Source organism: Podarcis melisellensis (genome assembly GCF_964234715.1).
Source record: "Podarcis melisellensis genome assembly, chromosome: 7".
Taxonomy (NCBI): Eukaryota; Metazoa; Chordata; class Lepidosauria; order Squamata; family Lacertidae; genus Podarcis; species Podarcis melisellensis.
Genome location: NC_138539.1, coordinates 64,340,728 through 64,917,443, shown reverse-complemented (window position 1 = coordinate 64,917,443; position 576,716 = coordinate 64,340,728). Strand labels below are relative to the sequence as shown.

The following is a 576,716-nucleotide window of genomic DNA, read 5'->3' as shown; positions in this document are numbered from 1 at the left end:
GTGGTGCTGTTTAAAACCTGCTTCAGGATTAAGCAACTTCTTCCACTGATTTCTTCCTGCAAGTCTATCCACTATCTGCATTTGGCTTATGAACAAAAGACAGAGCTGGGGTGTGTTTTCCTCATAATGTGGAGTTCCTGCTTTTAGCAACAGGCACAACTGAAACATGAAGAACTGCAACCATTGGTACAGGCATACACTTATTATAAAAGTGTGGGTTTGTTGTCATAGATTACACCTTCTATTAGTGTAATTTCAGCTCTCAAGTGGAGAGGTCTGAGTAATAAAATACAAAAACTGTGATGACACAGGACATTAAAATTTGGTTAAATTGGAGGTTGTGAGAGTGAAGGGGGGAAATGCTATGAATATGTGGTTTGAGAGTTTGCCAATGGCTAATGATGTTCCTAACAATCAAAGTAGTGATGTTAAATAGTGATTTCCCCCTCCGTTCATCCTTCACAGGTATTCATTGACTTCCTGGAACAGCTAAGTACCAAGCCTGATAGTGATGTAGATAATACACAGTAAGTAAAATAATCTGGTCGTGGTCTTTTTGGCAGTAATCCATGTTCTACTTATTCCAAAGTTTAACAAGTGGTTTCTGGTTCTGTTACTGCAGGCTTCTTCAACCTCTGCCCTCCAGATGTTTTTAGCCTACAACTCCCATGATCCCTAGCTAGCAGGACCAGTGGTCAGGGATGATGGGAATTGTAGTCTCAAAACATCTGGCGGGCTGAGGTTGAGGAAGCCTGCATTACTGGTTGATGTGCATGCAAAGAGCAGAATACCATTTCCCCATGGAGAATGGTGCCATGCTTCTCATTAAGGGAAATCATCTGAGGCAGAGTTCCTGCTCATTCCCTCATTGTCTCTCAACTGCCAACACTAAAGCATATCTATTCAGCAGCATCTTTAGCTCGTCTTAGTTTATTGGTATTCTTCCAGTGTTCTGGTTCTTGTTTATGGAGTTGTTTCTGTGTTGTTTTTTTAATTTAGATATTATGTTTCTGAACAAACGACTTTAAAATGATGGCTTAGGCCAGAGATGGCAAACCTGTAGTCCTCCAGATTGTTATTGTATGACAACTCCCATCATTCATGGCTGTTGGCTATGCCAGCTGGAGAAAATGGCAATTTAAATCTGACATCTGGAGGGCCACATGTTTCCAGTCCATGACTTAGGCCGAGATTGTTCATGAGCCGTTAACTCCAGAGGTCCCATTGTATTCCAGCCATACTCCAAAAGGTCTAAGTCAGGCATGTCCAAAGTCTGTTTCGGGGGGCCTAATCTGGCCCACCAGTCGATCTAATCCTGGGGTAAAATCCTAAAAGAAGCTCACCAACTTTGGGGTAAAATTGTAAAAAAAAAAAGGTCAACAACTTCAATCCTAAAAAAAGCAACAACCTTGGTCGGCCCTCACACATGTTCACTTCATCAATTCCGGCCCTCCTTGAAAAAAGTTTGGGCATCCCTGGTCTAAGTGCATGTCCCTAATACTGTTTAAACAGAATCATTCCTTCCCTGGGAGCTGCAGTTCTGTGAGGGAGGTTAAGAATTCTTACAGACCATTCTCAGCACCTTTTCTGAACTGCAGGTTCTTCTTTGTGGGATCTGTGCAGTCTCATATAGGGGGTATGTCTTTATATTTGAAATAAGGCCTAGCTCACTCCCCACCCACTGAAAGAGAGGGAACTGAAGATCCCTACAGATGCTGCCTGTATGACAGTGAAGAAAAATAATTTGAACAGGAAGGTGAAAACCCATGCCCTTTGAGGTGTGGGAGCAGGCTTCCTGCCAAAACCTTTTATCACCAAGCTCTCAAAAGTTCTTTAACGGCGCTTTGCATGGGCATAGATCCCATACTGCACAGATGACCACTTGCAACAACCGCAGTTACAAATAGGCAACCTGTTTCTCTTTGGGTTTAAGTAGCGAAAACCCCATTTGAGTTAGTAACGTAGAGATACATTCTTAAGTATTTAGAACAAGTACTTCACCTGTAACTTCTTACAAAATCTTTCAGTCTTTCAGCTGATGTTTCATCTTCAGATTTATTTGGAAGTATCCATGAAGACTCCAGTTTGTCTTTGGTAAGTGTGACTTACCTTTACGTACACATACGGGCAGAGTAATCCAAATGAGAGGAAGCTAGCATCATATGTGCCAGTGTAAATTATGCTGGTGTAACAAAAAGCTGCATCACAATCCAGAAATCAAAGTTGTTAAAATTAAAGCAAAGGAATACTTACTAGGAATCCATGTGAGTGGTATCGCTCTTACCTTTTCTGAGCCCTTCATTTATCTACTTAAAAGTTGGTGTTGAGTCTGAATTGGTTACTGGCCTGAAGGTAGATTAAAAAAATAAATCAATCAGAATCCCACGTTTTTTCATATTGCTCCGAAGATCCAAAAGGAGTTCTCCATGTTATTAAATTTTCAGGTGCATTCTTTCTCAGTCAGGTATTTGGGCATACATAGAACAAAAATCTAAATATGTATTTTTTTATCATTAAGTATGGCCTTGTGTGGGATCAAATAAATAAGGCTTTGTCCGGGTGGAAGCTCAATCTTGCTATTATGGACAGATTAGTTGCAATTAAGATGAAAGCCCTATCGAAAATTATATTTATGTTCCGAACTCCCCTATTTAGACCTCTGGTAAACAGCTTCAGTTATGGCAAAGAGAGATTAGCAGTACATTTTGAGGAGTTAAAAATGGCCTCTACCTTATGGAAGTGGTAGCCAAATAGCAATGATACAGAAACTCCACTGCCCAATCAAGGACAGGTAGGCAGTGTTGCAGCAAGAATCTCATGGTTGGGGACAATGCTGTATAACCAGACTTGCTGGTTCACCTATGCAAATAGGTTAGCAATTCATCTGAATAGTGTATTGTGTGCCCATGTTAAGGTTACACTTGTCTTTCAGACAATTTTATTTTAAAGTCTCAGTATTGGCCCGTGGTCATAATTTGCTTTCTTCTTAGCAAAATTGTTTACCTGTGTGTCTCTCTTGTACCATTAATTCATTTTTTTGTTGAAATCTTCCTTGATTTAGGAGCGGAGACTTTTAATTGTGCTTAGCAACTGCTGCTATCTAGAACGTCACACTTTCCTAAACCTAGCTGAACACTTTGAGAAACATGGCTTCCAAGGAGCTGAAAAAATCACTCAAGTAAGTATTTGATCTCAGTTCTTTCAGTCTCAGTTTTCAGTAGGCTCCCAAAATAAATCACAATACCTTAGGAAACTCATACATAGTGTATGCTGAGCACAGCCATTTACTGTGTGGCCTCAGCATCTGGTAATCAGAAGTATACATCTTCTGCACTTGGAGACTACATTGTCCTGAATTATAGCTGGAAGTTCTTGTAAGATTTGCTATCTGCGAATTTGTCCAATTCTTTGTAAAAAAAAAATTGAATCAATGACTAGTGTTGCATCATTGTAGCAATTCCTTAAATGCATTGCATGCTGTGTGAAAAGGTAAAGGTAGATGAGTTTCAAGCAAATGCACGTAAACTGGAGTCTCTAGCCACATCCCTGCAGAATGAAGCCAAAATGCTCTGTTGTAAACTACAGGACTGATAAAAAGACAGAGAAGCTGGTCAGGAAAATCTGTGTTGTTTCTGTAGATGGCAGCTGGACAGCAACCAGCCTGGAGACCTAAACTAGCAACCCTACTGCAGAAGCAGGTTGGACTTAGGATGCAAAGCCTACCAGCCTATTGGGGTCCAACTGTTGGGATCCATCAGTTGATAAGCAACAGGCTAATGCAATAGAAAAAATGGGGTTAGAGAAATCTAGCCTACGGACTGGATTATGACATTTTCTTTTGCTTGTTCTGAACCTGCTGCTGGAAATGTATGTTAAGTGGATGCTTTTTTGTTACTAATTGGATAAACCTCTTTAATTTCTCCCCCCCTTTTTGCTCTAAATGAAAAAGGCTCAGCTTTTTGAGCTCATGATAGGGAAGGTGTCTGCATTCATGTTCATCCGTTTATCAAATTTCTATGAACAATTTTAGTCAGTGGTACATAGTTGTAATAGTTTTTTGTGGCATTAAAAAATTCCAAAGGTATATAAAACATTTTTTAAAAAATATATTAAAGGTAAACTCCACAGCCAAGTGCTGGGGTTTTGCTTCTTAACAAAGAAGAGAAATGTCAAAAGTGGGCGGGAAATGATGTCTCATTGTCCTGACTTTTTGTAAATTGATAACTTACTTTTTAATCTCTAATATTTTGACTTATTAGGACTATACACTTCGTTTCTTTCACAGAAGTGTGCATACTTTTCATAGTAAGCCTGTTTGACATTTTCTAGGACACAACAAAGGTGTATTTATGGTGGCTATATTTTTGTAAATTACATTCAACCATTCCTTTTCTTCAACCTTAACATTTGCCCCTCACTTGGGTAAGTCGAAGTTGCCCCCAACATGCAGCTGAGTAGCAAAACATACCTACCACCCATCCTTTTGCTCCACCCTGCTCACATGTACCATCACAGCTCTATTCTTGGAGCCTGTTCCAGCCCTTTGGAAATTAGATGTGCCAGAAAAATAACATAGTGCAGCACTATGGCACCTGCATGCAGAACTCTCTCCTTTTTTTTGAGCCCTAGTTCTCTGTGCTAAGGAAGAAAGACAGGGAATGTGCTGGCATGAGAGGCAAAATGAAACCATCCCATCAGTACTTATATTTGCCAGATCTCTATTGTGTTTTACTACTCATAATTTGTACTGCTGCATGATTTTTAGCTATATTGGCCAAGTCTTACTTGTCCATTGGTTTGACTAATGTTGGTTAAAACCTAAATATCACTATCTATCCTGCAGTGTCCTTTTTGATAGAATCCTTTAATCTTTGCTCCTTTCACACTTACAAAGTCTGATGGCTAGTCTTTAGGACTCAAAATCATACTATATAGACATCTGTGATGTTACAATTTTGTCGTTACTTATTATTCCATTCTTGTTTCAGCACAGAACTGAATATAATAAGGCTTTGATGCACATCATCCATAAGTGCCCAGGCCAACATACTTTTAATTTTGCCCTTTGGTTGTCACAAATTTATTCCCGGTGCCTTCGTGCTGGGGAAGTATTGGAGCCAATGTCCTCTGTTGTGCATTTTGAGAGCCTCCCTGTAAAAGGATTTCTTAGCTGTCCTTCATCTTACTACCAAATTCCTGGGTCTTCACTCAGTCAGGTTTCTATAAAAAGAAGAGAAATCAATAGGTAGAAGCTTTTCCGCATATCCTAGCAGGCAGGACAACATCTCAGTCCAAGTGAATGATTAAGGAATATATAATATTCTGCCTGGCAAAAAATACCATCCATCTGACTTTGAGGAATCTGCCAGCTTCTTATGAAGCTTCTTGGCTCTTTGTTCATTTTTTTAAACAGAAATATTGACTTCCAAAATATACATTGTATAACATTATAAAAGTATTAGATGCATGGCTTTTTTTTAGTAAATGAGAGGAGATTTACACACAATAATACTATTGTAAATAATCATATTTGTACCTTTTTGTTTTAGGTTAGCATGGACTCACTAAAAGAACTTGATCAACGACTGTTTGAAATGTACATTGAACTAAAGGCTGATCCGATAGTAGGCTCATTGGAACCTGGCATTTATGCAGGTTATTTTGATTGGAAAGACTGTCTTCCTCCAACAGGTAGGAATCTTTAAGCCTCTGAAACTGTAGTAGAAACAGATATGATTTAAAAAATAAAATAAATTCTATATCACTACTTAAAGCTTTTTCCCTTCAGTGGATCCATTGTATATAATTCTTAGAATGCTTTTCAAATAACCCATATAATTATAGCATCTTCTATCAGTGCTAATCTCTCTGAATTGTTGTTTTTGTTATCATCCACCTTCATTTTTCATACATTTTTGAATAGTTATGAAAAACAACTTTGCTGTTGTTGTTTTACAAATCCATTATATAAAATCTGGTCACTTGTGTATGATACCAGAATGCCATTGTGTAAGAAAATGTGTGAGAATAGCACTTTTAAGGGAAGCTTGACTTGACCCACTCCCTCAGATGATAAAAGAAACTTGTATAAACGTGTTTAGGTATAAAATATGTAATGGGTGTTATTTTCAATATCATTATTTTTAAAGATTTCTATTCATCAAAGCATATATTTAACAAGCAAATTATCTGTGCCTACTTAGAACTGAGTTTCGTTTAAAAATATGAGCACTCAAGGATCTTAAAAGTTATTTAAAGTTTGGTACGTTGTAGTCTAGTGATAGCATCTCTGCCCAGTCTGGGCGCATGCTGAGGCATGCCTGAAGTTCCTGCAGCTACCACTTTGTGGCAGCAGGGAGCAGGAGACTGTGAAGCAGGAACAGTGTAATGTGCCAGAACCAGCGTGCAACTTATGTGCAGTTTTGCCCATTGTGCTGATCCTGCTGTTGCCATAAACTTCAGGGATCCTGAAGGTTGCTACATTGGTGGATCTCTCAGTGCAGTTCCTCCTCTCACAATGTTAGCTAATGCCATTCTCAGTTTGCAGCGATGTTTTTTAGGCTGCAGTTTTGTCCCCACTTACTTAGGAGTAAGCCCCATTGAGCAGAGCAAGAGCTTCTCCCAAGGAAACAGGGATGGGGTGAGGCTGCATGTGTTATGAAACTGAGTGTTCCAGAGTGTCCAATAAGCATCTCTTTGGTCGAGATACTTTGGCCAACATTGATTTTAAGGGTTGCTGAGTACACGTTGACTTCCTGCCTCAGACAGAGGAACCTATTGAGTACTATCTGGCATTGCACAGGAAGCTTGCTACTGGAGGTAGATTTTTCCTCCAAAATCTACATATGTGCATTGAGGCACATGTACACAGGACTCTTGAAATAACGTATCACTTTTTACCTCCTTTCTACATCCATTGTCCACACTAATTTTCAAGCATATTCAATATAACATAGGTCCAGGTCTACAGGCATTTAAGTTGTGCTTTGCTGAAAGTAGTGGCAAGAGTCAAGATGTGTGAAGGTTTGTGTATGCATATGAACCGCTTGATTACTCAGTACTTTCGGACGTGCCGCTGCTGTCCTTGATCAAATGAAGTGTGGTACATCTGTATTTTGCTTTCTGCAGTAGAGCTTCAGTGTTTGACCTAGATTAGATGGCATACTTAAATCTATAGCAAACTGTTGCTTGGCTAAGTAGGGCTTAGGAACTGTTGCCACAGATGGTACCATGGGCTGGGCGTTGGGAATAGACCAAGGAAACAGAAAATCAGATCCCTTCTCAGCTATGACACTTAGGGTTGTATTCAGTGAAACCATTGTGCTAGTGAAAGCCAGTACAATGATCCCCGCTAGTGTTACAGGATATTAACAGAACTGTTTTTCAAATACAAATTAATGTTAATTGTAAAAACAAATGAAGTCCTTATAGACACCAAAGTCTGAAAGACTTAAAGTAAAAGTGTTTATTACTTGAGACGTCTTCGGGAAAACCTTTTTTCTCTCTTTAGGATATTGCCCCTGTGTCTGCTGAAGTAGCTTTTACCTATGAAATTTTATGTCAGAAATGTGTTAGTGTTTTAAAATACCACATAGCTATCCCCCCCCCCGTTTTTTTACTTATAGACAGTTTTCAGATCGGTATACAAAATCAGATGCAATCAGGTATCGAGGGAATCAACATACTGGAAAGCAAAAGGGAGGGCAGAAGAATAGGGGTGAAAGTTGTCATACGGTTAGCAGGAGTTCTTGGACAGACTTATGTGAATATTTCAGTAAGTTGTAAGATGAGTTCATTCCAATAGTAAATTTGTGATGTGTGATAAGGAGTTGTTATTTCTCACTTGCCTATAATTACTAAGCACTGTGAGCAGATTAAGAACAAGACTGTCCCTGCCCTCTGGTTTTCAGTCTAAAAGTGAAGACCCCCAAAAGAATAAGTAATGGAGACAAAAGAGAGAAACTTGGAAACTGGCATCAATCCTTTAAGTTGTGTAGGAATAACCAGCTTGATTGCAAATGGTTCAGAGAGGTGAGGATGGATGCAGTTGAGGGAGAGAAGGAGCCAAATGGCAGCTGATCACTTGCCCTAGCAGAGTTGTCCTAGTTAATCCAGTAGGATCTGATTTGTGTCACCTTTTTCATAAAAAAAAATGATGAGCAAGTTTGTTCTCCTTGGTGATGTTTGTCCCAGAGTCCCTTATGTACACATTGGTATGGTCATTGACTTCCAGTGACATGCCACTGTTGCTCTAACTGTTACCAAGAGATTTAGAATCAGAAATAATAATGTTGGTTAGTTGGTTGGTTTGTATACCCCATCCTTCTGAGTGGGTCGCCCCAGCCACTCTGGGCAGCTTCCAACAAAAATACAGTCTAGCAGCTGCATTCTGGTTTAATCGTACTTTCCAAGTTACCTTCTACAAGGTAGCCCCATGTAGAACGCATTGCAGTCATCCTTGAATAATGTGTGGTTTTGCTCTGACAGGCAACATACCCAGAGGTGCTAGGCAAGGGATGGCAAGATGGATGGTTTAGTGCCTGTCACTGAGCCAACACTTTGTTTTAGAAACTTGACACAACAGGGTATCCTGAACTTTACAACTCCTGTACCTGTCATTTAAATTGGGTTTACTGGGCATTTGAGCTTTCATTGCCACCAAATCTCATCCTTAAAAGGGTACCCCTTGCACCTTTCCACTGATAAGATTTCAGTGGACAGGAGAGGAGGATTTAATCCCGTTAATATAGAATTGTGTAGGGTTGCCATATTTCTAAAAGTGAAAATCCAGACAGAGTTGTTGAGGGTTTCTTTTTTGCATTTTTGAGGGGGGATAGACCCTGCCACCTTCTCGTAGCCTGCCTGATTTTGAGAAAGCAGTGTAAGGGCTCTTGGGTGCTTCTGCAGCCCTGGCACTGCTTTTCCAATGCTCTGTGGAAGCCCTCAGAGAGAGGGTAGAGTCTGGAAAGCAGAGAAAGGCAGAGAATGGAAGAAGGAGGTGGATCCTGGCAGAGGGAGAGAGGGAAGGAAAGGAAGAGGGTCCAGAGGAGGGGGAGAGGGTACGGGGTGGGGATCCAGACAGGAGGCGGGAGGCAAAGGACTGAAAAAGCCATGCAATGGAGAGAGGCTGGGATGGGGGCAAGGGAGTACAGCAGCAGAGAAAGCAAGGGCGAGCATCAGAAATCGCAGCAAGAGGAAAACACTTCAAAAGCAACTTAAAATTTGCATAAGTTTTGCCATCCCAGCATCCCTATGTATGTGGGATGCCATTATAATTTTCATTTTACAGACTGAGAACATGATAACTGGTGACTTGCCCAAGGCCACATGGGTTTGGTGCTGTATCCACAAGAGGGACAGAACCATAAATGGTTGAAACAGTTGTAGGTGTGGAGGAACCTAAGAACAAGTCTTTCTGCTCAGATCAATTTGGCACTGATTCTACTTAGGGCCAGCCAGTCAGTATGAGTCATGGTGGCTCAGGTGCACAGAGCAGTGGCGTAACTATACCATTGGATGTGCAGCTTGCTAATGGCATGGGGCCAAGCAACCCTAGTACCCACAGAAAGGAAGTCTCACAAATCATATGAACGTACTTGTAGTGCAAAGGGCATTGCTTTATCCCAAACCAAGCTCCACTGCACTGCCATCTCAACAGTTTCTCAATACCCAGGATCAATAGTGGGCAAAGACAGTGAAATTTTGGTCTTATGGCAGTCCCCTGCACACAAAAAATATACTAGGCTTAACCACCATAACTCATAAATTTTTGAGAGGTGATGAGTAAGAAAAGAAGACAGAATATAATATTCTTTCATTTTGAGGTCATGTTTATTTGGAACTTAAGTTCCTTCTTTCATTATGTGTGCTAATATAATACTGGTTGTTTAAACCCTTCTATCTAAGATTTAAAATGTTGTGTAAATATATAACCCTTGCTTTTATTAACAGGCAGTTGCATGGGCCCAGGGATGTACAATTACCGTCCAGGTATTGACTAAACACTTCATGGTTTTTATTTTATTTTATATTCTTTATTGAAAAACAAAAAGTACAAAATTACAAATGCACAGGGTGAGAAAAGACACAAAAAGAAGAAACAAGAAATAGTACCCATGAAGAAAACAAAACAGAAAAAGATATTGTGTACCAAAAAAAGAGGGGAAATTGTTACTGTAGCTAACCAGACCTTAACCTAATATGGTATTTATAAAAATGAATTCCAAATATTGTTAAATTTATCCATGGCAAATCTGTGTTTGTATGCAACTTGTTCATGTGTAGCGAGTTTGTACATATCTTCCGGTTCATCAATACCAGTCATTTTGCCATAGGAAGGACAGAGAGTCCATTCATATCGTCCCTTTGTTAGATTCCTTGTGTTGGGTATATAATTCGAAAGGGTGGTATGGGATGAAAAGAATAAAATGTACGGGTCAGATCCAGTATCATAGACTTCCCCTGTGCGATCTTGGCCCCCATATTTTCTCATTGCTTTCCACCCTGCCAGATAGAGTAATAGTAGGGACGTGGGTGGCACTGTGGTCTAAACCACTGAGCCTCATGGGCTTGACAATCAGAAGGTCGACGATTTGAATCACTGTGACGAGGTGAGCTCCTGTTGCTCTGTCCCAGCTCCTGCCAACCTAGCAGTTCAAAAGTATGCCAGTGCAAGTAGATAAATAGGTACCACTGCGATGGGAAGGTAAACGGCATTTCCGTGCGCTCTGGCACTCGTCATGGTCCTCCGTGTGCCAGTAGCGGTTTAGTCGTGCTGGCTACATGACTCAGAAAGCTGTCTGTGGACAAACGCCAGCTCCCTCGGCCTGAAAGTGAAATGAGTGCCACAAACCCGTAGTCGCCTTTGACTGGACTTAACAATCCAGGGGTCCTTTACCTTTTTACCTAATACAATAGTCCATGCAGTTCTTCCCCTCCCCACCTCCCAGCCTGTGTGATGATTATGGTGCACAGAATCTGAAGACCTGCAGGCAAGTTGAGTCAAAAAGATTTTGTAGCAGAGGGGGGAGTATTGCACAGCTGCAAAACCTGATTGACCAGAGATAATAGCACCCTTTACTTCTGGGAAGCAGAGGTGAGATATAAATGCAAATAAATAAAATTAACAATTTACCTGTAGGCAATTACTTTTTTTCCTGGATGGGCTACCTTGAAGTGACTGCTAAGCTTGACATTTCCCCCCATAAATAAAGAAATAAAATGAACTGTTTGAATCTTTGTATTGAAGCACAATCATAGCAGTGAACTCCTTTACTACATCAGAGTATTCTCAGGCACTCTTCAGTTTACAGAGTTGGGTTCACCAGTAAGTTAAACTATGAAAACTGTTTATTGGTGGGCAACAGGAAAAGAATTTGGTTTGTTTTGGGGGTTTTCCTCCTAACACGTGACTTTAGTAGCTTTCAACATAATGTTTTTTGATCCATAATTTTTTTGGTGGAGTTTTAGGTTTAAAAAAACCTTGGCTGGTGAATTGAATGTAAACCTTAGTCTGGAGCCAAGCTGTAATATTGTGAGATCGAATGATCCATTAACCAGTATAGCAGGGCCATTGTAATAGCAAACATTTCATTATTTTAAAATTTCTCTACACTCTGCTTAGCAATTTCAATTTAATGAAACACTTCACAATTTTATTAATGTTTGGATGAGATTAGAGCTCTGGACTTGTTCTGTAGCTTGGAGTGATTCAGAATTATTAAACCCTTAACTTTGAACTGTGAAAAATCTTCAGCTTTCCAGTTCTTTACTTCATTCATAAGGTTAGATAAGTTCCAAATGTTGAATTTTGAGCTGAGTGCCATAGCTCACACTAAAAAAACAAATCACTTTCCATTCTGCCACTCTCCCAAGTATATAAGATTATGGTTCATTTTGATGATGATTCTTTGGAAGTAGAAAATGAAGCGTGAACTGTTAAAAACATTTAAAGGTGTGTACTAGGAAAGTTTTGTAGTTTCCCTCTGAGTGGAGTAAATAGGAAGCTACTTAGAAACCATGTAGTACATAGTGTGTAAAAGTATCCCATTTTTATCAAAGTTTGCCAGTTCAAGCCTTCTAAACTGCAGTTTGTCTTGTTACCTTGTGGCATTTAATTAATTGTTTGCATCTCATTGGGCTCTCTATTAAAATCTTCAAACACATTGAGAGATGACATTCTTTTCAGGAAGCATAATATCTGAACATGCATAATGAGATCTTAATAGGCTGCCAATGTTTGCGCAGACTTTAATGCATGCAGCAGTCTTGAGACAAGGATGGGTGTTACAATTTGACTGCAAACTGAGGCTGCAATCCTAATCCTACTTACCTGGGAGTAAGCCTCATTTAATTCAATAATAAACCTGATTAGGATTGTGCTGTAAATAACTGAACCCATTAATGCACACAGAACACATAAACTCCCATGGCCCAGTTCTCTCTTCCCCAAGATTCCTTGCACATGTGATTCCATGCAGACAATCCCCTTTGGACTGGAAATACATGTGTGCGCTCTTGAGATTGAGCCACTGCAGTTGAATTTCTGTGATCCCACACACCACATACGTCCTTTCTGTGTGGGACAATCTATTGGGCACATATATATTCCATTTGTGCTTGTGGTGCAGCTTATTATGCAGCAAGTATGTACATCTATTTGCTTACATGCATTCCTGGCCCCCATGATCTTCCCATTACTTTTCTGAAATAGAAGAGTAAATAGAGTTTTGACATATACTCATATTTGTGTCTGTTGCACTGTATACTTTACATGCAGTGGCAGAGTGTTTGACATTGTGCATATGGAATTCACAATTTCATCAGCACAAACAGTATCCTTGGCATCGTCTGCATTACTTTGTTTCACAACAGGTATATACCATGCGATTGTGAGCAAATCTGTAGGCAGTTTGCAGAAATTCGAAGTGGTTTACAAAAGTCCACCTTTAAAAAAAATCCCTAATTCATGTTTGTTCAGATCTTGGGATGTTCAAACCCTTCATTCTGTGTTTGAAATACCTCTATGCACCTAATACCTAGAAATCCACTGGTTTTTAATTAATCCAGTTCTGCTCCTGTACCAGGAACTGATATTTTAACATTTGTGTTGGGTCTACACACACACACAATGATAAATAGTCCTGAGTGTTCAGCAGCGGTAGGATGTATTTGGTCTTCGTGATTTTGTTACAAAGGAACAAATGAAGCATCCAGTTTCTCACAGTGGCCATCAAGATGCCTATGAGAACCCCAGGGCATGAGAGGAATAGCCCTCACCAACAATTGCTTCTGAGCAACTAGCATTCAGAGGCCCCCTCCTCTGATCCTGGACCAGTAGCCATTGATGATCTTATCCCCCCACAAATTCCTGCAATACTCTTTTAAGGCTGTCTAAGTTGGGTGACCCTCACTACCTGGTGTGGTAGGAAATTTCATAGTTTAATTATGCCCTGTATGAATAAGTGTTTCCTTCTGTCTGTTCTGAATCATAGCATCCAGTGCAGCGGTGTGGTTTGAGCTAGTACTGGGAAGACCAGGGTTCAAGTCAATTAGGAGTCTCACTGGGTGACATTAGGCTGAGAGATAGTGACTGGCCTAACCTGCTTCACTGGGATGTTGTGAGAATTAAAGAGAGACAAGGAACCATGTGTGGCATGCCAGCTTGAACTCCTTGGTCCATTTGCACCTTTGGGTCTATGTCTGCTAATGTTAGGGAGATTAATTTGAAAGTGGTCCACCACAGGTTTTGAACCCTGATCTGACTACCACAAATTGTAGTAGCTATTTCCCCCTTATGCTAGCAGGCTTATAAGGTACAAGGAACATACTAGCAGATGTAACTGTGTACACAAGTTCTGGAAGCAGATTGTAACAGAAATTAGTATTATTATTGGCACACGGGTAACCTTGAACCCCAAGTTATATCTTTTAGTGGGGTGAGAGAGCTGAAAATAATGCCAAATATATTTCACATTGGGCAACTAATGTGCCCCTTTGGTTTCAGATAGTACATGGGTAGACAATAGCCTGAGACACAAATTTTCACAACCTTCTAGCGCATGGGTAGGCAAACAGAGGCCTGATCTGGCCCGATTGCCTTCTCAATCCAGCCCACAGACAGTCTGGGAATCAGCGTGTTTTTATAGGAGTAGAATATGTGCTTTTATTTAAAATGTATCTCTGGGTTATTTGTGGGGCATAGGAATTTGTTCATTTCCCCCCCAAAAAAATATAGTCCAGCCCCCCCTACAAGGTATGAGGGACAGTGGACCGGCCCCCTACTGAAAAAGTTTGCTGACCCCTGATCTAGCAGCTGTGGTGGCTCATTTACCAGAAGTAATGTATTTAGCATTAACTCGGAAAGTGTATTCTCAAAGTGTATACTCCTTATAGGCTTAGTTTGGTCAGAATAAAGAACAGTCATACCTTGGAAGTCAAACAGAATCTGTTACGGAAGTCCGTTCGACTTCTAAAACGTTCGAAAACCAAATTGCGGCTTCTGATTGGCTGCAGGAAGGGCATTCTCTGGAGCAGTGCCCAAGTTGTGGAACCCCCGACAGAAGTGTATCTGCCAACTTCACTTTACTGTTTTGGGTGAATGATGAAGACGCACCTCTTTATTCTGGTCTTTGGCACTTGAGGTGTATATTTTTAAGGGTGGATAGGGTGGATAATGGTGTTGTTGTTATGTAACAGATGAAAACCTAGGCTGCTTGAGGATTCTCATTTCTCAGAGACAACTCGTAACACAATAAAAGGGACAGAATGGTTGCCCAGTTAGCCAGCTGTTCTGACTTGGTTGCCTATATTGAATTTTCCATTTTTTTTTGCCCCAAACCCAATGCACTATAGCCCTTGTCTCTCATCAAAGGTTTTGGCATTTTTATGGCCATGCAAGGAGAAGACAAGTATTTCAGTGAGAATTAGGCTTCTGTAATCTCCATCACATTCCAGGCATTTTCCCCCAGATGAAGTCCTTTTTCAGATCAATGGATTCATTTTCTTATTTTTCTAAAAAGTAATATTCATAATGTTTGAGTGACAACCAAACTAAATTCATAAACATTGCATATCTCTAAGCCCATTCTTCATTTGCAAAATTGCTGTCATTTCATCTTGTAAAGGCTATGACAGGTTATTATTATGGCAACAGCTAACAGCTTTATGGATTTATAAGCGCCTATCACTTTTCAGCTAGTTTGTGTATTGAAGATTTTCATATAATTTTTTATAAAATCATAGTGATGGGAGGGTTTGGAGAAAATAACACCTTGCACCCAGTGGATGGTTTATGTTCATAAAAGGAAATAGTGGATTAAATGCCCAAACACTAAAGCATTATTTTTTGTTTTGTTTTGGTGGGTGGTACCTTTTTTTAAATAAAAAGTGGGTTTAAATTAAGATGTACCTATTACTGATATGTTTATGAATAAGCACTCTGCTTATAGAGTGGTGTTGTAAAGTAGATATTTAAGTAACTTAGTTTGTCTCTTTCAAACCAATGAAGACTGCTGATAGCATTAAAAAAATTGAATAGAGGCACCAGATTGGGGGAAAGAGGCACAGTTAAGCTCTTTGCATCTTCCATAGAGGTGCATATCAAGAGAGATGGGTCCTCCAGCTCCTCTTGCACCCATTCCCAGATTAAACCATGCCAGTGGCTTAGCCAGTGGTAGAAGTCAGCCAGCTATTCATCTCATATGGTTTGCACTTGGGTGTCTACTTGAGAAAGCAATTCCTGCTATTGAAATGTTGCTTGCGCTCACAAAATCAGAGTGTTAGATCCAGCCTACGTGTGTGGGTAAAATTCCTCCCACAGGACTTGTGCTGGCAGAAGCGGGAAGTTGGTTTTTACTGGCTTTCCCTACATTTCCTGTTGGAGGACCATCCAGAACTTTGTGACGGGTGGTGCTGCTGGGGGTTTGGGAACTCTGCTGGAACTTGGTAGCTTTTTGTGCAAAGTAGGTACCTTTCTGCTTTCAGGAGAGCAATGAAAAACCCCTTTTTTAAAAAAGCTCAAAGCAAGGAGAGAGAAAAGAACCCTGGGGTATTTATAGCAACTGTTTTCTTCAAGTTATTTTTGTCAGGCTACAACTACGTTAGAATTAAGGAGTTAAAAACAGGAAATGTGATTAAAGTGGTGGGTAGTCCCTCCAAAGACTTTCCAGAGCTGGCCTACATGTTCACATTTTATTTTTCTAGCTACTATGATATCAAAGCAAAGTGATGCAGAGCATCTTGAGATCCTGCTATGATCAGTGGAGGAATGTTTCCATTAAAAGCAGGAAATGGCTCATAGAAGAAAATACTTCCTTCCTCATGCAGATGATCACCATTCGCTTCCAGTAAATGTTTTAAGCAAACTGTAACCTCTTCATTCTGGATTTCTGTGCATGTTGTTCAGGTTCTAAATTACAGTCAGGGTCAACCTAAACATGGCCACTCTAAATCTGCTTTTTCCTTTGCTCTTGGAAAGTTTATTCTCTTGAAGAGGAACAAAATTATAATCAAGGGTCTGTGAGCATAAATATGGAAGGCAGTGGCCTTACATTGCAATTATTAGTTTTATTCATGTGGCACCAGTTTACAAATAATTGGCATATTCATAAAATCCCGATTTTGATTGTTCCATTTTCCAAGAAATTTAAAGAAACCCTTTTAAGGTTTTATAGTGCGGTCTTTCAGCCGAAGACGTCAGTGAGGTTAGTATCACAGCCTCAGATTTGACAAAGTGCTTCCTCTTTGACTTCCAGAGGCTGTACCAGTTGAAATTGTTGACACTTCAGAAAATCACATGCTCTTACTCTTTACTTGATTGGAACATGCTTGGTCCTTGTTCTCACAATCATTACCATGGATTTGAATCAGCACCCCATATGTCAAATGCTGAAGTGCACTTGATTATTCAATATCCTTTCAATGTGTGTTTAGAGGCATTTCTCCAACTTCCTCTTAATCCTTGGCTGATCCAGCATTGGTTGGCAAGAGTACCACAAATTTGCAAGGGTGTCCCAGTACGTTCCAAGCATGGGGAACTGTTTAGTGAGGTCTATTTTGTGCCCCCATTGTGCAGGAAAGCACATGGAAGACCTGCACATTGCTGTTTTCTAGCAGCTGGCTGAAGCTAGAATGATTGCACAGTCACTGACATGATCAGGGTCATCCTTCAAGCGTTCTTTGGAGTAGTCTATTCCCTTTTGCCCTTGCTTAGCATTGCAGTGAAATATATGGTCCTGGGGCAGATCCTGCCTTCAGTCCCCACCAGGCAAGACTGAATGCCCCTGGAAACGTGACCTTGTTGAATCCCACGCACCCTTACCACCACATCCCAGTGTGGTTTAGAAAGAGCTGCTGCTCTGTCTTTGTATATATATTTCAGAGAACTCCTGCTGTTCTTATTCAATTCTCAATATAGAATTACTGCATGGATTCCTCTGCAAGGAAGATGCTTGCAAATCCATTGAGCATGCAGTCCTGCTGGCTATAGGCCAGCACCAAGCAGGAGTAAATCATTTTTTAAATAAAACACCCTTTAAAAAAACAACAGAGCATTAGTTCTGCACCCAGAATTGATTTATGGCCAGATCTGGGTCAGGTCAGTTGTTCCCCGGGTCAGCCCTGGTCATGGCCCTGATGTCTACAAATAATAAATGCTAGACTGGGAGACCCAGAAAGTCAGCACAGCCATACAGTGCCCATGGCAGAGGAGAATGCTGTTGTACTCAGGTCCTGCCTGCAGACATCCCATAGACATCTCCTTGGCCGCTGTGGGAACAGGATGCTGGGTGAGGTGGACATTGATTTGATCCTGCAGGGCTGTTCTTTCAAATGCTAGGATTTAATTTGATTTTGCTAAAAGCTGCATATGAATAGTTCATTTTTGCTTGTGGCCGGAACAGGAGGCTGGCTGGTTGAGAAAAGGGTTCTGGATAGTTGAACGTTAGCCTGAACCTACAGGACGATTCTAATGTAATGCTATGCTACCTGCCCAGCCAGTAGTGTGGTATCTTAGTGAAGAATCAGGTGTGTTTTTCCCCCTTCTCTCTCTATCTCATCCATTTTCCTACTGAGGCGAATACAGCAGTCTATTTTGTGTGTCCCTGGGGAATTTCCCAGTCAGACTTCTACCTTCTGCTAAACGAGTCAGAAGGCATGTGGGTGGGGACAGTTCTGTCAAATACCATGACATCAGATCTGCTGCCTATGTCTGTCTTTGCATTTAGAAGGTTATGGTTTTATAACTTGCACCTTCATCAGAAATACCTTGTTCATCACCGACTGACAAAAAAACCCCACTTAATTTACAAGGCTTCCTTTTCTTTTAAGGCAGTTAGAAAGACTTGATAAAAGCCCATGTCACAAAGCACAATAGTCACAGGTTTTTACACTGACCTGCACATTAATTGGGAGTGGTATTCAACTATGTTTTACTCAGAACAAATCTGTTGAATTTGATCTTAGTCATCTTCATTCATCTCCATGGGGTCTACTCTGAGGAAATAGCACCCTTTCTGCACCTTAAGGTGTGTTGCCTCCACCTCCGTTTATTTTCTTCTTTTCTTTCGTTGGGGGCGGGGAATGGAAAGACTCATTTTCACAGCATAATGTGATCACTGCTCCTCTTCGCTGAACTGGGGAAATGGCAAGGAAAGAAGCACTCGAACTGAAGGCCGTACCTAGGGGCAACTTGGTGCAGCATTCCTCACACATCTTATCAAATTTGGCAGGCCTCCACCTGTAAGAAGTAAGCCATCACATGAAATTGACAAGATGGCTTTAGAGCTCTTAGGGCCATGAAGAGTAGTGTGGCAATAATATGCACCACAGGAAGTACCTCAAGAGGTACTGTGATGCCACAAAAAACCCTCTCACTTTCCTCCTCCATTTCAGCTCTAGAAGGGACTTCTGCTTGGAACCCATTATCCCCAGCTCATGGGGTCTTTGTGCTCCCAGCAGTGTGGTATTCCAGTTTTATGGGTGGTGCTAAAAAACAACAACACACCCTGCCACATGTATGATGTGCATTTTACGAGCTGTATATATGAGACAGATTTGGACCACACAAATTTGACATAGACTTTCCTCAGAGAAATGTTGGAGGGTATGGTAACGCTCATGCCATGGGCTGGGGACAGAAGGCCACAAAGTGAACCAGGCTTCTGAGACTAGTTGAAAGAGAATTGGAGAAGGTTTTTATTTTTCCCTTCAGAAGCACACAGCTCCCAGCCAGACTAGGATAGTGAATGCAGAAAGGGCTCTTCTGCTCCTGAAGCATCCATAACTCAGTGCGTTTGAATAAAACATAGGTCTTTTGCAAATTGGCAAGCAGTGCTATTTCACTTTTCAAAGTGGTTTGAGGGGTTTTGGTCTTGGATGTGTGGGTAAACTACGGATCTCTTGTCAAAGGGAAGTGCAGGTTGCACTTCCTAATTCAGCCAGCGTTGTTCATCATATCTTCAGACTGGGCAAACCTCAAAGAGCTTAACATACAGGGAAATTGAGTTGAAAAGGAATTCTTGCTTTTCCTGCTCTCTTGGCAGCATTTAACTCCGTTCTTTACGCTCTTTGTTCTGGAGGGGGTTATAGCGTTTGAAGTTCATGCCCTCTTTGAATTCATCCCAGGTTTCTGTTAGATGTGTTTTGGCATTTGAAGGTGGTAATTTGCTGGAATTATTAGAGGAAAAGTTCTTACACTCCCAGACTGCCTCCAATAGTCCCATGCTTCGGATGGGGGCTGCAAGAGAAACTTTAATTAACCTTCTAACATAAATCCGTCTCACCCAATAACCCATTTCTGATACCCCAGAGCACAGCGGAGAACACAAAACTTGAGAGAGCATTCCTTCTCTGTGGCCTAACCAGGCACTCACTTCAAATAATAAAACTTCCAGCCTTTTATGCAATGTGATTTTGTTCCTACAACTATTCTGTGGAGCCTACTTCAGATTTTTACTCATTTCTTAGTTCTTTATCAGTACAAAATGGTCTTCCAGGCTTAGCTTAAATCATAGTAGTGTACCATTGTGCCTATGGGAGTACATTGGGGTTTCTTTACCATGGTTAAACAATAGGTTTTGTTGCAGTTAAAGATAATATAATGAGCACCTGTAACTATGTGTTTGCGCAGTCAGGAGCCTCCAGCATATAAAATGCTTTTTAAAATAAGAAGGCAGAAAGGATGCTGTCATCAATGGTGTCTCTGAAAAATCTTACACATCACTTGGGAAGATAGGCCAACTAATATCAGTGTACTGGATGAAGCAAAGATCACCAGTGTTGAAGTAATGATTCTTCAACATCAACTTCGTTGGGCTGGTCATGTTTTGCAGGTGCCTGATTATCGTCTTCCAAAGCAACTACTCTATTCCAAACTTAAAAATGGAAAGCGTAATGCTGGTGGTCAGCAAAATAAGTTTAAAGACTGTCTCAAAGCAAATCTTTAAAAAAATGTAGTATAAACACCGACAACTGGGAAATACTGGCCTGCAAGCGCTCCAGTTGGAGAACAGCCTTTACCAAAGGTGCCATGGACTTTGAAGACACTCAAACTCAGAACACAAGGGAGAAACGTGTTAAGAGAAAGGCATACACCGTGATCAACTCCCGCCCGGAAACCAATGTCCCCACTGTGGAAGGGCGTGTGGGTCCAGAATTGGCCTCCACAGTCACTTATGGACTCATTGCTAAAATCGTGTTTATGGAAGACAATCTTACTCAGCTACAAGTGATCGCCAAAGAAGAAGAAGTTGGGGTCCCTGAGGGTGTGGCTCCGACCATTGTTGCACCAGTGATTTTGGCTCTTAAAAATATATTTCATCTTTTTTTTTTTATTTAGTTTACTCAGACAACCAGATGAAAGACTGGTTATGAAATGTTTATCAGAGAAGGTCCTATATATTACTAAGTTCATGTCTAGATCAGCTAGTTGACTGTGTTACCTAAATGGAACAAATAGTACAATATTCTTGCTTCTCTTCCTTGTCAATTGTGCTCTGTATTTGAACAGGTCATATGACTGTAATTAAAGACTAACTGATTCACAGTTCATCTTAGTTTCTGCTTTCCCCAGAATAATATCTTTCCGTTCTATTTATAAGCCATCACTGACGTTATTGTAGCACGTTTTATTTTTCTCATTCTAAACTTGGCTTATCTCCCTCCATTGTAAAGAACCATTTGAATGCTAAACAAACCCATGCGCTCTCAATGCATTTCACCAAACTCAGTTTAAAATATTCACAACAGAGCGACAGAAATATATGTACAGTGAATAAATATATTTACTATGTTAACACACACACATCCTGTTTGTTTCAATATTTTATTTATTTATAAAACGGATTGCCTGTCTTTAGAAAGCTCAAAGTGGTTTATAAGCTTTTTTTTATATTTATTGGTAACAAGTAAAATATTAGTTTTGTTGAAATAAATGCTGAAAATTTAATAGCCTTTCTTTTTAGCTTGAATTCACTGTACTTAGTGCCACAAGATTTTTGGGCTGTTTGATTGCAGTTGTCTGCTCAGCCTTTGTCATGAGTTACATTTGAAGCCACCAGCACAGAAATGAGATGGTTGTTATTGCCAGTGATTTCTGCAATCCTGTTTTCCAAGCTCATATTTCTCTTTAATAACGGCAAGATCTATTTAATAAGACAATCGCAGATGAAAGCTGCCTTTTATTGAATAGTATTTAAAAGAATGACCAAAAAAGCAACAATAACCACCCCTTGATGCTATTTTGAAGAGGAGGGAACAAGGGATGCCAGACGAGACTAGGAACTTCTGGCTTCTTTAACCTTTTGTGTAAGGAAATGTGCCTTTCTCCATTTCACTTTCAAAAAGGAAATAGATTTTAGTGGTGTGGTTGGGAGAAGTTTTCATTTTCTGTATGCTGGTATCGTAGTCAACGTTGTACCTGTTACAGGATAAAAAGGCCTGCATGGCATGTCAAGTGATATTTCAGCATAACAGAATGAAAAACACCAACTATTTTGTTGTATTATTTTTTTAAAATTACAGGTGTCAGGAACTATCTGAAGGAAGCCTTAGTTCACATCATTGCTGTGCATGCCGAGGTAAGGCTCTTTCAGACTATCTATGATGAGTGTCGATGTGTTCAAACCAAAACATATCAGTGGAACTGGAAGTTCAAGAAAAGCAGGCCTTTTTCAGTGCCAGAAAATCGTTCCAAATAAATATTAGCCTGAACTATGCTCCATTGGTATTCATTTTGTGACTTGTGAGCAGGCCCTGGCCTTTGGTGGGCTTTGACAGTAGCACTTCAACCATATTTTAGAGAGAGGCAGAAGAAGAAGACCTGATCTGGATAGAATAGGAACACTCCTTTTTGAGACTGGCATGACACTGGTCATTGCAAGTGCTCACTTACTTTCCTTTTTTAAATACCTATTTTGGATCACTTATGGTTGGCAGGTATTAGGCTGCTTTCTACATGACCTGTTCATTGAGCGTTTATCCCAACTTGTTTGCAGGGAGACCAGATGCCGATGACAATTTAACAAGCATTCCTTCTTATTTGTGCGGAGGTTGGATGGTGCGGTGTCAAAGCAAGGGTTCATCCCACACTTTCCAGGGCATTTCTCCATCACTTTCCTTACAGCAAAAAAAAAGTCTTTTAGGGAAGTTGGTTTGTTGCAAAAGACCTCCCAAGCAGCTATAATCATGCAACACAAATTTGCCACTATGCGATTGAGTCCCATCCAAACATGGGTGCACCTTTAGACAGGAGAAAATGTCTTAATGCTGACAAGGCCTTCGGAGGGAAAAAGCAATTCCAGCTTTTGAGATTTCGGTTCTATTATTTTAATTTGAAATCTGCAGGTATTTGCCATCTCTAAAGAGCTCGTACCCCGAGTGCTGTCGAGGATTGTCGAAGCAGTCGCCGAAGAACTCAGCAGGCTAATGCAGTGTGTTTCATCCTTCAGCAGAAATGGTGCTTTGCAGGTAACTCAATTCTACGAGTGGCGGGCAAATGTAGCTTTTTTAACACAGTTAAGTCCTGCTCAGATGTTTGTATATTGTATTCATGGAGGGGGCACTCCCTCTACCCCCAACCAACGTTCACTGAGGAAGAAGTTCAGAAGGAGTTTGTAAGTTGGGGTTGCCATACGTCCAGATTTTCCCGTACATGTCTGGGATTCCAATGATGGAATTAGCATCTGGGGGAATTTCGGGAAATCGGCAAAATGTCAGGATTTTTGTGTTCGGATTTTTACTTCTTGAAATACGGCAACCCTATTGTAAGTGGATTTAGCTCAACATGGTTACAGTCCTTTTCACAATCTGAAACCCTGCTTGATTTGCAACCACAGATTAACCACAGGTTAACTGTGTGCAGCTGAACACACACCACTCCTTTAAGACCTTTTCTTGCTAAGTGGAAAGGTCAGGAGTTTGAGGAGGTGTGGGCAGCCTCCAACCCCTGCACAGATACAAGGATCTCACCTAGACATCTTCACATCACCACCAGTTGGGAATTCCAAAAATTAATTCGGGGTAGCCATTACAGTTAAACTGCTATGAAATGAATGCACATTTGCAGTACATGTAAATAGACATGTCTTAGAAGCCTGCAACGAGCAAGTCAATGCAAAAATGAACAAGTGTAGTCTCCAGGATGGAAGGGTGCTGTAAATTCATTTCTGAAGAAGTATTGGTGTGTCTGACACCCACACAGAGTTACTGCATTGTGACGTGCAAATTATTGTTTTTCTAAGTGTATCAAACCATGTCAGACTGCCTGGGAAGATTGAACTCTTTCTATGATCAAATTTTGCTCTCTAACAATTTGGATTCATTTGTGAAATTCAAAGAATATTTAGCTAAATATTGTGATATAAATAGAAAATTCTTGGAAGTAACAAATAGGCTTAGGGGTAGAATAAGAATATGTGATAGTAAATATTAAGGATTAGAATATCAATAAAGGAGAAGAGATTAGTAAATGAAAGGAGTTAATTTTATTAGAAATATGAACTTGGAGAACTGTTATACAGGAGATATAATGAAATTCAGTTAGAGGGGACTCGAGGAAGTCAGTTATCAATGTGATGAGAGTTGGATATTTGAAGACATATTCTTTTTTGTGTGTATTTAGTTTGTTGTAGTGTGCTGTGTTTTTCTTTGTTGTGTGCTTTGTTATGTTATTTTTGTGATAAATGTTGAAAATCAATTTTAAAAATTGGAGAGAAAAAAACAATTTGGATTCATTTAGCCAGAGCTCAACTTTCTCTGTTTTCTTGATTCGCTCACATCCCAAGGAAGTTAGGAATTTAAACATTTTTAATAGCATATTGCAAGTTGCGGAGAAGATAGTGAAGCCAACCTCCTTCTTACTTCATGGGCTTCAGTAGAACTAAAATATCTAGCTGGAAGAATATAGCAGTGTGGTATTTGCTGATACTTTTAGTTTAACGGTAAGCGCTTAAACGCACCACAGTTTGTCACCTTTTGTAATTACATTACACATGGTTTGGATATGAAAGAGGACTATGCAAGATCCCACCCACTTTTGACTCTGGCCCCGCCCACCACTGGCATGTACCTACTATAGGTATATAAGGCCATTTATCCCTTCATCCTTCCCCAACCTAGTGCTCTTCTGATGTGCTGGACTACAACATTCATTAGTCCCAGCCAGTGATGGTCAGGGATGATGGGAGTTGTAGTCCAAAAACATCTAGAGGGTGAAAAAGGCTGACATAAATGAACTTCTTAAAATCACTGAATGTAAAGCACGTGAAGGGGTGGAGGGGAGCCTTTTGTTCTTGCTACTGTTCAGCAGCCAGAAAGTAGGGGGGGAGGGAGAGAACAAGATGCATATTGACAGACTTCACCCTTTTGCACTTCCTTCCTCTTTGGTGGCACTGTATATTAAGAGACCAGAACCTCCCTGGTAAGAATAAATGCTAGCACTTTCCAGGACTTTTACTTTACATTTACAGGGTGGGGGTGGGGGACTTTAAGAAACTATATTTGCGAACTTTTCCTGATAGTCAGATTTGGTTTAATTCGTTTCCAGAACTTCCCAGATCTCCTGTTGGCTTTACAGCTGTTTCAGGACTGATGTTTCCAGCACAGGAAACAAATTTTTGGTGAAGTTCTCTTAACTTTTTGCCTCCTTCTGCTGCACCAGCAACAACATTGTTTTGCTTATGCAGCCAAACCTTGTGAAATCAGATTCTGAAGCTATAAATACTCTGGCTTTACGTTTGAACATTTATGTCCTTTAGGCCCGGCTTGAAATCTGTGCACTGAGAGATGCAGTGGCTGTGTTCCTCACATCTGAAAGCAAGTAAGTTCAAAAGTTGGAGGTTCAGCAAATGTGCACAAAGGTAACATGAGCCTATGCTGTTGTATTATCACCTCCTGAGTAGCATAGAAGAGGAAGAAGAGTTTGGATTTGATATCCCGCTTTATCACTACCGGCGGAAAGGTAAACAGCGTTTCTGTGTGCTGCTCTGGTTCACCAGAAGCGGCTTAGTCATGCTGGCCACATGACCTGGAAGCCGTACACCGGCTCCCACGGCCAATAAAGCGAGATGAGCGCGGCAACCCAGAGTTGGTCACAACTGGACCTAATGGTCAGGGGTCCCTTTACCCTTTACCTTAAGGAGTCTCAAAGCAGCTAACATTCTCCTTTCCCTTCCTCCCTCCCAACAAACATTCTGTGAGATGAGTAAGGCTGAGAGACTTCAAAAAAGTGGGACTAGCTCAAGGTCGCCCAGCAGCTGCACGTGGAGGAGCAGAGACGCGAACCCGGTTCACCAGATTACGAGTCTACTGCTCTTAACCACTAACCACACTACACACTAACAACAAGGGTTGAGCCTCTTCCTGGGTAGCAGACAGGCTTCTTGAAGCAATGACATCACCCTTGGGGAGAGGTTCCCCATGGCCACATGAGCCACTCTCACTAGGCAAGATTTTTGAGAACTCCCAACCAAGGGATCCCCAATCAGTCATCCGCTTCATTTAGAGATTACACAGATGCTCTCGGTCCAGAGGAGTTAGGCTCTAGCTGGGCTCTATCATTCCTTTTCATTTTCGTTGATTGCTACCACACATTAGCAAAGCAATGGGAACTGCAATTTTGAACCAATTGTGAGGTCTTGTTGGTTAGGTAGAGTTCCTGGAATTGAAGTTTCTTGTCCAGGCAGCTGCTCCTCTTCTGCAGCAGAACCACAAATTACACTCTGCTAAGGGCTATAGTTTCAAGCAACGCACATAGACTGCTCGTAGCTGAGTTTTGTATAATTTTGAAAGTGTGTTACCTTTTACCCTGCTCTACAAATGTCTAGCAGAGATTAAAAATTACTTGGCATTAGCTGAAACAGTCGGCAGTATGGTTCCTATTAGGCTCCCTTTTCCACACATCCATCAAGAACAGGAACGAGAGAGCCTGTGCGTTCATTTGTTTTGACCAGTTGGGCGCAACTGTTATGAACTCTTCCCTCCCATGAAAGCAGGAGCCTTAACATAGCGCCTTACTGGTTCTTTCTGTGAAGGACCCCTGCATGTTATTAAAATAATAATAATAATCTGTCATTTATTAAAAAGAATAGATGTGGAGGAATTCATAGAGAGCAGCTAGTTTTCGAAGCAAATAGAGAAATGGCTTCATAATCAAAATAACAAATGAAACAGGGAGCGGGAAACGGCTAAAGTTTTAAGCTTCTTTTCATGGAGCAAAATGCAGTCGCATGCATGTACACGTCTGCATTTGTACATGTGCACTGAATGCTAGCTACATGCTGGAAAGTGTTGTAAATTGAGGCATTTTATTGTGGTGTTTAGAGGGTAAATGCTTGTATTGTGGAAATTCATAACTATATAACCTGCATAATCGAAAAATGAGTCTCTGCTTAAAGCATGGCTATTGGTTGGGGATAAAAAGGTCATTGTAGATCTGAGATACAATCAGTGTGTGTTTTAATGTTACAGCTCAAGCTTTAAGCAAGCTTTGGAAGCCTTGCCACAGCTGTCAAGTGGTGGAGATAAAAAGTAAGTTCATAAGTTAGGAAATGTGTTCAATGAACAGTAGAATGGTTAAAATGTTCCATGATGATAAATGATATTTCATAAGGTTGGTCCAAGAAGTAACCACCTTGCTGGTGGTTAAAGTGGTGATGTCTCTCTTATGACCCTTTTCTGCACACACGTTCAATACTATCGTGATGCCGTTCGTCTTTGAATGCAATCTGTGGGGCAACTTAGTCGAGGGCAGAGTGGGAAAACTGGAGACCTGGAGAGCTACATTTGGGCCTCAGGCTTAACATCCGCCACTCCTGACCTGCTAATTTAGTTCAGCACCACACAAGCAGTATCAGGAATATGATCTTGTCCTTCCCACATCCGAACGCGACACCCTGTCCACTTAAACCAAACTGCCACCAAAAAGCCCGTATCTTTTTAAATTTTCCCGTTGCTCCTAAGTGATGCCAAGAGGGAAGTTTCCTTTTAGATGCTGGGAGGTCAACACACTTACATTTCCAGATGTAACTTTGGGATTTGGTTTGCCTCCAGCAGCTTCAGTGCTGAACTTCGAGCAGCAATTGGCATACAAAATTGCTTGAGTTTCTTCCATAACGCAGCTGGCAAACTTAAGGGTTATATTCCCTCTTCCTTATTATTTGCCCTCATACACTGCTGTTGCATCTGCAAGCTCGCTGCACACTTCTTGTAATGAATTCACATTTATGGAATGATTTAGACCTGTTCGTGTTGCCAGTGACATATTATATTTAATATTGACTTATTAAGTATTTGCCTGTGTGTGGCTGCCCTGCTAGTACCTTTTCCTGCAGGGTGTTATTGAGGAAGTAGATACTGACATGTTTATGTCTTTTCCTTGCTGGCCCTGGCACAGATTATACAGCTGTGGAATTTACTGCCGCTATTAAATGCTGCGTTTTTTTCAAAAGGAAATTGGTGGTGGCTGCCTAACGACTAGCTCAACTTTTTTTTTAAATACAAAATTATGTGGTTTCTTCCCTTTTCTTTCCTAGAGTTTTGAGGGTTTTACTGATCCTTTAAAAAATGCACACACAATTGTGCATGCGCGCGCACACACAAATTATGCTTACCACCTAAAGGTTTGGCTTTATCATAGGTATCTGGCAATCTGAGAATGTTTATTGAATCTTTGATTTAACTAATGAGTAAACATTGCAATCAAAGAGAAAGGAGCCCAAACAACAGGGTTTCAGTTTCTGGTTGTGCCACACAGTGAGGTTATGTAGGCTAATCCCATTGTCTGTCTGAATTTCCTCAAGCTGTTGCAACTTCAAACACACACACACATGCTAAAAAGATCTGTGAGCCTGCAAAACGAGACATAAGTTCTATGACAGGAATGGGGAATATGTGGCATTCCAAATGGACCACAGTTTCCATCATCCCTGACCATCAATTTATGCTGCCTACGGCTGATAGGAGTTGGGAGTCCAACAATATCTGGAGGACACAGGGTCTGCACCACTCATTGTGATTCACCTCAGTGTAAGAATCAAGGACACTATTTAAGAACCCCAAAAAAGCGGCCATTATGCCCAAGTTTCAAACCATGGGTTATACTATGGTTATACTATACTATGGGGGAGGGTTCCATTTTATTGTGAACACATCAGAAAACAGGTTATTGAACCTTGCTATGAGTCTTCTCCCATCGAGAAAACTGTGTGTGTGTCCCATGAAACTAAACTAGCACTCCTAGTAAGCATACATAGCAGATTAGACATACTCTTATATGTGTATGCAATGCATTGCCTTCTTTACTATTTAAATTTATACTTCATACTCCAAAGGAGCCCACGGGCAGCAATTTGTGACACAATGTATTTCTGTTTCTACCTTAATTCCCCCTGTGTATGAAGTTTGTTGGTTCTGTTCATGACCGAAATACTGCGCAAGCCAGTCAAAACCTTAAAAGCATTTTCCTTTCGAACAGGTTGCTAGAAGAGCTACTGAATACATTCAAGTGTAGCATGCAGCTGCAGCTCACCTGCTTTCAAGCTTCTTCTTCCACAATGGTGAAGACATAAGGCAACTCTGAAATGTAATCGCGTTAGGAAAAGGAAACAGTATCAGTCCCGATAACTGCTTTTTCTTCTCTATGTGCTACTGTATTTTAGTTGCCGACAAGTAACTATGCTGGTCCATTTGTGTGAATTGTGTCTCTTGAATCCAAACTCCAGAGGTTAAAAAGATTTGCCAGCCTTTCATTGCCAGAAAGAATGCCTAACAGAAGCTTTTGTAGTTGGGGGTTTGTCTTGAAAATATGCCAATTGCAATTTTCTATATGGTAATTTACCACAGCACATGTGTTTGGCCAGCCAATTATCCTATCAAACAATGAGAATTTTCCAGCTTCCCCGTGTTTCTGATTAACTACAGAAATGTGGTAAAATTCTCCAGGTGACGACATGCAGATTGTGGTTGTCATCTATATTCACCAACAGTCCTCTCAGTTTTACTTACCCCATTTGCCAGCTTTGTAATGATCTGTTTCAACCAGAGAACATGCTGCAACTTTTATGTCAGCAAATGATCAAACGGCTTTATTACCCAGGAGTTGGAGGACCAAGAATGTACTGAAATGTTACTGTCTAATAAATATAAGTGTGTACTCATGATTGAATGTGTGTTAAAGTTAGATGGCGGGAGTAAAACACACGCACACTCACATAGACACTTATTTTTCCGAAGTTAAAAATATGGACGAAACTCCAGAGGCTCAGTATGGAGGTTACACATCTTCCACAAACTACAGCATTGCTTTCAGGCCTGGATGATACCGAACCATTTGCCAGAACCCACCGGGTTGGGGCAGCTGCTAGCCTCTCCCTCACACTTAATTCATGAGCAGTGGTGGCTCTATAATGGGTTAGGGCGCTGGGCCTTTGCTTGGTTTCCCCATTCAGTTACTAAACCCATTCTGGAGAGTTAGGCACCATTTTGCAAGAATCAGGCTTACCAGGCAGAGGAGACTGTGGAGCTGTAACTGGATAGTAGAGCCAAGCAGTAAGGGTGTACCTAGTTTTTCACACATGGCTTCTCCATTTTTGGCTCTCGCTTTTTTGTTAAATAAACCACAACACAGTGTAATATGTCATGTTGTTGTTCATCTGAGATTGTATTTACCTAATTTCAAGACCTTCTAAGCCAGGCATAGGCAAACTTGGCCCTCCAGATGTTTTGGGACTACAACTCCCATCATCCCTAGCTAACAGGACTAGTGGTCAGGGATAATGGAAATTGTAGTCTCAAAACATCTGGAGGGCTGAGTTTGCCTATGCCTGATTCTAAGCAGTAGATGATTGTTACCGTATTGGCCCGAATATAAGCCGCACCCACAAATAAGCCGGCGGCTGAAGGGAGGTTTGGGAGCCGCGGTCAGGACAGGCGCCGTTGTCCCGTATCCCCAATTGTGTTGTAAGGTCGCGCATATAAACAGCACTTTAACTTTTCACAGTTGGAATTGGGGGGAGGGGGAGTGCAGCTTATTTTCAGGCCAATACAGTATGTAAAATCATGAAATTCAAAGAAGGTCTGGCGCTCACACAGGGTCACCGGACGTTTCACCATCTATTGATCCCTGTGCCACCACTTTATTTCTCGCTGCCACCACCCAGGCCCTACCTGGTACAATACTGAGCCCAGTCAGAGTTAAATTGGAACATAAACTTCTGTTTATTTATTGCAGTTTAACAAGCGTGTGGTTTCATAAACGGCATCAATCAATTACAATCATGGGATGCCTATCCAGACCTATATCTTCTGCTACCTGCTCTCACTAACTAAACCACCTCTCAGATATTTACTTGTCTTCCTAGCCCCTAACTGTTCCTGACTCAGCTTATTTCGCTACACAAACTCAACCTACCCACAGACTCTATCCCAATTCACTCCCACTCCAACCAACCACCCAACTCCCAATGAACTTTCCCCTTACGCCCCTCGCAGAGCTGGTTTTATAGTCCCTCTGACTCCACCCCCTGGGTTCTGATTGGGTAACCTGTTTAACTATTTCACCTCCAGCACTCTCCTATGTTACCATCACAGGTGTACTTTCTTTTCCCCATGACTGTACCTTGCATTTCTGCCCACCATCCAGAATGAGAAATGGAGAAGGCAGCTGCTTCCTCTCATTACCTACACCACCCCTGGCATAGAGTTCTGCAGGTGTGTCAGGGGAACAAAGGGCTTTGGATCTGGTGGATCGTGTCCCTAACACATCCAGTCCTCCCCTCCCCCGCCTCAGAACATCTACACCAACAGTCCTCTCCAGAAAGGTAAGTGTCATCCCACAAGCAGAGCTCCCTCTCTGGCATAAGAGCAGCAACACTTGCACTACTTCCTGAAGTGCTTCCGCTGGCTGCCTGGGTTGGGGAGGCTCATAGCTTGAAGCCAAGAAAATCCCCAACACCTCTTCCCCACAATGATAGTCTATTGGCAACAGTTATATTGTAGGATAAGGGTGCCCTACATGCAGATTCACAACAATGAAAGCCTGTCAGTTACTGGCAGCCTTGTTGATGGGAAATAACATTACAGTGCACCCGAAAGACTGAAAAGAACTCTAATTTTACTCATCTTTTTGAATGGTATGATTCACAGTCCTGGAAAAGTTTCTTGAGATCATTAAGTCCATCTTCTGCCCTAAAACAGCATCCTGCACACATGACTCCTGTATTAAGCATGATTGCTCTCATCCTGCCGTCTCACAACATGGATTTTCTCCTAGTTTTATTAACATTAGAAATGATTAAATGCATGTTAGGTCAGATTCATACTGTAAGTGAAGTCCTAAATGTTAAGTACTAAAAGGTGACAGAATCATTCAATCCTTTTCTGTGGATTTGTTTGATTGTGTCCTGCGAACAAAACTATAAATAGTTCACACATTCATTTTATGTGCTTTTAACAGTAAGGCCAGAAATAGAGCTGCCTCTATTAGTCTTTTCTTATCCCAGTCCTAAAATGTAGCTATCTAATTCCTCCTCTATTCCCAAATTTCAAAAGCAAGTTATGAGAGAGAGAGTGTGTGTGTTAGTTTCTGGAGTACTTTAGAGTCTGCCATTTTTTTAAAAAAGGGCTAATAATGGATTTGTTGCTGACAAACTTGTATGTCAGGGCAGAGCTTGAAAAGTTCATTTTTAAAAGGAACTTGTTCAAGTTCAGTGCATCCAAAGAAGAACTAGTTCCAGTTCATTTTTGTCCATTTACAAAACAAACAAGATTGTTCAGTTCAAGTTCAACCTTTTGGCAAAAGATTTTCAACGTCCCAAATACAACAAGCAGTCTTGTAGGAGTATAAAATATACTTAAGACAAAGAAAACACACAGGGAAAGGTGAGTTTATTTTTCCTCACAATTGTTATATTTTAGCTTCAAGGCCCAAATGCAAGTCAAAAGCATAACAAGCACCCGTAAGAGAATGAAGTTGAAGATGAATTAGAAATGGTTCTGCCCCCAAGTGATTTTAATTCAAGTTCCATTCACCTGGCAATTGTGGAACCTACTTTCAGGGGTAGTTTTGAAGTTTTTCAATGGATCCAGTGAACCTTGTTAAACTGAACTAAGTCATTCCTTGCACTGGTCAGGGTTGGGGAACCTGTAGCCCTCCAGATGTTGGCCTAACAGCTATAAATCTTGACCATTGACCATGCTGGTTGAGGCTGATAGGAGCTGGAGTTCAACAACATCTGGAGGGCCACAGGTTCCCCATCGCTGGTATATATCAAGATGTGCACCAACACAAATCATAAAATACTACAAATGTTTTAATTGGTTCAGAAGAATGTAATTAATTCACAAAATATATGCTGTACACTTATCAGCAAGAATGTAGTCAGTTCTTTAATTACCATATTTTTTCGCTCCATAAGGCGCACCTGACCATAAGGCGCACCTAGTTTTTAGAGGGGGAATTCAAGAAAACAAATATTCTTTAAAGGGAGCGCTGAGCAGAGCCTGTATGCATCCCAGGCTCTGCTCAGTACTCCCTTTCACGAGCCGCGTGGAGGCTTTTCCCACCTGCCTCCCCCCTGCATTCGCTCCATAAGACGCACACACATCTCCCCTTACTTTTTAGGAGGGAAAAAGTGTGTCTTATGGAGCGAAAAATACAGTATACTTTGTTCAACAACAAGGGAGTCCTATAACAGATCCAGTTTCATAATAAACATCAATTTTTTGTGAGCATACAAACATCTGTTCTCTGTACTTACCCTGCTTTAGCTATCATGGTACACCTTTGGTCTGGTGGCCTTTGGACTGATCCATCATGGTAGTTCTTAGGCAGGCCGAGAAATTCAATTCATGGAAGATGTGGCTATCAATGCCTACTGGTTCTGATGACTATATTCTGCTTCTAGTTACTGCATAATAAAATGGGAGAGGATTTGTGGTCTTTATAATTTTTGCTTGTTAGGCATCTGGTTGGCCACTATAGAAAACATAATGCTGGTTTGAATAGCCCTCTAATTTTCATCTTCCATTCTATTTTCATCTTCTATTTCTACTGCATTGAATTCTGGGAATTATCATTTTCTGGGACCTCAGCACTTTGTCTAAACTGAAATATCTATGATACCATGGCCTAGTCTGTGATGATAAACTAAGTTTAGAACCCTTTTGGAGTTTACGTGAAGCATATTTTTAAAAAGGTTAAGGAGGTCACTTGCCTTTTACCTGAACTCCTACAAAAACGAGCAAGAGTTGCAGAATGACTCCTTAGGATTCTCCCCCTTTGAGGGGGAGAAGGTGTGTTGTTCAGCAGCCAATTGTGAACAAAAAAATCCTAGTTTAGGCCAATAATAATGGGGAGTGATCACAAAGAGGCTGGATTGTAGGCAGCTAGAGACATGAACTCTGTACTTCTCTGGCTCTCAAACAGCTGGTTTATAGGAATATTAATCATATTTTGCTGTGTGTTTTCAGTGTGGGCTTTTACATTAAAGCAAACCACGTGACACATTGCATAAGGGGATATTTAGAAAAATGTCATTCTTGATCTGGCAACCTAGGCAAGAGCATATGTGGTTAAAAAAATAATAATAACACAGCAGGAGGTGTCTTCAGGCACTTCTGGAATAACATTGATGGTGAGACTTTGCATCAGTTTCTGTGTGTTGCATTATCAATATGTAATGCAAGAAAGGTTATGGAGTCCAAAACCTAATAAAATGCTCCTCAACCACATGAAAGATCCTTGCGGTGTGACTTGTAAACTCTTGTAACCTTTAGCCATTAGATGATTAAGTGGATTGTCCCTAGTAGCCCTCAAGAGTTTGCAGATAAGAAGCATTCTCAGAGCATTTCTATGAAACCTAGATCAGAATTAGGAGTCATTCCAGGAAACTGGTATTTATTTATTTTTAAGTCATAAACACTTCCAGTACATTTGGCAGACATATTTAAAGAAGGAAATTCACGTCCCATTTGACACTGAGAGTGAATGTTATTTCCCTGTTAACTGGATGGTGTGCCTGATTATTGACATCAGCCGAGCTCTTCACACGTGAAGGAAACCCAAAAGATACATGCCACTTTTCCAGCACTTGATGGCCAAGAGATCTAGGCTGCGCTTCACATAAAGTAGGTATACTCTACCCATGTCAAGTATGGCTGGTTGGGAACATTTTACAGCTCTGAGGGCCACACCGCCTCATGGGGGAACTTCCAACAGACTCACGGCATATGTGTCTCCAGTCGTATGATAAAGTACATTTCAGGTTCACAAAAGCCAGTGGTTTCTACATGCCACTGTCATGGACTGGTTGGACGCAGAGGAATGGTGGGAGCAACCAGTTGGGGAACACCTAATGGAAGAAAGCTCTGAACCCAGGTATTGGTGGTGGGATGAATGGTCAGAGGGAGAAGCCTGGGAGGAGGAGGTGTCAGAAGCTGAGGAGGTAACAGGATTTAGTGAGTAGGGAGAGTCTGTGGCAGATGTCTAGAAGCAGAAGGTGAGGGAGGCCAAGAGGCAGAGATGAGTCCAGCTGGTGAAGAAGCCAGGGTGTCTCCCCTCCTACTGCGACAAGCTCCCCTCCTGCCTGGTCTCCCAAGACCTGAAGAGGGAGAGCCGAGACAAGTGCATCAGCACAGTCTTCAATTGCTTGGGAAGGATCCAGGAGAGGAGGCTTAGGCAGCCGTGGGAAGGCGGGGGCCTTTAGTCTCCATATCTGCCTCATAGGGGCAAGATTTACCAAGAAAAGATGTTGGCTCCTTCGGCCTGCACCCCTGAGCAGACCTTGTTTCTTCTAATAAAGAGTTAACTTCATTTACTCAGTGTGATTTATTGCAGGCCCACTCCTGACTCCCATACATTCATCTGACCTCCATCCAGACAACCAACAGGCTTCTTCAGAGTTCAAGGATGCAAGCCAGTCTGGCAAAAGCACTCAAGGAGGGTATGGAGAAGCACCACTGAGGGGTGTGGCTTAAGGAGAGGCCTGGAGGCCAGGTAGGAAGGCTTCAAACACCACATTTGCCCCCAGACTGGAGGTTCCTCATTCCTGGTGTGTGCACTGTGCGGGCTAACCTTGTTCTAAGCCCCATATCCCAAGGTATACACATAATGAAGATTCTTGCAGAAGTCTAGTTTTCTTTGGGTTATTGAAAGACCACAGTCTTCCTCTGATAACCAGACTTCCCACTGCGGACTCACAGTAACATGGCAGTATGGTCTATCTAACTAAGCTGCTTGCTTCTTATCACTCGGGTTTCCTACTATAAAGCCTTCGCGACAATTGTGCACCAAAGCTTTGAAGAAATCTGGGTCTTGGTTTTGAGCAGTGCTTTTTTTCTAGAAAAATAGGTGCTGGTACTCACCATATAGTTATTACAGTAAGTGCCACACTTTTTAGCAACTAAAAAAAGAGGGGCCAGTACCGTGTATTCTTGAGTACCCTCTGGAGAGAGAGAAAACTAGTTTTGAGACTTAAAAACCTGTTGCTGAAATTGGAGAAGGGAAAGTGGCTGTGGGTTCTCCCAGGGGGGAAGAGAAGAGGATTTGGTGAGAAGAGATATTTCAGTGGTTTGGTGGATGATTAACTTTTGATCTCTGCTCTCTTATAAAAGGGAAAGCCTTCTCCCATGAATGTGCTGTTTTCATGAACCAAGTCGCTTAATTTTGACCAGTGGACAGATGCTGTTCTTGAAGCAGTAATGGTATCGTTGCATAATTTGGGTGCAAATAACCATTGTACATCAACAGATTCTTCCTCTATTGCATGGTTGGTTTATAGCTAGCTTATGCAATCAGCAGACGGCAGTAGTAATACCTGCCCTAGACTATATAATTTATGACTGCAGGTATTTTATTTATTTATTTATTGACAACTATTTCATTAAAAACAACAAAAATACATACAACCATACTGTAAAAACAAGTTAAAAACAGACATCAATTAACCATTGTGGAAAGATGTATTCTTAATTGCCTGCATTAAAAAACACACACTCATATTCAGTCGGCATTGAAAAAGTCAAAACGGAAGGCACCTGCTGGATCTGTTAGCAGAGTATTCTACAGGACTGGGCCAGTGACACTAAAGGCTCAATTCCTTGTTGTCATCAGTCAGTAGAACATGTGACTCTTAATGTCAAGGTTGTGGGTTTGAGCCCCACAATGGGAGCTATAGCACCACAGTACCAATACAGCCCAGTTTAGGGTGCTTCCTGGAGCATCTCCCAGGAGTTTCCTGGTTTGGGTGGGGAGTTCAGGTGGGCCTGGACTCAAGAATCTGTTGTGACAATCCGTGCAAAGTTGGGTGTCTGGGTACAGAGACATGAGGAATAACGAAACTCAGACAAACCTAGCAAATGAATGACCTTTTATCTACAGTGGAAAAATTAACATCCTCAGTCAAGGACCACAGAACTTGAGTAACGGGGTAGTCAGACCTGTGTCATCTAATACCTTGTTGGCTTAAGCTTCTGCTTCAGCCACTGACTTGCAAGCTGCATTTGATATTTTACTACACCTCCTGTTGGCGCCCATTTCCAGGAGACAATACGTTGGTTTCATTTATCGGTCGTTTCATGATGCTTGCTTTTCCCTGAGTCTAGAAACCGAGAGCCCTAGATGGGCAAACTCCCATGTCCTAAGACTGTGAGAAGAAATCATCTCCTGCAGCCTTTCATATAAACCTATGAAATTGGGTGTAGAGAACATCTCAGCTAGACTTGTGAGGGGAGTCAACCTCTGTTACATGCTCACCTAAAATGTCACATTTTGAAATGTCACCCCTTTCCCTGTAGTTTCGTGGCATCCTAATGACCAGGTAGTACAACTCTCTGGGTGAAAGGCCAGGACTATCCACATAGTGGCTGCCTACACAGACAATTCAGACCACAGAGAGCAAGTTTTTGTAGGAGATTCCTGTGCAGCAGATGACTAAAGCAAGAGAGCCAAGCCATACTCTGAGGCAGGAAGAAAAGAAAAATAGGCACTGAGCAGAAGTATTTCATTTCACTTGTGATTTGTGTACCTTATTTTACACAAGTCAGTTTACAGCAACAAAATATACAAGGAAGGACCCACACAAAAAATGTAACTTTAGAATGAATGACTTATATCCAACAAAGTAATACTCAATAATCTATTAGTATATAATAGTACACAATGAAATTAACTCTCAAAACATCAGCAAGTAATAATTAAACTCACCCTTAACACTTACAGTCAATATCTACTAAACTATGATCAATAAGAATAACTGCAAGTCACAATGCATAAAATACCACAACACACACAAAACCATGTAAAAGGATCAAATTGAGAAAGAAAGAGACACAACTTGGAAAAATATATATTTTTTTAAGCCCTGAAATGGGTTCATGTTTTTTGATCCTTTTGAAGGACTGAATTTTCAAAAGATGAGAGTTGGGCTAAGATCTAGGAAGATTTGTGCCCACACAACAATGAAGCTCCCTGGGTTAGCTGGGGCCACTCGCTGTCTCTCAGCCTATTCTACCTCACAGGTTTGCTGGAAGAATAAAAGGGGGGAAATCAGGTGTGTGGGATATAAATGAAATAAATAAAACAACAGTGAGTCTTAGCCAAATTCATGGAGGATAAAGCTCTCAGTGGCCACTGGGATGGACCTGGGATACTGCAGTGGGTGGAGCAAGAGACCCTTCATTGCAGGGTTGTGGGTTTGAGCCCCACGTTGGGCAAAATATTCATGAATTGCAGGGAGTTGGACTAGTTGTCCCTCATAACCCCTTCCAACTCTAGAATTCTGTGATTTTTAGCTCTATGATAATCTTGCTGACTATATGCTTGCCCAAGAAACAGAGGCAGCATGCCAGAGGATGCCAGTTGCTGGCCAACAGCAGGAGAGTGCTTTTGGCCTTGTGTCCTCCTTGCAGGCTTCCCAAGATGACTGGATGGAGGACTAGGCTCCCTCGGCCAGTAAAGCGAGATGAGTGCCGCAACCCCAGAGTCAGCCACGACTGGACTTAATGGTCAGTTACCTTTACCTTTAAGCTCCATTGAACTGAATAGGAGTAAGAGAATATGAGTAACAGAGAAAAAGACGGAGTGGAGGGTAGCTAATAAAGAACGTGACATCTCTGGTCCTCACTTTATTTATAACAGCATGAATAATACTAATTAGACACAGAGATAAGATGCTATCAGACTTTCATATCATTTTATGTCGCATTAGACATGTACAGGTTCTCTGGAAGTGACGTAATTCATTTGCACATTTATTACAGAGAATCCTGGAGGCGTCACTGCCAAAGCACTGAGTTCAATAGTTTAAGTACATCTGGTGAGCAAAAATAAAATCGTTCACCTTCTGCTAAGATAATAATAATTATTCCGGCCATCTGACTGGGTTGCCCCAGCCCCTCTGGGCGGCTCCCAACAGAATCTTAAAAACACCAAACATTAAAAACTTCCTGAAAAGGGATGTCTTCAGGTAGTAGTAGTAGTAGTAGTAGTAGTAGTAATATATTTATACCCCACCCATCTGGATGTGTTTCCCCAGCCACTCTGGGTGGCTTCCAACAAAATATTAAAAATACAATAAAACATCAAACATTAAAAACTTACCTAAATTGGGTTGCCTTCAGATGTCTTCTAAAACTCAGATGGTTGTTTATTTCCTGGAAATCTGATGGGAGGGCGTTCCACAGGGCGGCCGCAACTACCGAAATATTTCTAATATTCTCAAAATTCAAAATGGCGTCCGAAAGGCTAAGTAGTTGGGAGTACTTGTAAACAATGTAGTAACTTGGCTTCTACACCTTGTACACAGGGGTGGCTACTCTTCCTGACAGATGCTTCTTCTCCAATGCATGCTTCCTTTGCCTGTGGATTGGGGCCAATACCAATAAATAAACACTTAAAGGGGGCCTCATAAGTTATTTTGATGCACGGGGTGGGGTAATTTCTCAACAGGGTCATTCTGTACATGAAGAGGACTGAGGCAGCTGCCTCAGGAGCAGAGGCAAAGTGTGGAGGGCCAGGGAGGCATGACCCCGGGTGCAAATTTCTGAGAGAGTGTAACTAGGCACTCCCAGGACAGGCTCCTTCACTGAAGCTGGAGCTGCAGGGAGGCAAGCTGCATTTGGCCCAGCCCTTCGGGACTGGGGCAGCAGTGGCACCTCCTTCACCTCATGGCCACTGAGAGAAAGCGAGTGGGAGGGCAGCAGCAGCACCCACCGAGGATGGAGGAAGGAAGTGGAAGGTAGAAAAACACTGCTGGAGCTATGAGCATTGCCTAAAGCACCTTGCTGGAAGGACAGGAAGGCGAGGCAACATAGCGGCACACCTGGCTTCGCATTTCTCTGTCTTATCTCTGCTTCCAGGTCAGGGCTAGTTTTCAAGGAGAGACTCCCTTGATTAGATGTGGGCCGGTGAAGGACTGACCACTGCCCAGTCCACCAGAGGGGAGCAACACTTGCTCCGTCCCGGAAGCCAGCAACCCATGCTACACCACTGCCCAGGAAACAGAATCCAAGGGAAGTAGTGGTGGTTGCTTCTGGGTTCCCCATGAGCCCTGTGAGATGTCTTAGAGGCCTCTCACGTCCTTCCCAAGGCCCCGGTAAGTGAGGCATTCTACCTCACTCACTGGGGTCTCAGGAAGCTCATGCGAGGCCTCTGGGCATGTCCACAAGACGTCGTGGGGCTCTTGCAAGATCTTGCCAGAAGCCACTGGCCAACCCCCTCAGGCAGAGAGACAGGACAAGGCCACTCCTGTCACTCAAATGTCACTCTCTTCGTTTGTTTTCATTTTCATTTCGTCTTGATGCCTTAATCTGGATGCTTGGGTATCGGTGGAAGTTTCATTTGCAGAGGGAAGAAAAAGACTTGATTGCAACAGAAACATTATATCTGAGAGACAGCAAAAGCTATCCAAGGGGAAAGGTGACACCAAATGAAAATGAACTGACAAGAGGGTTTTCCTTGACTGTAAACCCCCCATTTCTGCTTTAAAAGACAAACTATCTATGGAGGTTTTGATATGAAAAGAAGAAATCCACCTCAACATTATTAAAATGTGTCCGGCACCTTAATTGTATGTAGGCTTTCCTCATGTGCTGAAGATTCACTTCTATTATCAATTGTTTTGAATGCTGTATTTTATTATTGCTGTAATCCTGCTTGGGACTGTCTGGTAAGGGTGAAGTGTGGAATGAGCAAGTTACACCAGAGTATCTTCAGCTGAGCTGGGTTTGAGCCAGGAATCCTAAACTGCTCTAGCCAGCAGATCTTGCCATAGGAATGACCCCTTAGTCTCTTTTTAAAAAAAATTTATATGCAGTGTTTTTTCCCAGGGGGTACTCAAGGTTACATAGTACCGGCACATCTTTTTGTTGCTGTTAAAAAGTGTGGCATTTACTGTAACAACTTCATGGTGAGTACTGGCACCTATTTTTTTAGGGAAAAAACTAAAACTGTTTGTTTTGTGGTTGGTGTTTTAAAGAAAATGATTAGGTCAGGAATCTCTCTCTCTGGTGTTATGTTTGTTTGTTCATCTGGAGTATCTTCTTTGTCTCCCCCCTTGGGGAAAACCCTCTGTGGATACCCATGTTTGTGGGCAGGGAATCGGAGATATGATCTTTCAGCCTTCCTTTTGTCGAAACTTGTGAAAGCCAAACCAGTAAGACTTTCTTTCTATGTGTTAAAAGACCATATGTTATTCTTTGGATTGGGCAAACTGCCTTCGTTGCAACCTCAAAGGAAGATCAAGGCAACTATTCCATTTGCTCTGCAAATTAATTAGCAGCTCTGTAAAGATAAAGGGACCCCTGACCATTAGGTCCAGTCGTGACCGACTCTGAGGTTGCGGTGCTCATCTCGCTTTATTGGCCGAGGGAACCAGCGTACAGCTTCCAGGTCATGTGGCCAGCATGACTAAGCCACTTCTGGCGAACCAGAGCAGTGCACGGAAATGCCATTTACCTTCTGCTGGAGCGGTACCTATTTATCTACTTGCACTTTGACGTGCTTTTGAACTGCTAGGTTGGCAGCAGCAGAGACCGAGCAACGGGAACTCACCCCGTCGCGGGGATTTGAACCACCGACATTCTGATTGGCAAGCCCAAGAGGCTCTGGTTTAGACCACAGTGCCACCCGCATCCCTAGCAGCTCTGTAGGAATTGCTAAAAAATTATTTTGCACCACCACCACCCCCGGTAGAACTGGATCCTATCATCATAATTTCACCTCTGTTCCCACACTTGTATAATCTGTGTTACAGTTAGACATACTGCATACTGTGATTTTTAGGTTTCTTTCAAATCCACAGGACTTTCAGTGGGTGAGGGGAATTGTGACCCATGATCAAGTTCTCAACAAAGCATAAAAAGGAGAAACATAAACTGATGTGAGGAGGAGGAGGAGGAGGAATTTAAACCTGGTTCCTGAGAGTTTACACTGGAAATGGGAAAACACTTAAGGAATAATGCCTTCCACATGGTGATAGCCACTATAATTAAGTTATTTTAAGTTCTCATCTTTGCCTTCTAAAACAAAGTGACAAGCTGTTGATGGCAAGGTATAGATAAACATCAGTTTCGTTACAGAAGTGGTTTTTTTTTAATTTTTTAAAAATGCTGCTGTTATCCTCACTGTTCTTATTGGTTTGGCTTTTTCCTTTATGTTCTGCATAAGGAACACATGCATTTTATAAATGAACAAGCTATGCAGCTTGAGAGTGAAGCCTTTTGCTTTTAACACAGCTCTCAGAGAAATCAATGAGATGGAGGAAAATTGAGCCGATTGGTTTCTCATTCAAAAAGGAAGTTGATATTTACCGTAGCTACAGGCCGCCGTCAATCTAACTAGTAATCTGTGGGCGGTGGTTTTCTTTTCCTGAAAGCTGTTTTATGAGGTGTTTCCCCACCTCCATGCCAGTGACAAATGCTGATGTAAACAGCATAGATCTGCCAGTTTGAAAGGCCACTGAATCCTCTGTTCTTTCCACAAATCTCTCGAAACATAGGGGCTCATAACCTAAAGCCCCTGCAGGAGCTACAACATACCAGTCAAAGTTAAAAACTTCAAGTTCCATATATTTCAATGGGAGAATTAAATACCTACTTAATACTCTCCCACTGAAATCAAACTTTGGCTGGACAGTGTCTGAGGTTTTCAGCAATAGATCCATCACAGATTAATTGGACACATCCTAGAATTGGACACAGTGTTCCAGGTATGGTCTGATCAAGGAAAGGAACATATTCTTTCTTGGGTCAGACCACACCTGGAATACTGTGTCCAATTCTGGGCACCACAATTTAGGAAGGATGTTGACAAGAGGAGTATGTAGAGGACGGCAACTAAGGTGATCAAGGGTCTGGAAACCAAGCCTTATGAGGAACTGTTGAAGGAGCTGGGTATGTTTAGCCTGGAAAAGAGGACACTGAGAGAAGATATGATAGCCATCTTCAGATATCTCAAAGGTTGTCACATGGAAGAGGGAGCAAGATTTTCTCCTGCTCTTGAGGGTAGGGCTCAAACCAATGGCTTCAAGTTACAAGAAAGGAGATTCTGAATAAACATCAGGAAGAGCTTTCTGGCAGTAAGAGTTGTTCGACAGCGGAATGGTCTCCCTTGGGAGGTTGTGGACTCTCCTTCCTTGGAGGTTTCTCAGCGGAGGTCAGCTGGCCACCTGTCATGGATGCTTTAGCTGAGATTCCTGCATTGCAGGGGGTTGGACGAGATGACCTTTTGGTTCCCTTCCAACTCTACAATTCTGTTTTATGCATGTTTTCTCAGAAGTAAGCCCCTATTATCTTTAATGGAGCTTATCCCCAGGTTTGAAGACTTACAGTGCAATCCCATACGTTTACGACAAAGCCCTATTGAATTAGATGAGGTGGAGTCCAAGAGAAGTGTATATGATTGCTATGTGGTGGGAGTGTGTGTATATTAAACAATTTTGGAGTGACATTCAAGATGCTTAAAATATAATGTAAAAAACAACAATAGAGGTGTACCTCTTAGGAATTATATCTACTGACATTTCTGCCGCTAGGTAAAAAGTTTTCTTATATGCAACCGTTGCGGCCATAATGATTATAGCAAAAAATTGGAAGGGAGAAAAAAACTCCCTCAATAAGAGAATGGCAAATAAGATTTTGTGAATATATAGAATCAGCAAAACTTACAGCAGTGGTAATAGGCCAATCAGACCAAAAACTGATAGAGGAGTGGACCTGCGTGAAGGAATACATCAAAAAATATTGTTCTGGTATTAATATATCAATATGCAATGAATGAAACTTATAGAGTAAAAAAATTAAGAATAAATGGGTATAAGATGAGATAATCAAAAATAATATTGATAACACAGTGAAAATAAGAAAGAAACAAAGGAAGGCACATATAGGTGGAGGGAAGTCAAAATTTATGTCTGTATGTTTAGTTTGTATGTTTGTTTTCTCTTTTGTAATCTAAGTTGAGAGGTGTACGTATCTATGTATAATAAGTGTGTTTAGTGTTCTAGTTTGTGTCTGTAAGTATTGCATTTATCAATAAAAGTAAAAAGAAGAAGAAGAGAGAGATAAGTGTATATGATTGCATAAAACAATGGAATTTGCCACCGCAATATATAGTAATGACTACCAACCTGGATGGCTTTAAAATGGGTTTAGACAAATTCATGGAGGGTAAGGCTAGGCTACTAGCTGTGATGGTTCTGTAACTAGCTCTGGTAGCCAAGGCAATATGCCCCTGAACCCCAGTTGCAAGTGGGAAGAATGATGCTTCATTCATACCCTTCATTCATGTCTTAGCTGGTCTCTGGGAGAATTGGATGCTAGATTAGATGGTCTTTCTGTCTTATCTAGCAGGAATCTACTTACATTCTTATGAGCTGCTAGAAGACTTGAGGTAAAATTTCAATAGCAGGAAGAAAGTAGACCTCAAGAGGATATAAAGCAGAATTTGAACAGAAACAGGAAGTTGTTCAGAAGCCCCCACCCCCTTCAGTCATTGATGTGTTTGAAAGCAACACTGGGAAAGAGACTAAAAATTCATCACTTTATTTTACAATATTACATTTCAAACAATGTCTCAAAAATCCAGCTTTCTTTTTTCACAATTATTAGTACATTTATAGCTCTGTTCTGCTACTAGCCAATACAGTGGTACCTCGGTTTACGAACTTAATCCATTCCGGAAATCCGTTCTTAAAGCGAAACTGTTTTTAAACTGAGGCGCGCTTCCCCTAATGAGGCCTCCTGCCGCCAGAGCCCTTCCACTGTTCAGATTCCAAGATAAAGTTCTCAAACCAAGACACTATTTCTGGTTTTGCAGAGTTTGTAAACCAAATCGTTCTTAAACCGGACTGTTCTTAAACCAAGGTACCACTGTATTCATAATCAACTTGATCCAGTATTTCTATCTGTTCTATTACTACCTTCCTCGGCTGCTCCTGCAGAAACTAGACAAAATAAAAGCTTGAAACTAAATACTCTGAGCACACCTGTGATCCCAAATACTTAAAAGGAAGTTTCGTTTAAGAGCTATGGAACTTGCTTAAAAAAAGAAATGTGGTTAGAAATTGTAAACGCTGCACCTCAAAACAATACAGAAGGCATGATCCAACAAAACCCAAATAATTTTGAGATTTAAGCTTTTGCTTAAGGGCAAACTCAACATTACACAGAAAGGTCTGTTACATCAGCCTGACCTCTTTTAATTGGCAAGCAACTTCAAATTGATGAGCAGATTTTGAACCGAGGGTGGGTGAATGGAAACAGAGCTTCTCATCCCTTTTTTTAACATCACTTTTTCTGCTCAAAATTCCTTCTCCCCAGTGGCTTTTCTCCCCAATGTGTTTCCACATAGAAGCAGGGCACATACGTGGAAGAGTGTGGGTAGGGCAGTTGGAAAAGGGTGGTTTTGAACAAAATAGTAAGCAGAAAATGGATTCCTTGGCTCAAAACTGCAGTCTTCCAAAGTTCATTTGTATTTATATACAAACAAATATTGCAGCCCATTGAAATAATACAGGCATCACTTTTCTGGATTCTGGAACACAGCTATTTGCATATATCACATTTGCCAAAGCCATTTCCAACTGTGGTTTCCGTACCTTTCCCCAAAAAGTATTGGCAATCCTAAAACAAATTGCTAACGTTGAGCTTCCTTCCAATGCTAAAAATACCCCATAAGATAAGACACTGCAAAAACTCAATTTGCATAAATGAATCAGTAGGAAAAAGCACTCCCTTCTGCCTTGGATATTCAAAACACAATTTGGTTCTTGGTAACCTTTGCAACTCCTTATAGTGAAGACTAGGCTGTATACAGAAATATCTTGGAAATCCAAATTACTGCTCATTCCTCCCGTAGCTCAGGCCTGAGTTCCTATGCCTGTAAAAGTCATTTGAAAGATGTACTGGACAGCAAACTGAACGCTACTAGTTCAGTTGGCCATCTTTCCCATTCTTTTCTACTACAGGGGGGACATTTCACCTTTTTAAAAAGAACCCTCTTAGAAAACAGCAGGAGTGTCCATTCAGTTGAAAGTTGGCTCAGTTCCTTATTTGTAGGAGAAAAAATGCACACACAAAATGCTCATGCTATGGAAACCTGTATGCCACCTTAGATAAAAGTGTTCGAATCCAGTCTGTAGTAGTTCACAGCACGCACCAGCATTTTCCATTTATATATACATTTATTCCACAGTTGCCACTGAAGTGCTTTTTGTACCACTTGGAAATATCTTCCATTCAAATCAATAGGGCTGTCCTCCAAGTAATGAATTATGAACCAGTGTGCTATAAACATAGATCTCACACGGCCTTGTTTGAGAAAAAGATGTAGTCATCAAGCCTTTGAAAACTAAACACAAGCCACATTTCATAACTGGAATTCAGAAATAACATTTCTTTATACAACCAACAAAATAAAGGGGAGGGGCTGCAAGCAAAAAAAAAAAAAAAGGTCTGTCACACATGAGAGAGAAAAAGAGAGAGAGAATGTGCTTGTTCGCTGAATGGATCAACACCACAAATGTATATGCCTGAATATAACCAAACAGCTATGCAGCGCCTATCAATTTTTCAAGCTGAATAAGATTAATAGTACAGTCATATGCATGTTTACTCAGAAGTAAGTCCAGCAATGTCAATGGACCCAACTCTGTAGTAAGCATGGTAAGGATTGTAGCCTAAATACATCAGGAAAAAATGTGCCAGGTAATGGGACTAGCTATTTAGGAGAAGAAAATGGATATTATATCCCAAGGCATCATGCATCTTTAAGATGTATAAATTCGGGGGGTTGGGGGTTAAAACATGGGTCTTCTGCCAATTGTATAAAAATATACAATTTGTCCCTGATTAGAAATTCAAGTAGAACACATTTTTAATTTTAATACTTCAATGCAGGAAAAAACACACACCTACAAATAGTTTTTAAGGAAGGAAGGGATCTTGATGACTATTTCCTATGATTCATTAGAATATGCTGCTTTGATACTGACATGTCTGATCAAGCAAATAACCAATAACCTGAAATTTCAGTCCTTCCTTTACTTTTAAAATTAAAATAGTGATGGAAAGAAAAACAACATGGAGGTAAGGGTGGGAAGTCAAAACATTAAGGAAAATGTGTGTTGATTTGTGTTTTGTTTTTTGAAATTCAATAAATTTTAATATTAAAAAAGGAAATCACATGTGGTCACTTAGTTACTTATGTAACCGGAGCACTTAACTCTGTCCTGAATGAGTGCCAACGTCTGTCAACATTACCACTCAGAAGAAATAATTCTGACAATAAAGTCAATTGTGAATTTGTCCAAAAACTGTTTTGAGTGCTTAGATGGCTCAAATTAAACTATAGTGCGCTTGTGAGTTCACAAACGGTTTGTATATAGATTTACACTGATTCATCTTAAATCCTGTGCAAACACGTGTTTCACTCTTTGGTAATTGTTCTTTAAAATGCCTGAGGCTGCAGGACTATACATAAGTACCCTGGGAGCAAGTACTACTGAACTCTCAGTAGGCATGTATAAGATTGCACAGCAAATCCAGCAATTACTGGAAAGAAGCTTTGACTGCTTACTAAGCATTAAATGAGCTTTATGAAAATGACGTATAATGGCATAAATAACATAGCATGATAATAAAACATTTATCCTAGGAATAATCCTGATGCAGAGTGTGCTGCACATGTCCATTTTTCAAAAGAGTGACAATATACATTTTTTAAAAACGTGAAAAAATGTCAGAAATTATAGTTCTTAAAAAAACAACCATACACCTGTACACTGCAACTTTCTTTAAAGACTAGATAGATGTTTTTGAAATAGTATACTTATAAAAATTACAGAATAATTCCATTTCGTTGAATAATGTGCTTTTGAGTACCCCCTTATATCTTAAGTAAGCTGCTGCTTCGGTCTAGGAATTCTTGCCCTGAGATGTCTAATCAAATAAATAATTAAGAGTCTGAAATAAGTTCAAGTCATCTATAAGACACTGCCTCCCTTTAAGAAAATGTAAACAAAGGAAGTATTTTGTCAGTTTCCACTGCTAACCCCAGTGTTAGAATCTGAGGCACAGCAATCCAAAAAAAAGGAGGGAGGAGAGCATATGTCCATTGTAATATATTTTTAGGCTTGACCACAACCATTCTTTGAACTTAATTGTTGTTGTTGTTCATTTCCCAAGGGAAATCCAAGCATTTACTTATAACACGTAGCTGTGAACCAAAGATTCTTGCATTAGGCATAACATCCAACACGATGCTTCAAGGCACCGATTTTCACATGCTTATTCTGGAACAGAGGAATGGTGCAGAGCTCGATGGTAGTCTTCTGAACTGGTGACCTGTTCTGGTATATCATAGCCTCTTAGAAAAGGTCCGGTGTTTTGCTGTGCAAAGTAGTATAGCTGCCTTGCAAACATGGGCTCAACCTTAACAGATAGAAAGGTTAATGGGACACATAGCCAGATGGTCTGATTCATTCATATTGAATATATATATATATTAATCATAACAAGTCAACGGAGTTCCACATTAGAAAGCATCTCATTTGTGTTCTATCTAGTTTTGTCAATTGCAATGGACTTGCTGAAGATACTGAAGTTTATCAGCACATGCTTGTTTCCAGTAGCAATCATATACAGTGGTACCTCGGGTTACATACGCTTCAGTGTCCTTACAGCTAACGCCTTTCACCCTCCTTTATTTAGGTCTATTTAGCCTATAATTCACAAAGGTGTTAAGCCAGAACATCAGTGCAGCAGTCTCCTAAATGGCTTAATTAGGTTGTGAATTAGGTTGTTAATTATAAACAACTGTATATTATAAACAATACTAAGAAACATTCAGCAGAAGAATTAGCTGATCAAGATCACATTATTTGACCAAGGTAATCTTGGAGAAATAAGATAATCTATGTTTTGAGCTTCAGCGTAAGTTGTTTCGAAGTACACGTAATACCTGCAATTTTCATATGAGTTACAGTGGTACCTCGGGTTACAGACGCTTCAGGTTACAGACACTTCAGGTTACAGACTCTGCTAACCCAGAAATAGTACCTCGGGTTAAGAACTTTGCTTCAAGATGAGAACAGAAATTGCACGGTGGCAGCAGCGAGAGGCCCCATTAGCTAAAGTGGTGCTTCAGGTTAAGAACAGTTTCAGGTTAAGTACGGACCTCCGGAACGAATCAAGTACATAACCAGAGGTACCACTGTACATACATACTAGGAGCAAGGCCCACAGAAATCAGCAGGACTTGTTTCTAAAAAACAGGCATGGCGCTGTCCAGTATTCTACTACAGTTTCATGTACACAGAAGCCTATACACATGTGCAGGTGCAGGCTTCAGAACATACCAGGTCTGAGATCCTTTGTGGGTCTTGGACTAACATTGACCTGAAACATCTACTGCCTACAGTGAACGACGGCAAAAATATATTTTCCCTTGCTGAACATGGTCTTTCTAAAAGTATGGACCTCCTGCAGAGCCTTGGAGATAGCAAAAACTCCACACAGGCATACAAAGGGAGTGGTAGGGATGTTTGAAATGTTATTCCTCTTCACTATGTGAATTGCCTACTTGATCAGTTGCAATAAGTGCTAAATCTTCCTTACATAATCAACTTTTACAGTTGATTGTTGCAGCAGAAATTGTAAAAAAGAGAGAGAGAAAAAAGACCCGCAACCAAACATAGGGTGCTATCTGCTTAAATCTACGAGTAAAATTATTTCTACCCACAATGGGATTTCCCCACTCCTTCCCCTGCACATGCCCTGCACCCCCCCCCCAAATCTGCTCCAGAGAGAACAGATTTAGGGGGCAAAGGGGGGAGGATGGGGGGAGTCCCGTTGTGCAGGCAGAAGTCAATCCACTCATGCAAGGAGTCACTCAGGGCTATGTTGACACACAACTTTCAGGACAAAGTTGAAGTGGTACCTCAGGTTAAGAACATAATTCGTTCTGGAGATCTGTTCTTAACCTGAAACTGTTCTTAAACTGAGGTACCACTTTAGCTAATGGGGCCTCCCGCTGCCGCCGCACGATTTCTGTTCCCATCCTGAAGCAAAGTTCTTAACCCGAGGTACTATTTCTGGGTTAGCGGAGTCTGTAACCTGAAGCGTCTGTAACCTGCAGCGTCTGTAACCCAAGATACCACTGTAACTCATATGAAAATTGCAGGTATTACGTGTACTTCGAAACAACTTACGCTGAAGCTCAAAACATAGATTATCTTATTTCTCCAAGATTACCTTGGTCAAATAATGTGATCTTGTGCAGCTAATTCTTCTGCTGAGTGTTTATTAGTATTGTTTATAATAGAATGCACAATTAACAACCTGATTCACAACCTAATTAAGCCATTTAGGAGACTGGTGCACTGATGTTCTGGCTTAACAGCTTTGTGAATTATAGGCTAAATAGCTCTAAATAAAGGAGGATGAAAGGCGTTAGCTGTAAGGACACAGAATGCATGGAGCACTTGGTAAGTGGGAGGAGGGAATCACTATGGAAGTAAGGGGTGAGATTTCCACTCAACCACTTTGCTCAAAGCATCATTTATTACAGCTTTGTAGAATGCTATAAAAACAGCAACATGGCACAAACAATTGGTGGTAAGCCAGAAAGCCCCCTTTTTATAGTTCATGTCTAGTTTATTTAGCGGTATTGAAATAAACTGTGATTTTCAATTTCAGAATATTTGAATTATTGTAACGTTTAGCTTAAATCAGAAGTGTAATCACAGATGTGAATCACTCAAAAACTGGTGTTGCATATTTCCAGGCGATTATCATGCTTAAGGAAGTTTCAGTTATACTGTACTGCCTAGCTGTAAGAGTGGTGATTTACATTTCATTTCAATGCAATTTTTGAACTTTATTAGAATATATTGGATTACCTTAATTCACTTTAAGCATTCACCTTACCCCCTTTAATATATTTGCATGCCCCCAGTTTCAAGCAAATCAAATTGTTTATACTTACATGGGCTGTAATTTGTTTTCTTTGCCTTTGTGGATCTGGAAACTCTTCACCGAAACACAACACAATCTGGAATCTAGGCAACGGCCGCCCATGGTGGGCAAATACTTGTAATTCTGGAAAGCCAACAGAAAATACTCAAGCTATTATGTAGGAGTAAACTTCAGAGCTATGGCAGAAAAACAAATATCATGGAAAATCAGCCTATATTACTGATCAAAAGATTCTGTGGCAATGAGGATGGCAAAAGACCTAACAAAATCTAGAATCCAAATCAGTACATATCTGCAACATCCTATCCAGCAATGTTAAAAATTGTAAACTTCCCTGGTTTTCCAGTTTTCTGATCAGCTACATAAGCGTAACAAAATTTCTCTCAATTTAGCAGGACATTACTGTTTCCAGTTTATTGAGTGCTTCCAGGTATGCTACGGTTTTCTGTATTTACCCTCAAGCTGAGATAAACCAGAACTGGCTAGCTTTAGAACCTCTAAAATATGTATGGAGAAGACACAAGTCTAAAATATGTATGGAGAAGACACAAGTCTCCCACATGCCTTTAGCGGAGTTACAATTTATTATTTTTTCTCTCAAAATTGTATAACTGGGAGTTTATGGGGATTTTACAATAAGAACAATTGGAATCCAAAAAGGCAAATCTATAAAATGGTGCTTCCATTAAAAAAAACACCCCACTAAATAATCTGTTTAAAATATTCCACTTTCAAATTTGCTGGAGATAAGAAATGTTCGTTTCAGTCCAGTTGTTTCTATATCCAGTCCACATATCACAGTCTCTAATTAAGCAGATGTGTTTATATTAGCCCATTTGATCTCACCAAAGTAAAACCTGAAGCTGCACAATCTTATATCAATGTTATTTTCATTGCAAAACAGCCAGTGTTGTACATACCAAAAGTTACACATTACAGTATAACTGTGTTAGCACCCTGGACACCAAAGACTAAAGGAGCATTTAAGAACGCAGATAAGAAAAGAAAAAAAAAACCTTCAGAAATGTTACACCAAAAAAAATGTGTGTGAGGAGCATTATTAGCCAACAGTAAGACAACTGGTGAGTTGACATTATATTTCTCAAGTGAAGGCTAATTAGAAATTTTTAGCAAATTAGGTAATATTTCAGCTCATGCTATGGTGCTGGAGGAGACTCTTGAGAGTCCCATGGACTGCAAGAAGATCAAACCTATCCATTCTTATGGAAATTAGCCCTGAGTGCTCACTGGAAGGACAGATCCTGAAGCTGAGGCTCCAGTACTTTGGCCACCTCATGAGAAGAGAAGACTCCCTGGAAAAGACCCTGATGTTGGGAAAGATGGAGGGCACAAGGAGAAGGGGACGACAGAGGACGAGATGGTTGGACAGTGTTGTCGAAGCTACCAGCATGAGTTTGACCAAACTGCGGGAGGCAGTGGAAGACAGGAGTGCCTGGCGTGCGCTGGTCCATGGGGTCACGAAGAGTCGGACACGACTAAACGACTAAACAACAACATGGTCAAATAGAGGGAATGTGCATCCAACCCCTTCTGAAACCCACTGCTATGACAAATGAAGAAGCTTGCATCACACAACCTACAAGGATGCATTTATGACTGTAACATACATACCTGACAAAAACTGCTGAGTATCAAAAAGTTTGCATGTCTGCTCCCTTTCCAATTTGTTAGGCCTGTCGTTGCAAAATGCCAGAGGACCATCCCAATAGATCCTGCTTTGGCAAAGTCTCTTAGCATAGAGTCCGTCAGGTGTCATCCAGAGTATTACTCCCCTTTCCAGGTGGCTTAAGGATTTTTCAGTTATTTTCCTCTGGTTGTGATCTTCTGGATAAGGGAAAAGAACTTGGTCCAGCCCGCTGACCTCATAGCTTTGGCCATGAGATATTCTGCACCCCTCAGGACTTGAAGTAGTGACTTCTTTCACAAGAGTTTCGTGGTAATATAGACAGATGTGCAATCGACAATCTGAAAGCATATTTATGCAAAATTGTTGTTAACCATTGGACACCAGACAATGGCATGTCATGTAACGTCTACGAGGAAGCTAAGAAGCATTGAGGTTGAGTTACACATAGCATCTCAGAGATGTGGCTTCAAACCACTTTTCAGTGGCAGACTTTGAACTTGAGAATGCATATGCAATTTTAAAACCACTCGCTAGGAAATTAAGCACAGTGGGACTTAAACATGTGTAAGATTGTGCCACACGGCAGATTAGCTGGGGAAATGCTGGTTGTGAGGGTATTGGCATAGTGATTCCTATGATTCACTGAGTTGAGCTATGCAGTAGCCTTGCTTGTTGGCCAAGTCAAATTGCAGGCTACTTGATAACTGACAGGTAGCTGTTCCATGGGGGTTTTTTTGGTGGTGGAGCATTGGAACAAGTAATAAATATGGCTGCTGCGCTGTAGGTACGGGCAGCAAGAGCTATAGTTAGTGAAATCAGCCACCCTTACACCAAAATAACACATCTACAAACACGCCACTAAAAATAACTTCGTGCAAATGCTTAAGCGGTACGGAATTCTTGTCAACATGTACATTAATGGGAATTGACTAGTAGTTGTGCATGAACATCAGTCATAATGTACACTCACATGACAGCATGGAGAAAGTTTACCAAACAATCAACAGGGAGTGTTACAGCCGACGGTATGAGTCGTTGCCAAATGATTTGGGGGGAAATTAACTGATCAGTTGTAATTTAATGCCTGGTTGAAGTGCAACACCTCCACATACGTTTCACTGATTGCCTGGGTAATCCACATAGTATTAGACAGGAGAATTTTGTTTATTTAAATATTTATATGCCCCTCTTCAGTGGAACTTCCATAGCAGTTTTCAAAAATAATATAAAATATTTAACAACCAACTAAAGAGAGGAAAATATATTCAAGTGTCTGTGATAATCCTTTGCTTAACACTGAAAGGATAACATGGTTGGTGCTAGTCAGGTCATCCTTGGGAGAGAACTCCATAGATAGGAACTTCTATTGAGGAGGAGCTCTCTCTGGTGGCCTCCTGCTTTGACTGGCCAATAAACATACCACCTAATTGACTTTGGCCACCATTTTCCAACATCATTTGGAACCAACGCACATTCACTAGGCATTGCACAAAATTCCTTGTTCATGTTGTCTATGAACATTCTCCACACTTCATATATATGTGCACAACCAACATTTATGCACACCCTGTATTCACCTTACATTTTTTAAAAACCAAATCAGAGAACCAAACATTGATGGAAATTTCACAGTTATCCTCTCATTTGAGCTCACGGGGAAAGGGTGTGTGTGTGTGAAACTTATCTGGAAAGTTATGAGAGGGCTCTCATGAATTCAATGTTACTTGCCAGTTGTTGAATTATTTATATACCTGACAATGGAAGAGCTTCACCAGACCTTATGCTCGGCTCTATTGGCATCCCAGGAGTCTGTGCCTCAGGTGGCGCACAAGCGTAAAAGGTTCCAGTTACCTGACAACCTGCTTTCACAAACAAAAAGTTTCTGTTCACAAACTATGTTGCCAAGCGGTCCAAAATCCATTGAAGGCTTTCTCCCTCCAGTCTGAGAAATTCACCTTCCATTTCGACCTGAACACATTTTGTTTGTTTGTTTATATGCTGTCTTTCAGCACAGCTCCCAGGTAGTTTACGAAAACCTTGGCAGATGCTTCCCTTCTCCTGGACTCTGGATGTTTGGGCTGAGTTTGGAGGGCCTTGTGCTGGCTGCAGAGATGGATCCCTTGGTGCTTCTGTACTTCCTCACACTAAGTGGTACCTTATGGATGCTTTAAACCCACAGTTCTCAATCTATGGGTCCCCAGATGTTGTTGGACTACAACTCCCATCAACCCTGAGCCTTTCTAGCTAGGGGTGATGGGAGTTGTAGTTCAACAACCTGGGGACCCACAGGTTGAGAAAGGCTGCTTTAAACCATTGTATGACTCCAGAAGGGGCATGGCACTGGGATTGACTTCAAGGGCTTATTTTCTAGTAAATGTGTTCAGTATTTCGCTCCTCCAAGGTGCTCAAAGTGGCACGTGTGGTTCTATCCACTTTATTCTCATAAAAACCTTATGGGGCAGTAGTGCCAACTTGGGACCCAGACTGTGGGTGCCCAGCGCATGCATGCTGTGATGTCATAATGTGACGCTGTGATGCCGTACCGCAATGCAATGTTATGGCGCGGGTGCGTTCTGCTGCCGCAGTGGCGACTGGACCAGGGCTTGCCCCTTTGTCGCAGGGCCTCTATTGGGGCCTGCTGCAACAGTAGTCGCACTGTGGAAGCATGTCTGCAGCTGCAATGAGCCCCAACAGAGTCCATGCAGCAGAGCACAGGGCCAGTTGCTGCTGCAGTGCCACAGCGGCAGAGGCAAGACAACAGGCGGCATGGGACAGAGGCTGGGCACCCACAGCAAAAAAAAAAAAAAATGTGGGTGTCTGGGCCCCAGTGGCCCCCTGGAATTGGCAGGACTGCTATGAGGCAGGCCAAGCTGGGAGATAGTGACTGGTCCAACGTCACCCAGTAAATTTTCTGGTGGAATGGGAATTTGATCCTAGTTCAGCCCTCTAATTACTACATCGCACAGGCTTGTAGCCTTAGAGTGAAGGCAGATTTAACATTTATACAGCACTGGGAGCAGTATGGAATGCTTTCACTAGATTGCATCCAAATCTACCATATTTTTTCGCTCTATAAGATGCACTTTTCCCCTCCTAAAAAGTAAGGGGAAATGTGTGTGCGTCTTATGGAGTGAATGCAGGCTGTGCGGCTATCCCAGAAGCCGGAGCAGTGAGAGGGAACGCTGTGCAGCGCTCCCTCTTGCTGTTCTAGTTTCTGGCTTAGCCCCTCAGTCCCTTCCCCCACCTCCCGGAAAAGCCCAGAAGAGCCGTGCTCCCTTTAAAGAGCCACGCGGAGCGTGTATGTGGCTCTTGGGGGCTTTTTCCCTAGGAGGGAGAAGAGCAGCCCATCAGTGACGGGCTGCCTTTCTCCCTCCTCGGGGAAAAGCCTGCAAGCGCCACACACACGCTCCACGTGGCTCGTGAAAGGGAGCGCTGAGCAGAGCCTGGGATGCATACTGGCTCTGCTCAGTGCTCCCTTTAAAGAATTCCCCCCCTTGCATTCCCCCTCTAAAAACTAGGTGCGTCTTATGGTCAGGTGCATCTTATGGGGCGAAAAATACGGTACTTGCCCCTCTCAGGCTAAGCGCTTGAAAAAGAAAAAGAAAAGCAAGAATGCCCAGTTGTACAAGTTTAAAACTAAAACCTACTTTGCATAGGATCAGCTGGCTTTGTGATGTCACAGAGCTAGGAAACCCTCAAGGCAATCGGCTTTAATGATTCATGGTAATGATCGAAAGAGATGCAAAAGCATCTAAGTGATAAACTCTCCCACAGAAATCAATAGGACTTAGAGAAGTGGTTGACTTGGGGGTGTATCATCGTGCCTTAAATATCTGTTCATTTATAATGTATCTTTGTATTGCGTTGAAATCAGACAGATTCACTCATGGGCTAGTAGGTGCAAGAGGGAAGCCAAAAATTAATAAAGCAATATGCTTTTATTTGACAGGCTTCACCGAACACATTCCATGTTTATGAAGCTCTTGGAGCAGTGATTGCCAATTTTAGAAACCTGAGTAATAGGCATTGGCACCGCACTGCAACCACACAGGCAGCTGGCATAGTTCATTTGGTACAGCATGAAACTCTTAATCTCAGGGCCATGGGTTCGAGCCTGACGCTGGGCAAAAGATTCCAGCATTGCAGGGGGTTGGACTAGAAGACCCTCACGGTCCCTTCCAGCTCCACAATTCTATGATTCTATGCACACCCCATAGCCATGCAAATATACATGCCCCACAACCATCCATTCACAACCCCATCTGCCCTCCAACACTTTGGCTTGGAACAGTGTTTCAGCCTTTTTTCAAGCTTAATTTGTTTTTGGCAAGGGGAGGGGCGTCATCTTCCTGGAGAGTGCGGCTGAGCAGGAACTGGTTAACCCACTCCAGGAAGTTCTCTCTCTCTCTCTCTCTCTCTCTCTCTCTCACACACACACACACACACACACACACACACACAGGCAATTAAGCTTAGGGAAAGCCTTCTATTATAGTACTTTATTTTATTTTTAAAAAAACTAATTGCAGGAGGGGGAGGGGGATTTTTTTTGGTTGCAACAGAAGGGAAAGAAGTCTTCTTTCAGGCCAGACTACAATGGGTTTGGTGTGAAGAGGGGTTACTGTGGGCACCAGAAAAAGCTTTGGCAGGCATATGTGTGCTTGCATGCACCATGTTGGTGACCCTCCTATGCAGAACAGGGGTGCCAACTTGGCTAAAATACTAGAGGATACAGTACATAATTGATCACATGATGCGGTGCACACGCACCATTTGAATGGCAATGCCCATGAAATTTAGAGGGCCCTGGCCTCCTGAAATATTTTATTTTGGGGAGTCAAAAAGACCTCAGCCCCTAGGGGTTGGCTCTTATGCTGCAGAATAACATCAGTTTTGTCAACACTGAAAAGCTTTCATTATGTGCACCATCAGAAATAGGCCCATTTGACTTACCTACTTTGCCTCGTCCGTTATTCTGAATCTTCAAAGTAAAAGCACTCCACACCCCTGTGGAGATTGCACCATTTTCTTATACTGAGTGCTCATTGTAATGGAACCTTAGAACATGCTCCAAAGTTAACCACTTCTGCAAGTCCAATTGATTTCAGTGAGAGGGAGCTTGCAAGTGCTTGCCTATCCCCTTAAATGTTTTAAAGTGCTTACTTTTGGCTGCCTAATCTCATTCATACCATTGTACTTTCTTCCAACAGTGGAATGCACATATAGAGTTTTCCCACTTTCCAAGGCTTCCCCATTCATTTCAACGAAGAGGGGATGTTTACATACACAAAGTGCTGGATATACTGAGCAGTGTCTTCTAATTAAATGAATGAGGAAATCCGCTTTACTCAGGAGCACCTTGTTCACAACCCCATGGACACAGCCACTGGGTCAGGAACCACAACTTCTTTCACCATTTAAATAACCACCAGATACAGCTCTGTCTAAAAACACTGGAATCTTCTTACCGTTCTGACATGCTGGGCTTTGCCAATGGTGGTTGCGAGCTGCAAAAGGAACACTTGCACACTGGTAGGAGATATCGGGGTGTGACTGCTCTGGCATATAGTCCCTCCAATTACGGTCATGAGACACCATGTAGCTTGGCACCTGCATGTTTAACGAAATATTACATAATGTGGTGTTGTTTTTTTAATGCATTTTTTAAAAAAGGTTTTCCATCACAGTTCTAAGAAGGAGAAAGAAAACACATCAGCAAAGTATGTCAATTCACAATGCCATTTGCAAAAAGCAGGTCTGTGTGGCCAAAAGCAATCATACAGAATAACAAAAGAGGATGGGAGAGGCATTGACAGATCTTATATGGCATGCAAGTCAGGCAAACAGCTCTGAGTAGGGGTCCAAAATCTCAGAATAGTTGTGATCCTCACAACTTCACACCAAAGTAATGTTCTCATATGCTGCAGGAGAAGAAAGGTCCTCTGACGAATGAGCTCTCAAAGCAGCTGTGTGGTCCTTCCAGTGCTGTCAAACCAGTTACTTAGCCATGAATAAAGTGTGCAGGATCAGGCTATGGTGTCCCACACATCACATAATGGTTTTAAGGTAAAGGGACCCCTGACTGTTAGGTCCAGTCGCAGATGACTCTGGGGTTGTGGCGCTCATCTCGCTTTACTGGCCGAGAGAGCTGGCGTACAGCTTCCGGGTCATGTGGTCAGCATGACTAAGCCGCTTCTGGTGAACCAGAGCAGCACACAGAAACATCATTTACCTTCCCGCCAGAGTGATACCTATTTATCTACTTGCACTTTGATGTGCTTTCAAACTGCTAGGTTGGCAGGAGCAGGGACCGAGCAACGGGAGCTCATCCCGTTACGGGGATTCGATCCACCAACCTTCTGATCAGCAAACCCTTGGCTCTGTGGTTTAACCCACAGCGCCACCCGTGTCCCCATATAATGGTTTTAGTTATAGTCAATTGCAGACAGAATCTTCAGCTTTCCCACCCGGACTACATCCCATCCTCAAAATGTCCAAACACAAAATGCTCTTGCACAGTGTTCTCTCCAAAACCTGCTACCAGAGATTATTTGAGTACAGGTGCCAGGGGGTAGAACATGGGACTCTATGCACACAAAAGATGTGTTTCACCACCGATCCTTAGGCACTCCCCTGCAAATATTGAAGATACAGCACCCAAGGTCCCCTTGGAAGAGGAAGCGCACACAAAACTGATGCATTGGTGCAAAGCCAGCGTTGTTAATTAATTTTTTTTTAATGACATTTACAGGGGGGTGTAAATATTTGAAATGTATGAAGATGAATACTTGGACTGCAAATGATGAAACATATATGAAATGTAATAAGAGCTAATAACAAATAACAAAAAAAGGATCACAGCAACACCTATGAACTCTTTGAGAACATTCTTTAAGTTGTAGTTGTACTCTTTGCTACTCTTTTTCAATCTCACACTAGATCAAGGAATGAAATAGCAATGGTATCAGTACATCTTCATCATTTGACATCAAAGATCAAATACATCCATATTATATATATATATATATATATATATATATATATATATATATATATATGTATTTATACATACCTGAGGTGGTAGTGCAGAGTAAGATGAGTTCATGGTGTAAGTATTATTCATAATCATTTGGGGATCTTCCATGCTAAGCTGTTTTGCTCCTGTGTATATAAAACAGGGAGATTTACGCATGCGTATCTTGAAGAACCTTGTGAGAAAAGTAGCTTGCACATTAAAAATGACATTGGTATTGCTTCAGTCTACTTCATAGCCACGAAGTTTGTTGGTACGCTTTACAGATAGGGGATAAATCTAGAAATCTGTCACTGGAAAACTTTATCAGGATAAAAGACAACATACATGCAAATCACCCAAATTGTATAATTTACTTGCTTACAGAATCAGGCAGAACTGCATCAGTTATTCGAGCCCTAGGTGCTTCTATTGTAAACAAGCATTAGATTTTTAATTCACCAAAGTTCATTGCTTAAAGTAATTACAGTGCTGTTGCATATCCCCACCCCAGCCCAGCACCATCTCAATAAATGGGATTGTTTTGTATAATGCAAGCTTACCTTTCTTTGCTCCTTCTGGTACTATTCTGTACACTTTATAGGGGTCTGATATATCCAGCTGGCTCCTTTCAACGAGTTCTTCAAAGTCATTGCTCTTGTTCAAAGCACACCGCAGTCTTGTTTTCCAGGTGGGGGGATCTGGCTTATCGATGCCTTCTCTGAACTTCCCTTTAAACAGAGCCCAAGCCTGGAAATATTGATGGTGGTTAACATCTTGTTTTTAAAAACTCCTTTAAACATACCTATACTCAACAATATAAATGGCACGCTGCGTGTGTTCATTGTGGAAGTTCTCTGATGGGACTATCACTAGCTTTTCCCCTGCCACTATAGGATTTTCACTTCCCTAGTCATAGTTCAGATACAAACCAAAATGCACAGTGCAATTTTTCAGGACCCAGCAGAGAAGACTGCAGTAAAAGAACTAGATGTCGTTCTAGATTCATAGCAGATACTTCAGTTCTACAGGAAGTATATAGACCCTGTGCCATTCGCAAAGGCTCTGTGCTATTTAATTCACGGCAAAACAGCATGGAGTAGCCACAACATGTTTTATTTCTTCACTTATGAATTAGACAGTTTCTATCCCGCCATTCCTCCAGTATGGAGCACAGGGCAGCTTAGAACAATAGTGTATAAAATGTGTGTGTGTATGTGTGTAATTTTTATATGATAAAAATGCAATCCATTGAAGGATCTGTAATGCTGCATCACAATTCTGAATTTGCATGAAGTCACGGTGGGATAGCTTGGAGGGACACTGAGAGGGGGGAAAGCAATTTTAAACAGTGGCATGGTATAAGGATACTTTGGAATATTTGAGGAATCCGAGTCCTTTGTCTCTCTCGCCTGAAGCAGCTGAGGAATGGAAGACGGAGAAGTTTGAGTACAGCATGAAAGGAGAGACACTGAAAGTAAGGAAAGTGGGTGCTTTAAAACAACAGCAGAAGTTTCAGGAAAGCATGGATGGAGGAACACTGAGAGGAACAAAGTAGTAATTTTAAAGAAAGGCAAAAGTTTGAGCAGAGCAAGCAGGTGGGGGAGGAGGACAATGTGAGGAAGTAACATTTTAAAGCAATATTTGAGTACAGTAAAATTGTTAAAATTTGTTTGTTTTAAAAAAGAATGCCCTCACTGTCACTCCATCCTTGCTTTACTGTTGTTGTTTAAAATCACCATTTCCCTCTCAGTTTTTATCCACTCCCCACTTTACTCAAACTTCTGCCACTGTTTAAAACAGCCACTTTTTCCCCTTTCAGTGTATCTCCCTTCTTGCTGTACTCAAACTTCTCCCTCTTCCATTCTTCAGCTGCTTCACGTGAGAGAAAGAAAGAACACAGAGCCCTGTGCAAAGGGAGTGTAGAATAGGAGAGAGGAAGCATGAAAACGGAGTGCTCTGTGCACAAGGAAGAGTTGAGAAAAGTAAGGAGGAGGGTGGCAGGGAAAAGGAAGTAAAGGTGATAGCTGGGATGCAGATGGAGGGTGTGAGAGGCAAGGGAATGGGGTTGAAGATGTAAGTAGGGTCATTAAAAGTCTGCAGAATAGGAGGGGGTAGCTTCATAACTGGGCAGAAGACGAAAAGGGTGCTTAGTAGTTGCAATGTGTGGGAGGAGGATACAGAATGTTACCATGCAAGTGGTTTGTGTGCAAGAGGAGCGTGTTACACAAAAGGAAGGGGAGGTGAAGGCATGGGGAGAAGGTGAAAATGGGTGCAAAGCGGGACTTCAGAATAGAAGACAGAAGTGAGTTTGGGAAGGTGAAAAAGTGAGCATGATGTGAGAAGCTCAAAGAGGTTAATGAGGGAATGGCAGGCAGTTCGCAAGTGGAGAAAGCAGGGGTGCAGTATTATAATACAGTGGTACCTCGTGTTAAGTACTTAATTTGTTCCAGAGGTCCGTTCTTAACCTGAAACTGTTCTTAACCTGAAGCACCACTTTAGCTAATGGGGCCTCCTGCTGCTACCGCACCGCCGGAGCACGATTTCTGTTCTTATCCTGAAGCAAAGTTCTTAACCTGAAGCACTATTTCTGGGTTAGCAGAGTCTGTAACCTGAAGCGTATGTAACCTAAAGTGTATGTAACCTGAGGTACCACTGTAGATATATAAATCAGGCTGCAGTTAACCACCTATAAGCCTTCCTGTTTTTATTTGTGTATTTATTAACACATTTTTATCCTGCCTTGTTCCTCCAAGAAGCTCAAGGACACAGTCCTCCCCTTCTCTGTATTATCTTCACAACTACCCTGTGAGGTAGGTTGGACGGAGAGAGTGTGATTGGCCCAAAGTCACCCAGTTAAGTTTCAGGCCTGAGCAGAGATGCGAACCTGTGTCTAGTCCAGTGCTCTAACCACTATACCACACTGCCTCTCAGAAAGATGTCAGAGATTCTATGCAGGCAGAAGGAATGGCGGATTTTTTAGGACCTTAGGTATTTTAACCAAAGTCAGACTCATTGGTCCATCTGTTGTCACCCCCAGCCCTACTTTAAGATGTCAGAGATCAAACCGGGGACCTTCTGCATGCAAAGCATATGCTTTACCACTCAGCTATGGTCTCTCTAGCTATATAAATAATAATAATGCAGCTATGGCGGCAGATGCAGTCCCAGCTTCTTCTAGTCTTCTCATTCTGTGTGGTGCAGAGTTCAATAAGAGCCCTGCTTGCAGACAGCACATGATGGGAGCAAGGATGTAAAAACACTCAATCTTTCATAACTGGGATGTGGAATCTGTGACCCTTTGGGGTCTGTACTCCAGTTGCCATCAGACCTAGTCAGCATACAGTGGTACCTCGGGTTAAGAACTTAATTCGTTTCGGAGGTCCATTCTCAACCTGAAACTGTTCTTAACCTGAGGTTGTACCACTTTAGCTAATGGGGCCTGCCGCTGCATGATTTCTGTTCTTATCCTGAAGCAAAGTTCTTAACCCGAGGTACTATTTCTGGGTTAGCGGAATCTGTAACCTGAAGCGTCTGTAACCCGAGGTACCACTGTAGTCAGGAATTATGAACTCTTGTTTCGTATCATGCTGAGGTGGAAATAACTTCTGCCAAGTCCAGTCTAGTCACTGGAATCTGCAGGTAGCTAAAAGGTAAAAACTATTTTCAAGTCAAGAGGTGGCTTTTTAAAAAGCCACGTCACAGTATGAGTTCAGTACACAAAGCTAAGAAAGCCATACGAACATTTAACATTAAGGCTGAGTAATCAAGGAGGGAAGGCGTTGCTTGTAGATTCAACCAGTAGCGTAAATGGTTCCTTTTAAAAATGAGTTACTATTAAAAGTAATTAGCTACATTCATTTTAGCAGAAATGGAACAGTGTTGCTCCAGGTAATGCTATTCAATAACAATCAACGGAAGGAGTTTTAGAAAGGAAGTCTTGCTAAACAGTTATTATGGTGCTTGCTGAAGTTTAATGACAAAGGCTGCAATCCTGTTCAAAATTGTACACAAGTTCCATTGATACAGAATGCAAGTTTGTGCAACTCGGAGCATCATTGCAGCCATAAACAGTCACGCCTTGGGGTAGTTAATCAAATAAGGAAGAGGGAATCGTGGAACATGGAAGGACTCTTTCAAGTGTGACAGGAACGCAGCTTGGCTGGCAGTTTAATTCAGAAGCATCTAGGATGCTAGCTGGGTAGAAAAGATAATTCCGTCATTGATTGATCATTTAATTTCTCTCTTAAAGTCGGAGAAAAGAAGTGCCCTAAAATAAAAGACCCTCCTAATTCCATTGTCCAGCAATTCTAATAGGGGCAGAGTCCAATCTACCTCTTGGTTTCTTCAGTCTACACACAGTTTAGGGAACATCAAGTATTTCTTTAACTAGTCACAGGTGAGCCTCTACTGCTAGGGAAAATGTACTTTCACTTGTTACAGGCTATAGGTTACAGAAGGACCCTGTGCCTTTGTGGAATTTGCCAGTGAGGCTGAAAGTGGACAGAGGGTGGAGTTGGACCAATGAGATCTAGGTTCATATCCCAGATCAGCCAGGAGGTTCACTGAGTGGCCTCAGCCAAACCTGTCTTCCAGTCCGATCTACCTTGCAGACTGTTGACAAGATAAAATAGCCAATTCCATGTACGTTACCCAGTGGTCCTAACTGCACCTGACCCTAAATCTGGAACCAGTTCCACTTAAAAGCACGGGCCATTTCCAAGTAAATGCACACTTTGCTTCTGATGGGAGACTGGAGCCAAACTTGCGCAAGGAAATGCAAACAGCCCCTTCGCCTCTGGCTGATCCAAGCCACTGGATCGCGAAATCTGGCGCGCGCCTGAACTGGGGCCAACCCCTTACCTTGAAGAGAGCGGCGTCCTCCTCTCGGTTGTAGTCCTGCTTGCCCGCGTGCTTCCAGGGGATGCGGAAGATGCTCTTCTCGTCGTTCTCCCACACCAGGCCCGGGTACTTGCCGCTGTCAATCTGCTCGATCAGCCACTGGCGGAGTTTCCCGTTGCCGCAGCTCACCGAGCTCATCCCGCCGCCGCCGCCGCCGCCCTCGCTGGTGCTGTGGATGCCGCGCTCGCCCTCCAGGTTCATGCCACGCGCCCAGCCGACGTCGCCCGCTCCGGCGCCTCCCCTGCCGACGGGAGGGAGAAGGGTCACGTGCCACGCGCCAGACGCGCGCGCGCGCGCTTCAGCGCCTCCGGGCTCTCCTTTCTCTCTGGCCCACAGAACGCGCCATTCCGCAAGTTTAGCGGGAGAAGCGCGAACTTCTTCTCCACACCCGAAGGTCGGGGGCGCCGGTGTCCACCACGGCTGGCTCCCAAGCACCCTCCAAATTTCCCATGAAGGGGCCGGGCAACCACAAAGTTCGGTGCCAGGGCCACCATGCACACTTCACGGCGCCCACGGTCGTGGGGTCAAGTTATCACTCCTAGTATCCAGAGTGTGAGAGAGAGACCCGTTCATGAGGAAGCAGAGAGACCGTTCGCTCGTTTGGCGCCAACGCAGAGTCGCCCCTGCTTATGCCGCGTCGCCCTCGCGCGCACCTCCTCTACTCGCGAACACCTCAGAGCGGCCCCTGAGGCGAGCCACAAAATGGTGCCGCCCTCCCCGCCAGGGAAGAAGGACAAGGGGCATAGAATGGGCGAGAAGGGGTGTCTGCTGCCCCTGAGGAACCTGCCGTCGCCTCACCTTGGCGTTTTTCCACCCCTCCCCTTCCGCCCTCCTGGTCACCCTTCGCCCTGACCGGCTCTTCCTCGGAGCACACGCCGAATTATCTTTCTCTCTGTGTGTGCCTGCTTCGTTTTGTGCACTCCTCCCCCCTCAGAGCCGTCTTTGGTGGTGGTTTTTTCCTGACAGGCAACCCACATGGCCCAAAGCCGCGCCTCGCCCAGCTCCCACTTCCCTGTCGCCTTCCCTCTCCTGCAGACGCTCATCCGTCCCCGCTTCCTTCCTCTATTCTGAGCTTCCTCGCGGCTGGCACGAGCTGGACCTCTCCTCATACTCACAGAAGCCCCTTCCACTCTCTCCCCGGCCGCCGTCCTTCTCTCTCTCTCTCTCTCTCGCTCCCTCCTTCCTCTCTCTCTCTTCAAACCCCCCGCCGAGGCCTTTCCCCCTTCGCTTTCCCACCCACGCCGCGGACTCTCCGCAGGAAACTCCTCACAGTCGCTCGCCAACGCGGCTGGCCCTGTTACCGTCATTCCCGCCCGCGCGCCCCGGCCCAGAGAAGGCCGAGAGGGGACTCGGCTCCGAGCAGCCGCTTCGCCCTCGTGACACATTTCCTCTCAGCCGCCCCAGAAGCGCTGCCTCACAAACCCGCGGCCGCCCCGGCTCGGCGGGACTCCCGCCCGCGCGGCACCAGGGGCGCCCGCCGATCCACAACGCGGGGGTGGCGCTGCGCCAGTGGCCAGACGCGCCGCCTCCGCCGCGGCTCTTGAGCGCGTTTTCTCGGGCCAGCCCTAGGAAAAGGTGCCCCGGCGAGGATCGCGGCGTGCGTTGGCGCAGCTGCGCTCAAACAGTACTATTTGGCCCCGCGCCGACTTGGAAGCACTCAAACGCTTATATATAAAGCACTCAGCGCAATGCTCTGGGCTCCCACGGGGTGCGAGGCCACTGGCGCCCCCTTGGGGGCGTGATTTCCGAGTAAACGTGCATAGGATCGGCCTGCTCCAGCCCAATCCTGCGCCTATTTATTCGGCAGTAAGTCGCGTGCAGGGTTTGTTTAAGCAGCTCCCTAGTAAATGTGTGTAGGATCGCAGCCTGCGAGTCAGTGTCTTCGAGTTTAGCGGGCATAGCTGTCAACTTTTCCCTTTTCTTGCGAGGAATCCTATTCGGAATAAGGGAATTTCCCTTTAAAAAAGGGAAAAGTTGACAGCTATGTTCGCGGGGCTTGCGAGGAAACCTAGAATCCAAGAGTTGGAAGGGACCTTGAGGATCATCTAGTCCAGCCCCCAGCTGTCCCTTACCCGCGATCTTGGTATGATCAGCACCATGCTCTAACCAAACGGAGCTACCCAGTGGTAAGAGGATCGCGCGGCTAGGCTGCTACTGCCGGACATATTCCAGCCACGCTGAAAATCGATGGGAGTTGTTTCGACATTGAAATACATTGTGGGTATTATGTAACCAAGTCAAGGCAGGATCTGCGGAAATTCTGGTGCTGCGATTGAAGACATCAAGCCTTTGCTACTGCCCTTAAGCAACGAGGGCTTCCCACCCCAAAGCAAGTTTACGCCCATAGAGATCAACGGTAAGCAAGCACACCTGCACAAATTCTACATTAACGAATATCCCAAAGGGCGATTACCGAAGCAAAGCCTCGCCGGGCAGAGAAAGTGCTTTGAAAAGCCACACATGCACATCTCCCCCTCCCCCCCAAAAAAAACACAACAAGACGATCGGTATGTATATAAACATTATTTACACCAAAACACAAGCATACTTACTGAACCACGAAGCTAAGCACTATAAATAAACGCTGCGCACACCGCAGTGCTTACGTGTGGGCCGCAGGAGACTTAAGGCGCAACCCCAGACTCACTTTCAGTGCCATTGGACTCAATGGGGCTTCCTTCTGGAACTGCACTGCTGGTGGAGGGTGCAATGCCTTACAGAGATCGGCGGCTACATTTAATGATCTACATGCAAATAAATATTATTACCAACGGGTGGATGCTGCCTTCCTATAGGGAAGCAGAGGTGGCTGAAGTTTAAAAAGGGAATATAGACTGTATAGTAAAAGTGAATGTATTATATTAAGTAGAGGCATTCATTGAATTGGAATAAATGGGTAATCATAGACCCCCGGCGGAGGCAGGATTGCATTTGCTTACATCCATCACTTGCTCCCGCTCTCCCTTCGCTCCTGCTCTTGTCCTCCTCCCCCCCCGTCGAAATTTCGACGGGAAGCTCCCTGCAAAGCGCCTGGACAGGGGTTCATGCCCTTCTATAAACCAAAATCTCGTAGGTTGAAATGAATGTGAGCTGCAGGGCTAGTTATCATCTGGTCTCCCGCTTCTTTCATTTGCCAGGCCCTTTTCCCGGGAGACCTGGCGCTTGCTGCGCCCCCCACCCCATCCCAAAAACAAGAATCACCTTCTCTTCATCCCTGCATTGCAGGGGGGGGGGCTAGATGGCCCTTGAGGTCCCTCCCAACTCTTCCATGATTCTATGAACTGTTTGCTTTCCCTCTCCAAACGGTGGCCATTCCCACGAGATGACCGAGACCCGCATATACTTTCTCCCTCCCTCGCATCCTTCCTTGAGCTTTGCACAACCCACATTCTGCTTTCAGAGAACCCGAGCCCCCAAATTCGGGGTGGAGGGGGGTCTCTCCTTTTTCTGTCCTCCTCTTCAAAGCTGGCAAAAAAAAAGTTGTTGAAATTCAACAGCTGCCTCGGTTGGTCTCAGAATATACTTTGGTTCTCTTGTGCTGCGGGCGAAGTTTGTGCTCGACTTGAAGTCCTAGTCAAGCCTTAAACTGCTCCCGTGCCGCTTTCAATCACAGAATTGTGGAGTTGGGAAGCGACCCCAGAGGGACATCTAGTCCAGCCCCTTGCAAATGCAGGGATCTTTCCGAACTCGAACCCACGACCCTGAGATGGAGAGTTCCGTGCTCTAACGACTGAGCTGTCTCAGTCACTTCTGTTGCTTGTTCTGCCGTGGCCCAGGAGGCTGCGGTCTACATGGCTGCCTCCTGCGAACCAACACACCCAACACACCTTTTTAATACGTTTCTCAGAAGACTTGGGGGGTCAGTCGACTGCACCCATCAGTTATGCATAAAGAGAGTAGAACCTGAGAGTAAGCCGTGCAGGATCAGACCCAAAGTCGGCACGGTATCCTGCCTCCCACAGCAGCTATCCACACACTTACAGGAAGCACAAAAGGAAGGCATGAATGCAACGAGGAAAGGGCCATAGATCAGTGGAAGAGTACGCAGAATCACAGAATTGTAGAGTTGGAAGGGGCCTCGGGGGGCATCTAGTCCAACCTCCCAGGAATGCATGATTACCAGTTCGAATCCCCTGGTAAGATGCAAAAGAACCCTGCCTAAAACAATGAGGAGGGAAGGAGGGATCTACCTCCGGTTGGTAGAGCATTGAGACTCTCAGGGATTGTGGGTTTGAGCCCCACTCGGGGTGAAATGTCCCAACGCTGCAATCCTGAGATTCTGTGACTTGTGCTATTGGGAGCTGGAGTCCAGCAAGATCCGGATCGTGCCCCAGTGAGTTAGATGGGCTACTGCTCTGACTCGGTATAAGCCAACTTCCTAGAAACCTCCCCTGCTGCTCGCCCTCTTACAGCCAGATACACTGCCTCTGATCCCGGAGGCTCTATCTAGCTTTAGGAGAGGGTAGCTAAATGAGTACCTGCCTTCCTGCCTTCATATCACCGTAACATACATTGCCTATAGGTTCTCCCAGCAATGGCTTCAGTTACCTTCCTCTAGGGTTCATCCACCCCGCATGGCAGCTCACCTGTGCTCTCTATGCGAATGGGTCTGGGGGCTGGAGGGACAACAGAGCCCCTTCCAACAAATTTTCCCCCTTTCCAGCTGCGCGAGAACCCTACCGATGTCTTAATCATCTGAAGCAATCAAGAGCAATATAGATATATCTGAATACTATTTACCCACCCACCACTGCTGCTGCTAATCTAACGAGCATGATTAGCTTGATAGGAGAGTAAATAGGAAGGTCCTCAAAGTTACCAGGGTCTTAAAAGCAGAGTCTGAGAATCAAAGGATAGTTCTGGAATCACTTGATCTCCATTAAGATCGGGCAGCAGCGTCGAGGTCTGTCCTAGCAAAGACAAAAACCTCCTACCACCTCCGAGGTGAGCTCTTAGGATGAAGGGAGGTATATAAATTTAATAAATAAAAACAAAATAATTTTTAAAATTTCTCCTCGTGAGTTTTCCTGGGCCAGAAAGCAGCTCTGGTCCAGGGAAGCTCGCGATGACCAATCACACTTGTTCCCCTCTAAGGCATCACCAAGTTGATTTTTTTAAAAAGCACTTCCGAAAGGCTGCAGCATCGGAAGAGAAGCTGTCCCCTACAGACACCAGTAGCAGGCTTTTCCTTACGGAATTGGTCTAAACTTGCAGCAAGCTTTGGGGGAGCACATCACTTTCCTTTCCCGTCCGGTTGGAGAACTCTGTGGGTTTCGAAAACTTGCTTAATATAATAGAGCCAACTTTCTTATGCTAAAGGGATTTTTAGATCCATGCGGCTGTGCCGGAGACCCAACCTGCGGAAACTAAAACTGCAGAACTGAACATACTTGCAAGGCGTTAAGTCCCACTGAACTCAGTGTGGCTCACTCTGGAGTAAACATGCTTAGGGTGAGTGTCAACGTGCAGGCGTATTTATTCTGAAGTAAAACCCCTCTGTGCTTGGTGGGGCTTACTTTCGAGTAAGTGCGCGCTGGGCTACAGTCGTGAAGTGGAATCCTCTGCACATTATGCACTGCTGGGAAGGGTAAATGGGTGTTACTCCCTCGTGTGTTTAGGATTGCAATCTTAGCTGCTCCCTCTTTCTAAGTGAAGTGTATAGCTAGGGTCAGAGGAAAGAGTATCTTTGCAGAATATTTGCACAGAATATTTGCACAAACAGGGCTGAAGTCTCCTAGCTGAAGTCTGCGGGGGCGCTTCCAGACGGTCGCTATTTTCGGGTGGGACTCGATCACATCCTGGCAAAGTCAGCTTACAGGGCATTTTTCGGGGTAAGGAAAGAGGCAGCCAAATGCGCTGGACAATGGTTATATGACGGAACGTCGTATAACCTCCCCGTCGATTAATCGGAATGAACTAGGCTCGATAACGGGAGCCTCGCGAAAGAACGTGGCTCTCGGGTTGCGCTCAGAAATAAAAGAAATATCACCCGGAGCTTTAACTTCTGCAGCCTGCAGCAGGTGTGAGGTGAGAAACCTCGCTTGGGCAGGCCTTAACCGAAAGGACTAGGAATCGGGTGGGTAGTAATTTGCTTCCCAAAAACTTCGCTCGCCTCCCTTCTTTTTACAGAACAGACCAAAAAGAAAGAGGGAAACGACAGGCCAGGAGCCACATCTTTAACCACCTTTCTTCCAGTCTCGGCACAGAAGAAGTCTCAGCCACGTGACCCTTGGGCCAGGATCAGACCCACATCTCTCACCCGCACCTGCCCGCCACGCCACGCCACGCGGTCTCCCCGGAGTACTACGAAATGCACTTCATTCATAAAAGACGACGAACGCGATCTCGACTAGCAGAGATAAGGGAAGCGGAGCGGAGCCGCCGGAAGGGGTAGAAAAGCGATTCAACTTGCAAAAAGTGCTGCGAGAGGGAGAGGAGACGACGCTTTAGAACAAGCTCTGGAAGAGGATCCACAGCCAGTTAAGCCCTTACACCACCGAGATGAACTCGGGAGGCGGGGGTGGGGATTGCTTGGCAAATGGTCAGTATCCTGAATCCGTCGCTATATGGCCTTCAGATCATCACCTATGGCTGCAATAATCTTATCCAGATGGAGAGAAGTCCTACGGGATGCAAGGGGGCTAGGGCAGAACTGCGCTTTGCAGCCACGCACTGGTACCCATAGCTCAGTTGCAGTGGCGTAGCGTGGGTTGTCAGCACCCGGGGCAAGGCAAGTAATTTGCGCCCCCTAACCCGTGGATTTGCGCCCCCTAACCCGTGGATTTGTGCCCCCTAACCCTAACCCCCAAATGTTGCGCCCGGTGCGGCCGGGGCCCCCTGCACCCCCCACGCTACGCCACTGCTCAGTTGGTGGGGCACGAGACTCTTGAGGGTCGTGGGTTCGAGCCTCAACTTGGGTAGAAGGTTCCTGCGTTGCACTAGATAACGCTGGTCCCTTTTAACTCTACGATTCTATGAATTCGTCCCCGGTTTACTCTCGTCACCACCACGGCTGCGCGCGTTAAAGAGTCGACTGGCTTAAGATCACCAGGAGGGCTCGGAATTCGAACTCGGCTCCCTCAAGTCCAAACTCCAGGACTTCTTTGCTTTGCTTTGCCTCGCTCTCCGATGAGTCAACTCAGTCTTAACACAGGCTGAGGGTCCCCATGTGCCAGATCTATAGCGCACCTGAAGGCGGTCAAAAAGACCTCACTCCAGAGCGGGATGTCTGGAGCACGTTTACTCCGAATTAAGTCCCATTGGACACGGAACTGGCTCCCTCTCCATCATCAACTGTCCCCGCCACCCCCTGAATGAAAAGAGGGCGCTTTGGCAAACTTACCTCTCTCTCTCTTTCCTCCCTTGCGGAGGGCGAGCGCAGAGCCTTTTCTCCAAATGATTTTGGAGACGTGGAGGGGGGGGGGAGCGAGAGAGAAATCAGATTTCAAACCGGAATAAACTGTGCCGCGAGAGGGAAAGGGGAACTCTCTTTTATGACCCAAGCGGAGAGCCTGAGGAGAGGGCGGGGCTTTAGGGGCGGGGCTTGACAGCGGGATGAATGCTGGATGCGTCCCGTTAGAGGGCGTTTCAGCATCAGAGAAGATGCGCAGAAGAAGACGAAGGGCTGCCTCCATACATCCCCGCGTTTCCTAAACGAGATTTGCCAGGGACTCCCACGCCACCCTCTCCCTGGAAGCCCTAACCCTTCAAACCCCCGACGGCGGGTTCACACGTGCTTAGTTCACCTCACCGCGACTGTTGCGTCTCAGATGCTGACTTGTCTGGCTAAGGACCGGCCAGTGCAGAAAGAACTTCGGATGGATTCTGTTCACACATCCAACCGCTACTCGCACCGTGTATGCTCAGGAATCCGCTGCAGAGGAACCCATTACACGTGAACGTGTGAACCGGCCCCAATGTTGTGTTGCCCCAATGCCAGGGGCCCCGTCCTCCTGCCTTGACTGTTTGACTTCCCATGTCCCAGGGCTGAACAGGTGACAAGCCTAGAGAACACGGTTGCCACTCTCCTTTAGAACCAAAGAGCAAGTTACATTAGTCTAGAAAGAAAGAAAGAAAGAAAGAAAGAAAGAAAGAAAGAAAGAAAGAAAGAAAGAAAGAAAGAAAGAAAGAAAGAAAGAAAGAAAGAAAGAAAGAAAGAAAGAAAGAAAGAAAGAAAACGAAAGGAAGAAGTGGGCGCTTTTATTCTGAGCAAAAAGTAGCGGCACGCCAGGTTTCTGTGGGAAATCTCCCCTCTCCCCTCTCCCCTGCCTGAAACTTTGGGGCAGCCGAAGGACTTGTACTCCTTCTGCATTAACAGATCTGTGGCATTTCTGTCCATCCGTCCCCCGCCCTCCGGATCCGACCCACAAACATGCCACGAAACGGCGAGGAGCAATCACGTTTCTATTCAGCTCCATTCCCTTTCGTCCGCCCAGTTTGACCCGAGTTCTAGAGGAAGCTTCTGTTGTTTTGAAAAACGCTTCTTCTAGACAGAGAGATATCTGGTTTCCATCAAAGGGCGAAAGTGTTCACCAAAGAGCCCTCGACAAAACCTTTCGTGTTTCATTTAAGGAAAGCCTAGGGGCTTTCTTCTTCTTAATTTTCAGAACTGGATGACAACTTGAACTGAGAACAGCGTCACCTTATGCTGGCTTTGAGTCTCTGCAAAGGTGGGAGCGTGATGCCACCACCCTGCTTATGTTCCAGATTGAGGAAACACGCAGCGTTGACCAATTGGTTGTATGTATCAGCAGCCTTGGGGAACCTGTGACCCTTCAGATGCTGCTGGAATAGAATAGCCTCCATCGCTGACCATTGCATGGAAGCTGGTGCCCAACAACATTGGAAGAGCCACTCAGGTCCAAAAAACCATCTGTGCAGCCTTGCAACTCCAGAATTACAGGGGAAGGCCCCACACCCCTTCATCTGCATGTATGCAAAGCTAGACCCATCAACTGACACTTTGCTTGTCAAGCCAGTCACCAACTTTCCCAAGGTGGTCCTTTTGAAATCAGGCAGGGCTGCGCAAATGAGAAGCAGGAAGATGCGGTTCATCGGTGCCGCTGACCGTTTTAGGGGACATCTAAAAGTCATGGGACGTGGGTGGCGCTGTGGGTTAAACCACAGAGCCTAGGACTTGCCGATCAGAAGGTCGGTGGTTCGAATCCCCGCGACGGGGTGAGCTCCCGTTGCTCAGTCCCTGCTCCTGCCAACCTAGCACTTCAGAAGCACATTAAAGTGCAAGTAGATAAATAGGCGGGAAGGCAAACGGCATTTCCGTGCGCTGCTCTGGCTCACCAGAAGCGGCTTAGTCATGCTGGCCACATGACCCGGAAGCTGTACGCCGGCTCCCTCGGCCAATAAAGCAAGATGAGCGCCGCAACCCCAGAGTCATCCATGACTGGACCTACTGGTCAGGGGTCCCTTTACCTTTACCTATAAGTCAAGCACACCCTAGGACGACTTGGGAGCGAGCTGAGGAGCATGCTGAACTAGCTAGCCAGGTCTCCCTGATGAGTGGCCCTTATTTTAAGGGCCGAGGCCTACTTCTAGATATCCAAAGTAGTAATGCAAGAAAACGATGGCTCTGAGCATGTAAAGAGTGCACTTCTCCCTAACCCCTGTGGAAGCAGTGTCCACACATATTCAGGAGTCAATTGCAATGTTCTTCTGGACATCATTGAGGATCTATCAGACCCAGAGGACACTCTCCTTATCTCTCTCCACCCCTGCCTTGCTCTCCTTGCTTTCTGTGCTCTTTGAAGCATTACAGTGGTACCTCGGGTTACATACGCTTCAGGTTACAGACTCTGCTAACCCAGAAATAGTACCTCAGGTTAAGAAATTTGCTTCAGGATGAGAACAGAAATTGTACGACCGCGGCAGCAGGAGGCCCCATTAGCTAAAGTAGTGCTTCAGGTTAAGAACAGTTTCAGGTTAAGAAAGGAATTCCAGAATGAATTAAGTACTTAACCCGAGGTACTGTATCATCATAACCCATTGTATCACCATCATTATTATCATGACCACTATAATTTTTTATTATTATTATTATTATTATTATTATTATTATTATTATTATTATTATTTATTATTATTAACCTGCCCTTCACTCCAAGGTCGCAGGGAAGGTTACAACAACAATTAAACAATTCAATGAACTTCACTCCTATTGTTCTACCAGTCTTGTCCATCTGAAGATAAGAGATCTCAGGTGGCACAAGGGGTCAGTGAGTCTGGCTGTTAACCGGAAGGTTGCTGGTTCAAGCCCTCCCAGGCATGGCTGTGAGCAAGATTCCTGCTTCGCAGCGGGTTGGACTAGATGACCATTGGGTCATCCTGATTCCAACTCTACAGTTCTAGGATTCTAAGGTCTCTTGCGCCTCAAAAATATTCAGCCCCTTTTCCCTTGCTGCGCTTAATGCTTGGAGTTGCCTCCCAGAGCACTTCCTTCAAATGCTTTCTCAAGGCTTACTTGTTTCTATGCACTTGCTGCTATAGGTAAGCCTGGAACCAAACCAGAGCATGGACAACTGAAACAACTTCACATTCTTTCCCTCTTGAGCTTAATAATAATAATAATAATAATAATAATAATAATAATAATAATATATTTATACCCCGCCCATCTGGCTGGGCCTCCCCAGCCACTCTGGGCAGCTTCCAACAGAATATTAAAATACAATAACCTATTAAACATTAAAAGCTTCCCTAAACAGGGTTGCCTTCAGAGGTCTTCTAAAAGTTGGATAGTTGTTTATTTCCTTGACATCTGATGGGAGGGTGTTCCACAGGGCAGGTGCCATCACTGAGAAGGCCCTCTGCCTGGTTCCCTGTAACTTCACTTCTCGCAGTGAGGGAACCACCAGAAGGCCCTCAGAGCTGGACCTCAGTGTCCGGGCTGGATGGTGGGGGTGGAGACGCTCCTTCAGATATACTGGACTGAGGCCGTGTAGGGCTTTAAAGGTCAATACCAACACTTTGAATTGTGCTTGGAAATGTACTGGGAGCCACTGTAGGTCTTTCAAGACCGGTATTATATAGTCTCTCTCCCCCCCTTCCTTTGCCCCAACAACCCATGTCAAAGTTTCATTATAGGCTCCTTGTGAGAAGTTTCCTTATACTGAGTCAAACTATAGTAAACTCTGGTTACAAACTTAATTCGTTCCAGAAGTCCGTTCTTAACCTGAAACCGTTCTTAACCTGAGGTACCACTTTAGCTAATGGGGCCTCCTGCTGTCACCACTCCGCCAGCACATGATTTCTGTTCTCATCCTGAGGTAAAGTTCTTAACTGGAGGTACTATTTGCAGGTTAGCGGAGTCTGTAACCCGAAGTGTTTGTAATCCAAGGTACCACTTTATTTGTATTATGTAAGCTGGCTAGCAATGGATCTCCAGGATTACAGACCAGGATCTCTCCCTGTCCTGTCTGGAGATGTCAGGCCTCTCCCCCCACTGAGCCAGCATTGAGAGCCCCACCATTGAGAGCAAATGTGTCTCACTCACCTTCCTCAACTTGTAGCCTACAAAGCTCAGGCCTGTTGGGCAGCCCTAAACAAGAGCATCTTAAGTGAGGTTGGCATATACTGCAACATTTTGTTGCAGCTGCCGCCAGTTATAGCACTGAATGACCATTCAAATGCACTTGTTGAAAATGGAAGGGGGCAGTTCACACAGTCAGATGCAGGTCTCAAGTGTTAAGAAATGAAGCAGCAGGAAATCAAGAGATACCGTGGATCTGTGAATGGCCTCACAACCGATTCCTGGGTTCAAACTGAGATAATTAGAGCAAATAGCTGTGGGTTAAACCACAGAGACTAGGACTTGCTGATCAGAAGGTTGGTGGTTCGAATCCCCGCGGATGGGGTGAGCTCCCATTGCTTGGTCCCTGCTCCTGCCAACCTAGCAGTTTGAAAGCACGTCAAAGTGCAAGTAGATAAATAGGGACCGCTCCGGCGGGAAGGTAAATGGCATTCCGTGTGCTGCTCTGGTTCTCCAGAAGCGGCTTAGTCATGCTGGCCACATGACCCAGAAGCTGTATGCCGGCTCCCTCGGCCAATAAAGCTAGATGAGCGCTGCAACCCCAGAGTCGGTCACGACTGGTCTTAATAGTCAGGGGTCCCTTTACCTTTACCTATACTTAGGATGTGCCAGGGTGCCTCCAGTCAATTACCTTTTGTAATCAGAGCATTCTCAATTTCCAACATTTTGAATATTAGAAGCGCAAGAAAAGATGCAGAATATATTAAGAAACCCATCAAAGAAGATGAAATTAGGTAAGATGGAACCTTAAAACACAACTGTATGCAATTTGGGTTATAAAAATTGACGTTGGGTGAGCAGGAAGTCACTAGTTTTGCTGTATTGGAATATAACCGTTGAGTAACAAATGTAACTTTCAATATCGAAGAAGAATAAAATATTATTATTTAAAAATATTAAAAATATTCTGCCCTGCCCTCTGTTTTTAAGCTATTCATACCAATTTTGCCTTCCTTGTGAATCCCCTCGGCATATTGCCATTTCTGGGAAACAGTTACTTTACAAAAAAGAGAGAGAGAAAAAATCTAGCACAGACAAACTATCTTGAGTAAGAACAGATGTAAAACAGAGTGTACTAATAGTGCTCTCCTACGAATGCCTACTCTGAAGCAAGTCTTATTAAGTTCAATGGGACTTACTCCCAGGGAAATTATTAAAGGACCTAAATTTTCAGCCTTTCAGGAAAGGTAGGAGGATGAACTCTGTACACAGGAAGGCCCATTTCGCTTTCTCGTAACCACTTTGCTACTCTGTTAACCACTGGTGTTTTTACACTTCTTTTGAAGTCGCTCTGAGCATTTGCCAGAAATAGTTATTGTTTCTTCTAAACGCAAGGCCTTTGAGTATGTGACTGCTAGGGGGAAGAGGAGCCTAGTCTTTCCTTTAGCCTTTCTCTCAGCTAAGCCACAGGCAGAAATTCAGCAGGTGTCACTTTCCCTACAAGGGGGAACCACACCTGTTGAGTCAATACCTGTCTCACAGCTCTTAAAATTGCTCCGGCCAGAATTAAAACTGCAAACCCCATTTCCAGGCTCAGGAGACCCTCAGGATGACATATTTATTTAGAATTTATTCTGATTTGCTTGCACAAAATTTACCCAGGAGTCAGACTATGTCCAGTCCAGCATTGGTTATAATATGATTGCAGGGAGACTATATGACAATGAACATCCTGCATTCATCCCAATTTGCTTGTGAGGTGTTTAACCATTTGTTCCTTCCACACTTTTCAGTGTGGCCACTTCCAGACAACCTGTTCACTGAGCATTGCTCCCAATCTGTTTGCAGGAAGATTAGGTAAAGGTAAAAGGTAAAGGACCCCTGGACGGTTAAGTCCAGTCAAAGGCGACTATGAGGTTGCGACGCTCATCTCGCTTTCAGGCCGAGGGAGCCGGTGTTTGTCCAAAGACAGCTTTCCAGGTCATGTGGCCAGCATAATTAGACCACTTCTGGTGCAATGGGACACTGTCCCTATAGGGAGATTAGATGACATTGGCTATTCAACGAGTATTCACATTCTGTCTTGTTTGTGGGAAGGTTAGGTGACATTGCAAGAACACAAAAGTTATCTCACATTTCCCAGTGCGTTTCCTTGTCACAGAAAGTCCTACATTTCGGGGAAAGCAGGTCTGTTGTGCAAGAATCAGAGAATTATACAGATGGAAGGGACTCTGAGGATCATCTAGTCCAGGCATGTCCAAAGTCTATTTTGGGGGCCTAATCAGGCCCACCGGTCAGTTTAATCTGGCCCCCGTGGCAGTTTATTTCCTGGCATAAAATCCTAAAAAAAACCCTCAACAACTTCAATCTGTGCACAACCCAGCAAATTTTAGGCACTTTAGAAAATTATTGTTATTAGAATTGATAATACCTATTGTGATAAAATTGTACTTGTAATTCCATTTGAACTGTGTCTTCTTCATGGTTCAGCACCGAGTTATACAGATGTAACTTGAATCCCTGGTTATCAAAAAGGCTTAGGGTGGTATTTTGTGTTTTTTTTATATTTAACTTTTATGTTGTGAACCGCCCTGAGATCTACAGGTATAGGGTGGTATGCAAATTTTAATATATACAAACAAACAAACAAAGGGGCAATACTGGTACTGAGGACGAGGGCTTCTTATCTCTTTCCCTTTGGGCCATTTTTCAATGGCTTTTACCATATTTTTTGCTCTATAAGACGCACCAGACCATAAGATGCACCTAGTTCTTGGAGGAGGAAAACAAGAAAAAAAGCAGTATAAAGTAATGGGTAGATTAAGTACAGTGAGATTAATTGGAAGTCAGTTTTAAATTTATTCTATATCAGTTTTATAATTGTGTTCAGTATCAGGAGTATATAGGATGATAACTATATTAATCTTCTTGTATATTATAGTGTGGTGGTTTATTTGATTCTTCTGTTATTTGTTTGTTTGTTTGTTTACTTTTATGTATGTCTGTTCTTTCATAAATGTATTTATTTTAAATTAATAAAGATATATTTTTTAAAAAATGAAATGCAAGAGAGAGAGAAATGTATTGATTTGGTTGTTGGCTGGTCGGCATCCATCTGTTTCGAGAGACAAAGGCGTGTGCACCCAAGGGTGAAGTCAACCCACTGAAAAAAGAAATTAGCGCAGCAACGAAGGGAGTGGGTGGTGTTACATTCATAAAGAATAAGTGTAGAGCCTAGCCCATGAAGAAGGAAGTCTGGGTTTATAAGGTACCACTGTATTTGTCCCAACACTTTACAGAAAATGATGAGTCACTGTTCTCAACAGCTCTTTGGGAAACGGCACGTTCACACCGAAGCTGCAAAGCAAGTAGGGCCATAGCTGTGTCATAATTTCGTGTCATAATTAATGCCAGGGAGCATAGAATCCATTAGATTAGCATTTGAAATGATTTAAATAAGAAAACTTCAAATTTTAATAAGCATCTTCACATTTCTTAAATATTTTCATAGGAACACAGGGTACTAAAACACATTTTACAAAAAGACAACAACACCCACATTTAATTTTAATCTTTAAAAAATTCTTTATTTCTTAATTGAATTTATATACTGCCCGTTCCCCAGTGGTCTCAGGGCGGTTCACAAAAAGATCACAATATATAAAATCAAAAATCCCCCCCCCCAATTGAGCCACATTTTAGAAGGGTATTGGATGTCAATCAGGTCAACCAAAGGCCTGGTTAAAAAAGGAACGTTTTTGCCTGGAGCTTAAAGGTGTATAATGAAGGTGCCAGGCGAACTTCCCTAGGGAGAGCATTCCACAGATGGGGAGCCACTGCAGAGAAGGACCGTTCTCATGTTGCCACCCTCCGGACCTAATCTCCATATGTGTATAAAGGTCCTGGGGTGTCCAGATGACAAGGCACACGCACACACACACCCCTCAGCCTCACCGATGTGGTCCAAAGGAAAGCAGAGCAATACGTTTGGCACCAGCTTGGCTGCAGAAGTTGCCGGAAGGGGATGTGTAAAGAACCATCCAACCCTCTTAGGGGCTCTGGATTTATGTAGGGCTTACCCCCTGAGCCAGGCATAGGCAAACTCTGGCCCTCCAGATGTTTGGGACTACAATTCCCATCATCCCTAGCTAACAGGAGCAGTGGTCAGAGATGATGGGAATTGTAGTCCCAAACATCTGGAGGGACTGTTTGCCAATGCCTGCCCTGAGCCTTTTCTCCTCCCAAAGGTAGAAGAGGTTTAGGATCAGAGTTTTCCCTCTCTTAGATGGGCTAGCTTCTCAGGTGGATGAGCTCCACCCAAAGGTGGATTTTGGGCAATCAAAATTTGCCAAAGCCCCTGCTTCTCATGCTCCGTTCTACAACATTGTTGTGCTGCCACCTACCAGTCGTAATACCTTAAAACCGCCTGTTCCCCTTCTGCCCCTTGCTTCCCCTTGCAGGCCATGCAGAAACCACTTTATTGACCCATCAACCTGCTATTGGTCTCGTCCGCTCAATCTGCCTGTCTTCCTATGCCAGGGATGTCTACTGATTTAATGGCTCTCTAATATGATACATGGGATGCGGGTAGCACTGTGGGTTAAACCTCAGCACCTAGGACTTGCCGATCGCATGGTCGGCGGTTCGAATCCCCACGGCGGGGTGCGCTCTCGTCGTTCGGTCCCAGTGCCTGCCAACCTAGCAGTTCAAAAGCACCCCCGGGTGCAAGTAGATAAATAGGGACCGCTTACCAGCGGGAAGGTAAACGGTGTTCTGTGTGCTGCGCTGGCTCGCCAGATGCAGCTTATCACGCTGGCCACATGACCCAGAAGTGTCTGCGGACAGCACTGGCTCCCGGCCTATAGAGTGAGATGAGCACACAACCCTAGAGTCTGGTAAGACTGGCCCGAACGGGCAGGGGTACCTTTACCTTTACCTAATATGATACATGGGACGCAGGTGGCACTGTGGGTTAAACCACAGAGCCTAGGACTTGCTGATCAGAAGGTCAGTGGTTTGAATCCCCGCAACGGGGTGAGCTCCCGTTGCTCGGTTCCTGCTCCTGCCAACCTAGCAGTTCGAAAGCACGTCAAAGTGCAAGTAGATAAATAGGTACCACTCCAGCGGGAAGGTAAACGGCGTTTCCGTGCGCTGCTCTGGTTTGCCAGAAGCGGCTTAGTCATGCTGGCCACATGACCTGGAAGCTGTACGCCTGCTCCCTCGCCCAATAAAGCGAGATGAGTGCTGCAACCCCAGAGTCGGCCACCGCTGGACCAAATGGTCAGGGGTCCCTTTACCTTTACCTTTAATATGATACATGCTTAAGTGGGGTGGTTGTGGTGGGGTTAAGCTCATAGATTTTTGGCTCCCTTGAGATGTGACTGCTCCTTCATAAGCCATTTAAGTTAGGAAGGCATAATTTCGGTTTGTGGTTGAGCAAAGGTGGGGGAAGGCAGGTTTGCGTGATAGCAAAGTCCTTATATCTGTACATGACAGTTATCGAGAGGCAGAGGGACCTCTTGGGTTGTGGCGAAGGTGTGACTTAAGCTGAGGACTTCCTTGCTCACACCCTCAGTCACTGTTCAGTACTAGCTTCCCTCTGTGAGAGATGCTGTTCCCCCAATACTGTGCAGGGATTCTCCACCTAGCCTTAAACACCTACTAAGTTCTCAGGGGTTGATGGAAGTTCTTGAGCTGCAACAGAGGGTCCTACATACATTTATTTGCACCTTGAAGGCTGTGTACATGTAGAGTTATAGCTTTTTTTTTTTACAACCTTGTGTTCCTGTAGCTTAGTTTAGATGAACATTTGCCTAAAAACAAAGGAAATCAATAAAGCAATTTTTGTATATATGACTCTATAATGTATTATGTAATATGCATGGCATGTATTACAATACAGGAACAAGTAGAGCTTATACTTGTATTATTATTATTAGTTTAATTTTAGCATAATTGTTTCTTGCTTTGTTTTTACTTTTATTATTTGTTAAGTTATTGTATAGTTTGTAATTTGCTTTATCTAATGCTGTATTGTTTTTAACACTCGATTGGGAGCCACCCAGAGTGGCTGGGGAAACTCAGCCAGATGGGAGGGGTATAAATAAATTATTATTATTATTATTATTTATATACAATGTTTTGTACACTGTACAAGGTGTATCAGTTCTTATTGCATAAATTAATTTGAGGTTGCAAGCACCATAAACTTTCCACATTTAGTTGATTGCACATCTACACAGTGTTGATTTATTGGTATCTGGAGAAAGGATGGCTCCTGCTTTAGGAAGATTTAGGAAGTTCCAGGCAGCTGTAAACATTCTAAACAGTTCCATAAAGTTTTTAAAAGTGCTAATACTTATGAGTAGTAACGTTACATATACAGTGATTTCAGCTTTTCATTTCAAGGTGACCTTTTTTCACAAATGAAAAGAATTAGTCCCCTTTTCAGTGTTTCTAAGCAAAAGTTCATCCCTTTATGACACAATAAATCTCTTTTTTTAAGTCAAAAAGTTATAACTCTAGCATACACACTGTGCATTCAAGGCACATAGCTTCCCTCAAAGAATCCTGGAAACTGTAGTTTCTTAAGGAGGCTGGGACTTGTAGTTCTGTAATTCCTGGTGTTATTTGGGGGACGCCATGGGCTTTAAATGTACAGTGTGTACACATGCTAAAGTTTTTTTACGTGCTGACTCACTGTTTTTATTTGCTGACTCACCTGTCACTTTTTAATTTTATTTTAAATTGTTGTGCTGTTGCACCTTGAGGCACATGTGGAAGGTGGGGAAAAGATTCCTAAAGCAATATAAAAACACATGTTTTAAGGAGCATAGAATAGCCACGAGCATACTATGACCAAAATTTGATCTTGCATCAGTTATGACAAATATTGTTTGACAAGCACTTCCTGTCACCATGGTCTATACTCTTCCTTCTGTGCAGGCTCTTTCCGGGAGCCTTTTATACAATTCTGGCAGGGAAGCTGTACTACTGAGCAGGTGAGGAGAGATGGGCAAATCTTTCAATTTCAGTTTCTCTCATTTATCTAGTCTTAAGTTCAGTTCTTGACATTTACACATCAGCAGGCTCTTCTTGTGTTCTTAAATCATACCCTACCAATGCTGGGCAGATGAAAGGGCCCTCTTAATTGATCTGAGCCAATAGGCAGCTTCAGGCACAGATCTACACTACAAACCTTTTAGATACAGTGGTACCTCGGGTTACATACGCTTCAGGTTACAGACTCTGCTAGCCCATAAATAGTACCTTGGGTTGAGAACAGAAATCGTGTGGCGGTGGCACAGCGGCAGCAGGAGGCCCCATTAGCTAAAGTGGTACCTCAGGTTAAGAACAGTTTCAGGTTAAGAACAGACCTCCGGAACGAATGAAGTACTTAACCCAAGGTACCACTGTACTAATTTAGATACTAATTTATCCATCAAACTAGTTTATCAGCCACAGCTTTGCCCAAAGAAGCTCGTAGTTTGGCGAAGGTGCAGAGAATGATTGGTTAGACAGCTTTCGCCTGCTTCTCAGATATGGGTGACCTGTAATCTTCCAGGTATTGCAGCCCTGCCCTTCCTAGAATTTAGTACTGGGAAGGCAGAATCATAGCTGAACCTTTTGGAGTTTGTGGTGAAAAACTCTCACTGATCTCATATGTGTCACTTTCAAGTCTCTCTCGTTGCTATGCATGTGTGAAAGATGCAGAAATGTAGCCTGAAGTGTTGTGGTCTCTTGGGTTCCCCCCATTGATAGATGGGCTGCCTGCATGGGTGTATGGGGAGGGGTAGTAGGGGAGGAGTTGTACCTCTGGTGGGGGACACAGAGTGCTCCTTCTGGTGTAGTTTGTCTACCTTGAGATCCCAACCCACACTCAGCTCTCACCTGTGGCTCCTAGAAGTTGTCAGCATGCGACAGCGGCCACATCCAGGGAAAGACTTCGACTCGCCAGCTGAAGCAGGCAACAGTAGTAGAAACCGAGAAATTCACGGAACCGAGAAATTGCACAAATCAAATGAAATACCGTGACAATCCCTGAAACAAGAAGTAATCGACTAGAAATGTTATCTTATGGAAATAAACTAAATAATAAAAATCAAAATGTTTAAGGAAAAAATTAGAAAAACCTAAAATTGAACAAGGCCTTAACGGGATGCCGGCTACAAACCTCGTTTCACTGAACTATTCAGTTTCCTCAGAAGGAAATAGAGAAATCATAAACCTTAAATGACCAAAATTCCAAAAAAGCAGGGTAAAACTCCCAAAAATTCTGAAGTATTATAATCCTAGCTTGACCAAGGTGAAGCAAAGTGCAGTAATAAAGGATTGAGGACTCAAAGGTACAGTTTCTGATTTCTCTATTTCCTTAAACTTTTTGGTTTTTATTATTTAGTTTATTTCCATAAGATAACATTTCTAGTCGATTACTTCTCGTTTCAGGGATTTTCACGGTATTTCATTTGGTTTGAAGCAGGTGAGGGTAGTCAATGGGCCTCAAACCCTTAGTGAGTTAGGGACTTACTTCCTTTGCATGCAAAGACAGGCTCCAGAGGATTGAGGCGACGAGACCAATAGTGGGTCCAATAGTGGGTCCAACAGTCAATAAGGCAGTTTCTGCATGTGCTGTAGGGGGAAAGGAGGGGCAGATGGGGCACAGTTTTAAGGTAGCACAACTGGTAGGAGGCTCCACAACAATGTTGTAGAACGCAGCACGGGAAGCAGGAATGTTGGCAAATGTTAGAGTCGCCACTGAAATTTGATTGCCCAAAGTCCACCGTTGGATGGAGCTCGTCAACCTGGGAAGGTAGCCTATCTAGGAGAAGGAAGGCTTTGATCCTAAACCTCTTCTGCCTTCCAGAACACCATTGGGAGGAGAAAAGGCTCAGGAGCAAACCCTACACAAATCTGGAGTGGAGTCTTGATGGCGCCTTGTATGCTTCCATCCAGCAACTCCTGCAGCCAAGCTGGTGCCAAATGTATTGCTTTCCTTTTCTTTGGACAACATCAGCAGGCTGGGGGGATCATGTAGTTTGGGCAGCCTAGGACTTCCATACCCACTGCCCAAGCTTGAACCCCAGAGTGGTCACTTCAGTTCTGCTAACACAGTGAAAACAACAGAGGAGGCAGCAGCTACAAGTTACCAGGCTCTGCAGCCACAGCAGGCGCTGTGATTCTCCAGCAGTTTAACTTCACCCCCAGAGGCACACTCCATTGTCTCTTGAGACAGATGGATGTCAACAACAACAAAAATTATTTACGCATGTAATGGGGGCATATCAGATGTGGCCTTTTATATCCAATCCATATTGCTTGTAGACCTACAGATTTCCTCTTCCATGCTTTCCATGGGGAGAAGGGGATACTTGTGGCCCTACAGATATTGCAGGACTCCAAACTTCCATCAGCCCCAGACACTTTCTTGCAAACATCTGTTGCTCTGCTTTCCTTTGGACCACATCAGTGAGACTGAGGGGGGCAGGGTCTTGCCGTCTGGGCAGCCCAGGACTTCCACACACACTGCCCAGGCTTACACCCCAGGAAGGTAACTTTGGTGCTGCTAACAGATAGATGGCAACACGATGGGTTGTGGAAAGGAGGATTTAAAATTACATTTTAATCAACTTTTGCACAATTATAATGTTTTCGGTGTCAGTTGTGAATGGATGCACTCTGTTTGCATCCATTCTGACTACATCCTTTTAGTTCTTCATCTGCCCCCATTCCCCACCCCCATAAGATTGTACACATTTGGGAACCTGCAAATAGTCACATTTTAAACTCTCCTCACTGTATCTCTGTGGCCCCGAGAACAGACATAGTGCAGCTGCTTACACAATTTGTTTTTCAATTTTTTTCCACTCTCGTTTGTGGGCCTTGCTGTTCCTCCACCACTCTCTGGCCTTTTCATTTCTTTCAAATGAACAGTATGTGCACCATTGCAGGCACAGATAGTAATAAAGGAAACAAAAGATGGCGGTGAAATTGAGAATTTCCCCCCAAGTTTGTCAGTTTCATCATTGACTAGAAAGGTATTGGTGAAAACTCCCAGTTTCACCAGGGGATGGGAACATGAATGAAATGTTGAGAAAATGAAAGACTGCACGCACTGTCAAGACATTCATCAACCACAACATGAGAGGACCGCAGCTGTATCGAGCAGTAAGTCAGTGCAGAGCAGGATCTGGGGCAGTTAAGCAAGAAGGTATCTTGTTGTGCATTAGCTGGAGAGAGTGTGTGACTGTATTGAATTCAGTGAAAGCAAAATTTTGTGAATGGTGGTATTGTAACATAAAACAGAGGTGGGGAGAATCCCTGTGATCATAAAAGACCTGAAAATGTTGGTGTGATTTCAACCTGGTGGTTCTTAGTTCATTTAGATGTTTGTAATGTGAAGAGGTAGTCAATGATGGCTACAATGCTTATTCACATCATAGATGCCTGGCCTTCTCCTTTCTGCAAACAGAAATAACACAAGGAAAGTTCAACACCATGTGTCCTTATCTGGAAGACCAGCTAACTTATCCTGATAGGGGCTGGACTACATTAAGGTTGAGGACGAGATGGTTGGACAGTGTTCTCGAAGCTACAAACATGAGTCTGACCAAACTGCGGGAGGCAGTGGAAGACAGGAGTGCCTGGCGTGCTCTGCTCCATGGGGCCACAAAGAGTCAGACACGACTAAACGACTAAACAACAACAACAACATTAAGGTTACCAGATTTTTTTCAATGAATCTGGGGACACTTTTTTTTTTAATTGATACAGCAAGAAAAAAGAAAAAAACACAAATACCAAATTACACACAGGAATAACCATAGACACATAATTTTCTTAGCAAACAATAAAACATATATTGGTCTTAACACTAAAGACCCAACCTCCCGTCTATTCCATATTACTTATTGCCAATACAGACTTTTATCATATTTAAACCTTTTCTTAATATATCTAATTTCTTATATCTACCTTGCAACTATTACTGAAGTTCCTCGAATGCTGCAACAGAATTTAAACTACTATATTTACTTTTCAGATATTCTTTGAAAACCTCCCATTTTGAAACAAATTCTTGTTTTGATTTATTATTTATTTTTTCTGATAGACCATCTAATTCGGCATATTCTGTCAGCTTTTGGATCCAATCTTGTATAGAGGGGATTTCATTACTCTTCCATTTTGCCGCGATCAGAACTCTTGCTGCCACTGTCGCATATAAAAAGATATCCTTCCTCTTTTGTGGAATATCCAAATCTGTTATTCCCAGGCGGTAGGCCTCTGGTTTTTTTATTGAAAGAGATCTTTAGCATTTTTTGCAGTTCTGCATGGATACTCTGAATCTGGGGACACTTTTCAACTTCCTACTAAATAGATAGATTTTGTCAGGGGACTGAATTGTAAATCTGGGGACTGTCCCCAGGAAATGGGGACGTCTGGTAACCTTAGACTACATGGACTTTGGTCTGGTTCCAGCAAGGTATTTATTATCAAAGAGCATGTATTAAGGGTTCCTTAATAGTTAGGTGATCTTGCAAATGCATTATTGCTTTGCGAATTTGTAAGACATTGGTTGGCTGTGTATGGAGGTCCTGGGCTGCGTGTATGGAGGTCCTGGGCTGCTGAAATGACAAGACCCCCTCTTGATCTCGCTGATGTGCTCCAAAGGAAAGGAAAGCAATATGTTTGGCACCAGCTTGGCTGCAGGATTTGCCGGCAGGAGATGTATAAGGTGCCATCCAACCATTTTAGGGACTCGGCACTGGATTTGTGTATGGTTTGAGCCTTCTCCCAAAGATGTCCAACAAGGCAGCAGACGTTGAGGATCAGAGTTTTCCTTCTCCTAGATGGACTGCCTTTCCAGGCAGACAAGCCCCCACCTGCCCCTCACTTCCCTCCACAGCACATGCAGACACTGCTGTCTTGACAGTTGGACCCACTACAGTGATACCTCGGGTTAAGAAATTAATTCGTTCCGGAGGTCCATTCTTACAGTGGCGTAGCGTGGGTTGTCAGCACCCGGGGCAAGGCAAGTAATTTGTGCCCCCTAACCCGTGGATTTTTGCCCCCTAACCTGTGGATTTGCGCCCCCTAACCCTAACCCCCAGATGTTGCACCCGGTGCGGCCAGCCCCCCTGCAGCCCCCACGCTACGCCACTGCATTCTTAACCTGAAACCGTTCTTAACCTGAAGCACTACTTTAGCTAATGGGGCCTCCCGCTGCCGCCTCGCCACCGCCGTGCAATTTCTGTTCTCATGCTGAAGCTAATTTCTTAACCCGCGGTACTATTTCTGGGTTAGCAGAGTCTGTAACCTGAAGCGCCTGTAACCTGAAGCATCTGTAAGCCAAGGTACCACTGTATTGGTCTTCTCCGCTCAAAGATTCAGTGTTTCTGTTCGTTTCAATGGGACCTTTTTAAGCAATGCAAATTGCAGCCCCTCTTCCTCAGAGTCAGGCCCACCTAGAGATGTAAATTTTCTGGATTTTTATAAAGTCATTGGGGGGGGGGAGACACACACCTGAGTTTTATCCCAGGGAGGGGGAGGCATTGAGGGGGTACGGCAAATGTTTTTGCAAAAACGAAGAAGAAAGAAGTGAAATATTTCTCTTTAGCTCGCTTTACATTTTCAAAGTCACTTTGTTAATTTAGGAACATAAAATGCATTCTGCATAACTTGGTTTACTATGGAGTTGTCATGTTTGGTATGTTAAAATTACAGTTTGCTCAGATAATAATTACAAACGGGATTTCTTCTTTAAAGTTTTTGTTACACATGGAGCTGAAAGCTGCAGAACTGTTAGGAAACTAGCATCTCTTTGGTTTTGCCACTTTTGAGGAGCAGGCAAAAAGAAAGAAAGCTGAAACCATCAACATTGTAGTAAAACATATTATTATTTATTCTGAAAATTATTATGACTCCTCCAGTCCTCCACAGCGTTGAGCAGAGATAAATACTCATTTCCATAGAAAGAGCTGAGAAAAAGAGGGGCGGAGGAACAAAACACTATATGAAATGGAATCAACCTCTTTTTCTAAGGTATCAATGTGTTTCTGTTTCTTCCTGTTTGTAATCATATTTATCATGGACTTCTAAAAACTGAAGGCTTGCCCAGATTGAAACAAGCTTCTACACTTTCATATGTCAGTTTGTTTCTTGATTTGCTGTGAGTATTTCCAGGCATGGACCAGTTTCTTTCACATGCTGCAGAAGATGGAGGAATTTGAAGTAGATAAGAAGCAAGAGGTGTCTTGTTTTCTTCTTGTTTTGGAGATTTACTCAAAAAAGCGAAACAATTTTGCCTCCCCCCCAAAAAAAAGAAAATTTTTTTTGCCGGATTTTCACTTTTTGAAATATGGCAACCCTAGCTGTGCAAAAGCTTTGCTATCACATTGCAGGAGGGATATACAGTGGTACCTCGGGTTAGAGACGCTTCAGGTTAAAGACGCTTCAGGTTACAGACTCCGCTAACCCAGAAATAGTACCTTGGGTTAAGAACTTTGCTTTAGGATCAGAACAGAAATCATGCTCCGGCGGCACGGCAGCAGCAGGAGGCCCCATTAGCTAAAGTGGTGCTTCAGGTTAAGAACAGTTTCAGTTTAAGAACGGACCTCCAGAACAAATTAAGTTCTTAACCAGAGGTACCACTGTACATGGCAAAATCCCAGACCAAATTCCTTGGTCAAATATGCAAAGATGTTTTATACCATGGGCATTGCAAACGGGATGGGGTATCTGCCCCCCCCATCAAGTAAAACAATAGAAATACTTAAGTAACTGACCAATTACTTCGGTTCTGCCCTCCCAACAAAAGTCCTTTCCCTGCCCTGACCAAGCCCTACCTCCTTCTAACAAAAATCCATGTTCTATACCCTGCAACATTTGAAGGTACCTTTCCAGAATTATTAATAATAATAATAATAATAATAATAATAATAATAATAATAATAATAATAATATATTATTTATACTGCGTCCATCTGGCTGGGTTTCCCCAGCCACTCTGGGCAGCTCCCAACAGAATATTAAAAATACGATAAAACATCAAACGTTAAAACCTTCCCTAAACAGGGCTGCCTTCAGATGTAGAAGAGTTTGGATTTGATATCCCGCCTTTCACTCCCCTTCAGGAGTCTCAAAGCGGCTAACAATCTCCTTTCCCTTCCTCCCCCACAACAACCACTCTGTGAGGTGAGTGAGGCTGAGAGACTTCAGAGAAGTGTGACAAGGTCACCCAGCAGCTGCATGTGGAGGAGCAGAGACGCGAACCCGGTTCCCCAGATTACGTGACTACCGCTCTTAACCACTACACCACACTGGCTCTCATGTCTTCTAAGTGTGCTGCTTGCTTCGTAATTTCGTCAAATGTAGATGCTGCATTTTCATCACTTACACTTCTGCCTTTGAATCTTAGATCTGGTGAATTTGCAACACCATTAAGTGGATGGCAACAGCAGCAGCAGCAGCAGCAACAACAACAATAATTATGGAATAGGATTCACCTATTTTCATCGGAGAAATGTTGGAGAGTGTGAACTAAGCCAGCGAAAGGGAGGCCCCATGCAAATACGACCTCCTTCTTCCTTCCCTCCAGACCATGTCAGGGCCTTCCAAAAGGCAGAAATGCATCTTGCTCAGTGTACAACTCAGGGCTTGCTTGTAGTCAGTATACAGAAATTATAATGACCTGACTTAAATAAAAGTTTCAGAAATCATTTCGGGGGACTAAATATAGGAACACCTTGTCTTAAGTGTTCTGATCATCTTTCTAAAATACTATTTCATAAGTCTTTCTTCTTCTTCAGTTTTTTTTTGGGGGGAAGAAAGGCTTTGGGGCAAAATGGGGGAAGTCCCCCCACACCTGTCTTTTCCTGTTTGAGCCTTTACATCTTTAGGCCCACCCACACAGCATCAAAGGGTTATGGTCCATCTGGCATCCCCCCAAATCTGGCCTCAAGGTCCCAACCTTGTTGTTTTTCTTTTTTCTTTTTTAAACCAAGCCAACAAAGCACAGACCTATGTGACTAACATCAGGTGTCATTTGCCTTTGGTCACTAGTTCATGGGACAGATTTGGGCTCCCATTAAAGGATACATATATATAGGGATGCGGGTGGCGCTGTGGGTTAAACCACAGAGCCTAGGACTTGCCGATAAGAAGGTCCGCGGTTCGAATCCCCGCGACGGGGTGAGCTCCCGTTGCTCGGTCCCTGCTCCTGCCAACCTAGCAGTTCAAAAGCATGTCAAAGTGCAAGTAGATGAATAGGTACCACTCCGGCGGGAAGGTAAACAGTGTTTCTGTGTGCTGCTCTGGTTCGCCAGAAGCGGCTTAGTCATGCTGGCCACATGACCTGGAAGCTGTACACCGGCTCCCTCGGCCAATAAAGTGAGATGAGCAACCCCAGAGTCAGCCACGACTGGACACACACACACACACACACACAGTATTGTGCATCTCTTTTGTATGATTCTGAGGCATCAACTGTCACCATCAAGTCGTGGTATTACCACCTCCATTATTGGTTATTGGTCTGAATCTCCCTCTGATCTAAGCAGCTATTTCAGTATGAAGAGTTCCCGGAAGATGTCAAATTCACATAGAAAACAGAAATTAGCCCAGAGCTGATTGGAGTGGGTGGTGTTACATTTATAAAGGATTACTGTAGAGCATAGCTCCTGAAGAAGCCCATAGTCTAGGCAAGGCCTGATTAAGACCATAAGTACTTAAAAGAGTTTGGTGCCCCCATATATATCTAATTTGAAATATAAACAATGATAAAATTTCATTTTTCGAAATGAAATGAAACCTACAGTGAGGTGGAAAACAATGTTTATTTTTCTATACTTCCACTTTATTGAAAAAAATTCCCCTGCTTTTTCCAATTGCAAAGTCTTTTATCAGACCCTCAAAACTAATCTTACGTAACACATCTGCTTCTATACTTAGTAGAGATCAGGCATTAAGCCTGCCTTGTTGAATGGTTGTTCTGTTGGGATTGACAGTTTACATAAAATCACAATCAATTATGGTAATTGAAATACATTCTAAAATCAATTCATTCTAAAATCAATTCAGAATCAAATTCATGGCAACCGTTGGGCTAGAGTTCTATGAAGATTACAGAAGGACTGTGCCTTGGCCAAAGGCCAGGCGGAACAGCTCTGTCTTGCAGGCCCTGTGGAAAGATGTCAAGTCCTGCAGAGCCCTAGTCTCTTGTGACAGAGCGTTCCACCAAATTGGGGCCAATTTATTGGTACATATTCATTTCTATGGTTTGCTATTCAGAAATGTCTTTAAATACTTCTTTCTAGAGTTCACTAGATTCAATTGTAGCCACAACCATGAAGTTATTGGCTGGTCTCAGGCAAATCATAATTTGTCAACCCATTGCTTTTTAGTTTTTAATAGCTTTTTGGTAGTTTATATTGAATCTTCATTGTTTTATTCGTTTTGTGAGCAACTGATGTTTTGGGCTGGCTGTATAAATTCAGTTAAGAGTAAATAAATATATCCTAGTATGACTGAGGGGTTTTTTGTTAAAACTTTTTTCTGTGACCTGTTTCCACATTAACACCCAACAGATTTTTGCAGATGTATCCTAGACAGCACTAGAATTGCCAACTGTTACTAGTCCTTCTTCTGTGTAGAAATTACTCAGGTGACACTTTTCTCACTCGCTGCCAGGAAAAGCTTCGCCTACTTCATGTTCCCATATTTTGAAATGCATGGAATCAGGATCAATAACAACCAGTGGGTCTCATAACAAAAGGTGGCCGTAGAGTATTCTTGGTCTAGATACCACATTCTAGTCTCTCTCCCACAAATGCAACATTTATGATACAATAAAAAGTAATAATCAGTATTCTGTGGGCACTAAATATGCTCAGTCTTCATTGGACAATACTGGTGGGGGTCCCCGCTTTAGGGTTTCCCCCTCTTTTTTTAAAAAAAAAGCACATTAGCAAACCTTGGGGTTTTCCTGAGTGTACAGACACCCTCCTTCTGCGTGGGCAGTGCTGTTTTGGTTACATAAGGACCAGTGCTAAGAAAATCAAGGGTTTGTTTTTTTGTTAGTCTACAATACTGTGGAATCCTAAACATTGTGACCATGTAATGAGAAAAGTTCTGTTGTTTTAAAATTAAATAACAAGGGAGGGAGTGCCATTAACAGATAATGAATGGAGTAAATTATAATCTTCATGGATATAGTTTGGGGGAAATTGAGCCTGGGGTTTTTCCAGCCAGCTTGGATAGCAATATGCAGCGTCCTTCTGGTTTTGTGACAAGTTCAACAAGTATTTTTAGATAATGAAAAGCCAACTTGTGACCCAGATAATATGATGCCGTTGAGCTGGAGGTGTGAGGGGTGATTTCTGGACACAGTTGCGTCTCAGGGTAATACACAAGTCATAACAAGCTGTCACAGGATCATGACAATGGACTAGTTCATATATTACACATGTAGGCTTAACATCAAATACATATGTAGCAGTCAGCTACAGCCAATCCCAGCTTTCTGATAACTGGGTGTCTATAATGCATATGTTTTTAAACATACATCATTTGGAGTGGGGGGGAGACATGCTCTTTTAATAAACCATAGAGTTATATCTTTAAAGGTAACATTAAAAAAAAAACCCACAAAGGGAACAATGTTGCAAAAGCAATCTGGACGCATCACTCAGATCAAACTGGATTGTAAAACATGTGCATCATTGGTTTACCTGGGATGCGGGTGGCACTGTGGGTTAAACCACAAAGCCTAGGCCTTGCCGATCAGAAGGTCGGCAGTTCGAATCCCCACGACGGGGTGAGCTCCTGTTGCTCGGTCCCTGCTCCTGCCAACCTAGCAGTTCGAAAGCACGTCAAAGTGCAAGTAGATAAATAGGTGCCGCTCTGGCAGAAAGGTAAATGGCATTTCTGTGCACTGCTCTGGTTTCGCCAGAAGTGGCTTAGTCATGCTGGCCACATGACCTGGAAGCTATCTGCGGACAACCACTGGCTCCCTCAGCCTATAGAGCAAGATGAGTGCCGCAACCCCAGAGTCGTCCGCGACTGGACCTAACGGTCAGGGGTCCCTTTTCCTGTACCTTTATCATTGGTTTACACTCCCATGCCATTTTCTAGAGAACAGAAGTACCTCCCAGCAAACTCAGCAGAACATCTGAGCCAACATTTTGGGGGAGATAAGAAACCTTCGTTTTTGGTGTCACCATGCAAAACTCTCCCATTTTTTCTTGGGGTGGGGGAACAACACAAGGGAATTATGTAGTTTAAAAGCTGCTGGTTTAAACACATGCAGGTGGTCCAGCAAAGACATTTCATTTGTTTCCACCTCTGTTAGGAACATAGGAAGCAGCCTTATATCAAGTCAGAGCAGCGTTTCATCTACTCAGTATTTTCACTACTTGGTAGCAACTCTCTGTTTCAGATATTTTCTCAGGTGTGCCTGGAGATGACAGGGACAGAACTTCTTCCACGCAGAAGATGTGAGGAGTCCCAGAAAACTCCACAGAGTTGTTGCTATGCCACAGTCTCAAATTTCGGCAAAAGGACCTTTTAGCACATGGCATCTGATCCTATGCCTCCTTGCTCTGAATTCAGTGAAAGAAACATGCATCAGGTTGCAGCCTTAAAGAGGAACACACAGAGCATCGAAAATCTGGCACCCCGTATCCCCCGTGAAAGACCTTTTGCTGTTTTAGAAAACAGTTGGAAGATCAGTAACTTGGCCTGCTCCACTCAACGATGAAATTATGAACAGGTTCTGAAGAAGATTGCGAATTTGTCTGACAGTTAATGGTGACCCACAATTCCCCCCCCCCCCTCCAACAAGCAGCTGCAAAGGCTGTTGACAGCTGATGGAATCTCAACTGCATCTCGCTAAAGCCCAGAGAGAATCGCCTTCCTCTCTTCTTCATGAAAAAAAAGTGCCACTAAATGCCTGACTGCTCACCATGAACAGGAAGGAGACTCGAAAGGTTGAGCTCCCAGCATGGCTGAGTGCTTTGCTTTTAATTGCTTTAAATGATACGCTTACAGGGTGTGTGTTTTTTTTAAAATAATAATAATGCAGAGAGTAACAACAACAACAACAAAAGTGGACTATGCACATATAGCCAAAGAAAAGTGAAAAAGGAGTCAAGAGAGGGGCATTGCATCTGAGTCACAAAAAGTGGGAGCTGTCAATCAATTGACTGAGAATTGAAATGGAGAGGAGACAATGTGCTTTTGCAACACTTTGGTAATATTATAGCAATGGTAATGTGCTAGATCCGGCATAGGCAAACTTGGCCCTCCAGATGTTTTGGGACTGCAACTCCCATCATCCCTAGCTAACAGGACCAGTGGTCAGGGATGATGGGAGCTGTAGTCACAAAACACCTGGAGGGCTGAGTTTGGCTATGCCTGGGCTAGATAGTAATCCAGCTAGATGCTGGATTATTTTAATTGCATTTTTACAGGCATGCTATGGACTACCTGAATGAAGCTTGCTGACCACTGGTGATCCACAGGAGATATTTTGAGAACCTCTGCTCTATGTCATTTCCCCAAGTTTCCCTGAGCACTTGGGCATTCTATTAGCAATGCCAAAAAGGCTTTTAAAATGTGTATTTTTTTTTAAAAAGGGTATTTTTTTTATTCAATAAAAAGAAAATGCATAAGCTACTTTTTCCAAAAGGTTCACAGATAAAAGTATAGATAAAACATGGCTAAAATCCTCAAGCCAATTAAAAAAGCAAATATACCGAAAAGCAAATATACCAAAATAAGCATTTAAAAAATGCTTGAGGATAAGTTACTCAAGTTAATTGATGATAAGTTATTTAAAACCTGAGGGGTTTTCTGCATACTCGATTAAGTCCCTGATTGTCGGTTAATGCCAACACATCAAGCTGCTGTTAACTGCACAGCTACAGAAATAGGCTGAATATTTGGCAATCTTGATGCCATTTACAACAGGGTTCCTGTACCATTGACAGCTGCGTCGAAGTGGGAATTTCCTCAGGTGCACCCCTGCATGACAGACTGCACCTGCCAGTTCTTTTTTTCTCCACTGCAGTAACTTGGCATCTGGTTGCTTTATATTAAACTTTAATACCAAGGCTGTAATCCACAGCTTTTAATGTGCCTAACATTTTTACTGACCCTTGCCCCTGGGCCCTAAATAGCAGCACACACAGCGCACAAACTTTTCAGGCAACACTCTCCATGGCAGGAAATGTTGGGCCTGGTTCATTTTTGCCTGGGGGCACTCTCTCTTAGATGCAGAAGCAGGCTCAAGGTAGAAGGTGGCAGCTCTAACACTTCTCTGCAAAATAGAGGTGAAACTCGAAAAATTAGAATATCATGGAAAAGTTCATTTATTTCAGTAATTCAACTTAAAATATGGAACAAATATATGAGATAGACTCATGACATGTAAAGCGAGATATGTCAAGCCTTTATTTGTTATAATTGTGATGATCATGGCGTACAGCTGATGAAAACCCAAATCAACAATCTCAGAAAACTAGCATATTAAATGAAATCAGCAAAACAAGGATTGCAAATAGAGCAATATTGGACTTCTGAGAAGTAGAAGCATATCTTGTTTTGCATGTCATGAGTCTATCTCATATATTAGTTTCATCTTTTAAGTTGAATTACTGAAATAAATGAACTTTTCCACGATATTCTAATTTTTTGTTTCAACTGTAGATATTCTGTCTTGCTTCCAAAATCATGGAAAGCTAAAAACAAATAACAAAAATCACAGTGTTCCCATAACAACAATGACACCCGATGCCTAGGGACAGCAGACGAAAAAGCTTTCAAAAAGACAGAGGGAATATTCAGGCCAAGGCCTTTTTTTAAAAAGCAGGTTTTTGTTTTTTTATTGGCATCCTAAATCAAGGAAGAGACTGAATGTGGTGAAGCTTAGGAGCATTCCATAAGTAGCTCTCAGTGCAGAGAAATCTCTGTCCATGGTAGCTGCCCATGAGGCAGACTTGAGGGACCCAGAGCCAAACTTCCCAGGTTGAACAACACATACAGGAAGGGAAAGAGGGGAAATGGTAGTCCTTAAAGTAAAGGTAAAGGTAAAGGTAGAGGACTCCTGGACGGTTAAGTCCAGTCAAATTCGACAATGGGGTGCATTGCTCCTTTCCACTTCCAGGCCGAGGGAGCTAGTGTTTGTCCACAGACAGCTGTTCTGGGTCATGCAGCCAGCATGACTAAATTGCTTCTGGCATATGGGTCACTGTGATGAGTGCCAGAGTGCACGGAAACACCGTTTACCTTCCTGCCACAGCAGTACATATTTATCTACTTGCGCTGGTATGCTTTCAAATGGCTAGGTTGGCAAGAGCTGGGACAGAGCAACAGGAGCTCTGTCCGTCACGCAGATTCAAACTGCTGACCTTATGATCAGCAAGCCCAAGAGGCTTGGTGGTTTAGACCACAGCGCCACCCATGTCCCTAGTTCTTAAAGTACTGTAATAGTTGGGAGGCAAACACCATACTCGATCATCATCATCAACTTTATTGCACTAGCCAAAAGCCATGGCATCATTCACAAAGGGAACGAAAAGAAAAACAACAATAACCATAAAAACATCAGGCACTGCAAATACAATAAACCACGGTCACATCTCCTATAAATTATTTGTTGCGTACGATAGAATAGCAGAGGGTCTCAGATAGAATGTTGTAGAGTTGTGTTTTTAATATTTTGTTGGGAGCCACCCAGAGAGGCTGGGGCAATGCAGTCAGGTGGGCAGCATATAAATAATAAAATATGAATTATCATCATCATTATCATCTGATGCAGCCCTGGATCTTCACATGAGCATAGACCCACCCACTTCTTCCAATGCCTGTTACAATATGGATACCAAGGATTACCTGGTACTGAAGCAAGAGGGGTAAGTAACACTCCCATAGTATTTCCCTGGCATATTGGACCATTGCATGTGAAGCAGAGTTATTGGACTAGATCAGATGGAGCAATCCAAAAGACCACAACCACATGAAGCTCCCGCATTTGGTTTTGTCCTGCCTTAGGGTCCTGGGTATAACTGGAGACTCGGTGGTGTTGGTTCTCAGATGGCATAAGACTTGAAAGGTGTTGTTGCTAGCTAGATCACCATCTAGGTCAGTGGTGGAGAACCAGGCATATTGGGTAAATCACACCCACTTTCCTTGCACCTAAAATCACACATGATGTCTGCAGCAGGAAACTTCAAGTTGTGGCTAAAAATGAAGTAAGATCAGGAATGGACTCTCCTCATTCTCCCTTTGAATCAAAAGTCAGCTCTTTTAAAATTCAGAGCTATGGGAACTCATAATCTGCCTGGAATCTACTCTCCCCTCTTATTTAAACCAAGGCTAGGCAGGCTATAGACATGTGAAATCTACTTGGTGTTGGTTTTTTTACTAGAACCCCAGTTGCAAAAGACATACACTTATAATTAACAAAGAGGGTGTTGCAGCTAGGAATTAGTTTTCAGTGCCACAGCTCACAGACCTTTCGCACAAAAGTCCACCGTGGGCTAGCTTTCTTCCATTCAGCAACCAAATTTTGGTAAACGGAAGTATTTTTGTTGCTGCTGTTGTTAAACGATTGGGCGGCAGAAAAACCTTGCCGATCCACTGCAAATCACAAGTGGATTCCAATCTACCTCCTGCCAACCTCTTATCTAAGAAATCACAGACAGCAGGTAGCTGAGATGTCCAAATCGCACGAGGTATCCAGTCCCTTCTGTACATCAACATTGACTTTTGGATTGGAGAGGAATCATGCTCCACGTACAACTGCCACTGGTGGGAGATTCAGGGCGCCTTTTGCCTTCATCTGTAACACATAACTTGCCTGGCTGGCTTCCGTGTTTCTAAGCTGCTTTTGAAAGCTCCCTCCTGTAATCTTCCTACTCTGCTTCTGGCACACTGCGGTGGGGAATGACACAGTGGGTGGCTGTTTAGAGGGTGGCTAATCCTGCCTTTGAACTAGGACTTTGGATAGCAATGTGATGATGCCAGTTTTCTATAATTGTCTAATTGACTCCCAAATCAGATCAGCCTGATGTCCACTGAGTAGCTTTCATGATACAGGCTGGAAGTCGCTCCACAATGGATGCAGGGTAAATGCATTGTTGGATGATGGGGCATAGTTGTGCATTACAGTGGTACCTCGGGTTACAGATGCTTCAGGTTACAGACTCCGCTAACTCAGAAATAGTACCCCGGGTTAAGAACTTTGCTTCAGGATGAGAACGGAAATCACGTGGCGGCAGCAGCAGGAGGCTCCATTAGCTATAGTGGTACCTCAGGTTAAGAACAGACCTCCAGAAGGAATTAAGTTCTTAACCCGTGGTTCCACTGTACAGAGTTGGACAGGCAGCTAACCAAGTATTTACCCAAGTTGCTCCCTGGCTGAAGGCCTTTTTGATAGGGTGTCATTGCGCATACACACATCTCAGCAAGCTTCATCTCCAGAACAGGAGTTCATTTTCTTTTCCCAAGTCAGACTGTGGGTCTATCCAGCTCAATGCTGTCCAGTGTTCTCCAGATTGGGGTCTTTCCCAGACCTACCTGGAGATGCCAGGAGCTGTCCCTGGGACTTTCTGTGTGCAGAGTTTGTGTGGCACAGCAGTCAACCCCTAGTGGAAACAATAACCTGTTGCTTAGATTATTGGCTGAAGGGATGAAAGAGATAAGAATACAGTGGTACCTCAGGTTACAGACGCTTCAGGTTACAGACTCCACTAACCCAGAAATAGTAACCTTGAGTTACGAACTTTGCTTCAGGATGAGAACAGAAATCATGTGGTGGTGGCGTGGCAGCAGCAGGAGGCCCCATTAGCTAAAGGGGTACCTCAGGTTAAGAACAGTTTCAGGTTAAGAACGGACCTCCAGAACGAATTAAGCTCTAAACCGGAGGTACCATAGTATTTTTCTTCTGCTTGTCCATGCCTGAGCACAGAGTTGGCCTCTGAACATCAAGGGAGACCAGATGCAAATGAGGACAAGACTCTTCTACCTATGCCAGGGGACGAAAGAGGGGAATTTCACTGCAGCTGCAGTTCCACCTGCTCACATGGTGAACTGCGTTGACCTAATTTCCCTTTGCCACACAACTATTAGCAAGCTGCAAGGCAAGCCATGCCATCTCTTGCAGCTGGTTGTCTTAAGCTTTCCCACGGCCCATTTCCCCCTCATATGTAAAAGTCTCAAGGTGCCAACTTTTATTGGCTCCTGCTCCTCTTCCTAACAGCGGCATGATCTTTCCAGACATTAGGAGGCGATAACGCTAAATAAATCCAGTGCTGTGAAAAGCCCCCCACTCTACCCATTTCTGCCAGGGACACTGCTGTTAAAATCGGAAGACCATAGGTCATTTGGCAGCCCTAGTTAGGTCAGAATGAATGCCAAAAGACAGTTTCTCTCTGATCCTAAACAGATAAGGTACCTGGAAATAAATCTTGATTTTGGTAGAATCCATGTAACATGTATCGAGGATTACTAACTTGATTATCTTTTTTTTTTAAAAAAAAAAAGCTTATTGATACTTATTCAAAGATATACAAAAATACACACCCATTACAAAGTATCTTTTTAATAATACACCGAGATAAAACAGCTACTTAGTCTAAAAGAGAACAAAGTCAGGAGGAAGAAATGACAAGGAAAGGAGAAACCTGAAGAATGAGGAAGGAGAGAAAAGAGAAAGAAAGGAAAAAACTAAAGAAGGATAAAGAACGTGTGTGTGTGTGTGTGTCTATTTACTACCTTAATTTCCCAACTCTAAACACAGAATGATTTCAACAACCATCACCCATCCATAACAACTCATGTGTACTAAGGATAATGATTTGGAAGGAAGACACACACCCCCAAATAGCTCTCCACTAGAGATATTTATTAAAAATTCTAAGCAGCCCTTCACTCAAAAGGATTCCAAGTTAATAATATTAATAATAATAATAATAATAATAATAATAATAATAATAATGTGCAATAAATGCAAAAGACCAAAACCAAAGAGCAGACCAAAATGCAAATGTATGCCCCTTTCCACCTGCCTGGGCAAACAAGGCTTAACCTGGCAGCTCTTACTGTCCTTCAGTCTAGAGTCATCCAGAAGAGGCTATTGAAAGCAACAGCCACTGGGGGGCCTTCATAAGCTTTCACAGAGAAAAAAAAAGTGAAGCCAACTTTACAGTGCTACTTGCAAGGTTTAGGGAAGTTTTGCTGCTGTATACAGTAGCATCTTCAAAGCAGGTAGTGTTTTTCCCTGAACTGTGACTGTGGTGCAAGGAGCAGACAGACAAATTGAGATTCCAGACAGATAAGGAGACTGAATGCACCTCCAGCCCTAACAGGTGGGAAAATCAAACAAAGCAATTAATACTGAAAGCAAATTGGAAGTGAAGGTGCAATCCCTCTTAAATTGAATACTTAAGGAGCAAGGGGAGGGGAAGCAATAAGAATGTGAAGATGAAGGAGAAGATCATTTATGGTAATATTAATTACACTTCTATCCTCCTGCCAACCTAGCAGTTCGAAAGCACACCAAAGTGCAAGCAGATAAATAGGTACCGTTCTGGTGGGAAGGTAAACGGCGTTTCCGTGTGCTGCTCTGGTTCTCCAGAAGCGGCTTAGTCATGCTGGCCACATGACCCGGAAGCTGTACGCCGGCTCCCTTGGCCAATAAAGCGAGATGAGCGTCGCAACCTCAGAGTCGGCCACGACTGGACCTAATGGTCAGGGGTCCCTTTACCTTACACTTCTACCCACATCTTCCTGAAAGGATTTCTTTCCCCTTCAATTTATCCTCACAACAACCCTGTAAGGTTGCTTAGGCGGAGAGATCGTGAGTGGCTCAAACTCACCCAGGGAGCTCCGTGGCTTAGCTGGGACTTGAACCTGGGTGTTCTTAGACCTGTCCTTCAGGCTAACACTACACTTGACTTTCCTGATGGGCACCTTCTTCCCTGCATAACCTGATCAAAATGCTATTCACTCCCTCTCAGAATCAGTGGCAAAAATGCCCCAGGATACCAAAAAAATGTTTGATAGATATATTTGTTTTCCCATCCCTAGCCCCAGCTTTTGGTTCACAGTCAGCCCCTCCAGGCTCCTCTAACATCCTAATATATAGCAGAAAAGCAAGGGAAAGCATCAAGATTCAATAAAACAACAACAGAGCCACACTGATAACAAATGCAAGCTCAAGATTAATACAGCTAGTAGTGACTCTGAATGCTCCTGCAGTCTCAGTCTCTCTCTCTCTCTCTCTCTCTCTCTCTCTCTCTCTCTCTCTCTCTCTCTCACACACACACACACACACACACACACACACACACACACCCACCCATGGATGCCAAGCATCAAAAATATGGTATTGTAAAGGTTTTCCCCACCCACTTTCTGAACAAAGAGCTGGCCTTCCAGAGAGATGTGCCGTAACTTTCTAGGTGTTGTTCTACAGGGATGCTGACAGTGCAATCCTAAAACTTCTCCACTCAGAGTAAGTCCCATTGGGTTCAAAGGGACTTACTCCCAGGTAAGTGGGGCTAGAACTGCAGCCCTAATCTCTAAGACAGGGGTCAGCAAACTTTTCCAGCAGGGGGCCGGTCCACTGTCCCTCAGACCTTGTGGGAGGCCGGACTAGATTTTTTTTGGGAGGGGGAAGGAACAAATTCCTGTGCCCCACAAATAACCCAGAGATGCATTTTAAATAAAAGCACACCTTCTACTCATGTAAAAACACCAGGCAGGCCCCACAAATAACTCAGAGATGCATTTTAAATAAAAGGACACATTCTACTCATGTAAAAACATACTGATTCCCGGACCGTCCACAGGCCGGATTTAGAAAGTGATTGGGCCGCATCCGGCCCCCGAACCTTAGTTTGCCTACCCATGCTCTAAGAGCAGCAACATACATAGCAAGGCCTCTAACAGCAACACCATAGTTTATAATCAGAAATTGTAAACACAGGCATGGTCCAGTCTCTTAAAATCACTTTTAAAGTTCTGTCGGTTTTTATTGGAGACACAAGTGCAGCATGGCAAATATGCCAGTGTTAACTGAAAAAGACATTTCATTACCTTGTGCTTTCATTTCATCTAGGCCAGCATGATCCTTATTCGTATTAGGGTGTATGGATATCCCATGAGCCTCAGCAACATCCAGCCATTCAGCTGCTTTGAGCCACAGCCATGAAATGTGACAGAACTAGAGAGCTGTCTTCTTTCTGAGACAACCAGAGAGGGGGAAGTGTGGGATTTTTGAATGTCGGTCTTTGGTGGCCAATGACTGTGATCTTTCTTTCCCCCTCATGTTATCATTACATCCAAGGATGACAATTATGGTCATCTACATATCTCAAATGACTGGTTGTCCTCACTCCTGTCTGAATCATCAACTCTTGGGTTTTTTCCTTCTCGCTTTCTTTTATCACTCAGGGATGGTTTGTCACAAAGGGTGGGTGGGCCTTCAGACCAAATGGAAATATGGGTTTCTACGAACACAAAACCCCATTCCTGTTAAGTACTAGGGCCTGCATTTTCAAGAAGATATGTTCTACGTCTGTATTAATGTTCAGTTGTTTTGATTTGAGGGCCTATACAAAATTTGCCAACCTGGTGCCCTCCATATCTTTTTGGACAGCTCCTGTCAGACACCAACAGCACATGTACACAAGTATGTAGCCGACTACGTTTTTACTTAGAGTAGACCCATTGAAATGGAGCTCAGTTACTCATCTGGATTTCAGTAGGTCTACTCTGGTGTGGACTAGCCATGGATATAACCCCAGGAGAGGCACTGAGTCTGTTCAGATTTTAAAAAGCTGCCTATAGAAAGCGGAGCATGTTTATCAAGTAGTGTCAGTACCACCAAAACTAGCTCTCTTCTTGATATGCCCTGAGGTCTCACCTGCCTGCACTCATGCCTCTCTTCTGCTTGCTTGGTCCACCTCAGGCATAGGCAAACTCAGCCCTCCAGATGCTTTGGGACTACAACTCCCATCATCCCTAGCTAACAGGACCAGTGGTCAGGGAAGATGGGAGTTGTAGTCCCAAAACATCTGGAGGGCCGACTTTGCCTATGCCTGGTCCACCTCATCTCTTCAGCTGGTTTCCTAGCAACCCAGGTGGGAGAGGTTGTAGGCTTGTCAGGACATGAGCCTGTGAATTCTTTTAAGAGAGCATCACACCCAATGAAAACAAGCCAAGTGGCCAAGGCAGCAAGCCACGATGAGTGTGCAATAGGTGACACAAAAATCACGATCTGATAATGCCCCCAGATACTTGCTTTTCAGAAATGAAAGAAGGCATTTCAAATCTGCCTTTTCGTTGTTGCTAAATCAATAACCACACCACAACCACTTCCAGATATGCTGTAACAATCGAGAGAAGCTGCACCAGGAGGTCAGGTATACAGTCAGTCTCCTTCTGTGATCAGCCCATGATGCCAGACACCCAATGGGAGGTTAATAATAATAATAATAATTTATTATTTATACCCATCTGGCTGGGTTTCCCCACTCATTAGATCCCAGTATTTAATAATCTACTGTAGTGATACCTAGCATGGTACCCTCCAGATGTTGTGAACGACAGCTGTGATCACCCCTGACTGTTGGCCCTGTTGTTCAGTGCTGATGGGAGTTGCAACATATAAAATCTTACTCCTGATCTAGCGAGAAAGAGTGAGCCAAGGGAGTAGCACGTTTTCACATGCAAAGCTTATTTTGCAAATGTATTTGTACTTACAAGCCCACGCTTCCATGAGTGGTCCCAAGGTGGGTTACCAAAAAAAAAGCACAAAATAAAAATGAACGAGCATAAAGGTAGAGGCTAGGCATTTGCAATAAAGCCCAAAGGGTTTTATTCACATGGGAAACTAGTTTGAAGCAAGATTCAATGTAAGCTGCCTTGAACTTAGTTCAGATGTTGATTCTGCCATGAACTAATTTTGGAGGGACCCTTTTTGCTTTATTATATGCTTTTATACTTTACTGGTAGGCCTTATGACGAATTGTAAGAGGCTTGTTTAATTTCATGGTATATTTATTAATGAAATATTTCCATCAACATATTTTTTATTATTTAAATTTGGTTATATTTTGTAACGTAGTGAATTCTGAGCATCGTTTGGTGCTGAAGACAGGATGGGAGTGAACTTGCTTTGTGTGTCTTAACCAAACTCTCTTCTCCCTATTATTCACCCTCCCCATCTACAATACAGTACAAAATACCTTGTTTGGCATTCATCCTTCCTTGTTCTGTGGCTGTAAGGTAAAGTACTTAAAGCACATTGAGTACTAAAGTGCTACAAGTGTGACCAGCAACAAGAGTGCTACAAGTGCTACAAGTGTGACCATATGGAGTGCTCCGATTCAGGATTTTAGGCAACCACACCCTTTTCCAGGCATATGAAGAATTGGGGCACATCCACACCAATGGCTTCCCCCAAAGAATCATGGGAACTGTAGTTTGTTAGGGGTACATCCAGGATTCTATGGCCTGTCCTAAGCACATAGTGTCGTCGTGCTCTTGAAATTGCTATCAGGCTATAGGACATTGATTTTACTCCTCCTGCTACCACTGCTTCAGGCAACCAGTATTCTAAGCATTTGATCTGCAATACTTTAAAGAAATTCTAGCCCTAACAATCTTAGGAGGGGGTTCCCCACTTCTTAATTTTAGTGGGGCATTTTTTACTGCCATGATGAATCCAGATGGCTCGTTTCCCCTGTAGATAAGACACAGCTCACAAATCCAATTGTCTTCTGGGAGTTTGTCCAGATTCCATAACACACTCAGGTTGGTTGATCATTCAATGGAATCACCAACAACTGATGTCAACCGCAGTCATTCTTATCCAGAAAAATGCAATGAGATAACACTGGCTTTTTTTTTATTTAGAAAAAGACTGGAGCTTTTATTGAATATATGCCATTGGGGAGGGCAATTAAAGATGGAACTCCATCAAGCTGACTAATATACAAGAAACCTTTTTTCAGTAGTACTGTGAGAATAACATTCGGAACTTTAATTCAGCACAACAGCCATTGTATCTTTAGTTTCTCTCTATATATACATCTTGCAATATACTTTCAGATCCCTCCAAAATATAAAAATATTTTGAGTGAACAACTTCTCTGAGGTGAAAGCCATGACAATAAATACTGATGAGGTTAGTTGCGATACTTCTGCTTCACTCTAGAACAAAATATATAACTTTATTAGCCATACATTCCAAGATAATTTAAGAAGGGATATACACAAGAAGAGACAACCATGAACACTGCCAGAGCTTTGTTCCCTGATGGGACTGCAGCATTTCCCTGTCGCTGAAGAGAGCAGCTGGTTTTTTTACATTGGAAAATGGCTTGCCTCTTCAGCCAAGGGGCTTCCTGCAGCAAAACCAGAGCTCAAGGTGAGCACAAAGGCCTCCGTGAAACGCACTGCCCTTATTTAGAGCATTACGTGCCGAAAGAACCAGAAACTTTGAAAAGTGCAGCTGTGCCAAACCCTGGTTATACAGACAACCTGAAGAACACGCGAGGGATACATAGAAAACAATTTGGCATCTCGACAGTTAGAATGCGGCATCCACTTTACACAGCCACTAGGAGAGAAAGTGGGGCTTGGTGCCCACATAATGGAAGCCAATGTCAACCTGCAAGTGTGGTGCCAAGTTGGGAATTCTGGAGTCCTGCTCCTCATATCTCAGAGATGTGCCTACTAAGAAAACGTAAGGCATCTCATCATGGAGCCAACACATACAAAACAAGACCTCTTTGTGCATGTGCAGGAGGGCATCAAAGGTGCTCTGTCTAGTGACTGGCTGAATTCAGACACCATGATTAAACTACGGTTTATTGTGACGGAAATGAGTCTAGGGGGGCCTTGGCTTCACGTGTTTCCTCCCTCCCCTCTCTAACACATCCACAAGGAGTTTTTTTTACTTCTGTTTTTGATTAACTACAGTTTGTTGTGTCCTCTAAACTTGGGCATATCCATGTCAATAGTTGGACATAGTTAATCTTAACTATCATTTTCTGAAACAATCCAACGTCAAGCCATGGTTTATGAAGCTGTCTTGTTTCAACAAGCCGTAGTTATGATGAGCCACAATTTAGGGTTCAGACACAAGCGAAACTGTGGTTAATCTAAAACCTCCATTCTCTGTGTGGTTGTGCGGGGAGGAGAGGAGGGGAAATGCGTGAGTCCCAGACATACTTAGGCTCATTCCAACCATGATGATTTATCATGTTGTCCAAACGAAGCCATGGAAAAGCAACGCATTAGTGTCTTAGTTGCTGCTACTGAGGAGCAGGCATTGACAAGGAGGCCACCGATGCAAAGCTATCATTCCACTGCCTTCCAGAAGTACTTGACTGAGTTGCTGCTGCAGCTGCATGCACCTTGAACTTCTGCAGAAGATCTTGGGCTTCTTGCTTGTCTTGCAATGGGCTTTCTCCATACTCAGCCCTGAGCCACTCTCTGACCTGTAGGGACGAAACAAAGCAAAGGCAAAGAAAAACATTGAAACACAGCATGATATAAAAAGGGTTTGAGCGGCTTTAAATGTTTTAGGTAGTTTTAAAATTGATTTGGAAATGATTACAGATCTCAGGGAGGGATGCTGGATTTATGTTTAAGCTAAACAAGCAATAAGCTTAGGACCCCACTCTCTTGGGGGCCCCCAAAAAATTTAAAGGGAAAAAAACCTGGATGTACATTTCCAAAATATAAGATAAAAAAACAAATAAAGTAAAACCTACATACAGCAACACTGTTTTTGTGTTGTGTAGGCTCCTATGATGTAAGTAATGGGCCCCGCCTGCTAGCCTGCTCCCTAAAATATCACTGGTTTGCTCATTTCTATGTATAGGGTGCCTAAATTCTACATGTGCAAATGGCTTTAGATACCTATTAAGTCCATAAATTACCATATAGCATATATTCAACACAAAAAAACAGCAAGAATTTGTTGCTGACAAAGGACAGCTGGACATATAAAGGGCCCCATTACCTTAGGGCCTCATCAAACCTTCAGACCTCTAGTAAGGGCAATATCTCCCTCCGCTGTTGGATGAGGAGGAAAGAGGAGGTAGCACAAAAAGAGAGCGAGGAAAAGGGGTAGCCCTGCCCACTTTCAGCTCTGGCCCCTCCCACCTGTCCTTTGCCCCACCCACTCTTCACATGTGGCCCCCTGACAGATCCTCTCCAAGTGGATATGGCCCTTGATCGGAAAAAAGGCAACCTCTGTTCTGCCTAGTAGACTTAAGCTATAGGAAGGAAGATGTCAGGTGACTATTAAAAGAAAATTCTTAACGGTATATACAGGCAGTGGCGAAGCGTGTCTTCAAGGTGCAGAGGGATGGAGGGCATGGGCATGCTGACGGGGAGTACATGGAGGGCATGAGGAGGACGCAGAACGGCAAGCCTGCGTCCATAAAATCAGTCTGACTGGGCTGATTTTAAGGGCGCATGCCTGTTGCATCATGCTAACGCCCTGCCAGCACCGCACTGCTTTGAGAGGCTGGGATGAGTGATCGTACTCACAAAGCAGTGTGGGGCTAGCAGGGGTGGTATGAGGAGCAAAATGCACCCCACAAACCTGCGCCCCAGCAACAACCCCCTTGTGCTGCCTATGCCATGCCCCTGTGTACAGGTGAACTGTGGAACCAATTGTTGTTGTTTAGTCGACTCTTCGTGGCCCCATGGACCAGAGCAGGCCAGGCACTCCTGTCTTCCACTGCCTCCTGCAGTTTGGTCAAACTCGTGCTGGTAGCTTCAAGAACACTGTCCAACCATCTCATCCTCTGTCATCCACTTCTCCTTGTGCCCTCCATCTTTCCCAACATCAGGGTCTTTTCCAAGGAGTCTTCTCTTCTCTTGAGGTGGCCAAAGTATTGGAGCCTCAGCTTAAGGATCTGTCCTTCCTGTGAGCACTCAGGGCTGATTTCCTTAAGGATGGATAGGTTTGATCTTCTTGCAGTCCATGGGACTCTCAAGAGTCTCCTCCAGCGCCATAATTCAAAAGCATCAATTCTTCAGCGATCAGCCTTCTTTATGGTCCAGCTCTCACTTCCATACATCACTACTGGGAAAACCATAGCTTTAACATAGGGACCTTTGTCGGCAATGTTTTCTAATTGGATTGAAGCTGGTTTGAGGGGTGAAACACACATGCCAAAAAACAGTATTTTTGTAGGAACCCGTGGATCAATATGGAGCGGAGGATGTGGAGGAAACAGTAAGGTGAACATATCCTGGCTCTGGATTTCCTTCATCAAGTAGGGACTTGGGCCAGATGTCCCCCTGCAATTGGGTATATATATATTTTAAAAAATAATAATTTATGATTGGCTAAATAGGCCTTCAATTAATCAGGAGGCATTTTGAAAACATAAAAAAACCACTCTTTAAAATACAAGTACCTATACTAGAAAAATATTTAAAGGGTATAAAAAGAACAATATGGGAAGCAGCACTTAAAATGGAGGCATCTTGTCCTGTGAAAAAATAAATGTGGAGGTGGAAGTTTGCTTTAGCTCTTCTGGGAAAGAAGCGAACTGAAAATTTGCATTCAAAACTGGATCGTCAATACAGAATTCTTTTTAAAAACCACTATATACCTAAGCGATTTTAATCTAGGTAATTGGAATTTGAATAAAATATGATTTTTATCTAGTTGATTTGAATCTATGCAAAAAAACAAAAAAAAATCCACCTCTCGGTCCTTTTTTAATGCAAGCCTTCCCCCCCCCCCCCTTACACAAAATCATTATGGAGTGTCTGTCTGTCTGTCTGTCTGATATGTTGCAAAAATGGTATACCTAAGCTATGCAAAGACGTAATATGACATTAGATGCTATTCGAAAGGTCAAAAGTTTGGGGAGAGATCTTTCCCGGAACTACCAGAGGCTGTTTTCAGAAAGAAATCTAAGTACAATTCGTGGTTATCTGACGCAAGTTTACATTGCCCCAGTGCTATTTTTCTAGAAAAAGAGGTGCCAGAATGCACCATGAACGACTCCCATGTTTCCTTATAATGTCAATGGCACCCATCAGAGAGGTGCAGGAACTGAGGTCCAGCAAGTTCCAGCTGAAATAAAGCCCTGATCATCCCCAACATATTAAAGCCCTGTTATCTTCCAGAAGGGATGGGACAAATTTCCATCTGAAATCCTGAAGAGCTGCTCTCCATCACTGTTGATAAAGCTGAGTTAGATGCAGGGCTTTTTTTATAGCAGGAACTTGGCGGAACTGTGTTCCCTTCCTTTTAAAAATTAAATAGTTTTTTGTTTGTGGGCGGGGACGGGGGGCGGAGTCTGGAACAGATATACACCCAAATCCACCTCTATCTGTAATCAATAAAGCTGTGGCCATTTCTAATTCAGATCATTGTCTGCTTGAGTTTATTAATCACATCTTACATTTAGCCACTGCCAGGGTGGGGTGGGGCTGTGGCACTGTGACTTGGGCCCACAATAAAGAAACATACAAACTTTGTGGTGAGGGCCTTCTGGTGGTTCCCTCACTGTGAGAAGCAAAGCTACAGGGAACCAGGCAGAGTGGCCTTCTTGGTAGTGGCACCCGCCCTGTGGAACGCCCTCCCATCAGATGTCAAAGAAATAAACAACTACCTGACATTTAGAAAACATCTGAAGGCAGCCCTGTTCAGGGAAGTTTTAATGTATGACATTTTAATGTATTTTTAATCTTTGTTGGAAGCCGCCCAGAGTGGCTGGGGAAACCAGCCAGATGGACAGGTTACAAATAATTAATTAATAATAATAATTATAATAATTATTCCCCACTCCCCCCCCCCGAAAAAAGTACTGACTAGATCAATTAGCAGTCTAGCTTGGTATGAAGAGCTTCCTAGTTCAGTGTGGCTCACTCCCTAACACAGGCACCCCCAACCTTCGGCCCTCCAGATGTTTTGGACTACAATTCCCATCATCCCTGACCACCTGTCTTGTTAGCTAGGGATCATGGGAGTTGTAGGCCAAAACATCTGGAGGGCTGCAAGTTGGGGGTGCCTACCCTAGCAAGTGTGTTTAGGATTGCAGCAGCTTATAATATTTATACATTGAATAGAAAGGGAATATACCAATGACAGAGTGGCAGGAGTGCCAACTATGAAGGTGCGTAAAGGATGAAGGCAGCAGCATCTCTCCCCAACTTTTCTCATACTAGGATAGTCAACCCAGTAGTAGCAGCAGCAGTTTTCTGGTTGTGGGAGGCGGACACAAGCCTGGCAGTAATGTGGTCTTTAAATAAAACAAACAGGAAATAGTTTCCCTTGGGGGACAAGGAAGGGACAGCCGGCAACCTTTGAAAGGGGGAAAATATCATATTAAAAATATTTGTGAAATGGCTAAACATAGCTGAGAGAGAGAAATAACCTTAGCCAAAGGAGGTTTCTTTTTCTGCTGCTTTGAAAAGGCTCATGTAGCAGAAAAAAGCAGTGTTTACCCTAATGGGTAAGTAAGGGAGGGAGGTACAATTAAATGAAGGAATTTAAGTCAATTTATTTCCCTGGGATCTCATTCCAGATGTTATTGAGAGCCAGCTCCCATCATGCCTGACTCCTGGTCATGATATCTGGGGCTGATGGGAGTTGGGAGTCCAACAAGAGTTGGAGGCAGCCATATTGGCTACTCTGAGCACGACCATCCTTAAAGCAAAACGAACATTAAACGCCTCAGACTGCACTAGGTGAAGAGGAGAGATGGATTGCACCTCACTCATCCTTGGCAGCTACATTATTCTGAGGTGTCCCATGACTTGAAGGGGCAGGGGAAAGCAGGGATCAGGGCTGCAATGCACACTTCCTATAGAGACCCACTGAGCTGAGAAGGATTCATTGCTTAGAGCTCCATGCTGTTAGCAGTCAACATCAAAACTGCCCATTTCTTGGCAACAGATACATAACACAGAGCCAACTCCTAGGGGCAAAAGTCCACCCGATAAAGTATTGGAGGGTCCCACCGCAAAGTTGATGGGCATTGCCCATCAAGTGTCATGCCATGTGCAAGTGTCATGTCATGTGATTATGTGGGGTGGGGCTTACCTCCCCTTCCCAATATTTTATTTCACTTGGCACCCCTGATTCAAAGGGAGAAATGTACAGATCCCATACATACAGTGCTTTTTTTCTTTTAAAATGTTTAGGGGTAGTCTCATTTTCTTACTCATATTGAAATACTGTCCCTCAATGAGGCCAAACTTAGATTCACAAAATGTTTAGGGGTATGCATACCCCTGTGTCCGTCCGTCCCGAAAAAAGCACTGCATACATATATAGCAGGGATGAGGAACACGATCTGGTCTGCAAGCCAGGTTACTTCCCCTAACCTACACAGGCCATGTTTGACAGGTAGGCAGGGCTACCCACCTGCCAATCACCTGTTGTTCCAATGACATCAGGGGATGCAATGTGTTCCACAAGATGGCGTTTTCAAAGAGGCTCAGCAAGATCCACCAATCAGATGATTGTTTCATCTTTACTTGAGAGCCTCTTTCAAAGTGCTATACAGTGGTACCTCGGGTTAAGTACTTAATTTGTTCTGGAGGTCTGTTCTTAACCTGAAACTGTTCTTAACCTGAAGCACCACTTTAGCTAATGGGGCCTCCTTCTGCTGCCACACTGCCGGAGCACAATTTCTGTTCTCATCCTGAAGCAAAGTTCTTAACCCGAGGTACTATTTCTGGGTTAGCAGAGTCTGTAACCTGAAGCGTCTGTAACCCGAGGTACTGGGAACTGATCCACCTGCCACCCCACTTTTGGCCCAGGCAGGTTTTCACCTTCAATATATATATGTTGGCAGGTGGACATGGCATCCCTGCCATATGGGCAAGATGGATGGAGCAGCCCCTAATAATAATAATAATAATAATAATAATAATAATAATAATAATAATAATAAATTTATACCCGCCCATCTGGCTGAGTTTCCCCAGCCACTCTGGGGAATATATTTGTAGGAATATATTTTCACAGGATATTATGTGCTTTTCTATGAAAGCTGCAGACTCTTCTCCTACATGGAATTGGGGGGGAGGGGGGGGGAAACAGCACAAAATGCCAAACCCAAATACATGCTATGATCTCCCTAAACACCATTTGCATAATGCAAGGACAATCCATCATTTCAAGTCAAAACTTTATCGGATCAGAAATGACTGTGAGGGTTCAAATTAAGGAGGGAGACAACCAGGCTGGAAAGTCCCTCTGTGATGTAAAGTCAGTTTATTTCCATGGACTCTACTCCTCCATAGCTTGGGAATGGTAAGCCTTTGAGATGAAACAAATATTCAGAACTGAATAATACATTCATCTTATATGCAGCAGCTGATTCAGAGCTACCAAGCATGTTCTAACAAAGCCAGTTTGCCTCTCCTTTAAAAGATAAGGGGCTAAACAGACTTTACAAATGCACTGAGCTGCCCAAAATGTACTAACGAATGCATCATATATTAGAGGACATTTGACATGTCAGATCCATGCTGCCATCCAGGGAGGCCTTGGGGGCAGAGGTCCACAGCCCCACTCAGCAGAAAAAGCAGGATGGCCCCCAAACACAGGAGGAAAGACTTACCACACTGTGAAGTGAACTACAGTGGTACCTCGGGTTAAGTACTTAATTCGTTCCGGAGGTCCATTCTTAACCTGAAACTGTTCTCAACCTGAAGTACCACTTTAGCTAATGGGGCCTCCTGCTGCTGCTGTGTCGCCAGAGCACAATTTCTGTTCTCACCCTGAAGCAAAGTTCTTAACCTGAGGTACTATTTCTAGGTTAGCAGAGTCTGTAACCTGAAGGGTATGTAACCTAAAGCATATGTAACCCGAGGTACCACTGTAATACACATTCCCATTCTTCTGGGGTAGTCCCCACCCTGCGCTCAGCTCCCACCTGTGGCTCCTAGAAGCTGTCAGCACGTGACAGCAGCCACACCCCAAGAAATGGTTTTGATTGGCCAAGTGAGGGTAGCTGATGGGTCTCAAATGCTTGGCAGGTTTGGGACTTCCTCTGCATGCAAAGACAGGCTCCGGTGATTTGAGCAGACAAGACCAGTAGCGGGTCCAATGGTCAAGAAGACAGTTTCTGCATGTGCCATAGAGGGAAGTGAGGGACAGATGGGGCTCATCAACCTGGGAAGGTAGCCCATCTAGGAGAAGGTAAACTCTGATCCTCAACCTCTGCTGCCTTGCAGGATATCTTCGGGAAAAGGCTAAGGAGTAAATCCAGAGTGGAGTCCCTAAGATGGTTGGATGAGGCCTTGTAGGCCTCCTTCCAGCAACTCCTGCAGCCAAGCTGCTGCTAAATGTCTTGCTCTGGCCACAACCCACTGCCGGCAAGTGGCCCCAGAAGGCTACCAAAGAGAGGGAACATACCCCTCAGGTTAAGAGAATTTCCTCAACCTTGATTCTTGCGTGGAGTCCTTACGTACTTACATGAGCAAGCTCAGTTTTCTCAAACTCTTCCAGCTGCCGTTGGAAGCCTGCGTTCGGGTTGGCGCACGATCTCGACGCTCGCACTACCGACAGCGCGTCCTCCCAGCCGAGATCAGTGATGGTCATTATGTAGGCCACAACCAAGGTGGCACTCCTGGAAACGCCGGCAAGGCTGCATTGCCAAGCAGGTGTGGACAAAGTAGATACATAGAGGTTATAGTAAGCTGAAAGCACATCATGGACGTTAGGTTTGACAGAAAGCATGTTTTTCTTTTTTTAAAAAAACACACCAAACAAACCATGCAAAATAATGATGATTCTCATTCGGCAAGTGTATAAATTTCAAGTTTCAAAGCAAGGCATACTTCCCAAAGCAGTGCAGTGCTGAACATGATGGCAATATTCAAAAATACGAGCATTTGCGGAAAATGCTCAGTCCTGTATACCTGAAGGAGCGTCTCCACCCCCATCGTTCAGCCCGGACACTGAGGTCCAGCGCCGAGGACCTTCTGGCAGTTCCCTCATTGTGAGAAGTGAGGTTACAGGGAACCAGGCTGAGGGCCTTCTCGGTAGTGGCGCCTGCCCTGTGGAACACCCTCCCAGCAGATGTCAAGGCAATAAACAACTATTTTACTTTTAAAAGACAACTGAAGGCAGCCCTGTTTAGGGAAGTTTTTAATGTCTGATGCTGTATTGTTTTAAATATTCAGTTGGAAGCCATGCAGAGTGGCTGGGGAAACCCAGCCATATGGGCAGGGTATAAATAATAAATTGTAGTTGTTGTAGTTGTTGTTGTTGTTGTTGTTACAGGAATGCACCACAAGCTTATACCAGTTTAGTGGGCATGAGTTCCCGCTAAGATTTCTGGGAATTGTAGTTTTGTAAAGTTGCCTTGCCCTCAATGAACCTTATTTCTAAAGACATTGCACCAGCAAGCAATCTAAAATGGGCAACTTCATGCCTTCAGCAGCATAGATGCTCCATGCAACTTGGAACAATGCACAGCTGGAATGCAGTATAGCATGCACGCACACAATCAGGCTTCACCAACACTGGGGGCAATCTGGTGGGTATAGCCCGGCTCTCAATGCCACACTTTTTTCTGGACCCATGAAACTAATAGCAAAAGTGGGCCTATTGCCTCTCTCCAGTACAATAAGCAGCAAGGGGAAGCGGCAACGCTTCAGAGACACATTTGCTTCCCCCAATCTTCAGGAGCGGAAGGCAAGATCATGACTGAGACTGGAAAGGCTGAGAAACAAAAAGGAATAATCACATGTAGAATAGTCTTAATTGAAATACGTACCAGTGAACAAGGCAGCTCTGACCTCCAAGCCGGCATTCATGGATAAATTCAATGCTTTCTTTGAAGTGTCTGACCCTTAAAAATTAGACGTAGACTTGATTTAGTCCCAGTTAAGCTAAGGGATTTCTTATTCCTCTGTCCCACTGATTTGCCTTCTGAAAGAGGTTTGCAGTATTGCCCAATGCTGTATTTTAGAGAGACATGGTTGCCTTTGCAGCCAAATATTTGGATAGCAATGCAACATACTGAGTAACACCAACTTAGTGGGTTTCTGGGGACAAGGGCAAAGGCATTCTTGTTCTCCCAGGCGTGTGGAACTTGATGTGGTTTGATTTGTGGCCTGTTCTTGCTTTTCATCTTTTCGTTGGGCGGGGAAGGACATTCCCCTTGTTACTGAAGGAGCGTCTCTACCCCCACCGCTCAGCCCAAACACTGAGCTCTAGCTCCAAGGGCCTTCTGGTGGTTCCCTTATTGCAAGAAATGAAGTTACAGGGAAACAGGGAAAGGGCCTTCTCAGTAGTGACACCCAACCTGCGAAACACCCTCACATCAGATGTCAAGGAGATGAATAACTAAGCTTTAGAAGACATCTGAAGGCAGCCTTGTATAGGGAAGCTTTTTAATGTGTAATGTTTTCTTATGTTTTTAAAAATGTAGTGCCATCTCAAACTCTGCATGTATGATGGCTACCTTGCCAGTGATTATCACAAGGAAATTGAGGTAGCAAGCTTCCTCCACCCTCACTTCTTTTTCCCAAATTCCCTGGCCTCCCACTTTTTGCAGCCAGTAAATTGGGTGGTGACATGTGGCTGTACGCACACACAGTGTGGTCCAGATGTATGAATAACACCAAGCAGCTCAGTGGTTAGCAGCACACTCTGTGCACCAGGACCCCTTGGTCCAACTCACAACTCCTTGGGCTTGGTCAAATCTCAGCCCAGCCGTGAAGCCTATGGGTAACCTTAGGCAAGCTACAGCCACAGCTGTCAACTGTAATAAAGAGATATTTCATTTATTTATTACATTTATATACCACCTTTGTCTTCCAAGGACCTTAACGTGGTGTCCTAGTCTACTTTATACAGCTGTTGTAAGGATGGGTGGGATAATGGGTGATAATATATTAGGATTTAGTGCTCCCCTCCCCTTCCCCAAACCGTAACTACAGTGGTACTTCAGGTTAAGTACTTAATTCGTTCCAGAGGTCCATTCTTAACCTGAAACTGTTCTTAACCTGAAGCACCACTTTAGCTAATGGGGCCTCCCGCTGCTGCTGCACCGCAAGAGCACAATTTCTGTTCTCATCCTGAAGCAAAGTTCTTAACCTGAAGCACTATTTCTGGGTTAGCGGAGTCTGTAACCTGAAGCGTATGTAACCTGAGGTACCACTGTATAGTGTTAGTAGCTCATTTGAAGCAGCTGCTCCACGGTTGGGGACACTTCACCACCACCCACAGCACAGTCTGAAATAAACATTTGTACCCAACGCAGAAGAAATCCCCACAATCGTTCTCAGAGTGTAAACTTCCTAAATCTTACATCTGCAAGGCTAGAGTCTTCCCACCCACCCCTAGCTTTTCAGCTCGGCCTTGGGAAATTACAACCCCTCTTGTGGGGTTCATCTTCAGCTTAGACAACAATGTGTTGAGAGAAGGTACACATCATGGAGGATAAGTCTATCAGTGGCTACTAGCCACAATGGGCATGTTCCATCTCCACTGCTAGAGGCACTATGCCAGGCATAGGCAAACTTGGCCCTCCAGCTGTTTTGGGACTACAACTCCCATCATCCCTAGCTAACCAGTGGTCAGGGATGATGGGAATTGTAGTCTCAAAACATATGGAGGGCCAAGTTTGCCTATGCCTGCACTATGCCTTTGACTACTACTTGCTGGAAATCACCGGTGGAGAGAGTGCTGTAGCAATCAGGTGCTGCTGACTGGCCTCCCACGGGCATACAGTTGGCTGCTATGAGAACAGGATGCTAAACTACAAGGGCCTTTGGGGCTGACTCAGCAGGGCTCTTTGAATTTGTTCTTACTGCTGCAACAGGTCTTACAGCTATTAAGAACCCATCTTCTCACTCTTGCCATTTTGTAGCGCCACTAGATGCTTGGGCCCTTCCTAGTGGCATAGCATGGTTTGCCAGTGCCCAGGACCACTCGGAAGGGGTGGCTGGGAGGGAGATGCACGGCGTACACATGCATATTCAACGGCCTAAGGGTGTCCATGTCACCCGGGAGATTGCAGCCGCAGAGATAATAAAAGAAGAGTCATTACGTTGTCCGGAGAGGCAACTTCCCGGTTCGTTTTCAAAAGAGCCCAGCTATATTGAGGCAGCACTGGGTGTTGAAATCTCACACATCCTAACAATGTCATGCCCGGGGCAACCGCCCCTGTGGCCCACCCGAGGCAAAGAGAGAGCCACAGGGGAATAAATGGAAGGCCCAGGGAAATCCAGAGCACAGGAGATCTGGGTCTTGGTTACTTAAATTGGGAAAGCTACCAGATCACACATACACAAAGGCATCTACTAGTATAGTCACGGTAACCCACAGTGAGCGGCAGTGTCTCAAGGGAACTCACTGAACCGAACAGCCAGGAGGGGAAGCCTGTAACTCAGCGGTTAGGTTCATGTTTTGCATGCAGAAGGTACCAGGTTCTGCTGGGGGATTCCTCTTTGAAAACTGGTGAGCCAGTGCCAGTCAGCATAGACAATCCTGGCCTAGATGGACTTAACAGTCTGCCTTGGAAGAAGGCAGTTCCTATGTCCCCATCTTGCCCTTTCGCCCAGTGATAGCGCCAAGTGCACATCTGGTTTCTGGGAAAGAGCTGCCTGCTGGTAGCTCGTTCAACAACCAGTTCAGCAGGCCGGAAGCGCGACTCATTAGGAAACAGGGATCACACTGGGGGCTTTTTCCACGCTCACCATTTATAGTGGCCTGGCAGCTGTTTGATCCAACGTTTTCAAGAGTGAATTTGTAGCTGCCCTGGCTGCACTTTTGGTCACACATTGCCATTATTAGACCGCGAGTGCAGGCTTTTCCTTTCCACACTAATGGCGGGTTGTGCCCAAGTTGAGAAATGTTCTGTGTCCGTTAGTCACACCCCTTGTGTACTTTTGTGCTCCTCCAGCCCAGTACACACTGGAGTTAGGAGTATGCTTCCTTTGGGTATATATGTGTTTAATGCTCAACACCCCTGTATGTAATAATAATTATAATTTTATTTATACCCCAGACAGGGAACCAGGCTCAGGGCAGCTAACAACAAGGTAAAAATATTTAACTGATGCTACAAAAACCCCCAGCATAAAATACGGTATAAAGCGTAAATAACAATAAAATCAAAAATCAATTTAAGGGGGAAATCCATCCAATAAACATTAGATGATCACCAGGGCTAGCTGGCTAAATTAGTCCCACTTGGGCCAGCGAGCAGACCAGGGGAGAACCAGCTGTGGGAGCCCAGAGCGGGCAATCTTCACAGAAAGGGGAGGGGGAAGGAAGGGGAACAAAAGATCAGGCCAGGTTCAAATTGAAAGCCAGGTGGAAAAGCTCTGTCTTACAGGCCCTGCAGAAGGAAGTTAAATCCTGCATGGCCCTGGTCTCATGGGACAGAGCATTCCACCAGGTCGGAGCCATCACTGAGAAGGCCCTGGCCCTGGTGGAGGATAATCTAACTTCCTTAGGGCCCGCGACCTCTAAACTATGATTATTCATAGACCTTAAGGTCCTCTGCGGGGCATACCCACAGGAAATTAGAAAAACGTTTGTGCCTGAGCTACGGAAAACCTGGCTACTGTGATGAAATTTTGTCTGTAGCTAATGACTGCTGTCGTGGGCAGGACTTTGAGTCAGGACCATCATCTCTCTCTCTCTGCCATCTCCTTTCTTTGAGCTGAGATCACAGGACGCTTGCACAGGTCAAAGGAGAAGGGGTGCAAGACAGGCATCTCCCAAACCACACCCAACAACCCCTCCTGCACAGAAACTGGGACCATGATTGTGCACATGCCACACAAATGGAAATAACAAGGTTACCTCACTGCGAGAAGCTAAGCTGCAGGGAAGCAGACAGAGGGCCTTCTTGGTCGTGGCGCCCGCCCTGTGGAACGCCCTCCCATCAGATGTCAAGGAAATAAACAACTATCTGACTTTTAGAAGACATCTGAAGGCCGCCCTGTTCAGGGAAGTTTTTAATGTGTGATATTTTAATGTATTTTTAATCTTCGTTGGAAGTCGCCCAGAGTGGCTGGGGAAACCCAGCCAGATGGGTGGGGTACAAATAATAAATTACTATTACTATTATGGATGTCTCCCAAAAGTTTGATTTTTTAAAATTATTATTATTATTATTATTATCATTATTATTATTATTATTTTGCAATAGAAAGAAATGGATTTTTTGAGTATATTGTTCTGGAACCATGCCATTAAAAAAAAAAAACACAGCAACTATATCACTATAAATGGTAAGTTTGGAAAGGCCCTTAGACCAGGGGTCAGCAAACATTTTCAGCAGGGGGCCAGGCCACTGTCCCTCAGACCTTGTGGGGGGCCAGACTATATTTTGAAAAAAATAAGAACCAATTCCTTTGCCCAACAAATAACCCAGAGATGCATTTTAAATAAAAGGACACATTCTACTCATGTAAAAACACGCTGATTCATGGACCATCCATGGTCCGGATCTGGCCCCCAGGCCATAGTTTGCCTATGCATTCCTTAGACTCACAACCTTCCAATATTTTGATTCACCTTGGGGAGGGGGGTGCCACATAATTCACTTCAGGGTGGTAGCTTTTCAAGACATCCAAATGCACCTGAATTCATTGAATCTGTAGTTGGAAACTCTTCCAATGGTACAGAAACGTCACATCTTGTTTTTTGCTTCAAATTATTATCATTTTAAGTCTCTTAACTAATAGATAAAAAGTCTTCACTAGTCTAACATACAGATGACCCAAGAGGAACTGCAAAAAGGCTTAACACAGAGATAACCCAAGAGGAACTGCAGAAACCATCAGCAAAGAGGAATATCCTAAAGAACCCAACATGGTGCTTTGACGTCCCAGTGAGCAGCTGATTGTCGGGTCTCTAAAGCGCTGCATCACTTAATGTCATTGTAATGCCAAGTGACTGAACAGGAGGAGTTCCTGCCAACCTGTTATATTTAGCCCGAGGTGGGGGATAGATTTAGGGGACAGAGGATCTGGTCTGCTGGCCTGATCCTGTTCCCTAAGCCACATTAGAACCCTTGGGAACCACCAGTAAACACTGATGAAAATATTCCATGTACCAAGCACCAGCGGAGTATGGCACTGTATCTTCAGATCAGCAGATATAGGGAGTGTCAATTTCGGGCTCTCTCAATACTTTTACAACTCTGTGAGGCTCTATGGGCATAAATGGAACGATATTAGAAACAGCACTGTGGAAAGAGAAAAGGTGCTCAAATATTGCTCCCCAGATCAGTATTCCCAGAATGAGCTGAAATAATCAATCAACTCGTTTTTCAAGATACTTGGGATCTCTCTGTTGCACCAGAGAAGCAAATCTACTAAAAATATCTCTCGAAAGCATCAGGCCAAAGGCTTTGATCTGAGAGAAAAAGGCAGCGCTACATTTCCTTCCGTAGGCACCAGGCAGGCCCTTTGAAACTACTTTTGTTTCTCTATAAAACAAATTATCAGGAAGTGGCTGAAACCCCCCTCCCTTCTCACCTCCCATATGCATAAACATTGACGACGAGAAGAAAAACTTGGTTCCTGTCCAAGTGTTCTTGTAAAGTTGATGCAATTACAGTGGTACCTCGGGTTAAGAACTTAATTCGTTCTGGAGGTCTGTTCTTAACCTGAGGTACCACTTTAGCTAATGTGGCCTCCTGCTGTTGCTGCACCATTTCTGTTCTCATCCTGAGGTAAAGTTCTTAACCTAAGGTGCTACTTCTGGGTTAGCGGAGTCTGTAACCTCAAGCATCTGTAACCTGAAGCCTATGTAACCTGAGGTACCACTGTACTCTTCAGAGTCAAGGTAGCCAAAAGCCCCTTTGCATTGAAACGATATGGGGGGAGAAACATGACAGGTCAACCCAACCTGAGAACTGGCAACTCAAATGCAGCACCCCCAGCAAGCTATTGTGGCCTGCGAGGTGCATGACAATCTCTCCTCTCTTCCCCATCCCAATTCTTGCATTTCTAGGTAGGAGGCAACAAAAGAAAGAAAGGGGTTTTTAGAACATTTGGCTTCATTTGGCTTGGTGCACCTCCAGTTGTACAGACCGGTTTTAGGAGACTGTAGCCAGGCTCACAAACACCATGTTTCTGATTCCCATTATCTACCACTTTTCTATCCTGGCATAACTCTTCCAGGAGAACTGATTCCTTTTATCCTCCCAACCACATTAGGGCTGCCATACATCTGGAATTCCCAGACACAGCCGGGATTCGGCCCTCGTAAACAGCGTTCGGGCGGAAATCACTGAAATGTCCAGGAAAATCCAGACATACGTCAACACGTCCGAAGTGTACATTTTGGCAAACTTCCTTAAAAATAGCTCAAAACCTCTTTTCTTTTTTTGAGATTTTGGCCAAAAAATTTAAAAAGCTCAACTTGCTCAAAACTACCTAGGAAACTTCATGGCACAGATAGACATTTGAATCCAGACCTCCCAAGTCAAAGAGTCCACCATTACACCTATCTCTCGCCGGTAACAGGACTTTCAGACATAGGGCTGTATCCAGCAAACTTCTACACAGAGTAGAGCCAACGAAATTAAGGGACACAAACCAGCCCATTAACTTAAGCGGAACTGTTCCGTGTAGCATTAACACAGAATACCGCCACCTGTTGCATGTAAAAATAAAAAGGGAAATGGAGTTGTTAAGAAGTCAAAGATATTTACATATCCAAGAGGGAGGCATTCCATATCAAACAGTACCGGGTCTATAGTTCACTTGTCTAGTGTTGCCATTTTTTAAAAAAAATACTTACAAATTTTGTGAGGGCGAATCTGCAGCAGGAATGCACAGATACTTCATTCCCTGCATAAAAAAATATAAATATATCAAGGAAGAGAAAGTGCACACACATTCAAAGACTGTCTTCTTTCACTTGGTGCTGCTCCCAGGAAGCCATTTTAAGACCTGGTTTCATTGGCGCACGATCACAAACCACCACGTACCCAGACGTCAAAGTGAATCTTGGCGGTGGAAACATTATCTCCAGCCCATTTGTCATTTTAACATGTCTTGTTTGTCCTGCAATGCTATAAATTGCTAATGTGCTATTCTACACAACTTACCGCTTTCTTAAAATGAATGTAGATTAAGTAAGCGCGCATTCAATGTTGCTTGGGGAAGGCTGTTACTATTTGCACTGCTATATTGAATTAGTTAAATAAGTAATGGAAAGCAAAGAGTAACGGTGTAGCACGGGTATTACTTTTTAATAGATGTTTTCGTTCTCAAGATTATTACAGTGCTGAGCTGAATGAAGCCTTCTCTCCCCACAATAAAACGTATTCTTAATCAGTCCTCACCAAAATAATTCAATCTCAGACAGAGTTAGAAGTGGGCGTCTCGGTAGAAAGAGACAGAGAAACCTAAGCTAAAAATTGTTTCACTATTCCCATTCTACTGATTTCATAAGGGGAAATTAAAAGAAACTTTATTGGATGTTAAATGACAATATGAATTAAAATGTAAAATACAATCAAGGTAACCAATTGTATCTGTAAATGAATATAGACAAACAACAAGACGTGTACATACAGAAAAAATTATTTGTATATAGACACTGTAGGGATAAAGTTGAAAGAAGAAGAACAATATACAAAATCAATAAAGACAATGCAAAAAACTTAGAGACAACATTAAAAAGCCAGAAGAAGGAAGAAGGGAAGTCAACTCATAGGAGTGAATGTAAATGTAAAGTAATGTGTATATGTATAGTATGTAATCATAAAATCAATAAAGATTATCTTAAAAAAAAAATTGTTTCACTAGATACGTATAACTCATGGAAGGGTCTCATCTAGTCCAACATTTCAACAGCAGCCAGTCAGACAACATTGAAACTTCAGAAGCTGGGCACAAAGGTGATACTCCCTCCCTCACTGGAAGCCAACTTATACCAAGACAGACCTTTGACCAATCTTAAAGACTCATAGAACTGTAGAACTGGAAGGGACCATCTTGCTAAGTGTTGCCTTTATAGAATGACATCTCTCTACAGCATCCTTCCTTGGTATCCTCCAAATGAATTGGACTACAACTCCCATGAGCACCAGGCAGTACAATCAAAAACGTATGGGGGGCACCAGGTTGGGGAAGGGTGCTCTAGGGCAGGGGCAGCCAAGATGCTGGCTTCCAGATGTTGTTGGATTCTCAGTTCCATCAGCCCCAGCCAGCTCCTTCTCGTTTGTTCCTTGTTTTGTGTGTGGGATTCCACTACATGCAGGTTGCACAATAGCTTGGGCAACAAATCCATTCCCCTTGCCCACAAAACTAGATTTCTCTGCAATGAGGCTGGTGCTGGAGAAATGCATTAGAAACTACAAGGTAACAACTACTTGATGGGACGTCTTGTAACCTGCCTGCGAACAAATGAACAGTGGGTACCACGTGAGCCCCCCACAAACTCTGTGCAAACACATCAGGATCAATGTTGACAAGTCACCTGGAAGCAGCTTCAGTGTTGCACAGCTTCAGAACAAGAAGATAGCTTTCAGTTAGCCACTGATGGAGCCAGTAGGAAATCCTCATAAGAACAGCCCTGCCCTTGCACTTATAACACACGGCTAAGTGATGCGGGTGGCGCTGTGGGTTAAACTACAGAGCCTAGGACTTGTTGATCAGGGGGTTGGTGGTTCGAATTCCCGTGATGGGGTGAGCTCCCGTTGCTGGGTCCCTGCTCTTGCCAACCTAGCAGTTCGAAAGCATGTCAAAGTGCAAGTAGATATACAGGTACCGCTCCGGCGGGAAGGTAAACGGTGTTTCCGTGTGCTGCTCTGGTTTGCCAGAAGTGACTTAGTCATGCTGGCCACATGACCCGGAAGCTGTATGCCAGCTCCCTCGGCCAATAAAGGAAGATGAGCGCCACAACCCCAGAGTCGGTCACGACTGGACCTAATGGTCAGGGGTCCCTTTACCTTTACCTTAAGTTCATTACTTAAAGTCTACGCTTATTTTAGCTATGGATGCTAAACCTGCTCTACTGCTTCAATCTAAATGCCACTGCTTAAAAACAAGATTTGCAAGAATTGTTTCCATGCTTTATTAATTGAAAATTGTATAACAAATTATCATTAGATGTTGAAGACAGCATAAAAAGGAAAAAATTCTGCAGTCGTTCGTTCCTCAGTTATTTTCTTTTTACATCTTTTTGCAATTGATTTCAACGTGACCTCTGATCTTCCCATTATGTTCCCAGATTATATTTCTTGGATGCACACTTAACTTTATTTTCTCCATGTTGTTTGACTTACTTTAAGTCTTCTAATATTATCCTATTCACCCACAGAAGTTCAATCAATACCTGCCAACGGATTAATATTTTGACAATGTTCTTTTACATAAACTCTATATATGTCCCACTCTCTGATAAATTTTTCATCTGTAACGTCTTGTAACCTCACTGATAGGCTCGCTAGTTCAGCATACTCTCTGAGTTTTTTTTGCCAGTCTTATTTGGATGGGATATCTTCTCCCTTCCAGGCTTTTGCAATTAAAATTCTGGCAGCTACTGTAACATACATAAAGACTCTCCTAAACTTTTTTGGGAATTTCATTACCCATAATTCCTAGCAGGAAGGCTTCCAATTTTTTTGGGAAGGAGCATGTGAACATTTTCTTCTGCTTGTTATAAATCATTTTCCAGAACTGTCTAATCTTTTTACAGTTCCACCACATGTGGATCCATGTGCCTTCAGCCTCCCTGATTTGCAAGGATTGTAAACACACACACACATACATATATGATGGGTTCAATATTGCAGGGCTTATTTTGCAGTCGTAGTTGAGCAAAAGCAGAATCCTTCCTGTGCACACCCTCATGCAAGCTGTCTAAGAATTGTCCAAAATGACCTCCAATTGTCAACAAGCTACTTTTCTAGTGCATATATTCTATATCATCTATCTATCTATCTATCTATCTACCTATTTTTGATATGTATACATTACATTCAACAACAACAAACTTTGCTGCTTATTATGCAAGCAGACTTCATCGGGGGTTTTGTGGCTAAGTGTGGACGACTAAAGGAAATCTGACTGCAAGAGAAAAGGGGAAACGACAGCCACCACTGTAACTGATTCAAGGTGCAGATAATATCAAAGGCAAGGCTGGTGAATACATGGCAGTGGGGTGAATGGAAGACCCGGCCGATTCCAGCTGGTCTTTGAATCACATCCCCTGCAGGTCCAATTTCAATGATTCTGTGGTATTGTGAACAACTTTATCCAATCTGCATTGAATTTCACAATATGAAGAGCTGGATAGATGCATAAAAATTGGGTTACTTACGTATGGTGAGGGAAGCAGCAACAAACATAGTTACCAGGCATGAGCAGTTTCATGCAAATTCCCAATTTTGTGTAGGTATCTTCTAAGTAGCGCCGTAAAAAAAAAATATCTGTCTTATCACAGGTCATCATGACAAGAGCCTCACCCTGAAACTTACTACATCAGGGTTGCATACCCCACAACTGTCCCAGAAAAACAGGGACATGCATTTTTTTCCTGCGAGAGCATGGTGGATATTTTGGGAACCATGGTCTCATGTGATTTTGGGGTGTCCTCTCACCCCCAAAAAACACAATCTCACACATTTGGGGGCACTATGCCTGAAAAAAGCTTGGGGGGCATGATCTTGTGTGGTGCCCAAAAATGCACTTTTTCGGTGCAGTGTCCAAAAAAGTGCTTTCTTTGGGACTGCAATCTCGCACAGGTCACATGACTCACGAGGGAGTGCGGCCCCGGAATATGGTGTTCTCATTTTTCCTGAGGTCATGTTGGAGGGTATGGGGTTGCTGGCATAATATCTAGAGTGGGACATCAACCAACAAAAACCAAAAGTCAGTCAAAATACAACTAGGCCAATTTCTCCAAATTCCAGTGCCTTCGAAAAGGCGTGCATTGGAAGCCAATAAATTCATTTTCCTCTCAGTTTTCTATTTCATCAGACAAGAGTAACCACAAAGAGAAGCTTTTTTATTTCTCTTTAGGCCCTGAAAGTCAAGCGAACTGTTAAACCGATACAAAGGGAGAGTTAACAAAACTAGCGCAAGTATTCAGATTTCAAGATTGTCATAGCTGGAAGAAGCAAGAGTTCAGCTCTGCAGAATGTCTGATATTCGCTCATATTACTCTCACAGCCATCATGCTGGTACCAGGTCAAGATGCTGGAAAATTCTGATGCTAGGTAAATTGCCTCACCAGGGCTTTGCCCAGATAAAAACTACTCACTCAATTTTACATTTTAAAGAAAAGCTGTCATCAAATTTTACACATATTTCAGACTTTCCAAACCCATGTATTCGTTTTCAGTTAACAGGAAAATCATGACAGTGATTAACAGATTTGCTCATGAAACCCACAATGAGTTCGACATTTATATAGAAAATACAAATAAGAATTGTATAAAGAAAATGCTTTAAAATTTCTAGGGTATGGAACTGAATAGCTGGCTATCTCTTTAGAAAGGTATTTTAGCCTCTGTTTTAACAATCTAGAGAATCAACAACAATTTGAAAATTCTGCTTCACAATTTTGTTAGCCACATAACACCACTTCTGATTCTGAAGGAGACAGACCACTCAGTAATTGTTGTTGTTTTTAACTAAGTCCCAATTCTTGTTCATTTAAAAGAATAAAGAATGAGCAAACACAGAATAGTAAGATCAAAATCTCCAAAATTTACAATAGCAACTTGCATTCAATTGATATAAATGAATCTGAACAACAGATTTTTAAAAAATCTTTACTTTCAAAGAAACTTAAATGAAACAGATGTCCACATTAAAGATCATTAAATGAATTGTTTCATTCTTAGATACACATTCTCAGCGAAAAGAATACTTATTCAAGTTCTTTAAGCTAGTAATCCAAGTACTCTAAATTTGTGGTGAAAGAAGAAAATGTAACCATCTACTTTTAAGTACATTCTATCAGTTACATGCTGTTCAAACAAATTTAGGATCAAATATTTAATTCCCCTGATCTAACACCCATCTCCCGTTTGAAAGTTTGCTTTGAGACTTCAGAAACTTAGAAACTTTAGATGCCTGTCTTCTCGGAGACTTATGAATCATCATATTTTTTAAATGGAAAGGGCAATAACCAATCAGGACTTTTGAGCTGTCCTAAATGACCACAAACTTCTAGGCTGAAATTAAGCAGTTTAAAAAGGAAGAAAGAAATGCCTTATTTTTGGCATTGAACTTCTCGGTATTTAAATTTATGTAAACCTTTCAACGACAGCTTCCAAGAAACACTTTAAGAGCCAAAAACAAAACCCCGGGTCACCTCATTTTGAAGGAAGATGCAAATAAAAACCCTCAAACACCTGGCAAGTTCTTTCAGGTTAGCCCAGAAAAAAAACCCCCATGTGTTATTTTGACTTGCCACATCAACAGATGAGGGGTGGACATACCTCTTTCGAATGAGAGGCATTTCATCAAAACGGCTTAATTAGGAAACAGTTGGTTTCTCAAGGTTTTCTCGAACACAACAAGAGGTTATCAAGAGTTCTGCCCAGTACAGCTAAAGAACTGCTTCGGGGGAGAAGGGGGGGGAAACCCAGTAATTTGTTTATTTGTCCTTTCAGTTGCTTTAAGGAGCAGTCACCCAAGTACAGTACAAATGCTCATGACTCATTTTATTATTGAAAATATTCAAAGGTTTCAGCAATAAGCAAAGCCATTTCGCCGTTATTTTATCGTTGAAATATTTGTTGAAAACGCGTGAGGGAAACAGGCTGTGCAAAATTCAAATACAAGAAGGCAACCAACTAAGGTGGATTGTGCAATTGTTTCCGAACTCAAGAGACTAACCGACCAGGACAGGTTCCATTCCACCACTAATAAAAGTGGTCGTTGAATCTTAAGATTGAATTTGCTTCAGAAATGCCCTGACCATCATTGAGCGTGGTTCCTATTGACATCGCCTTAGAAAAACAGATCCTCATGCAACTGAATCACTGGTGTTGAGAACCAAAATATAAGAAACATTAAAACTCCAATGGTAAACTCTTGAACTAAAACTTCTTCAGGTGAAGTCAAAATGATCATTTCAAGTAAACCTAATGCTTCTCTGAAGAGATCAGTGGAACCCGGGCTTTCCCCAGATTCCAAGCAATTGCTTTCAGATCACGATTGTGTTTGATTCTTTAACGCTATGAGGGCACAGACTACAGAAGAGGCAGGGGGGTCCTGCCCTCAGCTTGGAGAATAAGAATTAAAATTCAAATGTGCTTAGTAACAGGGAAACTGATCAACCCATCAAATGAAATCCGACAGTGCTTCACACATAGAAAAATCTCAAATTCAAAACAGAGAAACATTTAATTAGCCTGATAGCCTGTACTATGAAACCTCTGAATCTTAAAAGCCACAAATTTGACAGTAAATTGATAAAACGGATCGAGGTGTGATGAAATTTACAGCACCATTCCCCGCAGAATTGCAACTGTGAAGAGGTCAACTGAATCCTGTAACTAAAGAAAAATTAAATTGCCTCCCAGATTTCTTCAGTCAATTGATAAAGCATTAAGAGTGAACAATCATCCCTGGGACAAATCCAAGTCAATGTCTTATTGGCTATTATTTTGAAGATATACATGCACAACTCGTGTGAAACTATCCTGCTAGAAGCATATAGGTGGAATGGTGTTATTTTTTCTTAGCAGAGTTTCCCCCATCAGTAAATCGTGAACTTACTGTGGAAATTTACCCTGTAAACTCTGACAGACATGTTAGTCAGGGTGCCCTTGTGCCTTTAAATTTGGATCTTCTTAAAAGTGTGCATCCACATCTAAAAAGAAGAGATGACAACTCCCACTGATTTTTAAGCTCAGTGCTTTCCAAATCAATCCATCTGTACTATACAGTTAAAGAAGTATCTTGCCAGCCATGGCTTCCTCTAAAGAATCCTTTTTAGGGTGCTGAGTGTAGGAGATTCCTATTCCTCTCGCAGAGCTACGATTTCCAGAGTAGTTTAACAATCAACTCCTCTTCCCAGGGAACTATGAGAACTCTGGCTCTGACCATGGAATTGGTGTTGGAGGGGTTCTCCTAACAACTACCAGACCCTTAAACTAAAATTCCTAGGATTCTGTAAGGGAAGCCAGGGCTGTTTGACATGACATGGTACTGCTTTAAATGCATAGTGCAAATGGAGTCTTTGTCGCCGATCACAGAAAATTCAACTTTCCAAGTGGATGGCAATATATGTCAAGAGAGAATAAACCCAGCCCATTAAGCTTGCCAAATCTGTTACACACCAAATAGCCACAGTGTAACCTAGACTTTCAAACTGAGCAAACTTTCTTGCTGGCGGGGTGTGTGTGTGTTTAATTGTGATATTATGCTCTTGGCTGTAAATTTCAACCTTTCTGAATGTTGCCATCCAAAGATAGGCCTCTCCACCCCCCTTGCAAGCAAGCAAGATGGATTATCACAGCCCAAGGATCCTAACCCAAGTCCTGTGAAAACAGATGGGGGAGAGAGCTTCTGCATCATCTGTTGTCCAGGATATTGCTCCGCCATCAAACAATTGCTCCAATTTAGCACTAAAGATTGGGTTTCCCCTCGGGAAAAGAGGGGAGACAAGGGGAAGTCTGAATGAACCCATAGATTGTTTCCCAGCTGAACCTGGGAAGTCGGCAAGCAAACTGTGAGGGCAACTGGGAGCTTTGCCCTGCTCCTGACCAGGATCCTGAAGCTGCCCAGGAGCAGTGGAGCAGTATAGATTTGGAACGGTGGTTTGCAGAGGGGCATAGTTCGGAAGACAAAAGTTGGGGCGAACTGGGAGGTGGACAGCAAGGTGAAGAAGAACTGGAAGAGAGAGATCTAACAGACTCTCTCTGGCTGGAAAGTGCCCAGCCTATCAGTCCAAGGTCACATAGAAAAGATAAGGTGGCGATACAAAAACGGGGGGGTTGCGAGATCAGGTTCCAAGACAGAAGTGACTGGGGGGAAGTCCTGTGATCATTGAAGACTCTTTAATAAATAATAATAATAATAATAATAATAATAGTAGTAAATTATTTATATCCAGCCCACCCCAGCCAAAGCCGGGCTCAGAGTGACTAACAACAGTAAAAATAACACAGTTTACATAAAATCACAATCAATTAATTGAAATACATTCTAAAATCAACTCATTCTAAAATCAACTCAGAGTCAAATTAATGGCAACCATTGGGCTAGAGTTCTATGAGGATTGCAGAAGGAGAGAGGGTCAGACTGTGCCTTGGTCAAAGGCCTGGTGGAACAGTTCCGTCTTGCAGGCTCTGCAGAAAAATGTCAAGTCCCACAGGGCCCTAGTCTCTTGTGACAGAGCGTTCCACCAGATTGGGGCCACAGCCGAAAAAGCCCTGGCTCTGGCAAGGGACTCTTTTCGCTTTGTCCTGCTTACCTACAGCCAACAGTGGGGGGGGGGGAGGAAGCCAAGTCCCCGGAGCCTGACAGATCAGGTGAAAGCCAGGTGACAGTGCCCACGATGCACTGGCCACTATACAAGGCAAGTTTAAAACACCGTGATGGAGTAATGTAACGGGGAGTTTAGAAGGCTTGGCAAGGGAAGCGATGATGGCTCAAGCTGTACCAGCTTTCTTCCCTTACCTCCAGCATGGGCCTGGCGCTGTCATGGATCGAAAGAATGTGCGTTATGTTGTTCTTTTTCAGCTGTTCGGTGTCACGAGCATCTGTGGCAAAAGGAGACCAGGGAGGAAAAGCCATTAGCATGGTCAGCCATATTTAACTCAATTATCAAGTAGCACCACAAAAAGCATAACTTTGAAACGTGCTCCTCTCCCTATTAGCAGGGAACTGCTGAGCTACAAAGAAGAGAAGCTTTCCTGAGCAGCTGCTGCTACACAGAAGCACTGACTGGCTACTTAATGGTCTTAAGAGGGCCAGTGTGGTATAGTGGTTAAGAGCAGTGGACTTGTAATCTGGGGAACCGGGTTCGTGTCTCCGCTCCTCCACATGCAGCTGCTGGGTGACCTTGGGCCAGTCACACTTCTCTGAAGTCTCTCAGCCCCACTCACCTCACAGAGTGTTTGTTGTGGGGGAGGAAGGGAAAGGAGAATGTTAGCCGCTTTGAGACTCCTTCCGGTAGTGATAAAGCAGGATATCAAATCCAAACTCCTCCTCTTCTTCTTCTGTCAGCAACAACAGTGTGCTGTGCTGACTAGAGTGCTGGGAGTAAGACGGCAGAGACCCGGGTTCAAATCACCACTCAGGAATGAAGTTCTCAGCCTAACCTACCTCACTGGGGTGTTGTGGGGAGAGAACAATGGGTGCCGACTTGAGCTCCTTAAAGGGACAGGAAGATATAAATGCTATAAATGGATTGTGCTGGGTGAGTTCTTTTGGGGGGAAGTCAATGAGATAGGTTTTAGGTTATGTTATGCCTTTAATAGGTTATGTTATATTCTGGATTATGTTATGTTTTATAGATTATGTCTGAATAGGATGAGAGTGTTGGAGATACGTGCAAATGTGTATGTGAACCCGGTCTTTGGGTGTTTGATTTTCGTTGTTGTGTATACTGTGTATATACGGACAATGACAATAAATTTATCTTGATCTTGATCTTTTACAACCAGACTTACACAATCACGAGAATTGTCACCGTAACACCAATTGGCTCAGGCACCTTTAAAAGCTACATAATAGCTCAAAATTCAGCAGTCACAATCTTTGTCACCAATCACAACATCTCCATGCCGGGGGGTGGGGGGCAAAGAAAAGCTTTTGAGCACATAAACTGGAGAAGGGTGTTTTCTGAAGAGGGGAAAATCCCGGGCATCTCCCATTATAAACCACGAGCCCCAAAAGCAGTTCATTCAATGGAAAGTGCTGCTCTGTAAATGTTCAGTTAATCTTCTTAATCATTTAAACAAACAATTCATGTCACAATGAGGAGAATAGAGGGGGGTGGAATCTAGATTTATCACCAATTACGACCTTAAAAGTTGGACATTAGACGTCAAAGTAAATGGAGGGGGGGAGTGAATTCTAGGCCAGTGGTACTGACACCTGGTTCATTTCCAGGCTCAATTCAAGGTACTGATTTTACATTTTAAGTCCTAAATGCACCCACCTCTCCAGCTACTGAGCTCTCCCTCAGAGGACCTGGTGGGGATCTCTCCTAACTTCACAAAAAAAAAAAGGCCATGGGTTGTTTAATTAAGACTTTATAGGTCAAAACCTAGAAATATACCCATGCTGTGACGCAGGTGGCGCTGTGGTCTAAACCACTGAGCCTAGGGCTTGCCGATCAGAAGGTCGGCAGTTCAAATCCCCGCGATGGGGTGAGCTACCGTTGCTCGGTCCCTGCTCCTGCCAACCTAGCAGTTCAAAAGCACATCAAAGTGGAAGTAGATAAATAGGTACCGCTCAGGCGGGAAGGTAAACGGTGTTTCCGTGCACTGCTCTGGTTCGCCAGAAGTGGCTTAGTCATGCTGGCCACATGACCTGGAAGCTGTACGCCGGCTCCCTCGGCCAGTAAAGCAAGATGAGCGCCGCAACCCCAGAGTCAGCCACAACTGGACCTAATGGTCAGGAGTCCCTTTACCTTCAAAGGGAAGAAAGGTATTGCTAGCCTCCTATATACCGTACCGTAAAACGACACCCAAAATACATGCATTGAAGATTTCTTGCAGGAAAGAATTCATGGGTGATAAGACTATCAGTGGCTACTAACCCTGTTGGATACCTCTACTGTTTGGACACAGATGCTTCTGGAAACCATTTGCTGGGAACGAAGAGAGTCCTCCTCGTTGTTGTTTTTAATATATTTTTATTAAAGTTTTCTTGGTTTACAAAAGTATGTTCAATGTCCCTTTTTTCAAGTTACATTTTCTACTGATCAGTTTCATTTGTTGAGACATTTGTGTTAAATTAGGACGAAAGGGGAGAAAGAGGCGGAGGGGGGACTGTTGAGTGGGGGTGGGGTCCGGTGGCAATGCTTCTATTCTACTTAGTGTATGTGTGAGGTTTTGTGTCAGTGTCACTTGAGCGAGTTCTCTTTACTATTCGCTTGTATTCCTTTGGTGGTGAAAGAGCTTGGCCTAGGGTGTGGTTGGTTGTCTTTGATTGGCTCTAGTGAAATTTGTTTTTGTGTGTGAGTGGGGTGTGGGTGGGTGGGTGTGTGGATCAGGTTAGCCAGACTGATTTGAATGCTGTTGGCGGGTTCTTGTCATTATCTTGTTGGGCTGTGTATGTGATAAAGGGGAGCCATACTGGGGTGAAGGTGTCTTCTTCTATTTGTCCCAGTGTCAGTTTCAGTTTGTTGGCGAGTTTTTCTAATAAGGCTGTTTCCCATACTATTTGGTACCATTGGCCTATGCTTACTCCTGACAGGTCTCTCCAGTGTCTAGCTATGATGCTTCTGGCTGATGAGAGTAGGTGGTTTATGAGCTCTTTGTGTTATGAGTGGGCATTATTGTCTGAAAAAATGTTGAGTAGGGCCAGTTCTGGGGTGACTTCTAACACTTGCTTAGTTATTTTACATATTTCTTGTATGAATGATGTCCAGAAGAGTTGGATTTGGGGACATTCCCACCACATGTGGAGGTATATGCCTGAGAGTCCTCCTTGCAATAATAATAATAATAATAATAATAATAATAATAATAATAATAATAATAATGTGGGCTTCGCTGCTGGACTAGATGGGCCACTGATCCAGCAGGACCTTATGTTCTTATTTATTCATTTATTTGTATATTTTCTTACACTTGTACCATACTTTTCTTCTGCATGGAAACCCAAGTCAACATACACATAGGCTCTAAATGGTGGTGACCCACTGAGGCACTGACCAGACCACGGCCTGTTGACCTTCAGCAAGGCAGTGACCTCATGTGCTTGTAGACCATACCCGGAAATCTACAAATCTTGCCTAGGTTCTAGCGACACTCAACATTTGAAGTACACATTGGTGTTTTGAGTAGATGTATGCTCCTCTCCTACCCAGCAAATATCAACTTTGGATTGGTGGGCAGCTTGGATTTACAGTCTATGGAAAGTACAGATAGAACCACAGCTTGGTTGTAGGGCATGTGCTTTGCATGCTCCCAAGGACCCATGTTCAACTCCCGGCTCCTGTAGGCAGGGCTCTGAAAGACTCCTGTCTGAATGCAACCAAGAAGAGCCATCATCAGTCAGCACAGAGTCTAGACTGTGTAGACTGTTCTGAGCTAGATGGCAAATGCTCTGACTCAGTAAGGCGCTGGCAGGATTTTAATGTAACAAAGCTTTGTTTTGTTTTGTTGCTGTGTTATTTCATGGCCTTGAGGTAGGTGGAGGAGCATGTTATGAGTAGATTCCAGTTTCATGTGGAGAGACCAGAAGAAACCAACTCTCTCATCTTTCAACCCCTTTAGATATCTTCAAACATCTAAAGAGCTGTCACACATAGGATGGAGCAAGCTTGCTTTCTCCTGGATCCAAGTTACAAGGAAAGAGATTGTGACTAAACAACAGGAAGAACTTTTAGACAATAAGAGCTGGGTGCCACATCTTGGAGGGGGAGCGCCACCAGTGACAGGGTCTTTTCCCCCTCATGGTGCCCTGACTATAGAATGCCCTCCCCAAACACGTTCACCTGAGGCCTACTTTGTTTTGAAGTTTTGTGACTTATATACATGCTACAGAATATGCCATTTTTACATCTCATAGAATAAATTTTAGAACATTTCTCCATTCAAGATTTCCCTCATGTCAGTTGGACACTGCCTAAGGATAAACGTGATCCAGACTTGAAGTATCAGTAATTCCAGTGGAACATTGAGGGAGCCAATAGCTGGGGTGAGGAGTTGTGAGCTTCAAATGCACTAGTCTGTTCCTTCCAAACAAGAAAACCGTAAAAACCATGGCAGTTTAAAAGGGGCCTTTCAAATGTAGCCATCTTACATTTTAAGTCCAGAACAACCAAGACAAGAGGAGAGAGTTATTTAGAAATTGGCCTGTGGCGTTCCACTTAGCATGCCGAAACACAACCAACTGTAGATCTTATTGCTGAATTGGGAAGAGTTCCCAACAGTCGTCCTGGTGAACTAACGGGCAGCTTGCTGAAGGATTAAACTGCCGCAGCTTAACCACCAGCATTTATATATCGCCTCCATAGAAACAGTGGACAACACTTCACAGGCCAACTGACACAGCAGCCAGCAAAGGTTGCAAGTCAGAAAAGCTGCACAGCTCAAAGTCGGTGGTTAAGTGCTGACTCACTCTGCAATATCAGCCAGCTTCTCTTTGCCTCGACTCAATCACAGAGGGAGAAATCTAAAAAGAACCAAATTGGGAAACAGATACCAGGTCTCGGTTTCACCGCGCTGGGTGTATTCAATCTTTAGCCACCAAGGTCTCGGTGTTACAGCCGATGAACCTCAGATCAGTTTGTACGTTTGTTTCTCACAAACGCAAAACCACACCACCATGTTATTTAATCCACATTACTTACCTTCTTCCCATGTTCACCAGTTTTATTCTTTATCCACCATTTAATCGTTTATTTACATTGACCAAATGACACATTCTTGTCAACTGCCAAAGCACTGAACCAATAAAGGGGCTAAGCTTTTAGTCAAACCTGATAAAAACATAGTGCTGTCAAGGTTACACAACTAAGCCTCTTTGGTTTGAGGCCTGTTTTTGGAACGATCCTTTTCAGGTATCAACTTAAACAGTGCTACTCTCCCAAGGTGTGGCTTGGGATGCAGTTGGCAACAGTGTCTAACCCTGTCATCTCTTCCTTGCCGCCCATCCAGACTTTAGGTAAAGGTAAAGGGACAATTAAGTCCAGGCGCAAACGACTCTGCGGTTGCGGCGCTCATCTCGCTTTACAGGCCAAGGGAGCCGGTGTTTGTCCGCTTCTGCAGACAGGTTTTCCAGGTCATGTGGCCAGCATGACTAAGCTGCTTCTGGCGAAACCAGAGAAGTGCACAGAAACACCATTTACGGTACCTTCCCGCCGGAGCGGTACCTATTTATCTACTTACACTTTGCCGTGCTTTCAAACTGCTAGGTTGGCAGGAGCTGGGACCAAACAACAGGAGCTCACCCCGTTGCGGGGATTCGAACCGCCAACCTTTCGATCGGCAAGCCCAAGCTGCACAGTGGTTTAACCCATAGCACCACCCGCGCCATCCGGTCTTTACCTGTTTGAAAATGCCATTACTCTGCTACGAGGCTGAAATTGTACCATGGCCCACTATAACTTTAGAGCAAAAAAGAAGTACTGTATGTCAACATAGGATTTGCCATCGTCATCTCGTTTTCCCTTAAAATGGTTGTGGGCAGAGGTGAAAAGGGAAAGCCTCTCAATCCCTCCCTTTTAAAAATTAAAATCTCTATTGATGCACAGTCTGGCACTGGTGTCAGTGCAAATACTCCAACATTCGTCACATGTCATACTAAACTACATGAATTGCATTAACAAATCTGGGAAAGGAGGCTGGAGGTTTACCGTTACATCTAAATTTAAACTGAGCTTAATCTGAATAATGGATTATTGAATAGTTTAATGAAACACGCCAACTCCGTAAACTGCAATCTGAAGTTGGTTTGCTTCAGGAAACCGGAGTCAAGGCTTACCACAGTTTGTTGAGGTTTGGCCAATACATAAACTGTGGTTAATTGAAAACAGAAGTAAAAACTTCCAAACTTCTGCACTGCAGGGGGTTGGACTAGATGACCCTTGGGTTCCCTTCCAGCTCTACAGTTCTATGATCCTTACAGATCATGCTTGAGCTATGTGGCCCATGCAGGGGAGAGGGTGGCGCTGTGGTCTAAACCACTGAGCCTCTTGGGCTTGCCGATTGGAAGGTCAGCGGTTCGAATCCCTACAACGGGGTGAGCTCCCATTGCTCTCTCCCAGCTTCTGCCAACCTAGCTGTTCGAAAGCACACCAGTTCAAGTAGATAAATAGGTACCACTGCAGCAGGAATGTAAACGGCATTTCCACGCACTCTAGCACTTGTCATGGTGACCCGTTGCGCCAGAAGCAGTTTAATCCTGCTGGCCACATGACCCAGAAAGCTGTCTGTGGACAAGCACCGGCTCCCTCAGCCTGAAAGTGAGATGAGCGCCATAACTTCATAGTCGCCTTTGACAGGACTTAACCATCCAGGGGTCCCTTACCTTATACTTCTGTGGCACCAGATGCTGAGCTTGCCCCTAGAGTACCATTTCACATACTACTATGTCTCAGACTTACAGCATGGGCCTCATTCATCCATTCCTCAGCTAATGTCTACAAAGGCTGTGTTGAGCTGAGGAAAGCAGGGTAGCTGAAGACCAAAATGAGTAGGTAGCAGTGATGGAACAGATGTGGGGAACTATCATTCCTGCAGCTCCCTCTCTTCAGGCAATGGGAACTAGCATCAGACTTGCCACTCAGCAAAGCTTCTTCATATTGTTCTGTGAGAACCTGCTGAGCTCTGTCCCATGACCATTTTTATTTTCTTTAATTGGGCAAACCTGAATTTGCCTTCCTCAGATTTTGGAGTGTGCACCATGCTAGCTTCAAATACAAGACTCTATGGGCTGTGGCAATGTACTCTGCACCAAAGGGGAAGGAGTGTGCAGATACCCCACTTGAAAGCTTAGTGGTGATGATCACAAAACCAGACAGGTTTAGGTAGAGACTTGTGTCTCTTTCACATAAGCAACTGTAGGCCAGGGGCAAGGAACCTGTGGTTTTTTATGGCTTTTATTAGAATACAATTCCCATCAGCCATGACATCAGCCAAGGTAGCTCGGCCTGATGGTTAGTCCAACAGTAACAGGAGGTCCACAGGTTTCCTACTCCTGCCTTAGAAGAACCATCCAAAGTTTGGGAGAGACAAAGCAAAAGTAAAATTCCTGACATTCCTGTTCAGCTTTTTTTTAGGAAGCCCTCCCCCCCCAATAGTGATACATCCAGGTTTTCCCTGACATTTTGCCAATTCAGCAAATCCCCCCATGCCATTTTTACACCCAAAAACCAGGACATGCCAGGAATTTTCCTGACGTATGGCAAGCCTAGACAAAGCTGTCACACACAGAGAGACACAAAGTTTGGAAGCAAAATGTGGTTGGGCACTATGACTGCTAATGACACTGAACTTACCTTTAAAATTTCCAAGGAACAAGCCAGGAAGAATCTGTGAGACAGAAAGAAATATAATATCAAATGTACATCTCTTGTGGTAACATGATCTGACGCAGTTCAATTTGCATACAGAATGGAACATAACGCTGTTTATATCTACAGAGTCTGGCAACATGGTAAGGGCAGCGTGTTTGTCCTTCCAATCTTCCCCACTTCACTTTGAAGCTTTTTTCTTTTTAGTTTCAGGGTCCCGTAGCTTAACAGCAGTTTAATAAAGGCGGGAGGGGACCAGTAAAAGAAACCTAAACCACCTTTTCCCAAACTCGCATCTCCAGGGATATTTTGGATTACAATTCCCATCATCCCTGACCACTGGTCCTGCTAGCTAGGGATGATGGAAGTTGTAGTTTGAAAACAGCTAGGAAACCCTGCTCTAAACTAAGAATCTATCACTCATTTTACACCAAAAATACTGTAACTTTACTTAAATCAGTAATGGGAATGGCTTGATTTGAAGCTATCTCTGAACTCAGGGCTGGTCCTCAGTTGTCCCTTAGATGGTTTCTGACTTCTTTTGAAGTGTCCTGAACTTAATGACATTACATCTTAATACAGTGATGCCTTAGGTTAAGTACTTAATTCATTCCGGAGGTCTGTTCTTAACCTGAAACTGTTCTTAACCTGAAGCACCACTTTAGCTAATGGGGCCTCCTGCTGCCGCTGCACCACTGCTGCACAATTTCTGTTCTCATCCTGAAGCAAAGTTCTTAACCCGAGGTACTATTTCTGGGTTAGCTGAGTCTGTAACCTGAAGCATATGTCACCTGAAGTGTATGTAACCTGAGGTACCACTGTATAAAGTTGTACCCATTGGTTTATGTGTCCTTCAGCATGGGTCTTCATCACCATCCACAATCTATCTCCTGCACATTTGGAATTAGAGGAAGGACCAGACACCGGCAGTCCAAGGACCATATCTGAACCTTGAGGGTTTCACTAGGTCTCTATTTGGAAACTTATGAGGCAAAAGACATGAGGAGATTGTGGCTGTGGAAACAGGACTGGAGATTATGGGAGACGGGACAACTCTCCATGCCTTCTTCATTATATGGCCATCATATATATTGATAGCCAGAAATTTTGAGGTGGACTATGTGTATCCATGGTATGATTTTCAGCCCAGATCTGCTATTAGCTCCCAGCTACGTGGTATCTGCTGGACAAGGGGAGCTATTTGTGTACGGTGGCTTTTGTGGCAAGGGATCTCCAGCCCTACTGCCATTTTGTAGAGGTGAGGAGGGCACCAAGAGGGTTTGAAGTAACAACCACATGCAAACGAACAGCTCCTGGCCTATAAAGCAGCTCCAATGTCAGTTTAGGGTGGTTTTGGTTTGCCCTATTTAAATAGCTGCCAGGGAAGGAGGACACACACACACACACAGAGAACACAGAGCATGTGAAAGACGAGAAGCTGGTTAAATCTTCTGCCCCATGCTGCAGCTCTGATGAATATATCCCTCCCCTAAGGTGCCATGGCCATTGGTGGCATCCCCCATACGACTAAATGGGTCACTCGAAGCCGCTTGACAGCCAGGGCTGACCAGTACCTCATTTTCTATCATTCCCAAGTCCTGAACGAAATCCAAACTCAAAAGCCTGCCAGCTTGAACAAATAATGTGCTCAAGATTTATCCGGCCTCTCATACTCTTTGGCAGACCAGCCTTCTTGTGACAATGACACAGAAAGGGGGGAGAGGCAGGAAACTTGCTCATCGTTTTAGGAATGTACACAGGCTGATATCAGAGGTATGACAATGGCAAGGAACATGCAACTTGACTTTTTTTTAAATAGGCCAGCACCAAGAGGCACATGCCAGTTAAAGTCACAGGAAGCTTTTCCGCGCCCTGTTTCACCAGAGAACCATGACAGCCAGAACAATGCAACCCTCGTACATTGCTTGCCTCTCTCTGAAGGGACCTGCAGGTACTACATGACCTGAATATGTGTCAAGTCATAGTCCACATGTGTGGACTAGGGTGCCATTCCCTTTTCCCACCACAGTTGCCATTCCTCTCACCACAACACTTCTTAGGGCAGGCGGGCCTTTGCCCAAGGACCAGGCCGCATCACAGTCCTGAGGGATCATTCAACCAGTAGAGGATGAGACTCTTAATCTCATGTTGGGTGAAAGATTCAGGCATTGCAGTTATGCTAGATGATCCTCGTGGTCTCTTCCATCTCTACAATTCTACAGCCATGATAAATGAGGTTGCACTCTCGTTAATAATAATAATAAAAATTTATTTATACACCACCCTCCCCAGTCAAGACCGTGTTGTTTCCATGCCCATCTCACATTTTGGCCCCTTCAAACCAACGCTAATCTCCCTGATCAGAACTTTCTCTTGATGCATGCCATACTTTTCGGGTGGTCTCGAACCCTCACTCCATACGGTGCCACCACATCAGCACCGCACGTTCTTTGGAAGAGGCTGACATGGAAATGATGCTACACGAGGAGAAAATAGCATGTGTTCCCTCATGATTTAGATCACAGTGGCAAAGAGCCACAAGTCGGCACAAGAAGATGCTTGCTTAGTCCCTAAACTTTAGTAGCAGTTCCGCCTGAGAATTATAAGATCCTCATAAATGCACTTCAATATGCTTTGGTGTTGTCCACTGAACTCCAAAGCACAATGAAATGAAGCCACAAATGGTCTTGATGCACAAAACTCTTTGCCCATGCTTTTGGGGCGAGGGTTAACTACACGGGAGGGAAGCGTTACTTACAACAGGGATAGGGAAACTGTGGCCCATCGGATGTTGCTAGACTACAGCTCCTATTATCCCTGACCATTGGCCATGCTGGCTACGACTGATGGGAACTGAAGTCCAACAACATCTGGAGTGTCTCAATTTTCCTGTTCACGATCTATATTCTTATAGATTTGGAGGAGACCCCCCCAAACCCTAGAAATTAAGAAATTGAAGGATTTTAATTATTTGAGGTGTGAAGGGAGAAACAAACTGCAGATGAATTCCTGGGCTAGCCTGTGCAAAATGACCTGACCAAGCTAGGGCCATTAAGAAACAAATTAGGGCCATTGAGGGCCATGGGCAATGCAAGAGAACTGTCCTTCCCCCCTCTCCCCACCTGAGGAGGAGACAGAGACAGGGGTTGGAAGGTTGCCAAGGTAACTGGGTGTGAGGTGAAAGGAAAAGTCTTGAGCAATGATTGCTGGGAAAAAGAAGAGGGAAGGAAGACTAGGATCCATCTTGGGCAGGCTGGCTGCTGGCTGGCTCGCTGGCTTGAAATGACCATGCTGTAAGATCTGGACTCCCTCCTTGCAGACTGAAGGTGTAAATAGGTGAATAAACCATATTTCTTAAAGCTGCAACAGTCTCCGCTGTGTCTGGAACCCCATGGGCTCTTGCCACCGCTCGGCAGACAGAGAGGGACGCACCCAGCTTTTGTAACAATATCATGGCACATCAGATCCCAGAGGAGGGAATTACGGTTCAGCAGTAAAGCACAAGCTTTCTACTCCAAAGATGCCAAGGTCAATCCCTCACAACTCCAAGAAGGGCCGGAAGAGACTCCTGCGTGAACCCCTGGAAACCTTGCTACTGGTTCCATGTGGAGAAGAGCATTGGTCTGACTCGGAACAAAGCATCTTCGATGACTTGCCAAAGTTTGAGGCAGATCCCCGCCCCCAGGGAGCTTACAAGATGAAACAGACAGTGGGGGGAAACCGAAGGCGCAGAAGGTGGGAGAGACCACAGTGTGTGAGAGGAAGAATGTGAGCAAATGCTGCCGATTCCGCTTCAGGGAGGTTCCAGCAGCAGGCGAGCGACTGAACGCAGCATTATAGACGGGTCAGGCAATGGGCAGGAGCAAACAATAGCCAGATGATCCAATTGTGGCAACAGCAGCTGTCAGCAATCTCTGGGGGTTGCCTTTTGTCAGAAACATTAAGGAAGCGAGTAAGCCTGTCTGGCTTACGAACAAAGGGCTGCGGTGTTTTTGGAAAAATTCAAGTAATCCACTGCTGGCCGATTTCTCTTGCCTACACCATACATGGTTACGGGAAAAGGGTACACTCCGTTTACCAACTAAGGGCATTGATACCAACAGGCCTGGTCATCTCCAGGGGGTGCGTGGCTTTGCAGTTAGCCTCTGAGCTTCTTGCGACAAGCCATTACAGCCCCATCACAGTAATTACGGATGAAAAAGATGGCCAAAAGCAGCTCGCAAGCCCACTCACTCAGCAGCCGCTTCCTCTTCTAATTGCACACTTATGACCCCAGCTACAGCCAAACTTGCCTGCTGCTGTTGGGGCCAAGATCTAGCCCGGTAAATCAAAGTACAAGGTGGGTGGGACTCTTCATGGGCACACCCACCTTTCCTACTTAGCCCCGCCCACACACTTGGCCAGAGGACCTTATCAATCTATGCGAAGGAAGCCTTTTATGTAAGCTGCATTAAAGGCCATCTCCAAGTACCTTAAATAATAATAAGAGAATTAGAGCCCTAAACCATCTCACACGGATGCTTCATTGTGATGGACAGGACTTCCACTTCCACTATGTTCTAAGTAACCCCAGCAGAGTATTAGAGAACAGTGGCGTAGCGTGGGTTGTCAGCACCCGGAGCAAGGCAAGTAATTTGCGCCCCGAACCCGTGGATTTGCACCCCCTAACCCGTGGATTTGTGCCCCCTAACCCCCAGATGTTGCGCCCGGTGCGGCCGGCCCCCCCTGCACCCCCCACGCTACGCCACTGGTAGAGAATATGCTTTGTACAGAAACAGCCCCAGATTCAAACCCTAGTATCTCCAGAAAGGGCCGGGAAATATTCATGTCAGGAACACTGGAAAGCCACTGCCTTTGGGTCCCTAGATGTTGCTGGACTACAACTCCCACCATTCCTAGCCAACATGGCCAATGGTCAGAGATGGTGGAAGTTGCAGTTCAAGAACATCTGGGAACCCAAGGTAAGAAAGGCTGGTGTAGATAATACTAAGCTGGGTAGACCGATGATCTGACTTAGAACAATAGAATTGTAGCATTGGAAGGGACCACAAGTGTCATCTAGCAATGCAAGAATATTTTGCCCAGCATGAGGCTCAAACCCATGAGCCTGAGATTAAGAGCCTCCTACTTGACCAACTGAGCTCCTGATATAGGGCAGCTTCCTTTGTCCTCCTTTTTATTAAGAGAGACATCATAGTGTATCAGGAGGTGGGCATGAAGCATCTCATCCAACTTCTTGTCAGGTAGACATAGCCAAGTCTGGCCAAAGTGTTCTGCTTCTTTCCTCTTCTCCCACGTTGAAACTATCCGGCTTCCTTTTGTCAGCCTCCCACTTTGCAATACGGGCACCACTCCTTGGTACAACGTGGCATCAGGAAGCCATGGGTAGCAGCACCAAGCCAACACTGAACGCCACCAACTTCCAACACGATCCGTATTAGTGGGGGCAGCTGGGATGCACACACATGCAAACCACCAGCCCCTGTGGAAATGTGCAAGAAGCCCAGGATCTCTTCTTTTTATTTATTTTTAATATAAACCAAGGATGGGGAATCTGTGACCCTCCAGCTCCCATCAATCCAGTGGCGTAGCGTGGGGGGGTGCAGGGGGGGGGCCGGCCGCACCAGGTGCAACATCTGGGGGTTAGGGTAAGGGGGCGCAAATCCACGGGTTAGGGGGCACAAATTACTTGCCTTGCCCCGGGTGCTGACAACCCATGCTATGCCACTGCATCAATCCTGACCACTGGCCAAATGCGAGTCCATTCCTACATTGCAGGGGGTTGGACGGGCTGATCTTTCCAGCAATACAATGCTATGATTCTATAAAGCTAACACCACCCTTCTTATGGCCAAAGGAGAAGGCGACTGCAAGAGGCTCCTCTCTCGATTTAAAGAGCATGCACGAGCTGGCCGAGGAGGAACCCAGCTGCAAGTTCTTCGACTAACCGGAGCGTTTCCGCCTGCCTATGCAAAAGACATAATGCGCCTCCAGGAAACGAGCCGTGAAAATAGCACACTATGTGCGGTGGTGGTGGAGGAGGAGGAGGTTGATGGTGGCCAGGCTGGCGCAGATCCAGCCACGCGAATTATGAGGCGTTTGCTTCCCCCACTATTGGGGACTCGAGGTGAGAGGCAAGGCACGAGCTTGCCCAACTGTGTAAGGCTTCTGTCCTACACAGGCTCACAAAAGCTGCCTACGCACATGATGATGCGTGTGCCCAGAAGGAAGTCCCGCTGGCACCTTACCCTCCCCTCCCCAGCAGCAAATAAACTTGCAGCCTCAAGTCTCAGAGATTGACCTCGATGCGGCTTACTTCCGAGTAAACAACCGGGAGCGGGGGAGGTCGGGATGCACGTGCGGACGGCACTGGCCCCAGATGCGGGGAGGGGCAGGGGGGGGCAAACCCAGCCTCCCATTTCTTCAAGCGCCTTCGTTTGCCAGCCACCCACCACCACCACCACCACCGCAAAAGCAGTCGCTTGTTGCCATTCAGTATCCAGAAAGTTCCCCTTAAAGGAAGCGTCGCTTTTAAACGCCCTATTTCCCACGGATCAAAACAAGCATCGAGTGGGTGGCTTAGTTTGGGGTGGGGTTGGGGGGGGGAATCCTCTCTATTTGTTTCTTCACTGGATCGTTTCTGAAACCTCGCGCGCAAACGCATTTTTAAAAAACCAACAACCCAGAATCAAAACAAAATAAGCAGCGTTTTTTTACCTTGTTCATCCCATTCCCCATGGCTCTAAGCGGTCTGAAACTTTAGCACCAGAGACTGGAAGCAGCCCAGTTGGTGGGACGCCGCAAATAATAAAATAAAATAAAAATGCGCGATGGGCAGAGGAGGAAGTATTTACTCCGTTGTGAATGGGAAACTGGGTAAACGGGGTGGTTGTGTTGTTATTTTGCTGCGCAGCTCGCCAGCATCTTCCCCCCCCCCCCCGCCCGCAAAACTGTCTGCCAGCCCGGGACTTTCCTCCTAGGCGTCTTATGATCGGAGGTTTTTCCGCCCGGCCGCCCCTGGACTCGGCTGGAATCGGGGAAGCAGCTCAGCTTGAACTACTTGCGAGCTCGCCCTTGCCAGGAATTGCGTCTCGCTCCGGCCCTCCTTGCCTTCAACCACTCCCACGTGCGGTTAAAATCCAGGCGCCGAGCGAGCTCCCCCCCCCCATCTCGCCGACAGCGACTCTGGGGCTCGTAGTTTTCACGCTAACCCAGCGCCGGGCTAAGCCGCGGCTCGAAGACTACAACTCCCGGCATGCGCTGCGCCAAGCACGGGCTCCGCCCTTTCGCACGCGTAGCGGAGCGTGAGCTTTCATTCCTGGAAGGATGAGTAAGCGGCGTCTGGGGCTTCGAGGCGAGCTGTGGGCGTGGACGTTCAGTTTCTGAGCAGGGGCAGCCCAATTCCGCGACTTATTTCTCTTGCATATAAAATATTTCTATTTTTTGCCGTTCATGCAAATCAGCACTTTGTCAGAAAAGAGTTCAAGCCCTCGTTACAGGATCTTTTTTTTGCTTCCAGTAAATGGCTACATTGGAACATTGTTTACCACGACGTGTATTTCGATGTTCCAGTTATAGCAAAGTTTTCGGACGCTGGAGATAAGCAGGAGTTGTTTTGTGGGCGTGTCGAAGGTAGTGTTATCGGCTGTGCTGTGTGCCGTGTTTTCATCCCATCCGTTTTTGCAAATTCCGCCTCCATTGTCCTCAAAACCCCTGTGGTTGTTTTTTACCAGAAGGCAGCCTGGGGATTTCTGCATTCAGTTTTTAATCCATCACAACCTACTCAGCTTTAGTGCAATGGAATCCTATGCATGTTTACACCCACTTAAATTGTTGTTGTTGTTTAGTCGTTTAGTCGTGTCCGACTCTTCGTGACCCCATGGACCAGAGCACGCCAGGCACCCCTGTCTTCCACTGCCTCCCGCAGTTTGGTACCCAGTTAAATACTCCCTTTAAAAAGGAAAAGAGAAGTGGAGCTTAAATGTAAAGGTAAAGGGACCCCTGACCATTAGGTCCAGTCATGGCCAACTCTAAGGTTGCAGCGCTCATCTCGCTTTATTGGCCGAGGGAGCCGGTGTACAGCTTCCGGGTCATGTGGCCAGTTTACCTTCCCACCGGAGCGATACCTATTTATCTACTTGCACTTTGACGTGCTTTCGAACTGCTAGGTTGGCAGCAGCAGGGACTGAGCAACAGGGAGCTCACCACGTTGCAGGGATTCGAACCGCCGACCTGATCGGCAAGTCCTAGGCTCTGTGGTTTAACCCACAGCCCAGGTAAAAGGGTCATAGAGCTACAAGCTTTAAGAACCTTTTGTGTCTCCTACAGTAGCTAACGGTTTTCTGGTGCTTTGGGTACCTCAAAAGTTAGAGAAACAAGCTTGAAACAGCTGCACGTTTAAAAAAAAGAATAAATTTAAAACCTAAATATAGTTTACAGCAGGGGTGCGGAACCTGTGACTTTCCAGATGTTGTTGAACTAGAACTGTCATTATCCCTGTCTGTTGGCCATGCTGACTGGGGCTGATGGGAGTTGGAGTGCGGCAACTGGAGAGCCAAAACTTTATGGAACTGCACTATTTAAAAGCCATTCTTATAGTTGACAAGCCTTTTTGTTTAGAAGCATCTGCAGTTGCTAGTAACTTAAACAGACCACACCTCCTCCCTATCAGTGGCATAGCGTGGGGGGTGCAGGGGGGCCGGCCGCACCGGGCACAACATCTGGGGGTTAGGGTTAGGGGGCGCAAATCCACAGGTTAGGGGGCACAAATCCACGGGTTAGGGGGTCAAATTACTTGCCTTGCTGACAACCCACGCTACGCCACTGCTCCCTATCCTTTATTCTGTTTGCAATAGCCTGTTAGAACATTGATGAAAGGGACCAGGAATCAACATACCAGCAAAGTATGACACTGGTCTGACAGGTCACAAGCAGATTCCACCCTGATGGAGCAAAGTCACCTATGGTCAGGCTTGGAACTGTGTTTGGAAAACTGGAATGGTTTTCCCCAAAACTTGGTTTATTCTGAGACAAGCTGGATCTAATGGCATCCCTATGGATATATACCTCATTGAAATTACATATCTTCTCACTCCTGCTTGTTTGCCAGAAGACAGAATAACAGAGTTAAAAGTCCACTCCAAGTGCAGTGTTGGAAATCCAGGACATTAGTGGTGCTATGGAAAAATGCATATATCCCTGTGCAGCTGATTCACAGATGTAGCAGGGGGCCTGTTACCTTAATGGGGGATACCTCCCACCATCACTGAAGCAACAAGGGAGTTAGAGAGAGAAAGGAATGACTTGACCCCCTTTTCCAGCTTTGATTCACATCCAAGCCAGAGAATAATTTATAGGGCTGGAATGTTTGTCTTGCAAGCTTTATAATCTGCTAAGATTCCTTTTTTGAAGCCAGGAAATAAGATTCATAGCATCTCAAGAGGAATCCTGCTCATATTCCATCAAAGAAATAGGACACAATTAAGACGTTACTCCAATACAGTGGTACCTTGGGTTACAGATGCTTCAGGTTACAGACTCCACTAACCCAGAAATAGTACCTCTGGTTAAGAACTTTGCTTCATGATGAGAACAGAAATCGCGCTCAGGCAGCGTGGCAGCAGCGGGAGGCAAAGTGGTGCTTCAGGTTAAGAACAGTTTCAGGTTAAGAACGGCCCTCCAGAACGAATTAAGTTCTTAACCCGAGGTACCACTGTATTAGGTGCTAATTTATCATGTTTGTATCTCCAAGCTGTATTGTTTCATTTAGGCTTTGAGACAATTGGCTGCACAATGAGCTTCTGCTAGAATTTTCACATCGAAATCCCAAGGACTCTTACAACTGCAGCATGTGTGGGCACCCATGATTGTGATAGTATGGAGAAAATAGATATCTTGGACCCAGGGGTCTGGATTTTGTACATTAAAAAACCCACTCAGGAAGCCCTATGGTCATTCCGATTTAATGCCATATACTAAATGAGCCACACTTCTCTCCCAGCCCAAAGGGGTGGCTGGGATTAGGTACAGCCCACCAGGCAAAATAGTGACATCCTTCAGTAATCTGTCATACAGTGATAAGAATAAGGCATTCCTCCAGCAACACAAAAGGGCATCGTAGCTAATTTTGCACAGCTGAGAATAATGGAGATAAAAAGCCAAAAATACTTTGTTGGTTAACTTCCATATCTTTTGCTTGTATGTGTATGCCTATTTATAGCAAGGAAAGGGACCAGGTGACTTTCCTGATGTAGTTGGACCACAGCTATCATCACCCCTGGCTGGAGCTAGAGTTCAGCAACATCTGGAAAACCACAGGTTCACTACCCCATTCTCAAAAGCCCAAGTCCCTTAAAAAATGAAGAATACTCAGGGTTCCCTTTTGCAATCTGAAGGATGGTTCTGCACATTATTGGCCTTTGTTCAAATGCAGCAAAGGTCCTAACCAGATGCAGGAAAGGGTAGTACTAGAATGACACTTGTTGCAAATCTCTGCCTTCATAAATTGGACAGAAGGAAAAAGGAAGGTCTGTCAAGCCTGGGACCTGTTGAAGGAGGAAGGGCGCCTTCATCCCATTGTTATTGTGACTGCATAGACGGCATGGTCTGTGTGAAGTTCCCAAAGCTTCCTGTGGCCTACATTGTGGATGGGAAGTGACAGGCAAACAATGACATACTTTAGGACCACAAAATGCATAAACCTCAGCCAGTTCCTCTCTGTCCAGATTCTGTCATTGCATGGCACCGGCCCAGTGCAAAGGATGAAGTCCTCTAAAAATCATTGTTCTCCATTGTTAAATTTCACCTTGGAAAAAGCAGCCAAAGCTAACCCTCACCCCAGACATAAGAGGAGTATGGGAGAAAGAATTACTTTGCAATCAGGGTGGCGTCTACTGCAATGACAGCCCACCTCTCCCCGCTAGAAGGCAAGTATGTCATCAAAGAGATGGGAAATATGTGAACTGGTGACTTCTACAAAATGGAAGCTGAATGGGCTGAATGGACCAGGGAGGTTTTTCTGCAACTGTCCTGCTTCATCCAAAAATTGATTTCAGGGTAGATAAAATAATTTAAAATCAAGAATTGCAATATAAAGCATCACCAACAATCCCCTAAAGTTAAGAGGTTAAAAACCATTCAGCCAGCTAGAAATACCCTAATGTAAAACGCTGAGGCAAAAGGGGTTTAATCTGATTCTGGAAATAATATGGTGTCAGTGCCAGACCTTACCTCAGAGCAGGCTATTATTATTATTATTATTATTATTATTATTATTATACCCCACCCATTTGAACTTCCATGATGCATGCACTTCATCTAATGATGGAACATGAGGAAAGGAACCCAAAATATAATAGTCTTTGCCACAGCTTTCCACTGGAAACTGTCACCCTCAGCGAAGTCATTTCACTAGCAAACAAATCACTTGACCAAATATTTCTGTAAATAAAAGCAAGCAGCCACTCCAGGAAATTTCACAATATCCTTTTATATTATTGTTGTTGTGATTTCACCTGCTGTGATGGTTCCTTTATTTGTCACTGTCGCACAGAAAATGAAACTTATCTTAATCTGCTTGAATATCTGGGCAGTGCAGTAATGTAGAGAGACAATTTCATATTTAGGAGCTTTTCCACTGCTGAGTAATTTTACTGTTTAATATAAACTGATAGTATCTGGCCAAATATTCGGGGGGGGGGGTAAGTCACTATAGAAATGAAGGTAGGTTTCCTGTGTTGGTTGGAGTATTTTGCCAAAATGTCTTGTCGTAGTTTCAGAGCTGAAACCATATCAAACCATTTTCAGAGTTTCACTGTTTCTTCTGGCTTCGTGAAGCAGGTGTGTTTCACCGGCTTAGTCAGCTGTGCATCTCAACATGATTTTCAGCACAGAACCAGTCAACCGTATCCTCTAACTCAAAATTGCATATACAGGAGGACGTCTCAAAATGTACGATGACAAAGGGACTTGTATTGCAAAGCTGGAAAGGCAAAAACTCACCATCCCCTAATTGGTGGTCTGAAGACCTTCTGCCCTTTCTACTTTTAAACACGTGGCTTATAATGATCCATATTTAGATACCTGTTTGGACATATGGACTGCATATGTCCTGTTGGGTGCAATGAAGTTTAGGTAAAGGTAAAGGGACCCCTGACCATTAGGTCCAGTCGTGGCCGACTCTGGGGTTGCGGTGCTCATCTCGCTTTATTGGCCGAGGGAGCCGGTGTACAGCTTCCAGGTCATGTGGCCAGCATGACTAAGTTGCTTCTGGAGAACCAGAGCAGCACACGGAAACACCGTTTACCTTCCCGCCGGAGCGGTACCTATTTATCTACTTGCACTTCGACATGCTTTCGAACTGCTAGGTTGGCAGGAGCAGGGACCGAGCAACAGGAGCTCACTCTGTTGGGGGGATTCGAACCGCCAACCTTCTGATCGGCAAGCCCTAGGCTCTGGGGTTTAACCCACAGCACCACCCGGGTCCCAATGCAGTGAGGTTTACGTCCAGGTAAATTAGTATAGCAGGTTCTACAACATCTGGAAAACCAAAGGTTTCCCACACATGAAGTATAGAATTGGAGTATGATTGTAACAGAAGTGTGTAGATACAAATACATATAGGCAACAATGAGTCCTGTGGCATCTTCAAGACTAAACAAATTTGTTATGCTATAAGCTTTCGTGGACATTTTATGCCACAATGTATTTGCTGTTGTGTTGTTGTTTTTTTACTTTTTCTTTGCCACAATATATTTGTTACTTTTTAAAGTGCTGCAAGACTCTTCCTTGTTTTTGCAACACAGCTCCCTCTCGATACAATATGTGCATTCCTCTGACTGTTTCCAAATGTGGTGGATGTTGACATTCATAGGTGTTAATAATCTCAGATGAGCTTCGTGGATTTGCTTCTATATTCCCACACCAGAGAATATTAACAAGCATATTATAAGAGGCTGCCAACCCCAAACTGCACATCTGTTACTCTTTGGCATTCATAGTTTGAAGTCCAACACAGGATGCATATTATGGTTTGTTCTCAGTGAACCAAACTACAGCTTAGTGGAACTACGTGAATGTGTGGCTCCCAGAGAGAAGCTTGCAGCCACTCTGCACCTCCCTGGTCCTTTATGTTCCTGCACCACACTGAGCTAAGCCAAGGTTTGGCTTAATGCAGGGATGGGGAACTTTTGGCCCTCCTGAGAGTTGTTGGACTACAACTCCCATCAACCTTGACTATTGGCCATACTGGCGAGGGCTGATGGGAGAGGTGGTCCAGAAACATCTGGAGGTTCAAAGGTTCCCCACTCCTGGCTTAGTAGGAGTTCTCTCCTTACTGAACACAAACTGATCAAACACTGGCATAGATGCAGTACAGTCAGGGATGATGGGAGTTGTAGTTCCATAACATCTGGAAAACACCACATTAGCACATTGCCAGAGCACCCCAGTGCTACAGTGCCACAAAAGCAGGAACACACCCCATAATGTGTTTGTGTGTGTGTGTGTGTTATGAAAAATTGCAGGATTTCAGCAGGAAGCTATGGGCCATGTGTGGCGTACTAATCATGCCACATATGCCTCCTGAAATATACTCAGAGTTAAGTGTTGATTTCATGCTCTTTATTTTAGCTCATGGTAAAGAATGATTGAGTGGCTTTCCCCAAAAACCTCTGGCTATATATATAATTTACACAATGGGTCCTGTGTGATTGGCTGATTCAGCTCCCCTCCTGGAGCCTGATTGGACTGTTCCTGCAAGTCAATCAGGTTGCTGATTCACTTCCTCCTGGAGCCAGATTGGGTGGCTCCTGTAGACCAATCAGGTTGCTGCCTTCTAGGTTCCAGCTGCCTATTGTTCTAGGATCCAAGCTCAGTACATAACACCTCCCTAGAAAGTTTTAAGTTCACAGATCATCTTGACCAGGCATAGGCAAACTCAACCCTCCAGATGTTTTGAGACTACAATTCCCATAATCCCTGACCACTGGTCCTGTTAGCTAGGGATGATGGGAGTTGTAGTTCCAAAACATCTGGAGGGCGGAGTTGAGTGCACATTAAAAGACTCATCCAGTGGTGCCCCCAGCTCTTTTCCTCCTGAGGTGTATCAGAGGTGCTTTAAGGCCTTATCTTTTGAGAATCAGCTGGGACAGGCACAATAAAAGGACAGCCAAAGTGATCAGGTGGCTTCTCTAACAAAGAATGCTGGGACTTTTTAGTTGTTAGGCCAAGGAACACATACACGAATGCGTATACTTGCTCAACGTGTTCATCAAAATGCAGATATTTGTGAAAATAACAGATTCTGTTAGAGGAAATGGCATGTAAAAATGCATATATCAGGCAAAAGTGTGTTAAAATGTAGATGTTCGGGGAAATTTGCACTAATTTGCCGGTGAATTTTCATGCGGTTTTAACAATAATAAATGAACTAGCGAAGATGTGAACCTAAGACTGGAAAAATAAGAAACCGAGAGGAACTGAAATTGACAGGTACATCCATTCTCTGTGCCTCAGATGGCATTGATGAAGATTCCAGGTTTCAGGGAAAGAGTGGGCGAGCGCATAACTGCAGCGTGCTTTATGCTTTCTGTTCTGCTAAAAGTCTGTCACCTTCCCAGAGACTTCGCTCTTTGGTCTTGAGTAGCTCACCACAGGATAGCGATATGAAAGCCCCTAATTCGAGGCCCAGCTATTACTGACAGCTTATTGCTTCCATTTTGATCATGTTTTAAATTTGTCGTTTTGGTTTCATAAGATCATGCACTCACATTTTTCCTGGTTTGGTCCACTGATGAGGTGGCAGAACGTTACTCTAGTTGCATTGTGCACAATTCGTTGAAACGTGATAGATATGATGTCATGGACTCACTGGACAGGCTACTGTTGTAGATTTAAGAAATATGGTTTATTCAGCTATTTACACCTTCAGTCTGCAAGGAGGGAGTCCAGATCTTGCAGCATGGTCATTTTGAGAGGGGCTTATACCCCACAGCAGTGCAGCCTTGAAGTCCAATGCAATTCTCCTAGCCAGCCTGCAGCCAGCCTGCCCAAGATGGATCCAAGTCTCTTCCTTTTCCTTCTCCCCAGCAACCCTTGCTCAAAACTCTTTTCCTGTCACCTCAAGCACAGTTACCCTGGCAACCTTCCAAACTCTCAGTTTCTGTTCACACCTCAAGGCAAGGTGGGGAGGACAGTTCTCTTGCATTGCCAGTGACCCTCAATGGCCCTGTATTGTTTCTACCTTGGCCAGGTTGCTTTGCCTAGGGTAGCCCAGGAATTCCTCTGCAGCTTGTATTTCTCTCTTCATATCCCAAATAATCAAAATCCTACCATTATTCATTTCTATGGTTTTGCCCCCACCCTGGGCCTATAACAATATGTACAGGAGACAAGAGCTTTGAAGCTTTCATTTCTGCTGCATTGTTACTTTCATTTATGCATTTATTTAAAGTTGTACATAAATGCTCAAGGAGCATAGTGGGGTATTACATACCCTCCAACACTTCTCTGATGAAAATAGGAACGTCCTATTCCATAATAATATTTTTACTATTTATACCCCACCCATCTAACTGGGTTGCCCCAACCACTCTGGGTGGCTTCCAACATATTGAAAAACATAATTAAACGTTGTTGTTATTTAGTCATTTATTCGTGTCCAACTCTTCATGACCCCATGGACCAGAGCACACCAGGCACTTCTGTCGTCCATTGCCTCCCGCAGTTTGGTCAAACTCATGTTCGTAGCTTTGAGAACACTGTCCAACCATCTTGTCCTCTGTCGTCCCCTTCTCCTTGTGCCCTCAATCTTTCCCAACATCAGGGGCTTTTCCATGGAACCTTCTCTTCTCATGAGGTGGCCAAAGTCTTGGAGCCTCAGCTTCAGGATCTGTCCTTCCAGTGAGCACTCGGGGCTGATTTCCTTAAGGATGGATAGGTTTGATCTTTTTGCAGTCCATGGGACTCTCAAGAGTCTCCTCCAGCACCATAATTCGAAAGCAATCAATTAAACATTACACTTTTGTAAAAGAACAACAACAACTTCCCCATTCAGGGCTGCCCTCAGATGGTTCAGGGGTTGGATAACTCCATACCCTCCAACATTACTCGGATGAAAATAGGGACCTCATTCCATGCCCTCTGACATTTCTTCAATGAAAATAAGGATATCCTAAGGAAAAGCAGGACATTCTAGGATCAAACCAAAAAGTGGGACAGCTTCTGTAAATCTGGGACTGGTGTCTGGAATTAATATATAGCAGTGCTTCCAAAGAGCACTGCTTGCTTTTCTCTCAAATTATACCCACTGTAGAACAAAATAGGGTTACTGCAAAAGTTTTCGTAGCCACATGGCCATTTTTGCAGAGGTCTTGTGCACTGTGGTCTCATCATTGGGGACTCCCCCCCCCCTTTTGTGACTATACCTGAATTTCCCCTGACAGGGGAGTTCCCCACAGTACAGGGGACTCACTTAGAAGCACATGCAAACAGCATTTGTCTTAAGAACTCCCAAGAGAGGCTGAAGTAACACTGTGTGGAGGAGGAAGAATGAAACTCTTTCAAGCCATCCTTTTATACTAGGCCATTAGTTGCTATAAAGATTTTGTGCTCTGAGAGAAAAACCACATGAAGAATTTGTGAAGTAAAAGGAGTTTGACACACTGGAATCTCCCTTCCTGGCTCTTTCTCGATGGGAGAGGTTTTCTCTCACGCCAAGTGCAGATGTACTTCACTCCCATGGTAGCATTTCCTTCATGCAAGTTGGGATGGGGCTGAGCTAAATTAGGACCACAGCAGTGGGCTAAACTCCCCTACCATCCCTCCAGGGTCCCAATCCAGATTGGGTTCCCTCAGCTGGCTATTTCTGGAAAAAAAACCATGCACTAACATGATCAACACAGTGTAAAGGGCATACTAAATATATGTATGGAATTTACTTCTAGGTAAATTGGAACTAGGGGCACGGGTGGCGCTGTGGGTTAAACCACAGAGCCTACGGCTTGCTGATCAGAAGGTTGGCAGTTCGAATCCTCGCCACGGGGTGAGCTCCCGTTGCTCGGTCCCTGCTCCTGCCCACCTAGCAGTTTGAAAGCACGTCAAAGTGCAAGTAGATAAATAGGTACCGCTCCGGCGGGAAGGTAAACGGCATTTCCGTGCGCTGTTCTGGTTCACCAGAAGCGGCTTAGTCATGCTGGCCACATGACCCGGAAGCTGTACGCTGGCTCCCTCAGCCAATAAAGCGAGATGAGTGCCGCAACCTTTACCTTTACCTTTAAATTGGAACTAAGGCTATCTTGAGATACTATGTTTATCTCATGCTTGTTTTGTCCTGCTCTAGACCAAGGACTTCAAGTTACAAGAAAGGAGGTTCTGACTAAACACTCAGAAAAAAACTTTCTGAGAGTAAGAGCTGTTTGGAAGTGGAACCAACTCTCATGAGAGGTTGTGGACTCTCCTTCTTTGGGAGTTTTTAAGCAGAGGTTGGATGGTCATCTGTCATGGACGCTTTTCCTGCATTCCAGGGGGGCTGGACTAGATGACTCTATGGTCCCTTCCAGCTCAAAGATTCTATGATTCGTGGCAAAGCAGCATTAAAGTCACATACCACATTTCACAGATACTATCCATTTGTTGCTGATAATTGGCACTGTAATCTTTTTAATCTGGTAGAAAAATAATGACTGTTGATTTCACTTATAGGATACAGCCTAATATGTGAAATCCGGTAATAAACTGTGCAGTAATGCTACATTACAGGATACAATGAAAGGGTTTCTTTGTGTGTGCCTTGGACAGTAATTTGGATTGAACCAACTCTGATCATGGGTGTAGCCAGGGGGGGTTGCAGGGGGAACAGCTGCCCCCCAAAATCAAGTAAATAAATAAAAATACTTAACTAACTGACCAATTGCATCACAGATAACTCGATTCTGCCTCCCTGACAAAAAAAACCCTTCCCCCCTCCCTAAAATAAATCCTGGCTATGCCCATGACCCTGATACTGAATTTCCAGGTTTCGTGTGGACCAATATACTAAGACACATTCCTGCAGCTTTTTGTCAACCTGATGTGGAGACACAGATACCGTTGGACTACAACATCCATCAGCTGAGCTGGCTGGGGCTGATGGGAGTTGTACACAGCATTGTCACGTTGGCAATTCCTGTCTTCCTGAGATGGCATAGACTTGGTTCAGGGCTTATATGAATCACCACTCCCTGCAGATATGGACAAAGAGGGGGGGAAGCTATCCCCATAGGCCACTGGAAGCGACAGATTCTCCGATACAGACAGGCACACATGCTACTACTATATGTTCCTTTTCACCTGGTTCGTTTTTAAAAATAAGTAAGTGTTTGACTTCTAACTAGCATACCCACGTGAAGTAAAGGTTTAGTGTTCCAAGACAAAGGAAGGGTAGAAGAGACGGGAAGAGTTAAAGGAGTATTGAACCAGAAAATATTTGGAGAATGGAGAATATTTAAGGATCATATAAGATCATATTGTACCAACCACACCATATTAGCAGAACTTGAGAGACACTTGTAAACACAACAAATACCGTTTGTGGGGTAGACGGGAACAATATTAAAGGATATAAAACTGTGCGAAAAAACAATGACAATATAAACAGCACAATGAGAGTGATTGGAAAACTCATTTTGTCATAAGTCTTTTTTATTTAAGTGTTTAATTAAGCATTAATTAGGAAGATTCAGGGTTTTTTTATGTACGTAAATTTGCTTTTTCTTCTTTCTTTTTTTCTGTATTCTTTTCTTTTTTCTTAATTGGTTTTTCTTTAATTTTCTTTTTGTAGTATGAGATTGTAAATTCTTTGTATAAGTGTGTGATTTAAATTAATAAAGGTTATTTAAAAGAGAAAAAAAGAAAAAGAAAGGAGGGGTAGAATTATGCTAACGGGAGGGGGGCACCAGTTGAGAGAGAAAGCATGAGAAAGATGGTTCAAAATGAAAAGAAAAGCCTGAAGGAAGTTGCTGAGTGGGGGAAAGCCCCAAAGTAACGGTCATGCCGCCCGTGACCGGGCAGCAAACCCTACAAACCAAGGGCCAGGAAAGAGGGGAAAGAGGGGTCACACACACAATACGAGTTTGGCTACTGAGACCCACAAGGTGGAAGGAGCACTGAAGCCAACGAGGAGGAGGTTCTCGAGGTCCCAGCTTCTCAAAGGAATATACAGTGGTACCTCGGGTTAAGTACTTAATTTGTTCCGGAGGTCTGTGCTTAACCTGAAACTGTTCTTAACCTGAAGCACCACTATAGCTAATGGGGCCTCCTGCTGCCACCGCGCCGCCAGAGCATGATTTTTTGTTCTCAACTTGAAGCAAAGTTCTTAACCTGAAGCACTTTTTCTGGGTTAGCGGAGTCTGTAACCTGAAGCGTATGTAACCTGAAGCATATGTAACCCGAGGTACCACTGTACTGATTCAAGTTGCCAGAGTAAACTATAATCTCCTGCTAAATTGTGATTCTGTCAGTCAGAATGCCTCCATTAATGAGGGCCCAGCCATTTTGAAACTCCAGAAATTTGCACGCCATCTCAAATTGACCTTTTCCTGTTAGGATAAGCTTAGCTCTCAGGCTTGGAGCCGATTGTGGTAGAGCACAAAGTTGGCATTCATAAGGTCCCAGATTCAATCCCTGACACATCCTCTCTGGAAAGACAAAACATTCCCTCAGAAAAAGCACTCTGGGTGTTTCCAGACGGTTGCTGTTTTCAAATGGGATTCAATCACATGCTGTCCAATCCAGGCTGAGATATACTCGGAGTCGAGTGTGGATTTCATGCTCTTTATTCAGCTCATAGTAGTGAGGAATGTAAGTTCCCCCGAAATGTCTGCTTTCTATACATTATTTACACAATGGGCCCCACATGATTGGCTAATTCCGGGATTCTCCTGTAGGCCAATCAGGTTGCGGATTCGCTTCCACCTGAAGATGGATTGGGTGGCTCCTGCGGACCAATCAGACTGCTGCATTCTGGATTCTATTGTTCTAGGACCAATCAGACTGCTGCATTAGATCTAGTCGTGGCCGACTCTGGGGTTACAGCACTCATCTCGCTTTATTAGCCGAGGGAGCCAGCACACAGCTTCCAGGTCATGTGGCCAGCATGACTAAGCCACTTCTGGCGAACCAGAGCAACGCAACGCACGGAAACGCCGTCTACCTATTTATCTACTTGCACTTGACATGCTTTCAGACTGCTTTGTGGGCAGGAGCAGGGACTGAGCAACGGGAGCTCACCCCATCACAGGGATTCGAACCACCGACCTGATCAGCAAGCCATAGGCTCTGTGGTTTAGATCACAGTGCCACCCGCATCCCCACTTTTCCTTAGGATGTCCCAATTTTCATCAGAGAGATGTTGGAGAGTATGGAATTATCTGACCCCTGAGCCATCTGAAGACAGCCCTGTATACTGTTAAAAAAAGAGAAAAGTTTAATGTTTCATTATGTTTTTATATGCTCACTGGAAGGACAGATTGTGAAGCTGAGGCTCCAATACTTTGGCCACCTCATGAGAAGAGAAGACTCCCTGGAAAAGACCCTGATGTTGGGAAAGATGGAGGGCACAAGGAGAAGGGGACGACAGAGGACGAGATGGTTGGACAGTGTTCTCGAAGCTACCAGCATGAGTTCGGCCAAACTGTGGGAGGCAGTGGAAGACAGGAGTGCCTGGCGTGCTCTGGTCCATGGGGTCACAAAGAGTTGGACACGACTGAATGACTAAACAACAACAATATTTTTATATATGTTGCAAGCCGCCCATAGAGGCTGGGGCAACTCAGTCAGATAGTAAAATCATTATTATGGAATGGGATAATTATTATTATTTTCCTTGGAGAAATGTTGGAAGCAGGGTGTGGCGCACATATACAGTGGTACCTCAGGTTACATACGCTTCAGGTTACAGACTCCGCTAACCCAGAAATATTACCTCTGGTTAAGAACTTTGCTTCAGGATGAGAACAGAAATCATGCGGCGGTGGCGCAGCAGCAGCAAGGAGGCCCCATTAGCTAAAGTGGTGCTTCAGGTTAAGAACAGTTTCAGGTTAAGAACGGACCTCCGGAACAAATTAAGTACTTAACCCGAGGTACCACTGTAACTTTCTTTTTTCCTGTTTCTGCAAACAGCATCATGTAAAGCATGATATTTTTTCCTCATCCCACGAGTGTCTAGCACATAAAATTTCCTCCCCCGGTTCTCTTTTCTCCTCCCCTCTTGCGCTTTCTATTCTCCATATTCTCTTTCTTTCACAAATGTGTAGTGATTCACCCCATCTTCTGTTAACTTCACCCCATGCCTGTCATGTGACATTCTGTTGTTCACCTCAACCCAAGGTTCTGCATGACAGACTGAAGGCAGAGCCTGGGGACAGTGACAAGAATGTGGAAACATTACTGAAGGACATCTTTTAAAAAAATTAAAATATAGCAAGCATTTTGAGGAGCTGCTAGCGATGACAGAGCTCTTTCCCATGACAGAGCTCTGCTGAACTTATATATATATATATATATATATATATATATATATATATATATATATATATGCAGCATAATATTAAATGTAATATCTTCTTATGCAGAATGAGTTTGGTTTATAACCATGTGGAAAGTGAAGGACTCGAAAGAACAATATTACTCCTGTAGTGAGAAACCCATCTTTATTGAAAAAATAACATTTTCACTAAGGGCTTTAGCCAATATTGTTGCTGATGCATATTTATTCAAACCACAATATGAGATGCTGGATTTGCTCTTTATTTTCTTTAGGTTGTGCTACTTGTTTACACTTCCACACTCTGAAAATCAGTTCTTCCAGAGCACCTGTATCATGGACGTATTATAATTTTAAATTCAGAAAACGGTTATCAGGAGTTCGGAAAACACTGCCTTGTGCACAAAGTACTGTTGATATCACTCATATTGTACTCAGCAGGGAAACCTCTCTGAGAAGAAAGGAGATCTCAGGCACATTGAAACTAAACGGTGAAGAATGAAAGTACCAGCTGCGTTGTAATAACAATAAAAAATAAATCTGCCCCTTTTCTCTCTCTCTCTCTCTCACTGAAGCCTACTTATTTCATGGGTTATGGATAATCAAGAGGATACAGCAAAAGAGAGAGATGAGGGTGAAATGTGCATTTTTTGGATCTTCTCTTTTTTCTCCTTGCAACAAGAAAGTTGTAGGAAAAAAATTAAAGTATATTTTAAAAAGTACTGTAAAATTAATGAATGTTAGAAAGATGCTGGAATGAACCTACATGGTCTTAGCAGAAAGGTTATAAAGAATTAAGTTAAAATGGATGGTTAATGGGTTAAAGTGTAAAATTTAAGGTTAAATTGCGTTAAGATAAATTATGGAATAAAATCTGAGAAAGAGGGAAAGGACTTGCTGAAACAATTATGAATTAAGAATACAAAAAGGGAGGCGTGAGGAAGTCATGGAAATAAGTAAATGAAAGACAAAGATATGAAAATATTGGATGTTATTGTTTTTAAATGTTATTGTTTAACTGTATTGTTTTTGGGTTTCCTCTTTTTTCTTTTTCTTTTTTTCTCTCTCTTTTTTTTAGCATTGTATTTTCCTGTATTTTTGATTATTATTGTCTGTTTTTCTTTCTTTGTAATTGTTAAACTTTAATAAATATTTTTTTTAACAAAAGAAAGTTGTAGGGCAGGCAAAGGTGAAATTGAGTCAGCTCTAGAATAAACTGTGGGGGGGCAGGCGGGGAAGAGCATCTATGGCGGTGGCACTGCCAATCCTATCACTTGTCCAAGCATCTGAACATCTTATTTCTCATCACCTTCTGTTGTGTACTGAGTTGAAGAGGATCCAAAAAGCAGCAGTCTGATTGGTCCTAGAACAATAGGGTCCAGAATGCAGCAGTCTGATTGGTCCTAGAACAATAGGGTCCAGAATGCAGCAGTCTGATTGGTCCTAGAACAATGCAGCAGTATAATTGGTCTGCAGGAGCCACCCAATCCAGCTCCAGATGGAAGTGAATCCACAACCTGATTGGCCTGCAGGAGAATCCCAGAATAATTTCACCCTCATTTCATGTACACAGTGGCAGCTGAGCCAATACAGCAACTGGGACAATGCTCCACCAACCTCAGTCTGCCCTGCTTGCCTTTTCCCCCACAAGCGTGGCACTGGTGGGCAGCTTCTTCCTCTTTGTAGATCTTGGAGAAGTCATCAGGGAGGAGAGGGGTGGGACAAAACCAGAGTTAGTCGCCCTTGCCTGTGATTGGCTCTGGCTCCACCTACTCTTGGGCTCCTTGCCTTTCGCCCAACCAGTCCCAAAAGGCTCCAGAATGAGCATTGGCACACAGGTCAAATGTCTACATTTGAATCTATAGAGAAAAATGGGCCTACGTGAATTTTATGCAATTCTGCCCTCTTTTTGAGGTGATGTGAAAATGGCCATGAGCAGGCAGTGAAAACAGGAGGGGGAGGAGAGGATATAGGCCAGGAAGCTCCAAGCATTGGTAGAGAAAACCCTGTGTGAGTTTTGTCCTCTACCCCTGATGGTCTTTTCCATTGTTGCTGGCATCCATCCTTTTTGGAAGCCAATAATAATAATAATAATTTATTATTTATACCCTGCCCATCTGGCTGGGTTTCCCATCTGGGCGGCTTCCAACAAAACAGTAAAATACAATAACCTATTAAACATTAAAAGCTTCCCTAAACAGGGCTGCCTTCAGATGTCTTCTAAAAGTTTGGTACAGGTTAAGTACTTAATTCGTTCCGGAGGTCCGTACTTAACCTGAAACTGTTCTTAACCTGAAGCACCACTTTAACTAATGGGGCCTTCTGCTGCCGCTGTGCCGCCGGAGCACGATTTCTGTTCTCATCCTTAAGCAAAGTTCTTAACCTGAAGCACTATTTCAGAGTTAGCGGAGTCTGTAACTTGAAGCGTATGTAACCTGAAGCATATGTAACCCGAGGTATCAACTGTAGTTATTTTTCTCTTTGACATCTGGTGGGAGGGCATTCCACAGGGCGGGTGCCACTACTGAGATGGCCCTCTGCCTGGTTCCCTGTAACTTGGCTTCTTGCAGCGAGGAAACCGCCAGAAGGCCCTCGGCGCTGGAAGAGGGTAAAGTCAAACTGTTGGAGAGCACCTGCTGTGGCTGTAGAGACCGATAGAGGAGAGACATGTTATATTGCAGGTGGGGTAGATGAAGGCGTCCAGTTCTGCTGCTACCATAACATTTCTTCTCTCTGCACTCCTCCAGAGGCAAATTTGGGGAGCACCAGCAACCCACGCCAGCACCCAGGTGGACCAAAGTTGTTGGGCTTTGTTTAGGAAGCGAACAGCAGCCACCATGATGACGCACTACAGACTCCCCCCCCCCCCTGTGTGGACTGCTCCCACCCCTGGCTAACTATGCTACTGTGAGGAGATGCTACAGGGCAGGCCCCACAACAATGATGTACTACGGGAGGTGAGAGGCAGGGGCACCAAATTGTGATTTTGCACTGGGAGCTGATGAAACTTGAAAGCCCAAAGTCCAACACTCTTCTCAGTGGTCATTTCCCCATTCTGATGAGATGCACTGTATTCAGATTTAAATTTAGAATTGCATCTATACAGAAGCCATATATAACTGAGCATATTGAAACTTTAGGCAAACCCATGCCTCTCCTTTTTCATTCCCCATGAGACATATATACACACACAAACCTACCTACTACTAACAATGACAAGGAATTCATTGTCCTCAAGGAATTCAAGATACCATATGTGCTTTTCTTTCTCTGCACTTTCTCCTCACAAAAACTCCTTTGAGAGATGTTAGCTGGCAGGTGGTTAAGCTGAGAGGTGGGGACTGCCCCAAGAGCACAGCAGGGATATGAAACCTGGTCACATTTGCGCCATGCGTTTAAAGCACTATGATACCACTTTGAATAGTCATGGCTTTCCTCAAAGAATTCTGGGAGCTGTAGTTTGTTAAGGGAGCTGAAAGTTGTTAAGAGACCCCTATTCCCCTCACACAGCTACAGTTCCCAGAGTTCCCTGTGAAGAAAATTGACTGTTAATCCACTCTTGGGACTTTGCACTCATTATCATAATTAATACGGATACATCCATATACAGTGGACACAGGTTGCGGACGTGATCCGTGCAGGAGGCACGGTCGCAACCCACAGTGCCGCTTCTGCGCATGCGCGGGTCACAATTCGGTGCTTCTGCACATGCGCAAAGCACAATTTAGTGCTTCTGCGCATGCACGAGACCAAAACCTGGAAGTAACCCGTTCTGGTAGTTCTGGATTTGGCGCGGTACGCAGCTGAAAAACACGTAACCTGAAGTGTCTGTAACCCGAGGTATGACTGTAGTGCCCATGCAGCAAAGTTCTCTGGGAGGTTTACATAAACCATAAAATACATTTTGAAACACACACATTCAAACAAAGTCAAAATGAATCAGAACAGCAGAAAATTCCAGCCAGAAAAGACCTGAACCAAAACCAGTGTAAACCTCTGCAAGGGAGAACCTGCTGCAAAACTGGTAGCACCCAACAGATTGTGATCTGGGGAGCAATTCCAAAGCGAGATTTGCCAGGATGAATAGGTTAGAATCCAGCAGGTCTCCGGCTGAGCTGGGAGATTCCTAACACAGCCTGGCTAAACCAGCATAACTCCTTCATCCTCAGTTTAGCTGGAGACGTGTATCTCACCTATCCTGGTGGTGCTTAAGCTGGTGTAAGCCCTGAAAAGGGTGCGTGAAGGGGATCCTAAGCCCCTTCAGCTAGGTCACATGACCTGGCAACCCAGCGTTAGTTAAGCCAGGAAAAAGGGTGGTGTAGCATTGTTTAAAAGCCTTGTTTGACCTCTGCCAAGCCTAGGCCAGCTCAGCCAGCGCTAGCCCACTGCTGAATGAAGTTTGGATCCACTATAACTTTACACCAGTTTAACTTCTTAGCACCAGCTTGGTTTATGCCAGCTACTGATGCACAGGATTGCTCTCATAAACATTTGAGCAGCTCCAAGTCGGGGGCCACCTCTCTGGCCCCAAGGGGACCCTAAATCTCCTGCCAACTCACCAAGCTCTTTTCCCTTGGGGGGAAATCATGACAGAGCAATTTAAATTTGTAACGTAGATATGCCTGAACTGCAACAGAGAATATTTTTTTAATCTATAAATTGAAGATGTGTTGAACTGATAAAGCAATCCATTATTCCCCCCCCCCTCTTTTTCTTTTACTAGATGAGAAAGGGTTCTCCCACCCACATGCAAAGGGAAAGGGCACATAATTCCTCTCTACATGGAGGAATTGTACACACACAAACTGTTTTCTTCTACTTTCTTCTTTTATAAATGCCTGTTGCTTGGCTGCATAGCTACCCCTGGTGGCCCATGTTTTAGTAGTAAAGTGGTGCCTGAATATAAAATAGAGATTCAGGGGTGGTTTTTTTGTTTGCTTGTTTTAAAAAACACCAAGCTACTTGTCGTGAGAGGCAACCAGAGACAGGGGTGCCAACTTGAATAAAATATTGGGAGGGCCAAGTAATCCCTGCCTTGCACACTCAATCACATGATGCAGTGAACAGACAGCATTTGAATCAACTTGGGGGGATGCAGCCCCCTCAAATATTTTATTGGGGAGGCTGAAGACCCCCCCCCACTCCTAGGAGTTGGCTCCTATGACCAGAGACCTGCAGTAAAGTATAGTCATGCAGGTCTCTGAGTGATCTAATGAGAATTGCTCTTAAACTTCAAAATTTAGTATACTGTCGCCAGTTATTCAAGTCATTAAAGAAAACTGAATCATGGCAGATGAAGATGATGGACTTTTCGGAACTAGCTGACCTGACTGAAAGAATCCGTGACCAGAAAGAAGAGGAATACCAAGAAGACTGGAAGAAATTTAACAACTATCTGAATAAATATTATAATATAAAAAATTAGAAATTACTTGAAAGCACCAAATAGGACTAAATTAGGATTTAAAAATAAGTAGGATTTACAACGGTAAGAAAAGTGAATAAATTAGATTACAATTGGAAATATTTTTGTTTAATAATGATATTGGAAAGCTGTTACATACAGATACAAGGAAACTCAGAAGGGAAGGAATAGGGGAAGTCAATAATATGTTTATAAGGTTGGGTTTTTAAAGAATAAATCTGTTTTCATTGTTTATTTGATTATTGTTCTTTTCTTTGATGTATTTTTTTTGTTTGTGTTTGTGATTCTGTTACGTGATATTTGTTATAATTGTGGAAAACCTAATAAAAAAAATTATATAAAAAAAGAAACATGAATCAATCAGCCGTTAGAGTGTCTATTTAAAAAGCACCCCTCATTGGCTGACGGGATAATGACATCAAACGTCAAGTGCAGATGACCTGTTGACGGATCATCCATCCTGATTGCTTTGCGCAAAGTTTGCAGCAAAGCTACACAGCAGCTATTTATGGAGCATTTGTGCTGGCTGGTTTGCAGAGAAGTTAGACGCCATTACATCAATGTACACAGCCCTTCAGCACCGAGTGAACACGGCAGCATTCTAGAGCACAGCAAGGGGAAAGGGATTCCCCATTCTTTAAAAAAACTACCGTATTTTTCGCTCTATAACACGCACCCGACCATAACACGCACGTAATTTTTAGAGGAGGAAAATCCATAGGCATGCCACCCGTAGGCATTCCCTCCATAACATGCACAGACATTTCCCCTTAATTCTAGGAGGAAAAAAGTGAGTGTTATGGTGCAAAAAATACAGTATTCAAATCTCAACAGGTGCAATCAGGTTCTGTCCCAGCAACAATCATAAGCAATAAAAAACTGAGTCAACAGCAACCACTTTTTCTTCCCAGGTGGCTTTTAATAGATGTTCTTTCCACTGTTTCGGTGACCTTTTGTAGTGAAAGGTCCAGGGGGGCATGGCAACCCATTATTCTTTTAGCAACAGCTCTTTCTCTTCCGTCTCCAGCTGCAAGCCACCTTGAGAGGGGGCACGGCTGGAGACTGAAGACACCTTAGAACCCTGCTGAGAGCCTCCTGCGTCTCTCCACCTGACTCAGGGCAGGGCCTGACAGCTTTTATAAGGACTGTTGCTCAGAGAGGGCTTCTTCTCTGCTTTTAAGTCCCTTTTTATATCCTTTTAAATTGGGTTTTTTAAAAAAAATGTTTTAACTGTTTTTAACTGGGTTGTAAGGGCACTTGGTGGGATGTGGCTGGGAGTAGAAGAGTGGGGGGAAGCAGGGGGAGGCCCAGTTACAGTGGTTCTGGGTAGGGGGAGGCTGTCAGGAGTTCAGCCTACACTCGAGTAGGACCCTGGCAGAGACACATGCCCGTCTGGCATGTTCTCTCCCTCCTGGTCAATAGTTTGGGAGCTTCATAAGCTTTCTTCAGCCCGAACATCGCAGCAACTGATGCCAACAGACATCGGCACACTTAGGGATCCGCAGAGTTTGCGCATCATGCGTGACAGAACCTCAGCAACTCAGCATTTTGGCTAATCTACTTTCTTTACATATAAACACATACAGAGCATGCAACATGGCTCCCTCTCTCTCTAGCATCAGACAGCAAAGAGAAAAAGAACAAAGGACAATAGTCCCACTTCACGGAACACAGTAACACAAATATCCTGTCTCCATCACTTCCCACTCTGTGGAGTTAAAACATACATGGTCATGTGAAAGACAACAATCCCATGACTGCAATCATGGAGCAGGAATTCTAACAGAGGCATGGTGTGGGAGGAGGAGCAGGCCATATAAGGGGCACACACGGCACAGGTAGTTAGTGACAGTGCCGTGTGCCAGCCCCTCCTCCATCCTGTGGAATTGTGATTCTCATATCAGCCAGCTCTCGGGTTTGCAACTGCTGCTGTTGAATGCCAGGTCGGCCCAGAATAAAATCTCCCTCATCCATGATCTGATTATGGATGAGGAGGCTGATCTGGCATGCATCACTGAAACCTGGGTGGGTGAACAGGGTGGAGTTGGTCTCACCCAGCTGTGCCCACCAGGGTACAGGCCAGACTTGAGGGTCAGGGAGGCGAAGTTGCTGTGGTCCATAGAGATTGTCTCTCTCTCTCCAGGTTCTCTGTCCAGTCAGGGGGGAATCTAGTGTGTGTGTTCCTGGCGCTTGGCAGTTGGGACAGATTAGGGATTGTGCTGGTTTACCGGCTGCCTCACTCCCCAGCAGTCTCGCCACCTGAGCTGGTCTCGGAGGAAGTGTTGAGGACTCCCAGACTGCTGGTTCTGGGAGACTCCAACATCCATGCTGAAGCAGCTGGCTCTGGGGCGTCTCAGGACTGTTAGGATATAGTTTCATTCCACCTTTAGAACAGGCATGTGGAGTTGTTGTATGTCACATGTCTGTTTACTTCCAGCACAGTCTGCTGGGAACTTCCGTTGTATATAGCTTTTGCCTATGCTGCTGTTTGCTTGGACACGAAGGGAAGCAGACATGTTTTTCCTTTGTCCTGCTGCTGAATAAAATGCTGTAAATATGCTTACATATGCCTCTGTCCACCACTTCCGTTGTGAAGAGTTATTCACTCTGCTGATTAGAGCGTGCTCAAGTTTCTGAAGGCTTCTGAAGCGATGAGTCGCTGATTGATGCTGTTCCAAGGGAGACCGGAGTTCGTCCGGCAGCTGGCTGGTGGGCTGGAGCCAGCTGGGGGCCTGCAAATTGCCCCCAATCCCTGGACGCATCCCAACAAGGACTTCATGGCTCCCATGACAACGATGGGGCTGTCCCAACATGTCATCACCCCAACACACGTGGCAGGCCACACTCTGGACCTTGTTTTCTCAATTGAACAGGAAGAGGGTGATCTGAACATTGACATCAGTCCCTTGTCATGATCAGATCACTTGCTGTCGAGATTTAGGCTGCCAGTCCCTTTTCCCCTCCACAGAGGCGGGGGACCTTGTAGGAAGGTCCACCTTCGGAGGCTGATGGATCCAGTGGCATTCCAAACAGCTATGGGGTTTTTCTGGCTGATATGACTGGCGCCCCTGTCAAAGCCCTGGCCCACCTCTGGAACCCTGAGTGGCTCAAGCTATTGACACAATCGCCCCTGAGTGCCCTCTCCCACTTTGTGGAGCCCGTTTGGGCCCCTGGTATACTCCAGAACTTAGGGCGAGGAAACAAGCTGGGAGAAGCCTTGAACCCTATCTGCTCAACGCCCCTTCAGTGAAGCGGCAGGAGAAACGGAGCCCCTTCCATTTCTGCTCCTGCTTGGCTGAGGGGGGGCGCTGTGCAGCTCTTCCTGGCTTCAGCAAAAGGAACCTGAAGCCTCCGGAGCGCAGCGGGAACTCGCGCTGAGCTCTGAAGGCTTCAGGCAGCTATCCCTGAAGCCTGGAGAGTGAGAGGGATCGGTGCGCACCGACCCCTCTCGCTCTCCAGGCTTCAGCGAAAGGAATGCAAAGCCTCCGGAGCACGGAGGGAGCACTCCCTCTGTGCTTCGGAGGCTTCGCGTTGCTATTGCTGAAGCCAAGGAACCTGCATTCGCTCCATAGGATGCACACACATTTCCCCTTCATTTTTGGAGGGGAAAAAGTGTGTCCTATAGAGGGAAAAATACGGTACTTAATTCGTTCTGGAGGTCTGTTCTTAACCTGAAACTGTTCTTAACCTGAAGCACCACTTTAGCTAATGGGGCCTCCCACTACCGCTGCACCACCAGAGCACAATTTCTGTTCTCATCCTGAAGCAAAGTTCTTAACCTGAGGTACTATTTCTGGGTTAGCGGAGTCTGTATCCTGAAGCGTATGTAACCCAAGGTACCACTGTACTTTGCATCTTTCGTATGTCGCTCTTGATGGGGTTACACTTCCTCTGAAGAAGCAGGTTCATAGCTTGGGGGTACTCCTGGATCCTTTGCTGTTGCTTGAGGCTCAGGTGGCCTCAGTGGCCCTGAGTACCCTCCATCAACTTCAGCTAGTAGCCCAGCTAGGCCCCTACTGGGACAGGGATAGCCTAACTACTGTTGTCTATGCTCTGGTAACCTCAAGGTTAGATTACTGCAATGCGTTATACGTAGGGCTGCCTCTGAAGATGGTTCAGAAACTTCAGCTAGTGCAGAATTCAGCGGCCAAGTTGCTCACCGGAGCAAGACGGTTTGAGCATATTGCACCGATCCTCACCTGACTGCACTGGTTACCAGTTAGTTTCCAGGCCGAATTCAAAGTACTGGTTTTGATCTATAAAGCCTTGAAGGGCTCAGGACCACAATACCTCAAGGACTGCATCTTTCCATATGAACTTACCTGTCCTCTGAGATCATCTTCTGAGGCCCTCCTTCACGTGCCTCCTCCTTGAGAGGGCTGGAGGGTGGCAACACAAGAACAGGGCCTTCTCTACAGTGGCTCCCTGTCTGTGGAATGATCTCCCCAGGGAAGTTCACCTAGGGCTTTCATTATACACCTTTAGGCACCAGGCAAAAATGTTCCTTTTAAACTAGGCCTTTGGTTGATCTGATTGACATCCTGTGCCCTTTTAAAATGTGGGGTTTTGCTATTGGGTGGTTGTTTTTATTTTTATTATGTATTTTGTGGTTTTATATTTTGATTTTATTCTGTGAACCACCCTGAGACCTCTGGGTATAGGGCAGTACAGTGGTACCTCGAGTTAAGTACTTAATTCGTTCTGGAGGTCCGTTCTTAACCTGAAACTGCTCTTAACCTGAAGCACCACTTTAGCTAATGGGGCCTCCTGCTGCTGCCGCACCACCGGAGCACAATTTCTGTTCTCATCCTGAAGCAAAGTTCTTAACCCGAGGTACTATTTCTGGGTTAGCGGAGTCTGTAACCTGAAGCGTATGTAACCTGAAGCGTATGTAACCCAAGGTACCATTGTATATAAATAAAATAAAATAGTAAAATAAAATAAAATCTACCAACCAGAGCTCAATGCACAAAGACATACAGAGAGAATTAAAAGCACAAATCAACTCCGAGCACATTCTTTGAGGGGAGGATTTATTTATTACATGTATCTCCCACTTTTCCTCCAAGGAAGTCAATGGGGTGCACATGGTTCAGTGCTTTCCATTTTGCCCTCACAACAACCCTGTGAGGTAGGCTAGGCTGAAAAACTGTGGCAAGGAATGCAAGGAAGCAACAATTTATGTCTCATCTTCTCCACTTTACAGATAATTCCCTGCCTGGTGTGGCTTTTTCTACACACCATGAATGACCAGCTGAATAGCTATTTACTACAAGAAGGAAATAATCCTGTCCCACATGGAATTTGGCCCCCCTGGTTCGGAAGAACATGTTTACATTGTGTGTGTGTGTGTGCATTTCTCTCCACACTTTTGCTCATGATTTCCCAACCCTAATTTTTGCCACCAAGTTCCTCTTGCGACTGACCTCAGAATCAAAGACGAAAAGCCACATACACCCATCTTCTTGCTTCCTTTTCCTCTGTTACTCAACTCTCTTGCTAACTCAGCGAGAGAAAGAAAAATTCTGAGGAAAAATAGTCAGAATAGCTAGGTAATCAGTTGTGTGTGCCCACAAATATTGTGACTTGCTGATGTGTTGTGTGGAAAGAACCTGTGATTACTGGTGGTTTGTGTGTCCTTTAAACGAAAAGGCACCCATTTTCTTTTAAGCATCCACAGTTCTTCCATTAAGAGATACCATCTCTTTTATGATTCTGTTTTATGATTCTTGTGTAAATGAGTCTGCTCACACCCACACTATACATTTAAAGCATGTGGCTTCCTAAAAAATAATCATGACAACTGTAGTTTATCTCTCACAGAGCGTTAATTCCTGGCACCCTTAACACACTACAGTTTCCAGGATTCTATAAAGTGGTTTGTTTGTCTGTCTGCAAGTACATTTATTTGTTCCTTAGATGTTCAGATACCTCCTGAGATAATGCCACCAAACTTGGCACAAGGGTTTCTGAGGTAGGGGTAGCACTCTTCGTTAATTTTTGGAAGATGGCTGCCATTTTGAATCAATATGGCAGGCTGAAACATGACTTTGGTGTGGGTTCACTTCTTTTTTGTCATAAGTCCAGCCACTACTTGAGATGTCATCACCAAACTTGGCACCGGGGTTCTCAAGGTGAAGCAGCAGACGTTGTAACCATTTGGACACCAGGCTTCATTTTGAATCAAGATGGCAGATCAAAACATCACTTTGGAATCATTAAGTGTGAGGGGAAAACTGCAAAGCCCAGAATTTCTTGAGGGAAAGAATGTTGTTTCAATTTGTCCCTTGGCACGGGGACATTCCCAGGGGAACTGAAGGAGGCAGTGGTGCGCCCGCTCTTAAAGAAAACATCATTAGATCCTTTAGATCTATCCAATTACCGCCCGGTTTCGAATCTTCCGTTCCTGGGTAAGGTGATTGAGAGAGCGGTTGCTGAACAGCTTGGTGGGTTTCTGGATGAAACATCGGCTCTGGATCCATTCCAGTCCGGCTTCCGCGCTGGCCATGGGACCGAGACGGCTCTGGTTGCCCTAACAGATGATCTTCGTAGACAGCTGGATCGAGGCGGGTCGGGGCTGCTGATTCTTCTAGATTTGTCAGCAGCTTTTGACATGGTCGATCATGAACTTCTGGACCACCGCCTTGCCGACGTGGGGATCCAGGGCACAGTCCTTCAATGGCTGCGCTCGTTTCTCTCTGGTCGGGGACAGAGGGTGGCGCTTGGGGGGGAATTGTCATCGCGCCACTCCTTGGTGTGTGGAGTGCCTCAGGGTGCGATTCTCTCCCCGATGCTTTTTAACATCTTTATGCGCCCCCTCGCCCAGCTTGTCAGGAGTTTTGGGCTGGGCTGCCATCAGTATGCTGATGACACCCAACTCTACCTGTTGATGGATGGCCATCCTGACTCGGCCCCAGACACACTGATCAGATGCTTGGAAGCTGTGGCTGGATGGTTGCGTGGGAGCCGGTTGAAGTTAAATCCTTCGAAGACAGAGGTCCTCTGGCTGGGACGGGATGATATGGGACTGAGGGGGCAGCTCCCATCTCTTGCGGGGGTGCAATTAGTGCCAGCACCGTCCGTTAAGAGTTTGGGTGTAATCTTCGATACCTCCCTCTCCATGGAGGCGCAGATTGCAGCTATTACAAAGGCGGCATTTTTTCATCTCCGCCAAGCTAAGCAGTTGGCTCCTTACCTCTCTCGCCCTGACCTAGCTACTGTGATCCACGCGACGGTCACCTCCAGACTGGATTATTGTAACTCGCTCTACGTGGGGCTGCCCTTGAGACTGACCCAAAAACTCCAGCGGGTGCAGAATGCCGCAGCGAGACTCCTTACGGGGTCTTCGCTGCGAGATCACATTCATCCGGTGCTATACCAGCTGCACTGGCTCCCGGTGGAGTACAGGATCAGGTTTAAGGTGCTGGTTTTAACCTTCAAAGCCCTATACGGCCTAGGACCCTCGTACCTACGGGACCGCCTCTCCTGGTATGCCCCACAGAGGAACCTACGGTCTTCAAACAAAAACACCTTGAAGGTCCCAGGCCACAGAGAGGTTAGGCTGGCCTCAACTAGAGCCAGGGCCTTTTCGGCTGCGGCTCCAACCTGGTGGAATGCTCTGTCACAAGAGACAAGGGCCCTGCAGGACTTGACATCTTTCCGTAGGGCCTGCAAGACAGAGCTGTTCCGCCAGGCCTTTGGTTAGGGCGCAGCCTGACTCCCTCCTCTGGCAACCTTTACAAAACTTTATGGCTGCCATCAATCTTGATTTTAATTAATTTTTATAATGTTTTTATAATGTCGCACTATTTTGGTGTTGTTAGCCGCCCTGAGCCCGGCTTCGGCTGGGGAGGGCGGGATATAAATAAAAATTTTTATTATTATTATTATTATTAAATGTGCTTTCAGTATATACAGTGTGCGCGCGCAGCCATGGTCTCCCTTCAATTCATGAAGACAAAGAAAAATGTGGACATTTATTTATAGAGATCTTTCATCTTAATGAGTATTTGCTATGCGCACAAGACTTTTAATGTGACCCATTGAAACAGTTGTTTTATTCTTTAGTAGTTTATGTGTTAATATATCAACACTGTCAAGCCGCTGGTTATATTTTTAAAAAGGAACACTTTCAAATCAATTTCTTTCATATAGCCACCAGGCGGCACTAGGCAAATATATGGCCTACATGCCTACCAAGAGTTGAGGCATTTTATACACACACACACACACACACACACACGTTGTTGTTGTTTAGTTGTTTAGTCGTGTCCAACTCTTCATGACCTCATGGACCAGAGCACACCAGCAAGCCACTCCAGTATCCCTGCCAAGAAAACTCCACACACACACATATTTGCAAAGATCTCAAGGCCTTTCCCTGTACAGTGGTACCTCAGGTTACATACGCTTCAGGTTACATTTGCTTCAGGTTACAGACTCTGCTAACCCAGAAATAGTGCTTCAGGTTAAGAACTTTGCTTCAGGATGAGAACAGAAATCAGGCTCCGGCGGCGCAGCAGCAGCAGCAGCAGCAGCAGGAGGCCCCATTAGCTAAAGTGGTGCTTCAGATTAAGAACAGTTTCAGGTTAAGAACGGACCTCCGGAACGAATTAAGTACTTAACCCGAGGTACCACTGTATACATACATACATGCTGTGGTTGCACTGCTCATACAACTGCCTGCTCTTAGGGAAGAGGCTGAGCACAGCTCATACTCACTTAAAGTTGACTGTTCCCATACAAATTATCTGAGGAGACTTCCTGCTCACTGACATCCAGACAAATGAGTGATCAAACCATTCTTTTTCCAGACATTACTTCTTCCATTCTTTTAGGAGGCTCATTTATTCTGACTTTGCAATTTTCAAAAAAAGAATAACAGACAAGCCGCAGAAACCCAGCTGGGGTAGGTCACTTTAGTACCTTCTTAAGAGAATTATAACGTACCTTAGCTTAGGAGTGCAGCACCTATAGCCCTACAGAGGACTCAAACTCCTGTCAACTTGCTGATATGGTCCAAAGCAAAGCAGAGCACTACGTTATTGCACCAGCTTGGCTATTTCTTTTCTTTGGTGTCCTCTGCTCTGGACCATTACAGTGGTACGTAACTTAATTCGTTCTGGAGGTCCATTCTTAACCTGAAACTGTTCTTAACCTGAGGTACCACTTTAGCTAATGGGCCCTCCCGTTTTAAAATGCAAAACTATGAAGTAAAGCACGGACAAGGAAGCTGTAGTACTACATGTTGCTGCTGATTTCAACTCTCATCAACCCCAGCCGCTGGCCTGGTACAGTGTTCTCCATTGCAAGGTGCACTGCATGACTTTTGTGTTGCAGCACATAACAGCCTATCATCTAGTTATTAAACATGATCTATCTACATCTCAGGAGACTCCTGTGCTGCAAGAAAATAAAGCACATTATTAGAAGAGTGTGATGATGGAAGGAGCCCTATCTACTCACTCGGAACAGTTTTTGTTGTTGTCTATGCAATTCACTTCCAGGGAAGCGTAAACTGGCCCCATTTCATATATGTATAATTTTTATTATTATTATTTTGTTTTACACTTTCAAGTACTCATTTTTACATCCTTAAGATATCAGCGACTTCCCTTCTCTTTCCATGGTTCATTTTACATATCCTGAATCCTTGCATATTTTACAAAAACTTTACCATTCAGTATTCCATTATTATATCCATCAAAAATTAGTTAAACTGTTGAATTTATCTTAATGCTGCCAGCATTTTCAGCTGCACACAATTATTCCCCATATATTCAATAAACGTTTTCCAGTCTTCTCTAAATGTATGTTCTTCCTGTTCTCTTATTCTATATGTTAAGTCTGCAAGCTGCACATATTCTGTCAACTTAAGTTGCTATTCTTCTTTGGCTGGGACCTCACTCGTTTTCCAACCGGCCCCATTTCTAACTGATTTTCAGCAGGCATCTTTTCTGCCTCAGTTTAAAATATTTTAAATAAGAGGTTGAGGGATCAAACCTATTGGTTTTGAAGATCTAGTTTAATGTGGCTCATTGCTTAAACTTTGCAATTTGGTTTTTGTTCATCAGCTTAGGTAAAGGTAAAGGGACCCCTGACCATTAGGTCCAGTCGTGGCCGACTCTGGGGTTACGGCGCTCATCTCGCTTTATTGGCCGAGGGAGCCAGTGTACAGCTTCCGGGTCATGTGGCCAGCATGACTAAGCCGCTTCTGGCAAACCAGAGCAGCGCACAGAAACGCCGTTTACCTTCCCACCGGAACGGTACCTATTTATCTACTTGCACTTTGACGTGCTTTCGAACTGCTAGGTTGGGAGGAGCAGGGACCGAGCAACGGGAGCTCACCCCGTCGCGGGGATTCAAACCGCCGGCCTTCTGATCGGCAAGTCCTAAGCTCTGTGATTTAACCCACAGCGCCACCCGTATCCCTCTTAATTGGGGTGAAAAGGCAGTTTAGAAGAAAAATAAAACAAACTTGGTTTAAACTTTCTGTGCTAGAATGGGCTTACACTTACCTTTTGCTCACTCTTTCTAGGCACAGGTGCCCAGTTAAAAGCTCTTCCTCAGATTGTGTAGGGTTTTTCTGCCCCTGAGGTTTGCCTGCAAAAACCCGCTCTTTAGTGCTCAGCTGGAGCAAACATCAATTTGGGTTTTCTGTGGATTGTTGTTTGCTCTGATTCCACTTCAAAGAGTGGGTTTTTGCGGGGAAAGGACAGCAAAAAAATAAAAGAGGGAAGGAAAGTTAAGCATGGCTAAGTCTGGAGAATTCCTTAAATCGCATTGAAACAGGAAGCACAAACTCAAGATGGTTGGCTGGCATCCGTCTGTCTCAGGAGACAAGGGAGGAGCACGCCAGGAAATTAAGCTGAGGCTATGCAATCTTCGTGTTCGCCAGAAGATGCCACCCTTGCTCCTCACATTGTCAAGTGAAACAAAACTACGCCCCCTAAAAAATGCAAAGGGGAGGGGGAGAGTCTAACCCCTGTACAGCACAGGCGCTTAATGGAGCTACCCTGTTAGGCTGGATCTTAAATCCATTCCAGCTCAGCCACATGACCTGGCAAACGGGCATAAATTAAGCTGGCAGAAAGGGTGGTGTAATTCACAAACACTATTCGGCCAGTTAATTCTATACCCAAGATGCTGGTGCAAAGTCAAGGGAAGCTGAAGTACACCCGATCCAAACTCCATTCTGGAGCAGGGCTACCACTACTACTACTGAAGGTGTTGGCTTAAGCCTGGCGTCCCTTTCTGCTCAAATAGACTCCATTTATTTCCTCTTAGTTGCGTCGTTATTAGGATCCCACACAGCTAAAGAATGTGAAACGAGCCTGCTAGACCAGACCAAGGGCCCATCAAGTCCAGTATCCTGTTCTCACGGTGGTGCCTGTGGGAAACCAAGGAGCAGGATCTGAGCACAAGAGCATCTCTCCCCTTCTGTGGCATCCAGCAAGTGAGACGCAGCAGTATCTCCAGCCGCGCACAGTCCTTCTTCTCTTACCTTCCTTCGTGTTCGTCCTCTCCCTTTCAGCAGCTCTCGACGCCACCCATTTCCGCACTGGAATCTCTCTTCGGAGATCCCGCCCCGAGGGGAGATCCGAAAGTCTCGCTGCTCGCCCCGCCTGCGGAGAAGAGAAGCCTGGATCATAGGTTGGGAAGGGCTTGCGTGCGCTTTTAACACCGCCTGACTCCGCCCCGGCAAAGTTCGCCGAAAGAGGAAGAAAAGCGCCAGGCGCGCTCCAGGCAGTGGGTGGCACCTTTCGGGAGCAGGAGGAAAAGAGGAAAGAGAAGAAATCGAGGGGATCGCTACCCGTGGGGCGCAGCGTACACTATCTGGGGATCTCTCCTGCTCGGGGAGAGGAGACGGTGGAAAGGGATCTGGTCCCTTCCCCGCTGCGCGTCGATCTTTTTGGAGCCGAGGAGGTGGTGCCCCCACTAGCGCGGGCTGGCCGCTTCCAGGTTTCCCCCTTGGCATCCCTGCAGAGAGAAAGACTCGCCCGGGTAGGTTTTCCTTAGGATCGAACTTGTGGGAAACTGCCTCCGGCCACCTGCTTCCTTCCCGTTGCGCTCGAGGGAAGCGAGAGGGGGAAGGGGAGGCGCGCAGGAAAATGAAACTAAGTTTGTGCCTCTGTGAGGCGCGCGCGTAAACTTCATCCGGCAGCCTTTCTCAACCTGTGGGTCCCCAGATGTTGTTGAACTCCCATCACCCCTAGCTAGCAAGGCCAGAGCTCAGGGATGATGAGAGTTGTAGTCCAACAACATCTGGGGACCCACAGGTTGAGAACCTCTGCGCCCTGGTGAAGTCCAGGATTTCAAGAGGCGGCTCGCTGAATGAGGGCGGGATGACTGATGGTGGTGGGAACTCCTTCCCATTATTAGTCACCACCCGGATCCTAAGCTAAGTGCTTCCCTTTGTGTGTTGTGTGGCTAGGAGTGCAGCTGGGTGCCTTCTTGGGTTTGGCTCAAAAGTTCTAACCGGCCACAATCTTGCTCTGCTTTTGCGGATGTGGAGTTGGAGAGGGGTTTGGGCATGAGGGAGATGAAATCCACTTACCAGAAGACTTAGGCCCCTCCAAACTCATATTTTGCTGCACTTAATAACTTCGTTCTTCTTTGGCGACCACTCCTAGCCAAGTAAGATTGTCTTCCATAAACACGATTTTAACAGTGAGTCCGTAAGTGACTGTGGAGGCTAATTCTGGATTCACACGTCCTCCTTCCACAGGAGGGACATAGGTTTCTGGATGAGAGTTGATCATGGTGATGGTCTGTCTTCCTCTTAGCACATTTTCCCCCTTCATCCTGAGTTTGAGCATCTTCAAAACCCATGAGACCTTTGGTAAAGGTTGTTCTTCAATTGGAGCACTCACAGGCCAGTGTTTCCCAGTTGTCGGTGTTTATACTACATTTTTTTGGATTTGCCTTGAGAGAGTCTTTGAACAGCTTTAGTTGACCACCAGCAATACACTTACCATTTTTAAGCTTGGAATAGAGTAGTTGCTTTGGAAGACGATAATCAGGCATCCACACAATACAACCAGTCCAACGAAGTTGATGTTGAAGAATCATTCCTTCAACATTGGTGATATTTGCTTCTTCCAGCACACTGGCGTGAGCTGGCCTGTCTTCCCAGGTGATATGTACATTTTTTCGAAGACACTGTTGATGGAATCTTTCAAGGAGTCGGAGATGGCATTTCTAAGTGGTCCATGTTTCACAAGCATACAGTAAGGTCGGTAGTAAACAAGCATTTGTAAACAAACATTTTGGTTTCCCTGCGAAAGTCCCGGTCCTCAAACACTCTGCACTTCAGTTGCGAGAAAGCTGCCTTTGAATCCAGTTTTTTTTAATGCCTTTCTGTACCAAGGCATGTCAGTGGATAGGGGAGGAGGAGGAGGCTGTGAAATGATTGATTCCTACAATTTCCATAATCCCAGAATTTCTTGCCTATTTTTCACCTTGCCCATCCTTGGTTGTCCTGTTCCTGTTTGCTTAACAAAAGGGTCCCTTCCAGTCGGGATTCAGGCCTCATCATGGGACTGAAACTGCCTTGGTCGCACTGGTTGATGATCTCCGGCGGGCTAGGGACAAAGGTGAGAGCTGTTTCCTAGTTCTGCTGGATCTCTCAGCGGCGTTTGATACCATCGACCATAACATCCTTCTGGACCGTCTTGAGGGGCTGGGAGCTGGGGGCACTGTCCTACAGTGGTTCCGCTCCTTCCTCCTGGGCCGTGTTCAGAAAGTGGGGGGGGGATGAGTGTTCAGACCCCTGGGCTCTCACTTGTGGGGTGCCTCAGGGTTCTGTCCTCTCCCCCATGCTTTTCAACATCTACATGCAGCCACTGGGAGAGATCATCAGGAGGTTTGGGCTGGGTGTTCATCAGTATGCAGATGATACCCAGCTCTACCTCTCTTTCAAATCAGAAACAGTGAGGGCAGTGAAGGTCCTGTGTGAGTGTCTGGAGGCGGTTGGAGGATGGATGGCGGCTAACAGATTGAGGTTGAATCCTGACAAGACAGAAGTACTGTTTCTGGGGGACAGGAGGCGGGCAGGTGTGGAGGATTCCCTGGTCCTGAATGGGGTAACTGTGTCCCTGAAGGACCAGGTGCGCAGCCTGGGAGTCATTTTGGACTCACAGCTGTCCATGGAGGCACAGGTTAAATCTGTGTCCAGGGCAGCTGTTTACCAGCTCCATCTGGTACGTAGGCTGAGACCCTACCTCCCCGCGGACTGTCTCGCCAGAGTGGTGCATGCTCTGGTTATCTCCCGCTTGGACTACTGCAATGCACTCTACGTGGGGCTACCTTTGAAGGTGACTCGGAAACTACAACTAATCCAGAATGCGGCAGCTAGACTGGTGACTGGGAGCGGCCGCCGAGACCATATAACACTGGTCTTGAAAGACCTACATTGGCTCCCAGTATGTTTCCAAGCACAATTCAAAGTGTTGGTGCTGACCTTTAAAGCCCTAAACGGCCTCGGTCCAGTATACCTGAAGGAGCGTCTCCACCCCCATCATTCTGCCCGGACGCTGAGGTCCAGCGCCGAGGGCCTTCTGACGGTTCCCTCATTGCGAGAAGCAAAGCTACAGGGAACCAGGCAGAGGGCCTTCTCGGTAGTGGCGCCCACCCTGTGGAACGCCCTTCCAGCAGATGTCAAAGCGATAAACAACTACCTGACATTCAGAAGACATCTTAAGGCAGCCCTGTTCAGGGAAGTTTTTAACGTGTGATTTTACTGTATTTTTGGTTTTTATGGAAGCCGCCCAGAGTGGCTGGGGAGGCCCAGCCAGATGGGCGGGGTATAAATAATAAATTATTATTATTATTATTATTATTATTATTATTATTATTATTATTATTATTATTATGAAAAACAAAAGGGTGAAAAATGTGTGATGGTGGGCACTTAACTGAACCTAAGCATATCTGCCTTTAAATCACTCTACTATTGTGTGGATGGATCCAGGGGCTGGATATCCTGTACTTTTGTTGTTGTTTAGTCATGTCCGACTCTTCGTGACCCCATGGACCAGAGCACGCCAGGCACTCCTGTCTTCCACTGCTTCCCGCAGTTTGGTCAAACTCATGCTGCTAGCTTCGAGAACACTATCCAACCATCTCGTCCTCTGTTGTCCCCTTCTCCTTGTGCCCTCCATCTTTCCCAACATCAGGGTCTTTTCCAGGGAGTCTTCTCTTCTCATGAGGTGGCCAAAGTATTGGAGCCTCAGCTTCAGGATCTGTCCTTCCTGTGAGCACTCAGGGCTGATTTCCTTCAGAATGGAGAGGTTTGATCTTCTTGCAGTCCATGGGACTCTCAAGAGTCTCCTCCAGCACCATAATTCAAAAATCCTGTACTTAGCAGTCCTATTTGTGCATGGGTTAGGTCAGATGTAGGTGGATTCAATTGGACACGCACCAGTCCAAGTGCCTGGCTGATTTCTAACACTGATTGCAAGGTGGCAGATATGATTCTCTTCCTTCCCATTTTATCCTCACAGCCAATTCCGTGAGGTAGGTTAAGTTGAGACTGTGACCAGCCCAGGGTCACCCAGTGAGTTTCATGGCTGAGCAGGGATTTGAATCCTCGTCACCCAGGTCCTAGCCCAACGCTCTAACCACTATGCAACACAGTCTCTCTTTTGAGAGGCAAGCTGGTCTGCATGTGCTTTCCGTTCTTCTCCACAAACCTTCCCCTATCCCCCTGAAGATGAGGAATCTGACACCAGGACCATGATGTCTCCTTCTGTTCTATTTGCTACAACAGAATTCTTTTCCCCCAACCTGATTTCAGTAGCAGGGAGGTGAGCTTGCAGGTGCCGGAGGAGGCCTCTGGGGGTGCAAGTGCACCCAGTGGGTACCAAGATGGTGACCCATATAAGGCAGATTCTTTATGTTTCTCAACTCTTGTTGCAACTCTTGTTGCTACTACTTCTATTGCTCAGGCTACAATGCTGTACATTGTTGCCTACGAGTAAATCCCATTGACTTTTTTCCCGTATGCCCCCAAAGGGTTTTGCAACAATAGTTGAGAAACATAAGAATCTGCCTTATATGGAGCAAGACCACTGGTCCCCCTGAGATTAAGGGTCTCATGCTCTACTGACTGAGCTATCCTGTTGGGTTGGGAAAATATGAGCTTTCCCCAACCCAACATGCATACCCTGTGAGCTAAAAAGCAGCTAAAAAATTACTGCAAATTAAAAGTAAAGGTAAAGGGACCCTTGACCATTAGGTCCAGTTGTGACTGACTCTGGGGTTGCGGCACTCATCTCGTTTTATTGGCAGTGGGAGCCGGCGTACAGCTTCCGGGTCATGTGGCCAGCATGACTAAGCCGCTTCTGACGAACCAGAGCAGCGCACGGAAATGCTGTTTACCTTCCCGCCGGAGTGGTACCTATTTATCTACTTGCACTTTCACATGCTTTTGAACTGCTAGGTTGGCAGGAGCAGGGACCGAGCAACAGGAGCTCATCCCATTGCGGGGATTCGAACCGCCGACCTTCTGATCAGCAAGTCCTAGGCTCTGTGGTTTAACCCACAGCACCACCCACATCCCTTAAATTAAAAGTAGAGTTGCCATATTTCAAATAGTGAAAATCCGGACACGAAAGTTGCTGAATTGTTTTGTTTGTTTGTTTGGAAAATCTCCACAAAAAGAAGTTTCTGAGCTACCATATTTTAAAGAAAATTCACCCCTAAAGTCTACACTTCTGACATAGGTTGCCATACGCCCAGGTTTCCCTGGACATTCCGCCCGGACGCTATTTCTGACAGATGAATACCTAAAAGAAAATATTAAACAGTAATACATTAAAACAACTAAGCAGCCAGAGAAAAATGGGAATTAAAACTAGACCCATGAAACCCCAAACCCTCCTACTTCCCAAAGTAGCATTCAGCTGAAATGGGGACTAAATGCTTCATATTATGCTTAGCAACGTGTGTGTGTGTGTGTTTGTGTGTGTGAAGCCCATGACATTCCCCCCAAAGCCCCCCCCCCCGAGCTCCACTTCCCAGCAACCTTTGAGAAAACACAGTTCCCAGGATCCTTTGGGGGAAATCATGTGTTTTAAATGTAAGGTATATACACAGGCTCCGTGTGACTGGCACAGAGGCGCTGTTGGCAATGCCTAGGCTATATAATTCTGTTAAGAATTATAACTTGCCAATAATTGTCCTAGATACACCAATGCCATTTATCCTGTTACCTTGAGGCTGATCCCCCCCAATTATTATTATTATTACAATTCAGCCATAGGAACCAATGTAGTAATAGAGCAGACCCATTAAATTAAGTCCATTGTTTTCAGTGGGTCTACTCTCAGTGAAATCTACTCCAATACCACTCATTAGATACTGTATATATTTTTTAATGTCTTAATTACCTCATACAATAAGGCTCAGCAACCTGGAACACTAATATGAAACCAAAATTTTAAAACACAGCAGTATACAAATAATTCATATTAATAATCAAGTTTAGCAGAAAGAAAGAAAGAAAGAAAGAAAGGAAGGAAGGAAGGAAGGAAGGAAGGAAGGAAGGAAGGAAGGAAGGAAGGAAGGAAGGAAGCTGATTTTGGCAATGATGTAGTCAATTTAATTATTTAAAGAGAGTTAATCACTATCTTTAAATGTTTAGATTATACTCTGGTATAAGGTTACTACCAGAGTGGACTGACGGACTAAACTATTGGACTATGCAGAGATGGCAAAAATGACTGGGAAAATCAGAAACCAGGAGGATCAAAACTTCAACAAAAAATGGGGAAAATTTATATTATATTTGAATGACTACTGTAAACATTTGAACTCTTTGGCAGGTCTTAAATAACTCTTGTAATGTTACATAGACTTTGGGTACAATGGAGGACTGAAAAATTAGGAGGATTTATAGGATGCAGTGAAAAAAATTAACTAAAGAACCCACAGAGTGGAGGAGGGAAGTCTAGAGATTCGGAAGAATCTTGTGTAATTTTTATTATTTGTGATTTTGAGTGTGAATGAATTTGTAAAATAAAAAAAAATATGTTTAGTTTATATAACATAAAAGGTGGGTGACGACCTGGCCTCTTAAAGGAGACAATTTCTCAAACAGGAAGCCACCATTAAAAATGCCCTCCCCTTGTAGACACCTTCCATTTTTCAGAACATAGACTCTCAAGAGAAGGTTCTTCACAGATTTTCCCTACTACTTTACAAGATGTCAAAAGCACTTACCTGAGAGTAAGCCACCTTGAACACTCTGGGATTGTTTTCTGACTAAACGTGCATAGGATTGCGCTCTTACTGTCACCTTTGTGCCGTCCTTGGGTCTTTGGTAGGTCTCCACAGCTTTCTTTGTGGCCTTTTGGCCATCGTGTCCTGTAGCAGTGGAAATACAGACCGCACAATGCCTTCTCTTCTGTTTTCACATTGTAGGCCCTGGGATTTCTCTCTACGAATTGCTGGAGCGCCCCACGAGCCGCAAACATGTCCTTGGATGACATTCAGATGAATTCGGAGGACTTTTTGCAAAAAGAGCAGCTGGATGCCGGCGGATTTGGAATGGTTTCGCTGTGTTACCACAAGAGTCACGGGCTTGTGGTGCTGAAAACGGTGTACACAGGGCCTCAGCGCACAGAGTAAGTTGGTCAGAGGGAGATCCTTTGCAGACAAGAGAGAGCAGTGTAGAGCTACCTACCACTGAGCTCCTGCCAGTTTCTTTTCTTTTTTAAATTAGTTTTATTAAATATTTTGTTGTTGCTTAGTCGTTTAGTCGTGTCTGACGCTTCATGACCCCATAGACCAGAGCACGCCAGGCACTTCTGTCTTCCACTGCCTCCCGCAGTTTGGTCAAACTCATGCTGGTAGCTTCGAGAACACTGTCCAACCATCTTGTCCTCTGTCGTCCCCTTCTCCTTGTGCCCTCCATCTTTCCCAACATCAGGGTCTTTTCCAGGGAGTCTTCTTTTCTCATGAGGTGGCCAAAGTATTAGAGCCTCAGCTTCAGGATCTGTCCTTCCAGTTTGCACTCAGGGCTGGTTTCCTTAAGAATGGATAGGTTATTAAATATTACAAGGAAAATAGAAAAGGAAAATCAAAACAAAATCCATACATAACAATATAAACACAATCGTCTACATATTTACCAGATGCAGACTAAAGAAGAAAAAAGACAAAAAGATAAAAGAAAAGAAAAAAAGAAAGGGGGGAAATAAAAAAATACTTTCCATAATCAGTAATACCAAATTTATACTTTAAACATTACATTATAAAAATCCTAGTTAAAATATTATAAAAGACTTCCACCACATTCACCACACGTCTCTTAATTTCTAGTTCACCTTTACATCTGTTCTTAGAATCATAGAATCATAGAGTTGGAAGAGACCACAAGGGCCATCGAGTCCAACCCCCTGCCAAGCAGGAAACACCATCAGAGCACTCCTGACATATGGTTGTCAAGCCTCTGCTTAAAGACCTCCAAAGAAGGAGACTCCACCACACTCCTTGGCAGCAAATTCCACTGTCAAACAGCTCTTATTGTCAGGAAGTTCTTCCTAATGTTTAGGTGGAATCTTCTTTCTTGTAGTTTGGATCCATTGCTCCGTGTCCGCTTCTCTGGAGCAGCAGAAAACAACCTTTCTCCCTCCTCTATGTGACATCCTTTTATATATTTGAACATGGCTATCATATCACCCCTTAACCTCCTCTTCTCCAGGCTAAACATGCCCAGCTCCCTTAGCCGTTCCTCATAAGGCATCGTTTCCAGGCCTTTGACCATTTTGGTTGCCCTCCTCTGGACACGTTCCAGTTTGTCAGTGTCCTTCTTGAACTGTGGTGCCCAGAACTGGACACAGTACTCCAGGTGAGGTCTGACCAGAGCAGAATACAGTGGCACTGTTACTTCCCTTGATCTAGATGCTATACTCCTATTGATGCAGCCCAGAATTGCATTGGCTTTTTTAGCTGCCACGTCACACTGTTGGCTCATGTCACGTTTGTGGTCAACCAAGACTCCTAGATCCTTTTCACATGTACTGCTCTCAAGCCTTTTCACATGTACTGCTCTCAAGCCAGGTGTCACCCATCTTGTATTTGTGCCTCTTATTTTTTTTGCCCAAGTGCAATACTTTACATTTCTCCCTGTTAAAATTCATCTTGTTTGTTTTGGCCCAGTTCTCTAATCTGTCAAGGTCGTTTTGAAGTGTGATCCTGTCCTCTGGGGTGTTAGCCACCCCTCCCAGTTTGGTGTCATCTGCAAATTTGATCAGGATACCCTTGAGTCCATCATCCAAGTCGTTGATAAAGATGTTGAATAAGACCGGGCCCAAGACAGAACCCTGTGGCACCCCACTAGTCACTCTTCTCCAGGATGAAGAGGAACCATTGATAAGCACCCTTTGGGTTCGGTCAGTCAGCCAGTTACAAATCCACTGAGTGGTAGCATAGTCAAGACCGCATTTTTCTTCAGTCACTTCCTTTCCTTAAGATCTTACATAGTCCATCAAATCTTTATATTATTTTATATTCTTCACAAGGTTAGTCTAAGCACAACCAAACTTTCGTATTTGAGCCCTGCTTGTGTAAATATTCATTTAGACAATTCCATTGTCTCTGTTCAGGGAAGTTTTTAACGTGTGATATTTTACTGTATTTTTGGTTTTTATGGAAGCCGCCCAGAGTGGCTGGGGAGGCCCAGCCAGATGGGTGGGGTATAAATAAATAAATTATTATTATTATTATTATTATTATTATTATTATTATTATTATTACCATAATTTTGGATTTGTTCCTTATTAAGTCCGGCTCCTGCCAGTTTCTGATTGGATAGGCTCCTCCCTCAACTTTTCCAGGGTTTTGCTTGCCCAGAGATCTGTGTGGCGAGCCCGGCTAGATCAAACCAAATGACCATTATCACCAGTCAGGTGCTTGTGGGAAGTCCACAGGCAGCTCACAAAGGCAATGACCGTCTCCCACTCTTATTTCCCAGCTTCAACAATTAAAGCTTCCTTTAGGCCAGCCTTTCTCAACCTGTGAGTCCCCAGATGTCGTTGGACTACAACTCCGATCACCCCTAGCTAGCAAGGCCAGAGCTCAGGGATGATGGGAGTTGTAGTCCAACAACAGCTGGGGACCCACAGGTTGAGAACCGCTGCTTCAGGCTCACTTCACCCATCCCCAGAGAAGGCTGCCTCCTAGTTAGCCTAGATGGCACCTCTGCTCCAGATCTGATTGGAAACTCGACAGATCAGAGCTATAGCTCAGTCGGTAGAGCATGAGACTGTCAATCTCAGGGTTGGGGGTTCAAGTCCCCCATTGGGCAAAAGATTCCCGCATTGCAAGGGGTTGGACTAGATGACCCTTGGTTCATAGAATCACAGAGTTGGAAGGGATCCTGGGGATCATCTAGTGCAACCCCTGCAATACAGGTGTTCCTTATGGGGATCGAACCTGCAGCCTTGGTGTTATCCGCTCTAACCAGCTGAGCTATCCAGCTTGCATTCTATGAAATCATTCTCTGTAGGGCTCCTTGCTATAGCAATGGTCCTTATCTGATGGTGGCTGCAGCAGCACACTGGGCAGCTGGGTGTGGGGGAGGCTGCCGTTTCCCACAATGCCTTGGGGCAACCCATTGATGGGGCATTGTGGGAAATTAAAATAGTGTCTTCAGCAGACCCAACTGCCCGACACAAATGCCAGTGGGGGACTAAAAAGGGGGCCCGGGCCAGGCATCAGTGTGGGTCCTGGCAGTTGCCCAAGCATGCTACTCGGCTCTAGGCCTGACTAGATTATGTGTCATTAGATCATTTGGCCACTCCTGGTGTGACAGCTTAGCAGACCTACCTGCCATTTTGCCACCTTGCCCACTCTAAAAGAAAACCACCTGTGTGTTAAGAGTTGAAGTGTGTGTCCAATTTTACTTCGTATTTTTAAAATGCATTATCCCGCTGTTATAAATTTGGGAAGCACTAGCCTGCAGTTCCCAGCCAGAACGCTATGCAAATGACTGAATGAATAATTAGTCGTAACGATGCTAACTAATCACCACTCAGACACAAGGCAGGATTTCACCCATCAAGGCAGTTGCCATTTCAATCGCAGATTATGCTGCAGATTGAGCTATGCAGGTTTGGCTCATCATTTTGGAGAGTTCAAGTGAAGAAGTTGACATTTCTGCCTGTTACCTTGAAATGTCTTACCGGAAGCTTTAGTCTATAGCTCTACACCCTTCTTGGCAGTCATGCACACTGGTAATCCCATAGTACCTGTTCTCCCCCTCCCAGGTGTAACACGTCCCTTCTCGAAGAAGGCAAGATTATGCTCAGACTAAACCATGACCGTGTGGTGAAGCTACTGGGCATCATTTTGGAAGATGGCAACTATTCCCTGGTGATGGAATACGTACGCAAAGGAAATCTGATGTCCGTGCTAAAGGCAGTGAGTAGAGATTGATACACTGGGAAGAAGCCAGGCAGTAATTTTTGAGATTGTACCACAACCTCAGAAAATGGTATTCAAAATTGTCGGTCATCTCGGGTCTGTTTCCATCAACATCTTTTTTGTCCATTCCAGTGAAAATGTTTTCATCATTGGTTTGGACCTGGATCAGGTCTAAGACATGCTAATAGTGAATGTTAGGGACACACTAGCACTGGGCTTTGAAGCTCATAAATGTGAGTGTTTGCTCTGTATGGGGGGATCATGATTTCTGCACCAGCGAACCTCCTGTTCATAATTTGCACTGCAAAATGGAGCAGTCTTGCATTGCTCCCAAGATCCAGATTTCCAAAGTATTGGGAAGGTTTGGGCCAGATAGTAATAAGCTTATATAATATGTTTAAGCTTCTGTCTGGCAGTGGGTTAATGCCAATCCCTATTGCCATCTAGAATCTGCGCATCATAATGATGAGTAGTTGGTTATCTGTTAATATTTCTCATCAGCAGATAGATCCCATCCTGATTTTCTAAAATGTGCATCTCCAGATCTGCTGAATTGCAACTGGATTCTAGCCTCAGTGATGAGGATCCTTGTTGCTTATTTGAAAAGCAAAGATAATTGGAAGGCACACTAATTCGGTATGCTTTATTCAAACTCCTTTAGCAACCATGATTCGTAAGACTTAATATCTATTCCTGATGGATGTTCGTTCAACAGAGGACTGAATAAGTCAGTGCTCTTTTTAAAGATTTTAGCTGGGATTCAATTATGTTTAACCCCTAGTATACCCACTGAAATGAATGAGCATGGCTAAGTTCAGTCCATTAATTTTGATAGGTCTAACGTGAGTAAAACTTAATTGAATACCACTGCTTTTCATTTTTAAAAAAGGCAGCTTCTTGATCATGGCAGGTATAACTCAGTATATATACTAATATTCTGCTGTTTTTGCTTTATTGCAGACCTCTATTCCTTTGTCCGTGAAAGGGTGCTTCATCCTAGAGATCATTGAAGGAATGCTTTACTTAACAGAACAGGGCTTAGTTCACAAGGACCTAAAACCAGAAAATATCCTTGTAGACGAGGACTTTCATATTAAGGTACCATTAGCACACAATTCCTGGATGGGTGACATGTCAGTCTTAGGGTTAAACCAGATGTGGGCATGATTTATAGCAGAACCTGCCTGTTTGGCAAACCATGGTTTTGTGTGACTGCGAATGTGCTGGCTCCCAGGGAGATTGCAGCCACGTTGCTTCTCTCCTGGTCCTTGTAGTTCAGTGTAATGTGGCAACTAAGGCAAGGTATGGCTTTGCATGTTGTCTGAACCCAGGATTGTTGTTCTTCTCTCTCCTCCTTAACCAAGATCTGCAGCCAAGGTTTGTAAAGTGTGTGCAATCTGCTCCAGAAGCCGGAATGTTTACACGGTTGCAGTAAGCTGAGCAGGCTTTTGCCTGCTATGCACATGTGGATGAGAAGGAAAACACAGTTTCCCAGTGTTTTGCATTCCCTTCCTGGTATGAACTTTAAGAAGGTGACTGGGAGCGGCAGCCGAGGCCATATAACACCGGTCTTGAAAGACCTACACTGGTTCCCAGTACGTTTCCGAGCACAATTCAAAGTATTGGTGTTGACTTTTAAAGCCCTAAACAGCCTCGGCCCAGTAGACCTGAAGGAGCGTCTCCACCCCCATCGTTCTGCCCGGACGCTGAGGTCCAGCACCAAGGGCCTTCTGGCGGTTCCCTCACTACAAGAAGCCAGGTTACAGGGAACCAGGCAGAGGGCCTTCTTGGTAGTGGCACCTGCCCTGTGGAACACCCTCCCACCAGATGTCAAAGAGAAAAATAACTACCAAACTTTAGAAGACATCTGAAGGCAGCCCTGTTTAGGGAAGCTTTTAATGTTTAATAGGTTATTGTATTTTAGTGTTCTGTTGGAAGCCACCCAGAGTGGCTGGGAAAACCCAGCCAGATGGGCGGGGTATTAATAATAATAATAATAATAATAATAATAATAATAATAATAATAATAATGTTGTTGTTGTTCCCTAACTGAAATGGGGTTAGAGAAAGGCAACAAAGCATTAAGAAAAACAAGTCCTATGTGGAATGGTTTGAAAGAACTGGGCATGTTTAGCCTGGAAAAGAGAAGACAGAGTGTGGGGACATCATAGGCAAATGCGTGTTCTCTGCTGCAGACTGAGGTTGATTTAGTGGGCTTAAGATACAGGCAGGTAAATTTTGGTTGAGCATTAAGTCAAACTTCTTGAACAGCTGTGACAATGGAACCAATGGAACCTAGAGGGGTGGTGGGCTCTCCCTTTAAGTAGAGGGTGGATAGTCCATCTATAGTGAATGTTCTAGCTCTGGATTTCCTGTCACAAACAGGAAGTTGGAGAAGACGGCCTGCGAGGGTCTCATCAGCTGTGTGCTGGTGTGATCTCAGTTGGACCTTGCTCCTGTAATGGTTCTCCATCCTTTCCTGCAGATAGCAGACCTTGGCGTGGCCCGCTTCAAAAGCTGGAGCAGGCTGACCAAAGAGGAGAGCATCCGGAAGATGAAAATCAACTGCAGCTCGAAGAGCAACGCCGGCACCCTTTTTTACATGGCCCCAGAACACTTGGCATCAGTTAACACCACACCTGTGGAAAAATCAGACGTGTACAGCTTTGGCATAGTATTATGGGCCATCTTTGCCAACAAAGAACCCTATGAGAGTAAGTGTGATCAAATAACTCTGCTTGCTGAAGTGTTTTTAGCTGCATACGGTTACAGTGGTACCTTGGGTTAAGTACTTAATTTGTTCTGGAGGTCTGTTCTTAACCTGAAACTGTTCTTAACCTGAAGCACCACTTTAGCTAATGGGGCCTGCTGCTGCTGCCGTGCCGCCGGAGCACGATTTCTGTTCTTATCCTGAAGCAAAGTTCTTAACCTGAGGTAATATTTCTGGGTTAGCGGAGTCTGTAACCTGAAGCGTATGTAACCCGCGGTACCACTGTATTTTTTTATATTAAAAAAACCTGTTCAATTCCTCTCTCCCCCACCAGATGCTATGACTGACACACAAATATACTTCTGCATCATGAATGGGGACAGGCCTCTCATAGAGGAGATTGAAGAAAGTTGCCCAGGAGAGATCATTAAGCTAATGAAACAATCTTGGAGTCAAAAGCCGGAGGAACGGCCAACTTTTGCAGGTAGTAAGAGGGCATTTTTGCTGAAGTGGGTCCAGCATTATTTGAGTGCAAGAGGAAGGTAGCCTTAAGGTCATGCGGAATATTTGAGGTGTTTTTAGTTTTTGGCTGGGTCTGTAGGTGCAGTGGGATGAGGAACAGCAAAGAGGTAACCCTGCACTCCTTGTAGGTGCCAAATCTATGGGGAGGTATGTGAGGATGGGCCCCACCCAATCTGTACGTTGAAATTTTGCACCCCCAACAATTTTGTGCCCGGGGCAACCGCCGCTGTGCAACCATGCTATGCCACTGCCATGTCATTTCTTACTTCCCTTTATAAAAGCAGCATAAGAACAGTCTCGTCTGTTTTTCAGTGAGACCGCTTTGGGGGTTTTTCTTTTACTAATTGACTAATCCTTTACTACAGAAATCAATTTGACGTACAAGCCATTTTATCAGCAGAACTTTGAAAAGGATGTTGAAGATGACTTGAGAAAGTTAAAAGTAAGTTTTTCAAACATTTATGGCTGAAAAAAGGAAAAGGGGTGAGAATCACTGGTGGAAATTGTAGAGAAACAGAGTCCAGCTATTAGGTAGAAGAAATTTCCTGAAAGTAAGAGCTGTCACACAGCTGAGCAATCTCCTTCACTGGAATCATTGAAGCAGAGATTGTCAGGGATGCTGTTGCTGCATCTGCATTGTAGATCCTGCAATAATCAGAGGAGGGACTGACTTCCTCAGTCCCTTCCAATTCTATCCCTAAAAGCATACAAAATCATAAGAAGAGCTGCTGGATCAACCCAGTGGTCCAGAATCCTGTTCTCAGCAGTGGACACCCTCCCACCAAATGTCAAGGAGATAAATAGCCATACAACTTTTAGAAGACATATGAAGGCAGTCCTGTATAGGGAATATTTTTAAGGTTTGATGTTTTATTATCTCTTTATATCTGTTGGAAGCCATCCAGAGTGCCTGTGGCAACCCAGTCAGATGGGCAGGGTATAATAATAATAATAATAATAATAATAATAATAATAATAATAATCGACCCCTGACTGTTAAGTCTAGTCACAAACAACTCTGGGGTTGCAGCGCTCATCTCGCTTTACTGGCCGAGGGAGCCGGCGTTTGTCTGCAGACAGTTTTTCCAGATCATGTGGCCAGCATGACTAAGCCGCTTCTGGCAAAACCAGAGTAGCGCACGGAAACGCCATTTACCTTCCCATCAGAGCAGTACCTATTTATCTACTTGCACTTTGCTATGCTTTCGAACTGCTAGGTTGGCAGGAGCTGGGACCGAACCTCGGGAGCTCACCCCGTTGTGGGGATCCAAACCGCCGGCCTTCTGATCGGCAAGCCCTAGGCTCAGTGGTTTAGACCACAGCACCACCCGCGAACCTGTAATAATAATAATGTTGCCCAAATGCCTGTGTCAGGCTTCAGGGAATCTGATCCCCCTCCCTCATGGCAAGCTTCCAGTAATGAAAATACAAGAAGCTCTTACCAAGGTATTTTATTCAATAGTTACAGAGAGAGACGCAGGATGCTGTCTCTAGGATAATGGCGTTGCTCTCAGTAATCTCCTCCCCCCTTTTACTCTCAGTCGTCAGCAGCTCCACCCCTTTATACAGTGGCTGCGTGAGGACCTTTGTCTATTCGCTTTCTGTTCTCCCACTTTAACAGCCCTCCTCGTTCTAAGAGAAGGGGGTTGGGTTGGGAATGCTTTCTAATGATAATGTGTCAACCAGCTGTCCTAACTCTTCTGCTCCTCCTTCCTCTCCTTCCATTATCTCCCAGCTTTGTCCTTCTGTCTCAGAGTCATGACCTTCTGCAAACCATCGTTGTAAGTCTATACTGTCCTCTTCTTGGGAAAGTTCAGGAGAATGGGGGTGGTCTCCACCATTCCTCTTCAGCCCAGTCCCTGACAGCCTGTGAGAAACTTTACTGTCTCCAGATGTGGAGACACAGCATAGTCATCATGGCTATAGCCTTGCCCTCCATGACTTTGTCCACTCCTCTCTTAAAGTCATCCAAACTGGTGGCCATCGTTGCCTCCTGTGAAAGTGAGTTCCATGCTTGAACTAAACATTGCATGAAGAATGACTTTATCTGCCATGGCTATTTCAATGTTCAGCTTCATTGGGTGTCCACAAATTCTAGTGTTAGGAGAGAAGCAGCAGTGGGGCTGCTCCCTCGGTCTCTCTCTGACATTCTCACATTAACTGGAGTGTCTGAAATGGGAAAGCCTACATGTGTAAACCTCTAGACATGTAGGTTTCCCTGTGCGACAGGGTTGCTGATATCCTTAGTCATACAGTCTAGCAAGATTTTCCTTGATGGGCACCCTAAGCAACATTGCCCTAGAGGTTCTAGGTTCTTCCAGTGATTCAATCAGGTATTTAGTTGCTCTTGTTCTCTGCGACAGGAAAAGTACCCTGAGCCAACGGAACTTGTAAAAAGGATGCAGTCTCTCCAAGTGGATGCTGTGGCAGAACCACCAAGCAATGGTCGGACGGGTAATTCATTTCAGTCGCTTAAGAGTTCATTCTTTTGCATCCCACATTTGGGGCAACTGCTGCACATTTATTTACAATAACAAGGACACCCATTTTAAAAAACACACAATCAAAGCCAAAGTACAGCGAAGATCACTGTTTCAGTGCTGATTAGGGCCAGTGCAGATTACAGTTTCAGTCTCTACTTTGTAAATAAATCATATCAGAGCTGGAGATTTTGTCTGGACTCTGGTTTATGACTCAAATCAGAGTATGTTTATATTTTATGATAGCGTCACAGAAGTGATGAAGTCAGTTTGGGGTGGAAAATTCATCATCCCCTCTGTTTCTCATTTTTTGGGCAAGGGAGGCCCACACAGACAAACAGACAGTGCCTGGTGAAATCCCATAGCGTGGAAGCAGCAGGGGCTGAGCAGGATTTCCACAACAACAAGAAGCCAAGAACCATTCACACTTCCAAAAGTCATTATTCTTGCTATCTGCATTCAGAGTCTATAGCTACCAAAAGGCTCTTGACCTTTGGGTATTAGGCTGTAACGCACAGCCTGAGGTGTAGCAGCTGCCAAAGGAAACCTGCCAGTAGGCCTCAGGGTGGATCAATACCAAAGGCCCCTTTGGACCATCCTGTTGGGTTGGCATAAGAACAAAGACCACACCTACTTTTTACTTTGGGGGATTTCTGCTTGCCGGAAAGATGAGGTAGAATAGCAACCTCTTCTCTTCCTGTTAATACTGGAAGTGGTTTTTTAAAAATGTTTGCTGGCAGTTATTTATGCTGATTACTTGTTCAACCTGAGCTTCTGAATAGTCAGAATAGAGCAGGGCTGGGTGGTACCTGGTTTTCAGCATCGCAATACACTGATATATCACATTGAAATTTTAGTGTATTTTTGGTCTTTGTTGGAAGCCGCCCAGTTGGAAACCCAGCCAGTTGTTGTTGTTGTCGTCTGAAGTAAGGATGGAGCTATGTACAGGCATTAACTGCCTTCACGGTTTTTCCTGCATCATGATTTCTGCATAATGCGCAAGCACACACACATCCTGATTGTGATATATTGCCAGGTCTAAAACTATGAAACCAACATCATGATATGGATTTCAAACCAGTTTGGGACAATATATTGATACACTGCTCAGCCTAGAATAGGGTGGTGGTGTGAACACACTTAATTCTTCTAATTGGGGGGAGTTATTTGTCCTTCTAGGCTTCTACCCCCCCCCCCCCAAGTGTGTTGAGTGGAAGTTTAGTGAGAGCACTTTCTATAATCTTCTGGTTTTGGAAGACTTCCTTCTAGTTCTCTCTGGTTGTGATTTTGAAGTATGATACCTTCACTTACCTCTTGATGGGCCATGGAAAATGGCAGGCGATGCTAGAACTTCATGCCAGAGCACAGTGGTACAGCAATACAGCAGTTTATGGCATCTCCCAGATGACAGCAAGTTAGGCTGACTGTATAAGACAATGTTTTGTGGAAGAGGACCAATATTTGTTTTATTAAAGCATAGCAACCCAACGAGCTTTTCATGCTTACAGCACAATTCAGTGCAAATCTACTCAGAAGTCCCATTGAGTTCATTGAGATCCAAGGTGAGAGTATAGGATAGGTCAGGGAAAGCTGTGACCCTCCTTATGCTACTGGACTGATGGGAATGTCAGTGTTTGTAAAAAGCAAAAAAAAAGGAGGAAAAGGTTCTGACCTCCCTTTGCCTCTTCAGCCTGGTCCTCGGACCCTTGTCGGCACAAAAAGAGTCCACGAGAATATCCTTGCAGAGTTTTATTCTTAAAAGTCTTTGTGCAAAACACGACTGAATAATTCCACACACCAGCACCAACCAACCCAAACACCAGCCTCAGCAACAAACTAACATTTCTCACTTATATATACAACTTGGTGCAGACCGCTGAGTCATGCTGACCCAGCTTTATTCGCATTAAAGAAACAGCGGCCATTTTAGCCGTGACACCCCTTCTGTTTCTTTAAATGCGAAAAACCCCAACAGAAACAATACATACATGCATTATATACATAAACCCAGTTTTGTCATCAGTTCATTATGGCATGTTGCTGGCAAAGGCTTGGTGAACAAATCAGCAATATTATCTTGTGATTGACAATACTCCAGTTTGATTACCCCATTCTGTACACAATTTCTAACATTTGCATGACGGATAGCAATATGTTTTGATGCGGATTTCATTATTTCCGAGCCCGCTAATGCAATGCACGATTGGCTATCTTCATACACTTGGATAGGCAAATCAACTTTACAATCTAGATCTTTTAGTATCTGTATAAACCACATGATTTCATTGCATGCTAGCGACAGGCTCCCATATTCTGCCTCACAGGATGAGGTTGCAACAAATCCTTGTTTCTTTGACCTCCACCCAATTATGGAATTGGCAAACATCATAACCATTCCACTTGTAGATTTTCTGGTAGCTACACAGCTTCCCCAGTCCGCATCAACAAATACTTCTAGTTTTTCGTCTTGTGTACTAGATATCTTCAAACATACATTTAATGTCCCCTTTAGATATCTGATAAGCCTTTTCAAAGCACACCAATCAGCAGTACTGGGTTTAGATACACGTTGACTCAGAACATTTGTAGCACATGCAATGTCTGGCCTTGACCACTGGCTTAAATATAACAGTGATCCTATTTTTGAGTGATACAACTCAGGCTGATCAAATTTATCATCACACACTGTCTTTGGGAAATCTGGTGTCATGGGAGTCTGAACTGGCTTGCAGTTTTCCATGCCAAACTGCTCTATCAAACGAAGAATTTTCTCTTTCTGACTCAATAGGAAGCTTCCATCAGCTTCCTGCCTTACTTCTACTCCCAAGTAATTGCTTACAGGCCCCAAGGCTTTAAGCTTAAACCTCTTTTCCAGTTGATTTGTGAGCTTCTGGATCTCATCTGTGGAACTCCCTGCCACAAGCAAATCATCAACAAAGACTAAGAGCATTAGATATTTGTTGCCTGATCCCTTGGTGTACAGGCATGGATCAGCCACACTCCTTTTAAAACCAAGTTTTACAAGGGCTTCATTTAAACACTGGTTCCAACACCTTCCACTTTGTTTGAGACCATAAACAGCCTTTCTCAAACGCCAGACTGCACCATTCTCCTCTTCAAACCCAGGGGGTTGTCTCATTAATACTTCATGGTCTAAATTTGCATGCAGATATGCAGCATCAACATCAAAATGGTGCACTGCTAGTTGTCTTACAGCAGCAATGGAAAGCATTAAGCGAAAAGTTTCACTCTTTACAGTGGGAGAAAACACTTCATCATAACTCTCCCCTTTAATCTGAGTGAACCCTCTGGCTACTAATCTGGCTCGAAAACGTGGTTCCCCAGATGCAAGGGTTTTCCTTTTGTAAACCCACTTGCATGACACCACTCTGCCACCAGGTGGCGGCATTATGACCTCAAACACTTTGTTACGTTTAAAAGAGTCCATTTCTTCTTTCATAGCTTGTTCCCACAAAGCACGTTCCCCAGGGGGTAAGTCTAAGACTTCATTATAACTTTGTGGTTCCACACAACTCACATTGCATACTCTCACTCCTCCTAGGGTCAAACGCTGAGGAGGTACACCCTTGTTTGAACGCTGGGAGCGCCTAGGCACTATTACTTCTTCTTCCCCCCTTATCTCTGGCTCTTCTTCCTCTTCCTCTAGAGAAGTATTATCTTTTGCCACATCTTTTGGGGAAATCTGTGCCTCCTCCTCCTCCTGCTCCTGCGTTGCCAATGGCTGAGAAGAAGCCTCTTCTCTTACTTGCAGGGGCAGTAGGCAATCTGGGTTGGCATGGATCACAGTCCATCTGTCCTGGTCAGCGAAGTCTGCACTTCGTGACAGAACCACTCGTCCTGGGCGTAAATTGAAACGCCACCCTTTGCCATAGGACTGATATCCCACAAACCGCAGTCTCTGCGCTCTAGCACCCCCTTTCTGGCGCTGAGCTTTGGGGATGTTTACATGTGCCCAAGCACCCCAGTTATGGAGCATTGTCCACTCTGGTTCTTTCCCAAACAACACACGATAAGGAATATCTTTTATAGAGCTAGACCAGGTTCTATTAATCAAAAAGTTCGCTGTCAGAAAAGCTTCGCCCCACAGCCTATGGTTGTGACCCAATCCTGCATCCACTAGCAGGCAGTCCTTTACTGACTGTATTACAGCCCCACGCCTTTCACACAGACCATTTTCAGCAGGGCTATAAGGGTTAGTCAAACGATGAGTGATCCCCTTACGTCGCAACCATGTCCCAAATTGTTTGTTCAGAAATTCTCCACCCCTATCTGTTTGCAACTGCACAACAGGGCGAGCGAAGAGCTTTTCAGCTTGGGCAACCCATTCTCTGAATGTGGGGAAACACTCAGATTTCTGCTTTAACAAAAACAACCAACTAAAACGTGATTTATCATCAATTACCAGAAAAGCATATCTGGCGCCTCCTTCAGTCTTCTGTGGAAAAGGGCCTATCACGTCACAATGGACAAGTTCTAAAACCTCTTTAGATACTCTGTCACTTTTAGAAGCCACAGGCTTCCTCTTAGATTTGGCCATTTTACATACATTGCAATCTAGGAAACAGTTACAGCTGTTTACTTTTAGGTTCTTGCACACCTTTTGCATCTCTGAAAGCACACGGAAATTGGCGTGACCCAGTTTTCTGTGCAGTTCATGTACACACCCCTTATGAACTGGCAAATTATCCTGAACCACCTGGGCTGCTTTAACAGGCTTGTCCTGCATTACATATAACCCATTTTCCAACTTTGCATGGCCACATACCTGAGTTCCATTCTTTATCAGACAGCCATCCCGTGTGAAGTTAACACTATACCCTGCATTAATCAAACAGCTTACAGACAGCAAACAATAGTCCAAACTGCTGACAAACAGAGTCTCTGGTAGAGTAGTGTTCAAGCACTGCAGGAAACATGTTCCCTGGCCATCAATCTTGCTTCTACGACCATCAGCAAGATAAATTGAGTCTTTTCCATCAGCTGGCTTCCCCAGGGTCTTAAAGTCCTCCCGACTGTTGCAGATAATCCTGCTGCTCCCAGAGTCCAGCAACCATGTTCCTCGAGGTATCTTCCTCTCCTCTCGAGAAAATGCAGAAACAAACTGAGCAGAACGCGTGTTCTTCTTCTCTGAAGAGAACCCCTTCTGCTTACGTTTCTGCGTTGATTGCTGTCTCTGCTCCACGTCGTCTCCTGGAAGTCTTGCCCTGCATTGACGTTGGAGATGCCCGGGTTGGTTGCATCTATAGCATCTCCTCACTGCCATGGCCAAGTCCAAACCTTGGCGTTGCTCCATTGGCAGATTCTGCTGCTGGCCCCCTCGACTGTAACTCCTCCGCTCTTGGAGTTCAGCTTGTTTATCTGACCTTCTTTCTGCTTCTTCAGTCAATCTTCCAACCACATACTCAAGGGTCAGATCTCGGGGACGCATACTCTCCATGCTGTTAATCACGGGCAACCAGCTTTCAGGCAAACTTGAAAGAATAATGTAGGTTTGGTCAGTCTCATCATAACGCTTACCTCTCTGCTGTAGTTGAAGAAACAGAGATTTCAGCGTTTGAAGATGAGTTGCCAAACTCTCACCTTCTTTCATAACAGTCCTGAACAGCCTTCTGGTCAGAGAAATTATAGTTCCAGCAGTTTCTCTGACGTGCATTGCCCTTAATAAATTCCAGCACTCAAACGCTGTGCTGGCATTTGCTACATGCAATAACTGAGAGTTGCTCAAACACAGCATAATTTGGGCACGAGCCCTTTCATCTAGCCGTTTTTTCTCAGCAGAGTCAGTCCTCAAAACCTCAGTTTCAACACAGTCCCATAGTCCATCTCTCCTTAACAACTGCTGCATTTTAATTGACCAACTCAGCCAGTTGCTTTCTGAGAGAAGTTCAAAAGGGATGCCTCCCCCAATATTTACAACTTGGGAAGACTGGAAATCTGCCATCTCTGCTGGTGCTTGCTGAGCCCCTTCTGTGGGGCCTCCAGCAAACTCTCCAGACTCTCTCTTTAGAGTCCCACTAGATGGTCCTGGCTGGCACTCACCGGCTTCTAGCTGCTGCCTCTGTTGACCCTCAGGTCCCGCCTGGCTCTGCAACTGGTGTAGCCGCTCTGTGAGTCGCCTACTGTGGTCCTCTAGCAGTTCAAACTGTTCCAGTAGCCGACGCTGAGTGCTTTTCTGGTCCTCAGATCCTAGCTGCTCCAGCGTCGCTGCAGACAGTTACAGCTTGCCACCAACTGCTCCAACGCACAGCCACCGGCTCCATACACCACCAGGACTCACCAGCTCCCTGCTGAGATGCTGTCAGTCGTTTTGCACTCTGCACATGCTCAGAAACACTGGGCCCATAACCTGTCAGTGTTTGTAAAAAGCAAAAAAAAAGGAGGAAAAGGTTCTGACCTCCCTTTGCCTCTTCAGCCTGGTCCTCGGACCCTTGTCGGCACAAAAAGAGTCCACGAGAATATCCTTGCAGAGTTTTATTCTTAAAAGTCTTTGTGCAAAACACGACTGAATAATTCCACACACCAGCACCAACCAACCCAAACACCAGCCTCAGCAACAAACTAACATTTCTCACTTATATATACAACTTGGTGCAGACCGCTGAGTCATGCTGACCCAGCTTTATTCGCATTAAAGAAACAGCGGCCATTTTAGCCGTGACAGGGAATTGTAGTCCAGCAGTATTTGGAGACCCATAGGCCTGGATAGTCCCTGGATGCAGCCTTGATCTCACAGCAGTAGTCTCACCAAGCTGCTAGAACATGGGTAGGCAAACTAAGGCCCAGGGGCTGGATGTGGCCCAATCGCCTTGTAAATCCAGCCCGTGGACGGTCTGGGAATCAGTGTTTTTTTACATGAGTAGAATGTGTCCTTTTATTTAAAATGCATCTCTGGGTTATTTGTGGGGCATAGGAATTTGTTGATTTTTTCCACCCTTCAAAATTTAGTCTGGCACCCCACAAGGTCTGAGGGACAGTGGACCAGCCCCCTGCTGAAAAAGTTTGCTGTCCCCTGTGCTAGAACATTGCAATGAAATCTCTGCAAAACGATCAATCCTCTTAGGCCTCTCCCTTTCTGCCCTGCAGATCTACCTGGCTCCCTTCACAGCTCTCCGTGTCCTGCAGCCAGCAACACCGTAGACGAAGCCATGTTTGCGGCTTGCCCGGTGAATGAACCTGTGGAGAGCTGCGAAACGTCCTTGGATCCTCCGGTGACCTTGGAGCGGAAACTGCAGGACGAGCTGAACTACCACGTGCATGGCAGCAGGATGGACAAGGCAGAAGGCCGTTCCATGTCGTACAGCGCTGAAATACTGGAGCAGGAGAGGAGGAGGAAGGTGTCTCACGACCCATATGCAAAGGCGACTGCTGCCCGCCCGATGCAGGAGTCGCACCTGAGGCCGGAAAAGGTCGAGCCTGGTGCCCGTCATAGCAACACCACTGTGGACCCATACAGTCGTCAGTGGAAACCTCCGCCGACCAGAGCTACTCTGGAAAGGGAAAATAATAGCCTGCTGAATCCAGTTAGGCACTATGGGCCCGGACCTGCAAATCTCAGAGCATCTCTAAGCCCAGAAGATCTCTATGGATCAGCCAATCCCTTTAGCTTCAATAAACCTCCCGTACCTGAATCTGGTGTGGATCGTCAATCTAACCCATTCAGACCTTACTATTTTGGCAAAAGCTTCAGCACAGAAACTGGTAAGTGAACTGATTGAGGGTCTTCTTCTTGTTCCTTCAGGGAGAAAGAGCACACATGCCTAAGACCAGCAGTAAAATGGCTCTTCTTCACTACCTTCTATGAATAAAAGCTGTCCCATTTTTTTATGAGCCAGTCTTTCGTCCCATCCTACTAACCCTTGGACAGCTAAAATGTAATAGCAATTCAAAATCTGGTGAGCTTTACTATGCATATTTATATTTATGCCTTTTATTAAATTTTCATCCTGCCCTCCCTTCAAAGAGCTTGCGGAAAACAGTTCTCCCCACTCTCATACCATTTCATTTCACAACCTTCTGAGGTTGGCTGAAATGAATATTTGTCTGAGGTCGCCCAATCAGCAGCACTGACTGGGGGGCTTTGTGGAATGGAATCACTTTTGTCCAGGCATCTGAACTGCAAAATACTGTTTGTGGTGCAGTTTCTACAGAGAGCATTAGCGTCGCTAATTCGTTCATTGTGCTGTATTTTATTTGTATTGTTTTCTTAGGACTGTCGTGTTTCATTATCAGTGTTGTAAGCTGTGCTCTATTTTGGAGGAAGGTGGGATATCCATCTATACATAAGGGAAACTCCAGCACCCTAAATATTGGGTTTTGGCCCTTTCGTGCCATTGTACTAAAAGGGCTTTTGATCCGGTGGAATCACCTCAGAAGATGAGGTGATTGCCCAGCAATCCCCAGTGTGCTTTGGAAACCTGTTCTGGAGCAGTTTTGTTTGTTTGTTTGTAATTAGACCTCTTAACCTGCCCTTCAACAATAATCCTGTGGGTTACAACAATAAAATATGCAATTATAAAACAAATAAAAACATTACAACCATAAAACAAACGCAAGCAAGCGTTTTGAAGGAGAATAGGCAAAAACTCCCTTGACTTCTCTCTTTGTCGGCATTTGCCTCCTCTAGTGTAAGAGGAATATCATTCTGTACTGCACTGGCTGTGGGCTGAATAGAAATTGGTAACTTAATTATATTGATCAATTGCATCAATATGCTACCTTTGGGGCAAGGCGCCTCAGGCAGGTTATTAACAAGTGGTGCCAAACTTCCTGAGGAGCTGATGGTGCTAGCTCCCTTGCCTGGTGTCTTCCCTCAGGGTACACACATGCCAAGGAGCTCCAGGAAAGGTGGGTTTTGGTTGGTCCCAACTCTGCAGGAACTTTCTGACTGCAAATGTGGCTCTGTGACAGTCAGCAAGTACAGCACTGGAAGCTTAGACTGTCTATCTGGGAGGACTTCATTCTGTCAGAAGTCAGTGTGGTCGTCTGAAAAGTATTGGGGCTTGATGTCCTCGCCTCTCCCTTCTGGCAGCTTCTGCTCTCCCAAGACCACCACTTTCTATTGTGAAATATCCACCTATTGAAATTCCCTCATCTACATTAATGATGCAGGAGCTCTGTTGCACCTGGGTAGGTTTTTGTCTGAGTAGGTTTTTGCACTGTCAAGAGTCCAGTATACCTGAAGGAACGTCTCCACTCCCATCGTTCTGCCTGGACGCTGAAGTCCAGCGCCGATGGCCTTCTGGTGGTTCCCTCGCTGCGAGAAGCCAAGTTACCGGGAACCAGGCAAAGGGCCTTCTCGATAGTGGCACCCGCCCTGTTGAATGCCCTCCCACCAGATGTCAAAGAGAAAAACAACTACCAGATTTTTAGAAGACATCTGAAGGCAGCCCTATTTAGGGAAGCTTTTAATGTTTAATAGACTATTGTATTTTAAGATCTTGTTGGAAGCCGCCCAGAGTGGCTGGGGAAACCCAGCCAGATGGGTGGGGTATAAATAAATTGTTGTTGTCCTTGTTTAATGTTTCAAGAGCAGTGGTGCGGTTTTGACACAATTTGCATACCTCTTTAGATCCAGAGGAATCGACCTCTTTTATGAAGACGAACTTCGCCCATACACCTATACACAAACAGAATTCAGGTAAAAAAGCTCTAGTTTTTTCTTGATATGAGCAGTATGATCTCAACATGAGCAGCATGAGCGGTCTGGACTCTTTAAGGCTATAATACCATTTGGTAGCTCTAAAGCAGAAGTAGGGAAGCTACAATCCATGGGCCAGTCTTGGCCTACACAGCCATTTCCCTCCAATCATATCCACCTGTCCATCAGCTGATGTCACACGTGAAATGAGCTGATCGACCAGGGTGGGTGGGATCCAGTTCTGCCTTGGCTGAGTGTGCCTATTCCCAGCAGCCAAATTTGTAGGGTTTAACCCCGCTTTCCCATGGTTTATTTGGCACACTTGTTGGATTTTCGGAGGGTTCCAAGGTGCAAACAGCATAGACTACGTTAGGTTCCAGAACTGGCCCCTTGCAATCTGCTCCTTCCACAAGGAGAGAGTTTGAGATTCCCTTTTGTGGTGCTGTTCCCTTTCAAAATGAAAAAAAAACCCAGAGTTTTGGAGCTCCAGAAACAGCCGCTTGCTTGATCTCAACAAGATACAGTCACATACACTGAACGAAGTCTCAAAATGCATTATCTATTTGACTCAAAAGACTTAATTCTCGCAACATTTTGAAACACTGTTGATATAGAACAGCGATGTCCAACCGGTCGACCGCGATTGACAGAGTAGATCTCCTGGAGATCGCGGGAAACTTTTAGTCCCTGCGAATAAAAATACAGTTGAATGAAAGTCTCGGGCCCCCGCTGTGTACGTTTGATTGTGTTGGCATTTACTGCAAGAAGCGATTTATGGCATTCACCCCCAAAAAGCTGAACAACTCTGGACTCTCCTCCTTAAAAAAGCCAGATCACTGCCAGTTTGTTTAAACTGGGAGTAGATCACAGTCTCTTGAGAGCTGGAAGTGCCTGATATAGAAGTGCCAACATGTTTTCTCTTTGGGGAGTTTGTTGTCTCATCCTACTGATCTGACTGACACAAGCTTTCAAAGGTTTGCTATGATTTTAACTCTTATCAAAGAACTATTGGAGCAGCCTGGCTTGCTCAGTTGGTTAGAGCACGGTGCTGATAATGGCAGGTCACAGATTCGATTTCTGTATGGGACAGCTGCATTTTCCTGCATTGCAGGGGGTGGGACTAGATGATCCTCAGAGTCCCTTCCAACTCTACAATTCTATCATTCCATGATTAACTTTACCAGACACCAACCTGAGAAATAAACCTGGTTGTGTAAATATGCCCTTGTAACATAAATTCTAAGAGCAGGAACCATTCTTTCCTTGATGTGAAACTACCCAACATATAAGTGCAGCGTTCAAATAATGCATTTTTGCCATTTTACTATTTCCATCGTAAAATTAACATGTGTCAACACACTGGTCAGTAATTTATCCCCCTGTACTGTCCCTGTGCTCATTTTGCTTGTGTGTAGTTTTATACTTCCTTTATTAAACAGGTGTTTTTTAAAAAATTGTCTTACATACAGGAGAACCTGCAAGCTACAATATATATAATAGTAGTGCAATTCAGATAGGCTCTCACAACTTCTTAACCATTAAACAAAAACCTCAACAAATATGTACTATGCCGGAAAATACTCATTATAATCCTGCAGATTACCAGAAACTGTTTGGTAAGTACTGAAGTTAAAACTTTCTTCTTCCTTAAAGAAATAGTTCTTGCTTTCAAAGCCATACATTTTCCTTTGAAACTCTGTTCAGGATATGTACAGTGGTACCTCGTGTTACAAACGCTTCAGGTTACATACGCTTCAGGTTACAGACTCTGTTAACCCAGAAACAGTGCTTTAGCACAAAACGTCTTGCGAGTTTGTTTCCATTTTCTTAAAACCGTTAATACCAGGGTGCATCCGTGCTTCGCAAGACGAAAAATCCGCAAGACGAAGAAACTCGCAGAATGAATTAATTCCGTCTTGCGAGCCACCACTGTATGTTCACACACACATTCATTAAAAACACATATGAGGGAGGGCTTCTGTGCACCAGAGCTTGCCCTGCTCTCTGAAATACCCACACCCCACCAGTCTAGAACAAGAGGGGGAGCTTGGTGGAGGCAACTGGGAAGGGCCCACAATTTTGAGGGGCCTTCTCTGAGATATGAGCATAGACAGGATTTATGTTGGGGGGGGGGGAGATACCCACCTGTCATCATCCTCTATGAAATCGCTCAACCACAGTTGTTTAAAATTCCTCAGAAAAATCTGGCAAAATCTACAATTTCTACGTTTAGTTTTTTTATTTATTTACTTGGCTTATGGGCAGCAGCTGCCCCTTATCTACACCCATGCTCTGAGTCAGCCCCCCCCCAGCAGAGGCAAAGGGGGGGTCCTTTGGTAAAGATTATTGAATTGGGTCCTCCATTTCTCATTTGTCCTGGGCCTATTACCAGCTTTGCACAGCTCTGCTAGTCACTCACACTACAGTTTTCTTCCAGTTTATCTCTCATGACTTGGATTACTTGTACAGTGGTACCTCGGTTGTCGAATGTAATCTGTTCCGGAAGACCGTTCGACTTCTGAAACATTCAACAACCGAGGCGCGATGGTCAGTCGGCAAATTCCATTGAGAAAAATGGAGAAACGCGCCTGAAAAGCCATTCGGCTTCTGAGGCACGTTCAAAAATGGAAGCATTCACTTCTGGGTTTTTGGCATTCGGGTTCTGAATTGTACAGCTTCCAAGATGTTCAAAAACTGAGGTTCCACTGTACCTTTAAGTATTTAGGCCCCTTTATGAATTCATTAAGGGACGCAGGTGGCGCTGTGGGTTAAACCACAGAGCCTAGGACTTGCCAATCAAAAGGTTGGCAGTTCGAATCCCGCAACGGTAAGCTCGGTCCCTGCTCCTGCCAACCTAGCAGTTCGAAAGCACGTCAAAGTGAAAGTAGATAAATAGGTACCACTCCAGCAGGAAGGTAAACGGCATTTCCGTGCGCTGCTCTGGTTCGCCAGAAGCGGCTTAGTCATGCTGGCCACATGACCCAGAAGCTGTACTCCGGCTCCCTCGGCCAGTAAAGCAAGATGAGCGCCGCAACCCTAGAGTCAAATCAAATTTTATTAAACGGTCACAGACCAGATTAACTCGTACAGCTAGTCAGCGAAGCTTAACACCGGAAAAAACAAAGGACAATTTCAATACAGATTAGGCCATAACAGCAATTTAAAATTAGACAGCATAAATAAAATTAAGTATTTGCCTTCCCCTGCATATTGACATTGGAAAGCTCTTGTTTCCTACGCCTAATAGCGGCTACACAGAATTTGGCAACATTGATCGTAATTTCAGGAACCTTATCTTCTACCAAGGCTCTCATACGTTGGAGTTCTGGTTCATTTTTAAGCTTTTGTAGAACTGGGGCAATAAAGGTCAGGCGTAGATCCTCGTAGTAACTACAGTGCAGCAATACATGCAGACTTGTTTCCACTTCCGATGAGCCGCATGGGCAAACACGTGACTCATATGGTTTGCCCTCATATCTGCCTAGCAGCAGGGCAGAGGGCAGAATGTTGAATCTGGCCAGGGTAAAGGAGTGTCTGTACTTAGGAATTTGTAAATCAGCCAGATAATTTGCGGGTGAAAACCCTCTCCCAAAGTCTCTAATTGTGGCATGTTTATCCATTTTGCCCATATGACATTGCAACTCGTATGTCCCTAATGCGTTGAAGCACTTGACTTTTGGCTCTCTCATATCCTGCCGCTATCAAGATCTGCGGGGAGAATCCCAAGCTTCTTATCTTTTCAAACAGGGAAGTTTTCCAGGTAGAATGAAAGGTGTCTAAGAGTGTTAAAGGAGCCAAACCGGCCGGGGGAAAAATAAGTTTTAACCAAGCTTTGCGCAGTGGCAGTATCGTAGCCAATGAGGTTAATCCGAGGCACGATTATTGCTAATTGGAAACAACCCCAGAGTCAGTCACAACTGGACCTAATGGTCAGGGGTCCCTTTACCTTTACCTATGAATTCATTACACAAAAAGGGGTGCTGTGAGTACAAGAGGGAGCAGTAGAATACCTAGTGGCTTCCGCCACAACATTGCATGAATTCCCTGCAACCCCCTTTGATGTTGATACATAAAATACAGACATCTGCAAGTGGAAAGTCTTCTGCACAAAAGACTGTGAGGCTTCCATGGGATCAGGAATACCGTACCACTGTGGTTTATGATCCCATGGAAGTCTACACAGGTGGGCTGCTAAAGGGGGGGGGGCAGAAAAGTAACTCTGCACATGCTTTGTGGCCTTGCAATGCAGTCTTTTGGCATTTTCAGACAATTCTGACTAGCTCAGAATTCACACTCAAATGGAGGTTCCATGGTGAATATATTGACATAGGGATGCGGGTGGCGCTGTGGTCTGAACCACTGAGCCTCTTGGGCTTTCTGACTGGAAGGTCAGCAGTTCGAATCCCCATGACTACGTTGCTCTGTCCCAGCTCCTGCCAACCTAGCAGTACGAAAGCATACCAGCACAAGTAGATAAATAGGTACCATTGCGGTGGGAAGGTAAATGGTGTTTCCGTGCGCTCTAGTTTCCGTCACGGTGTTCTGTTGCGCCAGAAGTGGTTTAGTCCTGCTGGCCACATGACCCACAAAGCTGTCTGTGGACAAACGCTGGCTCCCTCAGCCTGAAAGTGAGATGAGTGCTGCAATCCCATAGTTGCCTTTGACTGGGCTTAATCGTCCAGGGGTCCTTTACCTTATATATATTTATATATATATTGGCATGCACTCAGAGCCCTGCATTCACTGTTAACAGCAGGGTTGGCCTGCCTGCCTCCTCGCACCCATGTTTCTCATGCAAGATGGAGTTTGTCAGGATCTTCCTATTGTCTCCGAGAACAAAAGAAACAGTGTTCCTGATATGAATTTGGAGAACTGCTAAACAGATGATATAATGAAATTCAGTTAGAGGGGATTCAAGGAAGTCAGTTATCAATGTAATGAAATTAGGATTTGGAAGTGATAGTTCTTTTTTATGTGTTTTTCTTTGCTTTTGTGCATTGTAGTGTTTTTCTTTTCTCTTGTTTCTTTTTATGTGATAAGTGTGAAAACCAGTAAAAAAAATTGAAAGGAAAGAAACGGTGTTCCGTCGCCAAAGCACTAAAGAATCATTTTCCTTTTGTCGCCACCAGAGAACACTGCTCTCGTTTCAGAAGTGCAACTGAACCTCGTGAGAGAAAATATAGGGAAGAAGTGGAAACCCACGGCGCGGCAGCTGGGCTTCAGCGATCCTGACCTGGAGGAAATTGACCATGACTATGAGCGGGATGGCTTAAAGGAAAAAGTTTATCAAATGTTTCAGAGGTGGATGATGAAGGAAGGGAGCAAAGGAGCGACGGTGGGAAAGCTGGCCAGAGCTCTCTTTGCTAGCCAGAGGATAGATCTCCTTGCCAAAATAAAGCAGGAGTCAGAAATGAGTAACAAATGAGAGTCATAAACCAGCATAAACTACTTTGCTGGGGAAAGTATGGACATTTTGCTTTACAGTATCTTGATTGCCATTATGAATGCTCTGGTGCTGCTTGTATAGAATTTGCCGTCAAATGAATGCATTTGTATAATTTTAATTAAAAAAAAATCCAATATAAATGGACGCAAGACTGCTCTAGCTTTATTGTAAATAATATAATATTATCAGATACAAAAACTGAAAGCATATATCAATCTTGAGTCGCTCACTATTAGCATATAGCAGAAGAGTTTGGATTTGATATCCCACTTTATCACTACCCGAAGGAGTCTCAAAGCAGCTAACATTCTCCTTATCCTTCCTCCCCCACAACAAACACTCTGTGAGGTGAGTGGGGGTGAGAGACTTCAGAGAAGTGTGACTGGCCCAAGGTCACCCAGCAGCTGCATGTGGAGGAGCGGAGATGTGAACCCGGTTCCTCAGATTACGAGTCTACCACTCTTCACCACTACACCACACTGGCTCTCAGTAAGAACCAAGCAAGGAAAGACTGGGGAAAACTGCACTTTCTAGCAATGCCACTGCCGTTGCTCTTCTTTTTTAAATTAGTTTTTATTTAAGTTTTGTTTGTTTGTTTGTTACAAAACAGATAATCTGCTTGACATCTGATAGGAGGGTGTACCACAGGGCGGGTGCCACTGCCAAGAAGGCCCTCTGCCTGGTTCCCTGTAGCCTCACTTCTCGCAGTGAGGGAACCACCAGAAGGACCTCAGAGCTGGATCTGAAAAATAGGGGTTGAGGTGCTCCTTCAGCCACTGATCTGCCACTCAATCCTGTACATGGGATTTGATCCTAAGGAACTGTGCACAGGATTTCAGACTAGGTCTGGCTAATCATTGTAGCTCAATGTTCTGGATATTGTTTGGGACTGTGTTGTTTTGGATTGGGCTAGTCCCATTCTGTCTTTGATACTAACAGCATGGAGATTAGTCAGCACACTATGAACAGCCCAGTTTTATGGATGTCAGACTCACCACACCATACATATGTACCAGGGACATGGGCGCTGCTGTGGTCTAAACCACTGAGCCTCTTGGGCTTGTCGATTAGAAGGTTGGCAGTTCGAATCCCCACAATGGGGTGAGGTCCCGTTGCTCTGTCCCAGCTCATGCCAACCTAGCAGTTTGAAAGCACACCAGTGAGAGTAGATAAATAGGTATCACTGTGGTGGGAAGGTAAATGGCATTTTCGTGTGCTCTGGTTTCCATCACAGTGTTCCGTTGCACCAGAAGCGATTTAGTCCTGTTGGCCACATGACCTGGAAAGCTGTCTGTGGACAAACACCAGCTCCCTCTGCCTGAAAGCGAGATAGTCGCTTTTAACTGGACTCTTCTGTCCAGGGTTCCTTTACCTTTACCTAGATATGTGCAATACTTGAATAACAAATTCATATTTTGTCAAAATCATGGCAAAGCCTTCCAGTTCAGATCTAGCTTGGCGTGGCCTCAGAAGGGAAGGATTTCAGAACAGTAGAATGATTTGTATTGGTAGTGTTTTTGGTCACACGTCAGGTGAATTATATGTAGTTAAAAGGACCAGGCGTGTGAAAACATTCCAGATGTAGCAAACCAAATATCTTAACCATGGCTATGAGGCTGCAAGGGGACCACAGGACTTCCTCTTCCCTTTTCCCTGGAATCCGCATGTGCAATCTCAGCTGCAGCTTTTATGTTACATCAGTATGAACAGCGGTCTTCTGGTCCACGAGCGCCTCCACCATGTCCGCCGCCAGCTGCTGCTGCCCTCACCCGCCTCAGGGGCCGACGCTGGGCAGGGACATCCCCGGCCCCGCCAAGCGGCTGATCCTGCCCGCCGGAGCCGCGCTGCCTCCCGGCGACTACAGCACCACGACCGGCGGAACCCTCTTCGGGACCACGCCGGGCGGTACACGCATTATATACGACCGCAAATTTTTAAAGGAGTGTCGGAATTCTCCAGTTGCCAAAACACCACCTTGTGACCTTCCAGACATTCCAGGTGTTACAAGCCCAGCTGTCGAAATCCTTGGGATCGAGACCAATCTCATCCACGCTGAGGAGGAGAAGCAACCAGGCTTAGGTGAGGAAGCCCAGTTTGACATGGATATCTGAAAACCTGCCCCCTGAAATATATCTATGCATATAGATAGACACACTTTTCGCGAAATCGGTGATGGTTCCAAAACAAGTGGGGCTCGTAGAATAGCCCACGCTTTGCAAAGCTTTCCAAGATGGAAGGTCCATTAATTATTACTACTTTTCTGGGAGGAAGAGGAGATTTCCTGTTACATAAGGACTGAAAACACTTGGCAGAGCCTCTCTCTGTGTTGGTGGTGGGAAGGTGGCCAAGGAGGAGCATTGGCATGGAGAGGTGGAACGCTCTGTGCAATTCTGGCCCTTGAGTTCCAGTGCCTTTGTTCGTGAATGTCTGTGCTGCCAAGCAAGGCACTGGATGCAAGGACAGATATAAAATTATGCCGGATCTAGGGGATTAATACAGTGGTGGGTCATTCTTCCAATCACACCACTTGTCTATGCAACGTTCTCTACAATTGTTACCTCATCACTGTTCACAAGAAATGAGATCAACGGAAATTAGTTGTTTCTGTAAATTGACAGAACAACATTCTGCCTTAAGCTTTTTTGCAGCACAAGCACCAGTCCAGCACTGGTATCTTGATAAACTTCTACAAATAGAGTGGAAAAAGAAAGAGCCATGCTTGTTAAATCGGTTTTCCTGTTGTCTTATCTGTAGCAGCTTTTCCTAGTACCATACAAATTAATGCCATGCTGAAATTAATTAGACATTATCAGCAGGTTCTGGTCAATTTCACTCTGGTAGAAACACTTCTTTTAAAAATAATAATCCTGAATGTGTTGGAGAGGGCAGGATCACTCGCTTCAAAGAGAGGTGGATTTTCAAAAACTATTGAAATGAGAAAGTATTGCTGTGGGAAAGTGGGTAGCCTGCTATCTTTCTTACTTTTTAAAGGGCTGCATACACATTCATGGAAATCTGTACACATTATTCACTGTACTTTAAAAATAAAGAAATAAAACTTTACAATTGCTCTAAAAAAAAAATCAGTATGAACAGCAACCACAGTTAACTCCCATGAAGTTCCCTGGCAGCTATGGAAGCAGCCTCAAATCCTGATTTCGCATTGTGGTTAAGAAAGAACCTCAGTGGCAGGAGAAATTGGAGCCAAGGGAACTAGCTCATAATCCCATGCCTCCTAATCTTTGGGACCCACCCTGGTAGTGACTGCCATTTGTTTTAAGCTGTTTTATCTACATTGTTACCATCCTGGGACTTGGGGAGAATTATTATTTAAACTGTTTTTTTAGAACTGCTCCTTGTTTTTAGCTGCTGTTGGTTTCATGTGCTAGTTTGTTTCATTTTTGGGTTTCATTTTGCCTCTTAAAATGTATCTGCATGACTTATTTTGTGTTGTGTAGACTTTGTGAAAGCTGCCCTGTGTATTTTTGTAGAAAACAGGGTATAAAAATGTTATTATCATCATTAGCAGAGTTAACAAATTGTAAGAACAAGTTAGTGTGGTAGTTTATTATTATTATTATTATTATTATTAATAATAATAATAATTTATATCCTGCCCTCCCCAGCCAAAGCTGGGCTCAGAGCGGCTAAAAAAACAGCACAGTTCACATAAAATCACAATCAATTAATTAAAATACAGTACATTCTCAAATCAATTCAGAAGGAGGGGGTCAGACTGTCCCTTGGCCAAAGGCCTGGTGGAACAGCTCTGTCTTACAGGCCCTGTGGAAAGATGTCAAGTCCTGCAGGGACCTAGTCTCTTGTGACAGAGCGTTCCACCAGATTGGGGCCACAACTGAAAAAGCCCTGGCTCTGGTTGAGGCCAGCCTAGGGTGCCAGACCAGGGCTGTGGAGACCCAGATTCAAATTTCCACTCAGCCAAGAAGGAGACTGAGTGAGCTTGGGCTACTAGCAGGGTTGCTAGGAAGTGGGAAGGATCGCCTTGTGCCCCTTGGAGAAAAGGAGGGCTAGGAATGCAATGAAGACATAAATATAAAGAGCTCCACTGGATAAGGTGCAGGAAGTTGAGCATGCCCTTTCCAACAGTAGCCAGGGAACCAGTCCTCTAGCACGCCTCTCACACCTGCGTGCCAGTAGCTGGTACAGTCATACCTGGGGTTAAATATGCTTCAAGTTGAGCATTTTCAGGTTACGCTCCACGGCGACCCAGAAGTAATGGAACGCGTTACTTCCATGCATGTGCAGACGCTCAAAATGACATCACGCACATGTGCAGAAGTGGCAAAACGTGACCCGTGCATGCGCAGACGCCTGTTACATTCTACTCAGGGTGTGAATGGGGCTCCGGAACGGATCCCGTTTGCATCCAGAGGTACCACTATACAATAGTACCTTGGGTTACAGATGCTTCAGGTTACAGACGCTTCAGGTTACAGATTCCGCTAACCCAGAAATAGTACCTCAGGTTAAGAACTTTGCTTCAGGATGAGAACAGAAATTGTGGAGTGGTGGGGCGGCGGCAGCGGGAGGCCCCATTAGATAAAGTGGTGCTTCAGGTTAAGAACAGTTTCAGGTGAAGAACGGACCTCCAGAATGAATTAAGTACTTAACCTGACGTACCACTGTATTGTGATAAACTGCACCAGAACATTGAGGCTTCATTCAACTTGTCCTGGTTGACGCAGCCCCCAGTGAGTTCTCCCCCCCCCCCATGAATCTAGCTAATTTCTTTTTCCAAGCTTTTCTTTTCACATGCAGGGGAAGTCCCTATCTCACCAAGGGTTTGAGCCCCATCATTGGCTACCCTCCCCTGGTTTAGCCGGCCAGTCAAAGCCCTTCCTGGGGTGCGGCTGCTTTCGCATGTCAGGAGCCACGGGTGAGAGCAAAGTGCAAGGTGGGGGACCAAAAGGAGCATGATGTGTTTCCCCACCACCACCAGAGGTACTACCCCTCCAACACTCCACACCCTGGCCTTCAATTGCAATTAGAATCAGAATTATAGTCGGGATGGGGTACCACAAGGGTCATCTAGTCCACCCCCTGCAATGCAGGAACAAAGAATCAGATTTTAAAAAATTAAAGGGATAAAAAAAAAAGTTGCTAGCAATAAGTGGGGGAAATAAACGAAACAATTAAAAGCAGGGGCCGATTTAGGTTTGATGAGGCCCTAAGCTACTGAAGGTAATGGGGCCATTTATATGTCCAGCTGTCCTCTGTCAACAATAAGTTGTCAGTGTTTTTTGTGTTGAATATATGCTATATGGTAATTTATGGACCTAAAGGTAAAGGGACCGACTCTGGGGTTGCGGCGCTCATCTCGCTTTATTGGCTGAGGGAGCCGGCGTACAGCTTCTGGGTCATGTGGCCAGCATGACTAAGCCGCTTCTGGCGAACCAGAGCAGTGCACGGAAACGCCGTTTACCTTCCCGCTGGAGCGGTACCTATTTCTCTACTTGTACTTTGACGTGTTTTCGAACTGCTAGGCTGGCAGGAGCAGGGACCGAGCAATGGGAGCTCACCCCGTCGCAGGGATTCGAACTGCCGACCTTGTGATCGGCAAGTCTTAGGCTCTGTGGTTTAACCCACAGCGCCACTCGCGTCCCTATATGCTATATATTCTATATGGTAATTTATGGACCTAATAGGTATCTAAGCCATTTGCACATAACAAAATCCATTTTTTTCCTTTAATTGTTTTGGAAATTGTTTAGCTTGTAGGTCTGATTAAAAGCCAAAACTAAACCAAAACCCTCCGCACGCCAAATGGGTCGCCTCAGCCTGCCTAATAACGATAGGGCCGGCCCTGCTTCTCCTGCCCAGCCTGCAGCTTGGTTGTGAAATCGGCGCCTGTTAACCCTTCGAGGATCCGCCGCTCGGTCCCCGGTGCTTCCCTTGGGAAGGCGAAGGCGGAGCCACCGCGCTGCAGAACCAGAAAGGGCCATGGCTCGGCCGGGAAGCGGAGGGCTCTTGCTGCGGCGCCTTCTCTCGCAGCTCTCCCGCTCCGCGCAGGGGGGAGCGACGCTGCGGGTCTCCCAGGCGCCGGCTGCTTCCTACGGGTAAATTCCCTGTTGAGACGGGGAGGACAGACGAGGCAGGGGAGGCTCTGCAGCCTCAGCGACTTAGAGACGGGAAGGCGGGGGAGGGACTGTGCGCGCGCGCAGTCGGTGGCTTCCGACGGCCCCGGGGCGGTGGGCAGAACGTTGAAGGACGGGGGAGGAGACGCGTGCGTGCCTAACGTGGAAGGTTTAGCGCGCAGCCCGGTGGTTCCCAAACTTTTTTTCTCTGGGCCACACTTTCTGCATAAAGATTTGCTCGCGCCACACCGATATTATTTTTAAATTTAATTTAATATTTGTTTGTTTGTTTGTTTGATAAGAAATACATCGGAAAACAAAGAGAAATAACTCCTAGCCATAAATAAATAAATAATACTTGCAGATAGCTCGGTTCTGCTGCTCCTAACATAAATCCTGGCCACGCCCAGTGCACGGCTCCTTTTATCGCATGATCACGGGACATCCAGAAAGTACCATGTGAAAACAGCACGGTTGCTGAAGAACAGGAATCCTTCCCAAAATTTGATTATAAGCAAGCACCATATGCACCATAAGTAACTGAAGGAGAGGTGTGAGCTTGCAGTATTGCAATTGTTGCCCCTGCGATTCGGTTTTCCTTCCAAATAAACACATAAAGCTGGTTCAGTTGCTGGTATCACACTTCCCCGCTCCCCAGACCAATGTCTAGATTAGTGGATCCATTATCTTTTTGTACCTTTGTTAGTCATTAACTCAACAGATTGGTTTCCAGCTACATAGAAGCAAAACAGCAGATACTGACTAAAAGAAGGGAATTGGGGGAAGCAAGGCCATGCTGAGCATTTTATTGGAAGCTCAGGAGAATATTATGCATTCTGGGTTCCATTCCTTAAGGAAGTATGACTCCAGAACAGGAGAGTTGGAGTCCAACATTTATCTGTTAGTGGACCCTGACAGAACCCTGGGAGCGATGTTTTAATAGAACTCGAAATGGTTGCTCCGTTCCTTTAAGAGCATCAAATCTCAGTTTTACTTTTTTCTGTACGTATACTCCTATTTAATAACTAAAATACCAGCATGCAGTTAGTAAGTGACATTACTTGCTTCACAACGGGATGTAATTGATAGTTCTGAATTTAGATTGTAAGGAGATCTGTGTGGGAGAAAAAACTCAGATCAAATGAGGCTGAAGGATTTGGTTTACAAATGTCGCAGTAACGCACTGCTGTTCCTCATCTTTTGTAGAGTAAAGTCATACCTCGGGTTGTGCGATTTCGGGTTGCACACTGCACCGAAATCGGAAGTACCGGAACGGGTTACTTCCAGGTTTCAGCGCTTGCGCATGCGCAGAAGCACTAAATTGCACTTTGCGCATGTGCAGAAGCACCAAATCCTGACCCACGCTTGCGCAGACGTGGGGGTTGTGGGTTGCGAATGCTGCAGGTTGCAAACGTGCCTCTCGCACGGAACACATTCGCAACCTGAGCATCCACTGTACCCAGATTTTAAGTCAACAATCCTGGCAGTTAAATCTGTTCTGGAGTTCTCTTGTGACCTGCCTCTGGAGCAGATTTGGGGCAGGGGGATGCACAAAGAAAGGAGAGAGGGGTCCACTGCACAAACAAAAATCCTTGCACTTACAGAACCACTTCGCTGGATAGCAGCACCCTGTGTTTCCATACAGGAGGATGCTTCATTTGTTTAATCCCCAGCAGCTGAAGGCCCATCCTCCTTCAAAAGCTGGCAAAGCACTGAGTAAATCTTTCACAGTCTGCTAAAAGAACAGCCTCAGAGCACAATTCTGTTTTTCTAAATTTTGGCAACTTCACTCCTATCGCACAGGACAAAAAAATTCTTCCGTACCTAAAGTGCAAGCAACCGGACTTTATCCTTCTTTCACTAACAGCATCAGTCTTAACAGTAAGACTGGGCAGTCTGATCCTCCAATTCAGGTGTTATAAAGCTAAAATGTTATTTGTTTTTTTTGGGGGGGGGCTAATATTTCCTCTAGCACTTCAGTAACCTCAGCTAAAGTCGAAGTGAATGGCGTCCATCTACATTATCAGCAAACGGGAAGTGGAAGCCATGCTGTCCTGCTTCTCCCTGGAATGTTAGGTTTGGATCTTTTTGTCTTATGTCTTTGGTCTTTGTCTTATGTTTGTGGTCTTTCTCAGTGATGTTCTTTTCCTCTGTAAAATATATACACAAGAACCAGGCTTATGCATACCGTTCACACTCTTATAGAGTGGCAATGATTTTTTAAAAATCTTGTAAGGAGCTAAGAACAACTCAGTCCACCAACTTTTTCTCACAGTGGTCACCCAGACCAGCTGGACCCAAGTACAACTTTCCCCACTTTTGATTCACAGTCATCCTGCCTCAGACAGTGGAGATTGAGCATCACCATCATACAGAAGTAATCCATTTTGTACCTAAGATATAAGACGCCTTCTGTGCCACTTATTTAACTCAGAAGTGTTCACGGACTTCTACATGTTTGTTTACCTATTTAGGCCAAATATGCAGTTTTTAAGAATGTAGAACTGGATTTGAAAGAGGCATTGCTTGCCTGGGTGTAGAGACGTTTTTCTTGCCTCTGGTCAAACAGGTGTTTGCAAGGATGCCAAAGGTAAAAAGAGGATGACAGGTGTGCAGGTGAGGAGCAGCATCCCTTCATTCCAAGCTGCTTTCAATTCTCCACAAAAGCTATTGCCTCATCTCTTATTTCAACATAGAGAGGGCTAGACAAAGGCATAGAAGAGAAGGCTTTTGATGGTTGTTAGTCATGAAATCTATTGCTCTGCTCCCACAGTTAGAGACCTTAATGCTTCTCTGCTGAGAACCACAGGAAGGGAGAGGGCTCTTGTACTTGGGTCCTCAATGTGAGCATCCCATGGGCATCTGATTGTCCCATAAGAGAACAAGATGTTGGCTGTGATGGGCCATTGGGCTCTTCTTATGTTCTTTTGCACATATCCCACCATGTGGTCTTCCTTGGTGATGAGATATCACGCAAGCTACACCTGTTGAATTTCCCCCTTCTCCGCAACTGTCAAATGAGTCCTGACCTCTTTTGCACCGAGCCACTTAAGTGTAACCAAGAACAATTCTTAGAACAAGTCTGGTGCATTGGGCGACATTTCCCTGGTCAAAAGGTGTCCTCATACCATTGATTGTAAGCATATGGGGCATAGATATTAAGTACAGTGGTACCTTGGGTTACAAACACAGCCCCAGGATGTCAACAGAAATCACGCAGCAGGAGGTCTCATTAGCTAAAGTGGTACCTCAGGTTAAGAACGGTTTCAGATTAAGAACAGACCTCCGGAACGAATTAAGTTTGTAACCAGAGGTACCACTGTAAATATAGCTGTTGGGGCTTAATTTCCAATTGCTCATCATTGTAAGAGAGTATCTGTGACTGTGGTCAGTAGCTGTAGGATATTATGTCAGATCTGTAACTCCTTGAGCAGAGAAATACAGACACAAAGTTGGTTTATTGGGTGGTACCCATAAGGCAGAGTTTCCTTTTAAACTTAAAATGTGCATACCAGTGCTTTTTTTTCTAGAAAAAGAGGTGCCAGAACTCACTGTTGTTCTCTTATAATTGCAATGGCATCCACTTCAGCGGTGCTGGGACTGAGTTCCGGCTGAAAACAGCCCTGGGCATAACGATTGTCTGTTTTGGTGCAATTATTTCACCTATTTTTTGTAGGGAGTGGCCAGACCGATTTTGGACCACAGCTGAAGTCTATGAACAAGCAGCAGTTCACACTTGTAGCCTGGGATCCTCGCGGGTACGGAAAGTCAATCCCCCCACTTCGAGATTTTCCTGAAGATTTTTTTGAAAGAGATGCAAAAGATGCTGTGGACTTGATGCAGGTAAATTTGTCCTTCTAAGGAACACCCTTTGGAGAACTGAAGTGTTCCTTCCCTGGGATTTTAGAATGTTAGTTGTGGGAGTAAACACAGCAAGCAAAACTTCAGCCTCAGAGTTTGTGGCTCCGAAACTTTATGAAAATGATTAACTGTTTAGTAGCAGGATATCTCTGTTGCAGGACACCTCTGTCTCCTTTTTGCTTTAGCAACCTATTCCTTTCAAAGACTATTCAGCTTAATTCCTTTTTTAAAAAAAAACTCACCATTATATATAGCCTATTCAAACACAAAAACAAGTGTAAGGTATTAGCACCCAAAATGCATGTCACTAAAACTTTCGATTCATTCGCATGTAATTGAAAGAAATAACTTAAAGAGGTACCATATTTTTTGCTCTATAGGATGCACTGGACCATAGGAGGGGGAGAACAGGAAAAAAATTCTCCCCCTCTCTGCTCAGCGCCCCTTCAGCGAAGCGGCAGGAGAAACGGAGCCCCTTCCATTTCTCCTCCCGCTTCGCTGAAGGGGCACTGCACAGCTCTCCCTCTCTGCTGAAGCCGGGAGAGTCTTGCTCTCCCAAAAGGAACCCAAAACCTTTGGAGCGCATCGCGAGTTCCCGCTGTGCTCCAAAGGCTTCAGGCGGCTATCCCTGAAGCCTGTAGAGTGCGCACCGACCCCTCTCGCTCTCCAGGCTTCAGCGAAAGCAACGCAAGGCCTCCAGAGAGCGGAGGGAGCGCTCCCTCTGTGCTTCGGAGGCTTCGTGTTGCTATCGCTGAAGCCAAGAAGCCTGCATTCGCTCCATAGGACGCACACACATTTCCCCTTAATTTTTGGAGGGGAAAAAGTGCGTCCTATAGAGTGAAAAATACGGTACATGGTAGAGGGTGGCGAATCTTTTTCTCTCATAGCTCTTAACAGCCAGTCTTACTTCTGGAGAAAAACACCTGGAGAAACACAAAGAGGATTGAGAAGAGAGAAAATGAGGACCAAATGGGTTGGTCTAAATGGTTAAGGCAAATAATTTTAGCCCTACAATCTGGTGACCCAATTAATCTCCCCTCCACCTCCAGAATGAGCATGGTTCTTGCCCTAGCATGTGACAATGAACCCTCAGAGGATGTTCTAGTAGCCTTCATACACACCTACCATCATGGCTTGGCACCAACCATCATGACTGAAGTGGCAGCCTCTCTGTGCTTCGCAGAAGCATCTATCAGGATTGGCACCCTATGAGGCAAGATGTATGGGCTACTCTCACTCAAAGCACAAGGGGATGGCTGTCATCCCTCCTGTATTTTACTTTTACAAAGGTTTGGATATTCCGTTAGATCACGGTTTCCCAAATTTGGCTCTCCAGCTGTTTTGGACTACAGCTCCCATCATCCTTCCGTCCCCCCAATTTTTTTTAATTGATTTTCCACATATATGACAAAAATAAAAAAACAAAAAAACACATTACAACACAATAAACTAAACACAAAGAAAATTTGTTTCTTCAAATCTAATTCTTGTTACATTGATAACTGACTTCCTCATATTCCCTCTAACTGAATTTCATTGTATCACCTGTGTAACAGTTCTCCAAAATCATATTTCTAATAAAATTAACTTTCATTTACTATCTTCTTCTCTTTTATTAATATTCTAGTCATTAATATTTACTACCACAAATTATTATTCTACCCCTAAGCCTATTTATTACTTCCAAGAATTTTCTATTTATCTTATATTACAATATTTAGCTAAATATTCTTTAAATTTCTTCCAATCCTCATGTATCTCCTCTTCTTTCTGGTTGTGGATTCTTCCAGTCAGGTCGGCCAGCTCCAAAAAGTCTAACATCTTCATCTGCCATTCTTCTATTGTTGGTATCTCTTGCGAGTTCCAATTTTTGGCTAATAAAAGTCTTGCCGCTATAGTGGCATACAAAAACAGTCTAACATCTTTTCTGGGAAGTTCCAATCCTATTATCCCAAGTAGAAAGGCTTCTAGTTTCTTAATAAATGTACTTTTCAACATTTTTTTCAACTCATTATAAATCTTTCCCCAGAAGTCTTTCACCTTGGGACATGTCTACAGCTCCCATCATCCTTATCTAGCAGGACCAGCAGTCAGGGATGATAGGCATTGTAGTCCGAAAACAGCTGGAGCTCAAGTTTGGGAAACACTGCTTTAGATCATCTGGAAGAAGGGAGCTGCCTACCCTACTTGTAGGTTATCAGGATACAGTACAGGAGTGGCTAATCTGTGACCCTCCAGATATTGCTGGACTACATCTCCCATCTTTCCTGACCATTGGCCATTCTGGCTGAGCTGGTGGATGCTCAAGACCATCAACATCTGAAGGGCCACAAGGTAGCAACCACTGATCTAACAAGCCTCCAGTACCATAGATGAAATTTAGTAGGTGCAGCATAGCCAAACTCCCACCACTTGTACATTCCATTGATTTTGGTGGGAAAGGGTTGCTTCTGAAGAGACTTGTGTCTTCAGGTAAAGCCATCCAGATGTAAAAACCAGTTATTTCCAGTTTGTTTCCCTGTACTAAACAAGGCACTGAAGTTTAAGAAGTTCTCCTTGCTGGGATGGAGTGACGGTGGAATAACAGCACTCATTGCTGCTGCAAAGAATCCAACTCTTATCCACAAAATGGTGGTTTGGGGAGCCAATCCCAGCGTTTCAGAGGAGGACGTGAAACTTTACAATGGTATGTATCAGATGAATGTAGAAAGGGTAGAAGGGTAGAATGTAGAAGTTTTTCTTTAATTTTCTTTTCTAATCAACCATAAACATTTCAAAAATTGAAGTAATGTAAGCTTGAAGAATTCACGATTCAGCTATATTCGTAGCTGTCAGAAAGGAGGCTTGATTACTAGATGAGAAACTTAATGCTCCAATATAATAAAAATGCATTACAATGAAAATATTATAATGGTCTATCATACAAAAATCTTTTCCCACTCTACTCATAATATATTATCCACCTTTTCAGCTCCCTACAATACTTGCTGTTTTCCCATTAAACAGTTAACGATAAATCAGAAAAATATTGCTTTGCACCAGTTGAATAAGCAGCAAATAGAATTAAAAGCCTTCTTGAATCAAGTATCATGGATTGTGGTTACAAAAAGAAGAAAAAATTGTTTTAAGGAACAGTTGAATTGCACTTGAACAGAAATGGGGGGGGCAGGGAGCTACTATAATTAACAACCCTGCAGAAAAAGAATTCAATTTAAAACTAAACATTTGCACATTTTGCTGCTACATGAAAAAAAAACTCTGTAAAAACTTAAATGTGAGAGCTTCTAGCAGTGAGATGAGATCTTAGGATACTGCTGTATTGTTGCTGGTGCTTTTAGCTTATTCATAAACGACCAAGCTGAGCAGTGAGGCAGCCAATATGCTAATGACATCCAATTATTCGGGGTAGTAAAGACAAAAAGAAAAAGAAAAAGGATTGCAAAGAGCTTGAACTGTATTTATCCAAAATGGATGAATGGATGAGAAAATGCCAAGTGCAACTCAGAGTAAGGGTCAAGTGAAGTACTGTGGAACAAAATATCCTAACTTCACATTATACTGGGATTGCCATACGTCCAGAAATTCCAGGACATGTCCTCTATTGGGGGGTGTACATCAGTGGCGTAGCGTGGGGGTGCAGGGGGGCCCGGCCGCACCGGGCGCAACATCTGGCCGGCGCGCGCTTGCACTCGAGTGCTAAAATCCACGGGTTAGGGGGCGCAAATTACTTGCCTTGCCCCGGGCGCTGACAACCCACGCTACGCCACTGGTGTACATGGCCACCTGGAGGGAAATATACGTTTTAAATTTAAATCAAATGTCTGGGATTTAAAAAATAAAAAATAAAACCACGGGTGGCTCTGATTCAAGCTCTGGCGCAGCTTGTGTTCTGCTGCAGCCACGAGTGGTTTGGACTTGGCAGCAGCAGACAGCGTGGGGCCTATTGGGTGAATGCCCCCCCCCCCAAATCTCAATAACTATTTATGTCTGGATTTTTACCAACCCTACATTATATACTGGTGGGGCCCGAGCTATCAGTTACTGACCAAGAAAGGGATTGAAGGATGTGAGGGAAAGCTCAATTTAAATGCTGATCCTAAGTGCTGTGGAAATGGCAAAATACTAGTTCGCAAAAGAGATTGAAAATGCTGTTACCAATGCCTTTATACCCACCTATGGCGCAGACAGCCTTGGAATACTGTGTACAGTTCTAGTTACTGAAGTGAAGATAGGATACAGTAGAGTTGGAAAAAGTGCAGTCAAAATGATTAGGAGTGGGGCTAAATCCAGTCCATTCTGGGGAAAGGTTATGATGTTTGGTGCCTTTTAGGCCTAGAAAAAAAGGTGAGTAATGGGGGCATAATAAATATGTATTAAAATTGTCTGGAGCAAGTGAGTAGAAGTTCTCACTCTCTCTCAAAATACTAGAATAGAGCTGGATTGTGTGAATCAATTTGCATTGACCCTGCCCATTGCTGGCATGAAGCTCTGAAAAGTTAGCCATGGAAGGGCATTGAGGCCCTTAGGCTGCAAAAAGTTCCCCACTCCCCCATAATAAGACTGGATTTTGATACTTCTTTTAATATACACATTTCCGCCTGGAGGCGGTTGGAGGATGGATGGCGGCTAACAGATTGAGGTTGAATCCTGACAAGACAGAAGTACTGTTTTTGGGGGACAGGGGGTACACAGGTATGGGGGACTCCCTGGTCCTGAATGGGGTAACTGTGCCCCTGAAGGACCAGATGCGCAGCCTGGGAGTCATTTTGGACTCACAGCTGTCCATGGAGGCGCAGGTCAATTCTGCATCCAGGGCGGCTGTCTACCAGCTCCATCTGGTACTCAGGCTAAGACCCTACCTGCCTGCAGACTGTCTCGCCAGAGTGGTACATGCTCTAGTTATCTCCTGCTTGGACTACTGCAATGCGCTCTACGTGGGGCTACCTTTGAAGGTGACCGGGAAACTGCAATTAATCCAGAATGCGGCAGCTTGAATGGTGCCTGGGACTGGCCGCCAGGACCACATAACACCGGTCCTGAGAGATCTGCATTGGCTCCCAGTATGCTTCTGAGCACAATTCAAAGTGTTGGCACTGACCTTTAAAGCCCTAAATGGCCTTGGTCCTGTATACCTAAAGGAGCATCTCCACCCCCATCCACACTGAGATCCAGCGCCGAGGGCCTTCTGGCGGTTCCCTCATTGCGAGAAGTGAGGTTACAGGGAACCAGACAGAGGGCCTTCTCGGTAGTGGCGCCTACCCTGTGGAATACCCTCCCTTCAGATGTGAAGGAAATAAGCAGTTATCCTATCTTTAAAAGACATCTGAAGGCAGCCCTGTTTAGGAATGTTTTTAATATTTAATGCTGTACTGTTTTTAACATTTGATTGGGAGCCGCCCAGAGTGGCTGGGGAAACTCAGCCAGATGGGTGGGGTATAAATAATAAATTATTATTATTATTATTATTATTATTATTATTATTATTATTATTATTTCATTCCCTTGTCCGCAGCTATCCGTGATGTTTCAAAATGGAGTGAAAGAGCCAGGCAGCCAATGGAAGAAATGTATGGCCACGATTACTTTAGCAAAACCTGCGCAGCCTGGGTGGATGGAATCTCCCAGTTTGCACAAAAGCCAAATGGTAAGAAATCTGTAGCTAAAAAGAGATAGAGAGGCCAGCAATGATAAGCTTTAGGTCTCCGCCCTGTTTTGTTGCATTTCACTTCACTATTGTCCATCGTTGTATCTCAGAATCATCTTTATCCACAAACTTTCTTCCCAGGAGTCTGCCAGCATTTAAAAATTAACGCTGACTTTGTGAGATTAGAGGGAAAAGGTGGGATACAAATGCAATCATTTAAAAATAACAATTATTACAATGGGTCAGATTTAACTAATTCCTTCCATTAGCGGAAGGCTATACAAGGACTTCCATTAGCACAATGGAGGCTTGCCTTCTTTTCCCTCATGATCCCAATTCCCAAAGTGGCTTGCAGGGTCAGGAAAAACCCCAGAGCGGCACTGAGGAGTGGGCAGAATGTCCTGTCAGAGCTGAAATGTTTGCACTGATTCACCTCAGCAGACATTGAACTCCTCCCTTAGATTATAGCTGGGTTCCACCAAGTGACTACGCTTCAGGTTACATATGCTTCAGGTTACAGACTCTGCTAACCCAGAAATAGTACCTCGGGTTAAGAACTTTGCTTCAGGATGAGAACAGAAATCTTGTTCCGGCGGCGTGACGGCAGTGGGAGGCTCCATTAGCTAAAGTGGTGCTTCAGGTTAAGAACAGTTTCAGGTTAAGAACGGACCTCCGGAATGAATTAAGTACTTAACCCGAGGTACCGCTATATTTAGATCAGAGCTGAGGCGCTCCCTTTAGCAGCTATGAATGAACTTCCCCTCAATTCTGTGTTCCTTTGGGATGTGGTCTAAACCCTCGAGCCTCTTGGGCTTACCAATCGAAAGGTTGGCAGTTCAAATCCCCGTGACGGGGTGAGCTCCCATTGCTCTGTCCCTGCTCCTGCCAACCGAGCAGTTCGAAAGCACGTCAGTGCAAGTAGATATATAGGTACGGGAAGGTAAACGGTGTTTCTGTGCGCTGCTCTGGCTTTCATCCTGGTGTCCCATTGCACCAGTGGTGGTTTAGTCCTGCTGGCCACATGACCCGGAAAGCTGTCTGTGGGCAAACACCGGCTCCCTTGGCCTGAAAATGAGATGAGCACTGGACCCCATAGTCTCCTTTGACTGGACTTAACCATCCAGGGGTCCTTTACCTTCTACCTTTTGACACAGGGCTGCCATGGAATAAACTTTTCAAGTGCAGACTGTTTTTCCAGCTGTCATTGTACCTTCCTTGTCATATGGAATTTGTTTTTTACTGGTAGCAGTTGGTTGGAAAAGCACCATGCAACCTGCAAGGCGGAAGAAGCTTCTGAGCTGCTGAGAGTAGGAATTGCAGGGGTGTGTGTGTGTGTGTGTGTGTGTGTGTGTGTGTAGATTTGGATTGGCAATCCACCTGCAAATGAGGAACTGCCATTTGAACAGTTCTGCAACCTTGAAATAACCGTCATGCTAGCCAGATCCGTACATTTTGCTCGTGGTTCTGCTTTTCTAAGTAAGCAAGCCTGTTGGAACGTCTCGCAGGGGAAATGACACGCTGCCTAATTGCACACAAGGTATTTCTGCTTTTCTACTCCACCTTTCAGAAAAAAATTAACATTCCCTGCTTACCCTTCTCTGCTTAAGTCAATCATTGCCAGTCTTAATTTAAAAAAGCAATAATCGTTCGAGACTAATTTCAAGGAGCTTTTTTAAAAAACAAAGTTGTTGTTTTTAAAAAAAGCTTTCTGAATGCTAATGGCAGTTCAGTACATCAAGGACAAAGCGGTCGAATCACTTGGAGGGCACAGAATGGGCTGGCTGCAATCTCCTACCCACATATTCTGGGAGCAGCCAAGAATGAACTCAGTGAGACTGACTTCTGGGTAGACCTAGAGCTGCATTATTACTATCCCAGTTCCAGCTGGCGAGAAGTAGAGTGGCATATCAGCCACCGCATCCCAGGTTCTGACAACCAGGAGAGAAGAGGGGGAAATAAAAATTTTGCTGTACCAGTTCCAGGCTGGCCTAGCCAAAGGATGTGAGAATTGGTTCCTTTGGGGAATCTGCAAACCTGACACCATTTCTGGCCTTTCTGCCAGCTACCACTTAATGTTTTCTATTAAGACCCACACCCACCCCACTAACAGATTTCCACCTTCACCATAGCCTAACACACCCACCCCAGCAATGCAGATCAGGAGATTAGGGCTACTCAGATTATTAGCCACTGTTTAATTTCCTGATGACACTTTCTCAGTGTTCCCAGGCCTTGCCAGCACATCTTTTAAACTCCTGTAATGTTGTCCTTTCTTTGTAAACCTGTATGTGGTATCAGGGTGGCGTATAGGTCACATAACTCAGTAAATTGGGTTATTTGGAACCTAATTTATTTTGTGTGTGCAGAACACAAAACATCCTGCCTGCATTAGCTGAGTCGACATATTTAACTCAAGATTTATAAGTGCCGACACGTGTGATGGGGAATAAAAGGAAACAGAAGCAAACTGCCCACAAAAGCAGAATAAAATTCTGACACATATTTTTAAGTACAAATATCAGTACGTGCTTGAACAGGTTGTCTTAAGAATTCAGAACTAGATGCTGAGAGAAGGGGGAAGAAAACCCTGGCAATTTTGTCTGAATCAGAGAGACTGGCACTCCCATTGTAGTAATTCCTGTTGCTGATCCAGTTTCTACTAAACCATTTTTTTTGCAGCCAGAAGAATCAACTATTTCACTTCCTTTGCAAGGAGGAAGAAGGTGGTGTTAGCATCACATTTCCCCAGTGAAGCATATTACCATTTCAAAGTAAATAAATAAGGAAATTATCTTGACATTTTTTTCCACTTCCCATTCCCAGGCAGTATCTGTCAGTCTTTGCTGCCTCATATTCACTGCCCAACGTTAATAATCCACGGAGAAAAAGATCCCTTGGTTCCACGCTTTCACCCTGAATATCTTCACAAGCATATCAAGGGTTCACAGTAAGTCTATTTTTCTTGGGGAGGTGGGCAGGAGAAACTAAAGCTAAAAATTATGTGAACAGATTAAAAAGCTTCTCCAGTTGCTCAGGCCACTTTGCAGGCTTCTGCAATCATTGGAAAGAATGCTTCCAGCCACAATATTGTAGAAATACTCACAAGCAGACAGATCCATCCCATAGGAAAGATTTGTGCACAGTAGATGCAATTTCTGAACGCAAGTAGAAAGAGCAACTTGAACAAACCAGCACAAAATTCATTTCGCAATTTTCTGCAATTCAGCAAAGCGTCTGAGGTCAGTAACTTGAGATGGAAGCTCAAGGACCTGCTTCCAAAATTAGACACCAGCATTAGGAAGTTAGAAACTGTTAGCAACAGTTTCAAAACTCTAAATGCTGCAAGTCTTTAATGGAACATGGTACAATGGAGGCAATCTATTCTGTAGCAGCTACAAAATAGCTGTCTTGAATGCTCTGCAGTGAATAGCGCAGTGATGTTGTCAGAGTTCAAATGAACCACCTTGCTAAAACAATCCCTACGGGATCATTTTTAAAAATCCAGTAATTTTGTAGAGATAGCAAGACAGCGAAGACTGCGAGCTTAAGTTTCACTGAAACTTGTTTTCAAATTTGCCCACGTCGGACAGGCACTTAAGCCTGACAATTCAGTGCTTGCTTTGAATGTTGAAATGGCCACAGCAGCTCATAACACTTTGCTATGATATGACTCCTCTGCAGTCATGTCCTGCAGATTATGTTGCTTCTTTTCATAGAGGCTTTTTTTATTTTAGACATGTCCATTTGAAAAAGATGGATGTCAGGGAACTGCCATCTAAAGCGCCGGGGGCGCAAAGGCTCACTGAGGTTGAGAGAGGAGTAGCAGCGGAAGAGGGAACCAGTAGAGGGCGAGCAAGAACTCCAAGGGAAAGTGAGTCGGAGGGATGGCTCAGAGACACTTCCAGCGAAAACAGTGGGGAGGTCTCAGGACCTCCTATAGGGACACCCACACCTCGCCGGAAACTGTCACGCCGAGAGGCCAGACGACGTGTTTCCGTTAAAGAGCTTTTATGTTGGAAAAGATTCCGAAAGCAGCCACTTTCGGATTCTACTAGTGATTGACGCAGCCATGCTGGAGGGGCTCCGTCACAGGCAGAGGTTTGAAAACCTGATCAAACTCTGAGGGACTTGCATTTTACGCACAAGCAGCTCATCGTCCCATCACAGCAATCCGAAAGTCACCGAAAGCCAGCTTGTGCAGGGAGAAGCATCATGAGCAACCCAGCCGGAACCGGAGGAGCAGGAGCAGCTGGAGGGGGTCCAAGCCTGGAAGAAAGGTACAGGGCGTTGGAGATCCAGTTGGCGCTGCAAACGGCGAGGCTTGAGGAGAGGAGGGCTCAGGATGCAGAAAAGGGAAAGGAGAAAACCACCCCGCTCGCCAGAAAGGTACCAGGATTGGTGCAGAAATTCGGGGGGGATCCCAGGAACTATCATGCCTTTAGAACAGAGATGCAATACGCTCTAAACTTGCAGTTTGATGACTTCCCCGACGAGGAATCGCGAGTGGCTTTTGTGATTGGCCATCTCGAATCCGGGGCGAAAGATTGGGTTAGACCCCTGATGGCAGCGAATAATGAGATCCTAAAGGACACGAGGAAGTTTTTTCGTGCCATGGACCTGATGTTTTCCAGCGATATTGAGCAGGGGGTGGTGCGAAGGCAGTTAATGGCTTGCCAGCAAGGAAGCAGATCTGTCCGTGAGTACTGGACTGAATTTACTATGCTGATTCATAAATTGGGGTGGGACCTATCGGCGGAGCCCATCCAAATGCTTTTCGAAGAGGGGCTTTCTTCAACCGTCAAAGATGAGCTTTCCCGGGGGCCCAGGGCGGAGTCTATGGATCAGTTAACCAAATCTGCGCTGTCCATAGGAGCGCGCCAGGAGGCGAGGGCTTTGGAAAAGCGGGAAGGGAAAGGAGACCGTTGGAGGGAGTTCCGCATTCCAGACATTCCAGAGCCACCTTTCCCGCCGGCAGAGCCGATGGAAGTTGGAACAGCGCGGGCGCGCGCAGTTTCAAATCCCAGTGAAGGGCGGAAGAAGGAGGGAAGGAGCGCCAAGAGATGTTATCTCTGCCAACAGCCAGGGCACTTTGCCAGAGTCTGCCCACAAAGAAAGGAATGGCAAGGGATGGCAGGAGCTGTTGGGGGAAAGGAAGAGGAAGGCAAGGAGCAAGTAAAAGCCAACGCCTGGCTGCCACCGTCGGGGCACAGCAGCCAGGCCAAAGAGCAGTGAAAGTGCCCACGCCGGAACCTCCCAGACCCGCTTTAGTGATAGAGGTGTTACTAGAACTGCCAAACGGACACCCACTAAAGATCAAGGCGCTTTTGGATTCAGGCAGCTCCTGTAATTTCATGAGTAAGGAGTTTGCAGCCGAGCATCAGATACAGACCATCCCTTTAAGTAACCCCTTGCAGGTGACTACGATTGACGGCAGAGAGCTGTTGGGGGGAGAAGTTAGCCAACAGACTGTCCCGATGATAATGAGGGTGGCAAGGCACACCGAACAGATAGCGTTTAATGTGGCCATCCTGGGAGGAGCGCCCATCATTTTGGGGATGAGCTGGCTGGCGCTACACGATCCGCTAGTGGGCTGGCATCAGAGGGTGGTCTCCTTTGGGTCAGCGCATTGCCTAGAACACTGCAAGGAGGGGAAGGTTTCGGGAGGAGACAGAGTCACCCTAGCCGGGATGGAAGTAATGGACAAAGGGAAGGTGCCCCCGCAATACGCAGATCTGAGCAACGTATTCAGCGAAAGGGAAGCAGACAAACTGCCACCGCATAGACCCTTTGACTGTCAAATCAACCTACTCCCTGGGGCCCAACTCCCAGTAGGCAAGCTGTACGCCATGTCAGACAGGGAGATGCAGGAGCTGAGGGAGTTCATTGACAAAAACCTGAAGCGAGGTTTCATCAGAGAGTCCCGAGCGGTGGGGGGCAGCCCAGTGTTTTTTGTGGACAAAAAGAACACAGACAAACCGAGACTGGTGTGTGACTTTAGGGCCCTCAATGCAGTGTCGGAGCCCCTGGCTTTCCCTATGCCCCGAATTGATGACATTTTGACCAGAGTAAGGAAGGGAAAGATTTTTACAAAGCTGGACCTGCGGGGGGCGTACAATCTGATACGCATAAGGAAGGGAGATGAATGGAAGACCACCATGTTTACCCCTTTGGGAGCCTTTGAATACCTCGTTATGCCCTTCGGTCTACAAGGGGGCTCCGCGTGTTTTCAAGCTTTTATAAACCACGTTCTGGGACCTTTGCTCTACAAGAATTGTGTGGCCTTTTTAGACGACGTGTTGGTGTATTCGGAAGATGAGGAACAGCATGTGAGGGACGTTCGAGAAGTGTTGGGCAGGCTGCAAGCCAACCAGCTGTGGGTGAAACTGGAGAAGTGCCAGTTTCATACCAAGGAGGTGGAATTCCTGGGGTACCGCTTGTCAGACAAGGGATTGGCCATGGATCCAGGCAAGGTCCAAGCGGTACTGGAATGGAAGACACCGAAGACCAAGAAGGACGTGCAAAGATTCTTGGGGTTTGGGAACTTTTATCGGAAGTTCATCAAGAACTTTGCCCACTTGACGGCGCCCATCACCGACTGCCTCAGCAGCAAGAAGAAATTTGTTTGGACGGTAGAGGCGGATCGAGCCTTTGAAGAACTGAAAAGGGCTTTCGCCTCGGAAGAACAACTTCTGCATGTGGATTTACGAAAACCCATGAGAGTGGAAACCGATGCATCCGACCGGGCGGTAGGGGCGGTCCTTCTTCAACCGGGGAGGAGTGCGTCGGAGTGGAGACCGTGTGCCTTCTTCTCGCGGAAGCTGAATAAATCCGAGAGGAATTACACGGTGTATGACAGGGAACTACTTGCCATTCACGAAGCATTCCGGAGGTGGAGACATTTATTAATTGGGGCACAACACAAGGTGCAAGTGTGCACCGACCACAAGAATTTAGAGTATTGGAGAACAGCTCGAGTGCTCAACCAACGACAAGTGAGATGGGCACAGGAATTCTCCAAATTCAACTTTGAAATTTGTTATGTGCCAGGCCCAGAAAACGTCAGGGCGGACGCGCTCTCACGCAAACCAGAGTATTGGGAAGGGGAGGGGGTGATCGAAGAGAGACATGTCATCCCTGAGGACCGCTGGGTGTGTGGGGCGGCGCTGGTGGGGCAACGAGAACTGGTAGAGGAAACGGAAAATGATGAATATGCCCAGGATAAGCTCAGAGGTCTCAGGGGGGAGGGCGAGAGTCCCGGAGGTTTTGAGGAAAGAAATGGGGCATTGTATTACAAAGGGGCACTGTATATACCCGAAGGTGAATTGAGGGGGAGAGTACTCAAGCAGTTGCATGATAGCCCCACGGCGGGACATTTTGGACAACACAAGACCATGTGGTTGGTTACCAGGGAATTTTGGTGGCCTAAGGTGAGGGAAGATGTAAGGGAGTATGTAAGAGGGTGTGACCAATGTCAGCGAGCCAAAGGGGAAAGAAGGGCGCCGGCAGGGTTATTAGAACCATTACCCACACCAGAACGGCCTTGGGAAGCGATATCAATAGATTTTATGACGGATCTGCCAAAGTCCAAGGGGAAAACAGCCATCATGGTAGTAGTAGACCTGTTAACTAAGATGTGCCACTTTGTAGCATGCTCACATGCAGTCACAGCGGAAGAAACAGCGAAGTTGTTTGTAGAACACATCTTTAGGTTGCACGGGGCTCCCTTGAGGGTGATCTCAGATCGCGGCAAACAATTTACTTCCAGGTTCTGGAGGAAGCTCATGAGCTTGCTGCACGTGGAAGTCAATTTTTCAACTGCCCGGCACCCTGAAACCAACGGGCAGGCGGAAAGAGCAAATGGCATTCTTCAACAATATCTGAGGTGTTATGTCAATGACAGAGAGAACGATTGGGTCGAAAAGTTGGCGTTGGCAGAATTTGCCTACAATAATGCGGAGAATGTGTCCACAGGGATGAGTCCCTTTTTGGCTAATTACGGGTGTCACCCCAGGGCATTTCCAGGGGAAGGAGGGGAGAGATGGAGCGTCCCAGCGGCTGAACATTTTGTAGAAGAGATGGAAGCGATCCATCATCAGCTCCAGCTCAACTTAGAAAGGGCTAAGGCACAATATAAGAAGCAGGCAGACAAGAACAGAAGGGAAGGTGAAACCATAAGGGTGGGGGATCAAGTGTGGTTGTCAACCCAAGGGTTGCCGTTCAAAGGGGGTTGTAAGAAATTGAGGCCCAGAAGATTGGGACCCTTTGAGGTCATTCAGCAGGTCAACCCGGTAGCTTTCAAACTCCGATTACCCAACCACATGAAATTGCACCCAGTGTTCCACAGGTCGTTACTGTCACCATACAGGGGGGGACGTGAAGGGGAGTACGTCAGGGGACCAGCCTTGGAAGAGAGGGAACGCCGCAACCATGTAGCGGAAATCCTCGATTCCAGGTGGAAGGGAAATCAGGTGGAGTATTTGGTGGCGTGGGAAGGGGAACCAGAGTCAGAAAACACCTGGGTAAGTGCAGAGGAAGTCAATGACGAGGTTTTAACAGAAACGTTCCACCAAAGGTTCCCGAGGAAACCTCAGCCGATAGCAAGGTTTAGGAGGGAGTATTTCGGCACCACCGATGAGGAAGAGGAAATGGAAGGGTTCGCGGAGTCGGAGTTGGAAGAGGGAGTGGACTCCGATGACGAAGATTACCGAGAGAGTAGGAACAGCAACAAGTGGAGGGAAGTGTTCGCGACGTCGGAAGATGAGGGAGGTTCTTTCAGGGGTTTTACCTCCTCACCGCCAGTAGGGGAGGAGACGGGAGGGGGTGAAGGGGGCCCTGGAGGGGAGGTGGATGTCAGGGAACTGCCATCTAAAGCGCCGGGGGCGCAAAGGCTCACTGAGGTTGAGAGAGGAGTAGCAGCGGAAGAGGGAACCAGTAGAGGGCGAGCAAGAACTCCAAGGGAAAGTGAGTCGGAGGGATGGCTCAGAGACACTTCCAGCGAAAACAGTGGGGAGGTCTCAGGACCTCCTATAGGGACACCCACACCTCGCCGGAAACTGTCACGCCGAGAGGCCAGACGACGTGTTTCCGTTAAAGAGCTTTTATGTTGGAAAAGATTCCGAAAGCAGCCACTTTCGGATTCTACTAGTGATTGACGCAGCCATGCTGGAGGGGCTCCGTCACAGGCAGAGGTTTGAAAACCTGATCAAACTCTGAGGGACTTGCATTTTACGCACAAGCAGCTCATCGTCCCATCACAATGAGCATGGACCGGGAAATAATTATAGCATGCTCAAAGTCAGACACCTCCATGAATGTCCATAAATGACACAGATGCTTTGAGATATCAATTCCAAATATGAAAATGCAAATCTTTCTAGCAAGCTGGCTTCTTGCATGCACTTGGGCAGAGTGTGGTTTTAAGTAATAAATGCTTGCCGTGTTTCCTGTACACCTAGAATTTATCCAGTGGTGGTTTTTTTTTGTTTGTTTCAGGTTGCATTTGATGCCGGAAGGAAAACATAATTTGCACCTACGCTTTGCAGACGAATTTAACAGAGTGGTGGAAAAGTTTCTTCTATGAAATGTTGCCAGTTGTTACTGAACCACCCTGAGATCTATGGGTATAGAGCAGTGTAGAAATTCAATAAATAATAATAATTGATAAGCAGCAGTTTCTTTGCTGTTCCTACTCATGGGGCGGACAGGACGATAAGTCCACTTTAATCAGCTTCATCTGGTATGGGGGAGAGAAAGGGAATCAAATTTCTTCCTGTTATTGCACCAAAGTTGTAACATGCTTCTCATGTCAACAGTTTGGCTGTATCTTAACCTTTCGGGGTTTTTACACTTAAATGAGCATTAAAATCTGCCTTTTGGCTATTAAGGACTGCTCGTGTTTCTTAGCAACTTTAAAAGGAACATTAAGGAAGTACATTAGTTTTAATAGATGTACAATATGGTCTATCTTGAAGAAAACAGTCATTATTCAGAGCACATGCCTTTATAGAGTCCTCAATATTTAACACCACACAAAAACCATTGAACAGTTTGAGTTCATGACAGATTCTTAATGTTTACACAAAAATGCCACAAAAAACGTGCTTTATCACTGCTATCAGAATCCATGCCTGCTCTATTTGCAGTCTTCTTGCTGTTTCCCCCCCTCATTTTCAAGCTTTTTGTTCTCTTAAAATGGAAAGGTTTAAAAGCCAGCTTTTTTTAGGGAACATGGGACATACGTCATTGAGCAATTAGTACCCCAAATATAATCTAACTATGGAACTGAAGATAAACTATACAACTCAGTGGCAAACTCCTCCCTCTGAAGAAAAAGTTATCCATGAATCAGTCATGATTTAAGTATCTGCATCCTTTGAGGTATGCAGCGCAACAACCGCAAATGTTGCAATTAAAATTTAAACTGTCGAACATCTAACACACAATTCAGGTTGCAAATTTCTATACTGTGCATTGTGGCAATACAAGGACATTTTTGAGGGCAGGGAATATCCAAAATTAGCTGAGCATACACCTCTAGAATTTGGTAGAGCGTCCTCCTCCAACTAGGCCTAGTGGTGGTGTAATCCAAAACAGCTAGAAGGGCCAGGTTAGGGGAAGCTGCTGTACGAATTTCTTCTCTTTCATGCTTGCAAAATGTGAAGAGGTGTTCTCAGGTTGTTCCTCAATGGCCTTCCAAACTACTATTTCTAGATTCCTGAATTTTCAATATGGCTTGTGTATTTAGCTTCCTTGTCTATGGAGCAGCTGAGAGGTCTATTTCAGATAACGTTTCATATAGGTAACCTCTGCAGAAATTTATAACAATTATAAATTTATATAAATTTATAATTTTTATAAAACAGCTGCAGTACAATTGTGTGATCAATAGCTTTCCCAATTGGCTGAACAGTTGTCTTAATAAGGAAGTAAATATATTTTTAAGGGTAAAGTTTACAAAGTTCACTTTCCGCTTCATAGGACCCATTTTTCATTATTATGTTGAAATGTTTTCACGACCTATAAAAGTGCTTCCAAATCAAAGGGTTTGGGCAATGAGGGAAATCAACAGTGAAAGCACCAAGTTGAACTGAAAAAGCATGCAGCAGCAGAGCTGAACAGACTGTGCCCCAAAACACTTGCCCCTAAACCACCGCCATCCTAAGCCTCGTCCTCCTCGCCTTCCTCTTCAAACTCTCCTTGCTCGTCCGCTGTGGCATCTTGATATTGCTGGTATTCGGAGACCAGGTCGTTCATGTTGCTCTCGGCCTCCGTGAACTCCATCTCATCCATGCCCTCTCCGGTGTACCAGTGCAGGAAGGCCTTTCGGCGGAACATGGCCGTGAACTGCTCAGAGATCCTCTTGAACAGCTCCTGGATGGCCGTGCTGTTGCCAATGAAGGTGGCGGACATCTTGAGGCCTCGCGGAGGGATGTCGCACACGGCCGTCTTCACGTTGTTGGGGATCCACTCGACAAAGTAGCTGCTGTTCTTGTTCTGGACGTTCAGCATCTGCTCATCCACTTCCTTCATGGACATTCTGCCTCGGAAAATGGCTGCCACCGTCAGGTAGCGCCCGTGGCGTGGGTCACAGGCCGCCATCATGTTCTTGGAATCAAACAATTGCTGGGTGAGCTCTGGCACCGACACGGCCCGATACTGCTGGCTTCCGCGGCTCGTGAGGGGAGCAAAACCGGGCATGAAGAAATGCAGGCGAGGGAATGGCACCATGTTGACCGCCAGCTTGCGGAGGTCGGCATTCAGTTGGCCAGGGAACCGCAGGCAGGTGGTGACGCCGCTCATGGTGGCCGACACCAAGTGGTTGAGGTCCCCGTACGTCGGAGTGGTGAGCTTGAGTGTGCGGAAGCAGATATCGTACAAGGCCTCATTGTCAATACAGAAGGTTTCATCCGTGTTCTCCACCAGCTGGTGGACGGACAATGTGGCATTGTAGGGCTCCACCACTGTGTCCGACACCTTAGGGGATGGCATCACACTGAACGTGTTCATGATCCGGTCAGGATACTCCTCCCGAATCTTGCTAATGAGGAGTGTTCCCATCCCAGAGCCTGTGCCACCGCCCAGGGAATGGGTCAACTGGAAGCCCTGCAAGCAGTCGCAGCTCTCTGACTCCTTCCTTACCACATCTAGCACAGAGTCCACCAGCTCAGCTCCCTCTGTGTAATGGCCCTTGGCCCAGTTATTCCCAGCACCACTCTGGCCTAGAAGCAGAAAGAGAAGGATACAGAAACAAATTGGCAACTATTGATTTCTATCTGCTAATGGCATCATGATCTGGTCTAACTGTTCCTCTTATAAGCCATGTCCAGATGCAGCCTACAAAAGCAGTTTATTTTCCTCTGGTTTTCAATTATAGTCTTTAAAGACCCAGCTCTGAAAAAGTACATTGAATCAAATATCTTGAGCTTTCGTACCTTTGGCAATTTGAAGGGTAGGGGATGATGAAACTCAGAGGAAGGACAGATCATTCTACCATATCACCTACTGCGTATACCTGGAGATGTGCCACCTTTCTGCCAACTGGCATAACTAGCCTTGCCCTTGTTTCAGTACATGATCAAAAGTTGCTGGGAGAATGTATAGGATTAGTCAAACATTCCTCATAGCTGAATTCAAGTGGCTTCCGGGACAGGCAGAAGAGTCAGCTGTTTTGCATAGGGATGAGATCTGCAGAACATTTGGAATGACAAGATACATTGCGCTCTTGTCAAGAAGGGAGACTACAGTCACCAAAAGAATATTACATACCAAAGACAAAATTGTCAGGCCGAAAGATCTGGCCGAATGGTCCAGACCGGACCGAATCCATTGTGCCAGGCTCCAAGTCCACCAGGACTGCACGGGGGACATATTTGTTGCCTGCAGGGAGAACAAAAGAAAGATTTATGGATGCAGTGACCTTGTTAAATTATCTGCAGTCTACTGTGCTCTTGGCAACCCTCAGCGTTACTCAGAAAAGAATTTTATATCAAGTAGCAGCACTTATTGTGAACAGATTTTCAATGGCAACTGCTGTCAACCGCTATTCTCTAAGGTATTTAGTCAGCAAAATCAACCGTACAAAGAAAGCAGGTTTCTGGCATCAGCTTCAGAAAACAGGCCTTAATCATGCTCTAGCCTCGGTTATGCCTTTACATAGCGACAGCTTTGTACAAGCCCAGAGGAAAGAAAGCATCGTTCTCCCCTCGTCTGTCAGGTCTTTCACATCACCCACTATCCAGTCCTTTTAACTTGAGATGCACCTGCTCTACCACTGAACTGGTCCCTCCCCATAGCCCACCCAGCTAAGTTGTGGCCCATCAGCTGTTACCACAATCCCCTTTGAAGTCAGTCAGGGGTCTTATTATGTATCCAAGCACAATTCAAAGTGTTGGTGCTGACCTTTAAAGCCCTAAACAGGCTTGGCCCAGTATACCTGAAGGAGCGTCTCCAGCCCCATTGTTCAACCTGGACACTGAGGTTCAGCTCCGAGGGCCTTCTGGCAGTTCCCTCCCTGCGAGAAGTGAGGTTGCAGGTAACCAGACAGAGGGCCTTCTCGGTGGTTGCGCCCTCCCTGTGGAATGCCCTCCCATCAGATGTCAAGGAAATAAGCAACTATCTGATGTAAGAAACCTGAAAGCAGCCCTGTTTAGGGAAAGTTTTTAATATTTCATCTTTTGCCATGTCTTTAATGTTCTGCTGGGAGTCGCCCAGAGTGGCTGGGGAAATACAGCCATATGGGCGGGGTATAATAAATTATTATTATCACCCGACATCTGGTGATTGGCAGGTGGGACGTCCTGCTCACCTGTCAAGGTTGGCCTGTGTGTGTGTGTATGTATGTATGTGTGTGCATGTGTGCATAGACCACAGCAGCCAGAGCCACTTCCCCACCTGTACTTCATAGGTAGCCATGGAAAATTTTGTCTGCGAAGTTTTATTATTACAAGGTTATTTATTTTCAATTACACAAATCATAAATAACCTTTGACATCCAGAAACAACAATGTCAATGTTTCCCCTCCCAAGCAAATAACCCTGTGTTTGAAAACACATAATTAGGGAGCTTCTGGCAGGCAGGCAGGCTGCATCTTAGAACAAAGAAATTCTTTTTACTCCCCTCACACAGAAGCAGATTCTTCTAAGGTGGGGCTAGACACAAAAATGGGAAGAGCATCTGTTTATAAAAATAAAAAAGGCTCTTTGCAAGAACTGCGTATTTATCTGCAGATTTAATTAGTTGGAAGCCGTGCAATCTATCAATCAAGATTTCTGTAAATGGGCAAGAGACTTATTTCCGGAGGCAGCTAGAAGCACTTCCTTAAAAAGACAAGCACTCCATTTTTACCGGCAGCTTCATTGTAGTAGACGTTGATCCTCTCAAGCTGCAGGTCACTGTCTCCATGGTAGCTGCCTGTCGGGTCAATGCCGTGCTCGTCGCTGATGACCTCCCAGAACTGAAACGGGAATTTTGCAGAGCGATTTAGCAAGTGCGACGAGGAAGCATGACTAAACACGTGCAGCTGCCGCGGCCACACCTTGGCCACCATACTGCAAGCACATGATCCTCTGCGCCATGACGAGACAGATTCCCTTCACACAAAGCAATGCCAACAGGGCATAGGAAGGCAGGATTGTTAAATTTCACGGATGGACATACTGGTGGGGGAAGAGGGGAGGGACTTGTTTAACAAAGAATGAAGCCAATTGGCTTCCGTCTTTGCACCATCACGCTGCTCCAAATCCAGACTGCATCCTCTGCAGAGGGGCGAGGCAACCTAAAAGCTTATCGTTATAACTGGATTACTGCTAGTTCTAACACTGTGTGAGACAGATCTGGCCCCGATGGAAAGCGAAGTCCTTTATTGTTTCCCGCAAGATCTGCCCTATCTGCAGGGTAAAATGGTCTGTGTATCCGAGGCTTGCGAAAGAGGAGGCGCACCGTAGACATAACCCCGGGGAGGGTTTTCCTAGTGCTCTGCCCCCTCCCCAATCCTTCAGCTTAATTCTTAGGTGGCGATTAATGACTTTCATTGGAGACGCAAGAGTGGCTGGGGAAACTCAGCCAGATGGGCGGGCATAAATAGTAAATTTATTATTATTATTATTATTATTATTATCATTATTATTATTATTATTAGAAAACGAAACGACACGGCTGGTCCCCACACACTCGGCTCTTACCAACAATAGATCCCCCCCACCAGATTCCCTTGCCCCCCGCTTTCCCATGATACCTTGGCTCCAATCTGATTCCCGCACTGGCCGGCTTGCATGTGCACGATCTCCCGCATGGCTGCGACTTTGTTTCAGGCGATCACCCGCTTGCTACCTTCTGGAAAGAAAAAGCTGCGCCTTACACTCTAGAAGACGACAGAAGCAGAAAACAAGGGCGCGCCTCCCTCCTCCCCCGAGGGCTCCTTTATAGCGGGAGCGCGTGGCTCCGCCCCTTCCCGGCCGGGCGCAGGGCGGGGCTAAAGGCACCTAGAAGCCTCCTTGTCTCTCGCTCCCGCCTCCGCTGCTCGCGCCCGAGGGAGGGACGGAGGGAGGGAGGGCGCGGGGCGGCGGCTGCCTGCATTTGACCGACCTCGCCCCGCGCACGCAAGCAGGTGGTATCTTAGGGGCGACCCTAATACTGCAAAGCGGGTCCTCGCCTCGCTGTGCCGGCTTTTGGTCTTTTCAGCGGGGGTTTTATTTTTGCACCTGCCTGCAGCAGACACCATTTTGATGCGCTCGAAGGTTTTCTTTCCCCCAGAGAGACTGTTGTGGGCCCGGGAGCTCAGTCTTAGGGTTGCGTTTTTCTGCTGCGGTCAGAAATCTCCGATTTTTCCCTCCCCCACCCAGCCCTTTCACATCCTGCTTCATCCAATGCGTGGGCATCGCCGGCTATAAAGGAATGTGGGATTGTTAAGAAACGACTCACGCTGCCGGGGAAATGCCTAGCTGCTGGTTCATACTACTCTGATGAAAGAGTGAGAAAAGAGCAGGCTGTGGAGTAGGAAAAGCAGCTGTTTCCCCGATAACTTGAGGGGGATTTGGTTGACAAGTGCAGGGCACACAGTCTCCCAAGTCCCTTTATAAGCGAATTCTTGTATATCCCAGAATTCGCTCCTATCTGTGAGGAGGAAGGGAGTTGGCAACCTTGACCAGCAAGTTTGAGACTTCACCTGCCTACATTTCAATGCAGTTGTGGAAGCAATGACGAAATCAGGCTCCCATAGCCTTCCTCTTCTGTGTCAAGACTTCCATCCAAGAAACTATCATTAGGATTGTAGACCCCTTTTTTTGTTTACTAATGTGGGGTGCTTGGTCTTTTCACCTTTGGTTGTGACTGAGTGGGACTCTCAGTGGGGAGTTTTGAGCCCAGAGAGTAACATGTCTAGGGACTAGTAGAGATTTTGGAACACACCTGTTGTATGACTGCCTTTCTTTTTTGTTGTGTAGCGTGCTGTCTCCCCATTGCCATTGTTTCTTCCTTCCCTCTCTCATACTCTTAGTTCCATGCAGGTGTGAGCAGAGTGCTAGTTCATGTGCATCTATGATCATGGCCATTTCTAGCAGCATATTCCTTGGGGCCTCTGGACAGAACATGGTGTTATGAGTTTGTGGGGACCAGATTGCCCTAAATTCCTGGATCCAGTAAATGTTAAAAAAATAAGCCGGGCCAGTTTCCTGATCAGGTAATCGCCTGGGAGATGAGCCATTTAGAGAACAAAGGGAAGGTAACGAGCCATTAGTGGGGCTACCTTTGAAGGTGACCCGGAAACTGCAATTAATCCAGAATGCGGCAGCTAGACTGGTAACTGGGAGTGGCCGCCGGGACCACATAACACCGGTTCTGAGAGATCTGCATTGGCTCCCAGTACGTTTCCGAGCACAATTCAAAGTGTTGGTGCTGACCTTTAAAGCCCTAAACGGCCTCGGTCCTGTATACCTGAAGGAGCGTCTCCACCCCCATCGTTCAGCCCGGACACTGAGATCCAGCGCCGAGGGCCTTCTGGCGGTTCCCTCATTGCGAGAAGTGAGGTTACAGGGAACCAGACAGAGGGCCTTCTCGGTAGTGGCGCCCGCCCTGTGGAACGCCCTCCCATCAGATGTCAAAGAGATAAAGAATTACCTGACGTTCAGAAGACATCTTAAGGCAGCCCTGTTTAGGGATGTTTTTAATATGTAATGCTGTATTGTTTTTAATACTGATTGGGAGCCGCCCAGAGTGGCTGGGGAAACTCAGCCAGATGGGCGGGGTATAAATAATAAATTATTATTATTATTATTATTATTAGGGAAGCAAAGAGAGGGAGCTCTATGTCAGAAGGCAAATAGAAAGGGCCCCTCCTTCAACTCAGAGTGAATTTGAAGACAAAGCTGGAGTTTGAGAGCTGGCTTTGATGTGAGCGAGAAACTGGAGAAAAAACAGCAAGCAGAGAGTCAGGGAGCCGTGGCTGATTTCTGCTCGAATCCAAGGCTGCAGCTATGGGAGAAGCAAGACCCTTTTGTGTGTTAATCATATGCTCAGGTTGTATATATGTGTAGATAAAGGTGTGGGAATGTTGAGGAAAGTAGGAGAGGATATATTGATTAAGTATTATCCCTCCTCACTCACGCTAATGAGTAAGCAGCAGAGCACATTCCCTTGCAGGTTCCTGGAAGCAAGTTGATGATTTGTTAGAACTATTTAAGTTAAGCAGTCCAGTCTGGCTTCTCCAGCCTGGATTGTTCCTGGCAATTTTCCCCTTTTATTTCCCTCCTAAAATAATAACAAAATGACAGTCTTGTTTAGAAGCAAGAGTAAAGTTTACTTACATTCAGTTCACAGTAGTATTCTGAAGGCAGGCTTTATCTTGTGGTTACAGTTACATTTGTAGAGAAAAGCAGTCTGAGCTAGGCCTCAGACTATCTACCTTGTGGCTTCCATCCTCTGTAAGGATGAGCCATGTGCTGGCTAAGAGCCAGAAGAGGAGTCCAAAAGGAGAAAATGGGGGGGGGGAGGGAAGATGGCTGCATGACTAGCCCTTTTGTAGAGTCTGCTAGGGTCACGCCAATCTACCTGGTCACACTTGGGGGGCGGGGCTCCAAAGCAGGTATGACAGGAAGTCCTCCCTGTCTGGAGCAACATTCTCCTGTGTGTCCACTCTAGGCAACAGGAAATGTTGTAGTTGACGGCTTCAGTGATGATATATCCCACAAGAGACACCACAGTCTCTGCTGTGCCTCATTTCCAGTAAGAAACCTGGACTCTGGGGAAGCGTCTGAAATCCCTGGACTCTCACACCTCTTGGCGATTGGGGTGATGGGCAACAGTACTTAGCTGCATTTCTTCTTTTTCTTGGCTATTTATGATTCTGTCAGCCAACATGCCTAGTTTAAGAGCTCAAAGAGGCATATTTAAAGGGTTGTACATATAAGTCATATCGCCTTGGTTTTACTTACCACATCTGCTTTCTCTTTAAAAATATTTTTTATTGAAAGTTTATTTTCCACAATTATGCTTTCTCCAATAAAATAATGCAATCATTGGCTTCCCTTCTTCAGCTCCCATGGTTCTTTTAAGTTTCCCATCATTACTGCATATCCTATTCTAACCATCTAAATCGCGCGCCCCACTTTAAATATTACCTCAGCATGATTTTTACTGTTGAATTTACCTCAATCCTGCTAGCGTTTTCACTTGTTTACAATTATTTCCCCATAATTCTCCTATTCTGCTGGTTAGACCCACTGGTTCTGCATACTCCCATCATCTTGAACTGCCATTCTTCCTCCTTTGGATCTTCTCCCACCCTCCATTTTATCCCATCTGCTTTTTAGCTTTCTAATTCCCTGCATTTTCAAACTTAAATTACAAAAAATGGAAACATACCTCTCTGTGTTTATTTTAAGGCCATGGAGTCCTGTTGAACAACAAACTATTTTAGTGCTTATAGAGAGCTCTTTAATGAGCTGTTCGATTTTAATGATTTGTTACTTTTTGTTTGCTGAAATTGCCAGGAGATGAAAGGTTCCTTCGAGAGATCACCCAGATGTCCCTTCTGCCCAAGAGACCATACCTTGAAAGCCAGCTTATATTTTTGCAACTTTCGCTTGGTGTGGTGTGCAACTTTATTTCCCGTGTGTACCAAGGCACAATCACCTCATTGCATCTACCAAGGAAAGGCTATGCACATCAGCTTTCTTTGAAGACACCCGCACTTAATGTCTGAACATCAGGGACACACACAGAGATGTGGCTCCGCAGCACCATTCCACATCTTGTGCCTCATTGCGCGATGCATGCAAGGTTAATGTTCTGGAGATCTGTGGGCATCCATGAGGCGGCAAGGGCATCTTCCTCCACAAAAATCATAACCCCCTTCGTTAAGAAAAAGAGCAGGTTTTAATCATGTGTTGTGAGAAACTAACCTACTCCCACCTTCTAGGCTTTCAGCATTCTATTTCCAAGTTGTTCATAAACTAAGCTCTTCTAAAACCAAGGTACCACTGTATTGCTTAGTTCTTAAGAATGGAGTACTAAACCAGGGGAAACGTGTCATAGTTTTTTGTTACTACTTATGTATTTTATATTTCACTCTGGCCCTCCTGATGGTTGAAAGAGGGCAAAATGTTTATATTCAAAATGTTTTCCCAGGGATGATGAAATGTGGTACTTTGAAGGAAAAGATAAGGACCTGAGGAGATGGAGCAGTGGTTCTTGACTGTGTATCACCTAGAGTGATCCCGTGTAGACTGTTGAAAAGACCAGCATGAACACTAGTACACTCAGTTTCATGGATTGCAGGTGTGAGGCCTGTTGATCACAGGATTCCAAACATGGTATTGCTTTAGATTAGAAACGCTTTAAGGGAATTGGGGCAAGGGGAACCTAACTCCTATACGGATGCTCCAGATTAAAATACCCCATTAAAAGTGGTGCCACTGCTCTCTCTCCCCCGCATTTTACAAAGTTGATTTCCTTTACAAGATGTTCAGTAAATGTACGCATGTCACCAGTACTTCAGATGCTGGGCTTGACAAAACCAAAGAGTTGTAGAACTGGAGGAGTTGGAAGGGAGGCAAAGGGTCATCTAGTCCAACCCCCTAAAATGCAGGAACCACAGCTAAAGAATCCCAGACATCTTCCTCGCAAGGGAGCTATTGGGATGAGAATTCAAGTTCTGGGGTAAAAAAATGAATAGATTTTAGGAATAAATAACCCAGCAGAGTTTGGTCAGCCACCTCCAAACAACCCACACAAGGTGAAGTAAGATGTTTTTGTTATGGCCAGGGCTATTAGCATTGAAATATATATATATATTTCAGGGGGCTTGGGAGTGTTTAGCTGCTTTAAAGAAGAACAAGCATAGGCCAAAAGGGCTAGTTTATTAACTCTCATTTAGAAAGCTTTGTTTCAGTCCTTTACTACCATGTTTTCCAAATTCCACCCTGAATAAGGCATTGGTTCATTTAGTACAGGGTTTCCCAAACATGGATCACCAGTTGTTTTTGGTCTACAAATATCATTTCAGACCACAGATTATGCTAGCTAGGGATAATGGGAGTTGTAGTCCAAGAGCATCTGGAGACCCAAGTTTGGGAAACACGTCCCATCCACCCCCATTATTCCTTAGGGCAGGCATGTCCAACTGGTCCATTACGGGGAATCCCTGGTCGATCGCGTGATCCTGATTGATCGCCCAAAAAGAAAAAATAGCTCAACAACTTTGGTTAATCCAATGGGTAAATCACTGCCAGTTTAATAGTTGGAGTACATCACAGTCTCTTGGAAGTTGGACATGCCTGCCCCAGGGAATGCAGAAAAATAGGTTCCTGTCCCAGTCCTAGGAAGGTGGTAAAGGAACCCATGTCTGTCTTTCTTTTTTACCCTGCAGCAGCAGAACAACATGAAGGAAAACTCTTGTCTGTGGAGAGTGAAAGGATAGGTCTCGACTCTTCCTTGGTTCCACACGTTGTCTCAACAAATTATATTCTCAGCAGCCACTCCTCCAAGGTTTCAGGTGCATGTAGTGATCTGAAGGACAACCTCAAGTCTTACCATCACTGGCTGCAATCTTCTGCGTTCTCATGAAGCTTCAGAGGCACAGGCCCAATCTTGTTTTCCTGTAATTATGATAATCATTTACCATACCTTCAAGAAATTGGTTTTAGGCTGAGGTCTTGACTCTCCTCATTGAAGATGAGTGTGATTAGGATTTTTTTATATATATGTATAAAAAAACTTGGAGCAAATTAATTACAAAAGAAAACAATTCCTCACTAATGAACATGGAGTGCAGTTCCTAAATTGAGTAGTGTTAGACCAGTTACTTAGACACCACCTCTATTGAGGGACCATCTGTAGGAAAAATGAAATTTGTACTGTAATTCTTGTTGCATCAATTAGGGTTAGAGTAGCAACTTACTTTCAATGGACAACAGTACTCCTTAATGTCAGGACAATTTAGGCTTTAGACTTATGATGACAATGTTGAAAACATGTTTCTTGCCATTGTCTTCAGAGTATACTCCAGCTTCCTTAAATAGGGATGTGGATTCTGTGAGCTTCCAAGTGATGTTGGACTAAAACTCCCACTCGCCATTCTCCCTGGGGCTGATGGGAGTTGGAATCCAACAACATCTGGAAGACCACAGGTCTCTCGTCGCTCAATTAGGAAAGGCACCAAGAAGCCTGACAATCAACATTATCTTTTAACATAGTTTTAGCACCCCAAGGAGAGCATAATGATCTAAATATTTTACAAATTGTGTAGAGGTGTTCTCAGGTTGTTAATCAATGGGATCCAAACTACTATTTCTAGATTCCTGAATTTTCAATATGGAATGTGTAGTTAAGCTTCCTTGTCTATGGAGCAGCAGAGAAGTCTTTATTTCAGATCAATTATGATATAAGTAACCTCTGCAAAAATTTATAATAATTATAAATTTATATAAGTTTACAATGTATATAAATTTATAATTTTTATAAAACAGCTGCAGTACAATGGTGTGATCAATAGCTTTACACATACAGCTGAAGGACAACAGTTGTCTAAACAAGGAAGGACGTATATTCTTAGAGGGAAAAAGTTACAAAGTTTACTTTCAGCCCCAATTTAAAGTGTGGAGAGCACCCACTTTTCATTATTATGTTGAAATGTTTTCACGACCTATAAAAGTGCTTCCAAATCAAAGGGTTTCGGCAATGAGGGAAATCAACAGTGAAAGCACCAAGTTGAACTGAAAAAGCATGCAGCAGCAGAGCTGAACAGACTGTGCCCCAAAACACTTGCCCCTAAACACCGCCATCCTAAGCCTCGTCCTCCTCGCCTTCCTCCTCAAACTCTCCTTGCTCGTCTGCTGTGGCGTCTTGATATTGCTGGTATTCGGAGACCAGGTCATTCATGTTGCTCTCGGCCTCCGTGAACTCCATCTCATCCATGCCCTCTCCGGTGTACCAGTGCAGGAAGGCCTTTCGGCGGAACATGGCCGTGAACTGCTCAGAGATCCTCTTGAACAGCTCCTGGATGGCCGTGCTGTTGCCAATGAAGGTGGCGGACATCTTGAGGCCTCGCGGAGGGATGTCACACACGGCCGTCTTCACGTTGTTGGGGATCCACTCGACAAAGTAGCTGCTGTTCTTGTTCTGGACGTTGAGCATCTGCTCATCCACTTCCTTCATGGACATTCTGCCTCGGAAAATAGCCGCCACCGTCAGGTAGCGCCCGTGGCGTGGGTCACAGGCCGCCATCATGTTCTTGGAATCAAACAATTGCTGGGTCAGTTCTGGCACCGACACGGCCCGGTACTGCTGGCTTCCGCGGCTCGTGAGGGGAGCAAAGCCGGGCATGAAGAAATGCAGGCGAGGGAATGGCACCATGTTGACTGCCAGCTTGCGGAGGTCGGCATTCAGTTGGCCAGGGAACCGCAGGCAGGTGGTGACGCCGCTCATGGTGGCCGACACCAAGTGGTTGAGGTCCCCGTACGTCGGAGTGGTGAGTTTGAGTGTGCGGAAGCAGATATCATACAAGGCCTCATTGTCAATACAGTAGGTTTCATCCGTGTTCTCCACCAGCTGGTGAACGGACAATGTGGCATTGTAGGGCTCCACCACTGTGTCCGACACCTTAGGGGACGGCATCACGCTGAACGTGTTCATGATCCTGTCAGGATACTCCTCCCGGATCTTGCTGATGAGGAGTGTCCCCAGTCCGGAGCCCGTGCCGCCTCCCAGGGAATGGGTCAACTGGAAGCCCTGCAAGCAGTCGCAGTTCTCCGACTCCTTCCTTACCACATCCAGCACAGAGTCCACCAGCTCAGCTCCCTCCGTGTAGTGGCCCTTGGCCCAGTTATTCCCAGCACCACTCTGGCCTAGAAGCAAAAAGACAAGGATACAGAAACAAATTGGCAACTATTGATTTCTATCTGCTAATGGCATCATGATCTGGTCCAACTGTTCCTCTTATAAGCCATGTCCAGACCCAGACTACAAAACCGGTTTACTTTCCTCTGGTTCTCAAATACAGTGGTACCTCGGGATGCGAACAGGATCCGTTCCGGAGCCCCGTTCGCATCCTAAAGCAAATGTAACAAGCGATGGGTCTGCACGTCGCGTTTTGCCGCTTCTGCGCATGACGTCATTTTGAGCGCCTGCGCATGCACGAGCGGCGAAATCCGGAAGTAACACGCCCCTTTACTTCCGGGTTGCTGCGGAGCACAACACGAACGCACTCAACCCGAAGCACATTCAAACCGAGGTATGACTATATAGTGTTTAAAGACCCAGCTCCGAAAAAGTACATTGGATCAAATATCATGAGCTATCATACCTTTGGCAATTTGAGGGAAGGAGATGATGAAATTGGCTCAGAGGAAGGAGAGATCGTTGTACCATATCACCTATTGCGTATACCTGGAGATCTGCCACCTAGCATAACTAGCCTTACCCTTGTTTCAGTACATGATCAAATGTTACGGGGAGAATGTATAGGATTAGTGAAACATTCCTCATAGTTGAATTCAAGTGTCTCCCAGGACAGGCAGAAGTCAGCTGTTTTGCATAGGGATAATATTCGCAGAACATTTGGAATGAATAGGTATGAGGAATCCAGCAGCTGCTTCAAGATACTTTTTGGAGTACCTGTCAAGAACAGAGACTACAGTCACCGAAAAAAATATTACATACCAAAGACGAAATTGTCAGGCCGAAAGATCTGTCCAAATGGTCCAGACCGGACAGAATCCATTGTGCCAGGCTCCAAGTCCACAAGGATGGCACGGGGGACATACTTGTTGCCTGCAGGGAGAACAAAAGATTTATGAATGCAGTGACCTCATTAAATTATCTGCAGTCTGCTGGGCTCCTGGCAAGCCGCAGCGTTACTCAGGAAAGAATTTTATATCTCAACCCAACGTGCTGCTTTTGCGCATGCATGCATGGCGAAACCCAGAAAAAATACTTCCAGGTTTGCCGTGTTCGCATCCTGAAAGATACGCAACCAGAGGTGTGATTATGTAGAGGTAGCAGTGTATCTTTTAGAAGACATCTGAAAGCAACCCTGTTTAGTAAAGTTTTTAATATTTGATCTTTAACCATGTTTCTAATGTTCTGCTGACAGCCGTCCAGAGTGGCTGGGGAAATACAGCCAGATGGGTAGGGTATAATAAATTATTATTATCATCACCTGACACCCGGTGATTGGCAGGTGGTACGTCCTGCTCACCTGTCAAGGTTGGCCTGTGTGTGCGTGTACATGTGTGTACCACAGCAGCCAGAGTCATTTCCCCACCTGTACTTAATAGGTACCCATGGAAAGTTTTGTCTGCAAAGCTTTATTATTACAAGGTTATTCATTTTCAATTACAGAAATCATAAATAACCTTCGAAATCCAGAAGCAACAATTTCAGTGCCATCCCCACCCCCGCAAAAAACCTGTTTTCATTACTTTAATACCTTTTCAGTCCCCACCCCAGACAGATTAAGATAAATTTTAAATACTTTAATACAACCCCAGTTTACTGGCCAGGTGTGCATTTTTCTTCTTCTTCCCAAGTCTGTATTTTTAGTTTGAAAACACATAATTAGGGAGCTTCTGGCAGGCAGGCAGGCTGCATCTTAGAACAAAGAAATTCTTTTTACTCCCCTCACACAGAAGGAAATTCTTCTAAGGTGGGGCTGGACACCAAAATAGGAAGAACATCTGTTTATAAAAATAAAAAAGGCTCTTTGCAAGAACTGTGTGTTTATCTGCAGATTTAATTAGTTGGAAGCCGTGCAATCTATCAATCAAGATTTCTGTAAATGGGCAAGGGACTTATTTCCGGAGGCAGTTAGAAGCACTTCCTTAAAAAGACAAGCACTCCATTTTTACCGGCAGCTTCATTGTAGTAGACGTTGATCCTCTCAAGCTGCAGGTCACTGTCTCCATGGTAGCTGCCTGTCGGGTCAATGCCGTGCTCGTCGCTGATGACCTCCCAGAACTGAAATGGTAATTTTGCAGAGCGATTTAGCAAGTGCGACGAGGAAGCATGACTAAACACGTGCAGCTGCCGCGGCCACACCTTGGCCACCATACTGCAAGCACATGATCCTCTGCGCCATGACGAGACAGATTCCCTTCACACAAAGCAATGCCAACAGGGCATAGGAAGGCAGGATGTTAGATTTCACGGATGGACATACTGGTGGGGGAAGAGGGGAGGGACTTGTTGAACAAAGAAAGAAGCCAATTGGCTTCCGGCTTTGCACCATTACGCACGCACCCAACCAGCTTGAACGCTGCTCCAAATCCAGACTGCATCCTCTGCAGAGGGGCGAGGCAACCTAAAAGCTTGCCGTAATAACTGGATTACTAACACTGTGTGAGACGGATCTGGCCCCGACCGAAAGCGAAGGCCTTTATTGTTTCCCGCAAGATCTGCCCTATGTTGCGACAGGCAAAGATGGTCGTCGCATCCGAGGCTTTACGAAAGAGGAGACGCATCGTGGACGCACAGCTGTCAACTTTTCCCTTTTCTTGCGAGGAATCCTATTCGGAATAAGGGAATTTCCCTTTAAAAGGGGGGGGGGGAGTTGACAGCTATGCGTAGACATAACTCCGGGGATATTTTTCCTAGTGCTCTGCCCCCCCCCCCCAATCCTTCAGCTTAATTCTTAGGTGGCGATTAATGCCTTTCATCGGAGACGCAAGAAAAGGAAACGACACGGCTGGTCTCCACAATAGATCCCCCCCACCAGATCCCCTCGCCCCCGCTTTCCCATGATACCTTGGCTCCAATCTGATTCCCGCACTGGCCGGCTTGCATGTGCACGATCTCCCGCATGGCTGCGACTTCGTTTCACGCGATCACCCGCTTGCTGCCTTCCGGAAAGAGAAAACTGCGACTTGCTCTCTCGACAACAGCAGCAGCAGGAAACAAGGGCGCGCCTCCCTCCTCCCCCGAGGGCTCTTTTATAGCGGGAGCTCCGCCCCTTCCCGGCCCCTCCTCGTCTCTCGCCCGAGGGGCGGAGAGGAGAAAGTTCACTCCTCCGCTGCTCGCGCCCGAGGGAGGGAGGGGGCGGCGGCGGCGGCCTGGATTTGACCGGCCCCGCCCCGCGCACGGAAGCAGGTGCTTTCTTAGGGGCGACCCTAATATTGCAAAGCGGGTCCTCGCTGTGCCGGCTTTTGGTCTTTTCAGCGGGGTTTTATTTTTGCACCTGCCTGCAGCAGACACCATTTTGATCCGCTCTAAGGTTTTCTTTTCCCCCGATCCAAAAGCAGATAGACTTTTGTGGGCCCGGGAGCTCAGTCTAAGGGTTGCGTTTTTCTGCTGTGGTCAGAAATCTCCGATTATCCCCTTCCCTACCCAGCCTTTTCACATCATGTTGTTGTTGTTTAGTCGTGTCCGACAGCAGACTGTGCTGATCCCTGGAGTAGGAGAAGCAGCTGACAAGTGCAGGGCACACAGTCTGCAAGTCCCTTTATAAGCGATTTTTTTTTATATCCCAGAATTTCCTCCTATCTGAGGAGGAAGGGGGTGGTAACCTTGACCGGGTAGTTTGAGACTTAACCTGCCTACCTTTCAATGCAGTTGTGGAAGCAACGACGTAATCAGGCTCCCATAGGCTTCCTCTTCTGTGTCAAGACTTGCATCCAAGAAACTATCATTAGGATTGCAGCACCCTTTTTTTGTTTATGAAATATACCTGGGGTCACGTAGTGATTGAATGCTTTTTATGGCAGCTGGTAAAACAGTGAGTGAGTTCCCTCCCCACAACCTCTGGGTTTATATACAGTATTTACACAATGGGTCCCATCTGATTGGCTGATTATGCTTCCCTCCTGGAGCCTGATTGGGCTGCTCCTGCAGGCCAATCACATTGTTGCATTCTGCCTATTGTTCTAGGATCCAAGCTTAGTACATAACACCCCTCCCCTCTAAGTTTCCATCATGTGCAGGTGGTTAGCATCCGTAGTCGTAGAAGTATGCCGGTCACCTACATATGCGCTGTGGTCTGGGATGTCCCTCGGTATAGGTTTCTGGTTCTGACTCTTGTTCTGGGGCTGGCTGCTGCAACGGGGCTCTTTGTTCGGGTTCCATCGGTCCACACAGTCGTGGTTCTGGTTCCTGTGGGCGCTCGGCCTCGGGGGTCACCTCTGGGCTAACTAGTTCTGCCTCCCTTGCCTGCTCCTCCAGCTCTACAGGCCTCCCCTCCCAGCTGTCCCCTTGGGATTCCTCAGTCCAGCCCTCTTCCCAGTCGTCGTCCCCCCAATCATCGCCATAGCAGTGGCGGTGCCAGCTTTGCCCCCCCCCCTGTGTTAGCACCTCATACAACACGGGGCTGGTCGCTCTGGTGACCGTGGTGGGTACCCATGCTGTGCCCGCCCCGAAGTACACTATGTCCCAGGGCCAGAAGGTCCAGGGGTCCCTACTTTTCCCCACTACTGCCTCATCCTCAGCCCTGTTGGGGTGAAGGCGGTCCAGTCTTTTGTGAGGCACCAGCCCATGAATAGTTCCACTGGGCTTTGGCCAGTCGTTGTGCTGGGGGTGCTGGGCTGGGCTAGGAGAAATGCGGCTAGGCAGTGCTCCCAGTCCCCTTGCATTATGCGCCGGAGGGCATCCTTGGTGGTCTGCACCATGCGCTCTACTTGACCGTTGGTGGCGGTGTGGAACGTTGCTGATCATGTGTGGTGGATGGCGTTTTGTGCTGTGAAGGTATGGAACTCCTCTGGCGTGAACGCTGTTCTGTTACCCGAGACGAGGGTGTTGGGGAACCCATGGGTCATAAACAGCCCACGTAGTACTCGGATGGCCATGTCCATAGGAGTGGATGGTACCAGGGCAATCTCCAGCCATTTGGAGTACGAGTCCACCACTACGAAGAATGTCCTTCCCTGGAAGAGGCCAGCAAAGTCCACATGCAGGCGGGACCACACTGCTTGGGCGGACTCCCAGGGTTGGACGGGGGCTCTGCGGACGTAGAAGTGGACGGTACCAGTGCGACTTCCAGCCATTTGGTGTAGGAGTCCACCACTATGAAGAATGTTTTCCTCTGAAAGGGGCCAGCAAAGTCTACATGCAGGCGTGACCATGGTGCTCGGGTGGACTCCCAGGACTGGACTGGGGCCCTTGGGGGATCTGGGCGGGACTCCTGGCAGGTCTGGCAGTATTTAACCCAGGCCTCTATCTCTCCATCAATCCCCAGCCACCACACACAACTCCTTGCAAGGGCCTTCATTCTCACTACCCCTGAGTGTGTTTCGTGTAGGGCTGTGAGGACCTTTTGGCTGGGGAACGACCATCCTGCTTCCCCATAACATGCACCCCTTGTGGGCCGACAGTTCGTGTTTGCAGGTTGTTTAGCCCAGGGTTGCTACTGGACCATCCCCGCCACACCCAGTTCAAGACCTCGGAGATGACCCTATCCTTCGAGGAGTGGCGTGCTACTTCCGGCGGCTGAATGGGGCTGTTGGGAAGCTGTTCCAGGCTCATGACCTCTTGTGCGGGTGCTGGTTGGGGACGGTCTCTGGTAGTGGCAGCCTGCTGAGGGTGTTTGCACGGTCCATCGCCTTCCCAGGCCAGTGGATCCGTGTATACTGGTAGCCGGCAAGGAAAATCGACCACCTGAGGACATGAAGTGACAGTACTTGAGGGTCTGCTTCTCAAGGGCAAACAGGCTGAGCAGTGAATTGTGGTCGGTCGCCAGGGTGAAGGGGCACTCGTACAAGAAATTGTGAAATTACTCCCTTCGCGATTGCCAGACCCTCTTTATCTATTTGCGAGTAGCTCCTCTTGGCTGCAGAGAGGGTCTGGGAAAAGTAGGCAACCGGCATCTCTCTCCCATTCAGACGTTGGTGCCCCAGGATGGTGCCGATGCCGTAGGGCGAGGCATCACATACCAGCACCACCAGGCAGCCTTTTGTCAAAGTGCACCAGGACTGAGTTCGAGACGAGCGACTTCCTAGCGCTGCCCCCACACCCATGAGGCCTGTTTGTCTAACAGTCTGTGTAGGGTCTCCGCTACCGCCGCATTGTGAGGTAAGAAGGCATGGTAGTGGTTCAATAGTCCCAAGAAGGCCTGGATTTCGGCCTTACACTTAGGTGCCAGGGTGTCGCAAATAGCTTGCACCTTGTCCCCTGTCGGGTGGACTCCGTCTGCGTCCACTGTAAATTCCAGAAAGTCTACCTTTTGCATTCCTAGCAGACACTTTTCCTGCTTCACCTTGAGGCCGGACATCTGGAAACAGTGCAGGACAGTGCGGAGTCGGTCCCCAAACTCCCCTGGTGTGGCCCCAGCAATCAACACATCATCGAAGAAGGAGGTGACGCCAGTAATTCCTTTGAGGAGAGAGTCCATGAGATTTCGGAATATGCCTGCTGCCACGCTGATGCCAAATTGCAGCCACTTGACACGGAATGCGCCCCTGTGCGTGACACTGAGTCTGTGCCTCAGCAGTGGCCTCATCCACTGGTAACTGCTGGTAGGCCTGGGCCAAGTCCAGCTTGCCAAAAATCTTCGACCCTACCAGGGTGGCGAGGACATGGCTGATTTGTAGAGAAAAGCAGTCTGAGCTAGGTCTCAGACTTTCTACCTTGTGGCTTCCATCTTCTGTAAGGATGAGCCATCTGCTGGCTAAGAGCCAGAAGAGGAGTCCAAAAGGAGAAAATGGGGGGAAAGGGAAGATGGCTGCATGACTAGCCCTTTTCTAGGGTCTGCTAGGGTCACGCCAATCTACCTGGTCACACAGAGGAGGAGGTGGCTCCAGAGCAGGTATGACAGGAAGTCCTCCCTGTCTGGAGCAACATTCTCCTGTGTGTCCACTCTAGGCAACAGGAAATGTTGTAGCTGACGTCTTCAGTGATGATACATTCCACAAGAGACACCACAGTCTCTGCTGTGCCTCATTTCCAGTAGGAAACCTGGACTCTGGGGAAGCATCTGAAACCCCTGGACTCTCACACCTCTTGGCGATTGGGGTGACAGGCAACAGTACTTAGCTGCATATCTTCTTCTTCTTGGCTGTTTAGATTCTGTCAGCCAACATGCCTTGTTTAAGAGCTCAAAGAGGCATATTTAAAAGGTTGTGCATATAAGTCATATCACATATTCTATTCTAACCATCTAAATCCCGCCCACCTTTAAATATTACCTCAGCATGATTTTTACTGTTGAATTTACCTCAATCCTGCTAGCGTTTTCACTTGTTTACAATTATTTCCCCATAATTCTCCTATTCTGCTGGTTAGACCCACTAATTCTGCATACTCCCATCATCTTGAACTGCCATTCTTCCTCCTTTGGATCTTCTCCCACCCTCCATTTTATCCCATCTGTTTTCTAATTCCCTGCATTTTCAATAATTCCCTGCATTTTCTAATTCCCTGCTTTCTAATTTCCTGCATTTTCAAACTTAAAATGACAAAAATTGCAAACATACTCTGTGTGTTTATTTTAAGGCCATGGAGTCCTGTTGAACAACAAACTTATTTTAGTGCTTATAGAGAGCTCTCTTTAATGAGCTGTTCGATTTTAATGATTTGTTACTTTTTGTTTGCTGAAATTGCCAGGAGATGAAAGGTTCCTTTGAGAGATCACCCAGAAGTCCCTTCTGCCCAAGAGACCATGCCTTGAAAGCCAGCTTATATTTTTGCAACTTTCGCTTGGTGTGGTGTGCAACTTTATTCCCTGTGTGTACCAAGGCACAATCACCTCATTGCATCTACCAAGGAAAGGCTATGCACATCAGCTTGCTTTGAAGACACCCGGACTTAATGTCTGAACATCAGGGACACACACAGAGATGTGGCTCTGCAGCACCATTCCACATTTGTAGCCTCATTGCGCGATGCATGCAAGGTTAATGTTCCTGAGATCCGAGGGCATCCATGAGGCGGCAAGGGCATCTTCCTCCACAAAAATCATAACCCCCTTCGTTAAGAAAGAGCAAGTTTTGAGCATGCGTTGTGAGAAACTAACCTGCTCCCACCTTTTGGCATTTTAAGTCAATGAATGAAATCAGACCAATGGCTAACACTTAGGAAAGACGATCCATCCAATTAAACAAGGCTAGAGTGAAACAGCTATTATCTACAGTTATGGTTTGCTATTAATCCTCTGCTGCAGGTTCTTTTTTGGGGGAGAAGTCATTCCTGCTGACCCATAGAAAACAGTGCAGGTATACAGGATTTTAGTGCAGCTGTGCTTGGGGAGCAGCGTGTCAACTCAAAAACCAAAATGCAGCAGCAAAGACAGGAACATACAGTGGTACCTTGGTTTAAGAACAGCCCTGTTTATGAATGATTTGGTTTACAAACTCTGCAAAACCAGAAAGTGTCTTGGTTTGAGAACTTTACCTCGGCCTAAGAATGGAATCCGAACTGTGGAAGGGCACCGGCAGTGAGAGGCCTCATTAAGGAAAGCGTGCCTTGGTTTAAGAATGGTTTTGATTTAAGAAGGGACTTCCGGAACGGATTAAGTTGGTAAACTGAGGTACCACTGTACTATATTTCTAAGCCAGGTCTTTGGACTTTTTTTTTTTTTACTCTGTCAACATTTTGGAACATTACTCTGTTTAAACCAAAGCAGACCAAGCCTGTTTCTATTATGTCGATATTTCCAAAGTCAGGACACTGGCTGGAAGTGTGTGGGTTATATCCATCCTGCAAAGCATCCCTGTTTTGTTCTACTCATGTTGCCGAAGCAAGTAGGTTGCATATGACAGCCCTGATGTGTAGTCTAATGTTTTTAACCTAGTGTTTGGTGGTGGTAGGGGGAATGGGAGGCGATTCTTTGGGAAATGCAGCATGTAGGCTATAAAGCCTTAAAAGGCTCAGGACCGCAATACCTCAAGGACCGCCTCTCTCCATATGAACCTACCCAGACCCTGAGATCATCTTCTGAGGCCCTTCTTTGTGTGCCCCCTCCTCAAGAGGTCCAAAGGGTGACAACACAAGAACTGGCCTTCTCTGCGGTGGCTCCCCATCTGTCGAATGCTCTCCCCAAGGAAGTTCACCTGGCGCCTTCACCGTACACCTTTAGGTGCCAGCCAAAACATTCCTTTTTAACCAGGCCTTTGGTCGATCTGATTGACATCCTATGCCCTTTTAAAATGTGTGGGTTTTTTGTGGCGGAGAGCTACCGGTTTGTTGTTTTTTTATTATGCATTTTGTGGTTCTATATCTTGATTTTATTCTGTGAACCGTCCCGAGATCCCCAGGTATAGGGTGGTATATAAGTACAATAAAAAAATTAAAAAGTGAAGTTGTAGCAGCCGTGCAATTAATTAAGGACTGGAGAAGGGGACGGCAGCCAGGGGGAAAGCTGAGTGTTTCATCAGGGAGTGAAAAGACATTTGGATCTCAGATCCGGTCTTGAAAGACCTACATTGGCTCCCAGTATGTTTCCGAGCACAATTCAAAGTGTTGGTGTTGACCTTTAAAGCCCTAAACGGCCTCGGTCCAGTATACCTGAAAGAGCGTCTCCACCCCCATCATTCTGCCCGGACGCTGAGGTCCAGCGCCGAGGGCCTTCTGGCAGTTCCCTCATTGCGAGAAGCAAAGCTACAGGGAACCAGGCAGAGGGCCTTCTCGGTAGTGGCGCCCGCCCTGTGGAACGCCCTTCCAGCAGATGTCAAAGCGATAAACAACTACTTGACATTCAGAAGACATCTTAAGGCAGCCCTGTTCAGGGAAGTTTTTAACGTGTGATGTTTTACTGTATTTTTGGTTTTTATGGAAGCCGCCCAGAGTGGCTGGGGAGGCCCAGCCAGATGGGCGGGGTATAAATAATAAATTATTATTATAATATTATTATTATTCACCAGCAGATGGACAGCAGGTCTATCCACTGACAACCAGCAGGTGGGTAGATGTGAAGTGCATGTTTCTCAGATGCCAAGTCTACCCAGGCTCCATCATTGCTCTGTCACCAGATACTCTAGACCTGTTATCTGATACTAGTAATGTTTATTTGGCGTAAGCTCACCCACAGAAAAAGGCCAGCAACTGCTCATGCACCCAGATACAAAACACAGTGAGATGATTTCTCATAAGAAGATTTCTCGTAGAAGGGCATTAGCAGCTTGTATAACAAAAATATGCACCCTTAAACCCATTGGATTAAATGTCTCTAGGTATCACTTAACTCTTAAGAATGGAGTACAAAATCAGGGGAAACGTGTCATAGGTTGTTGTTTTTTGTTACTACTTATGTATTTCATATTTAGCTCCAGCCCTCCTGTTGTTAAAAGAGGGCAAAATGTTTATATTCAAAATGTTTTCCCAGGGACAATGAAATGTGGTATTTCGAAGGAAAAGATAATGACCTGAGGAGATGGTGCTGTGGTTCTTGGCTGTGTATCACCCAGAGCATGGGTAGGCAAACTAAGGCCCGGGGGCCGGATCCATCCCAATCGCCTTCTAAATCCGGTCCTGAATGGTCCGGGAATCAGCCTGTTTTTACATGAGTAGAATGTGTGTTTTTATTTAAAATGCATCTCTGGGTTATGTGTGGGGCATAAGAATTCGTTCATTCCCCCCCCTTTAAAATATAGTCTGCCCCCCCACAAGGTCTGAAGGACAGTGGACTGGCCCCCTGCTGAAAAAGTTTGCTGACCCCTGACCCAGAGTGATCCCTTGTAGGCTGTTGAGAGGATCAGCATGAACACTGGTACACCCAGTTCTGTGGATTGCAGGTGTGGGGTCTGTTGATCATAGGATGCCACACATGCTGCTTAAACACAGATGGTGCTGTGGTCTGCACCACTGAGCCTCTTGGGCTTGCTGATCAGAAGGTTGGCAGTTTGAATCCCCACAATGGGGTGAGCTCCTGTTGCTCTGCCCCAGCTCCTGCCAGCCTAGCAGTCCGAAAGCATGCCAGTGCAAGTAGATAAATAGGTACCTCTGCGGTGGGAAGGTAAATGACATTTCTGTGTGCTCTGACTTCCATCGCGGTGTCCCATTGCACCAGAAGCAGTTCATGCTGGCCACATGACCCGGAAAGGTATCTGTGGACAAAGGCTGGCTCCCTCGGCCTGTAGCGAGATGAGCTCCACAACCCCATAGTCACCTTTGACTGGACTTAACTGTCCAGGGGTCCTTTACCTTTATCTTTTACCTGCCATACATGGTATTGCTTTAGATTAGAAACGCTTTAAGGGAATTGGGGGAAGGGAAACCTAACTCCTATACGGATGCTCCAGATTAAAATACCCCATAAAAAGTGGTGCCACTCCTCTCTGCCCCGCCCTGGATTTTACAAAGTTGATGTCCTTTAAAAGGAAGATGTTCAGTAAACGTGTGCATGTCACCAGGGCTTCAGATGCTGGGCTTGACAGAGCTAAAGAGTCATAGAACTGGAGGACTTGGAAGGGAGGCAAAGGGTCATCTAGTCCAACCCCCTAAAATGCAGAAACCACAGCTAAAGAATCCCAGACATCTTCCTCACATGGGAGCTATTGGAATGAGAATTCAAGTTCTGGTGTAAAAAACTGAATAGATTTTAGGAATAAATAACCCAGCAGAGTTTGGTCAGCCACCTCCAAACAACCCACACAAGGTGAAGTAAGATGTTTTTGTTATGGTCAGGGGTATTAGCATTGAAATATATATATATATATTTCAGGGGCCTTGGGAGTGTTTAGCTGCTTTAAAGAAGAACAAGCATAGGCCAAAAGGGCTAGTTTATTAACCCTCATTTAGAAAGCTTTGTTTCAGTCCTTTACTACCACCTTTTCAAATTCTACCCTGAACAAAGCATTTGTTCATTTAGTACAGGCTTTCCCAAACATGGATGGCCAGTTCTTTTTGTCATCATCATTCCTGACCACTGATTCTGGTAGCTAGGGATGATGGGAGTTGTAGTCCAAGAGCAACTGGAGACCCAAGTTTGGGAAACACTGCCCCCTCCCCCGCATTATTCCCTAGGGAATGCAGAAAAATAGGTTCCCGTCCCAGTCCTAGGAAGGTGGTAAAGGAAACCATGTCTTTCTTTCTCTTTTACCCTGCAGCAGCATCACAGCATGAAGGAAAACTCTTGTCTGTGGAGAGTGAAAGGACAGGTCTCAACTCTTCCTTGCTTCCACACACTGTCTCAGCAAATTATATTCTCAGCAGCCACTCCTCCAAGGTTTCAGGCGCATGTAGTGATCTGAAGGACAACCTCAAGTCTTACCATCACTGGCCGCAATCTTCTGCGTTCTCAGGAAGCTTCAGAGGCACAGGCCCAATCTTGTTTTTCTGTAATTATGATAATCATTTACCACACCTTCAAACAATTGGTTTTAGGCTAAGGTCTTTACTCTCCTCTTTGAAGATGAGTGTGATTAGGTTTTTTTTTAAAAAAAAACTTGACTAAATTAATTGCAAAAAAACAACAATTCCTCACTGCAATGAATATGAGTGCAGTTCCTACATTGAGTAGTGGTAGACCAGTTACTTAGACACAACCTCTATTGAGGGACCATCTGCAGGAAAACTGAAATTTGTGGTGTAATTCATGTTGCATCACTTAGGGGTAGAGTAGAAACTTACTTTTCAATGGACAACAGTATTCCTTAATGTCCGGGCAATTTGGGCTTCAGACCTATTACGACTCTGTTGAAAACATGTTTCTTGCCATTGTCTTCAGAGTATACTCCAGCTTCCTTAAATAGGGATGTGGATTCTGTGACCTTCCAAGTGATGTTGGACTAAAACTCCCACTCGCCATGCTCACTGGGGCTGATGGGAGTTGGAATCCAACAACATCTGGAAGACCACAGGTCCCTCGTCGCTCAGTTAGGAAACGCACCAAGAAGCCTAAGGATGACAATCATCATCTTTTAAGATAGTGTTAGCACCCCAAGGAGAGCGTAATCATCTAAATATATCACAAAAACATGCCTGTTTGTTCCTTGGTCAAATATTTTTCCAGTGCCAAATGTTAATTGGAAGAGTACCGTATTTTTCGTCCTATAGGGCGCACTGGCCCATAGGATGCACCTCGTTTTTTGGGGGGGAAATGAATTAAAAAAAATTATTCCCCCCCCCAGCCGTGGCTGCCGCTCCAAGCCTTGCGCACACCTGCCCGAAGCAGGGGGCACCCTCCGGAGGGCTCCGTGTGCTTCAGGCTGCAGGCTGCCACCCCAAGCCTCGCACGCTCGGCGGGACCTCCCGCCGGGTGCGCAAGACTTGCGGACACTCGCCCGAAGCACGGGGAGCCCTCCGGAGGGCTCTGCGTGCTTCGGGCGGCAGGCTGCCGCCCAGTGGCGTAGCGTGGGTTGTCGGCACCCAGGGCAAGGCAAGGCAAGTAATTTGCGCCCCCTAACCCGTGGATTTGTGCCCCCTAACCCCCGGATGTTGCGCCCGGGCCCCCCTGCAGCCCCCACGCTACGCCACTACTGCCGCCCCAAGCCTCGCGCGCCTGGCAGGACCTCCCGCCAGGAGCACTAGGCTTGTGGACACTCGCCGGGGCTGCAGGCTGCTGTCCGCAAGCCTTGTGAGCCCACGGGAACTCCCGCCAGGCTGGCAAGGCTTGCAGATAGCTTCCTGAAGCCTGGAGAGCGAGAGGAGTCGGTGCGCACCGATGCCTGTCGCTCTCAAGGCTTCAGCGAAAGCCTGCATTCACCCATAGGACGCACACACATTTCCCCTTCATTTTTGGAGGGGAAAAAGTGCGTCCTATGGGGCGAAAAATACGGTATGTAGCATTGTGATAATCGGTCCAGTTCATTCACATTTTATTTACTTGCATGACGGCTGCAACACTTCTGTCGCAGAAGTAGCATAATAATTTCCCACTGTTCCGACTTGGCTTCATTTCTGCTCTGCAGTTTTACAACACAATAAAAGAATCCAGACAACAGTGTGAAACACAAATGCCTTTTATGTTTGTATCAGACATTTAGACAGAAGACTTTTTCATAACTCTTTTGCAACTACTGTTACACAACGAGTAAATCTGCTGACAAAGCCAGCAGAGAAAGCACCAAGTTGAACTGAAAAAGCATGCATCAGCAGAGCTGAACAGACTGTGCCCCAAAACACTGGCCCCATTGCACTAAACTTGCCCCACTGCACTAAACCACCGCCATCCTAAGCCTCGTCCTCTTCGCCTTCCTCCTCAAACTCTCCTTGCTCGTCCGCTGTGGCGTCTTGATATTGCTGGTATTCGGAGACCAGGTCGTTCATGTTGCTCTCGGCCTCCGTGAACTCCATCTCATCCATGCCCTCTCCGGTGTACCAGTGCAGGAAGGCCTTTCGGCGGAACATGGCCGTGAACTGCTCGGAGATTCTTTTGAACAGCTCCTGGATGGCCGTGCTGTTGCCAATGAAGGTGGCGGACATCTTGAGGCCTCGCGGAGGGATGTCGCACACGGCTGTCTTCACATTGTTGGGGATCCACTCGACAAAGTAGCTGCTGTTCTTGTTCTGGACGTTCAGCATCTGCTCATCCACTTCCTTCATGGACATTCTGCCCCGGAAAATGGCCGCCACCGTCAGGTAGCGCCCGTGGCGTGGGTCACAGGCTGCCATCATGTTCTTAGAATCGAACATCTGCTGGGTCAGCTCTGGCACTGTCAGGGCCCGGTACTGCTGGCTTCCGCGGCTCGTGAGGGGAGCAAAGCCGGGCATGAAGAAGTGCAGGCGAGGGAATGGCACCATGTTGACCGCCAGCTTGCGGAGGTCGGCATTCAGTTGGCCAGGGAACCGCAGGCAGGTGGTGACGCCGCTCATGGTGGCCGAAACCAAGTGGTTGAGGTCCCCGTATGTGGGAGTGGTGAGTTTGAGTGTGCGGAAGCAGATATCGTACAAGGCCTCATTGTCAATACAGTAGGTTTCATCCGTGTTCTCCACCAGCTGGTGGACGGACAGCGTGGCATTGTAGGGCTCCACCACTGTGTCCGACACCTTAGGGGATGGCATCACACTGAACGTGTTCATGATCCGGTCGGGATACTCCTCCCGAATCTTGCTAATGAGGAGTGTCCCCATCCCAGAGCCTGTGCCACCGCCCAGGGAATGGGTCAACTGGAAGCCCTGCAAGCAGTCGCAGCTCTCTGACTCCTTCCTTACCACATCCAGCACAGAGTCCACCAGCTCCGCTCCCTCCGTGTAGTGGCCCTTGGCCCAGTTATTCCCAGCACCACTCTGGCCTAGAGGAGGAAGCAGAAAGGTGATGAACGTGCAGAAGCTACAGCTGCCAACACTTTCAGTGCATAAAGGGTGGAACTGGTAAAGCAAACCAGCTGGAGCCTAAATGTGCATTTCTTTTTAAATTTTGGTTACGACCTCTTCAGGGGGGCACAGTCTGTAACAGCCCTAAGAAATGGTTCTGTTGTGTTCTTGGACAAGCAATCCATCAAGTCCTAGAACATTGGTATTTCCTTCATATATCTTCTCCAAATATTTATTTGCATGCAAACGCTAAACCGCATGGCCAAGAAATTTGCATGCAACAGGGATCCATGGTCAATCTAGCATAGTGTCAGGTCTGCAGATATGGACAGGAGTTTCCAATAAGAATTAATGAGCCTCTGACAGGTTTATAGTCTATTTACAATAACACAAAGAGAACGGCACTGAGCCAACTTCTCTCAGGGTATCAGTTGTTCACTCTGAATCTCCTCCCCTTTTGCAGCACGAAGGGCGCTGGATTCCCTGTCCTTCTGCCCCTGTGCTTTCGTTGCTCCTTAACCCTTTCCTGCCTTCTAGTCCGAGGGGAGGGAGGAACATCCTCGCTGCTCTCAAAGTAAGAGCCTTCCAAACTCTCCCTCCCTCCTGGTTGCCTAGCAACTTTATCAGGGCTGTCTATCTCCTCCTCCTCCGACTGTGAGGTTTCTTAATCTACTGTTCTCTCTGTTACTGAGAACACTGAAGGAAGGGGGGCAATTACCCCCTTCCTCCTCATTAAAGGCTGCTCTGTGACTGCCTGCCTTCCTTGTCTGAGTCAGACCAGTCTCTGGCATCTGACACTGGCCAGCCCCTGACACATGGAATCATAAAACTGTAGAGTTGGAAGGGACATTGATCATCATCTAGTCCAACTCCCTGCAATGCAGGAATCTTTCACCCTACGTGTGCCTCGAACTCACAACCCTGCAATTAAGCGTCTCATGCTCTATCGACTGAGCTATCCACGGTGTGTTCTGGTTAAGGGAGAGAAGGCTGCCCTTTCTCTTGTGGCGATCCTGGAATATCTCATCCATTTCACCACGGGAGAGATGCAGGAATGATCCCTTGACCCATTTTTCTGCCAATACGTGGGAAACAGGAAATGCATACTTGCCCATCCTACTCCTATTGTGAAAGCTCATAACGGCAGAACCCTACGCAGAGATTGATGCCTGACAACTTTAAAGAGGACCGCACATGCTGATGGAAGTGAATGCCAATTGGCTTCAAGCCAAGCTGACTGTAGCACTCATGCTTTGCTTGGTGGTGGAGGAGAGGAGGTACTGAAGGTGAACTGGAACAGATTGGTAGATTTCTAGCCAGCAAACCCTTGATCTAAGAGGACCTGAGCTTCTGAGTTCATTTTCGCTTGGGCACCCGTTTTAGAACAGCCATGATGAAACACTTACCAAAGACAAAGTTGTCAGGTCTAAAGATCTGCCCAAAAGGTCCAGACCTGACCGAGTCCATTGTGCCAGGCTCCAAGTCCACAAGGATGGCACGGGGCACGTACTTGTTACCTGCAGTGGTGGACACTCAGTGTTATAGACCTGCTGTCAGCAGATTTCGTGGGCTGGGGAGGGGAGGGGAATCCGCACAAAACCCAACACAAGGCAGCTCCTATGCTCTTGGCAACCTCATTACTATTCACCGGAGAGACACAGCAACTCTCTAAACAGATAAAAGGAGTGGGGGAGGTGCAGATTTAAAGGGAACAGCCTAATGAAACCAGGCTTGAATTTTAAGTAGGCATTAAAGCGTTGCCAAGGATTTCAATAGCTGCTTAAAGGCCCCGGCTTGCCAGGGTTTTGTCACGCTTGCTGCTCTCCCAGTGCCTGTGACATTTTTTGAAGAATCTATCAGCAGCTTTCCTCCCCGGCCTCCCTCCCTCCCTCTCTCTCACACCCACACACCCCGCTCCCTCCCCAAGGTTACCAGTTGCTTCATTGTAGTAGACATTGATCCTCTCTAGCTGCAGGTCGCTGTCTCCGTGGTAGCTGCCGGTGGGGTCAATTCCGTGCTCATCGCTGATGACTTCCCAGAACTGGAATGGGAATTTTGGAGAGCTATTAGCAACTGCCTTTGAAATGCCTAGAAGGCTGACTCCCCCTCCCCCCAAAAAACCACATGCCGCTTGCTGGCACGCCTTGCCAAAATCCCGTTGTCAGGGCTGCCAGATTCCCAGCTGAAAAGAGCTTCTGCCGTGGGAAATGAGGCAGATCAAGGCAAACGCTTAACAGCTCTGGCAGCCCAGGTGGCTGCCTTGACAGCAGCTCGAAGCACAAAGAAACAGCACCGCTGCAATACTCCACATGAAACCCACAAAGGAAGCCACAATGCACCAGGATGCTCTTTAAAATCTCCGTTTATAATTGTGAAATACGTTGCATGGTGGGCAGTGAGAAAAGGATGGCTGCAGAAAATTCTTCAGTACTGCTTTCCTTAAAAATAAATAAATAAATAAATAAATCACTCCTTATGTTTATTGGTATTTTCTCTGCTCTATCTTTTGTAATTCAAGCCTCTGTCTTGAATGTGCTTGGGTTCATTCAGTTTTAACCATGTTTAAAAATTGAATGATGATCTTTCGTTGTGTGCAGGAGTGGGGAGGAAAAGGTGCCACCAAGCCCATGCACACACCCACTTGCGGCGCTAGAAAGGCTATTGTCTCCTGGTGCTGTTCTCTCAAACACAAAACCAAACCAGCACCAGCCTCTCTGCCCATGATCGTAACCAAAATGGCAGCAGAAAGCCACTCTTTGCTTCATATCCTTGATAAGGTAAGCTTAGAAGCTGTTAGGGAAACTCCCTTATGAAAGGACCAGTGGGCATGTGTCCCCAGATCTGTGACAATGTTTTCTGAGCAAGCACTAAGGTCTAAGGTGTGTGTGTGGAGGGGTGTGCTTTATGATCACAGAAAAATGCCCTGCAATGTTGCAGATTAAAGACCACTTTCCATTCGCTTGAGAGCCTTGAGATACATGCTGCGTGGACCACACTATTACTGCCTAGCCTGCCAAGGTGGTAGCGCCAACTCTAAATATTTTCAAAGCGAATTCAGTATTTATTCGTTCCCTTCCACAAAAGGGAAGCAGAAAGCACAGCCGGGGCAACCAGATCCCCAAGCAAGTTAAGCTCAAAATAATAGGCTCATATGATCTACCCAAACTGAATTCAGAGAAAGCATCTGTGACAAACTACCTACACAAGGGAAGCAACATGAAGACGGAGTACTATTCATCGAACCTTAAAATCCCCTTTACTGCAGAATCTAGCCCAATACCGTATTAGAAGATACCAGTGAGCCTAGAGATGACTATAGACCCCCCCTCGACTTACTGAAAGCTATATTGTCTCTGTACCAGCATTGAGGGTGTGGCTGGGAATTGAGTTACTAGCTACCCTTACTTGTCAAAAATAAAACAAGCGGCTGGTGAAGCCCAGCCATATGGGCGGGGTATAAATAAAATTGTTAAAGCACCAGATCCAGTCCCGTCCACACACAAAAAACCAACACCACCCGGATTTGGAATTTTGTGTGTGTGTGTGTGTGTGTCTTTGTGACATGAGCGCTGACTCAAAGCACGAAGTGCCTACAACAAGGCGGGATGAGGAAACGCCTTTTTCTAGACCCCTTATTAGAGCGCCGGTTCCTGCTAGCAGCTCACACATCAAAGGCAACGAATGGGACTATCCAACACGACCAGCATTTTCTATTCTCCTCCCTCCCCTCCGTAAGGGGCGTGTAACAAAGGAACCGGCTGCAGCAGAGGATGAACGCGCCGTCGAGGAAGCAGACCCGAGCGGGGGTAGAGGTGGTGAAGAATACATCTCTCAAAATTGTGAGACGAAGACATAAAAAGAGAGAGAGAAAATGCTGAGTTGCTGAATAGGCTCCTTCGATGCGCAGGAGGCCGAGGTCATTGAACCCCACCCGAGTTAGAGACGCGTGGAACGCCTGGAATTGGCGACTCCCTGCAGCGCGTGTAACAATAGAGACGCCCCCCTTTCCTCTCCTGCCCCTGTCCAGACCATACCTTCGCCCCTATCTGGTTGCCACACTGGCCGGCCTGGATGTGCACGATCTCACGCATGGCGACGGCTTGACTCCGGGCTGACCCCCCACTCGCTGGCCGCTTCTGCCTCCGGCGCGCCCACCTGCCTGACCTCGGCTCTCTTCAGCACCGGCAACAAGCAACAGGGAGCGCCTCGGCCAGGAGCTGCATTTTATACCGGGAGCGCCGATCCCCGCCTTTCTGCAGCCCAAGCCCCACCTACTCCCATTCACAGCTGCCTCCTCGGCTCGGGTGATGTAATGCTCCCAGTAGCTGACGGCGGATGGGGGGAACAGGGGGGAGACGACGGATCCGCAGAAGTCCGTCCATCCCCTCTCCCCCACCCCCGGTGGATTTTATTTTTTATTAGAATGCACTCAGACATTTGCTTCGAGGTTGTCTGTCAGATCGTAATTGCTGACCCATCTCTCCTCTCCCTTCGCTTTCTGATATATATACAGTGGTACCTCGAGTTAAATACGCTTCAGGTTACAGACTCCGCTAACCCAGAAATAGTACCTCGGGTTAAGAACTTTGCTCCAGGATGAGAACAGAAACCGGCGGCGCAGCGGCAGTGGGAGGCCCCATTAGCTAAAGTGGTGCCTCAGGTTAACTACAGTTTCAGGTTAAGAACAGACCTCCTGAACGAATTAAGTATGTAACCAGAGGTACCACTGTACTTAACCAGAGGTACCACTGTACTGTATATTGGTGTAGCGGGGGTGGGGACAGGGCGGGGCAGCTGCCACCCAAAATCAATAAAAATCCTATGCCCTTTTAAAATGTGCTTTTTGTAGGGGGGCCTATTGGGTCGTTGTTTTATTTTTATTATGTATTTTTTGGTTTTATATCTTTATTATGTGAACCGCCCTGAGGGCCCCGTATAGGGCGGTATAATCAATAAACACAATTAATATTTTATTAATACAATTAATAAATAAATACAACAACAACAAAATAAATAAAAATATATAGCCAACTGAAGTTCTCCCCCCCTCCCCAACAAGAGGCCTGCCCCCTAACAAAAATCCTAGCTACGCCCTGCCCCTCCTTGGCGACGCCCCATGTATTTAAAGGCGGTTGGAAGCTTCAAGTTGAAATGGACCGGAGGAACAGAAACAGCCTCCATCCTCCTCCCTCTCTGTCTCCAGCAGGACTTTCCCCCTGAAATATACTTGGAATCGAAACATCCCCCCGACTCTTCTTCTTGTTCTTCTTCTTGCTCTTCTTTTAAAGGGTGGAGTGGAGTGGCTTTGTTCTCGACTCCCCCAGTGAGAAAAGATAACGTGATGGGGTCAGGGACAGAGGAGGAAGGGAAGAGAAAAAGAATCTGCTGCGCGCAGGGCTCCGGCATTTGCAGCATCCGGCCGCGCCCTCCGGCTTCCCCCCCCCATCCTTTTGTTTCTTAAGAGAAGCCCCCCCCCCCGCCCCCCGTTTGCAGCTGCCAACGCTGCAAGGTGGCAGGCAGGCAGCGCGCTCGGGCGCGGCCTCTGCTGCAGTTTCTCTCGGCCGTCCTTCTCCCCACGTGCTTTCCCGAGATCAAGGCCTGGTATGCAAAGGTGCAAGGCCAGGCCACTCTCTCCCCTGCCTGGCTCCCCATTTCTGCAGGCGGAACACGAGTCTGGGCGTGTTTATCAGCGAGCGAGACCAGTGGGTGACTTGAATGAGAACCAGTCCCCTTGTTAGCAAGGTGGTGGTGGGAGGAGGCAAGGACCAGGGCGCCTTTTAAGCTCTCGAGTCAGATCCACAGCTATATCTGGGTTGGCACCGGGTGTGGCTGGAAGCAGGCTAGTTCACGTGAACAAAATGAGGAGGAGCTGGTCATACAACTGAACAAAACCCGCAAGGCCCTTTCTCATCCCAGCTACAATGCTCCAAATAACTTGGAATAAGAAGTTTTTAAAAAGCTGGTTCGGGGACCATAGCCAAATAAGCGCATTTATTCTCTTTGCTCCTTGGATCAAAAGCAAGATATAAGGCAATGCACTGTTGTTGTTGTTTGGTCGTTTAGTCGTGTCCGACTCTTTGTGACTCCATGGACCAGAGAACGCCAGGCACTCCTGCCTTCCACTGCCTCCCGCAGTTTGGTCAAACTCGTGCTGGTAGCTTTGAGAACACTGTTCAACCATCTCGTCCTCTGTCGTCCCCTTCTCTTTGTGCCCTCCATCTTTCCCAAGATCAGGGTCTTTTCCAGGGAGTCCTCTCTTCTCATGAGGTGGCCAAAGTATTGGAGCCTCAGCTTCAGGATCTGTCCTTCCAGTGAGCACTCGGGGCTGATTTCCTTCAGAATGGAGAGGTTTGATCTACTTGCAGTCCATGGGACTCTCCTCCAGCACCATAATTCAAAAGCATCCATTCTTCGGCGATCAGCCTTCTTTATGGTCCAGCTCTCACTTCCATACATCACTACTGGGGAAACCATAGCTTTAACTATACGGACCTTTGTTGGCAAGGTGATGTCTCTGCTTTTTAGGATGCTGTCTAGGTATCACGCATACCTTCAAAAAACAAAAGGAAATGATGAATTTCAGCCGGATAATTCATCATTAAAGGGTGAGGCTGCTTCCAGAACAAATGCATTCAGTCACCAGTCTCAAGAAGATCTTTTGCTCCGTCTGGAGCGTTTTACATGACCTGGGTTATCTAAAAGGCTCACCCAGTATTTCCCTGAGGAGCGATTCAGCTATGTAGATGCATCAATCTCGTTTGATTTGCAGTGCGATTCGTGGGTATAATTTTATTGCTGATGTTATGTTATTCACCGGCATGGTTTTTTTAAAATTGTATTGATGATGATGATTGCAAATAAGGTCTCAGAAGCTATTGGGTCAGTGGCGTAGCGTGGGTTGTCAGCACCGGGGGCAAGGCAAGTAATTTGCACCCCCTAACCCGTGGATTTGCGCCCCCTAACCCCAGATGTTGCGCCCGGTGCGGCCGGCCCCCCTGCACCCCCCAGGCTATGCCACTGTACTGGGTTCATTTTTAAAGTCTTTTCTGAGGACGCAGCACTTCTTTCCTTCCCAGCCAATAAACACTGTTGCTAATCGGCGTCTTCTCTTTTCCCGTCTACGCCTTGCCCGGTGTTCTAGAGACAATGATGAGGTCAGCTTCCCATCTTCCAGGGATGAGAGGATACATTTCAAGCTGGCAAGGGAGCTGCTTTCGAGCAACATAATATCGGGACGGGGTGACTCAGGGCTGCCGGCTGCCTTCTCCCAGATGGGAGGGGAACTCCGCCTTTTCCTCCCTCCCTCCCTGCAAAGAGGATGAAACGATCCAAGCCAGGGGGTAACAGTTTGGTATTTGCTCTCTTGCATATTTTGCTGCTGTGCCTGTGGAGGAAGGGAAGACAGAGGGCGTGAATTGTATCACACCATATTCCTCGCAACGCAGCCTGAGTGGCTGGTCGCAGCAGCGCTTTATCTCAAACCTGCTATTAGCAGAGGCAACGCGTTTCATTCTCTTTCTGTGTGCTCAGCAGACAGACAACAACAAAAGCAAGTGGCTAAAAGGAGCAGCTTATTTTCCCCCCTTTGTTTTCTAGCCAGCTAGAACTATAACTGTACTGTATCACGTTCCGATCTGGTCTGTGTGTTTACTCCGGGGGTGGGGCAGATCCACCGAATTTAATAGCGCTTATTCTCCATTCCTATAAAACTATCCACCTTACTGAACACAGTGGATCTTCCTTCCGAAGAAACAAGACAAGCGAAACTGCAAATCCAAGATTACGTTTGGGAGTGAGGCCTCACTGAAGATAAGTGGAATTGACCTTCAAATAAAATTGGGTGAAATTTAATGCTCCTCGTTACTACTTAAGAAGCCAATTACCAATTCTTATCCCTTGAGTATTCACTATTTTCAATTCTTGGTTATCATTTATAAGATTTATTACCCGCCCTTCTCAAGGAAATCCCAGGGCAAGTTACAACAAATAGAAAATGCAATTTTGTAGCAGATAAAAGTCCGTATAAACTTAAAACACATAAAGGTAAAAGTAAAGGGACCCCTGACCATTAGGTCCAGCCGTGGCCAACTCTGGGGTTTCGGCGCTCATCTCGCTTTACTGGCCAAGGGAGCCGGCGTACAGCTTCTGGGTCATGTGGCCAGCATGACTAAGCCGCTTCTGGTGAACCAGAGCAGGGCATGGAAACACCGTTTACCTTCCCGCCGGAGTGGTGCCTATTTATCTACTTGCACTTTGACGTGCTTTAGAACTGCTAGGTTGGCAGGAGCAGGGACCAAGCAACGGGAGCTCACCCCGTCACAGGGATTCGAACCGCCGACACATACAAGCGTTCTAAAATGGAATAGAGCAATATATAATTAAAAAGTGTCAGATATTCTGCTAAACTACCAGGCTGGGTTTTTTGTTTTTTTGTTTTAAAAACACCCTTATATTCCTTTTGTAAGTGACACAACTCCCAGACTACAGGATTTCCAAAAAATTTGGAAGAAATTGAAATAAAAATAAAAGTATCAGTATTCAATTTTATTTTAGTCACAGACCAGCATAAGATTAAAAAACAACAACAAATAAACTTAACACATAAGACTTAAAACAGGTAAGGGATAAAAAAACCTAGTAATTAAAAGGTGATTATATCATGCATACTTTAAAAGATAGAAACAAGGACCAAAGATTAAAAGGTTATACCCAGAGGAGCAGAGCTTCTCGGCCTTTTGGCTAAAATCAAGTGTAAAAATAAAAGTATTATCAAGAGACACCTACCGGTATGTATAACCTTATGTTTTCCATATTTGTGAGACAAGACTTTGCTGTTTTATTTGCAAAGCAAATCTTTAGACCTGAGCATAGAATTTTGTCAACGATATTCTTTATTCCTTTTCCAAGGAACAGAGTAATCCTACCTTGCCTTATATACTCAATACAGCACTGTCAAATATTGATTATACAGATAGCATAGGATGCTCTCTGCTGCATATGAGACAATTTTGGTCTATTATTGCGATACACACGTCTTCTGTTTGACATGTTTCCTCTAGATATATAAGGGAACCACAGAATAGCACTCCATAGATATTGTATTTTGCTGTGTCTGAATGTGCTGGGATTCCTGACAAACTGCCTTTCCAACACATGCACATGTAGGCAGAGGTTTTCCTGTAGGAGAAAGAAAGGGAGGGAGTGTCTGAAAGGGCATTTAACCCCCTGCAGTCTGAAAGAGAGTTGAGCAAAAGCAGCACTCGTTTGTGTAGGTCGCCTCTTTAAAAAACTGGACTTTCCAGGCCTGTCATCTTGGTGGCGGCAAGGATCAGCCAAACCCAAAACTGCAGTCCTGGATTCACCACCACTCCCGAAAAGGCCTATTATATAATTAACAGTGCAACTTTGATGACACCCAGAGTTCTTGGCACCCGTCTGCCTTGAGAGGCAATGGAGTCTGCCTCCGGGGGTGAAGTCAAACCGCTGTGTTAGCAGCACCAAAGTGGCCTCCCTGGGGCGCAAGCCTGGGCAGCGTGTATGAAGGTCCTGGGCTGCCTAGCTAACACGACCCCCTTCTTGGCCTCACTGATGTGGTCCAAAGGAAAGCGGAGCAAGACGTTTGGCACCAATTTGGCTACAGGAATTGCTGGAAGGAGGCGTAGAAGGCGCCACCCAACCATCTTAGGAACTCCACTTCATATTTGTGTAGGGTTTACTCCAGGGGTCAGCAAACTTTTTCAGCAGGGGGCCAGTCCACTGTCCCTCAGACCTTGTGGTGGGCCGGACTATATTTTGAAAAAAATAATAATGGATGAATTCCTATCCCCACAAATAACCCAGAGAAGCATTTTAAATAATAGCACACATTCTACTCATGTAAAAACACCAGGCAGGAACCACAAATAACCTAGAGATGCATTTTAAATAAAAGGACACATTCTACTCATGTAAAAACATGCTGATTCCCAGACCATCTGTGGGCCAGATTTGGGAGGCAATTGGGCCGGATCTGGCCCCCAGGCCTTAGTTTGCCTACCCGTCTTGCAAGGCAGTGGTGGTTTAGGATCTGAGTTTTCCTTCTCCTAGAAGGGCTACCTTCCCAGGTTGATGAGCCCCGCCTGCCCCTCACTTCCTTCTGGGGCATGTGCAGAAACCGCCTTCTTGCCTGTTGGACCCACTGATGGTCTTGTCTGCTCAATCTGCTGGAGCCGGTCTTCAAGTGCAAGGGATGTCCCTAGCTGCGGGTTTCAAACCCATTGGCTACCTTCACCTAGTTTAGCCGGCCAGTCAAAGCCATTTCCTGGGGTGTGGCTATTGTCACGTGCTGACTGCTCCTAGGAGCTATAGGTGAGAACTGAGTGCAGGATGGGGACCAAAGGTGGACAAACTACCCCAGAAGGAGCACAACGTGTCCCCCACCAGAGCTACTACCCCTCCCCTAACACCCTATACTCCCAACAGTCACAGTATTCCTAAGCCAATGCAGCTGTAGGAGGTGGGTTTAATTTTCCGAATGCCGTCAGCAGAGTGACATTTAAGAGATCCTAATTCCCCCCTATTTCTGGGGGAAGTGATTGGAAACAGAATGTGCTCTTTAAAGGAAACAAACACTAAACACTACTTCCATATATATGTTGAGAAGATGCACCATCATATTCAATACCGATTTCCTCATTGTTCTTGAAAGACATATTTCACTGGGTCTTACTGTATACGTAATTTAAACAGATATTGTTTCTCCAATGCACATTTTAAAAATTCCGTTGGGCAATAAATCTTCACGGTTTGCAATTTTTTGTCCCACTTTCCTTTTTCGAGGTCTCCTTTTACTTCCACAGAGACATCCCTCCTTCCTTCATTGAAACTCTTCCCACAGCTCTGACGCTCAGTCTGGCCATACAGGCCATCAGATTCCACCTTCTGCAGTTACCTAGGCAACCAGCCTAGTCTTGGAAACAAGCTGCATTTAAAACAGGATCTCTGCCACCCAACGCCCTGTAACCTTTTCATTCTTGGCTGCATTCTTCCCTTACTTAAAAGCAGAGAATATGAAGACTAGCTGCTATGTCAAGAATATAGAATTGTCTTATTTCTCGCATACATTGAAAAAAGACATCTCTTCAAAAGTTGGCTTAAAATCAACTTACAGACCAAATTAATTTTGCTGCCTTTTCCTCATCACACACATGGCTGCAATACCAGACACAAAGGTGATTGTGTAAATTCCTTTATCCAGGTCAGTCAGAACTGACAGATTCTCTGGACATATATTATAAAAATGGTTTCTGACTTAAGTAATAGCAGCATTACATATGCTGCAACTCGTCGAGAGATCTGGAGGGTGACAACACGAGAATGGGCCTTCTCTGCAGTGGCTCCCCACCTGTGGAATGCTCTCCCCAGGGAAGTTCGCCTGGCGCCTTCATTATACACCTTTAGGAGCCAAGTAAAAACATTTTTTTTAAAACTAGGCCTTTGGCTGACCTGATGGACATCCTATACCCTTTTAAAATGTGACTCATTGTGTGTGTGTTCTTATTTTGATTTTATATATCGTGATCTTTTCTGTGAACCGCCCTGAGACCTCTGGGTATAGGGCGGTAGATAAATGCAATAAAATAAATAAAAGAACCTGTACTGTACCTACTTACCAGTACCTGGGAGCAAGCCTTACTGAACTCAGCATGACTTGTCTCTGATATGATAGTGCCATTAGCATTTTATTTCCTTTCTATAGGTTATCTTAGTACCCCTTACAACAGCACTGATCGCCAGCTGGAGGAAGGGAGGAACAGGTGCTGAATTCAAAGCAGTCCCCCATTCCCCTCTCCTGACCGCAAAACAGGTGACCAGCATATCAACAGGTGACCAGTACATCAAAGATGGCAACAGCCATCATCTGTTGATGGGTGGGTACCGCAAGTGCTGTAACATGTGTAGCCTCCTGAGTCTTTGGGTTTAGACAATGACCTCTCTGTAGAAATAGGTTCATTCACAAGACTGAGAAATGTGGCAAAAGTACAACAGCAAGAACTGGTGGGGCTAAGCCAGGGGTCAGCAAACTTTTTCAGCAGGGGGCCGGTCCACTGTCCTTCACACCTTGTGGGGGACCGGACTATCTATCTATATCTATCTATCTATCTATCTATCTATCTATCTATCTATCTATCTATCTAATCTATCTATCTATCTATCTATCTATCTATCATCTATCTATCTATCTATCTATCTATCTATCTATCATCTATCTATCTATCTATCTATCTATCTATCTATCTATCTATCATCTATCTATCATCTATCTATCTATCATCTATCTATCTATCTATCTATCTATCTATCTATCTATCTATCTATCTATCATCTATCTATCATCTATCTATCTATCTATCTATCTATCTATCTATCTATCTATCTATCTATCTATCTATCATCTATTTATCTATCTATATCTATCTATCATCTATCTATCTATCTATCTATCTATCTATCTATCTATCTATCTATCTATCTATCATCTATCTATCATCTATCTATATCTATATCTATATTGGGGGGGGGGGAATGAATGAATTCCTATGCCCCACAAATAACCCAGAGATGCATTTTAAAGAAAAGCACACCTTCTACTCATGTAAAAACACAATGTTTCCCAGATCATCCACGGGCCGGATTTAGGTGATTGGGCCGGATCCGGCCCCCGGGCCTTAGTTTGCTACAAGTTTCTGGAAAACTTTCTTTTCCAGAATTGAAGTCCACTTCCACTTGGTGTGAAGTTCCAGCAAGCCAGGATGAAAAAAGCACTGAGGATTTACGGGGTCTTTGCTTTATTTAAACATGTGCAAGCGGAGCACAGTGGAAGCACACAGGCACCCTACTTACAGCAAGCAGCAGAATCTCAAAAAGCAATGGACTCCGCCCCCCACCCACTGGACGTCAGCTACTAATTTGCATCCCTCCATTCAAATTGCTCTGCTCCCTTCCCCCAAAGTCCGAAGAGTGACCTTCTCCATGCTCTGCTGAGTATCTCATGCTCAAACCTGAGTTCTCCAGCCATAAGGAGACCAACCCAGCTTAACAGGAATTTTCAGTCAGTAGCTATTAAACTATGTAAATTGCTTTCAACATTTTCCCCTGCGAGGAAAACACTGTAGCTGTTTTGGTTTAGTGGTTGGGTCCCCAACTTGGTCCTGTGGGCAGTGCTTTTCTTCTGGAAAAAGGGGGTGCCGGTACTGTGTACCATTGAGTACCCCCATGTGGGGGGGAAGCACTGCCTGTGGACACTATGGAACCCTCAAATACTCTCCTAGTGTCCCTCGAGACTCCTTGTGCTTTCAAATTTTTAGTTTTGTTCAAAATGAGCTCTCCCTGCTTTTGTTGTTGTTTTTGGTTGGGTCTGTGACAGGTTTTTTTGCAGGAAGGGGCTTCCTTTTGTCAGCTTTATTTATTAGGGGGAGTGTTGATGTTTTGCCTGGTTTTTTGTGTTTTTGGGGTGGGGGTCTCCCCAGCTTTTTACTTCTGTGAAATAGGTATTTTGTGGTGTCCTTGAGTTTCTTAGAAGAAGAAGAAGAGTTTGGATTTGATATCCCGCTTTATCACTACCCGAAGGAGTCTCAAAGCGGCTAACATTCTCCTTTCCCTTCCTCCCCCACAACAAATACTCTGTGAGGTGAGTGGGGCTGAGAGACTTCAGAGAAGTGTGACTAGCCCAAGGTCACCCAGCAGCTGCATGTGGAGGAGCGGAGACGCGAACCCGGTTCCCCAGATTATGAGTCCACCGCTCTTAACCACTACACCACACTGGCTTCCACTTCTTAGACTTCCAAATGTGCCCCTGGACATGAAAAGGGCTGGTGACCTCTAGTTTGGACCACCAGCCAGCTTGAAGAGCACCCACGACTCAGGAGTTTACACCCTGTTCTGCAGAGTAGCTTGTTCCCCTCCCATTCTGCTGGACATCTCACACATGCAAGCTCTGTTTATTTTCTCTGCACAAACATACACGAAGGCACATCCCTGCAATTAAAAAGAAAAAGACACAGTGAACAAGGTGAATTTCTGAATCATGGCAAATCTCAAAACCACAGCCACTAGAAAAAGTAGGATGGAGATTGCAGAAATAACTGTTGGTTATTTCTGTTAAGTCTGTGTAGTGCCAATTTTACAGGATTGTTCTTTCAAGCAAGGGTACATCTTTAAATAGACACGTTTCCCCTTTAAATTCAGCACAGAGGAACAGAGAAAAAGTTGAATCAGCAACTCCCGGGTGCCTCATTAATATTTATAGCAGACAAGAGACCCCAGACAGGAATAAGAAATATCCTCCATCTAGTGGTCAGATGAAGCATCATTCTTCTATGTCGTTGGTGTGTGTCTGACATTGACACTCAGATGTTCCACAGAACCAATTGATTTGTTGCAGATCTCTCTCCCCCCCCCTTATTTTTTAAGGAAAGGAAACAAAGCAGTGGGTGAGTAAGCAAACAGATTATATATATAATCAATTTCATCCTCACATCAACCCTGTGAGGTAGGTTAGGCTGCAAGGTGGTCTGAACTACAGCATGGATAACCTAAGGGTAAAGGTACCCCTGACCATTAGGTCCAGTCGTGGCCGACTCTGGGGTTGCGGCACTCATCTCGCTTTATTGGCTGAGAGAGACGGCATACAGCTTCCGGGTCATGTGGCCAGCATGACTAAGCCGCTTTTGGCGAACCAGAGCAGTGCACGGAAACACCTTTTACCTTCCCACTGGAGTGGTACCAATTTATCTACTTGCACTTTGACATGCTTTCGAACTGCTAGGCTGGCAGGAGAAGGGACCAAGCAATGGGAGCTCACCCCGTCATGGGGATTTGAAGCACTGACCTTCTGATCGGCAAGTCGTAGGCTCTGTGGTTTAACCCACAGCACCACCCGTGTCCCAAACAGATTATATATGTAATCAATTTCATCCTCACATCAACCCTGTGAGGTAGGTTAGGCTGCAACTACAGCATGGATAACCTAAGAAGTCTTAAAAAGTGAGCCATATTTTGCTAGTTATTTGGTGGGCGATAGCTAATTAAAAAAAGGGAGGGGGACCATTCTTTGTGAAAAGCTACTGCCAAGTTACCAGATTAAAGCTGTTATCCTATGCCAATTTTCCAGGAAGTGAGTCTCACTGAACCCAGAACAACTTACTTCCTTGTAAGATCTGAAATCCCGTGCACACTTCCAGCTCACACCTATGCAGCGGATTGGGCCAACCAGAATGTCACAAAGTTGTGAGCAGTCTTTTGTGTTCTCCAGTACTTTTCCTTCAGCTCATGAGATGCGTCATTAGGCTTAGTCTAATAAAGAGCATTTAGCTTTGAGTTGTTGTTGTTTTAACTGGACCAACATGACTACCTGTACTTTTTTTGTAATTAGAACTCTGCCGCAAAACACCTTTGGAGATGATGATGATAATGATGTTAATTTATTACTTATACACCGCCCATCTGACTGGGTTGTCCCAGCCACTCTGGGCGGCTTCCAACAGAATATAAAAACATAACGAAACACCAGACATTTAAAACTTTCCATACAGGGTTATGTTCACATGATCTCATTGCATAAAATAATGCAGTGCACACACCCCACAGCCAGCACAGTCAGAACCACAGTTTAGACCTTGCTGTGAACATTTAACTACTGGATTTGCATTTAGTCCAGACACTTAGGAAATCTATGATCTCATCTTCATTTTCTGCTCAGCAGGTATATCCTGGAAAGAGAGTTATATGCAACTCAAAGCTTGCATCTGAATTTTAGCAAGTCCATAAAGCCTATGACACAAACACACTTTCTTCCCTTGTTTTTGGAGACCTCGCATGGTTGCAAGCCTCAACCCTCCGCCCCATTGGAAATAATAATAGTCCTAATTTTATTATTTGTACCCTGCCCATCTGACTGGGTAGCTCCAGCCACTCTGGGTGGCTTCCAACACATAACAATCTGACCCAAGTCACAATAACTTTTAAATAAACAACTTTTATCAAATAAATCAGGGATGCACAACCTGTGGTCCTCCAGATGTTTCTGGACTATAACTCCCATCAGCCCCAGCCAGCATAGCCAGTGATCAGGGATGATGGGAGATGTAGTCCAATAACATCTGAAGGATGTCAGGTTGTGCACCCCTGAAATAAAGCAATATTTAATAATCCAGTGCTTTTTTCGGGGGGGGGGGGGGACGGACACGGGTACGCATATCCCTAAACATTTTGTGATTATTTTTTTTACTTTTGTCCACCTGCTGTTCTTATTTCCCCCACTTTGAACTACAAAATGGTGATTTTTCTGGAGTCAAAATTAGAGTACCCCTGAACATTTTTTTAAAAAAGCACTGCAATAATCCATTAGGATATAATAGTTAACAGTCAGTGCCGGATTTACATATAAGCTAAACAAGCCATAGGTTAGGGCCCCACTCTCTTGGGGGCCCCACAAAAATTTAAAGGGAAAAAAACCTGGATGTACATTTCCAAAATATAAGATAAAAAAACCAATAAAATAAAACCCACATACAGCGTTTTGTGTATACATATAGCATATATTCAACACATATAGCATATATTCAATAGGTCCATACATATAGCATATATCCAACACAAAAAACAGCGACAACTTGTTTTTGACGAAGGACAGCTGGACATATAAAGGGTCCCATTGCTTTCAGTAAATCCGGCCCTGTAAACAGTGAATACTTTTTAGCTCCCCATTATTCTGCCCTTGGGACGAAAGAAAAGGAAGTTGAACTTGATCTCCTCCCTAAAACCAGCCGCCCTTCAGCGCCGCCTGAACGGGCACATACTTATATAAAAGGGGAGTCCAGCCCAACTTGGCCGCCTTTGACAAACTGAAAGTGAAAAGCCTGCCGGAAGGGCTCGGGGATCGCTTGCTTTGGCCTGCCTGCGGCGGCGGCGGCGGCGGCTGAACTGCAGCAATGGAGGAGCTGCCGGAACCGGGCGAAGAGGCCGCCGAGCCGGTCTCGGCTATGGGGGCGGCGGGCGAGCGGATCTCGGTGCACAACTTCTGCGGGCGCCTGTCGGAGCAGCTGGTGCACTTCCACGCCATGCGCCTGCGGGACTCGCTCTTCCTCTGGGTCGGGGAAGAGCCCAAACTCGGCAACCTGGCCGTGGCCATGTGCACCCCGCGCGTGAGTCCTCTCTCTCGGATGCTCTGAACCCCGGGGTTGGAGGAGGGGGTGGGACCGGGGGGGGACGAGGAGGATGCGTTGCTTGCAACTTCACATTTCCCCGCCGCGGATCGGTAGCGCATGCACAAAAGACATGAGGAATGGAGGTTATCCCCCTTCTTTTATTGTCCATTCCGGGTGGGCCAGCCCCTGCCACACTGTCCTTTTTCTCTTGGCAGGTCAAGATGAGCAGGTGACAGCAAAGGTTGCAAGGTTTTTAGCTGGGGCAATCAGAATCAGACCCACTATTTGACTATGGATTCAGACCCCTCAAATGTATTTTATATAATGTGACTTTTTATTTCTATTCTTTGTGTATCGCATTGCTATGGCTGATGCAATTAAATATTCGTTCCTTCCTTCGTTACCCCGTCCCGCCGTCGCACCACTGGCCTCCCTCTTTGCAGGCTGGAAACGGAAAGGGAGCCATGGTGCTACCCGATTTGGAGAGGACGTGCGCGGAGAAAAGCTTCCCCGGGCTCAAATCGGGCTTCTTCTTCTTCTCCCCGGAGAAGCATGCAGAGGCTTTGATGATGGTGATGTCCACAACCATCCTATTCTCCTAATAGGATCAGTTAATGGGAGTGTTTTAAGATCCGGAAAGCGCAGCCGCTGACACATCAGACATTTAAAGCAGATGACTCTTCCACGTACCGCAAAGGATCCTGGGAGCTGTAGTTTACAGTTGCAGAGGGAAAATTCCTAGCACTGTTAACAAACTAGAGAGCGCAGCACAGTTAATGAACTATAGCGTTCCCAGGATCCTTTGGGGAAAGGCAGGTACTGTAAATGCATGGGGTGCTTGCAAATTTATTAAGGTATAAGTTTTCCTGGTTCATGGTCCACTTCATTTCACACACACACACACACACACACACACACACACTGCTTTTTTTTTGCAAAAAAAAATGTTTAGGGGTACTCTCATTTTACTACTCATATTGAAACACTGGCCCTCAATAAGACCAAACTTAAGATTCACAAGATGTTTAAGGGTATGTGTACCCCTGCGTCCCCCCAGATAAAAGCACTGCACACACACACACACACACACACAGAGTTGTGGGAGCTGCAGGATGTAGGGGAGGTGAGAGGGATATGAAATGCAAAAAGAACAAGGAGCTTTTGCAGCAGCCTGGCCCCCCTTCCCTTTCTTAGATATGTAATGGCTTGTCCCTTTCACTGTATTTGAAGGCAGATTCATTTCCTGGGTCCAGTCAGACACCCGTGGCTAGTTTGCAGGTGAAGTTTGCTTGAGTGGTTCTTCCGCAAGTTTCTCTTCTGACATTACAGGGTCAAGAGTTATTACAAGCAAGTGCATCATTTTCTCTCTCTCTGGCTAATGTGGCAGCCACAGGCCTTTTTCTGTTCCTCTGGATCTCTGCTTATTTTGAATTCTGCTTGCTGAGCTTTCCTTAAGTAGGATACGAAGCAAAATACTCCGTAGCCAGGGAGGGACTGAGTCCTTCTCCAGCTAATCTTGAACGGGTTTGTGTGACAGGTGTAGCACAGAAGTGACATAACTCCAGCCTGAAAGGGATATTGGGGCACTGCTGCTGGATTCTGGTTAATGATATATAGCAGGTATCTTCAACCTTTTCAGACAAAGGACCCAATTTTAACCTAAACATGCACCTGGGGCCCTGCTTCTTAATCTTTTGCACATATTTGCATAGTGGTAGTGCTCCTGTTATGACACACCTTAGATCTAGCTGCAAGCCACTGGCTGAAGACCAGGGGTGTATTATAAGGTAAAGGGACCCCTGACCATTCGTGGCCGACTCTGGGGTTGCGGTGCTCATCTCGCTTTATTGGCCGAGGGAGCCGGCATACAGCTTCCGGGTCATGTGGCCAGCATGACTAAGCCGCTTCTGGCAAACCAGAGCAGAAACACCTTTTACCTTCCCACTGGAGTGGTACCTATTTATCTACTTGCACTTTGACGTGCTTTCGAACTGCTAGGTTGGCAGGAGCAGGGACCGAGCAACGGGAGCTCAACCCACAGCAGTGCTGAGTGAAATGCTTCTGTATACCTCCCTCCAAAACCAGGCTTGGGTTTCTCTGCTAGCTGGATCTCAGTAATAGGACAGACTTTTAAAGTTGCCTTGTGCAGCTATTTAAGAAGCATGGAAAGATTTTTCTAGGCCAGGCTCTGATGGCTCTACTTGTGTCTGTGATCTGTTTTAAATTGCCATGACCCAAGTATCTCTTGTGCTCTCTCTCGTATCTTTATGAGATAAGAAGAAAGTCCCTTGTGGAGGATGGAGAAAAACTCACCACCCCTTTTTGCTTTCTTTCCAGGACTCCATTCCAGCATCTACCTTACTCTTTGGCGATTCCTCCAGCAGCACCTCGAATTCATTAGCCCAAAAATTAGGTACGTAATTGTGTGCACCTTTAAACCTGCCGTAGTCTGGCTGGATGCAGAGGACTGGTGGGAGGCACCAGCTGGGGACCCCCCCCCAAGGGAAAAAGGCTTAGAGCCTGGAGATTGGTGGTGGGTCAGAGGGAGAAGACTGGGAGCAGGAGGAAGTGTCAGAAGCTGAAGAGGTAACAGGGCTTAGTGAGCTGGGAGAGTCTGAGGCAGAGAGAAGTCCAGAATCAGAGGCAGAGGCAGAGGCAGAAGAAGGAGAGGAGGGCAGCCAAGAGGCAAATATGAGTCTGGCTGGAGTCATGTGTCTCCCCCTCCTGCAGTAACCAGCTCCGCTCTCTCTCCCCTGCCCCCGGTCCACCAGAACCTGGAGAGGCACCAAGAAGGTGGAGAAGTTAGCTTCACGCAGGCACAGTCTAAGATTGCTTGGGTAGGAGCTGTGGAAAGGCAGGGGGACCTTTAATCTCTGCAAATGCCACACAGGGGCAGAAGAGTTGCTGTGCTCATTAGGCCTGGCATTCCTGAGCGGACCTTGCATCCTTGAACAAACTCCACTTACTCAGTGTGATTTATTGCTGGCCTGCCCCTGATACATGAGCAGGGAGCTGTAGGCGTGGAGGTCAAATGTGCCCCCGCCCGGCCTCCCTTGGGACTCTTCCCAGGCATGCACCCTCTGCCTAGGTCTCACCCTTCACCAGCTCTGCTTTGCATCTGCCTTGAGTATATTTGTCTGGCTGGAATGGGTCCTTGGACTCTGGTTATGTTTCTTGCTTCCCTAGATGGAGGGTATAGAGGGGTATGTGTTGAAACGATTTTACTGTCCAAAGCTTAACATTTATATCCATTGCTCCATCCACTTTAGGGACGCGGGTGGCGCTGTAGGTTAAACCACAGAGCCTAGCACTTGTCGATCAGAAGGTCGGTGGTTTGAATCCCCGCCACGGGGTGAGCTCCCGTTGCTCAGTCCCTGCTCCTGTCAACCTAGCAGTTCAAAAGCACATCAAAGTGCAAGTAGATAAATAGGAACCGCTCTGACGGGAAGGTAAACAGCATTTCCATGCACTGCTCTGGTTCGCCAGAAGCGGCTTAGTCATGCTGGTCACATGACCTGGAAGCTGTATGCCGGCTCCCTCGGCCAATAAAGCGAGATGAGCGCCGCAACCCCAGAGTCGGTCACGACTGGACCTGATGGTCAGGGGTCCCTTTACCTTTACCATCCACTTTTGGCACGGGGATCTGGCCCCCAGAAGGGATTGTGGCCCTCAGGCTGAAAACGGCTCCCTGCTCTTCCTGTAGCACAATCGAAGAGAAATAAGCCTATGGCAGTGTAAGCTCTTTTTAAAACGTCGTATTCATTCTGAGTTATTCAGATAGTTTGGGGTGCATGGGGTGTTAGGGGAAGGGAGGTGTAGTACCTCTGCTGGGGTAGTTTGCCCACCTTTGGTCCCCATCCTGCACTCAGCTCTCATCTGTGGCTCCGAGAAGCCATCAGCATGTGACAGTGGACATACCCAGGAAATGGCTTTGACTGTCCAGCTAAACCTGGTGAGGGTAGTCGATGGATCTCAAACCCTTGGTGAGTTAGGGACGTCCCCTGCATGCGAAGACAGGCTCCTGCAAATTGCATGGATGAGACCAATATTGTGTCCCAACAGTCAAGAAGGCAGTGTCTGCACGTGCTGTAGAGGGAAGCGAGGGGCAGATCCACCTGGGAAGGAAGTGAAGGAAAACTCTTGATGCTAAACCTCTGTTGCCTTGCAAGACATCTTTGGGAGAAGAAAAGGCTAAGGAGTAAACCCTACACAAATCGGGAGTGGAGTCCCTAAGATGGTTGGATGGCGCCTTGCACGCCTCCTTCTGGCAACTCTTGCAGCCAAGCTGGTGCCAAACGTATTGTTCTGCTCTCCTTTGGACCACATCAGTGAGGACAAGAGAGGGGTCTTGTCTCCTGGGCAGCCCAGGACCTCCATATACTTGCACCCCAGGGAGGTCACTTTGGTGCTGCTAGCACAGCAGTTTGACCTCACCTCTTGAGACAGAAGGATGCCAGAAACAGTGCAGGTAGCTGTGGGATTTGAACTGCTCTGGTCCATGGGGTCACGAAGAGTTGGACACGACTAAACGACTAAATAACAACAACAAAAATGTATTTTTCATTACTGCTGCAGCATTAGCTCCTTCATTTTTTTTTTGCTCAGTCTTTGCATCTGTTTTTCTTTCAGCCAGCAAGACGAGAAAGCAGATTTTTGTCAGCTATAATATTCAAAATACAGACAGCAGCTTCACACTACTTGTGGAAAACCGAATCAAGGAGGAAATGGCAATATTTCCAGACAAGTTTTAGCTTTGCATCATTGTGGCGTGCCTGCATTTTTGTTTCTGTGTTTTTTGTTTGTTTGTTTTTAAAATAATGAATGGGATGACATGCTTTTTTTCTGTCACTGAGTGAACTTTTGTCGATATGCATTTGCTTTTTGTACCAGTCCTAGAAGCTGTAAGGTTTGGCTGAGGGTGCCATCTACTGGATGTGCTGGGAACTACACACATGATAACACAATCTGTGTTCTTCCCACTATGGCTTCCTTCTCGCTTCTAGTCTATTATGAGGCTAACTTGTTCCAGGGCAGTACCACTTCAACCATGGGGGACTCAGGAAATCCAGTTATCTTGAGAAAAACAAATCCCTACCTATCAAAAACCACATGGCAAGGAGAAGGGCTGACTGCCAGTTTCCTCTGTGCAAGGAGGTACTGCATTTTATTGTAGAGAGAAGGTTAAATCATGTGAGCCTCCCCTGCAGTCTTAAATGGTATGGCCTATAACAGGTTTACAGCCCTGTCTTAATAGGGAAGGAGTACATAAATATATTGAGTTGCATCTGTAAGAGGAAGTACTGCTGGCATGAATCTAATGGAGTCATTTAGTGCTTCTTGCTGTGATTCTGTTAACACGTTCCCTGTTCTTTGTGGGTTTTGTTTTGTTTTTAAATGAGAGGGAGGTAATCTTGCATTCCCACAAGAACAACAGGAATAAACTATTGGAGCTACTACAGCATCTGGGCATTAATAATATGAAGTCCATAGGCGCCAGGTCTAGGGGGCCTTGGGTGTCAGAAACCCACAATTTCTGGGGGTGTGTGTGTGTGCTTAGCACCTCATACGTGATGCACCTTAGCACCTCATACGCGAGTTCTGATTTTTTCCTTTTTTTAAATCATTTTTATTGATTTTCCAATAAGAAACATCCAATCATAATACGTCAATTAAAATAAAAAACTAAAATCCACGGTCTGGATCTCTGAAGCAAATCTCCACATCTTAGTCCTGCTTCTCCTCGTTTTTTCCATATTTTACACATCTCCATTTTAACGCTTCATAATTCTTTGTCCCTGCGAATTCCGGCTTCTACTGGAAGTCATGTCGGAACCCCAACGCGATCTCCCAGAGGACGTCAGAGGCCCTGCCAGGCCTCTGAATGCAACTTCTGGTAGAAACCGTAAGTCGTTTGGGAGGCCTCACAAGACCTCGGACATAACCTCTGAGAGACCCTGCAAGGCCTTGTAAGTGATGCTGCGCCACCACGTGATGTCATGACGTCACAACGCGTCACGGCAGTCATTGGGCACCCATAACCCGGGGCCCAGGGATGTGGGTGGCGTTGTGGGTTAAACCACAGAGCCTAGGACTTGCTGATCAGAAGGTAGGCGGTTCGAATCCCCGTGATAGGGTGAGCTCCCATTGCTACTGCCAACCTAGCAGTTCGAAAGCACACTAAGTGCAAGTAGATAAATAGGTACCACTCCAGCGGGAAGGTAAACGGCATTTCCGTGCGCTGCTCTGGTTCGCCAGAAGTGGCTTAGTCATGCTGGCCAAATGACCTGGAAGCTCCCTCAGCCAATAAAGCGAGATGAGTGCCGCAACCCCAGAGTCGGTCACGGCTGGACCTAACGGTCAGGGGTCCCTTTACCTTCAACCCGGGACCCAAGTCAGTGCCCCTGACGACGGTAAATCTGAAGCTGGAGAGATGCTTCAAATGCACCTCCAACCTACTGGCCTGTAGTTGGACTACAACTTCCACCAGCTGCTGCCATCATAGCCAGTGGCCAAGGATGGTGGGAACTGTAGTCGCAGCTACAGCTAGAGGGAGGCTACAGGTTGAGGGAGGAAGGCTGCTTTAAACAAATGGATAATGCAAGAACTTCCAAACGGGAAGTTCTCCTGTGTGAGCATGGATGCAGGAGGAGAGCTTAATGAGACCTTAGTCTTAATGAAGACTAAGGCTCTCTCGGTTTGAAAAGTTTAATAGGTTGGCGTTTCGCAGGGATGGCAGTGCCCTGTCGCTCATCTTTGATGGGAACATGAGAAGTCGCCTTATGCCCGATTCAAGCCGTGGGGCCAATCTAGCTCAGTATTGTGTTCAGTGCCTGGCTATGGTACTGTAGGTTCGTAGACTAGATCCCTTTCCCAGACATATCCCTGAAATGCTGAAGGCTGGATCAGGATTGCATGTACTTGGTTAGTGAGCTACAACTCTTAAAACTGATGGGATGGATCCAATGGAGAGCAGGTGTGATATGATTTTTAATGTTTTAACACACTTTTATGGATGCCTATAAGTTGCCTTGACACTAGACACAGGTATATTTAAATATTTCAGTTAATAATAATAATAATCAGGTACCTGCCTAAAGAGGTTGATAGTGTACCACTGGCAAGACAGACGAGTGTGGGGTTTTGTTTTTTTCTAATGGGGCAATGTCTTTTATTCCTGTTCATTTACATACAAAGTTGTTCAGCAGGTACAACAGATGTGACATCATGCAGACATTTAGCTTTTAAGACGGTTCTTCAGTAGTTGACTTTTAAGCTTGTGCTATGAAGCACCACCAAACCACCCGTGATTTATTTTAATAAAAAAAAGAACAACTGTAGAGTAACAACGATTAGTTAGTAGAATTTCATTAAACTGAGAGGAAGGGGAAGGAAATCTCACCCACTACAGACATAAGCACACTACTCCATTCTCAAGAAAATGTTTTCACACAGTACATTTAAAAATGAGGTTTTGTTAACATTTTTTTAGAAATTAAGTGTGGAAGATTTGCCACGCTTAACTGGTTTCTTTCTGTCCCAGCTACAGATGCAACTTGACATCACATCCAGAATTCATTATAATGGCACTTCTGAGTTTGGTGATTCCCCGCCCCCCTTCATTTGGCTTTCGGAACTGGCAACATAAATGAAATACTTCCAATTAGTAATAATCAAGCAGCCTGAATCTCAAAACATCCCCATCTCATATAGGGGATGCATCATTATAACTGCATTCTACCCCATCTTGATAGTGTTTTGGTAACAGAAACGGACACAGAAAACCTAAATAAATAAAAATCAGTCCCGATTAATGCTATTAAAATGGGTTTTAAGTAAAATATTTCAGTGCTAAATTTAAAAATGAAAAAGCTAGACAAACTGACCAATCTTGGCTCATAGAAAAGTGGGGAAATGACTGAAGTCTATACAGTGGTACCTTGGTGGTCGAACTTATTCCATTCTGGGAGTCTGTTCCTGCACTCAAGTGGAAGCCGTGGAAGCCGTGTTGGACGTTTGGCTTCCAAATAACATTCAAAAACCAGGATACTTCTGGGTTTTTGGCGTTTGGGAGCCAAAATGTATGTGTACTAAGGCGTTCGGGAGCCAAGGTCATCATCCTGCAGCAACCATGGGTCTTCAGGCAGCCTGTGTGCCAAAGCTGGTCTTTTAGTTGCATTGCCACAGGCTGAATCAGCCTTTGGCACAGCCCCACTGACATGCTTAGTATGGCTTGTGGTAGCATGGTGGAAACTGACCTGAGCACAAGATGTCCTCAAGCACTCAGCTCCTTCACCTCAGTCACAGCTAGAAATCAGTAGAGGTGACTGAAAACCACAACTGCTACAGACTGAGGCTGCAGTGACTGCTACAGTCTTCCTTTTCCCATGAACTCTTCCCTTGTATTTACCAGCAAAAGGGGGGGGGGGAAACATGGCACCAGATATCTGGCCAATGTCAAATTATTACTTTTAATGGAGTGTTCACTGACTCTGTGAAGGGAACAAACAGCAAACACTACCAATGAAGGCATGGTTGCATGATCTGGTTCCCTCGCTCGTATGAGGGTGATCTTTGAACAGCCTTTTTCTGCTAAGGAAGAACTGACCAGGACCAGCCTGGAGGTAGAAGATTGTTTTAAGCAGAGATGAAGATGGTGCAACAGAGGATGCATGCTTGCTTGCTTGCTTGCTTGCTTGCTTGCTTTATTTATTTATTTATTTATTTATTTATTTATTTATTTATTCATTCATTCATTCATTCATTCATTCCCAGCCAAAGCTTGTGATGTACACAGTTGCTCCTTTTAATCTCTGCTCAAAACAGGTTTGCAGTAAGTGGTTGCAGGCTGAATTATTATTATTATTATTAATTGAATTTAGATACTGCCCTATACCTGGAAGTCTCAGGGTGGTTCACAGAACAATGTGCAAACAATGTGCACATGGTCAATGGTGCCCCTACAACCTTCAACAAAACATCGCCTCCTCCCTTGTAAGTAAAAGGTAAAGGTACCCCTGCCCGTACGGGCCAGTCGTGACCGACTCTAGAGTTGCGCGCTCATCTCGCTCAAGAGACCGGGAGCTGGCGCCGTCCGAGGACACTTCCGGGTCACGTGGCCAGCGTGACGAAGCTGCACTGGTGAGCCAGCACCTGTGCCGCACACGGAAATGCCGTTTACCTTCCCGCTATAAAGCGGTACCTATTTATCTACTTGCACTTAGGGGTGCTTTTGAACTGCTAGGTGGGCAGGAGCTGGGACCGAATGACGGGAGCTCAACCCGCCGCGGGGATTTGAACCGCCGACCTTACGATCAGCAAGTCCTAGGCACTGAGGTTTTACCCACAGCGCCACCCGCGTCCCTTGCCTCCCTTGTACACTGTTGCAAAGCCTTAAAAAGTGAAATGGAAACCAGACAGCCAATGCGAAAACAGAAAGCCAATTCAAATGGCTGACAAGCTTTGATACGCAGCTGACAAGCCTGTCTTAAGGGCACAAAGGATATGCGAATGAGGAGCTAACAACTGGGCAGTCCAGAACCCCTGGTTCCTAAGGATATGTCAACATCACATTATGGTAAGGCTTTAACAACTTGCAACCGGTTTAGGTGGTGAGCTGTGTTCAGCTACATGCTATGGAGATATCGGGGCTTCCAGAAACCTTGGTTGCCTGAGACTTACAGAACAGAGCACCTGGCAGGGCACAGTGGAGAAGTACTTTTCACAAGTTATACAGGACCGTAGTGCAGCAAATTCAGTAGTGCTCTTTGTTTGGATGGTAAGTTAGTGCTAATCTCGTCTCTTCGTCGAAAGCTGATTTGAATCTGTTAAGCACTGTGAGGTACTGGACACTATAAAAATAATGTTCAAAGTACCATATTTTTCACTCTATAAGACGCACCAGACCACAAGACGCACCTAGTTTTTGGAGGAGGAAAACAAGAAAAAAAAATATTCTGAATCTCAGAAGCCAGAACAGCAAGAGGGATCGCTGTGCAGTGAAAGCAGCAATCCCTCTTGCTGGTTTGGCTTCTGGGATAACTGCGCAGCCTGCATTTGCTCCATAAGATGCACACATATTTCCCCTTACTTTTTAGGAGGGAAAAATGAGTCTTATAGAGGAAAAAATACGGTATCTTCAGCAAAAGTACTATTCCGAAGGGAAATGAACATTTGCTTTTGGACCGAGGGAAAACTGTAAAATAAACTGGAAACAAAATGTGAAGTACTGATTCAAAAAGTGAGATTTCCAACGATATAAATAAAAGGGGAGAAAAATCGAAAGATTAATTTTTATATAATTATTTTTTTAAAAAAATAAATCACCAAGTGCTCCCATCACCTTACACAGTCCATTAAATATGTTGAGAAACTCCGCTTGCTTTTTTTTGTTTGTAAAGTTAAGGAGCATCACATCAGAACAGGAAAGTAGAAAGCGCAGCAGGCAAAAGAAATGAGCACAACAAAGACTTTAATGGCGTTAAAATGCAATGAACTCCACAGGTTGGCATGTGGTCCACATGATTCGTTACACTATTCTAAGACTATATGCACAGAGACGGGGAATTAAAAATCTGTTTTGTACCACAAGGATTGCAAAAGTGCTCTATGTGTTGGCCTGGAACTTTTGCGCATCCATGACCAAATTCTCTCTCTCAAATGCTTTTCAGGTGCCCCACTCTAGTTTAAAAACAACGAAAAATTTATATTATACTTCATAGATTTTACTGAAATGCTAGGATGTTCCTGATAGGTCGCTTGCTAACAAGCATTATATAAAAGGCGTTACACAAATTTGGCACAGGAATACTGCACAATTCAAAGAGGCCTTATTTTTTCACTGCGAGGTTGTAATAGTCTCGACATAAAAGAAGAATGGAGAGGAAGAAGTGGCCTTTTTGTGGTTGAAGCCAGACAGTTTATTAGAGAGTGTAAGAAAGAGGGGGCTCGCACTTTTTCAAGTCCCACTCGGGTGAATGCAGTAGTGGCACTTCTGGGGGGAAATTACACACACACACATATATAAACCACTGATCTATTCAGTGCTGTTGTCTTTCCCTCAACGGGGCTTGAGAAAGATTTCCCCGAGTGTCTCATCCTCTGTGTGAAAGTTACCAGCTTTACAACAACGTCATTTTTCTTCTTCTCAAGTACATACATTCTTGCCTCTTAGATCAGGTCAATTTTGCCCTCCTAGCAAAAAGCCAGCACTGAAACGCTGCACAACTTGCTATACAACAAGCCGCTTTGTGGGCTTGGTCGCAGGAACGCAAAAGGCAGCCTGACAGAGGAAGGAAGAAGAAACACAAGCAAGTTAACAGACAATATATAGAGCAAAGAAGGGTCACGGCAGGGAGGAAAGCACACGAGGGGGAAAAGAGTCCCTTTCCTTCACCCACAAATGCAAGGTGTACATCAAACAAAGTGACAGTCAAATGGATGGATCTACACGTCACCACACACCTGGCTGCTGCACTCATTTAAATGGCTGTACCACTGGGCAATCACAAATGCATGGTCTGAGTGGAAGGGGAGGGAAGGGGATAGTTAACTATAAGCAAAGTAGCCGCAACTCCAGAACATCCTTGCACAAAGCTGGCTCTGCAAGGCTCTTGCACAACAAACACGGCTTGAGCAGCCAACATCTGTTTGTGTTGGGAACATTTAAATCGTTGCTAGCTTTTGGTGGAAGAGGAAGGAAGAGGGCTGTTGGTGGGTTGATCTTTTTTTTGCTTCATTGACATCCTGATCCTAAACCCGTTTTAAGCAACCTCTGTTGAATTTCAGTGTCTAAATACATTTAGGATCAGGGGACGTCTGTTTTCAGCCAAGTGAACCACATGGGGTCAATGCATTTGTTCATTTGGGGGAGGGGGAGGGGAGGAAAAATCCTACAAGAGCACTTGGGATTTTTATTTTGGTGCACTTCAAGTGGCCATTTCCCATAAGCTTTCACGTTGGAAAATGGCAGCCAGCTGATAATATGCAAACCTATTCTTGGAAAAACACTATTACAAATCTCATAAGGAAACCACTCTGGTCTCCATTAAACATCCAAAGAGCCTGTTTGGTTTATTATTCCCCATCTCCTCTTCCCCTAATCTGAAGCATTAATTTATCATATCATTTCATTTACAGCTTATCGCTCATATTAGTCTGTTAAAATCAGTCTTTGGGGGACAGGGAAGGCTCGCAGCTAAGCCAGTGTTGGGATAGACAGAACTTTCCAGTCTAGCCACTTCTGGACCAAGCATGTTCAAGTCTTAAACCCTTCTGGCCATCTTTTTCCCTTCCCAAACTGGAAATATTCTCATAGAAAAAGCACTACCTTATAGTCCCTAGAACCTTTGTTAGGTCAGAACCACTTTAGGTAAAGCCTTGTTTACCACTGAGTAACGAATTTTGAAATTGCTTATTGTTGTTATCATTATTATTAATAAACACTTGTAAGAATTCCTTATAAAGAGACACGTTCCTCTTTTAAATCCACATGCCTGATCTCCATTGGAAAAACCGTAGTTTGCTTGTGCAGTGGTTTCTTTTAGGCTTGAAACTGCAACTTTTCAAGTTTAGAAAACAGCTTTTTAAAAAACAGACTACAGCTCCCTAACCAAACTCTATTTCTGCTGCCTAGAACGGAGTTGGAATTTTAAGTGAGAGCTTTCTATGCACACTTATACAGTAGGTAAACTGCAAGACGGGGTGGTGGTAGGGAGGACTGGATTATCTGGAGAGACAAAGGAAATTGGTTGAACCTAAAACGTCAGTAGTCAAGAATTCTTTGTCGCAGCAAGGAGATGCTTCATTCCTCCAACGAAAGCACAAAGAGACAATAAAAAGCAAAACGAATCTCATGATTTCTATCTTGGAATGTCTGCTCTTACGGAGAACAACGCGGCTTCATGTTTGTGGTCAACAAAGGAGAAAAGGGAATAAAGTGCTTCATGGCGGGGAGAATCATTAAAATAAATAGAAACATTTCATGGCAGGAAGAAAAGAAAAGTTCCGACAGGCAGTTTTGTCTCCAGCCAGTTGCTTTGAGGATGCATTGCCCTCCCATTACTAATTCCAAAGCAATTTGCACCCCAGTCAAAAGATTCCTACGAGAAGTGGCTTTAGCAGCAGAGTCCAATTCCCCCATTTATCTGTCCCTTTAATTTCACTGGTCTGTAAACCTCTTGTGGAAAGCACTGCCACACCAAAAGTGCCTTCTCCTCCAGCCGGCCAGCTACATCGCCTTCATCCCGTTGGCCGTGACGCTCTCGGTCACTCCATCGTTCACGGCGGCCGAATCATGGAGGCCAGAGTAATCCTTGAGTTCGGAGTTTGTCAGGAGCAGAGGCTGTTCCCCCTTCTTGTGCGGCAGGAGGGGCTGGCGGGTGTAATGTTCGCCGTCTGGAATGTTCTCCGGCAGGTTCTGGTTTTTGCTCTCGGGCAGGAGGAGGATACAGATGATGCAGATGAGGGTGCAGCAGGCAAAGATGACATGGTGGAGGAAGTAGCCTTTCTGGTTGTGGAGCTCCATGATGGGCGCCGTGAGCATGCCAAAACCTGCGCTGGCCTGGACGAGGCCAAGCCCACCACCCCTGTGGAAATGAGCATGCAGATATATATATTTGGGTAACAAAAATCAGTTTGGTTACAGATTCACTAGTTTGCAATGTTACGGCATCATAAACAGATCAGAATTGTATGTGCACTTCCCCGTTCGGTGGAGTCGCCTTCAAAACGATTCTTTTTAATAAGGAAACCCAAAGCAGTTTGCAACAATTAAAACATCGCAATAAAAACACCAACAGCAACAGTTCTACATGTTTCATAATGTATACTTCTGAAAGGTCTTTAAATGCACCTCAAAAAGCAGAAAGGTCCGACTTTGTGCTAGCAAGTTCTACAGGAATGGGTCCCTAGCTGTGTACCTTCTGTTGCTCCAGACTCCAGAATCATGCTCTCTCTCCTGGAGCACCGTAAAGTAGTTCTTTCTTTCAATAGAGAAAGGGCAATCCCACTGGCAACTTAATCAAGCTTAAACTGTGTCAAAAAATGGCAATTCGTAGCCCCAAATGATTCAGACATCTGAAGGCAGCCCTGTTTAGGGAAGCTTTTAATGATTAATAGATTATTGTATTTTAATATTCTGTTGGAAGCCACCCAGAGTGGCTGGGGAAATGCATCCAGAGGGGCGGGGTATAAATAATAATAATAATAATAATAATAATAATAATAATAATAATAATTTAAGTTTCCTCTTGGAATAAGGAGGCTCCCCAGCCATCCAACCTTAACATTCTTCGCCTTCAATTCCTAATATTATTATTACTGTGAATGTATTTTGCCCATCTTTAGCCGGGGGGGGGGCAGGGGGAGCACATGATGGAACATAGGTCAGATTTTGGACTAAGCAGCTAGTCTCTTCCTCCTTCTAGGCAGGGCTGTCTTAAGCATATGTGGCACTGGGTTGCAAAGATCCGTCTGGTGGCCCCCCAGGTTTCCCAGTCCCAGGCGCACAGGAGGGCAGAGCCGATCAGCCGCCTAAGCATCTTGCTGGCTCGGTTGCCCCTGAACTCACAGCGCTGAGCTGCCTGCAGCAGAAGAGCCTGCTGCGGCGCTCCAACTGGCTTTCCCCCCGCACTCAACTCTTGGGCCCCAGACTCTTGGCCTGGCATCCCTGAGAGCCCGGTGCCCGGGTGCCCCGCACCCCTAGCACCTATGGGTAAGACGGCCCTGCTCCTAGGGGTGGCAAGGGCTATAAAAAAGGCACCTAAGAATGAAAATGGGTTAGAATTCAATTGGTACTCCTCAAAGTTATCTGCACTTTTGAAGGAAAAAACTAAGAGTTCTGCCAGAGTTAATTTCATGTCAATTATACCCCTTCATCTTACTCAGATTTTACCTGGCCATTTCAATGGCCCCAGATATTTACTAACCTTCACACCCAGTTGGGGGAAAAAATCCAGAAGGATCAATTTTTATGCCCTTGAAAATCCAAATTCTGCATTCTTTGAGTAAAAATTACCCCACACAACCCAACCCTGGCCATTTAAAAAATAAGCAGAGACAATGAAGTCTTATAATTGTGAAACTAGTGTGGATATGTTGTCTAGTTTAAATTTGCAGCAATTCACCAAACACCGCTTAATAACATCAATGATGGAAAAGGAGGAAACTTATGCTAGGATATAATATACAAAGGGCAACCACTCATAATTGCCCATCTGTTGCTTTCATGAGTGAGAGTCTACTTTCTATCTCCAGATCGCTAAGAAACTCAACTTGTGAAATTCTCTTTTGTCATCACTAGGGAGCAGGCTTTCCTCAGATTTATACAGAGCCACTTAAAAATAATGAGGAACCACAGTGATTGAAAAAGACATTTTTTTAGTTACGGCCCTTTATCATTCTCCCTCTCTAAAATTCTGAATATTTCTCTTCCCGTCAGTTAGTCATTCAGTCAGTCAACAGGGTGCCATCAGATTAAAGAATTCTCAGCTGACCAAATGGATGAATTTTAGTTGATTAATGAAATCTGCACACATTTACAGATGAAGGAATCATACTTTGTTTTCAGATGATACAAATTCCTGTCACAGCAGTCCCTATCCTGGATTCCATTCCATTCCATGTGTGAGAGGGAGGAATGCCACTTCTACAAGGGCCTGCCACCCTTGGCTTGGGTAGCTTCACATTTTTAAAAGAATATAGTGCTTAAAATTAATTAATCCAAGAGCTGGTAAAGTGCTGCATCTTATCTACAAAAAGTGCCCAGTATGAATCACTTCTCTGTCAGAAATTCATTAGATGGCAGCAGGGAAACCACTGTCTCAGGTGGCCATAGGCAATATGGTGACAAACTGCCTTGGCCCAGTATACCCGAAAGAGTGTCTCCACCCCCATAATTCAACCCGGACACTGAGGTCCAGTTCTGAGGGCCGGACACTGAGGTCCAGTTCTGGCAGTTCCCTCACTGCGAGATGTGAAGTTACAGGGAACCAGGCAGAGGGCCTTCTCGGTAGTGGCGCCCGCCCTGTGGAACGCCCTCCTATCAGATGTTGAGGAAGTAAACAACTGTCTGATTTTAGAAGACATCTGAAGGCAGCCCTGTTTAGGGAGGTTTTTAATGTTTGATGTTTTATTGTGTTTTTAGTATTCTGTTGAGAGCTGCCCAGAGTGGCTGGGGAAACCCAGCCGGATGGGTGGGGTATAAATTATTATTATTATTATTATTATTATTATTATTATTATTATTATTATTATTATTCTCATCTTGACCTTGCAGTACAGTTGTATAGATTAAAAGATAAACTTTGTCAAAAGCTCTGAATATGTTAACAGGTTCTCTCTAAATGCTGTTATTTTTTTTCCAGCTGATTCCTCCAATTAATCAACTAAAAACTGAAGACCTAACACTGAAATACCATCCAATCAGGAGCGGCGGCTGCTTACCAGGATAGTGCAGGGGCATTGCAGGGTGATGGTAAGGCAGGGCTATGCAAAGCCAACCCAACGCTCCTGCTGGCACACCCAAGCAGGCCCAACCTCACCATTATCTATGCCACCACCTCCTGTTACCATAGATGGCAGCAACACCATTGTTGGGAGAGTGGAGGCATGGCACTGCCCCCCCCCGCCCCCCGCCGGCCAATCCTGCCAAGAGAAACTTCAGTGCTCAGAAATCAGACCCACGAACATTATACCCACCCTTCTTTTCTGCAAGAAGAGCATTTCAAGTCTACTTCATTTTTTATTTTATTTTTTGCTGTGGGCTCAGACGTCTGACAGAGCCGTAAGACTGCTTAGTCCTGCACGCTTTGCAAATCCCTATGGATATAAAAATTGCATCCAGATTTATTTTACACTATCCTGTTCTTGTCTGTCCTGGTCCCAGTTAGGAGAGTCCAGCCATGAATGGCTACCCAATGCAGATTCAGAGAGCTGCCGTTCCACTGGCATACACAGATGTAAGCACTGTGCTACTGCTAGTACGAAGGACTTGCGTTTAGCAAAGCCTTCCTCACAAGCACTTGGTCCCTGCAGTGAGTCCAAATAGCGGTCCCCAGAATGAGCTGCCAATGTAAATAAATTATGTCACTGTTTGATGCAGATGACTGGAGGCCTTTGCATAAATATAGCAGGTTGTGCCAGCGCTGAACAGAGCAGGACTCTTCCATCTTTTCATTCACCATCTGGCTGCGGTGGATGAAGGCTGCGTATGCCTTCGCCTCCCTTGGCCAGCCCCCAGAAGTGATGTACAATGGCACAGTACACATCTGTACATGGGCTGCACCTGCTTCGCAGGACTGGAGTCCTGAGAAACCTCCCCCTCTTTACTTACAAAGGGGTGGGGAGCATTTTAGGGCACACCCCCAATCTCTTGCTAGCTGCCTTGGCTCATTCACATCCTTATCTCTATTTCAAATGCTCAGGCTGTGAGTGACACTGCTTAGGTAGCCAAAATACTGCCACCATTTTGCCAACTTGCATCCCTGCTACTTTTTGTTCGCTCTTCCCAAAATTACCGTATTTTTTGCTCTATAAGACTCACTTTTTCCCTCCTAAAAAGTAAGGGGAAATGTGTGTGCGTCTTATGGAGTGAATGCAGGCTGAGCGGCTATCACAGAAGCCAGAACAGCAAGAGGGATTGCTGCTTTCACTGCGCAGCAATCCCTCTTGCTGTTCTGGCTTCTGAGATTCAGAATATTTTTTTTCTTGTTTTCCTCCTCCAAAAACTAGGTGCATCTTGTGGTCTGGTGCGTCTTATAGAGAGAAAAATACGGTAACCTGTTCTATAAAAAAACCCTCTCTTGTTCCATTTTGTAGCAGCAAGAACACACACAGCTGTTTCATCAACAAGTTTACTGTGGCAGGGTTAGGAGTTTCATTTTGTTAAGTGCCCAAAAGAAGCTTTACAAATGAACTCCTTGGCATAAAGAATTAGAAGTCTTCAATGATGCCTAAAGTACTTGGCAGTACTTGGAACCAACCAAAACTAAGGCATCAGCATACTAAATGCTGTTATATCAAGGAGCCTCCATTCTGCAGCTCTCAGTGCTGTAGCTTTTGGGAGACAAAACACACTCTGGATGCTTGAATTTGGAGCTGTCCACAACCAGACTTTTGCTTCTGACAAAGAAAGTAGAAGTTCTAATAAATGCTATTGACTGACCTCCATCCTCTACATTTTTCTTTTTGTTCTTGCTTTATTTGAAAAGACTATGTGTGTTGGTAAGATTTCTATTAATTTCATCTTGAGCTACGACACTCTTAAAAATCCAACTGAGTTGAGGCACAAAATTAACCTAAAGGTCAATAATGTATTTTTGTAAGAACAACTTAATTTAATACAGAGGAAAAAAATCTACTTATGTATTAATATATCACCCTTTTCTTATTAGAGTTCAAGGTGGCAAGCAACAAAAATGAAACAAAAGCAAGTGAATTAATTTATGTTTTACTGATGTAGTGCTTTTTTCTCATATTCAGAGCAATTCACAATCTCGACAATCCTTGCAGCAATTTTAGAAGGCTGAACAGTGCTATTATTACTTCCCCCTGTACAGTCGTACCTTGGAAGTCAAACGGAATCCATTCTAGAAGTCCATTCGACTTCCAAAATGTTTGGAAACCAAAGTGTGGCTTTTGATTGGCTGCAGGAAGCTGCCTTCCAACTCTACAATTCTATGATTCCATCATTGCTTTACTAATGATCTAGCCAAAAATATACAAATCCACCTTTATTTTATTTCTTATTATTTTAAAACAGAATCCCAACATGCATCCAAAGAGCTCAGGGCACAAAGTCCATTTGCCTTTGCATCCTCATATCAACCCTGGGATAGGAGGGTAGCAACTGGCCCAAATATTTCCCACTCAGCTGTGCATCCTGAAAACAGAAAACAGCACATGGGGATATATCTTTCTTTCTTTTTTAAAGCTCTTTTTGTCCCATGTTGCATGTCCCATGATGGAACCTTCCCTGCAAAAGCTACCATTTACTGCTAATTGGGGAGGGTTTAATGTATCATTTAATGGAGATGGTTCCAAAGTGTCCATCCCCAAAAACTACCCCAAAAAGGTACCAGTGGACTGCCTTGTGCAAAAACAAGAGACCTCGGAAGGTCTCCTCAAGCTTGAGTGAGCTTTTCATGGCCATACCTGATAACTGTTGGTGTGATTTCCGCACAGAAGAAAACGCTGAGACTTCCTACTGCGTGGGATGAAAACATACCGACGATGGAAAACGCTGTAGAGAATTTGTCCTTTACAGTGTCGCTCATACCTACGAGACACATGCAAAAAAAAGCTTAATCTCCATCCCATTCATGATCAATAGGTAGTAGCCCTTTTAAAGCTGCTCCCCTCTACCAAACACTATTATTATGTCCAAATAAAACCAGCCATTTAGTTACAGTATTAGTTTTGGTTATAGCTCTCCCATCACTGGCTGGTCTCAGGGCAGTTTACAAAAGTATGTCAGTTTAAGACAGATACGGTTCTAGCCAATGCTAGGTAAAGGTAAAGGTACCCCTGCCCGTACGGGCCAGTCTTGCCAGACTCTGGGGTTGTGCGCCCATCTCACTCAAGAGGCCAGGGGCCAGCGCTGTCCGAAGACACTTCCGGGTCACGTGGCCAGCGTGACATCGCTGCTCTGGTGAGCCAGAGCTGCACACGGAAACGCCGTTTACCTTCCCGCTAGAAAGCGGTCCCTATTTATCTACTTGCACCCGAGGGTGCTTTCGAACTGCTAGGTTGGCAGGCGCTGGGACCGAGCAGCGGGAGCGCACCCCGCCGCGGGGATTCGAACCGCTGACCTTTCGATCGGCAAGCCCTAGGCGCTGAGGCTTTAACCCACAGCGCCACCCGCGTCCTCGTAAAGGTAAAGGTACCCCTGCCCGTACGGGCCAGTCTTGCCAGACTCTGGGGTTGTGCGCCCATCTCACTCAAGAGGCCAGGGGCCAGTCTAGCCAATGCTAGTCCTGCTCAAAGTAAGCTTACTGAAGTTAAGGAATATGACTTAGTTTTATTAGTTTCCGTAAGTCTGTTCTGAGTAGGACAAGCACTGGAGGCGAACCATGCAAATTCCAACAAAATCACTGTCTAAAAACACAAAGCTAACTAATGGCAAAACGAAACAGCAGCACAGAGCAACAATGCAGGAGGACAGTAATGCAGAGAACAGGTTCAACTATTATACTAGTGGTTCCCTATGTGAACCTTTTCACCATTTCACATAAGTAAACTGTAGCCATTCATTCCTATTGAGAAGGGTAAAGTGCCACGTTTTTGGACACTGTTGAAGGGAAGGCAAAACCTGCCTACCAATGGATGATAGCCCCTCCCCAAGGATGGAGAACGGCAGGAGAAATGTTTTCCTTGGTGTAGCTTTGTTTATATTATATTCAATTTTCCTTAGCCAACTGAAGCACAGCCACAATTACAGATGCATCAAACAGTCTAATGTGTGGCTCAGAACTTGGCTATGCACCAGACTTTCCCAATGTTCCAATGCAGTTCTCAACTTATAAAATGTATCTAAATGGTTTAGACATGCATATTTTGAGAGAAAACATGCCTAAAACTAAATATTTAAATATGAATGTAATTTTAGGGCAATTTTTAACAGGTTTTTTTGTCTTTTTGCTTTTTGCAAATTAATGTAAAATGGACTTATGGGTGAACACAGACTGGAAATAGACTGATTCATTCCTATCCACCACTTAAGACCTGTGTAAGAATACTACTGGCCTATATAGAAGCATGTGGAAGGCTGGTTCACACAACCATGTTCATTACTTGATATCTGCACACTGGCTATGTGTGCAAATCTGCTATCACAGATTTAAAAAAAATCCAAGACACTTTTTTTTTGCATTTTCTTCTGTAATCTCAAAACATACTATTTTTCAATGAATGAATTTTACATTATTTCCTAACAGTTTCTATTGTCAGTGTTAGTAAGGTGCCTCCAGTTCTCCAAATGTGGGATTGCTTGCTTCAGACATTCAGTTGGGGTGGGGAGGAAAGGAGGGTGTGAGCCTGAGGTGCAGATGCATTGTGGTTGGGAAGGAAGTAATGTCAGAATATCATGGCTCAACAAAAATAAATCACATTCGAAAATGGACTTGAAAACTATACCTGAGTCTGGAAGTTGACTGTATTTTCCTATCACTGGATTCAGAAGCACAAATGTATTAAAGTAGGAGAGAGAAAAAGAAAACGGACCATCAAGAATATGCATAGAAAAACATGACAATTAAATGCCAGTTATTTAAAAAGTAAAAAGCAAATCACACCATAAAATAGCCCCTTTCCACACCCAACATGACAGGACATGCAATTTTCTGTCCAATTCCCAATGGAAAGATTGAATTCTAATGAGAGATAACAACAATGGAAGGCACACTATTGAAGCTTTCTAGGCCTGAAATTAGTGCAGAAACCAAACAAAGGCCTTTATGCTGATAATGAAGGGAGAATTTTAAAAAGAGTCAAAATTAGCTGTAATTCTCAGAGGGGGTTCTTTAGAAAGCAAAACCCTGAATCTTTCCCCCTCCCACTAAGTTGTCTGTGCCAAAGCTCAACCATGAGTGAACAGATTGAAACACTATTCACCAGCTATTTAAGTGTGTGCGCACATCCAGTATGAACAATGAATGGAACTTTAATTTTTGCATAAGCCACAGGAACTCTGAAAACTTTTACATAACAGAATTTCAAAGGTTCCCACTTGGAAGTCGTACTGTAAATCTCAGTATTCGAAACTTTGTGATGATCATAAACTGAGATCCTCCTCTCCATGGCTTTCCCTCCATTTTCGGCATGTTTGAGCAATTTCCATACGAACTGTTAATATACACAATGAGCAGATAAAAGACTTGGAAGCAGGGGTGGGGAATCTCTGGGGCTCCAGGTGTTGCTGAACGATGATCTCTGACCATTGGCCGTGCCAGAGGGGATGCTGGGAGCAGAGTCCAACAACATATGGAGGGCCACAGGTTCCCCATCGCTGCTTTTAGCTTTTAGATGTCTTTTCGCCTGTATGTGTACTGTATAAGCTAATCATGTAAAGAGTTGTGCTTAAGAAAATGCATTTGACACTATAGGAAGCTCCATGAGACATGCAGTCGTTTGGGAAGACCTGCCACATCTACAAGTATCATGCGATCAGATTTCTCTTGAACAGGCGCTAAAGGGAACTTCCATAAGGCACAGTTGATGCACTTTTAGCATCTGAAAGGGAGAGGCTGCTAGGCTAAAAGTAGGGAACATAGTGAAAGTAGTCTGGTAGTAGTTTGCTCCCAGTGGTGCTTTTTGTACTCTGGGAAGAGAAATTGCCTCTGCACCCAATCCTTATGGGTGGCATTCAAATGGCCGGTGGTATTCTTCCCTTCCTATAGCTGGTTGATGCGACTTACTCCTGCAGCAGCAGAATCTTCAGGATTTGGGAGATTTCTACTTGCAGTGCTGGAAAAAAGGCACACCAGCCAACCTTCTCTTCTCTGTGCAACCCTTAAAACTTTTAAGTTTAAAGAATTGGACTCCTTTTCCTACACTGACTCTGCCCAGTCTAGAGGGTGCAGACCTTTGTAGAAACAAAGGTCAATTTTGTGGTTCATGTTCAACCACAATACACGTTCCATAGAATCACAGAATGCAAGAATCTTTTGCCTAACCTGGGGCTTGAACTTATGACCCTTAGATTAAGAGTCTCAGCCAACTGAGCTATCCCAGCTTCTTATGACTATGTTTGAATGTGAACGAGCAGGTGCTGGCGCATTCTGCTCCAAAGTCCTCACTCTGCTGCTCCCTGCACCAGAAGCAACAAAACATTCAAATTCAGGCTTGCAGTTCATTCCCCCCAAAGAAACAATGAGTGGAAAGTCAAGAGCGCTATTTCAGATCACATGGCAAACCAAGGGTTTTGTTTGTTGGTTCCAAAATGCTGAGGAGCAAGAGTGCAGCCAAGTGGGGGCTTCTATGCACCGTGCACTAGTAATGCATTCATTTGTATTAAACCACTGTAAACATTAACTATGGCTTTAATTTGATATGTGAATACAGTCAAACTGTGCAGTTCAAATGTAGAGAGCGATGGCCTTGAATCAAAGGAGAAAAGGTTCTCGGATGCTTGCACTGAAGTTAATCAATACCAATAATCTATTGGATTGCCAGATAGTAATTTGCTTTTAAAAAAGAAACCACTCAAACAAACCTGATGAACTCTGAGCTTTGTCAATATGAATGTATTTGCAATAGGAAGCAAGCAAAGAAAATGGAACAATGTAAAGGCCCTTGCTATAGCCATTAGTTTTATTGGAAGAAGGATGAGTCAGTATGATATCTGCACCCCAAGGTGCTGGATTTTCTAGTGCCAGTTACCGCATGACACTTTTTCATCACACAGACAGTTTCTTCAGCAATACTGGATGCTCAGAGTTCCAGGACTGAGTAAACGCTAAATGAAATAGGTGAGAATCACATGGCAAATCAGTGCTAAAAAATTAAAATGGAGAGGAGGACGATCAACTGCAATGAAAAAGCTGGAATGTGGACAAACCAACCCTAAGGGGGGGCAAGGAACAAAGGGCCAACATGTATTTTTGTTTTCATTGTTCCCTGTTTAGGACTTCACTCTCTCCAAATCAGATTGGCGCAGCTAGTTTTTTTGGGTTTTTTTAATACTTCCATACAAGTGAATTCCCCACCTACAGCTGAGAATAGCAGCAGGCTTGAAACCTTGTACAAATCAGAAACACAGTGCTTTCAAAGCGAACCCAAGGCACGTAGAAGGGATGTGGTAATTGGATGCCTGCACTCACAGTTGAGAAGACCTAGTTGTAAAAGTGAAGCCAGAGCAGTGAGGATCATGAAGAGCAGCAATCCCCCTCTTCGCCCAAGGAATCCGACCACAGGGCACATGGCTAGGCAGGATGCCAGCGTTATCCCTGCCATGGTATAGTAGTCCGCATAGAAATTGTTGGTGAGTGACATCTTATCTTCGTGACCCATCATACTCTTTGCAAAGCAGTGGTGTATCCCATAGCCAGTCAGCCTTTGGGAGACAAAACACAAGGATGAACAGAAGAGTTTGGATTTGGATTTGATATGCCGCTTTATCACTACCCGAAGGAGTCTCAAAGCGGCTAACATTCTCCTTTCCCTTCCTCCCCCACAACAAACACTCTGTGAGGTGAAACTTCAGAGAAGTGTGACTAGCCCAAGGTCACCCAGCAGCTGCATGTGGAGGAGCGGGGAATCGAACCTGGTTCACCAGATTATGAGTCTACCGCTCTTAGATAATGACATACAACCCAAAGCTGGAATGCAGGGAGGGGAAAAGACTTAGGTTAGTCCCAAATGCTTTGCTCTTACAAAAAGTAGAGGGAGAAAATCTGAATTCCACATCAATTTATTTTATTGTTAGGGATGCGGGTGGTGCTGTGGTCTAAACCACAGAGCCTAGGGCTTGCTGATCGGAAGGTCGGCTGTTCGAATCCCTGTGACAGGGTGAGCTCCCATTGTTCGGTCTCAGCTCCTTCCCACCTAGCAGTTCAAAAGCACATCAAGTGCAAGTAGATAAATAGGTACTGCTCTGGCGGGAACATAAATGGCGTTTCCTTGCGCTGCTCTGGTTTGCCAGAAGCAGCTTAGTCATGCCGGCCACATGACCCAGAAGCTGTCTGTGGACAAATGCTGTCTCCCTCAGCCTATAGAGCGAGATGGGCACGCAACCCCAGAGTTGTCCGCGACTGGACCTAACAGTCAGGGGTACCTTTACCTTTACCTTATTTTATTATTACATTTATCAGTCATCTGATAAACATGGTTCTTCCTCCCATTTGCTCTAGATGCCAGAGTCAGATTTTAGGAAGGGTCTATATAAAGAATCAGGATCCTGTGACCTTTCACAAGTTGTTATCATTATTCCTTATGATTGGCCATGCTGGCTGGGGCTGTTGGGAGTGGAGTCTAGCATCATCTGAAGGGCAATAGGTTCCCATCTCTGGTCTACACATTACTGTGGCAAACCACGTCCAAGCAGTTACCGTCAGGGCTCTGCCATAACATCTAGCGTGACTTGCCCTGGGGACTTTCTGTATTTCATGGAGAGCTTCCACGCCAGTAACAGATCCCCCAAAGAGTATTCGCTGCCACTGAATAAACTTTCCCTGCAACTTCAAAGATCCATGTGATGAGTGTGGAGAGGAAAGCCACTGGGTCAGAGTAGCTTGCCACAACTAGGCAAACGTGGACACTGCCTTGAAGAGTCGCTTATACATTACACAGAAACTGTTTTGCTACCGCGGCTCAGGTTCCATACATATGGTTAGGGCAGCTGCAATATCAACTAGCAACCACTGATGAGAGAGTTAGGGTGATATCACCTTTTGTGTTCTATACAACATCAAATGTACCATTGGTAATAGGTTAAATATTAATCAGGGCTGTGAAATGTTATGCTTCACAGTTATGTGACCTGTACATGGTATACAAATTGATTTTATACATAATTGCTTGATTTTGCACAGCTTATCCAGTCTTACTAGTTTGGTGCAAAGGACAAGGAACTATGTAAGATACTGAAGCCATGTCCTCTGAAAACAAGAAATCCTAGTCCTGTTCTTCAGCAATATTTCACTGGACATTGACTATATCACCGTGAAGCCAGTCTTCAACGAAATAGGGGAAGGCACCCGCATTTTAAAAAGCAAGCAGAGACTCAACACACCGTGTCCAATACAGTTCATTTTCTGCACTTGCATGAGACTGCAGAATACATACAACCCTGAGCGTAAGCCAGGGCTGGCCCTACCATGAGGCAGAGTGGGACAGCTGTCTCAGGTGGCAAATCCTGAGTGGTGGAAAGTGGCTAGAAAGGTGTACCACGTGGTCTGCCCTGCAGCCCCTAAGCTAGTTTACTGCTGTGTAGCATGGGAATTTTAATTTTTAATTCCAGAGGAGATGAGAGATTTCTCCACTTTATTTCAAAATGTTTTGCTCCAGTTGCAGGTGACAAAGACTTCTGGCAAACGTGAATGTTTTCAGTCATGGTGAACATTTCCCACAGATGTCTTCACTTTTAACAAGAAGATCTGGATGTTTTCTACTTCCTCCCTCTGCCCCCTTGAGACATCCATTGATTTTTTGTAACATGCTCTGTTCACCTTAACAGCACTGCAGGTACGGTGTTTTTCACACACAAAAAATTGCTTTGTGATACATGCTAACAAATAACACAAACCGCCAGAAAATGCACTGGAAAAGGCCCCAGTGTGAATCTGCCATAACACCCCTCCTGTTGCCTTTCCACCACGAAGTAGTATTGGAAGCATGTAACCTGGAGACAGTGGGAGGGTGGATTAAACCCTCCCGCAAAGCTGCTTTCCCCCCGGTTAGAGTTGTATTCCAGTGTTCCCACCACAAACATGGAACAGTGGGAGAAAGCAGTTGGTGGAGAGGGAGTTGGAAAGCAAAAACAGAAGGCAGGGAAAGGCAGTGGCGTAGCGTGGGTTGTCAGCACCCGGGGCAAGGCAAGTAATTTGTGCCCCCTAACCCGTGGATTTGCGCCCCCTAACCCGTGGATTTGCGCCCCCTAACCCTAACCCCCAGATGTTGCGCCTGGTGCGGCTGGCCCCCCCTGCACCCCCCACGCTACGCCACTGGGGAAAGGGCTTCTTCTAAACAGTTGCAAAACATCCCATTCCAATGAAGAGGTGGCGACAACTGCAGGTGTTAACATTCAGTTCTCTTTTGAGTCTGATCCAAGGGCGAACTAACCACTTGGGAGAATGAAGAGCAACCAGATTGTCACTTCCAGAGCTCAGATCCAAGACAGTAGGGGGTACCCAATTTTAGCCATACTCCAAGAAGATCCATAGAAATGAGTAAGTCCACTGATTTCAATAGGTCTACTCTAAGTTGGAGATCACCCCACTGGGCTTGTGTGCTAAAAGGTAGAGCATTCTTCACCTTTTCCTCATTGCCGCATGGACACCAATATGTTACACACCGTACAGGAATATGGTTGTACTTACGAATTAACACACAGCACAACGATGTTTTTCCACAGGTTCCTGGTTCCCACCACTTTAACAATGCAGACCTTCTTCGGCCTCCTGCCAAGTTCTCTCTCCAATTCTGAAACAAAAGTAACAATTTACTTTTTCAGGGGGGAAATAATCATTAATTTAGAAATGAGTCAGAGCAACCCAGCAATATGGATTCTCCATCACTTCCTTCCAAGTTCCATAACACGATGAACTCTATTCGAGTTCTTATAGACCTCTCAGGTCTGGCGATTGTGCAATATAAAGAAGAGTTTGGTATGTCTCCTTTAATCTTGATCCGATGACTGCACCCTTAGTTAATTGTACCCCCCCCCCATGTCCTCATAGCTACAGTCTCACAGAACTTGAGGATTAGATGCTCTCTCTCTCATTATATTTTGCACGGGCATGTAGGCATGTGTAAGAATTGGAAATAAGTCAGGAATTAAGAACTAGGGTACGCTTGTAAATACCCAGTTGCCTTGTTGTACGTTTAGAACTCTCCAAGAGACAATTTTGTATCCTCCCCTGACTTTAAGGGCTTCTGTATGAGAGAGAAGGTAGACAAGTGTTTTGTTTTGGTTGTTCGGGCTGGCAACTTTCTACCTGCAAGGCTCTTCTCTGCCTGACTCAAGCTTCAGTTGACTCCCAACAGTGCTTTGTCTGGTCTTTTACTCTAATGGCTATTGTGTCTGACCACCAATATGTGGACAGCTTGCAGGATCCCCTTTTAATGGTCTTTACCCAAATACCCAAAGACTAGTATGGACTTTTGAGTAACGCTCAGTACTCCAACCATATTAGTCCTTTCTAAAGGCCCCTGATCAGTGCAAATATATCAGTGACATTCACTTTCAGCACTGCTAACTGCCAGAGGTGTTTCCTTGCCTAGTAACTGTAACCAAGGTGTTGTTGTTTTTTGCCAGGCCCACCTACGCTATAACCTTCACAAGAGGCCAGACCAGATGCAATTTCATCTCAGGTTTCATCTCAAGTAGAGATATTTAAGCAGAAATCTTAACCTATTTGCAATACATTCTCAACACCTGTGCTTTTACCTTAAGCAATAATACACAATAAATGCAGTGGGAAATACAAGTTTGTGGATGGGCAGGCAGACCTGACTCAATTAAGAGACACGTAACTGCTCGTCCCCTTTCACTGTGGTGAAAAGAAATGACATTCTGATCCCATAAAATATAGATAGGAAAACACCTGAAACAGTGTGATTTCCCCCCTGTGCAGTGACTTACATAGCAGTAAAAGGAACCAGAGCCTGATTTTATCTTTTCAAATTATTTTTAGAAAGTCCAATGGAATAGGACTTTTTTTTTGAGGGGGTATTTTTTTCCCTATCTTGAAATGCAGATGTTTCATAAATTCTCCTAGGATCCCTTTGTGTAACTCAGCTTTGCCAAGCCTGGTGCCTTCCAGGTGTTTTGGACAACAAGTCCGATCAGTCATGTTGGCTGAGGCTGATAGGAGTTGTAGTCCAACTACACCTGGGGTGGGGGGAATACCAGGTTGGGGGAATTTGATTTAAAGCACCTTAGCAAACGGATGCCCAATATTTGTCTTCAGCTTCTAACTTGGGTTTATTGATGTTTACAGTAACTCAGATTGTTTAATATATGAAAAGTGATTTGTAAGTTGGGGAAGGCTGGTGTAACCAGAGTTCCTTAGCACTATATTAAAATTAGCATGCCTAGGATTTGCCATTATTGCCCTAAGTCTGATACAACTGCAAAGTCAGCTTAACACCATGCCCTTACACAGAAACATAACCCCAAAGCTTATTAACTGATTGGTCCTGTGAAATACATTGCTTTACGGTCCCTGTGCATTTTTCCCCTTGACATTTGTAGCACGTAGGAAGATGAGCCTCTCTCAGAGTAAATTAGTCAAATTCCACTACCCCACTAAAAACACAGGAAATTCCATTTTCCCTTCACGTGATGTGAGGAAAAGCCCCAAAGGGGAAAAAAGATGTTTTACTCATCTTCTTGCAAACTTTATTGGAGGCTTTCCTGTACACCGCAGGCATCGTTCTCTGTAACCTCACAAATTCGAGGACGCGGCTGGAAAACTATCATACAGATAAACCATACCATTTGCTACAAAATAAGAAGTTCCAAACAGCATAGGAGTCATCAGTACACACATGCACCTATTCTTTTTCTTTACTGCTGTGGAAGTGTAGGGCAAAGCAAGCTCTTTTTATAAGCAAACAAGCAACTTTCCCTGTTACCCTCAAAGGGTTGCATCCAGAATTTCTATGAGTAAGTAGGAGGTGCCGGAACAGAGTTTGTAGAAGAGTTATCTTAAAAACACGCAAATATATTGTGGGGTGGGGGACCCGGGGTCAAATAGACTACAGGAGGAGGATGTTCTCATAACCAGAGTGTAAAACAATGGCAGGCATAGGGGCAAAATAATAAGATCAGGATTCCTGTGTATGTTGCCTGTGTTGCTATTATATTATCTGTTTGTTACATTTACACTGCTTTGCTTCACTGTGGGGCTCAGGACAACATACAGGGGTTTCCACCAACAGTCTTCTATCCAGGCACTGACCAGACCTAAAGGTAAAGGTAAAGGACCCCTGGATGGTTAAATCCAGTCAAAGGCGACTATGGGGTTGCGGTGCTCATGTCACTTTCAGGCAGAGGGAGCCGGCGTTTGTTCACAGACAACTTTCCGGGTCATGTGGCCAGCATGACTAAACCGCTTCTGGCACAACGGAACACCGTGATGGAAACCAGAGCGCATGGAAATGCCATTTACCTTCCCGCCACAGCAGTACCTATTTATTTACTTGCACTGGCATGCTTTCGAACTGCTAGGTTGGCAGGAGCTGGGACAGAGCAACGGGAGCTCACCCTGTTGCAGGGATTCGAACCGCCAACCTTCTGATCGGCAAGCCCAAGAGGCTCAGTGGGTTTAGAACACAGCACCACCCACACCCCAGACTTAGACTTGCTTAGTTTCGGCAAGACTGTTTCATCATGGAGGCTCAGGCCATGCAGTACAGTAGATTCATTCTACTAGTACAATGGAGGTCTTATCATCAACATAAACCAAGAAGTGCATCTCTAATTGTCAAGCACACCTCATCAGATTCCTTCCACTGTTTAAGGCCTTGTAAACATAAAATATAAAATTCAGCTGAGTCTTAGAGGAGTCACCACTGGATTTCTCATGATCGACTGCTGTTAAGGCATAGCTAGGTATGATTATATTAGCAAAACAACCGAGCAAACTGGAATTGCAGAAGGGGAGGTTGTTTTTAAGAAAGACCTACTTTTAAATTTATAATGTTTTGAACAACCCCACTTCCAGTGCAATTTGTTAATTGTTCTATTATTTTCCTTTTTGGAGATGTTGGACATTACATATCACCTGGCAAGGCTCATCAAAAGCTTAAAACCTGTGCCTTAAGATGTGTTGTACCTATATCCAGTGTTGTTGTTTTCTGGGGGGTACGCATGCTCCTAAACATTTTGTGAATCTAAGTTTGGCCTCATTGAGGGACAGTATTTCAATATGAGTAGCAAAATGAGAGTACCCATTTTTTTTTAAGAAAAAAAGCACTGCCTATATCCATTAATTTATCCATTTCACAACCAAACTTGTACAATCGGAAGAGCTCCAGAAGTTGAATGGTTCAGGAGGATAGCTTCACTGTTAAAGAGTCGTGCATAGAACTCTTCTTATATTGTAGTTTGCCTGCATTTGAGACACTGGTCTTGTGCTGTCACAAGTCGAGGAAGCAAAATTCAGAGCCCTAGCCTCTACAAAGGTTTAGAGCCCTAGCTTTACCTAGACTGATGCTAAAATGTATTTTATATGTGCTGAATTGCATAAGAACATAAGAAGAACCCGCTGGATCCCACAGTGGACAATCAGATGCTAATATGAAACCTGCCAGCAAAACCTGAGACATCAGCACTCTCACCTATGATTCCCAGAAACTGGTATTCCGTAGCATCCGATCTCAGAGACAGTATGCATCCATAGGTTAAAGAATGGACAGTTAATGAGCATGCCTCCATTATATCTACATGAACTATGGACACACCTTGTTGGCTGCCTAACCCATTCCACCTGCCTCTTTTCAATATTTATTCAGCAAGCTGCTCCGAAGGTTGCTTACACACCAATATCATTTTCTAAGTTATTTCCAGTCTGCTTCTTGGAATGTTAGCAGTGTCTTGCCAGATCAGATTCTCGTTGGGAGATAAGAACAGGCAGGTATTGCAAGAGCCAGCGGGTGAGGAATTCCTACAGTGCCTCTGATATTATAAACATCACAATCTGCAGGGAAAGTATCCGTCGATGCCAGTGGGACTGAAACCGAAGGCAATTTTACGGAGCACAGATGAAAAATGTATCAACAAAGGGCACATCAATGTAGCCAGAGAGGCAGCTTGTTCAAAAAGATGCCCACAGCCCTCTCCTGTGCACATGTGTTTGTGCATAGAGGATGTGTCAGTGGATCAGACAATTCAGCCTTAGAGGCAAAAGAGAAACCACTGTACACCCCCTCCTTTGCCAAGCAGCCTGATTGCTGAACTCTTACTTCTTCTTATTGCAGGTAAGGGATCAAATATTTGAGTGCTCCCTATATAGAAAACATCCCCTCCACATACAAACGTTAGCAAGCGATGGAACAAATTTCCAGCCTAGCATTATCCCTGGCACATAAGGGTATTTTCATGTAACTCTAATTTCATTACATTTCCATCTGCATGTGCAGGATACGTCCTTTGACACGGGGGAGCTTTCAATCATTTGATTCCCTACCTCCGGTGCAGACCTGAAGAGATACAGCTGATTCACAAACGAATCAAGTGAGACTGCTGAACATGAAGCCTGGGTTTGAGGGTGAGCTCCTCTAGGGCTTTTGTAGAACTTCTGTAATCTTGCAGCCTGGAGAACATGGGCTTATACATTACCTCCAGCCTGGCTGCTTCCCTCATCCCCAATCTGGAACGCCCTGATAGCAAAGCCATTAGCGCTCTGTGACGGGTTGTCCTGTTGGTCACTTCCTGGCATGAGGAACCATTTCTGGCCTGTGATAGGGAGCCAACCAAACAGGTCAATGGAGCTTGGTCAAATAAGTGAGGGAGAGGTGTCAGCAAAGGCTTAGCAGCATTGTCACAGCCTGCCAGAAAACAATAGAAGCAACATGCACATTCCTACCTAAGCCATGTTCATCTAGACCACTTTGTTTTGCCTCCCCCTCCAACTCAATGCATCCAGTCCCACGGGCCATAGGACATCCAAGCACACAAACTATGTTGACACCTTGCTAGTTTATTGGATTGCAAGGCTGTGAGCCAAGTCATCCTTATCTTATCTTCTCTCTACCAAGCTACTGTGACTTACTCAGTTTCTTTCTACAACCACAAAGGCTAAGAACTTATTTAAAATTATCTGGATTCTAGGAAGTTATTTATGGACTCAAATAATCACATGAAGGCATGTGATGTGCTGCCATCTCTGGAACAAAATACATCTGGGCCCAGCCAGTATTTAGATGGGAGCTCACCCAGGAACACCCAAAATACCACTTTGAGTGCCCTGGCAGGAAGGGCTGAGTACAAATGTAACCGATAAGCAAAACAAACAGGTGCTGTTGAGGGTAGCAGCTTACTTAAGTTCTGCCACCGATCCAACATTTCAGCTGCATTATCCAAGTCTACCACATCAGACCATTTGTCAATTCGCACAATCACTTTCAGTGAGGTGAGTTGTGGATTATTACAGACCATCTAAGGGTTGCAACATGGCTCCAGAAGCATACACAAGGTAGCTCAATTCAAAGCCGTACCCAAAATATGAGTGCTTGTGGTGGGAGTTTTACTCTCTAAGCCACCTCACTGTGGCTAAACTACAATGCAGTCATCATATCAATGAGGGCAGTAGAAAGTGGCTCCAAATTTGATAAAAATGTGTCAGAAGCTGTTTGGTGTGTGTAAGGTTGTTTTGTAAGAGAAGCTAAAGGGGTACACATTTCTGCTTCGGAAAAGATGGTGCCTGATCAATTTGCACTAGTGAATATGCAGTACTCTTCAGTTTAACACACCATTTGGGAGCTGAAGGGGAGCTCAATACTGATTCAAGTGATTACTTATTAAATTGCTAAAGTGTAAAGAATATAGAGTGATTTGCAATTATGCATTTTTTTCCTGCATTGAAGCCACCATTTTCTTCCCATCCTTTTGTGGGCAAGCACCTTTCCCCTCCACTATATTACATTTCTACTTTGTACATTAAACATAAATGTTATTTCCTATTTTCTAAGGGATGCACTGCCATCTACAGTTAACATGTGCTTTCAAAGATTAGTCATTGTCCTCTCCTTGGGGAGAGGAGGGGAATCCAATATGTTTGTTGCCCATTGCACTACTATGTTCACCTGTCATGTCTCCCCCCACCCTGCCAATAAATTCCCACAGCAGTGCCGACAGGAAAATGCTTAATATATGGGGTTACTGAGATGGTCTAATAAATTGGAGGTGAAGGGAAAGAACAAACACAATTGGCTTCAGTAAGAATACAGAAACAGATGTGTCCTGTTTCCTAACAGTAACTCAACAAAAAATAATTGCAACTAGCAACATAGAAGCATATATCTGGGATGCTTTGCATTCCTGTAGAAGAAGATTAAGCACAAAGAACTGAGAAGTGAGCCAATCTTCCTGTAGGTGGGAGTTAACAGGCCTGGCTTCCTTAGGCAGTCCTGTATTGGAAAGTTTTTAATGTTTGATGTTTTATTGTGTTTCTAATATTCTGTTGGGTGCCACACAGAGTGGCTGGGGCAACCCAGTCAGATGAGAAGCATATAAATAAAAAAATAGTAGTAGTAGTAACAACAACAACAGCAACAATGTAAAATCAAGGAAAATGTCACGAGGATAGGGGAAGCAGATCCCTCTTATTCAGAAATGATACCTTATCTCTAAAGCAGAACTTCAGAGGAGGGATCAAACCATTATTTCCCTTACTCCTTTGTATTTGTTGTGTGGACATTCTGAAGTCAAACTGCAGAAAAGCCCAAACTTCCAATGAAATCATGAGAACGCATTGGTAAGCTAGAGTGAAATAAGTTACCTTCCCAAAAGCAAAGCAAGCCAACGAACACAATTTTTCACTCTGTTGAAGTCCAAAGGTTCTATTAGGTAGCGTAGAAACCATTCATATCTTTGTATTTTCATAGCCTGTCCCAGGGACAAACACTCACCGGGCAATACTCCTTTGATATCACATTCCGTGCTTGTCCTGTCCTTGTGAGTGATGTGAAGGATGAGCTTCTTTGCAGCTTCGAACTGTTGGGTGGCCATCAGCCACCGAAGGGATTCTGGGAAAACACTTTAGAGATGAAAAAAAAAAGTGTTAGTGGAGGCTTACAAAGAACTAAAGCAAGCAGGAACTAAAGCAAGGTTGGGGAACCTATGTTCCTCCAGTTGTTGTTGGACTCCAACACCCATCAGCTCCAGTTAGCAGGGTCAGCGGTCTGGGTGATGTGGGTTGTAGTCCAATAAGGAGGACCACCCCTAAGCTAAACTGTATATCCAACTAGTGATGCCTCTGCTAGTACAATAATGAAGCTGATATGGACATTTCCGGCATGAAATCAGACACTCGCAGGGAAGTTTGCTGTACTTTAAAGTCAAGGAACCAATATATGAGCTTCAATGCATGTGGCATCAGAACCAGTTGCAATGCTGAGAGTGCTTTTGGCATTATTCACGTGGGGAAGAATAAGTAATCAGTGTAGATTTTTCAGACCAAAGTGGTGAGACAGATGCCACCAAAGAGGTAGGAATATCAGTGGCCATGATTTGCACCACAGACAAAACTCTTGTTCCCCAAGAGAGCCCTGGGAACTCTAGGCTGGGAGTGGAGGAAGAGGAATAGAGGTAGCTAACCAAGTTTTGAAGCGCCTTGACCAAAACCAATAACACCCAGGATTCTTGGGTTTGGGGGACATCACAATAGTTAGATTGGCATAAAACCAAAATAAATATGTAGATGTGGCCAGTGTGTGTTCTAAAATTGTCTCCATAGATTTCCTATGCTGAAATACCCACTGCTTGGACAGTGTGCGTTTGCAAAATCTCTATGTGCAGCCACACACCTGCAGCCAGAAATGACAAAATAAATAAATAAATAAATAAATAAATAAAATCGATCCTTATCCATGGAGACTTTTTGCCTTTATAGACTGATGCCAGAATACTTTATTTGGCCAGTCTTATACCCCTGTAAGTCATTTTTATCTTTCTTGACCTCCCAGATTTGCTGATGATCAACCCTAAGAAGAGAAGTGAGGCATATACGCTCTTTCAACTTTGTTATCAGCAGCAGCAAGACATGGCAATAGAAACCCAATGGAGAGTGCTGACCTGACATAAACATACAGGAGAAGTGGAATGAAGAATATGCAATGCAAATGGGAAGAGAAATGCAGATAGAGAAAGGGAAATGTGCTTTGAATACACAAAATTATTAGGTACCTCAACTTCAGAAAATTGCAAGCTGGAGCCATACTAAAATTACTTTGATTCCCCGCCCCCAATCCTTTTCAGAAGGAACAAACAGGTACCTCCCCCAACAATCTCAACAGATATTCTTATCTTTTAGCTGTTATCTTTAAGGGCAGAATTTGCTGATTCACTCCAGAAGTAACAGTGATGGGGGGGGGTGGAGATGAAGGGGAAGGGGCATTCAGTACATGCCATATTATTATTCTGTGTGTGTGTGTGTAATCTAAAGGGGTATTAGGCACACTGACATATTTTTTCTAAAGTACAGTCATTTTTACATTTCCTTTTTTAAAAAAAGATATGAAATCCATACTAAATCTGGGTTGCAACTTCTTTCTGAGATAAATGCTACCAAGTAATTCTGTAGCGGCCAATATAGCAGTTGTTTTTGTTATTTGAACTCCAAATAACATTAAACTGTTTGCTTACTGGATTGATCTTTCCTCCAAAATAATCAAGGATGAGACCACTGGTAGTTTAAATAGCTTTTTCTTTAAAAGATGTAACAAGTTTTGTATCCTCAAGAATTCATCTGTAACTTAAGAGAATTGTTTTCTCTAAAAGTATCAATAAAAAAATCCATCTGCAACAATATGCGTAAAGAGTTAATGTTTCACTGGCAACTGTTTTATATTTTTATGTTGTGAACCAACCTGAGATCTACAGCTGACAGGTGGTATAGAAATTTTGATAATAATTAACAACAAGTCAAACTTTTGATAATGTTTATTGGAAACCAGGGGGGTGGGGAACAGACAGTTTTCTAGCATATGTTACATTGCCTGTGGCCAATATAATGCGGCCAATGTAACATATGGCAATTACCACATTTTTCTGTGTATAAGACTAAAATTATTTTCCCCTAAAAAATAATGTCCAACATTTGGGGGTGTCTTATACGCGGCTAGATCCCCCCCCCCCATTTTCTTAAATTAGAGTCCCCCAAAATAGGGGACATCTGATACATGGAGGCATCTTATAAATGGAAAAATATGGTAATTGGTAGGCACCCACAAATAAATGTCTCCAAAGCATGCTTGGGTTGCAAATGTGATCCGTGCGGCAGGCACGTTCGCAACCTGCAGCGTTCACAATCTGCAGCGCCGCATCTGCGCACGCACGGGTCACAATTCGGTGCTTCTGTGCATGCACAAAGCGTGATTTAGTGCTTCTGTGCATGCGTGAGCACCAAAACCCGGAAGTAACCCGTTCCGGTACTTCTGCGTTCAGCACGGTGCACAACCTGAAAACACGCAACCTGGAGCGTCTGTAACCCAAGGTATGACTGTACTGTGCATTCATAAGTTGCAGGTCAGCATCAGGCCCATGTGGCAAATATACGGTCTCAATCCCATGTCTGCTGAGATAAAGGGAGGTGCAAGGGATAGGGGGCATTCACAAAGGAGACTCCATAAACAGAACATCCCCTCTGCCAGCTGATTCCCTTCCCACTAAGTCTGTCTTACTCATGCCTCATTTTGGAGCCTCTCCTACTATTTGCAAGGGAGAAGCTGCAGTTAGGAAAAGGGTTAAGCACCTACTCCTGCCTAGTAATTATCCTATGCAAATGTCCTGAGTCACCACATTAGGAACAGTTGCCTTGGGAACCCATGTTTGGCCCAACATGTCCAGCTTTATCAGTAAATATTTCTGAAAAATGAGAAACGGCAAATACTCACAACCAGTACAACAACATCAGCAGGAAGGGGGAGATGATGACAGCCTGGAGAACTTGCCAGTCCCGGCAGAGGGCAGCCAAACCCGGCATGAGGAACTGCCCTGCCATTGCTACAAAACTCGCCACCATCGTTATCATGAAACGGTGACCAGGAGGACAGAGTTCTATTCCTGAAAAATTAAAAAAAAGAGTTGAGAGTGAAATGAGTAATGATGAAGGGGGAAAGGATTCAAGTAAGTTCTCTTTGGAATTGCTGTTCTTGGTTGCTCAGATGATAATAATAATAATAATAATAATAATAATAATAATAATAATAATAATCCTGTGGATTATTTAACAGGGCACACACCTCATAAGACATTAGAAAATATATATTTATTATTCCACAAGTATGGTTCAAAATAGTCATGCAAACCATTGCCATGTCTACATTAACAACACTCCTCTATTTCATTAGTTCTCTCCTGACAGTCATATACTTAAATATACCATATTGGCCTGAATATAAGCCTTTAAAATTGGAGGGGGGAGAACTGCCCCCGAATATAAGCCACTCCATTCCTCACTGCTTCTGGCTGCATACTGGGGGCAGTGGCAGCGGCGGTGGGAAGCTGTGCTGCATTGCCAGTGGTCTTTCCCCTTCCTTGCTCTCTCCCTTCCTGGCCTTGGGGGAGAGGACGGGGGACTACGCATGGGGCAGGCCCCACTTTGCCGCGCTCCTGGCACTGTTTGCCCCACAGTCCTGGCTGCATACCGTAAGGTAGCACTTTATTTTTTCACGGTTGGAATTCGGGGGCGGGGGAGTGAGGTTTATATTCAGGCCAATATGGTACAGCCACTGTGTGAGAAGGGTTTTTCATTTTCTCCACAAACCACAGAACAGAACCTAAAATTAGGAAGATTACACACCTGAGGGGATGGCATGGTGCCTAGTTTCTCAGCAATTAAAACAGAAAAGGGAGTAACTTAAACCTACTTGTTTTCAATGTGGTTCCATTATTCACTGCAAATAAACGCAATAGACGGGGGGCTCCAATCCAATGAAAGCAAGTCGTGACCAAATGCTTCTGTATACCCTTTGACCCTCTGGTTCAACCACATTGAACTGAATGGGACTTAGCTGAGTAGATACATAGGGGATTGCACTGTAAATCCCATCAAAACTAGTTAAAGGCAACAACTAACTCATTGTTTTCAATGGGACTTAGGTTATGACTAACTATATTTGCATCCATTTGCACTAGAACCAGAGGCAAATAAATTATTTATTTGTTTGTAGCCATCACAGAAAATGAAAGTTTGCTTTAAACTGCGAAATATCCATTTGAACACAGTGAGGTCACAATAAAGTCCTTGATGACCTGTCCCACTGACACAGTGAATGGCTGAACTAGATTAAAATTGGTTTATTTACAAGACATTTCTAAAACCAGGTCACAGACACAAATCCAGACAGTTGCTCTGGATGTTATCAGTCAGGTTGCATTATTATTTCCCTGCAATGAACACAACTTTTGAGTCAGCTTATCTGCATTTATCCCTGGCGAAATTTAAGCAGAAGACATACTCATGCAGTCCCCTCTTTTGCCAGCAGGACCCAAAAGAGAACCAGAGCAGTGCAATAAACAAAGCAGAATACACAGACATGTACCTAAGGGAGCTCGTGGGAGAGATCACTCACAGATTCCACAGTGACTCCCATTTTCTCCACTTTTTAAGTGGTGGTGAGGACCACCATATCTTCTCCACTTTGATCACCAAAATACCTCCCCAAAATCACAAGGGAGTCAGCCAGTTAAATCCCTCCCCCTAGAGAGAGAATTTCAATTGCCAAGAGAGAAGAATGAAAGACAAGTCACTTCATTTGGGAGGGCAGAGTTAATTGGTTCTGAAATCAGGCTGTTCAGGGGGGTAGGTAGGAGTTTCTGATTCAAGGGTTTAGAGGCAGCTCTTGCCCTATGCTCCTACCTACGTGAAGGGAAGTTTGATTCCTCCCTGTCGCTTTCTGTGTCTCTACCACTATCACCTCCAGGAGCTATTGGGTCCACCAGGTTTGTTTTCAAATTGTGGCCATTATGAGATGCGCTGCATCTACTGACCCCATGGCACGTATTGAAATGGAAAGTTAACGTTGGAAATACGTCATGGCACACTCACATTACATCTCCAGGTGAACACATAAAATGCTTTACATGGGGATAACTTTAAAAGTGCACCTGTAAAACAGCCGTACCTGCAGAACTACCTTGCCAAATAAATCCACACAAGTTACTAGTCCATGGCATTTTCCCTCCCAAGGCCAGTTGCCTGGCGCACGAATTCAACTTCTTTGCATCACAACATTCAGAATGTTTCCGTGCCTCGTGGCAAGCAGGTGTTTACAAGCCCAAAAAAGTAAAATAAAACCAAACACTAAACATTTTGGTAATGCTCCCAGTTTCTGTTTCAGCAGGACCTTAGTTATAAGGGCAAAAATGTTGATAGAAAGAAGTGGTCCTTTTTAGACAGCGGCATGTTTAATTTAGTAATAACCTAACATGGTGGAAGAAGCAGAGGTCGCACAAGCTATGAAATCTGCATGGCAATTTGGTGTTCCTTCAACAATAAGTGTCACTCCCCATCAGTCCTCCTCTGTGTATTTCAATTACTGTCACTTTCTGTTCCAGCGAGTTGCACACGGAAAGAAAAGAGAAAGGGACGCATATGCCTTCAGCCAGATGGCATGCTTTTCACCACCACCATCAACCTGTTTCAGGTCTGTTAGGCATTTCCAAACCATCTTTGAATGAGAGATTGCCTCTCGCCTGCTGGTGGGGCTATAAAAAAAAATTGTGACAGCTAGTGTCTCTGGGCATCAAGTCTATTCAAGAAGCAAGTGCACTTACGGGATAAGTTTTAATAGGTTTCTGGCTCAAACTCCCCCAATAGGATTACTAATTTGCTGGCAAACATGAGACAAGAGGGGTTGATTCTGCTGTAAAATATTCAGCCTGCAACCAGATTCCCACCATATGTTGTCAGATTCCATCAGCCCTGATTCCATTGGCCATGCTGACCGAGGATGGTGACAGTTTCAGGGCAACAATATCTGAAGGGTACTAAGAGAAGGCTGAAGTAAGGTTTATTGAATCGCAGAATTGTAGAGTTGGGAAAGGACCCTGAGGGCCATCTAGTCCAACCCCTTGCAATGCAAGAATCTCAACATGCGGTCCCTCATCCAATTTGAAACCATACTAGCAGATGCTCTATCACTGAGCTATGGCCCTTCCCCAAATGACAATGGAGATCAACACCATTTTGGTAATTTACTATCAAGCCCCTCTTGGCCTACGGTCTGTGATTTTCACAACACATCATTGGTACAGCTGACTAATTTCCCCATAAAATTTTGTCAGCTAAAGGGGCCCCTCCAAGTGGCCTGGCCTAGGACCCATCATTTTTCAATATATGGTGTTTGTTTTGATCATAATGCTGATGAAAGGCGGGGAAAAAATCATTAAGTGATCCACCTCAGTGATTTTCAAGAGGTCTGTGGTGGAAAAGTGCTTTCCCTGCTCTGATGTGCACCCCACAGACAATAAACATACAGTACAGCTATACATGATAGTAAAGATACATAATGAGGACATTGTTACAGGTAATACCAGCTGAATTGGAAGGGATGAAGGTAATCTGTAACCAAAGAAATGGAATAGAGGTTTAAGTTTTCCCCTCATACATCCTTTCCCATTAAAACCTCTCCTCCCCCCTCCTTCATCCAAATCTGCTATTTGACACATGGGGTAAAAATGGAGGAACCTCTACAAGGAAGGGAAGGCAAAAAACAACAACACCCCACTACTGCAGCACAGACTAGTTTTGAAATGTATGAAAGAAATTGGTTGGTATTCATCAATTTCCATGAAAACAAAGGTGAGAGAGAGAGAGAGAGAGAGAGAGTATATGCATACGTGTACATGTGTGCACACAGACAATTTGATTTTTCCTTTGGGGATGGCTAGCTGACAGTGGTAATGTGTTTTCTTTAGCAAATGCTACCCCCCCCCCAAAAAAAATAACATTACAAATAGTGCAAAACACTGCCAATAAGAAATGAATAATAGAAATGGAAAGATCGAAATTATTCAGCTCCATGTCTTGTATTCTGAAAATGGTATCAGAAGCTGTATCTGATCACATGGAACGAATAACTGGGATGAGGCATATGACTTCAATTGCAGACTTGCTTCACATATCAAGGCATTGTGCTTGAGCTGAAGAGACTGACCCACTCCTGTGCAGTTGATGGCATCAAGCTGTCTAGATGAATTACTAAACACTCATTTAAGCATACACGGCTCAAGACGAGTTCACATTTGACCACCTTGCAGGTGCAATTATTTCTTCAGAAGGTCCTTGAGTGTGTCGGAATAAGTGTGTGCTGAAAAGGCAAGAGAACACTGGGATCCTGACAGCATAAATATTCCCTGTTGCCTTCTGTGTGCACTCACCTTTGTTCTGTCCGATTACGTCAATGCTAATAGGCGAAGACAAAAATGTTGCAGTAGTGCAGAGTTAAGAACAGGCATAGGCAAACTCCGGCCCTCCAGATGTTTGGGACTACAAGTCCCATCATCCCTGACCACTGGCCCTGTTAGCTAAGGATGATGGGAATTGTAGTCCCAAACATCTGGAGGGCTGGAGTTTGCCTATGCCTGGTTAAGAACATAAGAAGGACCCAGCTGGATCAGATCAAAGGCCTATCTAGTCCAGCATTTTTTTCTCATGACAGACAAGCAGATGCTGATGAGAAATCCACAAGCAGGACACGAGTGCAACAGAGATTTCCCCACTAAACTTTCCCAGAAACTGGTATTCAGAAGCCACATAATATAGCCACAATCACTAGGAACCACTGGCAGACTTATCCTTCAGTTCATAATGAAGTATTTGTACACCGGTGGGTTAAAGCCTTGTGGCACTAGAAATCTCTGGTTTGAGGAGGTAAATATGTACAAAGGGGTTGAGCTTAGTTTCAAATGGCAAGGAAGCCCCAGGGCTTAGCTATAGACAGCTGTCAGTAGGAAGGCAGCATCTGGGAGCTGGAAACCAGGAGGCAAGAGTTGCACTGGGAAGTTAGAACCAAAAGCTGAGCCAAAAACACACACCAGAGCAAGGAAGAGTGTTAGAATAATAGAATCAAGGAGTTGGAAGGGACCATGAGGGTCATCTAGTCCAGCCCCCTGCAATGCAGTAATCTTTTCCAAACATGGGGCTCAAACTCATGAGATTAAGAGTCTCATGCTCTACCGGCTGAGCTATCTTGTTTTTGATCATGCAAAAGTCTTTTATAGAAAGCTATGGTTTTCCCAGTAGTGATGTATGGAAGTGAGAGCTGGACCATAAAGAAGGCTGATCGCCGAAGAATTGATACTTTTTATATATGGTGCTGGAGGAGACTCTTGAGAGTCCCATGGACTGCAAGAAGATCAAACCGATCCATTCTTAAGGAAATCAGCCCTGAGTGCTCACTGGAAGGACAGATCCTAAAGCTGAGGCTCCAATATTTTGGCCACCTCATGAGAAGAGAAGACTCCCTGGAAAAGACCCTGATGTTGAGAAAGATGGAGGGCACAAGGAGAAGGGGACGACAGAGGACGAGATGGTTGGACAGTGTTCTTGAAGCTACCAGCACGAGTTTGACCAAACTGCAGGAGGCAGTGGAAGACAGGAGTGCCTGGCGTGCTCTGGTCCATGGAGTCATGAAGAGTCGGACACGACTAAACGACTAAACAATAACAATCTAGAACTACCCAATAGTCAGTCTGGGTGGTTGGGGCTAGAGCCTGAAAATACTTCACTGACAGGAAGTGGTTCCAAACCACCATAGGTGAGCCTAAGGTTCCTGGTTTTCCAAGCTCCAGTGACTCTTGACAGGAAATAATGTTTGCTAATACCTGGGCAGCAATGGCAACAGCAACTCTGCCATGGTTTCAAAATGTGGGTTTGATTGTCTGCAAGTAGCCTTTGCTGTGCAAATGCCACAGGGAGTCCACGAAATCGGGAAGAAAATAAGTAAATAATGTGGGAGGGTGCCGGCTGCTTTCCATCACTGAACTATGCAAGCTACTCAAGTAGCAACCAACTCTATGCATATGTTCAAGGAACCTGTCGATTTGGTTTTTTTTAAGGAATCTGTGGGAGCATCAAGAGGGGTGCATGCCTTCTCCATCTGCTGCACCCCCAGTCTTCCCACATTGAGTAGAAAGGTCTGAAGGGAACCTTCCCTTACAACTAGAAACCCTCATGTTGTGGAGTTTCTGGCTGCAGGGAGGCTTCCAAGAGCATTCAGCCAAGCTTACTTAAAGCCACCTTCAATGCATGGAGGTTGAGGGTGGGCTCAGGGTTGGTGGGGGCATGACTGTTACTACTGCACTTGATTCCCTTCCATATTCTAGGAGTGAAATAACAGGACAGTAGGAACGATGTCATAATCACAACCATATCTCTGTTCAATATGGAGTTTTGTGGGAGAGCCACGTGAAAGCAGGTCATAATAAATGGGTTTTGTAAAAACAATATCTTGTTTACACAACCAATTATCCCGTGTCACTAGCTCCATAATCTTCCTCAATATAATTTGATTATGCATTCACAGAGTGTTGATCAGAAGAGAGCTGAAAGCAATAGGAGCATTCAGGATAATTACAGGCTCTTTTGTTTTGTCTCGGCAAAACTAGCCCTGGAAACAGCAGCAGAGTCATTTTCCCAGGGATACAGAGTTGGCGCATCTGAGAATGGAATATATAGTGATTTGCAAAAAGCTCACTATAGGTCATGGTGCTTTGCTTGCTGTGGTCTTTGCAGCAGCTCCCAGTGCCAAAATCACTGTTCTGTTTAAAGCGACAACTTCCCATTTATCTTCTTCCCCAGATATATGTAGCTACAGGTTGGGCATATTCAAGGTTTCGCGAACTATAAACTATGAACACGCCAGGCCAGTGCCACATGTACCCTAGCAAATCCCCCAGAATCCTTTGCAGTAGTTATGCTGTGAAAAGGGCTCTATTAAAGGTAGCATATTTCAAAAGTCCTGCCTATGAAAAGGAGACAGAAGACATTCAATTATAATTTAACTTTCTCATAAAAGTGATGACAACTGGCTTTGCAAATAATATAGGTCCATGGCTATTAATATAAAATAAGGAATTCTTAGGTGAGGCATGAGCTGCAAGGGAAAGTGAACTTCCCATTAGTCCAAAGGGTATATACACACATGCATTGGTTTTGAACAAGCTGATGGACATCTTACGGATTATATACTGCTCTACTTGTTACAGTGTTTGATATTACTAAAGGAAAAAGAGGGTGTCCTTTCCCACTTACACCCACCTTTTCACTTTCCTAAATATATCTATTGTGGACTTTATAAATCATCATGTAGGCTTCCTCCATGTCTTTAATCTGCCTCTCCTCTGACCTGTGACAGACCTAGTTCACGTTGAGATGGTAAGCCAGTGCCTGGGGCCTGAACCACTTTGGGCTGCAGGTAAGAACTTGCATAAAATAATTTTTTCTCCATAAAACTAGAGGAAAATATATGTGTCCACATAGAAAACTTGCTGTCTGGAAGAAGAATTGCAGCCTAACCTCCTTACTGACATGAGAATGCAGGGATTTATTTAAATTAAACTTTAAGGAAAGCGCTCTCTACAGCAAAGTTTGACAATCCCTCTTGACATACACACTGCAAATGCTTTGGCAGGTGGAAAGAGGCTACAAAATATCCCAAGATAACTGACGGCGGATAGGCTTCCAGATTCAATCTGTCAGTCACACATACAGAGCTCAGACTACACATGGCATTTCGAAAGAGAAAATGCCAGCAAACTAGAAATACAGGGCTGTAGCCAATGCCAGCCATATTCAGAGTCAACCAATTGAAACTAATAACATGACTAAATCGGGCCCATTATTTTCATTGGGTCTACCCTGCATAAAACCTAAGTTGGATATAACCCATGCTCTCTAGCGACTTCTGAGGGTAACTCTGAAGGCATCTGCAGAGAGCCAGCTCCAACTCTTCCTGTAACAAGACAGCTCGAACACTCCCTACCCTCTGGCTCCTTCCTTGCCCACACCTTCATTTGGAATGTCCTCGCCATTCCCCTTCTTGCCCTTTGCATTCTTAACAAGGTATTAAGTCGTGTGCAGGTGATGTTTTCCTTAGATTAGTCACCCTAAGGGAATATGAGCTACAGAGGATTAATTCCTCAAGCTTAGTGTCCAGGGTTTGATTATTTTTTTATCAACTGCAGCATATCCTATGTGGATCCAGTGCTTAAGCCATCAAGCCAGAGTGGATTTCCAGACCCCACTTTTTCCCCCAATGTAGAAAAGTCAGTAGATAACAAATGGACATCATGATCCCTATCCAACTCCCTCTGACCTTAGCTGCTCTTCTGGCAGAAGAAGTCTGTACTGTGGTGGCTGTATCAGCACAGAATCATTGAATTGTAGAGTTGCAAGGGACACGGGTAGCACTGTGGGTTAAACCACAGAGCCTAGGGCTTGCCGATCAGAAAGTCGGTGGTTCGAATACCCGCCACAGGGTGAGCTCCCGTTGCTCGGTTCCTGCTCCTGCCAACCTAGCAGTTTGAAAGCACGTGAAAGTGCAAGTAGATAAATAGGTACCACTCCAGCGGGAAGGTAAACAGCGTTTCTGTGCGCTGCTCTGGTTCGCCAGAAGCGGCTTAGTCATGCTGGCCACATGACCCGGACGCAGTACGCCGGCCCCCTCAGCCAATAAAGCAAGATGAGCGCTGCAACCCCAGAGTCGGCCACGACTGGACCTAATGGTCAGGGGTACCTTTACCTTTACCGGACCCTGAGGGCGTCCAACCTAGTTCAACCCCCTACAATGCAGGAATATGCTGCTGCCCACCTGGGGATCAAACTTGCAACCTTGGTGTTATCAGTACCATATGGGATCGATGGTCAAAACACAGATGTCTCCTTCTGTGCTTCAGGAGGAGCATGTTCCTTCCTTTCCTTCCCTCATTTTTGTAATGATTTGATTAGGAGGCTCAGGGTGGGCTCTTCCCTTCAGCTTTTTCATAATATCTGGATATAGCCTGTGCAAACAGCCCCTCAATTTTTGCACTGGTGCACAGTAACCGCACCCTTGTTAACAAGCTCATAAGAATTAGTAGTTCTATAAAACACACACACACACACACACACACGGTCTGCCCATGTGTCCCAATGTCAGTCATTTGGGGCTTGCTTTTGACCTGAAGTAGTTTCTGTTAGCAAAATTTTGAGAATCTCCAAGCTAGCTTCACCACTGCTCTCAAAAGACCTCACTGTTAAAGAGTCACAACAACTTAGCCTTGGAAAAGGCACTGAACCCAGAACGTTATTCCTCCACTTGGGTTTCTGACTATCCTTCATTTACAGGACCCTTTCTTATTGTACATACAAATGCAATAAATAAACTCAAAGAATATAGGGACATTTGTTTCTTTTCCATATCAGCTCAGTCCTACGTATGCTTATTCAGAAGTAAAGTTCAATGAAATGAGTTCAATGAAACTTACCGCATTTTTTGCACCATAACACTCACTTTTTTCCTCCTAAAAAGTAAGGCGAAATGTCTGTGCGTGTTATGGAGGGAATGCCTACGGGTGGCATGCCTACGGATTTTCCTCCTCTAAAAACTACGTGTGTGTTATGGTCGGGTGCGTGTTACAGAGCGAAAAATACGGTATTTTCAAGCAAGCATATATTGGATCATGGTCTCAAATGCACAGGTATAATTTCACAAGAGTATCCTCTTAAAAAGAAAAAAGAAAAAGGCTGGCTATATCAGGTTAGCTAAGCACCCAGAGCTGGGAATGTTTTGCAGATCAGGTAACTAAGGAATCTATGGAAGGAAAACTCAGTGTCTCCACAAATAGAGATGTGATGTTCCATGAATATTAATAAAATTTGATGAGAAACAAAGCCATCTGTTTCAGCTTCTATTCTAAATCCAGTTTAGTTTTGATTCCTCACCCATCTGTGAAGGATTCCTCTCCCTCCACAGTCATCTTAACAAAATGCTCTAAAACAAATATCCTGCTGTTGAACACTTATTTAGGTTCTCAAGTTATGTGAGAGGACCCTCAGCTGAAGCACAAAACACATTGAGAGGGGGAAGAATGAAGTAACCCGTTTGTGTGAAGATCCTCCTGCAGCAGGCAGAATTTTCTTTTCCACTTTTCTACAAGCTAAGAATTGAGTGGGCTGAACGTCTCTTTGGTCTTTACAGAGAGGTTAAGGTCCTATACTAGGGCGGTCCAACTTTTCATACCATGTGGGCTCCCTGCTGTTGGAGCCTATGTAGCCCAGGAAGACAATGAAGGACTTAGTTTATTTGTGAGGGGAAGCAATGTTAAGAAGTGGCTATTATAATTATAATTATAATTATAATATAATATAATATAATATAATTATTTATATTGCTAGATCCTCTGGGTGAAAACAAAAATTGGAAATCAGTGATGTGAAAGGCATAAGCAGACACTATGATTTTGGGAGTATTGTACCTCTTTATTTCTGCATTTATTATAATATAAATAGTAGTTTATCAGATAGCATCTGTTGCATTAGTTGTGGCTTGAGTACGAACATAATTTATTCAGCATCTTCTCATATGTTTCTGTTTTAATCAGACACACACATCACTCCATCCACACTGAAAATGACAATTTTGCCCCTACTTTTGTTTTTTTCCTAGAGGAAAAGCTTTGTTACAATTGTCTCTAAAATGTTACAAGTTCTGATACTGTTTTAACTAAGCAACACTTTATCATATTGTTTTTCCTTTGGCCTGTGGCTGACAAACCTGAAGGAGCCTTTTAACATGGTATCTTAGCTTGGCTTGCAGCCAAGATCCCCTGTTTATGAAATACATTGCTGCTAGAAAAGGAAAGACATACATGGAAGAAGAAGAAGAAAAACATACCAAATGCTCACTAGATATAGGATATACAAAAGGACTTTGACTGAAACCTTGTCTGAGAAGACTGTGTTTTGTGATTGTTCCCCAATCATTTTGATTACAGACTTCCCGAGATGGGAGCTGTCAGTTTATTCGCCTTCCACACCATCTGGTACAATTACGCTCAACCTGCTTCAGGCTTCTCTAGGCTCTATTCCTGTGTGCATGCTGAATCAAAACAGGAATGGGGAGCTCAGCTTGCAGCTGCTCAAATTCCTGGCAACCGAAGCTGGAAAAGCAGAAAGAAGCCTGATCGAGCTGTATCAATGAACAACAGTTCTAGGCTTTATTTGCAACAAGCGACCACTGCTGTGCTGCCCACTGTTATATTAAGTCAAGCAAAACCCACATCCACTGCCAAGTTCCTTCCATTTAAAAAAAGGTAAATATATCTGCAAGAACATGGACCTCACATCCAAAGAAATTTGAAGCCTGCTAAAAGGTAACGCACAACCAATATGAGCATTTGACAGGGATTTTTTAAAAATTCTTTATTCATATCAGGAGAGATATGTCTACTCAGAAGTAAGTCCCATTAAGATCTGGCTTAATCCCAGATAAGAAGGCATAGAACCGTGGTCCAAGCATGCCGGCTCTACCATTAGGCAGGGTGAAGCAGCCACCTCAACCAGCTAATTTGGGTTATCATGAAAGGACAGCAAATGGCTATTCATTATCATGCTCTTAGTGCCAGGGGAGAGGGAGAGAAACTTGTGAAATTTTCTGCCTCAGATGCCAAAATACCTTGACTAACACCAAGTGCTATATATCCTGATGAGGCTCGGGGTGAGCACCATTTCCTGCTCCACCTCAGGCAGAGAAATGCCTTGGGTCAGCATTGGGTCTTAAGGCACAGACATCTGAGTGTAGGGCAAACACTGTGCTGGTACAAAGAAATGTTAATGTGTATAAAGTGCAGCTTTTTCACTCTAAAATACTCGCAAGCTGCAAACAGGAACTGATAGGCCCACACTTGTGAGTAATCTGGACAGAAAAACCATGATATATAGAAGGAGGCACCTTATGTGCCTCATGTAATGTGCATTTATCTGAAGTTTGGTGTCTCAATCTGATTTACAAAATATCTCAAGAAGCAGTCCAATGCCTATTGCAAATCAGGCATTGAGACACCAAGCTTCAAATAAATGCACACTGCATCAGGCAAATAATATGCCCTCCTTCTATATTTCTAGGCTGTTTTACAAAGCAGTAATATGTTACTGCTTTGTAAAACAGCCTAGAAATGTTTTCTGCAGGATATAAATCCATAAAATGAAGAGGTAAGATAATAGCAAGAAGAAGAATATCCAGATTTCTCAACCACAAGGAAAACGCAAGAATTTTACTCAGAGAAGCAGCTTACAATATGGCATTGCCCAGGAGAAACTGTCCTATGAAAAGCTACACTCCAAGAGCAGGTAAGTTGGAGGAGGTGCTTCCCTAGTTCTGGAGAAGTAGGCACAAGGATGAAAGAGAGCGAGAGCGAGGAGAGACTTGGCTAAATGCATGGAGGTGTTGAATTATAGAATCTTGTCCACCGTATAACAGCCTTTCTGCAGTCTGTATTCTCTGCTTGGGAACTTGTACATTCTCCATCTTAACCAGCCTATCTTCACAGGCATGCCGAGTCATAAGCAGAGTGTTGGCAGTCGAGGCATATTCAAACAAACAAACAAATTACAACAACCTCACACCTCCGAATGAACAAAGCTGGCTCATGAAAACTGCTTCAACTGGATCTAAGATTACAATTGCTAAGCTAATACCCACCATAGTATAGATTTCAACACACCTCCTGAGGGGGAAAACCCACATTCATCTTTCTGAAAGCTTCTAATCTTCTCCAGAAACTGAGATCACTCTTTTGTGTTCCCAAAACACCCTGTTTCCCATTGCAAAATCCAGATACCTTTCACCTAATTATGGGATCAAAGGCTGATATATTTGCTGTTGGCCTATTTGCCTGGGAAAGTTGAAAGCTGAATAAGAGACAGCTAAACTCTAGGAGTCTGATCCAATCCACCACAGGAACAGCAACTGCATAAGGGGGAAATCTCATAACAGAGCTCACTTTCCCTCCCCCTCCCCATCATTGTAGAAAATGGAAGGATTGTTCAGGTTTCCCATATGATCAGCTCACTCCCTATGATCAGTGAAGGAACATGAGCTCAGATCAATTAAAAAACTCTTACTAAATACAATGATCAGTGAAATCGTAACTCGGAAGAGACAATATAATTCCAGCATAGGACTAAAAACAAAATGAAACCCTGAAGGAACAATAAACAAAACCTATGAAATCTTAGCTGACCTTGTGGATGTCCAATGGATGTCTAACAGATGTCTAACAAAAGATGTCCAATGCCACCTGACCCTTTGTCAACATGGTACTCTCCATAGATTTTGGGCTACCATTCTGATAAGCCCCCTCCAACATGCCCAGTGGTCAAGGATGATAGAAATTGTGGTACAAAAACACCTAAAAGGCACTAGGCTGGAGAAGGCTGGCCTTACCTCTAACAGTGATGTCGTATAATAGAATATCTGACCCAGGCCTCAGTTTAGGAGTTGGGGCCATAGAGGAGCCAAACTGTTTAGGGCCTTAAATGGTCAATTGGAATTTAGCCCAGAAATCAACTGGAAGCTCTCATGAACTGGTATGATATGTTCCCTGTAGAAAGATGAAAAGCCACACTTTCACATTCTAGACCAGTGAATACCCTAAACTGTCTTAGCTCTGCTGGGATAGCTCAGTTGGTAAAGTCTTAATCTCAGGGCTGAGGGTTCTAGCCCCACGTTGGGCAAAAAGATTCCTGCATTTCAAGGGGCTGGACAAGATGACCACTACTGTGGTCCCTTCCAACACTACAGTTCTATTCCATGTAGAATGCACCAAGTAGTTGTTGAAAAGTAGCCGGAGCCTGGGGCACAGTGATATGATATTTGTTAACCAGAAAAGGAGCACAGCTGAAAACGGGTGGGGGGGGGATCATGCCAAAGCTTCCACCAGATAGCCTTGATACAAAGCATTATCCAAGAGCTCTGTGAAGCTGCAAGTCTTGCCCTTTAGCATGACCTCCTATAGGGCAGCTGAATCCTTAGCCTTGCATTGTAAGTTAACTCCATCTTATTGGAGTTGAAAGCCAGTTCATCCTCCTCTTCTGATCCATTATCAACTCTAGGCAAGCTCTCAGAGACTTCATTACAAAACCTGGATCTGATGGAAAGGAGAAATTTAGCTGCATTTTATCAGTATACAGAGGAAACATTATCCATCTCTTTAGACAAACTTTCCCAGCAGCTTCATATGGCTATTATATAGCACTGGATTCCAGGAGAACCCATATAGCAATTGACATGGAATCAGAAAGCAATTAACATGCAAATGAACATAGGAAGCTGTCTTGTGTGTTTTATGTAAACAGCTTATATATTTTGATGAATAAGTGGCATATAAATCCTAATAAAATAAAATAAAAAGTAATTATACTGAATCCATTTAGCTGGGTATATCTACTATGACAGGCAGAGACTCTCCAAGATTTCAGGCAAAAATCTTTCCTAATCCCTCCTGGAGATGCCAGGGATCAAACCAGGGACCTTTTGCATGCAAAGCAGAAGTTTTACCACTGAGCTATGCGCAAGATGTCCTCACAAAAGCAAGCATTATTGATGTTATGGATACAAGCAACTACTAGCCAAGATGGGCATGGATCAAGGGATAGACATGATAGCGTAAAGCCTTGAGGCAATACCTGAATCAACAGCCAATACCTGAACCATCAAAGGAAAACACCCAAGGTCAGACAGAACAATGGCAGTGCTGATTCATGTGCAATAAACACCACACTAAATACTCAAGAGAGACCTCACTGATACAGGCACTGTCCGAAGTACCGTGCTCAGGTAAAAGGACATTTCATACATCTTAACATCATGGTGGGGGAGCAGTATTCACAGAGGAGCAAGTCATAGAGGTTTTGAGTTGTCCCTCAGCTTCCCAGGCCCCAGGTGTCCAACCATTCAAGGAAGAGGACCTGGGATGCTAGAGAAGACAAAGGTTGGCCCCACAAGCAACCACATCAGCTGATCTTTGTCTCTCTTAACAACCAAGAACCAAACAGGGTGTACTTCCTTGGCGGCAAATCAGAGCCTGAAAGAAGCACAACCATATCTATCATTTTCCATTTACAATGGCTTCAGTTTATATCCAATCAGTTTAATAGCTTGCATTCTCCATTCAAGCTTGCTGGGGGTTTTATATATATGGTCTTCTTTTCTGGTGCATCCTAGTGGTTTAGTACATGGGTAGTCTTTGTACTGAAATGTGAATAGATGCCTAACTGATCCTGCAATCCTCATCATCCCTCATCACTGGCCATCCTGATTGGGGCTGATGGAAGCTGGAGTACAACATCATATGGAAGAGAACAGATCCCCCATCTCTGCTCTAAATTACTCTGCAAAGTTATACTACAACAAGACTCACCATTTGGCTGGGACTTACAGCATACTTAGTTTAATGATTAATGCAGACTGCCACAGCAGTCCACATCTTCTTGGTTTCTTTATATGCAACACAATGCAGAACACTAGCACAGCTACACCACACTACTGCTACTTCCATGAAGAATTTACTTATTGCCCCTGTTTATCTTTTCAGTCCTGACTTAACCTCTGCTTGTGTATTTCCCCCAGTGTGTGAACATTTAAAATATGCTATACAAGGCTGCAAGCGTAAATGTGAATTGGGTAGAGGGGGAAAGAGCCAGAACGAAACAAGATATTGCAGACCTGACAGTGCAATTGGTATGCTCAGAAGTAAGCCACACCAAGTTTGACATGGCCTACTCTCAGGTAAGTGTATACAGGATAGCAGCCTGGAGCACAAAAAGCTGAGGTATTAAATTGAAGTATTAAATTGATTCAGTCTTTGATTTTTTACAAGCACAACTTAAATGGCTCCAACAAATTAACAAGTTTCAATTATTGCTGGGAAAACAACTCTGAATTGTATTCGGAACCACAAATCTTCCGGCACGTCGTCTATTTATTAATATTGTATTAAGAACCACTTAGGCACTGATTATAGGAAAGCCCCTATAATAATGCACTGGGCCTCGGGCAAGATTCAATTAAATACTAGTAAGGCTGCACTGGATATTCTCATGTGAATACTGTCTGCACAAAAAGGAAGCTTTTGTGGAGTTGAAACGTTACCACAAATCTTTCCATATTTAATTCTTTTAACACCTGCTCACTAGTGTTTGCAATGCCTCTCTACTGCTGCTGCTTAAGTGCTTCTTCCTGTTCGTCCAGTCATGGTACCAGATGATTGATGTACATGTGGTTAAAGTGATGTCACAAAGCTGCTTGGCAAAATTTGGTTCTGGGTTAACAGCACTTAAGCAATTCAAACTGAGAGCAAAGTTACCTGACCTGAACTGGATGTGTGACAAAGCAGCTTAGCCAATCAGAACTGGCTATATGATGAAAGCATAAGACCATTCAGAGTGAGGACAAAAAGCACTGAGACTAGGAAAAGAACTGCAAGCACTTTTGCCCTTGTTTGTACACACACACACCCTTGCTGAAATAGGGACACTCTTCATGGAGGTGAAAATGTTTGTGAGATATGCTTTCTCCTTTTTTGGCTCAGCCTTACATACCAGCAATAATTGCCTTTTGTCCAAATGCCCCTGAGCAGCCTATAAAGAAAGAGGGGAATGCAAGTCCCAGCATAAATCAATTCAAGATTTGTTTCTGCAGCCCTTGGCTGCTTCCCAGCTTGCCTGAGTGATGGCGCTGGCCCTCAATTATTTAAAAACTTGGGGAAATAGGAGTGTGGGAACTTTGTTTACACAATTAAAGCCTTGTATTTATTCATTCATTTTAGATTCATAGACTCTGCCATCCCTGCCTCACAGTGACATGGGAAAACACCAAAATTAAATCAGAAATTCTGTTTGCTATGTCTCCTCCTTTACATTGCAGCAATTATTGTTTTTTAAACTGAGATATCTTTGGCTGCTTATTCCTTAAACTCTCGCCATGTAAAGATACGTTTGTTCTATATTCAGTGGATAACATCCAGTTATTGTGGTCACTTTGGCGAGGGTGGGGATCTTCTTGCCTCTCTTTATTTTATTTATTTTTAAATATGGACATGGAGAGAATAATGTTCCAGCTACAAGCAGTGGCAGTAGCTGAACAAGCATGTTTATTGTTGCAACGCACAGTTCTAACTTGCTAGCCATTATAACTAATGTACAGATCTAGTCACTTCCTGAGAATAAATCCCAACCCGTATTTTTCTGACTACAAAGCACACCCTCCCCAGAAATGTTGACTTTTGTCACTAGGTGAAGAAACTTGGTTCAGTTTGCATTTTAATATGATCCTACCTAATTTGCCCCTCCCCAAACACACAAACTGATATGCAAGCATCCTTTGAAATTTGCACCTCTCCAAATTTCTCAATCAACAAAAAAAAAGTGTGTGGCAGTTCTAAGAAACCCCCTCCCACATTCTATATGCTTGTGGATTGCAAGGAACCCATCCCCATTTACTGCAGTATTGCTAATCAATTATTTCAGGGCATAGGAACCTGCAAGGTCCTGTTGCTAGACCACATGCCATAGGGCTCTATCTTGTCTCCCATCTATACGAAGCTTCTGGGAGTGTACCTAGGGAGTCAAGTACCATCAATTTTTTTTAAAAAAGTGTACATTAGGGGAAAGTGCGCCTGAAAATGCATTTATTTGTGAAATAAAATACAAAAGGGCATTGCATTAGGGAAAATTCCTTGCAAAAAAATTATTTCTTTTTTAAAAGGAAAAATGCATATTAAAAGGCTGAAGAATTTTCATGAGGCCTTTTTTTTAAAAAAAAGCATCATGGACTAATGCAGAAATGTGGTAAGATGAACTTAAGATTGGAAAATTGGCAGATTTACCCATCCCTATAGGATACCTAATTATTTTCTGCTTTTGCAGAATGCCTTTCAAGTCTGTCCTATCTGGGTCTCAAATAAATACTCTTTTATTTTCCAGGCCTATTTAGCTGGCTTCATCACTGACACTTTTTGTTGGATTTTAAAAAATGTTTTCAGCAAATAAATTTATTTTGAAACGACACTGAAGATCTAGGCAATGAAAAGCAAGAACACTGCAAAACAATAAATCACTAATTAAGGGGAAAGGTAAAAAGGAAACTCACTAATTATATTCCGTAATATATTGTGGGTGGGCTTGTAGGCAGTCTGAATGAGAAGCTAGCTAACTATCGAGAGTGTTTGAAATTTTTAAGCTATGAAGCTAAATTGCAGTCAGGAAAAAGAAGAAGAAAAAGAATCTATCGCTGATTGGAAGCTGGACAAAATTTCCAAGTAGCAGGCTGGCTGAATCAACTGATTTTTAAACCATTTCATTATGGAACATAAAACTGCCTTGAGCACAGATTACAGAAAGGCAGGGTAAATTACACAAGCCCACTGCTGAACTAATTATGTCCAAGTTACACCCCAGTAAATGTTTAATTTTCTGAAGCATGGTCAGCGTTTGCCAGTGTCCTAATTAAAAGAAAATGTTCCTAACGACCAAACTTCCTCTGCTTGTGGGGGTAATGCAATAAGCAATGACTGAGATCTTCTGTTTTATACCTGCTGCAAATGCACTTTTAAAGTGCGCGGCCCAAAATGACTCTCATGCAACGTTCGTCTGAAGCAGAGCCAATGTTGTTTTGTTTCTCCCCACTGAAATTAGTGTAATCCTGGAGAGTGGTTGGCATCACCTCTGTGGAGAACAGCTGACATACATTGAACCCACTCAAAATGATGAGCTAATTAACATTCTATGGTCTTTCCCAGCAACTGGAGACCTATTTTTAGACCATGGCAAACTACCCTAGGAAGCACCAGCTAAACTTCCTTTTGTGCATGCTTCTGTCTTAATATTCTGATAAATAATTCAGCTCAGTTCATAAACATTCTTGTCTCCTTTCGATATTGCTCCTCTGTCAGACAGGAGACAGAAACATTTTGCTTAAAGGGGGGGAAACCGTATCTGAGAAATGTTTTCAAGCTAGGCTCCTTCACCTCACCTGTTTAAACTCAGGGTACAACCAATCACTCTGCTGCAAATTATAGTTGTGAATTACAGTGGTACCTCTGGTTACGAACTTAATTCGTTTTGGAGGTCCATTCTTAACCTGAGGTGCCACTTTAGCTAATGGGGCCTCCCGCTGTCGCCGCACCACCACCACGCCATTTCTGTTCTCATCCTGAGGTAAAGTTCTTAACCCGAGGTACTACTTCCGGATTAGCGGAGTCTGTAACCTGAAGTGTTTGTAACCTGAGGTGTTTGTAACCCGAGGTACCACTGTATAGGATACAACTGGCATTTTGGCATATACTTGCAGGTCAGTTTGCAAGTGGGATTTTATTGATTTTTTTTAAAAAATCCTTCTTAAAAAGATTTTTATTGCTTTAAAACTTGATCCCCCCAAACTATATATATATATAGTTGTTTCCCACCAAAAGAACCAACGTAGCTTATCTCTGCTCCATGCCTCCTCCTTTATTTTTGATCCATTAGGAAACAAATTAGTACTACTGGTTGTAGCTCCCTGTTGAGAGTACACTGTGGCAAACTCAGAGCCGTTCCACCTGGCTATAGTAGAGGGAGGGACAGGGCCGTAGGGCTCAGCTGAGATGCAGGAACCTTTGGTTCCTCCTCTCCTTAAACTTTTCCAATTCCATCTGGTTGTTAAAAGAACTCTGGAACTAAAAATGAGTGCTTTTTTCCTCCTCCTTCCCAACTGCTTTTCCTTTTGTGACATGTCTTTTAGACTGCAACCCTTTGTTTTTTGGCTGAAAAGTATGGTAAAAATACTTCATATAAATGAACAAAGTGGCTCTGAACCACATGCTTACATATATTCAAAAGGTACAGACAAGCCAGAAGGAATCACAGCTGTCTTGGCCTCACACAGCAACCATGAAAATGGTTGTTACTTGGCACCATTTTGCCTTTTCTAATCCCAACAGATATCACAGCCTTATGTCACTTTGGAAAAAGAGAGTGAAGAACAGACAAACATATATTTATTGAGCACATGCATCTCTCAAGCAAAATTAATAATGCTCTTAATCATATAACACTCAAAAGCAAAATTGGATTCTGTCAAGCTTTCCGTATGAGGTACAGTCCTAGCTCACTATTTTGTATTTAGTTCTTTAGATAAATTTATACATCAGTGTGGTTAACATATATCTGTACTGACTTCTGTTATCTTGGGTTTAATGTATGAAACTGGCTTTAGTAATTGGAACTGAACTTTATCATCACCCGAAGCTGTTCTGATTGTAACATGGCACATAACATTGTGGTTTGAGGATTTTCCACGTTATATTTTAAACATATATAAATAAAAAAAGGTTAGCAGAAAATTAAGCACTTGAAGGTTGCTCACAAAGTTCCTGTTACAAGTGGACTGAAAGAAACTTATTTCCACTAATTCCCAACATTTACCAGGAACGGACATTTTGCATGCCACAAGTTATAAACAGTCAAAACATTCCTGACATCTCAAAGTGGGATTTCCAGCCATTAATCATCAGTATCTTCCCCCTCCCCAAATGTTAAGATGTGCAAGAAAGCAAACAAAGCAACGCTTTACTGAAACAAGCCATCTTCAGAAGTACACATGATTGGTATTTTCATGGTATTGGGGATGAGCTACTCAGGCATAGATCCCAGCAGGAACGCTTAGAAAGCATCAGAAAAGTAGGAACGGAAACTGCTTCTCAGAAAGACGCTAACAACCAACCTCCACAGCTTGCAGCAGGATCCTCCCACCCCTTCTCTGACCTCCTGCAATTAATTCCATAGACCCAGGGCTCCTTGTTTATTAGGACCCCACACAGTGTTTGAGTAACATTACAGCCTTTAACTAGCTGCTTATTTCATAATTCAGGGCCACCCTGCCCTGAGAAACTGAGGCTTTGTCATTCAGGCTTAACGTGACACAAAGATTACAGTGCCTCAGACTCAGGCACGGCAGCTGCTGTGTGTGCCTGAATGAATAAACAGCACTCGTGTGAGGAGGAACAGAAAGCTTTACTTGGTCCTAAAGAGGATGAGGGAATACACTAAAGCAGGCATGAAAGTCACACAGGGTGAGCTTCTATCCAACTGCACAACAAGGCTCAACGAAAGACAGGCTGCTGGGGCAGGAATGCCCAAATTGTGTGTCAAGGGCCCACCGATGTGCTGTCAGAGGGGACAAAGTGTCCCTTCATAAATTAAGCAATTCTGTTGAAGGCATCCGACTCTCCATGCTCCTCTTTAACAGAGGCCCGAGCAGATCTGTCCTCTTTTAATATATTGGTAAGAACACCATCCTGAAGGACAGATGATTAAGCCTTTGAGATGCCCCAAAGAAGCCCCCCACTATGGCTGTTATTGGCATAGGGAAATCTCAGGGACACCACCCTTGTTCAAAAAGTAAAGTCCCACCTTTGAGACACTGTCCTGGGAGCCAATAGAGAGAGAGAGAGAGAGAGAGAGAGAGAGAGAGAGAGAGAGAGAGAGAGAGAGAGAGAGAGAGAGAGGATGGAGAACAGAGTGAATCACACCTTCCATTTTAACTGAGAGAAAAAAACGTTTGGGAACCCTTGGTCTGGTCCAAACAACAGTAAAGAAACCATGGCTTATACTGGGAATAAATAAGTGTGCTGGTATGTGTTGTTCAAGTCACACAGCCATTTGCCAATCAAGCACAGAGCTGAACCCCATCGAAGTAGCCACGTCTCAAAAGATTTCAGAGCTCAATCAACTTTGCACAATGGAATAAGATTCCTGCATTGCATGGGGTTAGACTCAATGACCCTTGGGATCTTGTCCAACTCTACACTTCCATGATTCTATATTTCTGGCTTACCACTGCATGCGAACCAGTGCTTATGGTTTGTTTCTCTCCAAAGAAATCATGGTTTATTCTTGTGGTTTGTTCACAACACAACCCAGTCTCTGGATGACCTCTCAGAGTGTTAAGCACATCCTTCTTCAACGGATCTCCCAGGAAGAGCCAGTACCATGGTAGATTGATGCTTCCAAGGCCCATCTTGGCCAGGCAACCCAGAAAGATATCGCCAATAGTATCAAAAAGGAAGCCAATAGGGATGTGCTGCCTTTGTCCAGGTCCTGGGGACCAACCAGGGCAACTTCTGTTCCCAAAGCAAGTGAAATTGCTTGTTATCAGAGAGCTGGTTTCTTACTTAATGGATGACAACTTCAAAAAAATAATAATTAAAATTTAATCACTCCTGTGTCAGTCTCCATTATTATTTTTTCCCTTTAAAGTTTCACACACACAAAAAAAACAACATTGAGCACACATCCTGATAGGACTGTCAAGCTCTCTCTGCTTATTATCTGTCATTTCAATTAGATTCCTCTTCAGTCTGGAGCATCTTCATCACTTGGGAGTACTCCTGCCAGACCAGACAGCAAACATGATGGCAAACAACCAACCATCCATCAGATTTTTATTGAATAATTGTGCCAAATAAACAAAGCCAATAAACATGACACAAGGAGCTTTGCTAATGACAGTGCCACCATTCAAGGGAATGTTTTGAATTAGAATTAATGCACCCATTTATTTAAAGATATAGTGTTTTGAAGGAGATAGGGATTTGTTTTGGTTTTTAATTTGGTAGGAGGTCTTTCAAAATCTGCTTGGGTCCTGCTGAGCAGATCACTCCAGATGCCACTTACTGTGTGCACCTGTTCCTTATTTATGGATCACTGTGATCTAGATTGCATACACTGATTTCTCAAGGGTTGGTGGGAGCAAAATACTAGAGGGGGTCGGCTAGGAGCCATTTCCATCCCTCCCAATGCCATTTTTGAAAAGGTCATATTGATATGCAGCGTTTCACAAAGGTCACTCCAAGTTAATTCCATAAATTTATAGATTACTTCCTAGCTGAAGCAAATGGAAGACAAACGAGTAAAGTCATCTGGAAATCACTGCCAATGCGCCACACACACAAAAAGGACCAGCAAGCGTTATCAACCATTTCCTCTGGAAATCTCTAAGGACACATTCATTAAGTTTAAAATTGCATAGTTGCATTGACTGAAGTGAATTAAGGAACAAATATATAAGTATTCAGATAATCAGCATTTGTTTAAAACAAGAGTCTACACACGTTGTGTTCAACAGGCCAAGACCAGCCCAATACATTTCGGCACTTGCGGCAGAAACCAAAATGGCTCCCCTGCCCGATTCCCCGCCAGGGAAGATGTAGCTCAGGAACAAGGGGGGAAGAAAGATCAACATTGGGAACTGAATGTCACATGCTTCTAATTATTTTAGGATCACTTTTGCATAACCCTTCTTACTCCTTTTCAGAAAAGTATCTTCAGGTCCACAAGACAATATAGGATCATGATGCAATCCAGGAGACAGTCCCTAAATTGTGGAACCTCCTCCCCACAGAAGTGCACTTTGCACCTTCATTATACAGCTTCCACCAAATACTGAAGACAAGCTTCCTTACCTGGCCTTTGACAGTAAATGTATTTTAATGGGCCCTAACTCTTCTGTTTTGTTTAACTTATCCTGTGCTGTTTTTGTTTGGCATTGTTTTGTTTGCTTCAATTGCACGATGGTATTGCTACAACCCACCATGAAACCTTATGGTAAAGGGTGGATAAGAAAGAAATGTGCAACTAAGCAAATACATAAACACTCATAAACATGCATAAAGAAGCACTCTTTGTATCAGGGTACTATCAGAAGGAGCTGAGTGGTTGAGTGGGAGAAGGGACTATTTTAAGACCAGACATGATTGTTCCTCAGAAACACTAATACCTACAGTCATCATGAAGGTATAATTGTTATCATAATATACTTTGCTTTTTAATTTTGAATATATCCAAGATGAAGCTTCTGAAGCTTGCTGTGCATTTTGCCACCCCTCCACTGAAATGTCTTTGACCCCCAGCTGAACCCCCAAATGCAACGACATTTGAGCTTATCGCCACACTGCTCACCCTTTGTTTCAAGGACCTGGTGTACTTAACACAATTGGTATATCAGGACTGCCTGAATTTATGAGCCATGACTGTTGTGCTTGGCAAAGAACTAATGTTAACACAGCAGCATTTGCAACGCCAGGGCACTTTGCTGTTTTACAGCAGAAGGCAATCTGCAGGGGCAAAATACTTTTATACAGTACTCGATTTGACAGAGGGTCAGGAAAGCTTTAATGGAAAATTAAAAGCACCATAGCTTGAAGGCATTTCAAAACGCAGACCAAATGTCTGAGCATGTAATGAAAACACTGCCTGCACCACATTACTGGAGTCCTGAAATACAAATGTTTGATTTACTAGGTCTGTTGACTATCTTAAGCAAGCACATTGTGTAAGGGACACAGGGAGGGGTGGAGAAGCCTTAATCAATTACCACATTTCATAGATAGGTTTCTGTGGTTCCAGGAAGTACTAAAAGACAACACCATTACATCACAGAGTATCAGCTAATAAGCCTGTGGCCCATCTAAACTTGAACCGATGGAAATTCTTTCCAATTCAAGTATCTCAACATTATAGACTTTCTCCCCAGCGCACAGCAGTATAAACACCACACAGCTACATTTAACTGAAAATCAGATTAACATTTTTACTGTCCCATTAAAGAAACCTAGTAGCACTCATTTTCTGCATACCATCATGCAAACTATAACACTGTGAGGAGGTGGAGACTGTGACTAGAGGCCCTGCATTTAATCTTCCTCTGGACCTGTCTTTTGCTGTGAGAATGCAGAAACCAGGAATCTTGTGCTTTTTATTAAATGTACATTTGCACATCTGCAACATTAGCTCTCTCCTAATGTATAAGCCCTTGGGACACAGGTGGCGCTGTGGGTTAAAGCCTCAGCGCCTAGGACTTGCCGATCGAAAGGTCGGCGGTTCGAATCCCTGCGGCGGGGTGCGCTCCCGCTGCTCGGTCCCAGCGCCTGCCAACCTAGCAGTTCGAAAGCACCTCCGGGTGCAAGTAGATAAATAGGGACCGCTTACCAGCGGGAAGGTAAACGGCGTTTCCGTGTGCGGCTCTGGCTCGCCAGAGCAGCGATGTCACGCTGGCCACGTGACCCGGAAGTGTCTCCGGACAGCGCTGGCCCCTGGCCTCTTAAGTGAGATGGGCGCACAACCCCAGAGTCTGTCAAGACTGGCCCGTACGGGCAGGGGTACCTTTACCTTTACCTTTAATGTATAAGCCCAAGAGAAGTGAAGGTGCAGAACTGCAATGAAGACACACTGTAATCTCCTGATCAACACAGTGTTCCTTCAGTGCTGTAATGCTAAACTGATGGTTTATATTTCCCTTCCTGAGGGTAGAGTGACTGCCAGATCCCTGGACAAAATGCCTTACTCCAAGGCCCAGATTATTTACTGGCATCTGCTCTCTGCAGGCTTCTATTTATTTTCGGCCGCGTCTCCTGAAGTGCTGTTAACAAAAGCTTACTGTTTGTGACAAAGTCAGACTACAGTCCAGTAATTGAGAACTGGTCACATTGGTTCCCTAATAATAGTTCAAAGACCAAACTGGGGTGAGGGGCAAGTGGGGAGATATAAAGCCCTTGGATATAGTCTTCTTATTTGGAGAACTCAAGTGTGTTAAACTAAATGATAGCCTATTAAAAGGACTATCATTCTTTTTAATGACCGTCTGTTTAAACATTTGCTGTCCAAGGTGGTACAGTACAGAACTGTAACACATCACAGTTTCTATGTGGGAAATCCCAACTGTTTGAAAGTGACTCAATTTAAACTAACCACTTCAAATACAAGAATGCTTTCCAAAACTTCTCTCCAAAGCAGTGCATTTTGACACGATGTGTTATTTTATATAGGGGGAAATTTCAAACACTTCTAAAAATTCAGGGAGTGAATATTTGAACTGGTCAACTGAAGATGGTGCTGCATTTGCAGTCTAGAATACCCAGTGTTACCAGTTTCAGATGCAAGACGTCTTAGGACACATTTTAATCCACATGATGAAATTTACTTTTGGATCAACCCACAAGTGTACATGCTTATGACCTTGTAAACCAAACCAAGAGATTCACTGTTCTGTTTGCAGAAAGTGTGATCATGGCCACCTTGCCTTCTGTCCTTGCTTGTTAAATTAATGGAATCAAAATACACATTATCAGCGCATTCTACTTTAGCAGAAAGTTGTAACAACAATCCACATCATTACATCAAAATTTGGCTGTTTGTTGTCCTGCCTTTAATGCTATTGCTTGGTGCATGTGCATCAATACATTCTGTACCCCTTTGCTCCTTTTCAAAAAGTTCCAGATATTGATCAAAGCAGTTCACCAAAAGAATTGCTTAAGCGGAATTATAAATGTAGGAGAATTGATAAGAGGAAAAGGTTCCAGCTGAAGAAAAAGTGCAGCATCTGATGAGCTAATATACAATCAAATTTCAGCACAAATTGGAAACCAGCAGAAATCCTGACTTGCTTGCTCAAAATACAGACAGGGTCTTGGAGTGGATAGGTCTATGTTTTTATATGCTTTAGAAATGCTCACTTGATTAAATGGAAAGGGGGCTGTGTGTTGTTGTACAGTCAACTGGACTAACTACTCAGCTACAAGATCTCAAATAAGCTTTGAAGTGCAAACATAGCACAAAGCCTTACTTTCTTCATGCAGTTTTGAAGAACGGTCTGGTTAGTTTCCCAGTGAAACCATTCGTTTGTGAGACCATTGTGAGACTTACTTCCAATTAAATAGGAATATGAGATCCTTTGAAAACAATGGAATCAGTAACTAATGTCTAATGCAAGTTTGATTTCTTTCAAGAGGACTTAGCAACAGCTCACTTTTGCTGGAATGAGGCCTCTGTGTTTAAATGTCTTATTTCACAAATTTAAATATAAATTCTGTAACTATACAACCTACAAATTTTCAGATAAATCTCCAAGCTGACCCATAGTAAGTAGAATACACATCTGCTAAATGTTATTGAAATGACCTTTGTTCTGGGCCAGCTAAGCTTGAGTTGGAAGAGTGACTGGATCACTGAGATTTGCCAAAACCATCTACTTCCAGTATGTTCACATCACTGCTTGTTTCCCTTTCCCAATAAACTGTGTAAAGGTAAAGGTAAAGAGACCCCTGACCATTAGGTCCAGTCGTGGCTGACTCTGGGGTTGCGACGTTCATCTTGCTTTATTGACCAAGGGAGACAGCGTACAGCTTCCAGGTCACGTGGCCAGCATGACTAAGCCGCTTCTGGCGAACCAGAGCAGCGTACGAAAATGCCATTTACCTTCCCACTGGAGCGGTACCTATTTATCTACTTGCACTTTGACGTGCTTTTGAACTGCTAGGTTGGCAGGAGCAGGGACCGAACAATGGGAGCTCACCCCATCATGGGGATTCAAACCACCGACCTTCTGATTGGCAAGTCCTAGGCTCTGTGGTTTAACCCACAGTGCCACCCGCGTCCCTAATAAACTGTGTAGGCAGGTATAAATGTGAATGAATTTGCCTTTTGTATGCCATCCCCACAATCATAGAATTGTAGAGTATTGTAGAGTTAGAAGAGGCTCTAAGGATCATCTAGTCTAATCCCCTGCAATGTAGGAATCTCAACTTGATCACACATGACAGATGGCCATTCAACATCTGCTTAAAAACCTCTGAGGAAGGAGAGTCCATAACCTCTCATGAAAGTCTGTTCTGCTGTCAAACAGCTCCTACTGTCAAAAAGTTCTTTCTGGTGTTGAATTGGAACCGATTTTCTTGTAACTCGAATCCATTGGTTCTAGCCTCTGGAGCAGGAGAAAACAAGCTTGCCCCATCCTCCAGGTGACAGCCCTTTGGATATCTGAAGATGGCTCTCCTCTCAGTCTCCTTTTTACCCGGCTAAACACACACAATTCCCTTAACCGTTTCTCATTAGGCTTGGACCTCTACTTCAATTGCCCTAACTTTTCACAGCATGATCACATTTCACAGTTAGGGAAACCTGGGTTAAGAAAGGTTAGTCACACCCGTCTTGAGTTTCTTCAGCCGTCAATCAGCTCAGCACTTCTGGGAATAAAGGAGCTGTGAGCTCACCAAGGTAATAAGAGATCATCAACAGTGTATGATATACAAACTAGTCTCATATTTCAGATATCTTAGAAAATATGTCCTGTTACTTTCGGTCAACATTATCAAGGTCCTCTCACTGTCCTCAGCCAGAAGACCTATGAAGACATGACCTACACTGCCAAGGGAGAACTGGAACTTTTGTATGGCACACCGTAACAGGATTTCTTGTGTCACATACACAAGATTATTTCTCTTTAGAATAGATTACTTGCAAACCAAAAAAAGGTGACAGCTGTAAGTAACTTAGGAACACAGGAAGCTACTTTTTGGATGTAAAGAATTGTTATCAAACAAAACTGAGCACTTCACCAAACTATAATATCCAGTTTGTGTGTGTGTGTTTGTGTGTGTAGCATAGATATGTCCAAAGAGAAGGGAAAGGCAACAAGGAGAGAGAACATCAAAACAACTAGAGAAAAACACAAGTCTTTTACGAATGCACTGGAATAGCACAATGATATTTTAGTCTTCAAAGGCAGGGCTCTGAATGCTCCACTTGGGAAATCCCCAATTGCCATTAGAGAAAAAAGGATTTTAAATTTGAAAACTGCTTGAAAAAGAGCCTTGGGATCTCAGAGCCACGGCTAGCTATTCAGCTTCCTCCTGAGCCCAGTGTTCACCCAGGAGGGCGGTGCACCTTGCAGCTGAACCTCTACCTTGGAGCCCAAACTGTCTTTGTGTTTCTAAACAGAAACTTCTACTGATTCACCGGTAAATATCTTCTCTGTGCACAGTCCCAACTGCTAGCACTTGAAGTTTAAGTATTATATCACAACCGCAGCCTCTGAGTTAGAAATTTCCCAGGCCAAAATCTGACATGCCTTTGTCAAAAACATAATGCTTACAGAGTAGAAAATTGCAACGAGTGCATAAGAATCCAATGAAAAGTTGATCAATTTAAATGATAAAAAGCAGCAATGTTTTAAATTTGCAGTGCAGCAAGTTCAGAGAGACAAATGGCCACTACATGAAACCTCCCAGCTATCCCTGGATCCCATGTAACAAATACCCAATATTTCCATTATCTTTATTTTTATATTTCCATTATCAAAACAGCACTTCCAGCAGTTTTTTGAATTATGCAACCAGTAAGAGTGTTTCCATGGAGCACTGGCACAGGGATGAGATAATAAGGAGGACATTTTACTAGTGAATTAGCCCTATTACTAGTGCTATTATTATTATTTCCCACCATTTCTCTAAGGAGCTTAAGGTGGCATACGCAACTCTCCCCCTCTCCAAAAAGTGAGTTACAGTTTTTCTGTGATTATTTTGAGCAGCTTTATATATCTATAACCTTCTGGTCTACAGCCCATATGCATGTTCATTTCCAAATGGACTTGGTGTTAAAGTAGTTAAGTAACTGGCCATTCAAATAAAACAGGAGTGGAAGATTCACATAGACCAGGCAAAACTGAGTAACAGCAATTTGACTCTAGATCTGTGCAGGAACTCACAAGCAGCAAATAAATTTGAAAAACAAAACGCTGACAATTTTATTTAAGGTATTCATATTCCCCCCTCTTAATCACACTGATTAACAGGCACCTAATGATATAAACATCTCAGTAAGACAGCTTAGCATGGCAGCTGTTAAAGCAGACATCAAATGACAATGGGGGAAAACAGTCACAGTGTTATACCTGCTAGCCTATGCACACACACTTCTTGGGAATAAGCCCCATGGAACCCAGTCAGATGTACTTCTGAGTAAACACACATAGGGCAGATTTGTGTGTTGCATTAGACACTGACAAAAGCTGCTTGCAGACACTTTATGGCTCTTCATGAAACCTCTTTACAAAACAGCTACAGGAAAACTTTGACAAAAGATTCAAGTGAGATGATCTAGTGTGTCCTGTGGCATTAGGAATGTATGTACCTTGCTCAGTTCCAAGATCCTAATCTTGGTAACTGACAGGATATTCAGGATGGAAACAAGACGTCCCTTTGAATCTACTGCTTCCTTTGGAAAGAGGCTGTAGCCACAGATATGTAGGAGTTATGACTATGCTGCTAATTTATATTCTGTAACATACAGGGAAAGTCATCTTCGCGGTTTCAAAAGTTACTCCTTCTGCACCTAGTTTCTTGTAAAGAATACTGCTGGGGCTATGAGGGGAAAAAAACCTAATACATCTATTGGATTTCTAGATTTGTTCAGATATATATTTTCCAGATAGCTATCATTATGATTTTGACAGGGGACCTGGGGAGGGAGTTCCCCAAAAACCTTTTGGCACCACAAAGAAGCAGTCAATAATTAAAAACTAATAATAAATAAAACAACAAATTTTGGAGTGGTGGGCACAGAAAATCTTTGGGTGGGAGGCTATGGTCCATGGGCTGAAGTTTAGCCACTCCTGATATAGAATGAGGATCAGGATTGGTTCATTTATCTCTGTCAATGGAGCTGCATGCTGAGCTTGTTCTTCCTGCTTTTTGCTATTTCTGACCAAGAGGCAAACTTCCTAAATGGGGACAGACTCTGCCTCTTCTGTACTCTACTCTGGTGATTGGGGGGTGGGGAGAGAAATCAATTCAGTTCACATCTAACAGCAAACCTACCTAATTTTCACTTCTCAAAACAATGCAAGAAACTGAAAACACAGCCATCCTTTGAAATTCACAGTTCTCTGGATTTTGTAACGCAGTTCTCCAGCTGAAGAGTATTCATTAAAATGCATTGTATTAGGGGAAACGGTTTGCAAAAAAATGTGTTTATATTAGGAGAAAATCACACTAAAATGTTGGTGAATTTTGCTGGTGATTTTTTTTTAAAGAAAGTTGCAAATTGTGGCAGAAATGTGGAGAACTTAATTTAAGGTTGGAAAGATGTGAAACTGAGAGAAGTAAAAGTGATGGATCTGTCCCTACCTCAGCACAGTCTGCCTTGATGAGGTATAGAGATGAAATTAGTTCATGCTTCCCAAAGCAAACACTGATATGCTTTGAAATTTGCATTGCTCTGAATTTTGCAACACAGTTCAACAACAACAACGCATACAGAAATGTGTACATTGGTGAAAATAGCATACAAAACTGTATTATATTAAGAAAAATTAAGTCCACATCAAAATGTGCACAAATGTTTGGGCAGGCATTTTTTTTAGTGGGTTGAATCGAACATTAAGATTAGAAAACTGAGCGAAACCAAATCTGACAGATTAATTCATTGCTACCCAAGCTACCATCTGCTGAGCAGACATCCTGGCAGGAGGGTCTGCCTGCTAGCAGCTATGCCAAATCTAGGAATTATGTTTGGTAAAGTATCTCATCAAGCAAGATTAGGGCAAAAAGCAAAGTGAATTAGACGTTTGTCAACTGTCCTTTGGTGGGTTTCTTCTCCTTCTTCTTTTTCACCTAAGCCTTTGTAAGAGCATAAGAATAGTTTTCTTGAGATGGCTGATTCATCGGCTGTGACCCTATCTGGGACCTGCTCACAATAATTCATGTTATTGTTATGTTTCATCTAGATTAGACTACTGCAACATGCTCTACACAGGGCTGCTTTTCAAGGTGATTTGGAAGCTTCAAGCACTGCAGGTTGTGGCAGACCTGTTGCTCATGGAGGGCAACTGATTGGCACAAACAACAACTATTTTGTACTGGCAGCAATGGCTACTATCACAATTCTACACCCAGTTTAAAGCACCTTTAAAGTCCTTAAATCAGCCTCCCCCAACCTGGTGTGATGCGTATTTTGAGACTATAGCTCCCATCATAACACTAGAACTCATGGGTGTCCAATGAAGCTGAATGTTGGAAGATGCAGGAGAGATGAAAGAAAGTGCAGCTTCATTAAACTATGGAGTTTGCTCCCACAGGAGGCAGTGATGGCCACCAACCTAGATGGCTTGAAAAAAGAATTAGACCAATTCATGGAGGAGGGCTATCAAAGGCTACTAGCCATGTTGGTTATGTTCTGCCACCACAGTTGGAGGCAGTGAAGAAGAGGAGCCTGGATTTGATAACCCACTTTATCACTACCCTAAGGAGTCTCAAAGCGGCTAACATTCTCCTTTCCCTTCCTCCACCACAACAAACACTCTGTGAGGTGAGTGAAGCTGAGAGACTTCAGAGAAGTGTGACCAGCCCACGGTCACCCAGCAGCTGCATGTGAAGGAGCGGGGATGCGAACCCGGTTCACCAGATTACGAGTCTACCGCTCTTAACCACTACACCACACTGGCTCTCATGGCTCTCAGTGATGCTTCTGAATGCCAGTTTGCTGGAAGCCACAGGTGGGGAGAGTGTTCTTGCACTTAAATCATGCTTGCAGGTTTCCCACAAACATCTGGTTGGCTACTATGAGAACACAATGAAGGATTAGATGGATCATTGGTGTGATCCAGCACACTTTTATGCTCTTTGTCCTCGCTGGCTGGGACTGGGGGGGGGGGGAGTCTTGAAGGGCACCAGGTTGGGGAAGGCTGCTCTAAATAGTTTGAGGCCAGGTTACCTTCAGGACCACCTATACCTACACAAACCTTCCCATGACCTGAGACTGGACCAACATTGAGATCCACCAGAAGGCTTGGCACATGAGGCCAATGGTGCTGCCGGGTTTGTGGGGGCGCTTCAGGCAAGATGCTCTCCAGGACACTCTCTGTGCCATTTTCTTTCCCCCTTTACACTAGCCTGGTTGTTTGCTCCTCCATCCTCCCATTTATCATCTTAGTGGCAGGAAGGGAATAAAAGGGTCCCTTCTTTCCCTGTGTGAGGAGTGGGGGAGGAGAGAGAAGGCGAGAGAGACAAGGGACCTATCCGTTCCCTTCTTTGCTCACTGGCTGTTTGATAAGAATGGATCCCTTTTTTATTTCTCTTCCCCACCCCCCACCACTGAAAGAAAAAGGGACCCATTCCCCTACCCCCTTCTTATCAAGCAGCAGAAATGGGAATGAAACGTCCCTTTCTCATTCTTTTTCCATATTTCTTTTAGAGGTGGCTGGATGCACTGGAGCCAGCATGCATGGCCACTTCAGATCGGAAAGCGACCTCTTCCATTCCCTCCTCAGACAGCTGCTTCCACCTGCCTCTTCTCTCCTCCATCCCCATTTCTCTCTCTCTCTTCCTGCTCCCTCTCCCTCCCCCCCTTTACCAGGTAAGCACCATCACAACTTATCTTTTCAACTCTGTGTAGATCAAGTGGGAGGCTACTAAAAGCAGGGCCCAAACAACTGCGCCTGCCGTCTTCAGCTCTCAGAGTATCCTTGGACCCACTCTGGGGAATTTAAGTTTTCTTTCTTCTTTTTCAGGGGTGTGTGTGTTACTGTCTGGAGCTCTGCTCCAACCACAGCGGAGTGCCTTTGGTTTCCTCCTCCTGCAGCAGCAATGCCAAAGCTCTAGAGACTCAGCAAATGGCAGAGATCAATTGTATAAACTGAACAAGCCTGAAAACCTTGGCCTTGGCCCCAGATAGCCTTGTACCCCTTGTGTTTATTCTATTCCAGCTAAAGGTCCGCGAGGTTCGGTGGCTGTAGGGGAGAGGAGAGAAACGTACAGTTCTTTCCCCAACTTAACACACCCATTCTTCAAAGAGAGGCTGTTTCTGGACAGATAACTCCTACTAGCGCTATTAAAACCACTGCTTCCCACACCATCACTGATACTGTGTTCTGTTGCCCCTACCACCCTGGTATGTTCATAGCTGCTATGAGTGGGAAAGGTGAAGGTCCAATTCAATTGAGCAGACATAGGTGGGGGGGAGGAACTGAGCAATCCTTTAAAGTCAATTATATAAAGCACACATGCATTTAAAGACGTTTACCCAACACTACCCATGAAATGAAAAAAAAAGTCTCTGATTCTCTCTCACCCCCCAGTGGATGACCCCACAACCCACTAGGTCCCCCCCAGGTTCATTCTCTCCCCATTGTGCACCCCCCCAGGCTCATCCTCCTCCTGACTCTGCCAGCCCGTGACAGTTGCTCTACTAAAACTATTTGCTTTTCAGGGAGGGCTTCCTACATCTTCCTCTGCCCCCTGTACACACAGACCACGGTGGTAGCAGAGAGACCTGTGGCAGCCCCCGTCCCCATCTTGGAACTCAGTCAGAGCTCTACTCTGCAGACTGCTTATCATAATGTGAAAACGTCTATTTCAATTGCAGCAGAGGTTACTTTGTCGTCGTATTTTTCCTTCGCCGCATTTTAAAGCAGCCCGACAGCATTTTCAATAGGCGCAGCGACTTAATTCTCTACTACAACAAGATTATTTTCAGAGGCCAGCCACCTATGCTTCCTAATTTTGCAAGATGGTTTTTAGCTCGACCATCCATGAAATTACTGAACACGCCGCAACTGTGTGCAGATCTGTGCCACTGCGTATATGCTTTTGTGCTCTAAGGTTAAGGTCGTCATAGAGGTGGACCACAGCATTTTAACGAGGTAGGTGTTAAAAATGACAGGAGCATCTACCTGAAAAATGGAAAATTATTTCCACTTGCATAGATTTATACACTTCACCATTTCGCTAAGAACTACTGCTGTCCTTAGGTGACCCTGTTAGAAGTTTTAAAAAACAAGAAAGGAGGAGAGAGAGAGAACCTTCCTTGTCTTCTAAGAAGAAAATATGACACATTAGCCATTAGGTAATGAGCAAAAAGGCATCTGCCCATGCTTAGATACACTCTTCACAATTAGTTCTTTCACTGGCTGAGCCTTGACTCGAGGGCTCCCATAGGCAGAGGATGCTTGCTTGTCAGATTTAAGGATGATTTGACAGTTCTAACTCCCTGGTGCTCACTAATTTGGCCTTGACTCTCCTCAAACAGCATATCTTACTCAAACAGCATATCTTACTCAATCCTGTTCTTTCTTAAGAGTTTATGATGGCAGTAAGGATTAAGATTTTCCTTCTGAAAGCATTAGCCATAATCAAATGTTATTGTCTCCAATCACATGACTATTTGGCATCAATGTTTGTATACTATACTGCATGCCATTTGAGTGACAGTAAGCAAAAGCCTTTAAGAGTCTACTCAGAAGAACGCTACATTGACTTCAGTGGTACTGACAGGTAAGTGAATGTAGAGCAAAAATGTATTCACAGCAACAATGCATGTTGAGGTTAAGAGGTACAAATTTAGACTTGATGTTCATAAGCGTTCAAAGGACTGGAGAGGATCTAACAAAAAACCTGTCAAACAAAAAAACTCTCTGCTGATTTTCTGATTGGGTTTGCCATGTGATTAAGGGACTGCCACTGAAGAAACACAAGGCTCAAAATATGGATCCTACCAATTAGTCCATGAGATTTCAGTTTCAATTTCTGTTGAGTGGAGATTATAGGTCTTAAGCTTATAAAATAGTCAGATTCACCAAAATGGTGAAAGAAATTGAAGTGCTATAGTGTCAGGTGATTAAATATAAGAGATAATATAATTCAACAATTGCATTTTGTATCAGCACTGAAAATTAACTGCATTATTCTTGTTTGGTGGAATATTTCTTCCCCACCCCCATCCCTTTCTATTCAACTTGGTAAGCTCAGTACATTAGATCTCTGGATAAATGCTATAATGCTTTGAGCATGGTGTAATATTGTTTCTGCAAGCTGCCTTGAGGGCTTTTATGGTGGAAAAGCAGTGTATGCATATTTAAACAGACAAGCAAATATCCCATACTTTATTGACATTGGCTTGGTTCCAAAGATGCCCTTCCACTAGCAGAAAGCCTCCTCCACTTACAAGAGTGATTTCTAACCAAGCGAAAGAGTGTTGCATTCTGGTTGTTTTTTTAATGTGTCTGTACTAGAGGAGGGGTAAGGGAGCTCACAAGCCTGGGGCTTGTTCAGGTAATGCTAAACCACAGTTTAGTGTTACATCCAAATGAAGCAAATCACCCATTTCCTGCAACTACATGTAAAACTGTATTAAGGATGATGGTTTACCATGTAGGGTAAAATAACATTAACAACTGCATGCTAATAATTGAAGAATCCTGCACTCTACTGATACTGAGGCTTTCTTTTTCAACTCGGGGCCTCCTGGAGATACAGATAAAAAAGCAGTACTAAATTATTACCAGAAACTCCTTATAATGAACCAATGCATCAACACACAGCTTTCACTTTAACTGAGGTCTCACTGATCTCAGCCATTTGAAAACAAAACAACATTAGCAAATTCATGGAAAATGTCTCTCTCACTGTATATCAGTTTCTGAGAAGTCAAAGAAAGCTTCCATGATTAGGTTCAGGGTACCATAGATGATTGAATGCTGGAAACAAATAATTATGCCACATCTGTGAGCTTTCAGAGGCACCTGACCGGCCATAAGTGGAGACTCAACTGTTGGCCTGGGTGGACCTTTGGAGTGATCCAGCAGAGTTCTGCTGATGTTCTTATAGAGGGGTACAGATTTCAGTAAGAAAGCACTGCATTACTACTGCTTCTGTCTTGATACTGTGGTTATGAACTAGATGCAAGGCATTCTGTCTAGTTTCCCCAACAACATGACACAAGAAAATGCATGCTGAATTAACATTTTATCTCTCTTTTTTTCCTGCATAATGTTGAAACACAGTCTGCAACAAATTCTGGCATACAGAAGAAGATACGTTTCTTAAGGTAGGCAGGATGCATTACAAAAGCAATACTTACTCAGAGCGTACAACGAAAGGATTATTCCAGCCAGGCAAAACCCTTCGAAAAACCTGAGTGTGCTGAACATCGTCACATTCACGGAGAGGGCCACAGATAGTCCAAATATCAAAATGAATAGAACAGAGAAGAGCAGCACTGGCCGACGACCAACCCTACAGAAATAAAAAGAGGAACAAAGCCAAATGTATTTCAAATTCCACACTCCATTTTTCAAATGAGAGTTCTGCACTGGATGCAACATTCCCTACCCCCCAACAACTTTGATTCTTAAATTTCTCTATGGAGATACTTAGGGAGCAATATCACACAGTAGGTCTGCAAGCAACATGTGTTGCATTTTGAAATAATATACCTATGTTCTTAGAACAGCAGGTTCCACTCAGGTGTTCTTAGGGAGGGGGGGTGCTACAACCAGGGTGCCCATCTCCAAATGCCACCTACTCCTCTTAGATAGCCTAATACCGTTCATGTTTCTTCATGGGTTAAAGGGTGAATAGAAAGGAGATGTGAAGTTCAGTGTGGAATGGGCACCCAGAGAAGGGTCTCCAATAACAATACTGATGAGTGCTAAGGCTCATATGGGAGCAGCTGATCCTTCAGAAACCTTGGTGCCAAGCTGAATATGGCTTTGCCAGCTCCTTGAATTGTCTCCATAAACAAATGGTAAGCCAGCTTCTCATAAGTCAGGGGCAGGGGGCCTGTGACAAACTATCAGTGTTTGCCAAACTTGGGTCTCCAACTGCTTTTGGACTACAGTTCCCATCATCCCTGACAACAGCTCTTGGTGGCTAGGGATGATGGGATTTGTAGTCCAAAACCAGCTTGAGACCCAAGTTTGGCAAACATGGATCTAGATGTTGTTGGACTACAATCCCCACCAAACATGATCATTGGCTATACAATGTACTGGCTGCGCTGATGGGAGTTGCAGTCCAACAACACAGAGAGCCTCAGGTCCCCCACTCCTGTCTGGGCATCAGGATCTGCTTTCCAGTGGGGCGGTGGGGACAAAGACCCACTGGGTGTGTCTAAAAGCTCTCTAGAGTTCTTTTTTAATTTCTTATATTTCAATCCTGACTGTAGACTCAGCAGTTTCATCAACATTTGGTTTTGATGGGTGGTTTGGGGGCGAGAATAAAAGCAAACCCTTTTTCATTCACAAACATTTTGGTGTCCTTATTATCTAGCAAAATGCACAGCACCCAGTGGCGGAGGAAGAGGAGTGTGGGGGGAGCGCACCGTCCCCAGCAACGTGATCTCAGTGGGGTGCCATCGCGGCTGCCCCCCCCGCCTGCACTGGGTGCCACGCCCCCACAGGTGGCATGCCACACCCCCCAGGATGTGTGCCAGACCCATTCCTACCTGCTCTCCACCCCCTGGTGCCGGAGCGTGAAGCTCCGCCACTGACAGCACCTACTTAAAAATGAATTTCTCAAAATCGCTATTGCTTTACATTGAAGAAGAAGAAGAAGAGTTTGGATTCGATATCCCGCCTTTCACTCCCTTTAAGGAGTCTCAAAGCGGCTAACATTCTCCTTTCCCTTCCTCCCCCACAACAAACACTCTGTGAGGTGAGTGGGGCTGATTGGTACCTTTCAAATGGCCAAAGATACACACTGGAGCTGTTCTTACCAAGACATCTTGGAATAAAGGCCTCTCACAACACACACAATTGTTCTAGTGCCATTCCCATCTTGCGCACCAGTTCTCAGTCCACAAAGCAAATAGACGCAGCTAAAAGGAAACACCCCTTGAAATCAAAAACCCTACACAAAAACTCTTTCAAGTATGTATGTGTGTATATAACGTGTCTTATTCCTTAAGGAGCCTGCTGTGTGGATGACTATTTCCAACCAGCAAAGCAGAAGCAGGTGGAGATGCTATCTATGACCGCTGTGCCATAGATTGCAGCCATTATCCAGATGAGATCAAAGTCCTAACAGCTAATCCAGCCTCAAGTAACGAACATGTTTAATAAAGCACAGTTTTGGTTTCTGCTGGTTGCCAAGCAACAGGAAGATGGTCTAGCAGGGGTCTAACAAGGGATTTCTTAGTTTGGTCTATTTACATGTATGTAAGACCATTTGGAGAAATATATTCCACAATAGCTTTTCTTGTTTTATTTGTTTGTTTGAAGACCAAGAGAGGCATTTTTTCTGACTGCAGCATAGATTCAGTGTTTTGCATCTCCTCCCACCTACTGCCTCACTCTTTTTGTTCTCCATGGAACTAGACCTGCTAGGAAGATTCTCAGCTGTATCAACAAGTTGCAAGAAAAACTATGTGCTCACTTCCAATATGCAATGTATTTAGGAAGGCTTTTTTATTTAAATAAAGTTCAGGGCATTCAGTAGTGCCAGAGGTTGTTAGCCTTTCATTTTACTGATCACGAAACATGCCTGACTATGTAGGTCCATGTGGGTCATCAGTTTCCATGTGCATCACTTGCAGAATCAGGTACTGGAGGCACATTTCTGATGCACGCCGGTATGCTCATCAGAGAGTGGGAATTCTATATGGAACACACATCTCCATCTGCATACTTGCATAACTGGTCATGTAAAAATACTTTGTTTTGAAGCACAATTAAATTTGGATTGGGATGCAAGAAGGAAGAGCTCCTTTTGCAAAACACAAGAATTTCCAAAAATAAAAAATAAAAATGCAATTTTTATTAGTATTAGAAACAACTATTTTTTTCTATTCAGATTTGTATATAATTTGTACGTCAGCGTTCTATTCTCTTACATGATTGGGCAGGAATAAATTTATGTGTCTCTGGAGGAATTACATCTTTGTACTGGGGAAATACTGCGTATCATTTCAGATTAAGTAGCACTTTTGTTTTCCTTGCTCTCTCCGTCTTCTTCCCTTTTTTTAAAAAAAAATGTTGTTACATAGTGACCCAAAGCTGTTCCAGCCACCTCTGCAAGGCTACCGCAGTTTAATAAAATTGGGCTGCCAGCCAGCTTTAGTGCAAGTACATCAGGTTAAGCCACCCGTTATCTCAAGCACCTTCTTTAAAAATTTAAAATGACTTCATTTTCCACAACAACAATATCAATCAGCGGCAAGTCAGTTGTGAAATGCGCTGCGCTTGTGACACACGCATTGAAGTGGAATGCCAAAGAAGAGGTAATAGCATTCAAGGGGGAGAGAAAAGCAGTTTCATAATGCTTTAGAGAGACATATTTATCGCTTTTAATCTCCGTGTGAATTTGCACTTACCAGTCAGCTATACATCCTGTTATTAGGTAGCCAAAGATTAATCCTACAAGCAGGGAGAATTTTGCGATGTGGACTTTCCAGGCAGAATCACAAACAAGATCCCACTGGAAAAGAAGAAGAAAACAAGATGCATTTAAAATGTGCACTCATACACCTGAATAGAATTACTTATAGCATGGGTAGCTGGTGAGCTACCCATCAGAGGAGGGCAAAACACTCATCATCCCTGATGGCTGGATAGGATGAAGCTTGGAGCCCCACAACATCTGGAGAGCAAGCTTTTAAAGCACCTTTCCAGAGTATTTTTCATACATAGCTGTGAATACCAGATTATACACCAGGGCTTGGTCACCTGTAATCATCCATTCAGAAAAGCTGGGTTTACTTAAGTTCTGGAAAGTTTGCATGCACTTACTATCATAAGCTGTTCCAATAAAACATCTTCTGCATTAGGTATCAGTGACTATTTTTGATCTAGCAGTTAACAAAATGAATTCTGCCCTAACATTGAAGCTAGAGCTGTGAATTAATTCATGATTTTCAAATCCAATTTAACTCCCCCCCCCATCTCTTAAGCAGGGTGGATTTGTTTTAAATCAAGATTTAAATCATGATTTAAATCACAATTTAAATCATGATTTAAATCATTAGTCAGTAAGACTTGATTTAAATCTTTTTTTCTCTTTTTTTTTACAGAAAGACTCATTCTTGCTGGTATAATCTTAATATTTACAACCAGATGAAGGTTTCATTTTTGGATTAATAAATTTTCAGAGTAGTTTTTACGATTATATAAAAATTACCGGTATTGATTTGGTTATACTATTAGAAATACATAGACAGATGATTATGAAATTATTGTGAGGTTTAATAAGTTAACTGTTTATATTTGGACAACTTTTCAGCTATACTTTATTGGAAGGAGAAAAATAATCATTTCCTTAATAACAACTTAAACAATTTATTAACTAAAACATTAACATTATAGCATATGTAGTCATGTTTGTTAACTGATGTGGTTAAACAATTTTTTTAAAAAAACAAACACCTTGGACTGAGCTTTAGCACACATGAAAAACTTAAACAAATCCTTATTTCCTGATGAATAGCCTTTGGACTATATTGTACCTTTATTTTTTTGTTAGAGTGTTTATTAATTTTCCATTAAAAGCATCCAATTAGCATAACAAATCATAATCCAATAAAAAAAATGTAAAAATCCAATTGTCTTCCCAATTTAATTCTAATTTTTGCGACTTCCCACAGACGGAACGTCAAAGCAACTCCAGGTCTCAGTCCTGCCTCTCACTATAATGTAACTTAAATAGAAAACTATCTTTAGAAAGATTCTTCCTCCAAAAGAATTTTATTTTTAAAATCCAATTATTAAAAAACAACACCCTGAATTAAATTTTTAAAAAATTGATTTTTTTAATCCACCCTGCTCAAGCAAGCTTTGTTTTATCAAAAGAAGAGACCTGCTGGTTTAGGTCAAAGGCTAACTAATTATTGTTGTTCTTGTTCTTGTTGTTGTCATCATTATTTAAATAAATTGTATACTTTTCTCACAGTGGCTGGTCAGATGCTATGGGAAGCCCACAAGCAGGACTTGAGCACAAGACTGCTGTCCCCATCTCTAATTTGCAACAAGTGCTTCTGAAGACCAGTGGCTGAGCTTCATGTGCCGGCACCGGGTGGGGCACAGAGAAGGCGGGGGCAGGGCTGGCATGGGGCGCCACCCGCAGGAGCGTGGCGTGCGTCCTGGGGAGCAGCCGTGATGGCAACCCACCAGGACCGCGCTGCTGGGGGCAGTGCACTCCCCCCGCACTCCTCTTCAACCGCCAGTGCTGAAGACAAACCACCATGAAAAACCATGGTGCTGTCTGAGGGGCCATTGCTTTACATGCAGATTCGATCCACAACACCTTCAGTTCAAAGGTTCTCAGGTAGTTGGGTTGGGGAAGACCTCTAATGGAAACCCAGGAGGTCTGCTCCAGGTTGGAATAGCAGGAGACATATTGGAATACAGACGGACTCATAGCTTGATTCAGTATAAAGGTAGCTTCTTAAGTTCTTATATAAATAATACTTTTTTATAGATCCTGCTAAAATGCATAATCACCAGAGCATCACACTTTCTGAGAAAGGTTTTGGACAGATGACGCAGGATAGGAAAACTCGGCTGATATTCAGCCTCATCATCCAAACCTGCTCAACAAGCTATTTTAAGGGTTTTTGTTGTTGTTGTTTGTTTTTGCAAGAGTGGGAATGAACAGGATACGGCACCAGGGTGTCTGTTCCTCTGCTGCCTTCAAACAGCTGAGATAACGTTTTCCCAGGCCTAAATGTTAGCTGGAAGGCATGTGGAACACATAGTTGCTGTATCACAAGGCACAGTGGCTAAACCACATTAACAGGATTTCCCTGGGTTTCTCCATAAAAGCTCTTCTCATGACAGAAGAACAGCCTGACCACAGTTTTCTGCATGAGGAGGTCTGCAAATGACGAGAGATTCTGAACTCCGTGCATACAGTCAAACTACATGAAAAAGATGGGGGAACCTGATGTGGCCTCCCCAGATATAGTTTTCAGAACCTGAGCTGGAAGATCAAAGGAGGACTACATATATAACCTCAGAGGTAGTCAGAGGTAGATCTGAGTTGCTAGGTAGCTACTTATGAAAAAAGCTTCAGCATGATTCATGCATGATTATATGAGGCATATTTAGCCCGATTCACAAGACATTACATAGAAAGAAGACATCAGGTACCTGTAGAACAGGGGTAGGCAATCTAAGGCCCGGGGGCTGGATGCGGCCCAATCACCTTCTCAATCCGGCCTGTGGACGGTCTGGGAATCAGCGTGTTTTTACATGAGTAGAACGTGTGCTTTTATTTAAAATGCATCTCTGGGTTATGTGTGGGGCATAGGAATTCATTCATATTCCCCCCCCCAAAAAAAAATAGTCTGGCCCACCGCATGTTCTGAGGGAAGGTGGACTGGCCCACAGCTGAAAAAGTTTGCAGACTCCTGCTGTAGAAAGCTATAGCATTCTGGCTACTGCTGCAGCATTCTGCTGCTAAGGACATTTCCAAGCAAGGGGGCTATACCTTGCTTTTTTCCTGAGAGTCTGACATTTGTTACTTTCCTAGCTCATACCTGCCTCGGTAATGAACTGGACGAGAGCCAATAAACTGAAGCTCAATCTAAAAAGGACCTGAGACACTGTGAGTGGGTGGCTTCCTAGACCGGATGGGTGGGTGGCTGCCTGTTCTTGATGGCATTACACTCCCTCTGAAGGAGCGGGTGCACAGCCTGGGGGGTACTTGTGGCCTTGGTGGTGTGGAGTGCCTTCCATCAGCTTCCCAGCTGATGTTCCCCTATCTGGACAGGGATAGCTCAACTTCTGCCATCTATGCTCTGGTAACCTCAAATTACATTGTTGCAATGTGTTATACACGGGGCTGCCTCTGAAAAAGGTTCAGAAACTCCAGCTGTTGTAGAGGGAAAGTAGGTGGCAGAAAGAGAGGAAAGAAGGAAGAAAATGGGGTGCCTAATCCTGGCTCCTGCCACAGCCCACCACTAAGCATGCACCCTCTGACAGATTACAGTGCCCCCCGCCAAGCAAATGTTACCCTCCAAAGAGAAAAAAGCTTCCCATGGCTGCTTTAGCTCATCAGGGTGTTGGCTGGCACTCAGCAAAAGTAGGTTGCAAAAGATCGCTTCCTATGTTGGCTGCTCCTGCCACCATTAATGCCCTTTCTGGAACTGTCAGCAGCTGCCTCCAGGTAAATGGCTTTCCCCAAGGTGGCTATTAAAAAATGTCTGAATTGAATGCTAGCAAAGCAGCCAGGGGAGACTGTGCAGACAGAGCATCTAATGCCTCCTAGTTCTGTACACAATTAACACAAACCAAATTCCCAAATTCGCCAGCCTGTACCCTGAAAGGGAACCCCTTAACGAAACCTTGCATGTGTCATGGGACCTGTTAGCTTCCGCCCTTAACAGAGGGCGCAATATCACATTCATTCCTTCAAAAACAGCCAGGTGCCATTCCCATCACGACATAGCACAGTTGCTCATTTCCCTCTAGGCTACTCCACTGAATAATATTTTGAAATGCAAAGCTATGCAGCAGAGCTTTCTTTCTTTCTTTCCTTCTTTGTGTGGTTTTATTTAAAGGAAACAGATTCATGGCCACATGCTGTCCTACATTCAATATTTTCCAATCAAGTACCACTATGTACATAGCAGCACACAGGACGAAAGCTTAGTTTCAATGAGAAATATTTTCACTCTCTGCTGTCGCTTGTTTGTTGTGTCTGTGGGTTCTGCCTCTGAATGAAGCTTAATTGCATGTCCCCGCTGGGAAGTCCGTCTGAAGCAAGACTCGCTAGTCTGGGGATTACTGGGCACATTGGTCCAAATCTCTCAGGTTCCATTTTGAAATTCCATCTTTGAGTTTATAAGCAGCTCATTCCTAAGGTCCTACTGCTATATTTTTTCTCATCCACCCCAAGTGGCCGTGCTTATTCAGAAGCTCCCTCTGTTCCAATCATAACCCCTCCAAACTCATGGAGCTGAGCAGGCTATTCCAAAAGCGTTCCTATCTCACCTTTGAAACTTGAAGGCTTCTCAAAATGTCCTGCCAACAACACCCACATAGACCTGCAATCAGTCAGCCCAGGGAGAACATGATCTGAGCTATGATGCAACCATAAACAAGGCTTTCTTCTTTCTATGCTAGCCTTTGCCAGTCTGGTGATCTCTGGCTGACTTGGACTGTGCAAGACGTATTGCACCCATAGCAAGACTGCCTTGTGCAAAGTTGGGTTTAAGTTGAATGTTAGTTTCTGGAATATCAGAACACATTTCCTAGTAGCAGTAAACTCCACTGAACATAATGGGACATATTTCCAAGTAAAGGTGCACAAGATTTGACTGTAAATCTAATTAAGTTAGAATAGAGATTCAGCTATCACAGAACAATATAAAAAGGCATTTTTATATTGCCTGGGAGGAGAGAGCTATACAAAAGCAGGGATTCTGTTACCGTAACAGAATTTAATCCCCCCCCCCACCTTTTAAAAAACCCCTCCCAGATATTTTAAAATAATATATATTTTTTTGACATTGTTACTAGTGGGTTGTGGGTTGTTGTTGTTTTTTTAAAAAAAGGCACAGCGGAAATTCAAGTCATTTGCCATCTCAATTTACTTGTTTATTTGCCACAGCAGAGAAATGTGCAGACTAATTTAATGAGATAACCTGCCCCTTTGGCATTCTGTCAGCCCTAATAATATTACTTCTTGTTACAGTTCATAACATTGTAACCAATGGAATTCCCCCCCTGGCCACAAAGTTTCAGCAATTTAAATGCCACACAGCAGATTTCGAGTCTCTCTCCTGTGGACACAGGGGTGGGGGTGGAGAAGGATACACAACACAGCCTTGGCAAAGCTGCCAGCCCCACCAATTTGTGTACTCCAGTAGTAGGCAAACTCATGCTTTTCCCAGCTCCGACGTTGGCTTTACTCCTTGCATTTGGCAATATAAGGAAGCGTATGCTAAGTAAATTCCAGAAACATGGTTAACCCCAGCCTTTTCACTAGAGGCAAAAGGGCTGAAGCTGATCTGGCATCCCTATTGCTGAGTAGCCCGCTCTGGCAGTAGCGGCACACCTCCAGGTTGGTGTCAGGTATCCTAAGTATGTCAACCACCCTAATATGCTCAAGGGTGGCACCATTCTAAGCAACATGGCGCCACCATAAGGCAAGGAAGGGCAGAATTCAGGCTAGCAGGCTCTCCTTTGTGTTTCAAGAAAATCTCTAACTGGGACATAGGACAAAAAGACATATGGTTGGAATCCAAGAACATTGTGCCCCTGAGCAGCTCTGGAGTCTTCAATGAGGCGAGGTGAAGCAATAGCAATTTGCCTCAGGCACATAGCTGTCAACTGTCCCTTATTTGGCGGGAAACTCCCTTATCCCAGCGCCGTTTCCCACTGCTGTCCCTTATTGATGATGTCCCTTAAATTTCCCGGGTTTCAAAGGAAGCAGCTCCTCTCCCTCCCTCCCTCCCTCCCTGCTAGCCAGGGAGGAGGGAAGCTCCAACTGTGTTGCTTGGCTGCCCGGCCTGCCCCCCTCCAGCCTCCTCTCACCAGCCTCGGCCCCCGGGAGCCCCAGGTCCTTCCACCACCATCCTCCTCGCAGCTGCTGAACTGAGTGTCCCTGCCTGGGGCCTCCCCTCTGCCCGTCACTGCCGCCGCCGCTCCCGCTAGGCCGTACTGTGGCTGCGCCTGGCACGGCCTATGGATTGCTGAGTAGCCTAGAGAGGAGAGTGAGGGCAACCACAGAGAAAGCAGTTCAGAGAGAGGAGGTGGAGGCGCGGGCAGGTGTTCCAAGGGCTAACCATAGAGGGGGAAAGCGCAGGAAGGACCGCAAGCGCTTCTCCCATGGATTTGTAGTGGTAGACTAGCATAGATGGTCTGATCTGTGGGTTTACTTTGGGCGCTATTCCCCCCCTCCTCCTGCCCCACTTGATGGAACTGAGAGCTGCAGATGGAGCATGAGAGAAAAGATACAGAACTGCAGCAGCATCTTCATAGCTTGGACTTCGTTTTGCACGATAAGTGGCTGCTGCTTGTAGTTATTTAATTGCAGTGTTTTATCAGCTGGTGTCTTGAGCAGCAACCTCTGGAAACAAAGGGCTAAAAACCAGCACTGATCTCCCAAATTATCTGGTCCCTTTTAACTTTGTATTTCAGCTGGTTGACTAAAATCCCTTATTTTGGCTGCTGATCCCTTATTTTCGAGGCTGCTGGACCCTTATTTTCAAATCTGTAATTTGACAGCTATGCTCAGGTGGCAGATCCAACTGCCTCCTCATCCCAGCCACTGCTCCACTGCCAGCCACACTGCGGCTTTGCCCGCACCACTGGCATTGCTGTCACATGGCCCATGCCCTTCCCACTCATGCTGTATGCTTGCTGCTGCATCGTGGCAGCAGTGCGAGTGCAATTGCAGACAATAGTGCAGTCGGGGGGGGGCATGGCAGCGTAGATGCAGGAGGGCCCCATATTTATAAGTGGGAGGCACCAAAATGTCCTGGGGCACCCCTGATGGAGCGCAGCTTTGGAGCACCAGAACTGAGCTGGTCTTACAGCCCTTCCACATCAAAATCCATTCACGATAATCCCAAATCATCCAGCCTCCATCCAGACAAGTAAAGAGGCATTAGAGTTCAAAGACACATCCCAGCCAGGCAAAAACCACTCAGAAGTGTGATGTAAAAGGTCAATGAGGGGTGTGGCCTGCAGAGAGTGGGTCTGTCCTAAGGAGAGTCCTGAGGCCCAGACAGAGAAGATAAAGTTTCCCTACACTACCTTAACAGTTTAGAGAACTGTGTTCAGTGATCCTCAGCATGCACTCTTCCTCAAGAACACAAGAAGTACCCTACTAGATCAGATCAAGGTACATCTTGTCCAACATATCCTCCTTTGAGAGGAAAGGTGGAATGCAATGTAATGTAACTACTAGAGAGAGTGGGTGGCGCTGTATTCTAAACCACTGAGCCTATTGGGCTTGCTCATCAGAAGGTCAGCGGTTTGAATCTGTGCGACCAGGTGAGCTCCCATTGCTCTGTCCCAATTCCTCCTAACCTAGCAGTTCGAAAGCATGCCAGTGCAAGTAGATAAATAGGTACCACTGTGGCAGGAAGGTAAATGGCATTTCCATGATCTCTGGTTTCCATCACAGTGCCCCATTGCACCAGAAGCGGTTTAGTCATGCTGGCCACATGACCCAGAAAGCTGTCTGTGGACAAATGCTGGCTCCCTCGTCCTGAAACGAGATGAGCGCCACAACCTCATAGTTGCCTTTGACTGGACTTAACCATCCAGGGGTCCTTTAGTTTTTACCTTACCTAAGGTTACAATTTTTTTACCTTACCTAATGTAACTAATAGGGACACGGGTGGCGCTGTGGGTTAAACCACAGAGCCTAGGACTTGCCAATCAGAAGGTCGGCGGTTCGAATCCCCGTGACGGGGTGAGCTCCCGTTGCTCAGTCCCTGCTCCTGCCAACCTAGCAGTTCGAAAGCACGTTAAACTGCTAGTAGATAAATAGGTACCACTCCGGCGGGAAGGTAAACGGCGTTTCCGTGCACTGCTCTGGTTCACCAGAAGCGGCTTAGTTATGCTGGCCACATGACCCGGAAGCTGTACGCTGGCTCCCTCGGCCAATAAAGCGAGATGAGCGCTGCAACCCCAGAGTTGGCCACGACTGGACCTAATGGTCAGGGGTCCCTTTACCTTTAATGTAACTAATAAATGAACAGCCTTTATAAGAATCCTAGCAATCAGCAAGTCATTGGCTGCCTACTAGAAATTACCCTGTGATCCACCATTGGGTGGCAGGCAGCCTCTCCTCCATAGGAACAAGTTTTTATCAGAGTTTTCTCCCAGCCCTTCTCTTAGTTCCCAACTGCATATAGCAAGGCTCACTGCAGATATATTTTGGAAATCAGAAAACCAACAAGTTTAATTAACCATGCAGTTTCGCGCAGGAGGGGAAAGGAAGGAACAATTTTGTGTGCAGCAGAGAACAACTGTGCCAAGGATGGAACACATAATGGAGTGAAGCAAGCAAACAAAAGAGGGGGAAAAGTCCTTCCAGTCATTTTTAAAAAAAATAAGTATAATTGTCTCCATTCTCTTCCTGGCATGCCTCCAGCTCCAGTAACACAATATCCTATCCCTACACAATGGAGTGGGGGAAGGCTTAATGTTTGAAGTGGCAGATAAAACACCACTGGCTGCTTTTTAAACAACAAGACAAAAGAGTGAATACAGGTATGGCAGATACAGAGCATTCAAATAACTGTTTCTTTTAATATACATTTTTTAAAAAACAGAAAGCAGAGCCTTCAGATAATGAGATTTTAAAACAAAAGAGAAAGCAGAGCCTTCAAATAACTAGATTTATTTTTATTTTTGAAAAAAGGTAAAGCCAACCCAAAATGGCATGGGTAGAACTACTGTCCCTGGGCAGGGTACAGTGAGCATGCTATGGTACTATCCAAGTTTTCCTGTGCAGAATCGTGCTCAACCTTCAAACATAAAAAAACAAAACAAAAAACCAAGTTGAAAAAACAGCAGTGGGACTGAGGATCTTCTTTTTTCTGTGGAAGTGGTTTCAGAGGCACTATTCCACTTGACCTGCAACATTTATACAACCCACAGAACTCATGGTAGGTGTGCAATCTGGGCCATGTTCACTGTACAGTGGTACCTCGGGTTACATACGCTTCAGGTTACAGACTCCGCTAACGCAGAAATATTATCTCGGGTTAAGAACTTTGCTTCAGGATGAGAACAGAAATCATGCGCCGGCAGCGCGGCAGCAGCAGGAGGCCCCATTAGCTAAAGTGGTGCTTCAGGTTAAGTACAGTTTCGGGTTAAGAAAAGACCTCCGGAACGAATTAAGTACTTAACCCGAGGTACCACTGTACTTGCTGGGCCTGGCTTGGCTGGCTTCTAATAAATGTAAACCATATCTACCCAATACTGAGCAGTGTAGCTAGCCAGGGGTGGGGGAGTGGGACAGTCCACACTGTTGTGGGGGCTGCAGGGCACCACAGGGGTCTGTACTGCAGCACAGTGGCTGTTGTGCATCAAGTATTGGGATCCTGGGCAGGAGAGCTTGAGGGCAGTATGGCAGTTGATGGGTGTTTTGGGCGCTGCAGGGGGGTGGAGCCATTTTCCGTCTCTGAAATCGGCGGCTGCCCTAAAAAAAAAGTTTGATCTGCCCCAGGTGCTGGAGGGGGTTGCTACACCGCTGCCAATTGGCATGCTTTAGAGTTTTGTTGGCATGCTTTAGAGTTTTAAGAACACAGAGGCTGCTGGCTCGGGCTAATGACCCTTCTAGTCCAGCACCCTCTTCTCAGTGGCCAACCAGAAGCCTATGGAAAACTCAAATATAAGAGCATTCTCCCTTTCTTGGTTTTCTGCTGCCTTCAACCATGGAGGTGGCATATATCCTTTGTGGCTAGTAGCCTTTGCTAGCCTTATTCTCTGTGAATTTATCTAGTCCTCTTTTCAAGCCATTCCAGATAAGAATAATTTTACCTTCCAAGATCCTAGGTGGCAGTTTTGCAAAAGTTTCCTTCAAGGACAGGTGCTGTTCTTGTAATAATTTAAAGCCTGAAACAGTCTCCCATGTGTTATTGCTGTTTTTAAACTGTAAATTCTTTCAAGAGGTCAGAAAATGCATAAATTACCATGAGGTAGTCCCTAGCTGATCATTAGGGACCCCTTTTAAGTATCTTCCTCAAGGGGTCTAACCAATCCATTACTGAACAGGTGGCGATATATCTGAATGTTGTAATATCTCTAATGAAAATGATTTATAGGTGGTACATGACACCAGTCAAGCTTGCAAAAATTTATAATTTACCTGACAATAAATGTTGGAAATGTAATGAGACTGAAGGTACATTCTTTCACCTTTGGTGGACATGCCCAAGGATTAAGACATTCTGGGAGATGATTTATAATGAAATGAAAAAGGTATTTAAATATACCTTCCTGAAGAAACCAGAGGCCTTTCTCCTGGGCATGGTCGGCCAATTGGTGCCAAAGAAGGACAGAATTTTTTTTATGTATGCAACAACAGCAGCAGAAATACTCATCGCGAAGTATTGGAAGACACAAGATTTACCCACCCGGGAAGAATGGCAGATGAAGTTGATGGACTATACGGAACTGGCGGAAATGACTGGCAGAATCCGAGACCAGGGAGAAGAGTCGGTGGAAGAAGACTGGAAAAAGTTTAAAGACTATTTACAGAAATACTGTAAAATTAATGAATGTTAGAAAAATGTTGGAATGAAGTTATATGGCTTTAGTAGAAATGTTATAAGGAACTAAGTCCAAATTGATTATTAGTGTATTAAAAGGAAAAAATAAGGTTAGAATATGTTAAGATAATTACAGGACAGAAAACAGAGGAAGATGGAAAGGAATTGCTGAAACAATTAACTGAAGTGGAATACAAAAAGGGAGGTGTGTGGAGGTCGTTGAAACAAGTGAATGAAAGATAAGATATTGAAATTGTTTGATGTGTATTAAATTGTTTTTGTTTTGTTAGTTTAATGTCTTAGTGTTAGTGTTATGTAGTGTTTTTGTATTGTACTGTATTGTTTTGTTTAATTTTTTCTTCTTTTTTTGTAGTGTTTAAATTGTTGGGAAAGTAATAAATATTATTTTAAAAAAATGAATGTTGTAATATCTCCTTGACCTGCTATGGTTGCCTGCTTTTAACCTGTCACTTTTTCTTCTTCTGAGGTTGAGATTATTATTTTTAACAGTTCCTCCTTTCTTTAAGCATTGGCTGACCACAATAAATATTTGATTGGTATTGGGGCGTGAAGGACAACAGGTTAGCATTGTTAATTAATATTCTTTTGAGTGTTAGAAAAATGTGATTTTTTCCCAAAACAGAAGTGCTGCATTTGTATTAAAATTCCTTAATCTCCTGCAACAAATGATTATTGAGTTCATATGTACCGTACTGGGGGGGAGTGTGGGCGAACGGAGTACTGTTTCAAAAGCCAAGCACCCAGAAATGAGGGTAAAAGGACAAGCTGAAGACCAAAAAATGGCATTTACTCAAACATTTTCTAAATTTAGATCCTATTTAGGAACATTTGGAAGAGATAAAATTGCTGTCTTTCCTCAAAACCTTTATACAAAGTGCAAGCTGAAATAGAAAAGGCTATTTTAAGAAGACGGGTGATAATTGCTGCGTGGCATACACTGCACTTAAAAAAACCCATACTGCTGTATCACCCAGCACTATATTTACAATCTGACCCCATTAAAGGAAGGAGGAAAAGACTGACCACTGAATTACACAGAAATTAAATGCTTTCTGAGCAGTTGCCTGGGCACATTCCGGTACAAAGACAAAACATTAAACATTTGATTGCACTAAATGTTTCTACCCTGACAAGCAAACAATGTTCCTGCAACAGTGGAAGGTGCAGAATTAACTGCATCCTTAGGTAGTTCTCCATCATGGATATAGTAGCCCTTAGCATACACAGCTATCTAGTCAGTCCAGGTTTTGAAACAGCTAGCTGCCTGGTGACCTGTGATGAGTAACATATTGCTTCCAGGGGACCAGAAAGGGGAAGCTTTAGTAAAACTGGGTGAGAATTGGTTCTTTCAGGCTAGTTAGGGTCTAATAACTTGAAAAATCCAATTATGAGATTTCTGCTTTGTGTAATCCTGGGACAGACAAGTTTAAGCCATTTTACAGTGCAACCATCTGGTATGTCTACTCATTAGTAAGTCTCAGTGAACTCATAGGAATTCGAATCACTCCAAAGGATACATGGGGTATCTACTTTAATTTTCCTTGGGTATTCATAGCTAATTTTCAGAAGCCAAGATAGCAATGATAACTCAGCTGGTAGAGAATGAGACTCTTAAACTCATGTTCATGAACCCTGTAGTCCCTTCCATTCCTATGATTCTATGAGCCACGAAACCTGAAAACATTTTTCCCTATTAAATATACAGTGATTGCGACTGGCCCAAAAGACTTATCATTTCTTGAATGTGCTGACAAAACTATCACTCAATTGGTTCCATACTCCCAATCACTGAAACAGACTTACACAAGGAGATGGTTCTATCTTAACCAGAACTGGTTATACATTGGAGGTTACATGTTGATCCAAATCTCAGCTAAGAATTTGTTGTGAGGGGAGGCTCCCAAATCACTCACAAACAGGAGTGATGGTAGAATTGGCCTATGTCACAGGGTTGATGTAAGATACACTATGCTATCTGGGAAGGAGAATGTTAGCCGCTTTGAGACTCCTTCGGGTAGTGATAAAGCGGGATATCAAATACAAACTCTTCTTCTTCTCTTTACTCTAATGGAGGCAACTGAATGAACACCTGCTCTATGCAAAACGTGATTTCAGTGAACAGAAGTTGGCCATCTCCCATTAGCTTCAAGAGGGCTTGTTCAAGAGAACCATTTGCTGGATTCTGTTTTATTTCTGTCTACCTATGTACTTCCACATAGCTAGGGCTATTATCTTAAGCATGCTTGGTAATGCTCTCACATTACTCCTCCAGTAATCTCCTGAACAAAAGCTTCTTCCATCGCTCCTTTTCTTCTCCTGCAAGGTATAACTACCGGAAAATATTGGGTGGGTTCCAAGGCTCATTCACACCCGTGAAGCTCACTATTGTCTTGCCACTGTCCTACATAAACTGAGAATGCTGTTGAACAGCATTCTTCCACCTTGGGTTCCCCATTGTTGGAGAACTACAGCTCTCATCATCACCAGTCAGTGATCAATGGTCAAGGCTGATGGGAGTTGTAGTCCAATAACATCCAGGGACCCAGGATTGAACAGCACTGCTGTAGAACACATCCCAGAATCCTTTGCAATAATACACAAGGTGTCTTTGGCCGGCTAATTTACATGATCAGAGTCCTCTGAAGGTTTAAAGATTGAGGACCATTGCACTATATGTTAGCTTAAAAAAAGAAAAAGACGGAAAAGAATGTAATAAATGAGACTTTCAAATAAATGTAGTCAGCAGAGTGCTGTAAATAGGTTTAATTCCCTGGACTGTGCCTTAATTGAGTTGTGGACTGAGTCATTAGAATGTGTGCTATGCAAAGCATGACAGATTTCATATTTTGACATGCACTTGGTCCTGAAAGAGTTGGTGCCAGCTCTGTAAGCACCCTTGAAATAAAATGAACTTTCATGTAGCTCCCCACAGTCAATAAGACTGAAATGAACCAAATCAAAGTGTTCAGGGGGACTCAGCAGTAAATCCATGTCTTCAGACTGATACATCTTATTGTCATGCCAATAACCATATACATGTAAAACCTGGAAAATTCTTAGAATCTTTTCTTTAAAAATACAAAACAGATATGACTTGTTATCCTCATGGTCATTAGCCATTTGCTTAATCTATAATCCTACTTTGCATAGGATAAAACTATAATTTTGCAGTAATGGATGCTGTTGCTCTAAATTAATTAGAATCCCCAATTCTCCCATAACTATTTATGGGAAGGAAGGAGACGACCACCGTCTCACAATCACGATAGAGCAGTTGCTCAGAATGTAAACCCACTGGATAGGAACCATGTCATTCTATGATCTGTGAAAAATAACTAGTGTACTCTTGGAACTCAATAAATGTTTAATAGTGGAATTTGGGGTTGTTGTTGTTTTAATGCAATTCTTCTTCGGGTTATTGTTGTTTTTAAGTGCAATTCTTCTAAACAGCTGCCCTGACTGACAGCAAGTTCTGCAGGAAGAGATCTTTTTTCTGTACCCAATGCCAAATTATTTTCAACCCTGTAAAATATAGATTGATATATTTAACCCCACTGAACGGTACTAGGACCTCAACGATCCATACAGTAGTTCATTTGATGAAGGACGTTAGTGGGGTACACTGCTGTTAAGAGTTGTTGGTGATCTAATAAGGCCTTATAAATAAGCAAAAATAAAAAATGTTGCCTGCCTGCAAAAGTAAAGTTCACTAGCCTACTGATTCCTGGAAGATATGGGACAGAGAGCTCCATCCCTCCTGAAGAAGATCACTACATCTCCTCCTCAGGCAGGCATCTTGGTTTCTATGCTGGGCACAGAAGAGGGCCAGATTGTGCCATCGCTCCTCCACCACCCTACTCACTCATGCAAGTTCTCTTTTGCCTATGGCTATTGTGGGTTAAACCACAGAGCCCAGGACTTGCCAATCAGAAGGTCGGTGGTTCGAATCCTCCACGGTGGGGTGAGCTCCCGTTGCTCGATGCCTGCTCCTGCCAACCTAGTAGTTCGAAAGCACATCAAAGTGCAAGTAGATAAATAGGTACCACTCCGGAGGGAAGGTAAACGGTGCTTCCGTGCACTGCTCTGGTTCGCCAGAAGTGTCTTGGTCATGCTGGCCACATGACCCAGAAGCTGTACGCTGGCTCCCTTAGCCAACAAAGCGAGATGAGCGCCGCAACCCCAGAGTAGGTCACGACTGGACCTAATGGTCAGGGGTCCCTTTACCTTGACCAGGGTAATGCTTAAATACATGGCTGTAATAATAATGCCCAGTGGGTCTCACACTGGAGTTCTATACATCACTCAGAAGTATCTCCTACTGAACTGAATGGGACATACTCCCAGCTAAGTGTACTGTATATAGACTACAGCCTAGGCTCACTAGACATTTGGACTTGAGAAGTAGAACAGCAACAGCAATGGATTGCTATCTCTTCACAGTTATATTTCCTATGTCATTCTATTTCACTCCTAGTGAAGAAATAACAGCATCTCTTTCCTCTACATTGCTCTAAGATATCAATTCACAATCCTGTGTGGGATAGCTAGCTCTAATAAATACACAATTTGTCTCTGAGAGTTGATTTGATTTATTGCTTTTCTATGTCACTTTTCATTCAAATGAATCTCAGACAGTGTTAGAAATTAGACAGGCACCAAATGTGTTTTGCTACTGGCACGGGTCCAATTGACTGACATCTCCATCTGGCTACCCTCTCCAGCCTTCTTAAGCAGGTAAGCAGAAGAGCTTATTACTGCAATTATATCCCACCTGCTAATCTCTACAACGACCCTGTGAAGTAGCATAAGTGGCTGTGACTTAAGTGGCTTCCAAGAGTACTTTTGCTATATAAATTAAGTAGGTAAATAAGTTATATAAATTAAGTAGATAAATAAATATAGTGTTATGTACTGAGTTGAATAGGATCCAAAAAGCAGCAGTCTGATTGGTCCTAGAACAATAGGATTCAGAATGCTGCAGTCTGATTGGTCCTAGAACAATGCAGCAGTATGATTGGCCCACAGGAGCCACCCAATCCAGCTCCAGGTGGAAGTGAATCCGCAACCTGATTGGCCTACAGGAGAATCCCAGAATTAGCCAATCACGTGCGACCCATTATGTAAATAATGTATATAAAGCAGATATTTTGGGGGAACTTTCATTCCTCACTACTATGAGCTGAATAAAGAGCATGAAATCCACACTCGACTCCGAGTATATTTCATATAGGAAAAAAAAAATGTCACTTATTTTCCTTGAAGCTTGAATTTGTTTTATTCTCTATTATGTTTTATTGTGTTGTAAACTGCTTTGAGGTGTTTCCTTTAAAATATAAAGTGGTATAAAAATGAAATCCAAATAACAAGAAATAAAGTGCCTAGAACATTTCATTGTGGTGACCATAACCTAGGTTTAAGGTGCCATTTGGCAATTAGCTTATACACCTCATTTTCTAATACTGATCAAAGCGGCTTACAAACCAAAGGCGTAGCTTAACAGCCAGGACCTTCAATGCCCCATGAGCACATTACCTCGGCCAAGAATATAATGCCGAAGGGAAGGTATGAAGTTTCAGAAGTAATTCCAAACACAATTAAATGTTTCTTTAAAGAAATACAGACAAGATTAATCTAGAGCAAGAGATTTACTGCCACATCGCATTACAAGCTTTGAGTTATAACGCAGTGTCAGGACTTCAACCTAGACCTGTGATTAAATAAACCCATTGACAGTTCCAAACCATATTGTCAGCTCTTTTCCTATGTATTTGTTTGAGTAACTTGGGTTTTTTAAAATCATGCTCAATCCCTAATGACTGCAGGTGACAATTTAATTTGTGGGAGGGCTCATCTTCAAGAACCTGTTCTGAATGCCTGGGTGCAGTCCTAAAATAAGCGAGGAATGACAAAGGAGAAAGTGTAACCACATTCAGAGAGCCTTATCTGGGATTAGGATGATAGGGAAGATCTCAGAACAGAGGGATCTTCTAAAACTGTTTGAGCCCCAAATCACCTCACCCTTGCTATAAAAGCTAAGAACATAGAAAGCTGTCTTGTATCAAGTCAGGGTATTTGTTAAACTACTTTATCCACACAGTGCTAGAAACTCAAGATATTGCTAATTGCCTAATGGCACCTTAAACTAGGTTATGGTCACCACAAGAGAATGTCTAGGCGCCATTTCCTCACTCCGCCCCCCGGGATGAGATTTATTATTGTTGTTATTATTACCTATCTATTAATTTCAACGAGTCTACTATGAGTATGACTTGGTTGGCTACAACCCTGTAACATGGATGCTGGAGTAGATAGAGCTTTGGCCTGATCCCGCAGGCTCTTATGTTCTTACACCTGTGTACAGAGAGGTGACCAGTGATTTGATGAAGGCTTTGAGGGGAACCCTTATAATAAGTATAAGAGTCAATAAGGAACCATCTTTTTCTGCCATGACTGTGCTGGCAAGCACCACATCTGTGATTTTTTTAATTGTTTAGCCAATGGAAGAAGAAGAAGAAGAAGAGTTTGGATTTGATATCCCGCTTTATCACTACGCTAAGGAGTCTCAAAGCGGCTAACATTCTCCTTTCCCTTCCTGCCCCACAACAAACACTCTGTGAGGTGAGTGAGGCTGAGAGACTTCAGAGAAGTGTGACTAGTCCAAGGTCACCCAGCATCTGCATGTGGAGGAGCGGGGAATCGAACCCAGTTCACCAGATTACGAGTCTACAGCTCTTAACCACTACACCACACTGGCTCTGGAGACAACAGCATCATTAGTTGGATTAGCAAAGTGTTTAGCAGGATTAGCAAGAATGTAGCGTCTGCCAATTACAGCATTTGGAAACATTGCGGCTGTAACAATATCAAGATGCCTTACTCAATGCACACATTTCCACACACACCCTTTGTTTTAAAAGCAGGTATGATGGAGCCTTCACAGGCTTTAAAGGGAAGCTGAAACGGTTTTCAGCCAGTGTTGGTGGCAAGAGAAAGCAAGACCGTAGTCACTTGATTACTGCATACCTAGTTCACAGCACAGTTAATCCGAACACAGAGTTTCCAGGAGGAATGAGTTTTGCTGAGCTTTGGGTGTTTGGGATTAAGGGAACTACCATGATGATGATGATGTAACAGTTTCATTTTACACTGCAGTTGTTTACTACAGTAACACTGGGAAGGCAGTAGGTAAGTACCCTCCAAACCTATTATTAGGGCAAATGAGTTGTCGGCAAAGGGCGATCCGGCACCCACACTAATTAGTAAATATGGAAAATACAAGTGGGGATCTGCAACAAAATCTTGCAGCGTATCTCCAGCCTTGGCAATAATGCTCTTCCTGTCCAGTCATCCTACAACAGGAACCATGCAAAGCGAGATGGGAGAGAAGGGGAAAGCTTTCTTTCACACCTTCCTGAAACTTCCATCTGCTGTAGAAGGACCAGGCACCAGCTATGACTCTGAAAAAATTGCTATAGAGGTCGGGTGAGGTTTCTGGAAAGTGGAAATGAAAAAGATGTCCTTTTCTTCAACCCCTTCTTGAAAGTGGCCATAATATCATGGCATCCCTCAGAACCTAGTCCCCTCCTCCAGGATATTGTAAACTATTAGGGGTTCAAGCAGGCCTCATCTCAACCCCACCCCCAAAACTAACACCTTCAATAATTCATGGTTCAGGCACCATGAACTATTCTGTATGTCCTGAAAGTCACTCAGCATAGATCTTTGGCAGACACAAAAAGTAATGCACTTCCAATGAGTTCTCCAAGTATGCAAAAGCTCCCATCCTGTTTTTGGACAAACCCCATTTGATTACATAATGATAGATACAGAACCAGCCAAGTTAGAGGGAATGATGCAGCTGATAATTTCATTTTATTCACCTCAGCGCTTTACAGCTGGTGGCCTTTATGAAACAGCAACCTGTTTAACATACATTTAAATGAGAGAATAGGATATTTTATTCACAGTGTAATCCTGCAGAAGTCTACTTATTAGTAAGCCCCATAGAGTCCAGTGGGACATACCATCGCAAGCACCAGCTTACAGCCTTAGAGAATTACAGAAGTCATTGAAAGAGAGGTTATTGCTCATAGTGTGTAGAACATTCATCCTCAGTCCAGCTCTGATAAACAGGTTTTTGGTACTGTTTTAGAAATGCTGCAATGCCTGTTCAACTAGGGCCAGTGTGGTGCAATGGTTAGAGTGTTTGATTACAACCCGGAAGATCAAGGTTTGAATTCCCACTCAGCCATGAAGCTCACTGGGTAACCTTGGGCCAGTCACTGTCTCTCAGCTTGACTTGCTTCGCAGGGTTGTTGTGAAGAGAAAGTGAGGAGGGGAGAACTATAAACACCACCTTGAACTCCTTGGGGGAATCAAGTGGTATATAAATGTAAGACAGAAATAAATAAAAACAGAAATACAAAAGAAATGTGTGCATACTGCAGAGGAGTTCTCACAGCGCCTAGCAATTTTCAGATTATGGGCCTGACTTGCACACACCGCCAAGCCATGGTTTAGTGTTAAATGCATGGGCTTCCCCCATCCTCACTCTGCCACAGCCACAAAGAGATTAGAAGTTTTCAGCTCACTTTTAAACTAATGGTGGTTTCTTGTTATGTCTAGAATAGAAATGATCCCTTGCGGCAGAAGTCGGATCCCTCTTTCTCATGCTGTGGGAATTTCTAGATGTTGACTGAATAGTGAGAAAGAGTGGACTGTTGGAGTATGTTGTTGTCCGAAAGCACCAAGCAGCAAGATGAGATCATGATGGGAGGGAGCTAATGAGATATTTTGGGGATTCTCCAGGATTATAGCCCCATCCTAGCTACCCTGAAAGACAACAGCAATTGGAGGAATTTTAAGAACTGGACAGCAGACAAAGGCCAAGGACTTTATAATTGGACACATTCAGACAGACACACAGAGAAAAGGAAAATGATTAGAGAACCTCATTTGAAATCCTCTGGAAAGATAGATAAGGCATTAACACGCATAGTAATTGCTAAAAATGCAGCTGTTATCTTAATGATTAATATACCAACTGAAATGTAATCAAAAATATGAACCGCAGCCGTATAAGAACTGGACAAAAAACATTGATCAAGGAGTGCAGGAAACAACTTTGATTAAATTGTATAAATTTTGAATTAACTGGAATTATTTTGATGTTAATTGGAATCTGTATAATTGACAAAACTGTGGTAATATTAGGTAAATATTGGAAAATTGCTTTAATTAAAAAAGAAAGAAAGAAATGGTGGTTAGAGAAAGAAGCCAGGATCAGTAACTGTGGTCTGAAGTTGACTATAAAGCAGTGAAACTAGATAACACTAACCACAGTTTATCCAGATTTGGGGAGAATGAGTTATCATATTTAGCTGAAAATGGAAGTGAAAGCTTCCAATTTTCTTCACATGAGCACATCAGAGGATAAGGGGGTGAAAGTATAAGTGCACAAAGCCAACTATGGTTTAGTGTTACATGCAAATATAGCTGCAGCCATAACTAGAATAGAGTTATTCTAGCACCCCTAAAGCTCCAGTGCTTTCTTATCATACACTGTGGCTAGCAAGCTGTCTCAATACAGTACAATCCTAAGCAGATTTACTCATAAAAAAGACCTACTGGACTGAATTGCCTCACATTATAAGCTAACCTTGTTCCAACTTGCCTCCCACTGGCAAATGCCTCAAGTCACATTACTGTATAGGGATACTCTATTTGTTGTGAGTAATTCATTACAGAAATATCATGGGTGTCAGCAAAGGCAACGGCCGCAGCTCCTGACTGAGAAATGTACACAATGGAATCCACATCTAGACACACTTGTACAGGCAGTGCAAAAGAATGTTTCAGTAGCATGTGATTCAGAGGGGAAGAGTACAGACACTTTATCATAGGGGGGGGGGGGCATTTACCCAACACAGTTGCTGTTCAAAAGCAGAGTGTTGTAACCTCTTGTATTAAAATTGGGTCACTGGGAGTTGTAAAGGACCATGAAAACAAATGCAGTATCTTATGGGCTGGAGCCAATGAAGATTAGGCCTGCTTTTTCTCTAGCAAGACCAGACGACACCCCTGGGGTGTCCTTACATGACATCACTGAATGCACTAGGGAAAGATATTCCTGCATTCCAACCCTTACAACACACCCTTCAGAATAAGTTTATACTCATGGGTTCCACTTGATTCACGCTGCTGCTCAACCCCAACATCATCTCCACCACACTCTCACACACAGTATCAAAGAACTTCAATCCTCAGCACAAAGAGATGAGCTGCATTGAAAGAGAGAGACTGGACATCTGATCTGAGGTCCTTTCCCCTTCATTGCTTCACTTATTCAAAGGCCAGTTTAGACGGCAGCGTTGGCCACACAAGATACTGCCAAAATGCCTTCTCCCCAAGTAGCATAACATTTACAAGTCCTTCTCCCCAGTGCCACACGGTTATTTGGCATGCCCACCAGAGCTGGCATTTCAGCAGAGGGGCTGGACTACATACTTTGCATGCTGCTGGACACTCATTGGCCCAAACATTGCCTCCTCCATGCAGAAGGCAACTTTTTGCAATCTAAACCAGGTGGCTTTGCATGGCAACGCAACTCGGGGACTGAGCCCTGGCACAAACTGATCCCTGCATCAGAAGCCCTCTCCTTTGCAGTTCTACAACTGAAACTGTACCCTCTTGCCTCATTCCAGCGCACAGCTCAGTTGCAGGGCAAAGAGTCTGCATGCAGCAGGTGCCAGGTTCACTCCCAGTTAAGAGGGTCACAGGTGCCAGGGCTGGGATGAACAAACGTCTCAGTCCTGACCCAGCTGCTACTGGGCAGTTTAGGGCAGCTTCAGACGTCTGCATGTACATTATGAGTGCTTACCTTGCTGACTATGTTCTGCTGAAGGCCAGCCGAGATCCGGTGATACCTCTCGCTACAGTCACAGTAACTGTCGTTCTTCCCCTCGGGGGTGGGCAGTTCTGGCGCCGCCAGCATCCCCCTGCTGTAGCTGCTGCTGCTGTGGTTGTAACTGGGGCTGGTGGCGAGGCCCCGAGCAGCAGCGGGCAGGTGCGGGTGCCCCGTCCAGTTGCCCTGCCCATCCGTGCCCTTGCACCAAGAGACAGGCTGCACCAAGAGGAAGCTGTCCGAGAACTGGCTGAAGCCGATGAACAGGGCCGGGATCCAGGTGAGCAGGATGAGGGTCTTCTGGTGCCCGCCGCCCAGCCCGCCCAGGAGAGGCAGCACCGAGCCATCGTAATCCAAGAGCAGCGGGTTGCACGACCCGGAAGGAGGCGGAGGCGGAGGCAGGCTCTGGATCTCCGCCGCCAGACCCCCGGCAGGAGGGGCGGCCGTCGCCGCAGCAGCCGCCGCCGCAGGGTCCGCCTCCCCGGCCGGCAAAGAGCCGTTCTCCTCGGGTAGCTGCCGCCCTCCTCCTCCACCTCCGCCGCCCTCCTCTCGTCGCCGGTCTATCGCCATCCGGAGAAGCTCACATAGAGAAGATCGGGGCCGGTGCTGTTGCTGCTGGTGGTGGCGGCGGCGCGCCGCGCGTACCGGCGACGGCTGCGATCCAATGGCCGGCAACCCTGTGGCGATCGGCGCGATCCGAGGAGGCGGCTTTCCCGTCAGGAGTCTCCGCCAACACGCACATAGGGGTCCGGTTCGCGATTACACGCGGAGACGGCGGCGGTGGTCTCTCCCGCTTTGCCTCCCCGCGCGTCAAGGCGCGCCCATCCTCCGCCACTCCCAGCCCGCCTTTCTTCCCTCCCCAGATAACCTTCGCGCGTCTCCGTCGACGTCCTCCCTACACACACACACACACGCCGGCCACCAAGACTCTGCTGGGCGGCCTGGAGCCCAGGGTTATCCGAACTATTATTTTTTAAAAGGTCCCTTTCAGGTCACTGCGGCTGCAGCTGGCGGAAGGACCCGGCGCCTGGCTCCTCGCGGGCTCTCGCTTGCCGCACATCAGGCTCGTTCGGCCCTGAGGGCGGCGTTTTCCCCCTCGCCCGGCGAGGAGGGTCCGAAGGAGGCGAATCCCATGCGCAGCGGCGGCGCCTTCTCCTTCTTCGGTGGCGCGTCGCCTCAGCTCTCCTCAGGAGGCGGCCGGCTTCCCTTTCTCGGGAAGGGGGTGGGGTGAGTGGGGAGGCCTCGCTCGTCTCGCCCTTTCTTCCAGCGCTCGCCTCGCAACCTGAAAGCCCAGCCCCCTGACCCACAGCCCGCCTACGGCTCCGCCTCTCCCTGAGGTAAAGGTAACGAGGGCTGCTCCGCCGCAGCACCTGCTGCCGCCGCCGCTGCCGCGGGACTAACCCGACGCGACCACCCGGCTCCCCCTGCAGGGGACGCCCGGGACGGCCCCGCCCCCTCGACCCCTGAGGGAGCGAGCGGCGCGAATTGCGCCCCAGAAGTGGGCGCCCGGGGAAGGGGCAGGCAGGCGGGCGGGCGGTTCGTGAGGGGACTTCTCGGGGGGCGGGGGGAATAGGTCGTGTGGGTCTCAGCCAACACAAACCCGGCGTCTCGTTTCCCCGTTGAGCGTCTCTGCGTATGTCCCAGCCGGAGAACCGAGCGGAGTGTCCTGTGAGAATATGGAGAGGGGTGTTCTCCTGACTGGTTTAAGCTGCAGTCCTGCGCACGCTCAGTCAACCTCGAGTAAATCCCATTGAATTCAGTACGTCTGAGAACAGACGTGAGCTGTCCTGCAGCACCCAGCCCTGTACCTTTGCACCAGCCTAGCTGCCTGCCTGCCTGCCTGCCTGCAGTGCCAACGTAATATTACCGCAGTGCAAGTCTAACCTTTTGTTCTGTGGCTGATATTGCTGGTATCTCAGGTACTTTCGGTTAGAACGGGGCTGTGGATAGATTAAAAGGGAAACCCAATGGAAATCAGAGGCATTGTGTTTGGTGTCTATCCTGATTGTCCTTTCTTAGATGTGTGTATGTATTTTTTTTCAAAAGGCCCTGACATGTTTGAATTAAGATATAACAACCTTGCACCATTCAGAGGCAAGGCACAGAAATGTGGTTTTTTTTAAAGATTTTTTTTTTTCAAATCCAAGTAGTATCTTCAAGTCAGGTGCTATTTATGCAAGATGTACTAATATGGCCACATCTCTTTTTACAACACATTCTATCATTATTTTCTGGGAAACCTCATATCCCGTAAGGAAAATAATAAACCAGCAGATGCTCATTTGTGCTGCATCATACGTTTAAAGAACTACTATAGTTGTGTTGTTTGGGCTGCTGGAAGCAAAAATGGCTCAGTCCTGCCTGCTCAGGTGAGGAGCAAACAGAAGCAAGGGTGAACCAACAGGGACTGCCTCCCAAAGCATCACCACACACATGATAAACTGTCCGCCAAAAGAAAAGGAGAAAGAGAAAGAGAGAGCTTCCACGACAGCATGCAAAACAGGGTTTTGTTTTTACTTTAAATGGATTTTCCACTGCAAAGGGAAATCTGTGTTAACTTCTTTTTTAAGTACGAAGTGGCTTTTGTGTGACAATTATGTCATGTGAACAGTGTGAGAAACTTGTGTGCATGAGCAGCACCGATTCCACAGCAAACCTCAGACCAGTTTAAGCCACTTTACTTCCAAGTGGACACACACAGGATTGTGCTGTACAAATGTCACTGGCACTGCAATCCTATTAAAGGTGAAGGGACCCCTAACCATTAGGTCCGGTCATGGCAGACTCTGGGGTTGCGGAGCTCATCTCGCTTTACTGGCCAAGGGAGCCGGCGTACAGCTTCCAGGTCATGTGGTCAGGATGACTAAGCTGCTTCTGGCAAACCAGAGCAGCACATGGAAATGCTGCTTACCTTCCCGCTGGAGCGGTACCTATTTATCTACTTGCACTTTGATGTGCTTTCGAACTATTAAGTTGGCAGGAGCTGGGACCGAGCAACGGGCGCTCACCCCGTTGCGGGGATTCGAACTGCTGACCTTCTGATAAGCAAGTCCTAGGCTCTGTGGTTTAACCCACAGCACCACCCGCATCCCTCACAATCCTATTACTCAGAAGTAATTCCCACTGTAATAAGTGGAACTTGCTCTCAGGTAAGTCAGCGCACATACTAGGATTGTGGCACAGTCTGAGGGTTTTTTTATCAGCACCAAACATTTTAAGAACATGGCTTTCCCCCCCAAAGAAGCCTGGGAAATGTAGTTTTCACACACATACACAGAGCTACAATTCTCAGCACCCTTAACAACTCACAGTTCCAGGATCTTTGGGGAAAGCTGTGTGCTTTAAATGGATAGTGTGGCTGTAGCCTGAGGCTCTGCTTTGGAAAACCAACCTTGGCAGGTGCACCTCACCCACTTCCTACTGAAAGTTTATTAATTAACTGGTTGGGCCAGTTTTGAAAAGGTCAAGTGATCACCTAATTCCCGAAGAGCACCGGCCCCAAGTTTGTGCTGCGTGTAAGACTGACTGGTTTTGCTATTCCTCTTCTCCCCTTGTCTTTGTAAATTAGAGCCTGAGGCTTTCTTCCTTAGTGGTTGCTGTACCACTTTTAAGTAGCACCAGTTTAGCTAACATAAGTCACATCTGAATCATGTTTAGATTACATGTGCTGGTGATTGACTAACAGAAATCTGTGTGAGGCTATAACCAGTGGTGCAGTTAGAAAGGTAGCAATTATGATGCTTAGTTTAGATAGTAATGTGTTCTTCTTCACTAGCTAGCTAGCTAGTTTCAGGTTAAGAACGGACCTCCAGAACGAATTAAGTACTTAACCTGAGGTACCACTGTACTAGCATGTCTCTGGACCTCTGCTCCCCAGAGTTCAGCCATGATAGTATCCCTGACTGCTACTGTTGTGAGCTGCCCCAACTGCAGGGTTATTTTTTGAGGGAGCGGATTTGGAAATTTCTGGAAAGAGACTTAGTGCTGATGTTACCACTCTCCCACCCACAACATGTTGTCCCAAGTCTTCCTGAGGGGCATTTTGTGGCCACTTACTTTCTAAAGTTTCACATAACCAACCCTGTTCTTGATGGACTTAACTCTGGGTCTAAGATAACTGATTTGGACATGTTGGATTTTCTGGGCTAGCCTACCTCTCCCCACACCTCTTTTTACTTGTCTTTGTTCTTGTACTCCGTCTATATCTCAGCATGTGCTTCTTTCAAAACGCTTGTATCTCTTCTCCCAGTCTGATGTCCTCAGAGCTTATTTTTTTACTTCGTTTTTGTTGCGTGTTTAATGTTTCCCTGTGCACAGTTTATTTCTTTTAATAAAAAAAGTAGATATATACAAAACCACATGCGCACAAGTCTAAAAAGATTACAAATCATTATCAGGAAAAAAGGTTACTACTGCTAAAGAACTACAAACCCAGCCTAGATTCTTGTGCATGCGACCTATTTTCCGTTGCTAACGTTCTGTCATTTCTTCTTTTATTTCTTGCTTTATATTATGTGGGAGAATAGGTTTTCAGTCTCACACCGTGCATCTTGATACATAGGCTTTGTTGAAATTTAGCGTGACTGCATCAGGCTATGTCTATGACATCACTGATAATGCCAATACGATGTGGTATTGAGCCAGGATGCAGTTGTGATTCTGTAGTCCAGCCTTACCCTGTCCTTCACTCTGTGCTTGGAGTTGTTGACTAATGGAGGATTTGTCAACATTGTGCTTTTCTAGCACAGCAGATTTATGGAACCCATTTGTCTATGTGAGCCTAGCTCCCTTTGCATTATATTTCTACAGGGAGTATCTGTGGATAATGGAGGGATCCACACGGAAGAGGAATGGTGATGCTGACAATACACGGTTAAGATTTGTGATGAATGTTGGCATACCTGTACCCGTCTCACGCTTTGCACCTTATTACTTATTTCTGAGCCTTGTTCTGCACAATCATACTGGCCCAGCTGCAATGTCCAACTCCTATGCCATTTTGAAGTGATGGCTAATTTTGCTATGCTGTCACAAGGGCCAATAGATGTGATCCTATCCTGTAGGTTTATTCCTTGGGGGGGGGGGATATAATTAGACTATGAAACTGTTTGTTTCAGTATGCCAGCCCTCATAAAACAGTAGTCAATGATTTGTTAGTGGGTGTATGTCAGTTCCTCTGCCGTTCCACTGCATCAGTTAAAACAAACAACCATAACCAAACCTTCAGCTCATATTTTATATGGCACATATATGCTACGTTGAGAGTCTGCATTCTCCTGGGACAGGTTATTACACTGAAAATGGAATTGGTTTGATCTCTCTACTCCATACAGCAAGACCAGAACATATGAAGGAGCATGTCCCTTAAAACACAGAACCGCCAGAAGATTTTTTTTTTCTTGCAATGTTTCATTGTTTAGATTAACAAAAACAAAAAACTTTCAGGGAAGCTGAGAATAGAAACATGAGAATAACAATGAATTTCTTTTATTAAAAAAAGTTATTTAAAAGAACGCTAGTACAAAAATAGAATTGGAACAGAAACAAAGTAAAAGACTCCAGATCATAACAGTGCATTCATATGTACATTTTCGCAGAGGCATTGGTGTCAGCAGGATTCCACCCTGCCCCCCCCCCCAGAGATGGAAGACAAAGTAATTACTACCAAAAAAACCCAAGCCTACATAGTGTTATGAGTTTGGGGGGGGGGGGGAGTAGACTGTATGCTGAGACCCTACTAATCCTTGGATCCAGCAAGTGTTAAAATATAAGGAAGGATTCAACTTCCTGGAATAGCCAGGCTAGCTTCCTGGTGAGGTGATAGCCTAGGTAATGGGCCATTAAGGGAACAAAAGAACAGGATCTATGCCAGATAGCAAATGGGCTCCCTCAAATAATTGGTAGTTAGAAAAACCACTGGAGTGGAGAGTTTGAGTTATGTGAGCCAGCAGACTAAAAGCTGCATGTAGCAGGCTGGGAAGCGAGAAAGACAGAGCGATGCCTGATCTCTGCTTTGAATCCAGGCAGAAGCAATATCCTCTTGGGGTGTTAATGCTGTGAACCCCTCCATCATAGGCTCAAGTTGTATATATGTCCATATATCCTAAAGACGCCTCTGCTGTACCTCATTCCAAAGGAAACACGAACCCTGGGTAAGCGCCTGGAACCCCTGTAATCTTGCACCGCACAGAGATTGAGGTGGTGTGCCACAATATGTTCCTAGCAGCAGAGAACTGGTCCATCATGTCAGGTGGATCTGGTGATTGATGGGCCATGGGGCCTGGGTGGCCCTAGCTGCTGAGAAGCTAATATTGCAGGTGTAGCTCTCCTATGTTTCTCAACAGGTATGAACAGCTGTTCATCCATAGACTTGGCATCCAGACAATCTTGCTCCATCAGCAGCTGAAAGGCTCAGTTCTTTCGACCTGTTGTCACTTGCATTGCTGCAACAATAAGCTTCACAGCCACCCCTCCCCAATTTCCCTAAAGTGCACACACCCACACCCCAGGATAAACAACACAGGATGTTATGTACTCATTGTACTGAGTTGAATAGGATCCAAAATGCAGCAGTCTGATTGGTCCTAGAACAATAGGATTCAGAATGCAGCAGTCTGATTGGTCCTAGAACAATGCAGCAGTATGATTGGTCCGCAGGAGCCACCCAATCCAGCTCCAGATGGAAGTGAATCCGCAACCTGATTGGCCTACAGGAGAATCCCAGAATTAGCCAATCATGTGCAGCCCATTGTGTAAATAATGTATATAAAGCAGATATTTTGGGGGAACTTTCATTCCTCACTACTACGAGCTGAATAAAGAGCATGAAATCCACTCTCAACTCCAAGTATATTTCACAGGACTAAACTTCAGAGCTGGCCTATACTACTATTACTTCTTCCCAGTAAAATGGGTACAATAGTATGGGGTTACTTTGCATGGCTGGTATAGCCCATATGCTCTGAGCCACAGCTGCTGCCCCTGCAATATGAATATAATGGGGATGGGTTTTAACTGCATAGGCAATGGCGAGGGGAGCAAATTCTTTTGGGGCTGAAACAAGCTCAGAGTTAGAGAAATCACAAACTCTCATTTATGGTGGGGGTGGGATGTCCTATTTTGAATAAATGACTGTAGAGAGGATGCACTGTTATAGGTCCCATTTGTTCTGATTCTCACTTGTTCTGAAATATTGTGAGAGGGATGATGACACTGAAACAATATTTTGCTTTGCCTGTATCACAGAGGACAATATTCTGGACTCGAATACTTTATCTAACTTATTTCCCTTTTCACCCTAGAAAAACAGATTAAACTATTCCCATACAAAATTCTCTGAAAGTAAAAATATTTTAGATTAATTACACATGCATAAAACATAAGAACTGTAATTTCTTTCCCACAAACAAAAGTGCTATCCAATAGAGCATTGTGGTTAAGAAATCAATCTTTCAAAAATCAATGTTAAAAGTTCAAGCTTCATCTCGTTCTTTATGCACTAAAATGCAAACTCTTAGATCACGGTAAATTATCTAACACAATTGTGAACTTTGCTGCATGGCATTACATCTATAGGCATTTGCCAGCAGAACAAAATGTCTTAGCAACTTAAGTGTCAATTACCGGTAAGTATACAAATCAAAATGAAGAGAAAATTAGTCCAACTGAAGCCAAAGAGTTTGAGGCTCACAACTGTGAGCTAGTGTGCATATAGACTTCCCTGCTTCCATCACCCTGCATCAAATGTGAATAAAGTTTAAACTTTACTTACAATTGGTATCATGAGCTAGCAGATCATTTCGTTCTCATCTTAAAGGTCTGTCTGTTCCCCATTAGTAATAATAAGAGGCAACATAGTTTGAATATCTCTGGTGAAATCAATAGCTGTATTATGACATCATGCTGAACCCTGGTTTGTGTTAATCATGATTTGAGTTTCCAAATGTACAAAAGCCAAGATGCACCAGACCACAAGACACACCTAGTTTTTGGAGGAGGAAAACAAGAAAAACAATATTCTGAATCTCAGAAGCCAGAACAGCAAGAGGGATCACTGCGCAGTGAAAGCAGCAATCCCTCTTACTGTTCTGGCTTTGGGATAGCTGCACAGCCTGCATTCGCTCCATAAGACACACACACATTTCCCCTTACTTTTTAGGAGGGAAAAAGTGAGTCTTATAGAGCAAAAAATACGGTACTTCTCTACTTTTGATTTACATCCTCTCAGCAAGGTTGTAAACTGACAATGTAATAATAGCCATAACTATGGTTTGTCAATTTCCTGTGTTCAAAACTATGACCCTTTGAGCTCAGTGGGAGTTTCTCCCAGGTAAGTGAATGTAGGACTGTAGACACCTACAGCAAACCACCATTGGCAGAAACCATGTTTTGCAAACCCACTTCATACAATGGTTTTGGATTATAGTTTGCCCACCACTCCCAGTCATCATGCCAAATCATTTCAGTCGTCATGTTAAATCAGGGGTCACCAACATGGCGTCCATGGGTGCCAGTGGTCCTGCTGGTATCTGCTATGGCATGTGCAAAAGGTCTCAGTAAATATCTCCCCATAAATACACAATACAAGAGAGGCTGTTTGCTTTTCCTGCTCAGTTCCTGTTTATGGTGGCTAAGCCTCTCCTGCTTTAAACACATCCCTTTAAACAAACCCAAATTTCATTGCATGAGTGCTAGCCTGCTGAAATTTTGCTCAGTTTCTGCCACCATCACAGACAGTGTCACAAAAATCTGTAAGGCTATGCAGGCTTCAATGAAACTTAGTTACAGTCGCTTTTGTAAATCTCATATCTCATTAAATAAGATAAATGGTGGTAGTTCACATTCCTTTTCAAAAAGTAGACTTTGGGAAGATTTCATCTTTTTCAGGTGAAACATTTCACAAGGAAATTTTTCCTGAGTGATCTGTAGGTTCTTCCAATTCCTCAGGCTCCAGCATATATATACACCATGGAAATAGAAGCCAACAACCAACTTCCCTTCCTTGACGTCCTAATCTACAAAAAACCTGATGGCTCCCTAGGACACACTATCTACCGGAAAAAAACACACACCAACCGCTACTTACATGCACAATCACACCACCACCCTGCACAAATAAACTCCGTAGCCAAGACTCTCATCTCCAGAACCAAACGCCTGGCTGACAAAGACCACTTGACAACTGAGTTACAGAATCTCTCAAATGTGTTAATTGCCAATGGATACCAGCAAAACAGGGTTACGAAGCTAATCCAAAAAGAAACACCCCCCAAAAACCAAGACACAGAAGAAAACAATGGCATGGCCCTCCTTCCTTATATCAAGGGCACTACAGATAAAATTAGCAAAATCCTCCATAAACACAATATCAAAACAGCCTTTTGCACCAACCAAAAAATAGCCAATATCCTCAGAAACCCCAAGGATAAAATCCAGTTGGAAAACCAAGGGGTCTATGAAATACCCTGCAAAGTCTGCCCAGCCACGTACATTGGACAAACAAACAGACGAATAAATGCACGTATCGCAGAACACAAGAATGCCGTCAAAAAAGAAGAAAAAACTTCCTCTCTTTTCCAACACATGAAAGAAACAGGACACGAAATTAATTTTGCAGATTCCAAATTGCTCTTTAACATGGAACATCACCACAAGAGAATAATCATGGAAGCCATCGAGATAGAGAAACACCCTCACAACATGAACAAGCGTGACGACACATCCCGCTTGCCAGACATCTGGAAATTAGCCCTCCCCACAAAAACTGACACCAGATCCAGAGGCACACAGAACGCCATCACCAATCAACCACACCAGACCCAAACCCAGACCCTCTCCACAGATAAATTACAGACACCATCCAGTAGCCAAACCATGGTGGCACCTCCGGATGCTGCACCCCCCTGCAATCCCTACACAGATCTGGCTGACACAGGCCACAAAACCACAGCTCGCCCCTATACACGAAGCCAAGCCAGAGCACAACTAAGTGCAGTACAGCCATCTTCTCAGAAAAACTCTTCACAAAGTTCAAGAGGTCAAGACACAAAGACTTTAGCAACTAATCCACACCTAATGACCCACCTAAGCGGTACTCAGGATATCACTCAAGAAATCACTCAAGATATCCCTCAAGTAATTAAGGAACAAAAGAAGAAAAGGCACACTAGCCTGGGAACTTCCTCTCTGCCCAGAACATTGGAGGCTATACACCACACCCCCTCAACAGTATTTATAGGAACTCAAACACTGAGATCCTGCTCTGTTCCAGTAACAAGAAGCCGAAAGCACCAGCCTGAAGATGACGAGTGAGACCTCGTCGAAACGTCGCCTAGACACCCCAACTTTTACACGGGAAGACACCCGAGGACACCAAAACCTGCATTCCTGTACCCGTGAAAATCTACGAAAGCATATATATATATATATATACACACACACACACACACACACACACATATATATATATATATATATATATATATATATATATATATATATATATATATTAGGGCTCAACAGAATATAAAGCAACTGTCCTTTGTTCCTTTGAATCTTTGCTCTAAGTCAAAGGTAGAATTGTTCAAAATTGCGTCAGAAATATTCTTTCTGAATTAAGATTTTGGTTCATTTTCAGGGGTAGTGGCAGAACAAGGCTGAGACATCTCATTGTGAAAACTGCTATTTCTTACTTCTTTTCTTTGGAAATTGTCCCAAGGCCCCCAATAACTTCTGCTGAAAGACATGTTGCCTGCAGAATTTCGGGCCGTCACTCTCTGTGTTGTTTTCGTTCTTCAACAATACCAGCAGTGTGAGTTTACTCTGATTCGAGAAATATTCCTCTGGCTTGCAAAAGTTTGTATCTGTCATATATAATGCTTGAAAGAACTTTGGACCAGAACTTAGACAATAAAAGGTTTGAAAATTAACTTTTCGGTGCTTACATATGTTATCAGTGGCAACCAATCCAGTGTTTTCTCTAGTGTGTCCACAAAACCTCAACTTTGCCAAGGTCCTACCTTACTCGCAGGTAATAGCAGTCCATGTGGTGGGTGGGGCCAGCCTCCTGACATCAGCTGAAGCAATGCTTATCTCAGGAGGTTGGGCTCACCATCACAAGGACTACTGTTGCTTGTGATTAAGATTAGTGTGTCAAATTTAATTCAAAAGCATGCACTAGTGCTTCCAGAATACCTGGAAGACTGTGTGTTAGCGGATAGGCAGCTTTGGCATGTGTCAGACTGAGAATGAAATGAGCCACATATCTTATCTGTTACAATCTTCCAACACACAGGGCCAGGACTGAAAAACACAAAATGTCGGCTCACGCGGGCTACTGCAGTAATAACTCCCAGAAGATTAAGTGAATGGGAAGCACATGGAGCATACACAGCAAATTAGTTTTTTGACACGAACACCTTTTATTTCCCCTGATGTATTGAAGCCATTATCAAATCCTTGACCTCTAGAGTTGTCAAGAGGAATGCCTTGATGTGCCAACCTTTCAGTTAGCATTTCAGCTTCCCACTTTTTCCTATTAAGGAAAACAAAAGCATGGGTAGGTAAACTAAGGCCCAGGGGCCGGATTCGGCCCCATCGCCTTCTAAATCCGGCCCGCAGGCGGTCCAGGAATCAGCGTGTTTTTACATGAGTAGAATGTGTGTTTTTATTTAAAATGCGTCTCTGGGTTATTTATGGGGCATAGGAATTCGTTGATATATTTTTTCAAAATATAGTCTGGCCCCCCACAAGGTCTGAGGGACAGTGGACCAGCCCCCTGCTGAAAAAGTTTGCTGACCGCTGGCCAAAAGTTTATGAACTCAGAAACCTTTATTAATATTCAATGTACCATTGTATTAATTACAAATTGCAGTATCAACTCACATTTTTCCTGGTGGGAGACATCAGCAGTGGGATAAGATTGTTTGTGTTTGTGCCCTTTTCATTCCTTGGAAGAGTGGCCTTCTACACATTGTTGCCACGTAAGTCAATAAACTCATTGTGACTCCCCCATGAGTGATAAGCAGCCTGTCCTCACACTGTTCTGCCCTCCTTTTGCTTCTGCTTCACTTTAGCCAAATTATTGCAAAGTATTGCTTTCAGAATGCTGCCAAACTAATAATAAATAATAAATAATAAATAATTTATTTATACCCCGCCCATCTGGCTGGGCTTCCTCAGTCACTCAGGGTGGCTTCCAACAAAATATTAAAATACAGTACAGTGGTACCTCGGGTTACATACGCTTCAGGTTACATACACTTCAGGTTACAGACTCCACTAACCCAGAAATAGTACCTCAGGTTAAGAACTTTGCTTCAGGATGAGAACAGAAATCGTGCTCTGGTGGTGCGGCAGCAGCAGGAAGCCCCATTAGCTAAAGTGGTACCTCAGGTTAAGTACAGTTTCAGGTTAAGAATGGACCTCCAGAACGAATTAAGTACTTAACCCGATGTACCACTGTAATGCATCAAACAATAAAAGCTTCCCTAAACAGGGCTGCCTTCAGATGTCTTCTGAATTATTATCTCCTTGGAATGCAAAGCCACTTGAAGCAAGATTTAAACACTCAACCATCCTTCTGCTATTTCTTTTATCTTGTTGTATCTGTTAATTTATGTTTTTTACCCTCACCGTCCACTTCATGCCCACCCAGCAGTGACTGCAGCGATTCCTTTCACTGGCAGCAATGAGTGTTATGCTCTATGCTCTTTCCATATTCACAGGAAGCTGCCTTGAACCAAGTTCAACCCCAGGCCCAGCTAGATTGGTACATATTGTCCACACTGATTGGCAACATCTCTCCAGGGGTTCAGATAGAAGACATGCTTAGCCCTACCTGAAGGTACCACACATTGGAACCTGGGACCTTCCGAATTCAAAGCACATGCTTTGCCACTGAGCTATGGCCCTTCAGGTATTTCTATTATTTTGATTGCAGCATTTCCCCCCACAATTGGTGAATACCCTTCATTTGTTTGCCAACACACTACCAGGAGGAGGATGGAACAAACACAATGCTCAAATGCCACACACTACAACCGTGTGATTACTTTTTAACTTCTTTTGGAGTGGGTGGCGCTGTGGTCTAAACCTCTTGGGCTTGCCGATCGGAAGGTTGGTGGTTCGAATCCCCGTGACGGGGTGAGCTCCTGTTGCTCTGTCTCAGCTTTTGCTAATGTAGCAGTTCGAAAGCACACCAGTGCAAGTAGATAAATAGGTACCGCTGCAGCGGGAAGGTAAATGGCGTTTCCTTGTGCTCTGGCTTCCGTCACAGTGTCCCGTTGTGCCAGAAACGGTTTAGTCATGTTGGCCACATGACTCGGAAAGCTGTCTGTGGACAAACGCCGGATTCCTGTTGGATCACCTGTGTTTTCTTCTTCCCTCCCCCTGCCTCTGGATGTATGCCTCTTGGCTCCAACTTTGGGGATATTCAGAAGACAGTTAAAAAGAAGCCTTTTTTTATCCAGACTTTTATAAATATTTGATCACTGTTCATCCTCTGTTAATGATTTTACTGGCTGTGCCATTGGTGTTTCCTAAGTGATTCATTAATTATGTACTGCATTTTACTTTTTTATTGTGATCTAAGCTGCCCTGGGACCTTTTGTGAAGGGTAGGTGATAAACTTTTTCTCATCATCATCATACAACTTGCTTCTGTGCTTTTAACAGCAGCCAGACTCACTGCAATTTGACTGCTGAAACTCCCCCCCCCACTTGTCTACTTGGGGGCGGGGATGCCTCCCAAACTGCTGCATGATTAAAGGTAAAGGGACCCCTGTCCTTAGGTCCAGTTGCGGATGACTCTGGGGTTGCGGCGCTCATCTCGCTTTATTGGCTGAGGGAGCTGGCGTACAGCTTCCGGGTCATGTGGCCAGCATGACTAAGCTGCTTCTGGCGAACCAGAGCAGTGCACGGAAATGCCATTTACCTTCCCGCCGGAGCGGTACCTATTTATCTACTTGCACTTTGATGTGCTTTCGAACTGCTAGGTTGGCAGGAGCAGGGACTGAGCAACGGGAGCTCACCCCGTTGCGGGGATTCAAACCGCCAACCTTCTGATTGGCAAGCCCTAGACTCTGTGGTTTAACCCACAGCGCCACCCGCATGATTAGGTTATCATTAAAAGCACAGGAGCAGTTCCTTAAAAAAAGAAGCTGCCATGCACTTTGTAGTCTACTAGATAATATGAATATCTAAGTATTTAATTCCTACCAGTCACATATACTTTTTTTGCTTGATAAGCTAGTCTAGCTAGATTTCTGAGGTTGAACAAAGATTGAAGTCTATTCCTGAAATCTGCCTTCACCAATACTTAATACTATCTATCTCTATCTTTATCTATCTCTATCATCTATCTATCATCTATCTATCTATCTATCTATCTATCTATCATCTATCTATCTATCTATCATCTATCTATCATCTATCTATCATCTATCTATCATCTATCTATCTATCTATCATCTATCTATCTATCATCTATCTATCTATCTATCTATCTATCTATCTATCTATCTATCTATCTATCATCTATCTATATCTATCTATCTATCTATCTATCTATCTATCTATCTATCTATCTATCTATCATCTATCTATCTATCTATCTATCTATCTATCATCTCTATCATCTATCATCTATCTATATCTATCATCTATCATCTATCATCTATCATCTATCTATCTATCATCTATCTATCTATCTATCTATCTATCTAATCTATCTATCTATCATCTATCTATCTATCTATCTATCTATCTATCTATCTATCTATCTATCTATCTATCTATCTATCTATATCTATCTATCATCTATCTATCTATCTATCTATCTATCTATCTATCTATCTATCTATCTATCTATATCTATCTATATCTATCTATCTATCTATCTATCTATCTATCTATCTATCTATCTATCTATCTATCATCTATCTATCTATCATCTATCTATCATCTCTATCATCTATCATCTATCTATGATCTATCTATCATCTATAAACTGCTTGGCATTTCACTTGGTAGGGCTAAGACCTGATTGACTTAATGGACCAGCCTCCACTGACTTTAATCAGGAACTAGGAGAAATGAAGAGTGGAAAAACACAACAAATTAAATTGCTAATACTCAACTATGGCAATTCATTATTTGCAATCATTTTTCAAAGGTATCCTCTCAGTTAAAAATTGTATACAAATAACTTGCTCCCCACCCCCTGCACAGCCAGTGGATTGGTCCCCTAATTCTGCAATACTGTACGTACTTATAAATCTGCCGTTGGTTGAGTAAGCAAGGTCAGACCGTTGGCATAGGAACATAGTGGATAGGAATAAAATAAAAAAACATGGCACAGAGTGTTGTGGTGATATGAATCAGGAAACATTCTGAATTTACTGTAGGTTAGATACATGAATAGGGGGGAATTAGCACAGAATATTTTTAAGCGTCTAATGCCAATGAGTAAAAAAACCCAATCTTTATTATCTTTCTACGGCATGATTGTTGTTAGCCCCTTTCAGCTGCTAGGAAAGGCAAGGTATCTATCTGTTCAGTATATCAATATTGTTACTAAATGCATAGTGCTATGCTTGGTGCATTTGGAAGATGACTCACAGGCATTGTCACTGCTGTTGGACACATTTCTTTAGGTCACCGGCTTTTCTGCTAAGCAAATATATCTTCAAAGTCCAGTTTACATCTAGAAGACAGAAAACCAGAGATTACAGCATTAGTTGCCAAATTTTGCATAGCAGCCTACAAAACAATCAGTTGTTCTTACCTATCGGGTATACACAGACCATTTATCTCTCATTTGAATTACCAAGTCTTCATAACAACAACAACAACAACAACAACAACAACAACAACAACAACAACAACTTATTATTTATACCCTGCCCATCTGGCTGGGTTTCCCCAGCCACTCTGGGTGGCTTCCAAGAAAGCATTAAAATACAATTGTCTGTTAAACATTAAAAGCTTCCCTAAACAGGGCTGTCTTCAGATGTCTTCTAAAAGTCTGGTAGTTGTTCTTCTCTTTGACATCTGGTGGGAGGGTGTTCCACGGGGCGGGTGCCACTACCGAGAAGGCCCTCTGCCTGGTTCCCTGTAACTTGGCTTCTCGCAGTGAAGGAACCGCCAGAAGGCCCTCGGCGCTGGATCTCAGTGTCTGGGCAGAATGATGGGGGTTCCTTACTTAGCATTTTATTTTACTTTATTTTCTCCATACTAGTTTTTGTTGTAGTATTAAATAGAGTATACTTTTTAAAAAAATTCTTCTGGTGGCCACATTATAGAGTAATTGGTGGCAAAGAGAACTTTTCACTGAGCCTTATATAATAAAATGGGCCAGCAAAGGAACCCAACTGCGGTTGTTGCCACAGCTTAGGTTTCCCTTAAGGAAGAGCACCGGGTCTTTTGCAGCAACACTTTCCCAATCTGCAATCTAATTATTCCATGTAAGCCCATGCTTCTTATCAGCATGGAGGCACTGCAATGGGTGGGAAAGGCTAACTGGGCAGGAAGGGAAATGCGGGAGTTGTTTGTGCACAGTTGCCAGGGATGAACGCCAACATATATTTTTTCCCAGGTAGAGCCCTTGTGTTTTTAACAGATGTGTGAAAAGTAGAAACATGGTAAATGAAGCCTTTCCTAGCCTACAGTGCTGAAGGCGTAGGAGGTTGCAAGAAAAACTTCAGGTGGACAGCTCCAGGGTACCCCTCTCTTTTACAGTAAAAGGTAAAGGTAAAGGGACCCCTGACCATTAGGTCCAGTCATGGCCGACTCTGGGGTTGCGGTGCTCATCTCACTTTATTGGCCGAGGGAGGCAGCGTACAGCTTCCGGGTCATGTGGCCAGCATGACTAAGCCACTTCTGGCAAACCAGAGCAGTGCACGGGAGCGCCGTTTACCTTCCTGCTGGAGTGGTACCTATTTATCTACTTGCACTTTGACATGCTTTCGAACTGCTAGGTGGGCAGGAGCAGGGACACAGCAACATGAGCTCACTCCGTTGGGGGGATTGGAACCGCCGACCTTCTGATTGGCAAGTCCTAGGCTCTGTGGTTTAACCCACAGCGCCACCCACATCCCACGTTTAACAGAAGTATAAGAATTAGACAGATAACTGCTAGGATTTCAGCCTTCAATGCATTTTCATATTGGGGAAACATCATATGGATGTTTACGGGAGCCCTGGATTATGATTTTTTCTGGTGGGGGGAGTAGTAGTAACTCAGCATGTCTTCACTGACTGAATCCTCACCCCTCATTTTAGAGATGGTTGTGCCCGATGGAAGGCATAGGAACATAGCCACTCTCTCAACCATAAACTGGTTACACCTGCAAGCTGGCCTGCGAACTCTGGGATATATAATAAAACAGGGCAGTTCCAACAGGTAATTCAGGATAGTGTGGAAAGATAAAGGATTCTGGGTTTATGATTGATTACGGTACTTATATACACATACAGTTTTGGGGTTTTTTAGTTTTGTTTTATAAGGACTTGTAAAGCAAAGGCTGCCAACCTTTTGAAGACACATTTGCAAACTGGAGAACCTGTCATGGGCACCACATATACACCACAATTTTAAAAAATCAATAAATGTTGGCAGCTATGGATTTCACTAGACAAATGGAGTTTCACCCCCAATGAAAGGCCATTTGCAAGACTTCTTGAGCTTTGCAGAAACATCTTATAAGAGTCAATTATTCCTACCCGGAGAGCTGTACTTTTTATACAGAAATAAGCAGGCAAAGCCTTTCGTAACATGGCACTGAATAATGACCACTGACTCATTCATTGCAAATCAAAGTGATGTTAAGAGGATGGCTACAGGGTCCAGTTTAGAAGCTGGCAGCTCCTGGGATTCCCTTCAGCATGCTTGTCACTGCTCTTTTAACTACTTGCAAAAGAGGGGGGTGGGGAATCACTATATAGATCACCCAGCATAATGCACTTCCTTATTGCAGCAAGTCCTCTACAAAATTTCCATTGTTTTCCTCCCAGAATTGCTCCCATTTTACAGAGGTTCAGTTTCTTTCTTTACCAAATTGTACAACAAAGGAGAGGGACACGGGTGGCATTGTGGGTTAAACCACAGAGCCTAGGACTTGCTGATCAGAAAGTTGGCGGTTCGAATCCCCGTGACGGGGTGAGCTCCCGTTGCTTGGTCCTTGCTCCTGTCAACTTAGCAGTTCGAAAGCACTTCAGAATGCAAGTAGATAAATAGGTACCACTCCGGAGGGAAGGTAAATGGCGTTTCTGTGCGCTGCTCTGGTTCGCCAGAAGCAGCTTAGTCATGCTGGCCACATGACCCGGAAGCTGTACACCGGCTCCCTCGGCCAATAAAGCGAGATGAGCGCCGCAACCCCAGAGTTGGTCACGACTGGACCTAATGGTCAGGGGTCCCTTTACCTTTACCTTTACAACAAAGGAGGTGAGACTTTTCCTGGCAGGGAAATGCAGTGGTGAGAAAAGCTTCATTACACCCCACATCCCACCCCACCCCACTGCTGCTGTTAAAAGCTTCCTGAGTTTCAGCAATCTGAGAAGAAATATTGGTAGCGGTCGGAGAAGCTGCAGTTCGTAAAGAGCTTCCTGCAGTTTCTAGGAAGAGATGGGCTGTTCTTTTCACTCCAAAATTTCCCCTGGTCCCCCTCCATCCCACCCCCCCCCACTTGCTGCTTGTTATCAGACATTCTGCTAATGTTACCAAGTTCCAGTCTGAAGTCTTCTGGGGCTGCTTCTGCTGCGGGGAAAATAAGAATATGCATCCTCTGTCAAAATTTAGTTTTTCAACCCCCCACTCTCATAATACTGTGTTTCTACCGAAAGGGAGCGGGAAATGCATCTAAGGTCTTGGATGAATGAGAAAGTGCCGCAGTAGAACCTATTTTATGCCAGCCAGGAAAATACAGTGCCAATCCCTGCCTCCCAGTCCAAATCATTCAGCCTTTGAATGGTTAGTGCTACCCAGCAACCCAGGACAGGAGAGCCTCCTGATTGGCTGCAGCGAGAAGAGCCCTGCTTTGTGTCTGTGTGTGCTGGGAGACCAGCCAGCGCTCAGCGTCCTAATCTGTATGGGAAGCGGATTGCCACACTCATTCATTTCCCTTACAACCTTCCTAAATCACACATCGGGCATGGCTGGCTTCGACTCTGCCCTGCTGTGCAGAAACTTGAGCAAAGCAGCAGACATGTCATGTGCATAATTTCTTACCTGCGCCGTGCCCTGAATATGACATGAGCTGCCTCTTTCTCCTTCTCCTTCTGTGCCAGTTTTGTTCAGCAGTTTAAGGTTGAGAAATCTGGGGAGGAGGCACTGCAGTTTCATGCTGCAATGAAGTATGCTGGAACTATGAGACTGGGATTCCCAGCTCAGTTGGCAGGTTCGAATAAAAATAAAAATTGCCTTTGGGTGATTAGCACGGTAAAGGCTTCAATGTATTAGGGACTGGTCTATGTTCTAGTCCAATCAATCAATCAATCAATCAATCAAAATAAGGGGTGGCGGTGGCTGGGGATTAAAAGCTTCCTAAAAACTGTAAGTGATGCGGGCGGCACTGTGGGTTAAACCACAGAGCCTAGGACTTTGCCGATCAGAAGGTTGGCAGTTCGAATCCCTGTAACGGGGTGAGCTCCTATCGCTCGGTCCCAGCTCCTGCCAACCTAGCAGTTCGAAAGCACGTCAAAGTGCAGGTAGATAAATAGGTACTGCTCCAGTGGGAAGGTAAACAGAGTTTCCGTGCACTGCTCTGGTTCGCCAGAAGTGGCTTAGTCATGCTAAATGGTCCCTTTACCTTTGCCTAAAAACTGTAAGGCATGTTCACATATTACTAGGATCAGCAACTGCGAGACCCTGGGCCACATTTCTTATTTGGCCCCCTAAATACATTAGCAGAAATAAAAGGGGTTGGAAGAGCTGCCTCTATGGAAATGGGATTTAGCAGATTCATTTTTAAGGGCAGGGCTGTTTAACTCTCCCTCCCTCCCTCTTTCTTTCTCTACCTATGCGAAACTAGCTGCTAATAGGGACAGATATCAATTTACCCCAAGTCAAAATAACCCGGTCCTTTGCAACCTGATGAAGGAATGCCCCAATAAGTTAGGTTCCTGTGCTCTTATCCTTGCAATCTCAAGCAGAAATTTAATTAGACAAACCTTTCTATTATCACTTATCTCAGTCGCAGAAATGTCTGGCTCAGTTGCTTTCCTGTGCCAGCTCAAGTGCCCTGGCATTTTGATCCAGCTGTAGTCTGCTTGATAAGGAGTAGCTGTGGACCTGGAGTTTTCAGAGGAATCTGTGAACTAACCTAGCCTTGACGAATAGAATTAATAAAATAAAATTAAAATCTAGCGTTGTACTTTGCATTATGGCCATCTCATCTAAGAAGCACTATAAAGCTGGAAGTGATCTTGGCAGGCCATCGAGCAATAGCACCTGAAAAGACCTAGCACATCTCTCATAGAGTCCCACTTTGTCAGCAACATCATACAGGGAGATGCCCCATTTTCCATTGCAAACCTGTTCAGTCATTTGGCAGCTCAGTACAGTGGTACCTCGGGTTACGGATGCTTCAGGTTACAGATTCTGCTAACCCAGAAAAGGTACCTCAGGTTAAGAACTTTGCTTCAGGATGAGAACAGAAATCGCACAGTGGCAGCATGGCAGCAGCAAGAGGCCCCATTAGCTAAAGTGGTGCTTCAGGTTAAGAACAGTTTCAGGTTAACAGCAGACCTCCAGAATGAATTAAGTTCTTAACCTGAGCTACCACTGTATTCTTCTGCAACCTGAACACCTATCTTCCCATCTCTTTACCACAGTGGATCAGAGGATAAGTTGTCAGTGGAAAGTTGAGGCAGAGTGGATTGCAAAAAGCTTTGCTGAGGAATCAAGGCTTGAAGAAGTATTTGAAGAGCATTGTGTGTGTATGTGTGTTTAAGTTGGGTTGTTGTTTTAGACTACAGGGCTTGCAAAGCTGCTTGTTGGGAGTTTGTGAAGAGCTGCGATTAGGCTCAGCAAGCCCTTTGAACTTTCTCACCATCCCACCACATGGGTCAACCTTGACAGCTGTCAGTCACCTCTGATGACTGACAGGTAGGCCACCCTGCCCATCTTTCAAAGTTGGCCCACAGTGTGATCCACCCAGCCAGGCCAAAAATTTTCTCCACTCCTGCTATACAGTATAGTTTTCATACATGACAGCAAGGCTAGCAAGACAGGGCCAGCTCTGCAATGTAGGTAGCTGATGTGAACTCCTTCAGGTGGCATCTTGGAGCCTTCTTCGCAGTGTGACTTCAGTCCTGCTTTCTGCAGGGAACATCCATGTGATTGAGTTCCCTGTGGTGAACTTTCAGACATATCTCTACCTGCCCCTTACCTGACACCATGTATGACATCAGTTATAGAGCAGTAGTTTGAGGGAAATGTGCAGATAAATTGGGACTATACTGGTGTAGGGATGATCGCTGGGTGCAGAGCACACTCCCCACCCGCAGGCAGCCTCAGCTTCCTGCACGCGTGACCTTGGGGTGCGGGGCACACTCCCCCTCACAGAGAAAGCCACAGCTATCTGAACATCTTGCCCTCTGTCTGACCTTTTGCGGTCTCAGTAGTCCGCGGTGTCCTGTCTGTAACCTTTGTCTCTGAGACCTTTGTCTCTTTCATCATACACTGTGCAAGGGGGAAATGATGCGGTGCAAACAGGTGCCAAAATAGCTTTGTACCACCCCATGATCTCGGGACTGGAAGATGTGTAAAGGTCACAGCCCAAAATGTATCTGCCTGGGTTTGCATATTGTGTCAATAAAAGGAGCCTCCACAGAGCTGGCCGGCAGCTTGCTTGCAGCTCACCTGTGCGCAGCTCACCTGCATTATCAACTCCTGCCTCACGTCCTTCACTTCATACTGGGCCAGATTTGGCCTGTGAGCTGGAGGCACTGCACCTTGTTCTGTTCTCCCTCACTGTCTGGGACAATTTCCCTTTGTTCTTGGGAGGGATCACCTGGATCACCAGCCTGGATTACACCAGCCAGCTTTAGTAAGCCATTACACACGTGGGAATTGCCTAGTGAATTGTTCTGCTAGCATTCTAACAGAGTGGAGGATAATTTCACCCATCATTATGCCAATCAAGGAAAGTACAAAGTTCACCTTGGGAGAGGAAGGGAGAGGGTGTGTGTGCATAGCTTTGGGTGAAAGAAAGTCAACAGCTACTGAAAGCAAACAAAGGAAATGTTCCTTAAAAGAGCTTGTGCAGTTTCTTCTATAATTTGCTGCTGATTTCCACAGTTCATGCCTAGATCTGTGTGCCAGTCTTTTCATTACCCCCCTGTGGCATTTATTTTCATTTCACATTCTCCCTTGAGCTGGTACAAATTTTTGAGCACTGTGCAAATGTAAATGCCCCACTCCCTGAGGATCTGAGGGTCCACTTTGCCTCTTGAAGAGGCAAGCTGGTGCATCCACATGCAAGCAGAGCCACAGGCCAGTGGTGTAGTGGTTAGAGCAGGGGTGGGGAAAACCTATGGCTCTTCAGGTGTTGTTGTCCTGAATTTGAAAGGGCATTTTCACAAAGATCTGGACTTGGACCAGAGAGTCCCTTAAATGATAACGGACACAGGTGGTGCATATATATGTATATATCAATCACTCATTTTTCCATTAATATGATCAACGTGCTTTTGATATTCTAAAACCCTAACTTTGTGACCTCAGGCATGCGCTTTCAGCCATGCATATAGACAAACACCCAATTAATGCATCTACCCCTAGCATTACAATAGTTTGATGCTGATTAGAAAGCTCCTATCTGCAGCAAATTAACATTTCAATCCAAATCTTTTCGCTCTGCAAAAGTGGCAGACTAACTCCAAGCAATGATAGCCGTTTAATCTTACCTAATTTAGTCAGAAAGGAAATGGAAATAGTAGGGGTTCTTCCCTTAGAGAGCTGTCCAATTTTTTCATCACTCCTCAACCAATGAGTTTTTCAGTGACTGAAAGGAAACACACACACACACACACACACACACACACACACACACACACACACAGAGTCTTTGAATTGCTCAGAATGCTCTTGCTTCCAGAAGCATGGAATTTTGTTTCTCCAGCAGGGTATCTCGCAGTTTAATTTTAATTTATTTCAAGCTGGATTGCACAAATGCAGGGAGGCAATGAGCAGTTTGGAAGATCAAATTCAGACCCAGGCTCCATAAATTTCCTCCTCTGAATATATATATTTATATATAATATGCTAGCCACAAAATCCCTTCTGTAAATTTCACAGAAGAGACTGGGAGTCAGAGGAGACATCCCAGGAGAGGCCCCTTTCTACAATCTCAGTTCTGATGGCAGCGGATGTTTTCAAAATGGAGCTTTACAACAAAGACAAGAACCTCAAAGAAGCACAGCTTTTTTATTTTTTTACTTTTACTCTGTTGCAGAACAGCTCTGATGGGTAGAGACTTCCTGCGTGATGGTGAAAGAGCAAAACACTTGAGAAGAGGTGAATCAGAAGCAGGGCAAAGGAAGGGGGAAGGAAGAGATTCAATCTCTTTTATGGACATTTTGCATATTGAGCTGTTGGTGGTTTGGGCAACATGGCTATTGAACGGACATCAAACGCAGCTGCTTTCAGAAGTTCTGTCCTGCATAGGGAACTGTGCGGCAGAAAGCGGTTCGAAAAAGAATGACACCACATGACCTTTCGCTTCTCATTTTACTCAAAGCCATCTCGGCTTCGCTTTACACTTAATGGGGAGGAGTTGCTCAGGCCAAAATCAGGAGAGCAGAAAGAACACAAGATTAGGACAGACAGAAAGGATTATCAGTTAATATTCTTGTTCATTTGACATTTCCATTAGTCACTGCCTTTGCTCTCTCTCCCCCCCCCCCATCTTCAGCCTTATCCACAGCTCTGCTGAAGAAATAAGTCAGCTAATTTCCATTAAAAAATATCCTAGACCCAGGTCTAGGTGTTCCATTTATTTACAAGTGTATTCTGCTGTTGGGCTGAACACGAGAGGGTTGTGTGTCCTTCATGTTCTGCTTATGGGTTTCTTCTGGCGTTGTACTGGCCACCGTGGAAATGAGGATGCTTTAGTATAATAGATGGTGCATTGGTCTGATCCAGTAGGGATTTTACATTCTGAAGCATGACTGAAGAACTGAATGCCCAGCAAGCACGCTTGTGCAGCCAAACAGCTCTTATTAAATGAAAAACTCTTTGTTTCTTATGGCATTGAACCATTCCTTTAATGATTGTGAACATTTGTGAGTAGTCTCTCTGGGTTCAAAACCTTCACCACTTATTATTTCTAAAGGTTAAGGCCTGATCTTGCACCTTCGTAATGCACCAATATGACATGACAGCCTATTTCAGTGCATCATTTCTGTTGGGGCAGGTGATCAGGACAAGGAGCAGATAAACAAATAGGCCATTGCAACTTTTCTGGCAGCGTACAAACAGGCAAACCCATTGGCTCAAATAGACCCATGCAGAGGAAGAGGTCTACTATCACACAAAGCCAATGGTCATTTACTGGGGGAGGACAGTAGTTCAGTGCTGGAGCAGGTGCCTTGAGTGCGGAAGGTTTCAAGTTCAACCCCAGTTTAAAGGATTGGAACCAGTAGTTGCACCACAAACCTGACCTCCCAACAGCAGAGTCTCTGCTATTTACCGGGAAGGAGAGGGGTCACGCAGTGGGGATGTCACTGCTGTGCAGATGCACTGGCTGAGCCAATCCAGTGTCCCTGACATTGTGCCCAAACAGGGCTGCCATTTTACCCCACTGCTGGGAGGTCAGGTACACAGCATCGCCCCTCCCTGCCAGTCACCAGAGACTTTCTCAGCTTTAGCTCTGAAAATCCACTACAGTCAGAGAAGACAATAGATCTACTCTAGGCTAGATCAAGAAGTATAAGTTAAGTATTTTATCATATGTGGTGGACATGTCCCAAGGTGAAAGACTTCTGGGAAAAGATTTATAATGAGCTGAAAAAGATGTTGAAATATACATTTATTAAAAAAAAACCAGAGGCATTTCTACTTGGAATAATTGGTTTGGAATTGCCCAAGAAAGACGTTAGATTGTTTCTGTATGCCACAACTGCAGCAAGAATTTTGTTAGCCAAAAATTGGAAACTACAAGAAATGCCTACAGTGGAGGAATGGCAGATGAAGATGATGGACTTTCTGAAGCGGGCCGACCTGACTGGAAGAATCCGCGAACAGAAAGAGGAGGAGCACCAAGAAGAATGGAAGAAATTTAAGGATTATTTAGTTAAACATGCTAAGATAACATAAGTAGAATTATTTGTAAGTACCAAATTGGCCTAGGAGTTAAATATGTTAAATTGTATAATATTATGGATAGAGGATAATATGAAAAGAAAGAAAGATGTTAATTGACTAAGTTTATTTCATCTGAAAGAAGTATTGGAAAACTGCTACAATGACTTATATGGAAATTCAGCTAGGGGGATTTGACGAAGTCACCCAACAATGATAATAAAATTGGGATTTTAACAGTTAGGATAAATGTTTGTTTGTTTTATATTGTAATGTTTTTCTTTTATGTTTGATATAAATTTGGAAAATTAATTTTAAAAATGGAAAAAAGAAGCATAAGCTAAGTATAAGAAAGAAGTATTAGCTTCTTTCATCTGTGCTGGGACTGCTACAGGAGACGGCCAACGATCTTCTACCGTTTCGATTTTAAAAAGTGCATTTTTTCACATTGTCAGCTGTAGAGAATTTTAAAGAAGCAAGAGAGGCAGAGGCAGCTGTTCCTTTCGCCATAGGGCTCTGTCAGAGAATTGCATAGCAGCAGGGAGCCCTACATTCCCGTTTACTTTGGTTACTGCACACAGGATTGAGCCCTGCTCTTTCGATCATCGCTGTTCAAATAAACACACAGCAAGAGAGGGATGGGAGGTCTGCACCGGCATGCACCGAGCAATGCTGAAAATGTAATTGTGAAGACAATAACGCGAACAGTTGGGTGTTGTGGTATTCAAATGGCACAAGGAAGGGAACAATCTGAGAATGTAATATAAACAAGGGGTGCAAGTGAAGGTAAACAATGGCAGCCTGCTGAAATGTTCCGAGCGACTGGCTGGAACAATACGAAGGAAGCAAAGAACACAAAAGTGGAACCAACTCTGCTGAAAGCACAGGCTGTTACGGACACCTTAATTAGGCACACAACGGAAAGACACACAGAGTTTTATGTCTATGGAACATGAATCGCTAATACATTGTGAAGGCAACACGCAACAGATGAAACCTTGATGCTGGGGAACACTGTTCCATAATAATAGTCCTGAGCTGACCAGGGAGATGGTGACCTCTGAGCAGCAGCAAGTGGCTTGCAAGACATTCTGGTCAAATGTGAAAGGATTAAGAGGGTAGAGAAAGTCTGCATAGCTTTCAGAGAAGGACTGTGTACATGCTGTTGTTGTTTAGTCATTTACTCGTGTCCGACTCTTCGTGACCCCATGGACCAGAGCACAACAGGCACTTCTGTCTTCCACTGCCTCCCGCAGTTTGGACAAACTCATGCTGGTAGCTTCAAGAGCACTGTCCAACCATCTCGTCTTCTGTCGTCCCCTTTTCCTTGTGCCCTCCATCTTTCCCAACATCAGGGTCTTTTCCAGGGAGTCTTCTCTTCTCATGAGGTGGCCCAAGTATTGGAGCCTCAGCTTCACGATCTGGCTGTGTACATGCTATACCTCTAAAGCACATTCAAAGCACATTCCTTCCCTCAAAGAATTCTGGGCCCTCACAGAGTTACAATTCCCAGCAACCTTTAACAAACTGGGGTTAGTTAGTTTGCAAATGTGCTTTAGAGGTACGTTGCGCACAAAGCCATGGAGCAGGAGGGAGGGGAAGTGCTCTATCCTACTGCAGCTTAAATGACAGAGAGTTTAGCCAGCTGTTACGCCAGGAACCTACACCCTGTTAAGATCCATATGGCACATTTGCAAAGTGAAGTCTTGTAAAACAGCTGCTGCATACTTGTATCATTCTGTCCAGGGCCAGGCAGATCTCCTATCTGCTGAATTCCTGTTCTTCCTGTCATCTCATGCTGCTGTTCCCAGCCCAGCTAGGCAGCTGTCCCAGCCTAATAGGCAGGGACGTAATGTAGGTCAGGTGTGGTTTGTGCCTGCTGAAGAATAGGGTGACAGAACAGTGCCAAGGCGAAACCCTAGCCAGCTGCCAGAAGTAAGCTGGGAACCAGGGGTTTAGTCCGGGCAGCACACACACACGAACGCACACACGGCCTAACTGCACAATATGCTAATTGCATCACTTGCAATTATGTCAGGGGTCAGCAAACCTTTTCAGCAGGGGGCCAGTCCACTGTCCCTCAGACCTTGTGGGGGGCCGGACTATATTTTGAAAAAAAATATGAATGAATTCCTATGCCCCACAAATAACCCAGAGATGCATTTTAAATAAAAGGACACATTCTACTCATGTAAAAACACACTGATTTCCACGGGCTAGATTTAGAAGGCAATTGGGCCGGATCCGGCCCCGGGGCCTTAGTTTGCCTACCCATGAATTATGTCATAATTTTTGTCTTTCTTCAGTGACAGACACGGGAGGCAATGTTCACTGGGAACACAGCAGGTCAGGAAGGGGGACCTTAATCCTTCCCTCTGCATCTGCATTGTGAACCACCCTGTGGGCACTGCAGTAAGCTTTGGAAACAGGTCCCACTCATGCCAGTATGTCAAGGAGCTGTCAAGCAAGTCAGGACAACCACAGGGCAGGCGCGCGCGCGCACACACACACACACACACACACACACACACACACACACAGAGGAGGCACGGAATGCATTTAGCTTTTTATTCACAGTCCGTCTTAAGCCAGCTGAGACATTGCTGAAGCTACTAGCTCTTCCCCTTTCCCTATAGTCTTTCACTCTGGATCTCTCCGAAGCAAATGAAGGCTGCATCGAAGCGGTGAGCTCCTCCTCTGGGCCTGTCTGGCTCAGCAATGTGCAGGATTCTCCTCATGTGGGGTGTCAGAGGGGGAGGAGAGCCAGCAGGACTGCGACTGGCCTGCTGCTGGGTAGCCAGGACAAGCTCTGACTCTTCTCTGTCTGAATCTGCATTCACACTGTGACTCTCAACCTCTAACACTGTCCGGGAAAGGTCTCCTACTCCTGACCTCCGTCCCCCTTGATCGCTCAGACCCTCTGCTTCTAGCATCTCCCAGCTCATCCCTTCTGCAGACTGCTTTTCAGTGTCCCACCACCAGGATCCAGGATCTACCGTAGGTTGTTGTCTTCTGTGCCCTCTTGGACAGATGGTTCTCACCACTCTTCCTCATCCAGCCAGTCCCTGACACAATAGTAAGGTAAAGGTAAAGGGACCCCTGACCATTAGGTCCAGTCGTGGCCGACTCTGGGGTTGTGGCGCTCATCTTGCTTTATTGGCCGAGGGAGCTGGCATACAGCTTCCGGGTCATGTGGCCAGCATGGTTCACTCTGGCGAACCAGAGCAGCACATGGAAACGCCGTTTACCTTCCCGCCAGACCGGTACCTATTTATCTAGTTGCACTTTGACGTGCTTTCGAACTGCTAGGTGCGCAGGAGCAGGGACCGAGCAACGGGAGCTCACCCCATCAAGGGGATTCAAACCGCCGACCTTCTGATCGGCAAGTCCTAGGCTCTGTGGTTTAACCCACTTCGCCACCCACGTCCCTGACACAATAGGACTCAACACCTTATGGAGGGCAGTTCCCCTGGACAGGGTGCTGAGCCGAGGGAGTGCAAAACTGAGAAGATACATGATTGAGAAGATCCATTTGGAGGTGCCAAATTTTGGCCTCACGAAGGGCACCATATTATGAAATATTACCAAAGTCCTCCCACCTGCTTCTTCTTCTTTGGTGATCTCTTGTAGCCGAGTAAGATTGTCTTCCATAAACATGGTTTTAACAATGAGTTCATCAGTGATGGTGGAGTCCAATTCTGGATTCACACGTCCTTCCACAGTGGGGACATTGGTTTCCGGGCGGGAGTTGATCATGGTGTGGATTTGCCAATAGCCCTTCATCTCAAAGAAAGACACCTGTGCAATTTCCTGATCTTTTCCCTAGTGATAGCGATGGAGAAAATGAACCCGGTTTCAGCAATCTATCCGCAGCATGAGGTTCTTTAGAAGTTGTTGCCATGAGAGTGTCAGGGTCGCTGTCAGTAAGACTGTAAGCAAAATAATTAGTGTCAAGTGTAGCACACTCTACCCTAGTATATAATAATAATAATAATAATAATAATAATAATAATAATAATAATATATTATTTATACCCCGCCCATCTGGCTGGGCCTCCCCAGCCACTCTGGGCGGCTTCCATAGAAACCAAAAATACAGTAAAATATCACACATTAAAAACTTCCCAGAACAGGGCTGCCTTAAGATGTCTTCTGAATGTCAGGTAGTTGTTTATCGCTTTGACATCTGCTGGAAGGGTGTTCCACAGGGCGGGCGCCACTACCGAGAAGGCCCTCTGCCTGGTTCCCTGTAGCTTTGCTTCTTGCAATGAGGGAACCGCCAGAAGGCCCTCGGCACTGGACCTCAGCGTCCGGGCAGAATGATGGGGGTGGAGACGCTCCTTGAGGTATACTGGACCGAGGCCGTACATATGCATTTTTGTATATATGCATTTTTGTACGCATTACTTGGCTGGAGGACTGCATTACAAATCTCGGAGAAGTGCAGATTTCAAAGGGGGGCTGTGTTTTGGTTTGTACGTTGTTTTTGAAAATGCAATCTAGGTAGGTTTGCCTTTAAATGCAGACTAAACTGAATTCAAGACAACCAAGGGCTTGATGCCCTTTCTATGGTTTTGCCTTCTCATGCCACTGCCTCTTTGTAGTATTCTCTGCCGCTTGGGAGAAAGAAAAGACAGCAAATGGTGGTGTAGCCACCCGGAAGAAATTTGGGAGGCACCAACTCGGTAATTTCTTTGCAACTAAAGGTTGCTGAAAGTTAAGAGTTGCCAGAAACTAATTTTGCTTCTTATGCAGTGTTCAAAACTATGGGCAGAGGGAGAAGAGCAGAGTATTAACTTTGGGTTGGATCCATTTGCCCAGGGATGGAAAAAAGAAAGAGCCCCATCAAAAGAACGGATAATGAAGATGATGGACCATGCAGAGATGGCAAGGCTGGCCGGGAAGATCAGGCACCAAGAGGATAACAAATTTAATAGAGAATGGCATAACTTTATAGAATATATTAAAGAGCACTGTAAAAAATCTTAAAAACATTAGCAGGATTGACATAGCACTTGTAATTTAAAATAGCAAAGGATAAAAATGAAGTACAATAATTTGGATAAATGCAATCAGATGCAGTTTAAAAAGGAAGATAAATTTTGGAAGCTGGGGGGGGGAGTCCAGGGCTTTAGGGAACCCCATAAATGTACTGATATGGGCTATGGTTTAATGTAAACAAGTGTGTGTGTGTAAAAAATAGTTTCTTCTTTTTGAAACTTGGGGGACGGGGCAAAATAACCCCCACAAAACTTTGACTTGGATCCAGACTTAGTTGCCCATAGTTCAAATGGGATTTAGGTGAAGTCATGATGATTGACTTGCCCAGTGCCCTGTTAATTTCAATGAGGCTTCAGATAAATTAACTTAAGAGTCAGTGTAATTGTACAATTCTGCTGAGGCTGTGAACTTAGCCAACTGTCTGTGGTACAACAACAAGATATGCTATACACCCCAGGGAGACAAATACCGGTACCTCTTTGATATTTCTCTCTGAAAGGACGCCGGGTAGAAAAAGATATCTAATAATAGGAGTAAGAGTCAGCAGAGCAGAAAAACGGCAGTGCTGACAAAGCAGTGTCTAATGACAGGTACCAAAAAACTCCCATTGCTCTGACACCCTGAGACCTCTGCATCAGCAAGTTCCAAGGTTGGATCCTGGAGAGCAAAAAGAGATCACTAAGACCTGGCATCCTATGCTTCTGGTCCAGCATGGTAGCACACAACTGGCAACTTGAGAAGTTCTTCTTCTTTGGCGATTACTCATAGCCGAGTAAGATTGTCTTCCATGAACACAGTCTTAACAGTAAGTCCTTAAGTGACTGTGGAGGCCAATTCTGGACCCACATGTCCTTCCACAGTGGGGACATTGGTTTCCGGGCAGGAGCTGATCACGGTGTGGATTTGCCAAGCGTGCCTTCCTCTTAGCACGTTTCTTCCTTTCGTCCTGCATTCAAGTGTCTTCAAAGCCCATGACACCTTTGGTAAAGGCTGTTCTCCAATTGGAGCGCTCACAGGCCAGTGTTTCCCAGTTGTCGGTGTTTATACTGCATTTTTTTAGATTTGCCTTGAGACAGTCTTTAAACCTCTTTTGTTGATCACCAGCTTTATGCTTTCCATTTATAAGTTCGGAATAAAGTAGTTGCTTTGGAAGACAATAATCAGGCATCCGCACAACATGACCGGTCCAACGAAGTTAATGTTGAAGAATCATTGCTTCGACACTGGTGATATTTGCTTCTTCCAATACACTGGCATTAGTTCGTCTGTCTTCCCAAGTGATGTGTAAAAATGTTTGGAGACACCACTGATGGAATCTTTCGAGGGGTTGGAGATGGCGTTTATAAGTGGTCCATGTTTCACAAGCATGCAGTAAGGTTGGTGGTACAACAGCTTTGTAAACAAGCATTTTGATTTCCTATGGGAAGTACTATGGGGTTAGCTCAGTTGATTAGAGCAGGGTGCTGATAACGCCAAGGTCGCGGGTTCAATCCACACATGGGCCACCTGCATATTCCTGCATTGCAGGGAGTTTGGACTACGAGGTGATCCCTTCCAACACTACAGTTCTAAGCATCTATGAATTTTGAGGGGGTTGCATCAGCTGTGAATGTAGGGATCCTGTTCTGTGGGTTACACTAACCATACTTGTCTGGCTGCTGTTGCATAGGCTAAGGGCCTAAGCTATGGAAACAGGATGTGTTTCATCTCCCTCTTTCTGAAATCAGAGTAGTCTGGCAGTGCCTCCAGGCTGGAATCAAGCACATACCAGACCTTCAGGTTTGCACATTTAAAGTGGATTGAAGTGCTCTGTCACCTAGCAGAATAAACCCACTTCAAACAAACAAAGCATACTTTTTCCGGTTCGGAGAGTGGTGGGGAAATGCATTTAAAAGTATGGGATGAATGAAAGATCAACAAGAAGTTATATAAATGCCCTGCGAGCAAATCAAGATGATTGCTCAGTGTCAGATAAGTGCCCTGTAAACAAATGCTCAGGAAATACCAGGCATAGTCGATCCAGCACTAAGTTTTGTGCAAGTGAATCAGGATGGATATTGAATACTTTTAAGTCAAGAAGCAATATTATATTCTAACATGAGCATACATGCAAATAAAAAAAGAAGAAGCCATATGCACATTTAGAAAATATTTCGCTAGGCATCTCAGTAATATTATTCCCAAGCCAATTTCAGGTAATGTGGTTAAATGTTATATTTTAGTACAGTCTAAGTTTCCAAAGACCAATAGCCAACAGTTATTTATTGTTCATTGAATCTGAACAGGCAGAGATGTCATGAATCATAATTCAGCCTTCTCCAATATGGTACCCACCAGATGTTTCGGACAGACTGATGGGAGTCGTATTCCTAAACAGCTAGAAGCCACCACCAGGCTGGTATAAATACATTAATCCGGCATGCATTGGATTTTGCAATTAAAGCTACTTGTGGGATGCTCAGTCGTGTGAGTCTTCCCAAGTTTTTTAAAACTGCAAAGCAGTCCTGGAGGCTGCTGTTGAGAGCATGATGAGACTCTAAAGGAAAGGGGTCGCCTAATACTTTTCCTTGCCACCTCATGTCTACACACAATTTCCTGCCCTCTGGCTGTATCTTGCAGGGGTAGCGAAATGGGGAGCAGGACATTTTGAGCAGCCAAATAACAGGAAGAATTAAACTCCTTCCTCTAGTCACTTCCCACTCTCAATCCCATTCTTCAAAGTTTATAAAAAGTGTTTTATAAAAAGTGTGGGGAGGGGGGGAGAGAATTGCACGGCTATGTGTCATGTGCAATTTGACCCACCATCTATATTGTTTTCATCTGCTCAAGTTTGTCGCAGGCAGCTTACAAAGCTGAACGTGGCAAATTGCAGGAGCTAGAGCTGAGCCTGTAACTTGGCACCGCTCCAGGCTGGTGTTTTTCTCGGGTTTTCCCTGCAGCATGCCATCCTGCTTCCAGACTCTCCCTATTTTGGACAAACCCAGGCTACACAATTCAAGCAGACTGAATTGGAGCTCCGGCAAAGCACTCTTGCTTCCCCAAAGATTTTTATTTCTGCTGTAAGGAAAGTGACAGGGAAATGCCCTGGACAGTGTGGAACTACAATTGCTTGACACAATGCCATCTGATCTCCTCACAAAGAAATCAGGAAGAATGCTTGTTAAAAAGCTGAGCTCATCTAATCTCTCTGCAAACAAATCAAGCTTTGGGTCCCTCCAGAGTAGAGGTTTACTATTATTGATGCAATAATAGTGCATTAGTGGTGGATTCATTCTGTTTTATTGATTCTTTGTCTTGTTGGTTGGAGATGCCATGCATTTCCAATGTTACCATACTACTGCTGTCCGGAAAGGCTGTCCGGATGTGATGTAGTGCAGGGGTCCCCAAACTAAGGCCCGCGGGCCGGATAAGGCCCGAGAGACTTGTTTATGTGGCCCATGGCGACCCCCGCTGCCCACTCTTACCAGTGCTGTGCTGCGCAGCTGCCCACTTCTGGGTCGGAGGAGCATCAGAAATAGCTTGTGCGCATGCGCAAGCATTATTTGCGCATGCGCAAGTGTTATTTCCGGTGCACATCCAGGTCGGAGAAGGCCCATGCACATGCGCGCAAGCTATTTCCGGTGCTCCTCTGACCTGGAAGTGTGCTGGAAATAGCGTATGTGCACACATATGGGCACACGCTCCCCTGCCCTCCGGCCCACTGCGCAATCGGCGCTGGAGACACCGGCCCAAGGCATGGTAAGTTTGCTGACCCCTCCTGTAGTGCATCCATACGCACCCCTGAGAAAATTACATGATTTCAGTAGGCAGTTACAAGATAAGCAATGATTGGGAAAGAAGCCGTATGACTGGCCTGCAACTTCTGCAGGCTCAAGTAGCATTGTAGACAGAACCACATATCATAGAATCATAGACTTGTAGGTCATAGAATCAGGTCATCTACTCCAACCGCCTGCAACACAGGAATCTCAGCTAAAGCATCCATGACAGATGGCCATCCAACCTCTGCTTAAAAATCTCCAAGGAAGGAGAATCCATGACCTCCTGTGGGCAGTGGAGGAGCTACATGATCCAGCACTGGGAGCGGAGAACAGGAGTGGGCGTGGCTGGCATACCACCCAAAGGGATATGGCGCGTTCCCTGTGGGGCATGGTGTGCTGCTTGCAGGGCATGGTGCCTGGTGTACATCCCAGTGGTGCACAGTGGGTGTCTGTGATGGCATCCCACCAGGGATGGTACCCGGAGCAGACCACTCACCCCACCCCCTTCCTCCCCCAGTGCCCAAGTGAGACCATTCAACTGTCGAACAGCTCTTCCTGTCAGAAAGTTTTTTCCTGATGTTTAGTCAGAATCTCCTTTCTTGTAATCGGTTCGAGTCCTACCCGCTTGGACTACTGCCATGCACTCTACGTGGGGCTACCTTTGAAGGTGACCCGGAAACGGCAATTAATCCAGAATGTGGCAGCTAGACTGGTGACTGGAGTGGCCGCCGGGACCACATAACACTGGCTCTGAGAGATCTGCATTGGCTCCCAGTACATTTCCGAGCACAATTCAAAGTGTTGGGATGAAGGGCTATTGGCAAAAGTGTTGGTGCTGAACTTTAAAGCCCTAAATGGCCTCCGTCTATTATACCTGAAGGAGCATCTCCACCCCCATTGTGCTGCCCGGACACTGAGATCTAGCGCCGAGGGACTTCTGGTGGTTCCCTGATTGCAAGAAGTGAGGTTACAGGGAACCAGACAGAGGGCCTTCTCAGTAGTGGCAACCGCCCTGTGGAACGCTCTCCCTTCAGATGTCAAGGAAATAAGCAGCTATCTTGTTTTTAAAAGGCATCTGAAGGCAGCCCTGTTTAGGGAAGTTTTTAATATTTAATGCTGTATTGTTTTTATCACTCGATTGGGAGCCGCCCAGAGTGGCTGGGGAAACTCAGCCAGGTGGGTGGGGTATAAATAATAAATTATTATTATTATTATTATTATTATTATTATTATTATTATTACCCTCCAGAGCAGGAGAAAACAAGCTTGCTCCATATGACCGCCTTGACAACATAATGAGCACAAATCATAATGAATGTGCATTAAAGAGGACTTTCTGGAGGGGACCCTGCTCACCATGATCTGGTGGAAGGCACATAGCCCAGTGGGGTGTCAAACCCAAGGGCACAGCTCAGATGCAATCCACTAGACCAGACAGCCGATCAGAAGAGCCCCGCATGCCTCCTGCATTATCAACAGGCTTCATGTCTGCCGCACTGGCTGGCTTTTTTCTTTCTGCACAAAGCTCAATAGGGAAACAAAGCATTCTGTGGCGTGATCTTTGAAGGAGGGAAAGGTAAGGGACACAGAAGGAGGCTCTGTGCACAAAGGCAGTAGAGCTGGCACAGACATTCCCAGCACATTGCAGGAGCCAGAGAGGTTGAGATGACAGCTCTCTTATTCTTCAGCAGATGTTTCAGTAATGCTGTTGGAAGGTAGAGCTTCTGAATAAAACCTTACTGGCCGCACACTGCAGTACTGGATTAAAATATTTCTCCTCCTGCGTATGTCCTAAATCAATCTGATTGCTTGTACAGTGGTACCTCGGGTTAAGAACTTAATTCGTTCTAGAGGTCTGTTCTTAACCTGAAACTGTTCTTAACCTGAGGTACCACTTTAGCTAATGGGGCCTCCTGCTGCCGCCACGCGATTTCTGTTCTCATCCTGAAGTAAAGTTCTTAGCCTGAGGTTACTATTTCTGGGTTAGTGGAATCTGTAACCTGAAGCGTCTGTAACCCAAGGTACCACTGTATATTCAGAAGTATGTCTTAAGTAACCATGAACGCTGCACTGTGGTGTAGTGGTTAAGAGTGGTAGACTCGTAATCTGGGGAACCGGGTTCGCGTCTCCGCTCCTCCACATGCAGCTGCTGGGTGACCTTGGGCTGGTCACACTTCTCTGGAGTCTCTCAGCTTCACTCACCTCACAGAGTGTTTGTTGTGGGGGAGGAAGGGAAAGGAGAATGTTAGCCTCTTTGACACTCCTGAAGGGGGGTGATAAAGCGGGATATCAAATCCAAACTCTTCTTCTTCTTCAGTCCTTTAGGTCTGTACTTGAGACTAAGTCTCACTCAGTTCAATTTGAGCAGCTCCTGAGTGGACATTCATAGGGCTGGGCTGCGCGTTATCGATCTTGCATTCTGTGAAAGTGAGACAGAAGCTGCTGTTGCTTTGGTCTTCAGTTGGTGGCAGGAGCCACTATTGGTTGAAGACTGACAGTATTTTTTCACTAGTGGCACTCCCACCATGTGGTGGGGGGAAAAATCTAGAAATGGAGCCCCAGTGCATGATTAGGTTAAATGTTATCCCAGGTCTACTGCGCTCTTGCTCTCTTCCTCCGACATCAATGCATTACACCCTCAGTTGTTTTGGAAGTAGCAATTTCAACCTGTGTGCTTGATTCTGCGTCCTCATGATTCGTCCTCATCCTGCACAAAGTGGTAATTACAAAAGGCTAAATCGCGCTCTCATTCACAAACAAAACCGGCCCTGTAAAGGCTGTGCCAATCTCCTCACTGGAGGGGGAGAGAGCAAGGAAGATCTGCTTCGGAGCAAAGTGGAAAAGTGCAAGTGTAAAATAGAAGCAGCAAATTCATTCAAGATGACAGCACAAAACAGACGAACTGAATTATTACAACCTTTTCGTGGTTGCAAATACAAATCTAAACCATCTGCCTGCATGAGTCAATCTCTTTGTCTCTGTCATTTTAGGCTTTAGTTGAAGGTGTCATATTTCCCCCCCGCAAGGCAGTTGTCGTGGCAAAAGTGTGGCAATTCATGCTGTGGTGTTCTATTTGGGCCTGAAAGAAGTACAGTGCGCAGGGATGTTGATTTTATTTTAAAAGACAGGGATGGCTGAGGGCGAAATCCAAGAGTAGTACAGTGCTACCTCAGGTTATAGACACTTCAGGTTACAAACTCTGCTAACCCAGAAATAGTACCTTGGGTTAAGAACTTTGCTTCAGGATGAGAACCGAAATTGCGTGGTGGCAGCGTGGCGGCAGCAGGAGGCCCCATTAGCTAAAGTGGTGCTTCAGGTTAAGAACAGTTTCAGGTTAAGAATGGACCTCCGGAACGACTTAAGTTCTTAACCAGAGGTACCACTGCAGAGACACCCTCTCCTTCTACCTCTCCCCCTTCCTCAGTGCATACACAGATTAGGTTGCCAAATGTGGATATTAAAAAAAAACTGGTCTGATGAGCAGATCCAGGGGATAAAGCAAGGCTGTGCAACTGGTGACCCACCAGTCTGAACGTAGGTCACTATCCATAAGTTGTGGCCTGCAACACCTCTCTTGGTTTGTGTGTTTGTTACATTTCTATTCCATCTTTCCTCCAGCAAGCAAAAGGCAACATACATGGTTCTCCCGATTTTGATCCTTCAAACAGCACTGTGAGGTGGGCTAGACTCAGAGACAGGGATTGCTCCAGACATTGTGGTACAGTCCAGACATTGTCTGGTGGTGCCCTACAGACATTGCAGACTACTGCAGCCCCAGCAAGCATTGCTAATTATATTATTATTATTATTATTATTATTATTATTATTATTATTATTATCCCACCCATTTGGCTGGTTTGCCCCAGTCATCAGGGATGATGATAGTTGTAGTAAAACATATCCCTCCAGCCTTCTTAGATACTGGTTTCAAGTTCAACTTCCAGGTTTTTGTGTTGTATTCTGCCATAGCTCTCTTTCTCTCATTGTAATTTTTCAACCAATGAAGATAAAAGCAAGGAAACCTGGTATGCACATTGAATGCATAATTAGATTTCAAGTGTGTTTGCTAATCCTATCGACCCAACAGTTCTTGAACTAGGGCACAGACTAAACACATTTCTTTAGTCCAAAAGTTCTTTAGAATAGGGATCAATCTATGATCTAACATGTGATGTACACCGATGGCCCTATACAATTAACTACCAATCAAAGCATAGATAGTGGTTAGACTAGAGCTGGTCTTTATTAAGCATTCACACTGATTTGTTTACAAGGAAGTTATATGACAATGAGCATTCATCTTGATTTATTAGTGGAGTGTTTACACATTTTTCCATTAGCCGTTCATCCTACATTTTCCAATGTATTTCCAATGTATTTCCAAACTGCAAAAAGTCTATTGTTGTTTTTAAAAGTTATGTGTTGTGCTCTGGTGGGTTTCCATTCCAGCATGCATTTGAACACCTTCTGCAAAACACTGATGCTCTGGAGGCACTTGAACTCAGAAGAGACCCATTGAACTCAATGGACTTAAGCTAGCCATGGCTAACTTAAATCCATTGGTTTTAATGGATCTACACCGAGTATTGGTTGTTTTCAACCCATAGTAACAAATGGGGGGGGGGGAGTTTTTCCCCATAACCAGTGACTCAGAGTGTATCTTATCTTCCATGTGGATTATTCTTTTATGTTCGCTTGCATAAAGGGATTGGCTGGAGGTGAGTCAGCAGGAAATAGCCTTTCACACATTAGGAGAAAAGACCTGACAGAGAGAGACAGGATCTGCCAGGCTAAAACTTTTGACTCACGGGCAGCTTTCACACTTGTGGATCTCGCTCATTCGCTGTTTATTGGGTAGGTGTATAGAAAGAAATTGCACAAACTTAATGTGATGGGTCACTTTGGACAAAGCTGTTTGTCTCCTTTACATCAGTGCTGACTGGGGAGAAAAAACAGCCATGCCATTTTTTGTGGGGGAAGGATAATTATTTTCTTGTAATGGCTTGTGAGGCCTTTCTCTCTCCTAAGGGAATGAATGAATGAAAACCTGAACCAGGAAAATGACACAGGGAGAGACAAAGGGCTGCCTCTCCCATACATCTTCTTCATAACTTGACGACAGCAGCATCATGGGTTGACTTTTGAGTGGAGACTGCAGATATAACACTACAGATAGAACTACTGTTGGCTTTCAGTACAAGGCTTTCAATGGAGTCATTTAGTAGCAAGCCGTCAAATGCACTGCACTCAGTTGATAAACTGAGAGATATTGCTACAGATGTGAACCAACTCTAAGAACATCCTTTTCAGAGGGAAAGTTACCATCAACCTGGTCTGGTTGCTCCAGTTCCTAGGCATTCTTGGGTACAAGAAACCACATATGAGAAAGCAGGGGGAGCCAATCAGTAGCTGAATGCCAACTTACTCAGTGTTATGGGCTTTCAGATTTCAGTGGCAAAATCCAGCACCCACCGCCTCTCCTTCCACTCTAAGTCATTGTTTCAGTGCCCAATGCAGGTGAACAGGTTGTTCTCTCCTAAATCCACCCCTGCCCTGAATATACCCTTGAAGCTCAACTCTATGCATGTTTACTCAGAACTAAGTCTCTCCGACTCCTTGGTAAATGTATATAGGATTGCATGCCTAATAATCTGAATGTGAAAAAGTAAGGAGCAAGACAGGATGGCAGAGTAACAACAACTATTGGCCAAATCCAATTTGTGACCTTACTTGTTTGCACAGGACTTAGACCCAGCAGAAGAGGAATGGAGGGGATTTATGCCGATTTTCCCTTCCCTGTGCAGTCCCCCCCATGCCACCTTCCACCCTGTTCAGGAATTTGTTCAACTCTCATGGGGGGATGGGAGCTGCTTGGCGTTACAGGAGGAGGGGCATTGTCAGGAACGAGCCAGCTCCAAGCAAAGGTTTGCAGCCAACTGCAGAAAGCAGCCAGGAACAGAGAGGCTTAGATGTTAGTCAGGCAACGGAGAGCCGGCTCTTCCTGACCTTGATGGGCAGATTGCTAAGGCTGTAGCTGAGAGCAGGCTAGAAGGCAGCCAAAGCTCGCAGGAAGCATAAATAGGAGCAAATAGATTCAGAGACAGCCTCTCAGGAAGAGGTTGGAGCTTATTTATTAAGTCCGAAGTGTCGGCAAATGGGAGGGCTGCTAGATAGGAAACAAAACAAGAGACGTAAGGGTCATAAGTTCAATATCTTCTGCTGACACTGGAAACAGTCTTCAGAAGGGTCATCTTGACTAATGATGTCAGAAGCTTTGTCAGAGTTGTCCGGAACTGTCTGTTTGTTTTTGCAATAAATCTTCCTTTTCAATTACCTATGCTTACTGTATTATTAAGCTGGGCACCTGGACTCCTGACAGGCATCAGCAAAATGCCTTCCCTTCCCCACTCTTACCAGAGAGCCTTACAAGGAGAATAAAGGTACCATTTAGATTCCACCCAACAATTCCTAAGTGCTCTTGTACGGATGTAACCTAGGAGTGATAATGCAGTGTGTTGATGGTTGCTAGGTGAGGGTGTCACACCCTCCAACATTTCAGCAGATAAAAATAGGGACAAATCCCTGCTCTTGCAACAGCAATTACTGCCTGTGTACACCCCCCCTTCAACTATTATCAGTTGCTAAAAATTCACTGCTGCCTGCTATGTTCATTTACCCAGTCCTATGATGATGTAAATGCAAGTAGTGGGTCCCCCCTCCTTTGTTACTCCATATATATATATATCAATCACTGTTGTTGTTTAGTCGTTTAGTCATGTCTGACTCTTCGTGACACCATGGACCAGAGCACGCCAGGCACTCCTGTCTTCCACTGCCTCCTGCAGCTTGGTCAAACTCATGCTGGTAGCTTCGAGAACACTGTCCAACCATCTCATCCTCTGTCATCCCCTTCTCCTTGTGCCCTCCATCTTTCCCAACATCAGGGTCTTTTCCAGGGAGTCTTCTCTTCTCATGAGGTGGCCAAAGTATTGGAGCCTCAGCTTCACAATCTGTCCTTCCAGTAAGCACTCAGGGCTGATTTCCTTCAGAATGGAAAGTTTTGATCTTCTTGCAGTCCATGGGACTCTCAAGAGTCTCCTCCAGCACCAGAATTCAAAAGCATCAATTCTTCGGCGATCAGCCTTCTTTATGGTCCAGCTCTCACTTCCATATATAACACTATAGTAAAATGGGTCTACTGCAAGTCAACCTGCTAGGCACCAGATGAAAGAAGAAGGCAAGAGTGGTTTTCTGTAGATGGTAGAGCAACTTAAGTTTTCAGGAAAACATTTGGTTCTTGAAAACCAAGTCTTGATTCTCTCCTGCCACATATGCACCACCACCAAAAGAGGGAATAGATCCCCACAAATTGCAGCAATTATATATAGATGGGCATCTATTTCTTCAAATTAGCATGTGCAAATTGTATTCAGAACTGCGCCAAAACTGTCTTCTTTTTTTATACATTTCCTCTTTAGGGTGCAATGCATAACCACACACCCTACTACTGAATCAGTTGAAGAACTAAAGGGAAAATGGTTTTCTGGTGACAACATGACACAAAAAAGTGAATTCTTTCTCTAAACATCAGAACCCAGAAACACATTAATTCCCTCTACAGTGAAACACAAACAAACCGCAATCTCCTGCTGGGAATGGCAGCCAGGGAAAGTTCAGATCTTTTCTTCAGTATGGTAAACCATGAACAAATAAAGAATAGGCTTGTCAAGGGTATGTGTCAGAGCAGGGAGTTTTTTTATCATCTGGAAACGCCCGAAGTTTCACTGTATGTGTCAGACAAATTACAGGTTCTAAGGATGGCCATTTTTATACACAAATGTGCCCTGAAGGACAAACCGTATAAATTTGCAGCACACTTTGAAAGCCAGTGCAGTGACTATGAGAATAACATCAGCATCCTATCAGTGTTTACTTGAAAATAAATCCCTTTGGATTCAATGAGGATTATTCCCTAGCAAGGCTATGTATACACTAGCGGCTTAAAATGCAGGGAGGTCGTCTGTTCCTCCTTCCAAGTCACATTGCTGTACAGTGGTACCTCGGTTTATGAACTTAATCTGTTCCGGAAGTCTGTTCATAAACCGAAACCGTTCTTAAACCGAGGCTTGCTTTCCCTAATGAGGCCTCCCGTTGCCGGTGCCCTTCCACCATTCGGCTTCGATTCGTAGACCAAGGTAAAGTTCGCAAGCCAGGACAGTATTTCCGGTTTTGCGGCGTTCGTAAACCGAATCCTTCGTAAACAGGACTGTACCACTGTACTCACAAGAGAGGGGGCAGGGATATCTTCCCCCATGTTCTTTACCTGTTTGGTTTCTCCACCTGGCCAACTCTTTATAAGTCTTAAAAACTTTGTGAGTCCTCACCATCCACATCCCTTTTTGTGAGGCAAGCCCTGCTCTCTAATTATTCAGCAGAGAAATGCACTCTGTAGTTGCTCTGTGGAACTTTTATCTGTACGATCTCACAGGAAGGAGCTCTGGCATTGACAACAAATGCTGAATCTGAGCCTTACATTGCAATTCTACTAAGAACTAGGCCTCGCTGAGTTCAATGGTTCTTACTCCCAGGTAAGTCTGCACCAGACTGTAAGGTAAAAGGTAAAGGACCCCTGGACAGTTAGGTCCATTCAAAGGTGACTATGGGGTTGCAGCGCTCATCTCACTTTCAGGCCGAGGGAGCCAGCGTTTGTCTGCAGACAGCTTTCCAGGTCATGTGGTCAGCATGACAAAACCCCTTCTGGCACAATGGGACACCGTGATAGAAACCAGAGCACACGGAAACACAGTTTACCTTCCTGCCACAGCGGTACCTATTTATCTACTTGCACTGGCGTGCTTTCAAACTGCTAGGTTGGCAGGAGCTGGGACAGAGCAACAGGAGCTCAACCTGTTGCAGGGATTCAAACTGCCAACCTTCCGATCAGTAAGCCCAAGAGGCTCAGTGGTTTAGACCACAGTGCCACCCGTGTCCCAGACTGTAGCCCTAGTGAACACAAAACGGGCTCTGAAATGGCTACATTTTGAAAATCAGCCATTTATTTTATTTAAAAGCCCATCTTCATGGTGGCTTACACAAGAGGCTCTGACTGGGCAGACTCCAGACCTGGACTCAAAGACAGGATTTAAGAATATAACAGGATCATCCACCCTCTGAAGGGAGCTGGAATAACTATGTGATTTGGACATTTGGCAGACAGATAATAGAATTAACAATGATTCATTCCAAACTGAGGGGTTGTGTTTGGGTAGATTTCCTAGAAATGTGTGGTTATGCTCAATATTTTGATAGGCTCAAGATTATTTCTCTCGCTCAACATTTGATCACAACCGAAATATACTCAGAGTCCTGTAGTGATTTCATGCTCTTTATTGCAACTTGTAAAACAGTGATTCAATTGCCCCCCAAACCTCAGGCTTTTATATACATTATTTAAACACAGAGTCCCATCTGATTGGCTGATTCTGCTCCCCCCCCCAAGCCTGATTGGTCTTTACCTGCAGGACAATCAGTTGTTGCATTCTACGATCCTACCAGCCTAATAGGCTGATTAACTTCTTCCTGGAGCCTGATTGGTCTTCTCCTGCAAGTCAATCAGTTGTTGCATTCTAGGATCCTACTTGCCTATTGTTCTAGGATCCAAGGTTAGTACATAACACCAATGAAGTCTGTTGCTTTCCAAATTTGCATCCCCCTACCACCCTTAAGAGAGTGGCACCTTCTACTCTGTTAAACAATACTGCAGAGTGCAATGCAAATCTGAGACCTGCGAGGGTAGAACACAGCTTTCCCTTGCAGTAAAAAGAAAAGTGTTCTGCTAGGACACAGAAAGAAACAAAAAGTTGCTGATGTAAGAGATGGTGGTAAAGCTCATTATTATCAGGTGGGGTCCGATAACAAGCCACAGCACATGCTGACCTCCTAATTCTGTTCTTGCTGTTATTTTTTTCACACACTCCCTTCTCATAGCTGCATGTAAAAATCCTGGTGTCAGGATTAAGGTAAAGGTAAAGGGACCCCTGACCATTAGGTCCAGTCGTGGCCGACTCTGGGGTTGTGGCGCTCATCTCGCTCTATTGGCCGAGGGAGCCAGCGTACAGCTTCCGGGTCATGTGGCCAGCATGACTAAGCCGCTTCTGGTGAACCAGAGCAGTGCATGGAAACGACGTTTATCTTCCTGCCAGAGCGGTACCTATTTATCTACTTGCACTTTGACGTGCTTTGGAACTGCTAGGTGGGCAGGAGCAGGGACCGAGCAACGGGAGCTCACCCTGTAGGAGGGATTCAAACCGCTGACCTTCTGATTGGCAAGTCCTAGGCTCTGTGGTTTAACCCACAGTGCCACCCTTAGGGTCTCAGGATTAGCCTTATGTAAATGGTGAGGTCAGCTGGAGGGAGAAACTTCAAACCAACCAGAATATGGATTCTGTTTTCTGCTCAAAACCAGCCCTCTGTATAAGAATCTGCCACCGAGAAAGGGTTGTTCTGGTTACTAAAAGTTCCGTGTCCTGAGGGAACCTTTCCCCCCCTTGCGCTAAGGATCTACTGTGCTTCGGTCAGTGAACCCCTGTGCAACACAGAGAACATTCTGGGTAATGTTCTAGAGCACACAATTCATTCATGAGGGAAACCAGTCAGACCTGTTGGACTTCGCTATCACCTCATAAAGAACTGGAAGTATTTCTGAGGGCCAAACTAGGCATGAATATTTGTTGTTCTGCTGCTGGGGGATCCAACTCCAATCTAAGCAAAGGGAGGAGAGGTAAGGCAGTCAGTTTCCCAGTCAAAATCGCCCCCAGCTGATTCATACCCCCATAGGGGAAAATATCATTTGAACCAATATTTTTTTTCCACCATGGGTAGGAATGTAGCTGGGGAGAAGGAAATGTCGGCTGAGGAAAAGGTTAACCACACATCTACACCTCTTGCAATCAAATTTGGAGTTCCCCGTTGCTTCGCTTGACTAAAAACAACCCCCCATATGAGATGTCCACATATCTCCTACGTCATGTGTTGTTTTGCCCTTAGAACACACCCACGGCATCTTCTGTCAATGCACATTCCAGGAGACTATCGGCAGCAGTGAGCATACTGTGACAAATTCATCTATCATGGGATTTGTCACTGGCGTTGCTAAACTCAGTTTGAATCATGTGGTCTGGGCACTGGTTTACATCAACAACTTATCATCCTTAGCAGATAAAACTCACTGGGTCTATTCCATGGTTCACCCTTTTAGGAGGGCAGTAAAAAGCCTGGATTTTCATCAGCCTTGGGGGTCATATTGTTGTGTCCTGCAAAGAATACAAAATTCAACACACACCTTTTAATGGGAAAGCAGGGTGCAAATTGGTAGAAATATAGGCCTTTACTTCATGTTTTCTTGTCTATTGTGATAGGAATTTTGAGGTCTTAGATATATGGTAATATTCATAAGTGTACCAGCCAAGCACGTACATAGATCAGCACAGGAAGACTGACCTGGAACCATTTTGATTCCTAAACTGAGCAAATGTTTTCTCTGCAAGGTCCAAGTGGGAAACCTCCCATTGTCTCTTTCCTCACAAATCCTGTCTTAAGGGCACATTTAAGATATGAATAGGGTCTGAGCCTGTGACCTGGCCCAGGAACTAAGTATTTAGGGTGGCATTTTCAAAAGTCTTTATAAGGCCTTGCGCGCCATTATTCTGGGTTCCTCCTCCTCTCCTGCGGGTGAGGGGAGCACCCTGTTGCAACAGATCAATAAAGATCAAGCTTACTAGCTGCTTTGCTTCTCAATATTCTCTGGTTGGCCTCTGTTATTTTCTCCTACCAATAGGGAACCTATGTAAGGACTCTATATGGGCTCTTGGATACCCCATAAGGGAAAAGGGCAATTTTTGTTTACAACACTATAGGGGCAGACCTAATTTGTCAGAGCTACAGATGCATTGATAACATCTGATTCTAAAATAATAATAATAATAAATCAGGGTGGGTCCAAATAAAGAAACTGACCCTCATATAATTGCCTTGTGTTTTTCTTTGACAAGCCCCTTCTGGGTTTTCCATTTGCACAATCTTTTGGTGTGTTGAATGGGCACTCTGCACATGCCCCAACACTCCTGTCCTGCTTGTGGGCTTCCCATGAGCATCTGGTTGTCGTGTGTGAGACCAGGGTGCTGGGCTAAATGAGGTTTTTTTTGTCTGATCCAGCAAGGCTCTTATATTAAATCAATTTATGCAGCCTTTAGGGAGACAATAAGGCATCATGAATTAATAATAAGTATTATTAACCTATAATAATATAAACCTAATATTACTACTACTAATAAAGCACACTCATCGCAACAGCTTTTTTATTATTATTGTAATGAATAGCTGTTGGGATGGGTGTGTTTCACCAAAACCTTTAATTACTACCTTTCGTCTCTCTCTTTTAAACTTATGCTGTAGCTCCTCTACAATACAATATTTTGTTTCGCTCCCGGTCTGTTAAGGTTTCCGGAATACTCTGTACGTTATTATTTGTACATGTGTTCAGAGCTCTGTCACTGAAACAGGAATTGACCCAGGTTCCATTAAGCCCCGTTCCTAAGGTGTATATTCTGTGCAATGCAGCCAGATAGTCTCCTCTTCTTCAAGTGCACAGTTGAAAAGCAATCTATGGTTCAACCGCACCTGGAATACTGTGGGCAGTTCTGGTATCTCACTACATAAAGGATATAGCAGGGTTGGGAAAGGTTCAGAAAAGGGCAAGCAGAATGAACCAAGGGATAAAGCAAATCCCTTATGGCTGCAGCATTTGGGGGTGTTTTTTTTTTAGTTTATAGAAAAGGCAAGGAGGAGGCAACATGAATGGAATTTATAAGACGATGCGTGGCATGGAGAAAACGAGAACTCTTCCTAGGAAACTAAATGTTGGAAGATTCAGAACAGATAAAGAAAATACTCCTTCGTGCAGTGCATAGTTAAAGTATGGAACTTTTTTCTCACAGGAGGCCTTGATGGGCAGCAACCTAGATGGTTTTAAAAGAGAGTTAGACAAATTCGTGGAGAAGACGGCTATCGAAGGGTGGCTATATTCCACCTCCACAGTTGGAGGCAGTAACGCTTCTGAGTACCAGTTTCTGGAAAATGAGAGGAGGGGAAAGTGCTCTTCAGCTTGAATCCTGCTTAAAGGTAAAGGGACCCCTGACCATTAGGTCCAGTCGTGACTGACTCTGGGGTTGTGGCACTCATCTCGCTTTATTGGCTGCGGGAGCTGGTGTATAGCTTCCGGGTCATGTGGCCAGCATGACTAAGCCCCTTTTTGGCGAACCAGAGCAGCACATGGAAACGCCGTTTACCTTCCCGCCAGAGCGGTACCTATTTATCTACTTGCACTTTGATGTGCTTTCAAACTGCTAAGTTGGCAGGAGCAGGGACCGAGCAACAGGAGCTCACCCCGTCATGGGGATCCGAACCGCCGACCTTCTGATCAGCAAGTCCTAGGCTCTGTGGTTTAACCCACAGCACCACACATACAGGAGTCCTATAAGCATCTGGTTGGCTGTTGTGAGAATAGGATGCTAGACTAGATGGGCCATTGGGCTGACCCAGAAAGCTCTTCTTAGGTTCTTAAACCAAAGCTGATATAACCATGTTCATTTGCATTTATTATCATACCACCCAGAAAGCAGGACACCCTACAAAACCTGACCACCTGGCCAGAGATTTCTAGATAAACTGGCAACGTTCCGTAGCAAGGTGATTGTTTGTGTTTTGTTTGTATTTCATATGACACATGCTCAGCCTTGATTTTTACCTTTAGCAGAACATACCTTATTTGCAATATGAATTTTCCACTCCAGGTTAACAATAATCTGCTTGCCATTAAAATAAGACTCTACATACAGATTTATGCCCAAATTATTTTGTGCAGTGTGTGAGTTTCAGCAGTCTTGTTTTGGTTCCAATTTCCATGTTAAGAGAACCATCTAACAGAGGGCCCCACCCCCGACAAACCAGGAGAAAAAATGGCTCAGCACATTCACACAGGTTCGTTCTGAAGTTCCAGGTTAGCACTTTCCCAGCAACAGAAGAGTCATTTAAAGAAACAGCTAAATCAACATTTTAGGGCATAAGTCACAAACTTCTGCCCCTGTTCTGAGGCTCATCTTCTTCTCACCTTGGCAAGATCCATGCATACGTGGAGAGGATATTTCATGGCCTACAGGACACCAACAAGCAACACTTCCACCATCGGTTGTGATGAGAAAGTTTTGCCAGGCAATTGTTGCATGGCTTATGGACTGTGTGGGAGGGAGGAAGATGAAAGAAAGAAGTGAGGGATAAATCCAGCTTCCTATAACCAACATGCTTAACTCTAATTAATGCATGAATGGGTTAAGACCATAGAGTAAGCTATCCTGTCAGACTTAGCTAGGTCACTAGGGTTACCAAACTCATGGTTCTCTGTTTTTCCACCATGTGAACCCCTCCAGTAAGGAGATCTAAGCTGGATACTCCAGTTTCCACCACATGGCAAGCCATCCTTGTGTTTCTATACAAATGTTTAGAAACTCTTACCACTTTTGAAAGTCACACTGCCTATCTTTTCTTTCTACTGTATGGAAAAGGACTGAATCTGGGTGCTGACTCTTTGGCTTCCTGGGTAAGGGCAGTGGTGTGACACATCCATGAGCCTGATATCTTCAGAACTCCTAAGAGGGATGGTGAAGATTCTGGAGGACCATCTCTCTAAGGTGGTGGTAGGGGACATGCTTAAGGCCTTTCAACAGGTTATAAAGGTGACTATGAAAGACAGAGCGATAAAAGTTGAAGAGTTCTTGGCTTCCCATATGCTTGCAGGACCCATCTTATCACCCACATGGAACTTGCAATTCAGCATTAGAGCATTGATTACTGTTTCACCTTGAGGTGCTTCATACTTATCAATATTTGCTGCTTATTTACTGGCCTACTGTGTTCACTTTCTAACATTGATTATATCGTGTTACTGATTTTTAAGGGTGGAAACCATAGTTCCATTTTGGAACTGGAAAAATGGTGTATATAAGATATCTAACAGATAAAATAATGGGGTCTGGGATTTGTTGTCACTTTCCTTCCAGTTGCGTGGCTTTTAGGCATCTATTACAGTGCAGTGGAGTCTCAGAGATAAGAATCTGGAAGGCAGGAATAATCCAATAGTTGAAATACAATCCTTTGCTAGCTTGTGTATACTCTGCTCTAATTAAATATTTTAAAAAATAATCCTATGCTGAAGTAAACCAAATATTGCACTGAGAAAAGCTGAATTCTGTAGCCAATATAAATTTGCCCCCTTTTTTTGCTTTTTTCCTGCTTCTACTGGTTATGCAGAAGAAGAGGCGACATGACAAAGATTGGGAGTTCTGCCAATAAACACTGGAAGTCTTATTCAACCAAACTTCTACCTTCTAAGATTTCAGCAAGCCTTTTACACACACACACACATACACACACACACACATTTTCACAGGCTAAAGGGCAGAAAATGTGAAAGGCCACTTTTTATAAAGGGTCGATTTTGAAAGATCGGAGAGGAATTCTGTTCCTGAACTTAAATACCGAATATGAGCCGATGGAACCAAGGGTATTGTCATCAGTGACTGAAATATCAATTAAGCACAGAGAAAGGAGTTACTGCTGCAATATGACCTTAGAGGCCCAGACTGTTGTTGTTCCTTACTTCAAATCAGCCTTTCAGGTAAGTAAACTTCGAACCAAAATACTGAAATATTGCAGAACAGCAGAGATTGCCAGCGACCTTTTTAAAATGCTGAGAGCCAGACACATGCATTGATCTCCCACTTTTGGCATGCATCCTGTTCTTCCTGCTATATGAAACGAAGGCTGCATTCCTAAGTGTATTTGCTGTGGGAGTCAGTTCTGTAGGAGATTGCTCTATGAGCAATGGGCCTCAGCCTGGCTGGGCTGCACACAAAACGGGCCAATCCTTAGCTAGTGAAAAGGGGACTGTGAAAAAGGATGCAATCCTATGCATATGCATACTTTCCTGGGAGTAAGTTCCATTGAACTCAGAGGGACTTACCGTATTTTTTGCACCACAACACTCACTTTTTTCCTCCTAGAAAGTAAGGGGAAATGTCTGTGCGTGTTATGGAGGAAATGCCTACGGGTGGCATGCCTACGGATTTTCCTCCTCTAAAAACTACGTGCGTGTTATGGTCGGGTGCATGTTATAGAGCGAAAAACACGGTACATCTACGTTGCCATATTTTGAAGTGCAAAAAAGAGAACACATTTGCTGACTTCTACTTTTAGCTATGGATCGCTATGATGACTCTACCCATGAGAAGGAGGAAGACATGTCCTGGAAAAAGACAGTATGGGAACCTTTTGTTTCAAAAATGCCCTCTTTCCTTTCTTTTGTGGTATCACAATTAGGCTTTAAAGCAGCCTTTTGTAGGTTGCAAGCAGTGTTTTTTCCCTGGGGGTACACATACCCCTAAACATTTTGTGAATCTAACAGGAGAAGAAACAATTTTTTTTTAAAAAAAATAGTTTCTTCTCTAGCATGGTGAAGCCTCATTTTCGTTGCTACTCCCGATGGCAGCCTCATTTTCTGTCACGGTGTTTCCTGAGTCTCAGATGGAAATGAGCATTTAATGTGTGAAGTAGGAGTTGGAATCTAGCATGGTGACTGGTCAGTTTCATTGTTATTCCTGATGGCAGCTTCATTTCCTTTCCCACTGTTTCCTGAGTCTCAGACGGAAGTGAGCATTTAATGTGTGAAGCAGTGTGGAATATGGATGTGTGGTGTTTTACTGATGAAAGTTTGGCCTCATTGAGAGGCAGTATTTCAATATGAGCATTGCATGTTCTTTGTACTTTTGTCTATTTGCTGTATTTTTCCTGATTCGAACTATAAAATGGTGATTTTCTTGAGTGAAAATGAGAGTACCCCTAAACATTTTTTTTTTAGAAAAAAAGCACTGATTACAAGCCATAGAAGGATGCAGTGGCGTAGCGTGGGGGGTGCAGGGGGGGCGGGCGCACCGGGCGCAACATCTGGGGGTTAGAGTTAGGGGGCGCAAATCCACGGGTTAGGGGGCGCAAATTACTTGCCTTGCCCCGGGTGCTGACAACCCACGCTATGCCACTGGACGGATGTGACAGCAGAGGATTACCTCCTTCCCTTCCACCTGTGACGCCCCTCCCCCAAAAGACCCACCTACAATTAGGCTTTGTTACGGAAATTACGGGGGCGGGGCACATCTTTAAAGTTAAATTTTACAAATATTATTCCTGAATGTATCCTCTCTTTTTTAAAAAAAAAATAATTTTTATTCATTTTTCAAACACATAATAAAAAACAAACAAAACACAAAACAAAAACATACAAAACATTTAAACATGTATAATTTCATAATCTTATTTTCATATACCTTCTTTCCTCCGACTTCCCCATACCTCCCTTTCGCTGCATCCTTATTTTACAATTCTTTAGCAACCCTTTAGTCAATTTTCTATTAGTTCCCTTTCATTAAATTTCCTTAAATTTATTAGTTACAGCTGTAATTCTCTACTTCTTACCCCTTGACATCTTAACACTCCTCAATTTTACAACAATTTTTAAGATATATTTTAAATTTCTTCCAGTCCTCTTCCACTGTCTCTTTCCCCTGGTCGCGGATTCTGCCAGTCTTCTCTGCTAGTCCCATAAAGTCCGTCACCTTTGTCTGCCATTCTTCCAGAGTAGGTAGTTCTTGCGTCTTCCAATACTTTGCCAGAAGAATTCTTGCTGCTGTGGTAGCGTACATAAAAAAGGTCCTGTCCTTCTTTGGCACCAATTGGCCAACCATGCCCAAGAGAAAAGCCTCAGGTTTTTTAGGAAAAGTCCACTTAAGGACTTTCTTAATTTCATTATAGATCATTTCCCAATAGGCTTTAATCTTTGGGCAGGTCCACCAAAGGTGATAAAAGGTACCTTCAGTCTCATTGCATTTCCAACATTTATTATTGGGCAAATGATAAATTTTTGCAACCTTGACTGGGGTCATGTACCACCTGTAGATCATTTTCATTATGTTTTCTTTTAAGGCATTACATGCCGTAAATTTAACACCAGTGGTCCATAACTGTTCCCAGTCAGCAAACATAATGTCATGACCGACATCTTGTGCCCATTTAATCATAGCTGATTTCACCGTTTCATCCTGTATATTCCATTTCAACAGCAAGTTATACATTCTTGACAAATTCTTAGTATTGGGTTCTAACAATTCTGTTTCTAATTTTGACCTCTCCTTCTGAAATCCTATTTTCCTGTCCTGCTTAAATGTCTCATTTATCTGATGGTAATGCAACCAATCTCGAACTTTGGACTTTAATTTCTCATAACTCTGAAGTTTAACCTTTTCACCATCTTGTTCTAGAATTTCACAGTACTTTGGCCATTTAGAGTCCATATTAAGTTTTTTCACCGCCTTAGCTTCCATTGGTGACAACCACCTGGGAGTTTTACTTTCCTGAATGTATCCTCTCAACTGGACAGCTCAGGGAAGTTGCCTAGCTTTAAAAATAATATAAAATCAACTCCTTTGCCAGTTTCCTCCATTCCAAAGCTATTTTCCCCTTGAAAAGGGACTCCAGGAAGTTCCCAGAGGTAACAATTGCTGGGCTGATTGTTGGCCAAGGAAAGCCTAATCCCATCACCAAACTTGCCAAGGCGCCAGACATGCAAAGGAAGTTCTATTGTACTTTGGGTGGTGGGACTTCAGAGGTGTTTTCCTATGCTAATCTTATACCTGAGTCTTGCCCTGCCGTGTCTGCTAATCTTGTACCAAGGACTTGTTTGGACATGTTTGCCAAGGTTAAACTAGTGTAACCCCTGTCTACCCATCCCCTTTTCTGACATGTCAGTGATGTAGCAATGATGCTGTACAAACTGTATTCTGGGATATGGTGGGAAAGTTTTAAAAGTCTTTGTCACCCCATCCTCGGGGTTCAAAATTCCTCTTTGAAGCTGTTGCTCAATAAACTTTGGTCTACAGCTATTTGCTCTGGTTGGTGGCTGGACTCCTTCCTTAATTCCACAAGGACCCGTGGGCTCTGCCCGACAAGTTGGGTGACTGAGCAGCCTCACTAGATTTTTCTGTAATGGCTTGCAATAAGCCTCTAATTATCATCAACAGATGATGACACAATCAACCCTAGTTGCAATTTCAGGGGTTGCAACTGTGGAGGTAGGAGTTAACCCTTCCCTCATCAGCTATGATCCTCTCTCCTGAAATCACCTCTTGAACCGCTGCAATTAGGCTGGGGGGGGAACCTAGAAGACTTTTTTCAAGCCTAATTGTTATGTGGGGCAGGGAGCAGTATATGATCTTCCTAGAGACTGTGGCTATGGAGGGAAGGTTAAGTGAAAACACCCTTTTCAAACCTAATTGCGGGAGGTGGGAGAGAATGAATCAAGCGTTCATTGATTCATCATACCAATTAACTGCAGTCCTTACAAATAGGGCAGTTTTGATTCAAAGTGGTGCTAATTGTTGGGTTTCTCATAGCCAGGACTTAAGCCTTTAGATCTGGTTACAGCAGCATATGTTCTATTTTACCTGCCATGGATTAGCTATGGCTTTCTTACCCTTGCAGTTGGAAAGTAGGCAATCCTACCTAGTCTTCTTCACAAATATTGCTAGGGCTGAGTTTCTATGGCCCTCCAAGCCCCTCTGTATGGCCCTTGGAATCCCCCCCACAGGCCACACACCCTTCCCAGCCCTACCCCTGACTGTTTCTGTTTCACACCCTCCTTAAGGGTTTTTGCCTGGCTGGAATGTGTCCTTGAACTCTGATCATGCCTCTTGATTCCTTGGAGAGAGGGTGAAAAGGGTTGTGTGCGTGAAACGAGCCTATCATACAAAGATACGTTTTGTATTCATTGCTCCGCCCACTTCTGCTTCTGACGCTGCCCACCCAAAAAGAACATGGCCCGCACGGGCTGAAAAATATTCCCCACCCCTGCAGAGGAAGCTAATGGGTTTCCTTAGACAGCTGTCCATGCTTAAGGGCAGCCCAGCTTGAGGTCTGGGTACAGGGCCAGCTCAAGACATTTTGGCACCTGAAGCGAACCACAAAATGGCGCCCCCTGTCCTCCCAGAGAAGAAGAAGAAAGGAGTGAAGATCTACATCAGGTACAAGGGGGTGGGAACGAAGATCAACATTGAGAACAGGGCTTGGGAGGAGACCAGCAGCGCCTCTTATTCACTGAGAGAAAGCATCTGTTTCCAGGGCAGCTGTCTACAGTCTACCAGCTCCATCTGGTAAGCTGGCTGAGACCCTACTTGCCCACGCACTGTCTCACCAGAGTGGTACATGCCCTGGTTATCTTCTGGTTGGACTACTGCAATGTGGTGCATGTGGGGCTGCCTTTGAATATGACTTGAAAACTACAACTAATCCAGAATGTGGCAGCTAGATGGGTGACTGGGAGCAGCAACTGGGACCATAGCACTGGTTAGACTGCAGCCCTCAGCATAGGGAGTAAGCCCTATTGGATATAGTGGAACATTCTTGTTCGTTTGTTTACTGTATTTCTTATTTCTTATGGGTGCAGTATGGGTATTATGTGGCACTGTAACTGTGCCGGTTCTTATGAATAGACATACATAAGACTGTGCTGCAAATATGTTATCTCTACATGTGTCAAGAAAGTTAGGCCCCAGAGCAAAGGGGAAAGTTTCAGCTAAGGGGAAATCCCAGCCAGTTTTCCACTATGGTCATCAACAAGATCCCAAGGCCATTTGCAGCCTTAATGAGTCCAGCGTTTGAGCTATGCTCTTTCATAAAGACCATCTGAGGGCAGGCAAATCATATTAATTTATTGCACATAAATGTTTAACCTGCTATACTCCCAGTGGTTTGGGGGTGTTAACTTTAACAAAGCAGCTCTAAAACCTGCATTTGAAAGCTCTGTAATCAACGCCCTCGCACACAGAGTGTCACTGGCCATTTAATGGCTTCCTCGGGAACGCACTTGAGTTTGTCCTTTTTCCACGAGTCTCCAGAGGATGGGATAATTGCGGGGGAACAGCTTTGCAGAAATCAGCAGAAGATTGGAGGTGGCCGGAGCGGGAGGCTGGTCTGTGGCTGCAGCTGTTGCAGGTAAGGTAAAGAGCTAAGTGTGAGTCATTCAGTCACACTCTGCGGAGTTGTTTTATCAAGATTGGCTCCATGCCACAATCCCTCATGAAAAGGAAACCAGGCATTCCTCCCACAGGTCAGTTGCTGGCTCTTTTCCGGATTAACTGGGCGAGCGCCCCTATCCTGATTACCAAAGCATTTCCCTCTCCTAAGCTTGATACATGTAATTCTGGACAATTAAGCCATGTGTTTTTCACTGGAGGGTTTTCTCTTAATTTGGCACCAGAATACGGGCTTGTAAAAGAACCACTTACCCACCTAGGTACAAAGGCTGCTTTCTTTTAGGCCACAGATAGCACAGGTACTTGTATGTGGGCAGATGGGCCCATACAAATGCATAGGCTAGGTAAGGACTGGTTGGTACACCTGTCTGAATATGCTTCCAGCTTAATTTCAGAATACCTGCGCCCCAATCCTGCCTAAAGGTTGGGAAAGGGCATGAAAAGACAGATGATTGCCACAGATCAGCTTCTCTCAACATCCTGCCATATTGATTCAACCCCCTACAACAAGCCTGGGAGGAGGAGGTATTAGAAGCTGAAGAGGTAACAGGGTTTAGTGAGCTGGGAGAATCTGTAGCAGAGAGAAGTCTGGAGGCAGAAGCGAAAGCAGAAGGGTAGGAGGAGAGGAGCCAAGAGGCAGGTGTCATGGGTGTCTCCCTGTCCTGCTGTGACAAGCTCCCCTCCTCCCTGCCTCCCAGAACCATAAGAGGCATGAAGACGTCGGAGGAGAGCTTGGTTGCACACAGGTGCAGTCTCTGATTGTTTGGGGGGGAAACTCTGGAAAGGAGGGGACTTAGGCAGATGCAGAGAGGTGGGGAACTTCAGCCTCAACAACTGCTTCATGAGGGCAAGACCTACCAGAGATGAATTGCTGTGCTAATTAAGCCTGACACTCCTATGTCATACTCTCCAACATTTCTCCGAAGAAAATAGGGATGTCCCATTCCATAATGATAAGTTTACTGTATTATTTATACCCTACACATCTTACTGAGTTGCCCCAGCCACTCTGGGCAGCTTTCAACATTCATAAAAACATGATAAAATAAATAAAAACATAATAAAAAAAATCTTCCCTATATAGGATTGCCTTCAGATGGCTCAGGGGTCGGATACCTCCATACCCTCCAACATTTCTACAGTGAATATAGGGACATCCTAAGGATAAGTGGAGGGACGCGGGTGGCACTGTGGATTAAACCACAGAGCCTAGGACTTGTTGATCAAAAGGTTGGTGGTTCGAATCCCCATGACGGAGTGAGCTCCCGTTGCTCGGTCCCTGCTCCTGCCAACCTAGCAGTTCGAAAGCACATCAAAGTGCAAGTAGATAAATAGGTACCGCTCTGGAGGGAGAGTAAACAGTGTTTCTGTGCACTGCTCTGGTTCGCCAGAAGCGGCTTAGCCATGCTGGCCACATGACCCGGAAGCTGTACGCCGGCTCCCTTGGCCAATAAAGCGAGATGAGCGCCGCAACCCCAGAGTCGGTCACGACTGGACTAATGGTCAGGGGTCCCTTTACCTTTACCTTTAAGGATAAGTGGGGCATTCTGGGATCAAATCAGAAACTGGGACGGCTTCTCTAAATCAGGGACAGCTCTGGAAAACAGGGACACTTGGAGGGTCTGCTATGTTGAGCGTGTTTTACTGTGATTTACTGCTGTCTCACTCCTGACAATGACCTCCATAGTTCTTCTCCTCCCTAACAACATCTGAAAGGCCACATTTCCCCCACCCCTGAGCTGCATCTTCGGTCCGGTCTACTATAGGCAGGTCTTATGTCCGTGTTCTTGGTTTCTAAGGAAGCTGTTTTGTTTATTGAATTAACACGCATTCTCTACGCTGAGGCATTTGCTCAGGAATCATGCCAGCTGACAACAGCGACCCCTTGGAAACCTCTGCTGGTTGACTTCTTGTACTCATTTGTGGTGCCACATAATTAAGAATGAGAGGTTGAAGCAAGGCTATCACAGCTATGTCAAGTGAAACACAATGCTGCCCGTTTGTTTTGGTCTCAGCTGTCATGCTGATGCTCCTCTATCAGCTGTGACAACTTATCAGCTAGGACACAGTCCAGCATAATGAGAGCCTTCTGTCATCACAGGAAAGGGGGGGAAGGGAAGCTGAGCACTGCGATGACGAATCAGGAAGCAGACAAAGCCAGATTGTCCCGTGGAAGTCCTGCTTTTCCATGGGAAATGCCCCAGTTTGCTTTTTTACAATCCTGACGTCCCACAGGGCCTTAGCAGATCATTGTACGTTCCCTGTACAATAAAACAATCGTTACTCAGTTGCTGGAAGGGACCCAAATGCATTCCCCAGATAGCACAAGTATTGTGGAAGGTCGGAAGAGGATTTAAATTCTCTTCTTTCAGCTAGCACATCAGTTACAATGAAATTATGTTTTCCCCTCCCAAGACTGCAATTTCATTTCTTGTGATAGGTGTTACTAATTCATTGTTTTTAGGATCATAATGAACACTGATCTATGCAAGTAAGTAGAAAGGCAGTCTGAACATCTTACAAATAAACACATTAAATAGAATAAAAATGCACACACTGCGGCACTGTATTCACTGCTGCTGTTTGCAATCTGCAAAGGATATGTAATTAATGACATCCCCCCCCTCCCAATTTGCATTGCATTTCCTTTGCATTGAAATGATAGGTATGGAATAGCATAATAATAACGCAATTAATTATGCAAAATTCCGCCCCAGCAGACGGCAAGGCAGATAATGTATTTTTTGTCAGAAGGCGAACTGCAGCAGAATGGTAACAGTGCTGCATAATGATGAACATGGATAGGAATGGAAACCAATCCCTTGTGTTGTGGGCATCTATTGGTTAGTGACTATGACACCACTGAGACATCCTTTCCCCTTTCATTTGCTGTGTTAGTTTAGCTTCTGATTTCGCTATTTGGCCTAGCAATGTCCTCTCATTCTGTAAAACTTTTCTTTCTCTTTTCAAAAAGTAACACCTGGCACTACATTCCTTCCTCTTCTAAGAGCTAAAACACATAGGCTACCCCTGCTAAAATACACACCTCTCAATCTCCTTGTAGCACAAAATATTTCCCACAAGACGTATCTCAGCCTAGATCTCTGAGAAAACCATACTGCATCATGAGTGGGAGAAACACCTGCTTTTCCCCATATCATCTGGAAAGGCTAATAAGAACTGGGATAACTGTGGAAAATCATTTTTTCTCACTTATTTAGGATTATATATTTCCCCATTTCCAGACGATATTATGGTGTATTGATGGACTCAGGAGGGATTAAAGCACAGCTGTATTTGTGCACACACAAATTGATGTAGGATGAAGCCCTACCAGCATTAAATGGTGCCGTCCTTCATAAAATGCTAACAAACCTCTGATCACATTTCTAAACATAAACACTGCCATTCAACCAGCTGAAGCCATTTTGAAATTGTGTGCCTATTTTCACAATGCTTGGTAAAATAGAATTATTTGCAGTAATGATTTGCTGTCATTATCTCCTAATGTGACAGAAAATTGCAGTTATGGATAACATTTACAATATGTTTATGAACTGCTGGAAGGTACCTGCTGTGCTTTTGAGACTCAAGAAGCTCACTCAGTCTTTTTCAAGCCCCATTGATTGCAGCTAGATTTTGATTTAACACGGTGCTCTTATTAGGGTCAGGTTGTGTGAGAGTGTTTTTTTTTAAAAAAAAACCATTATTACAGCATCATCTAAACGCATGTTTGTTCAGAAGTCCCACTGAGCTATGTTGGATTTGCTCTCCCGCAAATGTGCTCAAGAATGCTACACACTTACAGAGAAAAGGTCACATTGAGTTCAATGGAACTTAGATCTCTTCCAGATGACCTGTTTATTGAGTATTCATTCTGATTTGCTTGCAAATAGTGGGACGTGGGTGGCGCTGTGGGTTAAACCACAGAGCCTAGGACTTGCCAATCAGAAGATCGGCGGTTCGAATTCCCGTGACCAGGTGAGCTCCCGTTGCTCGGTCCCTTCTCCTGCCAACCTAGCAGTTCGAAAGCACATCAGAGTGCAAGTAGATAAAAAGGTACTGCTCCAGCAGGAAGGTAAACGGCGTTTCTGTGCACTGCTCTGGTTTGCCAGAAGCGGCTTTGTCATGCTGGCCACATGACCCGGAAGCTGTACGCCGGCTCCCTTGGCTAATAAAGCAAGATGAGCGTCAAAACCCCAGAGTCGGTCATGACTGGACCTAATGGTCAGGGGTCCCTTTACCTTTACCTTTATGTTGGATGATGTCTGCTCTTCAACTAGCATTTGTCCTCATTATCTACAGGGCTTTCTTTTCCAGCCAGTGCTCTCCAGAACTCAGTTCTGGCACCTCTCAGGTGGGCGTCATTGCCATTATAAGAGAATGGCGGAGGAGTTCATGGTGAGTTCTGGCATCTCTTTTTCTAGAAAAATAACACTAGGAAGGGGGATGTGGATCATGTATCTCCCTACAAGTCAATGTGTTTTCAACATGCTATCACACCCCATGATGTTGATGGTGATGATGGTGATAGTTTATACCCCACCCAACTGGCTGGGTTTCCACAGCCACTCTGGGTGACTCCCAACAGAATATTAAAAACACGATAAAACTTCAAACATTAAAAACTTCCCCAAACAGGACTGCCTTCAGGTGTCTTCTAAAAGTCAGATAGTCAGAGAGCCAGTGTGGTGTAGTGGTTAAGAGCAGTAGATTCGTAATCTGGTGAACCGGGTTTGGGTCTCTGCTCCTCCACATGCAGCTGCTGGGTGACCTTGGGCTAGTCACACTTCTCTGAAGTCTCTCAGCCCCACTCACCTCACAGAGTGTTTCTTGTGGGGGAGGAAGGGAAAGGAGAATGCTAGCTGCTTTGAGACTCCTTTGGGTAGTGATAAAGCGGGATATCAAATCCAAACTCTTCTTCTTCTTCTTTCCTTGACATATGATGGGAGGGTGTTTCACAGGGCAGGTGCCACTACCGAGAAGGCCCTCTGCCTTGTTCCCTGTAACTTCGCTTCTTGCAGTGAGGGAACCACCAGAAGGCCCTCGGCACTGGATCTCAGTGTCCGGGCTGAATGATGTGGGTGGAGACACTCCTTCAGGAATACTGGGCCGAGGCCATTTAAGGCTTTAAAGGTCACCACCAACACTTTTGTGCCCAGAACCGTACTGGGAGCCAATGCAGGTCTTTCAGGACTGGTGTTATGTGGTCTCGGCAGCCATTCCCAGTCATCAGTCTAGCTGCCGCATTCTGGATTAATTGCAGTCACCTTCAAAGGTAGCCCCACATAGAGAGCACTGCAGTAGTCCAAGTGGGAGATAACTAGAACATGCACTACTCTTGGTAGTTTGGACCTTAGTTCACAATAGTTTTGGGTCTCAAAAGGCACCTCCATGTCACCAAGTGCTTGTCTTCACTAAATTCAGGTCTGCATTAACTCTCTCTTCAGTTTCTCCTTGTTTCTTATGTGTGTGTTACTTTTCCGTGGTTTTGTTTTTCTCACTGACCAATGTACTGTAGGCAATGCTAGGGGTGAATCATTTTGCCTGGAGCTGATGAAAAAATATGTCAACACCATCTTGAAGTGCAGAGCTGCCCATTCGTATTTCTTTCTGGTCACTGGAATTAGATGTATCCAGTTTCCTTTTCAAAGAAATTCAGCACCACAGTATAGCTAAACGAACAGCACAGAGGAAAACCCTCTGACGCTTTCTCTCGTTTAAAATTGCTTTCTCCCTTTTTTGCTCTGACCTACATTTTAGGTAATATATGCAATCTGTATAGCAACAGATCATTTCAGAGAAGCAGCGGTGCCTTGCCAAGCACAGACATGTAGCTTGCATTTGAAATGGATCGGCTTTCCTTCCATACCAGCTTTTTAACGTAAATACTGCTAGGGTTGGTAGCATAAACAAATGTAAATGACGTTCAGCCTGGTCTCAATATTGAAATAAAACTGCTAGGCTCTAAGAGGAATATCATATTAATAATTCTTAGCAGCAATGCAAGCAGGATTATCGTCATTTATGCAACACAAATGGAAGAAAGAGTGGATATCACAGAACAGAAATTAGATACAGTACAGATATGGATATAGACCTACTTGGTACCACGCTTGGTTCTGCTACCTCCCAGAGGGATCAAAATTGTGATAACACAGTTATCCGGACATCAGTGATCAAAATCTAAATGGATAAATTACCCAAGTCTCTATGTCAGTTCAATACAATTTAATTGGCATTGCAACCATTCCTATACACTGGGATCTTGGAAGAAAACAATCTTCTGCAACAAATGATCAATTCTGAATACTGTGTTGCCAATCCTCTGTTATCAGAGCCCTCTTTAGATGCTGGCTGAGTCTACACAGATATTCAAAAACGTTGTGAAAATGTTTTTTTTTAAAAAAAGTACTAAAATACATACTGAAAATTTGCCATTAGCTCATCAGCAACATCTAGTGTCACATTTGTATAATGTACTTAAAACTCACTTAAAATGTTATATTTGCAACTGTATAACTGAGTTCACAGGGACACGGGTGGCGCTGTGGGTAAAACCTCAGTGCCTAGAACTTGCTGATCGCAAGGTCGGCGGTTCGAATCCCCACAGCGGGATGAGCTCCCGTCATTCGGTCCCAGCTCCTGTCCACCTAGCAGTTCGAAAGCACCCCTAAGTGCAAGTAGATAAATAGGTACCACTTTATAGCGGGAAGGTAAATGGTGTTTCCGTGTGCGGCGCTGGTGCCGGCTCACCAGAGCAGCTTCGTCACGCTGGCCACGTGACCCGGAAGTGTCTCCGGATAGCGCTGGCTCCCAGCCTCTTGAGCGACATGAGTGCGCAACCCTAGAGTCGGACACGACTGGCCCGTACGGGCAGGGGTACCTTTACCTTTTAACTGAGTGCACAGAAGAAAATAGTGTATGCATAATCAGCTATAAATATTGGCTGCAGTGTGAAGCCTCTGGGTTGGCTGGGTTGAGTACAAAGACTAGGAGCCAGGCCTCCTGCCTTTGCCTGATCAGCTCAGTCTGCCTGCTGAATTTCAGGTGCTAGCCTTAGCATTGGGAGCCTTGGGCTGGAGACAACCCATTCAAGGTATGGATTTATGTATTGCTGCCCATGGTTCCTCCAGCCTAGTACTGATATTGTGGATATTCACATTCAACAGTTTGAGAATCTGAGTGCAAAGTACATTTTTTAAAATTCTGTACATTAATAAGCAAAAACTGCCAATAGGTTTCGCTGTAAATATTAAACCCTGAAACTTGTTTGGGTCAAGATTGAGCAGGGTGAGCAGACACCTGCTATATATTTTGAGAAATAGTTTTGACCCCTTGATGGGCATTTTGGACACCTCTTAGGAAACTGCAGCTACGTTTTGTATGATGGTTCCTGAGATGAAGGCGCAGGTTTGTAGGACTTCAGAAAGCAATCTGGAGCTTCCGGTCGTTTCCCAGGTGTGTAATCTGGCAGAAAGCATTTCATTGTATGATAATTTCTGGTTATCTATGAGAATAGCATAACCAAATAATATATCTACTGTACTTGTTGTTCCTGATGGGGGGAACAAGGTTATATTTATGTCAAGGATGACTGACGTATAGAAGCACAGCCTTACCCTTTTGCTATGTTTCAATTAGGGAGGCAGATTAATGACAGCAGAGGCCGGTATGTAATACAGTGGTACCTCAGGTTACAGACACTTCACGTTACAGACTCTGCTAACCCAGAAATAGTACCTCGGGTTAAGAACAGGATGAGAACAGAAATTGTGCAGCGGTGGCGCGGCAGCAGCGAGAGGCCCCATTAGCTAAAGTGGTGCTTCAGGTTAAGAACAGTTTCAGGTTAAGGACGGACCTCCGGAACGAATTAAGTTCTTAACCTGAGGTACCACTGTATTCCAGGTATGTAATGTGGATTTGACTCAATTTTGTGATAGTGGCTCAAGCACTGTTACGCCCATATGGCTTTTAGAATTCGAGCTGTCCTTTTTTCCTAAACCTGCACCAGCCAAGTGGGAATGTCAGATCCTACAGAAGAAAACAAATTATGCTAGCAGCATCTGCCATCTCCCCAGGACTTGTTCCTGCATTCCAGGCACCATTCTTCAGCTGCTTCAAACAGCTGCCTGTAGAGAAATGTTCTCTGTGACTTTCTTACGAAGATGGAACGTCTTCCTTTTAAAAGTGCATTGTCCCTGGGCCCAGAATAGCATTCAAAATAAATTTTATTTTTGCAAGTATAACAGAAAAAAGAAACATCGCCAGCTGTGATATTAAGAATAAAAATATTCCAGTGATCTTGACTTAGTCTTAAAAATATAAATATGTATAGGCAGGCAATCAAAAATATAAATTGGTATAGGCAGGAATACATTCAGACACAGAATGGGCTGGGGGGCTTCAGACCACTGAGCAGTGGATGTTCATCCTTCCAGCCCTGCAGTATCTTTGCAAACTATAAGGTAGGGTTGCCATATTTCAAAAAGTGAAAATCTGGACACAAAAGTGGTTGAGGAGGGTTTTTTTGGGGGGGACACTATTTCCAATGGATAACTCTCAAATATGTCCATCTGCTAATCTCCACACCACTGGAGTATAATTTAAGAGTGTGTGAGCAAACAAACACCAAGGATTCCCCCCTCCCAAAATACAGTGGTACCTTGGTTCTCAAACTTAACCCGTTCCAGGAGTGTGTTCGACTCCCGAAACTGTTCGAAAACCAAGGCACTGCTTCCGATTGGCTGCAGGAGCTTCCTGCACTCAAGTGGAAGCCATGTCGGATGTTCGACTTCTGAAAAATGTTCGCAAACCGGAACACTTACTTCCAGGTTTATGGCATTCGGGAGCCGATTTGTTCAACACCTAAGCCGTTCGAGAACCAAGATACCACTGTAAAGTTAATATGGAGATAAAAATCTGACCAGAAAGGGGACATGGGACATCTTAAAGAAGTGTTAATCAGCATTTCATTGCCAGCATCTACCTGAACTAGCCAATTCCTTCCTATAAAGGTGTGGTAAATTTCAGTATACCTGGAACGTTTAATTTTGTTGAATTAATCTCCATGTTAAATCTAAAGAAGCAATGCATAGAGATGCTAAAGTAACTTTCTATTGACTGAACTCAGTGGAACACTAATTCTCTCTAAGATCCCGAACATCCAATTTACAACATTTCAACAGATGTTTATAAACAACTACTCTGGGTTTTGCTTTCTGCAAAGACACTTCAGCAAAATAGGAGATGCCAAGTAACTCAAAGCTGCTGGTCCATAAATAGACATCAAAAGCTACTGTGGTGGAATATATTGCTATTCATCCCTAGCAGGAAAGTGGTATCTAAATCACATTTTCCTTTGCCTGATTCAGACCAGAAGTGGGAGGCAACTGAGGACAGGGACAAGAACTCAGATTGGAAGGAGGCGTAGGGGATGAGACTATGGGGCAGGTTTGGTGCTGTCTCCCAGGGAGAGGTGGCACATCAAGAGAAAAGAGAGGGGGGTCCTCCTGCAGGCCAGGAATTATTGCAGGAATGGGGATTCTTGAGAGTAGCTGGGCATTCTCCACCTCTGCTTAAAAGCTCGGCAGGGAGGTGTAGAAACTCCTTGGAACAGCTCCCATGCAGTCTTGGAATTCTTACTACTAACCTTGGACTCCTGAACCTTGGTCCTTGCTTCTGGGCTGAACTTACTGTTGTTGTTCGTCTGTCTTGTAATAGTAGATTCTGCTCTTTCCTAGCTGCTGAGTTTGCACTGCTAGACTGCTATAATGCAAGTTTACGTCTTTACTTGAAAGCAGGTACACCTATTAGGGCCTTGGGGTAGGAGCCAAAACACCTACATATGTTAATGGAATGCTAAAGGAATATCTTACAGCATCAGGAAATGACAAATTATCACAGTTCTATAAACGTTCTTTACACTTGTTAAAATTAAGAAGAGGAATGATGCAATCCAAGATGCCTAATTAATTTTGTTTACACACAATCGCCTCTTCTAGTAGTTGGTGATGGTTGGTATTTCATGCATATGAATGTCTAAAATGTTCACTGATTAGTTGAAGAGGGGAAACATGCTTTATGGAGTTGAATATGGACTTAATTGCTGTTACATATTCAGCTGCTCTCTAAGACCAAGTCTTCCTCTCTTTTTTCTTTTCAATTAATTAGCAAGCTTTGTTACACATTAGCTTTACAGGTTCTCAACAACCTCATTTTCGTTTCCCTTTCATCCTGATGATTAAGGCTTTTACGTGTTCATTAAAAAAAAAAAGCCATTGGTATTTCTTCTCAAAATGAAAGACAGTATATACATTTCTAAAATAAATCATCACCACTATCATATTCCAATGAGGCGTTTGAGGAATACCAATGGGAAGACTCCAAGGCCAGCTCAAGACATTTTGCTGCCTAAGGCAAAAGTCAAGATGGCGTCTCCCCGCAATTCCACATACAGTGGTTGACTGGACTGGCAATTACCATACTTTTCTGTGTATAAGACTATGTTTTTTTTACTCTAAAATAATGTTCAAAATCTGGGCTTGTCTTATACACAGATATTATGTCCCCCCATTTTCTTAAATCGGAGTCCCCAAAAATAGGGGGCGTCTTATACATGGGGGCGTCTTATAGGTGGAAAAATACGGTGAATCTTAATTCCACACTGACAGGATCCTCTACCACACCTGAGGGCAGCAGACTGCAAGTCAAGTGGTCTAGTGAGTTCTGCCTCCAACACCTCATTACTTCCAGTGTGGTGTAGTGGTTAAGAGCGGTAGTCTCCTAATCTGGGGAACCGGGTTTGTGTCTCCGCTCCTCCACATGCAGCTGCTGGGTGACCTTGGGCCAGTCACACTTCTTTGAAGTCTCTCAGCCCCACTCACCTCACAGAGTGTTTGTTGTGGGGGAGGAAGGGAAAGGAGAATGTTAGCCGCTTTGAGACTCCTGAAAGGGAGTGAAAGGCGGGATATCAAATCCAAACTCTTCTTCTTCTTCTTCCACCGTCCCCCAGCACCAGCTGCTGAGGTGGCTGCCTCACTGTGCCCAATGCTAGGGCGAGCCCTGCAAAGAGCCTGCCATTCAGTGCTTGTACTTACAAATCTTTCTGTTTTATTATGTATTTTATTCCACATTCTCAAGAATCGCAACCACAGTTTTAAATCCATGTACCATATACCAAATAGATACAATCATAATGTCATGATGTAACTCACCATATAAAATTCCCATTACGGAAACAACCTACAGCATCAGTTACCTGTTCAACAGATGTGGCGTTTGCCCATTCTTTGGGGATACGTTTGTACTGGGGGAGAGAAAGGGTTAATAGGTTGACCAATAAGAAAGCCCAGAGGCGGAGCCTACCTGATTTTGAGGCTCAGCCCAGAGGTTTTGACAGTTCGGTTGGTTCTTTTTTTGGAGGGGGTGGGGAGCTAGAGGAGTCAGAGACAGGGACAATACTGAGAAGGAATAGAGTGACAGCGTTTCGAATATAATTTAAAACTTGTTTGTGTTTGAAATAAACTTTAATCTTCATTGTTAACTCTACCTGACTGAGACTCAATACTTCACCAGGGAACCCTGGGTCTTTTCCACAAAATTGGTGGAAGCGGAAGAATAAAGTACAGTGGTACCTCAGGTTAAGTACTTAATTCGTTCCAGAGGTCCAATCTTAACCTGAAAATGTTCTTAACCTGAAGCACCACTTTAGCTAATGGGGCCTCGTGCTGCCGCCGCGCCGCCAGAGCACGATTTCTGTTCTCATCCTGAAGCAAAGTTCTTAACCTGAAGCACTATTTCTGGGTTAGCATAGTCTGTAACCTGAAGCGTACGTAACCTGAAGTGTATGTAACCCGAGGTACCATTGTAGTGGTGTACATGTTAATAGTCCGTGAAACGACTGGGGGCTCTGTACAAACACCACAATAACGTTATACATTAGCTACATACACCATTTTAAGATACACTTGTAAGCAATATATAATAATAAACTCTTTGTTTCTGTTTCCCATTATGCTCAACATGCTTAAATGTTTCCTAACAACAGCTGTAGATTTACTGAGTTCTGGACTTCGTTATTCCACTGTCAAATTACTACTACTGCTATTTTATTTGTACCCTGCCCATCTGACTGTGTTGTCATGCTCCATTTCTCTGCAAACATGTTTTCACACTGACTTCCCTCTGGTTTCACTTCAGATCATATAACTCTCTAGCCTTCCAATTCTCTCTTAATACAGAATATCTAAGGGCTGGTTCACTTTTGCTGTTTTTCTTTAGGCAGTCAACACAGGAACATGACACGCAGGGCTGCTAGCAGATTCACAACTGGGCACTGTTCAGGTAGAATTTCCATTGTTTTCCTGTATGGCTGGACCTTAATATAGTGCTGCCACCATCAAATAAATATTAGTGACCAGTGGGAGGTGCTGATGGCAACATTGGTGCTTCTTTATGTAGGTGCTACAGAATTTATCAGCAGCCCTACATGCTTCTAAGATAGATACTAAGCCTGGATTCTAAATACAGTGGAACCTTGACTTACGTACGGCTCTACTTACGTACGATTCCAGTTACGACCTTCAGTAGGTGCTTCAACTTATGAACTTTCCTCTAGATATGAACAGAGGCCTTGCCAGCAGCCCAGAGCTCGCCCGGCCAGCTGTGGGGCAGCGCTGGGGTCTCCGTCGCCAGGGAGAGGCCTCTGGTTTGCCAGAGCTTACCCCGCCAGCTGCGGAGCAGCTCTGAGGCCTCTGCTGCCGGGGAGAGGGCCCTCATCCCACTCCCGAAGCTGTGGAATAGGTGCCACCTGCAAGTGGCACAGCAGGGCGTACTGCAGCCCCAAACCCCACCGAGGAAGTAACCTGAGGAAGTCCAGAGAAGAACCTGGCCTGGCAAGAAAAAAAAAGTGACCCTGGCCAAAGTGAATCAGGTCTTTACTGACTCTTGCCCCACCCCCAGCTTGTAGCCAGGTAAGCCCACCCACCCTCAATGCACATAAGGAAAAAAAGGTTAATTTTTTCATCTACAATACTGTCTTATTTATTTTATAGTACAGTACATTGATTATTGCCTTCATTTTATGGATCTATGGTCTTGTTAGACAGTAAAATCCATGTTAAACTGCTGTTTTAGGGGGTGTTTTTTATCATCTAGAATGGATCAATTGACTTCTCCATTACTTCCTATGGAAAAGTGCGCCTCTACTTATGTACATTTCTAGTTATGACTGGACCTCCGGAACGGATTATGGTTGTAAGTAGAGGTTCCACTGTATTCCCACATGCAGCAGCAAGCAAGCATATGCAAGAGGTGTTCAGCTTGATCAATGGCAGTGTTTAAGGGATCAGTCAGTCAACAGGTTTGGGAACAGTGAGATGCAGTGCATTCCAATGTATGTATACTCAGACATAAGTCTCGTTGAGTACAAAGGGACTTACTCCCAAGTGAGTGCAGATAGAATTGCAACTTTAATGAGAGTTTGGAACCAGTGGTGTAGCATGGGTTGCCAGCAACCGGGGATGCACAGAGGGCGGGGGTGGGAGGGAAGGAGGGAAATGGATGGAGTGCACATGTGCATTCAACTGCGCATCACCCAGGAGATCACAGCTGCAGAGCTAAGAAAAGAAGAGTCTTCTGTTGTCTGGAGAGGTCACTTCCTGGTTCGCATGGAAAAGCTGTTTTCAATAGATGGAAGTGCACAGCTGTCTAAGGCAGCACCGGGTGCCGAAATTTTGTGCCCCTAACAATTTTGAGCCCGGGGCAACTGCCCCGATGCCCCTCCTTATGCTACACCACTGTTTGGGACTAAAATCCAGGCAGCCATGCACAGCAACCCAATTTACAGGAACCAAAGAACACATTTCCTAGTAGCACCAGGCAGTTTGCAATATTACTTGTAGTGATGAATAATGCACTGTCTTAGGCCATCAGTAAATGCCTGCAGAACAGTCTCTTTATCAGGCAGATGTTACCTCACTGAAGGATCATTCATGGACAGTCCCTGTCAGACAACAACTGCAGCTCCTGATCAGCCACAGCAAAAATCATCAGGCAGTTTCCTCTTCGTCTTCATGCATTCATTTATCAAAGCTATTTGAAGCCATCATTTCCCAGCTGCCGAGCGAAGGCTGTGCGGTTGCTAAATATTTCACATTTGCATAACGTTACAGCATTAACACATTTCTCTTACGAGAAATGAACATTACACTGTTGGCAATGCGGAATCTGTTAGCACCAAATTACTGCTTAAAACCTACAGTTTTAATGTTACCATTCAGCCATCTCTTGCACGCACAAACACACAATGAGCCTTCATTCTCCTGAATTGAAATGTGGCAACTGCTTTATTTCATGGGAAATGCTTTTAAGTTATTCTGTAACATTCAAGGCTGAAGCTAACAGAAAAGTATCTATGATGAGGAAATTAAGGGAGAAAACAAGTCACTCAGTCCTCCAGGTCTCTGTCTAATTGACTGTTTATGTCTCTAGTTAAATCTCTGCTAGTTACACCAGACATCTGTCTCCTCAGTCCCTTCAAGTAACGGATCATCTTAGCATCATCAACATGTCATTTCCTCTCCAGCAAACAGATTTTCGGCTGTTTGTGGTGTTTTAAAGAAACCCACAAAAAAACTCAAGCCCTGTTTGACTACAAGTGGCAGTGGGACAAAAGTTTGTTAAAAGTTTGACAGCAACAGCCAATAATTAGAAGAAGGTTCCATTCATACCTTGAACGTTAGGGTAGCTGATGGGTTCTTTTGATATTGCCTTTTAACTGATCTTGGTTTTGTTTTTTAAAAATATTTTTATTAAGCAATTTCAACATAACAAATTATCAGTCCATATAATCAATTACATTATTTTCCCGCTCCCCATCCCTCCCTCCCCTCCCACCAAAGACACCCCTCAGCTCCCCTCTCTGATTTCTTTGCACATATTGCTCCCTGCATATTATAAAATTGTACATATCTTTATTTTGTTGATCATATGTTCACCTAATAAATTTGTGGATGTTTATTCAAAACCTGCCAAGGAGTCCAGTTCATTTTGTTGTCTTTTTAGGTAACTTGTAAAATGTTCCCATTCTTCCTTAAAGTCACGGTTGTCCTTATCCTGCAATTTATATGTCAATTTAGCCAGCTCTGCATAGTTCATCAGTTTTTCTTGCCATTGTTCTTTTGTTGGGATTTCCTCATTCTTCCATCCTTGTGCAATCAAGATTCTTGCTGCTGTTGTGGCATACCTAAATAAGTTCTTTGTTTTTCTTGGCAGGCCTTGTCCTACAATCCCTAACAAAAATGCTTCTGGTTTTTTTACAAATGTCATTTTAAACATTTTTTTTCAATTCATTATATATCATTTCCCCCCCCAAAAAAATTAATTTCTCTGCATTCCCACCACATATGATAAAAAGTACCTTCTTTTTCTTTACATTTCCAGCATATGTTTGACCCAGTTTTGTACATTTTTGCTATTTCTACTGGTGTGATATACCATCTATGCCTTTTAACCGATTTTGGCAGCAACCCAGCAGATGGTTTCAGACTGGTTGAGCGGCTTTAGGAAGTCATATCAGTGGGACATCTACACCTCTAGAGATCTCTCAGTATATTCCCAGAAAGCTTTGCCTGTATAGATGTCCTAAGGGAAGAGTGGTCATGGGCCCTCAGTCTCCATAGCCACCACACCACCCTGATACTGTCAGTTTGCATTTCTTAGTGAAGAAAGTATTGATCTGATGTGTAGAGATCTTTCCTATTCTACTTAATTCAGGAAGGTTCTGGAAGGTTCTCTGTGTGAAAGAAGCAAGCAGAAGGTTTGTGATGTTTGGGTTATTCCTTCAGAGAAGCTGAGTACAGCTGGCTTAAACTGGTTCTCTTATCTTTTTCTGTCAAGGTCATGCTGACTATAAAATTAAGGCCAGAAGGAGCCTGGGTTTCACTTCTCTTTCTATCTCTCTTCCTTCTGGTGTGGTGTTCTGTACATAGTATGCATAGCATTAAGATTTAGACTTATTAGAAGTTATTGTTAAGTTTAAGTAAAAGTTTTTACTCTGCTAACCATGCGTTGGAATCTGCTCTGGATCAATATTGAGTAGAATTTCATGACAGATACGCCCACCAAACTGGCCTGAGACTATGGCAGGTGTAGTTCCTTTCCTCAAGGAGAAGGAAAAAGAAGAATTCTGCCTACCTCCTTTCACCCTGGCCACAGTGAACTGGCAGGGCTAGGAATATAGGACAGCATCTTGCATTGAGTCAGACCACTGGTCCATCAAGCTCGCTATTGTCGATAATGGCTCACAGCAACACTCCTTTGTATTAAACAGGGGTTATTCAAAGCCCTATCTCAGGGGTCAGCAAACTTTTTCAGCAGGGGGCCGGTCCACTGTCCCTCAGACCTTGTGGGGGGCTGGACTAGATTTTGAAGGGAAAAAATGAACAAATTCCTATGCCCCAGAAATAACCCAGAGATGCATTTTAAATGAAAGCACACATTCTATTCATGTAAAAACACGCTGATTCCCGGACCATCAGTGGGCTGGATTTAGAAAGCAATTGGGCCAGATCCGGCCCCTGGGCTTTAGTTTGCCTATCTGGAGACTCCAGAGACTGAGCACGCAGGGTATCCCAAAATGCACACAACCTCCCCCCCACCAAAAAAAGAATTGTGTCTGTAGCTTGTATATTTGCTCTCTAGGGATTCTTTATTACTAGCGCAGCCATGTCCTGGTTACCATGGCAACTATTGCTCAGTGGTAAATTCCATCAAAGCACAAAGGCAGACTGAGGGGAAAGGAAAGAAAAAAAGAGGTTGCATACAAAGAACTGGAGTGTGTCTTATCTCTCCTCCCTTTTTTTCTATGTATGCGGCGAGTTCCGTATTATTCCAGAGAAGCAAAAAAGAAGTTATAATGCAGAAATCCGAACTGTGACCCCCCCAAAAAAGATTCTACATTCAATTTCCCCAGTGCTATCCTCAGCTCCACCTCACACAAGCTCTTCTGTTCATCTCTTTTGACCATGATATATCTCATGATATATCTGCTACAGTTGGGAATCACGATATTGATATATTTCACCATTATATGGCATATCGAACAACCTGAGTTGCAGAGCATCTGTGTGGAAGTCTGAGTGTATACAGGGGAGGGACCACAATTTCCTAAGCCCTGCTGGCCTCACTCCGATCGGGGTGGAAGAGGTGGGAGAGAAAACAATGATGCCAGCACCAAGACAGGCATATCTCATCTGCCTTGTCAGAAACATGTCAGTGGAATGGGAGAGTTTGAATCCTGTGGATTCCCGGTCGCTCCTGATGGCTGGCTCTGTCATTAGGTAGAGTGAGGCAACCGCCTGAGACGATAGATACTGTAGGTCAGGGAGTGGCAGGAATGTGTTGGAGGGCAGAGGTGTATACAGTGGTACCTCGGCTTACATACGCTTCAGGTTACAGACTCCGCTAACCCAGAAATAGTACCTCGGGTTAAGAACTTTACCTCAGGATGAGAACCAAAATCGTGCACTGGCGGCCCAGCAGCAGCAGCCGGAGGCCCCATTAGCTAAAGTGGTACCTCAGGTTAAGAACAGTTTCAGGTTAAGAACAGACCTCCGGAACGAATTAAGTACTTAACCCGAGGTACCACTATATGTCATAGGACCTGTCCTGCGCTCTCCTAAACTAATCTGCTATCCTCAGCCACATTTAAGGACACTTTCCCATTGCCACGGTTGATTCAACTGCTTCTGAACCCACAGCTTGTTATTCACTTCATGCTACAAAACGCATTGTTTCCTCTGCTGCTGCTGCTGCTGCTGCTACTTCTCTGCCCTCATTGTTGTTACTTCGATAATTTATTCTTTCAGTCATTAGATTAATTTGTATCTTATGTTTTATTTCTTGTTTATTTTATTTCTCTTTTGCCTGCTTAACGTAGGCTGGGTTTCTAGTTTAAGATCTGCTGGGTCCTGGTTGAGCTGGAATAATAATAATAATAATAATAATAATAATAATAATAATAATAATTTTATTTATACCCCACCCATCTGGCTGGGTTTCCCCAGCCACTCTGTGTGGCTTCCAGCAAAATATTAAAAATAATAAAATGTCAGACATTAAAAACTTCCCGATACAGGGCTACCTTCAGATGTCTTCTAAAAGTTGTGAAGGGATGAGGGAAATATACTGGCATAACTCTGTCTGAGCCGAGGATGTGGAAGTTAAGCTGCCATATAGCCTGTTTGTGCTAAGAACCTCCTGGACCATCTAGAGATCCTCTGGATCCTATCCTACTGATGGATCTTGCTATAGGACTGCTCCCTGCAAGTGTTTAGACTTGCAGAGTTTGCCAGTTGAAAAATCAATAATGAACCAGTCAGGGAAAGAGGAAAACGATGAATTTTTGTTGCAAAAGACTGTCGTTTTCACCTGACAGATTCCTTAGACAAGTGAGTTATTGTCTAGGAAAGGTTAATCTGCACGATCCCCATTTTGTAGGACTGACAGTTGAGCAAGCATGTTTATAAAACAAAGGCACTGTGTATGTGATTATGTCAGCTCATCTCTACGGAGGCAGTTTTCGATCTATAGACTACCGTAACAACAACCGAAAAAAGACTTTTCTGGCAATAGAAACTTACACAGCTTTGCAGCAATAGCTTCCATTCCATCTTATCTTCTAGCTGCACCTGCCTGATAGATACCATTTCTATTTTCTCAGGCAGCTTTATTGCTTTTATCTAAAAATGAGGAGTTATGAATATATTAGAAGTAGTAATGTCTAGATTAGTGCACCTTGCCATTGTGCGTTCGTTGCTCCTTAAGAGTTCCCCAGGGCACAATTAAAACTAAATTGCCAGACTTGGAAAGAAAAACTGTCATTATACATTGCATCATATTGCTATAGAAAATCTTCCGTATGTTGAGGCTGTTTTCATTTCCTTAGCCCTTCCCTGATGGAGCCTTATCCAAATGTGCTTGTTTGACAAGCCACCGACTTTGTTTCCAGACCTGGAGAGAATTGCGCTTGTATGCCTAATAATCTGGAGATGAGCTTGTATACCACATTTCTACCTTCTGTCTCCAGTGAGAAGTCAAGCTAATCCAAATCGATGGTGCATGATGTGTATGGACCTGCATAATGCAGCGTTGCCAGTGTAATAGTCCCATCTCTGGAGTTTGTCACAGATTTAGAGTTATTTCGCAGTTCCTTGTTGGCTCATTGAGCTATAGATTTCTCTGAATACACACACACACACACACACACACACACACAGCCACAGTTTGGCTCATTGGAACAGAATATATGATCGTTCTCCAAGTCAACATTTCTAACAGCTTGGGGTGAATACAGAACACACAGCAAGTTCATTATGTACTCCTGGAACATCTGTAGTCATCCTGGAGGTTTTGTTTCCCCCCCGCTAACATCTTTTCACAATAATAATCAGACTGCCTGCTGCGATTTTCGTTTCATAACTAATGTCTTGACCCCTGGTGCCTACACTTCTTTCATTTTTCATTCATGGTTTTGCAGATTGCTAAGCATCAGGGAATCAAACGTCATTGTGGTAGATATCAAAAAATTGAGAAAACGCTTGGGAACTGGCAGCACAGCCCCAGATCCTAAAAGTAATACAAACAGCTTGTGAGATGCTCTTATAAACTCTGCTTAGCACAACCCAGGGTGGGGCAAATTAACCAAGCCTCCTCTTACAATATTTGTTTCTTCCAGACCCATCATTCCCTTCCAGGTAGGCATAACTGTTTGTGGCATCTCTCTTCTGTCTGTTTTCTCTAGGTCTTAAAGGCCACCAGGTTAGAAGAGAGAATTGTGACAGGGGCAGTTCATTATGCAAGAATGGGGGGGGGGGAGAGTTCACCTGCCAAAAGGAAGAGTGCTTATAATTTTCAGCTGAATATGACCTCTTTGAGGGAGCGGCCCCCACAAATATTTTATTGGAGGTGCCAAAGGGATCTTGGCCCCAAGGAGTTGGCTCCTATGTCTGCATGTATTTGCTTGTGATTTGACAGGAACTACGATACATGCCAATTTCACCCACCTCTGTCAAACAAGAAAAGATGTAGCTATTTTTAAACTACTCCTGGTAGTGAAATTTGTGTGTGGTGGTGGGAAGGACACCTAGTTGTTCTTGTTTTCTGAATCAGGCTCTGACTCCAAACTGAAGCTTCTGAAGTACTTCAGGCCAAGGCAAGCTATTTCCTGAAGTGCCAGGGGCCAAACCAAATTTTATGGCCAGTGTAACGCCATACCCCTAATGCCATGTAACCTTCCGTGTGCCTCTCAAAATACCCTGCTGCCCTTAGGTGCCATGGAGGATGAGGTGCCGCCCGTGCTGGAATTAAGATTCAACTCACATTGCAGTCAACATCTCTGTGTGGTACCAGAGAAGCGGGGGGTGGGGGGTGGGGGGTGGGATTTTGCCTACCTCAGGCTGTCAACAACAAAATGTATTTGCTGAGGCCTGCTTGCAAAATTAGTCCTTCGGGTTACTTAGATCCTTCTTCCACACCAGACCTACTTACAGCTCAGTTAGAGAAGAACACTGACTCAGCAAGAAAGCAAGGGAAAGCTTGCGGGTAACTGCTGGAAAAGAGAAAAACTCAACCCAAATGTTGCTCGTCAGTTGCTGCTTATTTACTTAGGACTGCACTAATTTATTACATTCTTGTTCCTGCATGTAACTGCCTATATACATATATATATATATATATATATGCTTTCGTAGATTTTCACGGGTACAGGAATGCAGGTTTTGGTGTCCTCGGGTGTCTTCCCGTGTAAAAGTTGGGGTGTCTAGGCTATATATATATATATATATATATATATATATATATATGCACATCCTTCAAAAGGCTCACTAGGGTAGAGAGCAACCCTGAGGACATTCACTTTGTAATAGCAAGCTCCTAATTCCCCCCCCCCCTCGTGCAATTTTTATTCTGAATGTTAATGGAGCCTCAGTGGGGAAAATATTCAGGAGCAGCTTGTAAGATATTCCCTGTGCTAACAGACACACAACAAACAATGCAATACTAAGGGGAATACTAACAATGCAATCCTGAGGCTATTTACTTGGAAGTAAGTCTCATTGTGTTCAGCAGGGCTGAATGTCCATAAGTGATTTTTCTGGCAGAAATTGCTGGCACTACATATTCCCTTCAATATTATCAAATTTTGGTATTGACATTTTGCATGTACATTGACTAAAATCCATACACACTAAACAGAGCAATTATGTCTCATACAGTCAGAGAATTGTAGAGTTGGAAGTGACCACGAGGGTCATCTAGTCCAACTTCCTGCAATCCAGGAATCTTTCCCCCAACATGGGGCTTGAACCCACAACCGTGAGATTAAAATCTTGTACTCTGCCAACTGAGCTCACTCCACCATCTGGAGATAGAATCTCGACTCACAGATTCTTGACCCAACTCTCTTTCTCCTGCAGTCCTCTCCATTCTGTGAAAGACCAGAGATACATGTCTTGTGCCAAATCAGTGGAGAATTATGTTGTGCTATCAAGAGAGATTTATTAAGGCACGGGCATTTGTGGATTCGAGCCAGTTTCATCAGATGCATGAAGTGTCATTCTCGGTTGGCAGATATATGCACATCTGGGTGTAGAGGGGAGGGGTGGCACTGTAAATTGTGGGGCCAAACAGCCATGAATGCAAAGATACCATCTGTGGCAATGCTGTGCAATGCTTAAACGTACAGCTGCTGCACTTGGCAGCACCTTCTAGGCGGTTGGACTGTCTGATCCTGGCAGTGGCAGGAAGAAGGAGCAAGCATCCAGGCACCAGAAGCTTGAAGAACATTGCTCAGCATGTCACCCAAGGCAACTGTTATTGCACCTGGGTTCTCCCTCTCTGCCCTTGGGCAGTGAAAAGTCCTCCCATCTTCAGGGAAAGCAAGGAGGGAGCATTCGGACCAGTATACCTGAAGGAGCATCTCCACCCCCATCATTCTGCCTGGATGCTGAGGTCCAGCGCCGAAGGCCGTCTGGTGGTTCCATCATTGCAAGAAGCAAAGCTACAGGGAACCAGGCAGAGGGGCTTCTTGGTAGTAGCGCTCGCCCTGTGGAACGCCCTCCCATCAGATGTCAAAGAGATAAACAATTACCTGGCATTCAGAAGACATCTAAAGGCAGCCCTGTTCAGGGAAGTTTTAATGTGTGACATCCTAGTGTATTATTGGTCTTTGTTGGAAGCCGCCCAGAGTGGCCACACTAGCCCTATTTACACCTTCAAACCACACTCATTGAAATATACTCGGAGTCAAGAGTGGGTTTCATGCTCTTTATTCAGCTCATAGTGGTGAGAAGGAATGTAAGTTCCCCCAGAATGTCTGTTTATATACCGTACATTATTTACACAATGGGCTGCACGTGATTGGCTAATTCCGGGATTCACCTGTAGGCCAATCAGGTTGCGGATTCACTTCCACCTGGAGCTGGATTGGGTGGCTCCTGTGGACCAATCAGACTGCTGCATTCTGGACCCTATTGTTCTAGGACCAATCAGACTGCTGCATTCTGAATCTTATTTGTTCTAGGACCAACCAGACTGCTGCATTCTGAATCCTATTTTTCTAGGACCAGTCAGACTGCTGCCTTTTGGATCCTATACAACTCAGTACATAACACTCATCAAACACATTGGGGCAGGGATCGATCATGCTTCTTGTCCCACCTTTGTATATCTAGCAGGAGGAATGAAGAACTTCTATGTGCATGTACAAAGTGTATATACATAGACAGTGCACAGCTGGAGGCCCAGATTGTGCATGGGTCGCAAATCATGCCCCAAAGCCTCTGTATATTTAGGTGTGCAATACAGAGTTTCCTTGGCACTTTCTGTGAGCGCAGAGAGATTTGGGGGTAGATATAGCAGGCACAATCTCACCCTGTTATCATCCATGTGTTCAGTGAATACTGTTTGCAGGTTCACATGAGCAGAGCTCCCATTTTGTAGGTTACATGCTTTGGTCAGTGAGCACAACTTAAGAATCTGACGGCAATTGTATTGATGTAAAATGCATTCCTTAAACACATAGATGTGGCTCTATCTAAAGCAGTTCAAACTGACCGTTAAAGGGAGCCAAGGAATCACTCCCTCAAAGGGTTTTGCTGATATTATTTTGTTTTGCAAGGAAATGTATGCAGTGAGGCTGCAATGATACTGATGCAATGCACCTGCTGCCATTCTGGTGCCATTTCAGCAAGACAAAAGCAAATGGTTTGTTTCTAAGAAATTATTATTACTTCATGCTGTCATCAGCTTCAGAAAGCAGCCATAGCATCAAGCACAGCTAAATTCATCTTTTGAGCCGTTTCTTTGGAAATAGGAGTCTTGGGTGGGTTGTTGTTGTTTTTAATGTGACATCAAGTACGGTAATGACCTTGTGTAAAAATGATGCCAAGCTGTTATGCGCTGATTTCTGTATGTTGAGGAGGAATGCGTTTGGGTTCTGAAAACCTAAATGGGAAACAACAATGGACTTTACTCCAGGGGCTCAAATGAAACCGCAACATGAATAGACCACAATAAAAAGAGATTCTTAAAATGACCAAGAGTTATTACCACAATGTATGTTAAGCACTCAAGTAAAGGAGCAGCTTTTACAGGATGATTTGATAATTACTTTGCTGGCACCGACTACGGAAAGCCTTTTAAAACAAACACAGCAGCCAATGTACTTGGACAATCTCTGGCACAAAGATACGTAAAAGATAATCCCCGCCTCACTGGATTAGCCAAAAGTGTTGTGATTATATTGCTAATAGTAGCCAGCCAACCTAGACAGCATCTTAAAATGTAGAGACATCACCTTGCCAACAAAGGTCCGTATAGTAAAAGCTATGGTTTTCCCAGTAGTGATGTATGGAAGTGAAAGCTGGACCATAAGGAAGGCTGATCGCCGAAGAATTGATGCTTTTGAATTATGGTGCTGGAGGAGACTCTTGAGAGTCCCATGGACTGCAAGAAGATCAAACCTATCCATTCTGAAGGAAATCAGCCCTGAGGGCTCACTGGAAGGACAGATCCTGAAGCTGAGGCTCCAATACTTTGGCCACCTCATGAGAAGAGAAGACTCCCTGAAAAAGACCCTGATGTTGGGAAAGATGGAGGGCACAAGGAGAAGGGGACGACAGAGGACGAGATGGTTGGACAGTGTTCTCGAAGCTACCTGCATGAGTTTGACAAAACTGCGGGTGGCAGTGGAAGACAGAAGTGCCTGTCGTGCTCTGGTCCATGGGGTCACGAAGAGTCAGACACGACTAAATGACTAAACAACAGTAGCCAGCCAGGAACCCCTAGAAGTTTACAAACAAGACATAGAATGAGATGGTTTGATCATTCCCAGCATGGCTATTGTAGAGGTAGAGTGCGCTTCTACATGGAGGTGCAATGGCGAATAGCTGCTGACAGCTATATCTTTTTTTATTTTTTTCCTAATCCCTTTTCAAATTCATTATTAAAATTATAATACTTAAGCCAATGGCCATCACATCTCATATTTGCTTAAATTCCATCAGTCATTTCTATGCTGTGTGGAGAAAAATATATATCTCCTTTTGTTGTCTTGAACCTACTGTCAATCCCCTTTATTGCATAATTCCAAATTCTAGTCAATATTTTAACGGAAGAAGTATTTTGTTCTCTGTGCCTTTGTTTCCATTTCCAGTGATTGCATTTTTTTCCCCCACATTCAAGTCTCTGTCCTCACAAGTCAGCAGAAATAAAAGTTTCAATTTCTACAATTGAAGCAAAAATTAACCAGTGCGTAGTTTTATTAAGACTGTGACAAGTTGTTCCCCCCCACCCCCACAGCCCCTTAAAGGGCTGGAATATAGTAACATGATTTGACTCATAATCTGGACATAACACTTAATTATGTAACCTAACTAACGGCAAGAATTGACATAAATGATCACTTTATAGGTTACAATGAGTTAGTTCTGTACTAGAAACAGCTTGAGGGCAATCCCCAGATTGCTTCACCAGACAGTACAGTTAATCCATCTCAACATTTGGTATTATAGAGCAGGATTTCCCTTTGGGTATTAATGACATCACAGTGCCATTGATGGAAGCAGCGAAAAAGCAAGAGCAGTGCAGCACGTTGCTCTGTCAGTCCCAGTAAAGAAATAGTTCTGGGTTCTCAAGGGATCATTTTTAGATTTCTCTCCCACCAAGCCAATATATTGTGATGTACTTAGACCTGGGAGACCCAGGCATTAAGCCCTGCTCAGCCAAAGAGCCAGTCACTATTGCTTTGTGTAGCGTACCTTGTTGTGAGGATAAAATTGTGTAGTACAGGGACGAGGAATCTGCGACCCTTTCAGGGTTGTTAGACTGCCATTCCCATCAGCTGCAGCCTTCGTGGCCAGGGCTGATGGGAGTTGGAGTCTAGCACCATCTAGAAAGCTGCAGGTTCCCTATCTTGAATAAGGGCATGTGGCAAGTGCAAGCCATGGTCCAACTGTCTAGTAATCCAGGAAGAGTGTTGGACAACCAAACGAACATTGAAGGTAAACCATGTTACAGAAATAAGCAACTCCTCTTCAATACATGGTAACCTCAAAATCCCATCTTTCTTCCAAGACAATGTATTGTCACTTCAGTTCTCTGTGTTAATGGGGTCCTGCTTGGTGCCACGATGATGTGAGGCTCCCATGCTGCTGCTCTGCATGGGAGCGTGCTGGGTTTGCCTTGTTCCTCACAGCCATTCTGTCCTTTAGAAAGCTACTCCCATTCTCCCTCTTCTCTGCCTCCAATTCCCTGACACCCATTCAGAGCAGGAAGTATCAAACTAGATGGACCAACAACATATGGCAGTTTCATATGCCAAATACCTTAAGATCACGCTCAACACCAGGTGTTACACGTACAATGAGTAATATTTTATTTCATTAAAATATATTGGAAACATCTCTTGCAAAAGAGGTGGGTTCTCAATAATTTATTACTATTTACATTAGCAAATTTTGTTTTACAATCATACAAAAGAATACTGAAAGGTTCACAGGAGAAAGGGGCAATGTACCATACTCTTCGGAGCTTGGGGGGAAACAAATGGAGCAAGGAACTTGGAATGTATTCTGTTCTTCATTTCCTACACACAACTTCTGGCAATTCCACTAAACACCTCTATCAGTTTTATCTCAGTTTAACCACCATTTCCCCTTCCTCTGGGAACTATAATTTTCAGTGGGTGTTGATAATACTCTGCTGGAGCATGGCTCACAGAAATACAGTTCTTCATATTCCCCCTGAGTAGAAGGAATGACAATTAAACCAGTTGAGGCCTATAGTTTAGATGTGCCTTTATTAAGCAGCTTCATCACAGTATGTGGTTGAATAAGCTGCGAAAACAGGTGCTTTGCCATCCTATGAGCTGGAGCCAAAACCAAGCTTAACACAGCACTATTCAGTAGTTAAAAGGCTTTGAGGCCTGCTTCTGCTGTTACCTCAAATGCTTCATGTTAACAGAGCCCACTACTGTCACCACAGAACCAGTTCTCCCACCTCATCCATGCCATTCAGGCCTACAGAAATTGTCTCCGTGCCATGTCCTCCTTCAGGGAATGCAAGAGTTGTTTACTCTTTTCCCCAAGCCAGTGGCAAGCAGAAGGGACAATGTGGCTGTCACTTTCAAGGACCTCCAAAATTGCACTTGTTTTCTTAATAGCTGTGCATGGAAGCTCTTTCAGGGCCAAAACTCTGCCTGCTGTAGAGCTTTTTTGGTCAAGCTTCCAACCCCAGAAGGCAAACAGAGGGGAAGGGCCAGAGTCATAGTGGGCTAGTGGATTTTTATAAGGCTGCACCTGTTGCTGTAGCACAGCTTTAAAATGTCTGCATGTAGATGGTTGAAGCTTATTTCTGAATGCATGAGAAGGAAGAATAATGGGAGCCATAGAGGGACTCCCATCAGTCCCAGTTGGCATGGACACTGGTCAAGGATGATGGATGGAAGTTGTAGTCCACAAATATATGGTGGTCCACAAGATCCTCATTCCTGCCCTAGACAGCCAGCTGACAATTCTGGTGGAAACCCTGCAATAGTGAGAATGGGAATTTCCTGGTTCCAAGACAGGGGAGAAATCCTACCAGCATTTCTAGCAGACCCATCCAAAATTCAGGTACAGTTAAAAAAAATTTTTTTTTTAATTGTGCATTTCTTTCCCTTTCCCCCAACTTGGGATGTAACTTGCTTGTTTCCTTTATAATTATTTTTATTATTAATTATTATTTCAAGTGAAAAAGACAGGCCCTCAGATGATTAAATAAAACCACAGGCTTAGAATAAGTTAAATTAAGCAATCCATTTATGTGCTTATTTCCTGCAGGCACGCATGACATAAGGCATCTTTCAATGAATGAACTACCATGACACTTGTTAGAAGTTGTCACTCTGAGGAATGAAAACTGAACACAGGAGGTCTTTCATTGGGAAAGGTTAAGAATGTACTTCTGGTAAGCTCGAGGGAGAAGAAATGTGGATGGTCTTTGCAAGTTCTACCGTATATCAGTAAGAACCGGCGCCACTGATTTTTGCACATTCACCAATGATTTGTCAACAGCATGGTTGCTGCTGATTTTGCTGCATGAGATAGTATGATGCTGTATGATGCTCCAGGTGTCTTTGCTTCATTCCTTTGGCAAAACTAATGTCTCTTTGTCCATTAGAATAGAACGGCATCTTCACAAGCTGCTTCCAGGAACCATGATAAAGAACCAAGCAGAGGTGGCAGCATCAAGACAGATGTAGCGAGCCCCTTTCTGCCTTGCATCTCAAGACAAATGCAAAACTATGGGATGGTGAACGCCACAAAGTTCATTTGGCACTCTTAGTCCAAAATATCAGTTTCAAACGGAACCAGGTGGTAGTACGACAAGTTGGTGACATATGCTGTTGGGTCATCGCTGCCCTCGAGCTCGGAGGTAAATTCGCCAACATTTTCAAACCTAGAATGGGACAAAACAAGGAGTTCACATCATTCATGCTTAATCACGCTACTGTATTAAAAAGGGGAAATGTGCCTTGGGATGGAATGCACATAAGGAAACAGAAATTAAGCTCCTGAGAAGCGACAGATGCCCTTGACAGAAAGCACCATGGGATAATATATGGCATCAGTAGGCAAACTCAGGCCCGGGGGTCGGATCCAGCCCAACTGCATTCTAAATCCGTCCCTGTGTTTTTACATGAGTAGCATGTGTCCTTTTATTTAAAATGCATCTCTGGGTTATTTGTGGGGCATAGGAATTCTTTCATTCCCCATATATATATATCGGCCCCCACAAGGTCTGAGGGACAGTGGACCGGCCTTCTGCTGGAAAAAAAAATTGCTGACCCCTGATATATGGTTTTGTTGTCCTAATCACAGTGCTCAAAACCACCAGCTTGTTCACAACAATACCAATGGTGCTAAAAGCCTTTCACACAGGAGATAATGATTGGGACATGCAGAGTTTTCTTTGTTGTCCCCAGAAATTCTTTGTTCAGGCTCCATATTCCATTGCTCAAGCAAAACAATGGTTTGAATTGACTGGCATGCAGACCTAGTAGCTGAAAAGGCTTGAAGGGCTACCTGCCGTTGTAGCACAACTTGGTATGCAAATTATGCTCAAGTCATACCTCTTGATTATGGCAAGCCCACTAGGCCTCAGAGTCTACACTCAAAACGTCCACAGGCCACCATTTTCCATGTCACCGAAAGCTCCCTAATAACTATATAACCAACAGACCAAAATCCTGCACCCCGATTGAAAACAAGCATTTTTCTCTCTGGGTCACCAAATAGCGTCATGTCAAATAGTCATGATGCTTCATTTTATTATAACTTGGATTGGAGGATGAAGAAAGGCAGTTAACTAGAAAGTGCTATGGCCATGGTTTTTGCAACGAATGCCCACATCTTCACTCTGAGAGCCTTTGACAGCTTCTCCAAAGGCCTTTTTACTTATCACATACCAAGCAGTGCAGAAAGAAATCCAAGCTGATATTCAATGCTAGCCCTACTCTAAGCAGGCCCATTGACATTAATTGGCACAGCTAAATAAGGTTCGTTACTTTCAATGGGTCAACTCTTGATCAGAACTTGGTTGAATACAGTCCCTACTCTTAGTTACAGCTAAGATGGTAAAAATCTCCTGTTTCTTCCATTTTGATTCCTGTGAGGTCACCCAATGACAGTCAACATGACTAAAAATTAATGTGGATGGAAAATGTTGATTGGATCTGGGCTGAGCTTGGCATCTGATGAAGCAAGTGGCTGGCCGCATACTGGGGGCTCGTAACTCACCCATCTTCTACTTTAAACAACTGCATAGCTACCCAAAGTGACTTGATGGGAGTGTAGTAAGCTGAGCTGGCATATTTGGAAGCAAACAATTCATTCCTGGTGTAGTTCCATTCTGTGCACTATACGAACTGGCCTTCATTGCAGGCTGAATTCAAGCAACCACAGACGTTGTTGATAGTCACGTGGTATCCTGAATTGAAGTTCACTTGTTCCGAAGAGATCATGTGGGAACTCCACTAAATGCCCAGGTTAATATTGGCTGCAATGCCACACATTTCCCCTAAGCTGGTGAGAGGACAGAATGTTCAGTTGTGCGTCAGGCCTGTTGTTGGTGGCCTTACATGATCTCTTCCTTGTGAATTTGCAACATTTGTAGGCATTATTTGAAAATAATAACCGCCACAGAGAACATGACTTTGTATTCAGTGGCTAGGAAACTGCCCCTCATTTTAGTCATGAACAAATGAGCTTTACATTTTAGCTAAACTAGATGAAAGATGTTTGCATTCCCTGCCTCTCTCTTTACCATCGCAGTGTCATGGTCCTTGCAATCTAAGACTTCCTTCTTTGAGGCTAGCAAGACACTCTTAGAATATCTTGCTAGGCATGAGAAGTGGCTGAGCTATAAATACTTTATAGTATGGCTGGATCACTTAAGCCATTCTTCTGAACTAATATAACTGCAGCGATTAAAACACCCGGAAGGCTGCAACAATCAAGCCAATCTAATGTTCCACATGCATGAAAACCCGAGAGGAGAGACTGCCACCTACTGAATCAGAAACACCTCCTTCTGAAGGATGTTGGAAATATTTGTCTGCTTCCTGTTTAACTGAAATTTAAACCAATCCCCCCTGCTGCCTCAATCATCTTGCAAGACTATGTAGGTAAGGTAGGGTAAAGGACCCCTGGGTGGTTAAGTCCAGTCAAAAGCAACTATGGGGTTGTGGCGCTCATCTCACTTTCAGGCTGAGGGAGCCGGCGTTTGTCCACAGACAGCCTTCCAAGTCATGTGGCCAGCAGGACTAAACCACTTCTGGCACAACAGGACACTGTGATGGAAACCAGAGCAGCGCACAGAAACACTGTTTACCTTCCCATCACAGCGGTACCTATTTATCTACTTGCACTGGTGTGCTTTTGAACTGCTAGGTTGGCAGGAGCTGGGACAGAGCAATGGGAGCTCACCCCATCATGGGGATTCGAACCGCCAACTTCTGGCCAGCAAGCCTAAGAGGCTCAGTGGTTTAGACCACAGTGCCACCCGCGTCCCTACTATGTATTCTATGTGCATAAGCAAGTTTCCCTGCTTCAAGGCCCCACTGAAGCTCATCAAGTGTGACTTCTGCTTCTGCTCCTGACATTCATTAATATAAGCAAGAGTACCAGAGCCCCAGGGATCTTCTGCAGTGAATATTGTCAACATAGCTGCCTATGAAGACCGCATTTAAAAGTTTGGTTTGGTTGCTATCTGTAAACTCTTCTCCTATCATTAAAGCAACATAGAAAACAATATTTACAGAGGAGGGGAGAAAGAAAAGAAAAGGAGTGTTTTCAGCACCATACTAATGCCAACTGTGATTCAGCATTAGTAATATAATAACCACCTGCCTGACTCATAGTAGCTGTATTAAGAGTGTGTGTTGTTTGTTTGTTTGTTTGTTTGTGTGTGTGTGTGTGTGTGTGTGTGTGTGTGAATAGCCCACTCACCAGCATGCTTGGGTTGGGTTTTTCTTAAGGTTCAATACACAATCCCAAGCAATTGAAGAGAAGTTCACAACATAAAAATATATATATTCAAAGAGAAGACAACATAAAACTGATCACACAAATGGAATCTGTTGCTGCAAGGGAGCAGTTGTGCTGATATAAAAACTAAAGGAGTACTCTTGTGCTGGACTGGTACATTCAATCCGTAATGACTCCCTGCCACACATTATAATGGAAAACGCTGTCGGAGGAGTCCCACTTTGTATGTTAAATTATACAGGAGATTCAGATCTACAAGAGACTCATTGCTTGTAAATCTAAATTTCTTATGAATGCCCAAATAAATTCAAGACTTCAGATGCTCAGCCTCATCATGTTATCGTGGTAATGGGATAAAGACTGGTGTTTCAGAGCTCTGCCACTGGGATGGGTGTCCAAATTATATTCCGCTAGGTAAAGGTATACGGAATTTCATGGAATTTCATTGCTTGACCCAGGCTGTCTCCTCTCACTACCTGCCCTGGCTCTGCTTCGACTCTCCTCTTCAATGTCTGCCCCTATTCAATTCCTCATACTTTTACATTCAACCCAATCTTGGTAGAATGAAAAAACATATTGCCTAACACTGGGCGATACCTGCTTTTCAATATTGCACTATAGCACTAGCTAAACATCGCTATATATCAATATATCACAATGTCTGAAACAAGGATGGAACTATGTAGAGGTAAACAGTAGGGCTGGGTGATGCCTGGTTTTCAACATGGTGCTATATCGCCAGCTAAACATCACGATATACAGATAACACAATGTCTGAAATAAGTATGGAGCTGGTTTTCAAGATTGTGTTATATCATCAGCTAAACATTGCTATATACTGATGTACAGTGCTTTTTCCCTAGAAAAATAGGTGCCGGAATTCACCATGAAGTTGTTACAGTAAGTCCCACACTTTCTAACAACATCAAAAAAGAGGTGCCAGTACTGCGTACCCTTGCATACCCCACTTTTTTAAAAAAAGCACTGCTGATATATCACAACGTCTGAAATAAGAATGGAGTTTTGTAGAGGCATTGGCTGGCTTCACAGTTTTTCCCACATTGTGATTTTTGCATAGCACACAGACACACACATGATTCGCAATATATTGGCAGGTCAAAATTTATGAAACCGCTATCACAATAGGGACTTCAAACGAGTTTTGGACGATACATCGTCTAGCCCTAATATTGTTCCCTCCCTGTCATCTTCCACCTCAGTATTAGTTCTCAGATTTGTATCTCCAGTCTACTTTTCCTCCAGATTATGCTGCTCTTGGTAGTATGGGAGGCATTGCCCCATGGTAAACTCTCACCCCAAACTTAGATCCTGTTTGGGGTGGGGCATGGGGAAGAGGCAATATATTTCATCAAACAGCTTCGTCTAACATTTTGGTTCTTGATCAACCCTGGGATGACACAAAATGTTGTTGAGAATGGGCATTTATGTTTACGGATGGAAATATTCATTCAAATACCATGTATACTTACAAATGTTCTGCTGAATCGACATCTAAGTGCTTTTCTTTCCCATTTGGTATACTGTGATCAATGACTATTGTTTCTGTGTTGGCTAAACAAAACCCATTAGATCGCATGATTTCTATGGAAGAAAAAGAAAGGAAAAGGGGAAACATCAATATATGAGGACTAATTCCAGAAAGGAACGTGTGCCTACCTAACAAATGAGATCACAAATCAAACGTTATTTGAGGAAAAGGAGACATAAATATTTCCCCCCACAAAGGAGCACACCGATACAAAATTATTGTAAGCATCTCTGCTTTATGGATTAAGCCTTAGTGAAAGGAAATTTATGGGCCATTTCTTGGATAAACAGCTTCTTTAGAAATCACTGGCAAATTCCAATTGTTCTCAGACAGAAAGCATGTTATGGTCTTTCTAGCTGTAAGACGTCAGTGATGTAAACCTCCTTGAGGAGTCCACAAGGGAAAAAATGAGGGGGTGTATGTTGTTGTTGTTGTTTAGTTGTGTCCGACTCTTCGTGACCCCATGGACCAGAGCACGCCAGGCACTCCTATCTTCCACTGCCTCCGTTTGGTCAAACTCATGTTGTTAGCTTCGAGAACACTGTCCAACCATCTCGTCCTCTCTCATCCCCTTCTCCTTGTGCCCTCCCAACATCAGGGACTTTTCCAGGGAGTCTTCTCTTCTCATGAGGTGGCCAAAGTATTGGAGTCTCAGCTTCAGGATCTGTCCTTCCAGTGAGCACTCAGGACAGATCCATTCCTTAAGAATGGAGAGGTTTGATCTTCTTGCAGTCCATGGGACTCTCAAGAGTCTCCTCCAGCACCATAATTCAAAAGCATCAATTCTTCGGCGATCAGCCTTCTTTATGGTCCAGCTCTCACTTCCATACATCGAGGGGGTGTATGACCACAGTTAAAAGAAGTGGAGCAATTGGTATTTAAATAACCCTACCTCCCAATAAGATCCTTTAAGCCCATGGTCTAAAATTACCAATTGGGCCAAACTGAATCATGGGACATGCTCAATCAGACACCCAAAACTGAACTTGGAGAGCTGAAAGCATATTTTAGGGTACTATGCCACCCCCCCCCAAGAAATTGAATTGGTAAGTGAAGTGTTAATGTTGTGAACCTCTCACTTATTTCCATGTATAGCTCTGGTGGCAGCGACCCAGAAGTGCTTTATTTGCTAAGCAGAATCAACAAGGGCAAAAGGTTGGATGGGCGACTACATGAGAACACTGACTCCTGCTGGCTATATGTGGCATTTCATTCTTCTTTAGGTCAGCCTGGATAGCTTAGTTGGTTAGAGCATGGTGCTGATAATGCCAAGGCTGCAAGTTTGATCCCCGTAAGGGACAGCTGCATATTCCTGCATTGCAGGGGGTTGGACTAGATGATCCTTGGGCTCCCTTCCAACTTCCAACATCCTATGATTCTATATAATGTGTGTAAACAATGCCAGTGACCTTCTTCCAAACAAACTGACTCCTGCATGAGCACTGTACCCTTGGAATAGCTCCCCACTTGGAAGTGGGACACATATGCATAACAAGAAACATTTGACCTTTGATTCCTCAACTGTGACAGAAACCGTTATGATGGGGATTGTAAACTTCTCAGTATTCAATTAGCGTGGGAGGCTGCAATTCTGTTTGTCTTGAACTGAATTTTGCCAAGAAATGACAGCCTTTGGTAACAGATTTTCAATGGGAGGAAAAGAGAGGGGGGAGGAGAGAGAATGAAAGGGCTTTTGTACCTTACACGCCAGTGTTTTGTGCAAAAATAATGGAGAAATTCTCTAATTAGGTACAGGATTTTAAAGGCAGAAACTTTATTCCGGGAACCCCTAAAAGATTTTGCTCACTTTGTCACACTAACCTGGCTGTGCAAGATGAAACTAAACCGTCTGTTATTTTTGGTTTTAAGCATATTCTCATTATCTTCACTCAGACACAACACTTGAGAAGAAGGATGATTCTTCTGCCTATTCTGAGCTTAGTAAAAGCACATTTATTGTTAAGTTTTCTATCAGTTCCCTGTCTCTGCTGCCCTCCTTCTCCTAACCCATCAGGAAGTGCACTTAAAGTATGACTCATCTTCTGCAACAAAGGATTGTACTGCAGACTGAGACGTAAACTCCAGACTCAAGCCTCTTACCATCTGGTATGCTTTCCTTCCTCTTTAATCTGGAGAGAGACTGTTTTGGGAACAGGCTTTTCTTTATTGAATACAAAATATGTCCTCCCTTTCCCCTTTCCAATCTTCTTTGGATGATAACAAATGGCCAACAAACAAAACCGCAGCAGATCCAATGTGAAATATGACCAGAATATTATTTTGCTTTGCTTTTCTCCCCACACAGAATCATAGAATTGTAGAATTAGAAGAGACCCTGAGCATCATCCATTCTAACACCCTGCAATGCAGGAATCTCAACCAAAGCGCACCATGATGGCCATCTAAACTCCGCTTAGAAACCTCCAAGGAAGGAGAGTCCACCACCTTATGAGAGAACACATTCCGCTGTCAAACAGCTTGGAATCGCCTTTCTTGCAATTTGAATCCATTGGTTTGGACCCTACCCTCCAGAGCAGGGCAAGCTTGCCCCATCTTCCCCGTGACAGCCCTTAGATATTTGAAAATGGCTATCATATCTCCTTGCCAACAAAGGTCTGTATAGTAAAAACTATGGTTTTCCCAGTAGTGATGTATGGAAGTGAGAGATGGACCATAAAGAAGGCTGATCGCCGAAGAATTGATGCTTATGAATTATGGTGCTGGAGGAGACTCTTGAGAGTCCCATGGACTGCAAGAAGATCAAACCTATCCTGAAGCTGAGGCTCCAATACTTTGGCCACCTCATGAGAAGAGAAGACTCCCTGGAAAGGACCCTGATGTTGGGAAAGATGGAGGGCACAAGGAGAAGGGGACGACAGAGGACGAGATAGTTGGACAGTGTTCTCGAAGCTACCAGCGTGAGTCTGACCAAACTGCGGGAGGCAGTGGAAGACAGGAGTGCCTGGCGTGCTCTGGTCCATGGGGTCACGAAGAGTCGGACACGACTAAAAGACTAAACAACAACATCATATCTCCTCTCATTCCTTGTGGATCACCCAGTCAACAGAGCATGAGACACTTAATCTCAGGATTGTGGGTTTGAGCTCCACATTGGGCAAAAGATTCCTGCACTGTAGGGGGTTGGATCAGATGAGCATTGTGGTCCCTTTCAACTCTACAATTCTATGATTCTTATCCAGGCTAAACATACCCAACCGTTTCTCATCAGGCTTGGCTTCCAGACCCTTGATCATCTTGGTTGCCCTCCTCTGCACATATTGCAGCTTGTCAACATCCTTCTTAAACTGTGCCTCCCAGAACAGCACACAGTATTCCAAGGGTGGTCTGACCAAGGCAGAATAGAGTGGGATTATTGCTTCCCTTGATCGTGACACTAGACTTCTGTTGATGCAGCCTAGAATAGCATTAGCTTTTTTTTCTTGCATCCTTGAGACTACAGCTTTTCTCTTCCAAGTTTAAATACTACCTTAGCAGTTAGCAAAAACACTGAATAATTCTACCCTGCAAGATTCTAGGAACATAGGAAGCTGCCTTACACTGAGTCATCCGTGCGTCTAGCTCAGTGTTGTCTACACTGAATGACAGCTGCTCTCAAGGGTCTCCGATAGGGGTGCCCCCCCATCTGAAGATGCCAGAGATCGAACCACAGTTGCTTTACCAGTGAACACAGCCTTTCTGAATGGGACGTCAACTTTCAAAGGAAAGGAGAGGGAATATACAGATCCTATCTTCCTCTTCCCTGCCTGAAGTGGACCTCTGCCCCCTCTGCTTCTTTCCAAGTCCTTCTTTAAATGGTTTTTTTATTCAGTTAGATCTTCTTCTTCTTCTTCTTCTTCTTCTTCTTCTTCTTCTTCTTCTTCTTCTTCTTCTTCACTGTGGAGGCCAATTCCGGATCGCTCAAACCCCCTGCTTCTAGCATCTCCCAGCTCATCTCTTCTGCAGACTGCTTTTCTGTGTGCCACCATCAGGATCTGGGATCTAAGTTGTTGTCTTCTGTGCCCTCTTGGACAGATGGCTCTCACCACTCTTCCTCATCCAGCCAGCCCCTGACACAATAGGACTCAGCACCTGATGAAGGGCAGTTCTCCTGGACAGGTTGCTGAGCCAAGGGGGTGCAAAACTGAGAAGATACATGATTGAGAAGATCCATTTGGGGTGCCAAATTATGGGCTCACAAATGGCGCCATATTATGAAAGATTACCAAAGTCCTCCCACCTGCTTTTTCTTCTTATTTGGCGATCACTCGTAGCCAAGTAAAATTATCTTCCATAAACACGGTTTTAATAATGAGTCCATCAGTGACTTTGGAGGCCAATTCTGGACCCACACGTCCTTCCACAGTGGGGACATTGGTTTCTGGGCGGGAGTTGATCATGGTGTGGATTTGCCAAGCGTGCCTTCCTCTTAGCACATTCCTCCTTTTCGTGCTGAGTTTGAGCATCTTCAAAGCCCATGACACCTTTGTAAAGGATGTTCTCCAACTGGAGCGCTCGCAGGCCAGTGCTTCCCAGTTGTCAGTGTTTATACTACATTTTTTTTTTAGATTTGCCTTGAGAGAGGCTTTAAACCTCTTTTGTTGAAAGCATTACACTTTCCATTTTTAAGCTTGGAATAGAGTAGTTGCTTTGGAAGACAATAATCAGGCATCCGCACAGCATGACCAGTCCAACGAAGCTGATGTTGAAGAATCATTGCTTCTTTATATGATTTTTGCTTCAGTTAGCTAAAACGTATAAGACTGAATCAAACAAAGCTTTACATTGTGCTTTAGAATCAGAGAACTGGAGAGTTTGAAAGGACCACGAGAGTAATCTAATCCACGCCCCCTGCAATGCAGGAATCTTTTGCCCAATGTGGGGCTCAATTCAATGACCCTGAGATGAAGAGTCTCATGCTTTGTCAACTGAGCTGCCCCAGGGAGTCTTTAGTATGATGTCCAAACACAGCCATTATAGAAAGCTGGTGTAGGCAATGTGGTTCCATCCAGATGTTGTTGGATTACAACTCCCACCCTTCCTGCCACGCTGGCTGGGCCTGTTGCAATCTGGAGTCCAACAAAGTTTGGAGGATGCCAAATTGGTTATTGTTGAAAGGGACCTTGGAAGCATCTAACAACATTCTGTAGCATTTTACAGTGGTGGGAGGAACTGCTGTTACTCCAACATGTGTTCAGCTCCCTGTGTGACTGTCCTGAACAGTATTATCCAAGATCAGCACACACAAAAACTAGATTACACCCCCTAACCACTTTAGATAATAGCTACTGAAGAGGTTACTTAAGGATTATCACAGCAGCCCAGATCATCTTGTCAATTGCCATGTCTCCAGTACCATCCAGTTTCAAAGAAAATTAGAAGGCATGGGGAAACAATGAAGTAATTCTCATTTGTGGAGTAAAATCCTTTGAGAAGCCTTAGGATAGGGGGGAGGATAGAGTGGAAGTGATTATCTTTTGAACCATATGGATGAAGATGGGTCAAACAATAAAATTAACTATTGTCGCTAAAGCAAGTTGATAACTCTTACCTGATATTTTAACTGGACTTTGAAAGCTTGGTTGAATTTTATGGACATTGTCATTTTTTAACACCTGATCTAAGGGAGATCTTTCGAAGAAGGTGAGGACGACTTCTGATCTGGAGTACTGGAGAAAAAGGATAAAAAAATAAATTATAATTACAAGAGCTCAGGAATGGGAGGAAATCTCATCTGAGAGTTCATTTTCATGGTTGCCTTTATTTACTGAAGGAGCACGTTCTAAGCTTGGGGCCGCAAATGTCAAGGTCAACAAGACACAATAACGGCAGCCATGCATGTTTAAACATGGAATTGCCCCAATAATATAGGAAGTGCAAGAGTGGGATCTGGTTTTAACCACAATGGCAACACACAGTGAAGGGTCCAGGATCCCCTCTGGACTTGCCACCTACTTCTTTGCTGCCCCTAGAGAGAAGACCATAAGAAAAGCCTGCTGGGTCACGTCAATGGTACATCAAGATTACAGTGCCCAACTAGATGTTTGTGGGACACCAGGGAGCAGAACATGTAGGCAAAAGTAGGTCCCCACCTCATAGTTTCCAGCAACTGATATCCAGAAGCATTACTGCCTCTGACGGTGGTTGGTAGGCACCCGTAACTTTATCCTCCATGTCTAATCCACTTTTAATCCAAGTTGGTGGCCTTAACTGCCTCTTATGGGCAGTCCCCTGGTCCTAGATCAGGCATAGGCAAACTCAGCCCTCCAGCTGTTTTGGGACTACAACTCCCATCATCCCTAGCTAACAGGACTAGTGGTCAGGGATGGTGGTAGTTGTAGTCCCAAAACATCTGGAGGACCACATTTGCCTATGCCTGATCTAGGACCACGGGATCTTCCAAAATTCAGTCCTATGGGTTGTCCATGGGTTCTGGTATCATGAGAGAGGGAGAAAAACCGCTATGCACTTTTCTCCATACCATGCCCAGTTTTAGAAAGTTTTCAAAATGGATGGAAGCTGATTTGAGAGAAAACACATCCAACAGCAGTTTCCCCCAAGAAGCTCCTGGATAGATGCGGGTTGTGGCTACTGTCATAAGTTTGCGGCTTCTAATGCTAGTGCGGCGAGAGCACTGGAGGCAGGATAAATTGTACCCAGCCTACACCCCCCATGAGCTATGCACCATACTGGATACATCCTGTCACTCCTGTTGGGTCAAATACTTTTACAAAGAGGGAGGGGAAGATCGACCCCATTCCCATGACACAGCCCTGCTTCCGTGTCAGCTGTAGATCTACAACGTTTCTCAGGATTTGCTTGACGGATTTGTTTCTGCATTTCTTAGTGGTGACGAAAAGGTGGAATAAACTCTCCCACACAGTAAGCGCACATAACAACCGCTAGCGTCAAGCAAGCATCTCCAAGCGTCTCTCTCAAATTGCAGTGGTAGTGATTTCAATGGGCAATCATTGCAGTGGCTGTTTGATTCAGTGTTGGACTGAATCAGACCACTGTTCCACCAAGTTCACAGTGGTCTGCATCCGCTGGCAGTGGTTTTCAATGTTTTCAGACAGGGGGATTTCCCAGCCCCACCTGGAGAGACCAGGGATTGAACTTGGAACCTTCTGCATGCAAAGCAGATGACGCTACCCTTAGGCTACAGCCCTTCTCCAGTGCAGGCTGCCCAATGGATTGAGTTTCACATGAAAAAAATGCTATTCGCCTATTACCTTTTACGGATTTCCATAAATTCAAAGAATGGATGCAACTGAATGGAATGAGGGCTTTATTTAGCAGGAAGAATCAGAAGCCCAGAGACCAAAACAAGAGAAATGACCCATAGGGAAGTTGAGAATACAGAGCTATTGCATCACAGCTGTTAAGACCACAACCTATAAGGTGGTAGCCCCGGTTTGCATCAGTAAGTCTTCGCATCTGCTCCACTTACCTTCCAAGGCATGTTTATAATATTCTTAAGGAGCTTCTCTACATCATTAAGCCTGGCTTCTATGTCGTGAGACTCCTTAATGGTGATGAGTCCTGGAAACAAAAAAGATCTGTAAGGAACGTGGGGTGTGGAGAGACCAAAAACACAGCATCGTATAGAGGAACTGGCTTCTCATTTTCTTCAGTTATATGCATTCAAGTATACATTTAACGCTGAACCTATCCTAGCCTGAGGACTTCAACATGGCTAAAAATCAATTAGACAGCTGATTTTATTAGAAGGCTATGATGCATATTCCTCAGCCCTATGCTAGATTATCTAAGCCTGCCCCCCATACATCATTACTCAATGGCAGTCTTAAAAGATATATATTAGGTCTTATGGCAATCTGGATTGCATTATGAATGCTCCATCTATCATTGGCAGAACACTCAGAAAGCAGCACAAGGGAGGTTCAAAGACCTCAGGTGAAAAGGGTTTCTAAAATTAATCTAAATTTTAGCTTTGTAGAGTGTCCATACAGTTCCACAACTGCAAGGTCACCACTGAGAAGGCCTCCTCTTATTTCCTAGACGTGGCACACACTGATGCTAAGAACATAGGAAGCTACCTTCCACTGAGGCAGCCCATTGGTCCATCTAGCCAGACATTGTCTACCCTGATTGGTGGTGGGTCTGTGGGGTTTCAGATGGAGGACATTTGCAATTCTACCTCAAGATGTTGGGATTGAGCTAGGGACCTGTTTCACACAAGGCAGATGTCTTACCACTGAGCCACAGCTGCTCCCAACCTTTGGTTGACTTTTAAGATTTCCCTGCCCCATGTTTCCATCCTGGGTCACAACTCTGACTCTAGGGAACAGCCACCTCCATGGAAACTCATCAATGCCAATTGTTCTGGAACTTAGTTTTAACCACTTTCATTGAACATATATCAGATTGTTATTGCCTTCTTTTAAATGTGTGTGTTTCCGTGTGTGTGTTTTAATTACTGGTTTATGTTACCATGAACTGGCAATACATCTACCACGAGGGAAGGGCATATGTGTGAAGGTCACAGTACAGTGGTACCTCGGGTTACATACTGTACACTTCAGGTTACATATGCTTCAGGTTACAGACTCTGCCAACCCAGAAATATTAACTCAGGTTAAGAACTTTGCTTCAGGATGAGAACAGAAATTGTACAGCAGTGGCGCAGGAGGCCCCATTAGCTAAAGTGGTGCTTCAGGTTAAGAACAATTTCAGGTTAAGAACAGACCTCCAGAACGAATTAAGTTCTTAACCCAAGGTACCACTGTACCTCTGAATGCATTTTATTTCAAGCCATAGGAATGAATGAACACCACTCATTAATATGAAAAGGAGGGTGTGTCCCAGGGATGATACTGGGATAGGTTTAAGCCTGTTCTCTACTGTTGTTGTCCCAGCCATGCAATATCAAATGGTTGAGAGTCAAGCCTGATTCTATCTGCATAGTGCGTCCTGGGTTCTGTCTCTTCATCACTTTAGTGTGTGATGCTGAGAAATGGTCTTTTAAAAAGGTATCTGTTCCTATTATCTTATTATGTATCTTGTCTTATGATTTGGTATGCATTTATTGTATTTAATTAAAAGTAAAGCTGGCTTGATGTCAGTGTTAAAGGCAGAGGAGAAGTTCAGGAATCAAAACGCAAAATAAATTTTAGGAAGTGCTGTGACAATCGCATGTGCAATGCATCCAAGAGCTGCTATATGGAGAGACAGATTAAAAATGTCAATTCCATGGCAATTTCCAAGACATCCAGCAGAGAGCAGCATAATGCCATATATAACCTAAGATTACCTCATAAGGGGAAAGCAACTATATAATATGCAAGCATCCTGAGATCATTTGGCAAAACCATTCTTTTTCCTCAAATTTATTTAGTATTTATTGCAAACCACCGTGAGAACGTTTGACTGAAAAGTGATGCAGATGTTTCGGAAGTAAATGAGCAAGCAAAGAGTACAGATCTCTGCCCCAAGGAAATTGCAGTCTAGTTGATGGTGCAGGAAACAAGTAAACAGAGGCTGAAGGAAAAGAAGGGGAGGCTAATATGCCAAGGTTAGAACTCACATTTCTGTTTCACTTAGAGACACTAATAAGCAGCAAAGTTGTCTCTATGTGAAAGCTGCCTATTTATAATCAGACTGCCACCTGGCACAAGTGCAGTTTCAAGAATTCCCTACATGGTGACCTCAAAACCACCTATAGAAACTTTTTTCCATTAATGAAATAGAGCCTGTAAGTGCTAAAACTTAACTTTTCCACTCCAAAAGCCATAGATGGGAAATACAGCACAGTTCACAATATACCACCCTTAAATTGCGCTGTACCTAGGGTCGCCATATTTCTAAAAGTATAAACCGAAAGTTGTTTTTCACGGCCTCTAACCATATAGCACCAGTCTTGAAAGACCTACATTGGCTCCCAGTACATTTCCAAGACCAATTCAAAGTGTTGGTGATGACCTTTAAAGCCCTAAATGGCCTAGGTCCAGTACACCTGAAGGAGCATCTCCACCCCCATCGTTCTGCCCGGACATTGAGGTCCAGTTCTGAGGACCTTCTTGTGGTTCCCTCACTGCAAGGTTACAGGGAACCAGGCAGAGAGCCTTCTCGGTGGTGGCGCCCGTCAGATGTCAAGGAAATAAACAACTATCTGACTTTTAGAAGACATCTGAAAGTAGCCCTGTTTAGGGAAGTTTTTAATGTTTGAAGTTTTATTCTGTTTTTAATGTTTTGTTGAAAGCTACCCAGAGTGGCGGGGGTGGGGTAGAAATAATAAGTTGTTGTTGTTGCTGTTGTTGTTGTTGCACTTTCTTTAGACAAACCCCAAAGTTGTTGAATTTGACTTGCCTAAGATTCCAGCAGTCCTAGCTGTATCTAGACCGCAAAGCACATGTGCTGAATAGGATATCCCAATGGTCCCTTTTGAATGCAAAAGCCCCTTCCAGTGAGGGCTCCTTAACACCATCTTCTCCAGCCTTTCTGACCATTGAGGTAAGGCAGTTGGGGGAAAGAGAAAAAGCCTTTTCAGTGGTGGCACCCTATTTTTGGAATCTCCTCAGAGTGGCCCATCTAGTACCAACACTGTTCTATTTTCAGCAACAGTCAAAGGCATTTTTTCTTTCCTCGTCTTTTTTTGGGGGGGCATATTTTTGGTTTTTAATGTGTCTGGGTTTTGTTTTGTTGCTTTTTAAAAATGAAATTTCTATTATCTTTGGAAACAGCTCCGGAAGTTCTGCTGAACGCTTTTAAATAAATAAATAAAATGTGTCCACTACTCAGAAATTTCCAGGGTTCATTGAACAGAAGCAACTGCAATTCAACTGCAAGCATGTCCTAACAAATGTTAGCAGCATGTTTGGAAAGAATTTTCCCTTAGGTTAGATTAACTGAATGTAGAAGTGTTTTAGAGGGGTGGGGCCGCAGGTTGGCCTATGTCATAGTTACGTGCTTGCTCAGATATCTGGGTGGGGTCATTTAAGTGTGTCTCGTTAGATCTTTGCCTTGATCTGCATGCACTGCTATCATGGTATACACATTCTGACTGCTTCTAGCTTGCTATAATCTCCAAGCTATGAACTATGGCTTGTTGGATTGGAGGAGGACACTCAGTTGTACAGACTTTAAGGCTCAGAGCCACTGCAGCCCCTTAATCCACAATACATTTTAGAAAGTGGCTTGCCTGCCTGTCTGTTCTCTGTGCATTCGGGTGCCTCTCGAGATATCATCGCAAACTCAGCAAGCGGGTTCCAGAAGCGAGAGAGGCTGTGTCTTCATTTGGATGCCGCACGGCATTTTGAATCAAGATGGCAGACCAAAATGTGACTTTGGTATGACTTCTCCCAATTTTGGACGTGATGGGTCCAAACTCACAAATTACACTATTCATCATTATTTTTCACCACAATGTTGGTTGGTTTCTAAGAAATCCCCGGCAGCACTCGCATGGGCATAGCCAGGATTTGGGGGGGGGGCAGAACCGATGTGATTGGTCAGTTAGTTAAGTACTTCTATTATTTTACTTGATCTGGGGGAGGGCAGCTGCCCCCTGCTCCCCCTTGGCTACTCCCATGGCGCTGGGCACTCCTGCTAGTACTGTTCACAAAGGTCTTATAATGGCCACCTACTTGCACTTTGCCAAATTCTGGACGAAATTTGGGTGAGATGCAAAGAATTGCCTGTTGAGAGTTCCTCTCAACCCCAGAACTACAGTTCCCAAGCACTATAGGAAGAGGGAATAACTACTCAAATCAAGTTAAGAATGCAGTCCTGAGCTCATCTATCAGGAAGTAAGTTTCACTGAGCTCAAAGGGGCTTACATCTGAGTAAACCTATTTAGGATTACAGTGCACGCACATAGCCATCAGTGAAGCTGATGGCAGCAGTGAGCAAATCCCCTTGAAAAGAATAAGTGGCAAGTGTATTTGTTTGCAACACTCATTGTCTGGTGACATTAAATGACATCATACCATTGGTAGGTGGACAGAGTTTGGTAGAAATGGCCACACAGGCCAAATGAGGCTTGTGAGATGGACGGTCCTCACCCCCTAGACCAGACTCTCAATACAATGATTAACTTCAGGGGGGAAATGATAGCTGTAGCGTTCATACAGTTACAAAATTCTACAGTGTCATCTTGGGTATCTTTACAAGCAAATCGCTGAAATTTGTTTCCAAGTTTACTCTCTAGTAGAAACCATCTTCCAAGAGAAACAATCTTCCAAGCCTGTGAGCAAAAAACAAACAAACCCCAGAGCTCTTCTTATATTAAATACCTAAAATTAGCCACCCTTTGGTCAGATAGCTAGGAAAGAATAAAACTGCTTTGACATATATGAGTATCCGTCTCCAAACTGTCAAACATGAGAAATGTTACCCAACTTCATTGTTACATGGGTAAAACTTGCTGAAAGAGCAAGAAGAGGGTTGTGTTGTTCTCTGTGGGCATTTTGTCTGAAAGAAGATTACAGCATTTACAGCTGTCATTTGAAATTACAGTTAACAGCCGTCTTTGAAACTGCAAACTTCTTCCATACCTCATAGCCTCCTCTGTTACATATAATTTCAGAAGTGTGAGGAACTATGTTTAATGTCATCGCGCTTAGTCAAACTTACTGAGGCGCCAAGTCATCCCGTAATCATGAGAAACACCACATCAGCTTCACGTCTCTCTTCTGGGCTTTCACAAAATGGTGCCCAGATACTTCCAAGCTAATCTCCAGAACCGTAATGCAAAAAAACTTGCTCTTTTAAAGGTGAGATTCTGAAAACGCAGAATCCCACCAAATTCCATAGTTCTGCAACATATTTAGAGAACTGCATGATACAGAGCCCTGTGGATTATATAGGTTCCCATATCATTTTTGCTATGATCATTTATATACTTGCAAGGTTGTTCTTTAGTCCTTTAGTCGTGTCCAACTCTTCGTGACCCCATGGACCAGAGCACACCAGGCACTTCTGTCTTCCACTGCCTCCCGCAGTTTGGTCAAACCCATGCTGGTAGCTTCGAGAACACTGTCCAGCCATCTCGCCCTCTGTTGTCCCCTTCTCCTTGTGCCCTCCATCTTTCCCAACATCAGGGTCTTTTCCAGGGAGTCTTCTCTTCTTATGAGGTGGCCAAAGTATTGGAGCCTCAGCTTCAGGATCTGTCCTTCCAGTGAGCACTCAGGGCTGATTTCCTTAAGAATGGATAGGTTTGATCTTCTTGCAATCCATGGGACTCTCAAGAGTCTTTTGCAAGGTAAAGGTAAAGGTAAACGCAAAGGGACCCCTGACCATTAGGTCCAGTCATGACCGACTCTGGGGTTGCAGCACTCATCTCGCTTTATTGGCTGAGGGAGCCGGCGTACAGCTTCCGGATCATGTGGCCAGCATGACTAAGCCACTTCTGGCGAACCAGAGCAGCGCACGGAAACCTTCCCACTGGAGCAGTACCTATTTATCTACTTGCACTTTGATGTGCTTTCAAACTGCTAGGTTGGAAGGAGCAGGGACCAAGCAACGGGAGTTCACCCCGTCGCGAGGATTCGAACCGCCAACCTTCCGATCGGCAAGTCCTAGGCTCTGTGGTTTAACCCACAGCGCCACTTTTGGGGAGAGGATGGCTCAAAGTTGTTGAGCTTTTTGGGGATGAACCAGAGGATTGACCAGAGTTGAGCTAACCCATCACTAACCCGACGGTTACAATTGCTAGCGTGGTTTGCTAACAATCACCCGCGTTTGCAAAATGAGTCTGCCCGATCGCCAACAGCAGAAGGAAATCGCAAGCCCAATAGCTGCAGTGGCTGCAAATCCACAACAGCCCTTGCCACAGCAACCAATCACGCATCCATTTAACGCAGCATCAGCCAATACAAAGCAGCCTTTGACTCAGCCAACAATCACACACCAAATCGCCAATGACAATCTGCAACCAATCATTGGTTACCCCTACCCACTACCCGTGTATAAGAGGAGCAGTGTATAAGACACCCCCAGTTTTGGGAGATCATTTTACAGTAAAAGAAACCTCATCTTATACATGGAAAATCACAGTACATTGCTTGACTGTAGCTTGCTTCTTACAGCAGTTCACTTGTTCCAATATGCAAGAAGCAGAAACACACACAGGGGAAATGGAAATGCATTAACTATGGACTAAGGCAGAGGTCTTTAAACTGTGGTTGCCAACCTGCTGCCCAGAAATCTCCACGTAGTTGCAATTGGACCTCCATGGTTTCCCATGGTTAGGATTGCTCCCTTAGTATATAACTTTGCCCCAGCAAAGAGGAGTTGGAAGGGGACATAGTATGAGATTATAGTTGATGGAAGATGTGTAAATTTAGCACTTCCCTTTCTATACACTGGACTGTTAACTTGGTGAGAAGTCATCTGACTTTCCAGTGAGTGCAGATAATACAGAAGTGGAGGAATTCTGTCCTGAATCTCCTGCTGGAGCAAACTACAGCTGTTTTGAGAATTTGGGTCCAAACACACATCCATAAAATGCAGCAGTTGAGCATCAAACTCCATTTGTGAATATTCATTCCTCATCTCTTGATGGAGCCGAATTAGAACTTAAACAAATATTCAGATCCCATTTATATAATGACCAACTGCTACAAATTTTCACTTGTGCATTCCAGTCAGGCAATGTAGAATGCTGTGCTTTATTCAGAATTCATTTCTTTGCTATTCCGTCACTCAAAATTAATTCAGTGAGCTGACACTGTGTCAACATACTCAGTTTCCTCTATGGAAATGACTCTTCCAATTAGAAGAGTTTTGGCACTCACCAAGGAGACAGAAGAAAGCCAGTGAAATTCTGGATTTATGAAGTCCATGGTTAAATTGGCACGTGACCATTAAAACAATCTTACTGTCTGGACCAATTCTTCCTCCATCAAATTACCCTACCCATTAAGTTTCAGCCTTGACAGAAAATGTCCTAGTGTCTTTGACAGTGATGAGAAGTGGCTGCTATTGAAGTATGCAATTGCTGAGATACTTGGTTCATAGAAATGCACCCTGAAATGGCTCTTTACAGAACTCCTACTGTGTGCAGTAAAAGGTAAAGGGACCCCTGACCATTAGGTCCAGTCATGACCGACTCTGGGGTTGCAGCACTCATCTCGCTTTATTGGCCGAGGCAGCCGGCGTACAGCTTCTGGGTCATGTGGCCAGCATGACTAAGCTGCTTCTGGAGAACCAGAGCAGCGCATGGAAACGCCATTTACCTTCCCGCCGGAGCGGTATCTATTTATCTACTTGCACTTTGACATGCTTTTGAACTGCTAGGTTGGCAGGAGCAGGGACCAAGCAACGGGAGCTCACCCCGTCACGGGGATTCGAACCGCCGACCTTCTGATCAGCAAGTCCTAGGCTCAGTGGTTTAACCCACAGCGCCACTCATAATCATGGTTAGCATTGTGTTATAAAGGAATAGTATGAAAACAGAAAGAGAGGCCTAAGTAAAAGTATAAAAATATACCTTTAATTGCTATAATTTATTCAGGAGTTTGTTTACATATCCAGCCATGAAAATATCATAGCAGCATTGACTGTGTGCAGTACGTAAATATAAACATGCATTCACATTGTATATATGGCAGTGAATCTGCAGGCCTTGCCTGTCTCCTGCAACAAGATCTCATGTGTTCCCATGCACAGAATACAAGTATCTGCTTTTGTTTTCCAGTTCATAGCAGGATTCTGTAAGGTTCTGTATAAACAGTGTACCTGTTCCATGCATGCAGGATGCCTACCACATGCAAAAGATTGTCATTGGATCTGGGCAAAGAGTGCACATCTTGCCTGATTTTAACCTAGCTGAAGAGAAGCACAGCTATCTCTCCACAGCAAAGCTTTCTTCATGCCTTACCTCTCCCCCTGGCAGCAAATCTAACCCCCTGTTGCTGGTGCTTGCAGGAACATCCCACTATAACAGGGCTGGAGAATCTTGAGTCCATGGACCAATGCCAACCTGCCAGGCCATTTCCCCAAACTCTGCCCACTACCTGATGGGTGAGAGACGGACAGGGTTTTATCCCGTTGGGAACAGGATCCCATAGCCTAGGGTTTATTCTTCATCCATCAGCTAATGAGCAACAATTAAAGATCAGAGTGGGATTGGCACAAGATTGGGGACTTAAAGCAGGGGAGACCTGCAAATGCTTTTGCAGGTTTCTTCCTTCTTCCCTTCGAAGTTCCTGGTCTCAGGGACTTCAATAGGGAAGAGGGAGGAGACTTGCAAAAGGCTTTAAGAGCCCCATCTCACTGCAGTCTTAAAAGGAATGTAAGATGAACCCTGGTAGATCACATATAAGGTCCATCTGGTTCAGCAGTCCATTCTCACTGTATCCGACCAGTGCTGTCCACTTGTGATTCCCAGCAATTTATATTCAGAGGCATACAGCGGAGGAGGAACATAGCCATCATGCCTAGTGGCTACTGGTAGCCTTATCTTCCATAAATTTGCCCAATCTTCTTTTAAAGTCATCTTCACCATTCTAAGAATCAGCTGTGGCACTCCTTTCCTAATTTCAATTTGGTCACGTGAATGCTTGATCGCAACTCAAGAACTACAGATTTCATAGCTTTCCAGCTCTCTGTATATTTAAGGTAGGCAACAGGGCACGTGAAAAGCAATTGGAAACTGTGTATATGTCCATACATGTGCACACATGTGTTGGACATGGGTGGCGCTGTGGTCTAAACCACTCAGCCTCTTGGGCTTGCCGTTCGGAAGGTCAGCGATTTGACTTTCTGCAATGGGGTGAGCTCCCGTTGCTCTGTCCCAGCTCCTGCCAACCTAGCAGTTCGAAAGCACAGCAGTGCAAGCAAATAAATAAGTACTGCTGTGGGGGGAAAGTAAATGGCGTTTCTGTGCGCTTTGGTTTCCGTCACAGTGTTCCGTTGCACCAAAAGTGGTTTAGTCATGCTGGCCACATGATCTGGAAAGCTGTCTGTGGACAAAGGCCAACTTCCTCAGCCGGAAAAGCAAGATGAGTGCCGCAACCCCATAGTCACCTTTGACTGGACATAATCATCCAGCGGTCCTTTACCTTTTACCTTTACCTACCTTGCAAATGAGACACGGGTGGCGCTGTGGGTTAAACCACAGAGCCTAGGACTTGCTGATCAGAAGGTCGGCGGTTTGAATCCCCGGGACAGGGTGAGCTCCCATTGCTTGGTCCCTGGTCCTGCCGACCTAGCAGTTCGAAAGCACGTCAAAGTCCCCAAAAAGTTCAACATTTGGCCCATTCAACTCTGGCCCATTTTCTTAATTTGGAGTCCTCCAAAATAGGGTGCGTCCTATACAAGGGTGTGGGTGTGTTATACATGGGAAAGTATGGTATGTGAGCTCACAGAATCATAGAAGAGACCCTGAGGGTCATTTAGTCCAACCCCCTAGTGAATAAACATTCCGCTGTGATGACCGTAACCTAGGTTTAAGGTACCATTTGGCACCTAGCTGATATACCTGAGGTTCTAACACTGCTCTAAGGTCACCTCTAGACTGTTGGTGTTTTGCAGGATGGATTCAAGTGCATATTGGAAATTTAGTTTTGCAGCATTAAAGTGGATGATAGCACTCTGTTGCAACAAATTCCCTTTAAAAAACAATAACAGACCTTTTACAGCAAGGAAAGTGATGGGGGAACACAGTGAAAAGGACAGACTAAACAATTGCTTAATAGGAAGGTGCATAACCAACCACACAAACAAATCAGAATGGGTTCAGGATGAATGCTCGCTATCCTATCACCTCCCGGCAAACAAATCAGAGCAAATGCTCAAAAAAGATTGGACACAGTCCAACCAGTAAGTAAGCTTTGTGCAAACAAATCTGGATTTACTGCCCCATAAACAGGTCATCTAGGGGAGCCCTGGATGCGACAGGGGAGAGGAATATCTCACTCTGGAGACAGAGAACTTCCTTCTCTCTCTCTCTCTCTCTCTCTCTCTCTCTCTCTCTCTCTCGGATTGCCAAGTCCTGATGCCGCTGTATCTTTGGGAGTTGAATTTCACCAAAATTTGGAGCAGAATTCAGGAGGTCACAAAAAACTGCACATCACAGCAAATATTGTAGATTTTGATAGCTTAGCTCAGACTAGTAATGTCAGTAAAGATTGTATCCAGGTAACTCTGCAGTGAAGCTTTCTAAACATTTGTTCTCTCTTTTTTCCATTTCAGGAAACTCCAGCCTAGCATATACAGTGGTACCTCGGGTTAAGAACTTCATTTGTTCCAGAGGTCCATTCTTAACCTCAAACCATTCTTAACCTGAGGTACCACTTTAGCTAATGGGGCCTCCTGCTGCCACCGCACAATTTCTGTTCTCATCCTGAAGCAAAGTTCTTAACCTGAGGTACTATTTCTGGGTTAGCAGAGTGTGTAACCTGAACCTGAAGCATCTGTAACCCGAGGTACCACTGTAGTGGGCACACAGCTAGCTTTAAAAAGAAGGAGGAGGAGGACTAGTAACCTCTGTGACTTTGTTTTGCAAGCCTGGCTTAGTTACTAAGTCAATGTATTCAAGTAACCCTGTGACAACATAAATCAGCTAAAAAAACTATTGTCTTGTTCGCAGTACAGTGGTACCTCGGGTTACAAATGCTTTAGATTACATACGCTTCAGGTTACAGACTCTGCTAACCCAGAAATAGTACCTGGGGTTAAGAACTTTGCTTCAGGATGAGAACAGAAATCGTGCTCTGGCCTCTGGCAGCGTGGCGGCAGCCGGAGGCCCCATTAGCTAAAGTGGTGCTTCAGGTTAGGAATAGTTTCAGGTTAAGAACGGACCTCCAGAACAAATTAAATTCTTAACCTGAGGTACCACTGTAAATTCAAAATGATTGGCAGCACATCATTAAGATCTTTTTACCAGGGCACTTAAGAGCAAGTAATTCATAACAAAAGATACAAACTGGCTCCTTTTTCGGCAAGCTGCACTGCGAGGGTGTACAGCCCATGCCATATTAAAAACAACAACTCCTTGCAAAGGAGAACGAGGCAGCCAAAAACTTACTTTCAGCTAGATAATTAAAGAGCCAGAGCCTTTGTTTGCCAGACAAAGATTCTGAGCAGGCTCCGTTAATGCACTGTTGACACTGCCGACAATAAAATGTGTCACAACTGATGCGGGGCATCAATTGTGAAGCTATCTTTACTGCCACAGCATAGCAACTGCAGCCACTGCCTTTGGAAACGCTTGGTTTGCTTCAACAAAGTTACAGACTGCCAGGAGACAAGGAGAAACCTGTAGAACAGCGTACATGCCTAATGCATACAGTGTTACCTTGGGTTAAGTACTTAATTCGTTCCAGAGGTCCGTTCTTAACCTGAAACTGTTCTTAACCTGAAGCACCACTTTAGCTAATGGAGCCTCCTGCTGCTGCTGTGCTGCCGGAACACAATTTCTGTTCTCATACTGAAGCAAAGTTCTTAACCTGAGGTACTATGTCTGGGTTAGCGGAGTCTGTAACCTGAAGCGTATGTAATCCGAGGTACCACTGTATGTACAAATGCTCTTCACCACTATGGAAGAGCCCAAAATTGTTGAGCGCTTTTATTTCTTTTACAACAACGCCAAAAATACATGATGTTTCGAATGACTTGTCTAAGTTCCAGGACCACCTTTCGGAAATTCCCCTCAGCCATCAATTCCACCTTTGAAATTCAGGTAATGTCTGGGAAAATCTGGACATATGGCAGCCCTAACTTCAGCTATCCAGAAAAACACTATAGTACTCTGTAGTGTTGACTCCTTAACTGCAGTGGCTAAAAGTCACAATTCAAATTCCAGGGTAGTGGAGTTGTACTTTTGGGCACCTAGGCTGCATAGACACTATACATTTAAAGCACATTCAAAACACACCCTTTCCCTCAAATAATTCTGGACAATACAGATTACCTCTTACAGAGCTATAACTCCCAGCAACCCTTAACAAACTAGAGTGCCCAGAATTCTTTGAAGAGGAAAATCTGCTCCAAATGTGCCTCAGAGTCCAAACACCACAACTTATTAAATACTATCTAAACATCATGATTTGTACCAACTAGTTTGATGCAGTAGGATCTTGGAATCCAGGGTTCAGATCCCTGCTCAGCCCTGGGCCATTCACAATCTCTGGCTGCATCTACACAGCCTTGGTGAAGATTTGACGTTTTCATCCCCAAAAAGTTTTTTATTTGAGTTTCTACTGAAATGTGGCTGTATTTTAATGTTGGATTTTAATCTTGTTTTTATGTTGGATTTTAATCAATTGTTTTTATACTTGATGTTGGCTGCCCTGAGCCCGATCTTGGCGGGGGAGGGCAGGGTATAAATAAAACTTCTTCTTCTTCTTCTTCTTCTTCTTCTTCTTCTTCTTATTATTATTATTATTTAGTATATTAAAAAAAACTCTGAAAAACCCTTCACAATGGAAAAATTCATAGAGTTCTACAGCACTATCTGGTGTCACAGTGTTATAACAGACTGTATTTTACTAATACAGTGGAACCTCGGTTTTCAAGCATCTCGGAAGTCCAACGTTTCGGCTTTCGAATGCCGAAAACCCAGAAGTAACTGCTTTGGTTTTTGAATGCTTTTCAGAAGCCAAACATGCCACACAGCTTCTGTTTTGAGTTTCTCTATTGTATTGAGGATTCCATATTGAGTTTTCAGTTTTTGAACATTTCGGAAGTCAAATGGTCTTCCGGAACGGATTACGTTCAAAAACCGAGGTTCCCCTGAACAGTGGTACCTCAGGTTACATCCGCTTCAGGTTACATCTGCTTCAGGTTACAGACTCCGCTAACCCAGAAATAGTGCTTCAGGTTAAGAACTTTGCTTCAGGATGAGAAATCGTGCTCTGGCGGTGCGACGGCAGCAGGAGGCCCCATTAGCTAAAGTGGTGCTTCAGGTTAAGAACAGTTTCAGGTTAAGAACGGACCTCTGGAACGAATTAAGTACTTAACCTGAGGTACCACTATATAGCTGAAAGTCTCAGCCCAATGTACCATACTCACAAAGTGGTTGTTGAGGAGGAGAACGATGTACATCACCTTGAGTTCCTCGGACAGGTGGGATAAAAATGTAATAATGAACAAAATAAGGCTGCTATAGGAAACAAACGACTTCTTTAAAAATGGCCTGCATGATTTGATTCCTACCAAGTTGTACAACCCACCAGCTCTCTTTAAGTGGTCTGCCTGACATTGCTCCTTCCCCAGTGTTCGAAATTAGCCAGGAGCCAGGCGCATTTTGCACCTGGCTATCAACCACTGGGGACCAAGTGAAAATGCCTGGGTGCCAGGATGGCGCCTGACAACTCCACCATCTGGGGGTCATTGGTTCTGGACTGTTTCCACACACTAATAACCCATCCTGTAGATGTCTATCAGTTATAATTTATCTGCACACTCGGAATGAATTTCTGGAACCAAAGTGCTTTTTCAGTGCAGCCTGAGAAGCAGCAGTGAACAGCGCTGGTCTTCACTTACCTCATCACACTGTCCTGCCCGCAAAGTGGTAGGAATAGGCCAATATATATGCGGACCAGTGTTAGAAACTGAGATATGAAAGCTAGGAGCTAAAGGGCACCTGAAACCTAGGTTATGGGCGCAACAATGGAATGTCTAGGCACACTTTTTAATAACAAGAATACAAAGCTGAAAATGAATGAACTGCAGCTAAAATATTATGTTCATTTTTCACATGGTCTAGTCCTTCCCCTGCCCACCCCCCTAATATTTTTAAGAGGGTCTCTTCTCCAGTCTTCAGAGAGTAGCTGGAAGTGGGGAGGCAGAAAAATGTCCTCCTTACCTTCCACTCAGCAGTTTTAATCTGAAATCTTAGGCGCAGTACTGCGCCCAGAGCTCAGAAACTGCTCGCGCTAATGAAATTCCCAGTTGCGAAATGCGCCTAGAACAATGAGAGTTTTGAACACTGATGTGGTATGTCCCTGGATGAAGTTCTCAAAGTTCTAAACCCAGCTCAAGGTTCTCATCTGTACTAGCCAGATGTTTAACTGAGAATCCATCACTGTCCGTGAAAAATAAGACTCTAGAACAGCAGTTCTCAACCTTTGGGTCCCCAGATGTTGTTGGACTACAACTCGCATCATCCCTGAGCTCTGGCCTTGCTAGCTAGGGGTGATGGGAGTTGTAGTTCAACAACATCTGGGGACCTACAGGTTGAGAAAGGCTGCTCTATAGCCATCTTATCCCAAAATGGGCAACTATACATTCTGTTTTGGCAACTGTGACCTTGGTTTAAAGAGCCATTTGGTGCCTAGTTTATATATCTGAGTTTCTGACTCTGCCCACCCCAACAAATAACATCACCTTCACAGAATTAGAGCGGCAACAAAACATTTGAACCCCTTCACACATTAAGTGAATATACCCTTATCTGCACTGTACATGTAAAGCAATATCATACACAGCAGATGAAGCTCAACTGTATCCTCTCTGAAGTCTCCACAACACGCAAGTCCTCCCTTGGTTTGCATATATTCTTCCACTGATAACAATGGGCAGCATTTTGCTAGTTCGCAATAATAGTGCACTTCCCATAATTCTTTTTATCCAAGGGCCCTTTGTCCAAATGCAAAATCTTTGTAAGTGAACAATTGCTGAAGATCAAGCAAAGAAAGAAAGGAACATGAAACACCCTGTATATAATAACCATGTTTGAATCACATATATTAAATAGTGATATACATCTGGGTCAGTCTCAGGAGGTAAAAGTCACCCAAGAGGTTTTATGTTCCCAGGCAGAAAAGAAAAGAAAAGAAAAAGCAGTGTACAATAAATTAGCCCACTAAAAGATATTAACAAGAGATACTGTGTACACAGTATCACAGTGTTAGTGAAGTTTTGGGTGGTGACCCTGTGGAAAGATATCAAACGTATTAAAGGTAAAGCCTGACCATTAGGTCCAGTTGTAACCAACTCTGGGGTTGCAGCGCTCATCTCGTTTTACTGGCCGAGGGAGCCGGCGTACAGCTTCCAGGTCATGTGGCCAGCATGACTAAGCCGCTTCTGGCGAACCAGCGCAGCGCACGGAAATGCTGTTTACCTTCCCGCTGGAGTGGTACCTATTTATCTACCTGCACTTTGACGTGCTTTCAAACTGCTAGGTTGGCAGGAGCAGGGACCGAGCAACAGGAGCTCACCCCATCGCAGGGATTCGAACCACCGACCTTCTGATCAGCAAGTCCTAGGCTCTGTGTTTTAACCCACAGCACCACCCATGTCCCGTCAAACGTATTAGTTTGCTGTAAATGAATCCATAAGGATTTGAATGTTTGCCTGTTAGCCACACAACTTCTTGCCCTGCAAATTTTCATTAATATTTGGGAGAGTATACAAAACAAGCTATATAAACCCAAGGAACAGATAGCTTTTCGTGCTACTAGCAAAGGGCTATGCAAATGGATGGTACCTCACAAAGTATTCTTTAAAGTTTGTTGTAACTCTCGACACACTCCTCATTTCGCCTTATCAACAGGAATCGCAAAATAAACGGGCACTTCGTCTGTTCTCTGTTCCTAATATTAGAAACACAGATCCATACTGACCAGCAGCAGCTGTCTTGGGTATATCAGACAGGAATCTTTTCTGAGCTCTACCTGGAGATTGAATCTGGGGTCTTTACAAGCAAAATGAATAGACCTACGGCACTATTCGATGGTAGTACATGGTATGAAGTCACATGCAATTCACTGGGAAGCTAGAAAATAAGACATTTCCCCCCAAGGAGACCAAATACACACCCACAATCTGATGTGCAAATGGCAGAACAGCAAGAATGCTTGCAAAATATTTTAGAAAAACAAACCCGATTGGGTTCGTCTCCAGGTTTCAGCAGCAGTGCTCCAGAGCTGTCTGCAGGGGGCGCTTCAGGACAGTGAGTCTCAGCCAAATTCCTCCCTCCCTCCCTCCCTCCCGCTGCCAGCAAAGCACAAACCAACGTGGAAACAACTTCACATTTCCAAGATCACAAAAGGAAACAACAGCCCAAAAAACAATGCAGTGAAGATTGAAGTGGCAGAAGCAGAGCAGAATGAAATAGTCCAAATACTTGAGGGGGTGGGAGCAGTAGCGGTGGTTAGGGGAGGATTCCATTAGAGGCAGAGAGTGAAGAAACTTGACATTAGAGGCAGAGTGTGAAGAAACTTGACTAGCTTAAAGACCTAGGGAAAGATGGGGAAGTGAGCTGAAGGAAATGGAGCCTGGCACTGACAGAACATGCCACAGCTTCTATGGCCCACGAGCTGAAAAGGAACAGAAAGGCTGGCTGAAGAATTTCTCAGTAGGCTGGTCAGCCACCTATGGCTTGGTGACCCGGGCCGGCCACTTCATACTTCCATGTACACCCCTTGATTTCTCTATACAGTGGTACCTCGGGTTGCAGACGCTTCAGGTTACAGACTCCGCTAACCCAGAAATAGTACCTCAGGTTAATAACTTTGCTTCAGGATGAGAACAGAAATCGTGTGATGGCAGCGGGAGGCCCCATTAGCTAAAGTGGTACCTCAGGTAAAGAACAGTTTCAGGTTAAGAACGGACTCCAGAACGAATTAAGTTCTTAACCCGAGGTACCACTGTATTGATTATTTAAGGCACAAGGCTCTTTGCTGCACCCAGTGGCCTCGGCGCAAGGTGACTTCCAGGAACATGGGGAGCTGAGAGTGATCGCGGCCTGCCTGGGATCATATGCTTGCGAGTTTTGATGGAATTAACTCGAATGGATTTGCACAGAGGTGAACTCTCAATGCTGCTGGACCACAACTCCCATCAATCCCTGACCAATGCCCATGTTAACTGCGGCTGATGGGAGTCCAGCAACACCTGGAAGGGCACAAGCGCCCCGTCTCTGCCTTAGAATGTGAGTGTAAAGTCATCTCAGGGTTGTTTCCAGGTAAGTGTCTAAAAATACATAGCCTGGCCTCAAAACAGTGCTGCCCAGCAGGCTTTGCTAGAGGCTTATGGGCAGTGTTAGAAACTCAGATATATCAGCTAGGTGCCAAATGGCTCCTTAAACCAAGGCTGCAGTCGCCAAAACGGAATGCCTAGTTGCCCTTTGGGGGCAAGGCAGCTCTAAAGAGCCAGAGTGGTGTAGTAGTTAAGAGCGGTAGTCTCATAATCTGGGGAACCGGGTTCGCGTCTCCGCTCCTCCACATGCAGCTGCTGGGTGACCTTGGGCTAGTCAGATTTCTCTGAAGTCTCTCAGCCCCACTCACCTCACAGAGTGTTTGGGGGGAGGAAGGGAAAGGAGATTGTTAGCCGCTTTGAGACTCCTGAAGGGGAGTGATAAATTGGGATATCAAATCCAAACTCTTCTTCTTCGAATGCTGGACTGACTGTGATTGAGTCTCAGTTGAACATCTGGCTAGTTCAGATGGCAACCTTAAGCTAGGTTCAGAGCTTTGAGAACTTAAAGAAGAAGAGTCCCATGATCCAGGGACAGTCCATATACATACTGGCCGATTCCAACCTCTTTCTCTTAAGGATGACTGCTCCTGCTCAGGCTGCTCAGAAAAAGGCATGTTGGTTCCAGAAATTCATTCTGACTGTGCATATAAAATATAACAGACAGGATTCTACAGGGTGGGGTATTAGTGTGTGGAAACAGTCCAGATCCAAGGATCCCCAGACATGCACCTCCAAGATGGAGGAGATGTCAGACGCCACCCTGGCACTGAGGCATCTTCACTTGGTCGCAAGTGGTCGAAAGACAGATGCAAAATGCACCCGGCCAATTTCAAACACTGTTTATGGGATATTTATGGCCATCATAAATATTGGTCCAGTATACCTGAAGGAGTGTCTCCACCTCCATCGTTCCGCCCAGACACTGAGGTCCAGTGCCGAGGGCATTCAGGTGGTTCCCTCGCTGCGAGAAGCCAAGTTACAGGGAGCCAGGCAGAGGGCCTTCTCGGTAGTGGCACCCGCCCTGTGGAACACCCTCCCACCAGATGTTAAAGAGTAAAACAACTACCAGACTTTTAGAAGACATCTGAAGGCAGCCCTGTTTAGGGAAGCTTTTAATGTTTGATGTATTACTGTATTTTAATATTCTGTTGGAAGCCGCCCAGAGTGGCTGGGGGAACCCAGCCAGATGGACAGAGTATAAATAAATTATTATTATTATTATTATTATTATTATTATTATTATTATTATTATTATTATTATTATTATTACTACTACTACTACTACAAATATGAAATTCTCTATAAGATGGTGACACACAGGGTAAGACTGCCAGTTTCGTTTCTTTTGCCAGTCTAGTTGCAGCATCCAATAAAACCTTCAGCAGACTCTGAGCTCCTCTGTCCAAATAGATCAGTCCCTGTTTTGCAGTTTGGTGAAGTAGAGGCGGCCATCCAGGCTCTTTTCTTTGTGCCCCTCTTTCCCTTGCCTGCCTGCAATTGTACTCAGAGTCTCCTGCAGCGTCTAGGTGCAGCCTGTGTACATAGAGTTTGATTGCCCAGTTCAGTTTCCCAGCAATCAGAGCCAAACGATGACAACAGATCCCCTGCTGCCTGCCCAGTGTTTCCACGTGACTTTGTAGCGTTTCTTCTTGACATCCAGCTGGCACATGCATATATAATATATATGGCTTGATGCAGTGTGGGTGCAATCCCATTCACTTTGCGGCATTTTCCCACCCCAGCTGACCCTTGTTGCTTCTCCTGAAAAACTTTTTAGTTATTTCACTTTTACCCCACCTTTTGCTCCAAGGAATTCATGCTTCTCCCCTTCCCACAACAACCCTGTGAGGCAGGCTAGACCAGAGTTCAGCAAAAATTTTCAGCCGGGGGCCGGTCCACTGTCCCTCAGACCTTGTGGGGGGGCTGGATATATTTTTGGGGGGATGAACGAATTCCTATACCCCACAATAACCCAGAGATGCATTTTAAATAAAAGCACACATTCTACTCATGTAAAAACACCAGGCAGGGCCCACAAATAACCCAGAGATGCATTTTAAATAAAAGGACACATTCTACTCATGTAAAAACACGCTGATTCCCGGACTGTCAGCGGGCCGGATTTAGAAGGAGATTGGGCCTGATCCAGTCCCCAGGCCTTAGTTTGCCTACCCATGGGTTAGACTGAGAGGCACAAGGTCACCCAGTGAGCTTCATGGTTGAAGGCAGGGGGGATTTGAACCCTGGTCAACCAGGTCCTAGTCCAACACTCTAACCACTACACCACACTACCATTTTAGAGTAGAACTTCACAGAGCTACAATTCCCAGCACCATTAATAAGCTACAGCTCCCAGGTTCTTGGGAGGTACATGTGCTTAAAATGTATTTTAAATGTATGGTATGCACACACAGCCATAAACTGAGATGTAAGGCACACCTATCCTTTTTCACTCCCCTAAAACAATTGCCAAGAATAGTAATAACATTTTTTAAAAAAAACCTAAAGCAAAACATTCTCCTTGGACTACTGAGTTTGCTGTTAGGGCAAGCAGCTATTTATCACAGAAAGCAATGCTAAAAAGACAACCCACATGCCTAGGAAAGCTTGCAGTGGGAGCGAATTTCATAAAACACATGGGAGTCCTTTTCTACATCCCAAACTTCCAGTGCATAAAAAGTGAGAATGTCAGCAAAAGGGAATCTAAGCTAGTGTCATTTTTCATGCGTGCCAATTTTTTGCGTACTCAGTTGCTGCTGTTTAACGTGGTGAGCGCAAACAAACTATTAGTATTAGTATTATTATTAGTAGTAGTATTAGTATTATGCTCTGTTCTCTTGCATTCTAAAGTGGTACAATGCCAGTAAGTGTTTATTATGTGCTTTTCATTATGTGCATAGATTGGCTATAAGATTGCCGTAAAACCACTTTTTCTACTGTACTGGGGGGGGGGAGAGATATACTTCATTATGGATAGTAATTACATGCATATGCCATCAGTTATATTGGGCAAAAATGGCTAAAACCATAATTCAAACACTTAAGTCCTAAGCCTGCCTTTCTCCTTCGTTTTCTTTTGTCCTTCACTTTAAAGAGTCCTCATCACAATTAATGAAGCTGCTGAAAGCCACCTTAGTTTACAATGCAACCCTGTTGCATTTGGGATGTCATTAGCAGAGGATCAAGGTGCTGTGTCACAACAGTGACACCTCACAGATTTGTTGCAAGGATAAAAGTGGCTTATGTATTGAAAGTGTTGATCAACCATCTTTGCATTTATGAAAAATGCAAATTTTTTTGTTTGTAAATACTGCAATTTGTTGAAAGCCCACACTGGGCATCAAATTAAAAGTGCTGTGCTAGACTCTCAGATACGGTGACCCTCCTGACTGCCTTTGTTTTTGTTTTGTTTTGAAGGTGTGTTCTGCAACGTGTCGTGGACACAATAATTATGCATTAGATTTTTATTAGCCCATTCACAAATCATTCCGTTTTATTAGTTGCCCTGCGATTCATCCCCACCTTTGCTGTGTGACTGCCATCTGAAGGGCCACTCTTGCACACTAGCACAGCAAAATCGGTGCCAAACTGCCCTCCCCTCCCACCCCGGAACATTTGTGGTATAACAAAGCTACGAGATTTCAGTAGGACACTACAAAACGTGCACCATTCGGAAAAGAAGCAGTATGTCCACACCAGAACTTTTGCAGGCACAAACGACATTGACTCCATATAACCATCCTAATACAATCATGAGCAGAAATTATGAATGTACAATTTAAAAAGATGGGTTCTTAGTTCATAGATCATAGAATTATAGAGTTGGAAAAGACCACAAGGGTCATCTCGCCCAACCCCCTGCAATGAAGGAATTTTCAAATCCACAGTCTTGAGATTAAGAGTCTCATGCGCTACTAACTGAGCTGTATGATAGCTTTACTCAGAGTAGACCTACTGAGATTCATGGGCCTAAGTTTAATGTTCATTAAATTCAGTGGATCAACTCTGGGTAAGAATAGCATTCGATACAATCCAAAATCAGGGGTGCGTGGGTTTGTTGTCCATTATTTACCACACATTTGCAAGGAGAGAGCCATTTCAAAACCAAATGCAAAACTTGCCAACATAGTTATTACTTCTGGATTGCAGTCAGGAAATGCATAACTCTGTATAATTGTCACTTGTCAGAACTGCCTCACAACTTCCTGTGGGGCTGTTCCTTCCTGATTATTTGGAAGAGTCATTCAGCCCTGAACGTGAAGGGCCAATGCTCCATAGACCCCACTCTGAGACTAGGCCACCTGAGATAACTAAGATATGCTGAGTGGAAATGGGGCATTTCTTAGGTTGCTATGCTACCTATACTTTTTAATATCGGTGCCAAGCCAATCACCTGCCTGGAGTCTTTTAAGACCGGAAGGTTTAGAAATCTGAAAGACTAGACTAGAATGGACCAATCAGCCTTCCTACACTTCCCAAGATATAAGATGCTCTACAAATTAGCCTCCTGCCTCTGGCACAGATCACTGGGCAAGATACCTTCATCTCAGGCTAGTACCTGACTCACTTACCAGCATGTCCAAAGACTGTTTGCACACGTTTGATGCCATTTGCTGAATCAGCACAACCCAACACTCACAAGCGTACACAGGGCCAGAGATCAGCACTGAGAGTCGAAAAGGCTATCAGCAATCAAGGTGGGTGATTGACATGGCGGGGAGGGGGGAGGGTTTGCTCACTAAACTCCTGCACAAAATTACCAATCAGTGTCCTCGCCTGCCTCTTATTCGGCAGGAGTGTCATAAAGGCATGCCAAAGTGCCAGCAGAGCAGACAGGTCCAAATAAATGCAGTTCCTCATACAGCAGCTATCAGAGCTACAGCAGTTTTAGGAGTGAATTCTAGCAATCGCACCCCTAGTGTTATACGCATGATGAGAGTCCACAGGATTAAAGGGCCAAAGACAGTACGCAATCTGGGTTCACACCGTCATTACCAGCAGTTACGAAGTGTGCATGCACACGAAAGCTCATACCAATAACTAACTTAGTTGGTCTCTAAGGTGCTACTGGAAGGAATTTTTTTATTTCATGATCAGCAGTTACTTTTGCACATGCTCAGAGGCACTCTGTACAACGCATTCCATACATCCCAGGACTTAAGTCTTGGAGTCGAAGCAGTCCTCGCAACCAAGCCCCGAGGACCCTCGCCTCCAGTTAAGCCTGGCTATTGGATTCCCACCCGTTCCATTCTCTTCCTTATTCCCCTTCCTATGTTCCTGCTGGAAAATCGAACTCGGGACCTAGGGCGTAGTCCTGGCTGTAATCCTGCCCTGCAGCTAGAAAGGCACTCTGCACATGCTCGTAGTGAAACACACCAGCAAAGGACTGAAAGGGGAACGAGAGGAAGAGGACCCTCCCCACGTCTCCCCAATTCCGAGGAAGGAAGCTCCGCTCTGATTTTAGCTCAACTCCCTTCCGAGTTAACGGAGACGCGGCAAGAAGCGCAAAGCGAAACGAGGGCGAGGGATAGAAGAGGGGGAGGGAGAGCGGGGAAACCCGTGCCAACCTTGGAGCAAGGGGGACTGTGACAGCTCGGGGCGATCCTCGGGGAAGGAGTCGAGCAGGCGCTTGAAGAGGCGGCCCAGATCCGAGTAGCTGCGGTGCAAGTAGAGCACGTTCCTGTCCGACCACTCGGTGCGGATCTCGAAGAACTCCTCCTCGTCGCCTCGCCGGTTGATGATGAGCCTCCGGATGCCGTTGACCCAGCAGCCGCGCACGAACATGTTCACCAGAGAGGTGCCCTCAAACACGGCCGAGGCCATCCCGCCGCTGCCCGAGGCGCATAACCCCTCCGCCGGCCGGGGACTGGACGGGAGCGGACCGCCTCCGTCCTCCCAGGCGCGCCGATTCAGCGGAGAGGACGGGAACCCGCCATCGCAGGGCTAGGCGGCGTCACTTTCGGCCAGGCGCGCTCCCCTCGGAGCTGCGCGTAAAGCGGCCCGGCGCCTCCTCTGCGCTCTTGGCCCGGGAAAGAGGGAGGTCTCCGCCCTCCTCCTCCGGCTCCTCCTCGCTTCCACTTGCCTCCCTGCGTGTCCACCAGCGCGAGATCGCGCCCGGAGACTTGCCCTCGAGCCAACCGGCCTCCTTTCGCTTTGGGGACACTACTTGAGCCAGAGGCGAGGATCCGACGACGGCCCAAGCAACGCCACGGAGGAGCGCCTTAGGACGTGCTGTGCGCGCGCGTTAAAAACTCTTCCCTTTTTCTCTCTCCTTTTTTTTGCAATCTGAGCTTCCGAAGAATCCGAAATACTTCGCTGGCAGGGCAAAGAGCTTGTTGCAAAACACGCACGCGAAAGGGCGGTTGGCTGGGCGCGCCAAAGGTGGCTTCCGATTGCCCCAATGCAACACGTGGAAGGAAAGTGGGAGACAGGCAGCCCACTCCCCGAGAGTCCCTTCCTGCGGCCGCTGCGTGAATCAGCTATTAGTCGGACATCGGTAGAAAACAGTGGCGTATTATTATTATTATTTAACGTAACTGAGAAACGGAGACAGGTTAATGAAGGGCGGGTGGGATCGGAAACAGCGACGAGAAGGAGCGCATTCCTTGCTTGCGTTTTCCTCCATCGCGGCCATCCCTAAGTTTCTAGTCCTGGGGGAGAATACGATGCCAAAGAGGAGGGTTCATTTCCCCCCAAGAGGTTTTCCTTGCAAACAAACCGCAGCTGGTTTTGGCGAAGATAAGTTCAGAGATTGTTTTCCCTCTCCGGAGCAGAGCGGGTTTGCCCGTCGAACAAGCGGCGAGTTTGCAGCTTCCACGCGCGCGTTTGTTTCCACCCAGTCCGGAGTATGGACGGGCGTCGAAAAAGCCGAGCGTGGCGCAGCTTTGCGCGCTCGCCTTACCCTACTCGGGGCTGTTCCGGAAAGAGAGAGAGAGTCCAAACTCCTCTCTCTCTCTCTCTCCGCCTTCGCAACAGCTGGAAAGGGCGGGGCAGATCTGTCCAGAGAGCAAGGGAAAAAAGAGAGATACTCTTCCAGCACTTCCTACGACAATCCTTTCCAGCAGCGGGGGCCTGAAAACAAAACAGCAGCCGCACACAAAAGGCGTCTCCGATGGTTTTAAAAAGCTGCATAATAGAAGTCATGTTACAGAGCTTGCTGTAGGTTTGAGGACCTCATTCCAAAGCGCCCGCTGGCGGTGGATCCCGCGTCCACCCGCGGATCCCAGTCACGGTGGGTTTTATTTGGACAGCTGGGTCCAGTCACCGTTCATATTTCCCACAGTACTCCTGCTAGACCCAGGCAGCCACACCTTGCTAGGAAGCAAGCTGTAAAAGGCACTCTGCCTGAATGGTGGGGTCCTAGTGGCTGCCCTGGGGACACGGGTGGGGGCTGATGTGGGGCTTGCCCTATTCGGTCAACATTTTATTCCATCAGTTTCCACAAGCGCACATTTAAATGCTCTTAACGCTTTTGCACTCTTATGCCAACGAAGTCTTTGTCTTCCTTTGCTGGAGTAGAGCTTCAGCAGAGGAGAAGGTAAAGGTAAAGGGACTCCTGACCGTTAGGTCCAGTTGTGGCCGACTCTGGGGTTGCTCATCTTGCTTTATTGGCCGAGGGAGCCGGCGTATAGCTTCCAGGTCATGTGGCCAGTATGACTAAGCCGCTTCTGGCGAACCAGAGCAGCGCACGAAAATGCCGTTTACCTTCCCGCCAGAGCGGTACCTATTTATCTACTTGCACTCTGACATGCTTTCTAACTGCTAGGTTGGCAGGAGCAACGGGAGCTCACCCCATCACGGGGATTCGAACCACCAACCTTCTGATCAGCAAGTCCTAGGCTCTGTGGTTTAACCCACAGCACCACCCACGTCCCTAGAGGAGGAGGAGGAGGAGGAGCACATAATTCCTAGCTCTGAACCATGTGTCCATGAGGGCCACAGCAGCAGAGGCAGGCCATTATAGGTGGTGGGCCTGAAGTTGCCATTAAGGGCAATGTGGCAGTCAATGGATTTAACCCAGGGGCCAGAATCCAGGATGATGATGATGATGATGATTTATTGAATTTATATACCGCCCTATACCCGGGGGCCTCAGGGTGGTTCACAGAATAAAATCAACATATAAAACCACAAAATACCTAATAAAAATAAAAACAACAACCCAATAGCCCCCCCCAGAAAAACACATTTTAAAAGGTCATAGGATGTCAGTTGGATCAGCCAAAGGCCTGGTTAAAAAGTAACATTTTTGCCTGGTGCCTAAAGGTGTATAATGAAGGCGCCAGGCAAACTTCCCTGGGGAGAGCATTCCACAGACAGGGGGCCACTGCAGAGAAGGCCAGTTCTCATGTTGCCAGCCTCTGGACCTCTTGAGGAGGGGGCACACAAAGACGGGCCTCAGAAGATGATCTCAGGGTCTGGGTAGGTTCATATGGAAAGAGGCGGTCCTTGAGGTGTTGTGGTCCTATGCCATTTAAGGCTTTATAGGTCAAAACCAGCACTTGGCAGGAACTAATGGGTAGCCAGTGCAGTCTGACCAGGATCGGTGTAAAATGCTCAAACCGTCCTGCTCCGGTGAGCAACAAGGCCACTGAATTCTGTACCAGCTGAAGTTTCCGAATGTAGCCGAGCATGTGGCTTAATGAAATGAACACAAACTGCCCCATCTTGGCCCATATCAATTAGGTCAATTGAATATTCCTGTAAATGTCCTTCTAAATTTTCCTCTAAAATGTCTTGGATAGGCCTTGAATTACATAAATGGGTTCATTCATCCTTTCCCCTGTTCCTCACTGAGGTACAGCTCCTTGCATGATAGCAGGGGAGCCAACTTGAATAACATAACTGGGGCAGCAGGGAAGCCCCGCCCCATATAACTGATCACATGACATGGCGCACACCATTTGAATGACCTCGGCCTCCAGGATTTGGCTCCTATGCATGACAGAAAACAGAAACAAGAACTCGAGGAGAGCCCCACAGGGCTTTCACTAAATAAGAAGCTTGGCTTGAAGCATCAAAAAATAAAATAAAAACCAGCACCCACCTGCAATTGAAATATGTGAACAGTACAGGTGTGCAGCTCTCAGTACTCGGCAGAGAAGCCTCTACTGCTGTCTGCTGCTGCTGCATGTTCACAGGAGTGCAGCCTTGAGGAGAAATCTGCATGATTTCACAGACAGGCTGAGGAGGGATGATACATTTCCTCCTCCTTGCCTCCCGTTGACCCCCCAAAGACATGATTAATCAAGGGAGTGAAAGCTTCCCCACCTCCGCCTCAGGCAAAGGGGCCTAAGGGAGCTGTCTCATTAAGTGCAGCTGTCTGCCACCCCACCCCACCACCACCCCTCCGCACATAGTTTCAGATAGAGGCAAAGTAGGAATATTTGTGTTGTGGAAAAAGTGATGTGGGAGGCAATGGCTGCAAAGAGTCACCCTCTCGAGGGAAGGTTGGCTGGATGAGGGCATGGTGTGAAAAGCCTGGGGTGAGGACAGTGCTGAAGGAGCAACAGAAAGGTTATATATTGAGAACAGTTATAATACGTCCAAAAAGTGGGAGGAAAAAGAGAAGTGAGACAGTTTCGCCTTGGAAGAGGGTGGGTGGGAAGGAAGTGGTGTGTTTTTGCTGGACATGACGCCATACTTAGGCTGTATTCTTACTCACATCAACACTCACTGCATTTCCAGAGCTGGTTTTTTAATCTGTGTTCACACTAGGTTATCCAAAATGCATACACATCCTGTAGGTAAAGGTAAAGGGACCCCTGACCATTAGGTCCAATCGTGGCCGACTCTGGGGTTGCGGTGCTCATCTCGCTTTATTGGCCGAGGGAGCCGGTGTACAGCTTCCAGGTCATGTGGCCAGCATGACTAAGCCGCTTCTGGCGAACCAGAGCAGTGCACGGAAATGCCGTTTACCTTCCCGCTAGAGCGTTACCTATTTATCTACTTGCACTTTGATGTGTTTTTGAACTGCTAGGTTGGCAAGAGCAGGGACTGAGCAACGGGAGGTCACCCCGCTGCGGGGATTCGAACTGCCAGCCTTCTGATCGGCAAGTCCTAGGCTCTATGGTTTAACCCACAGCGCCACCCGCGTCCCGTACACATCCTGTACTTTGTTATAAAATACTGCTGCATTCAACAAACCTTTGGGTAGCACAAAGAGGTTTCCACCTTCTCCTCACCCCCCCCTCCAAATGTGTACGTTGTGCCATTGCCAAATCTGCTCTGGGGGGTTGGGGGAAAACCCAGAACAGATTTAGAGGGTGCAGCAGGAAGGAGAGGAAGAGAAGTCTCTGTCGTGCAAGAGAAAATCCTTGTGCTGGTGGACCTTAGTCTTACTGTTACATTGAATACAACCCTCTGTGGTGAAACAATATATTTTGTTGGGTTTCTTGCCTCCACCCTTTTGTCTGAAAGAATGAGGAGTTAAAATTCTCCCAACAAACAAAAAAGCCACCCAATTATAGCGACATCATAGCAGCAATTTATACCCCTCGCATTCAAAGGAAGTTTTGCATTTTATTTCAATGGGTGGTGAATTGTGGCCCTTGGTTTTAATTCTAGGTTTGTATAAGCAATCCCTCTGCGCAACCAAATTGTTGCATCTGGATAGAATTATATCACTTTTAGCCGTAAAACACGCTGCACATCACATCGCCGCTTGGCTTTTTAATGCACTGTGAAGTTACAAAAGCACTGGTGTTTCTTTGCAAATTACATAACTCTTGAGTAATTATGTCACTACGAAGCAGTTTTCAGACAAACAGAATGGATTTCTGAAGATTGACTGTCGCAAAGCAGATGAGTCAGAAAAAAATCAAATCCCTTTTCACACACTTAAAAAACAAAAACACTGCAGCTGTTTCTGAATTTATTTGAAGTGCCATATAATGTTCCAGAATCTAGCAAAGTAAACCCTGTTGAATGGTGCTTCTAGGAGCAGAAACTATTTTCTATGGTGCCTCTAAGTCAGTTTGCACTGACACTGTGCATTGTAAGGAGAGAGCTGTGGACATGTTTGATTGTGGTTTCTGTGTTACACTACACTTGCCCAAGCAGTTTCCCTGCAAATGTTGGCCACCACCATTTTGTTGGAAATGACATACATGTGGGTATAGATTCCATGGAATTAATTAGGAATTACTTCTGAATAAACTTGGATCCAGCTGGAACTCATTGGATCAATTCACGTATGCCAAGTTACCTGCACAGATCACATATTTATTAGAGGGAGGGAACCATGTACACAAGACATCATCACATGAAATGAATTATTCGTGTCTGTTTCACTCTGTGTATACTTGATTATATGCATTCATTGCCCACGTGGCGTTGCAGAATGGCTAACAGTCTGAGCTGCACAAAGTCCGGCACAAATTCACTGGGTGGGAAATTAGTCTGAAAGGGAGAAAACACCTTGAGGAGTGGGTGTGAGAGGGAGAAGAACAGTGTTCTCTTGCTGCTGCTTTAACGTTTTCATTTATTTCTTTGCTTGAAAACAGACCTCTTGCCATTATAAAGTAGCTAACTGTATAAACAGTTCAGCATGTTTGGACACTCAAATTTAGTTGCTTCGTTGCTGTAGAGGTGGCTGCCTCTTTATGAAGACATTGGTCCGCCACCATCATGTGTAACTGTGCTCTTAGACAAGCTGCTTTTCCATCCATTCATGCCACCGGAAAAGGAATTTTGGGTTACAGGTCCAGGCCCTATTCAGCAGAATGAACATGAACCCACCCCAAGGAGGCAGAACTGGCTTGCCAAGGTTGGAAGAAATTTAAAGACTATCTACAGAAACATTGTAAAATTAAGGAATGTTAGAAGGATGCTGGAATGAAGTTATGTGGTTTTAGAAGTAATGTTATAAAGGAGTATGTAAAAATGGGTTGTCAACAGGTGAGAATGTAAAGTTACAATATATTAAGATAAATGAATAAGATAAAAACAAAGATGGAAAGGATTTGCTGAATTAACTAACTGAACTAGAATACAAAAAAAAGGAGGTGTGAGGAGGTCAAGGAAACAAGTAAATGAAAGATAAGTTATGAAAAAAATTGATTTGCTTTTAATTGTTTTTATTTTTCAGTTTTTTGAAATTTTTTGTTTTATTTTTTCCCCCCTTACTTTTGTAATTTTTTGAAACTTTAATAAATATTACTTTAAAAAAAAAAACAGAACTGGCCTGCCAAATTTTGAAATAAGTGCAGTAATACATGTTCCATTCAAAGCAGCGGGGACTGGACTGTTAGGGTGAATGGGGTCACTGCCCCATTGACTTTAGTTGGTCCCCAGCTAGCCTTCCTCTATCTCGCTTCTTATAAGTCCAGAAGGTAGCATTGGCTTTCAGCTTGCTCCTCTTCCTCAGTCTCAGTGTTGCTCTTATATAAACTCAGTAGGGTGAAGGATGGGGCAAAACTAGAATTAGTTGGCTCTGCCCATCATTGGCTCTGACTTTATCTACCTTTGACCTCCTTATCTTCTGCCCCACCAACCCTAACGGGCACCACCAATCACCAGTCCAAACAGTGCAAGACCATTGCAGCCAAAGTCTAAAGCTACCTAACCACACCACAGAATTCATCAGCCTCATATTCCCCTACTCCCCCAACATGAGTGTGATAATGCCAGTATACCATACAGGAATGTTGTAAGGATTGCAGAGATCACGTATATGATGTTATATTATTTATACCCCACCCATCTAGCTGGGTTTACCCAACCACTCTGGGCGGCTTCCAACCGAATATTAAAAACACAATACAGCATCAAACATGTTCTTCAAGAGCCAATATGTTGTAATGGAGTTTCAGACCCGGGTCCTATAGTGAGATCCAATCTCTATCCAGCCAAGAAACTCACTGAGCAATCCACTATTTCTCAACTTACACTATTTCACAGGATTCTAATCATTACCCCAGACTAGGATGACAGTCACCATGAGTGCCCTGGAAGAATCCATCTGTCATAAATAAAATTCATGAAATGTGCTATATAATGTAGGTTTTTTTATTGCTGTCTGGGAAATCAGTATTATGGTGCAACCCTAGTTAAAACCAAGCTATGGTTGGTAGATATAGAAGTAAGCCAAAGTCAACAGCAAATTCAGTTGCCCAAGCTGACATTGGCTCTGTTCAGATGTAATGACAGGCCATCATTATAGAAACATAACCACAGTTAGGTGTTATGTCCAAATAGGCAAGCCATGAGTTGTGATCAGCTTAGCTATAAGCCAAAATAAGCAACCTTGGTTTGAGGCAGGTTTGCAAGTGATGATTAGTGCTACCTATGGTTTGTGACGACATTCATTCCAACAAACTGAAGTATGTGGCAGAGGCCCACCCACTTCTCAGAGTGGCTTGTGGCAAAGGCTTTTGCACATCCCTGACAGACGAGACTTCTCTTCTGTATGAGTTATTAGCTTTGGGGAATATTCAGTGTATTTCAAGAAGAGGGATTGATGTGACCCTTTGTGGCGTAAGAACAACATAACATGGTTCTTTTTGTTCCAGGGAAGCTTTTGTAATCTCTCTTGTTCCTATACATGGTGGTCCCTCTCGCGCTCTTCAAGGGAGGAAGCAAAACAAAAAGAAGAAAGAACTTTATTTCCGACAAGTTGCTGTGGTAACCCAAAGTGAATGTGCAGTCATAGGTCTCGGCTAGTGTGAATATGTCGATCCTGCGTCTGTATAGGGAGACGGCAGAGACTGAAACACCTCATGAGAGCTTAAGTAGAATTAGGTGAGGGAGGGGAAATATTTTCTTAAATGAAAGCTATTTGGACAAAACTAAGGAGTTTAAGTGAGTGTATCAACTCTTAAGCCAATGCCCCGTTAATTTTTGCCCGTGATACTGTTGTCATGAGGCATTTTGCCTCAAAGTAACTGTCAGAACATGACATGCTAGTGACGACTATACATGTCTCAGATCCCCTTACAACTTAGCATTAGAAAATGTTGAAATAACAGCAAAAACAACAATACCAGAAAAAGGCACACAACTTCTTTTTAAGAGAAACTCAAAAGTATCTTTGACTTAACATCTCCTGAGGCAAATAAGGGCCGAGCTACACATTACACCTCATGTACAAGCATATTTATTGTGTCTGGAGGATTCTTGAGTAGCATCCACTGAGGATAGCATCAGCTGGGGAACAACAGTTCAGGAGTGTTAATCCTTTCCTCATGTACCACAGCCCCAATGGAAAACATTCCACCCAAGCTGCTCTTTGATCTGAATGAGAAGCTGCTATTGACACCATTGACAGCTCCCCTCCTACAGACCAAAGCTTGGTGGGTGATTTCACTGGGACTGAAGTGCAAGGGAAGGATTAGCTGCCCGCCCCACAAAGTCCAGATCACCTCCCACTCCAGGGCTACTTTAAAAAGCCAGACACATTAAATCTGCATATTGAATATACGCACATCCTGTCCTGAGACCTGCAGGTATAGGGCGGTACTGTATACAAATGTAAACAACAACAACAAGCCACTGCATTCTCTGCTGGACTTGCCCCCACTCTGTCCACACACTGGGGACTTATATGCAGAGAAGAAGCCTTCCAAATGTTTTTGAGCCATCCTCTGTAAGCTTTCTAAGAACAGTCATACCTTGGATTCCAAAAGCCCTGGAACACAGACGTTTTGGTTCCCAAACACCACAAACCCGGAAGTGATTGTTCCAGTTTGCGAATGTTCTTTTGGAAGCCAAAAGTCTGACGGAGCTTCAGTGGCTTCTGATTGGCTGCAAGAGTTTCTTGCAGCCAATCAGAAGCCATGGTTTGGTTTCTGAACATTTTGGAAGTCGAACGGACTTCCCGAACAGATTCTGTTTGACTTCCAAGGTACGACTGTATTGTGTAGCAAGCACTAGGGACATGTCTTGGACTGTGACATGTTACTAACAAGGAACCCCATTCCCCTGATGCTTACACATTTTGTTTAAGTTACCGTATAACATGCCCCCCGTGTATAAGACGCCCCCTCTTTTTTGGGACTCCAGATGGAAAAAGGGGGGGAGGAGATTGCCCGGATTGTTAAGCTTTTTATGGGGGAGATTGCAGGAAACCCACAGCCAAATGCACACACATCGACGAAGCCACCAATCGTCTGCTCGCCCGCCAAAAGCAAGCACCAATAGTCCAACCAATTGCACAGCAGCCAGCGGACCTTGCCGCACCCACCAATCACCCGCAAAAACGCTGCTGACAATCTCCTGCTAACGGCAGCCACCAATCGCCTGTCCCACCTCTCCACTATCCGTGTACAAGACGACCCCCATTTTAAAAATAAAATAACCTCGTCTTATACCCGGGAAAATGCGGTATGTTTTCATTTCTTTTCATTTCTCTCATGTGCTACTGCAACACTGAAGTGATCATCTCACTATGGTTCTTTTCATCAGTTTAGAAAGCAACACATACACACAACTCTATCCTATCAGGATATTTTGTTTTCCTCAGATGTTTGTTGCACAGACGAGAAGAGGAAACACTTGAGTCAGGAAAATGTGCAACTTTCACGCTCAAATTAACATAATGCAAAATTTATTTGTGGATGCCTGCTTTTTATTTCTACTGCGTGAGCCTTCAAGTGACAAGCGTTTTCACACACATACACGTTCAAGTAATAGCAAAGATTTATTTTTTTAAGTAACAAAGCACCCTGTGCAGTTAATAAGGGCATTTATTCACGCTTGCCTGTAAGTCCGGGATATAAAGTTCTTTGTGGCATCCTGCATAATTCTAAAACATTATGGCACTTGTACAAGAACTCTGCTGAAAATCCACGTATCATTAGAAGTTCTTTTTTGTACTCATTACTAATGCTTTTTGCTATAATTGGGGAAGGCGGCAATCAGTAAAAGGTGTGCTTCAGCTTAATTGTTTTAATCACCTTAAGCATGCTGGATTGTAACCTTACTCTCTAAACAGACACACCTTGATAATTTTGGCAAATCTCTAGAAAATTTCAACTGTGAAGATTAAGGGAGTAGCCTCTCCCCCCCCCCCCCTTAATGCATGCTGCCATGCCCAGGTGCACACTTTTTATAAAAGAAAAGAAAGAAAAGGAATCACACATACTCCTTCAGACATTTTAATTCTGTTCAAGTGCAAAAGGTATCCACAAGTGCAGACAGTCTGTTTTCCCAGAGTCTATTATAGTGAGTCATTTCACCATTACCAAAGTTTGACAGACACTTTTACTCCATTTATCCCTTTCAGGTAGACTTGTTTTCTTCCAATACTTTGCAATTAAAAGAGGGGCTGAGATGGACAAATTGTTCACAAAGTACTGGATTTTCTTTTTCTTTTTCTTTTTCTTTTTCCTTTTCTTTTTTAAACAGATTGTCCAAATAGACACAGCAACAAGGCTTCAGGTTTTGGAAGTAGAAACTTGCCTATACGGTGGTACCTCGGGTTAAGAACTTAATTCGTTCTGGAGGTCCGTTCTTAACCTGAAACGGTTCTTGACCTGAAGCACCACTTTAAGTAATGGGGCCTCCTGCTGCCGCTGTGCCGCTGGAACACGATTTCTGTTCTCATCCTGAGGTACTATTTCTGGGTTAGCGGAGTCTGTAACCTGAAGCGTATGTAACCTGAGGTACCACTGTAATTTATTTGCTAGCTCAAGCACTCAGTTTTAAAACTGAGAAAGGAAATTGTGTGTGTGTGTGTGTGTCTGGGCAGAATCTATCCATCAGGGAATTAGAAACCACTGGTTTTCCAAACTATGGGAACAATTGCTTTGTGCCCAAAACATATCTATCCAATTGTACACACACACAATTTCAGCATAAGTTGTAGAACTTTGTTTTGGGTTTGTTTGTTTGTTTGTTTTTAAAGCAAAGATCCCTGGTGGAATGTTTTTGCTCATGACTATATAATTTTGGCTGAAGCGTAATGGTACAACGCAGGACAATTTGCAGCAAAACAATGGCATGCCTAGAAGAAAGATAGGTTTTTAAAACGATCGGTCCTCCTGGGCTGCAAAATATTGAATTTCCACCAGGGCATGAATCTTGGACCTGAAAAATGTCCAAATCCAGTTCTCTGCTCAACCTCCCCAGTGCTTGCCTATTTGTTTATTTCTGCTATTCATTTTGTACCTCTTCTGGTAGCGGGATGTCATTTATATATTCTGGGCAGCGTCAAGACAGGAAGGGGAAATACATCTGTTTCTCCACAGGTAATTGGAAATATTCATCCATGTTCCATGGACAGGTTTCTTATTAAAAACATTTATATTTTTATATCCATTTCCTAGCTGGTGCCTCTTTTATGCATATGGGAATAGCATTGCTAACCACTCTTGTGGAATCCAGAGGCATCGCTCTTAAAATACTAGTGCCTGAGAGCATATATTTGCCATTCAAATATGTTTATAACACCAGCAGCAATTCCTGAAAGTTATGGGTTGGTCCAACTAAGTGGTACTCGGAATAGACCCATTAATAGAAACAAACTATAATAATAATAATAATAATAATAATAATAATAATAATAATAATAATAATGTAATAATAATAATTTATTTATACCACACCCATCTGGCTGGGTATCCTCAGTCTGGGCAGCTTCCAACAAAATATTAAAAATACATTAAAACAGTCATTAAAAACTTCCCTAAACAGGGCTGCCTTCAGATGTCTTCTAAAATCAGATAGTTGTTTATTTCCTTGACATCTGATGGGAGGGAGTTCCATATAATAAGCCAGTGTGTCTACTCTGAGTATGACCTGGTTGGATACAACTCCCTCTGGGTGCACTGATGTTACATTTCCCTGCTCAATGAATTCCCTTCACAGAGTTACAGTTTCCAGCAACTTTTAGCAAACTGCAGTACCCAGGATTCTTTGAGAGACTTGGATGAAGGAATTGAAGCGATGCACATCAGATTTGCCTATGACACCAAACTGGGAATGGTAGATAATGCCGCTGAAGGTGACTGTCAGATGTGTATTTCACTCTGTGTAGATACACCTGTCAGGAGGTGAAAATCACTGTGATGTAGCAGTCGCACTAGGACCACGGACCGCCGTGTTCAAATTTCCACCCCGCTGTGAGTCTGGCTGGGTGATTTGGGGCCTGTCACCATCTCCTGCCAACCTAGCAGTTCGAAAGAATGTCAGAGTGCAAGTAGATAAATAAGTACCGATCTGGCGGGAAGGTAAATGGCGTTTCCATGTGCTGCTCTGGTTCACCAGAAGCGGCTTAGTCATGCTGACCACATGACCCAGAAGGTGTACACCGGCTCCCTTGGCCAATAAAGTGAGATGAGCGCTGCAACGCCAGTCGGCCACGACTGGACCTAACGGTCAGGGTTCCCTTTACCTTTACCACCATCTCAGAGCCTAGCCTACCTTGCAAGGTTGTTGTGAGAGTAAAATGCGGTGAGAGAGAGACCTATGTGTACTCTCTTGAGTCCCATGAGTGAAGAACAGGATAAACATGAAATGAATGAAATAAGTGTGTGTAGGTTTAACTGATGGGAGTGACTGGACTAGGACTGCGCAGGTTGCAGAAACCTGTTTACCCTGAATATTCGAAACCATATCTTAGCATCCAGCAATTTCTGACACTAGCCTTTTTTAGGCATTCATCGTCCTGATGTATAAACAAACCCCACCCCCTTGAACTCATCAGCTTTGCCAAAGCCCCACCCACTCTGACACATCTTCTCTATCCAGTTTGGAGCCCTCCGTAAGTCCGAGGGTGGTGTGCATTTAGAAGTTAGGGGTCTAAATCAACGAGAAGAGGCTTCCTGCTTCAGGTCTTCATTCTTAAATTCACAGAAGACTTACCGTATTTTTTGCTCTATAAGACGCACTTTTCCCGTCCTAAAAAGTAAGGGAAATGTGTGTGCGTCTTATGGAGTGAATGCAGGCTGTGCAGCTATCGCTGAAGTCAGGTGAGCAAGAGGGATTGGTGCGCACCGATCCCTCTTGCTCTTCTGGCTTCAGCGATAGCCACGCAAAGCCTCTTGAGTGCAGCCAGAGCGCTCCTGCCTCTTCGCTCAAGAGGCTTTGCATTGCTTTCCTGTTTCCCTCCTCTAAAAACTATGTGTGTCTTATGGTCGGGTGCATCTTATAGAGTAAAAAAAATACGGTAGTTAGTGTGATGGTTATCCAGTGGAGTGCTGCTCATTGTCCCACATGTTACAGGGGTCTGATTCATATCCACAAAGAATCCAGCATTTACTGTGGCCGGTCTCATGCTGCCTGTTCTTCCAGCAGAGATTCAACAGCTATCCTCTCTTTTGACCTACTGGTGTAAGACCTTTCTATGTGAGCAGGCAGAGCCAGGGCACTGGTGGGGTGGGATAAAGCACCTGCCTCAGGTGGCAGCAGCGTAAGAGGTGGCATTCTGCTCGTGCTACCACTAGAACAGTCCCCCACCTTGCCATTGAGAGGGAGGCATTCTGGCACGCAACATTGCTGCCCATCTTCCCTGCCCCTGGAGCAGAAAAGATGCACAGCCACACCTTGTGAAATGCCCTGGCTCTTACTGAGTTCAGGGAGAAGAGGGTGTTTTTAATGATGTATTTGTTGCATACATATTGTCGTGTATGCAGCCACCCTAATATTTTATATGATTGTACATAAATACTTCTGTAAATAAAAGAAAGGTGTCACAGCAAAGGACGTGGGGCTTAGCAGCACACCCTGATTTCCCCCTTGCAAGTTTGTTTGCACATGAGGAGGCCAAACAGCCAAATAGGGCTACTCTTTTCATCTTTTCATTTACCCACAATCACAAGTTGGCGCACACAACTAACCTTTGGTGCCACGATTCTGCGCACCATCTGACAACAATACATTTTTGTAGTATTGCTGACCAAAACAGTCACTGATAGTTTTTTAAAAAAATCAAGGCCGTGACATAAATGTCTTATACGTACTCTCAGTCCGTTCTAACTTGTCTACGCAGTGATAGATTTGCTTGGAATGTGCAGTTTTATTGGAGAATGAATTCTTCATCTTGCCCTCCACAGAATCCTTTCTTCCACTGCATCCCTCTCATTCTTGAACAAAATCTTCCCTGGAATCTGCACTTGCAAGGAAGCTATAGATTCAGTGGCTAGTGGCTGTGAAAGTCCTTTCAGGGAGGTAAAGGATGGTGTGTCTGAATGGGAGCTGAATGCAGAGAAGCAGCTATATTTGCTGTGTTCCTCTACATTCATTCACGTAAAATGGAGAGCCTCAGGCTATCTATTCCTACTATCAGAGTGGGGGAGAAACAGACCCTTGGTGCTTTGCAAGGCAAGACAGTTCACACCATAATTGTGTGTGTGTGTGTGTGTGTGTGTGTGTGTGTATTTGTGGTCTCTTTTCAGTCCTCAGGTTCTTTTTCTGCATAAAAGTAATTTGAAGGACCTCCACCTCTCTTCTGTTTCAGATAATAGAAGAGAATGAGATGCATACAATTTAAAGGTTTATCATAAATGCTCAAGGAAGTGTACATAACGTAAAAAGCCAGGTTCCATCCGAATGAGTGCTGTTCCTCACAGAAATAATGCTATCCTGCTTTAAACCTCGGGGGAGGGGGGAAATAGCAATATTCTGATGGATTTTGCTACCAGATGTTTGTGAATCATTGTGAACTGACTTAAGGCTTCTCCCCAAACCAGCTTCACTCTAAATTGATTCCCTGTGTACTTCTGTTTTATTATATCCGTCCCATGATTCCCTTAATTTCAGATATGCAAGTTGGAAGGATTGCTGCTTGTGTGGCCGAAACAGCACTACCCATGTAATAATAATATTAATAATAATAATAATAATAATAATAATAATAATTTATTATTTATACCTTGCCCATCTGGGCAGCCACTCTGGGCGGCTTCCAAAAAAATATTAAAATACTGTAATACATCAAACATTAAAAGCTTCCCTAAACAGGGCTGCCTTCAGATGTCTTCTAAAAGTCTGGTAGTTGTTGTTCTCTTTGACATCTGGTGGGAGGGCGTTCCACAGGGCGGGCGCCACTACCGAGAAGGCCCTCTGTCTGGTTCCCTGTAACCTAACTTCTCGCTGCAAGGGAATCGCCAGAAGGCCCTCGGTGCTGGACCTCAGTGTCCGGGTAGAACGATGGGGGTGGAGACGCTCCTTCAGATATACTGGACTGAGGCTGTTTAGGGCTTTAAAGGTCAGCACCAACACTTTGAATTGTGCTCGGAAAGAGAGATATGTGGAAGAAGAAGAAGAAGAAGAAGAAGAAGAAGAAGAAGAAGAAGAAGAAGAAGAAGAAGAAGAGCACAGAAATCTTTACAAAAACTTTATAAATCCTTTCCCCCACCAAAAAAAAATAAAAATCCCACTGAAGACTGAGTGTGTGTTATGTCAACAGAATGGTAATTAACTGTTGAGGGAAAACTCTGAAAAATGAGTAGGAAGAGAATGAGATTGCTAATCCCAGATATCTGTATCCAAATACCCACATTATCTTATTTATATTTATATTTATATTCCCTTGCAAGGAATCCAGGGTGTCCTATATGTTTGGGGCAGCTCTGCAAAGTAGGTTAGGCTTAGCAGCAGTGACTGAGTGGTCCAAGGTCACTGAGTAAGATTCGTGACAGAGTAGTTTTGCCTTAATTCCTACCTTTTGAGACAGGATTGGAATTCCCTGGATCAAGACCAGTACGTACTCCATCCACTGCCCCACACAGCCTCTGTATGACAAACATTAAAGCCGAGGCTGTGAGGGGGACATACAGAAAACCTAAGATCAAGGCTTTGCTGTCCTTTCGGTGAAGAGAAATAGCCACAATGAAACCCGTCCATCCCCAGGAATGAATGAGTAATATGTGGACCTCCTCTGTTTACCATTTTGAATGCTTCATGTCAAAACAAGCGTAAATGATTGGATGTGTCTGCATAGCATAATTAGGGATGTAAGCAGACTTCCAATGCAGAAACTGGAGCAATAAACAAAGTAATTACAAGAATTATTTCAGTCTAGTTGCAGTGTACATCATTACTATAATTACAAAACTTAAGCATGAGCCCATCGTACCTTTTGTTGTTCAGCTTGTGCAAAACAACCTACTCATTGATTTAAAAAGAATTTTTAAAAAATGCACCTCTCTTTGCCACTTGGGTGGACAATATTCTCTTACATTTCTTTGGCTATCTAGTTTTGTCAGAACTTTAAGCAAGAGGAGAATTTCAGGCGAGCCTTTGTTCTAAAGGTGTCTGAGAACCTGGAGAGTCTAAATGTTCTATTGCCCATCATTCCAAATCCTTCTGTCCAGACGAACCCCTTTTTAAAATAAAGTTTAAAAAAAACTTATTTTCATAAGATTTATAAAAATGTATATGTCACTTGATTGTTAAAAAACAACAACCCTCAAAGCAGTTTACAAAGGGAAAGTACCTTGCAATTTTTGCTTCTGGCATGCTTTCAGGTTCAAAACTGTTTTTGGATTGTTTGTGAGTGAATATGAGATATGGATGGAGTATAAGAAACATTGCCTAATTGTTTTTCTTTTTCAAGGCAACTCCTTTGTTATTTATCCCTTTCCTGAATCACGAAGAAAGCAATCTTGTTCCTTCCACTTTCAAGCCTCTTGTAGGCTATGACTTTGGGTCGTCTGTTGAATTCATTGGGGATTACTACCAGGTAAGTGAGTTGATGATTGTAAGCTAAGCTGAACTTGGAATAGACCCATGGAAATCAATGGATTAAAGTTCATCTAGTTGTCTTGCCTGACACTGTATCTCTATGCTTGTATCAGCATTATATATCAAGGCATTATAATTTTAAATACATTCATTCCATTCTTATCATGCAATTTCTTGTCTGTCCACAAACCAGTGGTTGAGAGGGAGGATAATGAAATGTCATTAAAATAGAACTTAATGAAAATGATTTATAGGTGGCATTTAACAACAGTAAAACTGGCAAAAATGTATAGGATGAAGGATAAAAAATGTTGGAAATGCAAAGAGGCGGATGGAGACTTTTACCGTATGTGGTGGACTTACGATAAAGCTAAGAACTTTGGTGAGTTAATTTACAATGAACTCAAGAAAATATTCAAATACACCTTTCCCAAAAAACCAGAAGCCTTTTTGTTGGGTTTGATGGGGAAGGAAATTAAGAAAGTGGACCAAAGACTCTTTATGTACGCCACAGCGGCAGCAAGAAATATGCTTGCCCAAAATTGGAAATTGCAAGAAGTTCCCACCATTGCGGAGTGGCAGACGAAAATGATGAGTTATGCAGAGTTAGCCAAACTGAGGGGAAGAATTCGGGATCAGGACGATCAGAAGTTTCAAGAAAATTGGAGTAAATTTATGGTGTATATCTGGCAGGATTGAAATAGCTCTTACAATGTATGGCAGATATAAGATTTAAAAAATAGAATACGTGATATAAGAAGATAAGGGATACTCAATGAAGGAATGGAGGGGAGTTGCAAGCTCAGCAGAGCTAAAAGTATTTATGTGATTTACTGTTTTGTATTGTATAAGGAAAATAATAAAAATTTATTTTAAAAAAGAAATGTCATCAAAGGTCTTGAACTAGGAAGTCTAGCTGTGGGGCTTATTTTCAGGCATGCTTCAGCACCACCACCATGGATGGCCAAAGGTGGTATTGCAGGTGCCAGCTCAGCAGGGGTCAGGTGATACAGTGGAACAATTGGCTTCCTCTTAAACCTATAGATGCTGCAGATTGCTTCAGTCTTGCCACTCCATCTGAGTTCTCAAACTATCTGTCCATACCTTTGTCTCTGCTTGGGCTGACCCTGATGAAGATTTTCACACACGAGGCCTTAAATCCACTTTAAGCCTCTCAATTAGATGCAAACGTGTGCTCCTAGCTAATGCTGAAGAGAAAACAGAAGAGAGAAATTTATAATTTGGGAGTATGTACCCTTCTGGTCTATGGGATGCGGGTGGCGTTGTGGTCTAAACCACAGAGCCTAGGACTTGCCGATCAGAAGGTCAGCGGTTCGAATCCCCGTGACGGGGTGAGCTCCTGTTGCTCGGTCCCTGCTCCTGCCAACTTAGCAGTTCAAAAGCACGTCAAAGTGCAAGTAGATAAATAGGTACTGCTCCGGTGGGAAGGTAAACAGCGTTTCTGTGCACTGCTCTGGTTCGCCAGAAGCGGCTTAGTCATGCTGGCCACATGACCCAGAAGCTGTACGCCGGCTCCCTCAGCCAGTAAAGCGAGATGAGCGCCACAACCCCAGAGTCGGCCACGACTGGACCTAATGGTCAGGGGTCCTTTTACCTTTACCTTCTGGTCTATTTATGTTTGCATTTCAATCTAATTTAGTCAAATATCCTTTTAAGGCTCAGGTAGCTAAGCTGTGAAAATTTCCACATAAACTGAGAGTTCTATCTAAACTTAGGTTTGTATCATTCTGCCAGTCTACCTGTCTGTTGATTCGTCCATGCACACTGGCAGATAATATGGTGTATTGATTCGTGTATTCTCATGGTGGAATAGGAGATTTTTTTATGGAACACTTATTAGGATCTTCTGTTCAGAGCAGAACAATGCATGATGCCAAATGGAGACCGGTTAAAAATAGCAACTCCATAGCTAATCCCGTCTCCTCACTACATTAGATGCCACCCCCATAACATAACATCACAGCACATGTTTCCTTCACCCTCCCTAGCAGCAACCTGTAATGGAGGTGACATGATGACCTCACAGAGCTGAGAAACAAGGCTGTAGACAGGCAGAAGAGAAGGAAGTGGGTGGGGGCCATGTGGGGTGGCAAACCTGTATTTCTGACATCTCTGGTGGTCACACCTTCAGCTATAATAACCACTATTAATCCTAATCTGACTGAGACTACAGTCCTGTGCCCATTTACCTTGGAATAAGGCCAATAAACTCAGTAGGGTTTATGTCTGAGTACACATGGTTTGTGACAAACCAGGATATCAAACCACAGTTTGAAGCTGGCTTGCAAGCCACACTTTAAGCTGTGGTTTGCCATTACACCTGAATTAACAAACCACTGACAAAGCAGTGTTATTATGGCCACGGGTCCACCTTCAGAGGGAGATGAGAATAAATTTATTGGACTTTTGAAGCTCAATGCTAGACAGATGAAAAAACAGAAGCAGCCATGCAGCTCTAAACTATGGTTGACGGTGGTATGTTTGAAAGCTCAAAACCATGGTGCAGGTTTGCAACTATGGTTAGCACAAACCATGGGCTGGCATGATGCCTGACTCATAAAGTCTGGTTGACATAACTAAATCTTTAACTATCCATGAATGCACATCTGGGAGCTCTTGTCAAGTCCTGGGATGTTCATGTGGAACATTAAATAAACTACACTTTGGTTCCACACTACCATAGACACTCTGTTGCCTCTTTCCATTTCAGAATATCTACAGCTATAGCTATAGTTAGGGAAATCAAGGAGCAGCGAATAAATGTTGCAAAAGAGCATTGGCACAAATGAGTGGCCAAATTCTTCAGGACAGGATGTGCAAGTACCAGAGTAATGGACTACTGCTTCTGAAACCAAATGTATGAAAGCATTCACTGGAGAACAAATACTAATCACTTACCATAAGATATGCTCTTTACCAGTCTTCTTATTTTAATAGACTGCTATCATATGTTTATTTTTAATTTGGAACTGGGTGATCAAGAACTCTGTGCAACGAGTCTTTCAATAAAGAGATATGCCCCCTCCCAGCTTAGTTTATAGAAATATTGTGTCACTGCTGTGTCAGATCTAGGTAGTATTGTTTATGTTAAATGAATGCAACAGGATAATCTTGATCAGGCATTTTATTACATTCAGTGCACACCCAACAGCATCCAGGAAGGACATTCTCTCTTGGCTAAGTCAGCTGGTTACGTTCTTAGCATTCATTGTTCTGCTTTGAAAGAGTGTTTTGATTCAGCCTGTCACTTGCCATTCTAGTTGGATCAGGTGGATTGCCTTTCAGGTATTGTCAAAGGGACCTGCCCATGACATGGTAGTATTACTTTCAGATGTGTCATCTAGGGGGTGGATTGATAAAGTGGACTTCATCAGGTGTGACTGCTCTCAGCTTGGGTTCCTGACACACGTTTCCATCCATGAAAGTTAAATTTAAAAGCCTGAACCCTAGATCAAGAGTTACCCACAATGGTGGGTGAAGGTTCCTGCGACGGTGAGGTGAACAGAGTTATATTCAAAAATTGGATCCACCTGCCACCAAGTATAAAAATTAAGACGCTCAACACAAGACCATCCTAGCTCAATTCTGCAAAATTTCATTTTGCCTGGCTAGATCTAATAATTTGGGGAGACCTATTGCAAGGCTTAACTTGCAGGTGTTAGGCAGGAATTCAATATGTGTGGCTCTCCTTGTTAAAGTTCAAAACTGCAAGGAAATCAGCCTGATCGTTAAAAAAAAACTTTCAAGTCAAGTTTGACTTCTTGCTTGACCAGTGTTAGGAGATTTGCTCTTTCTTGATACTGCCTACCTTTGCCTTTGGGATGTTATACTTTCCAGGTCTCCAGTGGTGCCATCATTCATAAGAACATAAGAAGAGCCATGGCCCATCTAGTCCAGCATCCTATTCTCAGACTGGCCAAATGTGGATGAAGACATCCAAGTTGCAGTGGGAGCCGAGTTCGAATGCTGTGGCCTTTGAATGAACTCCTGTCACATGGAAGGCCTGTAACATCACCATCGTTATTTACATCTGTTAGTCACTGTATTTAAAAATAAATAAATCTCAAAGTGACTTATAAAATGCAAACAGATAAAATAAATGAAAAGCCAACGTTTTTGAAAAATGTACAAGGCAAAATTCTTAAAACACTCATCAAACGACACAATAAGAAGAACACGCCATAGCTCATCCTGCTAAAAGATGACTATCACAGCAGAGTCTTCCAATGGCCCAGGTAAATAATACAAGAACCATACTTCATTTGGGTTGAAAAATGAATGTTTGGAATTTGCAACCTGCCTCAGGCCAGGAGCTGTCCTTAAGAGAGACCCTATTTGTATAGCCTGGTGCCTTATTGTGGAGGCCATTCAGATAGAAATGATTTGTGTCATCACAATTACTCAGAAATAGGGTTGCTACAGCCTTCAAATCAGAGCAGCTGCATGGGTTGGGCAGCGCCCTTGCCTGAGTGTCTGAGTGGCTCAGCAGTCTCCACATTTTCCCAGCACCAATCATGCAATGACCACAGACTTACAATCTGGCCTCATCTCTAATTAAGACTGGGATAAGATAACCCCATCATTTCTCATAGTGATGGAGCAGTTGTGTTAAGACGGCTCATATTTCTTGCTTGCACCAGTCCTTCTCCATCCTATAACACAGCCACTCAGAAGAACAGTGAGGAAGTAGCTGCTGGTAAAAACAAAAGCCTCTTATGCTGTGTTTACAGCTATCCCACAGAGTCATAGATGGAGAAATTGCTTAGCATGAATCACAGGCTTATACACAAGGCACATAAATGAGAACCCCGCAGTTCTGTACAAGAAGCAGAGCTATACGAAGAACTCATCTGGCCTCTCGAGAGGGACTGGTTCTCCGTAAGAGGGCAAAAACAAATTCTCGTTATTATAAAGCCATGTAAAAGAACAGTATTGCTGGGCTACTAAATGCCTGCCTACAGGGGTGACTTTCATCAGGGTTTCTGTGAGGAGTCTGTACTATACTAGGATATGCACATTATTCTGGGAATGGCACAGAGATGCTGCTGGGGGTTGTGGTTCGGAGGCAAACTGGATATGCCAGTTCAAGAGAAGCACAAGAACATAGGGATAGGCCTGTTGGATTAAGCCAATGGACCATGTAGCCTGCCATCCTGTTCTCACAGTGGCCAACCAGATGCGCAAGGGAAGGCCAGGACCTGAGCACAACAAGAGCACACTCTCCTTCCATGGTTTGCAGCAAGTGGTATTCCATGTAATAGGGAAGTTTCTGATGTTTGGTGTTTTATTATGTTTCTGTATATGCTGGAAGGTACCCAGAGTAGCTGGGGCAACCCAGTCAGATGGGTGGGCTACAAATAAGAAAATAATAATATTAGCAACTAGGGAGTAGATGGTGCAGTGGTCTAAACCACTGAGCCTCTTGGACTTGCTGTTCAGAAGGTCAGCGGTTCAAATCCCCGTGATGGGGATCCTGCTGCTCTTCCCAGCTCCTGCCAACCTAGCAGTCTGAAAGCATGCCAGTGCAAATAGATAAATAGGTACCACTGTGGTGGGAAGGTAAACAGTGTTTCCGTGCGCTCTGGCTTCTGTCACAGTCCTCCATGTGCCAGTAGCAGTTTAGTCATGCTGGCTGCATGACCTGGAAAGCTGTTTATGCACAAACACCAGCTCCATTATTATTATTATTATTATTATTATTATTATTATTATTATTCAGAAACACACTGCCTCTGACGGTCCATGGACGCAGAGCATAATAGTCACCATCACAACCGGTAGCCAAGTTGCTTAGACTGAAGATTCACAAATTAAATTTTTACCCAATGAAAGATTATTGCTATGCTCGCTCCAATTCTCTGAGTGATTACGTTTTAGGAGACCCAGCGTGCACCCTGGGTTGGATTTCCTTCAAATTAGGCCACTGAAGACTTCGAGGTGTTTTGTGATATGGCATTTACTTATGGGGTGTACCGAAAACTGCTGCTCTGCTCATGCAGCAAACTTCCATGCATGTATCGGAGCATCCTCTTCCTATACTATCTCTTCCAGGTCACCACATAGCCTCAAAATCAGCTCCAGAGGGTTGGTGGAGGGAAGAGAGGAAATGGAAACTCCGATTTCCATTCACATGGCATGATTAAGTTATTGTGTGAGTGAAAACTACTTTTGCTTGTGCAGTGGAACTTCCCCTCCCACTCTCCCAACTGCATTTCCCACCCCCACCCCCCAAAATGACTCTGGGATTGGGGAACAGTGCAGGGGACATGTGAGGAGAGGAAAGGGAAGAGGAAGAGGAACCCTTTTGCATAAAAGGAAGCTATTGCACTCACACAATGACTTGGTTGGATTCAACCCATGCATTCTCTTAAGAACCCTGCAGCCTTGTTGCATGTTGAATGTTTCGCCACTAAAAGAGGTGGAAATGACAGAGCCTTTTCTGTGTAAACACCCAAGTTAAGAAATCCCCTCCCTGGGGAGGTTAGACATGCATTTTGTATGTTATTTTCACAAATATGTTGACCTCTATGCATCCTTTTCCCTAATATATGCATTGTGGTAAACATTGTGTAGTTTGAAAACTGAGTCGCAAAATTCGGCCAAGTATGAATTTTGAATGGTGGCTATGTTTTTGCTCCCATCTGGTTTCAGAAAGTCCAAATTTGATAATTCAGCTTTATTTTTTATTTAATTTTTTTCAGTTTGTGTTTTTTTTTTTGCTTTATTAACAATCTCTTATATCATATGACACATTTCATACACCATATCTCGTATAACATACACATATATTGTACATCTTCTTGAGTCAACATATATATAATCCGTGTAAGCAAAAACCATATACAATTAGTATTCTGTTTACTTACATAAACTAAACTGATTCGTATTTTTACTATCTTTTGTTGTCTTATCTATTTATTAACATGAGTTAAAGAAAGAAAAATACCGAAAAAGGAAAAAGGTGTAGTTGGACTTCCTATCATTTCCTGGTGTACAGCCTTATTCTAGTAATGAATATACCTATCACTATTGAGTTATTCTTTATATTCCTTTGAATACATTCTTTCAACAGTTAGTACCTTTTGACTTATTTCTCATATGTTTCACAGAATGGACTGTGGCTACAAGGAAGTGAGAGAACTTGAATTACAAAACAAAATAAGGAAACAACACAGAGAAAAGTGAACACATTTTGAGTAATGGCTTGCAGAATATAGCAAACAATAATGCTTCTGGGCCGTTTCCTGTTACTGCTTTAATAGCATGAAAAGGCGACTATAAGTGTGATGATCTACCTCCTCAGCTCACTCATGTACTGAGCCATTATTCCATTTATGAACACTTCTTAGTCATTCACAACATTAATAATCCATTTATTCAAGGTCCATGTTTTTCTACAGAGCTCTTTGTGTCCACTACACTGTTATTTTTCAGATTTTGCGAATCTTCTACAAAGCGAAAATTAGCTTGTCTTTTAGAGGCAAAAGATCGCTGCAATTGTGTGCATAATTTACTGGATAAATAAGCAAAAAATAATGTGAATATATATATATATATATATATATATATATATATATATATATATACAGCTCACAGATGAATCTGCTTCTTCTTATTGTGAACCTAATATAACAGGAATGCTATTGCGCTGTTTCAAGTGAAGACAGAACCACCTTATGGCTTCTGTCTAGTTAATAGCAAAAGATGCTGTAGTGAGGAAATTGTGATTGTGTATAACCACGCTGCTAGCATCATGAGCACAAACTGTCATGAATAAAAAGAATGTCTGGAGGAGCCCCAGCTCTGTCTGTGTGTTTGCAGGTTTTTCCATGCACAACTTGTAAGCTTTTTTAAAAAAAACAGCCAGAAATGACACGAGCATGCACAGATTTTGCCTCGCTCACCAATGAGGAACCTCAGATTGTATTTACTAAGGTGATTCCAGGTATCCTTTGTAGGACATCTTATACTACAAAGAGCCTGCGAGCTCAGGCTAAAGGTTCATCTAGTCCACAGTAGCCAACCAAACGCACGCACACATTTTTTCCTCCTACTCTCCTCCCCATCCACAAGACTAAATGCAAATACTGTAATTAATTTAAAAATGAGATATTATAGAAAAAGAATCCCACACCATAGAACTCTCTTAACAAATATTAGTAAAAAGCAAACTACTCAAAGTAGCAATCACACCCTTCACCTGACTAGGTGCAAAAAGAAATGTGCTTTGAGCTGTTTGGAGGTGTGGCCTTCAATGAAACATCTCTGAGCATGTTCAAAACATAGCTTTTGGCTTCCAGGTAGACCTGCTAATGTTAGATTCATTCTAAGATTGCTATCATGACAGCCAGAGGGAGGGAAATTGCCCAACCAGGGCTAAGAGCCCGTAGCTCTATTATCACAAGGCTTTTCTGCCTGGAGACAGTTGGGTGGGACCTCCTAGCCATATAAGAATTTTGGATTGAAAGTGGCTGAGTGGTGCAGAGAGCTTATTAGCCGGAGAATGGGAGATTGAGAGAAATGTATCCAGGAGGAGGAGCCTCTCTAAATTCAGACAGATTATGGAAGGATGTATTGAAAAGGAAAGAATGTGGCTTTGATATTTTGGGAGGGATTTTTAAAAATAATAATAATAATTGCCTGGCATTTCACCTTATATGGCTAAGCCCTGCTTGCCCTAACAGACCAGCTTCCACTTCCCCTAGCTATAATAAAAATGCAAAACAACAACACGCAAAAACAAAATAAGGCACCAAAAAAGAAATAAAAAAATAGAGTGTGACAGAAGTTCATTTTTTATTATTTAACAAGTACTTCCTTAGCCTTTTTCAGTGCTAATGCACTAATTATTAAAGAAAATCTGTCTTTTGTGTAAAATCAGAGGTGATACTAAGCATTTGACAAATCTATCTAAGTCAGGCATGGCCAAACTTGGCCGTCCAGCTATTTTGGGACTACAATTCCCATCATCCCTGACCAGTGGTCCTGTTAGCTAGGGATGATGGGAGTTGTAGTCCCGAAACAGCTGGAGGGCCAAGTTTGGCCATGCCTGATCTAAGTTAACAGGGGGAAAAGGAAATATGTCGTTTATCATATCACGTCTCTTATTTGTTTAAATTTGCAGCTTTAAGCTAGAGGAGTGTGTCCAATGTGCATAAATGTGCATTATGTCCAATATGCAGGAAAAGAAACTACTTTTAGAGCTTATTAAATGCCCCAAAATTGGGTTTAAAGTTGAGGCCCCATTTGAACTTGAGACCCTAGGCCTCCTAGCCCACACCCTGATTGGGTAGAAGGTAGTGTTGTCAATACAATAGCCAGCAGGTACTTGCAACACATGAGCAACAACCACAGCTGTGATTGATACAGTAACTAGGGAAATAGTAGCATTTTCCCAAGCAGAGAAACAAGGCATGTTCATTCCTGGGAAACAGTGCAACATTCCTTCAACTGAAGTTGCAGCCTGAGCTCAGCATAATACATGCACAACAAATGGATAACAAATGGATTTAATGCACCAAACACTGAAAGATGTTTAATTGTAGGCTGTGGGCTGTGCCCACAAGCATATTCAGAATAAAGAGACCCAGGAAGCAGATGATGCATTAATTTCCTAAATCTGGAAAGGCTCTTGAGACAATGAACAAACAAGACATTTGGCTGCAATCCGGCTCTAGTCTTCTCCAAATGATGTCAGTGGGAGTTCAGCCAAATACTTCTAATGGAAGTATGATTGAGCCATTTGACCTCCTTCTTTTTTGCAGCTATCCAAATTAAGTGAACTGGGTAATGTAGGAATGTAGAGTAGGAAAGTAGATTGCCTTTCTAGTCTTCTGCTGGACAGACATTTCCATGGGACTGTAGCGGAGTTTGTGGATGATGTTGTGTTGACTAGGGGTGGGTTGGTGGAGAGTTTATGGAGTAATTGTGTTATGTCCCACACAATTACTACTAGCTGCTATTCTCATGAGTCAAAATCTTCTAGTGAATCTGGAATTCCTCACTTGCAAGGAACCTGTAGGCCATTGGCGAAGTTGTGCTGGATGGCGCTGACTGAGGTTATAGCCCCAAAACATCTGGAACACATCACATTGAGGAAGGCTGCCTAGCGTAAAGTTTGGGCCTCAATGTTCGCATGCTGGGAAACTTTAGCCAGCCATGGTTTCCGAGAGCAAGGACATTCAGCAAAAGAAATAGTTGTGTCACTTTCCGTGATGCATGTTTGATGAGTTTCCCTGCACATAAATGCTTTTATCATGTCAGAAATCCATATCGTCTGAAAAGTCTGGTGAATAATGTAGAAACTGTTCCCTTGCTCAGTACCTTCTGCCAGGTTACTTAAAAGGAAAGAAATGGACTCATTCCCTCTGATTTTATCTTTGATGATTCAAGAACATCAATAGACTCCCAAAATTCAGTCTGAAGTGGTTACTGCTTTGAGGTTTGGGCTCTTTTTTTACAATAAAGCAGTATAATTATTATTATTTTGTTAAGTAAAAACCAACCTCAAACTCCATCTAGATGGACACTCAAGAGTTCTTTCATTGTGTTTGAACACAACACTCATTCGTGCCCTCACATAATCACTGAGAGTTTCCTGCATTGCTTCCTTCTTTTTCTTGTCCAGTACATCTTTCCAAGCATTACATAATTTTGTAATTAGCATCATCTTTGAAGCTCTAGGCAACGGCTTGATGTGGAATGTTATACCGATATAAAGGCAGGCATGGCCTTGGGAAGAAAAGTTAGCCAAGTTTAGCTGGCAAGCAACCCTGGCCAGCGCTATATTACCTACCATGTCCAGGAATTCTCTAGCTCCCCTTTTTCCAGTCGGCAGGAATGAGATGCTCTATAAATAAATCCCAGATGAAGGAAGCCTAGAAACGTACAGGATTTCCCACCTTTGTTCACAGATGCAGTTTCACAAGTTTGCCACAGTTGAAGAGTGATTTTCAGACTTTCTCCATTCAATGCTTGTTTGTTGAGGAACCCTTAAATGTCTGCTGAGGAACTCCTGGGCTGTATCAGACAAAGCCATTCCATTCATGCGAGGACTTCCACAACAAACCTTTTCCTTCCTTCTGCTCCAGAGAGTTGAGGGAAACCACCTTCCCAGTAAAGTTTTGGAGCCACACAGGAAGATGAGGGAGGGGGACATTCCATTGCAGCAGTGGAAGTGCTTCATGAATGGGATGTCCTTGTTAGATGCAGCTGTCTCTCTGTTGCAGAAGTATCTAAATCAACTCTAAGGGATCTTTTAGGAGCACAGGAAGCCGATTTATTCTGTCAATTTAATACTATTCTTTCAATTTAGTCCGGTAGTCTCTATTTGGACTGGGTGTTGCCCACGGTCTCAGGCTGAGGTCCTTCATTTCACCTGATCCTCGAGCCTCTTTGATAGAGATGAGCCAAAATTTCTCAGAAGGAATAATTTTGAGAAAATTTATGGCTTTCCTATTGCCTATTTGCTACGCATTCAGACACCTTTTAAGATATGGCTAACAATTTCACATGATAGCTCCTGAGATCAAAGAGCCATTTTTTGCCTGTGTTTGGATACAATTGGATGCCGTATTGAATCAAGATGATGGACTGACCCTTTCAAAACTGAACGAATTTGGGGGTTTCTTAAAATATCCCAATCTCCACCAGGTATGTGGCTGCTAGTGTTAAAAAAAATAGGAACATATAATAATATAGGGACATAAGAGCCCTGCTGGATCTGAGCAAAGACCCATCTACTCCCACATCCTGGTCTCACAGCGGCCAATCAGATCCCTAATGGAAAGCCTACAAACAGGACATGAGTGCATTTTTCTTTTCATTTCAGGGGCTTCCCTAGAACATGATTAGGAAGCCATGACTTTCTCAAGTCTATTGGCTTTGAGGCCAAAAAGGGAAACGAACTTGGCTTTCTTCTCTCTCCTGTCAAAACTCAGAGGGTCCAATGGCTATTAATTGAGTATTGTTTTAAAAGCTAAAACCTAGCATCTCATAAGGAGGAAGCATACATGACTGGTCTGCCCAATTTATGTTCCCCCAAACTGAAAGAAGTCCAGCAACTATTACTGTGGCCTGCCAGGTGCTTTTAATGGAGGGAGTCACATGTCTTCTATTTCTCAAATATTCTACTGCAAACATTCCTGAATCTTTTGCACTGATATGAAGCCTTCTTGCTCACATGAAGCTTAGAAGTAAAGCCTCCAAAAGCCAAGAGATATTCTAGTTCCATAACATCACCCTTTTTTAAGAGCACTTGTTAAAATATTTTTTTTATTCTGCCAGATCTTCAGGCTTTAAGCTGTTGAGATAATGTACGCTGAGCTGGAGCCAGGCTTAGTCATGCTTAGAGTGGACTCCTCAAAATAAATGGGTCAAGTTCATACCTATCAGTGCTTGGAGTAAACAAGTTTGGTTTAGCAAAGTTCACTGAACTAGTCCAAAAATCTCTGAATTACAACTGAAAGTAGTTTCCATAATTGCCAGTTGAATTGAACATGAACTAAGTGTTGGAAGTGTCATGTGCAACTCTGCTTGCTTCTGTAGGCTCTTATACCTCCAAGCTTCCTAGACTGTCCTTCTTGTGCTGATTTATTTATCTTCCTTCAGTGTTAGACTGAAACTCTTTGGGTTACTGACCTCCCTTCCTCTTTCTTCTCTATGCCTCCCTCATGGAAGGAAATGTTTTTGAGGTTTTCTCCACCTGAGATGCATGAGCAAGCATGCAAGCATCTCCACCATAGTTAGATAAAACTAGGGATCTTTCCTATCAAATATTTATTTCCTGTAATAAACATAGCTTTCTGTTTTTCAAAATTCATAGTCTCGGTGTGATTATATTTAAGGTAAAAGGTGCTCCTCCAGCAGGGATTTTGTATTCGGTTCAGCATCTACTGAACGTAGCTATCATTATGTTCAATATAGGGTAGAACTTGGAATGATTTCTATCTCATCTTCAAGTTCATTCTCTTACTTGTGGGATGTTGTCGTCATTTACAGTTTATATTCTTTGCACCTGTCATAATCGTTGGTTAAAATAAACTGAACAATTCACACCATGTCTGTGTTGGGATGTTGTTCTTTACCTTCTTAAGTACATTTTATACTTAAGCACAACAGTTTGTAACATTCTGAATGCTGAAAACATTTTTGCTTTGGATAATTTGGATGAACTTGAACTGAACCATGAACTAAACCAGAATTATTTCCTTTTGGGGCATGTTAATGAACTAGAGCTTCTTCCTTTCAAAAATGAACTACCTGAGTTCTGTTTATGAAATCCCACTAATTTCCATGGGTTCATTGTATGTATGTCTAAGTTTGAATTCAACCCATTCATTGTCTGCCACTAATGACGGGTTGTTTCTGATGTTTTTCAGATTGCCCCTTTGTGGAGAAAGATTATTTGTACGATATTATTTATGTTATCACCTGCCTCAAGATGTTTTATCTATTTATTTTGGTGAAAAATAATTTTAACACATCTAAATGAACAGACAAATATAAATGCAGGCATAGCATGAACTATTGCTTGCAAATCCTGACAAGTCCTCTGTACCTTCTACCTATGATATACTGCCCTTTACAGAGGACAGGATATATTTCAACTCCCCTTCCCTGCCGTATTAGACATTTATGCTCTACTGGGGGGGGGTCCTACAAAAATCACAGGGTACCCCACTGCACTGCTAGAACAAAATGAAACTATTAATAGTCAGAAAGAAAACAGTAAATATAAAAATGAATGCAATTGGGTGGGAGGGAATTAATTATCGTGCAAATTGTCCCTAATATTTAGACAACTGGATTCTGGACCAACCACCACACAGTTGCTTGGCTATTTTAATGTTAATTAATGTGTTGAACCGGGAGGAATTTTTCCTCCCTGGCACTGCTAATTAAAAGTAGCAGTGCACTTGTGGGGACATTGGTAATTGGCTCTGTGCAGCAACTTTATATTCTGTTCACGATTAAAACCGATCTCTTGCCGCAACCGTTTTCAGCTTCACTAAGTCAGAAATGTATTTGCTCAGTTATCAGGAAGGAAGTTGGGAATATAAGTTTCGTTTCTCTCCCACCCTACACATTCCATCTCCAGTATTATATAGGTAACCACCTCCATAGGTGTGAGGTACTTTTGTACCCATTCACAGGAAATCAAATACTGTACCCCTTAATGTTAAATCAAGATATGGTTATTTTGGGTGGTGGAGCAGCTTGTGTCAAATGTATCTCCTTTGATTTCAGTAGGCATTTTTTTTATTTCCATTGCCATAATTAGCAATGGAAACAGAATAGTTATTGCTATGCAAAATGAAAATGCAGGTCACTAATTTGCACAATTTTATAAGCTCTGCTTCTGTTCAGTGCAGTGGTTCAGTTAAGTTCAGTTTTAGACTTTGGACTTAATAGAGTTACCTCGATGCAGGGAAAGAAGGGTGTTCTTTAGATAGTATTGTGAATTATCAGCCTCATAGCCGGTAATTGCTTGGAACATTCTCAGAAATAAAAGAAACAGTGCTGTTTGGTAATCAGTGCAGATTTGAAAGGTTTGGTCTGCCATCTTGATTCAAAATGACACCCGGCTGTGCCCAAACATAGACAAAAAGCAGCTCCTTGATCTCAGGAACCATCATGGAAAATTTAGTTACAGTATCTTAAGATAGCAAAGAAACAAGCAACCTTCCAAAATATATAGTTGATTACTTCACTTAACTTTGAAATGTGACTACAGAGTATACTCATTTGGTTTCTGCAATGGATTCTAAAAGCACCGTTGGGAAAAATGGATGACCGAACTCAATGTTATGTTATCCGAGTTAGACTGAATAAAATGAGTGGTTTTCAACCAAGTTTTACCTCGAGCAGACCTGTAGAAATTAACAGCTACATTAATTTCATTGGATCTACTGTAAAACTTAGTTGAATTCCACCTAATATATCTAAGAATTAGCTGCACGTGCTGGAAGCCCCTTATGCCAATATATTTTGGGTAATTTAGGCCTGCCCCATTATCACAACTTTTTGGGAATTAGCAGTGATAAAATACAGAAGTCCTGTGGGTTACAAACTCCCAAGAGATCCAGGCAAGATATTGATGGCTTACCCTGAAGTTATTGTCATGAAGGAAGACCTAGACATGACAGTTTACCTCTTGACCTCTCAACTGCACCACGAATAGTGATCTGTAAAAACTAGAAAAATCAAACACCACCCTCTATTGACTCCTGGCTATCTAAATTTTGGGAGCTGATATTTGTGGTTAAATTGGCAAATTTGATAAGTGCCAGAGAAAGCAAACAACAAGGCAACAACTTAATTGATAACAATGTCTGAAATTATTGAAATATCAAAGTGCAAGATCTAATAAATCAATATTCAATACTGTGCGTGAATAAAACAATAAGACTAGGGGACATACAGAGCTTATTGGTGACTGGGAGCAGCTGGTGAGACCACATAACATTGGTCCTGAAAAACCTGCAGAAACCTATGTTTCTGAGCACAATTCAAAGTGTTAGTGCTGACCTTTAAAGCCCTAAACGGCCTCGGTCCAGTATACCTGAAGGAGCATCCCCACCCCCATCATTCAGCCCAGACACTGAGGTCCAGCTCCGAGGGCCTTCTGGTGGTTCCCTCACTACAAGAAGTGAGGTTACAGGGAACCAGGCAGAGGGCCTTCTCGGTACACTGGTACCTCGGGTTAAGTACTTAATTCGTTCCGGAGGTCCGTTCTTAACCTGAAACTGTTCTTAACCTGAAGACCACTTTAGCTAATGGGGCCTTCTGCTGCCGCCGCGCCACCGCTGCACTATTTCTGTTCTCATCCTGAAGCAAAGTTCTTAACCTGAAGCACTATTTCTGGGTTAGCAGAGTCTGTAACCTGAAGTATATGTAACCTGAAGCGTATGTAACCTGAGGTACCACTGTAGTGGCGCCTGCCCTGTGGAATGCCCTCCCATCCGATGTCAAGGAAATAAACAACTATCTGACGTTTAAAAGACATCTGAAGGCAGCCCTGTTTAGGGAAGTTTTTAATGTTTGATGTTTTATTGTGTTTTTAGTATTCTGCTGGGAGCCTCCCAGAATGGCTGGGGGAACTCAGCCAGCTGGGCAGGGTATAAATAATAACATATATTAGAATGCTATATATTTGAACTATAAAGGAGTGTGTGTGTGTGTGTGTGTGTGAGAGAGAGAGAGAGAGAGAGAGAGAGAGAGAGAGAGAGAGAGATTTAACACACCAGAATTACCATATTTTTTTCTCTATAAGACTCACTTTTCCCCTCCTAAAATGTAAGGGGAAATGTGTGTGTGCGTCTTATGGAGCGAATGCAGGCTGCACAGCTATCCCAGAAGCCAGAACAGCAAGAGGGATCGCTGCTTTCACTGCGCAGCGATCCCTCTTGCTGTTCTGGCTTCTGAGATTCAGAATTTTTTTCCCTTGTTTTCCTGCTCCAAAAACTAGGTGTGTCTTGTGGTCTGGTGCATCTTATAGAGCGAAAAATACAGTATATCATATTCCTCAAGCAATGGATTAATTTTATTTTTAAAAATGTATTTGCGAATATTGAATTGTGGGGAAATGAAATAAAAAGATAAGAAAAAGAAAGAAAACATAAGAAACAAAGAGAAAAGATAAATGAAGTAAAAAGATTATGGGCATCGTTCAGTTAGGAGACCTAGAAAGAGAAGGAAGGGAGGCTGCAGTGGATAATAATCAGCCAGCGATGGCCAAAGTACACCTAGTGTTCCACATACACACAGGAGAGAGCAAGCAGAAAGGCACAGAGCCATGCGCCGTCATCATAATAGGAGCAAAGTGCTGTGGAAACAACAGCAATCAATTTCAGGTCAAGAAAATGACAAGGCACTGTACTAATGGAACGAAACGAAATGTAAAGAACAGCACAAGACAGTCGCTGAAAATACTGGTGTCCCAGAAATACGTAGGGCTGCTAGCCATAAGATGATGACTAGCAATGGGGCAGAGTTCTGTCGGCATGGTGACTGCCGTGTGCAGCACATTACTCATCTCAGCGCCACACTGGAAAGTGTAACATATGGCGCTCTCTCTCCTCCCCTTTTCCCTGCAAGTTGAATGTCTAGCCTCCATTTACTGGCATGTCACTCATATTAATTGGATCTCTTCCATGGCCTCTGTGCTGCCATATCCCCTCTGGCAATGCTGGGCCACAGAGCTCTGCTCATCACCACAAAAAGCCAGAGGAGGCTACTTTGCAGGATGCAGTGTCTTTGCCTCTTTCAATGCACAGAGTTGGAGGAAGCTGCAAAACAGGCGGCTTCTTCAAGAATCCAGGCTTTGGTTTAAGGGTCAGGCTCTCTACTGGGTATTTTTTTCCTAGGAAGAGTGGCGTTCGGAAAGGTGTGTTTTGAACCAAATAGTCTTAAGTCCTCCTGGGCTAAATTAACCCTGCAGTTCTCAAGATATATCTAACCTTGGTGCAGGCGAATTGGCGCTCCAGATCCCATTGTCAGCTCTCGAGAGTTTCATGCTAAGAAAATTGGTCCTTGAAATGCAATTAGGAAAGGTTGGTTCTGCAAAAGTATTTGAATGTTGCCAGGTAACAGAACATTTAGTCAACAAGTTTTGCAATGCAGGCAGGTTTCTATAAGCGCCATCAAATACTGAAAGTGTGCATTTAGCTTCAAATAGGCATTGTTGGGGTTATTTTGTAACTGAAGTTTGGGATTTTAAAAACCTGCCTCCTTTCCAACATGGTTTATAATCCTGATACATTGTGGGCAGTTTCTTAAGCTTCTTTCAAGCTACCAGCAAATATATCCACTGCTCCTCCTTATGAAGCATCAGAGATGTCTGGAGATAGGATGTAAGCGCAAGAGAGATCATCTTTGCTAGATGACTGGGAAAGTATTCCCTCACTGTGGCTATTTTGACCGATTTGGGTTTGTGTTCAGTAAATAATGTCTGAAACATCATTTTTTTCATATTGTCACCCCAAAGTTTTCTTTAATCAGCTTGTTGTTGTAGGCAATCAAGACTCAATGTTACAGTGGTACTTAATTCGTTCCGGAGGTCCGTTCTTAACCTGAAACTGTTCTCAACCGAAGCACCACTTTAGCTAATGGGGCCTCCCACTGCCGCCGCCATACAATTTCTGTTCTCATCCTGAAACAAAGTTCTTAACCCGAGGTACTATTTCTGGGTTAGTGGAGTATGTAACCTGAAGCACATGTAACCTGAGGTACCACTGTATTTACAACAATGAGCAACTTAGATTTGCGCTTAACACTTAATTTTATTTAGAGGACTTCCAACCCGCTCTTCACTAAAATAATCCGAGAGTGAAGTACAATAAAGAACATTTAAACATCAGCAACTATCAGACAAGGACCCAGCAGTATTCTTGCATTTATAAATTCAGGTGATCAATGGCTAAGCCCATCTGAGGTAGAACTGCATTCAGAACTGGATTGCCTGGTGCTCTAGATAGGTTTTATTGTGAATAATGATGATGAGGATGATCATTTATTTTACATATTTATATAACACACAGAGTGCTTCATAATCCTTTGTAATTTTTGTTTGTGCTGCAACTCATGGCTCTTTGCCCAGGCTTGGCTGTTGCAAATGGACACTTCAAAAGCAATTAAGCCACTCTTTGTCCAAAGCCCCTTTGGAATATACTACAACCACCTGCAGAACAAGAGGAGGCCAAAGTATCTTCCTCAGTCTGGAAAGACTATGTGAAAGGGGCACTTAAAAAGCAAACATTTTCAGTTTAGAGAGCTGCTATGAAATCTGGTTCTGTCAGTGTAGTTGCCTCTGCATCCCCAAAATGCCCACTCAGCCTGCACATTGGTAAATAAACAGATTATTGCAACACAAATCTCTAGCCTCTCCTCCAAATTAAGCTGCCCCCCAAATTCCACCCTGAACTTCCCTTTAACTGAGAAAAGATCATCATGAGAGTACTGGTTAAAAATTAGGTGCAAGGGCCTGTTCACCACTGCCATTCAGCTCCTAATGTGGCCTTCAATCTCAAAAAAGGTTCCCCACTCCTGACGTAATGGACTCTCCTTTGTAGGACACAAGGCCATCCTGTTACATCTGCAGTGATATGGATTTAGCAGGGTGCTCAGTAATAAGAAATGTTCACTCCCCAACATTTATTGGGGGCAAAGGCAGTATCAGAGAAGAAGTAGAAAAGGAAGAAGAAGACTAAGAAGACTATGGACTCAGCTAAAGGTAAAGGTAAAGGAACCCCTGACCATTAGGTCCAGTCGTGGCCGACTCTTGGGTTGCGGTGCTTCAGGATGAGAACAGAGCAGCAGCAGTGGGAGGCCCCATTAGCTAAAGTGGTGCTTCAGGTTAAGAACAGTTTCAGGTTAAGAACAGAACGAATTAAGTTCATAACCCGAGTACCACTGTATATATATTTAAAATCCTTTTACTAGCAGCCGTATAATGGCTTCTCTCTTGCCAAGATGGGAAGCAGAAAAAGAAACAGGCCAGCGTTCATTCCAAGATTTTTGTTTTGCTTTGTTGTGAGTGCGCTTTGCTCCCACCTACTTCCAAATATTGATGGAACAAGCTGTGGGTCACATGATCGCGCTGGAATGATTCCAGAGAAGGAACGGGAGAAGGAGTGCTTGTTTAAGGCAGTAATTACATCATCACTTTGGCATCTGGTCCCAGGCCTGGAAAGAATGCAGGGTCCTCTGATGTGAAGCGGCGGGGAGATAAAACAGAAACCACATCATACATGACGATGTTCTTACATGGAGAAAATGGGTGAGGATGGGAAGGATAGTAACACATATGTGGAAAGACATGTGGGTACCCACTTTTGTAATGATTATCGGTTCGGGAGCTGCGCTTTGCAATGTGTGGTGGTTAGCGCACTTAAGAAATGTCATGTGTGAAGTGATAATGAGAGGGTGTTTTTGCATCGCCTCGCTGTAGTTCTGGGCTTCTATGATTTAACCATAATAACTACTCTTGTGGCATAGGAGATGATGCATGCTAAAAGTGCAGCCAAGAAGAAAACATCTTCCAAATGGAAAATGATGATAAAGAGATGGTTGAAGAGGAGATAGGTGGAATCTACACACAGATGTAAAATGCTGTCAAAATGCTTTTTCAAAAAACGTTTTGAAAAGTACATTGAATTTGACATAGCTCACTGTCACCACCTAGTATCACATTTGTATATAGCACTTTACAACACGTTTAAAACGTTCTATTTGCCGCTGTGTGTGTAGCTGAGTCCATGAGGATGTGGGTGGCGCTGTGGGTTAAATCACAGAGCCTAGGACTTGCTGATCAGAAGATCGGTGATTCAAATCACCGTGACAGGGTGAGCTCCCATTGCTTGGTCCCTGCTCCTGCCACCCTAGCAGTTCGAAAGCACGTCAAAGTGCAAGTAAATAAATAGGTACCGCAGGAAGGTAAACGGCGTTTCCGTGCACTGCTCTGGTTCGCCAGAAGCGGCTTAGTCATGCTGGCCACATGACCCGGAAGCTGTACTCCGGCTCCCTTGGCCAATAAAGCGAGATGAGTGCCGCAACCCCAGAGTCGGCCACAACTAGCCCTAATGGTCAGGGTCCCTTTACCTTTTTATGTATTGATGTATACAAGTCTCTATCATCATTTTATTTATTTTTCTCTTCCTTGCATTCTTTCCTTTTTATATATTGTTCTCTATTAGTTTTGTTCTAGATCTGTTTGCTTCTTATTGTGTAATATGCTGAAAACCTTTAATAAAATAGATTTTAAAAGAAGAAGCTGTCCTTGAGGTCTTATGATATTCTCACTTGAAGCTGAAAAGTTACTAAGAATTCCGTATATGTAGTTGCATATTTCAAGGGAGGCATTTGGACATTTGATTATGTTCAGCATTAACTGTTCGAAAATGCCCAAGACTGGACTCTGCACCTCTGCTTTCCACTATCTAAAGGAATCCATGACATCATCAATGTTGGATTGCTATTAAGAAACATTCCCTTGCAGGGTGCAGTGGGGGGGAGCCTGCTGTGTTTGTTTTTGATAGCTCAGTTTGTTTTGCAGATGTCGAGTATGCATGGGGTCTGGTTCATCATTAACACCCCAACCGACCAAGCCACACACATGGATTCAAAATTAAATCTCCATTTTCTCACAGCAGAGAAAATCTTGGCGAAGAAGGGAGGATGCCCTGTTAATTGGCTATTTGTTTATCAGACTGTGACATTGCAACAACCCACAGTCAAGGCCTATACTGTGACCGCAGCATTCTAAATGCAGCACATCTGTGGCAAGAGCACAATATTGTGTAATTAGGGCATGACTCACAGGAATGCTAAAGATGCCTGGTTTCCTGGCTCTGTGCTCATGATCTTGTGACATCAGTGTGACAAGGATCAATCCTTTTACTCATTAGGAAAAACAACAACACTGAAGCCACAAAGTACATATTTCTAGGAGTGTGTGAGTATGTCCCAAGATTCACCTTTGTCCCGGCTCTCAGTTGTTCAAGAACAAGAACTCAAAGGACTCTTTCCAAAGGCTTTAATGTTTAGATTGGGTGCAACACATATGCACATTGCTGGCAATACACATGGGTGACCCAAGCCACAGATACACAAGGGCAGGCGATCTACTTACTCAAAGCTTAAGTGTTGACCCAGCACTGATGTTCAATATTTAGAGGGCCCCACGCGCAACGTCTTGATGTCACATGACATCACGTCGGGCCCATCAATCCTCTGGAGAAGGTGGCGCCTCTGCCCTTGCTATCCTATATAAAGGAATAGGATGTGCTCAACTCAGTGAAGCAAAGTATTCTGTTCCTTATTTTTCTTCATTCATCTATTATTAAATATGTATACCACCCTTCACCTGTCAATCTCAGGGCAGTTCACAACATAAAAAATACAAGAGAAAAAACACAAAATGCAGAACAAAAACCAGAACAAAAAAAGTGCAATAATTTCTCTTCCACCACCCCCTCCCACGATACATTTATAAGGGTATTGGATGTTAAACAGCCCAAGGCCTGGTTGAATAAGAACATTTTTGCCTCATAGGTAAAAGGTAAAGGACCCCTGGACGGTTAAGTCCAGTCAAAGGTGACTATGGGGTTGTGGTGTTCATCTTGCTTCTAGGCAGAGGGAGCCAGCGTTTGTCCACAGACAGCTTTCCGGGTCATGTGGCTAGCATGACTAAACCACTACTGGAACATGGAAACTGTGACAGAAGCCAGAGCACATAGAAACACCATTTACCTTCCAACCGCAGCGGTATCTATTTATCTACTTGCACTGGCATGCTTTTGAACTGCTAGGTTGGCAGGAGCTGGGACAGAGCAATGGGAGCTTACTTCATCATGGAGATTTGAACTGCTGACCTTCTGGTCTGCAAGCCCAAGAGGCTCAGTGGTTTAGACCACAACGCTACAGGCATATAATGAAGGCATCAGACAAGCCTCCGTGGAGAGAGCATTCCACAAATGGGGAGCGACTGCAGAGAAGGCCCGTTCTCATGTTGCTGTCCTCCAGACCTCTCATGGAGGAGGAGCACAAAGATGGGTTACCAGAGCAAGCAACATAGAAACCAACTCCTAGGGGCCGAGGTCCCTTCACACACTTCCAATAAAATATTTGATGAGGCTGGCCCACCCCGAAGTTGCTGGGTGCAAGTGCCTTGTGATTGATTATGTTGGGTGGGGCTTACCTGTGTCCCCCCCCATATTTTATTCAAGTTGGCACCCCGGCAAGCAACCTAGGACCTTGCCTTGAAGGTGGGAACTGCTCCATCTGTTCACACCTCCTTTGGAGCCTTCAGGACCCAGGTGATGGAGGGGGTCTCTTTTCCCTCTCTGGAGAGGCGGGGCTCAGCCCAGCATCTGATGGCTCCAGGTTGGGTAGTACGAGAGACACCTCAGTGTCAGAGGTAGAATCTGAGAGCTGTGAAGAGGAAAGCGCAGCTTCAGAGGGAGATGTCAGGAGGTGAGTTGAGAGACCTCAAGTCTGGCAGAGACCTTCCCATCCCCCAGGCCCCTTGAATTGTTTTGGGCTTTGCGGCAACTTGTATAAGATGACACTGTTAGATTATTTTGATATCTACAGGCAAAGATTAAGAATTTTACACATTGCTGTCCATGTATATAATGTGCATTCTGAGAGCTTTTGAACAAGCTCTGCATAACTCACTCTGCATTCAAGACAGGAAGTTCCAGCTGACTCGTGCTTTTCCAAACTGCTAAAAACATTAGCTGAGGTCAACCACAAGCTTTTTCGCTTGAACTGAGAGAACAGTGGAGTGTGACACACTCAGGAGTGCTGTAACTATCTATATGTGTTATCCACCAGTCAGTATAGATGGGTTTCAGATTAACCTCACATACATTTAAGGAATAGGTGAGGATGTGGACGTTCTGCCCTTGCTGCCAATCGGCCCAGCACCAACACAAACACACACTATCTCCACATCTGGTGAGTATAAGAGGAGGAAAGTACATGAATAGTATCTCATGCAACTTCCGGTGGAGCGCGATGTCGTTGCAAGCGGGGATTTTTCCGTGAGGAGAATCCCGGGCTATTTTGGAGGTTTAAGGGGTGCTACAGGGCGCGGTGGCCCCCCAAATACCCCCTGGTGGGTGTCCAGAGGGTCAAGATCCCAGCGGGACCAGGAGCGATCAGCCCGGCCGTCAGGTAGCCTCGAAAGAGGCGAAGAGAACGGCGGAGCCGATCGGCGGTCGAGGGAAGCCATTATCTGCCTCCAAATAGCGAAGCCCCGAGCTTGCCGAAGAAGCGCTACGCTCTCAAAACCAAAGAAATCCGGCTCCAAGCAAGGTAAAATCAGGAGATAAAAAATAAGGGAGTCCTGGAGCGTAAGGAGAGGTGTGCGGAGCTCAGCTGTCAGCCGAAATCAGCTCCGACACAGCATTAACTACAGGGCTGAGGAAAGTGAAAGTGAGTCGCCCTAGCGGAAGCCGTTTTTTCCCCTTTTCTGAACTCTGCTAAAAAGTAACTTTCTAGGAAGATACATTATATTAAAGATACTACTTCAGTGAAAGGGGGACAGAAGATTAATTGTTGCAAGCTGCAGTTCTGGGTGCAACGGAGGGTGTGAGTGATAAGAAGGAGCGCTTCTCTACTTTCACTTAAGAACAAAGGGGACAGCGGAACGGAAGAGAAGGCTCCGACGCCATTAAGATATTTCAAGCGTTCACGTACTGACACAGCAGTCTAATACATTTGAGTATTATTACTTGACTGGTACAAGCCGTCTTTTTTTTTTTCTATATAGATATTTCCTCCTTCGCTTTTTTTCCCCTTCTTTTACATAGTTTTTTTTCCTCACGGATTGGCTTTTTTCTGGATTCTGGGGGTATGGAGACTGACAGAGACTGATACATTTTGTTACACCTTCTGCTCCATTTTTTTTCTTTTCTCTCTCACTGAAGATAACGCCACACTATTACCCCTAGGAGTCAAAGAGAGACTGCACAAATCTTCTCCTTCTCTTTCCCTGGGGAGTTTTGTTTTATACTCCTTTTTGAAGGGTTTTGATGGCAGATTACTGGATTTAAACCTAATATTGGATATTTAAATTTTAGTAACTCTCACGGAACGTCTAACTGCTCTACTGTTTATAACAAGTGAAGAGGGCCTGGAAAACAGCTTTCCTGCTATTTCCCAACAGAACTTGGAGAACCAACCCTCAACTGGAAGGACAAATACTTTATTTCCTTTTCTCTTGTCTGATTAGACCCCACTAAGAGAACAACTTTACAAAAAGGATTAGCCTGAGTGGAGGCAAGAAGATCACAGTCGTAAATTTAAGTAACTGTATAATTTGTAACAAGTGAAGAGGGTCTTGTAAATAGTCTTCTTGCTATTTTCCAACGGAACTTGGAGAACTAACCTCCAACTGGACGGACAAATACCTTATTTCTCTTTCTCTTGTCTGACTAGATCCCACTAAGAGAACAATTTCACAAAAAGGATTAGCCTGAGTGGAGGCAAGAAGATCACAGTCGACCCTTATGAACATTTGGTGATAAATATAGGTTACAAAGACTATACAAATTTGAATAACTGTATAATTTATATTAACTGCGGAGTAACGGGGAAAGGGTAAAACTGATAAATTTGATAAACCTCGGAGGGTGGGGGGAGTGGTAGGGGTTTGACAAGAGGTTGCTGTTGAGCGGAAAATAACTGGGTAAAATGTCAAATCCAACAAAGAAAGGGGTGGATGGTGGGACACCCGCCGAGAGGAAAGGATCTAAACAAGAGACAGATTTTAAGGCAGACATTTTAAGGATGTTTGCGGAAATTAGGCAGAGTGAAAAGAACTTAGAGTCTAGATTAGAACAAGTGGATAATAAGATTGGAAAAATGGATAAAAAAATGGATGAAACAGTAAATGAGCTGAAAGGGCAAATAAAAGAAGCGTTCAGAAGAACGCAATCTGTAGAAGAGGGACTGAAGAAGACAAAATTAGAAATAAAAGAGGTCAAACGGGAGGAAGAGAAATTAAAAGTTGAAATATTGGAACTAAATAAAGCTCAGGAAGAGATGAAGGATGTAATTGCGATGAATGAACTCCGGCAGCGGGAGGTGAATCTGAGATTCAGAGCGGTACCAGAAACTCAAGGAGAAAACATTAAAGATAAGTTGATAATAGAATTGGCAAAATGGCTAGAATTGCCTACAGAAGAAATGGCAAAGGCGGTACAAAATGCATTTAGAATGAAAGTGAAAACAACTAAAGCAAAAAGATTTACAGGGGATTGCCTGATCACATTTAGAGATAGACATATGAGAAATATGATCTTACAGAGGAACAGAGAAAAAAGATTGAACATAGATGGGAACTTCATTATTATTTTTAAAGATATACCGATTAGATTGCTTAAGCGAAGAGACCCTTATAAACTGTTGATTCAGACGTTGAAGAGAAACAACATTGAGTTCAGGTGGGAGTTCCCAGAAGGAATTTCATTCATGTACAGGGGCAAGAGGCATAGATTGACAAATCCAGAGGAAACCGGGAAATTTTTGAGGAAATACAAAGAACTAAAAACAGACCAGGAGGAATCTAAAGGAGCAGAAGGAAGAACACCAGGAGAACAAAAACCAGAAGAGGAGGAAGGAGAGAACGGCAAGACAACGGAAGAAGAGGAAGACGAAGAAGGAGAGACTGATAAATTATAGGAAAACAACCAAATCTTACTTAAATTAAGACACCATGGCGTTAAAAATTTGGAATTGGAACATAAATGGGATGAACGAAAAAAGGAAGAGGAATAAAATCGAACAGTTCCTAAAAAAGAGAAACTTAGATATCATCTGCCTACAAGAGACACACGTAGCCAGAAGACACAAAAAAATATTAATCAACAAAAGATTGGGAAACGAATTCGTATCTTTGGATAAGGTGAAAAAAAGAGGAGTGGTTATATATATTAGAAATCAAATTGAAGCCCAACAAATTTTTAAAGACGAAGAGGGGAGGATAATAGCGGTTAGAATCAACAGGCAAGGAGAAAAATTGATAATAGTCGGGATCTATGCACCGAATGGAAATAAGACAGAATTCTTCAGAGTTTTAGAAGAAAAACTATTTGAATATGCAGACCAGAAAATCATCTTAATGGGTGACATGAATGGAGTGATCTCATCAGAAATGGACAGACTTAGGGAAGGAACAAGTAAAGATGGAAAATTACCAAAATCTTTTTTTTCAATGATAAAAAGTTGTAATTTGATAGACATCTGGCGATTCAAGCACCCACTAGAAAAACAATTTACGTACTACTCCGAACCAAATCAGTCAATGTCTAGGATAGACCAGATCTGGATCTCAAGCGAATTGACAGTAAGAACACAGCAGATAGAAATTCAACCGAAAGTAATCTCTGATCACAACCCAATAGAATTTGAATTAAGAAGCCTTGAAGAAAGAACTTTCAGATGGAGAATGAAAGATTACCTCTTAGATGACCAGAAAATAGTTGAAAAAGCACAAAAAAAACTAACAGAATATTTTGTAGATAACTGTGACAAAGGTACAGAGGCTAAAGTAGTGTGGGACGCCAGCAAGGCAGTAATGAGAGGATTCTTCATTCAGCAAAATACAATTAAAAATAAAAATAGAGAAAAAGGAACAAAAGAAATTTTGGATCAAATAATGGTAAATGAACAAAAACTAATTAAAAAACCAAACAATGGGAAGATAAAAGAAAGGATCAAAGCCCTACAAGCACAGTTTGCTATCATAATTAATAGAGAAGTAGAATGGAATATAAAGAAATTGAGACAGAAAAATTTTGAATTTGCGAATAAATCAGGAAAATGGCTTGCATGGCAATTAAAAAAAAGGAAAGAACAGAGCACAATAAACAAGATTATAGTAGAAGGAGAAGAGGTAACCAACCCGAAGGGAATCAGAAAGGGGTTTTTGGATTACTACAGAAGACTTTACAAAAAAGGAGAAAGAAATAATCTGAGGAAGATAGAGAGATATCTAAGAGATAAAAAGGTGCAAAAGATCCCGACTAGAAAAAAAGAGCAATTGAATACCCCAATTGAGATAGAGGAGATAAGAGAGGCGATTAAGGAATTAAAAAGGGGGAAAGCTCCAGGACCGGATGGATTCACCGCCTGTTACTATAAAGAAATGGAATCTATTTTAGTAACGCCACTGAAAGAAGTGATGAACAACATCTTAAGAAAAGGAGAAATCCCGGAAACATGGAAGGAGGCATTCATCACTTTTATCCCAAAACAGGACTCAGATTCAACCCAAGTCAAAAACTACAGGCCGATTTCACTCCTCAACTCAGACTACAAGATATTTGCTGCGATCCTTGCAAAGAGGATGAAAAAGATCTTATCAGAAATTATACACAAAGATCAGGCGGGCTTCCTTCCAAACAGACAGATGAAGGACAATATAAGAAATATAATCAATATGATGGAATACCTGTCTGTTAGGATTGACAAACAAGCTACAATGATGTTTGTCGATGCCGAAAAGGCATTCGACAACATATCATGGGACTTCATGCTGAGGAACTTGGAACATATGGAAATTGGTAAAGAGTTTTTTAACGGAATAAAAGCAATTTACACAGAACAAAAAGCCAAATTAATCATAAACAATGTAGTCACAGAAGAAATAAGGATACAAAAGGGAACAAGACAGGGGTGCCCGCTCTCACCGCTACTTTTTATAACGGTATTAGAAGTTCTTTTGAATTCGATTAGACAAAACAAGAAAATAAAGGGGGTGACACTTGGTCAGAACGAATATAAGATCAAAGCGTTCGCAGATGACTTGGTAATAATGATTGAAGAACCAATAAATACGGTAAAGGAGGTTTTGGAGGAAATGGAACAGTTTGGAAGTGTGACAGGTTTCAAATTAAATAGGGAAAAAACAAAAATGATTGTGAAGAATATGGATCAAGACCAAATAGAAATAATGCAACAACAAACACAAATAGAGGTGGTTAAAAAGGTGAAATACCTGGGAATATGGATAACTCCCAAGAATATAGACTTATTTAAAAACAACTACGAACCAGCGTGGAAGGAAATAAAAAGGGACATGGAGGTGTGGGGGAGGTTGAAATTGTCATTTTGGGGAAGGATCTCCACGATCAAAATGAATGTCCTTCCAAAGATATTATTTTTATTTCAGAGTATCCCTATAATTAAAGGGAATAAGATCTTTAAAGAGTGGCAGAGAGTGATCTCTAGGTACATCTGGCAGGGCAAAAAACCGAGAATCCAATTTAAATTATTAACAGACCTAAAAGAAAGAGGAGGCTTTGCCCTGCCAGATCTGAAACTGTATTATGAGGCATCATGTCTCTGCTGGGTGAAGGAGTGGATTAAGCTAGAGAATAACAAATTGTTGGACTTAGAGGGATACGAAAATAGATTTGGATGGCATGCCTATCTATGGCAGGAGAAAAAGAGAGTCCATAAAGGCTTCGAGAACCACATCCTCCGAGGTCCCTTAATAGAGGTCTGGGACAGGTATAAAAATCTATTAGAACCTAGAACACCACGTTGGCTATCACCTCTAGAAGTCATGAGTGTAAAGGGAATCAATATGAGAAATACTTGGATAACATATGGCCAATTGCTATTTAAAGAGGGGGGAAAGTGGAAAATAAAACCGTATGAGCAGGTAAAAGAACATGTATATGATTGGCTGCACTACTTCCAAATAAATGAGATGTTTAAGAAAGATGCTAAAGATCGAGGCTTTGCGGATAAGGAATCGAAATTTCAAAGTGAGATTATTGATAACGATGGCAAAAATTTATCTAAAATGTATAAGCTGTTGTTACATTGGAATCTGGAAGACGAAGAAGTTAAGTCGGTGATGATCAGCTGGGCCAGGGATGTGGGTCATAATATACAATTCGAAGATTGGGAGAAACTGTGGAACGAGGGATTAAAATTCACTGCTTGTATGACGTTAAAAGAAAACACGATGAAGATGTTTTATAGATGGTACATGACGCCGGTAAAACTGGCAAAAATGTACAAGACATGCAATCGGTGCTGGAAATGCAGGGATAAAGAGGGCACTTTCTTCCATTTGTGGTGGGATTGTAAGAAAGTGAAAGACTTCTGGGAGAAAATATACAATGAGTTAAAGAAGATTTTAAAATACACATTCACGAAAAAACCAGAAGTCTTTCTGTTGGGAATGGTAGGAAACGAGATAAAAAGGGAAGACTGCAAATTCTTTAGATACGCAATTACAGCTGCAAGAGTGTTGCTGGCCCAGAGTTGGAAACAGCAAGAAATACCGACCATAGAAGAGTGGAGAATAAAATTGTTAGATTACGCAGAGCTAGACAAATTGACAGGAAAGATCAGATACTTAAGAGACCAAAAGTTCATCGAGAACTGGGGGAAATTTGTGGAATATCTGGAATGTTTAAGTGAAGGACAGATGACGCTTAAGGGATTTAAAGAAGCTCTGTAAGAAAAGTAAGAAGTATTGTCTAAAGGGAATAAGAAAAAAAGAGATAAATAATGTCAATACAAATTTGAGAAATGTGTAATTAGAACTACGACTATGAATGATTTACGGAACAGTTGAGGGAAGTCTAAAAGAGAAATAAGTAATGGAAAAGATGTAAAACTTATGCATTTTATTTTGTATTATTTGTGGATTAATAAAAATTATATGCAAAAAAAAAAAAGAATAGTATCTCATGCAAGAGAGTATCCTAATCGTCTCACAGCTGACAATTTCACCAAGCCCTTACCAAGAGAACCTTCAAGTCAAGTTGGGGCTTGTGCATGCCATTGTAAGATTTGCCTGAGAAGGGGTTTGCGGGATAAATCAGCCTCATATAACCAACATGCTTAGCTTTAATTAGTGCATGTAAGGGTTAAGACCATAGAGTAAGCTGTCCTGCCAAGCTTAGCTAGGTTACACACCCTCCCTTTGGGAGGAAGTAGTCCCTTCCAGTTCCACAGTTCTATGATCTATGACTTTGAAGAGTTTAGGAAATAAGGTAATCAGTCATGCTAAAAACAACAGCAATGGTTTTATAGTCTATTTGGTTTTTGTGGTCCTCAGAAAATGCAGGTTTCTTCAGGAAAGCATGAACATTTCAACCATATATTCATTTTACTGGTACGGGCATATTATAAGCCAAATCTGCAAAGTACTCAATCTTGCCATGACAACATGCAAGGGAATTTGGCAAGAGATGAATCCTCGGAAAGGATGAATTAAAAACTACTTCTAACACTTGAAAGAAAAGATTATCATTAAATGTTGCTCTAGGTTTGCCTTGTATAAAAACATTTTGGAAAATCAGCAGCCTGCTTCTGAGAGGTAGTGTTTAGCTGCAGGCTATTCCTGAAGTCATAGGTTGAAACACCAACAGGAGCAGTTATCTTTGTTCTCCTGAAATAAACAGGAGCTCATAAAATTTTGGTAGGCAGCTTGCTTTAGTAATATATTTTCCAAAGCTGAGCCAATGTCTGGGGGCTACTGTGTTCTCACCACCATGGAAATTCCAAATGGAAAAGCACTCCACATGGTGGCTGCTGCAGTGTGGTGAGGTGATGACTGTGAAGACTATTATTCCACCTTTCCTCCATGGAGCTCAAGGTAATGCGCAAGATTCCTTTCCTCCCATTTTATCCTCACAACATCCCTGTGAGGTAGGTTAAGCTAAGAGGCAGCAGCTGCCCCAAGATCACCCAGTAAGCTTTGTGGCGAGTAGGGAGTTGAATCCTGGCCCAAAACACGGACCACTCCACCATGCCATCTCTCTAGAATTATGTGCAGGAGATCCCCATGGCCAATGTTCAGGGATGATGAGAACTGTAGACCAACAACATCTGGAGGGTCACATGTTCCCCACCCTTGCAATAAGGCTTTGGTAACCTAGAGGAATGGGAATGCTGGTAGCGCTGTGGTCTAAACCACTGAGCCTAGAGCTTCCCAATTAGAAGGTCGGTGGTTTGCATCCCTGTGACAGGGTGAGCTCCCGTTGCTCGGTCCCAGCTCCTGCCAACCTAACAGTTTGAAAGCACGCCAAAAGTGCAAGTAGATAAATAGGTACCACTTCGGCGGGAAAGTAAATGGCATTTCCGTGCGCTGCTCTGGTTTGCCAGAAGCGGCTTAGTCATGCTGGCCACATGACCTGGAAAAACTGTCTGTGGACAAACGTCGACTCCCTCAGCCAGTAAAGCGAGATGAGCGCTGCAACCCCAGAGTCGTTCGCGACTTAACTGTCAGGGGTCCTTTTCCTTTACCTTTAACCTAGAGGAGTAATCAGATATTTCTACAACTCTGTGTATGCTGAGCAAATACTAGTTTTACTGGAGAGGGCAAATTTTGTGGAAGTGGTGGTGAGTGACAGGCCAGGTCCTCATCACTGCTGTCCACAGTAGATTGTTGGCAAGTCCTACTCAATGTCACACAGTGACCACTCCCTCTATTCAACCTTCTTGACTATTGTTTGGTGGCCATTGAGGATACTTCTCAAGTGGGGAAGGGAGATTTGGTGTGAGGGACACCAGTTGCTTCTCTCTATAGCGGAAGAACAGTGTGACAAAACACTGTGAGATGCTGTGTTTGTGGCATCAGAACAATGAAGGACTTGCCTCAATCTTTGTTTGATGGTCTCATCTGTATAATGACATAAGGAGACAACTACTGTACCCTGTAATGGTGAGTGAGAGCAGTTCATTGGTCTATCTGTAAATGCTTTAAAATAAAATGCTTCTCCCAGCCACAGAAATCAGGTATCTTTGGGAATATAAATATGACACTATTCTTTGTGTTGCTCTAGCCGAAGTCTGACAAGAATTTATAAACCAGAACATGGTTTGCTGCCAGCATGATATAATATTGCCAGGGCTTTTGAGGGGCTTTGCTGTCTTTTATTTATTTATTATTTTTCCATGTTGGAAGCTCTGATGGATTTTTAGAATTGCAATGACTGTTTGGCTTCAGGCAATTAATATTGATTGGCTGCACCAGCATGATTTATCTGTAAGCACCTCAAAGTCTCGCAGTAAGCAGATTTGCTTCCCCTTTGATTTAGATCCCTTAATTGCAAAGTTGCTGTCACCCCTACTTGAGATGTGGCAAATCCACAGGTTCTACCATTGCTATCTCTGAAGCTTTCAGTGCTGTGTACTTGTCAAATTCCTGCTGGTGAAAGAAGGAAACAAAGGCTCTGAGCAACACAGCTTTCCTAACAAATATCTATTATTTTTAGAAGATCGGGTTCCAATTCTGGGAGAAACCATAAGTACAGCCAATGTGGTCCAAGAAATAAAAATGAGGCTTTCTTTTTTTATCTAGTGTTAACTACCTTGCAATACAGTGGTACCTCTGGTTAAGAACTTAATTCGTTCCGGAGGTCCGTTCTTAACCTGAAACGGTTCTTAACCTGAGGTTTCACTTTAGCTAATGGGGCCTCCCACTGCCGCAGTGCAGCCACACAATTTCTGTTCTCATCCTGAGGTAAAGTTCTTAACCTGAGGTACTACTTCCGGGTTAGCAGAGTCTGTAACCTGAAGCATCTGAGGTTACCACTGTAAACTGAATGGGGAAAGGTATACTGCAGTGGTGTCCAAACTTTTTTCAAAGAGGGCCAGATTTGATGAAGTGAAGGGCTGTGAGGGCCAACCAAAGGGCCAACCAAAGTTTTGGACCTTTTTTAGGATTGAAGTTATTGGCCTTTTTTAGGATTTTACCCCAAAGTTGTTGACCTTCTTTTAGGATTGAAGTTGTTGAGGTTTTCTTAAAATTTTACCCCTGGAAATAAACTGCCACAGGAGGCCAAATTAAACCGACCAGTGGACCAGAATAGGCCCCCAAAACGGACTTTTGACATGCCTAGTATACTGGAATAACACAACCATTGGAAACGTGGTGTGCAGATATTTTCCTGCTCTGATCACCATCTCCCTCTTGGCCATCTCATCAGTGTACACAATAGTACCATGATCTAGTCCTTTACATTGTGTGCACAAAGGGAGACAAAACACACACAGCAGATGCGCAGCTGAGATCTGTACACCATGATATTCCCCATCCCCTCCTGTTGTTCTGCTGAAGCACACAAGCCCGACTTCTGCTGGCAAGCCTAAAAGGCTACAGCATGTTTTATAGAGTGAGCGGTTTGTGTTGGTCAACCTGGTCTTTTGTGTTTTGCAAAGCCATGGCAAAAGCTGCTTGGGCTGAAGACAGATGTTCTTTGTTTTGTGACAGATGCATCCTTCCTTTGTCCACACTTAATTTTATTCCCCTCGCCACCCCCACACTTGCAGAACTGTGATGGCATCCTGTATTGAGGAAGAGGAGCCTGACATCTGCTGTAGCAACAAAAAAAGACATCACCAAAAATTTAAAAGGAGCTCAAATTAGGAGCAGCCACACTGTTGTGGAACTGTATCCAGGAATCACCTACAGGGCTTTGTTGGTGGTGGTTGTAGTAATGGGGTGGTATTCAACTAAGTAGACCCATTGAAATAAAGGGACCTAACTTAGTAATATTCATTCATTTCAGAGAGTCTACTCTGAGTAAAACCTAGGGTATGTACACATTACTGTTTACTCTGGCTTCATTGCATATTCATCCCTGTTCTTTAAATCTATGTAGACAATAGCAGAAATTCTGTTTGATGCCAGTAATAATTGCCGAAAGAGTAAAATGTTACCCAAAATGGTGGGGTGAGGCGCTATCAAAACAGATGAAAATATGAAATCCCAACGGGTTTCAAATCCACCAGGAGATATGAAGACCAGTGGAGGAAGAAAATTAGTCACCTCAAAGCTCAGGTTTCCATGGCAAGTAGTCTGATCAAGTTATTATAGATGTGCTTGACGTATTAAGAACATTTTAATGCAGTTATCTGGTAGCAAAAAAATGAAAATTTGTCTCCTCGCCACACTCTTTGCCTGCTGATTCAAGGAAATATTTTATTCTGTTTTAAAAAGTGCAAAAATGTTTGGTGTTCTAATGGAGGAGAAAGGCTGTTGCACAGCAACCTAAAGCTCCTGGAGTAAAAAGCCATTTAAAATAAATGTAATCAGAGAGGCAATAAAAAGGTAAATCAGATACTTTTAAGGGGGGGGAGGGTTATATGTGAATGTGTGGAAGAAAGTTCCAACAGTGACTTCTTTATATGAAAGGCACCTTCCAGAGGCTGTGATTGTAAATGAGGGAGAGGTGAGTGGGAGGGTTTGTTTTAACCCTTGCTTTGGTAGACATTTCCTGCTGAAATTTGCCTCTTTCCATCTTTCAGGGTTCCAGGTGCATTTTTATCCTTGCAATCCTGTGCTTGAACCTTCGCAGGAGGCACCGGGGCAGGGAATACTGTGGGAGTATTCAAAGGCAAAGGATTAAGCACCTCCCCCCCTTCTTTCTTTTACAACACCCCTCCATCAGGATTGCTCCCTCCCCCGACTGCTTTTCATTTTAAAGCTGCCATTTGGGCCTCCTTATTTGCCTCTTACGGAAGAGAGCACTCCCACTAATCAACAATGCTCCAATCACTGCATGGTGGTAAACAGTAAGGGAGGGGCAATGTGCCCTTGGCTGAACTCCTCAGAGGTGATCATGGGTACGGACACCATACTTACCTTCACAGATGTGTTGAACTGGAATACAGATGCAAAAAAGTAAAGGTATCGGACCCCTGACAGTTAAGTCCAGTTGCAGACGGCTCTGGGATTGCTGCGTTCATCTCGCTTTACAGGCCAAGGGAGCCAGCGTATGTCCGCAGACAGTTTTTCCGGGTCATGTGGCCAGCATGACTAAGCCACTTCTGGCGAAACCAGAACAGCGCACGGAAACACCGTTTACGTTCCCACCGGAGCAGTACCTATTTATCTACTTGCACTTTTTGGCGTGCTTTCAAACTGCTAGGTTGGGAGGAGCAGGGACCAAGCAATGGGAGCTCACCCCATCGCGGGGATTCAAACCTCTGACCTTCTGATCAGCAAGCCCAAGAATCTCGGTGATTTAGACCACAGCGCCACCCGCATGTATTATCAAAGCAAACTTCTTTACTTGCAGTCAATGCACCAGGGTAACACTTTGGGGTATGTGCAATAACACAAGGGACTTGCAATTAGAGATGGGAGAGAAATTCAATTCACTTCTCATTTGCACTTGAATTTACCTAATTTGCACATTCCAAAATTGTACAAGAACCAAAACAAACAGCCGTAGTTCAAAATTTGCACTTCTCTGAATTTTGCGATTCAGTTCTCCAGCCAAGTAGCATTCACAAAACTGCGTATACTAGTGAAAAGTGTGCATTAAAATGCACGTATTTGTGAAAAATAGCAAACACAAATTCATCATATGAGGGAGACTTGTTTTGGGAAAATATGTATATTAGGCAAAATCACATGCAAAAATGTGTATATCGGGAGAATATGGATGAATTTTCACAGGGTCTTTTAAAAAAACGAAAACTGATATGGAAATGTAGAGAACTGAATTTAAGAATGGGGAAATGAGAAATTACACATCCCTCCTTGCAACCCACCTGTGTGGATAGTGTCATAATATGGTTTAGTCACATGGTGGCGCTAGACTTAGCTGGAGTTTGTTTGGCTATTCTCACTGGAAAGAGACAATAAAGTTCTTGCATAGGTTCCTGATTGGTGTGTTTCCTTAGTCTTCCATGGAACCGCCATAAGAGAGTGGAAGGAAGACACTTCTGTAACATTCTGATGCAGAACTCTCTCTTGTTTTTCCAGCTTACCTCAACCTGTTTACGGCTGATGTCAACACACGCACGGGCTATGATTCTCTGCCACAGCCAGAAGCATGGCAGGAAATTAAACATCAAAGATTCCACTTCAAAGCTTCACAAGTTGGGTGGATCAGTTCTTCCTTGGCAGGTTTGACATGAGCTCTGAGGGTAAGTATATGAAATCACCTCCAGGAATAAAGCTTTCCAATTGTTTTGACTGACAAAACCTGTTCTAAAAAACAGACTTCTTCAATAGAAGGCCCTAAAGTGAAAAAGATGGGATCTGGATTCATGCGACAGAATGTGTATACTTGTCACATGGCTACAGGGAAGCAGCTTATTGCCTATTGAAGGACCACCTTTCCCCATATAAACCACTCTGGATTTTGCATGCATCATCTGAGACTTTTTTGTGTGTGCCTCCTCCATATGAGGTCCAGAGGATGGCAACATGAGAATGAACGTTTTCTGTAGCTCCCCATATGGGGCATGCTCTCCCCAGGGAGGTTTGCCTGGTAACTTCCTTATATATCTTTAAGCACCAGGCGAAAATGTTCCTCTTCATCCAGGCCTTTGGCTGATTAATATTCTACAGCCTTTTAAATGTGTCTGTGGGACGGGTGTGTGTGTTGTTTTGCTGTTTTGCTTTATTGACAATAAATAAAGTTTTATTTTACTCTGCAAATCTTATGATTACCCTGAGATCTTATGATGAAGGCTGGTATATAAATCTAATTAACAACAACAACAATACTTCCTCCCTGTCTCCAACTATTGATCTAAACCTGTTCACAGAGCTTCCACATCTTCACTGCCGCTGATACAAAATATATTTTTAGTTGTGGACATCATTTTGACTGTATCATTTTGTGTTTGTTAAAATTGTGACAATTTTAGTACATATACACTTTGACAAAGATCTGTGGAGTACTGTATTCCAAGAGGATACAGTGGTACCTCGGGTTAAGAACTTAATTCGTTCTGGAGGTCCGTTCTCAACCTGAAACTGTTCTTAACCTGAGATACCACTTTAGCTGATGGGGCCTCCTGCTGCCACCGCACGATTTCTGTTCTCATCCTGAGGTAAAATTCTTGACCCAAGGTACTATTTCTGGGTTAGCGGAGTCTGTAACCTGAAGCGTCTGTAACCTGAAGCATCTGTAACCTGAAGCATCTGTAACCTAAAGCGTCTGTAACCTGAAGCATCTGTAACCTGAAGCGTCTGTAACCTGAAGCACCTGGTACTTGAGGTACCACTGTATTCTGTATGCAGTTGTTTTATCTTTGTTTTAAATAATTTAAACACACACAATGTACATGCATAGGTTCTATCTTCACCGGAATGCAGAGTTCAGATCATGCAGAGGAACCTAATGTGTGCATAGCTTTTTACGAAGAAACATAGGAAGATGGCTTTTGATCCCAGGTCAGGCTACTTGGTAGCTGCCCCTTGGGGTGTATGTGTGTTTTCTGAGTGCAAAGATATTCACAATCACCCACCCTGGGAAGCATAAAATCTGAAATGGTTACCACTTGACCACTTGATTTTGCTGATTGTATAAACTTCTCCTAAGCACCTATTTTTTCACATTCTGCCTGCACAGTGCAGTCTCATAGGTACGGCAGCAATCAAGTAGGCTCTTTGGCTGTATACATTAAACACAAGGGCAACTTTTGAGCAAGAAACGAGAAAAGAAACAAGCCTGCTTCTGTAGTCAATCTATGTAAACAACTCATGGGGAATAAAGATAGAACTGAAAGTAGATCTTTGTTCCATTGAGAATGTCTACAGCTGTGCATTCCAAGCCAGGGCTGCTCTCGCTAGTCACAGTTAGCTCATCACACAAATTAAAGCATCACTGCTTATTTGCCCTGTGGTGCTATGGCGACACCATCTGTTGAGCCACAGCAATGGCCTGAAGTGTCGTGTGTGCTTTTGATTGTGTGGCAAAAATGGGATTTGTGAATTTTGCGGAAAACGGGGGAGAGATGGTACACAATGCACTCCACTGGGACTAATTAATAAATGCAATTAACATACATGTTTTTTTGGTATGTAATTAACAAAGGAGGGGATGCCTGGAAAGCCTTAGAACTGTAGGGAATGGAATGGAAAGGGGAAGGTTAGTTCTTTCTCTCCCTGCTAAGGTGCTCAGAAATACTGGTGGACAACAAAAGAGGTTTAAAGACACTCTCAAGGCAAATCTTTAAAAATTCAGTATAAGCACAGATACAGTGGTACCTCAGGTTACATACGCTTCAGGTTACAGACACTTCAGGTTACAAACTCCGCTAATGCAAAAATAGTACCTCGGGTTAAGAACTTTGCTTCAGAATGAGAACAGAAATTGTGCTCCAGCGGCACGGCAGCAGCAGGGTGTCCCATTAGCTAAAGAGGTGCTTCAGGTTAAGAACAGTTTCAGGTTAAGAACAGACCTCCAGAACAAATTAAGTACTTAACCCGAGGTACTACTGTAATTGGGAAACACTGGCCTGTGAGCGCTCCAATTGGAGAATAGCCTTTACCAAAGATGCCATGGACTTTAAAGGAACACAAACTCAGGACAAAAGGGAGAAATGAGCTAGGAGGAAGGCACATTTGGCAGATCCTCACCGTGATCAACTCCCACCCGGAAACCTGTGTCCCCACTGAGGAAGGACGTGTGGATCCGGAATTAATAATAATAATAATACTAATAATAATAATAATAATTTATTATTTATACCCCGCCCATCTGGCTGAGTTTCCCCAGCCACTCTGGGCGGCTCCCAATCAATATTAAAAACAATACAGCATTACATATTAAAAACATCCCTAAACAGGGCTGCCTTAAGATGTCTTCTGAACGTCAGGTAATTCTTTATCTCTTTGACATCTGATGGGAGGGCGTTCCACAGGGCGGGCGCCACTACCGAGAAGGCCCTCTGTCTGGTTCCCTGTAACCTCACTTCTCGCAATGAGGGAACCGCCAGAAGGCCCTCGGCGCTGGATCTCAGTGTCCGGGCTGAACGATGGGGGTGGAGACGCTCCTTCAGGTATACAGGACCGAGGCCGTTTAGGGCTTTAAAGGTCAGCACCAACACTTTGAATTGTGCTCGGAAACGTACTGGGAGCCAATGCAGATCTCTCAGAACCGGTGTTATGTGGTCCCGGCGGCCACTCCCAGTTACCAGTCTAGCTGCCGCATTCTGGATTAATTGCAGTTTCCGGGTCACCTTCAAAGGTAGCCCCACGTAGAGTGCATTGCAGTAGTCCAAGCGGGAGATAACTAGAGCATGCACCACTCTGGCGAGACAGTCTGCGGGGAGGTAGGGTCTAAGCCTGCGTACCAGGTGGAGCTGGTAGACAGCTGCCCTGGACACAGAGTTAATCTGCGCCTCCATGGACAGCTGTGAGTCCAAAATGACTCCCAGGCTGCGCACCTGGTCCTTCAGGGGCACAGTTACCCCATTCAGGACCAGGGAATCCTCCACACCTGCCCGCCTCCTGTCCCCCAAAAACAGTACTTCTGTCTTGTCAGGATTCAACCTCAATCTGTTAGCCGCCATCCAACCTCCAACCGCCTCCAGGCACTCACACAGGACCTTCACCGCCTTCACTGGTTCTGATTTAAAGGAGAGGTAGAGCTGGGTGTCATCTGCATACTGATGAACACCCAGTCCAAACCCCCTGATGATCTCTCCCAGCGGCTTCATATAGATATTAAAAAGCATGGGGGAGAGGACAGAACCCTGAGGCACCCCACAAGTGAGAGCCCAGGGGTCTGAACACTCACCCCCCACCACCACCTTCTGGACACGGCCCAGGAGGAAGGAGCGGAACCACTGTATAACAGTGCCCCCAGCTCCCAGCCCCTCTAGACGGTCCAGAAGGATGTTATGGTCGATGGTGTCAAAGGCCGCTGAGAGATCCAGCAGAACTAGGAAACAGCTCTCACCTTTGTCCCTAGCCCGCCGGAGATCATCAACCAGCGCGACCAAGGCAGTTTCAGTCCCATGGTGAGGCCTGAATCCCGATTGGAAGGGATCCAAATGGTCCGTTTCCTCCAGGCGTGCTTGGAGTTGTTCAGCAACCACCCGCTCAATCACCTTGCCCAAGAATGGCAGATTTGAGACTGGGCGATAGTTGGCCAAATTGGCCGGGTCTAAAGATGTTTTTTTAAGAAGCGGTTTAATGACCGCCTCTTTCAGCGGGTCTGGGAAGGCTCCCTCACAGAGGGAAGCATTCACCACCCCGCAGAGCCCATCGCCCAGCCCTTCCCGGCTCGCTTTTATCAGCCAGGATGGGCAAGGATCAAGGAGACAGGTGGTCGGTTTCACTCGTCCAAGCAGCCTGTCCACATCCTCGGAGGTAACAGATTGGAATTGATCCCATGTAACAGGACCAGACAGAACTCTAGCACTCTCCCGCCCTGGCCCTGCTCCCACGGTGGAGTCTACCTCCTTCTGAATCTGAGCGATTTTATCTGCAAAAAACTTTGCAAAAGCATTGCAGGAGATCTTGGGGTCCCTACCAGGCCCCGGTGGTACAGGTGGTTCTGATAGATTGCGAACCACCTGAAAAAGTCTCCTGCTGCTGTTTTCTGCAGATGCAATGGAGGCGGTGAAGAAGGCCCTCTTCGCCGTCGCCATTGCCACTTGGTAGGCTCGACGTTGAGCTCTAACCCGTGTCCGGTCTGATTCAGAATGAGTTTTCCGCCACCGGCGCTCTAGCCGTCTCAACGATTGTTTCATCACCCTCAGCTCCGGGGAAAACCACGGGGCTGTCCGGGCTCCATGCAGTCGGAGAGGGCGCTTCGGAGCCAGACAGTCAATAGCCCTGGTTAACTCCGCATTCCAGCGGGCCACCAGGGAATCAGCTGAAAGGCCATCAACTTGGGATAGAGCATCCCCTACCACTCTCTGGAAGCCAATTGGATCCATTAAGTGGCGGGGGCGGACCATCCGAATCGGTCCCACCTCCCTGCGGAGGGGAAGGGTTGCGGAGAAGTCCAGTTGCACCAGGAAGTGATCTGACCATGGCACTTCTTTTGTTTCGCTTTTAGTTAATGTCAGATCACCAGCATCCGTAGAGGTAAACACCAAGTCTAAGGCATGTCCGTGGCTATGAGTTGGGCCAGACTTATTCAGGGACAGCCCCATGGAGGCCATGCTTTCCACGAAGTCCCGAGCGGCCCCTTGTAAGGTCGTGTCGGCATGGATGTTAAAATCCCCCAGGACAACCAGGCTAGGTGTCTCCAGGAGCATATCCGCCACGACCTGAAGCAGCTCGGGCAGGGAATCCTTGGTGCAGCGGGGAGGTCGGTACACCAGTAGGAATCCTGTACTGCCCCTATTGCCCAACTTCCAGAACATGCACTCAGAAAACTGGGTCTTCCCAATAGGACGCCTGGTGCAGACTAATGACTTCCTAAAAATCACTGCAACCCCCCCTCCCCGCCCACATGACCTGGGTTGCTGTGCGTAAGAGAAACCTGGTGGGCAAGCAGCGGCAAGGACAGGAATTGGCCTCCACATTCACTTATGGACACACCATAATCTTACTTGGCTATGAGTGATGAAGAAGAAGAAGAAGAAGAAGAAGAAGAAGAAGAAGAAGAAGAAGAAGCAGCAGCTCAGAAATATCTTCATTCTAAAGGGACTATTTGTAATTCAAGCCTCCATGGGCACCAATGGGAGCTTCCCTTGAAATGCAAATAGCAATGATGGAGAGAGCCTGGGAGACAAAGCATGAAACATCCTGTTCTCTCACACATACCTCAGTCCCTAGGCTGCTTCGACTTCTTCACGTCTGCTGCTTACGTAACAAACAAACAAAATGCACACATGTTTTAGCCTTGCATCTAGCTTGGCCCTTAAGGCAAAGTCACACAAGATTTGGATGCTTGGAGGCCAGCCTGTGCTAAGCAGTTGATGTGCATGCGCTGCCACCTGTAGGATTGAACTTTTGAGCATGGAGATTCTAGAGAAATCACACTTTCCCACATGTGCTGAAAGTGAATTGCTTGGGGCCTGCACACAACAGCATCCATACATTGATGGCAATACAAGATGCAGGCTTCCCAATTTCCCTGTGGCTACATTGTTTCTGATGGCCACATAGCTGGACTTTTTGTGTGAAATGGGAAGTGACAATAAAGCAATAAGTGCACGTGGTGATCTTGTGGGTGAGCGTTGCAGCTGTGAAGTGCAGGTTTAAACTATAAATGGACTAAGTGCATACTTAAACTGAATGTCATAACATGTATGTACCTTACATACATTTATTTATGGAAGATGTAAATATAACCAAGTTTTAATGTGCTTGGAGCAATTGGCATTGTGCTAACTCAGCTCAAGACAGTAACAATCTCTCTTCCAAACCTCTCTCTACCACATTTACAGCCAAATTCTAAACCAGAACAACAAAAAGCCTCAAACACACTTGGAATATTAAAGCTGTTCTAGTTGGCAGAGAGGGGTGGCAGGTCAGAAGAATACCAGAACCAGAGATTTCAGGGTCCAAACCTGAGACCCGGTAGGGAGACTGGTGAGAAGGATGGGCACTCGTTGCCATATAATCTTCCCACAAACAAATCTGAACAAATGCTCAATAAAGGTTTGTAAGCTTTGTTCAAGGAAATCAGGATGCAAGCTCAATAAAATAGGTGGTTGGTGGAGAAATTGTTCCCAGATCTGACTTGTTAATTCCTGCTTTGGGGGAGACTCTGTTTCGCACTCTTAGTTTGAATCAATAAGGGTGAGGCAGGAATTCAAAACTCAACTGCATTCTTAACAACACCTGAACAGTTTTTCATCACACCCCAGATGGAAATCTCACTCGGTATAGGGTTATTTTCCAGACAATGGTTCTGTTATCTTTGGTCATCGCCTTCCACAGAATGAGTTCCTTATCTTGCCAGGTCAGATTTCTGTTTCCTAGATTACTGCAAAAGGAAGTGGCTTTTTCTCTCTGAGGAATTCTCTCACAAAGTGAGCTTCACCTCCCAGTAGTGACCTGGGGCTGTTGAGGGACCTTTGTAAGGCACAGGAAAAGGAGTTGGCATTTATAACACACAGCTGGGAAGTTGCCAGCAGAAGGGAGGTTAAAAAGGGGCTATGCTATGAGCCAGTGGCATGTTTGTACACTATGAAATCATTGCTGTACTAAATGGTATGTTGCTGGATCGAACACAGCGGAACCACGCTGTGATTTCAAGGAACGATTCATTAACATTTTTTGTCTTTGGAAGTACCAGTACTTAACATGATGGCAGGCTACCAATACATCCCATCCTCTATATAGCATTATACCATCTCAGTATATGTATATGATGGGAGTTTTGCAGGAAATGCCGCTCGTGTGGCCATTGATAATACTTCCAATGCAGTCCAGGGGCCATAAATCTTGTCATTTTGGCTTCATTTTATCCCTTGCTTAATGTACCTTCTTTAAAAGTCCTTTTGCATTCAACATGTTGATTTGTGAATGTCTCGTTCAATCATCCCTCTAATTATACCACAGTCGTTTCCACAACGACATCAGTTCTTGTTTCACGTCTCATTTATGAGACAGGTGAAGCTTGGTGTCTGACCTTCACTAGTGTCTACCCACATTATATGAGCTTGATGTAAGCTATTAAAGATAAGATAGCATTGCCTTTTGTGAAATCACATATGCTATCAACAAATGTGACTTACTGAAAGATCAGTAAATGTCTTACTTAACTGCTTGGTAATAAGCTTGGAAAGATAAATGAGGGGGTGGAGATCACTCAATTTCAGAATCTGGAGCTCGGCTGAGTCATTTTGATCCCTCAATTTTCTTCTTTTTACATGTCTGGCTTTTTAAAATAGCTTAAATATCAAGAACACATAGTATAACTTTTAATTCCCCATAGACCTCAAATAATGCATCATTAGATACCCCTGGAAATGTTCCAGTAGCTCTGAACCAATATTATAATTGTATTTGAAGATCTCTTTGGATTCAGCCTTGATGTAATGTTGAAACGTCATCAATTTTCCTTATGCTCAAATATGAATATTGCCCAAAAAAATATTACCCAGGTTTCTTTTGGACCATAAAGCTAGTTTGAGAACCATATTTGAGATCACAGCTGTTTTCACTTCAAGAAGTTAAGCGGCAGCCAAATATATTTTACTGTGTGAAGCAAGAATCAAAATAGTGCACCCACCCAGACCCCATTCTTCAAACAGAAGTTGACTTGACTCGCAGCAGTTGAATTGTACTTCAGCACTGACAGCAAGACAGCATCCCCACCCCCAATGAATCTGGGGTAAGGAGACTAGCTTAGGGGGCATTTGTGTCATGGACTGGCTGGATGCAGAGGAGTGATAGAAAGCAGGATGTCTCCCCCTCTTGCCGTGACCAGCTGGTGTCCCAGACCAGGAAAGGTATGAAGAGGGAGGAGCAACGGCAGGCATGGCGATAGAGTCTCAGATTGCTTGGGAAGCACCAGGAGGAGGAGGAGATTTAGGCAACTGTGGGAAGGTGGGGGCCTTAAGTTCCCACAACTGCCTCATAGGGGCAAGATCTACTGGGGCAAGTTGCTCACTAGGCCTGTCCTCCTGAGCAGACCTGACCTTGTTTCCTTGAATAAAGAGTTAACTTCACTGATACCGTGTGATTTATTGCTGACCTGCTCCTGACAATAGGGGGTGTTATATAGTGCACGGGGCGCAGGTGGTGCTGTGGGTTAAACCACAGAGCCTAGGACTTGCCAATCAGAAGATTGGCGGTTCGAATCCCCGCGACGGGGTGAGCTCCCGTTGCTCGGTCCCTGCTCCTACCAACCTAGCAGTTCGAAAGCACGTCAAAGTTCAAGTAGATAAATAGGTACCGCTCCAGCGGGAAGGTAAACAGCATTTCCATGCGCTGCTCTGGTTCGCCAGAAGCGGCTTAGTCATGCTGGCCACATGACCCGGAAGCTGTACGCCGGCTCCCTCGGCCAATAAAGCAAGATGAGCACCGCAACACCAGAGTCGGTCACGACTGGACCTAATGGTCAGGGGTCCCTTTACCTTTATATAGTACACAGAGCTCTGTCCCTAGAAACAACCAGATCCCAAACATGGGACTGAGGTCACCTGTATTCCTCACTTCTCTTGTCCTACAACAACTTGATAGGAAATGACAAGACAAGATTCTGTTCTCATTCACGATTCCAGTCTTCAGTCTTGTCATCCAGACTTAGTTGCACAGATGCCAATATTTGACTAGATGCAAAAATATGTGTACACCAAATACACTGTGGTTTGTTGTGCAGAAGAGAGACTATAAAAACAAAGAACGCTTATGATGATGTAAAGCTACTGTATTCCTAATTAATTAGAAATCCTATGGCTGGCATATCAAATTAACAGAAGCAGCAAGACAGAACATGCTTCATAATAATGCATGCTATTCCATTTATTACCAGCATTTCTGCAGTAATAAGTAGGCAATCATTCATCATGTCATTTCCCATTAGGGCCAGGCATGTACGTGCTAAGAACATCCAGGTCATGTTTATGCCAGTTTAACATGAAATGGAACAAAATGCATCACTCATATAATTGTCTAATAACTTAAGACTTTTGTTGTGAACCGTTACACAGCTAGGCTCCTGAAAAAACATCGAATTCAACTGGATTTACATTGTACAAATATGTGCAGGATCACAGTCTCTGTGTCCAGTTTCAAGAGCATTACATTCACTACACCAATAAAAAACAGTATTGCTCTTAAATGTATTGTCTTCTAAGTGCTTTCAGCCTAGAGCCCAGATTTTAGGTATAAAAGTTCTGTAAAAGAACTACAGTCAATTATCGGTTGTCGAACGTAATCTGTTCTGGAATCCCGTTCAATTTTTGAAATGTTCGGCAACTGAGATGCGGCTTCCGATGGCCCCAGGAATCTCCCTCACCCTGCCGCCACCGCCATCTTGAGGGCTTGTGGTTGAAGTGGTTCCTAATCCTCAATAACCTCATGGTTGAAACCTCCATGGACCCATTGAAATCACTTGAATCACATTTAGCAGCTGAATAACTAAAGCATTGACGCAGGTGGCGCTGTGGGTTAAAGCCTCAGCGCCTAGGACTTGCTGATCGAAAGGTCGGCGGTTCGAATCCCTGTGGCGGGGTGCGCTCCCGCTGCTCGGTCCCAGCGCCTGCCAACCTAGCAGTTCGAAAGCACCCCCGGGTGCAAGTAGATAAATAGGGACCGCTTACCAGCGGGAAGGTAAACGGCGTTTCCGTGTGCGGCTCTGGCTTGCCAGAGCAGCGATGTCACGCTGGCCACGTGACCCGGAAGTGTCTTCGGACAGCGCTGGCCCCTGGCCTCTTAAGTGAGATGGGCGCACAACCCCAGAGTCTGTCAAGACTGGCCCGTACGGGCAGGGGTACCTTTACCTTTAACTAAAGCATGTATGTGTCTTGTCTCATTTATACTACCATGGAACAAAGGAAGCCTCATATTCTTACATTCTTTTGGATTCCAAACGATCCAATCTTCTAATAATATACATAGATTTCTGTCTCTCTCTCACTATATTGCCTCTGGATTTCAACCTACATTTTAATATTTGATGCTACATGCGACTGGTAACTGGGTTTTGTTTTCGTTTTTTTCATGTCAGGCAGAAGTGCAAATATTAATTACTGAGGTTTAATTTCATGCCTGCTTGGAACAGTGGCAACAATAACTACCAGTTTTGTGCTGTTTTGTTATATATTATCAAAGGAACTGGCTGAGAATGAATCATAGAATCACAGAATTGTAGAGTTGGAAGGGACATCAAGGGTTTTCTACTCCAACCTCCTGCAATGCAGAAATCTCAACTAGATTGTCCATGACAGATGACCATCCAACCTCTGCTTAAAAACCTCCAAGGAAGGAGAGTTCACAAGCTCCTGTGGGAATCCGTTCCACCATCAAACAGCTCTTACTGTCAGAAAGTTCTTCCTTATGTTTAGTTGGAATCTCCTTTCTTCCATGTGATGGCCCTAAAAATATTTGAAGATAGCTATCGTATCTCCTCTCAGTCTCCTCTTTACCAAGCTAAACATACCCAACTCCCTCAGCCGTTCCTCATAAGGCTTAGTTTCCAGACCCTTGATCATTTTAGTCGCCCTCCTGGCTTCCTGGCCAGTGTATCTTAGCATTTCGACAACAACGACAAGTCTGCTATGTAAAACATAAAGCATGTTTGCGGTGATGGAAGTCATAGTCCAAAACTTCTAGAGGGTGCCAGGCTGACGAAAGTCACAACAATATATTCCCTACACCATTAATGAAGCTAGCAAGAAGATGGCTTGTGAACATGTACAGATTGCCTTTCACCCTGCTCTTAACCAATTAAGCACCCAGTCTTTTAGCTCTGCCTTCTATTATTTCTACATCTCACAGTGAAATAACTGATTTGAGTAACAAGACTGAACCATCAGCTAAAAACAGCCAAAGCTCTATACATTAGCAGTCTTCAAGATGTAAACAAACCCTTTAATTGGCAGACACATGGGTTGTTAGGGTGCCCTCAAGAACAGCTAGATTGTCTCAGCAGCCTCTTTCCTCCCTTCTGCCTTTGCTCTCAGCTTGGGGCTACTCTTCTGGCTGGCTGGTTCCTTTTCATAGGCTTGAAATAATGGTTTGAAGTAAAAATGGAATGAGCAGAGATGTTCTGAGCAGAAAGGGGGGGGGGGAGAGAAGCTTTACTGCATGCAGAAATAAATGGCAGCTCCATGCTTCCTTACTTGGTACTGAGTCCCATGGAATCCCACAATGCATAGCATTGCATTGGGCTTAACCATGAAGCTTGGCAGGTAATCTTCTGCAGTCACTCACACTTTACCTCACAGAGATATTGTTTTAAGGGTAAAACAAATAAAAGCAACCCCTTTGGATTCTGGGTTGTCACTTTTCTTTGTGGGGTTGCAAGTAATGGTATATCCTCACAGGCATAAAGCTTTGTTTGTTTCCTCGATGAATGCTGAGCTGTGGTGGAACTGTGACATCAGCACAATACCATTGGCTGTAAGCCCCAATTCAAGTGTTAAGGAGGCTGAAGACTAAGAAACTGTACAGCTCATCTTCCTCTCCACACCAAAGTGAAAAATAAAAGCCTCTCCCCGTTGAAATAGAGGCTACAGTGGTACCTCGGGTTACATACGCTTCAGGTTACATACGCTTCAGGTTACAGACTCAACTAACCCAGAAATATTACCTCAGGTTAAGAACTTTGCTTCAGGATGAGAACAGAAATCATGCTCCAGTGGCGCGGCGGCAGCAGGAGGCCCCATTAGCTAAAGTGGTGCTTCAGGTTAAGAACAGTTTCAGGTTAAGAACAGACCTCCAGAACGAATGAAGTTCTTAACTGCCACCTCAGCAGACTTTTTCTTGCCCCCTCCTGCCCCACCCCCACCAACTACTTTCCAATCCAGCTGCGGTGAGCGGGTGGGGAGCAGCCTGGGAATTTGGTTTGGCTTCACGTTAGACTGCCGGAACATTATATATGGGCTTGATTTGTATGCATTAGATAGCTCTATAGAAACTGTACTTTGACATAATGCTTTCCAGATGACTCACCGTCTCATTTTTTGAAGGGCTGTGTAGCTTAGCATTTCTGTCCAGCTCGGATTAAATCCAGAGCTTCCTTGAAGTTCTTCTCTTCAACTATGTTCTCTGTACATTCTCCCTACATTTGCAACAAAACAATAACATGATGTGCTTTCAAATGCAGCCTGTGATAAAACTATGCGAATGCTTCTCCAGATGGCAGGAAGAGGAATGTATGAATGAAGCTACAGTGAAAACCCTCAAAGATATTCCCACACCACTCCCTCTGCCCCACCTCAAAATTGTCAACTTGTGTTTTAGTTCTTCTTTATTCATATCAAGCAAAAACCAAAAAAGGCACCCATAAACATTAACAAATTGAACATGGTACATAACTGAGATCTCTAGAACAATAGACACAATTGCTCCTTCTTCTGCTAGGTCTACAAGCAACATGCCAATAAATGAGAAACACTCTGCCAGTCATTGACAAACTGGAATATTTGTCAAAGAGATAGGAATGAAAGCGATGTTACTGAAACAATTCATATCAAAACGCCTCCCAATTTGTCACAATTTTATCAGGCATAGGCAAACTTGGCCTTCCAGATGTTTTGGGGACTACAACTCCCATCAACCCTAGCTAACAGGACCAGTGGTTGGGGATGATGGGAGTTGTAGTCCCAAAACATCTGGAGGGTCGAGTTTGCCTATGCCTGGTTGTAGATGGCTGCTTAGTGAAGGCTTCTCAAAGATGTATAATTTAAAAAGGAGACCCAAATCATATAAAATGAATCTGGGGTCTCCAGACCCTCACATAGTTTCAGTTGGTGTGTTATCTTCCCTAATATGGCAATATTCCAGAGGGACTGATATCATACTCAAGTGTACACTTTTCCAGTAATGTGACGAGGCAGACTATTGAGCTGTTTAGCAAGATGCCCATGTTGTCCTCCTCATCAAAGATGTTCAAAAACATTGATTGTGGCCTCAATAACGCATTTTCTTGCAGCATATTTCATACTTCCTGGTGTAAATTTGTCCAGAAATCAGCAATGAAGTTGCACTCCCACCAGAGGTGGATGTAAGTGCCTCTTCTGCACCTCCAGCCCCTCCAGCATGTTAGGCCAACCTTCTCAAACATGTTCTATGACTGTACAGGCATACAATAACATCTGTGCATGCTATTCAAGGAATTATCCTTGGTATATGCTGAAAATGATCTAAATGCTCTCGCGTTCCAGACGCTTCTTCTGTGATTTGCTTGTATATCTAATCCAGCGGTAGGCAACCTAAGGCCCGGGGGCCAGATGTGGCCCAATCGCCTTCTCAATCTGACCCACAGACGGTCCGGGAATCAGCATGTTTTTACATGAGTAGAATTTGTCCTATTATTTAAAATGCATCTCTGGGTTATTTGTGGGCCCTGCCTGGTGTTTTTACATGAGTAGAAGGTGTGCTTTTATTTAAAATGCATCTCTGAGTTATTTGTGGGGCATAGGAATTCGTTCATTTTTTTCCCCAAAATATAGTCCGGCCCACCACATGGTCTGAGGGATGGTGGATCGGCTCACAGCTGGAAAAGGTTGCTGACCCCTGTTCTATTCTAATACTTCCTACTTCCCAAATTGCTATAAAAACAGTTGCAGGGTCTAGGGATACATCAATTAAAATTGTATAAATTGCAACTTAGCATCCCCTCTCCTCGCAGCTGATGGAATCTGTGGGTGGGGGTCCCCAAACCTTACGATGAATCAGTAGGTTGCAGGTGGCCCCCTTTCTGCTCCTTTGTGGCTCTCTGTTTGTTGCACAACAGAAGATCCTAGCGGAAGTGGTGTTTTTGTTCTCTCTCTTAAGGGAGTACATACTGCAATGAACTCTCCCTCTCTTTCACTCACTCACACACACACACTCATAATATTGACACTTTTGGAGCAGAACAAGGCTAAATGTTCCAGGGACATTCCAAGTTATTGCTGAAAATTCCAGGTTTACTGCTCAGATAGTCAGTGTGTCCCTCCCAATAGCTCCCAGTTGGAAATGCAGGCCAGCATTGAAGCTCTTCTAAAGCGGTATTCCAGAGGGGAAGGAAAGTGTAAATGATTGATGCTGCTAGCCTAGGAAACGAGGGGAACGGGGCTTATTAATGCTCTTTTATGATAGCAACAAACCTCTTGCTCCAAAGCAGTTCCAGTACTGGTCAAATCCACATTGAAAGAACTCTCACAACACTTTAACTGTTGTGGCTTTCCCCGAAGAACCGTGGGAGCTGTCGTTTTTTAAGAGTGCTGGGACCTCAGTGAGGGATCTTCCAACAGCTCTGAGCACCTGCAACAAGCTACAATTCCCAAGATTCTTGGAAGGGGGAAGTCATGGCTGTTAAAATGTTATGAAAGTGCTTTACATTTCATGCAACAAGTCCTTCTTCTTAAACCTAGTATTATTATTATTATTATTATTATTATTATTATTATTATTATTATCATTATTGTTGTTGTTGTTGTTGTGCCACCTAGCTAACTGGGTTGCGGCAGCCACTCTGAGCGGCTTCCAACAAATTAAAACATCAAACTCAGGAAAACATCAAACATTAAAAACTTCCCAATTACAGTGGTACCTCAGGTTAAGTACTTAATTCATTCCGGAGGTCCGTACTTAACCTGAAACTGTTCTTAACCTGAAGACACTTTAGTTAATGCGGCCTCCTGCTGCTGCCGCGCCGCCAGAGCACGATTTCTGTTCTCATCCTGAAGCAAAGTTCTTAACCCGAGGTATTATTTCTGGGTTAGCGGAGTCTGTAACCTGAAGTGTACGTAACCTGAAGCGTATGTAACCCGAGGTACCACTGTATTGCCAAAATTGCTTCTTAGCAGTTTACAGGAATAAAACCAATTGCAACACACACACACAAACAATTCCATCGAAATATCACAACATCCATAATTAAAATGTGCACTAATGCAAGCTCATTAAGATGGAACAACAATTAAAACACAGGAGCCCTGTTCTCATTTGCATCTGGCAACCCCCAACATCATTCCAATGGTTTTTATTAAGGTAGGGCTTTAGAGGTGAACTCCAGAACCCCGAAATAAGTAAGGAGGAAAGGAAGTGAGCAGGCCTGGCTGACCACATTTTGACTACATGGTAATATACATTACCATCTGAAGTAGGGGGTGGGAGGTGGTCGTGTCATCATAAAACTATTAAGCCCAGAATCTAAGATTACTGCATTTCACCTCTGCCTCCCTCCCCATCTCACATCCCAAGTTGTTCTTGGGGATGCACTACTAATCTGATTCCTGTCTGGCGCTAAATCATGCTGAATTGTTGGGCTTTTCAAAACTATGGTTGATATAGCAGAGCTTATTAACAGGAAGCCCAGAGGAAGAATGACGAAACGACTGCATGTCAGGGCTTGGACTATTTTTCAGCAACGGATTCTCAAAAATGACTGGTTCTGGTTTTGGTTATTAGTCCCTCTGAGTAGAAACCATTACAAATGCCTTGATGTCTGTCAAAATAAAAGCCCTTCTTGGGTGAGAGGGTGGGGGACATTTTTGATGCAGAAGTACTATTTAAAAGCCTCTTACTATGGTTTTCTGAGTCTCTTCCATTCACCCTCTCGGTTTTTCTAAGTTAAGATTTCTGCATAATCACAAACTGAGGATGTCATGCAGCTTCCCCTCACATTTTTCTTCCTGGTTTTCCTGAGGGCTACTTTCAGTTTCCAGATGAATGGTTACTTTGCCTCCTTTTCTAACTAATGGCTTTTTAAATAAAAGCTCTAAGAGATCCACTTTGGCTCTCAGTGTTGCGGTGCTCAAAACTAGCCTCCCCTAGCCTTGTACCTCAATCCCTATCGTTTGTTTGGCTGTGTTGGAAATTGCTCAGTTTCTCGCATACTTTTACAATGCTTTGCATTTGTTTACATGCTTATTTATTTGTTTGACAGGAAGGGTGCTTCCAGATAGTTGCTGTTTTTGAGGGGATGCCAGTCATGTACCAGAAAATTCAGGTTGCACAGGTAGAGTCTTGCACAACAAATCCTCTTCCCTAAAGGAGCAGACTTTTTGCAAGAAGGAAAGTGCACTCAAAAGTGTGGGATAGCACTTGCTTTGCCACAGAAAGGAAACTCTGAGAATGATCAGGAACATACCAGAGAGGAAATCCTATTGAACTCAGTGGGACTTTGTTCTGAGTAAAAATGCTTGGGATTACAGTATGAGGCTGCAGAGTCTTTACCCACTTACCTGGAAGTGAGCTCCATTGAATACAGTAGGACTTACTTCTGAGTAGACAGTGAAAGGCTCCATTTACAATAAAGGAATCAACACTCTGCTTGTTTCCTTTAAAAACTGCTGGCTGCTGAAGCATTGCAATTAAAGAATTTAGTCTTTGGTGACATTTTCATGAGAAGAAGAGGAGGAGGAGGAGGAGGAGGAGGAGGAGGAAGAAGAAGAAGAAGAAGAAGAAGAAGAAGAAGAAGAAGAAGAAGAAGAAGAAGAAGAAGAAGAAGAAGAAGGAGAAAAGGAGGAGGGGGAGTTTGGATTTGATATCCCGCTTTATCACTACCCTAAGGAGTCTCGAAGTGGCTAACAATCTCCTTTTCCCTTCCTCCCCCATAGCAAACACTCTGTGAGGTGAGTGAGGCTGAGAGAGTTCAGAGAAGTGTGACTGGCCCAAGGTCACCCAGCAGCTGCATGTGGAGGAGCGGAGACGCGAACCCGGTTCCCCAGATTATGAGTCCACCGCTCTTAACCACCACACCACACTGGATGGGCTTTGTGTGCCAGCTTCACCATTTCCCCAGTTTGGTGCAAGAATTTTATTTTCACTATGAACAGAACTCGGTTTTTGCACCTACACACAAACACACCACTTTTAATTGTTTTCTGAAATGTGGAGGGGAGGAAAAAGGAAAACAGAGATATTCCAGGATCAAATAAAAAACTGGGGTGGCTTCTGTCATTGCAGGACTGTTCCTGGAAAATAGGGCCACTTGGAAGGTATGCGATTTTTCTGTATGTTAAAAAAAACAACCAGCAAAAATAATCAAAATTGAATAAAAAATTAAACTTCCACAGTAAACCTTTCGAGTGTGAACTAACTGTAGCCTCGTTGCCTCACTCGGGAGCAGGAGAGTGGCTGGCGATATTGTAGGATGCTATTTGCAATCCAGCCCAGAAGCAGTGCCCATTCTCTTTTTCTTATTATTCATGTTATAGTGATAGATCTAGGCCTGTTCAGAGGTGAGTGTGCATAATCTAGTCCCCCAAGCGATTGCATGTCATCTCATTCCCACAAAGGTATCCCTTTGGAAAGAGAAGGGAGCTGTCTCCAGTGCCTCTCTATCCCTTCCTGCCACCATTATTTTGAAGAAAGAGAAACAACAGGAGAGATGGAAGCGACAAAGTTTCCTCGCCACTGCAGCAGTGAGTCTGGAGAAGCCTGATTTACAGAGACAGCCTTTGTCAGTTGCATCAGACTTTTGAGGACTCGCTGGGGAGAGGAGGGTGTGTTTGCATGTGTGAAACAGACAGAAGATCAAACACCACAAAAAGTGCCTAGATTCAGACATTGCTGCCTCTGGCAGCACAACTTGGGACCAGGTTAGCTAAGGGATCGCCTCGCTCCATATATCCCTGAGCAAGGTGGGGCTCTGCTAAGATTTCTGTTGGTTTAGAGAGTGGGCTTTTGGTGCTGCAGCTCCAGCCTTCTGGAATGAGTTACCAAATGAAATTAGAGACATGCTAAGCTAAGCTTCCTCGACTTTAGAATTCAGTGATCTACCTGACCAAACAATGGTCAGTTATAATGTCACAATACAGTGGTACCTCGGTTTTGGAACGTAATCCGTTCTGGAAGACCGTTCGAGTTCTGAAACCCGAAAATTCAAAACAGAAGCCTCAAAATGGAAGCCTCAATACGGAAAACTCAATACAGAAGCCACATGGCATGTTTGACTTCCGAAATGTGTTCAAAAACCGAAGCATTTACTTTCAAGTTTTCGGCGTTCAAAAACCAAAAGGTTCATCAATGGAGACGTTCGAAAACCAAGGTAGCACTGTATCTTCTAAATAAGGATTGTTGTAGAAAATCCTGTTGTGAAAGAATACTGTTGTGTAGCATGAGTGGTCATGTTCTATCTAATAAAGGCTAAACAAAATGAGCTCCTTCTAAAGGTATGGCAACTGAATTTCTATTAGCAGCCTCAAAAAGTAGTATTGCCTTTTTTTTTACTTTTTTAAGAAAAAGCTTTTTCCTTATTTTTGGAGCTTACCATTGGTTAGCTTCACCAGTGTCCCACAAAAATGTTGCTTGTCCAGTTGCGGGATTTATAGTCATCCTGAGTATCTCTGGATTGTTGTCTGCCAGAGAAAACAATTTATTGGCAAATTCATTCCGCTTCAATAAGAAGACTTCACAAAATATTTCTCTCTCTCTCTTCCCTAGTGTGGCTGTTCATTCTTTCTATTTTTTAAGGTGTGCTTTGGTCAAGATGTCCAACTCTTTTTATTTAAAGAAATAAATTCAATAATTCATACTGAGGCTTTTCTGTAAAAGTGGTGGCTGAGAGTTGTGAAGAGGGAATTAAATTTAATGCCCTCTATTTCCTCTGCCTTTGCCGGGAGGAGGAATGAGCAGCAATGAAGAACTTCACACTTTTTGCTGACACTGGGAAACAAGTGAGGACCTGCTAGTCTAGGTTACCTGAGCGCCTCTTGAAAGGTGACGCACATGATGAGTTGGTGGATGGATGGCGGCTAACAGATTGAGGTTGAATCCTGACAAGACAGAAGTACTGTTTTGGGGGGACGGACTCCCTGGTCCAGAATGGGGTAACTGTGCCTCTGAAGGACCACGTGCGCAGCCTGGGAGTCATTTTGGACTCACAGCTGTACATGGAGGTCAGGTCAATTCTGTGTCCAGAGCAGCTGTCTACCAGCTCCATCTAGTACACAGGCTGAGACCCTACCTGCCTGTGGACTGTCTCACCAGAGTTGTTCATGTTCTGGTTATCTCCCGCTTGGACTACTGCAATGCGCTCTACATGGGGCTACCTTTGAAGGTGACCCGGAAAGTATAACTAATCAAGAATGCGGCCGCTAGACTGGTGACTGGGAGCAGCCACCAAGACCTCATAACACCGGTCCTGAAAGACCTACATTGGCACCCAGTACGTTTCCGAGCACAATTCAAAGTGTTGGTGCTTACCTTGAAAGCCCTCAGCCCAGTATACCTGAAGGAGCATCTCCACCAACATCATTCTGCCCGGACACTGAGGTCCAGCACCAAGGGCCTTCTGGCAGTTCCCTGACTGTGAGAAGCGAAGTTACAGGGAACTTGGCAGAGGGCCTTCTCGGTAGTGGTGCCAGCCCTGTGGAACACCCTCCCATCAGATGTCAAAGAAATAAACAACTATCTGACTTTTAGAAGACATCTGAAGGCAGCCCTGTTTAAGGAAGTTTTTAATGTGTAATAGTTCAATGTATTTTTAATCTTTGTTGGAAGCCGCCCTGAGTGGCTGGGGAAATCCAGCCAGATGGACGGGGTAAAAATAATAAAAAATATTATTATTATTATTATTATTAGTGAATCAAAGAGGCGAGGAGTTCCATCACACAGGATATGACACTTGGGGAGTAGAGAGACATAACAGAGGATTCCTTTCCCTCTGTCGTGCAACGTTGCTCAGGATCTGTTGCCGCATGATGTGGTGACCACAGCAAAACATTTCCATTTTCTCAGATTATGTTATGGTCCAGATCTAACAATAACAGCTAAGAACACTTCCAGAACCAGCTGTGGTCCTGCAAAGAATAGCCTTTTTCTTCTTTTCTATGTGCGTTTCCAGGAAAAGACAGCATTGTTTCTGCTTCCAGCATGCCACGCAGCACAGACTGAAATCTTTGGCATCTCACTCTGGCTTCCACTGTGAATCTCTCTCTGCCTCAGACGCTCCCTCAGCCGAAAGCCAGCTGCTTATTAACTCTTGGATCAGAGCTGAATAGCACTGCCTGTGAACATGGTCTCCCCTATCGCAAAACATTGCAAGTTCACCAAGGAGATCTGGTTCCTTTGCAAACAAGAGATACTGGACTTCCTTCTCTCTGATGTGCAAAGTTTCCCTGGCTAGAATGGGGGTCTTTGCACCATGCAATTCATCTGCCTGCAATCGGAAGCAGTATAGTCCCAGGAGTTTTGAACCATGTGAATCTTCTGTGGTGTTGTTAGGGCACAGACCTTTCACACATACAATTAAATTCACCGAATGCACCATTCTGCTTTAGGAAGTCTTGCTGCTGTTCTTAAGAATGATGAGTTTAACCCTTATCCTCTCAATGCGCATTGAATTTGCATGTACAATGTGTCCTGAAGCATTTAGCACTTAATGTACAAAGCAGACTTACTTATAAAAGTTACGTAAGTACTAATACACTTTGCATAATTGATTTTTAGTCATAAAAATACACAATTGTCTTGAAGGTATTGCTCACCCCAAGAGAAATAAGCGTATTTTTTCAGCATGTGGAAGTAATTGCAGCAAATGTCTGTGTAGATATAATATAAACGTGCGCACATTTTTAAAAAATCAAGAGCTCTCAGAAGCCATTTAAGGAAAGAGGAACACAGATATTTATAAAGGAAAATATTGAACTTTAAAAAAAAATCTGTGTTGCCCTGGTTGTAAAGTATAGAATCCAAATGCTGACCCACTGTTAAAGTTTTGATATCAAAACAGGAATGTTTGGGGTCATTGACGTTCCATGCTCTCTTTCAAACCTTTTTTTAAAAAAAAAAATCACCAGAGACTCTGTAAGGTGAACTAATAAACAAAAATGAGCTCTCTCCTGCTTTGAGTAGGCAGGTTGATTAGTTTAATTTAGGGGTTTCAACCAGTGTGCTGTGGCACCCTGGGGTGCCGTGAATGATGGTTAGGGGGTGCCACAAGCAACACTGGCCTCTGTCCCTCTTTCTTTCTTTCTTTCTTTCTTTCTTTCTTTCTTTCTTTCTTTCTTTCTCTCTCTCTCTCTTTCTTTCCTTCCCTCTCTCCTTCCTCTGATGCCCTCTCACATCCCTTTCCCCTGTTTTATATAATGTGGCCTTTATAGCTAGACCCTTTGGGGAAGGGGGAATTAAATCCTACTCTAAGAGTTAAAAAAGAATGCAGTTCATTGCAATTTCATAAAAGTACAATTCTTTATTTAGCAGGCATTTGGAGAAAGTGCATTCCAGTCATCTTGCCAGGGCTGGCAAAACAGTCACAATCCAAACTTGTGTGATGAAAAGAAAAAGTTGTCAAATGAGCCCTTATTTTAGCTGCATGTCAAAACACTAAGGCTGAGTGTAGCTTTTGGTCTGTCCTTTGCCTGTATACAAATATAGACATAATGCTAAGTTATCATGTCATCATTCAACATGGCATAGCATTTCCCCAGCCTGGTTTATATTACCTATAACATTAAGAACTGCCAGTCCACTCCTTAAGTTGGAAGCCACTGAAAGACAGGCTGCCACATATCCAATGAGTCATCAGCCGAAGGATGAGAACAAGCCCATTCCTACTGTGGGCAAGAGCTTTCGCTAAGATCTGGTTGGCTCAGAATACCAACACTTACATTTGCTTCCCCAACCCTCATATCAAAGCTCTACCCAAACTCTAGACAAATGTAAAAAAAAGCAGGGACAGCATGGTCCACTCTGGCCTATGAGCCATGACGACTAGCTTCAGGATGCTATCCACAAGATGCTGAGCTGACAGCTACCATGAATTTAAAGGACGCTTCACAACTATTGGTGCAGTAAAATTATTATAGAGAAGAGATGCCCTCCCAAAAGTCTGCAAGACATAGGAGATGAACAAAAGGCAACACAATCTTTTTCATCTCTTGCAGCAACCCAGAAGCTGTGGTTTCTTAAGGGCAGTGAGAATTGTTTGGAGATTCCTATTCCACTCACAGAGCTATAATTTTCAGAGTGGTTTAACAGTCAAAACCTTTTCCCATAGAACTTTGGGGATTGTCACTATGTGAGGGGAATAAGGGTTGGAGGGTATGGCAGGATGTTCTATTTTCATCGGAGAAATGTTGGAGGGTGTGGAATAGGATGTCCCTATTTTCATTGGAGAAATGTTGGAGGGGACACCTCTATTTTCATCGGAGAAATGTTGGAGGGTATGGAATATGATGCCCTTATTTTTATCAGAGAAGTGTTGGAGAAGATATCCCTATTTTCCTCAGAGAAATGTTGGTGGGTATGGAATAGGATGTCCCTGTTTAATTGGATAAATGTTGGGGGGGACATCTCTATTTTCATTGGAGAAATGTTGGAGGGTATGGAATAGGATGTTCTTATTTTCATCAGAGAAACGTAGGAGGGTATGGAATAGGACATCTCTATTTTCATTGGAGAAATGTTGGAGGGTGTGTTATTCATCTTCCATGGTTTTAAGTATGATAATATTATCTTCTCCTCTTCTTGTTGATAGGTTTTGCATTTGCTGTAAAGCAGTTTGTTCGTTTTAAAAACACACACACACAAAATGTGGTATAAAATGTTTAATAAATCAATCAAACAAATGGGATGAGAATGGAAACTATAGGGGCTAGTTTTATACTGAACATTCAATCCACAAGTGAATGAATGTTTAATAAATCAATCAAACAAATGGGATGAGAATGGAAAATATAGGGGCTAGTTTTATACTGAACATTCAATCCACAAGTGAATGGTGTTTATTTTTAGATTTCATAAGCCACAGGAAATATATGCTTGAGAAAGGTCCACTGAGCAAATGCATCCCAGTTGCGTGTGTGTGCCTGTAGTCCTGTTGCTTCAGGCTTTTCTGGATAGCTTGGCTCTTGGGAAGGCTCTACAGATCTAATTCAACTGCAATGAAAAGTGCTTTGGGCCGCAATCCTCCATGCACTTACTTGGAAGTAATTCCATTGAAAAGAGAACGTAATTTCAAGAAAATATGTATAGGGTAGACCTGCAAGGGAATCTACTTCCTCACACTCCCAACCTCCCCACTTTCATTCAAGAGACGTACAATAGAAGTAAACTACATATGTATCTACACTTAAATAGATAAGTTAAGCTTGCATAGGTAAAAATGTACTATTTGGTACGTTTGCCAGGAATAGCGTGTGTTTCAAAGGTATTGCATAATAGAGCTTCCCAACCTTTCTAATCCAGTTTGTAATTTTGAGAAAGTGCTGTGGGCACCAGTCACAAAATGGCTGCCATGGGGGCATAATGCAATGCATAATGGCCACTGCATCAAATACAAATACCTTTATTGGCATTACGAGTTAAAACATTTGAAAACACTAGGATAAATTTTAAAGTGACAAGAGTGAGGCTGTTGAGGATCACAAGGTACTCAATTGTTCTGCTTCGCCCTGTCTATTTCCTAGAGGGATGATTCATTAAGAACCCTTACGTGTAAGATGGAGATTAAAAAGGAAGCCACTGGAGCACAGGATCACAACTTGCACTGGTAGACCCCCATACTGGATCCTCAATTAGAGTTGCCATGTTCCCTACAGTGAAAATCCAGGCAACGTTGTTGACCTTTTGGGGGGAATTGAATGGTCAGCATCGCCCTTGAGCCAGTGCCACTAACTGGGCTCATACACTTCAGCCCCGACTGGGCTAGGCGAGCTGGGTAGGACTTCCAGAGACCACCTTCTGCACAGGAACAGGTCAAAGTGCTGTCGACTCACAGCTTAGAGTTGTGAGCACCAGATTCACTCCAACAAGAATACAGTCGTCACACAGCAGAGTACAGCAGAGTATAGCAGAGCATAAACGACTCGAAGAGCAGCTCTGTAGAATAACTACTTTTATTCTATCTACAATACACAACTATATACAGAGCTAAATGAGGTCTAAGCGAAAATGCTGAACTGCACTGAGTGTCTGCAGCTGCTCTTAGCAGCAACCTTATCTATACACACGATCACATGTGTTACATGTGTTTAAAAATATAAGCAGTTGCAGACTTTTCCCCTCAAGCAATCTGAGGCTATGCATGTCTGTCTCTGCTCCTCCCGTTTCACGCCTCTTCTGGTTCTGGGAGACCAAGGAGGAGGGGAGCTTGTTGCAGTAGGAGAGGGAGACACCTGTGCCTCTTCTGCAGCCTGCCTCCACTCTTCCTCTGAGTTGGGACTTCTCTCTGCCACAGACTCTCCCCGCTCACTAAACCTTGTTGCCTCTTCAACTTCCGACACCTCCTCCTCCCAGTCTTCTCCCTCTTCTCTCTCTGACCACTCATTGTCATTCGACCACCACTCCCCAGGCTCTGAGCCTCCTTCCCTTGTGGGTTCACCAGCTGGTGCCTCCCACCATTCCTCTTTGTCCAACCAGTCCCTGACACTGAGATATGAAAAGGAAGCCAGCTTTTCTCAGTCCTGTCCTCAGCTGAATGCTCTCTAAGCATCTCTGCTTGGATCTAAACTTATGTGCTTTGTAATAACTCACGGCACTTACACCACAAAAGGAACAAAAGAGTGGCAACGCCTTCCTGATGTGAGGTGCTGGAGAATACAGTAAGTAATGTGAAAGCTTTGCCAATAACATTACCAGCCGCCCAGCCAACATAAGCAATTAAGGCAAAGGATAAAACAAAACTGTATCTAGCCAACATTGCCAACTGAAAGAATGAAGGAGCATGACCATAAACCCAGGTTAT

The 576,716-nt window shown here is 44.2% G+C and overlaps 11 protein-coding genes, 1 long non-coding RNA gene and 1 pseudogene across 23 annotated transcripts in view; 6 read left to right on the top strand and 7 right to left on the bottom strand.

Moving 5' to 3' along the window:
- Positions 1 to 29,654, top strand: part of EXOC2 (exocyst complex component 2) — a 78,400-nt gene extending 48,746 nt beyond the window's left edge. For 2 of the 3 annotated variants that reach the window (XM_081918177.1, XM_081918176.1), the window contains exons 20-28: positions 466 to 527; positions 2,028 to 2,094; positions 3,062 to 3,178; positions 5,550 to 5,691; positions 22,021 to 22,076; positions 22,843 to 22,965; positions 25,254 to 25,315; positions 26,965 to 27,024; positions 28,970 to 29,654. In XM_081918177.1, coding sequence (XP_081774303.1) covers positions 466 to 527; positions 2,028 to 2,094; positions 3,062 to 3,178; positions 5,550 to 5,691; positions 22,021 to 22,076; positions 22,843 to 22,965; positions 25,254 to 25,315; positions 26,965 to 27,024; positions 28,970 to 29,063 — 783 coding nt within the window. In that variant the 3' untranslated portion in view covers positions 29,064 to 29,654. Of the gene's footprint in view, positions 1 to 465; positions 528 to 2,027; positions 2,095 to 3,061; positions 3,179 to 5,549; positions 5,692 to 7,625; positions 7,775 to 9,951; positions 10,057 to 22,020; positions 22,077 to 22,842; positions 22,966 to 25,253; positions 25,316 to 26,964; positions 27,025 to 28,969 lie in introns of those variants that run through there. The other variant, XM_081918178.1, reaches the window with a different exon arrangement.
- A 14,862-nt stretch (positions 29,655 to 44,516) lies between these two features.
- IRF4 (interferon regulatory factor 4) lies at positions 44,517 to 64,838 on the bottom strand. Of its 3 annotated transcripts, none has more exons than XM_081918256.1 (8): positions 64,488 to 64,838; positions 60,188 to 60,374; positions 59,685 to 59,773; positions 58,081 to 58,222; positions 54,364 to 54,474; positions 52,597 to 52,950; positions 50,975 to 51,087; positions 44,517 to 48,420 (listed from the first exon to the last, which is right to left on the bottom strand). In XM_081918256.1, exons 1-8 carry the CDS (start codon positions 64,725 to 64,727, stop codon positions 48,277 to 48,279), a joined length of 1,380 nt encoding a protein of 459 aa, XP_081774382.1. In that variant the 5' UTR covers positions 64,728 to 64,838; the 3' UTR covers positions 44,517 to 48,276. The 3 variants fall into 3 exon arrangements, with proteins under 3 accessions (XP_081774382.1, XP_081774383.1, XP_081774384.1); XM_081918257.1 differs by having other exon boundaries at positions 54,364 to 54,471; XM_081918258.1 differs by lacking the exon at positions 54,364 to 54,474.
- A 41,061-nt stretch (positions 64,839 to 105,899) lies between these two features.
- Positions 105,900 to 178,066, bottom strand: DUSP22 (dual specificity phosphatase 22; the record flags this gene model as incomplete). Of its 4 annotated transcripts, none has more annotated exons than XM_081918295.1 (7): positions 105,900 to 107,513; positions 114,479 to 114,650; positions 115,785 to 115,859; positions 122,780 to 122,829; positions 131,629 to 131,711; positions 139,130 to 139,163; positions 177,593 to 178,066. In XM_081918295.1, 7 exons carry the CDS (start codon positions 178,064 to 178,066, stop codon positions 107,328 to 107,330), a joined length of 1,074 nt encoding a protein of 357 aa, XP_081774421.1. In that variant the 3' UTR covers positions 105,900 to 107,327. The 4 variants fall into 4 exon arrangements, with proteins under 4 accessions (XP_081774421.1, XP_081774422.1, XP_081774423.1 ...); XM_081918296.1 differs by lacking the exon at positions 177,593 to 178,066 and adding an exon at positions 145,862 to 146,221; XM_081918297.1 differs by lacking the exons at positions 105,900 to 107,513; positions 114,479 to 114,650; positions 115,785 to 115,859; positions 122,780 to 122,829 and adding an exon at positions 136,249 to 136,302 and having other exon boundaries at positions 131,628 to 131,711.
- RIPK1 (receptor interacting serine/threonine kinase 1) lies at positions 177,959 to 209,477 on the top strand. Its single transcript, XM_081918224.1, has 12 exons — positions 177,959 to 178,092; positions 184,513 to 184,715; positions 188,361 to 188,514; positions 189,478 to 189,615; positions 191,003 to 191,231; positions 191,562 to 191,711; positions 192,115 to 192,191; positions 194,113 to 194,203; positions 201,334 to 201,948; positions 203,819 to 203,887; positions 205,357 to 205,503; positions 209,017 to 209,477. The coding sequence occupies exons 2-12, from the start codon at positions 184,564 to 184,566 to the stop codon at positions 209,310 to 209,312; spliced, it is 2,118 nt and encodes a 705-aa protein (XP_081774350.1). The 5' UTR covers positions 177,959 to 178,092; positions 184,513 to 184,563; the 3' UTR covers positions 209,313 to 209,477.
- Positions 209,478 to 211,051: 1,574 nt separating this feature from the next.
- LOC309374754 (eukaryotic translation initiation factor 4E-binding protein 1 pseudogene) lies at positions 211,052 to 212,399 on the top strand (annotated as a pseudogene). The gene has a single exon. The product of its transcript is annotated as a eukaryotic translation initiation factor 4E-binding protein 1 pseudogene (transcript).
- Positions 212,400 to 215,250: 2,851 nt separating this feature from the next.
- BPHL (biphenyl hydrolase like) lies at positions 215,251 to 234,816 on the top strand. Its single transcript, XM_081918327.1, has 7 exons — positions 215,251 to 215,410; positions 217,401 to 217,504; positions 219,105 to 219,271; positions 221,822 to 221,975; positions 224,802 to 224,933; positions 227,757 to 227,880; positions 234,426 to 234,816. The coding sequence occupies exons 1-7, from the start codon at positions 215,295 to 215,297 to the stop codon at positions 234,511 to 234,513; spliced, it is 885 nt and encodes a 294-aa protein (XP_081774453.1). The 5' UTR covers positions 215,251 to 215,294; the 3' UTR covers positions 234,514 to 234,816.
- Positions 234,817 to 234,914: 98 nt separating this feature from the next.
- LOC309373767 (tubulin beta-1 chain-like) lies at positions 234,915 to 240,349 on the bottom strand. Its single transcript, XM_081918277.1, has 4 exons — positions 240,167 to 240,349; positions 239,278 to 239,386; positions 237,699 to 237,809; positions 234,915 to 237,151 (listed from the first exon to the last, which is right to left on the bottom strand). The coding sequence occupies exons 1-4, from the start codon at positions 240,221 to 240,223 to the stop codon at positions 236,091 to 236,093; spliced, it is 1,338 nt and encodes a 445-aa protein (XP_081774403.1). The 5' UTR covers positions 240,224 to 240,349; the 3' UTR covers positions 234,915 to 236,090.
- Positions 240,350 to 245,266: 4,917 nt separating this feature from the next.
- On the bottom strand, positions 245,267 to 251,348 carry LOC309373765 (tubulin beta-1 chain-like). The gene is made up of 4 exons (XM_081918270.1): positions 251,167 to 251,348; positions 250,272 to 250,380; positions 249,085 to 249,195; positions 245,267 to 248,270 (listed from the first exon to the last, which is right to left on the bottom strand). Exons 1-4 carry the CDS (start codon positions 251,221 to 251,223, stop codon positions 247,210 to 247,212), a joined length of 1,338 nt encoding a protein of 445 aa, XP_081774396.1. The 5' UTR covers positions 251,224 to 251,348; the 3' UTR covers positions 245,267 to 247,209.
- Positions 251,349 to 262,225: 10,877 nt separating this feature from the next.
- On the bottom strand, positions 262,226 to 267,741 carry LOC309374753 (tubulin beta-2 chain). Its single transcript, XM_081919938.1, has 4 exons — positions 267,570 to 267,741; positions 265,468 to 265,576; positions 264,942 to 265,052; positions 262,226 to 263,513 (listed from the first exon to the last, which is right to left on the bottom strand). Exons 1-4 carry the CDS (start codon positions 267,624 to 267,626, stop codon positions 262,453 to 262,455), a joined length of 1,338 nt encoding a protein of 445 aa, XP_081776064.1. The 5' UTR covers positions 267,627 to 267,741; the 3' UTR covers positions 262,226 to 262,452.
- A 9,609-nt stretch (positions 267,742 to 277,350) lies between these two features.
- On the bottom strand, positions 277,351 to 381,247 carry SLC22A23 (solute carrier family 22 member 23). Of its 4 annotated transcripts, none has more exons than XM_081918212.1 (11): positions 379,797 to 381,247; positions 358,040 to 358,143; positions 354,809 to 354,963; positions 317,994 to 318,162; positions 315,009 to 315,136; positions 312,718 to 312,834; positions 307,751 to 307,853; positions 304,535 to 304,767; positions 301,851 to 301,883; positions 299,871 to 299,994; positions 277,351 to 277,551 (listed from the first exon to the last, which is right to left on the bottom strand). In XM_081918212.1, the coding sequence occupies exons 1-11, from the start codon at positions 380,388 to 380,390 to the stop codon at positions 277,515 to 277,517; spliced, it is 1,797 nt and encodes a 598-aa protein (XP_081774338.1). In that variant the 5' UTR covers positions 380,391 to 381,247; the 3' UTR covers positions 277,351 to 277,514. The 4 variants fall into 4 exon arrangements, with proteins under 4 accessions (XP_081774338.1, XP_081774335.1, XP_081774337.1 ...); XM_081918209.1 differs by lacking the exon at positions 277,351 to 277,551 and adding an exon at positions 291,173 to 294,304 and having other exon boundaries at positions 379,797 to 381,240; XM_081918211.1 differs by lacking the exons at positions 277,351 to 277,551; positions 379,797 to 381,247 and adding exons at positions 291,173 to 294,304; positions 359,779 to 360,088.
- PSMG4 (proteasome assembly chaperone 4) lies at positions 280,463 to 285,556 on the top strand. Its single transcript, XM_081918361.1, has 3 exons — positions 280,463 to 280,718; positions 283,059 to 283,134; positions 285,351 to 285,556. The coding sequence occupies exons 1-3, from the start codon at positions 280,506 to 280,508 to the stop codon at positions 285,470 to 285,472; spliced, it is 411 nt and encodes a 136-aa protein (XP_081774487.1). The 5' UTR covers positions 280,463 to 280,505; the 3' UTR covers positions 285,473 to 285,556.
- Positions 381,248 to 462,928: 81,681 nt separating the features above from the next.
- PXDC1 (PX domain containing 1) lies at positions 462,929 to 498,493 on the bottom strand. Its single transcript, XM_081918338.1, has 5 exons — positions 498,162 to 498,493; positions 475,157 to 475,248; positions 473,258 to 473,375; positions 467,651 to 467,762; positions 462,929 to 463,071 (listed from the first exon to the last, which is right to left on the bottom strand). The coding sequence occupies exons 1-5, from the start codon at positions 498,415 to 498,417 to the stop codon at positions 462,954 to 462,956; spliced, it is 696 nt and encodes a 231-aa protein (XP_081774464.1). The 5' UTR covers positions 498,418 to 498,493; the 3' UTR covers positions 462,929 to 462,953.
- A 1,168-nt stretch (positions 498,494 to 499,661) lies between these two features.
- On the top strand, positions 499,662 to 502,970 carry LOC309373850. The gene is made up of 2 exons (XR_014170236.1): positions 499,662 to 500,131; positions 500,486 to 502,970. It is a non-coding gene; the product is annotated as an uncharacterized lncRNA (long non-coding RNA).
- Positions 502,971 to 576,716: the final 73,746 nt, after the last annotated feature.

What these genes read in the sequence shown, in the direction of transcription:
- IRF4 (XM_081918256.1), bottom strand. Translation starts at nt 64,727, where the DNA reads ATGAACCTGGAGGGCGAGCGCGGCATCCACAGCACCAGCGAGGGCGGC. An exon ending in ACTCTGCACTACCACCTCAG is followed by an intron (nt 58,223 to 59,684) that starts GTATGTATAAAT and finishes TTAAACATGCAG; the next exon opens with GTGCCAAGCTACATGGTGTC. An exon ending in TGAAGCTCTTCCATTGTCAG is followed by an intron (nt 52,951 to 54,363) that starts GTATATAAATAA and finishes ATATGCTTTCAG; the next exon opens with ATTGTCGATTGCACATCTGT.
- LOC309374753 (XM_081919938.1), bottom strand. Translation starts at nt 267,626, where the DNA reads ATGCGTGAGATCGTGCACATCCAGGCCGGCCAGTGTGGCAACCAGATA. An exon ending in GCAACCAGATAGGGGCGAAG is followed by an intron (nt 265,577 to 267,569) that starts GTATGGTCTGGA and finishes TTCCCATTCCAG; the next exon opens with TTCTGGGAAGTCATCAGCGA. An exon ending in ACCTGACAACTTTGTCTTTG is followed by an intron (nt 263,514 to 264,941) that starts GTAAGTGTTTCA and finishes TTCCTCCTCTAG; the next exon opens with GCCAGAGTGGTGCTGGGAAT.
- SLC22A23 (XM_081918209.1), bottom strand. Translation starts at nt 380,390, where the DNA reads ATGGCGATAGACCGGCGACGAGAGGAGGGCGGCGGAGGTGGAGGAGGA. An exon ending in ACAGGATGTATAGCTGACTG is followed by an intron (nt 354,964 to 358,039) that starts GTAAGTGCAAAT and finishes TTATTTCTGTAG; the next exon opens with GGTTGGTCGTCGGCCAGTGC. An exon ending in TATCAAAGGAGTATTGCCCG is followed by an intron (nt 312,835 to 315,008) that starts GTGAGTGTTTGT and finishes TCCCTATCACAG; the next exon opens with GCCAGAAATGGTTCCTCATG.
- RIPK1 (XM_081918224.1), top strand. Translation starts at nt 184,564, where the DNA reads ATGTCCTTGGATGACATTCAGATGAATTCGGAGGACTTTTTGCAAAAA. An exon ending in CAACAAAGAACCCTATGAGA is followed by an intron (nt 191,232 to 191,561) that starts GTAAGTGTGATC and finishes CTCCCCCACCAG; the next exon opens with ATGCTATGACTGACACACAA. An exon ending in AGATTACCAGAAACTGTTTG is followed by an intron (nt 205,504 to 209,016) that starts GTAAGTACTGAA and finishes TGTCGCCACCAG; the next exon opens with AGAACACTGCTCTCGTTTCA.
- PSMG4 (XM_081918361.1), top strand. Translation starts at nt 280,506, where the DNA reads ATGGAGGAGCTGCCGGAACCGGGCGAAGAGGCCGCCGAGCCGGTCTCG. An exon ending in TGGCCATGTGCACCCCGCGC is followed by an intron (nt 280,719 to 283,058) that starts GTGAGTCCTCTC and finishes CTTTCTTTCCAG; the next exon opens with GACTCCATTCCAGCATCTAC. An exon ending in TTCATTAGCCCAAAAATTAG is followed by an intron (nt 283,135 to 285,350) that starts GTACGTAATTGT and finishes TTTTTCTTTCAG; the next exon opens with CCAGCAAGACGAGAAAGCAG.
- PXDC1 (XM_081918338.1), bottom strand. Translation starts at nt 498,417, where the DNA reads ATGGCCTCGGCCGTGTTTGAGGGCACCTCTCTGGTGAACATGTTCGTG. An exon ending in ACAGTCCCCCTTGCTCCAAG is followed by an intron (nt 475,249 to 498,161) that starts GTTGGCACGGGT and finishes TTTTGTTTCCAG; the next exon opens with GACTCATCACCATTAAGGAG. An exon ending in GTCGATTCAGCAGAACATTT is followed by an intron (nt 463,072 to 467,650) that starts GTAAGTATACAT and finishes GTCCCATTCTAG; the next exon opens with GTTTGAAAATGTTGGCGAAT.
- BPHL (XM_081918327.1), top strand. Translation starts at nt 215,295, where the DNA reads ATGGCTCGGCCGGGAAGCGGAGGGCTCTTGCTGCGGCGCCTTCTCTCG. An exon ending in ATGCTGTGGACTTGATGCAG is followed by an intron (nt 219,272 to 221,821) that starts GTAAATTTGTCC and finishes GTACTAAACAAG; the next exon opens with GCACTGAAGTTTAAGAAGTT. An exon ending in GTTTGCACAAAAGCCAAATG is followed by an intron (nt 224,934 to 227,756) that starts GTAAGAAATCTG and finishes TCCCATTCCCAG; the next exon opens with GCAGTATCTGTCAGTCTTTG.
- LOC309373765 (XM_081918270.1), bottom strand. Translation starts at nt 251,223, where the DNA reads ATGCGGGAGATCGTGCACATGCAAGCCGGCCAGTGCGGGAATCAGATT. An exon ending in GGAATCAGATTGGAGCCAAG is followed by an intron (nt 250,381 to 251,166) that starts GTATCATGGGAA and finishes TTACCATTTCAG; the next exon opens with TTCTGGGAGGTCATCAGCGA. An exon ending in GCCTGACAATTTCGTCTTTG is followed by an intron (nt 248,271 to 249,084) that starts GTATGTAATATT and finishes TTTTGCTTCTAG; the next exon opens with GCCAGAGTGGTGCTGGGAAT.
- LOC309373767 (XM_081918277.1), bottom strand. Translation starts at nt 240,223, where the DNA reads ATGCGGGAGATCGTGCACATGCAAGCCGGCCAGTGCGGGAATCAGATT. An exon ending in GGAATCAGATTGGAGCCAAG is followed by an intron (nt 239,387 to 240,166) that starts GTATCATGGGAA and finishes TTCCCGTTTCAG; the next exon opens with TTCTGGGAGGTCATCAGCGA. An exon ending in GCCTGACAATTTTGTCTTTG is followed by an intron (nt 237,152 to 237,698) that starts GTATGTAATATT and finishes TTCTGCTTCTAG; the next exon opens with GCCAGAGTGGTGCTGGGAAT.